Source organism: Saccoglossus kowalevskii, chromosome 21, assembly GCF_978046115.1.
Source record: "Saccoglossus kowalevskii chromosome 21, keSacKowa6.1, whole genome shotgun sequence".
NCBI lineage: Eukaryota > Metazoa > Hemichordata > Enteropneusta > Harrimaniidae > Saccoglossus > Saccoglossus kowalevskii.
This window is the reverse complement of record NC_140661.1, coordinates 27515244-28079789: the sequence shown is the minus strand read 5'-3', so window position 1 is coordinate 28079789 and position 564546 is coordinate 27515244. Positions and strand designations below refer to the sequence as shown.

The window sequence follows — 564546 nt, the reverse complement described above, 5'->3', positions numbered from 1 at the left end:
ACATTGTGACTATACCAATATTTTTCAGTTATCTGTTTATCACGATCGGCACATGCAAATAGGTTATCCCGTGTTTCAGCGAGGTTTTGGAGTGCTGTCCATATCTTATGTTTATAAAGTTGTCCAATTGTTTGGTGGTGGAACTCCATGAATGCTTCTGAATCTTGTGAACCATTATACTCACTGGATCTTGTTACTGTTAACGTATTTTCTGGTTCTTCAATACTAAGAAAAACATCCTGTACCAAACCAATTGAGAATTTTTCTAGAGATAAGGTGACATGTGGGCGACGATTTGCCAGGAGTTTGGATGGATAACGAGCAATAAATAAACTTGAATTCAACATTGGAGTCCCACATATGCTTCTGAGTATATTAGCTACAAGTATCATATGAAGCATTTCTTCTTGAACGACACTTCTCAGGATATTTGCAACATGAATATTATGTTCCTTGCGAATTGAAAATAAAGCTGTGAGATATGGCGGAATTATTGAAAGTTCAAGCTCTAGTGCCGATTGTAATAGTTGTTGTAAATCTTCTAATGTTGCCGCAGGAGGGGTGCCAAGCATTGGTGTTGGTTGTTCAAGCCACTGCAATATGACTGCCTGTTTCATCTTGGAGAGATCATGTGTTACTGGCATATACGAGGGATCTGTTATTGATGAATTAATCATCATTTTCAGTATTTCTCTTTTATCTACTACACCCTTATATGATGCTAAATTGAAAATCTTAGCCATTGCTGGAAATGTATTTCTATACACTTTGAAAATCGGATATATGTCATTGTACCAGTTTGGACCATCCTTTGATATATTGTAAAGACTATATAGTTTAACTATGATAGTTGAATTTGTTTGAATTGAAGGTAGAGATTCTGACATAATTTGAATGTCATACATGTACATTTGACCATCGATTGGACGCGGATGACCTGGGTCAAGTGTCCGTAATTTAAATACAGCTATTCCACGGTTGTTTGAATGTTGGGGGCTACTATACGTGATAGCTCGTACTGGTTGATTGAAAGGGTAACTCACATTGTTGCATACAGTGGCATTGCTTTTTTGTCTCAAATTCAATGCAGTAGTAACAGGCTTTCCAAATCGTGTCACAAACACTACAACTTCCAATGTATCTCCTGGGTCTGATAGGAATACATTGTCGCCTACCACTCCTACAGATAATCCATTGATTCTTTCTTGTAGAACAATATCTATACATTTGCTCATCCATGGATCGAGTCTCCGTATTAGTAATGGTCTGGAATTTAGTTCATTGATTTGCATACTGTCAATTTGAATCTCAGCAATACCTGCTGTGTGAATGTACCAATGATCTGTATTATATATAATATCACAAGGTACCTCAACTGGTGTACTACAATCAATGATACTAACATTTTTCATTTTAGGGTAAACAACCTGTAGTCGTTTATTTATATCAGGGTCTGGAACGCCGTAACGAGTATGTGAAAGTCCATTACCAAGGTCTATTAATATTTTATTATATTTAGGAAACACTCTGAACAGAGACCTCTGAAATTTAATGTCATTAGAAAGAAGTTCCCTATTACGAAGGTTGAACAATGCTTCAGCTGGACCAGCCAATCCAATTGAACCCACTACGCGTCCTAAAGTGGAATTATCTTCAAAATGATACAAACTCATTTTAATGGACAGCACATTTTGTTTTGTAGGTGGTTGTTTAGAGTTAATTTTTCTCATTTCATCAATGATGTGAGATTTGATACCATGTTGTTCCCATTCAACGTCAACCAACAAAGATTGATAGTATCCACTTAGCTTTTGGTTGCGCGTATCAGCTTGAATCTTTTCGTACAGATCTCTCAGTGGTGCCTCTAAAAAATACGAACTAAAAGCCCCTGGTATACCAACATACAAACCATAGATGATAGGCACAAATTGGTAAGAGACATCCAAGTCCGCCATTTTAGCTTCAGGGCGATTATTGTTGCCTGTGACAAGATCAAGAAAGATCAAATGCATTATATGTTAACAATTCATGCATGGCACAGTCCCAGTTAGTTATATATTTAGAACATGGACATGTCAGACATATTATGATGCTTGATTATGATGATTTTTTAACATTAAAATGACTGACATTCATTCTTATATCTGATTGTCAAACGAGTACTTGTTCATGTTGAGAGATATTGCTCTGCAACAACATTAATTAAAACAAAATGGCCACTGGTTAGCCATTTTCAGAACTTCAAAACAAATGCATAGAAATTAACAAGTGTCACATGAATAACAATGTTGCTGTAAAACGTGATGGAAATCAGAAAACCATTCATCAGAAATGGAATGGAAGACATGCATGATTTTGATGAATTTTAAGAATTAAAACAGCCACCATTTGGCCATATTGAATCAGATCGTGAAACAATTTCATGTGCATATGTATAACATATAGGTAATCAGTCCAGCTATGTCTAAGATATAGGTCTGCACACGCGCACGCACACAGGGAACAATACATAAGGCACCATTTTCGGACTGAATCTAAATGGAGACTAATTACATGTAGTTATCTATAATTTATGCAGTTTATTTTGTGGAACACTTGTTTTGACCACTTTTGTGACTTAATACCCAAGAGAAAAAGATAGGAAACTGGGACTTTTCCTTTGATGCAATTTGGGATAGAATAACTGAAAGTTCACTGCAAATCATCTTGTATTTGATGCAATTGTCAAATTAATTGTACTATAACACTGACACTGACGTTTTGATATACATGTAATTATATATTAATATCCTTTTTTGTTTGTCCCAATGCCATATCCTTCCTTCAAATAATCTATGGTTTAATCATTCACGATGTATAAATTCAAACATACGTACTGAAAACAGATCGGCCAATCAAATCATCCCCTGTTGTAATACATGTTTTATTGTAGCTATAACACACGGATGTAACTACACAGTCATCTTCAAAACTGAATCGTCCACTTCCTTCAGGATTCTCACCCAATAAACCAGAATCATTACGTAATTTATGATCAAATGTTTTAATATCATAGTTGTCGCATCAGTTGTTTCCACTAGGGTAGTCTGATCTGAAGTGCCCAGCAAAATGTATTCTCGGCCAATCCAGGTACGAACGGCTCAAGGCTGGAACAGTAAGGTTTAGGGACATTATTTTTCTAATGAAATGGAGAAGTGAAACAACATGCAAAAACTTATTATTAGTGTAATAATAACCTTACATATAAGTAACTACAGTTGTTCATATGTTGAAACAAATTTGTTTACGGGGGATTACCAATTACCAACTTAATATGTTCTATCATTTATAGGACCTGTAAATTGCATATAACATCTGTGATGCTGTGTGCTGCAATGAAAGCCAGACATATTATCTGGGTTTGACGAATGGTCACACATGATTGGAGATGTTCGTTCATGTAAGTATCATATCAGGGTAATTTACATACTCATTAAATTGATTGATTGATTGATCGCGCATATACTACAATGATATACGAGTAAAAGATGACGATTTTACAATGCACATTACGTACCTGGGTCTTGAGTTGAGGCATCGTTTAACCACTGATTCTTGTCAAAACATTCTGTGAACCGTGTATGGAATAACATAGAAAATACAATAACAATCTTCCAATACATGTTAATCCCATCGAAATCAAACCATGTCTGCAATTTAATGAATTATATGCATAGCAAACGATATTCAAACACGTGATCAAGGTGAACTACTCACTACTGTAGGCAGACATGATCTTGATCATGCTACAGTTACTGCCTGAAAAGAACAGCAGCTTCAAATAGCGTGTAATTAACACGTTTCTGGCTGAAATGAACAGATCTATCAGTTGCTCTTCCCTCAGTCTATTCCCCCACAAGGGGACAGGCTGCTTGCCAGGTCCTTTGAAGACTTGCCATTCATTGTGTTGTTTCTTTCCTCTGTCAACTTCTAACTTGATTCTCTTCTCCCTACCACCAGAGCAAAATCTCCTCAATCAACTGGCTATGCACTGGGGATGAGTCCCCCATCCCTGTTTGTGACATAAGCCACTAGCAATGAGTTATCACAGACGTGTTGTTCTAGGCTAACCTCTCTAGTATGTTAATGCAACATCTTGCTTCCTTAAGAAACACTTTCTTTCGACTTTCAAATTGATTGAGCCATCCCACATTTCCTAATCATCATTATTATTCATGCTATATGTGCCCAAAGTGTTCTCCGTATTTATTAGTATTAGCACTTGAATAGAGCATACGTGGAGGGACATTTAGGAGACAAATGCTCCATAGATGTAGATATTCATGCATATTTCATCGTAGTTGATCGAGAGAAAGGTATGAAATGGCAAAAAATCACTATTGCTTATGTTGTTAATCTATCCTTTATCTATTGTAATTTTAATCCAGAAAGTAAAATTGTAAATGTCTTGTGCTCCTTCAAGCTGCAACAACCTATATTCGAACCAACAATTTCTAGGTTGTCGAACTATGTGGATGTACGCTGACTTATTGAATGAGCTGACAGGCGAATTGGGATGGGATGCAACATGTAGTTCACTGTGATGTATATCAGATGTTATATTTACAGACCATTAGCCCATTGTTTTTCTATACAAAAGAGTTATGTAACATACATAGGCTGTGGCAACACAATATCAGCAATAGGGCTGCAGAGAAAAATACCAAAAACTCAAAAAAGTTGCCAACGTTGCAGTATAACTTTATTTACAAAATGATTCAAATCGGATCTGAATGTGCAATACACAGCTACACGTACAGGGAAAGTCTTAAAAAAATAAGAAATGAAAAACAGGTAAAATAAAATAAGGTTTAGATACTTCCGTTGTTTTGACCCCATCGATCAATTTTATCAAAATTTAGGCAATTTGTTTGCAGAAAACGCAAATTGTTTGTTGGGGTCCACGGAGCTCTCTCTGATTAGTGGTTCTTGAGATAACGGTGGAACAAAAAAGTGACATAAATACATACATACGGACAGGGTAGCTGCAAAGACTCCCTTTTGTGCCCTGCATATGGGAGACAAAAACCATAGCAATGCAATCTAAGCTAATTATTTATTCTGAGCATGCACAGTTGATCTCTCAGTGGTGTTGGAAGAGGTAGTTTTGAATGAAAATCATGAAAAAGACCCACTTCAGGATTTTCAGATCTGTCAAAAAATATGTGCATATTCGGCAGCGACTTGTTCATCAACCTGCTAAGTTTCATCACAGGGAGCCCAGGAACTATAATCAACTGTAATACGCAGTCTCTATGAGCGGGGGGGGGGGGTGTATCGGCTGGTATCTTGTGTAAGAAATAGATTTTATTTTTCATTCTTTTCGTCTGTTTTTTCGAGTTTAAAAAATGTGAGCTGGCTGGAGCCTTCATCCCTTGTCTATTTCTTACACTAGATACCAGCCGATACCCCCCACCCTCGCTCATAGGACTGCGTACTACAGTTGATTATAGCTCCTGGTCTCCCTGTGATTTGGCGTGGTGAAGAGCATACAGGCATTTATACCGCCTAGGGGGCGACTAACTTGTCAAATAGAGATAAAATAATCGGCAATTAAAATACACTAAAATACTAGTATATTCGAATGTAACAAAGCAGTATAAATAAAGCAATTCGAGGGATCTATACTAGCTAATAAAAGAACAAAGAGAATACGACCTGAACATTAACGTGAGCTTGGGCGCTATTAATTATTATTAATTATAATTATTAAAACAAACTTATCTATGAGCTGACACGATTTGTCGTCATGGGAACTAAACCCACGCGGTTTTGCATGGAAACACGCCGCTAAATTATAGTAAAAATATAGTCCTCGAACACAATAAAATGTCACAAATTCAACGTATTACGAGTGTCCGAATCTTTTACAAAAGTTACAAAAGAAAAGTGTTCAATTCTGTTCTTCTCTGACAGAATACAATTTCGGCTTCAGTAGCGGCCACATAAACACAGGGATCGACAGCTCTGGCATTACAGCAACGTCTTCGGGTCGATTCTCCTATCCTCGGGGGGGGGGGGCGGACATCCGGGCATTTTCACCGCTTGGCAACCGGCGGCGGTGAAAACAAAGGCCCCAAACTCGCAGAAAACGGTACTTTGGGGTGATTGTTGAGACTCCTCTGAACAGTGCAACAAGATTAGCCCTATGTGTGTAACATATATAAATTTGATTGTTCGGGATTACTTCAAAGTTGAGTTTGTATTGTTTTCTCGAATTTTCACCGGCTCGACCGGCGTTCCACAGCAGCGCGCACAGAGCCCAAAGAAATGCATGGTACAGTGGTGCGCGTCTTAGCAACATGGAACGTCTGTGACGTAGCTCCGCCCCCGAGGATACAATGATGGGGGAGTATTCCAATCATACACGAAGACATACATAAACTTCAAGTTTTCATTCGAAAACAATAACAACGGAAATGTTCGTTTACAGCAACAGAATACAAATATCTTGTCGGCTGCTAAATAACTGAACAGTTCATAACCAAAAGAATATCCAACAGGTTGGATTACAAGCTGGTTCAAAGATGCGCTGTAACACAGTCCCTCAACGTTGAGGGACTGTGGCTGTAAACAATTCAGTAAAAACGCAGACGATGATTCTGGTTCGCGCGGCGACGTCCCCTCGGTAACAGAGGTCTGACAAGGCGGGTTTTTGGCAAAACAGTTTTCAAAGTTTAAACAAGCTTGGTGCTTTTTGGTCAAAATTTCACAGAGAAAGTCCTTGAAGTGTCCATTCCTGGAATCAAGGTCGTTTCCTGGTGTTCGCAGTCACTATCGCCGGAATTTAGAGCTTTTTTTGTGAGCATCCAAAACGCATGTACTTTGCCGTTCAGTCCATTTTTTCGAGAGCTTTCGTTTTGCGCGCGGAGGGGCGTGACGTCGCGGGACGTACCAATCACCAAAGCGCGTCTCAACGAGTGTCATTCAAAACGATAGCAATGAGGCAAAAGTAAACTACATAGATTGACATTTTAACCACATTTTAAAGGAAACGCTTTAAGGTAGCGAGACTATTAATTGATGAAATGCACTATAAACTTTCATCTGACAAAGTCAACGTAACCTAGAATGTCATGTAAGTTGGTTAAAATGTAGATTTTCTGAAGGGAAGCAAGGCAGCCTCAGTAGTGTTTTCAAAAATCAACAACACAGGTTTAATCTGTGTGCCTATATGTTTCAAAGATAAACTCAAGACAAAGCAATGTTAGGATGTGTTATCAGTAGCTATCTGACACACAATGAATGTTTCCAAACATTTGAGTGGTTTGTCTCCGCCCCTGTTTGTTTCACAGATTAGTCATTTGCATATGAATGTGTCAGACACAAGGTCACACAGCCACTGAAAAAAAATCATTGATTTTGGTGTTTTCATATGCCGAATTTATCTAATTATAGCTATCCCATTCCTTTATTTTTTTTGGTTTCCAATAGCCTTACACATTTGGATGTCCTTACACATGTTAAAACAGACCTTGATGGGAAAACAAATTGATTGTGCCGATAAACAAGCTTGAAAATCTTTGCTGTTACTTCATGGACGTTTTCTAGGAGTTTATGTTTTTCAAAATACAAGGTCTTTAACAAAAAATAACGTATACTTATTTTCGTCGGATTAACACCAAATTTTCACAGCTTTAAGGTGACAGTGAGAGGAACTTGAATGTGTCCAGACAAACTATTTCATCGATTATTTACCAACGAGTTGTGGTTTGAGTTGGGGGCAATGCGACTAAAACAGTAATTGAAATTCAGCACACTATTTTTTAAAACGCGTTGCTTAAATAAAACTGACCAGACACATTCAATTTACCAGACTATTGAACAACTAGGAAAAGTTAAAAAAATACTTCTTATCGCCAGCAGAAATGCGTAATTATTTTTTTTACAGAAAAAGTAATTTTTCACCTTTGATTGAGTAACGCGTCGTAGAATGCAGATACAGGCATGTAAAATACACTTGTGAATAGCTTGAAGTCTGGCGATTCTAAAAATATATACTTTCCTGGGTCTATTTGTAGTCATTTAGTCACAATTAGAAGATGAAAACAAGTATGCAAATAATAGTCCCGCTACCTTAAGTATTTTGCTAAAGCTATATTACTAGTATTCTCCATAATCTTTTCAAATATGGAATTCACATCCATTGTGTAAATATTTATTGCACACTCATCAAACAGTTTTTTTCTTTGTTCTATAGAGCCAGTACAAAATAGCAGGAAATGTTTTTCATCTCCTAATGCTTTAGTGTTACATTTATTACAGTGTCTATTTTCTAATTCTATTTTGGGCTTTGTTCTTCTACCTAATTCTATTTCTAAGTTGTGGTCACTCAGACGGAATTTTGAAAGCATTTTCCTGAGGCTGAAATTTGAAATGTTTTGCAAATAATTTTCCATATTATAGCTTACTTTGAATAGTTTGTATGTTCTCAGTTTTGTTCCCCTATTTTCATTGGTTTCACTGAAATTTAGTTCTTCTCTCCATCTTTGAATATAAATCTCAGATAGTCTGAGTTTTACTTTTTTTAGTATTTGATTCCAATTTTCCATATTGTGATCATTTTTTATTTTAATTAGATCATGTCCCAGTGTAGCATTAATAGTCCTTACCCAGTTTGAATTAATTTTTATCATTTCATCCAGGGCTAATTTTAAAATGTGATTATCTGGCAGACTATATAGTCTATGGCAGTATTTAATTTGAGCCAAATTAATTTTCAATTTTACTGGTAACCTACCAAGTTCTGCTTTCAAACCACTAATTGGCGTCATTTTACTCACTCCTAGGATAAACCTGTAAAAATGACTGCAAAATTGCTCTAAACTGTTACTGTCAGTTGTGATTTCATTGGCCCAGATACATGAGTATAGGTGAAATTAATTGGTCGAAAATTTTCAAACTAAGTGCTGGTGAGATTATTTTGTGGTTTAAGACTGTTTGTCTGATGCTGAAAAGAGCCTTCATTGATTTATTTTTTAACATAGATAAGTTTGTTTTAATAATTATAATTAATAATAATTAATAGCGCCCAAGCTCACGTTAATGTTCAGGTCGTATTCTCTTTGTTCCCTATGCCGTTAATGCTATATATTAGCTAGTATAGATCCCTCGAATTGTTTTATTTATACTACTTTGTTACCTTCGAATATACTAGTATTTTAGTGTATTTTAATTGCCGATTATTTTATCTCTATTTGACAAGTTAGTCGCCCCCTAGGCGGTATAAATGCCTGTATGCTCTTCACCACGCCAAAATAGCTAGCAAGATTAAATTACGATATTTAGTCCTCGTTTCAGGCACAGCCTGAAAGGCGGACTATTAATTTTTATTTAAATTTTCCGTCCGTGACGTCCATAACATTTTCTTAGAAATTCTGCAGCAGATATAGATGAAACTTGGCAGGTTGATGAACAAATTTCTGCCGAATATGCACGTTTTTTTCCAGATCTGAAAATCCTGAAGTGGGTCTTTTTCATGATTTTCATCCAAAACTACCTCTCCCAACACCACTGAGAGATCAACTGGGCATGCTCAGAATAAATAATTAGCTTAGATTTTAATGCTATGGTTTTTAACTCCCATGTGCGAAGCACCAAAGGGAGTCTTTGCAGCTACCCTGTCTGTATGTATGTATGTATGTATTGTTCCACCGTTATCTCAAGAACCGCTAATCAAATTTCGATGAAACTTGGCACATAGATGTTCTGAACTGATGCGCAGATTTGATTAGTTTTGGGTTTATATTAATTACCTAATTTGCATAATTATTATCAATTTTCGGCTCTTCCATTGATATCTCAAGTGCTAATCATACCATTTCAATAAAACACCAGTATATTTGTGCAAGTGAATCTTTGTCCAGTAAACTAGAACATTAAACGAATTTACTGCGACGTAATGAATAGAGCTTATACAGATTGTAAACGTGTCTGTTTTCATAACGGCAAGTTGTACATAAATGACAAAGAATATGTCAAACCAGGCACATAATATACACATTTCAAACTGAATATTTAATAAGTAAGTGGCATATGTTTAATTAAATGTAATATTGTATAATTTTCTGGGTAGATAGTTACCTCAAGAACAGCACCTTGATGGCTTTATTTTCTTTAATATTATTCTGTTTGAATGTGTTTATTGTATTCTGCGTGTGTCCAATGGCGTAGTAGCTTCTGGACATAATTTATACTTGTACTTTAATTATTTGTTTGTTGGTTTCACAGAGCTGTCTTTCCTCCAGTATTACAATGCAGCATAATGGATAAATATCTACCAACATAAATATAATTCCCCTAAATGTCCGGGGACTTGCTGACACCAAAAAGAGAGAGAAGGTTTTCCTAGCAAGGGAACATTAAAAATGTAAAAATTGACAAGAACGGAAGATCAGTCATAGTCTCAATCATTATAGCAAACACATCATATCTTTTTTATCAATACGTAAGCCCCTACCTCTAAAGCCGAACACCACCTATTTCTCCAAGAACTCTCTATTTTTCTCGTAGATTTTCAATCAAACCCGGAACTGGAAATTATTTGGGGAGGGGATCATTACCTAACTATATATAATGTACTTGATAAGTCAGGGGGTAATCCAGGGGTCTGGGAACATTCTATAAAAGCCATGGAAAATATCATGACACAATTTGATTTAACAGATATTTGGAGAATTAGAAACCCAACAAGGAGACGTTATACGTGGAGACGATTAGGTCTGACATTAATTCAGAGTCGTCTTGACATATTTCCTTGTTAGTAATTCGTTGTAAACGTTGGTATCAAAATGCGATATTGTGCCCAATGCATTAACTGATCACTCTGCTGTTACTATTTATATCGGAGACCGGGGGGAGGGGTCATATTGGAAATTGAACAACAGTTACCTAATAAATGATGAATATATGGAATTGATTAAAAATAATTTACAAAACTGGGAGGAGGAATATAATAACCCAAACAATCGCCAAGGCCTATAAGAGTTTATGAAATTTGAAATAAAAACTAATTCTATTTTATTTGGGAAACGCATGGAATCTCTTGATATAGAGCATAGTCTAAGTGACGTGTTAAAAGTTGAAATCGCAAACATTCGTAGAGATTTGGATTTGGAGTACGAATATTTGGCTAGGGGGGCCCTCATACGCGCACGTGTGGATTGATATGAACTAGGGGAAAAGAACACAAAATATTTTTTAAGTTTGGAAAAGCACAACGCAAAAAAGTTCCAGATCACCCAACTATTTGATACGTCGGGAAATTTAACAACAGACAACCATGCTATTCAAACCCAGATTCGCAATTTCTTTTCCAGTCTTTACACTACACAAGGCCACCCCAGAGACTACGAAACGACTGATATTCTTTCCCAGCTCAATGACATTCCCAGACTCGGGAACAATGACAAGGAACTTTGTGAGGGGCCTCTTACGTTGCAGGAGGCGTTCAACGCCCTTAAAAGTATGAATAAAAATAACCCCCCTGTAAATGATGGCCTAACGGTCGAGTTCTATTTGACATTTTGGCAGTGGGTTGGTTCTTATGTAATTAACTCTCTAAATTCGGCCACAGAACTTACATGTCCAGTAGTCAACGTCAAGGAGTTATTACACTTATTGAGAAAAAGGACAAAGATAAGTAGTATCTGTCTAACTGAAGACCAATTACCCTGCTTAACACTGACTACAAAATTGCTGCTAGAATCCTTGCCACAAGATTAGAAAAAGTATTAGACAAGTTAATTGGGGAATCACAAACCACATTTATTAAAAATAGATCAATTGGGAATGTGTTTGTGTAATTGAAGGTGTGATGAACTACACGAAGGATAATAACGAAACTGGCATACTTCTTGCTGTCGATTTTCAAAAGGCCTTTGACAGGCTAGAGTGGAATTACATGATCCAATGTCTAAAAATATTTAATTTTGGTCTTTCCGTCCTACGTTGGGTGCAATGCTTTTATACAGATCCGGCTAGCTGTGTAACAGGGGTGAACCAACTGAATTTTTCAGCCTTTCTAGGGGGTTAGACAAGGGGACCTCTATCCCCATAACTGTTTATGTTGTCTCTGGAGCTTTTATTACTTAATCAGAAACACAGTGACAGGATTAAAGGGATAACTATTGGTGGACAACAAATTAAAAACTCGGCCTATGCTGACGATCTTACCTGCTTTGTTGCAGATGTAAAATCGGGCGAAAATCTTTCCTCTCTATTTAACAAATTTGCACTGGTTTTAGGGTTAAAGGTCAATTATGACAAAACTGAAGCAATTTGGTTGGGCAGATGGCGCTTTCGTCAGGACAGACCGTTCGAGGTGAAATGGCCTCCTATCAAAATTGTGGGGGTCTTCTTTTCCTATGATGCTAAAGCAGCATATGAAATGAACATAAATATATGATTGATATACATGCAATGCAAAAAGCCATTAATGTTGGGTGCGTAAAACGATACCTAAATTTCACCTTTGGAAATTATTTTTTACCTATTACCTGGAATATGTGGGAGGAAATTTTTCAGTTGACTTACTCAATGTTAAACTCCCATCATTCTATCACACTTTACAGTCGAGTGAAGTTGGGCCTAATTAAAACATCTTGCATGGATATGAAATCATATGGAATAACAAAAATATCTTCATTCAAAATAAAAGTCTCTTTTACAGTTCGTTTTTTAAATGCTGGAATAATTTATATTGCAGTTATATTTGACAAAAATGGGAAAATCTCCAAGCACTAGGGTTCAATTATGTTCAGCTACTTCACTGGTATGGCATTATCTCTGCACTGCCATTATACTGGAGGAATAGCCGTGCAATTTGTGTATGACCAGAGCCTCCTATTAGTCTAGTCACCGGTGAACAAATAATTGTACTTGAAAATACCACCCAAAAGCAATTACGTAAACTGTTCACCTCCCATGTTTTTACAACACCCAAAAGTCAATTCTTTTTTAATACTTTGTGTAATCTGGATAACAAGGATTGAGAATTTCATTATTCCATGATATTTTTGGTAACTTTTGGTAGCCGTTTTTTGGTCCTCTGGACATCAATTTTTAATCTATGGGAAACAAAACTAGGATGCCCGAGAACATTGTCAGCAAAACAGATTATATTAGGAGACAAGAACTTCTCCCCTCTACTAAACCATATAATTATAATTGTTAAACAAAATATCTATACGTGTACATTAAAAAAGGAACTACCATGCTTTAATCTCATAAAATCTGATATACGTTACACGCAAAAGATAGTGTTTGTTTTTATGGGTTATATTAGCTGTGACATTTGTTGTATCCTGACATTGTGCTGTAACCTAATTTCTATTGTATGCAATAAAGAAGGATAGTTAAAAAAAAGAAAACATTTCAATAAAACTTGGTAGACAGATCTGATAGTTTTTAGGGGAATATCAGTACATATTAATTACCTAATTTGCATAATTAAATATATTTCAGCCTTTGATATTTCAATGAAACCTGGTACATAGTTACTTGAGGACTGTGCATAGACATAATTAGTTTTTTGGTAATACTTGTGCATATTAATTACCTTATTAGAATAATTGGTTAATTTTCACCTTTTCACCTGATATCTCAAGTACTAATCATCACATTTCAATGAGACTTGCGACATAGATCTACTAGAACTATACCGATACCTTTTGGGGTAAATAATGGTGCAATTAATTACCTAATTTGCATAATTAGTAAATTTTTTGCTGTTTCATGACTATTGCACTGATGTCTAACGGACTACTCATTGAATTTTAATGACATTTTCAAAAAGTACTCATCATCACATTTCAATGAACATAGGACTACAACATACATACATATTTGGTAAATATTTATGCTTCTTAATCACCTAATTAACATAATTAATTAATACTGGTATCTCAAGTACTGATAATCATATTTGAATAAAATTTCGTACATAAATGCTCTAGAACAATAGACAGCCTGATTAATTTTGGGTTAAAATCAGTTCATATTAATTCTCTAATTAGCATAATAATTAATATTTTTTGGTACTAATCACATTTCAATGAAACTTGGTACATAGATATCACACTACGCAAATCTTATTATTTTTATATTGTGCAGACCTTATTATTTTTACACTTAAATCTGTTCATATTAGTTACCTTATTTGCATAGGTTTTTTTCCATCAATATCTCAAGTAATTTTGAATTAATTTTTAATGTGTATCCAATACTCTCAGCACTCGGGAGTTCAGTGACAGATAAGTCATACCATTACCAATCTCAGTGCAAAACGTAGATGGCGTTCGCAATTTATTCTCACATTACGTTTATACACAATATTTAATATTAATAACAGATTAATATTAGGTACGACCGACAGTCAAAATTTTGACCTGCTCACTCCATATGTATAAATCTTGTGTTATACGCGCCTCTCGGGTAGTTATTTCTTATGTATCAACCAAAATAAATATATTTATATCTGGTTAAATGGTAGTCATGTTATACAAAATTCCTGTGGTGTACTCATCTGGATTTTGGGTGAGAGTGCTCCGTGGACCCCAAAAAACAATTTGCTTTTTTGCAAACAAATTGCTTATATTTTGATAAATTGATCGATGGGGTCAAAACAACGGAAGTAGTTTGGTACGATCACCCAGGCTTACAGGACTAAACTTTATTTTATTTTACCTGATTCTCATTTCTTATTTTTTTAAGACTTTCCCTGTACGTGTAGCTGTGTATTGCACATTCAGATCCAATTTGAATAGTTTTGTAAACGAAGTTGCACTACAATGTTGGCAACTTTTTGTTGTTTTTGTATTTTTTTTCTGCAGCCCCATTGCTGATATTGTGTTGCCACAGCGTATATATTCAACATAACTCTTTTGTATAAAAGGACAATGGGCCAATGGCCTGTAAATATAACATCTGATATACATCACAGTGAACTACATGTTGCATCCCATCCCAATTCACCTGTCAGCTTTTTCAATAAGTCGACAACTTGGAAATTGCTGGTTCGAATATAGGTTGTTGCAGCTTGAAGGAGCACAAGACATTTACAATTTTACTTTCTGGATTAAAATTACAATAGATAAAAAAGGATAGATTAACAACATAAACAATAGTGATTTTTTGCCATTTCATACCTTTCTCTCGATCAACTACGATGAAATATGCATGAATAACTACATCTATGGAGCATTTGTCTCCTAAATGTCCCTCCACGTATGCTCTATTCAAGTGCTAATACTAATAACTACGGAGTACACTTTGGGCACATATAGCATGAATAATAATGATGATTAGGAAATGTGGGATGGCTCAATCAATTTGAAAGTCGAAAGAAAGTGTTTCTTAAGGAAGCGAGATGTTGCATTAACATACTAGAGAGGTTAGCCTAGAACAACACGTCTGCGAAAACTCATTGCTAGTGGCTTGTGTCACAAACAGGGATGGAGGACTCATCCCCAGTGCCTAGCCAGTTGATTGAGGAGATTTTGCTCTGGTGGTAGCGAGAAGAGAATCAAGTTAGAAGTTGACAGAGGAAAGAAACAACACAATGAATGACAAGTCTCCAAAGGGCCTGGCAAACAGCCTGTCCCCTTGTGGGGGAAGAGACATTAACTGATAGATCTGTTCATTTCAGCCAGAAACGTGTTAATTACACGCTATTTGAAGCTGCTGTTCTTTTCAGGCAGTAACTGTAGCATGATCAAGATCATGTCTGCCTACAGTAGTGAGTAGTTCACCTTGATCACGTGTTTGAATATCGTTTGCTATGCATATAATTCATTAAATTGCAGACATGGTTTGATTTCAATGAGAATAAAATGTATTGGAAGATTGTTATTGTATTTCCTATGTTATTCCATACACGGTTCACAGAATGTTTTGACAAGAATCAGTGGTTAAACGATGCCTCAACTCAAGACCCAGGTACGTAATGTGCATTGTATTGTATAATCGTCATCTTTTACTCGTATATCATTGCAGTATATGCTGCGCGATCAATCAATCAATCAATCAATTTAATGAGTATGTAAATTACCCTGATAAGATACTTACATGAACGAACATCTCCAATCATGTGTGACCATTCGTCAAACCCAGATAATATGTCTGGCTTTCATTGCAGCACACAGCATCACAGATGTTATATGCAATTTACAGGTCCTATAAATGATAGAACATATTAAGTTGGTAATTGGTAATCTCCCGTAAACAAATTTGGTACAACACATGAACTACCTACCGTATTCACTTATATGTAAGGTTATTATTACACTAATAATAAGTTTTTGCATCTTGTTTCACTTCTCAATTAGATTAGAAAAATAATTCCCCTAAACCTTACTGTTCTAGCCTTGAGCCACTCGTACCTGGATTGGCCGAGAATACACTTTGCTGGGCACTTCAGATCTGACTCGCCTAGTGGAAACAACTGGTGCGACAACTATGATATTAAAACATTTGATCATAAATTACGTAATGATCCTGGTTCATTGGGCTGGAATCCTGAAGGAAGTGGACGACTCAGTTTTGAAGATGACTGTATAGTTACATCCGTGTGTTATAGCTACAATAAAACATGTATCACAACAGGGGATGATTTGATTGGTCGATCTGTTTTCAGTACGTACGTTTCAAGTTATACATCATGAAAGATTAAATTTTCAAATACTGAGACTGTACATAACTCAAGCCATAGATCACTGAGAGATGAGATATGAAATCGAAACAAACAACAAAGGATATTAAAATTGTTGTTGTATGACAATTTATAATAGAATTAACTAAGGAAAAATTGCTACAATGTGCAATGAAGTTTGTGCACCATTTCTAAAATATTTCGAGAAAAACATTCTGCATTTTTGTTGTCACAGGCAACAATTACCGCCCTGAAGCTAAAATGGCAGACTTGGATGTGTCTTACCAATTGGTGCCTATCATCTATGGGTTGTATGTTGATATACCGGCGGCTTTTAGTTCACATTTTTAGAGGCACCGTTGAGAGATCTGTACGAAAAAATGCCAGGTAATACACTCAACCAAAGGCGAAGTGGATATTATCAATCTTTGTTGGTTGACGTCGAATGGAAACAACATGGTATCAAATCTCACATCATTGACGAAATGAGAAAAATTAACTCCAAACAACCACCTACCAAACAAAATGTGCTGTCCATTAAAATGAGTTTGTATCATTTTGAAGATGAAGAATCACGTAATTTCACTTTAGGACGCGTAGTGGGTTCAATTGGGTTGGCTGGTCCAGCTGAGCCATTGGTCAACCTTCGTCACAGAGAACTCCATTCCAATGACATTAAATTTCAGAGGTCTCTGTTCAGAGTGTTTCCTAAATATAATAAGATATTAATAGACCTTGGTAATGGACTTTCACATACTCGTTACGGCATTCCAGACCCTGATATAAATAAACGACTACAGGTTGTTTACCCTAAAATGAAAAATGTTAGTATCATTGATTGTAGTACACCAGTTGAGGTACTAGGTGATATTCTATATAATACAGATCATTGGTACATTCACACAGCAGGTATTGCTGAGATTCAAATTGACAGTATGCAAATCAATGAACTAAATTCCAGACCATTACTAATACGGAGGCTCGATCCATGGATGAGCAAATGTATAGATATTGTTCTACAAGAAAGAATCAATGGATTATCTGTAGGAGTGGTAGGCGACAATGTATTCCTATCAGACCCAGGAGATACATTGGAAGTTGTAGTGTTTGTGACACGATTTGGTAAGCCTGTTACTACTGCATTGAATTTGATACAAAAAAGCAATGCCACTGTATGCAACAATGTGAGTTACCCTTTCAATCAACCAGTACGAGCTATCACGTATAGTAGCTCCCAACATTCAAACAACCATGGAATAGCTGTATTTAAATTACGGACACTTGACCCAGGTCATCCGCGTCCAATTGATGGTCAAATGTACATGTATGACATTCAAATTATGTCAGAATCTCTACCTTCAATTCAAACAAATTCAACTATCATAGTTAAACTATATAGTCTTTACAATATATCAAAGGATGGTCCAAACTGGTACAACGACATATATCCGATTTTCAAAGTGTATAGAAATACATTTCCAGCAATGGCTAAGATTTTCAATTTAGCATCATATAAGGATGTAGTAGATAAAAGAGAAATACTGAAAATGATGATTAATTCATCGATAACAGATCCCTCGTATATGCCAGTAACATGTGATCTCTCCAAGATGAAACGGGCAGTCATATTGCAATGGCTTGAACAACCAACACCGATGCTTGGCACTCCTCCTGAGGCAACGTTAGAAGATTTACAACAACTTTTACAATCGGCACTAGAGCTTGAACTTTAAATAATTCCGCCATATCTCAAGCTTTATTTTCAATTCGCAAGGAACATAATATTCATGTTGCAAATATGCTGAGAAGTGTCGTTCAAGAAGAAATGCTCCATATGACACTTGTAGCTAATATACTCAGTAGCATATGTGGGACTCCAATGTTGAATTCAAGTTTGTTTATTGCTCGTTACCCATCGAAACTCCCGGCAAATCGTCGCCCACATGTCACCTTATCACTAGAAAAATTCACAATTGGTTTGATACAGGATGTTTTTCTTAGTATTGAAGAACCAGAAAACACGTTAACAGTAACAAGATCCAGTGAGTATATTGGTTCACAAGATTCAGAAGCATTCATGGAGTCCCACCACCATACAATTGGACAACTTTATAAACATAAGATATGGACGGCACTCCAAAACCTCGCTGAAACACGGGATAACCTATTTGCATGTGCCGATCGTGATAAACAGATAACTGAAGAATATTGGTATAGTCACAATGTAGATGCACCCTTTGCCGTGATGAACCTTAGTGATGCATTGAGGGCAATAGAGTTAATAACTGAACAAGGAGAAGGAAGTTCTCCAACTCAACCTTATGATTCATTAAACGAGCTCTCCCATTATTACCGATTCCTTGAAATAGTTATGGGATATAAACTTGTACTTGATAAATCAAACCGAAGTATTGGACAGGATAACACGGAGAACAATGTTCAACATTCTACTGGTGACCCCAAACGTCTCTACTTCACACGAGCAGATCAACACAATGACAGATTTTGCAGTCTGGATTCCAGAGCATGCTACACTATCGAGTATAAAAACCATAAGAATGACAGCTGCCGTCTTACATATCGTTTCACAGGTGAAAAACTCCCATTTTACGAGAGTGGTGTGTGGCCGATTATTGCTAACCCATCAAATGAAATGTATGAAAACAACCCCAAAGTACAACATCTTTCAGAAAGATTCAATAAAGAATACTCCAATCTTCTAAGATGTCTGCATAGATCCTTCAATGGAACTCCGATTGCCATTAAAGGATGTATGTCAATGATGTCATGGTTACAAGTCATCGGAACACAGTTGGTACAGCTTCCAATTGACCCGGATGGAAACCCAAATATTGGACCAAATGCCACGCCAACATTTGAATTCGTTAAATCTTCAGTTTAGATTGAGCAATAATACAAACATCAATGTGTAATTTAGACTTGAGGTGTAATGTCCTATTGTAGTTGAGGAGTTGTTTTTGTGCTTCGTGTTTCATAACATTGTTGACATTGGTAATGAAATTATTCATACCGATGTGATGTTTTCTTGGGTTTAGCTTTACAATGAATATGTTAGACTAAGCACATGTCGATGAAATACAAATATGCTTAATAACTGTCGTTTAACCAAAGTTACAGAAAAATAAGAATAAATACCAAGAAAATGTACATAATAAATATGTTAAAAAACATGGCTCAGCAAAGTACTCAAAAGCGTACTGGGCTATAAATAGCTGTAATTATTGCATTCTTACTTTTTATAATTCTGAAAAAGAAGTTCGCCATGTGTTCTATGTTCACTATTCCCTTCATCTCTGTAACCCTACTATTTAGAAAATAAATGCGATTACGGTAATAGAATATTATTACCTCTCATATTATGCAATTTTCCAGAATTAGGAAAGTAAAAGGGACAATTCTGGTGAAAATGTACAAATATTGAGTTTTTGAAAAATAGTGCTACCACTAATTGAATCCAGTTCCTATATATAAAATAAGTACAATACTTCCGATAGCATACTGTAGATTAAATTGTACGAATACTTACAATTTTTCAAATGTTTAGAAACTATATAATAAAATGAAGACATTGTATTTGTTGATTTTTACCATTTTTTGTGATACCTTGTTATCAGCCTTGGATACACCTGAAATAATATCAAATCACATATTAGGTCATTACTGGTACTGTCATGAATTTGTTTTCGCGTATCCGTTGACCGACTTAATTAGCTGATTAGGAGCGAATTGCTGTGTTATGTCTGTCATCGTTCAGGCCTATTTGAAGTTTTGGACGGAACTTGGCTCAGTGATTTGGAACTAATTACCAGATATCCATCGCGATTCTGACAGTTGGTATCCATAGTTATTAATGTAGTGAACGATTAATCAAAAGATATGACGTATTCAGTACTTAGTGTGATTGGCTTTAAGATTGAAGGTTACGCCCTAGAGTCTTTTTACTGCTTTGTAATTGGTTAGAGTTTTGAAAATGAATAAAGAGAGTTTTGAGTTGGTCTTGGGGAGCACAGCACGATAGATGCAGTAGAGAGAGAGTGCAGTTCTGGGCAGTCGAGAGTCCAGTCCAGGGGCGAGCCTTGAGGCAGTCCAGTCTTGGGCGAGTCTTGGTTCAGCCTTGTGAGAGTCTTGGGGACTTTTCCCCAGGGCGCTGTGTCTTATAGGGTGCTCCAAATGATCGACTAAGATGAGAGTTGAAACGTATTTCGTTGTGTGTGCCTTATTTGACTGTGAAGTATAAGTGACTTTCCCGATCCCGTACCTCAAGGGGACGAGATATAGAGACGAGACGAGTTTCCCCCCTGACAAGTGTGGAGACCCCGTGGAGAAGAATTACCCCTGATACGTGGTGGAGAATCCGGGCTGGTGTTTAACACACATTGACATCCTGTGAAGAGAAGTGAAATGGCGAAGGTGTGTCTTTCTTGCGAACCGAACTAACTGGCTCGATGGCAGAGACGACTAAGAAACCGCGCTTGACGACTAACACCGTTAACAGTATGGCACCGATGTACGACGCTGAAGAGATGAAGACTTCTGAACCCCTTACGAAGGATGAGTACCGGATAGGACTGTATAATTAAGAATTGGGCGACATTAAAGACAAGATGAAGAAAAAGAACGACCTGGACTAACGCGACGACAAGAAGAGACGCTTATAGACTTTGATTAGAACTTTAGCTATCTGTGTATTGCTTAGAGAACCGCTCGTTGGACACTGTAACTGACACTGTGTAACTCAAGACGTTGAACTCTTTTTCACAACCCTAACCCTATTGCTCAGTAATGTAATGTATTGCTTGCTTTTTCTATCGTTTTTTTAAACCGTTTCTTTTAGTGATGTTGAATTGTATGTACGTGAGCGCCCAGATCTTTGTTTTGAACTGATATTTAGTGACGTGCGAGGTCCTTTATAACGATTTAAGCGCGCTTCAGTGGACAAGTATTTGCAACACAGTGTTTTGAGTTTTGTGGAGTTTTATGGTGTTTTAATGAGTTTATGAGTACGGATTATGAGGGGGAGAGTGATGCCCCCATGAGTTTTTTTTAAGAGTTTTGAGATTTGTCGATATACAGAGATATCGACGTTTTAAGAGTTGTTTTTGTTTATGTGTTGTTTTCCGGAATACTTCTGACGCTTTTTTGAGTTGAGAGCGCCTTTGTAACGTTTTTTAATGTCTTTTTGAGGTGAGAGTTTGGTGCGCTTATATATGTATTGTTTGATATCGCAAGCTTTTGTTCATGATTGACAGGATTATATGTAACTCAGTAGTTTCTATCGTTTTAGTCTTTTTCCCCGTCTTTTTGCCAGAGGAGTAATGTGTTATGATAGATTTGTCTTTGCATTCTGTTTCCACGCCATATGACTTTTGTTTAGATTAACGACTTTTGAGTTCAGTTGAAGTTTATAACCGTAGATGACAGGAGTTTGATTAATAGTTTTTTCATTCATTCTTTATTAGTTACCGCTTTGCAATGCTTTAACCGAGAGACGCATCCCTGGTAATCACGTGATCACGCTGTCGACTGCAGCGATTGGCTGATCGCATGGTTACACCGCCACGCCTTAGTTTTTTTGACCTTTTGATATAGAGTTTGTAACCTTAGTAACGGAGAAAGTGAAGCGACGGGTTACCTCAGCGAACCGTTTTGAGAAAAGTGAGTCGTTTGGTGGCCTTTCCCTTGTTTTTGATTTATTTGATGCCATAACGATTCATGTTAAGTTTCTCGAAATCCCAAATAAAAAATCACGTTGTTGGTTGCGAGAAAACGGCAGAAGAACTAACCTGAAATTGAAGACACGTACAGCGCTTCTAGCTATAGTAAACAGTGAGTAAATAAATAATGTTTGAGTTAAAAAATAAATTAGAAATACGCTAATATCATTACACATCCCACTTTTAATCGACCGCTTATCGTTTAATTTCCGACCGCACTGTATTTTCCGACCGGAAAACGACCGCATTTTTATCGTAATTTTTCTCTCACCGACCGGTCGCCCAAACACTGGTCATTGGCAGAGTAGTGATCGAAAGAGTTTTTTTGAGTGATACAGTTTGGGGATACAACGGGCACTAACTATTATTAAATTCCGAACTACTCTTCAAATCTATACCACATTGTATCATTCGCGGAGGAAACTTCACCTGTGTCCAACACTAAATAACTGACTTTGCGTAATTATTATGAAACCGATATATTACAATGTTGAAATGTTTAGAGCCGGTACAACATTGTAACAAATTTGCGTAATTAAAAAAGCAGCGCACTAAGTAAACGACCTCAAAATATACAAGTTTGCGTACAGCACCGTCAGAACTAATAACAATTTTACAAGATCGACGCGCGGAGCATGAAAGAAATAGATTGCTAAGGCAACGCGCCTGTCCAGTGCGTGACTTGGGGGTCAAACTTCGGTCAACACACACTTGATGTCAGCATCGCCGCGCAGTAAGTTACGCAATGAAAGTACTTAAAATTCAATTGCATCCTAAAATGATGTCGTTGATCACTCAGTCTTTTGCAAAATATTATAACTAGTTTCCAAGCTTTTGATGCAGCCAGATTTATTTAACTTTGTGAAAATATAATCTTTTTAATTTCTCAGTCCTTTCTGGGCGACCTGCGGCTGTTTGTTTCCTACTCGCTCCTAAGCTAGCGATTGGTGAGAATGGTTATTATTATATTACCCAATGCACTTGCAAATCGGACAGTCATACCGCAATTGTGTTGACACATTTTGGGGGCAGTAGGTAACGTCAGAATATTGTTTAAAATAAAATATTCCATTCCAATCAAATCTAGGTCACAGGGTCAAAGTGCGTGCATATAATTATAGATAGTTAAAAACTAAATATATTTGAATGATATTTGAATGTTTGACGGCTATTCAACGTTTGTGCAAACAAGAATAAAAAAGGTAGTGTATACAATAGAGATATGACTGAGATATCATGGCATTTGTTTACAATATTGTACCGGCTCTAGTATTTGACACAGATGAAGTTGTTCGCGAACGATACAGAGTGGTATAGATTTGAAGAGCCGTTCAGAATTTATAATAGTTAACACTTGTTGTATATCCCCAAACATTTTGACTACTCCTGTACCGGTGACCAGTGTTTGGGCGAGCGGTCGGTGTTTTCAATATACGAGCGAGAGAAAAAAAACGGTAAAAATGTGGTCGTTTTCCGGTCGGAAAATACAGTGCGGTCAGAAATTAAGCGGTCGTTTAAAAAGTGGGAAGTTGGGCAAAATGAGTACTGTGGTTCAAGTGATATAGCATATATATCAATGTTTAGTACGTGGTGAGATGAATTGAAACTTTATATGCGTTCAAGTGATATTGCATTTGCAAATCAGTGTTAACAGAAGTACGCACTGTGCTATATCTTGAAAAAGATAGCCTGATTGGTGAAAACGAAATTACTGATACAACTAAAACTATACATTGAACTGTATATTACATGCGATTATAACCGAAATCTAGCAACCTTTCGCGTGAATCACAACCTAGCAGCCAGGGACTAAGTTTATTTCCTGACTGATATTACTCGTCCGATGTGTATTACTGCTACTGCATTGTTTGGGGGTTAAATACATGCGTAAATTTATTTACCAGTGTTTTACTATGAGGGAAGACAGTTAAAAAAGGATTTCCAGTTGCCTCATAACAAAGAAACACTATTTTCTTTTTTTATTATGTTTGTTATAAATTATCTTTATTTTTCTCTCTTTCTAACTGTTATGTATTTTATTTGTTTCAGTTATATTGTAATTTTGTTTTGTCATTATTTTTATATGTATTACCTTTATTGTATTGATATATACCCCATTGTGGATACGATTTCAATAAAGTTATTATTATTATTATTATTACCAAACGCTTCAGCGTGGTATTAAGAGTTTGTTTTCAGGGTTGGGTGATACCAAGGTGGGAAATGGATGCACATAAGGGGTTAATTCCTTGAATTGCAATATAGAGGGTTCAGGCCGAAATACAATATATAGTGTTTTCATGTTTCGTCTGATATTTCTGTGGTATTCTGCTGCTGTAAGTAATGCACGATTTGTTCCGAAATTCAGTATTTTGTGTGCATTCCACAGTTATTCGTTTTTTGCTGAAAACACTCCTATTTTTTAATGGCAGAGTCGAATAGTTTCCCTCCCACTGGGAAATCTGCATTGTTGCTTGAATGAGAGCTAATTAAACACATTTCCCAGACCGGGAAAAGAGTATGCAACAGCCAATTTTAACAGCCTGTCACATGATTTTAGTCTGAAAGTCAACATGAAAAGAGGCTAGTCCATTATACCACAGGGAGCCCAGGAACTATAATCAACTGTAATACGCAGTCTCTATGAGCGGGGGGGGGGTATCGGCTGGTATCTAGTGTAAGAAATAGACAAGGGATGAAGGCTCCAGCCAGCTCACATTTTTAAACTCGAAAAAACAGACGAAAAGAATAAAAAATAAAATCTAAAAAAAATACCAGGTTGAAGAATATTAGTTGCTCCTTCGAATTTCGCCAAAGCCTTACCTACATTTTACCGATATCTGCAGAATAAATCAAGAAAACTACACAAATTGACTCCATTTAGGAATTCCTAACGGTTAGTCCGAACGCACGACACCGTTGGAGGCGTGGCCTGTTCAGCATTTGTCAACAACCAATCACAAGACTGGTTACAAACCAGTTGAGCAAGACTAACCGAGTCGTGACCTCGATGTGGTTCGTAACCAGTTAATTGCATGGGAGTGCCAGTCTTTCATAAATTTCTATTGTCATGTCAATTTCTTGCGATTACTGGGAACATGAAGCTGTAACTAAATCCTGGTATAAGCACCGGTTAGACAGGCTTGAACTATGCATGTGAAGCCACCTGAGAGGTATATTCAATCCAATAGATTTCTCATTGTTTGGTAACTATTTGCTGCAAATGCAGCAAAAATCAATATAAAAATATTACCCACACAGCATTCTACAGGTTACTTGTTATTATATATATATATCAGTTCTTTTTATTTAGATAATGGCAATTTTTTGGTCAGAGCGCCCTCTAGTATTGTGGAGAATCGTGTTCATTTGGAGTGCTCTGATTGGATGGAAGTTCAAGCCTAGCAAGGTGTGATAGAATTGGCCTGTTCAAATAAGCATGAACCACTAATTTGACAGGGAAGTGATACTTATAATGCAGCAAGCTGTTCTAATTGCTGTTGTGGTAGAGTTTTTCTATTTTCCTGTCAAATGCATTTATTGGTCCACTGAAAAATGAAAATAATGTTCCCTGTAACTTAGACTCTTATTGATCAAGGCATTTTAAAAATCATGGGTGTTAACTCCCCTCAAGTTATGACCCGTTGTCCCCTACAAAATAATGGTTGCATCTAATATTAAAATAAAGATGGCGGAGTATAGCGTTGATTCATCTCGTTCTACTCTGGATTACTTGGAGTCAATAAAGATCCTAGAAAGTTAGTATTTATATGCCTGTGTGTTTTTTTTTTTGTGTTTTTTTTCACTGTCTTTGACTTTTCCAGTATGTTTGTTGCTGTTGACAACAATTCAGTCCTCTGCCAGGCTTCAGTCAATGTTTTTCTTCACTACCTACCCAACTCCTCGCCGGGCACTATGTAGCTGGTGTGGTATATTTATCACAGACAGTAGGGCAATTGTCACATTTAGTGCTCCAAGAAAATATTCTCTGTCCATGTGTATTTATATAAATAGATGCAGTTTCTTTGGCTTGAATAACATTCACTGGCTTCGTACATACAGGTATACTGGTTTACCTGTTTCTAGTTGAAATATAGCTGCGGTTCCGTAGCTCTTTGGTGCGACCTACAATCGAATTTCGCCCTAACAATTTCATTTGGACGTCTTTTTTTTTAATTTTGTTGTTGTACGTCGAACATAGAGCTACGGGATCTATCACCGTTTAAAAACAGAAATCTGGCATACGTAAATTAAATCGCTTTTGCTTTCGATTACGATGGTGTGACATACCTTTATTGTGAATTGATAGCTGGATGAATAACATACAAACTTTTGTTTGCAATTTGTGTTTATAAATAAGCAATAATTTGTGATATTTTCAAACAATTACCGCGGAAACCAAGCAAATTACGAGAAAACGACAGCCATTGACATCCCACACTCCCTAGCACAGAATAAATGTAATCTCGTTTGGCGGTCATGTGATACAGTGGTGGAAGAATAAAACTCACTCTTCCCGTTATTCTAATTGTTCCAACAAAGCAATCACATACAGTATTTATAATTGTATGATTTTTGTTTAATAATAGAAACTAGTTGCATAAACGCAATTTATCTACTGATTTCGGTCACGTGGTACAAAATTATAGGTCTCGCGTAATTTGCTATAGGTCTCGCGTAACTCTAGTCCAAAATGGCGTCTTTCGTCTTGTTATTTTTCTGCGACTCGGTGTACGGTAAATAAAGTCAATTTTTTTATGACCACCATCTTCATTTCACAGCGCAAATAGGTTCTGGTCATTGTTTGGAAGTAAATAAACATAGTGAGTACTTTCGAAGGTCTTAAAATGTGATTCTCGCGACGACCAAATTTGGCATGTGGATTTTAACCGGTATTCAGTCGCACAAGGCCCCATAGCCCTATGGGCCGGCCAGAGTCAGTCACGTAAATAATGCGGTCGGCAACATAGGGCTATGATTCCACAGCTAGTTGAAATATAGCCAATCTTATTAACCAAGACAGTTGGACATTTGCCACATGTCACAACACTCATTTCCAAGTGCCATAGCTTGAAACAAGTAGTCAAATCTGATATTGGCTGGAGCTTTAGTTTATATGGACATGGTAAATGGCAAACTAGATGGTCAAAAAGTAATAAAAATAAGTAAAAGTAAAAGGCTGTTTATAAGGCCATGTATGATGGTTTCATGTTTCTTATGGAAAACAATTTTAATTATAAACTTCTATGCTCCTGTACCCAACCGTGGGGGTCCATCACACTAAACAACAGGTGTCACTATTACTAAGAAAAATGTACTTTTTTTTCATTAAAATTACTGATATATATATATATATATATATATATATAATAAAGAATATCTTATTACATTGCTAGCTACTATACATTGATGTGATAAGGTCACAGTTCAGTTACGTCCCAATCTACGTACAAATATAGGCGCTATTTATATGGCGCCTTTTTGTTATCACTGACATTTAATATCTAGTATACCTATCATACTACCGCCAATAATCTTTCCTGTGTGCTCTGTGGTCCTAGCAGATTTGACACCCAGGGATTAGTAGTACTAGTAGTTTACGAGAATGTCAAAAGTTGAGTTCCAGTGTGTTATACTGCCCTCAACGGTAATATATGAATGCAGCAACATGTCGTCATATAAATCGTGGGCTGTAAAAGTCATTACATTTGTAACACTAATAACAGTCGTGGTGTTGTATGTAGATAAGTCACGGAGTTAAATAAATACATTTTAAATCAACTATGAAATGAGTGTTTCCTTGCAATATTAATTTAGTCAACGATAATTTAAATTTTTGAGATTTGATCTCTTTGAAAAAAATAGAAGGGAGTTTTACTAGACTAGTTATCAATTTTAGCCATCTATGTACCACTTTCCTACCCATTACGGAACGAAAGTAAAGAAACAAAACACGTGTGTGTGGTTTCACTTCTTTTTTTTAAGTGTTCAGTATAAAGGATAGTTTCTCAATATAAATTCCCTCGATAAAAAAATCAGATATACATTGATATTTGCTAACAAGTCGAGAGCCGAACCCACTTCTATCAAAATATTGGATGATCTCCCGGGTCGTCCTGAAAAGGGTAAAAGGTTACAGAATGACGTAAATTACCCATGATTCCTTCACTGTCAATAGTCTGGGCATTCCCGGAATTTCGATCGTACGTATATTTCTGTTCCTCTGAAGTTGGAAAGCTACCACTTTGGACTTATATTTACAGTTGGAAAGTAAGAGAATTTGCCCTTCATTATTGCGAGACAAGTTAACGGAATTTGACAGCGTTCGTCGGAAATAACGACATACGTAAACGTGTTTAGCCTAGGCAGTGGGACCGGACTGAACGTACAACACAAATAAAATGGCGGCGGTAGCGGCGGCAGCGGCATGTTCTAGTTCCGCCTCATCCAAGGAACCCTGTACGTCTGGTGTTGAATTTGGGGGTAAGATCCGAATAAATTTATTTTTGTGCTTAAGATGTGTGTCTTGACCTGGATAGGCTATGGCCTTTGTCAATACCATATACAATAGCAACTGTCTGAAAAACTAAATGCCAATAACACCATCCATTATTCGCACAGTTATACTGTTTCCGCTTTTGGAAAAACTGTAGTAAACCATTATACTTTCTACTAAATTAATACCAAACATAATATTATAATATAGAATTTTCAAACTATTTAAAACAAACAAAAACATTTTGCCTAAGTATTATTTATGAACGGTCTTGTCGAGTCATATTTCTTTATCGTACTGACTTCTGTTCTTCAATTCTTCCGTCGATCCCGGACTCTTGGAGCGTGTTACCGCAACCCTGAAGGCCCAATCTACACTCTGACGCGCGAGTTCAGCGAGAAAACGTGCATTTAATAAACACAAGATATGCCACTTTTCATAAGTAGTTGTAGTTTTCATTTGTAATTCAATGGTCTTTTGTCTGCATACAATGTACTTGGTGCTTAATTCATTTAAATTATGGCTGACTCAAACACACTGTGGAACTAAAACAGTTCTATATGCATGATTATGAAGTATAATTATTAAATTTGAAAGCATGTATGAATAATTTAAATCTATGAATATTAGACAAAACTGCTATTGCAAATAATAAGTGATGCAGCATACACATAAGATGTTTGCATTAGCATTTTTTGTTTACATTTGCTCTATTAGAAGTACATATCAGCATCTCCCTGTCTAAGGTCTATGATATAAAAAGCCAAAATTGAATGCAATGCCGACTGAATCATTAAAATGCAAGTTATTTTGCTCATAATAACACACTTGTGACATACGGTACACATGTATGGCACTACTAATAGAGCAAATGTGGTGTAAGTATATTAGCACATTGCCTTGCGGATGCCATTTTATATAAATTATGTTTAATATCTAATTTAGGCTTGCAGCAAGAGATGTGTTAGCACCTCTGTGCTATTCCAGAATTTCCTAAAACATATTGATCAAATTGAACAAAGTATGAGATTATAATGTAATGGCAGTTGGCACAGGCTAAGAAACATCCAAACTTCTTAGGGATATACAAATCTTCAATCCATTTAACTATTACAGTATAACTCGGTACAGTAACCAATAAGGTATGACTGTCTACATGTTAGTACCATGGTTGTAAAACAATAACAATGCAAAGTGCAGATTGTAAAATAACAGAAAGTACTAGAAGTATGAAATATCATTATTATTCACTTTTTTCTTGAAAATAATGCATCTGGAATAAAAATGCATACGAACCTTGGGATCAAAACCAGTTCTCTGACTTAACTACATTTGTAACCAGCTTAATTAATTTGTTCTGCAGTGTTTTTAAATTCTTTGTCGAACAATTCTTTTCCTTCACGTGTGAACAAGGTAATTTGTACAGCATGATAATTTACACAACATCTACATAATTTCTGTGATTTCTAAAAAGAGTAAATTACTGAAACCAATTTCCACAACATCAATTTATGTATCTATCTTTGTTTATTGAAAAAATTTGTATTTCATGAAATTGTGTTAAATCTTTCGTGCTTTCGTGGGTGTCATGGATGTGTACATTTTAATGCATTCCAATTTTGTATGAATAAGAAACCCTTTTTACTCGGCTGTTGTTATGTGCAACATGGGACCCATATCGAATATATACATGTATGTGCAAATGTTAGTTCAAGCTTAGAAAGTGATGTCACATTACGTGAGTTTTACTTTGTTATTGATTAGAATTAGAATCATTGTTTGACTGTGCTTACTGGTAAATTCGATGAGTACATAATTCTGACATTAGAAATTTGTTTTCATGTGCACTGTGTTTTTGTTTGCAGTATAAAAATACTGACTGACTGACTGACACTGTGTCATCAGAACATGCATGAAATCAGGATAATTTTACTGTTTTTTTAATTTATTCAGTTTCCTTATATACCTCGTTATTGTGTGATATTACAACCCCAAGCATTTTTCTCATGGTTACCCGTATACATGTATGCAACGTAAAAGAAACGTTTTGCCTCGTGGCTATTTTTAATTGACACTTATCAAGACGTGCTGCAGTACTTGGTTTTCATGCATAGCTGAGTACATGTGTTTTAGAAGCTCACGGAAAAGGCTCTAAAATCTTACGATGGTGACTCTGAATGCCGGAAAGTGATTTTGATTCCCGTGATAAACACTGCGGGGACTTTGCCTGTGAGGTTCTGATCGAAAAGCACTGAGTTTGAACTGCGAGTCTTTTCAGCGAATTCAAGATGTCGCTAATGATTTTATTATAAATTCAAAATGGTCACCAAACAACGTTTTTTTTTTTTTTCCACAAACACTTTGTAAACAACACAAAAAAACGTACTGACATGATAGATACACTTTATTGAAAAGTAAATTAACACAAAAAAATAAGCGTATTCATTGTGGTCATTATTTCAATGAAAATAAATAAATGAAGTGATACTGATATATCATTAGTTATCATTAGTAGTACTTACCGTATTCGACCGGGTTAGCGCCCAGGGGCCTCAACTCAGAAAATCACGATTTTGTAGGGGTGGGCGCTTACCCGAGCACCCCCCTCGAAAAAGAGTGCAAATGAAAATTTTGATTCATCAAGTGACAGATTACGTCTTTGAGGGAAAATCAAATTACTAAATTAATTTGCGTCGTCATTGATTTTCACAATGAAGAAACAGAAATGATCACAAAAAATATGCACATTTTATTACAATATTAATTATGTACCACTATAATTTATGGAATTAAAAACATTTGAGTCTGTTGGAACACAGTCGAAGTCAAAATTGTCATATTATTTCCACTGACGAAGTTGTTGGATTGTACGCAAACTCTCGATGAAAATCACTTTCCGCCATGATGCAATTGTAGATTTGACCTACAGCAGCGTCGTTTGACCTAATGGGTCAAAGTTGGTTATTAACTAATCAGAATGCTGTGTTGTACTGACGTAATTCTTAGGAAATTCCCGAAGACTTTCCGGTAAGGCAATGCGGAAGTGAATAATCGATGTTGAAGTATGATCTGTTGGAATTGATTTCAGCGAATAAACGACATGGTTTTTCCAAAAAACTAGTAACTAGTCATTTTTGAGAGGTAAACTGAATATGGCATGAAATATGTATTGCATTTTACTTGTATTAACAGGTCATTGTCGAAGCGTAGTTAACGCACGGTTACTGTGTCCTACGCATTCACAACATGTTCACAGCGGTCGAAGTCCACGCTGTATCGTATAAAAACGATCATTACCAAGATTCGTTACGCAAGACCAAGTTTTAAATTAGTTGCATTTTGAAGGGGTGGGCGCTTTGCCGAATGTGACCCCAAATATTAAAATTGCGCAAAAGTGGGGGGTGGGCGCTTCCCGGGCATGGGCGCTAACGCGGTCGAGTACGGTAGTAATTTTTGAGTCCCAATATAAAAGGTCAATATTCTGGATGTAACGCAGGTACGATAACCGCTTTTTCAAATCCCTGTTGAATCAGTTTTTAGCTCCGCTGTCGACTTTGTCGAGCGGAACTTATCATATGAGTGATTGTCCGTCGTTGTTGTCCGTGTCAATGTTTTACTTTTTTGACTTCTTCTTGAAAACTACAAGCCTGAATGCTTTGATACTTGGTGTATATGTACCTTGGGTAGACCTCTCTTAGGTTTGTTCATTTCATGTTGATATCTTCAATTCTCTAATTTTGGTGAATATTTTTGTCATTTTTGGTAAAAAGTGATATTTTCGACTTCTTGTTAAAAACCGCAATTGCAATTGCTTTGATATTACATATATAGGTACTACATGTGTACCTCTCTCAGATTTGTTCATTTTGTGATGATATCTTTAATTCTCTAATTTTGGTGAATATTTTTATCATTTTTGGTAAAAAGTGATATTTTCGACTTCTTGTTAAAAACCACAAGTCCAATTGCTTTGATACTACATATATAGGTACTACATGTGGACCTCTCTCAGATTTGTTCATTTCGTGATGATATCTTCAATTCTCTAATTTTGGTGAATATTTTTCTAATTTTTGGTAAAAAGTGATATTTTCGACTTCTTGTTAAAAACCACAAGTCCGATTGCTTTGATATTACATATATAGGTACTACATGTGGACCTCTCTCAGATTTGTTCATTTTGTGATGATGTCTTCAATTCTCTAATTTTGGTGAATATTTTTGTAATTTTTGGTAAAAAGTGATATTTTCCACTTCTTGTTAAAAACCAATAGTTCAATTGCTTTGATATTACATATTTAGATACTACATGTAGACCTTTCTCAGATTTGTTCGTTTCGTGATGATATCTTCGATTCTATAAATTTGGTGAATATTTTTGTCATTTTTGGTAAAAAGTGATATTTTCGACTTCTTGTAAAAAACCAATAGTCTGATTGCTTTGATATTACATATATAGGTACTACATGTGGACCTCTCTCAGATTTGTTCATTTTGTGATGGTATCTTCAATTCTCTAATTTTGGTGAATATTTTTGTCATTTTTGGTAAAAAGTGATATTTTCGACTTCTTGTTAAAAACTGTAAGTCCAATTGCTTTGATACTATACATATTGTTCATTTTCTGATGATGTCTTCAGTTCTTTAATTGAAATGTGCATTGCTAACAGCGAAGCTATCTCAGCTGATAGGCTGCTTGTTTGTCATTGCCAACAGAACCAAATTACACTTGACAGTTATTCTTTATTTTTATGGAGGTCATAACTGCGCATTTGTTTAAGTATGCGACAGACAAGTATTATGAAAACAGGAAATCAACAATGACAAGAGAGATTCGCTAAATCAACATTTCTCTATTACGTCATTTTACCACAATTCGCTAAAATTGCATGTCGCTTTTTCGAAATGTTTTACAGTACTTTACCAAAAAATCGCCATGTCGGACTAGATAATCCTATTTAACCGTTACCGAGGGGAACATCGTCGTACGAGCTATAATCATCATTTGCGAACTATGAGACATTCTATTGCTGTAAACTCCAAATAAATAGCACGTGCCTCATGTGTGTTTTCTTGTGTAACGTTTATTCAGAATTCAGAATCAGACACATGTAACACGTAAATCGTGCATTTTATTGTTTTCAAGGACTCTAGTTCTACAATAATTTAGCATTTTGTTTTTGTGTGCAAAACAGCATGATGTGATCAAATACACGTGTTCAGGGTTTGGTTGCCATGATGATGTATCGTATCTGTTCTATTAATACGCCTAAGCTCATGCAAAAATGTTCTATGTTTTTACTACACATTCGACTCTATTAGCTAGTATAGATCCCTCAAATTGTTTTATTAGTCCCTGTTCAGAGTCAGTTCGAAAACGAGGACTTATGTTTTGACCCTTGTGCGTGCGTCAGTCTGTCCAGACCTGTATTTTAGAAATGCCTGGACCAATCATAATCAAACTTCATGCATACATCATACATGATTTTATACATATGCACATCAATTTGTTTAACGATCTGATTCAAGATGGCCGAATGGCAGCCATGTTTGTGCTAAAAAAATCATCAAAATCAAGCATTTGCCGACAGTTTACAGATGGATTTTGTTCAAACTTGGTATATACATTAGACATTATGGGACCTTGATGCAAATAATTTTGTTTTTCAGATAAGATTCAAAATGGCCGACTGGTGGCCATTTTGTTTTAAGCAATGTGTCTCTTGTGCTATATCTCTGACTTGCTTTGACTGATTATGTTCGAATTTTATATATTCGTTATACATCATGTTATAGATATATACGTATTCAAAATTGCTGATTTTGAATGCTGTTCCAGAGCAATATCTCTCAATGTGGACAAGTACTTGTTTGATGATCAGATACAAATGTAAATCATTTTAATGTTAAACAATCATAATCATATTCCTGACATGGTTATATTCCAGCTATATTGCTATAAACTAAACTATATATCTTAAATTCTATAACTAACGGAAACTGTGACATGCATGGCTTGTTTATATTACTTATTTGTCTTTGAATATCTTTTAGTGTTTTTTGATTAGCGATTATTTTATCTCTATTTGACAAGCTAGCCCGAAATTCAAATACGATTATGCACATTCTTGTGCATAAGACGCATTATCTTGTTGTGGACTTGGTGCAAGTTTCATGCACATTTTCTGTTCAGTTATTGTTGTAACTTGAGTAGGTGGTCAAAATGTGCCTATCAGCGTACATTTTGTATATAACTTTTTTTTTTGATCCCCATTTAAATGAATGCCTAATACATAATTTTATTTTGTTAAGTTGTTGTACAGTTTAATTGTGCTGGTCAATATGTAAACTTTTGTTTTTTGGTGTGCCACATCTCATGCAAAGTTATGAATACACTGCTATATTTAATTCATTTCATAATTATAGTCTTTGTTTTTGTATTTATTAGATTACCTATACTTCGAGAGGGAACGGTTGAGGAAAAAAGGATCAAGTATTAAGAAAAAAGAAAGACCTCCACCTATTGACGTAAGTCAAAATTGTGAGCCTGCATGTTAGTATGGTATGAGTGTTACCTGCTTTTGTATTGGTGAATTTATAAATTGTACAATACAGTAGCTTTAGGTGTGTACAGACCATCACGTCTTGGCCTAGAGTTACTATTTTCTAAAATTAGTAACCTAACTGTACTACAAATATTTACAAAACTACTACCGAGGGTAATACCATTTTTTTTATCCACAATCAAACATTGACATTTGTTTATTTGTACATGTGTTTACACATTTATGCATGGCTGCAAGTACTCGCTAAATCTGACTGTCTATGTTTATTGCCATGGGATAACCAGCTTGTCAAATTGGTAGTCAAGCCAGGATTCTATGGAAAATTTTTATTTTGATCCCTGCACATACAGAGGTATTATTATGTTGTATGTATCATGTGTCTGAAATGTCTTGATAAATGTATGCATTTGTTTAAAATAAACGAGTTTTAGCTGTGTTCTCTTGATCGTGGTTTTATGAGCTCCATCTGTAATCATTATAGAGCTCAAATAAAATGACTTGCATTTTTAACAATTTTAGTATTTAATTTAATGGTGTTTAGCTAGTCACTCTGTGTAATGCAATGATTTTCCCTGCCTTTCATTTTTGAGTTTAACAGTAATTTGTTAAAAATCTTTGTCGGTGCTATAGAGGTCATATAGAGAAACGTTCACTAATATAGATGCAGTTCATAGTTATTTTGGGACAACTTTTCTTTTGATGTTGGTTTGAATAAATACTGGTAAGAGCTATTTTTGAATTTTATAAGAATGTGTTGGTACTTGTGTATTAGCATCTACATTTTTAACCCAATATAAATTGTCTTGTGATCCAAATCATCCAATCATAGTTTAGTATGCTTAGACTACAGATATTGTGAGTTTCTGATTCTTCAGAACCCCATGGGTTAATACAGTATATTCAAAAAGAGTGTACCAGCATTGTGTGTGTGATATGATTGAACTCAAATAGTACTTTAAACTATACAATCTTTCTTTACTGCTATAATTAAGCCTCCTAGTTAAAGAGTGTTCATTTTGGATAAACTGAAAAAAATGACAATACAACTCTTCAATCATTTGAGCACCAAATTTACTTACCATTTAATTTGTTCATATTTTTTTTTTATTTTCACTGAATTCAGTCTTAATTGTGAACAAAATGAGTATTTCTTCTTGATTTTATCAACAAATTATAAATTTTTAAATTTATAATTATAAATCTTTCTTTCACGATTTCTGTTGACTTGCAAAATTTATCTTTCGTGCATTTTAGGTTGATGACAGTATAAATGAAGACAAATTGAAAAGGAGTATTCATATCAAACTTAATGATAGAGTGTGAATGCCAAATCAACATTTGTCACTTTTTCACAAAAGTTTCCATATTTTGTAAAAAAAGAATGATTAAAACCTGAAAATTAGGTTTATTTAGTCCAAAATTTACAAAGAAATCAAAAAATAATTGCATGATAATAATTTTCAAAATTTTGTGTTAATATTAAGGTTTTCAAAATGTTGATAACATGTGAGAACTATGATATCTTGGATGCTAATTGAGTTGAAACGATGTCATCTTACTTAACAGGATGTTTGTAAAGTAAAGTGTTAACACATCAGATCTATAAAATCATGGATGTCCTTATTCTTCCATCTTAATTAAATAATATGATGCAAGTAAAACGGTGGCTTCATTACTAAAATTAGTTCTTAAAAATAGAATTTAACTTGTGCCTTATTCATGTCTTCAATTAATTTTCATCCACATACAAACATAGACAGTTGCAATGTTTCCTTCCCCTGTAGCAGCTAATAGCTGGTGTTTCATTAATAAATTTCCCAGCATTATTGTTATTATGATTATAATTTACCAGAGGGATTTTTGCTATTTACTTTAATGCGGTTAGTATTTCATTCATCTAGTAAACAAAACATGGAGGCACTGTAATGGACTTATTTTCCATCATTATTAATTGATAAAAATTGTATACCAGGGTATACTGTGTTTGTTGTCTTAGAAGCACACTTGTAAAGCAAAAATTATGTTTATTATATTCTGGATCATTGAAATATGAGATATTTTGATCATACATTCACCTCTGTCATTTACATAATAGCATGTACTTCTAATACACCAATACAGTTAGCAATTGAATTATTTAATATAATTTAATATAATTTTATAATATAATCATAATAATGGCTCTAAAAATACAGCTTTATCAATGTATGGTTATTATATACTAGAAACTACATACATGTATAAAACTATTTTTGAAATGTATCCACTGAACTCGCTAAATATGTAAGCAATTATAAAAAACACAATAAAAACCCATTTAATAAAGTCAGTGGTCTGTGAAATGCCCAATATTTGAGATGAAATTCAAGTATTTGGAGGCATTCTGTACTATAAACGCCTTCTTAAAATACTGTAAAGGGATCATAAAAATAAGCAAAGATGTGACAAATTAAAAAATTTTAAACATGATATGCACATCACCCAGACTTGTTCTTTACAAAACTTTTGTTACTGATAAGACAAAATAATATACATTTTGAATTGAAATTAGGTCAAAGGTTATCGTTAAATATTAATTCAAGCACTTTTCTACAATCAGAGAATAATTCCAGGAAATTATATTTCCTGTGTTTATCCTTTCAGCTAATCATAGATTTTAATTATGATATTGGTGCCAATCATCTATAACTGGTACATGTATGAGTGAGGATTTGGCTAATGGACAGTCCAAACACAACAAACCCATATTCAGTTTTATTGTTAAGTACATGTAAATGAGTTTCCCACACATATTTGTTTATTAATATTTGCAATGAATATTACCACACATCCCAAAGAATTGCCAGTAAACACTGCATACCAGTATTGAATTTCGTTAACACAGTCCAGTGTTCTCTCCAGCAAAATTGCATACAGTATCGACCAAATTGCATAACAATAGAATATGTTAATTCTATTGTATTCATTGTTATGCTAAATTGTTTCTATTGTTTATACAAAATTTAACAGTTGGGAACCCCTACTCTAATTTCCGTGGGGAGAACTCTGCTGTCCATGTACAACAACACATGTACATGTAATAATTCTTCTGCTTTCTAAAGAGTTCCACATTTAAAGGGGACAAGATGGACACCGCAATTAGTATGCTAATCCGAACCAAGCTGCTCACATCGTGGCGGGAGCTCCGGGAAATGTGCCATTTACGATGTTTAGAGATCAAGCTGTGATTCCAAAAACATTTCTACGGGGGCATGAATATGTACGCTAGCGATTACACTCATCTGGTTGGGCTTTTGATGTAAAAAAGTTGTTGTTTTTGGTTGAAACGTGCCGCGACAAGTAATGTATGCAAAATGTCTGTCAATCACAGTTTGAGTAAGCGAACATAATAAGCATTCATTTACTTAGTGGACAGAGGCGGAGTTAATTACCCATGAGCACGTGGTGCAATCCATGGGATTGACCGGTTCCCCTTTAAGACTTCGTTTATTTATGGAGGTAAACAAATAAAATTTATGTCACTGTTGTTGCCACAATTTTGTGTATCATGACAATGTATTTTTCACGTAAGAGTAACGTATGTCACATGGGATCCACATACGAACACAACACAACACAACACAGCACGATGATCTGTCCACTATTTTTTTGCTCAAAGATTGTTTGAGATTATTTATTTTTCCATCAATTACCAAATTGCAATCACCTATAAATGAGCTAACGTAATTGCTGCCTTGACTTCTGTTAGTACCTTTTTGTTGAAAAACATCTTTATAACTGTATATTGTGTCAAATTTATGATGTTAATGAAAAATTCACAAAATGTACTCACTTTTTACTTGTGGATTAACCTCTGTGCACCTCCACCTGTATCATGTTCAAACTTTATGTATACATCATGCCACACATACGTGTCTGAATGGCTGAATACATATGACCATCATTTTAATGTTAAAAATTCATCAAAATATCTGGAACCGGATTTCCATCTGCATAAACAGATTTTGTTCAAGCTTGATACATACATTGAGCAATATTTGTTTTTCATATTTTATTTAAACTGTTTAGCTGTTGGCCATTTTGTTTTATTCAATGATGTTCATTCTAATGAAAGTTGTTTAATCCAATATCATAGAAAATATATGTATAAAATGATGAAGCAAATATTTATCAGGAAAACATTAATCATACTTCATGTCATACTCCCTACATGCATCTTACATACACATCATATTTGTCGTATTAGAAGCTTGACTCCACCAGTGGCACAGGCACATGTATGCAAAATATTTAACTTGGTTGGATTTTACAACAAACTCATTATGCAAAACTGTCAAAAGTTTAATTAAATAAAAGCATTGTTTCTCATAAAACAAATTTTACATAAATATGAAGTAATATTAAAGCAGGGGAGTCGTTACTTGCGCATGCGTCAGATGGTCATAGCATGTCATTGTTTACAAACAAGCGTCTACCCATAAGCCTTTGCATTTTTAGCGTGTCTTGTTATCGTCACTTGGGACTCAATTCCGCGTGTGTGCAGGTGACGAACCTCTCGCTTTAAATATATTACGAATGATACAGTTGACGACACTATCAGGTGGATGTAAACAGATGTCCAGTCTCAGTTGTCGCCATATTTGACTGAATTCTGTTTATTCATCATGTGATGGTTCCTATAGCAGACTCTATTGGCACACATCATTGGATGCAGACATGAAATTAATCTTTATAGACATTCTCTACACCTGCTGTGTTCATAATTACTCACTTTTCATCAATGTTTTGGCTCTTTTAACAGTTTATTCAGGTTGTACATTGTATATATGTGTCATTAACCTTTTCACCACCAGACTTCCTTGCCACTTTTTTTATATTCTACAATATTCTTGGAAATAAACCCTAGTTTTAGAGCCAACAGACACAATTTGAGTAAATATTCAGTTTTTACTCAAACAAATTGGCTATTTTTGTCCTAATCTTCTGAAGGAAAGTACAGGCTATAAACAGGACTATTTTGTTAATTTGTGATGAAAAAAGGGAACTGGTGGTGAAAAGGTTAATGTGTTGTAATGTATGTATAGGGGTACATGTAGTTAAATTATTTTATTGGATGCCAATCATGTGTTAATTACATTAATAACTATGGTCAATTAATACAGAAAAATAAAAACAAGCAAATAACAAATACACTATAATGAAAATATTTAAAATATCTAGTAATCGAAAATAAATTAAAAGTATCTATTTATACATGTATAACTGGAAGATTTTGTTTGTATGAATTTTTCAAGATTATCGACAATAAAACTGGTATGTTCTCAAGCATGATATTCTGTAGGACTTTTTTGTTATAAATAGTTTTACATTTTCAACTTCTCTATTTTTTTAAATTCAGCATTGGATTTCATTGCCCACTTCTTGGTCATTGCATTTAGTGCTCATTTGATACTCTACAATGTCTTTGAGTTCCTTTCAAATATCTACAAACAATGTCCTTATGCATCACCCCTAAAGGTCACACATCCTGGTACTTTCAGGGGGTATTTTGTTCCATCACAGCAAGAATTTCCAATAATATACATCAATTTTTACAATGTTTAACTATTTTTGAATTTCAAAGATAACTGCTTCATTTTTGTGAGAAAATAATAATTAAATTTGAATTGATAGTGAATTTGTACCTTCAGAAAGTACCAGGATGTGTGACCTTTTGGAGATCATGTATGTAGCCTATTCTGTACATGTCAGGAAGCGAAATATGAATGAATCTAGTTTTTTTGTTTCTTGGAGTATGTCTCATGATTAATAGGAATAATTAGCCAGCCTATGGTGTGATGATTAACTGGACGGCGATGAATATCTGTCACATCTTTGTTATATTTATGTATTAATTAGTTTTAATTATAATTAACACTTAATTACATGAAACATTGATGTAGATTTATATTTCTATGCACTCCTATGTGTTACATATTATGTGAATATTACAGTGGTACAAATCTAAGTTGTCCAAAATAATTTTTGAGTTGAAATAAGGAATGGTGAAAGGGCCGTCCATGTGACAGTATTTATTGGCATAACACCAGATATAAAATACATGGTGTACAAAATGTATGTATTATATTAGCTTCTGAATAGATTGCCGCCTTAATTTTTTTGATACAAGTTGAAATATGACTTGGGTTGTTTTCTGTGTTGCATTATATACTTTTTAGCGGTTTGTAAATATGGGAATTTATAGAAAAAGATAAATATGAAATTGTTGAAATTTTCAAAAAGAAGAACAGAAAAAACTTGGACATAAATGCATGTGGGGAATACATGAAGCATATTATACAAAGTACCTGATCCAGTACCGGAAGTATTTTGAGTTTTACCGGTATGCAAAATATAGGAAATACACTATGCAAATTTGCTGATTTTTTCAAATAGTCCATCAAGTAAAATTATAATATTTAAGAGAAAATGGACTTAAGTTTTTACAGAGCACCACACTTGACTCAGTCTATGGTTAAATCACAAGCACACATCATGTGGCATGTGAATCATTAATGTTCCATACTGAGGTATTGGTAGCACATTACAGTACACTGTGGTGTGTCAGTAATGTCAGTGTACATACCCTCTTGTGTCATTGACTGCTGGTCAGACATTCCAAGAATGCTATATTAACAAAGACACAGAGTATTAAGTATGCTGTATACGTGTGCCATTGCATCGGTTGCATCAGCTCTGATGTCAGATACACCAATGACATCAAAGTAGAGCACATGTCAGACACAGGTACCATCTGTTTGACTTGTAATCATTGATAAACACTGTGTTTATTGTTGATTTATTATTTGGATTTGATCTACATGTGGTGTAATAAACAGGAAACACATAATTCTCTGAGGTGGAGACCGTTGCTAATTCAAAAATCTTGAATCCCATCTGATTGGACATGTTTCATAACAATTTTTTTTTTTTTTTTACAAATTACAGCATATTACTGTAAAATCTATATTAGAAGTCACAAAGTACAATGCAACAAAAGAGATGTGGCTTCTATATTAGAGCATCTAATATAAGAAATGTTGAATTTTTGGTTATAAATAGTTCAAAAGCATGAGTATACTTGTAGTTTTATTAAGGATAAGGCTTCCAATACAGATTTTTTCAACAAAATAACAAAAGGCAAATACTGTAACATGACAATAGTTTTGTAAGTAAATGAATTGAAGTCTAAATCTACAACAGGTGGTGGTGTTTAATATCAATATTACTTTTAAAAAGTTTAGCAGGTAAAAATAGACATCAGAATTTGATTTCAGAAATGTTTAATCTGTCATGTTTGCAGTTGCGTTCATATTAGTCAGGACCCACTTGTGACCCACTTGGCTCGTGTCAAAATCGTGCCTTCATTTATTGATCTGTTATTTGACCAAAACATGTTAGGCAATTTGCATATGTGTGTGATGTTATTTGGTGTTATGGTATTTGAATCATCATGCAGATCAATGGCAGAGAAGGATTCAAAAACTGAAGTTATTTTTTCATGTCCATGTAGCATTGCAAGAAGAAACCAGTTGCAGCAGCACATAAATATGCCAGGCTGACAGCATTCTGCATTCATTTCATTCATTACTTTAGCTCCCGACTATATATTTCTCAACAAGATATCTTCACTTTCCTTCATCGCTGTGCCATGCATATCATTTGAATTAGTGTATTTAAATTCCTGACCGATTTCGGTTCGTGCATTTCGTGTTCAGGAATCAGGTGCAGTGTTTCGGTCCCGACTTTCTATTAGGACTGAGATCTATTTTTTTCGTGCCAAAATCTGTAACATGTACACCACTAATGTGAGGAAAGTAAATGTACTTTGCAATAAAAATACCTGTTTTAATAGCTTGCAATTCGTTTGTTTACATTTAATATATGCTATATCTTGAGGCATACCATGGTGCGGTTGCTTAGCAGCAGTAATATGTGTTTATAGTAGCAGGATTATTACAAGAATACCTCAAAGTATGCACGAAGACAGTACAGCGGCAGTATTGATGCACTGCGTACTGTATGAGTACATACTTTGAGGTATCCTCATAATAACCTTATTATTATACATCTTTTCCTTCCAAGGATACACCATGGGAATGGCGAAATCCAAAATGTTTAGAGCAGAATCAGCGAACTTCTGTGTGTGAACCCTGGTGGCAGCCATGTTTGTTTTTATAATTAGAGGACGCTTACTCGCATAATCATTCCATGTTTGGAAATCGCATTTCCTTGTATGGTAGGATGAAAATACCCCAGAAAATACCGCAAAATTATGGCACGCTGTAACTTATGGTGTTACAGTGACAGAAGTATATTATATATTATTTACAACTTTGTCAAGCTGGATCAGTGGTGCATGAACACATTATGCTGTGTGGTATGGCATAATAAATGGTCAGTTTGTCTTCTAACAGCTGGTTGTGAATGAATTATCTTTAGACATATTTGGCATAATTTCATAATTAGTTGTATTTTAGATTGTGTTTAATGTTATATTTTTGTGAAAACACTTGGTCTTAACACATTCTTTTGTCATCAGTTACTGAATACAATATTGTATCTATTTATGTGATGACACCCCCCCCCTCCCCCTCTGAGTATTTTACTCATTTTTGGTCTTTTGACAAATTTAGAACCAGAATATGGATTTATACAATTTTCTTTGTAGCTTACTAGGACGCCCTATGTGTCAGTTAAAATGGCTCAAAGGGCTTGCAGTCAATGATACTGTTGTATGTTGTTAGAGAGGTGGCTAAAATATTTCATGTCCTTTGATCAAACAGCCAACAGATCTAATAGTGATTTCTCATTGGTTATTACAGTGTTTTTAATGCCATTGTTATTGTTCGTTTTTATAAACCTCCAATTTCATGACACAGTGATTTAGTGTACCAACACATTGACTGTCACTGGAGCCTGGAGCTGCCCTTAATGTATATATGGAGTAAGCGTTGTATGGATGTCAATATGTTAATTCACAGTATCCCTAAAACAATCTTTTAATTTCATGCAAAGGTGTTCGGGGACAATCATAGCAATTGGAGAACAACCTTACAAAGTAAATAATAAAAAAAAAGGTAGTCAACCAGGAAGTGCATGGTAGAACTAAGCATGCTCAAAGGGCAGTGGTCACCACATCATGTTGTATTCGATTTATCATATGCATAATATTTGTACTTCCACATTATGATGTAATACAGAACAGATCAAAAATGCATCAAATAGTTAATGTCACATACATGTACTACTTGAAGGTTGTCTAGAGCTTCCTGGTTTATACATGGTTAGATAACTACAGATTGTGGTAAAAATTGTTTACGTTGACAAGCTCATGTGATTAATTTTTGGAATGATTCAGTTGCTCAAAAAAGCTGTTGAAATTGAGGAAAAATCCCAAGTTATGGCTCAGATTGATACAAAACTGGTCGGTAATCAATTGTATCTGCTGACATCGACCTACAAGAAGATATCGGTATAAGGTATTCACTTATTTCTGCTGACGTCAATATACCTCCAATGTATTTGTGAAATACTTAATTAAATTTTATGCTCGAATTTTGTGCTTTGACCAATTGCAAACAAAATATGCGACTAATCATCATCATCTCATCAATAATTGTTGTTTTCATTATGGGTATCACTGATAAGTCACGATGAGATAAATGTACATCCTGTGAGCAAGTTCTGTACTGGTTCACCCTGGATTCTGTACTGTTCTCACATTAGAATGAATAAAAAACTAAGAAACTCAAAATTCACTAAAAAGTTGAAGAATACATGAATGGCAACCATTTCTTCTGACAATAAATGGTTGAATGTGACCTCATTTCTAGATGTGTGTTCTGGTGTATTTAAATACACCTGTATTTAAATGTACATTGTTGAAGGTCATTAGTTTAGTAGGTTATCAGTAAAAATCACTGTCATTGAGACCTTTTTCAACACTTTCTCAATTGATTCTGTTTTTTAGCTCCGCTGTCGACTTTGTCGAGCGGAGCTTATCATATGAGTGATTGTCCGTCGTCGTCCGTGTCAATGTTTTACTTTTTTGACTTCTTCTTGAAAACTACAAGCCTGAATGCTTTGATACTTGGTGTATATGTACCTTGGGTAGACCTCTCTTAGGTTTGTTCATTTCATGTTGATATCTTCAATTCTCTAATTTTGGTGAATATTTTTGTCATTTTTGGTAAAAAGTGATATTTTCGACTTCTTGTAAAAAACCAATAGTCTGATTGCTTTGATATTACATATATAGGTACTACATGTGGACTTCTCTCAGATTTGTTCATTTCGTGATGATATCTTCAATTCTCTAATTTTGGTGAATATTTTTGTCATTTTTGGTAAAAAGTGATATTTTCGACTTCTTGTTAAAAACTGCAAGTCCGATTGCTTTGATACTATACATATTGTTCATTTTCTAATGATGTCTTCAGTTCTTTAATTGAAATGTGCATTGCTAACAGCGGAGCTATCTCAGCCGATAGGCTGCTTGTTTTAATCATTTCAATATGATGTAGTGAGTGATAAATGGCCTCTTCTCAATAAGATGAAAAGAAAATGTAGTTAATCATTTAGTCAATTTCAATCACACTGAATAACTCTGACCATGGTTAGTGTAGCAAATATTTTACATGAACCATTTGACAATACCAAGTGAATATTTTCTCACTTTTCTAAAAATAAATATACACAATTTTTTTTTTTTTTTTTTGAAAGTGTAGATACATCAACAGAATATAGTGAGTTCCTGCAATGAGGTGATGTCGAATCCATAGAGACATCACACTACATGGTCAGTCCAGTGAAGGTGAAATGCAGTTAATACACTGAAGAGTCCATTAGGGATAGACCATTTGAAATTTGGGGGTGGTGGTGGTGGAGAAATCGATTTTCTTACTGACTTAAAGCTGAATTAAAAAATTAATTCACCTTACCTGTACTTTTGAGTCCTCATAAAATTTGGTGAATTTAAAGCGATGTGGGTCTTGCACGACATAACACATTTTAAGTACTTTACTTTATTTGCTTTATTAACTTGCTTCATAAATTACAAAAGTGTTCCTATGATTGAAATATTTTATAGTTTAATGATGCAGTATACTTTACAACAAATTTTGGTTCATGTGAGCTTCTATTAGAGATGAGTTTCTCATTGAGAAAATATAGCATAATTTGTCAGAGTGAGAGCTAGGGGGGGGGGGGGGTTGGAGTCTAACATAAATAACAACATGTACAGAGTCTGGATTCATCTGCACAGCTCCTTTTAATGCTCACACTGTGCTGTGAGAGTTAAATTCCAAATTATCTAGTCATCTGACACTGCTATGAAATTCAAATTTTTTTCAAGGTGATTTACAATAATTATATGCATTATGCTGAAAATTAAATAAAATGTACAACAAAACCAAATATATTAATATTTTGTTTATAGGAATGTGTCTATAAAGGTTTAGGTTACCTTGTACAATATGTTGTCAAGATGGGTTAGTAATAATGTAGTACAAATGTCTCGAAGTTTAATTGTTGTATTCTGTTATCTTTGTTGAAATTTATAAATTAAAAATGCCATGATAGCAATTTTTATGATTTTTAATAATCCATGTTTTTCCCCATTCACACATCTGAAAAAATATCTGATTAAAAGTCATTTTTAAATTAAATAATAACAATAGAAAAAACCTTGCTGTTTTTTGAACAGATAGAAATGAAAAATTGCTGACCTCAATGAATTCACTGTGTAATGCATTTTAATACCAGGACAATTGATAGCTGTGAAAATTAAAATTAAAAAAAAAATGATTATCAACCATACTCAACTTGTATACTTCACATTGTCCTTATTTCTGTTGCTTAAGCCAAATAAAACAAATTTGGTATTTCTATTATCAGTATAAAAATTACTGGGTAGGTAGGCATGAATTTTTGTTTATTTTTATATATTTTTCCCCAATGAGTTGTATATATTTCTGTAAGTGCTAGTTGCTAGTCATTCTCTACAACAAAGTAAATACATGAAATCAAAATTTACAACATTTGTAAAATAACCTGTCCTGATATTTGCGTAGAAATGAATGAAATATTGAGCTTATTTGCATAAAATCAATTTTTTAACCCCCTCCCCCAAATAATGGGTTATATTGTAAACACAGATTTTATTGTATTTGGTCTTACCTTCCCCAATTAACCTCTTCAGATTGTATTTTATAGTAAATGCAGATGAAAAGAGAAAGGTTTGTTATGCCAGGGTTGTTTATTGGAATCTCAGAATGGCATGCTTGTTGGTAACCAAGGGAAAGATTTGGTTGTGTGAATTGTAATATTCTCAGAAAGCTAACATTACAATACACAATAACACTTGAAAAAAATGATTTCTTTCACTATACTAATTGCGTTAGTACACGTGTCTTGTGGGGATCAACCAATCTTTGATTGAAATTCATGAGGTGTGTACACATGCAGCGTGTGTGTGCCTTTAAATGGACAGTGTGTCTCTTAAGTTCTAGTTCACTAGTTTACAGTTTACCATGTGCACTATAACATTCTTGTAAGTAAAGGTCGGTTGCTGTAATTCAATTAATTGTGAATACTGGAAACTAATTTACGGTGACACAAGTCGATGAGGATCCTGAAACTCTTGTTAATTTGTCATGTGACTGACTTCTTGGTTACAATCATAGATCCGTAGCAATCATGATGCAAATATCATGTTTACAACACTGTCCTTCTAATCACTTCAATTTCAATTTAGACTTGAGAGGCAAAAGTAATTTCCCATTTTATTCACTTCAGATAAGAAGAAGACATAAAAATGATGAAATCCCAGCTCACACACCATACCCCATTACTAGTATCTCAATTGTTCATGATCTGTGCTGTTCACTCTTCAGTCATCCCTCCCCCTGATGGACCATACTATGATTCCTTGTTATTATACAGATATCGGCTTTGCCTGTGGCAGATATTAAAAATTAATATACAGCTACTTAGGGATAATAATTCTTGATATTGGCCAAAGCCAAGTTTTATTATCCCAAAAGAGAATGGGACAGTAAGCAAGGTAAAACTGTGAGTAAAAATGTAAACTTTCTGAGTTAAAATAAAAATTATCTCCAAGTGGAGAAATACATTCAAATGTGTCATCTTCCCTTTTATCATCTGTAACAATCTGTGTGTCTCAGATGTTATGTCATGTCATTAGGGGCCAGTAATAAAAAAATAACACATCAGAGGCATTGTACATTATGCTCTTGGTTCATCATCGATGTGTATGCAGATGATACGTGCAGCACCATTGGTTCAACATCAATGTGTATGTAGATGATATGTGCAGCACCATTGGTTCATCATCGATGTGTATGTAGATGATACGTGCAGCACCATTGGTTCAACATCAATGTGTATGTAGATGATTTGTGCAGCACCATTGGTTCAACATCAATGTGTATGTAGATGATACGTGCATCACCATTGGTTCAACATCAATGTGTATGTAGATGATACGTGCAGCACCATTGGTTCATCAACAATGTGTATGTAGATGATACATGCAGCACCATTGGTTCATCAACAATGTGTATGTAGATGATACATGCAGCACCATTGGTTCATCAACAATGTGTATGTAGATGATACATGCAGCACCATTGGTTCATCAGCAATGTGTATTTAGATGATATGTGCAGCACCATTGGTTCATCAGCAATGTGTATGTAGATGATACGTGCAGCACCATTGGTTCAACATCAATTGTATGTAGATGATTTGTGCAGCACCATTGGTTCAACATCAATGTGTATGTAGATGATACGTGTAGCACCATTGGTTCAACATCAATGTGTATGTAGATGATACGTGCAGCACCATTGGTTCATCATCAATGTGTATGTAGATGATACGTGTAGCACCATTGGTTCAACATCAATGTGTATGTAGATGATACGTGCAGCACCATTGGTTCAACATCAATGTGTATGTAGATGATACGTGCAGCACCATTGGTTCATCATCAATGTGTATGTAGATGATACGTGTAGCACCATTGGTTCAACATCAATGTGTATGTAGATGATACGTGTAGCACCATTGGTTCATATGTATGTTGATTATGATTATGCAGGCTGTTGTCATCTGGAAATATTGTTGTTCACTGACAACTTTGGTTGTTGTCTGCAAATGATGGTGTTCAATGCCAACTTCAGTTGATTGTTGTCATTCTCTGCAAACAATATTCATTGTTTAGTACCAAGGTTAGTGTAACCGCCAATATATGCACAGATTTTATTGAGGCATGTCTCTCAGTGAATTCTTCACATACAATCCTTGCAATGGAATGTTGTTTAATGGAGTGTTGAGGTTGTTTACCTGTGAATACCTCATATGACAATGACAGTGTCAGTGACTAATTTACTGTGTAGTCATAAAGTAAACGTGAGCATGAAAGAGTATTTTGTCTACCTGACCTTTTAAAACAGGTTGTTGTTAAATAACTATACTCATTCACCAGCTTGTAACATATTGTGTTATCCCATGTCTTGATTGGTCTTCGGCTAAGTCAAATTTGGTAGCTGTATTTTATAACAAAATTGTCAATGGTTTTACAGGGGTATTTGTGTTAATGGGAATTTCTCAAAAATATTTGTTGAATAACATGGTGATTGAAGTGTCAAATGCTACCCAGTACTATAAATGCACCAGTTGGCTTGCAGGAAGAATATGCAGATTGAATGCGGTAAACAAACTGCAGTGCACTTTGCGATGTTCTGGCCATAAGCATAGAGGGCGTATTCCATAAATACGTTATTGGACCTCACCAGGAGTGTACTTAAGGCTTTAATTTATAGAAAAATGGTAAAATTTTCTATACATTTCACTGTGATCCTTCAGAGTCAGTCAGTCACAGTGCCTCAAATATGAAAAATTATTTAAGTTAGCCCAACACAATCAATTTTCATGTACATGTACCTCTCACATTGTGAGAGAAATAGAAACCGTGTGGGGAAATCATTTCTCTGTGGATCAGACAGTTCATGTGCATGTTGGCCAGATATCAATAAGTGAGCTTAGATAAGACTAAAGAGTGATGTCAAGTGATGGGGTAGGTGGACATGGGGAAACCCATTCTCCTTCGCAGAGACTATGGGTCTTTTATCACTAAGCTAGGTAGTCACCAGGGAATGCAGCACTAGTTGTGGCTCTCTGTTGCTCACTAGGTCAGGTCATAAGCTTGAAGACTCTGCAAGGGAGAGTAGGGGAAATCTTGATGCAAATTCGTTGTTTTGTTTCTAGGGAATACTGTACCTTGTCACATACATATGAAAGTCTTTGTAGATAAAAATAGGTTTATTGGCAATTAATATTGCATGCCCATTCCACTATTAAATTTCAGGATCATAAACTTATAAATAATTTTCAGTATTAACAGGTATATGTAGAATATTAATACCTTTAAATGGACATGCATGTCTCTAGGATGTAGTGATTAAGTGTCTAATCTTTCATTATTGTAGTTAGTCTACCATAACCATTTAACTTGCTATCAGCTGGTATTACGTATATGCGTAAAGCAAATAGGGAATCATACATTGTACTTCGTGTGAAAGTTCATCAAGCGTAATTACAGCCACATCATATTCATCAATCTGTGGCTAATGATTTAATATTGTGGCTAATGATTTAAAATTGTGGCTAATTATTTATTATTGTGGCTAATGAATTGGGCTAATGATTTATCTTTGTTGCTAATGATTTATTATTGTGGCTAATGATTAATTTTTGTTGCTAATGATTTATTATTGTGGCTAATGATTTAATTTTGTTGCTAATGCAGGGTTCTCCACGGTTTGAAAATTAAACAGGGCGCGCAAATGTGAAGTGGGCGTGGCACATTTGTAACGTGCATCATTGGCAAGGATGTTGAAAAATAGAAACCAAAAAATCTATTAATCTACATATTATTACATATGCATAATATATATTTATTATTACAAAATGAATAGGAATTTTGAAGAGCTATTATTAAGTAAACGTCAGCACGTACAATCAGCTGATTTTAGCTGCACGATTCCTCAAGCGGCGACATCAGTTGTTTACAAGTAATGATCGCGTCCAGAAAAAAACGTAACAAGTTTGTTAATTTATTTTCCCAAATAGATACATACATGCTTTATTTAATTATTAGCAAAAATTTATATTGATGATTTATATTTATTTGGACGAAGCAAAATAAAATATATGTCGCACAAACGTTCGCAATTGGTTCATTAAAAAACTTGCATGAATGGCACCAAAAACCAAGGCGATCAAACGAAATAAAATATACACAATAGAAGATTTTCGATCTGCAGTTAACAGTTACTATCAAAAATAATAGAATTAGGTATAAAAAAACAAAATACATATTTAAAAGAATAATTTTCATTCGAATCGAAAGTTTGTTGATGTCTGCTTCGTTGAAAACAACTATGACCCGGAAACAGTTCATTTTACTGTGTGCACCCTGATACTATGTAACGATGCTTTTGATTGGCCAAAGCCACGCATTGACGCGAAAAACAACCAATCAGAATATTTGTTCCAAAAGAACACAAGTAAATTTATTTCTTCACTTATGATGCGAGTTGAAAGCATGGCCGTTTTACCAGGGTTTTTAAATCGTGATTTAAAGAAAAATCAACTTTAAATAGTGACATTTAAATGTAAACATTTACATGTTCAAGCAAGCATTCGTGTGGACTTCTTGGTGATCAGCAATGTCTGTGATGGTACGTCGGCTGCGCTGGTCGTTTACCGATTATGCAAGTGCATAGCTGCCCAGTTGCTGCCTTTGTTCCACTCGGCGGTGACGATGTTGCCGCTACCTAGTCACGGCGTGAACTTGGGTTTAACCATAGACCTTATGTTTAACGAATGGTTTTACCGATAACAATTTTATATATTTGACGTCACCCTGGCAGTAAAAATATGGGCACGGTAATGCACTTTTCTGGACCACATGTTCATTTTTAATCGTGTTGAAACAACTTGTAACTTTTTGTTTGGTGGTGTTATCACCTCACGGTGACCTGCTACGATAACAAACCGGAATTTTCACAGTTGCACCTTAAAACAATGAACCAGTTACCCTGAGCACGATGAATCATCTTCGGAAGACAATGAGTGTTGGCCTGTTTTGTAAACAATTCTTTGTATGGGACCATGCAGGGCGCACAGGAAATATAACAGGGCGCTGACAATTTAAACAGGGCGCCAATTTCAGATAACTTGATATTTTTCCCAGCTGAATGAAGAAAAATATTTGGAAATACATGTAATATTATTATTAGATGCACAAGCCAAGTTGTTGGTTTGTTCAATGAATTTTTATTTTGTTTTCTTCTGGCTGTCTTCAGGACTTGTTGTGAAGATTATGCATGTATTCATGCTCTGAACGCACTCTCTGCTCTTTCAGCCTGGTTATCGACGTCACAAAACTTGTGGGCTTTGACCATTCTGTATAAATAAATGCCATGAATTTGTGTGGATGGTAACATAGTATTTGGATACCAAAAAAATTATATTGTGAACATGACCATAGACACTGTTTATTCGGTGAACAAACATACTATTTGAGCTTGAGTTACCCTCCTGGGTAAACTTTATGTAGGCAGAAGAACTGAGGAATCGTAAACGGCTTCCACAGGCTTAAGGTGCGTCTGCAGTGACGTGCGTTGTGACGCTGACAGACAAAAGATTTCTGATGATTGGACAGCGGTGACTCACTGGGATGCTAATATATATACTAGGTTTTTGATTGTAACTAAATTTCTCTGTCTTATAATATTCTGTCAACATGTTTAAAGGAAAAATTATTTCTGTTTATTTTGAGAACAGAATCACAGTAAAAATGGACATGGGATTCAATGACCATAGAACGATGAGTATAAAAGTAGTATTTTCTGTTGTACAGGGAGTAACTTGGCTTGTGCATGTGATAATGGGTGTTATCAAATAGTGTTTTTTAAACAAAGGAACAGGGGCGCAGCGCCCTCATGCCATGGCCATGCGTCCCCTTACCATGCGCCCCCTTACCTCTGGCAACCAACAAATTCTGATAGACCAGGGATCACATGTGGCCACAGTTTTCAACTATAACCTGTCATATAGTAATTTTGGCCCCAAGGAAGCCATAGAATACTCCATTTTAACTTGGAATTATCAAAAACAGGTAGAGAGAACCCTATCTCCCCCATTCAGTGGCACTGCTAAATTGCAGTGCTCCCTCTTGCAGTTTTTTTCTAGAAAAACCCCTGGTGTCTATAGCCAATACAAGCAATTCTATGCATTTGAATGAAGTGTTGAGAGTCTCTCAGGGTAACTGTTTTATGAAATCCATGTAAAAAAATTCATGCCTTCATGAAATTGACTGTACCTAAATATGAATTCAAAATAGTGATAGGTTTGAAATTGTATTTGGTTTTATGATGTTTTGGTGTTCTACTCAAGTAGCATCTACTCAAGTAGCATCAGATGATTTACAAACTTGGTTTGTTCTTACGGCAGGTTGCAAAAGAAGCTACTGAAAATTATCTAGCAGATACTGTTTTTCATGAGTATCTCCTTGGGCATAGAAATGGATTACAGGTTTTATTGAGAGAAAACTTCAAACCGTTTGCCCCAATACATATATAATATTGATGATTCAACATAATCTTCCTCATTGCCTTGTGGATGCAGTGAATTAAACTTACACAGAGAGATGATGAGGATAGATTTTCAGGCTGAGATTTCATCATTTTTACGTCTTATGAATGAATGAAATGGAAAATTACTTTTTCCTCTTAAGTCTAAATTAAAGTGGTGATTTAAAATTGTGATTTTCAGCTTAGTACTACTGTAAAGGGGTTAATTATTCACTGGGTTTTAATTTTGCTTATTCAGCTGACTGGAAAATGCGCTAAATTAAAACCCAGTAAATATGTAAAATTTAGCGTAGAACACATTATCTAAATGATAAAACAGTGAATTTAAAACCCACTGAATATTCCCGAAATAATAAATCAGCGAAATTAAAACCCAGGGAAAATTAGTCGTTTTACAGTAAGCTCTAATCTGAGGTTTTAAGGATTCCCAAAGCTACCTTGATGGCCAATAGTTGCCTAGCCAGGATTATGTCACATCTGTCAATGTTTAGCAGTGTTTGCTGTCATCTTGTCTATGGGAGACCTGTGCAAAAATGAGTCTTACTCAGGGACTTTTGTAAATGTCATCCTTATGAATGCCCTGAAATGATTACACTGTAAAATACTTCATTTTTGCTTGGAATTAATTTTTGCTATGATTCAGTGAAAATATAATCCAGCAAATATACATTTTTCTAATGTTTTACATTCATCTCGCCAAAAATCAGTGAAAATAAAGTCCATACAACCCACCTAAAATGTTTTTCAGTGAAAATTCATTCCAGCTAAAATAAAGCATTTTATAGTATCATGAAAAATGATATAGTGAATTTCATGAAAGCATAAACATATTTTCTTTTTATATAATTTTTAAATGGTGGCTGAAAAAGATGTCAGTAAATGATTGAAAGAAACCTGCACACTGTAGTTTGTAATAGACATTTGATACAACATGGCTTCTATAGCCAGTACATGTAAATGTGTCTTCCAGGGTACATATTTTATAAATATCCATAAAAAAATATTTATACCTTCATTAAATTTCACTGTAGCGGTAAAAATTTAATGATTATAATACATGTATATAGGTTGTAGAATTCAAGAGAATGCAACTTATTCCGCTGCTCTATTTATACTTATTTTTGTTAGTGAATATAGACAAGTTTACTTTCAATGACAGTATATTTTGCATACAGAGTAAATTACCACATACCACAGTAGTGTATATCAGCTTTCCAGAAAGATTATTGTTTTAAAATGGTTTTAAAATTGCTTTCATTGCAATTGTCAATTTTTTTGCTGTGATTTGTTCCACTTTTATCATAACAACTGTGTACGCACAATCATGATTAGAAAATTAGAAGTCCATGGAACAACAAAAGTTGAAAGTCTTTTTAAAACTGAAAAATATTAACACTTAATTTTGTACATTTGTATCAAGAATGAAGTTGAAAAGTGACTAGTTAATAATAGTCAACTAGGCAATGTCCTGCTAGTAAATTGAACTAAAATGGCAAATAAACAAATAACCTGACCAAAATGTGATAAGTCATGTATGCTATAAAACATGTACCGGTACATTAGTTGTGTGAAACATTAATTCCTAATGCATTTTTTAGCATTTATGAATTCTGTGATCTTTGAGCTTCCAATATGTGGCCCATCATAACATACAGATTACATTTGACAATGCAAACGTGCAAATCATGCCAATATTTTCTGTTCGATTTATTGTATATTATTAATGTCTGTTTGAATTATTATATATTATTAATTTTTTTGTGTGTGTTTATTTATGTGTTTATACTCTCACCTAGGGAGGCTATTTATGTGTTCGTACTCACACTTAGGGAGGCTATTTATGTGTTCATACTCACACCTAGGGAGGCTATTTATGTGTTCGTACTCACACCTAGGGAGGCTATTAATGTGTTCATACTCTCACCTAGGGAGGCTATTTATGTGTTCGTACTCACACTTAGGGAGGCTATTTATGTGTTCATACTCACACCTAGGGAGGCTATTTATGTGTTCGTACTCACACCTAGGGAGGCTATTAATGTGTTCATACTCTCACCTAGGGAGGCTATTTATGTGTTCATACTCTCACCTAGGGAGGCTATTTATGTGTTCATACTCGCAATTCAGGAGGCTATTTATGTGTTCGTACTCTCACCTAGGGAGGCTATTAATGTGTTCGTACTCACACCTAGGGAGGCTGTTTATGTGTTCGTACTCACACCTAGGGAGGCTGTTTATGTGTTCGTACTCACACCTAGGGAGGCTGTTTATGTGTTCGTACTCACACTTACGGAGGCTATTTATGTGTTCGTACTCACACCGAGGGAGGCTATTAATGTGTTCGTACTCACACCTAGGGAGGCTGTTTATGTGTTCGTACTCACACCTAGGGAGGCTGTTTATGTGTTCGTACTCACACCTAGGGAGGCTGTTTATGTGTTCGTACTCACACTTACGGAGGCTATTTATGTGTTCGTACTCACACCGAGGGAGGCTATTAATGTGTTCGTACTCACACCTAGGGAGGCTGTTTATGTGTTCGTACTCACACCTAGGGAGGCTGTTTATGTGTTCGTACTTACACCTAGGGAGGCTATTAATGTGTTCGTACTCACACCTAGGGAGGCTGTTTATGTGTTCGTACTCACACCTAGGGAGGCTGTTTATGTGTTCATACTCACACCTAGGGAGGCTGTTTATGTGTTCGTACTCACACCTAGGGAGGCTATTTATGTGTTCATACTCTCACCTAGGGAGGCTATTTATGTGTTCATACTCGCAATTCAGGAGGCTATTTATGTGTTCGTACTCTCACCTAGGGAGGCTATTAATGTGTTCGTACTCACACCTAGGGAGGCTGTTTATGTGTTCATACTCACACCTAGGGAGGCTGTTTATGTGTTCGTACTCACACCTAGGGAGGCTGTTTATGTGTTCGTACTCACACTTACGGAGGCTATTTATATGTTCGTACTCACACCGAGGGAGGCTATTAATGTGTTCGTACTCACACCTATTGAGGCTGTTTATGTGTTCGTACTCACACCTAGGGAGGCTGTTTATGTGTTCGTACTCACACCTAGGGAGGCTATTAATGTGTTCGTACTCACACCTAGGGAGGCTGTTTATGTGTTCGTACTCACACCTAGGGAGGCTGTTTATGTGTTCGTACTCACACCTAGGGAGGCTGTTTATGTGTTCGTACTCACACCTAGGGAGGCTATTTATGTGTTGATACTCTCACCTAGGGAGGCTATTTATGTGTTCATACTCTCACCTAGGGAGGCTATTTATAACTATAGAATGTGATATTAAACAGTGTAGCTAATTTAGCTTATCTGTAATTTGGTAATTCAAGATGTAACTAATTTAACAAAAAGTATATTCTCACAATGAGATAGTTGATACTTTAGCTAAATTAAGATTCTGTTAATTCATGCATGAAGTTAAATGTGCTATTGTATGCAGATATTTCACATTGTGTTGTGAAAATTAATCATTTATTATTCACCATATTATTTAAAGTTTATATTAAAATTGAATGACTATGAATGAATTTTGTAGCATTCTCAATCATAACACAATTATCTTATCGATTGGATGCTGAACAAATTTAAATCTGAGTTCTGAATCTAATGTGATGCTCATTCTCTCCTCAGTGTTGTCAACGTGTCAGATAATTTGCATATGAATAGATCTCATTACCATCAGTATAGTCTGAAGATCTAAACTGTTTCACGACCAGACTTTCAGGGCCAAATTATTCTGTACTTTTTTTTTATATTTTGCAGTATATCTGGAAATTAACCCTAATTTTGGAGCCAACAGACAAAATTTGAGTCAATTTTCGGTTTTTACTCAAAAAAATTTGTTTTTTTTGTCCCAATCTTCTGAAGGAAAGTACAGACTATTTTTTGAATTTGTGATGAAAAGAGAGAACTGGTAGTGAAAAGGTTCGTGTCTGTGATGGTAAATTCTATACCCTCACATGTTTCTGTTATAATTTCATTATAATCGTTATGATATAACAGTGGTAATTCTTTTATACGGAATACGTGGAAATTAACACCAAGCATTGTAACAGACAGACTCCAAAATATTCCTTGCTTTTGCGCCTGTTTGCCCCAATACATATAAAATATTGATGATTCATAGATATCTTTTGTAGAGGTAGGGGTAGCCGCATATGATGTAACAGCTATTTATCAACCACACACCTGTTCCAATATTATGTCCTTGTTTTGATGCTCAATTCAGTTGAAATCTGTCACCAACTAAATTGCATTTGTGACTATTTGTTATGCGAAAGCAGTTGCATATTGGTCATATTTCCATATGCAAATAATATGCAAATTAATAGCAGATATGCAAATAATATGCAAATTATTAGCAGATGTGCAAATAATATGCGAATTATTAGCAGATGTGCAAATAATATGCAAATTATTAGCAGATATAAAATAATATGCAAATTATTAGCAAAAAAGCAAATTTGTTTTGTTTTTCCCAAAAGAAATATGTAAAATAAATATGCAAAAGACATAATTTTATGAATTTAATCATTGCCAGAAAAATGAATATATCAGCTCATAATTTTAACTTGTATTGAATATATGTGTTGAAAGTTTTTGTGAGAAATATTTTGAAATAATTCAGTAATAATTTGCTTACATGCATGCCATAAATTAAGTAATTATTAGTATTTTTCATTCTTAGCTTTATTATTTCCTATCATCAATAGGTATTTATCTATGAATTTATTTAAGAGGATACGATGTTGTATCATGTTAGTATGATTGAGATACAGTAGAGAGAATGTAAAGGAAGGTGGAAATGCAAATATTTTTCTGCCATGTACATTGTTGTGGTCTGGTTATTGATGTACTAAAATATACATACTCTTCTGGCAAATTGCTTTTATGTTGCAAACTTTGTCACATCTGTATAATTGGCAAACATATAACAAAAATAACAATTGATATTTCTACATCAATTTAATAAAATAAAATTCCATATTTCTTTTAATAGAAACTTATTGATGTATCTGAAATGACTAGTCTAGTTCACTTGCAATAGAGCTTGACTCCCTCACACATGTATGTTTCTCCCAGGGTCCTAATTTATTCACCATGAAGCTTGGCTCCCTCGCATATGTTTTTCCCAGGGTCATAGTTTATTCACCATGGAGCTTGGCTCCCCTCACACATGTTTTTCCCAGGGTCCTAGTTTATTCACCATGAAGTTTGGCTCCCTCGCACGTGTTTTTCCCAGGGTTCTAGTTTATTCACCATGGAGCTTGGCTCCCTCACACATGTTTTTCCCAGGGTCCTAGTTTATTCACCATGGAGCTTGGCTCCTTCACACATATTTTTCCCAGGGTCCTGGTTTATTCACCATGGAGCTTGGCTCCCTCACACATGTTTTTCCCAGGGTCCTAGTTTATTCACCATGGAGCTTGGCTCCTTCACACATATTTTTCCCAGGGTCCTGGTTTATTCACCATGGAGCTTGGCTCCCTCACACATGTTTTTCCCAGGGTCCTAGTTTATTCACCATGGAGCTTGGCTCCTTCACACATATTTTTCCCAGGGTCCTGGTTTATTCACACATTCACATACATCATCGTTAAAACAATAATTTCTTCCTGAAAGTTCATCTTCATACTAGTACATGTATATCAAAATAAGATGTTTTTCTTCCCCATCATTTTGAACAGTACCATTACATTGTGTCCTCATACTCTCTAAATCATTCTCCAACCCACTAATCTATCCTGCCTTGTCGTTTTTACCTTCAGAGAAAGATTCACACTTCTTGTATCTTTGTTTCTTTGACGTGCTTGTATATTGTAGCCGGGAGCCTGCCTACCTCCCAAATTTCACGCTTTATCTTTATCTGTGTTGACAAAGTTACAGTAGACAGTTCCCACCATGGCTAATGCATTGTACTAACTTGCACACAGTTTAGTGCCCTAGGATATCTTAGTGTCAGTGTCTGACATGATATACTTATGCATGCTTCCCCATGACTAGACTCGATAGGTTAGTTAACAAAGATGACATGAATTTGAATTCTACATGGAGCCCAATGCATTCTAATAATACAAGAACAAATACCTGGACATTTAAATAACACTTCCATGTGGCAAATAAAAATAAATAACTCAGTAGGCTTACATGCCCTTGTATTAGCAGGTAGTCTATTCCACTGATTTGTACTGTTTTATGCTGTATTTGCTTGATTAGTAGTGTGTGCATGTTCACAAATGACATGATACAGTAGGTGTGCTGTGATCATATTTTAATGATCCAGTATTTTGTTGGTTTTTTTGTGGTTCTAAAGGTGTAAATTTGGTACTTAAGTTGTAGACCTTGATTAAACATGTTGTCAGAATAGATTTGTAATTTTTCAATTGCCTGTTCTCGTTGTATTTTATGAAATACCAATATCTAGGAATTATAATCTAGACACTGTTTGCAGATGATTGACACCTCAGTGATGTAATCAATAAATCCATTGTCTGTTATTGAATTACTCATGATTACTTTATTTCCACTTTCATGAATTTGTTTTTCATCAAGGGTGAATCCAATGAAGATGTCCTTTTACATCTTTTGCATGTAGCTTGTCGCAAATTATGGTAATTAATTGTAGTCACATGGTATGCATGTCGGCGATATTCCGTACATGTACATTTGTACTTGTATTGAAGGTGTACTTATAATAGAGAAAATACAGTACTTGTATTGGAGGTGTGCTTCTAATAGAGGAAATATAGTACATGTACTTGTGTTGGAGGTGTGCTTTCTAATAGAGGAAATACAGTACATGTACTTGTATTGGAGGTGTGCTTCTAATAGAGGAAATACAGTACATGTACTTGTATTGGAGGTGTTCTTTCTAATAGAGAAAATACATTACAAGTACTTGTACTTGTATTGGAGGTGTGTTTCTAATAGAGGAAATACAGTACATTTACACTCCCATTGGAGGTGTGCTTCTAATAGAAGAAATGCATTACTTGTATTGGAGGTGTGCTTTCTAATTGAGGAAATACATTATACACATTTATGTAGATTATGACCATACATATGCAATGTATAGATTGTGAAATAGAAATTTATAATAATGTGTTAGACAGAAATGAGTTATAATGTAATGAAAGTATTGACACCTGCCACTCTTGTGACTGCATAGAGCTATATACAAATCTGATGCAACTTCAGATGACAAAAGAGAATGATACATTATGTCAGGATAGGTTGGCAGATGAATCGATAATGAAATGCAAGCAGATTTGGTATAAATACTAGCACTTTTGTAAAGATTCAGCTATGAATTTTGGATTCCACAAAAATGTTTTTTCTACACTAAATTTTCAGAAGATCAGACTTCAGTGTTTTAGGTTATAAATCGGATTGTCACAATATTTAATCCAATAACCAGATTAAAATAAAAAGAATATATACAAAAAATCTTTAAGGCTTAATTACGGTATTATTAGCTGGGTTTTATTTTCGATGATATCTAAATGTGGCAGATTAAAACACAGTCAATATGCTATGTTAGCGATAAATCTTAATGTAAATAATAAATCTTAATGTATTGTCTCAATAAATCTAGTGTGATCCTAACATCAATTTTGCGAGAATTATACCCAGTGAATATTTGCTTCTTCTACAGTAATCTGTACCATATATTAAAACATGGTAACAGTGAGAATAAAAAAATATATTGAAATTCTATCTAATACTGTAAAAGGGTTAATTATTCACTGGGTTTTAATTAGTCCCCGTTCGGACGCAGTCCAAAAAACGGGGACTTATGTTTTGACCTCCGTGTGTCTGTGTGTGCGTCTGGACTTGTATCTTAGAAATGCCTGTACCAATCACAATCAAACTTCACACATACATCATACATGATATTAAACATATGCACGTCAATTTATTTCACGATCTGATTCAAAATGGTACCTTGATGCAAATAATTTTGTTTTTCAGATAAGATTCAAAATGGCCGACTGGAAAATGCGCTAAATTAAAACCCAGTAAATATGTAAAATTTAGCATAGAACACATTATCTAAATGATAAAACCATAAATTTAAAACCCACTGAATATGCCTGAAATGGTAAATCAGCGAAATTTAAACCCAGTGAAAAATAGTCATTTTACAGTAATCTTTGCTTTTCTCTACTATCGTTATTAGTGTGCCAAATATTCTATTAGACAGAATTGATGATATAACACAAATAAAGTTGTGTACGCATATTGTAGTTAGAAAACGATTTGATTCAACTCCAATGTAGGTGGAGACTGGTTACTTAATTAATTCCAATTAAAGATTTTACCAAGTAATCAGAAGACAGACTAGACAAATACAATTTTGAGCTAAACTGTTATAATCTATCTAAGAAGGATTACGATTCTCATAAAATTTAAAAGCATCTATGAAGTCTACAGATGCGATTGCCTAGGTGACCAGGGATGCTTTGATGCCTTTTAATAATAACTTTAATAAGTTTTAATAATAACACATTTTAAATTTTGTCCCTGAAGTTTGGTATCCTCACACATATAGCAAGGTTGGAGCGTTATAACATATTTCAATTTGCTACATAAACATAAAATGCATTTTTCATTGATTAATATCATTTTCTCTGTGTTTGCTGTGTGGCTAACCAGTTTATAAATTGTACATGTAGTATTAGCCATAACAGCCCTCAAGATGTCATGATTACTCACACAGACAGACAGAGATGGAAAGACAGTGTCTTCAACTCATTATACTAGTGTATAGCAGTGAAGCTCAAGCCATATGTGTGCATACAGTGTATACAAATGTCTGATGTGCAGAGTTAAGAACTGTAATTATTCAGTATTTGTTTCTAATCTCTTACTTCTATTATTAAAGTAGATTGATTGATTTTATTATTGAAATAGATTTGTAGTCAATAAAAATAAAGTTGAGGTAATTTAAATCCGATTTCATGGTTTGCTTGGAAGAAGGGATAATGGTATTATGTGCTACAAGCTCAAATAATATCAATACATTTACTGCTCTTCATGTAAGTATTAGTAGCACACTTGCTGCAGTATACATGTATTTTTAATTAAGTAATATGAGATACCACATCCTGGTTTTTAATAAACTTGTAGTCAGTATAATGACGTTGGTTCTATTGATGTACTTTGAATATTCTATACATGTTACTATGGTTCATAGCTATTATGCCATAGATGGAGAGAAATCTAGAATAGGGAGGTAACCAAGGTGTTTCTGCTTCACAGACGACTCAGACTCTCATAGCTGTATTACATTCTCTTATTTATTTTTTATAATATTTTATAATTTCTAATGATCTAGTATAAAATAAATCTAATATTTACTTGTACATACTTCTATTGGTTATGTGCTTCTAATAGAGTAATGACTACAATGTTTATTGAATTAAGCCAACCATGATGGTTGAAACAAGCCAACCAAGATGGTTGAAACAAGCCAACCAAGATGGTTGAACCAGGCAAACCACGATGGTTGAACCGGGCCAGCCATGATGGTTGAACCAAACCAACCGCAATGATTGAACTGGGCCAACCATGATGATTGAACTGGCCCAACCACGATGATTGAACCGGGCCAACCACAATGATTGAACCGGGCCAACCATGATGATTGAACTGGCCCAACCATGATGATTGAACTGGGCCAACCACAATGATTGAACCGGGCCAACCATGATGATTGAACCGGACCAACCATGATGATTGAACCGTGCCAACCACAATGATTGAACCGGGCCAACCATGATGATTGAACCGGGCCAACCATGATGATTGAACCGGGCCAACCATGATGATTGAACCGGGCCAACCACAATGATTGAACCGGACCAACCATGATGATTGAACCGGGCCAACCACAATGATTGAACTGGGCCAACCACGATGATTGAACTGGCCCAATCACGATGATTGAACCGGACCAACCACAATGATTGAACCGGGCCAACCATGATGATTGAACTGGCTCAACCATGATGATTGAACGGGCCCAACCACGATGATTGAACCGGGCCAATCACAATGATTGAATCGGGCCAACCACAATGATTGAACCGGACCAACCACAATGATTGAACCGGGCCAACCATGATGATTGAACTGGGCCAACCATGATGATTGAACCAGGCCAACCACTGATTGAACCGGGCCAACCATAATGATTGAACCGGGCCAACCACAATGATTGAACCGGGCCAACCACAAAGAATCAATTTCAAATTACTTTTACTAGTGTATAAATCTTTGTATGGTTTTGCCCCAAATTATCTATGTGAATTAATCGAATTTTATGTACCTAGTCGTAGTTTAAGATCTGAATCAAAGTTTCTTATTAAAACTCGTCAGGTGTGTAGTAAAAAGTCCAAGGTGTTATACAAAGACCGTGCTTTTGAAAATTTAGGTCCTAAACTTTTTAATGAATTACCTCTGTCTGTTCGTTCTAGTCCTTCAGTAGACATTTTTAAATCCAGACTGAAAACGCACTTATTTAAATGTGCTTTTAATATTTGACTGATTGTTTATTGTATCAGCGCCTTTGATCTTCATATGTTGGAATTGTTGCGCTTAATTAAATAAAGTTATTATTATTATTATTATTATTATTATTAACCACAATGATTGAACCGGGCCAACCACAATGATTGAACCGGGCCAACCACAATGATTGAACCGGACCAACCATGATGATTGAACCGGACCAACCATGATGATTGAACCGGACCAACCATGATGATTGAACCGGACCAACCATGATGATTGAACCGGACCAACCATGATGATTGAACCGGACCAACCATGATGATTGAACCGGACTAACCGCGATGATTGAACCGGACCAACCGCGATGATTGAACCGGACCAACCGCGATGATTGAACCGGACCAACTGCGATGATTGAACCGGACCAACCGCGATGATTGAACCAGTCTAACCATGATGATTGAACCGGACCAACCATGATGATTGAGCCGGGCCAACCATGATGATTGAACCGGGCCAACCATGATGATTGAACCGGGCCAACCATGATGATTGAACCGGGCCAACCATGATGATTGAACCGGACTAACTATGATGATTGAACCGGACCAACCGCGATGATTGAACCGGACCAACCGCGATGATTGAACCGGACCAACCGCGATGATTGAACCAGCCTAACCATGATGATTGAACCGGACCAACCATGATGATTGAACCGGGCCAACCATGATGATTGAACCGGACCAACCATGATGATTGAACCGGGCCAACCGCGATGATTGAACCAGCCTAACCATGATGATTGAACCGGACCAACCATGATGATTGAACCGGACCAACCATGATGATTGAACCGGACCAACCATGATGATTGAACCGGACCAACCATGATGATTGAACCGGACCAACCATGATGATTGAACCGGGCCAACCACAATGATTGAACCGGGCCAACCATGATGATTGAACCGGACCAACGGCGATGATTGAACCAGACTAACCATGATGATTGAACCGGTCCAACCATTATGATTGAACCGGTCCAACCATTATGATTGAACCGGTCCAACCATTATGATTGAACCGGACCAACCATGATGATTGAACCGGACCAACCATGATGATTGAACCGGACCAACCGTGATGATTGAACCGGACCAACGGCGATGATTGAACCGGACTAACCATGATGATTGAACCAGTCCAACCATTATGATTAAACCGGGCCACCCACGTTGATTGAATCGGGCCAACCACGTTGTTTGAATCGGGCCAACCATGATGATTGAACCGGACCAACCGCGATGATTGAACCAGCCTAACCATGATGATTGAACCGGACCAACCATGATGATTGAACCGGGCCAACCATGATGATTGAACCGGACCAACCGCGATGATTGAACCAGCCTAACCATGATGATTGAACCAGGCCACCCATGTTGTTTGAATCGGGCCAACCATGTTGTTTGAATATTTAGTAGCTTGTGAATGAATGACATGGGAGGTATCTATGGTCAAATTAAATCATACTTCAATAATCCAATATATGCTACTGTTGGTTTAGGGTACATGCTCTTTTATTGAGATGCACTTCTCATAGAGCAAATAAGGTTGACATTCTTGAAGCACATTTTGTCTAAGGTATCTCAGAAATTTAGGCCCAGAAATAAAGATTCATTGCTTGATTGAAATTCCAATGTTTTTAAGAATTTTAAAAGTGCATTAAATCAAGAAAACGGTCATTCCTACTTGACATATTGTTCAACTGTTTATAACCCTGAAAAATTCTTCACCAAACGAACCTAATTTAACATTTTCCATGCATCTCCTTGAAGTAAGCATAAACTATAGAAAACAGACATCATGTATTGTATATAGAGAGTGTTTTGTAAATTGTGACTGTTATTCAACACCAGTTTCCTTTTGTGAGGTCTGTGGTTTTTAGTTGTTACCAATTATGACTTATTCAATGCTTCTGGTTGCATTTAACCTGCATACATGTATACTAGTATACTATTAATGTATATATTTAAGATAGCTACTGATGGTCTACCCGACTCTAACTTATAACCAGGGTTTGTGCTAGTGTCTCGGCAAGACGAGTCCCACTTACAAATTTTAAGAAATAAAAATTTGACCCTGGATAACTTTATTATAGATTGAACCCCAGCTTGCCTGAAAAACTGGGTTCCTCTTCAATAATTGGAGTCCGGGAAGCAAAATATGGGGTTAATGCAATCTGTATAACTGACAAGTCATCCAAAAAACACCTTTCTTGTGTACTTGGTTCAATAACTTGCCTTGTAAGTATACCAGTTCATCTCAAATGTCAATTTTATCAAATCTCAAATGGCAGTAATGAACTTGAACAAAAGGCTACAATTTGTACATTTACATTTAGGGCTTGAACCAATTGAACAAAACACTGAATAACTAAAAATGGTGAAGAAATGTGTGACACCCCCCCCCCCCTACCCTGAATATTGGTTTCACGAATTCAATGCATATATTGAAGGTAGTAGTAATAAATATATGATTTGGAATCAAAGCAGTCTCTCTGTTGTCAAAGAAATACATAGCAATTTGAGACGGGAACAATTGGGATGGGATATACAGAATGATTTAGAGAGATATTATGAGGACGCAAGGTGGTCACACTGTTCAAAATGACAGGAAAAAACCCAAAACAAAGTACTGCATCCACTGTAATATAATACCAGAAATTATGCACTACATCAAAATGTGTTATGATTGGTAAAATTTAAGTGAAAATGTTCTGAATAATTGAGTCAATATTCATATCATTATGTTATATCCATGATTCAGTTATGACATGAAATATTTTTAATTGAAAAAGACAAACTCCAGAAATACACTGAAGTCCACAAACCCATGTATGAATTATTTACAAACCTGAATATTTTTAAACTTAAATGTCAGTTGCACATTATCTGAGCTTGTGTCATGTCGTCACAGATTTGGTAGATTAAGTGGTTGCTCTAACATATGTCAATATCTTCACAGGTCCTTGGCTAATATCTTTATAGGTCCTTGGCTAATATCTTCATAGGTCCTTGGCTAATATCTTTATAGGCCCTTGGCTAATATCTTTATAGGCCCTTGGCTAATATCTTTATAGGCCCTTGGCTAATATCTTTATGCTTTCTTGGCTAATATCTTTATAGGCCATTGGCTAATATCTTTATAGGCCCTTGGCTAATATCTTTATAGGCCCTTGGCTAATATCTTTATAGGTCCTTGGCTAATATCTTTATAGGTCCTTGGCTAATATCTTTATAGGTCCTTGGCTAATATCTTTATAGGTCCTTGGCTAATATCTTTATATGTCCTTGGCTAATATCTTTATATGTCCTTGGCTAATATCTTCATGGATCCTTGTCTAATATCTGTATATGTCCTTGGCTAATATCTTCATAGGTCCTTGGCTAATATCTTCATAGGTCCTTGGCTAATATCTTCATAGGTCCTTGGCTAATATCTTCATAGGTCCTTGGCTAATATCTTTATATGTTCTTGGCTAATATCTTTATAGGTTCTTGGCTAATATCTTTATAGGTTCTTGGCTAATATCTTCATAGGTTCTTGGCTAAGCTAATATCTTCATAGGTCCTTGGCTAATATCTTCATAGGTCCTTGGCTAATATCTTCATAGGTCCTTGGCTAATATCTTCATAGGTCCTTGGCTAATATCTTCATAGGTCCTTGGCTAATATCTTCATAGGTCCTTGGCTAATATCTTTATAGGTTCTTGACTAATATCTTCATAGGCCCTTGGCTAATATCTTTATAGGTCCTTGGCTAATACAAAAAATGTATCTTTATAGGTCCTTGGCTAATATCTTCATAGGTCCTTGGCTAATATCTTAATAGGTTCTTGGCTAATATCTTCATAGGTTCTTGGCTAATATCTTCATAGGTTCTTGGCTCATATCTTTATAGGATCTCTGGCTAGTATCTTTACAGATCTCTGGCTAGTATCTTTATAGGTCATTGACTAATATCTTCACAGGTCATTGACTAATATCTTTACAGGTCATTGACTAATATCTTTACAGATCTCTGGCTTGTATCTTCACTGGTCATTGACTATTCAAATTATCCTTAAATTTGATTTTATAAGGCAGAAAGGCTTAAGTGATTTACAACTTTAATAAATGAAAGGTTGCTACTCCGGTACTTTCAATGATTTGATTTTCTAACTGTAGCAATAACTACAAGGTTGGTAGAATTAGAATCGTACAGTGTATCCACTTAGACTATTAATTGCCTCCATATGTCTGCATGCAGTATGAATGACTGAGTCTGGCGAGGAATAAAATTAGACCTTCATTCCTTGTGATAGAACATTCAGTAATCGTGACATTTAGGGCAGAAGTTAATCTAGTACGTAGCTTACTAACCTGGAATGATTTTTAAGGTTGGAAGGCGGCAGGTGCACCTGCCACATTTGTGACATTCAGTACATGGTTTCTTGATTAATTCATTTCCTTGTTTCATTAACTGATTTTTTGCTATTAGAAATAGAAGCGTATTGCCAACAGCACAATTGTAAACTGAAAAGCTTAGTTTAAAGCCTGGCACACACCTGCTGGTTTTGTTGGCAATAATTCTACAACCCAATTTTTCATTCAGATTGCTTGCGCTTGTTTATGCTTGAGCACAACTAATTCATTTGCGTATAGCATATGCATTTTTAGCAATCATCAATTGACCTATTCGTACATTCATGCATCCATTTGTGCAGCTCACCATATGCATCTGTTTCTCACACATACCTGCACCAATCAAGTTCAAACTTAACACACACATTGTATCAAACATACTCTATGCACATGCATGTGTTTCACAGTTTGATTGGCCGAATGGCAGCTACTAGTATTTTAAGGCCCAAAAAAATATTCCGAAACCGGATCTCAGTCATGTCTGGACGGATTTGGTTTAAACTTGGTATATGCATTGAACATCATTTGACTTCAACGTACATCATTTTATTATTCCGGATCAGGTTCAAAAAGGTCAACAACTGTATCAGCCAATTTGTATTTAAGAATGCAGCTCCAGATTCATATTTCTGACATGGCTTGACCAATCAAGTTTATACACATAGACGACTTTCCCGGAAGTCGAAGAACCGCCTTTTCGCACGCGCGCACATGCGAAATTGGGGTGTAACGTAAACTTGCATGCGTGATATTGTGCTCCTGGGTGTACCAATCGACGTAACAAAAATAAAATTCTTTTCTATCGACTATCAGTAAACTGACATGGTTGTATTTTCCGCCATGACAAGGCAGGAGTATTTTTGCACCCCAGTTTTGCTACTTCCGGGAAAGTGGTCTATTATCTGATTCAAGATGGTCGAATGGCAGCCATTGTTAGGCTAAAAATGGAACATTTATTATCTGACATTTGTTTCATGATTTTTGATACCTGTTTCTAAATAGCAACAAGTCATTGTCAATGACACGTCCCCGTTCCGTTCATATTTGAGTGACATATACATTCAAAGCAGATCATGACCGAAATGCACCTGCATATGTACAACACATTGTGCTAAATCTGAACAAAATCCATCCATGCATGACTGAGATCCGGTTCTGGAATTGTGAAAATACGTGATTTTGATGCATTTTCGGCCTTAAAATGGCCATCATTCCGCTATTGTTAAGCAGATCATGAAACAAATGCACATATCTATTTGTGACATGATGTACCATGTGTGTGTGAAGTTTGAACTTGATCAATCCAGACATGTCTTGGATACGGATCCAGAACTGAATTCTTTAACAAAATGGCCGCCAGTCGGCCATTTTGAACTTGATCCGAAAAAAAAAGACGTGCATCAAGGTCCTATTATGTTTAATGTATGTACCAAATTTGAACAAAATCCATCCATGCATGACTGAGATCCGGTTCTGGAATTGTGAAAATACGTGATTTTGATGCATTTTCGGCCTTAAAATGGCCATCATTCCGCTATTGTTAAGCAGATCATGAAACAAATGCACATATCTATTTGTGACATGATGTACCATGTGTGTGTGAAGTTTGAACTTGATCAATCCAGACATGTCTTGGATACGGATCCAGAACTGAATTCTTTAACAAAATGGCCGCCAGTCGGCCATTTCGAACTTGATCCGAAAAAAAAAGACGTGCATCAAGGTCCTATTATGTTTAATGTATGTACCAAATTTGAACAAAATCCATCCATGCATAACTGAGATACGGGTCCGGAATGGTAAAAATGTGCGATTTCAATGCATTTTCGGCCTTAAAGCGGCCCCATTTGGCTATCGTTAATGAGATCATGAAACAAATGCACATACATATTTGTGACATGATGTACCTTGTGTGTGTGAAGTTTGAACTTGATCAATCCAGACATGTCTCGGATACGGATCCAGAACTGAATTCTTTAAAACAAAATGGCCGCCAGTCGGCTATTTCGAACTTGATGCGAAAAAAAAATGACGTGCATCAAGGTCCTATTATGTTTAATGTATGTACCAAATTTGAATGAAATCTGTCCATGCATAACTGAGATCTGGGTCCGGAATGGTGAAAATGTGCGATTTCAATGCATTTTCGGCCTTAAAGCGGCCCCCATTTGGCTATCGTTAATGAGATCATGAAACAAATGCACATACATATTTGTGACATGATGTACCTTGTGTGTGTGAAGTTTGAACTTGATCAATCCAGACATGTCTCAGATACGGATCCAGAACTGAATTCCTTAAAACAAAATGGCCGCCAGTCGGCTATTTCGAACTTGATCCGAAAAAAAAAATGACGTGCATCAAGGTCCTATTATGTTTAATGTATGTACCAAATTTGAATGAAATCCGTCCATGCATAACTGAGATCCGGGTCCGGAATGGTGAAAATGTGCGATTTCAATGCATTTTCGGCCTTAAAGTGGCCGCCATTTGGCTATCGTTAATGAGATCATGAAACAAATGCACATACATATTTGTGACATGATGTACCTTGTGTGTGTGAAGTTTGAACTCGATCAATCCAAGCATGTCTCAGATACGGATCCAGAACTGAATTCTTTAAAACAAAATGGCCGCCAGTCAGCCATTTCGAACCCGATCCAAAAAAAAAAATGACGTGCATCAAGGTCCTATTATGTTTAATGTATGTACCAAATTTGAACAAAATCCGTCCATGCATAACTGAGATCCGGGTCCGGAATGGTGAAAATGTGCGATTTTGATGCATTTTCGGCCTTAAAATGGCCGCTATTCGGCTATCGTTAATCGGATCATGAAAAAAATGCATGTGCATATGTCCCATATAATGTGTGATGTATGAGTGAAGTTTGAACTTAATCGGTCCATGCATGTTCGAGATACAGGTGATCACGGACGCACGGACGCATGGACGCACGGACGCACACAGGGCAAAACATAAGTCCCCGTTTTCGGACTGCGTCCGAACGGGGACTAACAACTGACTACATTGCGTATACTGTCAGAATAAAAAAAGACATGAAATCATGTAGAGACATTTAAAGGAAGGAAATGCACAACTGACTTCAGTTTGAATCATGCTTGTCATATAAAGTGTCAATCAGAATAAATAATGTAACAATAACAAGTGTTTGTGGAACCATAATTCAGGTATTCATTGATAGATTTGGTTCAAATCTATTGCATAACAAAAGGATTTGCCTAAGCTTACATGTATTAAAATGTAATACTAGTACATTTCGAAAGATTACATTCCCATATCCCATGATGACATACAATGTACACATAGGTATACATTGAAATATACTCTTTCAATGAAAACAGTGGGTGCTGTGTCAAATATGACTCCTTTTGGCTTTAGACTATCAATTACGTAAGCACATCTGCTACTAAGCTGCTACTAAAATTAATTTGTGGAAGTCCCTTGCATCTGCCATTGAATGTTTTCACAGTAAATTGGCCAAATCTTCCTTGTGGAGTATGGAATATACATTATTATCTTCAATGCATGTTAAGCCCATATATATATATTAAATGTATCTACGAATTAATCATCGTATTTGAAGTTCTGCTGATATATGTATACATTGATCTCATAACACAATGTGAAGTTTTTTGAGTGGCTAGATTATATTGTTTTTCCGTTCCCATTCATACTGTTTCTAACTGTGTAAAATATCACAGAGCTGTCATCATCGGTGTTACAGTATTGTCTGGTTAAATTAAATCAATCGCTTCATGTACTGTAAGTGAAGCAATCACCTCATATTACTTCTTTTGATGTGAAACACCTCGGTATTGAAAAACTTTAATTGTTAGTAAGCCAAAAATGCAAAATTTCTAACTGTTACTCAGTGTTTATGCTGCAATTGCTTGAGTGGAAATGACATTTTGTTCTTACATATTGTAAAACATGTTGAAAAAGCGACATACTATTTTAGCGAATTGTGGTAAAATGACGAAATGGTAATAGCAAATCTCTCCTGTCTTTGTTGATTTCCTGTTTTCACAATACTTGTCTGTCGCGTGCCAAAACAAATGTGCAGTTATCACCTCCATAGAAAAACAAAGAAAAACTGTCAAGTGTATTAAGAAATCGCTCCAGATTATTACGTTTTCTGTGTTGTTTACAAAGTGTGTGTGGAGAAGAAATCGCTCCAGATTATTATGTTTTCTGTGTTGTTTACAAAGTGTGTGTGGAGAAGAAATCGCTCCAGATTATTACGTTTTCTGTGTTGTTTACAAAGTGTGTGTGGAGAAGAAATCGCTCCAGATTATTACGTTTTCTGTGTTGTTTACAAAGTGTGTGTGGAGAAGAAATTGCTCCAGATTATTACGTTTTCTGTGTTGTTTACAAAGTGTGTGTGGAGAAGAAATCGCTCCAGATTATTACGTTTTCTGTGTTGTTTACAAAGTGTGTGTGGAGAAGAAATTGCTCCAGATTATTACGTTTTCTGTGTTGTTTACAAAGTGTGTGTGGAGAAGAAATCGCTCCAGATTATTACGTTTTCTGTGTTGTTTACAAAGTGTGTGTGGAGAAAAAGACGTTGTTTGGCTACTATTTTGAATTTATAATGAAGTCATTAGCGACATCTTAATTAGTTCATGAAAAAGACATGTTTTACAGTAGATGATATATGAATATATATTGTAAACTAGTCTTATCTTTTATGTGTACATCAGTGCAAACAGATTCAGAATCAAAAATTTATTTAAAAAAAATTCAGTCCTTGCCTATGCATGTATACATGTACTACTGATATTCAAGCAAATCAGCTACTCTATTTGATCATGCAATTAGAAGCACATCTCCATATAAACCCAAAATCATTAAAATATTATTATTTTGACCATAGAAGTACTTCATTAATTTCTGTACATACATGCACGACTTATAAAGCAAATATGTCATGTGTTATTTCGTTTGTGAGAGTGTTAGAAAACATATCAGGGTTACTGAACTGTCTATAAAACTGAAAGGGCAAGTGATTATGGGTGAATCATAGTAGATTTAATAGAAATCAGATAATATAAGTAGGATTACACTGGCATATAATTCTACTTAACTTCCTATCATGCTGTCATTTCTCATTAGCATTGTCCAAGGATGACCCCCCAGTACTAGACTAATGAAAAGGTTGTATACCATACTCACAGTTTACAGTGAATCTCACTACATGCTATTATGTTCCCGCCAACATTTTGTTGCGACTTTTTAAATATTTTTCTGTAATTTCTTTGTTAATTTTGTGCCAAATAGACTTAATTTCTCGTTGTCTATCAGTCTTGTTCAAAATGTTTGAAAATTATATAAACATTTAAGGTTTATATTGTGAAATGTGACAAAGTTGATATTGGCTTATAAAAAGATTCAGATAAACTTATACTAGGACTTCGTTATAAAACCTCAAGACAGCTGTAAAATTAAATAAAAAAAAAAACTCAACATGTTTAAATTTTTTATGGGTATACCATGTGACCTGTGATTATTAAAATCCAGTAAACTATAAAGGTTTTTTTTGTGTTTGTAGATTTATACTTTTCTTTTTAAGTATCCTGCATTTAGGAATTTTAATACATTGATAGTACTTTTACAAAATATAAATATGTTTTATACTTCTTACTTTAGTATTCACCAAACCTCAGAAAAATCAAGATGAATTTAGCCACTCAACATGAAATTATCAACATCAAAAGTACTTATACTCTCACATAATATAAATTTGTGTTTTTGTTTTATTTAAAATGCACTGAATTGATTAGTTTTTAAGTGATAACTAATTTCAGAGATAATTATAAAAGTTGAAGCTTAACCTTGTCACCACAAGACTTTTGCGCCCAAATTATTCAGCACTTTTAATCTCATATTCCTCAATATTTCTGGAAATGAATTCTAATTTTGGAGCCAACAGAAAAAATTTGTGTCAATTTCAGTTTTTACTCAAAAAATTTGGGTTTTTTGTTTTTTGTTCATTATATGTCAAAATCTCAAATTCTCTATTTTTGGTGAATATTTTTGTCATTTTTGGTAAAAAGTGATATTTTCGAGTTCTTGTTAGAAACCGCAAGTCCGATTGCTTTGATATTACATATATAGGTACTACATGTGGACCTCTCTCAGATTTGTTCATTTTGTGATGATATCTTCAATTCTCTAATTTTGATGAATATTTTTGTAATTTTTGGTAAAAAGTGATATTTTGAGATTCAAATCTCTTTGGCTGCTGATAGGAGTAATAAATGAGTATAGATGTAAATATTGCAATGCGGATGAGAATGTACCGGTAGTTGTTGTCTGTACATAATACAGTTTTACTTAAGCAGTCTGTTGAACTCCAATGTGTTGAAGGTCATTTGGAAAATAAACTTTTTTAGGACAGTACTTTTTAAGAAACTTGTCTTTTAGAAACACCATTTAATATTGGCCGTTGAGCGACAGCTCCACCAATGGATGTTTTTCTCAGAAGTGTGAAATATGGCGAGTTTAAGTGGTTTGTTGCAAAGATTAAAATAATTGATAATATAAATTGCCAAGTTACAGTTTGCATCTGATAAATTGACTAGATAATGATTCCATTATTTCTTCATCATCAATCAGTCGTGCACATATATTTATTTTATTATTTTAAGCTGCACAGGGGATATCGATAAATAGCTGATACCGGGTAATACTATGCTCCCTCTAGTTTGGAAATAAGAAATGTTAATTTGTGGAATTTGAGATACTTTCATGAAATGGACAAATCTGAGAAATTTACCACCAGATGTGTCATTGAAACTCATTGTTAAATCTTTCCAAAACTTTATGAAATTGTAATAAATGATTTCATTAAAATGGTCTTTATATGCAAGTTGGAATTTTTTATTATGGATCCCTATTGCATACATTTGACAACATTCACCCCAACAGAGGTGGACATAGTTTTAGCGACCCCAAAAGCCAACGTTGACAATGAGCTCTGAGGGTCTCTAAAGCTGTATGTCTACTGCTGTTGGGGTGATCATTTGTATTAATATACCGAATAAGTCTTAAAACAGAAATTGTGGCACTTAATCATGGCCAGGTCACACTTGCTTCAGTCTGACAATAAATTAATTTTTACAAACACAGCTGGCGTCGCCCTTTGCAGCTATACGCCACATACACTGTGTTCCAGTTCCCATTAGAACACTGAAACAAACTGCACACGAAGCTGTACACTGCTTGAGTGTAGGCTTGTTTTGAACACCATTCCATTTTAAAAAAACAATGTACATAATATGAAATATGCTAACATAACAAAATCAAACGAAGCGGTGTTGTCTCACGATAAAGTACACGACTCTCAGATTCTTTACAGAGACAAACTGTGCAATCGCAATCAAATGTCTCAAAGCACATAGCTGAGGACACTGCCGAAACTCACGGCAAGCACAACTAAAAATCCAACAAAATCTCCACAAAATCCAATTTTTTTTCTCCAATAAGATAGTCAAATAGTGAATGCAAGCCTGGCAAACTAATCAGTTCATGAATATTGCCGCATACTATGTTTCCTTGACAAATTATTGGCGTTCATCAGGTAAATTTGAGAGAAAGAGGTAAACATACAAATACATGCATGTCAGCAGGTCAACAAAGGAATATGTCTACCTGTAATTCGCAAATCTGATTGGCTGTCATGGTCATGAGGTACATGTATAATAATAATATTTGTCCAAAAAATGATGAGATGGTACTGTTGAAACAAAAATACATTTATCAAAATCAAATAAGTTTGATTTCAGAAAAATTATTTTATATACAGAATGCTAATTATTATTTTCTTCCCTAAACAATGAAGGTTGAATCTGTAAACACTTTGCTGAAAAGGTGGTCATAATCAGACAGGTGGTTTTTATACATAAGGCTGCTCATACGTTATGCCTTGGGACTACTCAAAAGTGGTCTTTATTTAGAGGTGATTCATAACACTGGTTTGACTTACGGTAATTGTTTTTCAATTTTTGATAGTACTTGATAACTTTACTCCATATATTTATGTGTTAATATATCCGAATCTATTAATGTCTTATTATAAAATAGCTGAGGTAATTTAGATGGGTGTCATCCATTAGAAAACATTCTAGTTAATAATTCTAATAAAAGCTGAAAATGAGATGAAAAGTTGGCATGGTTACACGTTAGTCAATTCAATCATGTCATTGCACATACTTTGTATTTTTTTCATAATAACCTCACAGTATACATCATGCCACATGTCATACATATCTACTGAATACATGTATAATTATTTCATCATCAAAATATCTCATTATTTGATAACTAATTCATAGCCATACTCCTGTAGGTGTCAGCTATTGTAGAGGTCTGTCTGGATTGTGCCATCTGTAATGTTTGTGTGACTTAATGTGATCTGTATGCAAGTCAGTGATTGTCTAGACTTCAAGCCTTGTAATAACATGTACTTTTATGTGGAGCCACTGTACTCATGAAGGACTCCTTGTCTTTCTGTATGTAAATTGCTCATGAGAAAAAGTAATACTGTTATGATAAGGAATTGTTGTATACATTCTATTGTTATTGACAAACTTCTGAAAAAATTTTTCCTTTTCCTGAAATTGTAGTGTATTTCTGGAACAACCTTCTGAGAGATTCTTACACTTCCATGAATGTTTTTTCCTGCGAAAGATTTCACCTGATTAGACAGTTTTGTGGGCATTGGTAAAAAAAAATAATCCAGCAAATTTGTCATAACTATAAAAACTACCTTCTTTTGAATCTGACCATCAATAAAATATTGAAGTGGAGAATCATCCAATCTGAGAAAAATAATGAGAAAATTGTGCGTGCGTAAAAAGATGTGGGCTGAATTCAGTAATATAAATGTCTAGAGCTGCAATTCATCAAATGCAATGTTGTATGCATTTTATTTGTACATTGTATGTATTATTCTCAGTATTCTTGTTTGATTATGTTGTATTGTTCATCAATGTTTTGGTATTCAGATTTTTTTAACATGCTTTCAGCTTAGACATAGTGAATGATCTCATTAGCTGAGATGAAAGGGATGAAGGGGGAGAGTCTTTCTACTCCAACATAAGTATGTTACAATTCTTGCTGTAAATACATTTAGTGTAAATTTTGAGGGCACTACATGTAGTGTAAACTTTGAGAGCACTACATGTAGTGTAAACTTTGAAGGCACTACATGTAGTGTAAACTTTGAAGGCGGTACATGTAGTGTAAACTTTGAGGGCGGTACATGTAGTGTAAACTTTGAGGGCATTACATTTAGTGTAAACTTTGAGGGCATTACATTTAGTGTAAACTTTGAGGGCAATACATGTAGTGTAAACTTTGAAGGCACTACATGTAGTGTAAACTTTGAAGGCGGTACATGTAGTGTAAACTTTGAGGGCGGTACATGTAGTGTAAACTTTGAGGGCAGTACACTTAGTGTAAACTTTGAGGGCACTACATGTAGTGTAAACTTTGAGGGCAATACATTTAGTGTAAACTTTGAGGGCACTACATGTAGTGTAAACTTTAAGGGCAGTACATGTAGTGTAAACTTTGAGGGCAGTACATGTAGTGTAAACTTTGAGGGCAGTACATGTAGTGTAAACTTTGAGGGCAGTACATGTAGTGTAAACTTTGAAGGCACTACATGTAGTGTAAACTTTGAGGACGGTACATTTAGTGTAAACTTTGAGGGCACTGCATGTAAACTTTGAGGGCAGTACATGTAGTGTAAACTTTGAGGGCAGTACATGTAGTGTAAACTTTGAGGGCAGTACATGTAGTGTAAACTTTGAGGGCAGTACATGTAGTGTAAACTTTGAGGGCAGTACATGTAGTGTAAACTTTGAGGGCGGTACATTTAGTGTAAACTTTGAGGGCGGTACATTTAGTGTAAACTTTGAGGGTATAAAATTTAGAATGAATAATAATAATAAATAATAAAAAAATACACTTGGTTGGCAGAGTATAAATTCAATTTTTTTTTTAAATTAATTACACTCAATATACATAGCGGTACAGCTAATGTTATTAAATAGTTGAACAGTAAAGTTTACTATAAACCTTGGTTTCATGTATTCAATATTGTCTTCATTTAATGCATGTCGTTATGTTTCACACGTGAATAGTTGACCGCACCCATCCAATGAGACAGAGGATAACCACCCAAAGACATTTAATAATTAATAATATTTAGTTAATGAATTGTCAAGGTATTAGTAGCATAGCCAAAATAATTTTAACCATTCGTGTGTGCATTTTCATTGTGTGGGATCCATCTTGTGTCCTACCCTAAACAAATAATGGCTAACAATTATTTTCTTTGCCTTTTGAACTTGACCCAAAAACATATTATGCATACAGATTTTTGATACCATTCAGCTGCTGTTCAAAACAAATGCCATATGAATGCTATGTGTGAGGAACCCTCCTCTTTATATATAGACCTATGTGTACATTAGTCGTATTTTCAAATTATTCCCATAGCTTTGCAACCATTTTGAATTGACAAAAAGGTTGTTGACTCCTAATTTTTGTTGGTCATTTGGAAAAATATTGTTGTGATATGTACATACATGTATACATGCGTCAATTCATTAACTTTTATTGCATTTTTTACAATTGAATTGATCCAGGGCGCATTACAATATATCAAACAACGATAAAAATTACATAAATTAATGAGGAACATAAACCTGTATTTGGACCTCTGCAGCATCACAGTATTATTATTATAAAACACATGTAGTTAGCAAAGTTACTTCACTTTGAAGTCAAAATCTTATCTAAAGCACCCCATGAGACATATGTTTTATTTGAGCTGGCCAGACTGGGTGGGTCCCCAGTCTTGATTATTTATTCAATCCCATATGTACAACATATACACCATATAAAATACTTGGAATATTTTATTATCACAGTATTTATTTCCAACTCGACAAATGTATTTTTATGTCGAATAACTTGTAAATAAAGATTTCTGTGTACTATTGTAAAGTAGGGTTATTGTTAAAATAATGCACTTTGCACCTTGACCTTTCACATACATAATTGCAAATCCGTGAAGAAGCAATCTGTCAACATGGAGGTATTTTTCTTTCTTTTGATTACACCAGTCATTCATTTCTAGGGTCATATATTGTTTGTGTTTGTGTCTATAAGGTTTAGAGATTGTTTCCACCCTACTGGAACTATATATATTGATTGTCTTTGAGAAAAACAAAATTGTCAACACAACCAGCATATAGGTTGTTTTATGTATGAAGAATAGATTCTTCTATTTTTTTCTTTGTATATTAAACCCCCCTTCCCTAAATTCAGTTGAATTTGTCATTTCTTGATTTTTTTTACATGTCTAGATGTTTATGTCTGGCTGGCTTTCTCTGCTAAGGATAAGTTATTTATTGGTAGCTATGACTACATAGTTTTTTCATTAGCTATGAAATTAATTCCTATTTGTTTATAAACAAGAAGAATATAGGGTTATGAAAAATCTCAAAATTATTCATATTCATAGAGTAAATAAAATTACCTATTGTAACATGCACTTCACATTATTAAACAGTATGTTTTCCTAATGTTTAAATATTTTTCTGAGTTGGTGTTGTGTATAATAATCATTTTCACAGAATATTTTTTGGATTTATCACATGCGTACTGTATACATGTAATGTGACAGATCAAAAATGCTTCCAGGTTTATATGATGCAATGACTACGAATTGTGATAAAAATGGTTCATTTTGGCAAGTTCATGGATGTATTTTCAAATATTGAATTTTTTTTAAATCTTAACGAATTTGAGTAAAAAATCAGCGAAATTGCTACAGTGTACGTAGGGCATTTGCGTGATATACAAGTGGAACACCATAGCATCAGCAGAATTAGCATACGAGGCACGCGCAATGATATATTTGTATTCCGTGTTATTTGGCGTTATTCTTGTTGGAGTGGCATCAAACCTCGCTGCAGTTTGATTGATGCAGTATACAATACGATAATCACTTATCTGCTGAGGTTAACCTGAAAAAAATGTTGTTGGATTATATATAATTATCTAATAACACAAATAGAAATTGCAGAAAAAACACTAGTTGGAAAAAACCAAGATTTGAATATACTTTATATACAATAAGGTGGTCCATATGATATCTCAAATCTACTTGTATCATGTGTATAGCTCATAGTAAGCTGTCTGTTCTAGAAGCACATTGTGTTAAAAGTAATTATTCTCATCTAAGTGGGATGTTTTTTGTGTTGTGTTAGGCGACAGTTCTGAACATGAACAATGCCTCTCCAGACTTTTCATGTTAAATTGTAAGTTGTGATGGTACATATAGCAGAGGTTCAGTTGTGCTTTAGGACATTTTGTCCAAAATGGCAACTAGTGTTATCGGACATTTCTAATTATTTGCCCTATTTGGGGTTTAAAACAGCAAATTAAACCGAAAACGCTTAGGCCTTTTGTCTCAAATGATTATGATAAATTTTAAGACATCATACCAAATGATATCAGGTGGGCATCTAAATCCCTGATGTAGTACCTGTGTCTTAGAAACCATATTTGAGTCTTGGTGAAAGGAAATCCTATTTTTAATGGCATTATGGCATTTTAATATGCTATCCCAGAATCAAACTTGAAACACAAGCACCTTATCGATGTTAACCATGGTTCATGACAACATTGCATCCATTTAGGGTGTGGGTGGACTGACCTTTGGTGGTCAACTCAAAGATCAACTTTATCAAATGTTGACAACATAACAACAGAATACAACAAGTGCTCAATAGTCCAGTTAGGGTTGGTAAATAAACACTTGACTGCAGTAAAGTCTGCAGTAAAAATTTCACAGCACGTGATGACATAACATTGGCTGCCTAGTACATTCTAGGTGGTCTTGTTCCATAATATTTTAAACTCTAATTAAAGCCTAGCTGTCATCACCTGTGAAATTCCATCAAAACATACACCACACCTGGTGCTCCACAAAGTTCAGTGCCATACCTGCCATGGCCTCTGTGAATTTTGGAAACCTGGATGAGAGAGTATATTCTGATTGTGTGGAAATCACTTTGCAAGGAACAGCCTCGGAAGAGAAAATCATTTAAGTATCATCCTCATAAAAATCCTTCTTAGAGGTCAGTCATTTGAAATCATTTCTAATCAAGAGCTGTATCTATGCATTTTTATTTTTCTTCAATGTGCCAATGGTTTTTCCTGTAATATCTTCCTAGTATCTATCTGGCAAAATTTGTTTTGAACAAATTTAGGGGTAATGCATCGTACCAGGATGTGTTACCTTTGGAGGTCATGCATAGTACCAGTATGTGTGACCGTTATGGGTCATGCATAGTACCAGTATGTGTGACCGTTATGGGTCATACATAGTACCAGGATGTGTGACCGTTATGGGTCATGCATAGTACCAGGATGTGTGACCTTTAGGGGTCATGCATAGTACCAGGATGTGTGACCTTTAGGGGTCATGCATAGTACCAGGATATATGACAATTTATAGGGGTCATGTTCTTGTTCTGACCAATTGCTATACATATCACCATGAACTCTTGTCAAAAATAGAGAAAAGGAACCCAAGATGAATTCTAACCATTTTTTTCTTTTGTATATGCTTGTATCTAATCATTACTGAAACTAAAAAGTCTTGAGTAAAATATAGAAAAGATTTGAATTGACTGCCATTTTGACAGACCAAATTTAGCTGATTTTGTTGGATGTTTTGGGCCCAGTTACGTCACATGCACGCGCACACACACACACACTACAGAAATAGTACTAGAAATGGAGACCAATTTATTTATTCTGTACAGATAACATTATGATTGGTCATTACTGCCATTATTGTCTGATTTCTTTAGGCCAAATTATAGTCAGATTGATGAGTCATTTAAAACAACTCCTTGATATGGCAAATAAATTCAGACTTTAAAAAAACTTAGCCGTTGGTGAATTGATTTTAAAAATAAATTGTCAAGGCCTATTTGATAACTCAAATAATCATTCATTGACTGTGAGTTGCCTCCAGGGTAGTTATAAATCCTAATTGACCTGCTAAGGGATGGACCATTACAAACTCTGGGAGGGGGAGATGGTAGAGAAAACATGCAAAATATTGTTCCCTTAGTTTTATTTCTTACATTTTTTTTCTCTTTCAAAAATGAGGTTTATTTTGTTCTTATGGACTGCAGTATTCATTCACCAACAACACCCCCCCCTCCCACCGACAGAATTGGTAATGATCAACTCCTAAGTGCTTATCACTGTAACTGTGGTTTCACTTTATAGAAGGCGTTTTTTTATGGAGACAGGTCAACAAATTTATTTTCACTATTGTTTTCTGTAATTAAGTAATTTGTGTTTCAACAATGTACTGAAAAAATAAATCTTGTTTCTAGCAGAAAATATGTAAGAGAGAAATATTCAATGATATGGAATTTAATAGTAGCAATAAATGTGACTGATCAAATTATAAAATTGATAGTAAAAATAGTTTACAGCGTATTTACATGTATACATTGTAACTGGAAGAAAATAGATATAAATAACCCACAGTACCTTGGTTTTAGTGTGTTTTTTTTTGCTTTTATTTGCTTATTTTCATAACAACAATGATTATATCATTCCCTATTGTATGGCTCTCTGACAACAATTTTGAAACAATTTTCAAAATAATTTTAGTCTCAATTAATTGAAAAATAAATGTATATGTCTCTCTTCCTAGATTACCCTAAATGTTAGCTTGCCCTATTTTGAGGAAATTCAGAATCATAAAATTGTAGGAACAATATTACAGGAAGTAAAGGAAATGCAGTTTCCTGTCAATGCCATCGGAGAAGGAACTTTGAACATAAATAAATGTGTATAAAGTGAATGTACATAAAGGATGTCTTTGTATCCTCCTGGGCTTGTCTGTGTAAAATAAATCATCCATCAGAGACTATAAGTTGTTGAACATCTTAGTGATTCCCTTGGCTACAGCTTTGATGTAAAGATTGTTTTTTTTTTACGACAGTACTCGTCAATCGTGAACACAAACGTTTGAATGAGTATATATTCTGTGGATATAGGGGAGGGTGGTGGTGGGTTAAAGCATTTGACTGCATGCATTTATGTTAACATATACTGCACTCAGTGGTGATTGCTTAGCGATATATAGGGCTTGATGTTTATAACTAAAGTGGCAAGAGTGAAATTGAAGTAAAAATTGGCACAACAAATTTTACTGTTTTATTTTGATATTTGGTGCACATTCACTGTGTGTAATTTCACAAATTTGGCTGGGAAACAATGAATTCTAATATTGTTTCACATGGGTTTAATTTAGTGGATTTTACTCAACAAAAATAGTGAAATTAAAACCCAGTGAATATTTAATACATTTTCAGAAAGTGGAAATGGCTGAGGCGGTATTAATGACACACTGACTTGTGGCAAAACATGATCCAACAAATAAAATTAAGAACTGTGTTTCTTTTTAGCATTCGGGATAATCAACACTGAAGTATTTTATACATTTGATCAATTTAAGTTTGACTTTATTTAAAATGTATTATACATGTAAACAAAATATTAATTATTAAACAAAAGATAATCTGCAAAAATATTGCTGAAAGGATGGTCACTCAAGGCAAGTGGTCTTTATAGAGAGTGCTCATGCATTATGTTATGCCTTTGAACTGCCTGAAGGTAAACAGGTGGTCTTTATGTAGAAGTGGTCACTATAAATAGGTGGTCTTTATGTAGAAGTGGTCACTATAAATAGGTGGTCTTTATGTAGAAGTGGTCACTATAAACAGGTGGTCTTTATGTAGAAGTGGTCACTATAAACAGGTGGTCTTTATGTAGAAGTGGTCACTATAAACAGGTGGTCTTTATGTAGAAGTGGTCACTATAAACAGGTGGTCTTTATGTAGAAGTGGTCACTATAAACAGGTGGTCTTTATGTAGAAGTGGTCACTATAAACAGGTGGTCTTTATGTAGAAGTGGTCACTATAAACAGGTGGTCTTTATGTAGAAGTGGTCACTATAAACAGGTGGTCTTTATGTAGAAGGTGGTCTTTATGTAGAAGTGGTAACTATAAACAGGTGGTCTTTATGTAGAAGTGGTCACTATAAACAGGTGGTCTTTATGTAGAAGTGGTCACTATAAACAGGTGGTCTTTATGTAGAAGTGGTCACTATAAACAGGTGGTCTTTATGTAGAAGTGGTAACTATAAACAGGTGGTCTTTATGTAGAAGTGGTCACTGGATTTGACTTTAATATAAATAAATCACCATGATTATCTATTAATTCTATTTCATTTGCAAAATGGTTGCACAGCCTGGTAGTGTGTGAAAACAGTCTTAAAATTGATAGCTGTATATAAATAATTGATGTTGTTGTGTTTCTTATGTCAATCATGTGTAATATACTGGAAAAATAATCTATACCAAAGCTATGCAGCCAAGAGTGCCAACACAAATTTGTCAACAAAAACAAAAATCTGGTTTCAATTCTATCATTTTCTCAACTCAATTATTTTTCTACTCAGTATATTGGTGAGTTGCCAAGACAACATCATACTTTCTGAATGCAGTCAATAGAGGGCGCTATTCATCTATTTCTTTTAAATGTTCTCTTATTTACCACCTAGCATCTTTAATTTTAACTGAACAAGGTTAAAATCCAAAAATAAAGAAAGCAAATGTATCAATCTGAATGAGCATCATTAAGTTTTTTTTAAAGAGATGCTGATATACTCTATTCATTTACTCAACCTTAACCAATTGACACTTGTATTGTATGGGCATTCTGTTAAATGCTTGCTTTTCACTTTCATGTTTCTTTATTTAAGTCAGCCATTTCTCAATTGTGACTGTACATGTTTATTGTTTTATTTGGTTAACAAACTGACTTACTGTGTCATTTAAATGAATCACTGCTCTCACTGAATAGCAACTGTCTGGGTGTTATACATGGCACCCTTTGGACATATTTCAAGCAGGGCAACTAAAGTTTGATAGGTAAACACCAAAACTGAATCTTAATGGGGGACAGAAAAAGGGTTTAATGGGAAATATTCTGCTTGCTACAAAGTGGTTTGACACATTGTTACTTGAAAAATGCTTGATGCAAGAAGTCATTCACACTGAATTCACACAGTATTGATAGTATAAATAGGTGCTTTGTCTATAGTATAATAAATAGTAAATACCAACAAACACATGTATCAACTTAACTCTGAAAGGGAGATTGTTCTCCCACAATCTCTAGTTTTCTTGCAAACTTGGAATCATCATTCTATTTCATCTACCTGCACATGACCTTGGTTATGGCGAAGTTAGACTTGTCCTTGGCTAACAGTGTCTCTGTCCCAGATTGTCACAAGGTATTCAGCATCACTTTTTTCAGATTTCTTAGAATGAAGCAGAGAAGTAAACTGGCTTGAAATGGAAATTTGTTGTTAATAGCCTGCTGGGCTCCCAGTTTAAAAAACTGCTTTCTATATAATGTTGAGAACAGGAATTGTGTTAGCATTTTCGCAAGTCCCACACTGGAACTTGTAATACTGTGAAATACTTTATTTTAGCTGGAATTATGTATGGAATTTATTTTCACTGATTTTTGATGAGTTGAATGTGAGACATTGGAAAAAATGTATATTCGCTGGATTTTAAAGCAACCCTTCAGCGAAAATAAAGTATTCTACAGTATATCTTTGATTTACAAATCTGGTTCCTCTTTAATATTTGAGGTCCAGGAAGCAGATAACGGAGGTGACACATCCATGGTTTGGTACTTGCACACATTTGTGAATACATAGAAATTTTTAATTATATGTTTGTAAATTTCTGGATTAAGTTAAGTTTGGCTACTAATTTTTGAAGTGCATATAGCTCTGGGTCAAGAACTAGTAGTCAGTGCATCATGGGCTACTGAAGATCCAAATATAAATTGAGACTTCAGCACTTATGGCAGTTGTTGAATATCCTGCATTTTCAGTGTAATTGTGGGTGTTCTCTCACTTTCTGTCTAAGGTGGATCAGTACAGTACATGAACATCAGTGGATTGAAAGTGAATATGCAGGAGTTTTCACATTACAACACATTGTATCACCCATGTATTAGTACAGGACAAACTACTGAATCTGCTGTATATTTTTAAATATACTTTCCAGCACATTATCTCATTATGTTTCATTGTGGAAAGAATTTTCTAATTGAATGAGCATTGTTGTACTTTTTTTCTATAAGAGACCTCTGTGTTAACTCCATAATGTCAAGTTACTCTAGATGCATTAATTATTCACTGGATTTTAATTTCGCCATTTCCTTGGATAAGTAAAATCTGCTAAATTAAATCCTTGTGAAGATGTAGTATAACAATATAACTCATTGTATCCCCTCCAAATCTGTGAACATGCACAAAGTTACAATTTAGTGGAATTAAATGTCAGTGAAAATAAATTGTTTTACAGTAGTTGACATTTTTTTCTGCTTGAAACTATTGATGAACCTTAATGAACCATAAATTTGTCTCTGTAAGAAGGATACACGTTTTACCCACAGAATGATTATAAGTTAGACATGAACTCTTAATTGGTTTGTTTCTTTCGTTGTGCACATTAATAATAATTTGTACGTTTTATTTCATTAACAGACATCAGGAGTAGACAAGACTGGTACAAAACCGTCCAAATCACCATCCACACCGAAGATGGAGAAGAAAATAGGACACAGAAGAGTGGATACATTTGGGGAGACAACTTACAAAAAGGTAAAATCATTTTATGATTGTGTTATTATCATGATTACTTAAGTCAACATGCGTCAGAAGGCCATAGTGTGTCACAAGCGTCAACCCATGAGCCTTTGCGTTTTTAGCATGTGTTGTTATACATGTATGAGAGACATCATTGGCTAGGAATTTCTAAATAGCTACAAATACATGTGAGAGTGTAGCCTTCATCCGCCCGCCAATCAAACACACACTTTAGAATAGGAACATTTGGGGATTTTTGCAGTCCAGTGAGCCATGTATGGACCATCGTCAATAGCAACAGAGAGCTCCAATGATCAAAGAAATTCTCAGAACTACTTTCGTTTGCTTGGAGAAAATTTATAAAAAATAAAAAGGACAATCATGATGATGTTAATATTCAATATTTTAATAAAAGTTTGCAACCACACACAAATCTAATTTTACAACAATACATGTAATAACAACTCACGCATGTTAAATAACGCAAATTCAGTCATATACGGATTATTGACACTAGCTCAGAATGTCTTTGAAGCGCCACAATTCTCTTCTCATTTTCTGGTGCTGGTCCAAGAATTTCATCAAGTTGGCCCTGTCCTATCAACTGCAACCACTGCATAATATCCATTTCGTCTGCTGCAGCCATTATCGTCTGCAGGTTTTCAAGGGAGCAGGTTACAAGGATGTGTAAACATATCCATCCACAGTGGCAAACATATCGCTTCCAAAACTGTCTGTCCTGAAAGGGCAAATGCATACACTTTTGGTATCCTACACTAAGGCTTTTAACCAAGCCTAAAAATGGTCAGATTAAGGTGGTCAGGATTCAAACACTTGTCAGTACATTTTACACAGTTTGCTTTTACTCACAAATTATTCAACCCAGAGGACTTTCACATTTAATATAAGAAGTTGTGTCCATTTCATTTCAATGATACCATAATGCCTGTACTAGTACATTTATGTCGATCAGATTTCTGAACTAACTCGTAGCCTCGCCTGATATTCCATTTATTTTATTTTATAAACTAAATCGTGATTGTTCAAGTACCTATACATGGGTTACATTTCATGCTTAAACGCTTCTTTCCAAGACACACATGGGATTAAAAGTACCCGGGGGGGGGGGGGGGGAGTTCTCAGTTTGTGTTTGTTCAAATACAAATTTCATCATTGCAAGTTACCAGCAGAGGTGTATGAGGGTCGTTGTGGCATTCTGCCAAAGGTTTTTTTAATGTCAGAGAAATATAAAATGTAATCTTGTACTATCAGTTTGCTCTCTCTAGTATTGAAATGGTGTCATTTTAATGTCATATCAATCTAAAATCACTAGGTAAAAAGTTTAGTTGTAAACCGCCAACACATTTACAGCTCATTAATATTACTGGACTATTATTGATACAGTCTTTTGTTATTATTGTAGACCACATCATCGGCTTTGATGTCTGCTATCCAACTTGGTATTGGCCACTCAGTTGGAGGACTCTCCGCTAAACCAGAAAGAGATGTACTCATGCAAGACTTTGCAGTTGTAGAAAGTGTTTTCTTTCCAAGGTACAGTAACTGTTATATCCTCTCTCTTCTGTATCAATTATGGCTACGTGTAATAAAATAATTAATAATAAAAACACATGCAGCCAAAATATGGATTATTCAGTTGGAGTTGCTGATCGCATTCCATATTACTGTTCAACCAGTTATCTCCCTTTGAACATGCTTGAGAGCTCATATCTGTGACACCAACTTGCCAAATGTTGGACAACTCATATCTGTGACATACCCCAGGTGCTGGAAGTTGTAATATTCTGCCCGCCCAGTAGGATATTGCTACACAAACAACACTCCAGTCTGACTGCTATCGGAACTGAGTGTGCCGTTCGTAAAATAGATGTAGCGCTGATTGGGTGATGCGAGTGTCAATCAAATGCCCACTCTATTTATACCAAGTGTCGTAAACAAAATCACCTGACTGGCGCCATTTTCAGTTGTCGGTGTCAGTGTGCGTCTCGGTTTAGACTGTTGTGTGTAACTGTTCATAACGTGAAAATTTGGCCATGATTGCTAAGAAAAAGCTGAAATAAGCCTTAAAGACTATTTCAGAATACATTCCTGGTGTGCCAACTCTCACAGATGAACAGTTCATGCAATTGAAGGGATTGTAAACCGCTGTAACACTGTTGTGTTTTTGCCGACTAGTTACAGCAAATCTCTTAAGTCGTCTTGCTAGTTGTTAAAGAACTAGGCTTGGATCAAAACCCAATTTTGATTGTCATTTCACCTCTTGTCGCACTCATTGAAGACAAAGTAAAAGCTGCAACGAAACTTGGTATAGGATCGTGTGCACTGACATCAGAAAACCAAGCTGACATCAATTTCTTTTGACAAAATCGCCGACAATCTGCCGAAACCGTGATTTCGTGTTTCTTCAAAATTATCACAAGAGCAAATTAATAATGATAAAAGCAAAATAATATACAGTGCACACGATTAATTACGCTGGTCCATAAAATAACTCCAGTCTGACACGAGAAACTTTGAACAAGTTTCGCGGTGAACTAAATCCAGATCGTGGAAGAAAACCATAAGACACGAACTCCGACAAAAATAACTCTCAAATGAACTCAACCACTTACGTTCAACGACAGCGCTGGAGAAACTGGGATAAAAACACCAACAGGATGAACGTTGATTTTACTCGCCATCTCCCATAAATGGTTAGTTAATATATTCAGTTGTTTATTAACAGCTACGTCAAGAGTCGCGTGTGATTGGCTATCGTTCAAAGTGCAAAGGTCGCATGCATTTAACTAGTGAGTGCGAGGAACTCAGTTTCGATAGCAGTCAGACTGGAGTGCTGTTTGTGTAGCATTTTCCTACCGGGCGGGCGAAACATTACAACCTCCAGTGCCTGGGGTAATCTGTGACACTGACTTGCTACACGCTTGACAGCTCATATCTGTGACACCAACTTGCCACATGTTGGACAGCCATCATGTCTTGTTGCTGAGCAATACACCCTAATTTATACCAGTATACCCGATAAAGTCAGTGATTCAAAATGCAGGTCTAACCCGAAAACAAAGAGTGATGCACAACAACATTTCTACATTACATGAACTTCTTTAGTTGTGCGCTTTCCTTTTTGATTACATGTACATACCCAATGTAATGACATTTTTCTTGATGATATGGTTGAAATGTGTATTGATTTTTACTTACAGTGAAGGCAGTAACTTAACAGCGGCACATAAATATCCAGATTTTCGTTTCAAGACATACGCCCCGGTAGCTTTTAGATATTTTCGAGAATTATTTGGTATTCAGCCTGATGACTTTCTGGTAAGTAAACTCAATATTATGGTCATCCTATCTGTGTTAATTAAATAGCACAAGTTACCTGTGCACAAGGTCATTAGAAATGGAATAGTGACAGGTGTATGGATGACTTGTGGCATTGAAATAATTTTGCAATGTCTTTTGTTCATCTGAAGTAATGTAGATGGGATTGAAAAGATGGGTTTAAAAAGATCCTCACCATGTGTTCACCTTGTGTATCTCATTGTATTGTTCATATACATAGAGGCATTATATCCGAGAAATAATCATTAACAATAACTGTTTTATAAAACTAACTACTGTAAAATACTTCATTTTAGCTGGAATTAATAATTAAGATTTTTCAGGTGTTTTGTATGGAATTTATTTTCACTGATTTTTGACAAGTAGAAAGGTATATTCACTGGATTTTATTTGCACTGAATCATTCCTTCAACGAAAATTAATTTCAAGCGAAAATAAAGTATTTTACAGTATTAGCTAAATCATATTAAGGTAGAAGGCAGCTCATAAATTGAAATACCCAGAATTTATTCATTTTGCAATAAATTGTACTCCAAGGCAATATAAAGATATTGACCTGAAAGAAGTTGGGGGTCACCAGCCTTTTTTTCGAGAAATTGATGGTTGTATTTTAGTGGAAAGGTGCCATTTTGGCACTATTATAACACTTTTACCACAGGTTCCTATGGCAGAGATATTATGCAATATCTCAAAATCTAGCCTGGTGATCATCGTTGTTAATGATGGAGTACCTTTTGTCTGGGTTTTAAAGTGTCAAAAAATGCAATATTTCTTTAAAATTGTGTTCTATGGAATTGTTCTAAAAATAGCAATTTTCAAGAAATATTAGGACACGTTTCTCAAAACGCTCAACTGTAACACACAAAATAATGCTATTTCATTGTACCATGAGACATTAGCTTCATCATTGTACATAATAAACTAATGAACATTGTCATACATTGTATTACATTTTGAGGACAAACAGACATGCAGTACACATAGTAGTGTGATAATTTGTGTTATGATACCTTGTAGTTAAAATACTTATGGTTGCATATTTCAGTTGAGATCTAGTAAAAATGCTGAGCTACTAAACTGAGAGACGGTGTTAGACAATGTGTTCAAATAAAGGTGCATCACATCTTCCCGTGTTTTAACCTCGTAACATAGTGGCTTAGAGCTAGTCTAATAGTTAAATCATTCAGTCAATTGAAAACATTTCCTACTAGAAAATTGTCTACACTTTGGGGACTGTGTATACAATTATGATAAATGTATAAACCTTAATAACTTCACTTGTGTGATGTCATTTTCGGACTTGTGACTCTCATTATACATCTATCATTCCTCACTTGAGGCTGGGAGCAATACAACAGCTAAACAGGGTCCACTTATTTTCACATACTGTTCTATCATTTGGATTAATATTGACTATCTATGTGGAACTCGATACAAAACTACATGCGTTGAATGGAAGGAGGCTTGATATACACATATTTATCTCTGTAATGAGTCAGTGCCTAATGGATTAATCGTGTTTAATCATTATCAGATTGAGAAACTGCATTTTGTTATTTTAAATGTTATAACAGAGCCTTGGACATGTCATTAATCCAAATCTTGTCAGACCTGTGTACTTTTTCATTGAATTAACCATTTATGGGTTAATTGGTCAATATCTGTTAATAAATTAACTTTATAAACCTTCCAGTGTCTCAAAGTACCACTTTCATACTTGTTACGTTTTTGTCTCTTTACAGTTATCATTATGTAATGATTTATTAAGGGAATTGTCCAACCCTGGTGCTAGTGGCAGTGTATTTTATTTAACAAGTGATGATGAATTTATTATTAAAACTGTGCAACATAAAGAGGCTGACTTTTTACAGAAATTGTTACCAGGTTATTACATGGTAAGTGTTAGTTTGTAATCTCAATGTTTGATATTACCGGTATGATGATACATTTGTTTAAAGTTGGGTTTCTACAACCCTTCACCAGTCTCTGATGGTGATTTATTTTTACCTTGCCCGTACCATCAAAGATGGAAGGGAAAGGTATATTAAGGGAAAAATTTTGTCCGGCGTTGTCGTCGTCGTTGTCGTTGTCGTCGTCGTTAATAATTGTTATTGTGTGCATGATAACTTTACTAATTCTATTCCAAATTTCATCAAACTTGGTCACCTTGTTCATCAGTATAAAGTCTTCCCTGAGTTTGAACAACAGATGTCCTGTATGAAAATATCATGCAAAAATTGAGAAAAACTGATAAAATATTTTGACTGTTTCTACTTGACTGATCACTGGTGATACACATCAAAGGTCACTGATCTCAGTGGAAATATGCATTGTTGTATGTGTTCAATGAAGCAAATGATTTATCTTGTAATAATATCCTTGGTAATGTATCTCAGAATCCCTTACTGGGTTTCAAAACCAACTCATGGACAGATTGCACAGTCTGATACACATTTGCAAACCTACCAATAAATCTTTACAGAAAACAAGATGTCAGAAAATCAATATAAGCACTCCTATGAACTGGGTGCCAAACTTTGATCAAGATCTGAAGCTAATAGAAAATCTGTTTAGTTCAAAGTTATCAAATCAAAAACAATACATAAAAAATACATAAAAAGCAAAACATTTCATCCACATTTTAAAAAGAAAATTGTTCTAAAATATATGTATTCTGTATTTGATAAACAGTTCATTCGACAAATGAAAACTCACAGGAATATGTTTCAGCTATTAGAACAGAATGATAGAGTTTTTATAATACTAGTTTAAAAACTCACTTCAAACAAAGATTGCAGTGTTTGAAGATGTAGGTTCTCAGGAGGCAACAGTACTGTTGACTTCTCCCTCCACTGGACACCAACTAACTATTTAAGTTGATTTGCATACAAAGCAGAGCTTGCAACATGATAGCTATTCATAAAGGGTGTTTTTTTTTTTACTTTTCATATAATACAGTAGTCACACAATGAGGCAGTTCATATTTGTCTCAGTGAATCATTAATTTTTGACAGACACCTGTACAAAATACTTGGACAAAAGCCAGCTAAGATTTTCTGTTATCTTGCATGTTTTATGAATCTATTCACGTCTAAATGCAGCACTTTTTTTTTTGCAATGAGGCATTTGTTTTTATACTAAAATATCTGAATTACTTTGAATAAAGCTGGAAATTATGTCCTTAAAATAATTAAACAAATAAGGCACAAATGTTTTTGTAAGATATTTACATCTTTAAAGGACATTCGGTAGACTGATTCCCCACTGTTAGTTCAACCCCAAAACTTTTTTGTATTCAAAATTAATTATGACAATGTATATTTATATTGAAACAAACTATGTTAAAGGGAATTATATTATATAACAAAGGGCAAGGTCACCAGAGTTCAACTATGTTTAGATTTAGTTACAACAAATTATGTTGAGTTCGGCACCAATGATATGAAATACAAACCAAGTAGAATTCTGATTCTAAAAAAAATGTTCATCATTTAAAAATACATCATTAACCACAGGTAAATAAAAATCACGAAAAAGGTTTCATAGTTTATCAAGATATTGAACAGGTTGGTATTTCTCAATGTAATATGAGCCACCATGTTATCCTGAGTCGAATGCAAGTACATTGTATACTATCACAGTAAAATCTGTATTACAAGCCACAACCTTAATATCAACCTCATCCAGTCTTAGTAAATAATTGTGAACCAAATAAAAGCAGTCACCTTTAATACAGATTTGGGTCTAATTTAGGAAATTCTGTTGATTTTGATGTCAGTGTGTAAGTGAGGTATAAGTATTTCATAACATTGCATAGCCTAAATTCTCACTAGTACATTTTTATATGATTTAAATAAAAATAGTTTACTTGAATAAAAACAATATTAGTAATTGAAAAATAAATTTAATTTGTTATAAATTACTGCTGTTTGTTTTTCAGAATCTTAATCAGAATCCCAGGACATTGTTACCCAAATTCTACGGACTATATACTTACCAATGTGGTGGTAAAAACATTAGATTATGTTGTATGAACAATCTATTACCCTCGCACATCAAAATGCATCAAAAATTTGACCTTAAGGGGTCAACGTATAAACGCAGAGCGTCAAAATATGAGCGCTCAAAACGCAGTCCAACGTTAAAAGACTTGGATTTTATTGAAGAACATCCAGAAGGATTATTGTTGGATGGACAGACGTATAATGCCCTAATGTTGAAGACTATACCACGAGATTGTCGGGTAAGTTGTCTTCTCTGTCGAATTTTGTCAGACTGTAATATTTGTTATTTTACATAAACTTGAATCAACCCAGATCATAATTACTAGAAGTTTCAGTTGCATGAGTTTGTCAAGTATGGTCTAACACATTTATATATGCATCTACCACATGCAACACAACAAATCTATACAATCTTTATCCATGAGAATTGAAAATACTGTCTTGACCTGACCCCATATAAAGAGGATTATAATTTTGTTAAGATCAAAAGATCGATGTCAGATAAAAACACTTATTTGCTTTAGTTTGGGGTTGGGGAGGTTTGGACCTCAAAAACTTTTCCATCCTACAAAAACGATTTTATTTTTTAATGAAGTCCAAAAAATCGTGGAGTATTTGTATTTCGTATTTTTTTCTATCCAATCATGGACTAAAATAACAGAAAATGAAAAAAACACACATCCACAACGAGAAAATGGTTTAATCCAAGTGTAAATATGTGCGTCAAATGAGGTCAATTTCAGGGCATGGACCTAGGACCAACTGCTATGCCATACTACTGTCCGATTATCAATTTGTATTTAATGGTGAATGTAGTCTGATGCCATGATCAATATGTATCAATTAAGTTTCAGTGGGGGTGGGGGAATTTTGGAAAAAAATAAAGGGATTCAGTTTTTTATCCTACATTGAACTTTTGATGTTTTCCCTAATAGGAATGTAATATTGATGATTTTGTCATTGATTCAAGCCTCTTTTTTAAACTTTGTGATCACTCACGAATCATGAACATGTATGCTCAGATAGTGTTCAAATTTCACTGTTTGTAAAAATGTGTTTGATGTGAAGTACATACAGTTGTGTAAAAATAATACATTTAACCATTAACCAAACAAAAAAATAAGTGTTTTAAATATGTCAAAAATAGGTTATAGGTGTAATAAAATGTTGTTTCTGTTTCACAGGTTTTAGAAAGTTTTAAAATAATGGACTATAGTTTACTCGTAGGAATACATAATTTAGACCAAGCAGCAAGGGAAAAGGTAAATATGAACTGATCAAACTGTCTGTAGTGCTGATATTTTTAATGTGTGGTGAACTTGAGTACATTGATGGCACTTTGACCTTCTCGATGATCATGACACTTTGACCTTCTCCATGATCATGGCACTTTGACCTTCTCCATGATCATGGCACTTTGACCTTCTCCATGATCATGGCACTTTGACCTTCTCCATGATCATGGATTTTCTTCATGATCATGACACTTTGACCTCCTCGATGATCATGGCACTTTGACCTCCTCGATGATCATGGCACTTTGACCTTCTCGGTGATCATGGCACTTTGACCTTCTCGATGATCATGACACTTTGACCTTCTCGATGATCATGACACTTTGACCTTCTCCATGATCATGTCACTTTGACCTTCTCCATGATCATGTCACTTTGACCTTCTCCATGATCATGTCACTTTGACCTTCTCCATGACCATGGCACTTTGACCTTCTCCATGATCATGGCACTTTGACCTTCTCCATGATCATGGCACTTTGACCTTCTCCATGATCATGGCACTTTGACCTTCTCCATGATCATGGCACTTTGACCTTCTCCATGATCATGGCACTTTGACCTTCTCCATGATCATGGCACTTTGACCTTCTCCATGATCATGGCACTTTGACCTTCTCCATGATCATGGCACTTTGACCTTCTCCATGATCATGGCATTTTGACCATCTCCATGATCATGGCACTTTGACCTTCTCGATGATCATGGCACTTTGACCTTCTCCATGATCATGGCATTTTGACCTTCTCCATGATCATGGCACTTTGACCTTCTCGATGATCATGGCACTTTGACTTTCTCTATGATCATGGCTTAACAGGTATCAAAGGGTCTGCTCTATTAGAAGTACATCTTAAATAGAAGTGTGTATTAACCTAAATTGATTTAGTTGTTTACTGAATCATTAAAATATGACTACGGTGAAACACTTTGAAAGCGCTTTTGAGCAAATATTGGTAATTTTTATCATGGTAATTTTACTATAATTATGTTTTGATTCAGAATGCAAGTAAGAGCTCCATACAGGAGGGCATGCACACCGGTATATTTAAACAACTAAGACAAAAAAATGCAGATGATTTAGAAAAATCTGACGGCAAAGGTGAATCGTCGCGAGGTGAAAGTCAATCAGCTGCAGAGGAGGAACCAAGTACGTCACAGAACCAAGCCAGTCGTCAAGTGCTTTCACGGTCACGTTCCTATAACAACAGGCAGCGTGTTGCTGCATTCTCAACTCCCAGGGAGATTATACAGACAGATCATCCTGTACGCACACAAGAACAAGATGAAGAGGAGGATGATGAAGAACCGTAAGTTTTTGTAATTTAATGCTTTAAGGTGTTAGTCTCTCATGGAAGTGGTTAGCAGTATATTAATAAGTACAGGTTATAGAATGACAAGTACCTTTACAGGGTTTTAAAGTCACAAGTTGTGAGCTGCAGCTACAGTCATGTTTGTCCCGGGTTACTTTCGTAGGTTACATATTAATTTTGGTATCGTTAATACTGGTGTTTTTAGTACCAGTGTGAAATCCGATAGCAAAATTGTCATATACTAGTAACCAACACAACTTTTGCTGCAAACCAAACAAACTAAAGTTCCAAGCAGTTTAAACCTCCCTTCTAAATGTAACTGTTCACATCCTAAATTTCTCATAGCTTGAGCATACTGTGATCTGATTGGTGGAGAAAGCTCAGCCATATTAGCAAAGACCTTAGACTGGTCATCGCAATCTCCTCAAGAGCAAAAAAGCAACAAGACTTATTTTTACTCCTCAAACTGTGTTCCATTTTTTCCTATCACTGTACACTTTTACAAACAATATTCTCTCATCTAGATATCTGACTTTACATTTCATTTCTTATTTTGTCTATTTTTAGTACTGGTGGTATTCCAGCAAAAAATGCCAAGGGGGAAAGACTTTTACTTTTTATAGGTATTATAGATATTTTACAGTGTTTCAAGTAAGTATAAATAATGTTTGTGTTAATTTATTTTAAAAAGACTCAACTATCAGGACTTTGCATTGGTCGTAGCATCAGTCTCGCTATCTACGAGATGAGACTTGAATGGGATCTTGACATGATGTTCCTAAACAGTACTATGCGCATTGCAAACCCCAAGTAATGTACCTCTGCTTGTACCTAATATCGTATCACCACAACTTGCCTTCAACTATGCGCATTGCAAACCCCAAGTAATGTACCTCTGCTTGTACCTAATATCGTATCACCACAACTTGCCTTCAACTATGCGCATTGCAAACCCCAAGTAATGTACCTCTGCTTGTACCTAATATCGTATCACCACAACTTGCCTTCAACTATGATCAAGCACAACAAATAAGTTGTTTTAGTAAAATTGTTGTATTTCCTAGCTTGTCTATAAACACCTGGTTTTTAGCAGTTCTCTGTACATGTATATTTTCTCTTTTTAGATTAAAAAAGAAGTTAGAACATACCTTTAAAGCCATGGTACATGACGGTGACACAGTCTCTGTATGTAGACCTAGTTTCTATGCACAAAGGTTTCAAGATTTCCTTGCCAAAGCAGTTTTTAGAAAAATTCCAGGTAAAATTAAGACTGATATGTTGTGTTTATTGTGTTTATATTAAGTGTAAAATAATGAGTGGTTCTTTGTGAAGCTAGTTGGATAATGACCAGGTTTACACTGCATTATCAACCTCTGCTTTATTGATGTCCATGTATGAGAAATTGATGAACACTGAATTGTGACTGTGTTTCGATATATTTTCCCCTACACTGCTTCTATTATCCGAACTGTTAAATTATGGTCTTCTAATTTTAACCTCAGTTGTTTGTTGAATTGTGTTTTTTTATTTATTTAGTGTTCGGTTTCAATATTTATTTAATTCACCAGTCTCCTCTTCTCCCGATATTCTCTGTTGCTAAATGCCCACAATTTGTGCCTGTTTCTGGGTTCCAATATCAGTTGAAAAAGTGTCTGTACACTGTTTTGTTTCTGCCTCCTCCTATCATATGCAGTTTTCTGTTTCTGATTGCCCACTGAGTTTTCCTTATTACCCGGTATTTAAATTCTGTTTCTACATCCCCCTATTGACTATTAATTCTCTTTCAGTGTCCATGTACAGTGTCTGATATCTACATAAATTTCTGTCTTTATTGAATTGTTGAGGGATCTCAAATTGTCAACTTGGAACAAAAAAATTGACAATTTAAGACTACCTCTTATTTGTCTTGTCTTTGTACAAATGTTAATTTAACTTATTTGCTCTATTAGTAGCCTGTGTGCTTTTGCACTGTAGCACTTTTGTTGGAGATGCGCTTCTAATAAAGCAAATACAGTATTTTGCATGAAGTCCTTCTTACTGATACTGGATAAACATACATCTGTTATCTTGTCATTAATATTTGGGGCCTAATAACTTTAATCTCATCACTTGACGTGCTCCTGCTGAATATCCTGCAGGAATATCTATGTTTAATAGTCATTGTTTAACCAAGACCAATTTTAGTCTGAGTGAATGTTACTGAGTAGTACCATATTTGCTCCATGGTATCCAGTATCTAGTAGGAAATATTTATTGTACTTTGCAAAAGGAAAAGAAATATAGTTGACTGACTTCCTAGTGATTGGCTAAATCAATGAATGAGAAGTTTTGAATTGTTCAATTTGATGATGCAACACCTTCTCTCATTGGTTTTCAACATGCTACTCCTTGGGGATCAACCAATGAATGAGAGATTTTGAAATGTTCAATTTGATGATGCAACACCTTCTCTCATTGGTTTTCAACATCCTTCTCCTTGGGGATCAACCAATGAATGAGAGATTTTGAATTGTTCAATTTGATGATGCAACACCTTCTCTCATTGGTTTTCAACATCCTTCTCCTTGGGGATCAACCAATGAATGAGAGATTTTGAATTGTTCAATTTGATGATGCAACACCTTCTCTCATTGGTTTTCAACATGCTACTCCTTGGGGATCAACCAATGAATAAGAGATTTTGAATTGTTCAATTTGATGATGCAACACCTTCTCCCATTGGTTTTCAACATGCTTCTCCTTGGGGATCAACCAATAAATGAGAGGTTTTGAAATGTTCAATTTGATGATGCAACACCTTCTCCCATTGGTTTTCAACATGCTTCTCCTTGGGGATCAACCAATGAATGAGAGATTTTGAAATGTTCAATTTGATGATGCAACACCTTCTCTCATTGGTTTTCAACATGCTACTCCTCGGGGATCAACCAATGAATGAGAGATTTTGATATGTTCAATTTGATGATGCAACACCTTCTCTCATTGGTTTTCAACATGCTACTCCTCTGGGATCAACCAATGAATGAGAGATTTTGAAATGTTCAATTTGATGATGCAACACCTTCTCCCATTGGTTTTCAACATGCTTCTCCTTGGGGATCAACCAATAAATGAGAGGTTTTGAAATGTTCAATTTGATGATGCAACACCTCCTCTCATTGGTTTTCAACATGCTACTCTTTGGGGATCAACCAATGAGTGATAGCTTTGCAAAGTAGCCAATGATCTCTCCATTGATGATATAATTCTATATATGTAATACTGTGTTTTACTTGTTTGTTTGTCTGTTGTTTACATTTAGAAGTAGAAGGGGATTGATATTAAGGACAAGGCTACTGATGTTGTTTTAAGTGTTGTTAAGTATTGTAATTCATCTTTGATATGAGTGCCCTGAATGCAGAGGTTTCTACTGTGCTACAACTTTACAACTGAAACGTGAGATAAAATCTTGCAGTACTCTGTCAATCAATCATTAAATCAACTCTCATTCTGAACAATATGTGATGCACATTAAAAAAGTGAAAGCGAGTGATTTTGGCAATATGAAGATTGATCAACTGCATGCCCATCAGCCGTACTGAACAGAAACTTGAAAACACTCTTATCAAGCTGCGACTGTCCATCGCCAGCCATCAGGGGTTACGACTATATCACTGTTTTAAAGGTCTGATGAACATAATAAGCAAAGACATTTCTATTTGAATGCAACTTAAATGATGTGTCCCTATGATAATTTAATGCGCTGTGAGGGTACATAATCAGCTGGAAGTAGGAGCCAAGATGATAGGATACTATGCTGCCTTTGAAAAGGTATATAGGCTGCCACATTGCAAGTAAAAATCTTAATATGTACGAGTAGGGTGGAGGGAATCATTGATTTATTGTTTGTCTTGTTAACAGGGATCCAAATAATCACAGTTAAACTTGTGCATTCTTTGGGCTGAGACATCATATCGTCATTCTCTGTCTTGTTATGTGACGTAATGGCATGTGTGTCTCTATGGCAACTATCATCTTCCAATGAAAATATGTTACCACTGAATTTAGTGTTGTACAAGTGTAGGTACTGTAAAGTTTAATAACAAGTTGTCCAAGTTGATATTGCAGTTTGGTAATCTTGTTTTATTTTAGTCTAAGTCTGCAAGGTTTTATGAGATTCCAAACCTGCCAGTTGCCAGTTTCATGTGGTAGCAGTTTTAGTAGGGAGGTGATTGGTGTCTTGTAATTTATTTAAATGTTGCATTCTTTATTTACCATAATGTTATTGTAATATGAAGTCTTCATTCACCTTTCATCTCCATATTATAGATCTTAAACTTTTAAGACTGTTTATCTGTCCTCTGTACATTTTTGTTCAAAGTTACTTTTTATGTCCACTCATAATTACATATTGTATATTGTCCATGATGTGGCTATCCATTTCTAGGAAATGTGACTGTTCTCTCTATTGGATTACATGTTGCATTAATGTGGCAAATGTCTTCCAATGATATCAACTAGCTATATATGGGTAAACCAGAAGCCACCCATGAGCCATTTCATGTATACTGTATTTGCTGCATTTGATGTGCATTGCCAGTACTCCTATGTAATATGTGTCTAAAATAACATGATTCAATATTATGGTAATAACTGCTGCCATATTTCTACTTACCAACCTTTTAATAATAACAAGTCTGCATTTTCCTTGCAATTATGATCCATTTGTTTGAAAGTAAAAACTTTGCTAGCCGTAAATCTATAAAGATTCTGAGGTATGCAGGCTGCTACAATAAATGCGTACCTTGCTTACCCTTGATGCATGGTTTATCTTACTAGCCATGTACCGGTAAATGGGTTCATACACTATATATGAGCCTGCCAAATCAAAACTTTGTGAAGTAACATACTTTCTATTCAGTGACGTGTTAAAAATTCCCCATGATGACAGAGGATTGAGTGGGCCAATGATATGATGACAGTATTTTCTTTAAAATTCATTGTCAATATCTGGCCATGATTGCATTAACTGTCTAAGCGTGTTTAGACCTGCATACCTTGGAAAGGGCATAGATTCTAGGCTATGGTTGCATTCACTGAGCATCCATTCTAAGCGTGTTGAGACCTGCATACCTTGGAAAGGGCTTAGATTCTAGGCTATGGTTGCATTCACTGAGCATCCATTCTAAGCCTGTTTAGACCTGCATACCTTGGAAAAGGCATAGATTCTAGGCTATGGTTGCATTCACTGAGCATCCATTCTAAGCGTGTTGAGACCTGCATACCTTGGAAAGGGCTTAGATTCTAGGCTATGGTTGCATTCACTGAGCATCTATTCTAAGCCTGTTTAGACCTGCATACCTTGGAAAAGGCATAGATTCTAGGCTATGGTTGCATTCACTGAGCATCCATTCTAAGCGTGTTGAGACCTGCATACCTTGGAAAAGGCATAGATTCTAGGCTATGGTTGCATTCACTGAGCATCTATTCTAAGCCTGTTTAGACCTGCATACCTTGGAAAAGGCATAGATTCTAGGCTATGGTTGCATTCACTGAGCATTCATGCGTATTGTAGATGTTATGCATACCTCAGCAAAAGCTTTGTTTCTAAGCTATCATAGCACTGTGGATCCATATTAGATGTATTGTAGATGTTCTACATATCTCAGAAAAGAGAGTAATTCATCATGCTTCCATGCTAGGCATATTGTAAACATTCTGCTTATCTTAAAAAGGGATAGTTTCTAAGCTGTGGTTGCGTTCACTGCACATCTATACTCAATGTATTGTAGATGTTCTGCATAGATTATAGCCGCAAAGGATATCTTTCAAACTTTGGATCTTGTAGGGAGAATGTGTCCTGGCGTGCATGTATAACCATTAGTATGTATCAATACATATTCTTATCTTTCATAGAACTTGTCTGTTATCCTCTCCGCTGCTGTCGGGGACAAGGTACTCCCTCCTCCTCTCTCTCTCTTGTTGTCTGTCTCTCCCTGCTTTGCACTCGCATTTTATTTATGTGTTCTATGTCTTTTCTCACACCATATATTTGTTCTGATCTCGGACTTCTCTTCATTCATGTGGTCAGTCGCTTTTAGAATTCTGAAAAACAAAACTGAATAAATTATATTGTTTGTAAATCTGATTATCTTCACTGACTGATAACAGGAATAATTTGGTTGAGTTTTTAATTTCTTCATCTGCTCTCTCTTATCATTGATTTATTTGTTTTCTTATTGTTTAGTTGATCTTCAAAAATATGCATTGCATAAGGACGCAACGACTAGACTCTCAAGTAATGTCCATCAATTAATTAACCATCTATATTTCATGCTAATTTGCATAAATTATCCTAATTTTCATATAAACATGTTATACTAGTTTACATATTTTATTTAATATTTTATTTAAATGTCATATTTTCACTCATTTATGCATTTGCATGGCATCCTGCCAGGTTCATATGCAGTAGTGGAATGTGTGGTTTAATGTGTAAAAAGCATTTATATTTTTTTCTAACTCTATTGACGATATAAGTGTAATAAGGATATTAAGGTTTCAAGTATTTTATTGCAAGGGTTGATAACTAGGGGCTCACTAGTAAAGATTACAATTATTTGGCAACCCATGAAAGTTTTACTAAATATATTTGTAATATTTATGTGTTTAAACGTAAGAAAGATCATATCTGGCATTATGGTAATGAGCTTTCATCAAAGTTTTAATTCTAATAGAGAAATTATTAACAAATAAATGCATTGATGCTATAATGAAGGTGGGAATGTGTCTCTAATATAGAAAATATTAATTATCCATTTATTTACATGGAGTGCTACTTCTAAATGTTTATGTGTATTAGCTCTATTTTCATATGTATTTTGGTAACATTAAAAACCCAACTGGTAAAACAATGTATTTTTGCTTCATTAAAAACACAACAACACAAAACTGAGTCTTGACTAAAGTGTTAACAAAGCATCGATTCTTATCAGAAAATTAAGTGATTAAAAATGTGACAAATTATCACCAATGTAAGCTGATAATACACTGCTAGTAGAGCAAATGTATAAATGTGACAAATTATCACCAATGTAAGCTGATAATACACTGCTAGTAGAGCAAATGTATATATGTATGTACGTCTTATGTCAGAACCAGATATATGGATTTAGCAAGATTTTTATGACATAACAACAGATTTTCTGACCCTAGTTATCAACCTTTTGATTATGGTCATAGAGGGGTAGGAATGTTTTCTGATTAATTCATTGTAACATTTTATACTTAACTTGATGGAAACAATTTAGTTTTCTGAATTTGGTTTTATTCAAACTTATATAATGTAATATTGAATAAAAATCAACAAGATTGAATGAATTGTAACAATGTAGCATGTTACAGTGATTTAATGTGGTTGACCTACAATCATTGTTATCACCTGTAAGTGTATTACTCTGAGGGTTTGTTCATCATGTATATGAAGGGATGCCTGCAACATTGGGTTTTATTTTATAGGTTTATTATTTTCAGTGCAGAGCTGATCTTATTACATGAACATCACATTTACAGCTAAATTGTTCCAAGCACATTGTGATGCCATCCATCTAGCTATATTTTACAAAAATTTTTTGCAATTTTCATATCTTGTATGATTTCAAACTTGACTTACATCTTATAAAATCACAATACCCAAATTATATTCAAAGTAGTTGGTGATATTGTAATTAGTTATTGCCCTCTTTCATTACAACATTTAAATTAGATGCAAAGTACTTGGTGATATTGTCATTGGCTATTGCCCTCTTGCATTACAACATTCAAATTATATGCAAAGTTCTTGGCGATATTGTAATTGGCTATTCAGCCTATTGCCCTCTTGTATTTCATTCAAATTATATGCAAAGTACTTGGTGATATTGTAATTGGCTATTGCTCTCTTGTATTACATTCAAATTATATGCCATGTACTTGGTGATATTGTAATTGGCTATTGCTCTCTTTCATTACAACATTCAAATTATATACAAAGTACTTGGTGATATTGTAATTGGCTATTGCTCTCTTGCATTACATTCAAATTATATACAAAGTACTTGGTGATATTGTAATTGGCTATTGCTCTCTTGCATTACATTCAAATTATATACAAAGTACTTGGTGATATTGTAATTGGCTATTGCCCTCTTGTATTTCATTCAAATTATATGCAAAAGTACTTGGTGATATTGTAATTGGCTATTGCCCTCTTGTATTTCATTCAAATTATATGCAAAGTACTTGGTGATACTGTAATTGGCTATTGTCGTCTTGCATTACATTCAAATTATATGCAAAGTACTTGGTGATATTGTAATTGGCTATTGTCGTCTTGCATTACATTCAAATTATATGCAAAGTACTTGGTGATATTGTAATTGGCTATTGCTCTCTTGCATTACATTCAAATTATATACAAAGTACTTGGTGATATTGTAATTGGCTATTGTCGTCTTGCATTACATTCAAATTATATGCAAAGTACTTGGTGATACTGTAATTACTTATTGCCCTCTTGCATTACAACATTCAAATTATATGCAAAGTACTTGGTGATATTGTAATTGGCTATTGCTCTCTTGCATTACATTCAAATTATATACAAAGTACTTGGTGATATTGTAATTGGCTATTGCCCTCTTGCATTACAACATTCAAATTATATGCAAAGTACTTGGTGATATTGTAACTAGCTCTTGCCCTCTTGTATTTCATTCAAATTATATGCAAAGTACTTGGTGATATTGTAATTGGCTACTGTCGTCTTGCATTACATTCAAATTATATGCAAAGTACTTGGTGATATTGTAATTGGTTATTGCTCTCTTGTATTACATTCAAATTATATGCAAAAGTACTTGGTGATATTGTAATTGGTTATTGCTCTCTTGCATTACATTCAAATTATATGCAAAGTATTTGGCGATATTGTAATTGGTTATTGCTCTCTTGTATTACATTCAAATTATATGCAAAAGTACTTGGTGATATTGTAATTGGTTATTGCTCTCTTGCATTACATTCAAATTATATGCAAAGTACTTGGTGATATTGTAATTGGTTATTGCTCTCTTGTATTACATTCAAATTATATGCAAAAGTACTTGGTGATATTGTAATTGGTTATTGCTCTCTTGCATTACATTCAAATTATATGCAAAGTATTTGGCGATATTGTAATTGGTTATTGCTCTCTTGCATTACATTCAAATTATATGCAAAGTACTTGGCGATATTGTAATTGGTTATTGCTCTCTTGTATTACATTCAAATTATATGCAAAAGTACTTGGTGATATTGTAATTGGCTATTGCCCTCTTGTATTTAATTCAAATTATATGCAAAGTACTTGGTGATATTGTAATTGGTTATTGCTCTCTTGCATTACAACATTCAAATTATATGCAAAGTACTTGGTGATATTGTAATTGGCTATTGCTCTCTTGTATTTCATTCAAATTATATGCAAAGTACTTGGTGATATTGTAATTGGCTATTGCTCTCTTGCATTACAACATTCAAATTATATGCAAAGTACTTGGTGATATTGTAATTGGCTATTGCTCTCTTGTATTACATTCAAATTATATGCCATGTACTTGGTGATATTGTAATTGGCTATTGCTCTCTTTCATTACAACATTCAAATTATATACAAAGTACTTGGTGATATTGTAATTGGCTATTGCTCTCTTGCATTACATTCAAATTATATACAAAGTACTTGGTGATATTGTAATTGGCTATTGCTCTCTTGCATTACATTCAAATTATATACAAAGTACTTGGTGATATTGTAATTGGCTATTGCTCTCTTGTATTACATTCAAATTATATGCAAAAGTACTTGGTGATATTGTAATTGGCTATTGTTGTCTTGCATTACATTCAAATTATATGAAAATTACCAGATTCTGATAGAACTGAATGATCAACCATTACCATAATATTTCAAAATCAATATTAGTGTAGTTGTTCATCCCTCAGATTGTGGGGGATGGTGATATGTAGCAGTTCTAGATTTTGATGGTTGGTGTCACAAACAACATTGTGCTTGGTATTTGACATCTCAACACAGTCATTCATATACATTAGTAGTGCATGTAGTATGTAGTGAGGAACATCAACGCAAACAAAACAATCCATTAGTATTCTTAGGGTGGTGTAGGTGACAAATTATTTAGGAATGATTTATATAACAGTTGTTTATCTTGTCACTTGTAGTAATTAAACACTCGCCCTCCAAGAAAGGGAAGTCTTTTTCTGGACCTCATGGCACTGCAAGACGCACACAGCCAACATCATTCGAACTAGGAACAACAATGTCAACAGAACCCCCTACACCAAGTAAGTACATGTGTCATATCTTACCATGGAGGCTACATGTGTGACCTGCCTTAGGATCAAAAGTTCAATGTAGGATAAAAAACAAAAAAACAAATCCCCCTCAAATTGATAATCGGACAGTAGTATTGCATAGCAGTTGGTTGTCGGGTGGGTGTAAAAAGACTTTACAAATGCACCTCATTTGACGCACATATTTACACTCGGACCAAACCATTTTCTCGTCTTGGATGTTTGCTTTTTTATTTTCTGTTATTTCTGTCCATGATTGGATAGAAAAAAAAGAGAACTTCAAATACTGACTTCATTAAAAAAAAAATCGTTTTTGTAGGATGGAAACTTTTTGAGGTCAACCCCCCACCCCACCCCCAAACTAAAGCAAATAAGTTTTTTATCCGACATCGATCTTTTGACGTCGTCCCTTACTGGCTCGCATTGTTTACTCAGCATAAATTAAAACATCATAATCAACACACCATGTTTATTTCAAAAATGAACCTCATGTATCCTTTATAGGGTGCTTGTTTGATCAGTTTAATGTCAAAACATTTATCAATGGAAATTTCCAAATTCCCAAAATTATGTTTATTCATTGACATATCGTTGTAAATGAGACATTATTTTATTTTCAGTTAAACCAGATATTCTGCCAAGTACACCACCCCCTCCTTTTGAAACAAAAGTACACATGTCACCATCCGATCCAAGCAGAAGAACAGTGACAGAAGTTGTTACACCGAAACCAGTCGAGATTACAACAAGAACAGTAACAGAAGTTGTTACATCGAAACCAGTCGAGAATACAACAAGAACAGGAGGAGAGCTTTCAGACACAGTCCCTCCAATAAATGAAACAAAATCAATCAAATCAGTTACAATTGGAACGCAACCTGACGAAATTATGTTTCCAGTCGACGAAAATACAGAAAGGTATTGAAAGTAAAAATATCTGATGATGTATATAGCTAGTTACAAATCTGTTGTGTTTATATGTTGTGATCAATATTTTCAAAAACAGATTAACAATGATGTCATTACTAACTGAAGCTATATTTTGTTAGCTGATGTATGATTGCCTTTTAACCACCAGACTTTCTCACCCAAAGATTTGTGCACTTTATTCTACCGGTAATATTCTTCAATATTTCTAGAAAATGAATCCTAATTTTGGAGCCAACAGTCAAAATTTCAGTCAATTTTTACTCAAAAATTTGGCTATTTTTATCTCAATCTTCTGAAAGAAAATGCAGATTATAAATGGGACTATTTTTGACTCCCATGTGCGAAGCACAAAATGGGAGTCTTTGCAGTTAGTGTGTGTGTGTGTGTATGTGTGTATGTGTGTCTGACTGTTCCACTGCTATCTCAAGAACCATACATCGTTTTTTGATGAAACTTGGTGCATAGATGCTCTGGGCTAATGCGCAGATTTGATTAGGTTTTGGTAAAAATCCATGCTCGTTAATTACCTAATTTGCATGATAATTAGCTATTTTTTAGTGGTTCCATGACTGTTCCACTGATATCTAAACAACCACTCATTGGATTTTGATGAAACTTGGTACATAGATGCTCTGAACTAATGCTAGGTTTTGATTAGTTTTTGGTAATAATCCGTGGATACGAATTACCTAATTTGCATAATGATTAGTCAATTTTCAGTTTTTCCACTGATATCTCAAGTACTAATCATCACATTTCAATGAAACTTGGTACATATGACAATGACACATATGACAATGACACTGCACAGACACTGCACAGACCTGATAGTTTTTATGGTAATATCAGTACATATAATTACCTAATTTGCATAATTAATTAATTTTCAGCTTTTGATACAAGTAGTGAGCATTACATTTCAATGAAACTTGGTACTTACATACTCAAGGACTATGCAGAGATTGATTGTTTCGGATAAATATTTGTGCATATTAATCACCTAATTTGCATAATTAGTTAATTTTCAGCTTTTCCACGGGTATCTCAAGTACTAATCATCGCATTTCAATGAAACTTGGTACATAGATCCTTTATGACTATGCAGAGACCTGATTAGTTTCAGGGTAAAAATAACTGTGCATATTAATTACCTAATTTGCATAATTAATTTTCAGCTTTTCTACTGATATCTAAAGTACTAATCATCACATTTCAATGAATCTAGAATTATGCAGAGACCCAATTAGTTTTTGGTAAATATTTGTGCATATTAATCACCTAATTTGCATAATTAACCAATTTCCAACTTTCACACTGATATCTCAGGTACTAATCATCACATATCAATGAATGTTTATACATGGATGCTGTAGGACAATAGACAGACCTGGATAATTGTGGGTTAAAATCTGTACATATTAATTACCCAATTTGGATAATTAACCAATTTTAAGCTTTCACACTGATATCTAAAGTACTAATTTCCATTTTAATGAAACTTTATAATAGTACAAAGATGCTCTAGGACAATGTACAAACCTAATTAGTTTGGGGTAAAACTCTGTTCATATTATTTCCCTAATTAGCATAATAATTCATAATTTTTTGGTTCTAATCACATTTCAATTAAACTTGGTACATGTACATAGAGTTTTTGTTACATTGCGCAGACCTCATTAGTTTTACAATCAAAACTGTTCATGTTAATTTTCTGATTTGCATAATTAGTTTTCAGCTAATTAATTTCAAATTATATTTAATGTGTCTCCAATACTCTCAGCACATGGGAGTTCTTTCTAAGCTTTCTTTGATTTGAATTTGTGATGACAAGATGAAACTGGTGGTGAAAAGGTTAAATTACATAAGATTTTATCTTATTAGACCAATCTGATAAAATTGAACATCCATGGAAAGTTTCCTTCAAATAAATAACAAAGAGCAAATAAAAAACAATACCTGAAATGGTGCCATTGAAAACAGTAATGTTGTGATTTACCCTATGGGATTAAACTTTACTTTGGCAGCCATTTTGGATTGGAGAATGGGTAAATTACATTTCAAAGGAGCCTTATAATTCAGTAACTAGTTATTGTCTTCGTAATTTGAAATATTCAATAAAAAATTTCTTTTTCAAAAGTATGTTAACTATAATCATTCTTAATCCTACTTTGTACTTATGTTGCCTTATTTTCAGCAGTCCAATAAATGACCCAGCATCGACAGAGGAAATTGAGCTTCAAGCATCTACATCAAAACAAACAACAGCTGATACAAGTCATGATGAACCCCTCAACACAACATTGGTAGGTAAAACTAAACGAAGATTTAAATTTTTGTGGTAGTAACTAAATAGTTTAGTTTAGCATAGATTTATCCCTAGAACTGCCAAGCGTAGATACAACTAAAACTAAGAAGTCTTGTGACTGCTGCAATGATTGGTGGCATAGGGGATATGTTACAGTGCTTGATATTTATTTAGTTTTAACAGCTAGTTAAATAAATGGTTTTGTCAGTAGACTATTCTTGTTTTCACACTCTTAAGGGTACAGAGAGCACTATTTCAACAGCTGCATTTTACTGTTGAACAAAGAGTGCCCTCGCTGTTAAGACTTTGAAATGGTCTACTGTGCTGTAGATTTTCAATGTGTTTGTAGTTATGACTGTGTATAATAGACTCAAATAAAAATCACTCAGTTGACAACATTATAAATGTCTGCACTGAATACAAACTTGACTAAATTTGGATTTGGACTGATTTCACTGATTTGAATATTTTGTGGCATCGTAAACATAATTATGACTGAAACAGTTTGAATTGGTTAGAAATCTACAATATTAACCAGCATTTCAACATTGATTCTGAAGTACAACCTTATACTACAGAACTGAATATGCCGATACCACACACTGGAGTTTATTTACTTATTAAGGGACGACGTCAAAAGATCGATGTCAGATAAAAAACTTAATTCTTTTAGTTTTTTCCCAAAACCCCCCACCCCCCACTGAAACTTAATTGATAATTTTTATATTGATCATGGCGTCAGACTACATTCACCAATAAATACAAATTGATAATTGGACAGCAGTATGGCATAGCAGTTGGTTGTAATAATGAAGCGGAATATACGCATGCACAAAATAATTTTCTGGGTTCTGCGCATGCTTTAGGTCCATGCTCTGAAATTGACCTCATTTGACACACATATTTACACTCGGACCAAACCATTTTCTCGTCTTGGGTGTCTTTTTTTTCATTTTCTGTTATTTTTGTCTATGATTGGATAGAAAAAAACGAACTACAAATACTCCAAGGTTTTTTTGACTTCATTAAAAAATAAAATCGTTTTTGTAGGATGGAAACTTTTTGAAGTCAAACCCTCACCACTACCAATCCCTCGCCCCACCCCACCCCACCCCCAAGCTAAAGCAAATAAGTTTTTTATCCAACATCGATCTTTTGACGTCGTCCCTAACTCCAATTTACTTTATCAGATTTGTCCTCTGTCTTTTATCCACAGTCACCCCTGTTGTACTTGACCTTACATATTAACCTTTAACCTTTGACACATGCTGTAATTGTTAGTGCATGATGTAGATAATGCGTTTTATCATCCTGTCAGATTCAGTCATCGGATCAATCTACTGACATATATTGTTGTATGTGTGCAACTGTATTGCTCATTGTTATTACTTGTACACATCAAATAAAATATAACTGGGCTCTCAAAATTATTGGGGAACCAGAAGAAAGATTACTGTTTGCTTACTGTCGAGAATAGCTGGAGTTCCTGATGACTGATTCTGACATGATTTTCTCTGTCTTTTCTGTCTTGTATCTCAGTCCTTTCTACTAAGTCTGATTTGTAACATGTTTTGTCTTATTCTTAATACTTTTCTTCTGAACCTTTTTCTGAATCTTTATTTAATGAGTTAAGGGTACTTATTGTAGTTCTTCTCATAACCAAGTAATAGTAACTGTATTTATGTCACCTTAGTTTGTCATATATATGTAAGAGGAGCATGTATGATGTCTTTAACTCTTCCATTGCCAGAATTTGTCCCTTCTCGTCAGAATGCTATTTTGTTGCAGTTTCTTCATCATCGCTTGCTACATTGTTTCTGCCCCTGGTATAAATAGAAAATTGTTTGATTGTGAATAAATATGATGTAATTGTTACAAATAACAGTAATATGATGTAATTGTTACAAATAACAGTGACAGTTGTAACATATTTGAACACATTACACAGAAGGTGACAACAGCTGTCTCTGTAAGAGTGAAAGATATTACAAGATATTATTTTGTTTTATTCTTGATGATGAATATTACTATGATAACCATGCCATATGTTTTTGAGAGAACTAATGTATAACGTCCTTCTTCTTAAAAAGAAATTGCACAAAATATTTAAGAAATATACATCATTTTATTCTAGCTTCTTCTAAAATTTCCAATATTTGTATTTGGAAAAACATTTTTGGTTCTTAATTCCATCAGTTTTAAATTGCAGCAACATCTATAAAACTTGCATTTGTTTTAATACTTGTTTGTTGAATATTAAAAAAACAGTTAGACATCAGGACAGCAAAATATGAGTACACACTGTTTTGTCTTCTGGTAGAAATTCTCAACTAAGGCTAAGACAAATAGCAAAAAATACCCTGATAAATTCAATCTGCTAAAAATATTAGTATTGAAAGCCCAGAAAATGAAGTGAGAAACTTACACTACATTTACACATCTGATCAAAGATGTATCATTGTAAGACTTGACAGTTTACCCAAGATGTATTAGCCTATTAAAACAAGAAATATGAGGATAATTATGTTAATATCAACTAGTTTGGTCACTGGGCATAGTTCACACTAACCATTAGACATATAATTCGAATATAATGAATATAAATTATGTCGGTATGTCAGTGTTTTGTGAATATCACTGCCTCTCTGTTATGTCCTCATGCATGCAATTAGTGTAAGTGGTTTATGTTCAGTGCATGAGTTTACCTTGTAAATAGGTAATAGTTTACTGTGATCATCACTAGTTAACCCTAGTAGTGATAACCATTAACAATTTGTATTATTATTCCTAAAGAGTACTATTAACCCTACAGTTTAGCAACCTTACTTTAACAGTCTACTTTAGTTAGTGTGAGTCTTCACTAGTTAGTAGAGACTGTTGGTATATTATAATTATTCCTGTCAAAGAGAAGTACTGTAAAATCTGTATCAGAAGCTGCGACTTCTATTAAAATGTTACAATGCAAAAGAGGTTATGCGGCTTCTATTAGAGCATCTAGACAAATGAGAAAAAACGGTTTTTTAGTTCTCAATTGTTTAAAAAGAATAGGTGCGACTTCTATTAGGGATGTGGCTTCTAATACAGATTTTACGGTAACTCAACTCCTCCTAACAATGGCAACCCTGGTCAAAACTAATTATATTAGTTATCTCTAAAAGTTAATAGTGTTAACAAATTGTTAATGGTCAACTTTAGTCATATTGTGTCCTGAAATTCATTTTTTTATCTATTCAAAGGTGACTGAAAACTCTAATACAACTTGGCTTTGACAAGAGACAATAACTATATATCCTGCCTCTATGTCACTTGACATTCACATAAACTGTCAAATACACCAAGTGACCATCCAATCATCTATATTTGAACTCCATCACAAATACAATGGTTTTCTTCAAAATATTAGCAGCAATATTCCACACATTTCTGTACTTTTCTTTACTATGTTATATTTTGGTGGAAGAGTGCAATTGATCTAATTTGTTATCTTGACCATAAACTTGTGCATGTTGAAATTTGTGAATATTGTCATGGGTTTTATTGGAAATTAAAAATGATGCAGAAAGCCAGTTTTGTGTCTGAATAAACCATTTTAAGCATTAGGAAATCATCTTGCAGAGATTAGAATGCAGTCTCATTTATAAAACAGTAGATTTCATTGAATAATACAAGCTAAGATTGCATGGATATGTATATCTTTGCGCCAGAGATTTGCTCCATTGTGTAAGGATTCATGGCAGTAAGGTGACCATACCCATATAACTAGGGATGCCAATGAGAAGTGGTCTCTTTTTATACAAATCTAAGGATACAAATTCATTGAATGATACAAGCTGGAGTTGATTTGCATGTATTTTCCGGGTATCAGGGTTTGCTCCATTGTGTTGGGATTCATGGCAGTAAGGTGACCATATACATATAACTAAGGACTCCAATTGGAATTGGTATCTTTATATACACACCTAAGGGAGCCATCTGTAAAAAACATCAATAAATAAATCTCATCTCTAAATAATGTTGTCTGACTATGGTGTATGTTCATAATGTCACTGTCTAAGTCAGTAAATAATAACCAGTTTTGTACAGGTGTACAATTTGCATATCAGTTGTTGAGCTTCCCTAAGTGTGTGAATATGACCACTTCCTTTCCCTGCATCTCATGATTCCACTTGTCCCATATCATTATAACTTATCGTTTGCTTGCTTCTTTCTCTCTTCCAGTGAATTCACTCGTCAAGACATGCATGACAATTCCACTGACAGAGAGAATACTAATTATTGCCAGGTGTACATCATTTAATTAAAAGCAGCTTTTTTTTAACATTTTTACCATGAAATGGGTTATCTTTGGCTGGTAGGGTATTCATTATTCATTATGTAACATTATCTTGTGTGTTCGTTTCTTCAGATATTTGTAGTTGCAATGCTCTCCTACCAAGCCAATTAACTGCAATTTTTCAATACAAATCTGGAAACTTACAAATGAGAAAACAATTTCCTCTCATTTAGAGCTTGTTGACAGTGACAATAGATTTTGAGATTTAGTCATGTGACCAATGTAAGAAACCTTTCTGCTTGTTAGTGTTGAGGGTGTAATCATACCATGCCATGCAGGAAGCAATGTAATGCTATTTCTGTCAGAATTTATTTTGGACCTAGATTTGGCATTAACAAATAAAATTTTGAATTATTCAACATTTTTATATTGGAAAAGATATTAACAAAGACTTATGAAGGTTTCAAAGTTGAAATAGCAGTGACAGCTGTAATACCTGAAACGACATCTATTGACCCTGTCAACATGTTACGCACTATCAGTCATGTGCAGATGTTCATATTGATTTATCAGACTTCACATCATTTATTATCATTTACAGCATTCTGCATCCCCTGGCTCATTATTGTTTATGTCCATGGAGAAAACACTACAGCTGATCAAATTTATTATTTGTACAATATTTATTTATTGCCTTTTAACAATGTCAAATAATGAAGAAAAATCTGCAAAGTGATGTGGTCAGTAACTGCTTATATCCTGCGATGCCCTGCCAACTACGCCCTTATGTACAGTTGTACTTACATCTCTACTGCTGTGCATTTTTACTGGGTTTTAAATTCTTATGTTTCACACTGAAGGAATAAATACTACCATCATAATTTCATATATTTGTATAGACTTGCTTACAAGTCGTATTGTTCTTTTCAGAAATAAAAAAAATAAAGAGATAAATAAAGAAAAAGGTCTTGAAAATATCAAAATTACAAAACAACAACTTGTGTTTCTAATGTGCACTTTAATTGGCATTGGTTAACCGACAACCTATCTAGATCTATTTCTGTAACAACCAGATTAAGCCAGTCAGGAACTGCTAATATGCTAACAAAACAAAACAAATCTTGTCAGCTTCGTTATTTTTTTCTCTTCACACTCAGCTACACAGGCATCTGTGACTGTCAGTGATTGGTTGATTGATGGGCCTACAGCAGTGTAGTTTGAATGTGTTACCATGACAATGTGATATGCAAATATTAGTTTATGAATATTATTAGCAATTCAAAAAAGAAATGCAAGTTGTTTGTTGTTTAGGATCACTCTTCATTTTCGGGAACATTGGAATATTATGTATTAGCCATTTTTATGTTTTTATTTTTGAAAAAAACATTGAGATATAAAGCAAGTCTAATGTGAATTTAAAATGCAGTGAATAATGAATACATTTACAGTATTAAGAATCGTCTCAAGCCAAGAACAAAAGGTACTGAAAATATTGTTAGGTTTTACAGAGAGTTTGTTTGGCATGATTGAGTAATACCAGATGAATTTCTGAAGTTCTTAGTGGTTGATAACTATAATTATGATGTACCGGTACATTTTCTTTACAACTTTTGCGAGTTTTTTTAAGTAGTCCATTGTCAATTAAGATATCATACGTTGCATATATATCACAGTCAATGGCTGTTACCCGACAGTATTTCCCAACAAAATGTAAATTTTCTTTTTTTACTCCATCCATGCATTACTGAGCCAAAATTACCAGATGAGAAAAGAAAGGGTACTGTATTTTCTCTTTTACCGGTAGTAGAGCGTAAATTACATAACTTTGTTCAAAATAAGTCATTTTAAAGATCCAGCATTTCAATAAATGCTATTTTTGGTTCATGTTTTCTACTTTTGGAGATGTACTTCTAATAAAGTCAGATCATGTTAATGTTATGTTAATAAGCATGCAAATAGCTAGAAGTAAAGTGTTCTTTATACAGAATTGACCTTTGAGGTGTTTAATTGTTGTTTACATGTGTATTACCTGATCATTTTACAACTTGTGTATTCATTTGCTAGCACTAAGAGCATTTTGGCTCAATATTACATCAATTGAAAAATTCTGCAAAAAAACACAGCTTTGTGGTCGTTTGAAAAAAAAAGAACTGGTATAAAATAAAATTATGGTGGTGAGCTCTGTATTTCAATGCTCAATGCTAGACTGCACCAATTAAATTGGCAATGCTGGACTGCTGGTAAAAAAACTACATTTTTTATTTCAGTCACTGCATTGAAGATTGTGCTCCTAATTTTCTTTGAATCGAAAATGTTGAAGGTTGTCAAAATATCTGATCTTGTGTAAAAAGTTATAAATCAAAGATAACTAAAATTATATAGGATTGTGTAAAATTATGAACCAAGGGTCACTGAATCAAACCTTGAGTTAAAGGTTATCCAAACAGTTGCAGACTTCAACAAGATCTGTGAAAGTGAAGGTCATGTCATAGTATATTCTCCTATTTGAGTAATGAATATAAAAACTGGGGTTTTCCTATCATGTGTTGAAGAGAATGTTATTATTAATACCTTTTTGTTCAAATATGCCAAGTGGTGATATTAAGCAATTTGGGAAATGAATTGTCTCGTCTGTAAATATTTTTCTTTTCTGAAACTTCTTATATTTATGTAAATATTGAGAAAAATGCTTAAATGTGAATTTTTGTTGCTTAATTCATAGTTATACATTTTTTTTACCAAGCCAAGGCCATCCATTCCCAGATAGTTAAGTCATTTATGTGTTGCTCTTATTTATAGTCATTGCAATATAGGATTTTTTGATGAGGTAAAAAGGAAAGATTCATGTAAATAATATTTTTTTCATGATTATATTTTTTTTTTCTTTTTTCTCGTACATATTTGTCCTTTCAGAATGTACCACTATGGAAAACATTTCTTCATTTGAGCACAAGGGGGTGTATTAATTGCACCCTCTCGTGTTCGTATTTAATTATCCAGTATGTTGGCTAATCTGGAATGACTTTTTATGTATTGTATCATTCTTACGATGCAACTGCTACTTTTTTTCATAAACTAGAACTGCCTAGGCAAGATGCCCAGCAGAAATGTCTAATTAGAAACAATGTGCCTAGATGAAGAATGACCATATAGACCACTTTCCCGGAAGTAGTAAGACTGAGCTGCAAGCAAGATGCCTGCCATTTTCATGGGGTCAGATACAAATATGTCTGTTTGCACACGCATGCAAAACTTCTTGAAAGTGGTGTATCAAATCATAAACATAAACAGCATCTGAATGGATGACAGTTTTTGGAATTGGATAATTTTTATTGAAATATTGTTATTTGTTGCACATTTACTTTGCCCGTCTTACATAAGGTGGGACACCACTCACTTACTTTGCCTGTCTTATATTAAGATAGACCTGTTCTGACGTATTGTAAAACTATCTGTAATAATGTGAGAATAAATTATAAACTTGCTTCCTGAATAAAAGAAATATGTTCTTGTGTACAGTTAATCAATTCTGATAGTTGGTGAATGTATGTGTGTTGAATGAGGATTGGGACCTAGTATGGAACGATCATGCAAAAATTTTAAATATGTATACCAGTAACATGTTTCATACAAGTACTGGGGTATTAGCAGTTTAACAGTCCTTTCAAAAAGACCGTCTGATGAAAATATAAGTTGTAAAATACATCAAAATTTGGCATTATCTACAATTCCAGATCACAGATGTGCGTGCGTGCGTGCGTGCGCGCGCGCGTGCGTGTGCGTGCGTGCGTGTGTGTCTGTCTGTCTGTGTGCCTGTCTGTGTGCCTGTCTGTGTGTCTGTCTGTCTGTGTGTGTGTCTGTCTGTCTGTCTGTGTGTGTGTCTGTGTGTTTGTCTGTGTGTGTCTGTGTTTGTGTTCCACTGATATCTCAAGAACCATACAACAGTTTTTGATGAAACTTGGTGCATAGATGCTCTGGGCCAATGCGCAGATTTGATTAGGTTTTGGTAAAAATCCTATGCATATTAATTACCTATTTTGCATGATAATTAGCTGCTTTTTGGCTGTTTCATGACTGTTCCACGGATATCTAAAGAACCACTCATTGGATTTTGATGAAACTTGGCACACAGATGCTCCAAACTAATGTGCAGATTTGATTAGATTTGGGTAAAAATCTGTGCAATGTTAATTACCTAATTTGCATAATGATTAATCAATTTTCGGCTTTTCCACTGATATCTCAAGTACTAATCATCACATTTCAATAAAACTTGGTACATAGATGTCATAGGACACTGCACAAACCTGAAAGTTTTTAGGGTAATATCTGTAGATATTAATTACCTAATTAGCATAATTAATTAATTTTCAGCTTTTGATATTTCAAGTAGTAATTGTCACATTTCAATGAAACTTGGTACATAGATGTCATAGGACACTGCACAGACCTGATAGTTTTTAGGGTAATATGAGTACATATTAATTACCTAATTTGCATAATTAATTTTCAGCTTTTGATATTTCAAGTACTAATCATCACATTTCAATGACACTTGGTACATAGATGTCATAGGACACTGCACAGACCTGATAGTTTTTAGGATAATATGAGTACATATTAATTATCTAATTTGCATAATTAATTAATTTTCAGCTTTTGATATATCAAGTAGTAATCATCATATTTCAATGAGACTTGCTACATAGATCTTCTAGGATTATGCAGAGACCTAATTAGTTTTAATTGGATATTAATTACCTAATTTGCATAATGTTCCACTGATATATAAAGAACCACAAATTGGATTTTAATGAAACTTTTAAAGAGAACTATGCAGAAACCCAATTAGTTTTTGGTAAATATTTATGCTTATTAATTTCCTAATTAACATAATTAATTAACACTGATATCTCAATTACTGATCATCACATTTGAATAAAATTTGGTACATAAATGCTCTAGGACAATAGACAGGCCTGATTAATTTTGGGTTAAAATTTGTTCATATTAATTCTCTAATTAGCATAATAATTCATAATTTTGTTGTTCTGTTCTGTTCATATTAGTTACCTGATGTACATAATTAGTTTTCAGCTTTTCTATCAATATCTCATGTACAAGTAATTTTGAATTATTTTTTAATGTGTCTTCAATACTCTCAGCACACGGGAGTTCTTTCTAAGCTTTCTTTGATTAAACTTGTGTAACCAAAATATTCATCCAAGAGGCCAAAACAAGATAAATGGCAACAGGCAAAGTCGCCTTTCCCAGGTTCACAGGAAAAATCAACTGGGGCCACCAAATTATTAACAAAACGACCCATCAATGTCCAAACATTGGGATACTGGTACGCATAATAAATCTTTGTGTTCAGGGTAAGTAATTGGTTCACTATAGTAGCAGAGATCACAATTAACATGTAAAATATATCACACTTTGAGATAATACTGTACTGATATCAAAATTCCTGGGAACACTTATACACAACTACGACTCGTGTGCCTGCACTCTGGCACAGGGCAAAGAATACTACAATGTATTGAAACAAGAGACGCAATGTTCACTGGATGGCTATACACCATCAATATTATAGTAAAAGTCATCAATGGTAAGATATATTGTTATTAAAGTTACTATATATAGTTCAGATGAACACTGCAGGCAGTTGAAACAATGGAAACAGCACTTTCACTGTAATCAGGAGTCAAAGGTCAATGTCATATCAGGCCAATTCAGGGTGTCAACTTCTTGGTCAAAGGCACAGGTCAGTCGAGTTCAAATTCATAAATACTGCTGTATATAAATCTTCTAAGACATCTACTTCATGGAAAATATTGTACTCTATGTACAACTAACCACAAAATTTAAAGTGCTCTACACACTGTCGCAGGCATCATATAATTCCGAATAATTCCTAATTGTTCTCAGAATATTTAGTTATCACCATGAATTACTCTGTTTTGATGTACTAAATATTTCCCTATACTTTAACACGGGCACACGTTATTTCAATGAAGCCTCGTTTTCGTGTCCAGTATCCTCTATTACGTTGCGTAAAAGTTTGGCAATACTTTGGTCAGAGCGAGGTTGCACGCACAATCAGCACAGTTCGGGATAAAATAATGTCGCGAGATTATCACGTGATCACAAGGTTATTGACACTTGGGCGCGCGTAAGTATTCACGCGATAAAATGTTAATGAGATGCTCGAACATGAGGTCTATGCAAATGAGCGTGATACAAGGTTTTCCCGCGATTTAGATATGGAGAACTGCTCACAATTCGACGAGAACTTTCGTACTTCGATTAAATTTCATATATGTAACTTCTCAACACCTCGAAAACTAGCTGAGCCCACACCACGTCGCGTACACACTATAAATCTGCGATCAGTTGGCGTAGCAAGGTTACATCACAGAAAAAGCAATGTTTGTGATTAAATCGTCTGAGAATTAGTTATAAAGTTACATCAACATTAACATCGGAATGTACTCACTCTTATTACTTTTTTTATTTTGTTGGCGATTCAATGTCCGTCGCACACTTATGCTCATCGAGATAGACAAGTGGGTAATTCAGCGACGACCCGCGCGCCGTCTTCTGTGTGCTATTCGCAACGTATCGGCGTGGTGAACGTTTGGTCAGCAACTCCAAGGCATCGCTCGCGTTTCGTGAATTATCGTTCAATGTGGTCGTTTCTGGTGTTAAACGACGCTCAGAGTCATGCTCTGTCGGAAAATCTGAATTCGGGACCGTTCACAATAGGTCTGACGCAGAAATCCGCACATACGCGAGACACTGACAATAGGCGTACAACACAAAAGCGTCCAGTTAACGCAACTCTTTTTTATTTATAGAACATGCACGCACATGACCAAAAGGTGGCGCCATTCACTGGCCACCACAAATCTGGTTAATATACGCTGTCAACTAATAAATGAACTCAACGTCTCAATAAGTAATCATCCAAAAATATAAATATCACAAAAAAATATCTGGGTATCACACTCCCCCAAGTTAGCCCAGTGAGTAAAGCACAATGCACTAGTGCCTTGAGCTTAACTCTCCAGCTAACTTCCACACTGCAATCCCTAAATGTGTGATCAACATAGAGTCATCAAAAGGTCTCAGAAATCTTCAAACGGCACTGCTGCTCATTATTTGTGGATATTAGGATAGATCATTCTTCCACCCACACATGTAAAGCAAAGTGACCTGAAAAAGAAATGTATTAACAAGATACCTTTAAACAGATGCATTAATACACAGGTTCAGGACGTTCATGTTCATGAAGTTAAGTAGTAATGTACTACAAACAAAATGTATGATCATACCAAAACACACTCACACAAGTGGTATAGTATTCCAACTATCGAAATATGGAAACATCTTTCCAACATACAAAGTGCTCAACAACTAGATTTTAGTAGAGACAAGAGAGCTAAAAAGGCTCCATCTCTGCCATGGGCTAGCCCCTTCCAAACGAACTAGCATCACAGAGACCATTCCTTGAAACTTCAATCTAGAATGTCTTCTTCTCCTCCTCTGCTGTAGCGACTGTAAATGAGATGAGTAACCTTTGGCCACACCAAAATACAAAAAGTCACCCAATGATTCCCATTGTCAAGGTAAGATACCCCAGTGCAGTGGTAGAATAGCTCGTATACTAAAGTCACACATTCCCCTTTTCAGTTCCTGAATAGATATCGCATAAGTCAGCCCATGGTGATCAATGGTCTCCCCCAAGTGACAGGAAGATCCCATAGAATATCTGCAACTGTATCTACTAAATTCACTCCGTCTGCATTATCACCTAATAGTCAATCCTGTCATAGCAGGACACACTAAGTGAGTATGTATGTACTATGTCACATTCTGGATATACTCCAGAAGACAGTCATCAAATCCACATAGAATAGTAATGCAACGCCGATAAATGATAGCAGCACTAGCATAGACTCAGCATCATAACAAGAAAACCATTAGCAGCCGTAATCCCATCCCTACCAGACAACACGGCAATTAAGTCTGTATACACGGGATTTGCATGTGGGTCTTGATTCGCCTAGTAATCCAATACAATCTGAATCACACACAGATTTCAATATATTCACAATAACATGAAAGTACATTACATAGATTCTTTGTAAGCGTTGTCCAACATCATTTCTGAGCAAAGAACATACTAGTCTTCACAACAGTATCTGAAAGACAATGATTCAACCAAGGCAAAGGCACAATCCAACATCCATAGAACAAAGGGACACAGGAAATTCTGGCCTCCACCAAGGGATCATGAAAAACAACAACTAGACATCACTAAGGCAAAGGCACTGTCCGACATCCTCACTATAGTAGGACATGGGCAATATCTGGCCTCCTCCCTGCAATCACCTGCAATCATGCAATAAAACATTAAAACAGTTTCAAAATACTCCCCCATCATCAGTAAAGGTTTTGAGTGTACATACCTGCAAAACACGAACTGAACTATATTTACAAACACAATGCATGGAAACAGATCTATGTCTCCTTCATCTCACTCCAATGATCTCTCAAGTACTTCAATAGGTTGCTTCTCCCAGAAGTTTTTCCATCACTGCCAGATAATCGTTGGGTGTTACAACTCTTATAATCATCAGTAGATTCAAATAACACATGTTCAGTTAACCTCCAATCATGGTCATTCATGCATTTGCTCACATCTCTCTTGACTCCAGCTTTGTTAGAAAATCCATAATAGTGCGTAGGACGTCTAGTTCTAGTAGATCTTCTAGGAATTCTGTTAGGTTCATTAGAACAATTTTTGTCATCAGTTTCAACTCCATGTACAGTTCCATCGACCTGAGGTTCAGCAATCTCATCGCTTTGTTTGTATACACTCTCGTCTTCTTTCTGTTCAGATACAGCCCCAATGATCTCTTGGACTTCTTCAGGTACAACATTATCAGCTGCAGACATATTTTCAGGTTGGGTTTCATCACTTTGACTTCTATCTCCCATGTCATCAGTCTTTTCAAGCTCAGTCGTCTCAATTGTTTCATCATACGTATCATTTGTATTAATCTCAAAGGATACATTTGGTATCTCAATTCCCGGACCCATGGGGGTAATTTCTGTCATCACATCAGTGGATACTTTGTTCTCTTTGAAATGTTGTGCAGGCAATTCTTTCAAACCAGTCTCGATTCTCATGTCAGCTTCAATGGTCGGTAGAACACGTTCAACCATTGTTGCTGGCTTGAAAACTTTGCTATTTGGATTCAGTCCCCTGCTTCTAAGATAATGATATTCATACTCATCATCTGAGCTCAACGACTCTGAATCTCTCTCAGTGATGATAACTTTCACAGGTCGTCTTGAAGGCATTTTTCGTTTTGAAGCTTTTTCTGGCACTTTTGGCACTATCATTGCATCAGGCTTAACTTCATCTAAGCATGGCTTCAACAAGTTCCTATGTACCGTACGTGTTCTACCAGTTGCATCAGACTTGATAACATAAACTGGCATATCCGGACTTAGTCGACGAATAACTTGATATGGTGCTTCCTCCCAGCGATCTTTGATCTTCACACTACCAGTTAAATTGACATTCTTAACAAGAACCCAATCACCTTCACATAAACTCACATCAAACACTTTACTATCATAACGTTTCTTATTAACTGCACCAGCTTTACGTATGTTCTGTCTTACAACTTCATTGGCAAATTCCAATCGCTGTTTCAAATCTTTAACATATTGAGTAATAGTCATTTCTGATCTTATATCATCAGCTTGTACACCCATTTGAACATCTAGAGCTGTACGGGCTTCTCTCCCAAACATGAGACAATAAGGTGAATACCCTGTAGTGTCATGCTTGGTGCAATTGTAGGCATGTACCAATGGCGCTATGTAAGATTTCCAGTCAGCTTTCTGGTGGTTTTCCAATGTGCCTATCATGTTTAACAGTGTTCTGTTGAAACGTTCGCACTGTCCATTTCCCTGTGGATGATATGGTGTTGTGCGAGACTTCTCAATTCCCATTATCTGACAAAGTTCACGAATAACATCAGATTCAAAATTGCGCCCTTGATCTGAATGCAAGCGTTCGGGCATACCATAGTGCACAATAAAGCCCTCATAAAGATGTTTTGCTGTCGTGCATGCTTTCTGGTTTCTAGTTGGAATGGCCATGGCAAATTTAGTGAAATGATCTGTTTTTACTAAAATATCCTTCATGCCTCCTTTTGATGGCTCAAGACTTAGAAAATCCATGCTCACCAATTCCAGGGGCTGGCAAGTTGTGATGTTGACCATTTCAGCTCTTGTCTTTGCTCCTGCCGGGTCCTTATGTCTTGTGCATCTAGGGCAGATTCTAATGTATTCTTTGATATCACACACCATTCCAGGCCAATAGAACCTTGACCGCACTGATTCAATGAGTCTATCTTGTCCTAAGTGTCCCATATTATCATGTAGTCCTCTCATAACTTTGCGTCTATGTGATTCAGGCAAAACCAACTGATAGTACTTCCTCCCATTATTCCCAAATCGCGCACGATACAAAACCTCATCTCGAAAACATAGTTTATCCCATTCTCTTAGCATGTTGCGGACAAAGGGCATCTCAGTTAACCTTTCACTTCTCTTAGGCAGATAACATTGATCTTTCAGGGTTCTCACTCGCTTGATGATGGGATCTGCTACCTGAGCTAGCTTCCAATCATGTTTCGACATTGTAGGCAATGACCTTTCACCAGGCATTTCCGGAGGCACTTTGTAATCATTTGGAATAGCTGTTGCTACATGTGATATTGCCTCAACCCATGGGGTATCACTGTCTGTATCATTACACATCACTGCTCCTTTCACTTCACTAGGTGTAATTCGAATTGTACTCTCATATCTGTCAGTACCTTCATCAGGAAGAGAGGGTATGGGTTTTGGTCTTCGCGACAAGGCGTCTGCATCACAGTTGTTACGACCAGGACGGTAGCTTATGTCAAGATTATAATTAGTCAAGGCAGCCCACCATCTGTGTCCTGTCGCATCTAATTTAGCTGATGTGGAAACATAAGTTAATGGATTGTTGTCTGTAAGGACTTTAATCTCATTTCCAAAACAGTAGTCATGAAACTTCTCGGTCACTGACCATTTCAGAGCCAAGAATTCTAGTTTGTGTGCCGGGTAGTTTTTTTCGCTTTTTGATAAACTACGGCTGGCATATGCAACTGGTCTAAGTCTTTCCATACCATCAACTTCTTGCATTTGATACAAGGCTGCTCCAAGTCCCAATGCACTGGCATCAGTATGAAGTTCAAATGGTTTGGAGTAATTGGCATAGGCAAGCACAGGTGGAGTACTCAACTTCTTTATTAATAGGTCAAATGCTTGTTGACACTCCAAAGTCCATTCAAAAGGTGGAGCTTTAGTCTTGCGTTCCTTCGTATTAGGGCAACCAGCAGTGAGGCCATGTAGAGGTCTGGCTATGGTAGAGTATCCAGGCACAAATCTACGGTAGTATCCTGCAAATCCAAGAAATGTCCTTACTTCATGCACATTGCAAGGCGTAGGCCATGTTCGTAAGGCTTCGGTCTTTTCAGGATCCGTCTCTACTCCTTTTTCAGACACTATATGTCCAAGGTATTTTACTTTATCCCTGAACAACTTGCACTTAGTATGCTTCAACTTAAGATCACAATCTCTCAATCTGGTCAGGATCTTTTCAAGACGATCAAGGTGTTCTTCAAATGTACTAGCAAAGACTATGATGTCATCCAAGTATGCTTGACAAATCTTCATATTATAGTCACCCAAACATCGCTCTACTGTACGCTGGCAACTTGCTCCGGCATTCATCAATCCAAATGGGGTTGCAGTCCATTCATAGAATCCAAAAGGCGTAGCAAAGGCTGTCTTTGGAATATCATGTTCAGACATAGCTATTTGCCAGAAGCCACTCTTTAAATCAAGTGATGAAAACCACTTAGCTCCAGCCAAAATATCTAGGCCCTCTTCAATTCGAGGCAGTGCATAAGCATCTGGAATTGTCTGACTGTTCAATCGCCTGTAGTCAACACAGATTCGAGTTGTCCCATCTTTCTTAATCACTAACACCAAAGGGGATGACCAAGGACTGGTGGATTCTCTAATAGTACCATTCTCTAGCATACCCTGTAACTGTCTGCGGACCTCCTCATATAAAGCGGGTGGTATTCTACGACAGGGTTGCTTAATGGGTCTTTCATCCTTCAAGTTTATCTCATGCTTGAACAATTCACAATGCCCTAAGTCCGTGTCAGATTTAGAAAATGATTTGTGGTTTCGAATCAACATATCACGGACCTGAAGGGCTTGGTCTGCTGTAATAGGAGCTCCAGTCATATCAAAATCTAACCCACCACCTGATATGGTTGTCTTCTGTGGATTAGCATCATATGTTTTGGCCTCTGTTACCTGCACTGGTGTATGGTCAATGCCAATAACAGCCTTAGCCACACCCACTACCATCCCAGACTTAACAACTACAGGCACTGCAGTTTCATTGTATAACACAACTGGGACTTTGGAGTGTTTTCGTCCACATTCAACAGTAGTCACTATTGAGCTGAGGGTCCATCTTTTCTCATATCTACCACGATAATCATCTTCTAGGAGGACTTCCATCTTCTCACCAGGCGGACCAGGTTTTAAAGCACCCATGATAGTCATCGTGTGATTGGGCTTAATCACTACTGGGCTATCCAATCTAGCTCTCACCTGTCCAATATTGCCATTCCTGCCTTGGAACTTTTCTCTAGCACGAATCAATGTTATGGATGTACGAGCTACAGGAGACAAACATTTACCCTGCTTATTTAGAACATTCAGTGGATACTTACGTGCATACAGTCCAAGCCAATTTGTGCCTGCTAACATCGGCACATGTGTAGAGTACTTAGTGTCATTACTTACCACAGCCAGAATTAACTTAGTTCCAACATCTCCAAACACTTTAGCTGGAAAGGACACTTCTAGCTCAGCAACACCATCATACTCACATATGTCATCATGAACACCTGCTACATGCAGTACTTCAGCAAGTGGCATGATGGGAACATCACTCAGGTTCCTGTCATAGAATGATTTACTTATAATAGTTACCTGAGATCCTGTATCAATCATTGTCTTACATGGCACACCATTCACCATGGCCATCTCCTCACCCAGTGGACCTATTACTCTGTCATCTAAAGGGACAGCACGATCTCCTTGATAATTTCCACGTGTTCGGCAGGATTCAACATTACCATGTGACTGAGCAGAGGGTTTTCCCTTGTGGTATTTACTTTTTGGGCAGGTATACGAAGTATGGTCAGTCTGTTGACATATCTTGCAGGGTGCTTTACACTCTTTCGCCATGTGTCCAGTCTCATTACAATTATAACATATTATGGGTGAACGTCCTCCCCTATCAATAGACTGCTGACGTTGTGATGATGGAGGTCTATCTTTAAAGTTGTTCCATGATCCACCATTACTCTCTTGAAGGGGACGATTTCTTTTTAGTGTGTCCAATACAAGGTGCTCAATCTCAGTAGTCATTTCTCGCCTCATTTCTCGTTGTTGCTCCATCAAATCTCGCTTTGTTTCTTTCTGTTGCTCCTGCATGAGTAACATAAGCTTAGTCATGTCCTTAATTTTGTTTTCATAGTCTTCCTTCATTTCATTCTCACCAGCCGGAGTATTAGAAGCTTCAGGCTGTTTTTGAACATGTGTTCGAGCTTGCTTAGGTTGTTTGGGTTGGTTTTTGGAATCAGTTTGGTACTCAGCCAGATCTTGTTCCACCAAACGAGCTTCACGTATCACTTCGTCAAAATTATCACACTGTTTGTAACAATGCCTTATTCCATTCCTCACTTGATCATCCTGGATTGTTTTCCAAAATGTCTCTCTCAGTGTTTCATCCATTTGAGAAACAAGGATACCTCCACGTCTTCTTATCAGGTTCAGGGCTGCTTCCAGGCGTACTCCATACTCTGCAACTTTCTCTCCTGCACGCTGTCTGCTACTGTAGAATCTCTGAAGTAGGGCATGACCAGTTTCCACAGTACCAAATACCACCTCTAACTTGCAGACTATTTCTTTTACAGTAGCATTCTTATCTATGTTCATCGCTGTTGTGGCAGCCAGGCCTCTCAATGATTTCCTTGCTGCACGAACAACCGCTTTATCACTAAGCATATTCTCTGCACTCAGACGCTCAACATCATCCTTCCAAATTTCAAAATCTACATCTCCTTTTCTATCAGGATCTCCAGAGAATGTAGGTAATTTTGGAGGATTATACAAAGTAGTTTGGTGAGTAAATCTCTCACTATCTAACTTACCACGCTTCCGCACATCTTGGCTGTCTGGGTAGTCTATGTCTGAACAAGCTCCCTGTCCTGAATGAACATTACTCTTACCTGTTGTATCATCAATACTGGTCGAGGTACCCAAAAGATTATCTTTAACACTCACCTGCGGCGCAATAACAGATTGGGGAACTATGACTGCAGAATCCATAGAACATCTATAAGCTTTACTTCGGTAACGCTTCTCTATATCCTCCATTTTCTCTTGGTACTGCTGCTCAGCAAACTCACGCTCTTTTTGCATTTGCTGCCTATCACAGTCATATTCGTCTTGTAGTCGCAGCCTTTCATGGTCATGATCTTGTGCAGGCTTTTCCTCATGATTTCTAAGATCCATCTGCTCGATCTTTGATGCTAACTCATCACGCCTGAATTTTTCGGTATCATTATTGTGCTCTTTGTAAAACCAATCAATTCTGGATTGCAACTGGTCACGTTCTTCTTTGAGACCAGCCACGACTTCTGAATTAACATGATTGAGGGATCGAGCGTGTTGTCCTCTGTTACGGTATTGTTGCTCAAAATCATCAATATCTTCGCAATACTGACGATTAGCATGATCACTATTACTCTGGAATTGCATGCGTTCATACTCACGCTCACGTACTAAATTGTGTTGTTCCAAACTTTTCAACTTTGCACTCCATTTGACCAATCTCAGTTCATTCTCACGTAACTCCATCTCATCGTTAGCCAATTTGCCAATATAACCCTCACTACCAGAATGACTAGGGGTTCTATCCCCACACCTATCATCTAACATATCTTCATGTGTCACCAAAGGGAGTCCAGGTGTCACCCCTCCCAACCCAGGCATGGTCCTAAGAGGTATATCAGGTGAAGTTTTCACTTGAGTTCCCCCATGGTTATCACTCTTATTTACCTTGCCGCCTTTATGATCATCCATCGTGATAATCCTATAGGGCTGCAGCTGCAGTGCATCAGTTACCAATTAGAAGCACCACTGATAGTCCAGGTCACTAAGTGATGCAAGTTCACTACACCAATCTAAAAATAAATTGCCAAACATGCACTTCTACAAAAAGTTAATGAAAAATAGCTTGGAATACAATACAACTATATACATGAAAGTCAATCAAATCACTCTCACACTGGGCCACAGTAAGTCAAAAGGGGAACAACACTCAACTGTCCACAATCATATCTCAGGACTACCGGCGATAGCAACCAATCGACTACCCCCCTTAGCGGGCGCCAATTATGTAACCAAAATATTCATCCAAGAGGCCAAAACAAGATAAATGGCAACAGGCAAAGTCGCCTTTCCCAGGTTCACAGGAAAAATCAACTGGGGCCACCAAATTATTAACAAAACGACCCATCAATGTCCAAACATTGGGATACTGGTACGCATAATAAATCTTTGTGTTCAGGGTAAGTAATTGGTTCACTATAGTAGCAGAGATCACAATTAACATGTAAAATATATCACACTTTGAGATAATACTGTACTGATATCAAAATTCCTGGGAACACTTATACACAACTACGACTCGTGTGCCTGCACTCTGGCACAGGGCAAAGAATACTACAATGTATTGAAACAAGAGACGCAATGTTCACTGGATGGCTATACACCATCAATATTATAGTAAAAGTCATCAATGGTAAGATATATTGTTATTAAAGTTACTATATATAGTTCAGATGAACACTGCAGGCAGTTGAAACAATGGAAACAGCACTTTCACTGTAATCAGGAGTCAAAGGTCAATGTCATATCAGGCCAATTCAGGGTGTCAACTTCTTGGTCAAAGGCACAGGTCAGTCGAGTTCAAATTCATAAATACTGCTGTATATAAATCTTCTAAGACATCTACTTCATGGAAAATATTGTACTCTATGTACAACTAACCACAAAATTTAAAGTGCTCTACACACTGTCGCAGGCATCATATAATTCCGAATAATTCCTAATTGTTCTCAGAATATTTAGTTATCACCATGAATTACTCTGTTTTGATGTACTAAATATTTCCCTATACTTTAACACGGGCACACGTTATTTCAATGAAGCCTCGTTTTCGTGTCCAGTATCCTCTATTACGTTGCGTAAAAGTTCGGCAATACTTTGGTCAGAGCGAGGTTGCACGCACAATCAGCACAGTTCGGGATAAAATAATGTCGCGAGATTATCACGTGATCACAAGGTTATTGACACTTGGGCGCGCGTAAGTATTCACGCGATAAAATGTTAATGAGATGCTCGAACATGAGGTCTATGCAAATGAGCGTGATACAAGGTTTTCCCGCGATTTAGATATGGAGAACTGCTCACAATTCGACGAGAACTTTCGTACTTCGATTAAATTTCATATATGTAACTTCTCAACACCTCGAAAACTAGCTGAGCCCACACCACGTCGCGTACACACTATAAATCTGCGATCAGTTGGCGTAGCAAGGTTACATCACAGAAAAAGCAATGTTTGTGATTAAATCGTCTGAGAATTAGTTATAAAGTTACATCAACATTAACATCGGAATGTACTCACTCTTATTACTTTTTTTATTTTGTTGGCGATTCAATGTCCGTCGCACACTTATGCTCATCGAGATAGACAAGTGGGTAATTCAGCGACGACCCGCGCGCCGTCTTCTGTGTGCTATTCGCAACGTATCGGCGTGGTGAACGTTTGGTCAGCAACTCCAAGGCATCGCTCGCGTTTCGTGAATTATCGTTCAATGTGGTCGTTTCTGGTGTTAAACGACGCTCAGAGTCATGCTCTGTCGGAAAATCTGAATTCGGGACCGTTCACAATAGGTCTGACGCAGAAATCCGCACATACGCGAGACACTGACAATAGGCGTACAATACAAAAGCGTCCAGTTAACGCAACTCTTTTTTATTTATAGAACATGCACGCACATGACCAAAAGGTGGCGCCATTCACTGGCCACCACAAATCTGGTTAATATACGCTGTCAACTAATAAATGAACTCAACGTCTCAATAAGTAATCATCCAAAAATATAAATATCACAAAAAAATATCTGGGTATCACTTGTTTTAATCATGGAGGTAAATACACTAAAGGCTGATCGGCCGGAAACAAGTAATAGTGATTTTCGGGGTTTCGAAACGTTGATACTTCAATTTAATGTAATGTGCTTGCTTTACGTTACCAAACTGTATTAATTCTATAATTTCTGTTATTTTGAGCAAGGGTAAGGTCCTGTACTGAGACCAGTACAGCTCCGCCGCATAGACGTCTATGTAGACACAGTCGCTCTCCTGGTAGTGTGACTGTGATGTAGGCCTCTGTGGTCAAACTCTAGAGCAAATGACGCTACCGACCTATATCACTAGTCGGAAAACAACAAAAATATGCAGATTTTCCTCAAGTAAAATACCTCCACGGGTAAACTAAACTGTAGTGTTCTCTCTACAGAAATTTAGGTTCGTTATTTCTTCGTTGTAGTTTATTTTTCAATCATTTCTTACGATTTTTGCAAACTCAGTTAACGACAACGTCACCATCTTGAAAACTACGAGAATAAAGCTAAGCGATCACTAGCTGCGGTTCCGTAGCCTTTTGGTGCGACCTACAATCGAATTTCGCCCTAACAATTTCATTTGGACGTCTTTTTTTTAATTTTGTAGTTGTACGTCGAACTCACTCTTCCCGTTATTCTAATTGTTCCAAGAAAGCAATCACATACAGTATTTATAATTGTATGATTTTTGTTTAAAAATAGAAACTAGTTGCATAAACGCAATTTATCTACTGATTTCGGTCACGTGGTACAAAATTATAGGTCTCGCGTAATTTGCTATAAACTCTGGAATACAAAATGGCGTCTTTCGTCTTGTCTTTCTGCGACTGGTGTACGGTAAATAAAGTCAATTTTTTATGACCACCGTCATCATTTCACAGCGCAAATAGGTTCTGGTCATTGTTTGGAAGTAAATAAACATAGTGAGTACTTTCGAAGGTCTTAAAATGTGATTCTCGCGACGACCAAATTTGGCATGTGGATTTTAACCGGTATTCAGTCGCACAAGGCCCCATAGCCCTATGGGCTGGCCAGAGTCAGTCACGTAAATAATGCGGTCGGCAACATAGGGCTATGATTCCACAGCTAAGCGATCACGTGACACGATATCAACAAATCCACGTGTTTCTCTGTTTACGAGGACCATGGACGTACGTCCATGCGAAAACGAATACGGCGTTTTGAGCCAGGACAGTTTATTAAGTGTACATTACATGTAATTTTTCTTTTTATACATAATAATTAACGTTATTAATATATTTTCATTGTAACTTCTTGTTTTTCATTATGATTTAAATCATTTCCTGGCTAAAAATGCCGTATTACGCGGCTGAGGCGAGCGCCTGTGCAGATATCAGCTCGAGGCGAGCTCCGGCGGTGTTACTGGGTCGAGGCGAGCGCTTGTGCTGTTATTTGTACTGAGAAATAATTGTAAACTCATGCCGTTTATTCGGTGTTATTTGCTTACTATGCTGTTATTTGGCTGGTACTTTTACAGTATCAGTATCATTGAAGCGAGCGCCAGCGGTGTTACGAGGTTGAGGCGGGTGCCTGTGGTCTCATTAGTTTGAAGCTCAGACTAATATTACTAGTCTGAGGTTGAAGCGAGCACCATTGGTGTTAAGAGGTTGAGGCGAGCGCCTGTGCTCTACTGTGCTGTCGATGCGAGCGCCCACGGTGTTACTAGGTTGAGGCGAGCGCCCACGGTGTTACTAGGTTGAGGCGAGCGCCCGCGCTGTTACTAGGTTGAGGCGAGCGCCCGCGTTCGCTGGTTCCCGGCGTCCTTTGCGAATGGTAGGTAGGACGCAGGTAACTAGTAATCGCCATATTGTTCCATTTGGGCCGGTTTTCCGGCCGGAAGGCACGTGACTGAGTGACGTAATTTGAAAACATTCCAAGTTTCGTTCTGCGTAAACATGTCTATAATACTACAATAAAGCCATGCTCAAACATACTGCCTGCTTAGATTTACACATTTGAGATGTTTCTGATATTCCTCGCTGTTTCTGTGAAAATTTATGACAAAAGAAACAGTTTTTTATTCACCCAACTTTCGAAAGTAAAAGGAAACCCCTGAACGGCCACGAGCGTAAGCGCTGCCGTCAGGTAACCAAGGGAAATAGAACAAGCAACGAGAAAGTGACGGACCAATCAGAATGCCGGATTAATTATTCACTGGCAAAGAACGAACCCGACTCAAGCGAATTGGCGGCAAAAGAAAATAAAAAGTTAGTTTAATTCTGTTGAATCTAAAATTACATTTCTGGCATACAGTGAAATACAGCATTAAAAGGCAAAAACAGAACTGTGACAAAACGATAAAAAGCACTCAAAAACAAGAACGAAACAAAACAAGGCGTGATACTAATACAAAATGATAGGAGAAAAAAAAAAAAAAAAAATGGGTGGGTGGGTGGGTGAAAATAACCCGAACAGAAATGACTGGGCACGAACAGCGTGCGATGTAAACAGTGCATGTACACAGAACGAAGCGAATGGCTACAAGAAACATGCGCAGTGGAGAAATTAAACAAACAAACGAAGTTATGCAAATGACAAGTATGCAAATGAATAATTAACAATTTTGAACTGCGTACAAAATACAACAATTATTCACTGGCAAAGAACGAACCCGACTCAAGCGAATTGGCGGCAAAAGAAAATAAAAAGTTAGTTTAATTCTGTTGAATCTAAAATTACATTTCTGGCATACAGTGAAATACAGCATTAAAAGGCCAAAAATGAAAGCCGCCAAAAGCAAATGTTCAAAGTGTCCGATCGACTTGGCCAGACTTGATAGCAGCGCGAATGCATGCCGTCCTGAGGCGACGACCGAATGAAGATTCCATGTAGAGCAGGTAAGCTTGAGAGCGCCAGTCGTCTTGCGCTTTAATCGCTTTAATTGCTTCGGGGTCGGGACCCGACTGAAATGCGAAGGAGGCACTGTCGCGACAGCGCGAGGAACAGGGGAGCTTCTGAAGGTGCTGGCAACATGTCCACCATCTGCTTGTAGGCTGATACTGGGCAAAGGGCGGAGCTAGTGATAGCCAGGATGGGAATGTGCAGAACCCGTTCGCCGAACTGTATGGTTTTGGACCACGTGATACGAATGATCAAACCTGTGGTGTTGTATTCGACGCTGCCCCGCGAGAGATGAATGCGGGCATCATAAGCTGTATCTGAAGGGGACACCAGGTTGGACTTGCGCAGGAACGAAAAAAATGCGATGAGGAAAGCGGACCACAGCGTAACGTGCAGCGGGCGTGTAAAGTCCAAGAGACGATGAATTCGAAGAAGGATATCTGGTGTGATAGACAACTTGCGGCGAGGCTGGTGCGCTGTTATATGCTGTATTCCCCGGAGGACAAGGCGCAGTTTGAATGAGTCGAGTGAAGCTGGGGTCTCGGTGACGAAAAGATGCAGCAGCCGAACACCGTTGAGATAGTTGCGGATAGATGCCGTGCTTGTAAACGAGCGGGCGAGGAACTGTGTGTAGCGAATAATCATTCGTGTTGTGGCCGGAACTGGCTGAATGCAAAAGAAACGGCAGAAGAGGAAAAATGTACGCCATCGAGTTGTAACGTTGCGCGATGAACCAGAAGCAAAATCTGAGTGGAGTGAGCGGGCTCCGCCGAAATCGTCGATATAATTGATCACCTCGTGCCCTTGGTTGCGTAGGATGTGATGCCCTGCATTGGTTGACCGTTCACACATTAAGGCCGCTGTGCGTAACCCGAAAGGTGGTGAAACGTCAAAGTAGTATTTCCCTTTCCAAGAATAGCCGAGAAGGTGGTAGTCTCTCAGATCCACGCGAAGTTGACGGTATGCCCTGCTGAGGTCTCGTTTGTAAAGGAGGCAACCGGAACCAAGTGTACGGATGCGATCTAACATGGAGTCAACTGTAGGATATCTGAGCTTGTAATCATCCCTGATGTAACTGTCCCCTGGGATGCCGTCGTTGACCGAGTAGCCTTCTGGAAAACTTAAGTCCACGACCACGCAACGGGAAGATGAGCCCTTCTTAGCCACGATCGATAATGGTGAGGTAATGAGCGGGCGTGACAATGGCGGAGTGTCGAACGGTCCAACAGATGCGCCGAGAGATAGCCCTGATTCCAGAAAACTGTCCGCGTGCTCAGCAAAATGCATAGCAGAGGTGTGATTCGTTGCGTGCGAAGTAGGAAGAAAGTCGCGCGAGTAGTTGATGGGCCAACCGAATTCTAAGAAGTCGCAGATGTCATTGACGTAATTGCGTAGAAGATGGCGCCAAGACTGAATGTTCAGACTGGAAGAGACCGGGATGCGACAACCTTGAATGTTATAAAGACCTGAAGCGGGGATTCTGCGATGTAAATCAATGTAATGTTGTGCGATACTGCCATCAATGTTAGAAATAATGTGATCTGGCGGCGCAGAGTTTCTGGGCGACGGTGGCGAATGATCAGCTGATGATGGAGAAGTTGTTGTTGATGTTGTTGTAGTTGATGATGATGTCAATGACGAGTGTGTAGCCCTCGACCTGCTTGTGTTGTGATGAGGTGTGGGGTCGAAGTTGATGTCGCTGAGGACCGCCTGCGATGTTGGCGCTTTGATCATGCTTGATGTCAGTGTGGTTGTTGACTGACCGGTGAGAGGGAGGGATTCGAACTTGTTATTATCGATGAAGACTGTGGTGCTGAGCTTGGGTAATGCCGTGTGCGTAAGTGACAACGGTGATGTAGCTGCTGGTGGTGTAGATGTGGAGCCCCCTGACACACTTGTGATGACTGAAAGTGTTGGGTCAGATCCAGTGATGTTGTTGCTAACCGAATCGAGCGAGATAACACTATCGTCCGGAGATACGTGTAAAGACGTTGATCTAACGGGGAGGTCACAGGTCGTTGACGTGATGTCTGAGGGCTGCGCATGGAGTCACGAGGAGCTTGGTTTGTCGCGGTGCAGAGGTGACATGGACGTGCCTGACTTCTGTTTGCAGTCCTTTTCGCTGTGATTATTAAAACGATTGCGGGTGACATAGCAATGATTGCAAATGTGTTTAAATTTGCATGGATCAAATGAGCAAGAACCTTTCTCGTTGAAAGCTGTGCACACTAATACGGGAGAATCATCCGGGTTGGAGGTATTTCTGTTGCCGTTGTTTGTCGTCCGTTTCTGGGTGACTGATTTCAACTTGTCGGCTGAGAAATCGAAAAACAGATCTTTCACGTCTGAGTAATCGCTGTCCCATGTACGTCTGTTATCATCGATTAAACGAGCCACTGCCGCGTGATAGCTCCGGACAATGGGCCATTTGTACAATGGTAGTTTAACAAACAAATCGTGCAGGAGACGTAACCGGCCCTTTTGTTCTGCTTTGGGCATGGATGGGTCCTGCAGTAAGAGCGTGTAGCCCTGTAGAAATTGTTCAAGTGATAAGTCGTCGTATTTCAGTTCATGTGAAGAAAAGAATGATGGAACAAACTGTTCTGGAGATTTCAAACCAGGCAACTTTTTCCCGGCGTGGCGCCCGGGGGAGTTAACGAGACTGTCGCGAATAATGTACTCACCGGCTGGTCCTTTGTTCTCAGCCTCGTGGCCTTTGTTCGCTCCAATGGCGTCGAAGTATGGTGACGAATCGTGATCAACCTGCGATCGGAGATTAGTCATTTTGCGAAGATCCGCAAGTGAAATGTCAGAGATTTGGTGATCAGAAGACGATGTGCCCTGTTGGCGCGTGGATGATAGGCCTGTGGTTGGTGGATGTGCGTTCAAGGAACAACTTTTGAATTCCATTTCAAGCTGGGAGATTTCCGCCTGTAATTTTTGCTTCGCGATTCTCGCCAACAAGGATTGTTTCCGGCGCTGCAAAATAGCTAACTCGGCTTGGTCGTCTTCATCCCCGTCTGAAAACTCGTCAAAATATCCATGTGGTTCCGCGTGTGAGACTGTGGGCGAGTGACGTCGGTGCTTTGAGGTGGAAGGAGACGACTTAGAGACGGCAGTTGAGCTGTTCGGTGAACGGCAATTCTCTTCCTCCGGCGGTGGACCGGTGCAGAATTTTCCGTGCTTGCCCCAGGTGTGAGCTTCCACATCGAGCTTGCAGCCAGAGCATGTTGAGCGCCGCTTACTTCTTGGCATAGCGAGAAAGTAAATTGAAAATAACCCGAACAGAAATGACTGGGCACGAACAGCGTGCGATGTAAACAGTGCATGTACACAGAACGAAGCGAATGGCTACAAGAAACATGCGCAGTGGAGAAATTAAACAAACAAACGAAGTTATGCAAATGACAAGTATGCAAATGAATAATTAACAATTTTGAACTGCGTACAAAATACAACCATTACTAGTTACCGGCCTCTTGTGGCTTGGTACTCCATGACACTTGAGGCGGGACCAGCCAAGCGCCCGCGCTGTTATTAGATTAAAGCGAGCGCCTGTGCTGTTATTAGGTTCGAGGCGAGCGCCCGCGGTGTTACTAGGTCGTGAATATAAGGCTTGGTTATTCCGCTCTATTTGGTTATTATGGTATTAATCCATGGCCAAACGTTGTTCAAATCTGTTATGAATCTATTGTGAATCTGATGGTATTAAACCAAGCGCCATAGATGTCCCGCAGATGAGAGATACAGCCGACCAGGCACTGTGACCAGGGTTATTTAATCGGCTATTCATGTGCCGTTTTCCAACATGACTTGACGTACTAGTATATTATACCAATAAGTGCTTTATTTAGATACCATGTTAAATGAGCGATAAGTCAATTTCATTTTATTCGGCTACTAATTATTGAAAGAAAACAATATTGTGTGTGAAAAGAAGTAAAAATGTGAAAGTTAGAGTGATCAGAATCGACAGTCGTCACGCGGACGGCTGTCATTGTTCATTTCGTCACCAATTCTGCGTTTATTCACCCTCCATTTGACTTTTATGTATATTTGTACATATCACGAAATTAAATTGGATATATATGTGACTGAATATTACAAGGAATATGTGACAAAAATTATGATAATTTCATCGATGAAAGGTCATTTTACACAAAGAGGAAATGCCCAACCCAATAAACCAGAAAATGTTGCGACCCGATCACCTGACATGGACAACGTGATCAGCGGTAACTCCCCATTTCATGGTCATTATGTTATGTTTAATTTTACCCAATAGCAATTCTAACACTTTCATTCACCGAGTAATTTTGCACAATGTGTTCTTGTGAGTAGTTTGTTAAAGCGCCATAGGGCGGATAAGTGCCATCCGGAGAGGACATTAATGAGACATTGCTTTTGTACGAGCATGGAAGGTACTAACGAGAACCAATGTTTGTGAACAAACACTGACAAACGATCATGGGATAAAGCTAAAACAATAGCGCTGTGGCTCTTTCCGTTAGTAGCTTCAATGATACGAGAAAGTTACAAGTAGCAATTTTGAAATGAACACTACATTATTATGATTATTTGCATGGATTGACTTGGAAATGGTGTACACTCCCGGTGTATTCAATTAAACTTTCTGTTCTTAGCGACACATCACAGGTGATATCAGTTCCATCATACCATGTGTCATAATCGGCCGACAACCATGCCTATGGTATGCATTTACCAACCAGGTGGCAGCGAGACATATGTACCTCTATATGCAGTCATGACGTCACTACTAAAATAAAAAGCTTGAGGTCGAAATATAATTTTTAATTTGTCTTAAATATTCTTTCTGTTTGGTTCGAAATTAATGCAGAAATTTAGAGAAATATGCGTACAACATTTTGGTGCGGGAAATTGTGGTGTTCGAAGCGTTAGGTTTGTACAGAATATCCCGGGAAGAACATCTCAGACATGCCGTGTACTACCCCATTGGTCAGCGTGACATCAAAGCTCTCAATCAATTTATCTTGTACCGTTGTGCCACCACGGCCTTGCTCCAGAATCAGTGTCTCGCCAGTCAACGCTGTGAAGGATTTGAAATCATAGAAGCTAGCTGCGTAGAAGGCATCACCGACCACATGTGTTTTCAGTGTCTCGTTAAGGTATGTGGTGTTTACTAGTTTCTTCTTCTGTTCGTCGGTTAGCTTCTGAATAGCGTCGTCATTAGGTGCGAACACGGTCAGTGCGTGATTTGGATCTGTTGTTAATGTTGCAGTCAGGTTGGCTTTCTAGAATCAAGAACATAACTGAATGAATTGTTTTATTTTCAATCGGTAACCACGAATATGTACAAAAACTGTGGTAACAATCCGGGATAGTTGCTTTTATTGTAACTAAGGTAGCAACCATGGTAAATTGCTTGTAGATACCCTTGATCATGATGCTAAGGTGAATTCTGAACTGGTGCTGCTCATGGTTACGCGGGAGGTTTACCGGTAAAAGGGGAACATTTCGACTGACCAAAAAGTTTAGAAGAAAGTTATTTTGCGTTAGCTTGAGGCATGGAGGTAAACAGTGGAGGAACATTGACCTCGTATAATCGTGTGCATGAATTGCCCTTTTCAAACAGTTCTCACGAACAGTTTTGAAAATTCAGTAGCAAGCTATAAACTCCCATCGAATTGCGTTTTTAAAATGAGAAAACAGTCAACTTGTCGCATCTTTTCTTCATAGAGAGGTAGCTTATAGAGTGTATTTATTTCTACCATCCAAGGGAAGAAAACGGCGGGGGATATGCGACCCAGCTCTCCAGATTCTCAAAGACGGAGCTACGTCACAATCCCCAAAACGTTACCAGAACCAATCACAAACAGGGACAGCTAACGAAACAATCTTTTGTCTTTTTCTGACTTTCTGTCACGGACCGTTTTTGAGAATAATTCAGGAAGTAGAAATCAGCGAGTACTAGTATTTAGTAAATGCAATACGTCTTCAGTATTTAAATATCTTGTTTACCTTAATGAACATGTTTAGCAATGAGAATCGTGGATCCTTTTCAAAAAACTCCGCAATATTGTTGCCTGTTGGTAGTGGAAAGATGACTTTCTTTATAATATGCGCTATGCCGTTACTGCATTCGTAGTCTGGTCTGAATATCGTTGCACCGGAAACTGAGTAGACCTAAAACCAATATAACGATGGTACTATATTAGACTGAAATCTAACATAGATAACAGTATTTATATTTTTTTAGACACAATGGCTAATTGCCATGGTGAAATAACAATATTATGTATTTGATATTTAGAACCATTATATGGGTATACAGCTCACACTGTTGTAAATAAGACTGTTAAAAAAAATTCTGACAAAAAAAATACCGTAAAAATAGAGACAATAGTCATTTTGGTTTTCAATTCTTACTCCATGCACCCCTTCCAGCCAAGAACCGCCTACTATTCGGTCATCCCCTCAACATAACTTAATTTTAGCTCGAGTGTTGTCGCATACGACTTATTTACCACTTCCGTGTCACTGAGAATGTTCTAGAACCGTACTGTGTCTGGGTGGAATATTCTAGATTTTTTTTAGAAAATGGTTGGATATGTAATAGAACACTGTAGGAGGCAATAGAAGGTAATGGAACATTCTAGAAATTTGTAGTAAGTTCCAGACTCATTATGTATGCTGATGCAATGGTCTATTTATTGACAGTGGGGGTATATTGTTCAGCACTGAGATCAGATCGGAGATCTAGTTGAATTGTGTTGGAATTTAGGTATCTAGTTATTGGAGTAGTGGAGTTTTACCGCGTTATTGTACTTGATGTTTGCAGAGTATAATAATACCAGTACCAGTTGAAACCTCATCTGTTGGCTCCGTGTTCGTATGTTATCATCGCCGCCAGGGAAGTCTTTCTGTTACTGTTGCCATTTTGGTATTTGAACCATCACACCTGTACTATACCAATTACGGTAATATTACGTTGCGTGTGACAAGTGTATTAAAGTGCGCCCTCTTTGGCGGACAAATCTTTCGGTAGAAACACGTGACGTACATTTCGTGGAGGAGAATGTTTACGGACGATTAGTCTCTCTATCATGGACGGGACGTTATCTCAATGACACTGTTGCAATTGCAACCTTATAAGTCCACCATGACTATAATTTATAGGGTTATAGGGTTCAAGCACCATGCTGAGTTACCATGTATGAGCGGATATCGAGTTTGCATCAAAGTACATTGTACACATTTCTGAAGTTCTGGAGAAGAAGGGATTCTGCTATTAAAGGGCGGTGGTCCTCGCGCCACGCATGCGCGAGATGTGGGTCTTATATGAACAAAGATGACGACTTTGACTATTGCGCAGACCAACGAGTACTGAGACAAGCTTTGACTAGGTAATTTTTTTGGTGATTGAAGGGTATCGAAGGAGTCATCGTCGACAATTAGTGCATGTCGCACCCAGATCAAAACTCGTACTCGTGATTTCCATTGCGCATTGTGGGAAAAGCAATGTTTAGCAACACAAGTGTCGCATATGCGCGGCGCGACGACAACCGCCCTTTAAACTGAATGCACACCACATTAATCACAAACTTTGACTTTCGGGCCGACCACTCGATAAATGATAGAAAAATGCAAGAGACTGCTTTGAAAAAAGGCACATAAACACATTGTCATGTATTGTGTCTTTCATTTGTTCCGAAATCGTATATCAGAATTGCTAGGACATAAGAGACCAGTCACGAAACAAGGTAAGGCCAGTAACAATAACTACAAAACCATCAAATAGCGTTAAATCTCAGACAACTAATAAATTATCATCTTATCTTATCTTATATAACAATTTATAACGTATAATTCAGCTTACATCCCCTCAAACGAACATTACAACTCGCGTACATGGCCGGGTTCACACAATAGTCGCACAATATTTACTCGGTAACCGGACTTTTTCTCGTTAAAATCTAAAGTTTACACCAACAAGACAGAAATTCGTAACCAAATAGGTCGTGAACCAGACTTCTTCTTTTATTCAAACCTTTGCAAACTGCACACGAGTTTTTTGTCATATTGATTGCGCCATAATTTGCAGTTTTTTTTTTTAGCATCGTTGATAGAATCGTTAACATTATTCATTGGGATCGGTTGATACTGGGTTGTCATATCGCTATGATGGACTTCGATCGTGATCATTGTTACGACAACTGTTTTGGCGTTGGTACCTGGAATGTTTTCAACCCACCTTGATGTGAGCACCACAAAGGGCGAGTTTGTGAAGCCATTGTGTTTGACTACATTTGTATTAAAGTAAATGGCGTGTTTAGTGACGAATGGGTTCTAAGGATGTAAATGGGTAACAGAGGCGCCAGTCGTAGCGTCGATATTGTATTGAAGAAATGTAATACAATAAAAATAACGAATGACATCCAATCATAGTTGTCCAATTTATTGATATTGCTGATGACTATCTATGCCATTTTTGACGTCACAGAATCTAGTCGTCGCCAGAGGGCACTTATAGAGGAAAGATATATAGGTACATAGTACATTGTATGAACCACTACCGGTATATTTACCGTAGACATTTACATAGACAGTGTCATAGTTACATATCCCCGACGAACTAACTGACCCGTCCCTTATTCGGACAGTGTCATAGCTATATATCCCCGACTACCTAAACGACTCGTCCCTTTTTCTGACAGTGTTATACTGTAAAATACTTTATTTTCGCTTGGAATTAATTTTCGCTATTTAGGCTGTAGGAATGATTCAGTGAATCCAGCGAAGACCCCTTTTTCCTTTATTTTACTTTGTTCTTGTCAAAAATCAGTGAAAATAAATTCCATACAAAACACCCTGTCTTTTCAGCAAAAAATAATTCTAGCTAAAATAAAGTATTTCACAGTAGTAATATATACCCGACTAACTAACTGGCGCGTCCCTTATTATGACAATGCCATTGTTATACACGTATATCTCCGACCACGACTCTTTTATCCTTGCCGTTGATGTCCATATACTACTAGTATCACATTATTTTCAGATAGTTAGCCCACTAAACAGCTATGTGACGGGGTGTTGGTTTTCATACAATGGTTTCAACTCTCATAACTTTGTAATTGGCGTTTTTATTTCATCAACACTTTAAACCCGATCGGTTTCCGACTGACATTTGACCTCCATTCAGACAACTTGTAGGCTACTCGTAGGCGTTTAATAAACTGGTAAAGTGAATGATTATTGAAACGAACTGAGCTGAGACGTAATATATGTGTATAAATCACTGCCGGTCAAATGGGGTCATTAAGAACGGCTAGTGTTACCATATGCTAGGGCAATCTACTCTGTCTCGACTCAGACACTCGCATGCTCGCATAGTACACACACATAGCCTGTGTATTTCACCGGTTTTATTCATGACAACAGCGTTTGGCTACTATATCCCGGTGTTTTCGTGAAGATTAGTAGCAGCTGTACTTCAGGGTTCCGGTATTTTGTAATCTGGCTAGCTGTCAACAATTCAGGCAAGTAGAATACTAAGTGTCATTCTCACGATGGTGGCTGTCACAATTTTCTGTATGAATCGTGTGACTCTGAAATCATCTTAAAGTTTTGGTTTTTCCCAAAAACAAATACCGCAATCTTTTTAACAAATATATTGTGTCCATGATGCCTCGCTTTTTGCATTTGTGTTTTTATGATACAAGTTAGATGCATAAAATGTATCTATCTATCAGTGTCCGTTTAGTGGTTCCCGTATCTAGAGCTAGAACAGTCATTACTGTCCGACCCATGATATACGTACATTATAAACCAAATGACTATGGGTGGAATTCCGCCGTTAATGGTGGTTCACAGTGATCACTGGCTAACTCCACAGGCATTTTGTGTAAAGTGGTGTTTATAACTCATCTTCCATGTCCCTACTTCCATGGAATGACGAAACCATATATCAATATGACATGTGACGAAACCGATAACTGGTGTCAGAGTTGAAACGATTCAGTCCCGGATAAAGGGGTCAATCGACCACAGACTTCGTCCGGAATTTAAGTTGCTCCTCACAGTATCGGAAATACTCAATGACTTATGCCATGCCTGGTTACACATAAAGGTATGATTTATCGCCCCAACGCTAAGGGTGTTTATTCGCAACACAAAATGTGTCGACCGCCCAGGACATCGTAGGCTCACACATTGTGTACAAAAGCGCAAATTGTGTTCGTGTATTGGCAATGCGACTAGGAATTCCTGCCAATATTTAAAGCGCGGTGGTCGTCGCACAGCGCGTGTTCGAATTTCATGTAAATATACAATGTATACGTCGCCATAAGTCCCATATCGAACAGGACGCGGCACGACGACTACTGTTCTTTAAAGTTAAATGAGTGAGTGTACCAGGCGTGGCTGATGACAAAACAACGTGTATCATCTCAGCTCAGGAAATGGTCTCCGATATGGTAGCCGAGACTTTTTCAGAGACCCTACAAATAACGCAATGAGCGCCGACACAATCACGGTCAGCTATTGGCCGTAATAAGCGAATGTGTATTCAAATAGCGCTGATCATTAAAAAAAAGTCACGGCACCCCAATTTTTTTTGTTCAAGGTAAATTAAATATCCTTTTATCTTGTTTTTTCCTGTTACCTTGAATTGATTATCTTGTTCTTTGTGTGTCTCTGTATCCATTGCTGCCCTGTGAATGTGTACGTGTTAATAAACGTTTTGATTGGTTGTTTTAAAATCGGGCGTCAGCGTAAGCAGTGCCGAGCGCATGCAAATTGACAGAGTATTAATTTGCTTTCCTTGGTTTGGTAAAGCCAGTCTATAACTGAGTCGAGAGGAAGTAACGTTTGAATAATGTATTTGCATAGCTGGACCGCCATAACCAGGCATAAATTATCGCCTTGGAGTCTGAATCTATTGATTGTAGTTTTGGTGAATGACAACATTGTATCTGCTTCTAATAAAGCAGACAAACCATGCGTTCAGACACAGTGACTCTATAGAGCTTGGTGGACTGAGATCCAAACTGTGGAAAAATGTGCGTTGATTGATTAATGTTCGACACGTGACTTGAGAGAGAAAAAAATAATTGTTCTCTGTCGCGGGTTGAGGCACATAACAAAAAACTTTTTCTTTTCAAATAGACTAAAAATGAAGGAAGCGGTTAATATACTTTTGACACAGAAAGTTAATATTTGTTAAAATTATTCATGTGTTTGTGACGGTCAACTTTCTTTATTTTAACTAATTTTCAGTCCAAAATTGTAGTCAGTTTAAAACCGTCGCTTTTATATTTTCCGCATTTTTATTTCGTGACCTACGAAGAGGTCGTTTTTCTTTTGATAAATCACAGTCCCTCTATCTCTCTATAGAGGTACCGTATTAATTTTCAAACGCATTCAACAATAATATCGAACCAAAGAACGTCATTGCACTCATCTCGAAGGTAATGGAATCAAGGGACGTTTTTTTTTTCTCGAAAAATACTGGTCGAAAGGTTGAGTTATTAATCTTTGTTTTCGAACCAGAAATAGGTGACTTAGTATAGAAGTTTCTCTACTGACTCCCATCCGGATCCAAACTGGTCCCGATCAATAGGCCTGATATGTCAGACGGTTTACGTCACCGTTAGCCTTCACTGAAAATGACAATCATAGTTGCATGGTGGTTGCATTTTTTTCACTTAGATGATGCTAAGTAACTCTAAACGGAGACTGAGGCTTATATCTGTCGCCATTAACTTTCCGAATCTAGAAGATTCGATACATTTGGTGTAAAAGAGCAAAAAAAATGTCATGAAAAGGTTTGTCATTTAATTTAGCAAATGATTGTATATATTTCCTTTGGGCCCAGTATGTGTCCCATCACCATGGGGACAAGCAATAAACGTCATAGTATATGTGGTGGTGGTTGGACCTTCTTCAGATCGTTCGGACTGATTGAACGAAGGACATAAATCAAGAGAATGACTCAGAGGACAGTTCATAAAACATCATCGTGTGTGGTTTGTTAGTTCATGTTGTTACGTGCACTCTTATCATTGACGTGACTTATGTAAAGGGAATAAACATTTGTGAGAGGGCGGTCTTTCCTTGACGAGCAAGTTTAAACTGTTCGTTGACAATAAAGTAAACTACAAAAATACATTATTGTAAGGCGCGGAACGGACAGATTATTGTTGCGATTTATCACACTTACAGCCGTAAGCAACCTATGAGAGAAGGGGAACAGACCTCTGCTTAAAATGTTTCTTTGCTAGTTATTGTGACGCAGGTTAATTTTTCTGACATTTTGTCTCGCTCCTATCAGAATATTACATCATTATAACATGACAAATCTATACTTAATGAAGAGATGAAAAGACAGTAGGATGTAATTATTTATATCTCACCTTTCGATGGCCTCCTTTGAATGCTTCGTAGATATTAATGCGTAAGGATTGCAGACCGTAACCAGTTGGCTTGAAAGAACTTGGCAGACGGAGGTCGTTCTTATAATCGCGTGCAGTTAAATGACCGATTCCCATATGGTATTTCAACACCCATTCAGCAACTGTGTCGAATTTTATCGCTTCCTTGGCTGCTTTGGACATCGTTTCGAAGGCTTCGTTATCCGGTATGAACACCGTGTAGTTGCTGCCATGTTGAAGTTGGTCTTTCACCCATGTTGATCTGTCTACTAATTTCACGAATTCAGTGGCTCCGAGAGTTACCGCTGTTTGATAGATATTGCTAGATGTCTCCTCATATCCAATGTCGGTACTTGGCACATCAAAAACACCGAACAACAGGTTGGCAAGCAACAAAATTAGTTGAAAAAGATCGACCATGGTGCTCAATGAATGTTGAGATTTGGTTTGATATAATCACACAAAAACGATCAAAAGTCGCATCATATCGTATCATGTCACGATATCAGTTCATTAGCCTGAATGTTACAGTTCACCAAAGTGCAACTTGGAATTGTTAACAAAAAGTTAACAGGATTTTGAATACAGCGGGCGCTCTATTATGATATGTGCGTTAAAGGGCGGTAGTCGTTGCGCCACACATGTGCGAGATATATGGGTCTCATATAAAGAAAGATGGCGTCTTTGACTATTGCGCAGATCATGCGCAGATCAAGGAGTACAAACTGAGACGATATCAAGCTTTTAGGTCATTGTAAGGTATTGAAGGAGTCACCGGCGGTGATTAGTGCAAGTCGCGCCCAGGTCAAACCTCATACTTGTGATTTCCATTGAAAGTGCGCATTGGATTGTGGGAATATCAATGTTTATCAACACAAACAGTTCGCACATGCGCAACGACGACCATCGTCCTCACTAGTACATCGAAATATATGTATTTATTTGCAAATGTTTTTTGGGTCAAAAGTTTGGCCAAATGTTTTCGTTTGGGCACGGTTACCAAAAGTTGCGCTAAGTTCGTCCATCGGGTTGGAGATGTTTTCTTGCGAACTTGCGAGCTTCCGTATTATTAATTTATTATTTCCAAAAGCCTGTCGTAGACATTTTTTCCTTAGTTTTCGCCCGCAAGATGTGAGGTGCATCTCAATTGATAAGTTATGTATATAATTTTGACAATTTCACCAACACAATATTCTGTGTGGTGGGTAGAACTTCCTGATGTATAATTTGGTAACATATGCATACGTCATATATTGAAACCCATGATGAAATATATTATTCTCAAGAGAAGCAGTATACATACTGAATATTGTCAAGCGGATGTAATTTCGACATAAAAAAAACAACAAAGACACGTTCTGTGCGGCCACGTCAATGAAACTCGAACACTTCCCGCGTATTCCGAAATGGTATTTCATGCGATGAAGTTGTCAGCCGTGCTTTTGTAGGCTAAAATATCATACAAGTTCTTTAGAATGCAGGGCTGTTCACTGAAAGCCGGTAACACGTGAATTCATAAGCATACTGCACTAACCGTTGCGTACTAACCTGCCCTCCACGGTCATTAAGGTACGTTTAGTTTGAACACCAACGTATGTATCACCCCCCCGGTACGAGATTGGGTGATGGTGAGCGAAAGTCAGCAAACAAAAATTCTTGTCGTGAACCACAGTCCCTCTATCCGTAATGCATACAATAGATAGAGGGACTGTGCCTGAACATAAAACAGATTAAGAGTTGGCCATTTAAAATTGAAAAGGGAATATTTGCACGTACTAGTATCTAGATCGTTTTGTTTACACTTTCTTGTTTTCAATATAGCACATGTACTGTAAAATATTTTATTTTAGCTGGAAGTAATTTTTGCTGAAAAGACTTTTGGGGTGTTTTGTATGGAATTTATTTTCACTGATTTTTGACGACTTGAATGTGAAATACAAGGGAAAAAAGTATATTTTATTTTCAGTAATTCCATACCACGCTTTAAAGAATTCCTTATAAGAAATTGTGCTCACCGAATTATGTTCACCATTTATCTACCTATTACAGGCTTTATGGACACAACACACACTCACACCTTACTTGTATTTTGAATTGTAGCTACCTCCATTGACGCAATGTGATGAATTTCAAATATGTAATGCTGCTATTTCATGCGCCAATCATGTTAACAACCGTTAATTTAAAACACTATTCTATATTGACACTGCTTGGAAGTGTTGCGACATCGTTTTGAGGGCCATCAATTATATAAACATATTGTTCAAGTATGTAGCTGACAATATCTGTATTTGATGTCGAAAAGTGATTCAGTGTATTGCGAAATAAATAAGATATAATGTCAGCCAAAACGGATTGTCTAATGACGTTCTTGGGATTCAAGACACTTAGGTACGACGTCAGTATGCATCCACAATTCAGTAAACAATCTACTTATTTCGCAATTGATGGTATCTTTATGGTTGTAGTAGTAGTTATCTGCGCTGGGTAAGTAGCAAAGAGTTACAGTTTGTGGATCAGTGCCAGAAACAGACAAGCAATAAATATGTTTGATTGAAAGAATCTAAGCTACCGTGATACTAATCACGAAAATGGCGCGATGGGAATATTAAATTGGAAACAAATCCACGATAATTGCAAATAACATAAGCAAACGTTCGAAAAATATGTACTGGTATGGATCATGTGACATTTTTGAGGAAAACAAACATTGTTTGCAAATTCTGATGATGTCATTAAATATCGGTAGTCGTCATGCAGTACGTGTTCATGTAAACAGGCAATGCATTCTACAATCATTTCACTTAGTATGCATTACGTGGAACCTACATCCGGGACCTACATTGAACATGAAGCGTCGGGATAACCACTACCATTTAATTTAATTTAGATAAAAATATATCATTTTACTAACACACGAACGTTTAAAAAATAACCATTCATTGATTTCTACAGACTCGGCAATAGACGACTTTCGATTTTCAAATGCGTGCGATATTCTGTTCAAACACGTCAGTAACGATTCAGGCTAGTTCATAATTCGTGCATGACGTGCATCATCAACATTTCACGTTTATCTGAATTTGTACAAATCTATGGCACATTTCCATACGTTCACGGTACTATAAGTCGAACCTTTATCTGCAAGCACTTGGTGTTACGTGGATATTTGGAGGATTATCATAATGTTAATTGTTTCATAACAACTATCTGCGAACAAGGACAATAAAATGGCCAAAAAGTATGACGTATTTGGACAAAAATACCACGTGACACAGAACCCCGCAAATGATATATTACTAGTTAGCACGTCTAGTTTGTTTCACATCAAGTATAAATTATTCCGAATGTGTTTTGAAAATCCAAATGAGAGTAAAAAACTATTCCCTGTTCCTACTTGGTCCCATATGACGTGTAAGACAAGACTCGGACGCCCACTGTACGACTGCGTCGCTTTATTACAATTTTCTGAGATGCTGTATAACAGTTACGAATATGTTTTCGTATTATCACAGTTTTCAGATATGACTTCTCGTGTGTCGCCGGAATTAGAATCAATGTATTCGTTTCCGGTGATATTTGGAATATCATCTAAGAGCCCAGGTGCTTTTAAATACAAGGATTAAGGTGGACTTAGTTTTTTGAGGGGGTACTTAAATGTTCATTAGTACAAGGGGTACATGACGTATATTACCAGTGGGGAGTGAAGACATGTAACACTAGTCGGTTAATTTAACATAAAATCCATAAAAAAATAACTCTACATCAAATAATTTTAAATCACTCAAAATCAGAATTATTATCATCGTGATCATTATCGTCGCTCTCAACATCATTGTTATCACTATCACTGACATTTTACCATGGCAACCATCTTGATCTAAACCAATTCTCACCATCGTTATCAACACTATGAACATGATCATCATGGCGACCACCAATGTCTAAACCAATTCTCATCTTCGCTATCATCAGCACAAATATTATCATCTTTGCAACCATCTTTATCAAAACCAATTCTCATCTTTGCTAAGGACACCACTAATATTATCATCATGACAATCATCTTGATCTAAATCAATGTTCATCTTCGTTATCACCACCATTGACATGATCATCATGACAACCATTTTGATCAAAACCAATTCTCATCTTCGCTATGAACACCACTAATATTATCATCATGACAATCATCTTGATCTAAATAAATGTTCATCTTCGTCATCAACACCATTAACATGATCATCATGACAACCATCTTGATCTAAATCAATTCTTATCATCATCGTTATCACCATCACTAACATTATCACCATGACAACCATCTTGATCTAAACCAATTCTCATCATCGTTATTAACACCTTGAACATGATCATCATGGCAACCACCAATGTCTAAACTAATTCTCATAATCGCTATCATCAGCACTAATATTATCATCATGGCAACCATCTTGATCAAAACCAATTCTCATCTTTGCAAAGGACACCACGAATATTATCATCATGACAATCATCTTGATCTAAATCAATGTTCATCTTCGTTATCACCACCATTGATATGATCATCATGACAACTATTTTGATCTAAACCAATTCTCATCATCGTTATCACCATCACTAACATCATCACCATGACAACCATCTTGATCTAAACCAATTCGCATCATCGTTATCAACACCATGAACATAATCATCGTGGCAACCACCAATGTCTAAACTAATTCTCATAATCGCTATCATCAGCACTAATATTATCATCATGACAATCATATTGATCTAAATCAATGTTCATCTTCGTTATCACCACCATTGACATGATCGTCATGACAACCATTTTGATCAAAACCGATTCTCATCTTCGCTAAGAACACCACTAATATTATCATCATGACAATCATATTGATCTAAATCAATGTTCATCTTCGTCATCACCACCATTAACATGATCATCATGACAACCATCTTGATCTAAACCAATTCTCATCATCGTTATTAACACCTTGAACATGATCATCATGGCAACCACCAATGTCTAAACTAATTCTCATAATCGCTATCATCAGCATTAATATTATTATCTTTGCAACCATCTTGATCAAAACCAATTCTCATCTTCTCTAAGAACACCACTAATATTATCATCATGACAATCATCTTGATCTAAATCAATGTTCATCTTTGTTATCACCACCATTGATATGATCATCATGACAACTATTTTGATCTAAACCAATTCTCATCATCGTTATCACCGTCACTAACATTATCACCATGACAACCATCTTGATCTAAACCAATTCACATCATCGTTATCATCACCATGAACATAATCATCATGGCAACCCCCGATGTCTAAACTAATTCTCATCTTCACTATCATCAGCACTAATATTATCATCATGGCAACCATTTTGATCAAAACCAATTCTCATCTTCGCTATCATCAGCACTAATATTATCATCATGGCAACCATCTTGATCAAAACCAATTCTCATCTTCGCTAAGAACACCACTAATATTATCATCATGACAATCATCTTGATCTAAATCAATGTTAACCTTCGTTATCACCACCATTGACATGATCATCATGACAACTATTTTGATCTAAACCAATTCTCATCATCGTTATCACCATTACTAACATTATCACCATGACAACCATCTTGATCTAAACCAATTCGCATCATCGTTTTCAACACCATGAACATAATCATCATGGCAACCACCAATGTCTAAACTAATTCTCATAATCGCTATCATCAGCACTAATATTATCATTATGGCAACCATCTTGATCAAAACCAATTCTCATCTTCTCTAAGAACACCACTAATATTATCATCATGACAATCATCTTGATCTAAATCAATGTTCATCTTTGTTATCACCACCATTGATATGATCATCATGACAACTATTTTGATCAAAACCAATTCTCATCATCGTTATCACCGTCACTAACATTATCACCATGACAACAATCTTGATCTAAACCAATTCACATCATCGTTATCACCACCATGAACATAATCATCATGGCAACCCCCGATGTCTAAACTAATTCTCATCTTCGCTATCATCAGCACTAATATTACCATCATGGCAACCATTTGATCAACACTATGAATATGATCATCATGGCAACCACCAATGTCTAAACAAATTATCATCTTCGCTATCATCAGCACTAATATTATCATCATGGCAACCATCTTGATCAAAACCAATTCTCATCTTCGCTAAGAACACCACTAATATTATCATCATGACAATCATCTTGATCTAAATCAATGTTAACCTTCGTTATCACCACCATTGACGTGATCATCATGACAACTATTTTGATCTAAACCAATTCTCATCATCGTTATCACCATTACTAACATTATCACCATGACAACCATCTTGATCTAAACCAATTTGCATCATCGTTATCACCACCATGAACATAGTCATCATGGCAACCACCAATGTCTAAACAAATTCTCATCTTCGCTATCATCAGCACTAATATTATCATCATGGCAACCATCTTGATCAAAACCAATTCTCATCTTCGCTAAGAACACCACCAATATTATCATGACAATCATCTTGATCTAAATCAATGTTAATCTTCTTTATCACCACCATTGACATGATCATCATGACAACTATTTTGATCTAAACCAATTCTCATCATCGTTATCACCGTCACTAACATTATCACCATGACAACCATCTTGATCTAAACCAATTCACATCATCGTTATCACCACCATGAACATAGTCATCATGGCAACTACCAATGTCTAAACTAATTCTCATCTTCGCTATCATCAGCACTAATATTATCATCATGGCAACCATCTTGATCAAACCCAATTCGCATCATCGTTATCAACACCATGAACATAATCATCATGGCAACCATCTTGATCTAAACCAATTCGCATCATCGTTATCAACACCATGATTATAATCATCATGGCAACCACCAATGTCTAAACTAATTCTCATCATCGTTATCACCATCACCATCACTAACATTATCACCATGACAACCATCTTGATCTAAACCAATTCTCATCATCTTTATCAACATCATGGTCATGATCATCATGGCAGCCACCAATGTCTAAACTAATTCTCATAATCGCTATCATCAGCATCTTCGCAAAGAACACCACTAATATTATCATCATGACAACCATCTTGATCTAAACCAATTCTCATCATCTTTATCAACATCATGATCATGATCATCATGGCAGCCACCAATGTCTAAACTAATTCCCATCTTCGCTAAGAACACCACTAATATTATTACCATGATCACCATCTTGATCTAAGCCAATTCTCATCATCGACCTTTGGCAAGTAGTATCTAGGTTAAAATGCACAATTAGGAAGGCCTATTCTGCACAAAGAAACTACCAAAATATATCACACGAGAAAGACAATAAAAATGCGTACTACAAATAACCCATGTAAGAAATTCCAGAGAATATTCTAGTCAGAAGAAACTGGGCGTAACGCAAAATAGGACAATTATTTGTCTTGTTTGATGAGTCTGCGAGTTTCGTTAATGCATAGGATGGCCACGAAATCATATTAGAATTCTGAAAACCAAAGAGGAGATACTCGAAGATAGTATGGATACACACATGGCCGTGCACAATCACAGTATAGCAACGGTCATAAGCAGGTTTTCAGTGACTTCAGCATTACATGAATGTTATATCTGTATCCACGCACTGTATAATATCACAGCATATACTATAGTAGTTTACATTATTTGGTTGAACATCAAGTGCAATGTATATTATGCATTATAAATGCTATTTTTAGAATAATTAAACTTCTAGTGTGTTCAAAATAACCCAATATACACACGCCTGTGACGGTCAAATATACTGTAAAATACTTTATTATAGTTAGAATTAATTTTCGCTGGAACGACTTTTTGGGTGTTTTGTATGAAATTTATTTTCACTGATTTTTGACAAGTAAAATATAGAAAAAAAAGTATATTTTCTGGATTTTATTTTCACTGAATCATTCCTTCAGCGAAAATTAATTCCAAGCGAAAATAAAGTATTTTACAGTACTACGGCAAGTCGGGTGCTGTCGCATGTGCCATATGATTTACGGATTTGACATGACGCCCTTTTAACGGATGATAATGACCACAATTAACCAATTCTTTCAAGACGGCTATCAATGATAAATTCTCAACTGGGGAAATATTTACATATTCTTACTTAAAATGCGCATGATTCCAAGCGAATTCTTCAGTGCGTTTTCCCATGCCTAAGAGAGGACGCTGACTATCTACTTGAATGTGTGTCCCCTGGCTACTCTCACTCAGTTTATGTACACTTAACATCAAAGTTCCCGCTGAAAAATCCTTGCTTTGGTGTCAAACGAAAAAGATGCTTTTTTCTACACAAAACGATCACCTTTTTGTATTATATTACCAACTACATTTTCTAAAATGACTCGTCGCTGTATTCTGGAATATTTAAATTGTTTTTTAACACACATTGGAACCACGGCGGTCTCATTACGGTATTTGTGGACACCGCCCAACCCAAAAACCTGATCGAGATTGCTCTCTGAGAACTGGCAAAATTGTTTTATCAAATTCAACAAATTTGTGCCTTATCTGTGGTATTTTCCAAACCGTGCCGCCAATCCATCAGATTGTTTAATGAGTGCCGGGGGCTAAGTACATGAATATACACACAACCAACTTTAGTGGCGTGGTGAGTGATAAAATACAAATCGTTAATTGCAGGAATATACAAAAAGGTCATTCGTATTTCCCCTTGTAAATGTGATCGGAAACGTGAAAATGTTGTCACAGGATAGGCCCAGAATTTCCGCATGCACAATACTTTTTACTTTTAGACAGTTTTGTTACCTTGTAGAAAAAAAATGTTCTCCTAACCTGCTTTCATATTGGAATTAAATGTCACATTCACAATTATTAGTTACACTCGTATAAACAAAATGTTAATTATTCTGATTATATTATAACCACAGTCACTTAAATATTTATATGCGTATAGCGGATAATTTAAAAAAAAAGAGTATTTCTTGATTTTCAGCTTCCAAGTGACTGTGATTATAACCACAAAGTTGGCTCATTTTGTGTAGCTACGTCCTGGTAGCCATATTTACCTGATGCGACAGAAGAGAATGTAACGTTGGTGCGTACGTTTCGGCCACCATTCAGTTGCCACCGGTGGTTTCGGCAACACATGCTTTCTGGCTTATCGATTTAGTTCATGCCCTTACGTATATTTACATTTGTTAAAGTATTTACTTTCATTTCAAACGTTACAAGTATGGCTTAAATGTTTATTAACTAGCATGAAACTAATTTTTTTTAGTTATTTACTAATAACTTGCATGTTGGTTATTTAATTTTAATTCATATGTTGCAATTACGAAATATAGTTTTTCATTTATTATAATAATAGTAATAGTTTATTACGCAACTGTAATCTGCTGTGGATACAGTAGGTGAAAATAGTGTGAAATAAAGCAACTAAAAATAACTACAAAAATAGTAAAAAATAGTGTGAAATAAAGCAACTAAAAATAACTACAAATTTAAAAGTTCTAATAACTACAAAAAATCAGAAAGTAATAAATTAATAACTTGTGCGTTGACAGCACGGCGTATTTCAAATTACTTAGTTTGACTCGTACGTTGCAAGAACTTCTTAATTATATTTATTTTCTAATAAATAATATATATAACTGCAAGAACTCAATAGATAAGATGTCAAACATGTGTGTGACCAAACTTCCGGGGTGCTCAGTGTTGACTGAAACTTCCTGCGTCCCGTTGGTGTTGACATAGCTTTGTTGTCAGTCCTTCTGAGGTGTGAATTCGGTAGGGGATTACCCCCACCCATTTCACACCTCTGGGGAACTAAGGTTACATGAAAATAGCACCCACCGTAGCATGTCCCTGTTTTCTAAGGTCTTGGTTATTTGTTACTAACAAAATTTATTGCATATGTAATACATATGTGTGTTAAATTATGTCATATATCTTACTTCATGTGTGCGCATTCTTCGAAAATATTAGAAAAAGAAATGTTTGAATCACACATCCTATTTTTTCTTCTTTCTATTTAGGAGCACTACGCAGCCGAAGCTAGGGAGTCAAACGGGTTCAAGTGCATGACATAGGAGTGCATTGTGGGTAAATGACACACTTGAGTGTCTTGATAAGGGGTCGATGATCAATTTACACGGAGAGATTTTAAACAGTCAACATTTTATCTAGATGTGAGATCCTGCCGAGCTCACCACATTCAAGATATATTCGATGTGTCAGACTACTGTGTGAAACCACGGTTCCTAAACCGTGGTAAGACAAGCTGACCACAAGGAGAGCCAAGGACTTATATTTAGAACAGTATAAGCGTTTACAATGCTGGAATCAGCTCTGTGTGCGTTAGTTGTACTTTGTTTTTGTGTTTGCTCGCCAGTTACCGCCAACAAGTAAGTCGATGCTGATGATATATATATATATATATATATATATATATATTATGTATTTTGTTAATATTCTTTTGTAGTTTTAGTATAACTAGTGTCGCCCGATCAGAACAGTTGCATTTTGTAGTTTGTACTTTAATAGTTGTTCCGCTGCAGTAATGTAAACGATTACCGAGATACGATAACCTCTCAGACTGGCATTTAAAGAACCGTATTATGAGTTGAAAAGTTTGTTTTCGTCTCAAAGGAAACTGGATAATGACACCCTTTTAGAAATGAAAATGTTTTAGTTTAATGGTATACCCATTGTACTCCATAGTGGTGTGCGAGGAAGGATTCTACGGGGGCCAAGGACACATTTTTGTAGTGTTCCGTTGCTGATTCATCAAACAGACGCAGTAAGATAACACATGCTGGCGTGTTTACGATGAAAGGTTTATATTGAAAACTTAGCTCCTTGAAACAAATCAACTTTATATATAACGTACGTATGCTGTAAACATACGTGACATCGTTCGGCTGTGCACTCTTTCTCTGATAACAGTTCTCTATCACTGGTAGAGAGACTGTGGAATTTCAAATGAACCAGCATATCTGTAGTTCATTGAAACACGTACTTCCCCAGAAGGGATTAAATTGGTTATATAACAAAACAATTAAATGAAGGAGAATGATACAAATACAAAACAAACCACATTCAAAACACAAACTAAATACAAACCTTAGAAAGTTGGAGACATGCGCAGTTACAGTAATTTCTTTTTGTTTTAACCGTGGCTATAATCGTCAAATAAGTCATCAATCTATTTAACATCTGTCGCAAAACCGCACAAGATGTTTATGGTCTTACCTAAAATGACTTACTAGTACACTATAACGATAATAACACATTCTTAAATACAATCAACGTATCTATAGCAACCAATTCAACTTTCGTTGCTATACTGTATAATATTTTAATTAATTTTCGCTGAAAAGGACATTTTGGCTATTTTGTAATAATAATAATAAACTTTATTGATATCGTATCCTTTATAGGATCTGGAGTTGAATTATAGTTTGTATTGCGGTCATTTTTGACGAGCTAAGTGTAAAATAAAGGGAAAAAAGGTATTTTCGGTGGATTTTATTTATTTTCACTGATTCACGAAAATAGAGAAAAAAAATTTCTAAGTTAAAATATGGTAATCTGCAGTACATGATAAGGATGAAAACTCAGTATGTATCCCCTATAATGTATGAGCCGCAAAAATATTTGTTTTAAGATTTACCTAATCGATTCAATACAAACATTAGGTTTCCCGCCAAGAGAAATGCCTCTTGTGGTTCAGCGGGATATAGAATATTTATATAAACGTGATATCGGTTACCAGAAGTATATATTGTGTGTGTGCGCGCGTGGCATCTGGTTAATCCATTCAACATTCCCACATGGACGCGTTAGCGATGCTCAGTGAACCGGTGTGACATTTCCACGTGTTCACTGCCATGACGTTAGTTGTTTTGGTATCCCCTGATCTAAGCCTATCTGTTACATTGAAAATTAATCGTCTTACGTCTTATTTAGTAAAAACTGGATGCCGGACGGAAGATCGTAAATTACAGTTTTCGACGAAATGAATCATTAATTTAAATGTACGAATAGAATTATTCCGGTTATTTTTCACAAACGTCGTGTTGTGCCCCAGCAGTCATTAGGTGTATTCCGTATAACCGGTTTGTGTGAATTATGGTATTCAAGTATCGTTTAGTAAAAAGAAACATTAGACCCAACACACGATAATGAATTGTTACCACAAACTACTTGCTTCCTCGGGAATTCGAACTTGAAACTTTTCTTAACAATTTTGTCACCCTTATGCTTTGCCAAGTCGGTTCGTTAGTAAGCCAAACAAAATCGGATCACCATGTTTCCATGGGAATTTTTATATTTTTATGTTATTTATATAGCGTCAAAACTCAAATGGTGGCATTTTGAAAAAAAATATGGTGAAATATGAAATATTTTTGAAATTTGATAAAAAGGTAGGCGAACGTGGTGACTTGATATATATAAAACAACGCTAACTTAGTCCACTGTCGTGAGAGAACACCATATTGGGTACGCTACATATCCTGAACTCATTACTATTAGTAGAAGAATAACAGCAACAGTCGTAGCGCCACGTGTATTCTTCACTAAGTTCTAATCATCTTTAGTTTCGGTAAGGCACATGATGTCAAATATATTTGCTCGAGTCATCTTAACGACTTTATCAATTTAATTTTGCAGTGGATATTTAGTTGCTGCACCATCGGTGTTTCGCCCTGGCGTAACAGAAAGTATAAGCATTACAATATTCGAAGCCACTGAACCTATACCCGTGAGAGCGTATCTTGTCGTCCATGAACACCAAATCGCGTTCACCAAGGGACTTATTTTAGGTAAGTTTGTTATAATTATACCAATTTCACGCGCTATATACAATATGTTGAAGAATCACAATATGTTGACAATTACAGTTTTGTCTATTCCAGTCAATCTCCAGAAAAGTGCTGCAAATAATACTCGAATCATGGAAGGCAGAAGGACCTTTTACTTTCCATGCTCGAATGTCATAAGTCCCGAATTGTACAGAATCTTTAAATAATGTGCAACAATAAAAATCAACACCATATATGTTTGGGGGTAGTTTACATAACAAGACAATATTTGTTGGCACGATTTTTATTCTAATACACGCAAAGACGCGATATTGTGTCTATTAAACATTCACGGGAATGTTAACATACATACAATGTGCTTTTTATTTTCCCATTAAACGTCGGTACTTTCACCAGCGGGAATTCTCATTCTTGCCAATGTGTATAGTTAGTCAACTTTCCTAATAACGCTAATATAATCTGTGATTTAATGTATTTTAACGATACTTTTTAATCAAATTATTCGATTGTTCATATGTGAACATAGTAAAAATAGTAAAACGCCGAGAGTGATGAAATATTCACGTGAACGTGTAGTCATAACACCGAATCTCCTACAAGGAAATAATCATGTGACATTGGGACAGAATGAGCGAACAAACTTGTAGAATTTATATTCACAGGCAAATAAACGCAACTTAACACAACGTGACACAACGCAGACGCCGGGGATTACTGTACGCACACGGTAATACAAACAAACAGAAAAAACTGTTTAGAGAAAACTGGCAAAAAATATCACTGTATCCACTGATTTACAAAACAACATGTTACATTATTCTCACGGCAAAATACAAATACATGTATTAGTATTATCTTGAAAGGAAGTACGGTTCCTTCAGGGCGTTTTACGTCAATCAGATGACCAACAGTTCCAAACTGTCAACCATCCAGCGGGAAAACAGTGTGATTGTGAGTGAATATTTGAATTGGGACTACGAGGTTGGTGATTTGATACGGTTTCCGTCGTGGTAATGGTTGTTCAAGACTTGACACATCTGTAATGGGTTGTAATAGCTGACATTAAGACGCAGATGATAGATTCAAGTGTTCTTTCAGATATGATGGCATATTTTAGTGGCAGATTAATGGCTAGTTCCGAAAGTAATTACTGTTGCCTGGACGATTGAAGTCCTCTAAGATCGAAATCGTGTTAGGTGATTGCAAAACACACGTGGCTTTGCCCAAGGGTTCTGTACATACGAATATTTTTTTACACATCGCGCATTTTGTTTTTACCCCACGCACATTTCTGTAAGTTTGGCGTAGATAAGACGAATACCTTCTCATGCAAGTAACAGCATGTCACGTGATCATCGAAGAACCTTACAGCGCGCTAATGCAAATGATGACATGGCATGGTTTTATTGGCTAGAGTAGAGGTCTTCGACCTACTGTAAAACTTTTGTGTTTTGGTAGTCTTTAGTTCCTGTGACAGAACATTCCAGAATTGAAATGTTCACTGTCACATTTCGTGATTTATTAAGACTCACCAAATTTTCCCCTCGCGAAATTAAAACGGGTTATATCAACTGCGCGTTGTTCAAGCCCGACACACCCTCGCCTCAAACCAGTCTGTCCTTCCATGGAGGTAAAAAATGACTCTTTACCTCCATGGTCCTTCTAAGCTGAGACTAGTATGCAAATAACACCGAATAAACGGCAAGGTAAATACTACATCACCTAATCGAATAGCTTCACGTCACTACACGTCTCCTCCTCGGCCACCGGGCATCCTCCCAAAAATTATGCTTAAAGGGCGGCAGTCGTCGCGCCGCGTCCTGTTCGATATGGGACTCATAGCAACGTATACAACGCGTGTAAAATACATTGTTTATTTACATGAAATTCGAACACGCGCTGTGCGACGACCAAAAGCGCTTTAATAACCGAGCTTATTGCGTGCAAAGAGCATGAAACCCGTCCATGATATGATATGGGGATGCCGTACGCGAGCGCCTGTTCGAGTCACGCACGCAGTACGTGTTTACTATAATTTGACGTAGTATTTACCTTGCCGTTTATTCGGTGTTATTTGCATACTTTACTTTCCATGTCTACAGCATACAATGTCATTTTAAGAACAGTTTTCATAATGAAACGCATTTCCTCGATAAAAAAACAACGCTAAAATATTGTAACTTTGTTAATACTTTCAGACATCAATAAATACCCCGTAAGACCCTACATAACTTTTTTTCGCCATATCTCACCGAGTAAAAAGTTTGAGATATATCCGTTCCATGGTTAAATCTTCGTGACATGAAATAAAAAATACGTAAAAATGAAGAAAATGACAATATTTTTATTTTTGTGTAGCATTCTACCTTATAGTTATAATTAAAAGACCGAGAACTCGCAATGGTGTAATATTCTGATGCCTTACTCCCTAACAGTGTTTACTTGGTCGAGCATAACTCTATAATTTGCGAAATTTGCTTCGAGTTCCCGGCATGCCGTAATTATCACGTGACAATTATTTAAGTGACTGAAAATGTAGGAAAAACATTGTCCGTTTCTAGAAATGGAATGGCCCTCGAGTTCAGAACTGAACCGGATGATGTACTAGTAAACTGTTTATTTTGAAATAATATGCATATACATTCAACTTTTATCAACGTGTTTGTGGGTTGGGCCATTTATATAGTTTATCGCATTCAGAGAATCCATTATTTTTTCACGCGTGAAATCAAACAGTACTCATTAGCTGTCAAAACATGTGACACGGTAGGTACGTATGGACATTGAAAAATAGTTCCTGTTTTTAGCTCCGCTGTCGACTTTGTCGAGCGGAGCTTATCCTATGAGTGATTGTCCGTCGTCCGTCGTCTGTCGTCCGTGTCAATGTTTTACTTTTTCGACTTCTTCTTGAAAACTACAAGCCTGAATGCTTTGATACTTGGTGTATATGTACCTTGGGTAGACCTCTATCAGATTTGTTCATTTCATGATAATATCTTCAATTCTCTAATTTTGCTTAATATTTTTGTCATTTTTGGTAAAAAGTTATATTTTCGACTTCTTGTTAAAAACCGCAAGTCCAATTGCTTTGATATTACATATATATGAACTACATGTGGTTCTCTCTCAGATTTGTTCACTTCATGATGATATCTTCAATTCTCTAATTTTGGTGAATATTTTTGGTAAAATGTGATATTTTCAATTTTTTGTTAAAAACCACAAGTCCGATTGCTTTTATACTACATATATAGGTACTACATGTGGACCTCTTTTAGGTTTGTTAATTTCGTGGTGATATCTTCAATTATCTAATTTCGATGATAATTTTTGTCATTTTGGGTGAAAAGTGATAATTTTGAATTCTTGTTAAAAACAGCATATTGTTCATTTTCTAAGGATATCTTCAGTTCTTTAATTGAAATGTGCATTGCTAGCAGTGGAGCTATCTCAGTCGACAGGCTGCTTGTTTTTTAATTGCCATTAAAATAGTATTTTGATTTTACATGAACATTGTATTCTGACAAAATAAACAAAAAAGGCACGACTCCCAGTTTGAAAACCAAATTTACAAGCTTACAAATTACTTATAACATCTATAACTCCAATGACCCTATAAAACATTATGTATACTTGTACACAGGTTAGTTCAAACTAGTAACTCTTCAGAAAAAGTACGTCCAACCCGTGTGAGTTTGCCTTTTGTGATTGTTATCGATTATTAGCATTACTTATAATGTGTTACTATTTTTTATTTCAGGAAAAGGTACTTTGAAATTAGAGGTAAGTGGTCTTATTTTAGAGAACATAAAAACTAAACAACACAACGATAGATGAAAACAAACAAATAAATGGCTAAGATATATTTACATATGTGAAGTAAACTGAAGTATACTCTAACATTTTTGGAACTCGACGGCTCGAACCGGCTCCAGCCAGTAAAAATTGTCGTTTAAACGCGTTCGGCTCTGATATAAAGGACTAGCACCGTCATGGGCCAGACCGTGTAATAGCATCGGACCGAAATCGCAACCTCTGTCACCTCGTTCAAATTAAGACCCATTTGAATCACGGGATCTTAGGAGCCGATATCGTTCGCAATTTCTGTACGCAAACTATAGATGAACGAATTGCAGCCCCATTCTTACTTGTCTTCTTAAAGCGACCTTCTTTGGTATGGTCGTCGATATCACGAAGACATCGATATCACGGAGCTTTTCCCGTCTAGATTCAAAGCAGATTCTCAAATATTAAAGGGCGGTAGTCGTCGCGCCACGCATGCGTGAGATATATGACCATCATACAAACAAAGACGGCGACTTCGACTGCTGCGAAGATCAACGAGTGCAAACTGAGACGTTACCAAGCTTTAATTAGGTATTTGTTTGGAGATTGGAAGATATTAAATGAGTCACTGGCGGCAATTAATGCAAGTCGCGCCCTGGATTGTGGGAAAATCAATGTTTATCAACACAAATGTCACACATGCACAGCGCGACGACCACCGCCCTTTAGAAAGATATTGATTCTCAAGTTATTAGAAGCTGTGTTTTAATGCTCTGAATGAACTGAACAGAACTCCGCTATCGTTTGGCCCAAATCGGAGAACGCACAAGAGATAATAATAATTGATGGGAAAAGCAATAGTTCTGCTCCGATAAAATGCTGCCGTGTAATGTAAATCTAGCAAATAACAGACCCTACTCCACGACACATTCGACAATATGTTATTGGGACACGTTACACATGTCACGGTTCGATTCCATTGATATATCGTATTTTTGTAATTGTTTCCATCTGCAATTGCCATACATCACTACATGCACCAGATGTGACCCCTAAATCCGCACCTGTCATCCTACTTTATTATGTTTTCATATTAAGATTCAAAGAAGATCCTCCACCAATAAAGATGGTTTTATTATAACTTGTATTATTCATATACGGGTATGCGATATACCAACTTTAAAACAAATTTTGAAGGAAACCCCACCTCTTAAAGGAGTTCAAAACGGGACCCACTAACCCTTGATAATATCAAAAAGGGACTCCTTGTATAGACCCATTGTCTGCTTTACATACCCGTCAGTAGGTTTCTCCTAGCGACCCCCATGAATTTCCTTACTTTTATTCTCTATGACTGGGCATTTGAAAGTTCCAAAAAAATGGGGTTGCTGAACTATTTTTTTGAAGCTTAGCTTGTTTATTTTGACTAATTTTGAATTCAAAATCCATGACAAACTGGTGTGATCACCAATGCGTTGAAACTGTGAACATAATGCACAAAAATAAGTAATTTATTTTCAACTCGTTGGGATATTTCTCCTACAATATGACATTGGCATATCATATTATATATAACTTTATTCCCAGGTATATTCGTGCATGTAAGGTACTAGTACAACCGTTAGTACCTTCCATGATTCTTGCAAGTGTGTTTCTCTCACCACCACTGTCGGATTTGTTATCGGACATACTCGCTGTTACTTGCTTCTAACATTTACATATTGGGTACTACCGGTAGTATGGCGAAAATTCGAAAAAGGGAGATCATCGATCCCTACTGTGTTAGGAGTATTTCAAACTTAAATGATATGGAGTGTATAAATGCCACGTTTACATATCAGTAATCTGATAACTAGCAGAATTGAAAATTATACTATTCCCATATGCATGTTGTAGGAACGTGACTTCGATAGCATCGAGCATGTATACGTGTTGTGGTGTGAAACGTGTGTGGTATATTATTCTGATGCTAGACAATATCTAAGTTTGGATATCAACCCGTTAACGACATTGTAGCGATTATCCACCGGCTTATACGATTTATTTATATGGTTCAGATAATGAATGGGTGACATAAAAACCGTTGTTTTTAGTCTAGCGAGAAAGTCACCTCAACAGCGAATACAATTCCTACCAATTAGAATTAGCCATGATTGTTGAGTTTGAGAATCTATTTATTAGCTCCTTGGATTGGTTTTCCAGTTCTCAGCGTCGATTATAGTGGGCGCAGTGTCGATGACCTATGCGACGATACCATGCAAAAGGTTAAACGTTTGTTAAGAGTGAATGATATCCCCTATAAACCCAGCAAGTACGATGACGATTCTGTTTAGTAGTACAAAGATAACACCATAAACGTTGAATAAACTACACTCCAATAAATATACCATTCAAATTGAGATATAAATAGAGATATATTTAATCCTCCGTGGACATGAGCAGTTAAATAATAGGTAGTTTCATTTATTGTAACTGTTGAACTGCAGTAGTTCCATGTTATAACAAAGGATTCCTCTATCCACCACGTGGAATGAAACACGTACGTCGGTGTATCGCACCAACGCCAGTCATTTAATTCAGCCTTGCTACGACAAGCCACATGGAAATTGATGATTACAAAAACATCCCAAATCAATCACAGCCGCTTGGGATTGTTTATGTATTTAAAAATCCTCATGTTACTAAACTGTCGTAGCGCTGCTCTTTCCTGGGCGTCCAACTGACTGTACATAACTCGTAAATACACGATTTGTTGAAGTTTATTACGTTTAGCGTAACTTGTATTGGCATTTATGGCCTTAGAGTCTCGGAGGTCACTCTAAATCACGTCTACTGCACATTTGCAAGGGGTTGTCCCCATTTATATCACAAGTAATAATCATCTTCCACTCTATGAGGTCACGTGTACACCTATATGACGCCGAAGGAGAATAGCTAAATTCGCCGATTTACGCATCCGCTTAAAAAATGCTCTTTTCCGAGAAACCAACCATTGCGTATTACTCGGGTAGAACTTGGAGCAAGGCCCATGAAACTAAAAACTGCAAATTTAAATATCGATAACATAACATAATTTGTTGATATATGTTACAGGTTCCAAGGACGACGAAGGGTAAAGCTGAACTCAAAATTTGCGGTAACTGTGACCTACATGCTGGCGGGTACACGTTTCAAAATCAAACGACGGTGACAATTGATGATAAAGGCTCTTCAATCTTTATTCAAACTGACAAACCGGTCTATAAACCGGGACAAACAGGTAACTAGTTATTATTATTCCGGCATGTCAAAGCGTGGTTCACATTGAACTTAGTGTGAGGTCCTAATTACTTTAGGAAATGTATTCCCATGACTTCCGAATGAGGCTCGAAGCTATATCAGTTAGGAAGTCCAGTTACAAACCGACCACGCCCACGTTTGGCCCACATTCCGGAGTTTGTGCAAGAGTTGTCAATAACTCCTCATATATAGAATTAGAATAAGTGTATTTATCTTGTTAGATGGCGCACTCACATGCCAAGTTTCGCCTGTCGTCTGCTAACAAGTTTGTTTTGGACTCCTTAGCTTAGCAAACGTTCACATATCATCCTCGTCGACAGGGGCAAAATTAATATACTGTAAAATACTTTATCCAGCGAATATACTTTTTTTCCTTTATTTTACATTCAACTTGTAAAAAAATCAGTGAAAATAAATTCCATACAAAATACCCAAAATGTCTTTTCAGCGAAAATTAATTCCAGCTGAAATAAAGTATTCTACAGTATTCGGTTGAATGTTTATAGTACACAAACACCAAAAATGCAAAACATCTGTTATATATGAAGCCTGTAGTTAGATTGCCCAATGACAGCATACTATTAATGACACCATATATCGTAATTGTAAAAGCAGCCATGTGTGTTAATCACACCATCTTAGGGAATCTTTTGTAGATTTGATATTTGGAAAGTTGGTTGCCTGTATCGGTGATAATATAGGTATTCACGTTGACTAGATATATCAGAGATATGCGCTATAATACCATTGTTTTTAAATTGTACAATCCTGCACACAACACCAGTGTCATGTTCACGTAAATGGGACGCGTTTTCAGGCGTCATCCATGTTAGCTGAAGTTCTGTAGCTCTGGATTTCGCTGGTGTCTGTTTTTGTCGTTTTCTGTTGCATCGGTAGTTTGCTGCAGTTTATGCAGCTCTCTTGGTCGTGGTATACGTTGCGGGGCGACCAGCGTTATATCAAAATAGCTTAAGCGGCCAATAAGAGCTGCTAAACTGCAGCAAATCGGTAGTCTGATTTGTTCGTTTATTGGTAATTGCGAACGAGTGAGTTTTTCAATTACCAATAGAAGAACGAATCAGACTACCGATGCAACAGAAAACGCCAAAAACGGACACCAGCGAAATCCAGAGCTACAGAACTGCAGCTACATCCATGTAAGGTGTCCTGTGTGCCCGAGTATGTTTTCGTCAGGTCAGAACTGCTCCTATGTACGCTGTCTGTGCACTACATTTGTGGACTTGTATGTACCGGTAAATAGCTTAACACTGCGGATGGACTGTATGTCGGAGGTTAGGATCATAAGGGCATGGGAAGAGAGATGGCTGATTACACATGTAAAATGAAAGGCATTTTTATTGTGGTTTTTTTTACCAAAGAATTGGCGATTGACTCAGAAATTATTAAGACATGATTATTTTCTTGACCTGAACACTGATAAGTAATTTGGAAAAAAATATCTCTTATACGATTATATTTCACATAATACATCACTCACAAACAACGATAGTTTTCAATAATTTATTATCATTATTACTTTTTACTGTCTCGATTTGGACCAAATGTTGATACCGTGAACATATTACCAGTATGTTAACTTTCTTTTAACAATTTTCTAATTTTCAGTTCAGATTCATGTTATAACAACTGGACCAGATCTAAGACCATTGGACAATGACGTAAGTAGTGTTTTCAGAATTTTCATCAGCAAATTTAAGATTCCAAGGCAATTTTTTGCCAACATTTATAAAATAAACTTAATTAAACTGAAAAAAAAAACATGTTTTATAGTGTTTTATGGACAATGACTAATTGTTTATTCATTACATATGCAGTATGTTACATAAAGCAATCAAGTATAAAAGTATAAAATGTTTTACATAATCTTTTGTTGCAGATGGAAGCATATGTCACAGATCCCAAAGGATCCAGGATGATACAGTGGAAGAATCCTGAACCACTTTGTTGTGGTAAGTAATGTGAATATAATTGACTCACAGTAAATCAATTTTCAGTTCTCTAGTTGTACATTACTGAGTGTTGATTCCACAATAGATTGGCAGTCATTTGTGAGACAATTCTATTTGATGTATTGTTAGCAAATATGATATTTTACTTAATGCTCTGTTCATCTAGTGTACTCAAGCTATTTAATTAGGTTAAACTTTTTGCCACCAGTTTCCTGTTTTCATCATAAATTGACAAAATAGTCCTGTTGATAGTCTACAATTTCTTTCTGAAGATTGGGACAAAAAAGCCAAACTTTTTAAGTAAAAACTGAACATTCAGTCAAATTGGCTCCAAAATTAGGGTTCATTTCCAGAAATATTGAAGAATATAAGAAAAAATGTGGGCAAGAAAGTCTTGTGGTGAAAAGGTTGAATCAACGTACAAGCAGACTTTAAATTCATAAGCCACATAAGCCATTGCTATGGATTCTCTACCTGTTGGCCAGGAGATTTGTCTTTAAAATTGGATTCCTTCAGAATAGAACAACCACAGCTGGAGATTGATGTTGTCAAGCTTTGTGTTCTAAAACACAGTGCAATAGTTCCTGTATATTAAATAATATATTTAGAACAACTAGTTTTATTGTTTATTATATAATTATTAAAAGGTAATTATTTATATCATTTCAGGTGTTGTAAAAATGAATTTTCCATTGTCAGACCAGCCTTTACTGGGAGAGTGGATAATATATGTTGAATCAGGTGGAATAACGTATAATAAAACAATAGAAATACAAACAGTTGGTAAGTATATACATATTCATTATACTGTGAAATACTTTATTTTAGCTGGAATTAATTTACGCTGAAAAAATATTTTTTGGGCGTTTTGTATGGAATTTATTTTCACAGATTTTTGACAAGTTGAATGTAAAATATAGGAAAAATGGTATATTTTATTTTCACTGAATCATTCCTTTGTTTTGCAATTTGATTAAAAATGGCCAACTTGCAGCCATTTTTTTCTTATACATACATACATGTATATATAAATTTGGAGTAAAGACAAGACATAATAGTTTGTATGTGTACACCAATTTGTTTTTTGTTTTGATTCACATGACATCCTTCCCACTTTTGTTACAGTTCTTCCAAAATTTGAAATGATCATTGAACCACCTCCGTACATAGTAAATACCAATAAATGTTACAGCATCAGAGTTTCAGCTAGGTAAGATGGTTGTCATAGTTAACCAGGAGGTTTAATTTAGTATTATAATATTGACATATTGTCAATATGTATATATTGTTATACCATAATAATATTTAAAGACCTATACAGCATGACATCGTGTCATACTAGTAGTACAATAGCTAGTACCGTAAAATCTGTATTAGAAACCGCATCCCTAATAGAAGTCGCACCTATTCTTTGGGAACCATGTTGGAACCAACATTTCATCGTTTCCCATATGTGTAGATGCTCTAATAGAAGCTGCATCCCCTCTGTTGCATTGTACCATTTAAATAGAAGTCACTGCTTTTAATACAGATTTTATAGTATATACAGTTTTAATACAAACTATTTTAATATACTTTTGAGTATGGTATCAAGTTTCTCCTACAAAGGTGGCGGCACGAAATTTTGCATGGGGGGGGGGGGTTCTGCTCACCAAATTTGTGCCAAAGGCGCTACCTTACTTTGGGGTCAGGGGGCATGCTCCCCCTCAAAAATTTTGAAATATAGTCCCCCTGAAACACTATTTCCTGTATTCTGATGGGCAAATTTTGCTGTCACAAAGGGTTTCAGCTAGATTTTGAAGGGGCGACGCCCCCAACTTTTTTTCCAAGGGGGCGACCGCCCCTCTTCCCCCTGTGCCGTCACTGATTCTATCACTATCTACAACAACAGCCTATGAATTAAATCTCTCAGTAATATAGCTGTCTTTGAATCAAAAATGCCAGACTTGTAGCAACTCTCACAATTACTATATTGATAATGACCCTTGTACTGCCTTGAGTCTTTGATTTAATTATGACTTTTTCTAACATAGTTATACATATGGTGAACCAGTGCAAGGCAAATTGACAGTGAAAACAAATGTACATGGTCTTGGATATTACAAACCATATGAAGGACAGCCAGATATTCAGGAAATGGATGTAAGTGTGACGTAAAATATAAAATATTTATACAATATATAGACCAAAATTTGTGCATAATAATTTCATAATTTGTATAATAATTCATTTGGTTCATTTGGGTAATCTACAGACATGATTAGCTTAATGTTGAAAAAACATGTATATTGATTACCTAATTACCAGATATTCAGGAAATGGATGTAAATACAATATGACATGAAATAAATATTTATTTGAAGATGTTTCTACATTAGTTTACTTTGAACAGTTGTTTCTTTCATCAATACTGTATACAAATGTTACTGTTCAGACCAACTGAGGTGTGCTGTAATAAATAAGTGCTTACATAGCCAATTTATGAACCACTCATGGCCAACATTGCTACTTTTTGATCCAGGACATCATCGTAGATAGATTTTAGAGTCAAATAGACTTCTTGTATGTAAGTTGGACTTGCCCGTTTCGATGGATCTGGTTAATCTCTTTATGAGAAAAACGGGTGGTCGTCACGCAACATGTGTTTGAATTCTATGTAAACAAGTTGTATACGTAGCTACTCATCCCATTTCAAACAGGATGGAGCATGATAACCACCTCCTTTGAAGCTTTCTAAGTAGGTAGGCTTTGCGTAACACATACTCACAGATGACCTTAATAGTTTTCATCCAACTTACGTAACTGTGTAATTTTTCTTTCTAGATTGATGGTTCTACAAAGTACACTGTATGCATTAAACCTATAGTCGGTAGTGATCTCTCTAACTACTTCCGTGGTATCTTATACATTGAAGCATCTATTACCAGTATTGATGGTAGCACTACTGTCGGAACTGATGACACTACTCCTGTACATACAAAACTAGTTGATATGAAGTTCACTAAAGACACCAGGAAGCATTTCAAGCCTGGTCTGCCTTATAAGGGAAAGGTATAAGTCTTAATAACTAAACATTGATAAATTTAGATTATCAGAACTTCAGGGGATCTATTATTTCATACATGATTGCACAATTTTGAAATGATTTTAGATAATTTGAGATTATTATGAGAATACTGCAATGTATGTAGGAAGGCGATAGTGTCGACTAATACGTAGTGAAGGTTGAGTGTTCCTGTATTGCCTTAATGGTGCATATTTTGCAGTATTATTGTGATAACCTTATTATTAATCCCTGTTCAGGTATGAGGTGTGAGATCTTTGGCTGATTTACTTCAAACTTGGTAGAAGGATAGTGTAGTGGATGCATGTCACTTTATTTGCTCTTTCAACCTTCCTTTATGACTTCCATAGATAAAATTTGCGTTCAACTAAGGGTACATGGTTTGAATGAATTTGAAATGCATTATGTCATATCCTGTCTCTTAAAACATGCAGAATCAAAATGTGAACGCTCACCGAGTTATGCAAAAATCCACACTATGCAGAGTGTAATCACGATTTACTACGACCTATCTATTTAACCAAAAAATCAACTGGTGGTAATATTCACTAAAAATTTACATGATTTAATGCCAGTAATTAATTATGTGTATGACATATTGAATTAAAAATCCCTGACCCGACATTTGTTGCCTGCTGCCCTTGTTTGAATGTGACATAAAATATGTGCTGTCTCTTTTCCAATGCAGAAATATATGTGTGATTCCTTTGAACACGTCAGAAACCCTTTCAAACATACAGGGTGTATACAAATGACTACCGGGATATATATTATTCTTTGCACTGCCTGATATATCAATTGATTTTAATGTACAAAAGATATTATATTGTAGAAGAAAATCTCCCTCTTCTTATATTAACATAAATATGTTCTGTTGTTTTTTATAGCTTTATGTATATCATCCCGATTCAAGCCCAGCAGATGGTGTTGATGTCATAGTCAAAGTTGTAGTCAATGGTGGCAACTTTTACACTAAAAAATTTGTATCAGAGAAAGGGTTTATTAAATTTGAAATTCCATCCTTACCCTTGACAGCCCGCATTGTATGGGTTGATGTAAGTGTGATTTCTTCTCTATGCATGTGTTGTGTCCATAATCCTCGGGGGCGGACATCCGGGCATTTTCACGGCCTGGCAACCCGCGGCGGTGAAAACAAAGGCCCAAAACTCGCAGAAAACGGTACTTTGGGATGATTGTTGAGACTCCTCTGAACAGTGCAACAAGATTAGCCCTACGTGTGTAACATATATAAATTTGATTGTTCGGGATTACTTCAAAGTTGAGTTTGTATTGTTTTCTCGAATTTTCACCGGCTCGACTGGCGTTCCACAGCAGCGCGCACAGAGCCCATAGAAATGCATGGTACAGTAGTGCGCGTCTTAGCAACGTGGAACGTCTGTGACGTAGCTCCGCCCCCGAGGATAGTCAAAAGTTTATGGCAGATTTAGCCTAATAACTATGTGCTTTCCAAGGTTTTTAAAACCCCAGTATGCCTCGAATGGTCAAGTGCATAGTTCCGTGTGCAAGCCACACAACCTCTGTGACCACTGAATATGAATAACTTTCAGTTTGCTTTCAATCACTTTTTAATCCTGAGATTCTGTTATATACGGTGTATCTTTCATTTACTTTTGAATTGCTAGGTCAATTTAACATTAATTTCAAACAGTAAACTTAGTGCTTTGAATCTGAATGAGTTCAGCTTAAAATGTAGTGGTCGTGTTCAAATTTTGTATGTGTCACTCTTTATATTAAATGATCTGCTTGTCTCAATGCAGCTAAAAAAATACAAAGTACTATGTATTGTGCAGTTAAAAAGACTGTCCAACAAGGTGAACAGTAGAAGTCTAGAAAAAAGAAACAATCTGGACTGCTGATTTGCATGCCAAACAGTTTTCATAAAATAATTTGTATTGTATATTTTTAGCCAGTTTTTTTATCCAGATTGCTAAATATTATTTTTCAGTGGTTCTCAGAAATAACAAGCAACATTATTGTTAAAAATATAATTCCATACTTTTTTTGCAGGCAATAGTGACTGCTGTTAAAGGTGAATCTGTTGGTGACGATTATTTCGCCTCTTATATGTCTATAACCAGCTGGTATGCTCCTAATAAATGCCATGTTATGTTAGAAAATAGCAATGAAAATCTGCAGGTGAGAATGATCGGTATTCATTTCAAAAAGGTTTTTGATCTTGTTGAATACAACCAGTTACCGTGCACATACATATATTTTAAATTATCACTCTGTCTTGCAGATTGGTGACACAGCAGAGATATCTGTATTGTCCACATGTCCATGTAATTTCTCTCTGCATTATGAAGTTGTGTCCAGAGGCAACATAATAACATCTGGAATACACAATGCAGCACATGATTTGAGTAAAAGAGAAGTGGATAGTAATGTTGTCACATTTCTTAATGGTGTACCAATAGCAGAAGGTGAGTATGCCTATTTGGTACTACCCCCTCAACATTCTGTACAGATGTGCTTTTGTTTTTATGCACAAGCTCTTATTCTAATAAAGTAATAGTAGCATTCTCACATTTCTTAATGATGTAACCAGTTGGTATGGTAAAGTATGCTATTATTCCATACCAAACATAGACATAATCCGGGGTGCTCTCATGGATTGTGGTTCTGTTTGTTTAGTAATTCTTTTTTTTTTTTCTGCAAAATTCTGTCTCAAAATTAAGTCCAAATATGATACATAGACAAGTTTATTGTAATACATCAATAAAATTAGTTTTTGTTTGTTCTGACCCATTTAAAGATAGTTAACTGGGCAGCCATTTTGTTTTTATTGAAAATTAGCAATATTCGTCAGTTTTAGTGGAATTCTGCTTATATTGTCCGGTTAGCCTAGATCTAAACTTTGTACAAGGACAAGTGGGTTCTATTACATCAACGAAAGTTGATTTGTGTTGCCATCTATTCAAAGATGTCAACGCTTTTGCAAATTCTGCTTATAGCTCGTACTCACATAGTCCAATTAGATCTAAATTCAGTATAAAGACAATTGTATTGTACCACATCAATGAAAATTTATCTTTGTGTGACCAAATTCAAGATGGCTGACTGGGAGCCATTTTGTTTTCGAGGAAAATCTGCAATTTTTTTGGGTACAATTCTGCTTATATTCCAAGTTATCATTGTCCAGTTAGACAATAAAAGTTGATCTGTGTCAAGATCTAATCCAAGATGAACAAAATAGACGTTACAGACTCCTACATGTTGAATTGTCTTATACTCCAAAATATTTAATTTAGTTCACAGTGTAGTTCATGCACTTGTTCAGAAGAGCATATACATGCATTATCCTCATCAGTAAAATTGGCAAAATAAAATCTAGTGAAAAATTACTTTGACTCCTGTGTGCAAAGCACACAATGGGAGTCTTTGCGGTTAGTATGTGTCTCTTCCACTGATATCCATGCATATTAATTACCTAATGTACATATTAATTAGTCGATTTTAAGCATTTTCACTTGCTTCTCATGTACCATTGAACAAATTTCAATGAAACTTGATACATAAAAGCTGTGGGATAATGCACTGGCCTGATTACTTTTTGGTTAAATCCATGCATATTAATCACCTAATTTTCGTATTAATTAGGCAATTTTAAGCATATTCACTTCATTTGGTTGAAACCATGCATATTATTTATTATTATAAATATGTACATATTTTGTACATAAAATAAATTTATACGTATTTCAATGAACACAATTTTTGCTTTATGTGTTTTGAAAATGTGCTTCGAATAGTAAATACAGTATTCCATATTTGTACTTCTTGCCTCCAATACCTTCAGTACACAGTTTTTCTAAGCTTTCTTCGATTTTAGGTTTTATTTCCTCAAATATTGCATGACTGTTGTTTTGATTTGATTTGACTTTTATTGTTACAAGGTATAAGTCATCAGACTACTGAGGCACAACCAAGTACATGTGAGACCAATCTTATGTTGAATATCACCTATGACATGGCACCAATGGCAAGGTTACTTGTATACTATGTGAGAGAGAATAATGAAGGTGTGGCTGATAGTATTACAATACCTGTTAAACCAAGTTTTGAAAATACGGTAAGTCATTCATATCAAATATGAAGTTAAATTTTTGATGTCTGTAAAAATAGGAATTAATGCAGTTGGGTCTATATCATCATTTTCCTAATGTCAGTGGATTTTTAGCTCCGCTGTCGACTTTATCGAGCAGAGCTTATCATATGAGTGATAGTCAATTGTTGTTAGTCCATGTCAACTTTTTACTTTTTTGACTTCTTCTTGGAAACTACCATTCTTATTGCTTTGATACTTTGTGTATATGTACCTTGGGAAGACCTCTCTTGGATTTGTTCATTTCGTGATGATATCTCCAATTTTTAAAATTTTGATGAATATTTTTGTGATTTTTGGTAAAAAGTGATATTTTCAACTTCTTGTGAAAACCGCTTGTCTGATTGCTTTGATACTATACATATAGGTTCCTCGATCAGGTAGACCTTTTTCAGATTTGTTCATTTCATGATGATATCTTCAATTCTTTAATTTTAATGAATATTTTTGACATTTTTGGTAAAAGTGATATTTTCAACTTCTTGTTAAAAACCGCTAGCTTGATTGCTTTGATATTGTACATATAGATACTTCTTGTAGACCTCTCTCAGATTGTTCCTTTTCTAATATCTTCACTCTTGCACCTGGTGACATTGACTTCTCAACTCTGTGGCACCTGGTGACATAGACTTTTCAACTCTCTGGCACCTGGTGACATAGACTTTTCAACTCTTGCACCTGGTGACATAGTCTTTTCAACTCTCTGGCACCTGATGACATTGACTTCTCAACTCTCTGGCACCTGGTGACATTGACTTTCCAACTCTCTGGCACCTGGTGACATAGTCTTTTCAACTCTCTGGCACCTGGTGACTTAGACTTTTCAACTCTCTGGCACCTGGTGACATAGTCCTTTCAACTCTCTGGCACCTGGTGACAATGACTTCTCAACTCTCTGGCACCTGGTGACATTGACTTTCCAACTCTCTGGCACCTGGTGACAAAGTCTTTTCAACTCTCTGGCACCTGGTGACATAAACTTTTCAACTCTTGCACCTGGTGACATTGACTTCTCAACTCTCTGGCACCTGGTGACATTGACTTCTCAACTCTCTGGCACCTGGTGACATAGTCTTTTCAACTCTCTGGCACCTGGTGACTTAGACTTTTCAACTCTCTGGCACCTGGTGACATAGTCTTTTCAACTCTCTTGCATCTGGTGACATTGACTTCTCAACTCTGTGGCACCTGGTGACATAGACTTTCCAACTCTCTGGCACTTGGTGACATAGTCTTTTCAACTCTTTGGCACCTGGTGACATAGACTTTCAACTCTCTGGCACCCCTGTGACAGACTTTTCAACTCTGGCACCTGGTGACATAGACTTTTCAACTATGGCACCTGGTGACATAGACTTTTCAACTCTCTGGCACCCCTGTGACAGACTTTTCAACTCTGGCACCTGGTGACATAATCTTTTCAACTCTCTGGCACCTGGTGACATAGTCTTTTCAACTCTCTGGCACCTGGTGACATACACTTTTCAACTCTCTGGCACCTGGTGACATACACTTTTCAACTCTTTGGCACCTGGTGACACAGATTTTCAACTCCCATGCACCTGTTGACATAGACTTTTCAACTCTGTGGCACCTTGTGACATTGACTCCTCAACTCTGTGGCACCTGGTGACATAGACTTTTCAACTCTCTGACACATGGTGACATAGTCTTCTCAACTCTCTGGCACCTGGTGACATAGTCTTTTCAACTCTCTGGCACCTGGTGACATAGACTTTTCAACTCTCTGACACATGGTGACATAGACTTTTCAACTCTCTGAAACATGGTGACATAGACTTTTCAACTCAGGCACCTGGTGACATAGACTTTTCAACTCTCTGAAACATGGTGACATAGACTTTTCAACTTTCTGGCACCTGGTGACATTGAATCATCAATTCTCTGGCACCTGGTGACATAGACTTTTCAACTCAGGCACCTGGTGACATAGACTTTTCAGCTCTCTGGCACATGGTGACACAGACTTTTTAACTTTCTAGCACCTGGTGGCAGACTTTTCAACTCTCTGGCACCTGGTGACATAGACTTTTCAACTTTCTAGCACCTGGTGACATAGCCAGTAATGAAGTTACAGCTCATCTACAAACTATGACAAGCTACATCTTGTTGTGACTAGTAAATATTCAGAAAATTGCCATTTGATACATTATTATGCATAAATTTCTGTGACTTTGAGAAAGGAAAGGTGCTATTTATTTATCATTTGAAAAGAGTATTAACCTTTTCACTTTTCAAACCTTTTTGCAAGTATCATTTTAACAGCATAGTTAATAGTGCAACAGAAGTTTCTCTCAAAACTTTGATAAGCAACATGTTACTGTTGCCAGCTACTAGTAAATATTCAGTCAGAAAATGTACTTTTAGTACGGAATACATGTTTTTAAAATTAAATATATTGTGAGAAAAAGCTGGGCGTCATTTTATTTTATTCAGTAATTAAAACCTTGTGCGAAATTTAATCGAAAACAATGTCTGACTAGCAACAGTAAATATTGGTGTGTTTATAACATATAAAAGCATGCATTTACAAATGGAAACCAGTTAAATTATCTGCATTGTTTTTTTTAAATTTTAGATTTCTATGAGTCTTTCAAAAGATAAGACGTATCCTGGGGAGCGTATTGAAATGAATTTCAATACAAAGCCAGGATCCTGTGTTTGTATTGCTGCTGTTGACAAGAGTGTTCATCTAATGAGACCTGGATATCAATTATCAAAGCAAAAGGTAATGTATGCTTACTGTTTTGTATTATAATCTGTTATAATATACTGTGAAATACTTTATTTTAGCTTTTTATTAATTTTCACTATTTTCACTGAAGGAATGATTCTTATTTATTATTAGTGGACTTACATGTGTAATGGTTCCATATTTGGAATTCACATTTCCTAATATGGTAGGATGAAAATACCCCGTAAAATACCGAAAAATTGCGGCATGCTGTAACTTATGGCGTTACGATTACAGATGTATAATAATAAGTAGTATGTGCTCAAATTAGTGTTGCAGAGAATAATGTTTTTGGTGTGTCTCAGACATGAGTCACTACAAATAATTTAATACAGTGTTAACACATGTTATAAACCTTGCCAGCTAGAATTCTTCTACATTATATTTTTGATATTACTTAGGTTTAAATATTTGTAAGTTTGGAAGTAGGAATGTGAAACTTGGGAAATATTATTCCATAAAAAAGACCCAATACCGAAATGATTATTTTTGTAGGTATTTGAAGAGTTAGAGGAGTATGATGTAACAGAAGAACAGTTTGAAGACACTGTTTTGTGGGGAGGAACAGCGCCATCTAGAGATGCTAAATACGCTTTTCACGTGAGTTAACAACAAGTGTCAAGTTCACATATGTGCATGTGCTTATTTTCTAAAGATGCTGTGAACTACCACTCTGTTAACACATCTCCAGCTGAAAGCTCCAAAAGCCTAAATGAATGGGAAAAAACAAACAAACAAACCTCCAGCTTGACTTTTTAGATTCGGATTTGAACCCATTTTGTCTAACATAGGCAAGTAATGGTAGTAATTGGTGTGATGCCATAAACTAGAGTGACTACTTCTGCTTTCCTCCTTGTTTTGCATTGCCCTTGGGGATTTCTGTGCTTCAGCAGGTAAAAGTGCAGTAAAACTAAATATTCTACAGGTATTACCCATAATGCTCAGCTGTCATGCATGTGAGTGAGTAATGAACAAGATGGCTAGCTGAATTTAACCTTTTACCTGTGATATTCAACTTTTTTCACCGTTCAGAAAATAACATAAATTTTTCAATGTATTTTCAATGTACATGTATTTTGTTGAATATTTCTATCAAAAATCTGTAGCCACCGGGAAATTATATATCATTTGAATAAAAATAGCAAATTACATATAAATAAATAAATGTTTGTGGAAAAAAATTAAGGCATTCAAAATATAATTCTGCAATTGTTTGGATTGTACAACAAATCTCAAATTAATTTAGTTTGTCCAGTATAAAGCAGTGTAAATTACCACTCTCTAAACTTAGTATAGTCTCTAAACTTAGTATGGTCTCTAAACTTAGTATGGTCTCTAAACTTAGTATAGTCTCTAAACTTAGTATGGTCTCTAAACTTAGTATGGTCTCTAAACTTAGTATGGTCTCTAAACTTAGTATGGTCTCTAAACTTAGTAGGGTCTCTAAACTTAGTATAGTTCATGATCTGATATTTTTGTTTTACCTTTCATGCACATCACGAATAGCAACATCAAATTTATAGTCAGTAGCAAGAAACACTGTACTTCTCAACTTCTCAATGGGAAACAATGTGTTAATCATATCATTTGGCCTGATAATTAAAACTTATTTTCATTTTCCTTATCACAGGGACAGCCAATTCCTATATTTACCTGTCTTTATAGGTAAAATCTCCTCTTTGGAACAAGTGGACAGACTTAAATTTGAACCCTGTGCAAGTTCATAAAATTAATTATGATAACAGATTCAGTACTGATAAATCATCAAATTGATGTTCTACTAAATATTTTATTGTCAGGAATGTGGATTGACAGTATTATCAGACGTTGTAGCATTGAATCATAGACAAGACAACAGTCATATATACACTCAAGGTACAGTTAAAGTTAAAGCAAACCATGTTTTTGTTGTATATAAGCATGTTTTATGTAGTTTCAGATTCATAAAATTACACATACACTTGAATAGTAATTGTATATTGGTTGACATGTAGGAAGCAGGTAAGAAGTATGGAGACTTACAAGATAAAAGCATTTTGTTCAAAACACAGTTGGCATGAATCAGTTGTGTATAATGTCACTATAAAAAACACAAAGATCATTAAACTGTTTCATTAATATTTGCTATTATCACAATTGTTTTAATAGACTGGCAAAGTCGGAACTCTTTCGCGATCATGCTAGTTTTCGTAATCATGCTAAAAAGGCTAAATTGACAATTAATTATATTTTACTATAAAACAAAAAAAAAGTCCTGAGTTTGCCAGTCTATTGTTTTAATTGAGGTACTGGTAGCACCTTGAGATTTGCTTTGAATAAGGTCGCCATTGTGGAGAAAGTACAGAAAAACCAAAAAAATAGATACCTCTTAGATAGATACATGTACATAAATGTTAATAGTTAATTTAGTGTTGACATATGTGCACATTGATGACCATATCAATCAGCCAATTTTACGTTATTCTTCAGATATCGCAAAATGCACTTATTCATTCTATGATACTTGATATGCTCTAGGGCAGTCCATCGGTGTATTTAGTTGAAGGATGAAATCTGTGTCCAATACACACAGCTCGCAGGAGTTCTAGCTAAGCTTTCATTGATTTCCAATATTTTGGCAAGAATGATTTCCATATACATTATATTTTTTTGCACAGACTATTACTCTTCTCTAAAAACATGTTTCTGTTTAAAAAAAATTCTTTTTTTTAAAGCAGAAGGGGGCGTCCAATCTAGCTTTCAGACCACACGTTCTGAGTCAAATATACCTACATTGCATCGGAGGAGAAGATATTTCTTTCCAGAAACTTGGATATGGAATTGTTTTAATACAAGGTACATTTAATATAAACTCTTTGTTTTATCATGCCTCTTTTTGTATCAGGTACAAGATTTGAGTCACTGAGGCAGACATGCGATTATTTTGACGAGGATTGCAGTAGTTTGAGGAGTTAATAATGGAGAACATATTCCTGGTTATCCTATCATATTAAGTTGATGCAGATTAGTGTGTGTATTCTTGATATACACTGTTTCCACTTGCCTCTGGCAATGAGAAACTTTTTAGCTCTGCTGTTGACTTTGTCGAGTGGAGCTTATCATATGAGTGATTGTTTGTCGTCATCATCGTCTGTGTCAATGTTTTACTTTTTTGCCTTCTTCTTGAAAACTACAAGCCTGAATGCTTTGATACCTGGTGTATATGTACCTTGGGTAGACCTCTCTTAGATTTGTTAATTTCATGATGATATCTTCAATTCTCTAATTTTGGTGAATATTTTTGTCATTTTTGGTGAAAAGTGATATTTTTGAATTCTTGTTGGTTTGAAGTCTGGTTGCTTGATACTATACATATTGTTCATTTTCTAATGATATCTTCAGTTCTTTAATTGAAATGTGCATTGCTAACAGCGGAGCTATCTCAGCCGACAGGCAGCTTGTTACTGTTGCAATCGTACATAAATTGATGCTTGATTCTGTCAATATACTGATTTAGAATACAGGAAATTTCTCTAAAATTTGTGATCAAGAATACCAAGGACAAAAATCAGTGGTGGCATTAGAATAGTTCTGCCCAGGAGTTGACATCTGAACTACTTGAGGATAATTGTGTCCAGAAGTTGAAATCTGTACTTCCTCAGGATAGTTCTATCTGGAAGTTGAAATTTGTACTGCCTGAGAATAATTCTGTTCAGGAGTTGACATCTGAACTACCTCAAGATAGTTCTGTCCTGGAGTTGAAACCTGCAATTCCCCAGGATAGTTCTGTCCATCAGGTGAAATCTGCAATTCCCCAGGATAATTCTTTCCAACAGTTGAAACCTGCAATTTCCCCAGGATAGTTCTATCCAACAGTTGAAATCTACAATCCCTCAGGATAGTTCTATCCAACAGTTGAAATCTGCAATCCCTCAGGATAGTTCTATCCAACAGTTGAAATCTACAATCCCTCAGGATAGTTCTATCCAACAGTTGAAACCTGCAATTCCCCAGGATAGTTCTGTCCAACAGTTGAAATGCTCAACCCCTCTAGATAGTTCTGTCCTGAAGTTGAAATCTGCAATCCCTCAGGATAGTTCTGTCTATCAGTTGAAATCTGCAATTCCTCGGGATAGTTCTGTCCTGAAGTTGAAATCTGCAACCACTCTGGATAGTTCTGTCCAAAAGTTGAAATCTGCAATCCCTCAGGATAGTTCTGTCCAACAGTTGAAATCTGCTATCCCTCAGGATAGTTCTGTCCTGAAGTTGAAATATGCAATTCCTCAGGATAGTTCTATCCAACAGTTTAAATCTACAATTCCCCAGGATAGTTCTGTCTATCAGTTGAAATCTGCAATTCCTCGGGATAGTTCTGTCCTGAAGTTGAAATCTGCAACCACTCTGGATAGTTCTGTCCAAAAGTTGAAATCTGCAATCCCTCAGGATAGTTCTGTCCAACAGTTGAAATCTGCTATCCCTCAGGATAGTTCTGTCCTGAAGTTGAAATATGCAATTCCTCAGGATAGTTCTATCCAACAGTTTAAATCTGCAATTCCCCAGGATAGTTCTGTCTATCAGTTGAAATCTGCAATTCCTCGGGATAGTTCTGTCCTGAAGTTGAAATCTGCAACCACTCTGGATAGTTCTGTCCAAAAGTTGAAATCTGCAATCCCTCAGGATAGTTCTGTACAACAGTTGAAATCTGCTATCCCTCAGGATAGTTCTGTCCTGAAGTTGAAATATGCAATTCCTCAGGATAGTTCTATCCAACAGTTTAAATCTACAATTCCCCAGGATAGTTCTGTCCATAAGGTGAAATCTGCAATCACTCAGGATAGTTCTGTCCAACAGTTGAAATCTGCAATTTCTCAGGATAGTTCTGTCCAACAGTTGAAATCTGCAATCCCTCAGGATAGTTCTATCCAACAGTTGAAATCTGCAATTCCTCAGGATAGTTCTATCCAACAGTTGAAATCTGCAATTCCTCAGGATAGTTCTATCCAACAGTTGAAATCTACAATTCCCCAGGATAGTTCTATCCAACAGTTGAAATCTGCAATCCCTCAGGATAGTTCTATCCAACAGTTGAAATCTACAATCCCTCAGGATAGTTCTGTCCAGCAGGTGAAATCTGCAATTCCCCAGGATAGTTCTGTCCAACAGTTGAAATCTGCAATCCCTCAGGATAGTTCTGTCCAACAGTTGAAATCTGCAATCCCTCAGGATAGTTCTGTCCAACAGTTGAAATCTGCAATCCCTCAGGATAGTTCTGTCCAACAGTTGAAATCTACAATCCCTCAGGATAGTTCTGTCCAACAGGTGAAATCTGCAATTCCCCAGGATAGTTCTGTCCATCAGGTGAAATCTGCAATTCCTCAGGATAGTTCTGTCCAACAGTTGAAATCTGCAATCCCTCAGGATAGTTCTGTCCAACAGTTGAAATCTGCAATCCCTCAGGATTTTTCTGTCCAACAGTTTAAATCTGCAATCCCTCAGGATTTTTCTGTCCAACAGTTTAAATCTACAATCCCTCAGGATAGTTCTGTCCAACAGTTTAAATCTGCAATCCCTCAGGATAGTTCTGTCCAACAGTTGAAATCTGCAATCCCTCAGGATAGTTCTGTCCAACAGTTGAAATCTGCAATCCCTCAGGATAGTTCTGTCCAGCAGTTGAAATCTGCAATTCCTCAGGATAGTTCTGTCCACCAGGTGAAATCTACAATCCCTCAGGATAGTTCTATCCAACAGTTGAAATCTGCAATCCCCCAAGATAGTTCTGTCCAACAGTTGAAATCTGCAATCCCTCAGGATAGTTCTGTCCAACAGTTTAAATATGCAATCCCTCAGGATAGTTCTGTCCAGCAGGTGAAATCTGCAATCCCTCAGGATAGTTCTGTCCAGCAGTTGAAATCTGCAATTCCTCAGGATAGTTCTGTCCACCAGGTGAAATCTACAATCCCTCAGGATAGTTCTATCCAACAGTTGAAATCTGCAATCCCCCAAGATAATTCTGTCCATCAGGTGAAGTCTGCAATTCCTCAGGATAGTTCTATCCAACAGTTTAAATCTACAATCCCTCAGGATAGTTCTGTCCAACAGTTGAAATCTACAATCCCTCAGGATAGTTCTATCCAACAGTTGAAATCTGCAATTCCTCAGGATAGTTCTGTCCATCAGTTGAAATCTACAATCCCTCAGGATTGTTCTGTTCAACAGTTGAAATCCACACTCCCTCAGGATGTTTCTCTCCAACAGTTGAAATCTGCAATTCCTCAGGATAGTTCTATCCATCAGTTGAAATCTACAAACCCTCAGGATAGTTCTGTCCAACAATTGAAATCTGCAATCCCTCAGGATAGTTCTGTCCAAAAGTTTAAATCTGCAATCCCCCAAGATAGTTCTGTCCAACAGGTGAAATCTACAATCCCTCAGGATAGTTCTGTCCAACAGTTGAAATCTGCAATCCCTCAGGATAGTTCTATCCAACAGTTGAAATCTGCAATTCCCCAGGATAGTTCTATCCAACAGGTGAAATCTGCAATTCCCCAGGATAGTTCTGTCCAACAGTTGAAATCTGCAATTCCCCAGGATAGTTCTGTCCAACAGTTGAAATCTGCAATTCCCCAGGATAGTTCTGTCCAACAGTTGAAATCTTCAATCCCTCAGGATAGTTCTGTCCAACAGTTGAAATCTGCAATCCCTCAGGATAGTTCTGTCCAAAAGTTTAAATCTGCAATCCCTCAGGATAGTTCTATCCAACAGTTGAAATCTGCAATCCCCCAAGATAGTTCTGTCCAACAGTTGAAATCTACAATCCCTCAGGATAGTTCTGTCCACCAGGTGAAATCTACAATCCCTCAGGATAGTTCTGTCCAACAGTTGAAATCTGCAATCCCTCAGGATAGTTCTATCCAACAGGTGAAATCTGCAATCCCTCAGGATAGTTCTGTCTACCAGGTGAAATCTACAATCCCTCAGGATAGTTCTGTCCAACAGTTGAAATCTGCAATCCCTCAGGATAGTTCTATCCAACAGGTGAAATCTGCAATCCCTCAGGATAGTTCTGTCCAACAGTTGAAATCTGCAATCCCTCAGGATAGTTCTATCCAACAGTTGAAATCTGCAATCCCTCAGGATAGTTCTATCCAACAGTTGAAATCTGCAATTCCCCAGGATAGTTCTGTCCACCAGGTGAAATCTGCAATCCCTCAGGATAGTTCTGTCCAACAGTTGAAATCTGCAATTCCTCAGGATAGTTCTGTCCAACAGTTGAAATCTGCAATTCCTCAGGATAGTTCTGTCCAACAGTTGAAATCTGCAATTCCTCAGGATAGTTCTGTCCAACAGTTTAAATCTGCAATCCCTCAGGATAGTTCTGTCCAACAGTTTAAATCTGCAATTCACCAGGATAGTTCTATCCAACAGTTGAAATCTGCAATTCCCCAGGATAGTTCTATCCAACAGTTTAAATCTGCAATCCCTCAGGATAGTTCTGTCCAACAGTTGAAATCTGCAATTCACCAGGATAGTTCTATCCAACAGTTGAAATCTGCAATTCCTCAGGATAGTTCTGTCCAACAGTTGAAATCTGCAATCCCTCAGGATAGTTCTGTCCAACAGTTGAAATCTGCAATTCCTCAGGATAGTTCTGTCCAACAGTTGAAATCTGCAATCCCTCAGGATAGTTCTGTCCAGCAGTTGAAATCTGCAATTCCTCAGGATAGTTCTGTCCAACAGTTGAAATCTGCAATTCCTCAGGATAGTTCTGTCCAACAGTTGAAATCTGCAATTCCTCAGGATAGTTCTGTCCAACAGTTTAAATCTGCAATCCCTCAGGATAGTTCTGTCCAACAGTTTAAATCTGCAACCACTCTGGATAGTTCTGTCCAACAGTTGAAATCTGCAATTCCTCAGGATAGTTCTGTCCAACAGTTGAAATCTGCAATTCCTCAGGATAGTTCTGTCCAACAGTTTAAATCTGCAATCCCTCTGGATAGTTCTGTCCAACAGTTGAAATCTGCAATTCACCAGGATAGTTCTATCCAACAGTTGAAATCTGCAATCCCCCAAGATAATTCTGTCCATCAGGTGAAATCTGCAATTCCTCAGGATAGTTCTATCCAACAGTTTAAATCTACAATCCCTCAGGATAGTTCTGTCCAACAGTTGAAATCTACAATCCCTCAGGATAGTTCTGTCCAACAGTTGAAATCTACAATCCCTCAGGATAGTTCTATCCAACAGTTGAAATCTGCAATCCCCCAAGATAATTCTGTCCATCAGGTGAAATCTGCAATTCCTCAGGATAGTTCTATCCAACAGTTTAAATCTACAATCCCTCAGGATAGTTCTGTCCAACAGTTGAAATCTACAATCCCTCAGGATAGTTCTGTCCAACAGTTGAAATCTGCAATCCCTCAGGATAGTTCTATCCAACAGGTGAAATCTGCAATCCCTCAGGATAGTTCTGTCCAACAGTTGAAATCTGCAATCCCTCAGGATAGTTCTATCCAACAGTTGAAATCTGCAATCCCTCAGGATAGTTCTATCCAACAGGTGAAATCTGCAATCCCTCAGGATAGTTCTGTCCAACAGTTGAAATCTGCAATCCCTCAGGATAGTTCTATCCAACAGTTGAAATCTGCAATCCCTCAGGATAGTTCTATCCAACAGTTGAAATCTGCAATTCCTCAGGATAGTTCTGTCCATCAGTTGAAATCTACAATCCCTCAGGATAGTTCTGTCCAACAGTTGAAATCTACACTCCCTCAGGATAGTTCTATCAAACAGTTGAAATCTGCAATTCCTCAGGATAGTTGTATCCATCAGTTAAAATCTACAAACCCTCAGGATAGTTCTGTCCAACAATTGAAATCTGCAATCCCCCAAAATAGTTCTGTCCAACAGGTGAAATCTACAATCCCTCAGGATAGTTCTGTCCAACAGTTGAAATCTGCAATCCCTCAGGATAGTTCTATCCAACAGTTGAAATCTGCAATTCCCCAGGATAGTTCTGTCCAACAGTTGAAATCTGCAATTCCCTCAGGATAGTTCTGTCCAACAGTTGAAATCTGCAATTCCCCAGGATAGTTCTATCCAACAGTTGAAATCTGCAATCCCTCAGGATAGTTCTGTCCAACAGTTGAAATCTACAATCCCTCAGGATAGTTCTGTCCAACAGTTGAAATCTGCAATCCCTCAGGATAGTTCTGTCCAAAAGTTTAAATCTGCAATCCCTCAGGATAGTTCTATCCAACAGTTGAAATCTGCAATTTCCCAGGATAGTTCTGCCCAACAGTTGAAATCTGCAATTCCCCAGGATAGTTCTGTCCAACAGTTGAAATCTACAATTCCCCAGGATAGTTCTGTCCAAAAGTTTAAATCTGCAATCCCTCAGGATAGTTCTGTCCAACAGTTGAAATCTGCAATCCCTCAGGATAGTTCTATCCAACAATTTAAATCTGCAATCCCCCAAGATAGTTCTGTCCAACAGTTGAAATCTACAATCCCTCAGGATAGTTCTGTCCACCAGGAGAAATCTACAATCCCTCAGGATAGTTCTGTCCAACAGTTGAAATCTGCAATCCCTCAGGATAGTTCTATCCAACAGGTGAAATCTGCAATTCCCCAGGATAGTTCTGTCCAAAAGTTTAAATCTGCAATCCCTCAGGATAGTTCTGTCCAACAGTTGAAATCTGCAATCCCTCAGGATAGTTCTATCCAACAATTTAAATCTGCAATCCCCCAAGATAGTTCTGTCCAACAGTTGAAATCTACAATCCCTCAGGATAGTTCTGTCCACCAGGAGAAATCTACAATCCCTCAGGATAGTTCTGTCCAACAGTTGAAATCTGCAATCCCTCAGGATAGTTCTATCCAACAGGTGAAATCTGCAATCCCTCAGGATAGTTCTGTCCAACAGTTGAAATCTGCAATCCCTCAGGATAGTTCTATCCAACAGTTGAAATCTGCAATCCCTCAGGATAGTTCTATCCAACAGTTGAAATCCGCAATCCCTCAGGATAGTTCTGTCCAACAGTTGAAATCTGCAATTCCCCAGGATAGTTCTGTCCAAGAGTTGAAATCTGCAATTCCCCAGGATAGTTCTGTCCAACAGTTGAAATCTGCAATCCCTCAGGATAGTTCTATCCAAGAGTTGAAATCTGCAATTCCCCAGGATAGTTCTGTCCAACAGTTGAAATCTGCAATCCCTCAGGATAGTTCTGTCCAACAGTTGAAATCTGCAATTCCCCAGGATAGTTCTGTCCAACAGTTTAAATCTGCAATTCCTCTGCATATTTTTATGTTCAGCATTTGAAATGTTGGCATATCCTGGACAGAATTATCCTGAATTATTCTACTCCCACACAGAACTATTTTAAGGCAGTACATAAAAATGCAATGTGACGGTAATTGTAGAGTGACATTCTGATATTTTCCTTCTCAGCTCAACAAGAAAGAATGATGTAATGAAAGTAAAACTACCAGACACCATAACATCCTGGGTGATTGATGCAGTCAGTCTGTCTGGACAACATGGGCTTGGTGTAGCTGAACCAGTAACAGTGAAAACATTCAAGCCATTCTTTGTAGAATTCACCATTCCATATTCAGTGATACGAGGAGAACAAATCAAGCTTCCTGTTACTATTTATAACTACCAGGATGTCTGTGTCAAGGTAAGGTTCTTTGTGGCTATAAGTAACTAGTATTACATGTATGGGTAAGTACAAACTTGTTAAACTTTACACATGATAAAAATGTTGTGCCCAAGCTTGTTTCCATGGTTTATAGAACAATCCCCCCCCCCCCGGTTTTGAATTAAAATATTTACATATTGATGGAGGTCAGTTTTTAGAGATCTGCTCAAAAGTCTGTTGCTTAATTATAGACAAGCTAGTAAATTTGAACATTTGTCAATATTATGTGTCATGCTTTGTCATATATAATTAAATGTTTTTACAGTGAGCAAGGTTTATATTTTGACCTGTGTGCAGTACGTAATGTCAGCAGAGGCAAAGCAGGGAACAGAATAGTAACACAACAGTAGCATGAGCATTTGCACTGTTGCAATGTCACTGTTGATCATTACTATTTTGTTGCAAGAAATGTAATATGTGTGTGATGTTATAAAATAGTTAATAATTGATTGTGTTTTGTTTTATATCATATAGGTGCATCTAGTCATTCATGTTCCACAGGGTGTGAGATTTGTTACTGAGCAGCATAGAAGATCAAGACAAGAAATGTGTCTCCAAGCAAAAGAAACTTATGTCACATCTGTCTTATTAGTATTTGAGGAACTTGGCTATGAAAACATTACAGGTGGAGTGGATATCTTTTTATTTAACGTTGGAATATTTCTATTATGTTTATGGGTTTTAATTCTCATGGTCTTCTGCTCATTTCCCATCTAGCAGCTTTCATAAAGAATGACATCCAGATGTAGTGCTGTTGACATTTGTGTTGTTCCTGTTCACAGTATTCTCACCAGTATGCCCTCTAAGACGATATAACATGTCACTGATGCACAAAAATAATTTGTGCTCCGATGACACAACAGAAAATCATACATTGATATAATAATGATCTTGAAAAGCGTCTTAATATAATTATGAATTTGGTAATTTTATCAGATGTAGTTCACATTTTATGAACATTTTTTTTATTCATTTAATTAATATTGCAGATATAGCTACATAGGAATTCTATCAGCGATTCTAGCTAATAATGTACACATAAAATTATCCACATTAGATTTCTATTAGCAAGTCTTGCTAATAATGTACACATAAAATTAGCCACATTAGATATTTATCAGCAATTCTAGCTAATAATGTATACATAAATTTAGCCACATTGATTTTAGCAATTCTAGCTAATAATGTACACATAAAATTAGCCACATTAGATATTTATCAGCAATTCTAGCTAATAATGTATACATAAATTTAGCCACATTGATTTTAGAAATTCTAGCTAATAATGTACACCTAAAATTAGCCATATTATTTTTCTGTTAGTGAATCTAGCTAATGGTGTACACATAAAATTAGCCACATACAAGTTCTATTAGAGATTTTAGCCAATAATGTACACATAAAATTAGCCACATTAGATATTTATCAGCAATTCTAGCTAATAATTAATAATGTATACCTAAATTTAACCACATTGGTTTTAGCAATTCTAGCTAATAATGTACACCTAAAATTAGCCATATTAGTTTTCTGTTAGTGAATCTAGCTAATGGTGTACACATAAAATTAGCCACATAAAAGTTCTATTAGCAATTTTAGCCAATAATGTACACATAAAATTAGCCACATTAGATATTTATCAGCAATTCTAGCTAATATTTAATAATGTATACCTAAATTTAGCCACATTGGTTTTAGCAATTCTAGCTAATAATGTACACCTAAAATTAGCCATATTAGTTTTCTGTTAGTGAATCTAGTATATAATAGTGTACACATAAAATTAGCCACATTAGATTTCTATTATCGTTTCTAGCTAATAATGTATACATAAATTAGCCACATTAGATTTCTATTAGCGATTCTAGCTAATAATGTACACATAAAATTATCCATTTGGGATTTTAAATTTAAACAGTATTGTTATTGTTAAGATAACTTGCATGCCAGTGTGAATTTTCAAACCTACAATGTAGTGTTGTGTAATTTAACTAACAACCAATCAATCAACTTGTCATTGATTTTAGCACATGCTGAGGCATATGAAACCAGAGACTGCTGTCAGTCGGGTAATAGCATATATGAAGATTTAATAGGAGTGGATAAAGTGTCAAGACAACTTATGATTGTGGTAACAGTTCTACTTTCTTTATCGTTCTGTTGTTATTGGTTGATGAAGTCCATAGCTTACGTTTCGGTTGATAAACATCCTAGTGCCTGATCATGATACATCATTTCCTGCTTGTAGTCATAGTTACAATGTTTTATTACATCCCCAAAATACCATGCAGCAAAAAGAATTTTACAAGATTCAGTGCATTTTAATAGTGACATAATTCTAAGTTATTGCAGTTTCAGATGTGAAAGGAAAATGTTCAAATTTCATTTCAAATGCACATTTCTAAATAATAAAGACATTCATAGCACAACAACACCAATACATGTTTCTACAGCCAGCTAATTTCTGTTGTTTTTGGTATCATATCTATATTTATTTGTCCAAATTATTATATCTTATTTACAGCCTGAAGGTATTCCTAGGTATTATACTCACAGTGTCTTCTTCTGTCCTAATGGTGAGTATTTTTGTCCATTAATTTCCAGAAAATGAAAAACCAGAAATGGTTGGGTGTATCACAGCTTGTTTGGTAGTTGTTGACATTCCTAAGGCCTAATGTAATTGTGTATCCTAGACATTCAAATGTCCCGAGGAACTGTTCCCATCTGCAAGTTTCTAGTTGATGTGAACTTCATAGTTGACGTCACGAAATAAATTACATTAACATAATGTATGCAAAGTTATTCTAAATGCTGCTTCCCGTAGGTACGCTGAGGTACTGGTAATTTTGGAAAAAAATATTATGGTAGTCTAAACGTTTCAGCACTTTTATAATGTATTCGTTAAGATTTGTTTGTGTCATAATATCAAAAACTGCCATTATGATTGAATAATTCGTCTGCTGTCGAATGTGTCATGATCAAGTATAGTACAGTCAAATATTTACGAATATTATGTTTATACACAATATTTATTATAATAATTAGATATGACCGAATGTTGACAGTTTACTTGTTTGGCTGAGATTCAATAACTTACAAATGTGAATCTTGGTTAAAGTTATGCGGATGCCATCAACATTTTATGCATTTTAAAATTTATATTTTATGAATATGAATATCTCAAGAATGACATCAAGGCACATTACAAATGATATTGACTACTTTTATTGTTTCAGAAAAAGTTCACATTTCCACACCAGCCAATTATGAGTATCAGTATTTCAGAATTCCTGAATTTTCTGAGTTTTTTACCTTCTCAACCAAAGCCAAAAATGATGTACATATAGCTTTGTCTTCATTATCAATGGATATGAATGATATGTATGAGATTGTGCTTGGTGGTTGGCTGAATACCCAGTCATGGATTGCAAGGTCTAAACAAGGTAACTACTGTAGTCCATTATTAGTTGCACCCACTATAATAATTCAACCATCCCAGAAAAAAATAATTTTTCATAATTAATGAAATAAACTGAACTCATCACAAGAATATCTCCTGAAATCCACAAAGTCAGTACAGTGATCATGCATTGCTCATCACTTGAATTTTTTTTTTATATTTCAGTAAACTATGACTCCAAATTCAATGATTTGTCAATCTGGAAATATCTTTACTGTGTGGGCTATTTTTTGTGGCAAAATTTTTTGAGTGAAAATTGAGAATTGACACAAATTTTGTCTGTTGGCTTCAAAATTAGGGTCCATTTTCAGAAATATTGAAGAAATTAAAACAAAAGTGCAGCCAAAATTTGGGCGAGAAAGGTTTAACTGTATCGAGCAAAGAAATAAATTGAGAATGCATTATCATTGTTTTACCAGTATTGGGTGTTGCCTTGCCAAAGTCCAGGAACATATAAAAATGTTGACACAAACTTAATAATCTGATATCAAGAGTCAGAAACTGATATTTTATTGATCTTGTACCAGTTTCACAGCCATTTCATCAACGGAACTAGGATTAATTTTGTTATTTTTATTTTTGCAGCTGTCACATTTTAAAGTATTCTATCACACATACCTTGAGTAATTGGCATGTGGTCCTGTAGGTGACACCAATCCTATGCCTTGCCCAGATAAGAATGCATAATGCAACTTTAAAACATTGATTAATTGAAAATTAATCCACAATGCTTCTATATAATTAACCTAGATTTTGTAATTGAACTGTGATTTATTCTTTGTTGCCAGGTGATCATGAAGTGGCTGTTCCATCAGTCGAAATTCTGTCGTCAGATGAATTCCGATCTTTTTGGATTAGTTGGCGAAATGGGACCATTCAGGTATTTCCTCTGCATGTTTTGATACAACTTCAGATAGCAGTTTCCTTCCCAAAAAATTGTCTCAGGGTCATGGCTAATTTGCATACCAATTTTCATACTAATTAACATAATGTTCTGTAAGAGGAGACGTCAGATCTGTAGCTTGGCTCTGTAAGAGCTGAGACTTCAGATCTGTAGCTTGGCTCTGTAAGAGCTGAGACTTCAGATCTGTAGCTTGGCTCTGTAAGAGCTGAGACTTCAGACTGGCAGCTTGGCTCTGTAAGAAGTGAGACTACAGATCTGTAGCTTGGCTCTGTAAGAGCTGAGACTTCAGACTGGCAGCTTGGCTCTGTAAGAGCTGAGACTTCAGACTGGCAGCTTGGCTCTGTAAGAGCTGAGACTTCAGACTGGCAGCTTGGCTCTGTAAGAGCTGAGAATTCAGATCTGTAGCTTGGCTCTGTAAGAGCTGAGACTTCAGATTTGTAGCTTGGCTCTGTAAGAGCTGAGACTTCAGACTGGCAGCTTGGCTCTGTAAGAGCTGAGACTTCAGACTGGCAGCTTGGCTCTGTAAGAGCTGAGACTTCAGATCTGTAGCTTGGCTCTGTAAGAAGTGAGACTACAGATCTGTAGCTTGGCTCTGTAAGAGCTGAGACTTCAGACTGGCAGCTTGGCTCTGTAAGAGCTGAGACTTCAGACTGGCAGCTTGGCTCTGTAAGAGCTGAGACTTCAGACTGGCAGCTTGGCTCTGTAAGAGCTGAGAATTCAGATCTGTAGCTTGGCTCTGTAAGAGCTGAGACTTCAGATTTGTAGCTTGGCTCTGTAAGAGCTGAGACTTCAGACTGGCAGCTTGGCTCTGTAAGAGCTGAGACTTCAGACTGGCAGCTTGGCTCTGTAGGAAGTGAGACTTCAGATCTGTGACTACAGATCTGTAGCTTGGCTCTGTTAGAAGTCAATCTGATTAAAATCTGATGTAGTGTACGGGCTTTAATTATTTTGGCTATAAACTTATTTTAATTTTATTTTTTATTAATGCCCTTTTATTTTATTTTATTTTATTATTTTACTTTATTATTTTACTTTGATTTTGATTTTGATTTTGTGATTTTTTTTTAATTCCACCCTACCTACATCTGACCCGATGCCTATGTAACGAGATTTCAACGAGACCCACTATCGACGATTTTAGTCAACGAATCATAGACCTCCTTCTATAGTGCACATGATGACGTCACCGGGCGGAGTCGGGTGGCAAACACACTCAAATAAAATGGCGGATTACACCGATGTTAGCGACCGAGAATAACACGACTTTTGGTAAGTTTATCATTGTCATATGCAGCGAAAGTCATTTTTATGTTAATATTGTGGCTCGAATGGTTCGACTTTAGATTGTTATTTTGCATAGTTATTCTGGGAATGACGATTTTGTTTCCACCGTTTCGACCGAACACCAGTGTCTTTTTCCAGTCGCTTGCCCTGGAGACGGGTGATGTTTTGTTGACGATCGGGCCTACATCGTCTACGGTATTGAAGCCGTAGCTGTAAATATTCATCAAATTGTATCAACATTATGTACATTATACAATAACTCTTTATTAAAGTAATTGAGAAAATATTTTTTTGCTCCAATTTTCGGCGTCGATGCCGTGGGCCGGTGACGTTATACAATTTAAAATCAGTTTGCATTGTTTACTATAACTGTTTACAATGTTCTAATCATTACGATTTACTTATTTTTTTGCTTCCATTCTAGATAATTATGCTCAGTGATGTAAAATTGAAGCGATGACTGAATGAACGAACCTTGGCTGGCGAAGATGTATCTGGAAGTGTACACATTTGTTGGAAGTGAAAAAAATATTCAATGTAATGACAAAAATTGTAAAATGCTGTGGAATTTTTTTTGCAAATAAAAATATACTAGCAATTTTCTATTAATGGTTTATTCAAGTGGGCAAAATATAATGTACAGAAAGATTGCTCGTAGAGTATCGCTACACTGAAAAGTAAGCAACCGACAGCCTGTATAAAAGGGGGGCTGTGATTGGCTGTTACTTACGCGAGATTTGAACGGGACTTACAGAGGCGTCGGATCAGATGTAGGTAGGGCGGAATTTAAAAAAAAATCACAAAATCAAAGTAAAATAATAAAATAAAAGGGCATTAATAACTTGGCTCTGTAAGAAGTGAGACTTGGTAGCTTGGCTCTGTAAGAAGTGAGACTTCAGATCTGTAACTTGGCTCTGTAGGAGCTGAGACTTCAGATCTGTAGCTTGGCTCTGTAAGAGTTGAGACTTCAGATCTGTAGCTTGGCTCTGTAAGAGCTGAGACTACAGATCTGTAGCTTGGCTCTGTAAGAAGTGAGACTTCAGATCTGTAACTTGGCTCTGTAGGAGCTGAGACTTCAGATCTGTAGCTTGGCTCTGTAAGAGTTGAGACTTCAGATCTGTAGCTTGGCTCTGTAAGAGCTGAGACTACAGATCTGTAGCTTGGCTCTGTAAGAAGTGAGACTTCAGATCTGTAACTTGGCTCTGTAGGAGCTGAGACTTCAAATCTGTAAGAGCTGAGACTACAGATCTGTAGCTTGGCTCTGTAAGAGCTGAGACTACAGATCTGTAGCTTGGCTCTGCTAGAAGTGAGACTTGGTAGCTTGGCTCTGTAAGAAGTGAGACTTCAGATCTGTAGCTTGGCTCTGTAAGAAGTGAGACTTCAGATCTGTAACTTGGCTCTGTAAGAGCTGAGACTTCAGATTTGTAGCTTGGCTCTGTAAGAGCTGAGACTTCAGACTGGTAGCTTGGCTCTGTAAGAGCTGAGACTTCAGATTTGTAGTTTGGCTCTGTAAGAAGTGAGACTTCAGATCTGTAGCTTGGCTTTGTTAGAAGGGAGACTTCAGATCTGTAGCTTGGCTCTGTAAGAGCTGAGACTTCAGATCTGTAGCTTGACTCTGTAAGAGCTGAGACTTCAAATTTGTAGCTTGTCTCTGTAAGAGCTGAGACTACAGATCTGTAGCTTTGCTCTGTAAGAAGTGAGACTTCAGATCTGTAGCTTGGCTCTGTAAGAGCTGAGACTACACATCTCTAGCTTGGCTCTGTAATAGCTGAGACTACAGACCTGTAGTTTGGCTCTGTTAGAAGTGAGACTACAGATCTGTAGCTTGGCTCTGTTAGAAGTGAGACTTGGTAGCTTGGCTCTGTAAGAAGTGAGACTTCAGATCTGTAGCTTGGCCCTGTAAAAGCTGCGACTACAGATCTGTAGCTTGGCTCTGTAAGAGCTGAGACTTCAGATTTGTAGCTTGGCTCTGTAAGAGCTGAGACTTCAGATCTGTAGCTTGGCTCTGTAAGAGCTGAGACTTCAGACTGGTAGCTTGGCTCTGTAAGAGCTGAGACTTCAGATTTGTAGTTTGGCTCTGTAAGAAGTGAGACTTCAGATCTGTAGCTTGGCTTTGTTAGAAGTGAGACTTCAGATCTGTAGCTTTGCTCTGTAAGAGCTGAGACTTCAGATCTGTAGCTTGGCTCTGTAAGAGCTGAGACTTCAAATTTGTAGCTTGTCTCTGTAAGAGCTGAGACTACAGATTTGTAGCTTGGCTCTGTAAGAAGTGAGACTTCAGATCTGTAGCTTGGCTCTGTAAGAGCTGAGACTTCAGACCTGTAGTTTGGCTCTGTTAGAAGTGAGACTACAGATCTGTAGCTTGGCTCTGTTAGAAGTGAGACTTGGTAGCTTGGCTCTGTAAGAAGTGAGACTTGGTAGCTTGGCTCTGTAAGAAATGAGACTTCAGATCTGTAACTTGGCTCTGTAAGACGTGAGACTACAGACTAGTAGCTTGGCTCTGTTAGAAGTGAGACTTCAGATCTGCAGCTTGGCTCTGTAAGAGCTGAGACTACAGATCTGTAGCTTGGCTCTGCTAGAAGTGCGACTTGGTAGCTTGGCTCTGTAAGAAGTGAGACTTCAGATCTGTAACTTGGCTCTGTAAGACGTGAGACTTCAGATCTGTAGCTTGGCTCTGTAAGACGCGAGACTACAGACTCATAGCTTGGCTCTGTAAGAAGTGAGACTTGGCAGCTTGGCTCTGTAAGAAGTGAGACTTCAGATATGTAGCTTGGCTCTGTAAGAAGTGAGACTTCAGATCTGTAGCTTGTCTCTGTAAGAGCTGAGACTTCAGATCTGTAGCTTGGCTCTGTAAGAGCCGAGACTACAGATCTGTAGCTTGGCTCTGCTAGAAGTGAGACTTGGTAGCTTGGCTCTGCTAGAAGTGAGACTTGGTAGCTTGGCTCTCTAAGAAATGAGACTTCAGATCTGTAACTTGACTCTGTAAGACGTGAGACTACAGACTAGTAGCTTGGCTCTGTTAGAAGTGAGACTTCAGATCTATAGCTTGGCTCTGTAAGAAGTGAGACTTCAGATCTGTAGCTTGGCTCTGTAAGAGCTGAGACTTCAGATCTGTAGCTTGGCTCTGTAAGAAGTGAGACTACAGACTGGTAGCTTGGCTGTGTTAGAAGTGAGACTTCAGATCTGTAGCTTGGCTCTGTAAGAGCTGAGACTTCAGATCTATAGCTTGGCTCTGTAAGAAGTGAGACTTTAGATTTGTAGCTTGGCTCTGTAAGAGCTGAGACTTCAGACTGGTAGCTTGGCTCTGTTAGAAGTGAGACTTCAGATCTATAGCTTGGCTCTGTAAGAAGTGAGACTTCAGATCTGTAGCTTGGCTCTGTAAGAGCTGAGACTTCAGATCTGTAGCTTGGCTCTGTAAGAAGTGAGACTACAGACTGGTAGCTTGGCTGTGTTAGAAGTGAGACTTCAGATTTGTAGCTTGGCTCTGTAAGAGCTGAGACTTCAGATCTATAGCTTGGCTCTGTAAGAAGTGAGACTTTAGACTGGTAGCTTGGCTGTGTTAGAAGTGAGACTTCAGATCTGTAGCTTGGCTCTGTAAGAGCTGAGACTTCAGATCTGTAGCTTGGCTCTGTAAGAGCTGAGACTTCAGATCTGTAACTTGGCTCTGTAAGAAGTGAGACTTCAGACTGGTAGCTTGGCTGTGTTAGAAGTGAGACTTCAGATCTGTAGCTTGGCTCTGTAAGAGCTGAGACTTCAGATCTGTAGCTTGGCTCTGTAAGAGCTGAGACTTCAGATCTATAGCTTGGCTCTGTAAGAAGTGAGACTTCAGATCTGTAGCTTGGCTCTGTAAGAAGTGAGACTTGGTAGCTTGGCCTTGTAAGAGCTGAGACTCCACAGATTTCAGTAAGAATTTAGATTCTAGATCTGTTGTTCAGTACGAGCAGAAACTCTGAGGTATGTGGCAGGGTTTTCTTGAGCACTGAATATATGTAACATGATATTTTTCATTTGTTCCTTCCTCTAAGGTTGGTTATGGTACAGCTCCAATTGTCGAGTCTGTCTTCTTGAAATATTATAATGATGTTCCAGTCGTTGCTAATTACATTGGATTCTCTACTGGAAGACAAAGTAAAGGAGAATTCAAATGGGACAGACAAGGTAGTGTGCCTCTGATATAAATTGTTGGTCTGTTTATGGTTTTTTTGAGCGAAGTCAAATTGCGTGAGGTTTAGATAGTGGGAAGAAGCGTGGGTTCGAGGAGTGGAGTGGGACAAAAATATAGAGTTGAGTGGATGGGTTTGCCTGGAGTGAAATGGAACGAATGATGAGTAAGGTAGAATGAAATGAAGTGAAATAATTTGTGATGATTTTTTGTTTTCAATATGTTAGATACTAAGAATGGTGGTATTTATGAAATATTTGATCTTGGGATGCCATCAAATGTTGTAAATGGATCAGAAAGAGCAGATGCCTCTATTATTGGTAAGTTCGACTATTGTTAGTATAGAAAAAAAATGTGATAAATGAAGAATTTACATTTAAAATATGATTATTTTGACAATAGATCTCCATTTACATAAGCACATGTGCTACTAATAGAGCATATACAGTATGCTATGCGACTCATTATAATATATCAGCAACATTAATAAGGGGTGCTGGGTGGGCATCTCCCTAGCAACAATGACCACACCCATAGAAATGAATCATTATCTTTTCCGCACTTTGTAGGTGACTGCCATTAAAGATGAAAGAGTGGAGCTGTTTGTAAACAGTGATACTTCATCATCCATCCCTTTAAACAATGAAAGAGTGGAGCTGTTTGTAAACAGTGATACTTCATCATCCATCCCTTTAAACAATGAGAGAGTGGAGCTGTTTGTAAACAGTGATACTTCATCATCCATCCCTTTAAACAATGAGAGAGTGAAGCTGTTTGTAAACAGTGATACTTCATCATCCATCCCTTTAAACAATGAGAGAGTGAAGCTGTTTGTAAACAGTGATACTTCATCATCCATCCCTTTAAACAATGAGAGAGTGAAGCTGTTTGTAAACAGTGATACTTCATCATCCATCCCTTTAAACAATGAGAGAGTGGAGCTGTTTGTAAACAGTGATACTTCATCATCCATCCCTTTAAACAATGAGAGAGTGGAGCTGTTTGTAAACAGTGATACTTCATCATCCATCCCTTTAAACAATGAGAGAGTGAAGCTGTTTGTAAACAGTGATACTTCATCATCCATCCCTTTAAACAATGAGAGAGTGGAGCTGTTTGTAAACAGTGATACTTCATCATCCATCCCTTTAAACAATGAGAGAGTGGAGCTGTTTGTAAACAGTGATACTTCATCATCCATCCCTTTAAACAATGAGAGAGTGGAGCTGTTTGTAAACAGTGATACTTCATCATCCATCCCTTTAAACAATGAGAGAGTGGAGCTGTTTGTAAACAGTGATACTTCATCATCCATCCCTTTAAACAATGAAAGAGTGGAGCTGTTTGTAAACAGTGATACTTCATCATCCATCCCTTTAAACAATGAGAGAGTGAAGCTGTTTGTAAACAGTGATACTTCATCATCCATCCCTTTAAACAATGAGAGAGTGGAGCTGTTTGTAAACAGTGATACTTCATCATCCATCCCTTTAAACAATGAGAGAGTGAAGCTGTTTGTAAACAGTGATACTTCATCATCCATCCCTTTAAACAATGAGAGAGTGGAGCTGTTTGTAAACAGTGATACTTCATCATCCATCCCTTTAAACAATGAGAGAGTGGAGCTGTTTGTAAACAGTGATACTTCATCATCCATCCCTTTAAACAATGAGAGAGTGAAGCTGTTTGTAAACAGTGATACTTCATCATCCATCCCTTTAAACAATGAGAGAGTGGAGCTGTTTGTAAACAGTGATACTTCATCATCCATCCCTTTAAACAATGAGAGAGTGGAGCTGTTTGTAAACAGTGATACTTCATCATCCATCCCTTTAAACAATGAGAGAGTGGAGCTGTTTGTAAACAGTGATACTTCATCATCCATCCCTTTAAACAATGAGAGAGTGGAGCTGTTTGTAAACAGTGATACTTCATCATCCATCCCTTTAAACAATGAGAGAGTGAAGCTGTTTGTAAACAGTGATACTTCATCATCCATCCCTTTAAACAATGAGAGAGTGGAGCTGTTTGTAAACAGTGATACTTCATCATCCATCCCTTTAAACAATGAGAGAGTGGAGCTGTTTGTAAACAGTGATACTTCATCATCCATCCCTTTAAACAATGAGAGAGTGAAGCTGTTTGTAAACAGTGATACTTCATCATCCATCCCTTTAAACAATGAGAGAGTGGAGCTGTTTGTAAACAGTGATACTTCATCATCCATCCCTTTAAACAATGAGAGAGTGGAGCTGTTTGTAAACAGTGATACTTCATCATCCATCCCTTTAAACAATGAGAGAGTGGAGCTGTTTGTAAACAGTGATACTTCATCATCCATCCCTTTAAACAATGAGAGAGTGAAGCTGTTTGTAAACAGTGATACTTCATCATCCATCCCTTTAAACAATGAGAGAGTGGAGCTGTTTGTAAACAGTGATACTTCATCATCCATCCCTTTAAACAATGAGAGAGTGGAGCTGTTTGTAAACAGTGATACTTCATCATCCATCCCTTTAAACAATGAGAGAGTGGAGCTGTTTGTAAACAGTGATACTTCATCATCCATCCCTTTAAACAATGAGAGAGTGAAGCTGTTTGTAAACAGTGATACTTCATCATCCATCCCTTTAAACAATGAGAGAGTGAAGCTGTTTGTAAACAGTGATACTTCATCATCCATCCCTTTAAACAATGAGAGAGTGAAGCTGTTTGTAAACAGTGATACTTCATCATCCATCCCTTTAAACAATGAGAGAGTGGAGCTGTTTGTAAACAGTGATACTTCATCATCCATCCCTTTAAACAATGAGAGAGTGAAGCTGTTTGTAAACAGTGATACTTCATCATCCATCCCTTTAAACAATGAGAGAGTGGAGCTGTTTGTAAACAGTGATACTTCATCATCCATCCCTTTAAACAATGAGAGAGTGAAGCTGTTTGTAAACAGTGATACTTCATCATCCATCCCTTTAAACAATGAGAGAGTGGAGCTGTTTGTAAACAGTGATACTTCATCATCCATCCCTTTAAACAATGAGAGAGTGAAGCTGTTTGTAAACAGTGATACTTCATCATCCATCCCTTTAAACAATGAGAGAGTGAAGCTGTTTGTAAACAGTGATACTTCATCATCCATCCCTTTAAACAATGAGAGAGTGGAGCTGTTTGTAAACAGTGATACTTCATCATCCATCCCTTTAAACAATGAGAGAGTGGAGCTGTTTGTAAACAGTGATACTTCATCATCCATCCCTTTAAACAATGAGAGAGTGAAGCTGTTTGTAAACAGTGATACTTCATCATCCATCCCTTTAAACAATACTGAATATCTTTATTTTTGCACGGTGTTACGTCCCTAGGGTAAGGTCCAGGTGAGAATACAGACTCGACCCCCGAGACTAATGTATGGTACGAACCCCCACTTCCGATAATGAAATATGATACACAATAAGTATTTTTAATACATAACTAGTTTTTATTGCACTAGTCCAGAAATATTGTTCTTAACAGTAATAACAGTGAGTACAGACATGGATAGGAATTATTAAATATTAATTATCCACACAAAATCTAAATAATTATGGCAGGTGGACATTTCATGAAATACAACCCCAGACTACAAATACGATAGTTCCCCGCATAAGTTCATCAACATTCAAATTACAACAACTATTAAAAATGTAAATGCCAAAAAGATATGTACGGGTAAATATATATTCAACTAAATGCAAGGTTCACCATTCTCACTTAAATACTACCTGCACCCCTGCTCAACATCACAAAGCATTTACAGTCAACTCGGAGACAATGTTACTTGAATGTCACGATAATATACCACACAAGGTTTCTATACTAGTGCCAGTATGCTCAGTCAGTTATTCGGCAGCTTGGTGAGGTATGCATATGTTGTACTCACAGTTCAAGAAAATGTGTCTTCAATGGAGAGCAATAAGCATGGTACATCTTCAAAATGCGCGAATTCAATGGTCGGCGGAGATAACTAGCAGTACTTCACAAGGAAGGACAGTATAGCTACGTCATCAGTGGCGAATGCAAAACCAACATTCAAGTCCAGGTCCTAAACTTGCATATTGATAGCAAGACCAGTGACCACGTTGATCATAATTCCGTTACTCACATAACGTCTCACTTCCCCAGCTTAGAGATAATTTAATACATGTCTACAACAGTTCATAACTAGACTATAACATCGCAGTAATTCATAATTTGCGCAATAAATATACTCAAACTAATTACATTCATTCATACTAAATTTAATTCAAGTATTTTACTTCTAAATTCACAAAACACACAAAATTAGTGTGTCATGTCGCCCTCATCTGGACAACATTATTTAAATTTCCCGTCCACAAGCCATATTAATTCTACTGTATACTATATGAAATCAACCTTTCCTTATACCACACTACAAAATAGTTTACAAGTACGTAACAAGTGGAGCTGTTTGTAAACAGTGATACTTCATCATCCATCCCTTTAAACAATGAGAGAGTGAAGCTGTTTGTAAACAGTGATACTTCATCATCCATCCCTTTAAACAATACTGAATATCTTTATTTTTGCACGGTGTTACGTCCCTAGGGTAAGGTCCAGGTGAGAATACAGACTCGACCCCCGAGACTAATGTATGGTACGAACCCCCACTTCCGATAATGAAATATGATACACAATAAGTATTTTTAATACATAACTAGTTTTTATTGCACTAGTCCAGAAATATTGTTCTTAACAGTAATAACAGTGAGTACAGACATGGATAGGAATTATTAAATATTAATTATCCACACAAAATCTAAATAATTATGGCAGGTGGACATTTCATGAAATACAACCCCAGACTACAAATACGATAGTTCCCCGCATAAGTTCATCAACATTCAAATTACAACAACTATTAAAAATGTAAATGCCAAAAAGATATGTACGGGTAAATATATATTCAACTAAATGCAAGGTTCACCATTCTCACTTAAATACTACCTGCACCCCTGCTCAACATCACAAAGCATTTACAGTCAACTCGGAGACAATGTTACTTGAATGTCACGATAATATACCACACAAGGTTTCTATACTAGTGCCAGTATGCTCAGTCAGTTATTCGGCAGCTTGGTGAGGTATGCATATGTTGTACTCACAGTTCAAGAAAATGTGTCTTCAATGGAGAGCAATAAGCATGGTACATCTTCAAAATGCGCGAATTCAATGGTCGGCGGAGATAACTAGCAGTACTTCACAAGGAAGGACAGTATAGCTACGTCATCAGTGGCGAATGCAAAACCAACATTCAAGTCCAGGTCCTAAACTTGCATATTGATAGCAAGACCAGTGACCACGTTGATCATAATTCCGTTACTCACATAACGTCTCACTTCCCCAGCTTAGAGATAATTTAATACATGTCTACAACAGTTCATAACTAGACTATAACATCGCAGTAATTCATAATTTGCGCAATAAATATACTCAAACTAATTACATTCATTCATACTAAATTTAATTCAAGTATTTTACTTCTAAATTCACAAAACACACAAAATTAGTGTGTCATGTCGCCCTCATCTGGACAACATTATTTAAATTTCCCGTCCACAAGCCATATTAATTCTACTGTATACTATATGAAATCAACCTTTCCTTATACCACACTACAAAATAGTTTACAAGTACGTAACACTCGCGGCAGCAGTTGATTCTATGTATCAAACAATTCAATCAAACCTCAATTCAGTCTATAAACATTGCCTTCTCTCAACATAACTACCGGTAACACTTCCATGAGGGGGGGGGGGGGGCAAGGGTACAGTTGTTTTATGGGAAATAAAAAGGGCTTTTTACAATTTACAAGGAAAAAAAGATGTTTTTTTCAGTTTACAGTGAAAATTGAATGTTATTTTACATTTTACGTACGGAAGATTAAGAAAGAAAACCTAGAAAATTCTTGTACGTACCAAGAAAAATGACACATTTTTACAGTGTACGAAAAAAATATTTGATTGATTACGTTGTATGTATAGCCTGTGATTACAGAATTACGAAATTTATTTTTTCAATTAACGTTGTACGAACAAAAAAATATTGCAATTATGTTGAACGAAAATAACCCTTGCTCCCCCTTCCATGATAGATGATAGAGGGCGCTGTGCGCAGTAGAACTGATAATAGGTATTCAAGTCCTGATTGTGAATCAGCTCTTGTCTTTCTTGATGACTAACATTTGAGATTACACCTAGTTTGTTACTTGCAGTGACTTGTGATACTTAATACTAGTAAGGGACGACGTCAAAAGATTGATGTCAGATAAAAAACTTAATTCCTTTAGTTTTTTTCAAGACTCCCCTACCCCCCACTGAAACTTAATTGATAAATATTGGTCATGGCGTCAGACTACATTCACCATTAAATACAAATTGATAATCGGACAGTAGTATTGCATAGCAGTTGGCTGTCGGGTGGGTGTAAACAGATTTTACAAATGCACCTCATTTAACGCACAGATTTACACTCGAACCAAACCATTTTTCTGTTTTTTTTCCCTTTTCGGTTATTTCTGTCCATGATTGGATAGAAAAAAAACAAACTACAAATACTCCAAGATTTTTTTGACTTCATTAAATAATAAAATCGTTTTTGTCGGATGGAAACTTTTTGAGGTCAAAACCCCCCACCCCCAAACTAAAGGAAATAAGTTTGTTATCCGACATCGATCTTTTGACGTCTTCCCTAACTCACAAGCAGTGTGTGATGCAATCATCAATGAAGAAAATGGTAGATTTCCTCTCTCAATCCAGGTGATGTAATGGGACCTACTTTGACTAATCTTCATAATTTACTGAGACTACCATTTGGTTGTGGTGAGCAAAACATGATTCATTTTGCTCCCAATGTCTATGTGCTGCGATACTTAGCAAAAACCAACCAGGTCACACAGAAACTGATGGATGAGGCACTACGATTCCTTGTGGTTGGTAAGTTTAAGTTTTACACTTTATATGACCATGGTGGAATTTAGTTTTCAATTTGTGAGGTATGTACCGTATCCTCTAGACGGCATTTGAGACCAGTTTTGAGACTCCATTTGCGAATTAGTTCCGTGGACGGGTTCAGGATATATTCCTGACATTAGTTTGCATGGATGTACACTACGTCGGCTTTGAATATCCAGACCTGACTCTTTGAATAAAATATTTAAACTATTTGTCTAAACTGACTTTAAATAGAGAAATGTTTTGCTTTCATATTGAAACTGTGCCTTACCTATATTTTAATTGTGTTTTGCAGGGTATCAGCGACAGGTCACATACAAAAGACAAAATGGTTCTTACAGTGCTTTTGGAGAGCGTGACTCACAAGGCAGTATGTGGTTAACAGCATTTGTGTTAAAATCTTTTGCACAGTCAAGATCATTCATTTATATTGATCCTAATGATATGAAGAAAAGTGTTACATGGATAATACAACAACAAAGAAAAGGTGGTTACTTTCCACCAGTTGGCAGAGTCTTGAATAGAGATATACAGGTGAGGAATTCCACAATTCTACTTCAGTATTTTTAATTAAGCTCACAAACTCAAGACCAAACATTTCACAAATGCCTTACATTAATAACAAAAAATCCAAAAACAGGTGACCGCTGCATCTGTGCGTCTTCACCTTGTATCTCCGGCAGGTCTGGACATTCATTTTTTACACTTACATCATGCATCTTAGAGTACATATGCACATTCATTTGCTTCAAGATGGTCAAATGGTAGTCATTTTAATGTGAAAAATTCATCAAAATATTAAGCATTTCAGCAATTCTTGATCTGGAACATTTGTGGACCTTCTTGCTCATCATTTTGTTTTTCAGTCAGGATTCAAAATGACTGACTAGTGGCCATTCACTTTTAATGAATGCCAATCTAGATCCATATACTGACATGCTCCAACCATTCATGTTTAAACTTTATATATCTGACTTCCTAATTTTTACAAAAAATAAGCAACATAATGGTAAAATGTGCTGTACTAATACATGTAATAAGCTCTAAAAATAAGTGTATTAATGCAAATTGTAATGTTTTATACAAAGATTTGTTGGTTTGCATTAACTCTTTCACAACAGACAAATGTATGAACATTTCATTGAGTTCAAATTCACTACTTTATCTCCAGGGTGGTTTAAAAGGCAGAGTGTCACTGACATCATACGTAGTAATAGCCCTCTTAGAAGTGGGCGTGGAGACAAAAGTAGAAGAAAATGCTGTAGATCGTGCACAAACATTTTTAGAATCCAGTGTAGAGTCTGGTCATATTACTGATCCATATACTGCAGCAGTGACTGCGTACGCACTGACATTACTATCAAGTAAACATGCATCAGCTGCTGTAAGAATTATGAAAAGTTTTGCCATAAGAAAGGGTGAGTACATTTTGTCAGATGTGATTGACCTTTCCCCCGCAATGAAACGTTTGAATGCCTTTGCTAGGCTAACAAAGTTGTGAAGTGGTCTTCAAACTGTTTTCTGTTCTATATAAATTTTGCAGTATTTTTGAAATTTTTGTCTCCCACTCTCTCATGGAAATGAAATTATCAGAAATGTTTTATCCTAGACTAACTTTGTATGTTTAAATCAAAAATTCACAACTTTGATGTAAACATACTTCTCCACAAAACTGTTCATGATTCCACCAAGAGTGGACCACAGAGTAATGTATACACTTTGAAATAAGCTACATACACAAATTTGAAACAATTTTGATTTCAATACATAATTTTGATTTCAATACATAATTTTGCTTTCAATACATAATTTTGATTTCAATACATAATTTTGATTTCAATACATAATTTTGATTTCAATACGTAATTTTGATTTCAATACACAATTTTTATTAGCTAAATTAGCTAAAATAACATGCTAGCAATAAAAGACAGTAGATCTGATTAGAAGTGCCTGTAATCTGTGTAACCAATCAAAGTTGGCATGGCATATGGCAATGGGCATGAAACAAAATGTAGGGATGTTGAATTATCAAAAAAGATCACATTTTAATCCATACTCGCTGAACAGGAATCTGCCAAATTAATGTGGCTGACCTGACAGCCTGGTTGGTGAAAATGACATTATACACTGCACCACTAACCAGATGTATTTTTTTCAGATGGTTTTACATACTGGAGATTCTCTGGTCCCCTTGATGAAACAGCATCCATAAATGGTTTAGAGCAATCTGTAACATCTGCTGAAGTAGAAATGACTGCATATGGACTGTTAACATATACTGCAATGGATGATATTGCTTCATCCTTACCAATTGTGAAATGGTTATCTAAACAAAGAAACGCTTTAGGTGGATTTACATCAACACAGGTTAGTTAGTACAGCATCTCTCTTGCTGATCATATCATGAATTCTTGAATTTCAGCGAATATTTTTGTCATTTTTTTGGGAACATGCTATTTTTGACTCTTCTTGAAAACCGCTACTCCAATTACTTTGATACTGTGTATGTGTGTACCTTGATTCATTTAGATGAACATTCTAATTCACAGACATTCTATAACTGGAATTGATAAATCCACTACTTGGGTACTATAAAACTTTTCCTTATCACTGATAAGATCTAAACGTAGGAGTTGAGACACTAAAAACAGAATGTAGACAAAGCCATGGTTATTTGTTTGGTTATTTGTTTTACAATGTTTATGTAACTATGCATGCACTTATTATTGCAAGACTCTGCTCTGCATCCATTCATCCTGAGTAATATTTCAGAACCCTCTGGACCAAATCAGTTCATTCTTTGCATGTGCTTAGTACTTTATCTCAGACATATGCACATGCAGTGGTTTACTGATTCAATCGAAGATAGTTGACTGGCAGCTATTTTGTTTTTTTGAAAATATCATTAACAATGACTTGTTTCCAAAACAAAATTGAGACATGCACTGCATGGTGACAGGTTATATCAGTTGCCTTTTAAATTGTGACAAGTAACTAATCTTGTTTACCTGTATGTCCATGTGAAAAAGGGTCTGCTAAACTTGCAGGTCTTAATTCCTCCTCTCTTTTACCTGAAGTCCCTCATACCTCCTCTTCTTTTCTCTCTCATTTTTTTTCGTCCATCTCTTTTTCATTTCTCCATTCCTGCTCTTCTCTCTATTCCATTCATTAACTTCTTCATTTCATTTACAGGATACTTGTGTAGCACTGCAAGCATTGTCCGAATATGCAGTCTTGGCATTTATAGGTGGTGTTAATGTCACTATCGAAGTAGCATCTACTAATTTAGATCTCCAAGAAATCTTTACTCTTAATAAAGACAATATAAAAGTAATGCAGACTGCAAGGGTACGTACCAGCTATGACTTAATTAATCTAGGATACTCTGAAACATGTCTTTTTCGCGAGCATGTCTTTTACGCAAATTTAGTGAAAGAACTGATTTGCTAATTCAAGATGTCGCTAATGACTTTATTATCAATTCAAAATGGCCGCCAAACAAAGAAATCAACAATGACAAGAGAGATTCGCTAAATCAACATTTCGCTATTACGTCATTTTACTACAATTCGCTATTAAAATTGCATGCCGCTTTTTCAACATGTTTTACAGTATTATTTTTGCATTTTAGGCTGATAGATAAATGTGCTAATTTCAAAATTAAAATATATATGCAAACTGAAACATAGAACGTGTTGTTTTCTTCAAATATTAATGAATATTTAACATCAAATTCACTGAAAATTAAATCCAAGAAAAATTTTCTTTTTTACAGTATTCATTGTTTTTAATATACATTGAATAGCATGAATTTCCCAACATGTATTTAGTGCAAAGTCTGGCAAATTTTTAGTATTTTTTTTTATTTTGAACTACATGAACATAAATTTCCATTGCCTACTTGTCTTGATAAAATTTGTAGAAAAAAATGAATCAGATTTGTTTTTTTGGAAAATGGGCATCAATAAAGATCTGTAGCTGTCTATAATAATAACAAATTTTTATTGCATCCTTGAAATAAATTTTCATCAGTTAAAAACAATAACAATGAAATACATAAAAAAAAAATGATAAAAGTAAGAATTATCTTTTAATTGGATGTTCTGTTCTAATATCAAATATGGCATATACATATTCACCCACTTGTCTTGTAATTTCAACATCATTGCAACTCATCAGGTATATAAATTTCTGATTAATGTTGTAGGCTGTGTTTGGAATTATTACATCTCTCAATAGTTGTCTATATGTAATGTAATAAAATGTGAATTGATTTGTTTTTCTTAGATACCTACAGTTCCAACTACCTTGTTTGTCAATGCGGATGGGGAAGGATGTGCTCTGCTGCAGGTAATGTCACAACTAGAGCATTGATCTACAACTACAACTTTTTTTATTGGTTATAGGGGGGGGGAGGTCTTTAATGAAAATGATGATAATAGTGTAGAGTAAAAAAAAATGTCAAAATGAGCTTTATTTTACAGCTTTCTAAATAGTCCCACGACTGCACATAGTCTTTGGCTCCCTCGCCTCACCATGAAAAGTGTTGACTTAGTACAGATGCAATGTGATTTTTTGCAAAAATGCAAGATGGCTGTCAATTTTATGGAATATTTCATGTATGTATGGGGGTCTAAAAACTAACTCTGCGACGCGATTGTGCGACTCGCCGAATGTCGATTATTGCACTCTGCGACAGGATCGCAGTGTCACTCTGCGAAAAGCACGATTCCTATTGGTTGGTGGGTCGAACAGCGCGAATCCCAATGGTCGATGTTCACTGCATGACTTATAAAAAATTAAGTTTTAAACGGTACGGTAAAAAAAAGTGTGTAAACACTATGTACCGGCGACATGCCGCACTGTTCGGTGATCGGCAAGCACATGGAAGACAAATTGTGGGACCAAACAAATGACACATGGTTTACGGTGATTGGACACATCACACCGCTGGCTAGAAAAATTAAATAGTGTAACATGCACGTTGGTCTTGGCTGCCTATTTACGGTGTAATGTTATCACCATCTTGGAGTTGTAAGGCTTCGTCCTGACGACTATGCTCATTAGCATAGGTGGCAGCTTCAAAGCGAGTGGAACGCGAAGTACTTTTCACGCGTTCTGCAATGAATGTTGTACGTCAGCTTTGAGTGCATCAGGGAAAATAATTTGCATGCAGTGAAAAAAAAAATCATTCACGATGTGCAACGTTTTGCCATGACAGCAGTTGTTTGCAATCGTCTGCCTTCGTTTAGATCATAAACGGACTCCAAACTTGTGGTCTACGATCGATTAGCTGGTATTTTTACCAGAAATGAAATACGTTGTAACAGTTGTGAAAAGTAAACAAAAACGGCGTTGGTTTGTGGTATGAATGGAATTATTTTTGTATCATAATTTTCGAAGTCAGTATTACTGAGAATTATAGTTTATTTTTTTTAAATGAACGCCAAATTTCGGTGGTCCATATTCAATTGATCTTAATGTAGCGGGAAGGGATTTTTTTTTATCTTGATTTTTCAATAGTTGATAAAACGGTTACTTTGTACCTTGATTCATCATCCCAGCTTTTCGAAATTTCTGAAAGACCAGTGCTCAAGCGCTAACACTACTACAGTTTCGTTAATATTTGTATAATGTTTATAACATGTATATGTATACTACCGGTAATACTCTGTTGTTGACGATTCTGATAGAACGGGTGACAAGCTTCCTGTCGCAAACAATGCATATTAGTCTAACGTCCATTGTCAGCATTATTATCAGTCAAGACTTCGTCTGAGAAATCGTTTTATTTTCTAAGTCTATATTCTATTTTAATAACACCATCTTATCATGGAGGTAAAAAGAGACTAACACAATAACGATGTAAAGAAAGAAAGAAAAGACGCCAATGACAAGACGAGGCAAAGAAAAATCTGCAATCAGGGTCATATTTACTAATTTAGACTTACCTACAGCCTGTTGTGATTCCGATATAAAATTACAGGACTTTTGCGTTCTCCCCTCGTTTACCCAATTTATATTTATTTTTCAAGAATTTTTCATCTAGGTCATATTATGACCAACCTCGCGAGTGGTTCGAATGGGGCGATTCGGCTGAAATATTATTCGCATCAACGCGAAAGAGATTCAACTACTTAACTGATGACGACACCGATACGTGAGACCCTAGAGGGTCGGTGATCAGACGACGGAGTACAGGAAATCTGTTTCTCGTCGACATCGGCCAAATAAACAAAGCCATCGTTTCCGTTTATGCAGAGAGCGTGCACTCATCTAATTTTAATGTTGACACTGCCGTTTTAGTTTTCTATCTTCAGCAGTAGTTTCAATCCATTCACATAGCTTTTACGTTTTTGTTCTCTTAATATTCTTAATAAAACGATGTTGATTGCCTAGAAACAGTATGACCCGCTACACGTTTTATTTGGGAATTCAAAGCGATGAATATAGTCATAACAAATTATACTTGCTAATGAAAAAAAAATAACGTAACATCGTGTGAAACGTGCTTCGCGCTCTACTAGCTTTAAAGCTGCCGCCTATGCTAATGAGCAATGTTGCGGACGAAGCCTTACAACTGCAAGATGGCGTTAATGTTACCAGCTCCCTGATGTTACACCATAATAAGGCATCCAACACCAACGTGCATGTGTTTTGTAACCCCTTTCACCCCCTCCGGGGGATGTTATATATGTTAATTAATCAATGTTAAATACTTGCTGATTACCGAAACGTGCGGCATGTCGTCGGTAAATACTTGTTTACCGTAGTTCGCGAGCAGTCGGCGAAATAACCATTTAAAACTAAACATTTCTATAAGGCATGCTGTATACCCTTACATCGATCGACCATTGAGATTCGCGCTTTTCGACCAACCAACCAATGGGAATCGTGCTCTTCGCAGGGTGACACTGCGATCCTGTCGCAGAGTGCAATAATCGACATTCGGCGAGTCGCACAATCGCGTCGCAGAGTTAATTTTTTGACCCCCATACAAACCTCAATATTTTGCTGATTTATTTGTACTCTATTATTGTCTTCTCAATGATATTTTCCTCTTTGTAATCACCTATCCTCGAGGCGGAGCTACGTCACAGGACGTTCCACGTTGCTACGACGCGCACCACTGTACCACATATTTCTATGGGCTTTGTGCGCGCTGCTGTGGAATGCCGGTGGAGCTTGTGAAAACTCGAGAAAACAACACAAACTCAACTTTGAAGTAATCCTGAACAACCAAATTCATATATGTTACACACGTAGGGCTAATCTTGTTACACTGTTCAGGGGACTCTCAACAACCATCGCAAAGTACCGTTTTCTGCGAGTTTTTGGTCTTTGTTTTCACCGCGAGGGTTGCCAGGCGGTAGAAAATGCCCGGATGTCCGCCCCCGAAAATATAAACTATTTTGAGGAGAAAACATTAATATCACATTAGCGCTAGAAATCATGGCATAAGTTTATTTTCGACTTTCGTGTGTACAATTGGAGTCTTTGCAGTTAGTGTGTCTGTTGTGTGTGTGTGTGCGTGCTGTGACCACTTCAATTTAACTTAACATCGACTTGTGATGACAGGACCTACATTGTGGCGACCCTCACTGTTTTTCGTAATTTATATTACCGGTAATATTTAATCAAATTTAAGTCATTTTTGCATAGCTTAGGTTTTGTATGGTTCAATATACCAACCACCTTTACTAAACCTCAGTATCGCAAACATTTATATGTTAAGTCCGGGATATTCAAACTTTATTTAATTAAACTTGAATTAAAACGCAATGCTATCTTGAATTCCATTGAATTAAGTTTGATTAATGATTATTTTTTCAATGACAATATCCCAAAACTAACAAATAATATGAAAGAAATACAATTAATGAAGCATTCTTTGTGCTTAATATTATGACAAAAAATAAAACTCCATGGAATGATGGAATTCCATCTGAATTGTATACTACCTTCTGGCCTAAGACGGGGCAATTAGTAGTTGAATCACTTAATTATGCATTTGAACAAGGTACACTTTTTAACTCGCAATGGCAAGGAGTAATTTCCTTGATTAAAAAAAGGGTAGAGATTCAAGGTACATTAAAAGCTGGCGTCCAATATCTCTCATTAACATTGATGCTAAGATAGGATCGAATGGTAAGCATACCTGATGATATCCTTCAAAAGGTTGAGCAGTTGGTGTTTGGAATGCAAAAGATAAAATTGCAAGGAAAGTGATGGTTAGGGAGATCTCCAAGGGAGAAAAGCACCTGATATTAAAATAACTCATAAATTTGCTTGTATTAATCTTATCAAAAGATATCTCAATGAAGAAATTTCACATCCATGGAAATTGATTCTTGACCATTGCTTGGAACTATATGGTGGGAAATATCTTTTCAAATGTAATTTAAATATTAAGACTCTTAAACCAGTACTCTCAGAATTTTATATTGAAGCATTAGAAGCATAGTCATTGTCCAATGAATCTGATGAGAATTATGATATAGATGTATCTAGTCAAATAATTTGGAACAACAGGCATCTTACTGTAGGAGGGAGATCAGTCTTTTATAGAAATCTCAGGCAGAAAGAAACTGAATATGTTTCTAATTTACAAAATGGGAACAAATTAATGACCTGGCAAGACTTGCATTTAAAAAAACCTTAATTGTAATGAAATATTTATGCTTTATGGATTAATAAGGTCTTTTCCTAGAGATTGGGAAGAAATTGATAACAGTAGATCAGTATTTTTTTGATTGTGGTTTCATAGAACTTGACAAAATCTCAAAAAATGTAATAAAAAGAATATTCATGGATAGAAATAAGGATAAGCTAATCAATGAAAGATACTATGAAAGAGAGTTTAATTATACTAGTTTTTGGAGTCTTACATATAGTCTACCATTCAAGGTAGCTATTGATACAAAAACATGTGAACTACAGTTCAAGTTATTGCATAACATATTTTGTTGATCTGTCTAGAAGGGGTATTAATCAATCACCTCTTTGTACATTTTGTGGGGATGAAAATGAAACCCTGGACCACCTTTTCTATTCATGTAAATTCACTGCTAAATTCTGGGATGATTTTTTTAAACATTTTAAAAAAGCAATGATGTTGGTACAGAAACCCACTTTTGATGTGATTATATTTGGAAATAGTTCATATTCTGTAATTTACAACCACCTTATGTTAATAGCCAAGAGACACATTTATGCTGCAAAGATGAGAAAGTCCAAACCCCATTTTCCCTTATTCAAACTCCTAGTGAAGTCTAATTGTAATTTAGAATATGAAATTGCTACAGAAAGAGATAAACTTGATACACATTGTCAGAAATGGATAGACATAATTGAAGTAATTAATGAATAGTTGTACTTGAATAAGTAATGTACATTTCCTTCATGCTGTTGCCAATAAAAAAACAAAAAAGAATTTTACCCCCCCCCCAAATTGAGTTTAATTTAGTCATCAGATTATAAAGGGAAATCACTTTATAATGAGTTGTACCCACATAAAGTACATATTAATTCAATTGTTTGCAGATGTTCCATGTATTATTTTAACATGAGTATTTTATAATTAAATAACGGGGACTGTGACATTCATGTCTTGTTATTACATAATTTGCATATTAATTAGACAATTTTTTCGCATTTTCACTTGTTTCTCATGTACTATTCAACAGATTTTAATGGAACTTGGTACATAGACCTGGTTAGTTTTTGGCTGAAATCTGTGCATATTAATCACCTAATTAGCATATTAAATATTTATAATAGCTACTTGGAACCATCTGCATTTATATTTTTAAATGGATTTTTTGCTCTAATACATGTAAAAGCACAGTGCTAACTGTAAATATTTAGTAAATACAGTATTCCTTATTTGTACTTTATGCCTCCAAAACCTTCAGCGCACAGGAGCTCTTTCTAAGCTTTCTTTGATTCCTTATGTCATATGAAATATCATATCATATCACATGTTTGTTTTCACTAGTATCTCCATATTTGGTAATAATTTGGACTATTTTGATTTCAGATTGACGTCAAATACAATATTCCGGATCCAACTGCAAATCCTGCCTTTAAATTAGATATTCAAATGCAAGAAAAGAGAAAGAAGAAGCAACATGGCAAGACACGGATGAATAGATCAGCTTTGAAAGAATCATACATTGAAACAAATGATCTCATTGGTAATGATTATAAAGTAACCATAGAAATATGTACCAGGTTTGTTTTGTTTTGTTTTCTATGATTATAGCACTCTGACCATTATTTGTTTAGCCTATTTAACAAATAAAATTTATTGGTTACAATTTTCACCTTATTTGTTCACTCGAAGCACATCTCCAATTAAAGTCCATGTAAGCTGAACAAGTTGTTTAGTTTGCACCACGATCATCTGTGAATTTTTACTGTTTTGTAAACAGTTTTTTACAAAACTGAAAACATATAATCTTCATTCCTACATATTTAAAACAAATTACAACTTAAAAAGTTAATACCCTAATTAGTTTGGCTTTGTTGGTAATTCAAATAGTGGCATGTCTCTGGCATTTATGTACATGAATTGGTTCCTTAAATACAGTAATTATAACAATAAAATCATAATAATTTTCTCATCAGTGTTTTTATACATTAAAAGCCAGACCCCCTTAAGAAATATTTACCCTGTAGTTTATTTATGTTTCTTATTTATTTCGATATTTTATTTTCAGATGGCTCCATGCAGGTTCATCTAACATGGCAGTCATTGAAGCATCTTTGTTGACAGGGTTTAGACCAGACACTGAAACACTAGAAAAGGTAAGTTAGACTTCCCCACTATCATGGGAATGAGTTTTATCCTTGAGAATGAAAAAAACTTTTACTTGATTGTGTCATCAAATTGGCTTGTAAATAGTTGCAATGCTACACCAGATATTGACACGTCATTCAGGAATGTGTAAAATTCCCATTCATGATTATTTTGTTTTTTGAAAAAATAAGAGAAGCGATGTCTTTTTATAAATTCTGTGACACCCCTAACTTGCAAGCAAGTTCATCAATACATTACAATACAGATAGTACACAATTTCAAGGCCTGATACTCCTTGAAATGTCTTTATATAATTGTAATGAATATATCAGAATATTTAAAGAGTTTGAATGTGGGGGCATCACATGATCTAGAGGTCAAAGTTCGTTATAAGGACCACCTCACTCTTAGCCCAAATCTTATCACTGCCCGTTCAGTGCCCCCCCCCATTGTAATTGAATATTACCATCATCAGGGCATGCATAGTTAGGAGGACCATATACAATTACATTGGGGGGTCGAATGTTAGGGTTTGGGTTCAGGTTAGGGGTGGCGGTGCCATAAAAAACTTTTTTCGATCTAGGCAATGACACATGTTGCTTCCATGATTTTCAAAACATCCATCAGGAAATTATTACTTTGTGTTGTCAATTATGTTTTTAACTTTCACAGCTGTTATTAAATAGACATACTGGTGTTAAAAGGTATGACGTGGACGGTAGAATGGTTATATTTTATTTTGATGAAATATCAAGTCAATGTCTAACATGTGTCAGCTTTGAAGCATTCCGTGATTATGTTGTTGGAAAAACTAAGCCAGTACCAGTGAAAGTCTATGATTACTATGAGCCTAGTAAGTCACTCTTTAATTTTAATTTTTTTTTATGTGTTGCATAGCAGGGGAAGCTTAGACTTTATTTCAGTGTCAAGTTTATTCTCTACAATCAAACATTTTCTATTTTACTTCACTGTTCTTATACATAGCATCCTGTAGAGACATAAATGGTAATTGTATATACCTGGTATAAAAAAAACACAACATACTGTAAAACTTGTTTTTTTAGCTAAAGTGTGATTTTTCTAAATCAAGATGTGGCTAATTTAAAATTAAGCATATTCTTACAATGGGTTTGTGGCATTTTAGCTAAATTACAATTCTGTTAGTTCAAGCATTGAGACAAATTCGCTAATATGGCATGTAGCTATTTCAAAACCGTTTAAGCTATCTCTTTTTAGTCCCCGTTCGGATGCAGTTCGAAAACGGGGACTTATGTTTTGATCTCCGTGCGTCTGTGTGTCCGTGCGTGCGTGCGTCCGGACCTGTATCTTAGAAATGCCTGGATCAATCACAATCAAACTTCACACATACATTATACATGATATTATACATGTGCACGTTAATTTGTTTCCTGATCTAATTCAAGATGGCCGAATGGCGGCCATTTTTGTGCTAAAAAATCATCAAAATCAAGCATTTTTCGGCTGTTTACAGATGGATTTTGTTCAAAATTGGTATATACGTTAGACATTATAGGACCTTGATGCACATCATTTTGTTTTTTAGATAAGATTCAAAATGGCCAACTGGCGGCCATTTTGTTTTAATGAATGTGGTTCTAGTGCCATATCTCTGACTTGCTTTGACTGATTATGTTCAAATTTTAAATATTCATTATAGATCATGTCATAGATATACAGATATATTGGTTTGACGATTCTATTAAAAATGGCTGAATGGTGGCCATTTTTGTGCTAACAAATAATCAAAATCAAGCATTTCCCGGCTGTTTACAGATGGATTTTGTTCAAACCTTGCATATACGTTGGAGATTATGGGACCTTGATGCACATCATTTTGTTTTACGATCTGATTCAAGATGGCCGAATGGTGGCCATTTTTGTGCTAAAAAATCATAAAAATGAAGCATTTCTCGGCTATTTAAAGATAGATTTTGTTCAAACTTGGTATATACATTAGACATTATGGGACCATGATGCAAATAATTTTGTTTTTCAGATTAGATTCAAAATGGCCGACTGGCAGCCATTTTGTTTAATGAATGTGGTTCTCGTGCCATATGTCTGACTTGCTTTCACTGATTAAGTTCAAATTTTAAATAATCATCATACATCATGTCAGATATATTGGTTTGACGATTCTATTCAAAATGGCCGAATGGTGGCCATTTTTGTGCTAAAAAAATCATCAAATATCAAGCGTTTCTGGCATTTATGGATGGATTTCGTTCAAACTTGGTACATATATTAGACATTACAGGTTTCTGATGCACATCATTTATTTTTCAGATCGGATTCAAAATGGCTGTCTGACGGCCATTTTGTTTTAATGATTGGGCTTCTAGAGCCATATCTCTTAAATGCTTTGACTGATTATATTCAAATTTTATATATTCGTTATACATCATGTTATATATATATATATATACACATGTATTCAAAATGGCTGATTTTGAATGCTGTTCCAGAGCAATATCTCTGAATATCGACAAGTACTTGTTTGACGATCAGATACAAAATCATATTTCTGAAATGGTTATATTCCAGCTATATTACTATAAACAAAACTATATATCTTATATTTGATAACTGACAGGGACTGTGCCATGCATGGCTTGTTTAAAACACTTTCACCTAGTATTCGCAATGCAAATAAAGTAATCATACTATTTAAACTAAACAGTTCGATTTTAGAGCGCAACAGAGTATCGATCTTACTTATAAAAAAAAAAGGGTTTCTGAGGTTTCACATTTTCCATCCAGAAGCTTCAGCAATGTCATCATTCTACTAGAGGGCATCCTTTGGTGACCTTTGATCATAATAGTTTACATTTTCTCGAAAAGCACATAAAAATGCTATTTATATCCTTTGATACTGGCTGTTTAATAAATTCCTTCCCTTAACAAATGTTCTGATTTGTGTGTTAACAAGGCTTTGAAATACAGAAATGATATTTCACCACTGCTTACATTGTACTTATGGTGTCATTAGGGCTGTGTTTATAGGCTGTAATATGAATTCTTACTTTGATAGGTTTTGAGGCAACACAATTCTACAATGCATCTAAGAATAGTCCTCTCTCCAAACAACTATGTGAGGGCAATATGTGTAATGAAATTGGAGAACCAGAGCCGAGAGATTTTGCAAGTAAGTGGTCAAAATAAATATTGGATGCAAGGGCTTAGAGATTTTGATTAAGAAAAGCACATGTTTGTGCCTGTCAAGTAGTGTTGACATCCATTGGTCACATCCACTAATCTATGTACTATATAAGTTTTTGTTGAACAGATAAATGCAACACAACACAGGTTCATGAAATTTTTTTTTTAAAAGAAAAACTCAGTACACACTGGATATAACTGTTGCCCATATTTGACACAAAAGTGGCCTAAAAACCAACATTTTATGTGTGTAGAGCATTACCTCCAAGTTGCAAAGACCAGATCGAAATTGGCTGACTGGCAGCCATTTTGCACACTTTGAATTTGCTTATAACTAATAATCACTAAGGTATTCAGGGGCAATTATTTCATAAAGATGTAAGTTGATTTGCTAATTGATCTTATCAAATATGGCTAACTTCAGCCATTACCGTATTACCCCGGGCACGCACCCAGGGGCCTGAACATACAAAATCGGGAAAAATTGGGGGTGGGCGCTTACCCGAAGACCACCCCAAAAAAGATTTTAAAAAGTTGTTTTTGTGATCGTATGATAAGGTCAAATAAAGGAATGCTTTCGTACACTTTGTACACAAACTTATTTCTTGATTTATGCAAGGTTTCAATAAACGTGGACACAGGGTCAAATTTCAAGAATAAAACTTGTTTTATGTCAGCGAATGAAGTTGTATTACTTACTGAAATTGGCTACAAAGTATGGTAACTATTGTAATCAATGCACGGTTACTTTTTTAGTACTGGCATGGTACCGGTAACCGTGATCAGTGCAAGTCGAAACGGCCGGGAAAAACTACCGCTTGTAATCCAAGATGGCGATGACCTCATTAGCATAATTTTGTTCACGCACGTATTGATACATCGCATCGTAATTACTGAAGAATAGCAGACAGGGTTATGAAACAAATAAACCTTTTATTACTGATGTGAAATGTTTACAAACTATTGTGAATACATAAACATATCCAAATGGCGATACATAAAAAACAGACTGAAAATAAACTCTGGTCGACCTCATTAACATGATTTATTCACGCACCCACACACGTGACAAAATTACAAAAATAACGATGATGCAACAAGTTCCCATCGTCAGCATGCCTCATTATGGGTATCGTAATGGACTTGAGGTCGGCAAAATGTTTTTTCTTCAACGATAGAAAAATAATCCACATGCTGTGATGAAGGATGGAAAGAAAGTAGCAAGTTTACGACGTGATGTCTCAAAAGTGCTAGCTCCCGTTATGGATTCACAGTCATCGAAATGCTACGTTTTGAAACCAAAGCTAAGTGCTTCAAACCCCCGGTTCAAACCACTCAACAAGGTATGGATCGTTGCAATATTGGATTCATCGTGAATGAAGAGAAAGCAGAACGTGTGCGCCACATGATGCGTGGTTCATCTTACGTCGTAAAGTTCCAATGAGTTTTGACGTAAAAACACAAACAAAACGGTCCTTTTCAGGGCCACCACACACTCCAAAAAGAGAACTACCGTAACAAACACACTATTTAAATAAATTGAACGCGTTCGTTTTTGACAAATAAAACTTTATTGTTGACCCCGTTCTTGGCTAAAAATCACCCTGGGCGTTTAACCGAGGATGTCCCCAACATGTAACTTTTGTGAAAACAGGGGGTGGGCGCTTGCCCGGGGTAATACGGTATATCTGGAAAAAAAAAATTTTTTTTTTGCTCAAGTCAGCTTATCACAAATTCACACAGTCCAGTTTGAGTCAAACATGATACAAAAAACAAACAAATGTGTTTTGACACATAAATAATAGTTGATTTAATGCTACTGTGATCATACCTGAGTTTGCCAACTTGCAGGTAAGTTTGTTTGATGAAAATCATCTATTTTTATCCGTTTCAACATTGCTGCCCAAATTTTTCTGAACTTTTAATATTATATTCTTTAATATTTCTTGAAATGAACCATAATTTTGAATCCAATAGACAAATTTTGAATAAATTTTAATGCAAAAAATTTGGCTATTTTTGTCCCAAACTTCTAAAGAAAAGTGCAGACAGGACTATTTTGTGAATTTGTGATAAAAAGAGGGAACTTGTGGAAAAACTACTATGTAAAACTGGAGCATGCACTTGTACAAAAGGAGCATATACATGCTGACTGTTCATTTGTCATAGTAGAACAAGAGTTGGACTGTGACATTCTTATGTTCCATCAAACTATATTATGAAAAAGATGTGTGAAAAGATGGATAAATATAAGATAATTTTTTTTATAGATAGAAAATATTGTTTGACTTGGCTGATTAGGATTTTAATTTCATGTATGATGTTGTTTTCCTAGCCTATGTAGATGAACAGCTACATGTAGATAGAAGCTGTAACTCTATCTTTGGATGTGACCAGCAAATGAATGACATAGTACCTCGTTGTGCTTGTATCAGTGATTGCAATGATGATGGACCACCTGTTTGTGCCAATGATGGAATCATTTATGGTAATTTATGTAAAATGGAATTGATGGCGTGTAAAGAAAATATTGATTTACACGTAATGCCATACATCGTATGTGCAGGTAAGATTCAGTGGGTTGTTTCTACTACTAAAATTTTACACTTCTTTCCCCCCAGAAATGGTACACATTTTTTGTGATCAGATTCAATGTAGCAAACTTCTACAATGTGGACTGAGCAAGTTTTATATACATGAAGCTTAGTTTTTTTCATTGATACAATACAAACATGACAAGTTTTATTTATGATATCTTAGGTTATGTATCTTACATTTAAAGACAGGGATTGTAACACATTTTTATGTCTTGTTTTTATTCAAGTAGAAAATGAATTTGGTTTTGATAGAACAACTGAACAAGTGACACAAGTGAGTTCTGGATTTGGTCCTGATGATGATCGATTCTTCACTTACCCAATAACAGATGATGGAATTGAACCTCCAAAAGATAATTTGGGAGAGAATATTACCATGCCAGAAGAAGAATCTGAAACACCATTATTCAATAATACTGATAATATAACAAAACCAGGTAACCTATCCTGCTACTATGACTACATTTTACATCTGATTCATTTGATATTTTCAGCCCTCTGCAATGTTCTATGTATACTTTTACATTTGTTTGTGATGAATACTTCCAAATTATTAAAATAAAGTTGTGCCTTATTTGTGACATTGGCCAAATTTACCATGAAATGAGTCATGATTAGTCTGTGTGTTAAATGGTTAATAATATTTAGCTTGTCAAGCAATTTCAAGATATAAAATGGTAGTGAAAAAAGCTCCAAATCATTATGTTTAATATCTACAAGTTCAGATGAATCATGTCATGTCTAAGAGTATATCCTGCCCAGATTACCAAACATAATATTAGGTTTGGCAAACTGGTGCAGCATACCACATATATACAATAAGGATGTCTACAAGGTAGTTATCTACCAAGTCTGTAACCAATTCTATCTTTGTCAGTTGATCTGAGTAACACAACAATAAATCAAATTTTGATTATAATATTGACAGGTATTACAGATTATCCTGCAACTAATGTCACCGTAGAACCTACCCAAACTAGTGACAGAAAATTTGCAACACTGTCTGTAGAGAAAGATAAGCAAGGAAATATTGTGAATGACAGTGAAGAGATTGATTATAATAACATAAATGAAAACATTACAGATGTTAATGATGTGGATACGGGCAATTTACAGGTGAGATTAGTGTTTAAACTAATATTGATGAACATCTGGTCATCTATGTTACTGTCTATTGTATGTTGTCAGTGGTGAATGGCTAGGTTACATCAGTTATATCTGAAGTCAGCAGGCACATTATTTAGACCACAGTACAGTGAATTATTGTGTTAATAACACTGCTCCAGCCCAATATTATAGGACCCATGTCTGTGTATAACACAGTGCCATTGGATAACATTCCATTTCATTAATGAGCAAAAACTACTGTTTTTTCACTTTTAATCTTTTTGTATTTCTCTCTACAGAATATCACTGAACCACTTGAAGAAATGAATGAAACTAGCATTGGGATTAACAATGAGACAACAACATCACCACCAGGAAAATACAGAAACATATCTAAGACATTATTACAAACCATAACAAATCTGATAACAGAAAGTACGACACATATGTCTCAGGTAACTGGGCACCCTCTAGTTAAAGAAGATATATCAAAAGACAATAACAATTTAACCCAAAATATGCCAGGAAATAGTGATAAAAGCAAAATGAATGAAACACAGAATGGAATTGAAAGTGATGAGAATTACGAAGACATGAAAACAATCAGTGTAGTATCAAATGAAACTAAACCTGCTAGTGAGAAAGAAGAGAATTCAGATGGACTGGTGAATGAGACAATATACACAGAAGTTAAGACTGCTGTTCACATCACTGAATCTTCAAACCAGAGTCAAGATACATCTGTGTCTGAGATCAGAGTGCCTCTTGACAGGGAAGGAACTTCACATGTGAATGAACACTTTGCAAACACTACTCAGAATTCTGATATCTCATCAAATGAAGATGATATGAATCCTATTGAACGTACAGAAGATTCCCTCAATGTATTTATGAACTTCTCTATAGAGTCAGAGAATAATACAGAGATACACAAACCTGACTTTGTTTTGACAGAAGGGCAAACTAGTACTAACCATGTTCCTGCAGCTATAGAGCTTTTGAAACCTGCTGAGGCTAATATAACATTTGAAGAAGATTTTCCTGATTATGATGATGCAAAGACAAAACCTATTTTACCTGAGATTGATCCCACAGCTTTGGAACCTGAATCTAAGACAGTGTTGCAAGAACCTATTCTTTCTTCCAAAGTACCTGTACCTGCAGAAAATGTGTATAAACAAGCAATATATGATTACATTTATCCACTGGATGCAGCAAGAAAAACTCCTGATTTAATTGATGCATTGCGGGAACCCACACATATGAAATCTAAACACAAGCTAGTGTTACAAGAACCCATTATTGCTGCCGAAGTACCTGAAACTGTCATAAAATCACTTGGAGAAGAAAGCGTTCACCATGATGATGTGAGGGAGCATGATTTTGTTGAGCTTGATTCAAACTCCAAGGGACATCAACACCAAATAGTGGTCGAAGAGCCAACACATACTACTATAGACCCTGCACATACAGAGTCAGTCAAAGAAAAAGAATTTAAACATAGGATAGTGTTTCAAGAGCCTGATATTGCTGCCAAAGTATCCGAGACTGTAATAACATCGCTTGATGAAGAAATTGGTTACTCTGATTCAGTTGATGCTGTAAGGGAACGTGATTTAATTGAGTTTGACCCCAACTTCATGGAACCTCAACATGAAGTAGTGGTCCAACAAGAACCTGAACATGTTACTATGAACCCTGTACATACAGAGAAGTCAGCCCGGGAGTTTGATCATCCTGTTGCTATTGATCGTGTGAGAAAACCTGTCCTAGCTGAGTTCAATCCTGAACCCTTACCAGTTGAATTAGATGATGCTCAATTTCAAATGCCAGAATTTACCGAGTATAAACATGCACCTTTTCAACTTTCATACAGAGGAGATAACTCTTATGTTCCCCACAAAGTTGAAAAACAGCTCCTCACTGATTCTGATGAGCTTCCAGATCTAGTAGATGAAGTTGTTTGGGATGATGGCTATAAACCACTCAAAGAAAGCAATCCTGTGCCTTACAGTTTAATTGAAGATAGGTTTCCAGTTGAGGAAACTGCCTGGGAAAATGACTATGATTCAGTTTATGGTAGTTACGAGAGCTTGAAGGCATTTGAAGAGTTTGATGAGTTTGACAATTTTCCACTAGGGCTATAAGAACTATAGTGCACATGGTTAGTATGATTGAAAACAGTTTTGAAACGAGCTTTGAGACAAGACTTACAAGATTTCTGAAAGCGTCAGTTTGAAGAATGTGTTAAATATGATCTTATACACATATATATATATACACATTATATACAGTTAATTACAGACTCAGTCTGTTATTTAGCAAGATTTGGACATTTTTGCATGAAGTTTAAAGTGTTCCAATGGACTAACCAATTTTATCTCAATTCCTTGGTTGTGCCATCCTATATGATGTCTTGTTGAATCAAAAAAAACAACAACCTCAACTTCCAGGTGCTAGCTTATCCCATCAAAATGTACACTCTTGTACGTTTAACAAATTGGGTGGCTCTACATAAAGGTGGAAAAAGTATTTTTAAGGTAAATTTGTAATATTTATGAGAGGATTGTGAAAGAGAAAATTGATTGAAATTTGACTGAGAAATTCTCAGTTGATGAATAATGATTATATGCAAAATATTTCAGTCAGGTATGTTTATATGAATACTTATTTTTTATTATATCCTGTAACTATCATTTAAGTTTTATAATATTCTGTGAAATTATTATACTTCCTAGAAATTGTATTTTTTATGTTTGTGATAATACAAAATATGGGCTTTCTCTTCTGATGTACCTTCAATAAGAAAAGGTTTTCCATAACTCCACATGGCTTACTATTAACCTGTTAATGCCAAAGTTGACTTCTGTCATCTGTCATAAAATACTTTGCCATGCTTACTCAAAAAAAGCAAACAATGGTAAATTATTTCTGTTTGGTTCAAATTTTAACAAAGAAATTATCAAAACATCTGTATCCTCATAAATTATTTGTTGATGCACAGTGTTCAATTATTATTTGCTAGAACAGTGTGGCAGATAATTAAACTGCTGCATCATGTTATATTATAATGCACTAAATTCACTGCTTGCCAATAATTGGTGACTAACCCTTCATAATGATTATTTAGTATATTGTTCTATTTTATTATTAGGTAATAAGAATTTCATTACTTAAGTATTTTTCAACTGTTTTAGAACTGGTGTGACATAGTTGGCTTGTAAATATGCATGTGATGTTTCATATTTATGATATTTTAATATTAAATACATTATAAATTCTACATATTGAAGGCACATGCTGCCCTGATAGCTTTAATGGAATTATGCCTTGATAGCCATAATGGATTTTTCCGTCATGAAAAATTAGAAAATGTCAAATATCAGTTGAAGTGAAAGTCATCACATCACATTGCTTAATGTGTGAAATACATTGTAGCTTTACACAAACATGTGCACTGTGTGATAGACTGGTCAATTAAGACAAGAGTCACAACAACTTAGTATTTATATGAATGTTTTCAAATCTTTAACTTTTTTATTTGAAAAAAGTTTAAGAATTTAACTTGTCCATGGGGTCTTGATTATTCTAAAAGTTGGTGAATCTTCTATCAGAAGTGTGCCTTGATCAAAAAGAAGTAGAAATGATCTTTGAAGAAGTGGCTGTGGAGGTTCTAATCTTCAATCAGAGGTGTACTTCTAATGAAGTGAATTATGATTCATTCCACGAACTATTGGTCATGAATGCTCTATCATTTATCAAAAGTGTACCTTCAGCTGAAGTAGATCATGATTCCACCCTCAAACCATTAAGAAGTGTTACCCTCTATTAGAAGTGTACCTTAATTAAGTTGAAATAGATCATGGACGTTCTAATCTTCTATCAGAAGTCTACCTTGAGCTTAAATAGATCATGATTCTTTGTTCAGACCAGTGGTCATGGAGGTTCTAGTCTTCTATCAGAAGTTTAAACTCCAATAGAAGTAGGTCATGACTTCTTCCCCTATCAGAAGTCTACCTTGAGCTTAAATAGATCATGATTTCTTGTCCAGACCAGTGGTTATGAAGGTTCTATTAGAAGTTTACCTCTAATAGAAGTAGGTCATGACTTCTTCCCCAAAACATTGTCTGTGGAAGCTGTTATCTTCTATCAGAAGTCTACCTTGAGCTTAAATAGATCATGATTCCTCGCCAATGGTCATTGAGGCTCAGAAATGTACTTCAGACATTAGTCATGGATGCTCCATTTTCTATTAGAAGTGTACCTTCAGCAAAGTAGATCATGATTCTTTCCTCGAACCATTTGTCTGTTTGATCAGAATTTTATACCTTCAATATGTTAGATATTGGAACTGAAGTTGCTTCAGAAATGAGCATGCTGCAGAAGGGTCATTGGAGGCATGTAGATCACTCAAAAAAATCCATTATGGCGGACAGTGCATTTCATTTCATTTCAGTTTGTACAACTGTAATATTGGGACCAATGCATGAAATATGTAATACCATGATTAAAAAGATAATAAAATCTGTTAAACCAGGACTTTGTTGATATTGATATATAAGTGACAGTGATACTAATCATAGGATAAAGCCCTTGTATGATTTTTTTTGGCATACTGATAGGTGGACCTTGTAAAATCTGCATAATGATCTAATTATAAATATTCATACATAAATTAAAATGTCTGAAATCACTGTGTGCTCAGAGTTCGAACCCAGCCTTTGTTTGGGGGGGGGGGGGTTTCTGAGTAGAGTGAAAAGTCTTTCATCTTGTCTATATGAAAGGATAGTTTACACAAACAGAGATTTGACTTTGGAAAATGAGTTAGATTCTGACATTTATTGAATATCCTATACCTGACATGTAGATGTGACTGGCACCTTCGCCGGCCAAACAGCATCAGACAATACTAACGCCCGACAAAGTAGTGTATGTTTCATCAGCAAGATCAGTACTGTGAATTGGTGAAGTTCACACCTTGCAATGAGTTCCAATGAATATTCATTTTCGTGGTCATGGTAACACCGTCAATCAAAGCCCTGTTTGCATTATCGGCAAAAATCACAGACTGTTTTCAAGAAGATGATAAACATTGGGTGGAAATAAACTCTGCCGTGAATGGTTACTTATTGATGGCTGTCCCTTTCTGACGTTCCTGCAATTTGATTGGTACTGACAAAAAACAGTTGGGGGAAGTGAAAACTACATCTATCTGTCAGGTGTGGGTTGAATTTCGAGCATCGCGAAGGGCGCAACTCGCGCAATCGTTTCAGGGTAAGTCTTACAAAGCAGCATTTTGAAGTACGAGGTGGGCTTCCATCTGCTTGCAGAAGGTATTAAATTACTACCTTCAATATTGCAAAGTGAGCAGGGATCCGAACTATTTTTTTTATTGAACCCTGCTTCACAAAATATGCCAGTGAATTAGTCATATAGGTATCACGCTACAATTAGAATTTGCATCAAGGTTGCAAAAGCGCACACACAAATAATTCCCACTCAAAACTTCCACAGGAAATGGCATCATATTATTTTTGTTGATTATGTCTTCAGAATAACAAAGCCTCAGATTTGTTTATGGAATTTTAGTGAAAATAAACTTGAAATGGTGATTAACACAGTAGTACTCGGCTGCAACATGTTCGCTACTACATTGTATTGCCAGGTCCCCATTGACAACATCAGTGTCAATGTGGATTTCCTGGCAAACTTGGATCTTGTAACCATGTTCAACTCCTGAAAAGCTGGTCAACAAGCCATGCATGGCACAGTCCCCGTCTCGCCAGACTTTTTTTATTCCTTGTTTCTTGAGTTTTTATAAAGCAATTTTTTTGAGGAGGGCGAGAAAAAAATAAAATTAATTCTCAAATTAAATTAAATTGATTCTCAAAGAATTGTAAGTGAGATCATTGATCGGAGAGAAGAAATGAAATAAAATAAAATTTTATTCTATATATAACCTTGTTTTCTCATCTGCGCAAGACTTTGGTACTTTGATCATGATACTCCCACGAAAATGCAACTTGGATTTGTTATGCAGCGGACGATAAAAAAATGAAGATAAAAATAATATTTTTTGTGCTTACAAGTCAACGGGCGCGATAAATTACGCTGAAATAAATTTTTCTTTTTTTTTCATTTTCGGCTTCTGTTCATTCGGAGGGTTCGCGAAACAAGGGATAATAAAAGTATGGCCTTAGTTATCGAATTTAAGATGTATAGTTTTGTTTATAGTAATATAGCTGAAATATAAACATGTCAGGAATATGATTATGATGATTGTTTAACATTTCAATTATTGCCATTTGTATCTGATCGTCAAATACCGTTGAATACATGTATATGAATTCTGGTATATACAGTTTGAACATAGTCAGTCAAAGCATGTCAGAGATATAGCTCTAGAAGCCTATTCATTAAATTCATTAAAAAAACAAAATGGCCACTAGTCAGCCATTCTGAATCTGATCTAAAAAATAAAATAATTCGCATCAGGAACCCGTAATGTCTAATGTATGTACCAATCCATTCATAAATGCCAGAAATGCTTGATATTTGATGATTTTTTAGCACAAAATTGGCCTTTTTTAATAGGATCGTCAAACCAATATATCTGTATATCTATGACATGATGTATAATGAATATTTAAAATTTGAACATAATCAGTCACAGCAAGCCAGTCGGCCATTTTGAATCTTATCTGAAAACAAAATGATGTGCATCAAGGTCCTATAATGTCCAACGTATACAAATGTACCAAGTTTGAACAAAATCCATCTGTAAACAGCTGAGAAATGCTTGATTTTGATGATTGTTAGAACAAATATGGCCGCCATTTGGCCATCTTGAATCAGATCGTGAAACAAATTGATGTGCATGTGTATAATATCATGTATGATGCATGTGTGAAGTTTGATTGTGATTGGTCCAGGAATTTCTAAAATACAGGTCTGGACGCACACGGACGGACAGACGGATGGACATAAGTCCCAGTTTTCGGACTGTGTCCGAACGGGGACAAATAAGCAGTATCATGTTATCGGCTCTGGGATTGTCCTAATTGTACGCAATCTCTAACAGTGAAATGGCCATGGTCAGAACCTGTGTTGGTAATTAATTGGTGCTGTGCATTAATGTGGAATTCATTGACCACCTCTCATAACTCTCTCCTTTCTGTACTCCTAAAGGCCTTGATTGATAGTAAGTAACCAGATGAGTGCGCCTATAAGCTGTTCAGTGTCCACTGCTTTTAAGAGCTCATTAGAAGTCAGGACTTCCACATCAGTCTATAGCAAACACAATGATTGAATCCAGACCTCATTCGAGTAGTCTAGAATTTGTGTGCATTAAAAGAATCTACAGTTTCCATACTGATATAAGGATATAACGATTCTGAATTATCCATCCAGTAGTCTGTCAAAGTCGTATATCATCATACCCAATTGTGCTATTATCTCTCACCTGATGATACTCAAAATTTGAGTCTTAAATTCTTGCACCACTCATGGTCCGTTTCTCATGTTGACATGCCTGACTAGCTTCAGTACATAGAGGCTGACTCTGGTTACAAAACACAAGCAGAACAAGTCATTGAAAATGACACAGTCCCCGTTAAATTTTTGAAAGTTCTCTTTGTGCTCGCCATATTAAAGCGGAGGGGTTGTCGCAAGCGTGTCCTTGAAACTTGAGTGCCAAGTGGCGTATACTACAGATTGTTTATTTACATCAAAACATGTGTTCGTGTAGTAGCAATATGGCCAAAAATAAAAACAGCCGTTATTTGGCCATCTTTGATCTGATTATGAAACACACTGATATGTATGATGTATGTGCCAAATTCGAATGAAAATGGTACGTACATAAATTGTGGAAAAATAGTAGTAAGGCCAAAAAGTCAGATGGCTGTCAATCAGCCATCCTTGACCAGATTTTGAAACAAATTGTCATGGACATGCATCCTAACATGTATGTGCCAAATTTGAATGAAAACTGACAGAGCACGTCGAAGATACCGCATAAAAAAAACAAAACAAGATGCCTGCCAGTCGACCATCTTTGATCCAATTGTGAAATAAATTGTCATGGACATGTATCCTAACATGTATAGTCTATGTACCAAGTTTGACAACTGACAAAGCATGTCCAAAATACAACATTTTCAAAAAACAAGATGGCTGCCAGTCGGCTATTTTGAATCAAATCGCTAAACCACTGCATGTGCATATGTCCCACATAAGGTACTAGGCACATGCAAAGAATGAACGGAATCGATCCACAGGATTCTGAAATATGACTCTGGACAGACAGACGGATGGACGGACGGACACATGGACGGACAGACTCAGGAACTCACAAACAGTCGGGGACATGTATCCTAACATGTATGATCTATGTACTAAATTTGAATGAAAACTGACAAAGCATGTCCAAATACAACATTTTCAAAAAACAAGATGGCTGCCAGTCGGCCATTTTGAATCAAATCGCTAAACCACTGCATGTGCATATGTCCCACATAAGGTACTAGGCACATGCAAAGAATGAACGGAATCGGCCCAAGGGATTCTGAGATATGACGGACGCACGGACGGAGACTGAATTATAAGTCCCCGTTTTCGGACTTCGTCCGGGGACTAAAAACATGTACACACTGATGGAATGAGAAGTCAGCTTATTTTCTGTAATTTACAGTGTTCTTGTTGCAATCAAATCATTTTCAGACATTGGTGCTAGCTAGTCAACAATGTCATAACATTTAAATTCCACATAGTGTCATTGGTGATAGATTATTAAAAGTTGAGAAAGAAGCAAATGTTTTTGTGGAAGAAGGAAGAGTCTGCTTTGAAGAAAATTTAATAATTGAAAGCAAAGATAAATCCTTCATGTCCAAGTCTAAACCAAAAGTATTCGTCACAGAGAAAAAATATATACATGTACAGCAACCTAATCTAGAAAACATTGCATGATTTCCAGCCCCAAAGTTTCTGCATGTCCATTCCTAAGAAACAGAAAGACATATCCAATGGCAGATAAACTATCTTATGTTTGAGCTGTTTTATTTGTATTACACAGTACTTAACTCTCAGCTGAAATGCGAAAACTTTACCAGCATTTTGATATTCAAATACAGTTTCCTGTATTTAAGTCTGTACATTGCATTGGAATGCATTGAAAATTTTATGCAGTTGTAGTATTGCATCATGCAAATGAATGTCAATTTACTGAAAACTGAAACTTGTGTTAAAATTGTTTGTAGTCATTTGGGTTTGATCCTCTCCCTCTTGACCTGCCTCTCCATCGACCTCTTCCTCTTAAATTTCCTTTGTACACATTTCCAGGAATGTCGTCAGATTCTACTTTATTCTGATTATTGTCTTTGTCATCCTCTATTCTAGACTTAGTCCCAATCCTAATCTCTTGATCTATGAGGTAATCACTTCCTGAATTTTGTTGTTTTTTGTCAATATCATTTCCATATTTGTCCACCTCATTTCTATCATCTCTCCTGCCGTGCCAATACCCTCTTCTTTGACTACATACAGAATGTCCCATATTTCGTTCTCCATTCAATGATTGTTGATTTGTGTGTTCAGGCAGTCTTTCATAATTACGTCTGAATTTCCCCCTGAGTCGTCCACAGGAACCAACATCTAAACCAAGCTGACACTTGCTTGCAAACATTTCTGACATGCATTCTTCAGTCAACCTTCCACGACAGATATCACTGTCACTGATATTCCCACCGTGATCTACATCTTCTCTTACGGAAACACCACCAGATTGTTTAGTAGCATTACTGCTATAAAATTCCCTCATATCATTACCTTGAAATAGATTAACACCATTTTTCACTTTCCCATCGATGAAATGACAGCTTTTTTTCATCATTGTCTGAAACATAATCAAATCAATTTAAAAACATTCACGTTACTGTAAACAACTTCAGATAAAACAAATTTTTATGAAATTGGTGAAAATTTGTAGCAGTAATTATTCATTTGGATTTGTCATCATGACTGTCAAAAAATGTTGCGTCTCCATCAATAACATCAGATCTTGAAAATTAAACAGTTCATAGTTTTTGTTGCAAATTTATTACCGGTAATTAATTATTTAAGTAAGTGAAATCAGAATACTGTATTTGCTTTATTAGAAGTGCATAAATCAAATCATTAAAATATGACTTATCTTTATTTTGCCCCCGGTAGAATTCATTTCTACCGGTATAATTTACCTAAGTGCATGCATTACTAATAAAGCAAATGTAGTACATACAGTATAATATAAGGTTATTATGAAGATACCTCAAAGTATGCACGAAAACAGTACAGCGGCAGTATCGACCGATGCGCAGCGGAGGTCGATGTGACAGCGTACTGTCTGAGTGCATACTTTGAGGTATCTTCGTAATAACCTTATTATTATACATCTTTTCCTACCAAGGATACATCATGGGAATGCCGAAATCCAAAAAGTTTAGAACAGAATCAGCGAACTTCTTTGTATGGAGTCCAGTCAAACCTAGTGGCTGCCATATTAGTTTTTATTATTAGAGGATGCTTACGCGCGTAATAATTCCATATTTGGAATTCGCATATCCTAATATGGTAGTATGAAAATACCCCGTAAAATACCGCAAAATTACGGCACGTTGTAACTTATGGCGTTACAGTGACAGATGTATAATAATAATAATTAATATTTTTATAAAATACAAAAAAAAAATAATTTGACTGACTGTTTGATACATACTAAATGTACTATTATATATGTTGGTGTACGTTTAATTCGATGACTCATTTGAAATATTATGTTAGGCAGAGTCATATACAATTATAGCATTTCTCAAATGTAAGTGATGTTTTTTGTCTGATTGCTGAATTTCTTAAAGAAAATCACAAAAAATTGTAGCAATAAAACAGACTCAATTTAGCACAATTTGCTGATGACCAGATTATTAACAAAAATATAATTATATCCTAAAATATAATTGTAATTTGTAAACTAAGTAAGAAAAAAAATAGTGATGAGAAAATGCTGGCAGTTAAGGGATCTTTAATACAAATGACCCACAGGAGACATTGGACATTTATAACTGTGCTGACTGGTCGGTTCAATGTAAGGTTTGAGACTTGGTGAAAATGTTTCAAATTTGAACATAGCACGCATTTTGTATTCCAAATAAAACATTCTGTTCTTGTTAAATAAGAGTTGCATTTCAATGCATACCAATAAGTCTCATTGCGTGGTTCAATACACACAATACAAAATTAACTTTTAACCCCACCCAACTTGAATGATTAATATTCTTAATGAACATTAAAAATTTTGCTATACAGTAATTGGAATCAACTTTGAAATCAATTTTGGATCCAAATTATTCTTTCCTAAACAAGCAGTCAAGTTTATATCAATTTAAAAATCCCAACTGTAATCTTCCAGGACACAAGCAAGGAATGTGACATTCTAAAAGGATTGGTAAAGTCTGTCATCTAGCAAGGAATGTGACATTCTAAAAGGATTGGTAAAGTCTGTCATCTAGCAAGGAATGTGACATTCTAAAAGGATTGGTAAAGTCTGTCATCTAGCAAGGAATGTGACATTCTAAAAGGATTGGTAAAGTCTGTCATCTAGCAAGGAATGCGGCATTCTAAAAGGATTGGTAAAGTCTGTCATCTAGCAAGGAATGTGACATTCTAAAAGGATTGGTAAAGTCTGTCATCTAGCAAGGAATGTGACATTCTAAAAGGATTGGTAAAGTCTGTCATCTAGCAAGGAATGTGACATTCTAAAAGGATTGGTAAAGTCTGTCATCTAGCAAGGAATGTGACATTCTAAAAGGATTGGTAAAGTCTGTCATCTAGCATCATTAATGAATACACAGTACTTACAGAATTGTAACTTTGTGGAATTTTAAAAGCAGTCTTCATTAAATGAACAAAGTTGTTCTCCACTATCAGCCCATGGTGTTGACAGAATTCAATAGTGTGTAACTCTTCAGTAAAATCCAACCACTTAGTGAGTATAGAGACAGGAAACCTTGTGTTTTTACTGCTAAAGCCGGTACTTACAACTTGCAAGGCTTTGCTGCAAAAAAATTGGAGAAAAAAGAAGACATTTGATAAAAATGTACTGTAAAATACTTTATTTTCATTTGGAATTGATTTTTGCTATTTCGCTAAAGGAATGGTTCAGTGAAAATAAAATGCTTTTTTCCTATATTTTACATTCAACTTGTCAAAAATCAATGAAAATAAATTCCATACAAAACACCCAAAATGTCTTTTCAGCGAAAATTAATTCCAGCTAAAATAAAGTATTTTACAGTATTTGAAATTACATATTTTTCCAACATATAATAATATTTGTCATTTATACATATTACAAGTGTCATGCTTTATTTTAATATTTCTTTTAATATTCCTTTTTAAATTAGATCAATAATTTTTTAGTTTTTTAACTAAAAACTGTTTCTACAATTTATAGTCTATACAAGTACTGTACACGACTAAAATGTTCCCGGTGATAGAGGGTGACATACTGCTTCTTCCCTGCACATACGAATACCCACTAATTTTGTTGGTTTTAAATACCAAAAAAAAAAATATATTTCCTTATATATAAAAAACAATTTTTCAACAAATAACTAAATAAAAGTAGATATGTTTGATTGTATTATATCACTGAACAAGCAGCCTATCAGCTGAGATAGCTCCGCTGTTAGCAATGCACATTTCAATTAAAGAACAGAAGACATCATTAGAAAATGAACAATATGAATAGTATCAAAGCAATCGGACTTACAGTTTTTAACAAAAAGTCGAAAATATCAATTTTTACCAAAAATTACAAAAATATTCACCAAAATAAATTAATTAGAGAATTGAAGATATCATTACAAAATGAACAAATCTGAGAGAGTTCCACATGTAGTACCTATATATGTAATATCAAAGCAATCGGACTTACAGTTTTCAACAAGAAGTCGAAAATATCACTTTTTACCAAAAATGGCAAAAATATTCACCAAAATTAGAAAACTGAAGATATCATCACAAAATGAACAAATCTGAGAAAGGTCCACGTGTAGTACCTATATACGTAATATCAAAGCAATCGGACTTGCGGTTTTTAACAAGAAGTCGAAAATATCACTTTTTACCAAAAATGACACAAATATTCACCAAAATTAGAGAATTGAAGATATCATCACGAAATGAACAAATCTGAGAGAGGTCCACATGTAGTACCTATATATATATAGTATCAAAGCAATTGGACTTGAGGTTTTTAACAAGAAGTCGAAAATATCACTTTTTACCAAAAATGACAAAAATATTCACCAAAATTAGAGAATTAAAGATATCATTACAAAATGAACAAATCTGAGAGAGGTCCACATGTAGTACCTATATATGTAATATCAAAGTAATTGCACTTGCGGTTTTTAACAAGAAGTCGAAAATATCACTTTTTACCAAAAATATTCACCAAAATTAGAGAATTGAAGATATCAACATGAAATGAACAAACCTAAGAGAGGTCTACCCAAGGTACATATACACCAAGTATCAAAGCATTCAGGCTTGTAGTTTTCAAGAAGAAGTCGAAAAAGTAAAACATTGACACAGACGACGGACAATCACTCATATGATAAGCTCCGCTCGACAAAGTCGACAGCGGAGCTAAAAAACAAGATTCATAATGAAATGTCTGTGTGAGTAAAATTTTTTGTGAATGAGTGCATTCAAATATTAGCAGAGAATCTTACATAGACATTGAAATATTTACATTATTATGTCTGACATTTCTGCACTGCGTAGCAGGAATCCATTATGAGTAAAAATGACACCAAGTTTGAATAAGACTGGACAATTCAGGTACACCAGAAAAATGATTGATGTCATGTTTAAACAAATATGCTTATGAATACTATGTCTTTGTACCAACTTAGAACAAAATTGGTCAAGGTACATACCATGAAAATGGTTTAAAGACCCATGATAATACATGTATAACCATAATGGCTGTCAGTCGGCCATTTCAAATCTAATGAAAATCAAAGAAAGCTTAGGAAGACTCCTGTGTGCTGAGAGTATTGAAGACACATTAAAAATTAATTCAAAATTACTTGTACCTGAGATATTGATGGAAAAACTGAAAACTAATTATGTAAATCAGGTAACTAATATGAACAGAACAGAACAAAAAAATTATGAATTATTATGCTAATTAGAGAATTAATATGAACAAATTTTAACCCAAAATTAATCTCGCCTGTCTATTGTCCTAGAGTATTTATGTACCAAATTTTATTCAAATGTGATGATCAGTAATTGAGATATTAATTATGTTAATTAGGTGATTAATAAGCATAAATATTTACAAAAAACTAATTGGGTCTCTGCATAGTTCTAGATTCATTGAATTGAGTACTCTTTAAAAGTTTCATTAAAATCCAATTCGTGGTTCTTTATATATCAGTGGAACATTCATAGAAACAATTAACTAATTATGCAAATTAGGTAATTAATATCCACAATTATTTACCCTAAAACTAACCAGGTCTCTGCATAGTCCTAGAAGATCTATGTGGCGAGTCTTATTGAAATATGATGATTAGTACTTGAGATATCAGGCAAAAAGCTGAAAATTAACTAATTATGCTAATAAGGTAATTAATATGCACAAATATTTACCCAAAAACTAATAAGGGGTCTGCACAGTCCTTAAATAACTATGTACCAAGTTTCATTGAAATGTGATGATTACTACTTGAAATATCAAAAGCTGAAAATTAATTAATTATGCAAATTAGGTAATTAATATGTACTGATATTACACTAAAAACTATCAGGTCTGTGCAGTGTCATATGACATCTATGTACCAAGTTTCATTGAAATGTGAAGATTACTACTTGAAATATCAAAAGCTAAAAATTAATTAAATATGGAAATTAAGTGATTAATATGCACTGATATTACCCAAAATACTATCAGGTTTGTGCAGTGTCCTATGACATCTATGTATCAAGTTTTATTGAAATGTGATGATTAGTACTTGAGATATCAGTGGAAAAGCCGAAAATTGATTAATCATTATGCAAATTAGGTGATTAATATTGCACAGATTTTTACCCAAAACTAATCAAATCTGTGCATTAGTTTGGAGCATCTATGTGCCAAGTTTCATCAAAATCCAATGAGTGGTTCTTTGGATATCAGTGGAACAGTCATGGAACAGCTAAAAATCAGCTAATTATCATGCAAATTAAGTAATTAATATGTATGGCTTCTTACCAAAACCGAATCAAATCTGCACATTGGCCCAGAGCATCTATGCACAAAGTTTCATCAAAAAACAATGTATGGTTCTTGAGATATCGATGGAACAGACACACACAGACAGACAGACAGACAGACAGACTAACTGCAAAGACTCCCATTTTGTGTTTCACACACAGGAGTCAAAAACTGACATCTGTAAACCTCATGTTAGGGAGCATAAAGCATGAACACAATACAGTTAGGCATATAGGCAAGATAGAACCTGGATGCAGCACAGTTAGGCAAGATAGAACCTGGACGCAGCACAGTTAGGCAAGATAGAACCTGGACGCAGCACAGTTAGGCAAGATAGAACCTGGACGCAGCACAGTTAGGCAAGATAGAACCTGGACGCAGCACAGTTAGGTAATATACATACCTTTTTATATGCAATAAATTCTGCTGGACTGCACAAGCTTGTAAAGCTGTTGAGTTAGGCAACAATGTGAACAGACGAACAAAGTTGTTTTCCAAAAAAGCTTTACTTAAATCAAGTGCAAACTTCATGTCCTCGTGAATCCTGGAGTTAAAAGAAAAACATTTTGATGAAATCTTAATGTATGTACATTTTAAAGAGTTTAAAGTGAGGTAGTCGTTGTGCCATGCATGTGCGACATTTGTGTTGATAAACATTGCATTTCCCATAATCCAGTGCGCTTTTCTAATGAAATCACGAGCATGAGGTTAGCCCTGGGTGCCACTTGTACTAATTCTTGCAGGCGGCTCCTTCAATACTTTCCAATCACCAACAAATTAATTTTGGTAAGCTGTTACTATGTGTCAGCACTAGCACTTGCAATTTGCACATACAGAAAAAAAAAAGTCAGAAGAGACAACAGTGACACTCGATGTCCGGAACTGTCGCCTGGCACAAAAAAATATATATATAAAAAAAAAAAAAGCTCTCAGTGTGCACTAGCTGGTGTGCGCAACAGTCAAAATCACCACCTTTGTTTATATGACACCATATCTCGCGCATGTGCAGCACGGCGACTACCGCTCTTTAACCGTATTCTTCTACCAACAACATTTATTATTTTATAGTCTAGAATTATACGGTGTTCCATTTACAGTACAACAATATAGCCTAGTTCCATAGAATCATTTCTGTTTCGTCATTGTAAAAGTGTTGTGGGAATCAATGCAACTCATTCCGTAATTTAAATTCAACCAAAGATGACGTACTATTCCACCAAAGATGACGTACTATTCCCCCTAATTTGGCACATGGTAAAACGAAAATTGGATTTTGTGAGCTGAGTACCCTGGGTGATCAGACAAGTATGGTAACTAAAGCCTAGAATTCATATAGTGTTCCACTCATATCACTCTCGCCTAGAATTCATAGTGTTCCACTCATATCACTCTAGCCTAGAATTCATATAGTGTTCCACTCACATCTCTCTAGCCTAGAATTCATATAGTGTTCCACTCGCATCTCTCTAGCCTCGAATTCATATAGTGTTCCACTCATATCACTCTAGCCTAGAATTCATATAGTGTTCCACTCACATCTCTCTAGCCTAGAATTCATATAGTGTTCCACTCGCATCTCTCTAGCCTCGAATTCATATAGTGTTCCACTCATATCACTCTAGCCTAGAATTCATATAGTGTTCCACTCATATCACTCTAGCCTAGAATTCATATAGTGTTCCACTCACATCTCTCTAGCCTAGAATTCATATAGTGTTCCACTCATATCACTCTAGCCTAGAATTCATATAGTGTTCCACTCACATCTCTCTAGCCTAGAATTCATATAGTGTTCCACTCATATCACTCTAGCCTAGAATTCATATAGTGTTCCACTCATATCACTCTAGCCTAGAATTCATAGTGTTCCACTCATATCACTCTAGCCTAGAATTCATAGTGTTCCACTCACATCTCTCTAGCCTAGAATTCAGTGTTCCACTCACATCTCTCTAGCCTAGAATTCATAGTGTTCCACTCACATATCTCTAGCCTAGAATTCATATAGTGTTCCACTCACATCTCTCTAGCCTAGAATTCATAGTGTTCCACTCAGATCTCTCTAGCCTAGAATTTATAGTGTTCCACTCACATCTCTCTAGCCTAGAATTCATAGTGTTCCACTCACATCTCTCTAGCCTAGAATTCATAAAGTGTTCCACTCACATCTCTCTAGCCTAGAATTCATAGTGTTCCACTCACATCTCTCTAGCCTAGAATTCATAGTGTTCCACTCACATCTCTCTAGCCTAGAATTCAGTGTTTCACTCACATCTCTCTAGCCTAGAATTCATATAGTGTTCCACTCACATCTCTCTAGCCTAGAATTCATATAGTGTTCCACTCACATCTCTCTAGCCTAGAATTCAGTGTTTCACTCACATCTCTCTAGCCTAGAATTCATATAGTGTTCCACTCACATCTCTCTAGCCTAGAATTCATATAGTGTTCCACTCACATCTCTCTAGCCTAGAATTCATAGTGTTCAACTCGCATCTCTATAGCCTAGAATTCATATAGTGTTCCACTCACATCTCTCTAGCCTAGAATTCATAAAGTGTTCCACTCACATCACTCTAGCCTAGAATTCATATAGTGTTCCACTCACATCTCTCTAGCCTAGAATTCATATAGTGTTCCACTCATATCACTCTAGCCTAGAATTCATATAGTGTTCCACTCATATCACTCTAGCCTAGAATTCATATAGTGTTCCACTCATATCACTCTAGCCTAGAATTCATAGTGTTCCACTCACATCTCTCTAGCCTAGAATTCATAGTGTTCCACTCACATCTCTCTAGCCTAGAATTCAGTGTTCCACTCACATCTCTCTAGCCTAGAATTCATAGTGTTCCACTCACATCTCTCTAGCCTAGAATTCATATAGTGTTCCACTCACATCTCTCTAGCCTAGAATTCATATAGTGTTCCACTCACATCTCTCTAGCCTAGAATTCAGTGTTTCACTCACATCTCTCTAGCCTAGAATTCATATAGTGTTCCACTCACATCTCTCTAGCCTAGAATTCAGTGTTCAACTCGCATCTCTATAGCCTAGAATTCATATAGTGTTCCACTCACATCTTTCTAGCCTAGAATTCATATAGTGTTCCACTCACATCTCTCTAGCCTAGAATTCACAGTGTTCCACTCACATCTCTCTAGCCTAGAATTCATAGTGTTCCACTCACATCTCTCTAGCCTAGAATTCATATAGTGTTCCACTCACATCACTCTAGCCTAGAATTCATAAAGTGTTCCACTCACATCTCTCTAGCCTAGAATTCAGTGTTCCGCTCACATCTCTCTAGCCTAGAATTCAGTGTTCCACTCACATCTCTCTAGCCTAGAATTCATATAGTGTTCCACTCACATCTCTCTAGCCTAGAATTCATATAGTGTTCCACTCATATCACTCTCGCCTAGAATTCATAGTGTTCCACTCATATCACTCTAGCCTAGAATTCATAGTGTTCCACTCATATCTCTCTAGCCTAGAATTCATAGTGTTCCACTCACATCTCTCTAGCCTAGAATTCATATAGTGTTCCACTCGTATCACTCTAGCCTAGAATTCATATAGTGTTCCACTCATATCACTCTAGCCTAGAATTCAGTGTTCCACTCATATCACTCTAGCCTAGAATTCATATAGTGTTCCACTCATATCACTCTAGCCTAGAATTCATATAGTGTTCCACTCATATCACTCTAGCCTAGAATTCATATAGTGTTCCACTCATATCACTCTAGCCTAGAATTCATATAGTGTTCCACTCATATCACTCTAGCCTAGAATTCATATAGTGTTCCACTCGTATCACTCTAGCCTAGAATTCATATAGTGTTCCGCTCACATCTCTCTAGCCTAGAATTCATAAAGTGTTCCACTCAGATCTCTCTAGCCTAGAATTCATATAGTGTTCCACTCACATATCTCTAGCCTAGAATTCACATAGTGTTCCACTCACATCTCTCTAGCCTAGAATTCATATAGTGTTCCACTCATATCACTCTCGCCTAGAATTCATAGTGTTCCACTCATATCACTCTAGCCTAGAATTCAGTGTTCCACTCATATCTCTCTAGCCTAGAATTCATAGTGTTCCACTCACATCTCTCTAGCCTAGAATTCATATAGTGTTCCACTCGTATCACTCTAGCCTAGAATTCATATAGTGTTCCACTCATATCACTCTAGCCTAGAATTCAGTGTTCCACTCATATCACTCTAGCCTAGAATTCAGTGTTCCACTCATATCACTCTAGCCTAGAATTCATATAGTGTTCCACTCATATCACTCTAGCCTAGAATTCATATAGTGTTCCACTCATATCACTCTAGCCTAGAATTCATATAGTGTTCCACTCATATCACTCTAGCCTAGAATTCATATAGTGTTCCACTCGTATCACTCTAGCCTAGAATTCATATAGTGTTCCACTCACATCTCTCTAGCCTAGAATTCATAAAGTGTTCCACTCACATCTCTCTAGCCTAGAATTCATAGTGTTCCACTCACATCTCTCTAGCCTAGAATTCAGTGTTTTACTCACATCTCTCTCTAGCCTAGAATTCATATAGTGTTCCACTCACATCTCTCTAGCCTAGAATTCATAGTGTTCCACTCACATCTCTCTAGCCTAGAATTCATATAGTGTTCCACTCGCATCTCTCTAGCCTAGAATCCATATAGTGTTCCACTCACATCTCTCTAGCCTAGAATTCAGTGTTTCACTCACATCTCTCTAGCCTAGAATTCAGTGTTTCACTCACATCTCTCTAGCCTAGAATTCATATAGTGTTCCACTCATATCACTCTCGCCTAGAATTCATAGTGTTCCACTCATATCACTCTAGCCTAGAATTCAGTGTTCCACTCATATCTCTCTAGCCTAGAATTCATAGTGTTCCACTCACATCTCTCTAGCCTAGAATTCATATAGTGTTCCACTCGTATCACTCTAGCCTAGAATTCATATAGTGTTCCACTCATATCACTCTAGCCTAGAATTCAGTGTTCCACTCATATCACTCTAGCCTAGAATTCAGTGTTCCACTCATATCACTCTAGCCTAGAATTCATATAGTGTTCCACTCATATCACTCTAGCCTAGAATTCATATAGTGTTCCACTCATATCACTCTAGCCTAGAATTCATATAGTGTTCCACTCATATCACTCTAGCCTAGAATTCATATAGTGTTCCACTCGTATCACTCTAGCCTAGAATTCATATAGTGTTCCACTCACATCTCTCTAGCCTAGAATTCATAAAGTGTTCCACTCACATCTCTCTAGCCTAGAATTCATAGTGTTCCACTCACATCTCTCTAGCCTAGAATTCAGTGTTTTACTCACATCTCTCTCTAGCCTAGAATTCATAGTGTTCCACTCACATCTCTCTAGCCTAGAATTCAGTGTTTCACTCATATCTCTCTAGCCTAGAATTCATATAGTGTTCCACTCACATCTCTCTAGCCTAGAATTCATATAGTGTTCCACTCGCATCTCTCTAGCCTAGAATCCATATAGTGTTCCACTCACATCTCTCTAGCCTAGAATTCAGTGTTTCACTCACATCTCTCTAGCCTAGAATTCAGTGTTTCACTCACATCTCTCTAGCCTAGAATTCATATAGTGTTCCATTCATATCACTCTAGCCTAGAATTCAGTGTTTCACTCACATCTCTCTAGCCTAGAATTCAGTGTTTCACTCACATCTCTATAGCCTAGAATTCATATAGTGTTCCACTCACATCTCTCTAGCCTAGAATTCATATAGTGTTCCACTCACATCTCTCTAGCCTAGAATTCATAGTGTTCAACTCGCATCTCTATAGCCTAGAATTCATATAGTGTTCCACTCACATCTTTCTAGCCTAGAATTCATATAGTGTTCCACTCACATCTCTCTAGCCTAGAATTCATAGTGTTCCACTCACATCTCTCTAGCCTAGAATTCATAGTGTTCCACTCACATCTCTCTAGCCTAGAATTCATAGTGTTCCACTCACATCTCTCTAGCCTAGAATTCATATAGTGTTCCACTCACATCTCTCTAGCCTAGAATTCATAGTGTTCCACTCACATCTCTTTAGCCTAGAATTCATGTAGTGTTCCACTCACATCTCTCTAGCCTAAAATCTGTTTAGTCCAAGTACAATGCTAGTAACTGCTTGGAACTGTGAGAATGAAACTGAACTAACCTGATGTGTTCTGGTAATGATAAAACATGTGATAACGCTTCCATGGAACCTAGAATAAACGTATAACGGTTATCAACACAATTTCTTTAAATTTATCACATGATCATCAGTACCTGATATTTATTATAGTATACCATATTTGCTTTATTAGAAGCACCAACAGAAGTGCACATGAACTAAAAATTGAATTAATTGAATCATTAAAATTATTCCCAATGAGCCACGGGCGTACAATACCATAAGTATGCATGCTACTAATGTAGCAAATATAATAATCATGGAATTACATGATAAACATGTTTAAGAAGAGTATACTGAAATATACTGTATTAATTATTCTCTGAAACAAATATGTCGTTATTTTCACCACCTGGCAACCACAACCGATGAGAACAAAGGTCGAAAACTTTGGGCTAAATTGTTGAGACTCCCCAAAACAGTTCAACAAAACTACGCCTACATGTGCAACATATATAAATTTGATAGCTCAGAATAGCTTCAAAGTTGAGTTTTTCACCGGCTTTTTGACTGGCGTTCCACAGAACCCATAAAAATGCATCGTACAGTGGTACATATCCTAGCAACATAGAACCTTTTGTGACATTACTCCGTCCCGAAAATAGCACTTATAACTTTATGTTGTGTCACTTACCTAAATTATACAGTAAATACAGCACTTCAAACTCTACTTGACTATCAAAACTGTGTTCATATTCCTCATAGCAAACTAACAGCTTCTTCAAACATTCCTGGGTATGAGTTTTGTTGATATGTGGGTCAAAGTTCATGATTGGTTCTTCACAAAGTCTAAAGAAGTATGAAAATGAAAAAGCCACTGTGGCTGCAGCATCCTTGTCATGGAACGGAAAAGTGATATTAATAGAAAACAAACCATGCATACATAATGAATATATAAAATTTGAACATCAGTCAAAGCATGTCAGAGATATGGCTCTGGAACCACCAAACAAAATGGCCACAAGTCAGCCATTTTGAATCCGATCTGAAAAACAAAATGATGTACATCAGACACCCATAATGTTTAATATATGTACCAAGTTTGAATGAAATCCATCCATAAATGATTGAAATTCAGTTGTGGAATGCCAAAAATGGCCACCATTCGGCCATTTTGACTCTGATGATGTACAACGAATATTTAAAATTTGAACATAATCACTCAAAGCTTGTCAGAGATATAGCAACAGAACCACATTCATTAAAACAAAATGGCCACCAGTCAGCCATTTTCAATCTGATCTGAAAAAAAAAATGATGTGAATCAAGGTCAAATAAAGTCCAATTTATGTATTCTCGAATGCCAGAAATGCTTGATTTTGATGATTTTTCAGTACAAAAATGGCTGCCATTCAACCATCTTGAATCAGATCGTAAAATTGCATATGTATAATATTATGTATGATGTCTGTGTGAAGTTTGAATGTAATCTGTCCAGGCATGTCAGAGATACAAATCTGGACGCATACACGCATAGATGCATAGATGCACACACAGAGGTCAATCTATAAGACTAAAAATTACCAGTAAGCTATGGCCATATATACTACATTCAAAATACCCAGTTGATCAGTTGAAATGCCCCCAAATTTTTGAAGAAATCCAAGATTGCAGCTAAATCACATGACTGATGCAAATTTGTTGTTTGTTGTCAGTTTGGTATAATGATGCAACATGGCAAATCTCTAAAAAATCAGATAGATGTGGCATCTATAAAACACTACCGGTACCACCTGTTTAGAAGAAATCAAAGATGGCAGCCAAAGAAGCTGACCAATCACAAAGAGGTTTGCAAACTTTAATGAGCATCAATCTTAGATGCTAAAAACAAATTTCAGATCAACTTGTGTCTGTTCCTATGACAACATCATTTCCTAATATTTTTCTCATTTGGCTGGGTGTTTGCTTTGTAGGACAAAATTCTGAATATCCTATATCATATTGACCTTCATACAATGGGTCAAACCAGTAAATAAGCAACACTGATCACATCATCGCTGTGATCTTTATATACAGGTCACTTAACATGTAAATTGCATTAGAACTGCTCAAATCTGTCCACTATGAACAAGAGCCATTACATAAGGGTATTCCCCAACACATATCTATCAGTAATTGTCAGATTAATTACATAATCAAATCCATGTGTGTGTTTCTTGATTCATTCATATTTGTTGTTGTTTAATTGTAATTGTTATTTTTCTTTCGTATTTAGTTTGTATTGATAGACAATGATTTTCTGTATTCATTCGTTTTCATTTCATTCGATTCCAAACATTATTCATTGACATATATTCATTAGAACTCGTTTCATGCTTGATACATGTATCTCTATTACAAAGAAACACAAATCAGTTTATGTAAGCCATTTACATAATGGTCACAAATATGCTCTTATCACAGCGAACGCAAGATAAGTCACAACTTTGTAGCGGATTAACCTTCTCACATGGTAAACCAATCACAGTGTTTCCCTCCAATTTTAAAATCGGAGGTGTGAATCCGATTAACCCTATATAAAGGGTGTTTCAGTGCATGTTTGGAGTGGATTGTTCTCATTATACCTTCTTATTATGTTCTTATTTTGCCAGACTCTACCGAAATAAAGGACGTACTAATTCATATAGGTATTACAGTCTACCATAGTCTCTTACTTGTGTTACCATTACACAAACACAGTGCTCGCAGTTTTTTGGATCTGATCGAATGTGTGCGATAGACAGCCACACCAAATGACATATGCATATATATGCAAGCCAGTGCAAACTGTCTTGGCAACATATATTGAAATAAAATTGAAAACATTACACTTTTATACTTTATCTATAAACAATACCTGTATCCAGAGTATAAATGAAATCGAATAATAGGTTGTAATATTGCAACAGTGTAGCGAGGCGCCAACTGCTGTATGACCATATCTTGCCTAACACTACGTAGTCTATCAAAGACAAAGTCATAAATATCTCTGTAAGGAACATCTTCCCTTGTCACAATTCTACAGAAAGATCAGAAAATGCATATTTATTATATTACGCCGGTATTACATGCCTTTTCTGCCACAAAAATATACTGCATGATTCAGAATTAGACTAGTGATACTTGACTATTGTCACTTGTACAGAACATTGTTCACATAAAATTAAAGCCATTCACAGAAATTAAAATGCCTAAATATACTTACAACAAATGAAAAATAGTTATGTCATGACAGAGTCCCTGTTATTTAAATAGTAAACAAAACTGTAAAGAGTCGGCCATTTTGATTCAGAGTATGAAACAATTTACCTGAGAGTAACGAACTAAGACAGTATTATACATCACAAAATGAAATAAAAACTGACTAAGGCCTACTCAAAGAGTCTAGATATAAAATATGAAAACAATCGGGCTAGCCGCTTTCAAGAAGTTAAAAGTAGAGCCAATTAGCCACATACATGTACCGGTAACTAACAAATAAAATGATGTGCATCAAGGGGTTATTATTTCTACTGGAAATACTAAGTTTAAACAAATTCCTCATGTACTTGACTAAGATTCAGCTTTGGAACAGCAAAAATGGTTGATTTCAGTGAATTTTAAGCATAAAAATGGCCACCTTTCGGCCACCTTGAAACAGATCGTGAAACAAATAAAGAACATATGAATCTCTAGATCTATGACATATGTGTGAAGTTTGAATGTGATCGGTCCAGGCATGTTTGAGGACACGCACACATGGACTGATGGTTGCACGCACACACGGAGGTCAATCTTGTGATCAGGTATTAAAAATGGGTCTAGAGTTACAGATGAAAAAACAGAAGAAATATCAGTTCTCTTACTTGCATAAAGTCTTGATCAGTATAAAGACACGTAAACAAGTATTGTATTTTAGGAGGTATGTATGACCTAGAAAAAGTGCCATATGCGAGTACCAAGTTGCGAGTCGCAAATAGCAAAATATGCCATATGCTAGTGGTAAAAACGGCATATGCGAGTGGTAAAATGTGTTATTTGCTAGTAGCAAAAAAGCCCTATGCGAGGGGTAATACAAAGGCCAGGAAAACTGGTGTATGCGAGGGGTGGTGTCATTTGCCAGTTTGCTCAATGGCAGGATTCGTTCGCTTATAATATATTAACGTACGTTCAAATGTGTTAACCAAATATTTACCATCGTTATGAAATGATGCTAATGAGGCTTTTACTTTAGGGGTGGTTCACATATAAAAATAATGGTAGCAAATAGGTTTCAACGCGATCTAGCCTAGGTGTCAACCGGCACACGCCTCCTGGTACTCAACATAACAGTCGACCAGTGTACGCGGATTACATTGCGAAGATCCCAAATAAAAGCAGCTTTAACTACTATTTCCAGTGCTTTTTGTTCATTATTCATTTAAGTGTTGATATCAAAAAGTTCGTTCAGTCGTTTGCATAGAATCAATGTTTGCTCTTCACATACTGCACAAGAAACGTGACAGCACAATAATTTAATAAACGACCATGACCAGCCAGCACACTCCACATAACAAGTGGAAATTGTTTTTTTCTTTCGGTAAAATTAGTATGAATCCGTGGTCTGCGATTAAAGAATCATGGAATTGTAATTAGTAAAAACGTGTGTTCACAGAAGGGTCACAGAATTCTTGTGTCACGCGCCGCCGGTTAAATAAAGACAATGACAGGTTTCAAAGGTAATCACACCTCGGAGAGGTATTAAATTTGCCACAACACAAGTGTTAACTAGCACACAATTCCATAATAATACATCGAGACGAATTGATAGTATACGTAAAGAAATAAAGTGAATCTACAATAGTAAAATGGTAGAATGTATCTTCGTTTACTTGTACAACTTTACGCTATAGTGTCCTTTATACACCAGTTCTCCTGGCCTTTGTATTACCCCTCGCATAGGGCTTTTTTGCTACTAGCAAATGATACATTTTACCACTCGCATATGCCATTTTTACCACTAGCATATGGCATATTTTGCTATTTGCGACTTGCAACTTGGTACTCGCATATGGCACTTTTTCTAGGTCGTACATACCTGATTTTAGGTACACTTACTTTTGTAACAGATATTGTATTGTTTTCATTAGGACATCTGGTGGTCTAAGTTCCTCTTCTGTTGATTCCAATTTACCAGCTGCTGACCTTGTATATTCCTTTACTGCACTGGCAGCATCTGTTGCAGGTCTGACAAAATATGACGATTAGAAAGATTTAGCACACATAAGTCATTGCATATGTTGCACTATACATTTTATTAAAGATCTTGTTTTGACTCCTGGATTAGGATACGTATAATCGGCTAGATTAAAGCGGGAGGGTCGTCACCTGCACACGTGTGGGAATTGAGTCCCAAGTGACGATAACAACAAAGGCTAAAAATGCAAAGGCTCATAGGTAAACACTTGTTTGGAAACAATCACATGCTATGGCCATCTGACGTATGTGCAGGTGACGACTCCCCCACTTCAAATCAACAGTAAAATAAAACTCATTGTTTCTATGGCAAATTTGTGAATTTGGGTTTAAATCCAGCGAATGCTGAAAACATCCAAAGAGTGAAATTAAATATGTAGTTTACAGTATATGTAATTCATAATATGTTTGTTTTAAATATTAAGTGGTAATGAATGATGTGATTTACCTTAAACGCTGTTGTGAACCTGGAACAATTTCTAAAGGATGCAATCTTCGCTGTTCTTGCCTCCTATAAATTGTTCAGGAAAAACTTTAATTTTACCAACAAGTGCATTGTAATTGTAAAATTTATAAATATTTATAAAAATGAAGGGAATGGGTGTGCTGTCGATAGGAAACCATGAACACATTTTCTCTGTTTAAAAAATCAATTTAAAACGTGTATTGTGCCCAAGGAACGTAACTTACTTGCACCATGACACAGAAGTGCGACATGTACTTTGTGACAAAGAAATATCTTACTACCAGTTTTGTACTTGTGTTTAAGTGTCAAAATAACTCTTGGTCAAAACAGCATAATGGTGGTTATCAATTTGTTTGTTTTTTTAACTCGGGTGGCTATTTGGGTACACTCAGGAAATTTTGACTTCAAGAATTGTGGTTTTTAAGTCAAGAAAGTCTGCAAAATAAAATAGTAATGTTGTAATATAGGCAAGACAGTAAAATGTGATATTGTAATCAGACAAGTGGGTGAAATTAAATTGAATTTGGAAGTGCAGTATTATGAAGTTAAATCTTGAGTATCTAACTCTTTGTGTTCATATAGTATACCCCATTAATACAACACTTTCTCATTAGGGTTTATCTGAGTTAGCACACTATCCCGATATAGCTTTGAGCTAAATTTTTGAATGTTATTTGATCAGAATACTACTTTATCATTATATATCTGTCACTGTATCGCCATATGTTACAGAGTGCCGTAATTTTGCGATATTTTACAGGGTATTCCAAATATGTTTGCTGACTCTGTTCTGAACATTTTAGATTTCGGCATTCCCATGCTGTATCCTTGGAAGAAAAAGATATATAATAATAAGGTTATTACGAGGATACCCCAAAGTATGCACTCAGACAGTACACCACCGCATCGACCTCCACTGCACAATGTTGTACTGTCTTCGTGCATACTTTGAGGTATTCTCGTAATAGCCTCATATTATCACATGTAATGCTAGTTACCCAAATAGTACAGACAATAGAAAATTATCAGTAACACTTGGCCTATCATACCTAACTACAAAATGTACTATAACCATTTATATAAAGTTCAATAGCAGTAGTATAAATTACTCTGACTTTCTAAAAAAAATTTATTTGAGTAGAGTTAAATACAAGCATGGGTTTATTGATTGACAAAAAAGAAACCCAATTAGTAAAAGTACAATATAGCCTATTGCTACAAAATAGCAATACTGATACTTAAAACATAACAGTTTATATCGGCAATGGTAATATAATACATGTATCTATAACATTTATCTACTGAAGGTGATGGCCGTCATGCAGTGTATGTTTGAATTTCAAACAATGTATTTTACACATGTTGTGTACGTCGCTATGAGTCATATATTCAACAGGACATGGCACAACGACCACCACCCTATAATTCAGCTAAGTGTACTTTCTTAGCAAGGAGCGACATTCCTGTACTGCTAGTTAATTTGGTTGCTTTTAAGTTCTATTTATTTTATTTATTTATTTATTAACACTTACTCACTCCCGGGAGAGTGAGTAGGTTATGTAAATTACAGATGTGTTTCTATGGTTAAAATAAGTAATATATTTTAACAATTATATTTCGTTTTTTAATATATTTTTTGTCTGTGTGCTATTCTCTAAATCAAGCCTACGGCACAAACTGGTCAAAATCCCCCAAACATTGCCAGCAACCAATCACTGACTAGCTTAAACAATAGCTTTCCCTGACAATAATACTTAGCTATTTCCCCCACGCTAACTTGAAAATCTTTTGTTTTTGTCTCATTTCCGTTTCCGGTCTGTCTTAGAGAATGGAGGTATAATCTGTTTATACCTCCATGGCCATTCTAATAGAGCAAATTAATGCAGTATCTGATTTCTGCATCGCAGAAATAGTCTGTATGCAGATACCAAAGTCATGCGTAGTGTGCATGTTGTTTGTTTGTATCAGTTATAATTGGTTTCACTTTCAGTAATATACACGTCTGGTTGTGTGAGAGGTGTAAACCAATCGTCTAGTAAATTGACATATAACTGCTCACAACTACGCCGACTGCGTGAATGTGCTTGAAGTTAAAATTAAGTTTAGTCACTCCACAGTGACTAAACGACTTTTCAAGATAAGCCAAAACCAGGAACTTGAATGTGTGATTTGCGCATTGTGGATGTGATCGCAATTATATTCCTTCACCAGTTAGGTGTTCTTCGAATCGCAAAGCACAGGAAACTTACACCATTCTTTCCTGTGGTGGGCACATATCCAAACATCTCCCCACTTTCACGTCTTCGGCCATTCCTATACCTTGTTGGACGCTGTTCTCGGTCTTACTGTGTACAAACGAAAAACGTCAAGCCAGCAATATGCATTAATGTTACTGTTTGGCATACTCTACCATACTAATAGCTTGTCTGTACTCGTGTACTAACTGCAAAACTTAAACAAGACTGTCAGAATGAAAAGTCACGATTTACGAATGTGGGCTGCCATTTTGAAAACAGCGCCACCACAGTTTTGGATTATTCTATAATATTTGTGGGAATCCTGGCTCGATAAGTAGAGGAAACACAAAAATGTGGTTTTCTTACAGACATAGTTTAGTTCTTTTATTTACATTAAATACGTATCAAACCAAGATATTTGCAGTTATAATTAAAATAATTCATTAAATACAACATTAGTATATCGATAGATCTATTCAATATTAGAAACCCCATCTGAGGTGGATAGAATCGTCCAGTATCACAGAAAATCAAAATGGCCGGCCCTGGAGAAGCACAAGAAAAATTTATGCAGCTGCCTTTACCACAATTAGATCAGCTTAAAAATAATATAGACCAGGTAGGGAGTTTCTTTTATTTTACAAATGTATATAATGACTTTTCAGCTGGTTGTTCCAATCAATGTGATGTAATCAACCATAAATCACCTGCGATAGAAACTCAGACTGTGTGACTGAAAATATTGAAGCTGCTTGTTTAAAATGTGTCACCTGTGAGACTAGAATTATAATCCGTGTTCACCTCGTTTGAACTTCCCGCTATTTGCGATACCAAACTGACCGGTTACTTGTAAAATAACCGTGCAATATATTTCAATTGAGAACGGTAATCCTTTTTTAGGATATGTGAATAGAGTGTGGCATATTTCCCGTGCTGTCAATTCAAGTCGTTGTCATGCAAGTAAAATTATTAGTAGTTTATTGCGATTACTGAGTAGTCTGAATCGACCAATGACGGTTACAATTCGACCAATTGTGTGACAGCTTTTTTGCTTTAGTCACTAGGGTACTAGTAAACGTGAAATTAAAAATGTAAAACTTCCTTCATGGTTGGAACATACATCTAGGTTATAACAATAAATATTTGAATTACAATGAAAAAAAAAGTTGTAGGTTTATTGTGCTATTAGGTGAAATGCATTTCATTTGTTAACATCAGAAAGACTGTACAGACATTCTGAGAATTATTTGGACAGTCAGTTAGCAAGATGGCGTGCAACTTTGCAAAACACTTTGGTTTTTTGACCAATTCTGAGTTAACATTTTTGATTACTTGTTTAATTTTTTGAAAAGTGCTGATCACCTTTTCAATTTTTTAATAGTACTGACTTTTCGACAGTGTTTGGCATAATGGGCTTTTTCTCAAATTAATAAAATCTGGCATTTCTGGAAAAATGTATGAAACGAGTAAAGTTAAATGTAATGAAAGGTTAACCAGAGAATCTCAAACACAGGATTAATTAACAACGAACTAACGAACGACTTACCTGATGTCTTCAGCCTGAGGTCATGTGACCCCCCCCCCCAATTCTCGGGAACTGAAATGTCGGTTGCTTACTCTATGCATGGAACTATAAACCCCAGGAAGAACAACCACTTCGTTTCCTTTGAACTATGATAGTTGCCGCGATGTTGAATGTTTATTTTGACTGTTTATTTCGTCGCATTAAAAAATAAGCCGATTTACGCAAATGAACGTTTATCTCCGACTATCGGTCATTTTCAGAGTCAATCGGGCGACTACGGGAGATCACGTGATCGAGTTGTTTCGGTTATAGCATAAAAAAACAATGGCGCCAAGACAAAAACACTGATAAATGAGCGACAACAAACAGCATACCAAACCCCATGTTTCGCAAACTTTCGCAACCTTATTTTTTCGAGGGTTGAAAAAAACAAGAAGTAATCTAAAAACGACATTGAAAATTATGAAAACTCACTAAAACTCCGACCCGTTGCATGATTTCCGGTACACTGAAGGTCACCCTGCAGACCGACTTGTTTGCGCATGCGTAGTGAACGAAATATTTTACTGCGCAGATATGAAATTTTTTTTTCAAGTTTTCCGTTTCCAGCAAAGCGGTTGATACAGGTGTATCGGCGGCAACTAACATGGAGTATGACTAATGTTGTGGAAACAAAAGCGAAAGCACTGTAAGATAAACTAAGACAAAGGTTTTTTTAATCCTCTTAGTTTCGTTGTTCTTCCTGGGGTTTATAGTTCCATGCTCTATGTGATGACATAGTCATGTTTTCACAAAATAAAGCAAGGGTTACAAACATGCTTGGACAAACTGTATAATTACATAGAACAATGAAAGCTCTCAGTCAATCTTGGTAAAACGAAGATTAAAACAAATGAAATAGATTTCTGAATAACTACACTTACTTTCTTGAGGATCCTGAACTTAACACAATTAATGCAATCAACTATCTAGATCTGAATATTAGTGCAAATGGGAAATTCAAAACTCTTTAAGAACATTCAAAAAGCCAAACTTGGTTCAAATCAAAATTTAGGCATTTCTCTGTCTTTGTCCAGCAAACTTATTCGACCTATTCTTTTATACAACAGTGATGTTTGGGTGAAATTTTGCCAAAATCCCCAATTAATGATGTAAACATTATTGATAGGCGAAATGAAATGTACCTATCATGGCTTTATGCAGTTAGCTTCAAAGAGAGCCTTGTAGGATTTTGCGATTAAATACTTTAAAAGATTTCAAAACTTGTTCATAGTAATGAGGTTTGACTGTAGATTATTGGTTGTGTCTAACCACAGCTTGTTTTTAGTATCCTGCACACTGAATGTGTGACTATATTGATGAGAAGTCACTTCAGTGCACAATACATCTTATGTACACTGAGGACATTTTCAATTTTTTTATTTTTCACTTTCTAGGAATTAGAATTTTTTTCTTCTTCCATCACTCAACTGAGAATTGCTCAAACCAAGTTACAAGAGTCATGTGATAGCCTGTCCAAGCTGAACAAAGACACTGAAGGTAAACAATAGACCATTTTCCGTACACTGCGAGAATCACGCGTTATGCGTGAAATCGAACGTAAAAACAGGACAAACAAAGGTCATAGCGTCGTAGTGACATCAAACATCGTGTGGGATTCGACAAACGCGAAAGTATTTTGGTGACAATTCCATGCTTAATAATGTGCTGTCCACATTTGATGATAGACAATTTCGATTAAGTAAGGGTATTCGGAAGCAATATTCCTCTGTCGAAGATCGGCCGGTCAGTGTGAGCTACGAAATAAGGAAATTCAAGTTCAAAATGAAATCGTTCGATTTTTGCGGCAGGCGTTCGACGCACGTCTTTCATGCATCTCGCGAGATCTCGCAATTGTACGGAAAATCCTCTATTGACATTACAAGACTCCCTAGCTTGCTAAACATGGACACTTGTACCATTTTAAGACTCCCTAACTTACAGTGGTACAGTCACTATGAAAAATTCATTACATTTGGATTGGCTGACATGGTTTCTGGTTTTAAGACTTCCTTGGTTTGGTGTTTACTGTGACTGGTACCATTTGAAACTTTCAAAGTTTTTGTACATCATAGGTTAGTTTACATGGACACAGACACTATGAAGATTGGTTTCCCTAGATTAGCTTAAGTGAGTTGATTGATAATAAATTAAGTTTGTTTGTGTATATCATATATCTATATCATCACTCTTATTTCTCCAGGAAAAGAAATCCTTGTTCCATTGACCAGCTCAGTATCCTTTTTAAGTAATGATTTTTTTTCTCAGATATTCATTGTGGATGTTCTCCCAACAAAGGACCATATATTGCATTTCTGTCTATATTTTTTATTATTTTAATCCAAGCTATACTGATAATGTAATGTACTACTGTGTCACTGACTGAGTAAATATACCCTGTTTTAGTCATGTATCATACTGATAGCCAATCATGATTATTGTTGATTTTAGTTGGGTCTGGCAATTACTGATTTTTGCCCGAATGAGCGAACAAGGTTTACAGTTTTTTACACACATGCCAAATGGGAATGATTTTAAACATTGTCATAAAATTTGATGATTACAGTTACTTGTCTAGATTTAGACATTTACTTTCCAACTTTTATTATAAAATTCAACCTTTAAGCACCCTATCCCATTGATAATAATAGTTACTGTTGTACATATCCTTGACTTGCTGATTACAGTTATATGTTCCTGGCAAGTTAAGTGATGTCAACAATGTTCTTATAGATGTTGGAACAGGATATTATGTTGAAAAGGTAAGTCTTCATTGGTTTCTTCCAGACTAAAGAAACCTGGTAAATTGGTCCCCCAATTGGTTTACAACTTGGGTACCTCACTGTGAAACCTGGGTACCTCACTGTGAAACCTGGGTACCTCACTGTGGAACCTTAGTACCTCACTGTGAAACCTGGGTACCTCACTGAGAAACCTTAGTACCTCACTGTGAAACCTGGGTACTTCACTGTGAAACCTGGGTACCTCACTGTGAAACCTAGGTACCTCACTGAGAAACCTTAGTTCCTCACTGAGGAACTTTAGTACCTCACTGAGAAACCTAGCTGAGAAACCTTGGTGTACCTCACTGAGAAACCTGGTTACCTCACTGTGAAACCTGGGTATCTCGCTGAGAAACCTAGCTTCCTCACTGTGAAATCTGGGTACCTCACTGTGAAACCTGGGTAACCTCACTGTGAAACCTGGTTACCTCACTGTGAAACCTGGGTATCTCGCTGAGAAACCTAGCTTCCTCACTGTGAAATCTGGGTACCTCACTGTGAAACCTGGGTATCTCACTGAGAAACCTGGATACCTCACTGAGAAACCTGGATACCTCACTGAGAAACCTGGATACCTCACTGAGAAACCTGGACACCTCACTGTGAAACCTAGCTACCTTACTGAGAAACCTGGGTACCTCACTAAGAAACCTGGATACCTCACTGAGAAACCTGGATACCTCACTACGAAACCTGGATACATCGCTGAGAAACCTGGATACATCGCTGAGAAACCTAGCTACCTCACTTAAAAACCTGGGTACCTCACTGAGAAACCTGGATACCTCACTGGGAAACCTGGATACCTCACTGAGAAACCTGGATACCTCACTGGGAAACCTGGGTACCTCACTGGGAAACCTGGATACCTCACTGAGAAACCTGTATACCTCACTGTTATATTTGCACTGATTGATGGATTCAGTTCCTTGGCACACCCAATCAAATCATTCAACTTAACTGAGGTCAAATAAGTTTTAAGGGACAGCCATGAAAACTTGACTGCATTGAAACCGTACAAATCAAGCGACGAGTAATTCACCACTAGTTAACATTTTTGACATGCCATTATGCTACAACAACAAAGTATTATATTTTAAAATCCAGACACATTCACATCTCTCGGTGACTTGTAAATCATCAGTGTAAATTTGAAATGTGGGGCAATGACATAGTAAATTTGACGAGGTCCCAATGAGATAGTTACTCATTTTTCAAATTTGATAAAACACATGTTATAATTTATTGACCAGTGCTCTACTGCTGAAGATATTAATCATGTTGTGAATAATTTCATACCAAAGGGTGCAAATTTAAGAAAACATTGTGCATGTTAGCAGTGATATGTTAATATCCGTTGTTATGTAAATATACCAATCACGGGGATAATCATTGTCAAACATTACTGTTCAACAGCATTAGTCGACTGTTTACAAATGCCCTGTAGTTCAAATGCATCTGTTTAGTCACAATACACTATCAAATATACTCTGCATCTACCGGTAAGTCTGCTCAAACAACACAAATACAATCTGAATGTATTATGCAAAAACATAGCAGTGTTTGTTTGTTTGTTTAATGTGTCAAACATCCATTTGAGTAGCATCCTACAGAAATTTGATTAGCTATGGTGATTTAGTTTGAAATATTTTCGATTGTAAAGAAAAATTTGACTATTTTTTGCTTCTTGCTATCTTAACCTTTTCACCTGACTTTCTCGCCCTAATTTTTCTGCACTTTTTTTTTATATTTTATCAATATCAATATAAACAGGACTGTTTTGTGGTGAAATGGTTAAGCCATTGACACTACATTCAGCATGTTTCATGTAAAACAGTGGTTTTGTTTTCTTATAATTTTATTATTTTCTTCACAGAATGTCATGGATGCTGATAAGTACTTCAAACGTAAAATTGACTTTATAAATACTCAAGTAGACAAACTGACAGATATTCTTCAAGAAAAAGTCAAACTAAAACAAGGTTAGTCTCTTATAAGTTGTATGTGACACAGAACACTATGATATTGATAAATATGCACGAGTTGTTAGTGACATGGGTCACCGGTATTGATGAATATGTATGAGTTGGGTGTGACATATACATGAGTTGTGTTGTGAGATGGTTCACTGGTATTGATAAATATGCGTTGGGTGTGACATATACATGAGCTGCGTGACATGGTTCACTGATATTGATAAATATGCACGAGTTGTGTGTGACATGGTTCACTGGTATTGATAAATATGCACGAGTTGTGTGTGACATGGGTCACTGGTATTGATGAATATGCATGAGTTGTGTGTGACATGGGTCACTGGTATTGATGAATATGCACGAGTTGTGTGTGACATGGTTCACTGGTATTGATGAATATGCACGAGTTGTGTGTGACATGGGTCACTGGTATTGATGAATATGCATGAGTTGTGTGTGACATGGGTCACTGGTATTGATGAATATGCATGAGTTGTGTGTGACATGGTTCACTGGTATTGATAAATATGCATGAGTTGTGTGTGACATGGTTCACTGGTATTGATGAATATGCACGAGTTGTGTGTGACATGGTTCACTGGTATTGATAAATATGCATGAGTTGTGTGTGACATGGGTCACTGGTATTGATGAATATGCATGAGTTGTGTGTGACATGGGTCACTGGTATTGATGGATATGCACGAGTTGTGTGTGACATGGGTCACTGGTATTGATGAATATGCACGAGTTGTGTGTGACATGGGTCACTGGTATTGATGAATATGCACGAGTTGTGTGTGACATGGTTCACTGGTATTGATGAATATGCATGAGTTGTGTGTGACATGGGTCACTGGTATTGATGAATATGCATGAGTTGTGTGTGACATGGTTCACTGGTATTGATAAATATGCACGAGTTGTGTGTGACATGGGTCACTGGTATTGATGAATATGCATGAGTTGTGTGTGACATGGGTCACTGGTATTGATGAATATGCATGAGTTGTGTGTGACATGGTTCACTGGTATTGATAAATATGCACGAGTTGTGTGTGACATGGGTCACTGGTATTGATGAATATGCATGAGTTGTGTGTGACATGGGTCACTGGTATTGATGAATATGCATGAGTTGTGTGTGACATAGTTCACTTGTATCAATAATATACCATTATTTGCACATATCCTTGCCCTGTTATTATTGGCAGTACATTGTCCTTTATTCTCTGAATGAATAATTTAAGACATGTAAAATATATATTGAAGACAAGTGGTGGTCCAACAGTTGTGCCATATTTTAATATAGTGCTTTGACTTAACTTTTTTACTAATATCAAAATCATTTTTATCTTTAAGCTATTGTTGGAGTTATGCAAATGAAGATCCAAGCACAGATGATGGCTCAACAATCCACTGTAGCCAAGACATAACAGATCAACAAACCCAGATTATGGTGTGGAAGTTACTTTCCAATTCAAATTAGTAGTAATTCTTTTCCCAGTAATTTGTTTGAACCTTCATTGAATCCATTTTACTTGAGATTCTGAATCCTGTGAATAGAAATTAAATTTTTGATGCCTAATATCAGCTATGTTTCCACTTACAAATCCCATTTTTAAAAAGCATTGTGTAATTTTTGTTTACCGGTAACTCTCATACATGTTACTTCTTTAAAAAGTTTGGAAATCTGTTTATTTGGTGAAAAAAATTAATTATGTAATCTGAAATTTGGTAGAAAATATTTTTTGATGAAACAGATTTTTCAATTGACCTAACTTTCTCGATCAATTACAAACCCAGAATTCCCTTCTCTATAAATTCAACAATTACCCAGAATTCCCTTCTCTATAAATTCAACAATAACCCAGAATTCCCTTCTCTGTGAATTCAACAATTACCCAGAATACATATCTCTATAAATTCAACTACCTATTCCTGACATGTTATAATAATACTGCATTCAGTTGATGTTTTTCTCTTTCGATGTAGTGGATTTATTCACAGATATTGAAGTAATTTGCTTTTTGTATATGGTTCTTTGCAAGTAAAATAAACATTTTTGTTTGTAAAGTCAAGTTTCAAGCTGCATATTTTTGTGCCAGGCGACATTTCTGGATATTGAAGTCACCGTTTTCTCTTTAGACTTTTGTGTTGTCTTAGGTGATAATTGCAATTGCATGCGTCTCCCAAAACTAATACCGCCTGTTTGGAAGGCAGACTATACTCTATGCTACTGAGTGAGCAGTCAGCTCTGGGAATCAAACCAAGAATCTTTGTGATGCAAAACAAACACAATAACCACTGTACCATTGCCTCATTGAAGTTTACCAAATAAAATTTCAGCTTATTCATGCCATTATTTTCATGGTAGATAGGTCTACAGACTACCTTATAATTATAGTAGCCATATTTCTATAAACCACGAAGCATTTTGCATTGTTCTGTGCAGTCATTTGTTGAAATCCAAGATGGTTGCCACATCTCATCAGTACAAAGCATTTTGCATTGTTCTATGCAGTCATTTGTTGAAATCCAAGATGGTTGCCACATCTCATCAGTACAAAGCATTTTGCATTGTTCTATGCAGTCATTTGCTGAAATCCAAGATGGTTGTCACATCCCATCAGTACAAAGCATTTTGCATTGTTATATGCAGTCATTTGTTGAAATCCAAGATGGTTGCCACATCTCATCAGTACAAAGCATTTTGCATTGTTCTATGCAGTCATTTGTTGAAATCCAAGATGGTTGCCACATCTCATCAGTACAAAGCATTTTGCATTGTTCTATGCAGTCATTTGTTGAAATCCAAGATGGTTGCCACATCTCATCAGTACAAAGCATTTTGCATTGTTCTATGCAGGCATTTGTTGAAATCCAAGATGGTTGCCACATCTCATCAGTACAAAGCATTTTGCATTGTTCTATGCAGTCATTTGTTGAATTCCAAGATGGTTGCCACATCTCATCAGTACAAAGCATTTTGCATTGTTCTATGCAGTCATTTGTTGAAATCCAAGATGGTTGCCACATCTCATCAGTATAAAGCATTTTGCATTGTTCTATGCAGTCATTTGTTGAAATCCAAGATGGTTGCCACATCTCATCAGCACAAAGCATTTTGCATTGTTCTATGCAGTCATTTGTTGAAATCCAAGATGGTTGCCACATCTCATCAGTACAAAGCATTTTGCATTGTTCTATGCAGTCATTTGTTGAATTCCAAGATGGTTGCCACATCTCATCAGTACAAAGCATTTTGCATTGTTCTATGCAGTCATTTGTTGAAATCCAAGATGGTTGCCACATCTCATCAGTACAAAGCATTTTGCATTGTTCTATGCAGTCATTTGTTGAAATCCAAGATGGTTGCCACATCTCATCAGCACAAAGCATTTTGCATTGTTCTATGCAGTCATTTGTTGAAATCCAAGATGGTTGCCACATCTCATCAGTACAAAGCATTTTGCATTGTTCTATGCAGTCATTTGTTGAAATCCAAGATGGTTGCCACATCTCATCAGTACAAAGCATTTTGCATTGTTCTATGCAGTCATTTGTTGAAATCCAAGATGGTTGCCACATCTCATCAGTACAAAGCATTTTGCATTGTTCTATGCAGTCATTTGTTGAAATCCAAGATGGTTGCCACATCCCATCAGTACAAAGCATTTTGCATTGTTCTATGCAGTCATTTGTTGAAATCCAAGATGGTTGCCACATCTCATCAGTACAAAGCATTTTGCATTGTTCTATGCAGTCATTTGTTGAATTCCAAGATGGTTGCCACATCTCATCAGTACAAAGCATTTTGCATTGTTCTATGCAGTCATTTGTTGAATTCCAAAATGGTTGCCACATCTCATCAGTACAAAGCATTTTGCATTGTTCTATGCAGTCATTTGTTGAAATCCAAGATGGTTGCCACATCTCATCAGTACAAAGCATTTTGCATTGTTCTATGCAGGCATTTGTTGAAATCCAAGATGGTTGCCACATCTCATCAGTACAAAGCATTTTGCATTGTTCTATGCAGTCATTTGTTGAAATCCAAGATGGTTGCCACATCTCATCAGTACAAAGCATTTTGCATTGTTCTATGCAGTCATTTGTTGAAATCCAAGATGGTTGCCACATCTCATCAGTACAAAGCATTTTGCATTGTTCTATGCAGGCATTTGTTGAAATCCAAGATGGTTGCCACATCTCATCAGTACAAAGCATTTTGCATTGTTCTATGCAGTCATTTGTTGAATTCCAAGATGGTTGCCACATCTCATCAGTACAAAGCATTTTGCATTGTTCTATGCAGTCATTTGTTGAAATCCAAGATGGTTGCCACATCTCATCAGTACAAAGCATTTTGCATTGTTCTATGCAGTCATTTGTTGAAATCCAAGATGGTTGCCACATCTCATCAGTACAAAGCATTTTGCATTGTTCTATGCAGTTATTTGTTGAAATCCAAGATGGTTGCCACATCTCATCAGTACAAAGCATTTTGCATTGTTCCATGCAGACATTTATTGAAATCCAAGATGGTTGCCACATCTCATCAGTACAAAGCATTTTGCATTGTTCTGTGCAGTCATTTGTTGAAATCCAAGATGGTTGCCACATCTCATCAGTACAAAGCATTTTGCATTGCTCTATGCAGTCATTTGTTGAAATCCAAGATGGTTGCCACATCTCATCAGTACAAAGCATTTTGCATTGTTCTATGCAGTCATTTGTTGAAATCCAAGATGGTTGCCACATCTCATCAGTGGCAGATAACCTATCAATGAAGTGCCTGGTATGGAGAAAGGTTTTTAGGTTGAGACCCTTACACTCTTTAAACTTGAGATTTTATTTGTTTTTTAATTCTCTTCGATTATATCTTGTGTTGACACTTGCAATGAACCTAGACAGCAAACTATTCCCAAAGTTTGCAGTTGAGGGGACTGGTTTACCAATGCAAGATTATTTTGTTTGGCCTTTGATCAGCACCTCTAACTACACGACTTCTTGTGTCATTGCATAGACTGGGTACCAACTGATAAGTGCAATGCAAATGGGCTATCATAGAGAGGGCACTCGGGCACACAAACACTGAGCAAAATAAATGGATTATCGAGAACAAGTAATCTTAATGAAAGAAAATCACCCTCAAATCACTTCTTTAGAATTTACTTAACTTTATTTTAATATTGAGGACTAAACATTGACATATATATTGACATATCTCGTATTGGAATTGTATTATACTTGCTGACAATTAAAGTGCATATACTTTCCCTAATGGCATTAAGGAAATACTGCTCCCAACTACAAAAACAAATAAAAAACATCCACCTCAAATCACTTGTCTCTGTACATATACAAATTCTTTCCTCTTCAAAAATTAAAATTGCTTTCGTACATAAATATATATGGTTAACCATTACATCTACAATTACAACACTGAATTATGTAAAATAAACAAAAATTACAATAAAGAAATGTAGTAGGGCAGTATTTTGTAAGCAGCTATACAGAATCTTGTTGCCATAGTGTCATCACTGAAACTTAATGATCTGTGGTTTTTCACCAATCTTTTTAATCTATATAATGCTAAAATACGTACAAATTTGTAAAATTAGGTTGTCGTTAACCAGCTTCGAAAAAAATCACTCAACATTATCATTCTCACTTTTCCTCGTATACTGGTAACAAAATCTGACACATTCACAACAGTTCAAACCAGTTGACTTGCAGTGCATTCTGGGAAATATAGAAAACATTTACAACATTCTCATTGCTCTCCAACTTGCACCTAAAATAAACATACATACATGTCTAGATATAAACACTGTACATATTGTACAGCTATCATAACTAATGAAACTTACAAGATGTATGCGAAGTGCAATGAGAAAAATGATTGGAAATATTAAAAGTAAAAAACGTATAAAAAAAAAACACCAGAAAGCTTTTGTAAAAATGGAATCGAGTTTTTCAAAGTTTAAATTTTAGTAGACAGTCCAGCAGAGTCAAATAAGAAATTACAAAAAAAGAAAAACTGAGCACCCAGGGTTGCCTCCAAGCATCATTAGCATGCAAGTTGCACGGTCAAATTTTGTCTTTTAAGGTTCAATATATAACAGTAACAAAATCAGGATGTAATTTTCACTTTTTTCTTTTTTACATATCCTTAAAATACATAAAGATATAATAAATGGATATATTATTATAGACAACTCTAAAACAGAATCAAATGTATTTACAAAAAATGTTGAAATTGCAAAAAAATATTAAATTAATGCACGCATGGTAAAAACTTTCTCAGAAAGATGAGTGATATGTCAAAGAACACCTGTCAATAAGATAGGAGATATTCAGTGGAAGAAATCAGGATAATGTAGGCTCATTTCATTTTCTTCAATTTGATAGGAGATATTCAGTGGAAGAAATCAGGATAATGTAGGCACATTTCATTTTCTTCAATAAGATAGGAGATATTCAGTGGAAGAAATCAGGATAATGTAGGCACATTTCATTTTCTTCAATTTGATAGGAGATATTCAGTGGAAGAAATCAGGATAATGTAGGCACATTTCATTTTCTTCAATAAGATAGGAGATATTCAGTGGAAGAAATCAGGATAATGTAGGCACATTTCATTTTCTTCAATAAGATAGGAGATATTCAGTGGAAGAAATCAGGATAATGTAGGCACATTTCATTTTCGTCAATTTGTTGGCGACTAAACGTCTTTGCTATTGCTATTTCTATTGACATTTGACACCTTTTGGCACTTGGAAACAAAAATCAAATTCCATGCTATGTGACCATCTTTCTATCACTATGGCAATTTGATATGTATCATTGATGTCAAACGTACACAATCATCTCCGGCTCTTAACAAGAAGTTCACCAAAAATGATTCTTAGACAATGGCTTTGGAGACTGGGGATGACAATTTTTCCGTGTTGAATCAAAGTCTACTGATGATAGATTTGGTGTAACCCACCACTACGCTATCATTGAGAGGCCGTGTCAATGATACAAACGTCATTAATTGAATCATCACTCTTTGGAATGTTATTCATAGAGTAATTTTTCTCTTGATTGAATATCAGAAAAGGTTACACATGAACAATCTCACTGAAATGAGAACTTGTTCTGGAAAATAGATTAGACGAAATTCCATAGTGCTCAAAAATCACAAATACATCAGTGAGATGTATGGGGAAATATTCAATATCAAAATTATCCTCCATTTAGAATGATATTTCACTGTGATTACTGTGATTATAACATTTGTTTTCAAATTTTATTACTTTAATTCAAATTGATGTATGGAGAAAAGGAAAATTATAGAAAAATATAAACATATAATTTGATAAAAAAGTAGATCTGTTTTCAAGTCATTAGACCATGCCATAGTAATGAATCATATATACCGTAATTATATATTACCGGTACTTGATTGATAGCAGATTGATATGAATGTAGAATAGAATGAACGTCATCTACCTAGGAACAATTAGAATGCATGTGACCTCCCAAAATATTGTGTACCTTACTTTTTGTATGAAAGTAGTCTTTGTATGAATGATCATATGTTAGTGTCTGATGTATGTTAGTCATATAAATAACAATAGGATGTTTTTAAACATGAGCTGTCTGAGCTTGTAATTTACAGTACAAAACAAATTTAAGTCATTTAAATAGTTTGCTAATAACAGATATGTGTTTAATTTTTTCCTGTTTATCTCACTTAAAATACTCATCACAATGAATATTCATTCAATTTTCACTGTAACAACATTTTCCAGTTTTCAATCATTTGCATGATTAATTGTATACAGACCAAAAACTTGATAGAGCTTCAAGATCCCATTAAGAATATGTTTCCAGTAAAGTTTACTTACGCATCAGAAAATTAAATTCAATACTGGGAAATATCACATACTGAACATGCAATAATTTCGACATCAGCCTAAATTTACTATTCTGAGATTGGAATGATATTGCAATATGAGCATAAACCCCCCCAAAAAAACACTATGTGGTAAATAGACATAAAAACCACATCTACACTACTCTGGTCCAGATCTGGACAAGCTAACCGGGGAACCCAAGTCTTCACTTCCTCATTTAAAGGTAAGACTTGGGTCCCCCTTCAGAAAATCTGCAAGTCCTCTGTTTTACAGGAACAGAGGTACGTTTCGAGAAAGTAGATCATCATAACTTTCTCTGTAAGAAACTCACAATTCTCAAACTCGGCCGATTTAAAATCTTTGTGACCTAGTGCCTTTTTCAAACATTCCAGCACTTGTATGGCATGACGACCTTGACTTAGAAAGTAGGATTTCAACTTCTCCACACTGTTCTTCACCATTTCACTCTCACTTTCATCAATGGACTTTAAAGAAAAATAATAGTTAGCATTATTGATGTGATATAATTATTTTCTCCTCGATGAAAACAATCATAAGCAGAAAGTCAATAATGGTTTTAAGGTGTATCCTCCAAAAAGCAAGAGATCCTTTACAGGGTCCATAGCGTTGGGAAAATCCTTTGAAAGTCTTCGTGGATTTTTTGAAAAGTCTTTAAATTTCTTCATAGTTATTAATTCATTTTAGAAAGGCCTGTTTCCTCAGAATTTTGATGAGCTTTGGTGATGATGTTGGCCTGAATTAAGGGTCAAAATGTCTTGGAAAAATCCAAGAAAGTTGGGAAAAGTTCTGAAAAAGTCTTGGAAATCATTTGGCTCTTGGTGCTATGGACCCTGCTTTAGAGAATCATTAATAACTAATGCATTCTGGGAAATATGATGTCACACGCCTGGATATAATGTCGCTAAAGAATCTGAGAGAAGAAACTATGGGCGTAGCCTCTAGCAAAGCCAATAAGTTTCACAGATAACAAATGATATCTTTATAATATACCCATTATAGGGTCCATTAAATTAATGCAATTGTTTTATACTACTGAAATAAAGTTTATGTATGCTGCACAGGTATGGGTAAATTGTTAGGCTGCTTAGAAGATTATCAACAACTATTCCAAAGTACAGTTTGTTTTGGCCTTTGTTTTCACCGTGATGGTTGCCAGGCAGTGGAAATTCCTGGATGTGTTTGTCCAAATATGGTCGCTCATAGGATTTTTCATAGCATTACAAGGTCTAAAATTACAAAGAATACAATAAATAGTTTTGCAGTATATTGTATATTTATACCTGGTAAGAGTAAAAATGTGACGATGATGACAATGACTTTCCCTCAGCAAATACTCCATCCAGAGTCTTGTAAAATGCATCATATTGAGGAAGTGTTGCCTGAAAACAAAATTACAAAATTTTATTATAAATGCATATAAAACAAGCAGCCTGTCGGCTGAGATAGCTCTGCTGTTAGCAATGCACATGGCAATTAAAGAACAGAAGATATCATTAGAAAATGAACAAATCTGAGAGAGGTCCACATGTAGTACCTATATATGTAATATCAAAGCAATTGGACTTGAGGTTTTTAACAAGAAGTCGAAAATATCACTTTTTACCAAAAATGACAAAAATATTTACCAAAATTAGAAAATTGAAGCTATCATTACAAAATGAACAAATCTGAGAGAGGTCCACATGTAGTACCTATATATGTAATATCAAAGCAATTGGACTTGCGGTTTTCAACAAGAAGTTGAAAATATCACTTTTTACCAAAAATTACAAAAATATTCACCAAAATTAGAGAATTGAAGATATCATTATGAAATGAACAAATCTGAGAGAGGTCCACATGTAGTACCTATATATGTAATATCAAAGCAATTGAACTTGCGGTTTTCAACAAGAAGTCAAAAATATCACTTTTTACCAAAAATATTCACCAAAATTAGAGAATTAAAGATATCATTACAAAATGAACAAATCTGAGAGCAATCCACATGTAGTACCTATATATGTAATATCAAAGCAATTGGACTTGCGGTTTTTAACAAGAAGTTGAAAATATCACTTTTTACCAAAAATGACAAAAATATTCACCAAAATTAGAGAATTGAAGATATCATCATGAAATGAACAAATCTGAGAGAGGTCTACCCAAGGTACATATACACCAAGTATCAAAGCATTCAGGCTTGTAGTTTTCAAGAAGAAGTCAAAAAAGTAAAACATTGACACGGACGACGGACAATCACTCATATGATAAGCTCCGCTCGACAAAGTCGACAGCGGAGCTAATAAAGCTGAAGACAGTTTTGGTTAAACAATTTTATTTTTCTCACAAAGATTAATTTCAGGATTTCTGAATAACATAAATGTGTCTGCATTTCACATGCACTTTAATAAAACAAGGATTCTCAGTGAATTTCATGAAATCATGTCCCTATGCACAAGCACTTTCAAAAATAATGAAATAGCCAAAATTTGTGTACTGATACAGCAGAACTAACATGAATCTCACGAACTATAGAAACGCTTATCATCCAGTTGTTTATCTGATAGTTAACCTTGCGAGTTCAAAAAAACAAAAGTAAACTTATTCATCATTCGTGATGGTGCTATAACAAATTAACTTAAACCCACAAATAACAATCGTTCACTTATTGTATGCATTATTATTATAGAATGTCATTTGTTTACCTTGGCAATTGTATTAAGCAGTGCATCTCTCACAATATTTAGCGCCATACGTGGTAGTCCAATCTTGTATAGACCAGAGACTATTGTTGATAAGTATTTAACCTTTCCTTCAACGCTCAGTATCCGATCAGCAAGTCGATAAGCCTGTACTGTCACATTATGTGGATCATTTTCAACAATTGCGTCAATTTCGGTTGTTTCCATCTCAGATGCCCATGCCAATTCCTTCCATTTACTGCCTAATTTGCGAAACTGTGCTTTGATGGCGTGGTTATCATAGTCTGATAACTGACGGCATACCATCGCTACAAAATTTAGAATATTGCCAGTTATACAATAAGGTACAATGCCTTCCCCTGAAAATAATTCTGTATGATCCTTAGCGAAGAATCCAAATACCCCATTTTGTGTACATCCAACATCCCATTTATGATGCTTGCCTGCTCGCCATGCTCTTAAGTGGGGAGACGAGATCTCAGCGATGAGATCCCCCTTTTTGAAAGAAAGAAGATTTTCTCGCTCTGTGGAATCTTTCTTTGCTTTCAATATGGTGGCCGGCACACGAACTTCTGGGTGACAAACAGCGCATTTCTCATGTAACCGTGAGCTGTATAACTTATGCTCGTCATGTCTTCGGGAACTATTCTTACTGAAGGAAGATCTTCGCTGTTCCGTAGCTGGTTGTGTCTCCTCAAAAACATTGAGTGGAGTAGTTAGACCAATAGTTGGTGTAGTGCAACTCAGATCATGACTTTCTTCATCTAACTCCATCGTCAGAGTCAAGTTGAAGGGTTCCATCTTTGTTGAATCAACTCTGTAGCTCAATGGGATGTCACGTGTAATTACAGGGTGCGGACTCCTCATCTCATCCATGGAAATAGCTTTTAATTTTTTTGGGTACTCCCAAAAATGCTTGCTTTCCCCCTGGATTGCTAGTTGTAAACGCATAACCTGTGGTCTTTTGATGTAAAAATGGAGATCTCGCCAAGGAATTAATGCTGCTGGGCTGACAGGATGGGGCACATTGTCCAGATCAGTTGCTAAGAAAACTGATTTGAATGTGAAGATTGAATGCAGGGTCATGTTCTTCTGAATATGCTGTGGTCCGTACAATCGTACATTTACTCCTAGCTGAATGTACTTGTATATTTGGCCTCTTACTGTACGAACCACTGCACAAAATATCATCTTGAGCGTCTTATTAGGATTTCTAATCATTGTTCGAATACTGATGACAGAGTCTTCGGGTTCATACTGCCATAAGTTGCGTTCAATTTCTTCAAGATGATGACGACTGCCGGTTTGACAGTAAACTGATATCTCTGTGTTATTCTGGCTTTCTGTGTCGCCGTTTATTTTCACAGACACTGGCAGATGGATTGTGATATTATCACCACCAGTAAAATTAGTTAGTTTTAGCTCAACAGTTGGGCTCATAACAACTTGATGATCATTTGTGTGTTGTACGTCGTCTACCAATTTTGCTTTTATTGTTCTGCTTGACTGTTTCCTACAGGAATGGCCTTTGGATTTTCCAACTTCAATCCTGATACCACTACCACTGTCCAGAATTCCCCCGTCATCTGAAAAGCTGTTTGACCAAGTACCGGAACTTGTGCATAATCGTTCTGGAGCTGGAAGTACATAGTACCGGAATGGGGAAACATGACGCATGAGCTCGTGCACAAAATTAACGCTGACTACTGTACTTGTACACATTCTGAAGCTGAGTTTTCTCAATGGCTAGTTCTTGTCCAGTTTTAGTTTTGTCTGTAAACACAAAAATCAAAAAGAATCAAAGAAAGCTTAGAAAGAACTCGCATTTGCTGAAGATATTGGAAGTACAAATACTATATTAAAAACACATCTTTCACACACATAAAGCAAAATCATTGAAATATGTCTTATTTTGCCCATAGACTTGTCTGTCATTTATATTCACAGTAAGCACATCTGCCTATAATAGAGCAAATATAGTATTTAAAAATATAACTGCAAGCAATAATTAGGGTGGTTTCAAGTAGCTATAGTTTAACAATTATATATATTTAATGAAATAATGACCATATATGACCTAAATTTTTTGTACATGTATATATAAATTATCAGACAACACAATTATAGCAAAGGTTGCATAATCCTCCCTATATGCAAGAGTACTAGTACATTACAGTTATGCATATTAAAAAACAATAATAACAAGTAATTAATATGCATGGATTTCAACTCTGAAATAATCAGATCTGAGAATTATTTAAAATCTCCTATGTACCTAGTTTCATTATACTTTGATCAGTGCTACTCAAGATACATGTATCTGTGGAACACCTACATATTAGTAATTAATATGCATGAATTTCAACCAAAAACTAATCAGATCTAAGCCTTACTCCAGAGCATCTATGTACCAAGTTTCATTAAAGTGTAATAATTGTTTTTTGAGATATCTATGGAACACACACGCACGCACCCCCCCCAGAGGTCCCTGTTTTCAGGCTACATCTGAACGATGACTATTTAAAGAGTCATTGAACATAATGAGTGAAGAATGTGTTGTGATTAACAAGGAAGTGAACACTGCTACTCAGGCTGTCTATAGTTTGTATTAGTCATTATGACAATGAACATACATGAAACTAATGAGACTAAAGTAGTATGACATCACTTGCACAGAAACATTACCACAATGCATCACGGCATTACCACAACGCACCATGGGATTACCACAATGCACCATTGGATTACCACAATGCACCATGGGATTACTGAAATGCACCATGGGATTGCCACAATATATCCCATGGCATTAAAATGCACCATGGGATTGCCAAAGTGCACCATGGAATTGCCACAATGCACCCTCGCATTACCACAATGCACCATGATATTACAATGCACCATGGAAGTACCAAATCTACCATGGTAATGCCACAATGCATATAAACTTCATTTTGTGAATGGAGCTATGACAGTTTCAATAAACTTATTTTTGATTTTGATTACATATTTAAGTGTCTGTCACCTTGGTAGCAGAAATTACATTGCATCACTCGTTGTATGCAAATTACACCAGTATTCCATATTGTATGCAAATTACACCAGTATTCCATATTTGTATGCAAATTACACCAGTATTCCATATTTGTATGCAAATTACACCAGTATTCCATATTTGTATGCAAATTACACCAGTATTCCATATTTGTATGCAAATTACACCAGTATTCCATATTTGTATGCAAATTACACCAGTATTCCATATTTGCATGCAAATTACACCAGTATTCCATATTTGTATGCAAATTACACCAGTATTCCATATTTGTATGCAAATTAAACCAGTATTCCATATTTGTATGCAAATTATACCAGTAATCCATATTTGTATGCAAATTACACCAGTATTTCATATGTGTATGCAAATTACACCAGTATTCCATATTTGTATGCAAATTAAACCAGTAATCCATATTTGTATGCAAATTACACCAGCATTCCTTTGTGATCAACTTCCTTAGATTTAATTTGTAATACATAAACAAGATGTCCATTGAGTTGACAATTTTGATTTTGAAATAACAGCAACAAAATTCTCAAAAATCAAATTTCACCAAAAAAATCAAAAAACTTTAGCTCCTACTGCTGCTGTGCAGACACTCTGTACATTTCTGAACTTGACAAAATAACTGAGTAGTGAAAAATGCTCACAAAATCTCAAATAACTTGCTGTAAAGAAATTTGAGTCCCATAATGAAGTTTAAACAACCTAGACTTGCATATAAAATAATAACTTCAATAAAATAAAGTGTGTAAATTGTCATGTAAAAGTCATGTTACTGCAAAAGTTGGAATACCACGAAAATAAACACCCCCTCCCAGGTTCACCTATCTGGAAGAATCCCTGTAAGTGAGCTGAAATATCAATAAAATGAACTCATTTTTGATTTTCATATCAAACAATACATGAAATGTCACAGTCCCCGTTATTTGATTATAAAGTAGTACAAGGAACATCTGCAAACAGGTGAATGAATATGTACTCTATGTGGGTACAACTCATCATAAAGTGATTTCCCATAATCTAGTTTTGTACTGACAACTAAAAACTTCCACTGACCCATGTTCAGAATCTCAGAGTACACAAGTGCAACAAAACTATTTGTCATACATGTATACTTGCTCAAGAAACTGCATTCATAAATCTGAGTGAACCTTGATGTACATGACTTCTTTGTTAATCAGGTCTTAGTATATTACCAGGACCTGGGTTTGTTTCAACATCACCACTGGGCATCAGAATCATTCTCATGTTGTCAAATACAATTTTTTATTAATACAGTAAGGTTTATTATTTAAAATGTATTCATTGTACATAGAACAACATCTGTTAATTTAAACAATTGTAAAAGCTATGTTTTCAGAGCAAGTACATGTAATAATTAAGGAAGCCAGTAAAGGTTGGTCTGCTCATAACCTTCAATGGAGAAGTAACAATAATTGTTTGAAGTCTTTTTAGTGCAGTGATATTATTGCATTTCATCATTATTAATGGGTATAAAATACTGTAAACCATTTAATTTTCACTTCTAGATATATTCAGGATTCTATGAAATTTCAATAAAGTCCCTGACACTCCATGTTGTAGGAACCCAGAAAAAATTGCCTTGCAAAATTGAAGCAGTTCACAGCACCACTGTAAAAAAAAAAAGTTTAAAATGAGTATTGTTAAATATATACACATGTGGGTTCATAAGACATACCGGTATGTATCAATCTGAGCGGTTCTAGAGATTAGTATCACAAGATTTTACTCTCCGTGATTCAATATCAGCCCTATGTATAACGCTGTGTTGATCAGGCGAACTAATTGACAATGGCCCTACAGGTATCGCTATGCAATCACAGTAGTTTTGTATTCTTCTTGCATTTCGACCATGGAAAAATATTTGTTTTTGAGAGTGGCCGAATTATTAGAAGAAAAACAGAAACTATTTTTTTTTAGTATAAATTCTAGTAACTGAAATGCAGGATTGGTAAAGAACAAGACAATAAGCAAGATTGATAAACCTTCAGCGAGCACTCCTGAAATTTCAGATCATTGGTACCATGTTTTTGGATACATTCAATAAAATTGGGTTATTTATTTGATGTAACGAAACGTGCATTCACAGCAGACGGAAATTCGTTTGAGATGTTACTGGATTTTTGTATTCAGTTTTCCATTTCAACCACCATCATCACTTAGTAAGCTGAGATCATGCATAAATGCACAGTGTAGTGCCACCAGAAAACCAATTGCTTGAGAATATTTTGCACCATTACACCATTTCAAATATTATATTAATTCACAGACAACAAAATAAAGATTTTCAATAACATATAAGTTTTCCCACAGTTGATGATTGTATGGCAATTACATGGCTTCACCAGTTTTACTCTGGAAGAAGTTGGAAACAGATAACAGGAAGGGGCTACATGGCTACATCTTTTTTTTTTGAATTTGAATCAAGCAAGATTTTTAAATTTTTTTTTTTTTACAAATGTCTATTTCAGGGCAACAGAAACAAAAACAATAAATGTGTAGGTAGGCATTTTAACAATTGCACTATTAATATTGGATGAAAACGTCATTACCGATATAAATCATAATTCTGTTCAAATTAAAAATAAGATCACATTTAATTTAGTCAGTTTTCATAATTAAATACATAATAACATGTACTTATAAATTTGAATAAGGTTCAACGGCTTTTTCATTTAGTGCCAGTTTATACACCATAAAACTTCTGGTTTAGGTGTCACACTCAAAGAGTGAAAGGCCTTTGGTTTGGCATCGCGAAATGTTGGAATTGAATCCCCCCAAAAATTCAGTAAAGTTTACGAAAAGTAAAGTATTTTCTAAAAGAAGTTTTGAATAAATACAAACACGAATACATTGCTTAGTTGTTAGTACCGGTAGCAAATGATCACGGTAGCACAATCTGGTCATTCTGTGTTTCGCAAGTGAATAACTTACTTGTTTTCGAAGTATTGCAATTGTTTATTATTATTCAGTAATGATTATAATACGCACAAAAAAATAATTCGTTGAATTTTTATGAATTGGAAGTAATATTCAACTTAGTTTCATCGTAAACGAATGATTTCGGTCGAATGTAAATGCGATGCGATGCGATATCCGCCATGTTATTTCAGTTCACGTGGTCATTTAAAGATACACTAGCTGTAACGACCTAGTTTTTTGTATTGCAAACGTGTTCTACATGAATAGCAATTATTTCCGTTCTATTAGCTGAAACTAGTTCAATTATTTGGTATCGGGCTTTCTGTATGCTTTATAAGCTCGCTAAAAGCACTGAATCAACATCGTGAAGTGTTTATTGTACGTACCCTAAGCTCCGTTTGTTAAACCATCATACGTCATTACTGATTGTTTGCGCATGCGCAATTCCGAAATGCTCCGTTGTGTCGTCACCGGAAGCGCTGTCCCAGCACAAACCTGTGTCATATGACGCCTTACTAGCCGATTTTGGCTAAAATTCCGCTCCGCCGCCTCTTTACAACAGTGTTTATACGCGGAACTTGATATTGCTTTTTACAATTTGGGTTGCCTTTGAATCACATATTTTAGTGAAATATTGTTTATAGAGTGAAATATTATTGTCATACATAATTCAATCTTTGAAACAACAGAAACTAACACATAATAACGATAATCAAATTTGTGTTTGAAGTTCGAAAGTAGTTGCGTTATTTCCGGTTTCAACTAGTTCGAAAATAGAACGTCCTTGAGCGCAATAAAATCACGCGTAGAACTCCATCCGAACCAGCGTAAACTTATTGCAATTTGCGCGATTTGGGCCCAGTTTGTTCTTACAAGCTTTCTAAGTTTCATTTATCATTATTTAGTAAACAGGTCTCTGAAACGATTTAATATATCCATAAAATACGTGGTAATCGACAATTGACTTCGAAACGTTAGAAATTTCGAACAAACTCCCGGCACACCAAGCGCGATATGCGTCAGATCGGTGTAGAAGACGTCGAACTGCAGCGTCAATGATTGTTGGAGTTCTTCATCTCGTGATCAGTCAGACCACCTAGAAATATGGCGTTGAGTTCGATCGTGAGCATTTTCTCCACATTCGTATCCGCACAGAGATCGATGAAAATTATATTATAACAAGTTTTCAACCCAAAATAGTTATTTAGAACGCCGTTAGAGACGTTTTCATTACAGCTACTGGGCCTTTAAATATGTTAATGACGGCTCAGTGACCTCGTTGTGAACGCAACAGGGGATTCACCGATGTTTAGCAAGATCTTTATGCTTTGATTTTGACGGGGAAAACGGCATGATTTTTTTTAAATCGAAAAATTAGTTGTTTTCAAAAAAATAAACTGAGCATTCAAAGAATAATTTAACATTGTTCACAGAAATAACAGCCCATTGTCGAAACGAAGCTTACCCATTCACGCTATTCACAATAAACATGATACTCTTGAATAGGTGTCAATGACTACGGTAAAATATAAATTAGACTCTTTTAGGCATCAGGAGTGAATGAAATATCCAAAACATTAAAAAAAAAACTGCCGAAAAAACGGGCGATTTCACGGTCCGTTCACAGACTGTGGTCCGTTGCAGACTGCTCGACCGACCGTCCATACACGTGTTGTCACTGTACATCCGCCATGTTGAATCGCACAAGATCGCCAAAATCTTCATTGCAACTAACAGTTCAATGCTCACAACATAAAAAATACGAATATAATCATAGGCAACCTGCTATTATATAATGAATAAATTGATCGACACAGGGAAATCCCCCCCCCCCCCCGAGTTGTGAATATTTCGGAAATCGCTACACAAGCAAAAGACCGGAAAACGATTTACCGGTACTTGAAAACTATGTCCTCGTGAATTAATCGTTCGTGTACAATAATTTGACAGGGTATACAATTCACAAACTAGTTTCGTAGATTAGAGACAATTGTTTGCTTTTTTTGGTTTTTCACAAGAATATAAAGCTGGCAATCATCATAATATTCACGTCCGTACGTCACGAAATGTACACCAATCGTACCCCAATAAACTGGAAAACTTACCTTTGCAAACACGTCTCTTATGCCGCCTTCTTGAAGTTCTTGAAATCAAATAAAGTTACTAGTTCTTCTAGTAACGAGTGAATGAGACCACTGAGCCAAACAGAATACATGTATAAACAGTACTATAATAAATTGCACACAATGGAGAAATCACGTGCCGTAATAACAGCAGCCTTACTCACAGATCTAATCTACTGTAAAATATTTTATTTCAGCTGGAATTATCATTCGCTGAAAAGACTTTTTCTGGGTGTTTTGTATTGAATTTATTTTCATTGATTTTTGACAAGTTGACTGTAAAATATAAGAAAAGGGTATATTCGCTGGATTTTATTTTAACTGAAACATTCCTTCAGCGAAAATAGCAAAAAAATGTTGCAAGCAAAAATAAAGTATTTTACAGTAATTAATTTATTCTGAGCATGCGCAGACGTTTTGTCAATGTTGCCGGGAGAGGCAATTTTTGATAAAATCGTGAAAAAGACCCACTTGGGATTTTCAGATCTGGAAAAAAAATTACGTGCATACTCGGAGGGGACATGTTCATCAACCTGCCAAGTTTCACTGATATCTGCTGTAGAATTTCTGAGAAAATGTTGGAGACGGAATTATGGACATAACCTGAATTAGTAGTCCCCTTTTCAGGCTGCGCCTGAACGGGGACTAAAAATGTACCAGAATGAGTTTTTGTTGCTTCCATGAAATACAAACTGCAAATTCTCACCTATAAAGGCATCCAGTTATACCTGCAGACATCAACTTTGGGGTTGTCTACAAACTGACCCAGCAGTTGTTCTGCCAAGGATTGTAAATACAGTTCATTCAATGAATGGAAGGCCAACCCACATGCAGCCAGGGGGTTAGAAATGCACATTTTAGAATATTAATTTATTATTTTGATAATTTCTGTAAAATTTAGTATTGGTATATAGATAATTGTTGCTTAGCACTGAAATCAGATCACAAATAAATTATCTTTATCAGCAGTTATTTATTTTAATATGTTCAACCATCACTATTTTCCCTAATAGGTGCATATGTCCCCCAAATAAAAATGGTTTGATCCTTGGTAAATTTTACTGCACATGCTCTGTCAGTTTTATATACAAGAATCACGAGACTACTGTCACATGATGACAGTAATTGACCTTTTGAACCAAAACAAACCTAGTCTAGACACACCTAGATTCAATGTAGTTAAATGTCCTTGAAAACAAATGTAAATGTCCCTAAAATGAAAAAAGTAACAAAACTATTTTCTGTCAGTATTAAAATAAAATATCTACCTCTGGGTACCAGGTTTTATGCATAATTAATGAACACCAAGTATTTCATCACACTGTGTTTTGAAGTCACAGTTCAATCTGATGCAACACAGCAGCCTGGGACAAACAGTACAGACACTATACAAACTGGAATAATTCTTTCAATATAATAATTTATTTTACAAGTTTGTACATTTTTTTTTTATTAATTTTGAACCAAAAAGATATAATTTTATAAGTGTTGATGACAATTTTTTGACAGAAATGGGAAAAATTTTGTTAAATGTTATTTGTGTTTTTGATAATTTTTTAACATAATATGTCAATGGGTATAAGCATAATAAAATATTAAAAATCATACTGATTTATTTTGTAAAAGGTGACATAAGTTGTTTCAAAAAGTGAATATTAATTATTAATTAGATTTTTTTCTATGTACTGGTATATTACAGTATTCTTTCTTTTTTCTCCAGTTCTTTTTGTTGAACTGGGTTGGGCTATACTGTAAATTTCTTGTTTATGTAACCATTTTTAAAAAGAGGATTTTCAGTACTTCTATGAGATCTTGCATAAGTGCAAATGGTATGGGCTGGATGTCTGTCACAAAAATTGTATGATTCGATTTTATAGTTAGTATGTCGAAATACGTATGTACTGAGCTCAGCTTTTAGAGGAGACCATGACTGTACATTATGAAACATGAAAATATCCAAACTTCTTTAGTTGAATTTTATGTGATAATTTGATTTGATGCATCACTACGACACTGTTGTCGTAGTTTATTTTGTTTTCACATTTTATTTGAAAAAGTCTTACCGATATATTACTAACATCATTGTTGTCTCTAAACAATTCAAAGTTATCAAGAGAATCTTACTGTCATGTAAGACGGAAGTGTTAGGTCAAACACTGACTCTTAAAAATTACTTAAGGAAAATCATAATCACTTCATGGTACTTAATAAACAAAAAGATGTTGACCTTTGATCTAAAACAAGCCAAACCACACAGAGTGGGTTTCAATGTAAATGTCCTTGAAGAAATAAATAAGACTATAAATAAATACCCATGTCCAGACAATCACCAACCCTCTGCACATTTAACAGCAGTAAAATGTGTTAGGCACTAAAAATAAACTGTGGTTTCATTCATGAAATTACTGTTTTTGTAAAACATAAAAATTACCGGTATGTGTTGTGTTATGCATGTGTAAGTCAATTCAACAACAAAAAAGTGGGATATTTTTTAAACTAACAACATACATAAGTTGTTACCTGTTGCACAACTCAGTATGCAATATAAACAGTGACTTTATAGTTTGTTCAGCTTTGTCTTCCAGAGCTGTGTTTTTTTCTATTGCAACACTTTTCACCCTTATGATTATCATTATTGAACACACATCTATAAGAATTCTGACTTGTTTATAATGAAATTGGCCAAGTGCAGATTATTGCGACTTTGTTTTCCCTTGAACTGTTAAAAAAGAGAATGACTTCCCAACTTTTACTATGCCTTCCTCAATTTCACCAATGGCAGATTATTTTTAGATATGTCACAGCTATCAAAAACAAACTTCAGGAATTATTCTTAGAAATTAATCATTATTTAAAAACAACATCCCCACAGGAAAGTTTATTAAATATCAGAAAAACGTATTTTGCTAGATTGATTCATTTTTTGGATAAATTATAAATTTTATATATTTTTGATAAAATAATACATATACACTGTATTTACTGTGCAATTTCAGAACACACATTTCAATCTGCAGCAGAATCTGAAAAATACTGCTAATGTGATATCTACTTGCCAAGTAACAAAACACATTTATGGGTAATTGGTTGAGAAAAAACATTACGGAAACTATGAAAAACATAAGAACACACAGTCATAATACACTACTGTAATACACTGTTACACGGAAGTCATGTGTAACACAGTTGAAATAAGATACTGATCTTTAGCACTATTTTAACTTAACTTCTGTTGTTGTTTTTCTTTAATTTCTTATTTAATATCCAATATCACCGAATTAGGGATGGACCATTAGAAACTCTGGGGGCAATGGCAAAATTGAAAAAAAAAAATGCACAGGAAAAATTCATGAAAAATAAATCCTGTAGGGATCAATAATCTGCACGTCTATTTCTTAAGAAAAAAACATTATAGACAGGAAAAAAATTACACCAAATTTATCATTGGAAAACTATTTATATATTTTTTTCTGCCATCGAACCCCCGAGTTTCTAATGGTCCACCCCTCACTAATGTTTTGAGTCACGGGATGTTATTGTTATGCAAATGATGTGATCATAACAAACCAGGGAGGAATACATCATGTAGAAACTGCTTATAAATACACGAAAAAACCCCAAAACATTCGATTGATCCCGGACAGAAAAGTCAATTCACTCAGATCTGATCATTTTAGATCAATAGTTAATTCGAGGAAAGGATAATTTTAGTGAAAACTGGTTTAAATATACAACAACATCAAAAAGTTCATTGTAATTGAGCGTTCCGTACCGAGTGTTGCAAAGACATTTTGAAATTTTGCATAATTATTATTATTATATCGATCATGAAGTTGGCTCAAATGTTTGTAAACAAGAAAGCAACATCCAGTGGACACCGATATTTCGATATGAATAAACTATACACTAACCTTTCAAACGTTGCAAATTATTGTACACAGTACAGTATTGCATCACCATTACACATAAAACATAACAATATCAGCCGAGTTCGGGAAACAAGCGTTCAAAAACAAAACCTACGGGAGCTAGCAGTTACGTACATATCGCTACAAAAATTGTGACACTGTCGCATTATTTCCTGCCCCTGTTCCGTTTAAACTTCGAAGTCTGTCATGTGATATTTTTTCACGAACAGCATGCGTGATCTTCAAGGTGCTTGCCGCGTGTTACAAGCTCATTCATAGGATGCATGTTTGGGTCGGGTTTGTGTTAAAAAACAACATCATATTTTGAATTCATATTCGGTAATCCTGATAATGTATTACTAGTAATATTGTAATTCCTTGTAATTTATTCCCATATTAAGTTTATCTGCCATATTGCTAATATATTAAAGTAGAAAATATATCGGTTACTCAATGAACGCGGGTTTTACAGTGATATACGAATACGAAGAATGAAAAGAAACGAATATGAATCCTTGATTAGGTTCGGGGATTCCCCCATATGTAAATAAAACGTGTACATGTGAACAAATCATGATCACTGGTTAGTGATCGGAACTTCTGTCGTCATGTTTATATTTCGTGGCCGGTTTCTATCCATTTATATTCTAAATTATTGGGGATTTTTATTATAAGTAGAGAATGTGAGATAGTTTATGGTTTCATTCACGAGTCAAGTTGCTGTTTTGAAACATTTTGCATAATTTGTATGATTTTAACACAAAGAGGAGGGTCAACTATAGCTGTGGAATCATAGCCCTATGTTGCCGACCGCATTATTTACGTGACTGACTCTGGCCGGCCCATAGGGCTATGGGGCCTTGTGCGACTGAATACCGGTTAAAATCCACATGCCAAATTTGGTCGTCGCGAAAATCACATTTTAAGACCTTCGAAAGTACTCACTATGTTTATTTACTTCCAAACAATGACCAGAACCTATTTGCGCTGTGAAATGATGACGGTGGTCATAAAAAATTGACTTTATTTACCGTACACCGAGTCGCAGAAAAATAACAAGACGAAAGACGCCATTTTGTATTCCAGAGTTTATAGCAAATGACGCGAGACCTATCATTTTGTACCACGTGATCGAAATCAGTAGATAAATTGCGTTTATGCAACTAGTTTCTATTATTAAACAAAAATCATACAATTATAAATACTGTATGTGATTGCTTTCTTGGAACAATTAGAATAACGGGAAGAGTGAGTTTTATTCTTCCACCACTGCATCACATGACCGCCAAACGAGATTACATTTATTCTGCGCTAGGGAGTGTGGGATGTCAATGGCTGCCGTTTTCTCGAAATTTGCTTGGTTTCCGCGGTAATTATTTGAAAATATCACAAATTATTGCTTATTTATAAACACAAATTGCAAACAAAGGTTTGTATGTTATTCATCCAGCGATCAAATCACAATAAAGGTACGTCACACCATCGTAATCGAAAGCAAAAGCGATTTAATTTACGTTTGCCAGATTTCTGTTTTTAAACGGTGATAGATCCCGTAGCTCTATGTTCGACGTAAAACAACAAAATTAAAAAAAAGACGTCCAAATGAAATTGTGAGGGCGAAATTCGATTGTAGGTCGCACCAAAGAGCTACGGAACCGCAGCTAGGTCAACTATAGCATGGAGGTTTTACCTCCATGACTATAGGAAACCTTAAATCCCTAATGTCGCCGGATTATGTCAACAAACAACAATGCGTTCAAAGCGCGCCATATTTAAGGGATTGTCATTGACCATTAGAAAATATGGGGCGTATTGGACTTCTAACCACAAAACAAATATAACACAGGACATTATAAAAAACATATATTTATATAAAAAAAATCCCCAACAAAATTGACAGACAAAAAGCAAATGATATTGCAGCATTGTACACACTATAAACATACCTTATTCATACACATATGACATGACGGGTATTCCCATTCCTATAGTAGAACAGTTATTATTATTGTTACACTGTTTACACTACGTGACGTCGACGTAGAAATGAACGCTATAATTGGGGGGTTTCCCTATCATATAAATTAACATGTACTGAACAGATGCATTTAAATGGATGAATCATGCAGGTCCACAGTGCAGTGGGTCCACATGGGCAGTTCATGGTTGCTGTCTGACACCGTGACGTATGGCTCAATGGCTCAAACAGCGGATGTATATATTTTCTAGTATTACATCTAAATAAAATCACTTACAATTGTTTGTGTTAAATACGTGGATTGTAAACGTACAGCCAAAACATTATTTCAAAATCATACCACGTGGTTTTATCAAGATGCAATCGTAAAAAAAAAAAAAAAAAAAAAATTGGAAGCGTATAGACGTACGATCATTTCCAGTGATAATTCACTAGATACACTTTGACGACCCCGGGTAATAAGGCGCCCTCTATAAATCAATAGTATTTCTTATAATCTTGGACTCTTGTATTTATTTATTTATTTATTTATTTATTTATTTATTTATTTATTTATTTATTTATTTATTTATTTATTTATTTATTTATTTATTTATTATGCATGCATGCCTCCGAACAATACAAAATAATTTAAAAACATAATTAATACAGGTAATCTATTTGTTAAACACCCCCTTTCAGCGTCGCCAGAGGATAGAGGGTGGAAATTTACAATGTAAATGTAATTCGTTCTAAAAAAAATACTATAAAATGGACAGTCAACCGGTTTCAACTAGCAAATTATCCTTTTTTAGTATTATGTAATGATCGTTTTCAGGCATACTATATATAAATGGTATTATAGTGACATCATACTTTTCAATAAACTGCCAGTGAATACACCTTTTGTTTTTCCGAAATAATTATATAACGTTAGCAAACGGTAATTCATTCGGTAAATAATGAAAATAATTGCATATTATATAATAATAAATATAATTTTGATTAATATTATTCATATTATCTTTATAGTGTAATAAATATGAGTAATCGCTGTCTGGTTGGTAATCAGTAGCGAGTCGTCAATACTCTACCAATGTAAATAAACAACACCACGTGCTGAAAGCGCGCCATACCCTCAAATCTCGCAGTTTCTCGCACCTACTGTTGTTTTGAATCTCGATCGTGACATGACCGTGGTTTGGGAAGCATCTTGTGACCAGTCTGGTGACTAGTCGTCAGCGATTCGGACGTTCATGTTGTATTTGGTTTGGGCTTCTTTGTAATCACGATAGATCTGTATCGCGCACTGGGTCCGTGGTGAATGTACACCCGGGTTCCGCCGTGGTGTTCCGTCAGCTGAGCTGAATTATTTTGACTGATGTCGGTGACTTGAATCGTGAATACCACCGAGTTTCAGATAACTCCCCCAATATTCCACATAAATGGCAACTCTGGTACACACAATCGACGTTCACAAAAGTGACGTGAACTGGTGTTCTTTTTCTACCAAGTACTTGGCGACATGCTCGGGAGATAAAACAGTCCGATTATGGAACATCGATGATTTCTCCGAAGTGAGTTGCTCTCCCTTGAACGGGCATGAATACTACGTACACTGCTGTTGCTTCAGTCCCTTCGGCACTCTGCTGGCTTCTTGCTCAACCGACGGGAAAATCATCATATGGGATCCCAAAACTGGAGATAAACAATCTGTGTTGAGCCACAAAAGCAAAGCCATTATCCGTGTTTGTGTTTTTTCACCGAATTCACAATTTCTTGTGTCCGGGGGAGCAGACAATATGCTATGCTTATGGGATGTATCCACAAGGAAATGCGTTCGGTAATAATAATATATAAGTTTTCACAGTCACAATATTTTTTCTTGTTGCTTTATATCATATTTTCAATACAGGTTGATTAATCTCCATTAAGAGATGGAACTTTGTATTTATTGTTGTTTTGGGACTATATTATGACTTTCAAATAATATAAGGTTATTACGAGAATACTATAATAATATACGACTTTCAAATAATATAAGGTTATTACGAGAATACTATAATAATATACGAGAATACGTCAAAGTATGCATGAAGATAGTACAGCTGTAGTATAATGCGCGGAGGTCGATGTGACGGCGTACTGTCTGAGGGCATACTTGGAGGTATCTTAGTAATAACCTTATTATTATACATCTTTTCCTACCAAGGATACATCATGGGAATTCCGAAATCTAAAAAAGTTTTGAACAGAATCAGCGAACTTCTTTGTATGGAGTCCGGTCAAACCCTGGTGGCAGCCATATTTGTTTTTATTATTAGAGGACGCTTACGCGTGTAATCATTCCATATTTGGAATTCACATTTCCTAATATGGTAGGATGAAAATACCCCATAAAATAGGACAAAATTACGGCACGCTGTAACTTATGGCGTTACGGTGGCAGATGTATAATAATGACACATATTTTGAGGGCAAATACCAAGGTGGTCTTTACTAAATATTGATAAAGATTGATAAGAGTCGATGACTATATGTTATCTATTTAATCATTTTGAACAGACAATTACAGCACAATTACACTGAACATGCAAATCCTGAAAACACATTAATAAATGAAGCCTACAATTTGGACACGCTGTGGACAACTCTGATACTCAAAACTGGGTATCCACTACAAAACAATGTTTGGAATACATTAGCATGGAAAACACATGGAAGGAGGAAAATATTGAAAATAAAAAATTCTTAATAAAACAAATCACTGAAAAATTATCAACACCAAAATCACAGTAAATAAATATGTTAAATATGGAACTAAACTTGTATATCCTGTTATAAAAACAATTTCAAATTTGAAAAAAATACCTAAACATGATCAAAAATCTGCATCATAGATTATCACTGACAAAATTAAGATTAAGTGCATATTTTTTACGAATAGAAATAAGTAGATATAGCAATATTGACCTGAAGGTCAAAATGTAAAGTCATTGATGAATGTGAAATCGAAGACGAAGAACGTTTAGTACAGGTAGTAGCTTTATCAAAATATGTGTAACTTTTTAATGAGGGTAGTACATGTTAAATAAAAAAAATTGCCTTGCAGCTGCCTAATAACAAATTTGCAATATATTTGTTTTTATTTCGGGGTGGGGTATATATTGGGATTTGTTTTTGACTCCTGTGTGTACAACATGGGAGTCTTTGCAGTTAGCCTGTCTGTGTGTGTGTGTCTGTCCGTTCCACTGATATCTCAAGAATCGTATATTGGTTATTATTGAAACTCTGTGCATATATGCTCTGGGCTAATGTCACTTATGTGCAGATTTGATTAGGTTTCGATTGAAACCATGTATATTAATTACCTAATTTGCATGATAATTAGCTAATTTTTAGCTGTTCAATGACTGTTGCACAGATATATAAAGAGCCATTCATTGGATTTTTTTAATGAAACTTGGTAAATAAATGCTCTGGACTAAAAATGGGTAAAAATCCCATATATATTAATTACCTACTTTGCATAATGTCAATTTTCGGCATTTCCACTGATATCTTCAAGTACTAATTATCACATTTCAATGAAACTTAGTACATAGATGTCATAGGACAATGCACAGACCTGATAGGTGAAATATTAATTACCTCGTGTGCATAATTAAGCTTCAGCTTTTGGTATTTCTATTACTAATCATTACTTTTCAATGAAACTTGGTACATAGATGCTGTAGGACCTGATTTATTTTAGGTAAAAATTTGTGCATATTAATCAGCTAATTTGCATAATTAGTTAATTTTCGGCTTTTACACTTTTACACTAACTACCCCATTTCAATGAAACTTGGTACATAGGTGTTCGAGGACAATGCACAGACCTGATTAGTTTTGGGTTAAAATTAGTGCATATTAATTACCTAATTTGCATAATTAGCCAATTTTCAATTTTCACACTATCTAATTATTCCATTTCAATGAAACTTGGTACACAGATTCTCTAAAACAATGCACAGACCTGCTCAGTTTTGGTTTAAAATCAGATCAAATTAATTACCTAATTTGCATAATGATTCATAGTTTTTTGGTCCTAATCACATTTCAATGAAATTTCTTACATAGATGGTTTGTGACAGTACTTAATTTAATTAATCTTGGTACATATACTGTCTATCACAATGTGATGATCTAATCAGTATTGGGTAAATATACATCTATAATAATTACCTAATTTGCGTAATAAATTACTGCATAATAATAATTTCAGCTTTCCTCAAATTAATTTAGGATTAAGGATGTGGTTATTTTCGTGAATTTTGCTTTTTTTGTTATTACTTTTGTAAAGTTATTGGGCTCATAATGTTATCAAAATTAAAACTGAAACCTAGAATACCCTTTTTTTTAAAAAAAAATAATAAGAAAAACTACTTGTATAACGGGATACTGTACAATTTGTTTTTGAGATGAAAGTCTGGACGCAAACAATAACATTGACTTATTGCGTAATTTGCATAATCCCTTCACGACAGAAACAGTGCACACTGAAGACGACGCGGTCATATCAACTCCGGCTCCTGATTATTGATCAATCACAAAAAAGAGGCCCCAAGGAAAAACTCAAAACGCAGTTCAGAGGAAGCAAAACTTTACCTATAACAGAAATGCGTTGCATCACACTTTGAGTATTCAAACCAAGAGGGTAAAATTTCGTCAGCAAACATGATCAATTTCCATCTTCCAAAAAGTCAGGCAGACAAGTTATGCAGGGCCGCCGTGTACTGTAACAACTTCGCTTCTTTTTGGAGGACGAATACGGACCCAAAACTTTATAGTTTTGGATTTTATTACTGCAAGGCTACTATAAAGTGACTCCATGTTATGTGTTTTGTTGTAAAAATCAGTCCATCTGATGCTTTAAATGTCCAAAATTAGCGCAACGTGACAAATGTTTTGTTTTTTGGCGTTTCTAGGCAGAAGAAATCTGATGCCATAGAGGTCATTCAAGTGAGTTGTGCGTTGTCAGAAATTGACCTACTTTCATGAAATTCACACACATTGATAACGTATTGGCGCAGAATAAAACCCTTGAAGCATTTTTTGATAACTTCTCGCAATAAAAAATAAAAGGCTTTTAAATTGGTGTCATTGTAAACAAATATGCAATCTATGTTCTAACACTCTCGAGGCATTGACGGGGCTGATGCTGCCTTGATTTTTCAGCTTTCTTTTTTTACAAAACCCCTACGGTTTTTATACAAAACTCATTTTTATTCAAAATAACACCTCTATGTTTACTCAGTAATCACGTGACTAATTCGTGGTACATGTCACAGATCATTTTTTTCAAAAAGCCAGGAACAAGGGCTTCAAGAAAATATATAATTTGCTATGCTTCAAAACACTTTTCCTCATGAAAACAGTTTTTACTTTTTAGAGCATGATACCAGGGTAACTCTACCGCATCCTTAATCATCACATTGTAATGAAACTTAAACAATATACAGACTGAAATATATGCATAATAATTGCTTAAAGGGTTTCCTGTTCGATATGGGACTCATAGCGACGTATAGCTCTCTATCATATTGTTTATTTTATCATATTAACTCCCTAACTCATTGTTCATTGTATCTCATTAGCTCCCTATCTTATTGTTTATTTTATCATATTAACTTCCTAACTTGTTGTTCATTGTATCTCATTAGCTCCCTATCTTATTGTTTATTTTATCATATTAACTCTAACTTATTGTTCATTGTATCACATTAGCTCCCTATCTTATTGTTTATTTTATCATATTAACTTCCTAACTTGTTGTTCATTGTATCTCATTAGCTCCCTATCTTATTGTTTATTTTATCATATTAACTCTAACTTATTGTTCATTGTATCACATTAGCTCCCTATCTTATTGTTTATTTTATCATATTAACTTCCTAACTTGTTGTTCATTGTATTTTATCATATTAACTTCCTAACTTGTTGTTCATTGTATCTCATTAGCTCCCTATCTTATTGTTTATTTTATCATATTAACTCTAACTTATTGTTCATTGTATCACATTAGCTCCCTATCTTATTGTTTATTTTATCATATTAACTCCCTAACTCATTGTTCATTGTATCTCATTAGCTCCCTATCTTATTGTTTATTTTATCATATTAACTTCCTAACTTGTTGTTCATTGTATCTCATTAGCTCCCTATCTTATTGTTTATTTTATCATATTAACTCTAACTTATTGTTCATTGTATCACATTAGCTCCCTATCTTATTGTTTATTTTATCATATTAACTTCCTAACTTGTTGTTCATTGTATCTCATTAGCTCCCTATCTTATTGTTTATTTTATCATATTAACTCTAACTTATTGTTCATTGTATCACATTAGCTCCCTATCTTATTGTTTATTTTATCATATTAACTCCCTAACTCATTGTTCATTGTATCTCATTAGCTCCCTATCTTATTGTTTATTTTATCATATTAACTTCCTAACTTGTTCATTGTATCTCATTAGCTCTCTATCTTATTGTTTATTTTATCATATTAACTCTCTAACTTATTGTTCATTGTATCACATTAGCTCCCTATCTTATTGTTTATTTTATCATATTAACTCCCTAACTCATTGTTCATTGTATCTCATTAGCTCCCTATCTTATTGTTAATTTTATCATATTAACTTCCTAACTCATTGTTCATTGTATCTCATTAACTCCCTATCATATTGTTTATTTTATCATATTAACTCCCTAACTCATTGTTCATTGTATCTCATTAGCTCCCTATCTTATTGTTTATTTTATCATATTAACTTCCTAACTTGTTGTTCATTGTATCTCATTAGCTCCCTATCTTATTGTTTATTTTATCATATTAACTCTAACTTATTGTTCATTGTATCACATTAGCTCCCTATCTTATTGTTTATTTTATCATATTAACTTCCTAACTTGTTCATTGTATCTCATTAGCTCCCTATCTTATTGTTTATTTTATCATATTAACTCTAACTTATTGTTCATTGTATCACATTAGCTCCCTATCTTATTGTTTATTTTATCATATTAACTCCCTAACTCATTGTTCATTGTATCTCATTAGCTCCCTATCTTATTGTTTATTTTATCATATTAACTTCCTAACTTGTTCATTGTATCTCATTAGCTCTCTATCTTATTGTTTATTTTATCATATTAACTCTCTAACTTATTGTTCATTGTATCACATTAGCTCCCTATCTTATTGTTTATTTTATCATATTAACTCCCTAACTCATTGTTCATTGTATCTCATTAGCTCCCTATCTTATTGTTAATTTTATCATATTAACTCCCTAACTCATTGTTCATTGTATCTCATTAACTCCCTATCTTATTGTTTATTTTATCATATTAACTTCCTAACTTGTTGTTCATTGTATCTCATTAGCTCTCTATCTTATTGTTTATTGTATCATATTAACTCTCTAACTCATTGTTCATTGTATCTCATTAGCTCCCTATCTTATTGTTTATTTTATCATATTAACTTCCTAACTTGTTGTTCATTGTATCTCATTAGCTCCCTATTATATTGTTTATTGTATCATATTAACTCTCTAACTTATTGTTCATTGTATCTCATTAGCTCCCTATCTTATTGTTTATTGTTTCATATTAACTCTCTAACTTATTGTTCATTGTATCTCATTAGCTCCCTATCTTATTGTTTATTTTATCATATTAACTCTAACTTATTGTTCATTGTATCACATTAGCTCTCTATCTTATTGTTTATTTTATCATATTAACTTCCTAACTCATTGTTCATTGTATCTCATTAGCTCTCTATCTTATTGTTTATTGTATCGTATTTGCTCTTTATCTTATTGTTTTTTGTGAAAATTAGTTACAATCACAAAAATGTTTCTAATCGCATATATGTTTTAAGAATTCTTGATGATTCTAAACTTCTGTACAGTGTCTTTGAAGGTCACGAGAATACAGTGGAATCATGTTCCTTTACACCGGACAGCAACTACCTGGTATCCGGATCTTCCGATGGTGATATCCGTGTCTGGGATGCAAGGTTTGGTCAAAGTCGCTGTTTGTTTTATACTGGTAATGAGGATGTACATGAATTGGGAGTGTCCTGTATTGTGTGCTCGCCCACGTTCGGAACAGCAAGTGAGTTTTCTTTTAAATTAGGAAGGGTGATGAAGAAGAAACTATGAGGAGGGTACGATAGGATACTTCTATTTCTAACATTTGCTTTATTTCTCAAGATCTTACAATTATAATAATCTCACTTTTGCCACCAATGACAGATCAAATCATTTGAAAACATGTCATCATCCACAAAGCACTAGTTGTGTGAATCAGAAAAAAATAATTGGTGATATTTCACAGACATAACATTGTGAAATATCACAATGATTTGCTATAAAAATAATGCAGTATTAGACAACTAAGCTGAAAAAATATAGAAGAAATCACTTAAAATCACTTTATATGTTCAGCTTTCTATTTTCTACTCAACAGCCTGTTTCTGAAAAAGAAAAAAGCAATTTCTACTTCAATTTGAGGTCAAATTAAGTCAGTTTGAATATCTGAAGTAATTTCATGCTTCGTTTACTTTTTCAATATATTTGCTTATTTTAATTATACTAAAATGCTCGCTGGGCTTAATTTTAACAGATTTGTTTTTGCAGAACTATTCACTAGGTTTTAAATTCACTGGTTTGTGAAGAAAACAATTCTTCTATTTGAATATTCACTGGGTTTTTATATAGCTATCAGCAAAAATAAACTAAAATAAAACCCAGCAAATATTTAATCTTTATGCGGTATACGATAACTACATATAAAGTCCGAGTGGCCGAAAGCTGTTCAGATTGTATGAACCTTGATCAATCAGCTCTATGGTTCGTTGACAAATCTTATCAGAGAAGATTTCTTGCATCGTGATTTCTATGCAAATGAGGTCTGATGTAACTAATTAAAGTTAGTCAAGTTATGAAACAGAAGAAATCAAAAAGATCCACTTACTAAGACGAGATTGGAATGTCATGAGTCATCAAGTAGACAATACAGCATCATCAGGCAATAATATGTGCTTAGACTCGATAAGAATACGGATTACTCTAAATGCATCATCAGGCAATGATATGTGCTTAGACTCAATAAGAATACGGATTACTCTAAATGCAAAGACAACTTTTTCGTCACTTTTCACAAAATAAAACTCATCGTTTTTTCCATACATTTGATCAAGATGTTTTCCTTTCCTTTTGGCCCCCCAAAAAAGAATGATTGAAAAATTTGCAAAATGTTGCACCAAATTTTGGGGTGAAATTAGCTAATAATAATAATAATGAATTTATTGCATCCTTTAATAATTTCCATTGATTGACAGTTAATAAAAAAGTACAATACATATAAAACTAGAGTGAAAGTAAAATGTCAGTTATTGTTATTTCTGATTTCAAATATTTGGTATAAGTGTTCACCAACTTGTCTATTATTATGTCTTCTCTTGAACTCATAATATATTTAAATTATCTGGACATCACTTTTCAATTCTCTGGAATATGCAGAGAACGCTTTTGTGTAAGATAGCAGCAAGGGTAAAAGCATGCTACAACAACCTATATCTCATCTGAAAGACAAATTTATGGCTGTTGTGGTGTTGACATAATTTCACAAGGACTTTTTTGAGGCAATATACTACTTTGTGATTCATAAAAAATCATCGAAAAGCCACAAACAAAATCCATTCTGTTTGGGTAGAAATTGTTTATTCTCTGTGTACAATGCCCATATTTGATCTGTTTCACATGCTGTTGCATGTTCTAGGATTATATTTGTTCTTTTTTTTGTTGAGCCTCATAATCATGACACACTACATGGCATGAACTTAGTCCACGGCCGTAAAATATATTTCTTGTAGTCATATTCACTTTGGAGTGTTGATATAAAAATACAATAAAAACCGTAAAAACTCTAAAATCTCGACCACTTTTAATTAATTTGTTTTGAAAAACGGTTGGGTTTTTAGAATACAAAATAATGATAAATTTTCGGCCAGTCAAATTCTTTTGAGTGAAAATTCAACAAATATAAAAGTTGGATTGCGGTATATACAGTTGCATCACAAATTAAACTTACAAAATTACACAAACTTTTCTGCGTCGACATAGAAAGTCACGTCTCTAAACAAATTCGCCAAATAATTAGGTGTCTGAATTTTTAGAGTAGGCAAAATTTTAGAGTTTTCACAGTAAAAAAAAAAAAATACCAGAAAAGTGTCTGTGTATTAGTGAAATATAATAATTTCCAAGAGGAAACATCTAAATGTGTGAATCGTGGTCGTAACTACCGGTACTTGGTACTTCTTTCATGACAAGCAGATAATAAAACTCAATATTAAAAAAATAAAGTATAATTATTTTGTAAAATTTGTGTGTTTAGCCTGCTTCTTAGCGGCTCTTTAAAATGGATTGCTCTTTAAACCTTGCCCACATGTTACGTTAACAATATCTCTTTAATTTACAATACTTATACCATTGCCTGAAACAAACCTCCATGGATAGCCAAAATGAGAGGAAAAATACATTGCCAGCAGGCGTTGTGTTACTGCAGGCACAAATTTGTTTCATACACCTTGCAAGCAATATCGCAATCAATGTTGCCTCCACGTCTGATAACAATCAACTGGCTTCCTGAAAGCAACAGTGTTGTATTGATAGCCACTTAGCTGACAATATTATTGGATGGTGTATGAGACCGATTCGCGGCCACAATAACTGAGCGATAAATCTCCTTCACCACCATAAGTGTACTCTCATCGCACTTAAAATATTCACTGGAGGGTTTTTAACAATCACAAAACTGTACCAGAATTGAATAAATGCAACTTATCTCATATATTCTGGCAGTTTAGTGTATTGTCATGACCACAAACGCATTCCCTCTAAATTAATTTAAACTGAAATATAAGGTTTCTGTTGATGGATTAGCATTAGAATATTTTCAGATAATGTCATTTATTAATTGGCAGGTTGGATTCAACTGCTTTTGAAATTTATAAATATTTACAAAATTCTATGGAATGGATTTGTGGTCATGATAGTAATAAAGCAGTTGTTTTTATTATTTCGTTAGCATGGGTGTTTTGTTATTTTATCTCTCAAAAAACACTTATTTTCTTTTTTAGTAAGAATGATGAATATTTGACCCAAATTGTTTATAATTTTATTAAAACAGAAACGAGTGAAGCAGTTGATGAAGGCAATGATAATAGTAAGCACTATAACTGTATTCTAATTGTTCTGTCAGCTTAAAAGTTGTTTGTTAGTTGGATTCTTCTTCCATTTCTCCACTGGCATGTTCTTGTGTATCAGTAGTCTCTGCTTTTTTAGTCCCCGTTCGGACGCAGTCCGAAAACGGGGACTTATGTTTTGCCCTGTGTGCGTCCGTCCGTCCGTGCGTCCGTGCGTCTGTGCGTCTGTGCGTCCGTGATCACCTGTATCTCGAACATGCATGGACCGATTGAGTTCAAACTTCACTCATACATCACACATTATATGGGACATATGCACATGCATTTTTTTCATGATCCGATTAACGATAGCCGAATAGCGGCCATTTTAAGGCCGAAAATGCATCAAAATCGCACATTTTCACCATTCCGGACCCGGATCTCAGTTATGCATGGACGGATTTTGTTCAAATTTGGTACATACATTAAACATAATAGGACCTTGATGCACGTCATTTTTTTTTTTGGATCGGGTTCGAAATGGCCGACTGGCGGCCATTTTGTTTTAAAGAATTCAGTTCTGGATCCGTATCTGAGACATGCTTGGATTGATCGAGCTCAAACTTCACACACACAAGGTACATCATGTCACAAATATGTATGTGCATTTGTTTCATGATCTCATTAACGATAGCCAAATGGCGGCCGCTTTAAGGCCGAAAATGCATTGAAATCGCACATTTTCACCATTCCGGACCCGGATCTCAGTTATGCATGGACGGATTTCATTCAAATTTGGTACATACATTAAACATAATAGGACCTTGATGCACGTCATTTTTTTTTTTGGATCGGGTTCGAAATGGCCGACTGGCGGCCATTTTGTTTTAAAGAATTCAGTTCTGGATCCGTATCTGAGACATGCTTGGATTGATCGAGCTCAAACTTCACACACACAAGGTACATCATGTCACAAATATGTATGTGCATTTGTTTCATGATCTCATTAACGATAGCCAAATGGCGGCCGCTTTAAGGCCGAAAATGCATTGAAATCGCACATTTTCACCATTCCGGACCCGGATCTCAGTTATGCATGGACGGATTTCATTCAAATTTGGTACATACATTAAACATAATAGGACCTTGATGCACGTCATTTTTTTTTTCGGATCAAGTTCGAAATAGCTGACTGGCGGCCATTTTGTTTTAAAGAATTCAGTTCTGGATCCGTATCCGAGACATGTCTGGATTGATCAAGTTCAAACTTCACACACACAAGGTACATCATGTCACAAATATGTATGTGTATTTGTTTCATGATCTCATTAACGATAGCCAAATGGCGGCCGCTTTAAGGCCGAAAATGCATTGAAATCGCACATTTTCACCATTCCGGACCCGGATCTCAGTTATGCATGGACGGATTTCATTCAAATTTGGTACATACATTAAACATAATGGGACCTTGATGCACGTCATTTTTTTTTCGGATCAAGTTCGAAATAGCCGACTGGCGGCCATTTTGTTTTAAAGAATTCAGTTCTGGATCCGTATCCGAGACATGCTTGGATTGATCGAGTTCAAACTTCACACACACAAGGTACATCATGTCACAAATATGTATGTGCATTTGTTTCATGATCTCATTAACGATAGCCAAATGGTGGCCGCTTTAAGGCCGAAAATGCATTGAAATCGCACATTTTCACCATTCCGGACCCGTATCTCAGTTATGCATGGATGGATTTTGTTCAAATTTGGTACATTTCGGATCAAGTTCGAAATGGCCGACTGGCGGCCATTTTGTTAAAGAATTCAGTTCTGGATCCGTATCCAAGACATGTCTGGATTGATCAAGTTCAAACTTCACACACACATGGTACATCATGTCACAAATAGATATGTGCCTTTGTTTCATGATCTGCTTAACAATAGCGAAATGATGGCCATTTTAAGGCCGAAAATGCATCAAAATCACGTATTTTCACAATTCCAGAACCGGATCTCAGTCATGCATGGATGGATTTTGTTCAGATTTAGCACAATGTGTTGTACATATGCAGGTGCATTTCGGTCATGATCTGCTTTGAATGTATATGTCACTCAAATATGAACGGAACGGGGACGTGTCATTGACAATGACTTGTTCAGTTTTTCATTTATCTAAATTGTCTTTTTTTTTCCTGCTACTTCTGTATAATGTTTAGAATCATCATAATAATGAGAATAAATTATTCATAGCTAATCTATGATCCACTGTCAAAATAATTTAAAAGATAAACTCTGTTAAAATATGCGATACTCAGTAGGTGTTTTCGCTTTCATAAACAGACATAAACATATTCTGATGTAAAACTTGTTTTTACCTATCCTACAACTCTTCAGAAAGGAAAGATAATTACTCGACCAGATTTGACTGGTTTGAACGCTAAATCTCAACACTAAATGTGAATGTTTCTTGATTATAAATGCTTTTTAATGCCATAATAGTTTTGATGCAACATTTCACATTTTGTCATAATTTTTTGGTTAATTTTTGATCAAATGAAGAAATTTCCTTTTGATCAAAATTGTTAAAAAATTATTAAAAATAATTAGACGAGTTTATTTTGTGAAAAGTTTGACTTTGGCATTTAGAGGGTTGAATGCATGAGTGACTGTAGTTTTATTCACCATGACTAGCCCATATTTGTTACTTTGACTGAAAACAAATCAATGAGACTTAACTTGACAAATCATTAAAATACCTTCATTCAACAGAGTGACCTGTCAACATCAGTCATTATACATTATTTATTGTTCATAATATATTCTTAATGAATTTAAAAATTTATTCCACAGCAATTCCATCACTGATGTAAAACATTACTGAATCTCCTTTTACAATTTTCTTCTTCCCTATTTTATTTATGGCTTACCGTATGTTCACTATTAGATTCAAATCTGTACGTGATATGCGCGTGAGCCTACAAATTGTGTTTTTGTTGAATTTTGAGTAACCCAAATTCACTTATACTTTTAGAGCAAATACAGTAGGCCATGTTAGTTAAACATTATCTGGTTTTATATGAATGTGCTCGTTTAAAAATAATTTGCATTTTTAAAAAAACTTTAATCAAATTTGTTATGTTTTTCAGATCGAAGTTTTGCTGCTAGCAACCCTGGTTTAAGGCATTTCCTAATGGCTACTTGTGGTGGTGATAATCTTGTCAAACTCTGGGATTTATACACAGAACCAGGTACAAATTTGCATTTCATGATATTTTTTTGTATATTGGACATATTTTTAACTCTCATGTGTGAAGCACACAATAGGGATCTTTGTGATTACCCTGTCTGTGTGTATGTATATTTGTTCCATCGATTACTAGATTTCAATGAAGCTTGTGATATAGATGATCTAGAATCCACAGATTAATTTTTGTTTGAAATTCATGCATATTAATTACCTAATTTGCAACATGATTAGCCAATTTTCAGCTAGACAATCCTCCGTGAATTTTGAACACTGTACATGTCAAATAGGACATGTATCCTGTATTGCTATGACTGCGGTAGTTTCAAAATTATGTCTTTCCTAGTAATGTTACAATAGTGCAGGTAATATTGTTCTCTATACTAGCAAGTATATGCAAACACATTTGGTGCAGTGCTTTCTAGTTACACTTACCCTGAAAATTGTGGTCACCTGACTCACTGTGGTCACCTGACTCACTGTGGTCACCTGACTCACTGTGGTCACCTGACTCACTGTGGTCAACTAACTGAACATGTTTGTATTGTTTTGTTGTGTCATAGTTGATTCCAATTTTGTGTGAACAAAGGATACTTTGCATGGGACCCACACTGTGCTGAATGTGGCACTTATAATTTAACTTGGGTCTGGCAACAAGTGCTGTACACTGTGAGTCAGCTCTTCTGTCATGTTACTTGTCTGAATAAAATGTATCTGTGTTTTCAGATTGTACAGTAAAACTACGCTGTATATTAGAGGGTCACTCTGGCACAGTCATGGCATGCACTTTTTCTCTGGATGGTAAAATGCTGGCTTCTGGGTAAGTCATTTCACTCCATTTGGGCCACGTACACATCTAAAAGGCTCTAGTTGTTCATATTTTAAGTATGTACTAGTAAAAGCGGGGGAGTCGTCACCTGCGCCTGCGTCAGATGGCCATAGCGTGTCATTGTTTACAAACAAGCGTCTACCCATGAGCCTTTTTAGTCCCCGTTCGGACGTAGTCCGAAAACGGGGACTTATGTTTTGCCCTGTGTGCGTCCGTGCATTTGTGCATCCGTGATCACCTGTATCTCAAACATGCATAGACCGATTAAGTTCAAACTTCACTCATACATTACACATTATATGGGACATATGCACATGCATTTTTTTTATGATCCGATCATCGATAGCCGAATAGCGGCCATTTTAAGGCCGAAAATGCATCAAAATCGCACATTTTCACCATTCCAGACCCGGATCTCAGTTATGCATGGACGGATTTTGTTCAAATTTCGTACATACATTAAACATAATAGGACCTTGATGCACGTCATTTTTTTTTTTGGGGTCGGGTTTGAAATGGCCGACTGGCGGCCATTTTGTTTTAAAGAATTCAGCTCTGGATCCATATCTGAGACATGCCTGGATTGATCGAGTTCAAACTTCACACACACAAGGTACATCATGTCACAAATATGTATGTGCATTTGTTTCATGATCTCATTAACGATAGCCAAATGGCGGCCGCTTTAAGGCCGAAAATGCATTGAAATCGCACATTTTCACCATTCCGGACTCGGATCTCAGTTATGCACGTTTTCTTTATATCTCATTTTCTCAGAAATTCTGCAGCAGATATCGATGATACTTGGCAGGTTGATGAACAAGTCTCTGTTGAATATGTACGCAATTTTTTTTTTCCAGATCTGAAAATCTTAAGTGGGTCTTTTTCATGATTTTCATCCAAAATTACCTCTCAACACTGACAGACAACTCAGTATGCTCAGAATAAATAATTAGCTGACAGAAATGGACCACAGTTTTTGACTCTCATGTGCGAAGCACAAAATGGGAGTCTTTGCAGTTAGTGTGTCTGTCTGTATGTGTGTATGTGTGTGTTTGTGTGGGTGCTTGTGTGTGTGGGTGTGTATGTGTGTCCGTCTGTTCTACTGATATCTCAAGAACCATACATCAGTTTTTGATGAAACTTTATAGTGCATAGATGCTCTGGGCCAATGCGCAGATTTGATTAAGTTTTGGTAAAATGACATGCATATTCATTACCTAATTTGCATGATAATTAGCTGATTTTTAGCTGTTCCATGATTGTTCCACTGATATCTAAAGAACCACTCATTGGATTTAGATGAATCTTGGCACATAGATGCTCTGAACTAATGTGCAGTTTTGATTTGTTTTAGGTAAAAATCCGGGCATATTAATTACCTAATTCGCATAATGATTAATCAATTTGCGGCTTTTCCACTGATATCTCAAGTACTAATCATCACATTTCAATAAAACTTGATACATAGATGTCATAGGACACTACACAGACCTGATAGTTTTTAAAGTAATATCAATACATATTAATTACCTAATTTGCATAATTTATTAATTTTCAGCTTTTGATATTTCAAGTAGTAATCATCACATTTTAATAAAAGTTTGTACATAGTTACTTAAGGACTGTGCAGAGACCTGATTAGTTTTGGGGTAAATATTTGTGCATATTACTTACCTTATTAGCATAACTATTTTCCATGAATGTTCCACTGATATATAAAAAACCACTAATTGGATTTTAATGAAACTTTTAAAGAGTACTCATCATCACATTTCAATGAACCTTGGACTATGCAAAGACCCATTTAGTTTTTCGTAAATATTTATGCTTATTAATCACCTAATTAACACTGATATCTCAATTACTGATAATCACATTTGAATAAAATTTGGTACTTAAATGCTCAAGGACAATCAACAGGCCTGATTAATTTTGGCTTGAAATTTGTTCATATTAATTCTCTAATAATATCTCATAGTTTTTTTTGTTCTAATCACATTTCAATGAAACTTGGTACATAGATATTACATTACACAGGCCTTATTAGTTTTACACTCAAATCTGTTCATATTAGTTACGTGATTTACATAATTAGTTTTCAGCTTATCCATCCATATCTCAAGTACAAGTAATTTTGAATTAATTTTTAATGTGTCTTCTATACTCTCTCAGCACACGGGAGTTCTTTCTAAGCTTTCTTTGATCTTTGTTAGTTTTGGTATAAATGAACATTATTTGTCATTTGGTACAAGTCTTGACAAAATGTTTGAAAAAATATGAAAAAAATTTTTCAGGTTTATTTTTTGAAAGGCGACAAAAATTGACTTTATCATTAATAATGAAGACAGTTATTTTTTATAACTTTTATTTAGCAGGCGCCATGTCAAAATTAGAAAAGGTTAAATATATCTTGGGTAAAATAAAGCTGCCCGCATGTTGCCATCTCAATGTACCTACGTGACAAATAAAATGACTGGCTGAATGTAAATGCAAAATTATAACTAATAATTTATGCTTTTCAGTCATAATTTTTGTTAAATTGTGCTTTTCAATTTTCTCTTTCCACTGACACATTTGATTTACTATGGTTCACTAGATTGAGGTACACCATGTAGAAAATAAATCTGCTGGAGTATTAGTCCTTGTTGAATTTTTTTCCGCCAAATTTTTGATATAATATTTTGCACATTTTCATGACTTTTTTTTAACTATCCAATTAATTTTGAAGCGAATAGACTGAATTTTCTATTGCCTGTAGGGCTTGATCAAAATTTTTGAAAAAATATGAAAAAAATTATTTTATAAATTGTGACAAAAGCTAACTTTGGGTTAAAAAAAGATTAAAATTTTAAAATTAAATTGTGCGTACTGACTAGAAAAAGAATAGTTCTGACTAGACAGTGGTAATATTTGTCTTTAATTTACTAGCGACATATTATAAATATAAAAATAATTTATTTATTGCTGTATACCAATATAATTATTAGTTCAATAAGAAGGCAATAAAGTTTATATTATTATTAATTAAAGGATTCAAGCAGATTTGAATATTGCATGTAGAATGGACATCAATTTTCCATCATGTATCATACATGAGACATTGCTGATTCTAATTCTGCTTTAGCATATGCACAGGAAAAAAAACACATTTCTCAGAAATAAAGTGTATATTGTATCAATAACATAGTTGAACTCTGGTGACCTTGTCCTTTGTTATATAATATAATTCCTTTTATCATAGTTTGTTTCAATATAAATATGCATTGTCATACTTAATTTTGAATACAAACAAGTTTTGGGGTTGAACCAACAGTGGGGAATCAGTCTACCGAATGTCCTTTAAAGATGTAAATATCTTACAAAAACATTGGTGCCTTATTTGTTTAATTATTTTAAGGGACATAATTTCCAGCTTTATTCAAAGTAATTCAGATATTTTAGTATAAAAACAAATGTCTCATTGCAAAAAAAAAGTGCTGCATCTAGACGTGAATAGATTGATAAAACATGCAAGATAACAGAAAAATTTAGCTGGCTTTAGTCCAAGTATTTTGTACAGGTGTCTGTCAAAAATTAATGATTCACTGAGACAAATATGAACTGCCTCATTGTGTGACTACTGTATTATATGAAAAGTAAAAAAAAAAAACCCTTTATGAATAGCTATCATGTTGCAAGCTCTGCTTTGTATGCAAATCAACTTAAATAGTTGGTGTCCAGTGGAGGGAGAAGTCAACAGTACTGTTGCCTCCTGAGAATCTCTAAGTTTGGCTCTTCCGTTTCACCCCCTCCGGAATGTTCTACTTTCGCAGCCTAATCGCAGGTTTTTCGAAAAACGTAGAAAAAACACAAGAATTACTGGAAATGTTTCTATTTGGGGCGGATTATTGATAGAGGATAATGTCTTTATTACAAAAATGCTGAAAAACTGTGAGTTTTTGCCTTAGTTATTTTTTTATCGGCGAAAAACTGCGAACTCGGCAAATTTGGTTGCACAACTTCCCTCTATCATAAACACCCAGCGACACCGATGCCAGCTGACTGTGAACGGGAGCTAGCACTTTTGAGACATTGCTACTTTCTTTCCATCCCTCATCACAGCTATGGCATTACGGTCATGTGGATTATTTTTCTGTCGTTGAAGAAAAACACATTTTGCCGACCTCAAGTCCATTACGATAACCATAATGAGGCATGCCGACGTTGGGGACTTGTTGCATCATAATTTTGCATTTTGTCTTGTGTGTGGGTGCGTGAATAAATCATGATCATGAGGTCGACCAGAGTTTATTTTCAGTCTGTTTTTTATGTATCGCCATTGGGATATGTTTATGTATTCACAATTGTTTGTAAACATATCAGTAATAAAAGTTTTTTTTGTTTCATAACCCTGTCTGCTATTCTTCAGTAATTACGATGCGATGTATCAATACGTGCGTGAACAAAATTATGCTAATGAGGTCATCACCTTCTTGGATTACAAGCGGTAGTTTTTCCCGGCCGTTTCGACTTGCACTGATCACGGTTACTAAAAATGTAACCGTGCATTGATTACAATATTTACCATAGTTTGTAGTCAATTTCAGTGAGTAATACAACTTCATACAATACAATACAACTTCGCTGACATAACACAAGTTTCATTCTTGAAATTCGACCCTGTGTCTTAGTGTTCCCACAGATCTTGACCGAGTGCTCACGTTTATTGAAACCTCGCATAAATCAAGAAATAAGTACGTGTACAAAGTGTACGAAAGCATTCCTTTATTTGACCTTATCATACGATCACAAAAACAACTTTTTAAAATCTTTTTTGGGGTGGTCCTCGGGTAAGCGCCCACCCCCAATTTTTCCCGATTTTGTATGTTCAGGCCCCTGGGCGCGTGCCTGGGGTAATACGGTAAAATATTACAGTGTTTATCAAATCTTATGCCTCTCAGTTAACTTAGAGAAATCTGAGTTTTAGTTTTAGACAGATACTTAATTTTTACCTAACCACCATCACCACATCAGACACCACCACTCGGCAGGTGTTACCTGCATCATTCTTTTTGGCGTCTTCACTTTTATCATAATAATAATGCCTTTATTGAAATAATATTCTGTTCAGGATCTGGATTTTTAAAATACAATAAAGTTTCAGATACATTCAAAATGGGAAGACAAAATACAAATGAAGACAAAATGAAAACGTAATAAAATAAAAAATAAAAACAGGAAGAACAAGGAATGGTTAGAAAAACAAAACAAAACATATGTATAGTGTGTTTTATGTATCATTTAATCCCAAGATAGAGTTTGATGGGCAGTATATTAGTTAAGATGCATTATTGATATTTAACTTTAATTGTTTTATGCATTGTTTATAGTGTATTTTATAGTATAGATTTTTGTACATGTACTTTCAATATGGCTTCCACAATACCATAATGCTTCCGCACCTAATGTAGCTCTTGCCACCTTGCTTATTAAGTTATTTACTGGCCTCTGCCAGGCTTTAAAGTGGCTCTCATCACAACATATGGTTTTGCCACATGATAATGCATTCACATCACTATCGCCACATGATAATACATTCACATCACTATCACCACATGATAATGCATTCACATCACTATCACCACATGATAATGCATTCACATCACTATCGCCACATGATAATGCATTCACATCACTATCGTCACATGATAATGCATTCACATCACTATTGCCACATGATAATGCATTCACATCACTATTGCCCCATGATAATGCATTCACATCACTATCGCCACATGATAATGCATTCACATCACTATCGCCCCATGATAATGCATTCACATCACTATCGCCTCATGATAATGCATTCACATAACTATCGCCACATGATAATGCATTCACATCACTATCGCCACATGATAATGCAATCACATCACTATCGCCACATGATAATGCATTCACATCACTATCGTCGCATGATAATGCATTCACATCACTATCGCCGCATGATAATGCATTCACATCACTGTTGCCACATAATAATGCATTCACATCACTATTGCCACATGATAATGCATTTACATCACTATTGCCACATGATAATGCATTCACATCACTATCGCCACATGATAATGCATTCGCATCACTATCGCCACATGATAATGCATTCACATCACTATCGCCACATGATAATGCATTCACATCACTATTGCCACATAATGCATTCACATCACTATTGCCACATGATAATGCATTCACATCACTATCGCCACATGATAATGCATTCGCATCACTATCGCCACATGATAATGCATTCGCATCACTATCGCCACATGATAATGCATTCACATCACTATCACCCCATGATAATGCATTCACATCACTATCGCCACATGATAATGCATTCACATCACTATCGCCCCATGATAATGCATTCACATCACTATCGCCTCATGATAATGCATTCACATAACTATCGCCACATGATAATGCATTCACATCACTATCGCCACATGATAATGCAATCACATCACTATCGCCACATGATAATGCATTCACATCACTATCGTCGCATGATAATGCATTCACATCACTATCGCCGCATGATAATGCATTCACATCACTGTTGCCACATAATAATGCATTCACATCACTATTGCCACATGATCATGCATTTACATCACTATTGCCACATGATAATGCATTCTCATCACTATCGCCACATGATAATGCATTCGCATCACTATCGCCACATGATAATGCATTCACATCACTATCGCCACATGATAATGCATTCACATCACTATTGCCACATGATAATGCATTCACATCACTATTGCCACATGATAATGCATTCACATCACTATCGCCACATGATAATGCATTCGCATCACTATCGCCACATGATAATGCATTCGCATCACTATCGCCACATGATAATGCATTCACATCACTATCACCATGTGATAATGCATTCACATCACTATCGCCACATGATAATGCATTCACATCACTATCGCCACATGATAATGCATTCACATCACTATCGCCCCATGATAATGCATTAACATCACTATCGCCCCATGATAATGCATTCACATCACTATCGCCACATGATAATGCATTCACATCACTATTGCCCCATGATAATGCATTCACATCACTATCGCCCCATGATAATGCATTCACATCACTATCGCCCCATGATAATGCATTCACATCACTATCGCCACATGATAATGCATTCACATCACTATCGCCACATGATAATGCAATCACATCACTATCGCCACATGATAATGCATTCACATCACTATCGCCGCATGATAATGCATTCACATCACTATCGCCGCATGATAATGCATTCACATCACTATCGCCGCATGATAATGCATTCACATCACTGTTGCCACATGATAATGCATTCACATCACTATTGCCACATAATAATGCATTCACATCACTATTGCCACATGATAATGCATTCACATCACTATCGCCACATGATAATGCATTCGCATCACTATCGCCATGTGATAATGCATTCACATCACTATCGCCACATGATAATGCATTCACATCACTATCGCCCCATGATAATGCATTAACATCACTATCGCCCCATGATAATGCATTCGCATCACTATCGCCACATGATAATGCATTCGCATCACTATCGCCACATGATAATGCATTCACATCACTATCGCCGCATGATAATGCATTCACATCACTATCGCCGCATGATAATGCATTCACATCACTATCGCCGCATGATAATGCATTCACATCACTATCGCCGCATGATAATGCATTCACATCACTGTTGCCACATGATAATGCATTCACATCACTATTGCCACATGATAATGCATTCACATCACTATTGCCACATGATAATGCATTCACATCACTATCGCCACATGATAATGCATTCGCGTCACTATCGCCACATGATAATGCATTCACATCACTATTGCCACATAATGCATTCACATCACTATTGCCACATGATAATGCATTCACATCACTATCGCCACATGATAATGCATTCGCATCACTATCGCCACATGATAATGCATTCGCATCACTATCGCCACATGATAATGCATTCGCATCACTATCGCCACATGATAATGCATTCACATCACTATCGCCGCATGATAATGCATTCACATCACTATCGCCGCATGATAATGCATTCACATCACTGTTGCCACATGATAATGCATTCACATCACTATTGCCACATGATAATGCATTCACATCACTATTGCCACATGATAATGCATTCACATCACTATCGCCACATGATAATGCATTCGCGTCACTATCGCCACATGATAATGCATTCACATCACTATTGCCACATAATGCATTCACATCACTATTGCCACATGATAATGCATTCACATCACTATCGCCACATGATAATGCATTCGCATCACTATCGCCACATGATAATGCATTCGCATCACTATCGCCACATGATAATGCATTCACATCACTATTGCCGCATGATAATGCATTCACATCACTATCACCACATGATAATGCATTCACATCACTATCGCCACATGATAATGCATTCACATCACTATCGCCACATGATAATGCATTCGCATCACTATCGCCACATGATAATGCATTCACATCACTATTGCCACATGATAATGCATTCACATCACTATCGCCACATGATAATGCATTCGCGTCACTATCGCCACATGATAATGCATTCACATCACTATTGCCACATAATGCATTCACATCACTATTGCCACATGATAATGCATTCACATCACTATCGCCACATGATAATGCATTCGTATCACTATTGCCACATGATAATGCATTCGCATCACTATCGCCACATGATAATGCATTCGCATCACTATCGCCACATGATAATGCATTCACATCACTATCGCCGCATGATAATGCATTCACATCACTATCGCCGCATGATAATGCATTCACATCACTGTTGCCACATGATAATGCATTCACATCACTATTGCCACATGATAATGCATTCACATCACTATCGCCACATGATAATGCATTCGCGTCACTATCGCCACATGATAATGCATTCGCGTCACTATTGCCACATAATGCATTCACATCACTATTGCCACATGATAATGCATTCACATCACTATCGCCACATGATAATGCATTCACATCACTATCGCCACATGATAATGCATTTGCATCACTATCGCCACATGATAATGCATTCGCATCACTATCGCCACATGATAATGCATTCACATCACTATTGCCGCATGATAATGCACTCACATCACTATCACCACATGATAATGCATTCACATCACTATCGCCACATGATAATGCATTCACATCACTATCGCCACATGATAATGCATTCGCATCACTATCGCCACATGATAATGCATTCACATCACTATCGCCACATGATAATGCATTCTCATCACTATCGCCGCATGATAATGCATTCACTTCACCGCATGATAATGCATTCACATCACCACATGATAATGCATTCACATCACTGTCGCTGCATAATAATGCATTCACATCACTATCGCCGCATGATAATGCATTAACATCACTATCGCCACATGATAATGCATTAACATCACTATCGCCACATAATGCATTCACATCACTATCGCCACATAATGCATTCACATCACTATCGCCACATGATAATGCATTCACATCGCTATTGCCGCATGATAATGCATTCACATCACTATTGCCACATGATAATGCATTCACATCACTATCGCCACATGATAATGCGTTCACATCACTATCGCCACATGATGATGCATTCACATCACTATCGCCGCATGATAATACATTCGCATCACTATCCATCTCCACATAATGCATTCACATCACCATCGCTGCATGATGATGCATTCACATCACTATCGCCTCATGATAATGCATTCACATAACTATCGCCACATGATAATGCATTCACATCACTATCGCCGCATGATAATGCAATCACATCACTATCGCCACATGATAATGCATTCACATCACTATCGCCGCATGATAATGCATTCACATCACTATCGCCATATGATAATGCATTCACATCACTATCGCCACATGATGATGCATTCACATCACTATCGCCACATGATAATGTATTCAAATCACTATCGCCACATGATAATGCATTCACATCACTATCGCTGCATGATAATGCATTCACATCACTATCGCCACATAATAATGCATTCACATCACTATCGCCACATGATAATGCATTCACATCACTATCGCCACATGATAATGCATTCACATCACTATCGCCACATGATAATGCATTCGCATCACTATCGCCACATGATAATGCATTCACATCACTATCGCCACATGATAATGCGTTCACATCACTATCGCCACATGATGATGCATTCACATCACTATCGCCGCATGATAATACATTCGCATCACTATCCATCTCCACATGATAATGCATTCACATCACCATCGCTGCATGATGCATTCACATCACTATCGCCACATGATGATGCATTCACATCACTATCGCCACATGATAATGTATTCAAATCACTATCGCCATATGATAATGCATTCACATCACTATCGCCACATGATGATGCATTCACATCACTATCGCCACATGATAATGTATTCAAATCACTATCGCCACATGATAATGCATTCACATCACTATCGCTGCATGATAATGCATTCACATCACTATCGCCACATAATAATGCATTCACATCACTATCGCCACATGATAATGCATTCACATCACTATCGCCACATGATAATGCATTCGCATCACTATCGCCACATGATAATGCATTTGCATCACTATCGCCACATGATAATGCATTCACATCACTATCGCCACATGATAATGCATTCTCATCACTATCGCCGCATAATGCATTCACATCACCGCATGATAATGCATTCACATCACTGTCGCCGCATGATAATGCATTCACATCACTATCGCCGCATGATAATGCATTAACATCACTATCGCCACATAATGCATTAACATCACTATCGCCACATAATGCATTCACATCACATCACTATCGCCACATGATAATGCGTTCACATCACTATCGCCACATGATGATGCATTCACATCACTATCGCCGCATAATACATTCGCATCACTATCGCCACATGATAATGCATTCACATCACCATCGCTGCATGATGATGCATTCACATCACTATCGCCACATGATGATGCATTCACATCACTATTGCCACATGATAATGTATTCAAATTGCTACCGCCACATGATAATGCATTCACATCACTATCGCCACATGATGATGCATTCACATCACTATCGCCACATGATAATGTATTCAAATCGCTATCGCCACATGATAATGCATTCACATCACTATCGCCACATGATGATGCATTCACATCACTATCGCCACATGATAATGTATTCAAATCACTATCGCCACATGATAATGCATTAACATCACTATCGCCGCATGATAATGCATTCACATCACTATTGCCACATAATAATGCATTCACATCACTATCGCCACATGATAATGCATTCACATCACTATCGCCACATAATGCATCCGCATCACTATCGCCACATGATAATGCATTCACATCACTATCCATCTCCACATGATGATGCATTCACATCACTATCCATCTCCACATGATAATGCATTCACATCACTATCGCCACATGATAATACATTTACATCACTATCGCCACATGATAACGCATTCACATCACTATCTCCACATGATAATGCATTCACATCACTATCCATCTCCACATGATAATGCTAATGTGGCTATTGCTACAACATATTACTTCGGCATATGATAATACTAGAGTGGATATCATCACATAATGACACGCGTACTTTACTATCCATGTGATGTGAACACCCTAACAAATATGGGTTGAATGCATTAATACACATTTCATGTCGGCTATGACTCTGTTAAAGCAAAACAAAGTAATGCACTTGTTACATTCTCATCAGTGTTTATAACCTGATTTTGACCTTTGACCTTCAGTGTTCTATGATCAAATCAACCTGACACGAATTATATTAGCATTCATGTAGCGAGTATAAAGAAATTGACAATTTATTCTGTGTGCCATTGTTCTACTAAAATGGGTATCTGTCTCTAACATTGAACGTTTGGGATGCATTATTTAGTTTTAATAGTATCCCTGACCCAAGTGTTATTTTTCTCTAGACTCTCGTATTTCGGTAAATTATAACAAACAATCGAAAGGTCAACTTGAAAACAAAACAAAAAAAAACTTAATTACAATCAGTAGGTGATGCTAAATTAAGTCTGTCTCATCTAAAGCTGGATTCAGAGTTATTGTCATGGCAACTACTGAGAAATCTGTGTACTTAAAATGTACTACTGGTAAATTTAGTTTTCTCCATTAAAGATTTAATTCTGTTTGGCATCATTAACTTTAATCCCATCAGCTGAGTAAGCATTCTTTGTATGTTTTCCAATGATTTATATTTACTTTCACTATTCATTGACGTTCTCTGTGTAATTCCAACGTTTTAGTTTAATCTTCCCCATGGCAATTTACCAGAGTAGTTTCCTGAATACTTTTAAATTTTGGAAATAGGAAATGTAACCATTCAATTTTCCCTGCTAGGTATTTTTGCAATTTAACAACAGTTGTGACAAAATGTTATGAAAGTCATTTTACAAAATTTCACAATTTCTATTTGAAAATTTGTATCTAATGACATTACAGTGATTTATAGTTTGTTTGGTCCAAAAGGAATTATGGAATTTTGCATAAAATTATGCGAAATTATCAAAATTTTAGGAGGAAATATTATAGTGTTCAATGAAATAATTTTCATAAACTGATAATGTGTATGTGCAATGATTTGCATATAAATGTACTTTAGACGTATTTCTAAATGATTGATCGTTACTTTAATTGCCTCTCGGCTACTGCTACAGTGTTTATGCAAGGCAATGCTGTTTTTCTCTTGTTTGGCCTGTATAATTTATACCAGAATTAGTAAATCAAACCTTGGTCTAGTTCAAATATAATTTGATTAATAAACACTCGTATTAATTTCACCATAAGTATGTCAACAATTTTGATTACCAAACTATAAAAAAACATTTTTGATTTTTTTTTCAGATCGGGAGATATGACCGTAATACTATGGGACCCGGTGAGTATTTTTTTTTGCCAAGATGAACATGAATTCATCAGAAAAGAAGTTACAATTATACAGGAAAAATAAAAAAATCTATGTATTATTTATTAAAAAAAAAATCCCACACAGAGAAGAATAACAACAGCAGCTTTATTGTAAAAAAAATGTAATAAAAAATAAATAAATTTTGCAATGCAGTCTACTATCATTATTATATAACGTGTACTGACTCCATTTTTGATAATGAAATGTAATAAAAAACTTATATATTGCATGCCATCAATTCTGTCTGACACGCTTACAAGCTGACAACGTTGATAAAAATAGATGGGTAGTCCATATGGAACAGTCGAGAATTAATATTGTGGAATTATATAATGTAAAAAGCATTCATTTTCACACTTATTTTTATTTCAATATTTTGATATATTGAATTACTGGATTTTATAAATTCATGAAATGGCTGATGAGTTTTATTGGAATTTTATTGTTAACATTTAGAAGATCTTACTTAGTGGTGAAAACTTATAAAATCAAAACCCGCTGAATAATAATAATTTAATAATTAATGCATTTTACAATTGTGCTTGAAATGTAAACAATTTGATTAAATTATACTGTAAATATTATCACTTGGAATTAATTTTCGCTGTTTTCACTAAAGGAATGATTCAGTGAAAATAAAATCCAGCGAATATACCTTTTTTCCTATATTTTACATTCAACTCGTCAAAAATCGGTGAAAATAAAGTCCATACAAAACACCTAAAAAGCCTTTTCAGCGAAAATTAATTCCAGCTAAAATAAAGTATTTTACAGTAGTTATATTCATGAATGAATTATGAAAGCATTCATGTAGTTGTAAGTATAGACATATATTTAATGATTGATTGTATTTCCAGTCGCTACATGCATGTAATGATTATGTAATCCCAGTGATGTATATGATATCACATGATACTCCTATTGGTCAGGAATAAATTGATACATTGTTCATGTCAGCTGACATCATGAGATTATAGGTATCACACCACTATTGGACATGTAAATCTTCCCATAGATATCAATGTCTAAACTTAAAAAGTATTTGCTACATATTAGAAATACATCTCCAATGGAGATGCATGAAAGTCAACAGTTAAAATAATCATTAAAATATGACTTTATTTTAGGCATAGATGAACCTTTGTCATTTCCATGAGTGTATGCATTACAAATAGAGCAAATACATTATTGTACGCTGAATCATTAAAATATGACTTACCCGGTATTTTGATCATAAACACACCTCAACTGTTTACTAGTAGAGCAATTATTTTACACATTGCCCTATATTATTAAATTAAATGATAAACATGATATGATAAAATCTGCTATTGGAAAAGTTAACCCTGCATACTTTATACCTTGCAGCCCTGTACATCTATGCCCCAAAGTTGAAAGATTTTAGCATGGATGAATTATTTCTTAATATTGTTTTAAGTAATGATTATTAGCATTTTTGCAAAATTTTTTTTCTATATTTTTGATATGTTTTAGTTCTGCAAGTCTTGTTGTCCTGAATGTTGTGTTGTGTTGTGTTGTGTTGTGTTGTGTTGTGTTGTGTTGTGTTGTGTTGTGTTGTGTTGTCTTGTCTTGTCTTGTCTTGTCTTGTCTTGTCTTGTTTTGTTTTGTTGTTTTGTTTTGTTGTTTTGTTTTGTTTTTGTTATTATTGGACATTACTCAGGGTATCATTCGTAAGTTCCAAATAAAATTCTACTAAAGGTGTCATTTCAAAATCATATTGATTTTCTGCACAATTCTATGCACAACTCAAAGGCTTGCATGTTCTGGTTATAATATTCATTACACCTGACCTGTTGAAAGCCTCTGTGGATATTCAAAATAACATGTACGGGTATATATCATCATCAGTTATGTGTTAACACATTGTCATCTGGAAGGGATAATGTCATGGAGAGAGGGATGAACAGATATCATGCGATCAGAGTTTAATTATAAAACCCATAGATAAACCTCTGTTAAAAGAAAAGCTCTGTTGGAAAACTACAATTAATTTTACTCGTCCTTGATTTGCGGAAATACTCCTGGGTGTATGTTCCCAGAATTCCACAACATATGATACATAATTAACCCCTAATGAATCAGTTAGTGTTTGATTCCACATATTTTGATTTCTTTATAGTTGAAAGGAGAGATGCTACAAGCTATAGATGCACATCCCAGGTATGTCCATTATCTGTGTCAATGATGCAAATTGTTGCCAAGATAAGGTTGCCATGGCGAGGGAGACATAAGACATGTTTTCGTCTGATGATTGATGTTCATACACTTACTGTCACCGAGAATAATGAGTTTTAGACTAAAATTTCACTATACCAGTTTCTGTTTTGTTTCAAATGTGTTGATTTAGTTTCGCAGGCATCAGTGTTACCTTTTATAATTTTTCATGTTCATAAAAAATAGAAAAACATGTATTATTAACTGTTAAATTCAATCCAATAAGTAATTTAATTTGGTTATCAACTGTAATAACTGTCAAATATCATTTGGTTTGAGTGAAAATCCACTACTGTGTGAGACTAAATTATTAGCTAGGTTTGATTTACTCTTCATTTTGATGATAGCTAAATTCACTAAATTTAAAGCAAGTGGATATTTCATTTAAACTAGAATCTATTTTCCCCTTCAGAAACCAGTAAAAAAAAAGTGAATATCCCTGCAGCATATCTTCAAAAATTGAACACCTTGAATAATTCTTGTTTCATAGTATGAATTTACATGTAGCAAAACAGGATAGAAATATGTTGAAAATAAATTGGTGTGTGCCCATAATGATGACTATTATGGTGTTAACTTTTCGTATGTAAATGAATGTATTTACCTCAATAGAAATGGTCAGGCAAGGGTAAAAAAATTGGCCAAAATTGATGCATATACTTTTATTTTGATTTTTCATGGAAATTGGATTTTTTTTTTAATTCACCTAACATTCTGACAAAAGTCTAATTTTAACTGACATGTGCGATGACCAAAAATACAAATATGGTTTCTGTAAAATTTATGCTAATATATTTTTAAAATTTGTTATTTTCAGGTATATAACTTCGTGTGCATTCTCTGTTGATGGACAATATTTAGCCAGTGGTTCTAACGATAGGACATGTCGTGTTTGGAAATTGCATCTTGGTCCTTCAGCTCCCCCAGGTTAGTAAAGAATAACAGTACACCTACCGGTACCTCCAGTGGAATTTGTGCCAGATCCCTTAGGTTGATGTTTATTATTTTAATGTAACAGCACCCTCTTTTATATATATATATGTATGTTAGAACTCGCGGCAAAGCCGCCTATTAGTTATTCAAACTATGGAATATAGGATGATACTTACGTACTGTTATGATAACTAAAAGTTATCTAACAACTGGTTATTGACTTGTCAGTAACCCCAACTCTGATTAAAATCTTTTGGATTGGGGATTACCTCCAGAGGGAGGGTCCCCTATCCCTGGAATAGCGTGTGTACGCTCGCGCAATCACTCCCTTTATAAATCTGACTATCGTTGATATTGGTCTATATATTATAATATCATAGCATCAGTTCTCCTCAAATGAGCGGTGTCCATGATTATGAAACATTTTCTCAGCAGTAAACCGGCAGATTTTAATTAAACTTAGTAAGAACACCACACATTGTGGTTTGCTGCTGTTTTGTTTCATGATTATATTCTATTTTCCATTTTTTATGAATTATTTTGTGATTTTGAGTGTTTTCTTCTTTATTCTTCTCAATCTGATGTTTCATATTTGTACGAAATCTCATCTTGTGCGATTAGCTCCCCTAGGTTGGTGTATATTATTAAAATATTTACTCTTCACAGCGGAGGCAGCTGACATTAAAGTCGACCTATTAGGCTGTGGAGGAAATAAAATATCACCTATCAAACCATTATCTGATTGGTCAGTTCAGGATGTATGTGATTGGTTAAAAAGTTTAGGACTGGAACAGTATGTTGTAACATTTAAAAGCAATGAGATTGATGGACAGGAGTTGAATAATATCACAAGTGAGGTGTTGAGAAGTGATTTAGCAATAAGTAAGTGACTTCATGATTTGTCAGATTCTGTTAAAAGGATCTACTTTTATGTACTTCATTTTCAGTCAGTGACTATTATCACTGTTACTGATCTTTGTTATTTATTCTTCAGGTGCATTGGGTCATCGTAATAAAATAATTCGTGGAATTGAATCGATTAAGGAACAGTGCATACTGGAACAGCTACAAGGACAGACAACTTCAGGTCAGATATTCTCCTAAAATGTAAACTTGACACAACAACAGCAACAATAGTAGCCCGCAGCGCTGATGTTCTGCATTTAAATGACACTCGGCATTCACTATATAGAAATAAGTTTAAACTGAAGATGAGAAAATAAGATGATTGTGTTTCTTTAAGTTCTTTAATTTGGAGTGTGTCTGGTTTTAATATTTGACAGATTCTGATATCCCGGATGAGTTGCTGTGTCCAATCACCAGAGAATTGATGAGAGATCCGGTTATTGCATCAGGTGAGCATCCGGTACTGCTACCTACATAGAGTTTCACACGTCTGATTAAAGTTTATCTTTTCTTGTTTGAAAAATTAAACACCCAATTTGTTTCGCAAATTAATTTCTCGGGTAGATTTTATGTTTCTTTGTGGACACAAATAGAAGAAGAGATATTCCAAAATTGAAATTTTCAAAGCGCAGATAAGTTAAATAGTTTTCTTGGCCCAGTGTTTTGGATTTACTTAATGTGCTACAGTTAATAGAGAGCGCCCTCATTTCTAATGCACTAATTCCTGGCTAATGTTATGGTGGAACAGCTGGGCAGAGTACTTAATCTGATGGTGAAATTGACATCTCTGACTATCATTTTATCACCATGAATTCTCAGAAATATTATATTTATTTTTAGCAATTGACTCACAGTAGGAGGTTCAATTTACAAGTGAGACTACAGACCATATCTCAATTCCAAACGTATAGTGCATAATACGATTGTTGAATAACTTTGCCAATCACAAAGCACACCCACTCATGGAACCTGAACTAACAATCCCATAATGCACTATAATTTGGAATTAAACTATATGGTCTACAGATCCATGCATGAGTCATGTGATCTTCTGTGGTGATTATGAAGATTTTCATGACTACCTTTGATAAGAAATTGCTTTCACCCCACTTTCTATTTTAAAATGACCCACAGGACAATTTCAAGTCAGTTTTTGTCACCTTTCACAAAAATAACTGCATAAACTTTTCCATGTTATTGATCACGATATGTAGCCAATAGAAAAATATGTTCTTTTGGTTTAACACCCCCCCCCCCTAAAAATCGCGGTGTTCATATGGTTAACAAGTGACAAATTTGTGATTATTTCTGATACCTCATAAATAAGTCTATTTAAAGCGGGGGAGTCGTCACCTGCGTATGTATCAAACTGCCATAGAGTGTCATTGTTTACAAACAAGCATCTACCCATGAACATTTGTGTTTTTAGCGTGTGTTGTTTTCGTAGCTTGGGATTCCCGCGTGTGCGCAGGTGACATCCCTCCTGCTTTAAATAACTCCTATCAATCTTTTGATAAAAGTTTTTTGCAGATTTGAGAACGCAAGCCTTTGCCAGAATAGCAGTTTTCTGCAGGATGATTAATTTATATACTGATCATATGTATTTCATTTCTAACAGATGGATATTCCTATGAAAGATCTTCCATAGAGTCTTGGATTACCAGCGGTAAAAACACAAGTCCAATGACCAATTCACCATTGCCAAATACAGTGTTGATGCCAAATAGAATGCTGAAGATGCTTATACAAAGACAGGAGTCAAAATAATCAAAATGCATTTATTTTAATGAGGCTAGGGGTGGCTTTTAAAACTAATATGCAAATGCATACCTGGGACCACATTCAAATGTTGATTTTTAGTGTTTTTTTAATAGTTAATTTTCTGATAATATTGGAGTTGTATTGTCAGCAAAACTTTTTGGAAACCTTTTCAATTTTGACCAATGAGCGAGCAAGCTGGAGTAAAATTTAATAGCATTCACTAATGTTCCCAGATGGACAATTTGCATACAAGAAATAAGCCTCCCTAAGCTGCTTAATAAATGCTCTTTCATATCAAGCTTTATGAAAGCTACTGTTACAATAAAGAGTCATTGCACAAAAGTTCAGTTATTTTGAATGATTACCAAATATTGCTATGTATAATATTTCAGTTTTTTTCTTGCATTGATATCTATGCAGTCTCTTTGTATAATAAACTTTGTATATCATAATCATTTAACTCTTATGAATATTGGACATTTTTTAGGATGTCAACAGAAATTTCTCGATGTAAATCATGAAGGGAAGATATTATTTGTTTATTTACATAAAAATATAGTGGAATATAATAATTGGAATGTTGATGATGAAGCTTAGTAGATAAATTTGCTATAGTCAATGATGTCATTTTATATATTTATGGAGCATTTTAACCCTTTAAATGTTATCAATTTTTTCTCTCGAAATTTTGGTTTCAATATTTTGCACATTTTATGTATTTTTCCATAATTTCAATTTTGGACAAAATTGACATAATTTTCCATTTTTCACAGAACAGCAATGCATCACAATGATGCATCATACACAGCATAGCATTGTGTCAGTGATGTGACACAGCATAGCATCAGTGCTGCACTCGACACAGCATTGCATTACAGCGTTTTGTCACTGTTATGTGCCACAGCATTGCATCACAGCATTTGGTCAGTGATGCATCACACACAGCATAGCGTCAGTGCTGCACTAGACACAGCATTGCATCACAGCGTTGTGTCACTGTTATGTGCCACAGCATTGCATCACAACATTTGGTCACTGATGCATCACACACAGCATTGCATCATGTCAGTGATGTGACACAGCATAGCGTCAGTGCTGCACTAGACACAGCATTGCATCACAGCGTTGTGTCACTTATGTGCCACAGCATTGCATCACAGCATTTGGTCAGTGATGCATCACACACAGCATTGCATCATGTCAGTGATGTGACACAGCATAGCGTCAGTGCTGCACTAGACACAGCATTGCATCACAGCGTTGTGTCACTGTTATGTGCCACAGTGTTGCATCACAGCATTTGGTCAGTGATGCATCACACACAGCATTGCATCATGTCAGTGATGTGACACAGCATAGCGTCAGTGCTGCACTAGACACAGCATTGCATCACAGCGTTGCACTAGACACAGCATTGCATCACAGCGTTGTGTCACTGTTATGTGCCACAGCATTGCATCACAGCATTTGGTCAGTAATGCATCACACACAGCATTGCATCATGTCAGTGATGAGACACAGCATAGCGTCAGTGCTGCACCAGACACAGCATTGCATCATGGCGTTGTACCACCGTTATGTGCCACAGTATTGCATGATGCCATGTATGAAATTTATCATATGCGACAATTTACTAATATACAACATATAAAAAAATGATATATTATTATTCAGGTTTAGTTTGAGGAAGGTGGCAAATGAAATAATGATTATAAGATTATTTAAGAAAAAAAGGAGTGACATATCATCATGAATAATATGCACAGATAAAAAAAATGTCAACCCTAACTGCATTGCATTGCTTTGTGTGGATTTTCTTGATTTGTTGTGAATCCTTAGCAAGGTCCTTGTTCAGGCAATAAATCTTCTAACTTGTTTGAACACCACAAATTATAAATACCCTCGGTACATCTGTCATGTCAATATTTTAGTTGTTTGTTTGTCTGACTGAATCAAGCACTTTCATATAAAATTAATCCCATGTTTTGCTTAGTGAAATAAACAAATGCTACGTCTGTTAGATAAAGCATTTGGGATGAAAAGTGTGAATACATATGATGTACAAATGTAATTCAAGTATTTTTTTTACATGGTTAATTTTTAACATACAATAAATGTAATTTTTGACTTGAGTGCACTTCTATGGGTGCATTGTCAATTTCTAAGAAAATAAATTCTCTCTAATACACTATCACGAATCAACTATTTGAACATAATATCCCACATTTTTCGTGCAACATTTTACACATTAAAAATACACTTTTCTATAATCGTTTTGTCAATTCTGAACTAAATAGACTTAATTTCTATTGCCTACGTTCAACATTTTTGAAAAAAAATTAGAAAAAAAGTTATGAAACTTTATTTGTCTTTGAAAAAGGGGAAAGGATTGTAATTCTAAGCGACAGTGATTTGCTGGTCATCGTTTTGAATATTACAATATATACCAGTATGTAGTAAATCACTCAAAAACATTTTTTGATGGACATCATTGTTGTAGATTGGTTCCTTCACACTCATTTTAAATGAGATTTATTTTGATAATTGTGGGTGCTACATACTGTATGGGAACAGTAATAAATCATTGGCAAGGATACTGAACAAGTTTTGGACCAATTAAAACAGTTGTAGCTCCACACACGTTCAAAATCTTTGAAGTTACTTACAAAATATCGTGAGGGATGCGTGTGCTGTGTTGTGCAATGACTTCTACTAAACTAAATTTATCTGTTTTATCTTTGTGCCAAATTTGAATCAATACAATACAAAACTGATAATTCAGTTGTTTATACAATTGAGGAATAAGTCCCAACCCAAGCATACCTCATGCATATATATGAGATGAATTAGTTTCATGCATATTCATGAGATATTAATCAAACCTCGTGCATATTTATGAGATATGAATCAACCTCATGCATATTCATGAGATATTAATCAAACCTCATGCATATTTATGAGATATGAATCAACCTCATGCATATTCATGAATGTGAATCAAACCTCATGCGTATTTATGAGATATGAATCAAACCTCATGCATATTTATGAGATATTAATCAAACCTCATGCACATTTATGAGACATGAATCAACCTCATGCATATTCATGAGATATGAATCAACCTCATGCATATTCATGAGATATTAATCAAACAACTCGTGCATATTCATGAGATGTGAATCAAACCTCATGCATATTCATGAATGTGAATCTGATACATATTTATGAGGGGATAAGGTAAATCAAGGCTGTTGATTGAGAGATATTTGGGAATGCAACTATTCCTACTGTATGGGACTGTCATTTTGTGTTCTATCTATTGTTTATCCATCAAACATCAATTCTCGGACATTCCGGGACCAATTTTGTTCAAAGTTGGTACAAAGTCTAGTCATAATGGGATACAGTTGTACTTTGATTTGTTTCTCATTTACTTAACCCACTGTGGCAATTTTTATCCAAAAAAAATCCAACACTTTAAGCTGTCAACAACCATTTTTCAAGAATGGTTTCAATAGTTGATTTCATTCAAACTTGGCAATGGCATCTCTCATGGTGACAATAAATTATTGAATATAATTTTCTTGTTTCATCTATGTACTTTACAACTTTTTTTATGCTTATAATTTGAATAAATACCAAAAATTATCAGAAACAAAAGATTATTACATACATCAGTTAGAGGGCGCTGTGACCAAACTTGTTATACATCAACAGAGTGAATTTGGCTCAATGCTTGAATTAGAATATTATTGAATTAGCTGAGATACCAACAAATGCATTTCTAATAGAAACACTAATCGATACTGTGGGTTTACAGATAGAAATCCATAATTTTGGTCAAATTCTTATTCTTACACACTAAACACTTTTGCCAAAACTGAGTTTATATCTCTGAATTCAGACTATCAAGTGACTGTTTTAGACTTATATTCTGATAAAATGATTTAGCAATCAGTTTCATTCATCCATTCAAATTAGCTCTATTAGTAGCACATGTGAGTTTACTCGTTAAATTACAGTGACTGTCTAAGATGCACTTCTAATAGAGCAAATATGGTAGGGATTAACATACATAAATACAAGAGCTATTGTACGCTTCGTCATTTGTCATGGATTATTAAATGTATATCACATGACACTGAAATGATCATTCTAATGGCCTTTGCCGAGAAATTTCCATTGAAATTCACAATAGCCCCGATTGTTAGAGGTTCTACATGTTGTGTTGTTTGCACCCTACCTATGACCAACTTTTTCAATATTTTTTGCAAGAACTCTGTCAACTACAGTTGCACCTTGATTAAAACTGCAGTCTTTTTAATATAGGTCCAAGGTCTGATTTACAATAACAGTTTACAAGTTGTGTCTAGCTACCTGTAGTGATTACACTCTGCATACGAAGTGTGGCCAGTTTACAATTATCAGAAATACTGCAGGTTTGAAAAGTTAGGAGTATATATACCGGGGGTAACAGAAATAGGATCAATCGTGCGAATTGCAGTTTTGTGAAATTAATGCGCAGGTGCAACACAAGCTTTTATATTCCGCATTACACAACAGAAGCTTAAAAAACGAAAAAATCTTCAAAGTTGTCAGCATAAACACAGCCAAATCAAACAAGACTGTTTTAATTCTGATTAAACACCGGTAACATAACAGTACATATTTTTGTAAAACTGCTCTGTACAATAATAATGTAACAAAGTGTGACTGACAATTGGCAAAGTACCAAAATGATGAAATAATTTATTCCACGTGTTCTGAAAGGTGGAACTGGTTTATAAAAACATGAATTTGTCAAAAATAGTTTTCCTTGATTTTCTCTGGAAAGTAAGATTTCTATAAATGATGGCTTAATTTGTAATGAGTACTGTCAATTCACTCACTAAATTGTTGGTGAAATTTTTTTCTATAAATTCTGTAATAAAAGATGGTGATGGTGGTCATGGTCGTTGTTGTTGTCGTCGTCGTCGTCGTCATCACACCATGCATGCACAAGATTAGACTATATTACCAATATCAATTTGATAGTGGGCATATCAGCACATATAAAGAACGAGATGTTACCAAAGTTTATCTTTAACTGTAACACATCGTGGGACTCTAAAGAGTATTTAGTGCACATTACAGCCAGTATAAAACTTGATTGTCACTTTAAGAATACACTGGGTTGTTGGAAAGTCATGATTTCTCAACACAAATTTCACACATGGCGCAAACACTACTGCCGTTTAATTTATAATTATTAAATGGACACATATTTCCATTTGACAGCAATTCTTGAACAAAATTGGGGCAAAGATTATGAAAAAAATCATGTGTCAATTTATTTCTTCAAACTGAACAAAGATTAACTTTGCTGTTCTAAGGGTCGATGTTTAATGTGAGGATGTGAAACACAAATATTCATTACATTAGCAGTGGCAGTGGCATGAAAACTGAGTAACGTGATGATCAATGCAAAATATAAAAAAATTTGGCTGCATTTAAATTATATTTGTAATTCATGCAAAAGATGACAACAAATTATATGAAAACCAATATGGCTGTTGCATTACAGTTTTGTATGAATAACTAAACACAGTATTTACATAATTATTAAGTCCCTTTGGCACAGCCCAATCAGAATCCATGTTGTGAGCATGGGCAAATGGTACCGGTAATGACAAAACTGAGCATGTGCAGAACTACCCAATCAAGAATGAGGGATTGCACCTTTGACATGTAACACAAGTTTATTAACTTCAAACTGTTAATATTTAAAATTCAATTTACAAATGAATATTTACAAAATATTTTATGTTGTAATTTACAAAATGCATTTCACAATGAGAACATTGCATGCGGTTGCATTATTTCGGAATTATTACCAAACTTTCTTCTCAAACATACATTATAAATATTAAAAAATATTAAAATTTTATCAATCTTGTGATCCACATCTAAAATGTTATTTACTTTAAAATTTTAAACTTTGTAATTTACTACTTTCTGAGTACGTACTGGGGATGCATATGTGGTACATGAAACAGATTGTCAATGAGAAAAGACGACTAGTATATATACAAGAAATACATACATACAAACAGTTGACAGACTACTTACTCCAAAAAAACGCAATCTAAAAATGGATGTGGGTCTCCTAAAAAAGATTCAATTTAAAGAGCAATGCATTATGGGATATCATAAATTTGTCATTCTTAACCCTTTGAGTGCTAGAATTTTTCCCGCTAAAAATTTAACATTTTTATTTAACCATATTTATGCTATTAGAAGCACAGCTCTAATAGAAGTGCACAAATCAATACTGAATCATTAAATTATTATTTTTTTTCCTCCATAGAAACACACCTGTAACTAATAAAGCAAATACAGTGTACAGCATTTTTTCAGTAATTTGTTACTTTTGTACAAAAGGACAACATTTCCAATTGCCTGCAAGCTCTTGATTCAAATTTTTGAAAGAAAAACATTAAAAAAATTATGCAATTTTATGGAAGATGACAAAAGTTTAATGTCCAATAATAGCCAGTGGGTTTAATGGTAAATATTTCATTTAAGTTTTCCAAAGTGATTACAGTGGTAGGTAGGTGATAGTAAATTTCATCAAATAGGAATTTGATTACAGTATTTATAAAATTATATTATCCTGAATGCAAAATTAAAAAATTAAAATTTGGCAGAAAACAAATTAATATTATGAACTTACAAATTCCAGAATTTAGTGAACCATGCAGATAAGAGTCTAGCTCGATGGCTGAACAGACAAAAAAAATGGATTGAATCCATGAATTGATTTTGGAAGTTTTACAGAGGGCGCTATTCAATGACAAATGGCGGCCATATTGGAATCTGGATACAAGTTGACATGTTGAAATTGTTCAAAAATAATTTTGCAAACGTCTGCACTGATTATCATCACTATATAAAGGACTTAAAATATGTGGACTCTTAAAAAAACATACCAGTTGTATGAAATGAAGAATAATAATATTACAACAAACATCAGTTTATTGCCTAGGTTCCTTTCAATATAAAAGTTGCTGTTAAAAAAAAAGCAGAATTGTATAAATTCTGAATGCTCCTTGTAAAAGAAAATGTTTTAAAATGTACAGGATTTAATTATATGGGATTATAACATTTCATTGTATTCTATAGGAGTGTATTTCTATTATAGGAATGAAATATATCACTGCTATTGAATGAATCACTCATTATGCTTGTGAAAATAGGTGATATTCCATTCACCTCGAGATCTTGCACATTGCGTGAAAGGCGCGGACTGAACGTCTGTCAAAGATTGAACGATTTGATTTTAAATTTATGTTTCTTTTTTATAGCTCAATGTCGTAATGGCGATCCTTGAGAGGGGAATATTGCATTGAGATATCATTACCATCAAATGGGTATTATGAAGCATAGAAATACACAAAAATATTGTTGTGTTTGATGAATCCAACGCCATGTTCGGATGTTTTGTCCTGTTTTTTCGTTCAATTTCACGCATAATGCAGGATCTCGCAGTCAACAGGAACATATTTTTCATGAGTTGTATAATCCGCTATGGAACCCATATTAGACGCAATGCGACACAACAACCGCCATCCTTAAATATCAAACAAGCTGCAACTTGTCAGGTTAGAAAAGATAATGGAGTAATACAATATATTTTAATTTAAATTGTATGCATATATTATATTGCTTTAATCGGGGCATGCGTTCGGCAATTGAATAACTTGGCAGCTTTACAGATATAATTTAACATTTCTCAATGTTGCCACTAGAGGGCAGTAGCACCCCTGCCCGTACTAATTGCAGTAGGAGTCGGTAGATCATAGTATGGGACATCTTTATCCAGGCTCCGCTGAAAGTCATCTTGTAACCGCTCTAATCTTAATCGCCGCTGCTCGTGTTTCACATGTTGACCATAGAGGGCAGTATCACTGCCTCTAGTTTTCAAGTTCTTATTGGAGTCCCTGAGGGTGCTGGCACTCTCGCTGCACGTTAATCCACGGGTCATACTGTACACATCAGGGTATCGCATTCTTTGTGATTCGGGAGACGACAAATCATGTGTTCCATTGTTCGTCATGTCAGAATTTGCTTCAACCGAATCCTTGTCAGATTCCCGCTCCATTCTCGTCTGTTCTTTACACTCTTCTTTGACCCGAACCATGAGTCGTCTGACTTCCTTGTTGCCAGGGGCGATCTGTATGGCATCTATTAAATCCTGTAACGCTGGACCGTACTGTCTGTAATGTGGAAAAGAAGACAAAATGATGTCAGAGATCTATTTTTCAAGCAAACAATTTGAGATAGTACAGTCAGAATTCTGCACAAAGGGTTTTAGGTAGGCCTAGTATAACAACCTATTCCAACCTAACCTAGTATAACAACCTATTCCAACCTAACCTAGTATAACAACCTATTCCAACCTAACCTAGTATAACAACCTATTCCAACCTAACCTAGTATAACAACCTATTCCAACCTAACCTAGTATAACAACCTATTCCAACCTAACCTAGTATAACAACCTATTCCAACCTAACCTAGTACAACAACCTATTCCAACCTAACCTAGTATAACAACCTATTCCAACCTAACCTAGTATAACAACCTATTCCAACCTAACCTAGTATAACAACCTATTCCAACCTAACCTAGTATAACAACCTATTCCAACCTAACCTAGTATAACAACCTATTCCAACCTAACCTAGTATAACAACCTATTCCAACCTAACCTAGTATAACAACCTATTCCAACCTAACCTAGTATAACAACCTATTCCAACCTAACCTAGTATAACAACCTATTCCAACCTAACCTAGTATAATAACCTATTCCAACCTAACCTAGTATAACAACCTATTCCAACCTAACCTAGTATAACAACCTATTCCAACCTAACCTAGTATAATAACCTATTCCAACCTAACCTAGTATAACAACCTATTCCAACCTAATCTAGTATAACAACCTATTCCAACCTAACCTAGTATAACAACCTATTCAAACCTAACCTAGTATAACAACCTATTCAAACCTAACCTAGTATAACAACCTATTCCAATCTAACCTAGTATAACAACCTATTCAAACCTAACCTAGTATAACAACCTATTCCAACCTAACCTAGTATAACAACCTATTCCAATCTAACCTAGTATAACAACCTATTCAAACCTAACCTAGTGTAACAACCTATTCAAACCTAACCTAGTATAACAACCTATTCCAACCTAATCTAGTATAACAACCTATTCCAACCTAACCTAGTATAACAACCTATTCCAACCTAATCTAGTATAACAACCTATTCCAACCTAACCTAGTATAACAACCTATTCCAATCTAACCTAGTATAACAACCTATTCAAACCTAACCTAGTATAACAACCTATTCAAACCTAACCTAGTATAACAACCTATTCAAACCTAACCTAGTATAACAACCTATTCCAACTAGTTTTCGAATTATGAATCTCAGTTGTAAGTATCTATATCAGAATGGATACAAGAGTAGGGCTGAACAATATGGGTCAAACAGAAAGTCATTGTTTCCATGGGAACAAGTTCCCTCATATTTTATTTGCGTTTTGTCATTTAATGGATGAAACTTGTGGCGCAGTGATTTTAAATTGTCTGTATTTAAATAAAAATTTGATTTACAGTGGAATCAATGCGGTAAAGATTGACAGGTTAGTGGATGAAAACAATAAGTTGACAATATAATACTCACCTCATTGCTCTTTTGGCCCTGGCTCTTGCATAGTAGGCTTCAAATGAACTCGGTTTCATCTCTAATGCTTTGGTGGCGTACTCAACAGCAGCTGAAATGTCCTATTGGTTAGAAAATATGCAAATAGTACGTTATTATGCAAATAATATGCAAACAGTATGTAAATATATAAATTGAACACAAATATGCAAAATAATGTGCGAATACTATCCAAGACACAGTTCATAAGATTCTCTGCATTGCAAACCCTGGTCGATGCAGGATCATATTTCTAATGAAACTACTAGTAGTACTCAAGTATTTTTCCAAGTAGTGTTCAGTTCTCAAAACACCATGTACATGAGTGGTGCAACAAACATCGTTTTAGTATTTACTACAACACAGCAAGACATCATCGCCATATTTACTTTATTAGAACACATAAGCTTTTATTGTAAGGTGCATCATTATATTATGACTTGTGTGATCACAGATAGACCTCTGGTATTTATGTATTCACATTAGGGCATAATGCTACTAATAGAGAAAATACAGTATATAGACTTTCGCTAATTTACACATAGCAAAGTTAGCTAAAGTCTACAAATTTCCACAGTTTGCCTGATAGCACTGGGTGTAATAAAAGTGGCATCATGAACATAAAGATGATAGAATGAATCCAGCTGCGTCAAACGATAATTTTGATATGTAAAGAGTATCATGTCGTATTCAAGATGGCGGTCCCCATAAAGTAAATATGGCACTTGCAACAGCTGACTGTGTAAAGAGGTATGACTTACATTCATTTTTCTGCGACATCTTGAGACATTTAAGAAGAGGTTAGTTTTCAACTCTTTGAAGGTTCTTATTTCTTCACCAAATCCTTCAGTTGGGAATTTCTTTAATGCATACTGGTATTTGTGACAGGCTTCTCTGTATTTTCCTTTCTGTTACAATGAGAGACAATATTGTTATCAGTCTATGCAATGACTCCTTAGGTGATGAAAGAACTACAGTGACTCCCTAGGTAAGAAGAAAACTACAATGACTCCTCAGTTGGAGAAAACTGTTATGACTCCCCAGTTGGAAAAAACTGTCATGACTCTCCAGTTGGACATATTTGTAATGACTCCCTAGTTGAAGAGAGAACTGAGAACTTCACAGTGACTCCCTAGCTCAAATGAGAATTATGAGTTACAAGTAACTTGTAAGGCTACCATCCTTGTTGTCTTAGAAACATGTATAAGTAAAGATGTTTCATTTGGAATACACTAGACCAAATAATCCTAACTTTTTCAACAGAGGTATATGTATGTGCATACATTTCTAATTTCTCCTGATTGGTCTCTCCAAGGCAACCATATCCCCATATTAGACTACCTAGCAATTAGCTGCATTATTACATGTATATATAAAATACGAGTTTGTGCAATTAACATTGGTACCGCTTACCTTATAAAGATTATTACCATCGTCCATGACCTTTTTGATTAACAACGCCATGATATCTGGTTTAGCCGTGGCCATAGCCCAGGCAGCTGGACCGAGCTTAGCACCTTTTTTCAACAACACTGCCACAACAGTTGAGTTCCGACACCCAATAGCTCTGTCTAGAGGACGCATACCACTGTAATCGACATGTTCTAAATGTGCTCCTTTTTCGAGAAGTAGATGCACCTGAAAAATATGAATTACAGATTAAATAAGGTTATTTGTCTCACTGTTTAGATATTTTTTTTTTTTAGAAATATTTCTTTTGAGAGTTTCTGAGAATGCAAAATGCATATCAGCATAGAGCAAGATATGTTTTCTTTTTAAATTTTATATCATATTCGCCCTATTAGTAGCATATAAGCTTACGTAAATGACAAAAGTTATGTCTATGGTCAAAATAATCATATTTTTAAATAACAGATAAGTCTGCAATACATGTAACAGATTGTTTTCAGAATAGTGGAAATTGACATCAAATTGCTGTAAACTTGGAGACACAATTCAGTTTCCTACTAATGCATAGTATGGATGCGTTTCAATTACTAGTAAATTATACTCACCACATGAGGATCACCAAAAAATGAGGCCAGATCCAGTGGTGTACGTCCATTTTTATCGGTATAATTAACTGCTGAGCCCCTTTCTAGCAAAGATCGTAAACAGTGTATGTGTCCTTTCAAACAAGACCAGCATAGCGACGTCAAACCTTCCTTGTCACACTTTGTGACAGAAGCACCTGAAAAGTAGAAATAAGAACAGTGTATTAAGTCTTCCCAACTACATTCATAGGTCCATTCTTCACTGCTGATGATGTTAGCAATGATTTCTTTGAAGTTTCTGTATTCAAACTTTTTAGCCGAAAAAATTAATTTTTCATTCTTTACCTCTAACTTTTTTTTAATGATTTTTTGTTTGTTTGGTCAAACTCATGTTTCTCTCAGCACTACTATTATTCCACAATTCATAATTTGGTAAGTCAAACACATTTGTCCATACCTTTACTGAGTAGAAGTTCAAGTACAGCAAGATGACCCTCAGCAGCAGCGATCATTAAGGGTGTTCTACCGTGTCGGTCAGTCTCTTCTATGGCAGCGTGGTAATACAACAAAATATCAACGATTTCCCAGAATCCTCCTTTCACAGCTAGCATGAGTGGAGTGAAACCTTCCTTATTGCCGATATGTACGTTAGCACCCCATTTAAGTAATAATTTAACAACTTCAATCTTGCCATTTTGTATGGCTGCAGTGAGTGGTGTCTCATTGAGTAAGCTATCGTAGCTGTCAATCATAACACCTTCACTGCCGTGTGATAACTCAGCAAGATCCAGCAAGAATGATATCACCTAGGAGAAAATAGAGGTTAATATAGAAGTTTAGCTTTCACAGCAACACATCATACCTTATCTACAGTGTCAGTAAATACTTTACTTAATAGTCTTAATTTTTATACCTAAATATGTTAAAGTAAAACCATTTAAATATGCGATAATTGAATTTACAAACACTTGACATGTCGTACTGTACATTAAGACAGTAGAACAAGAATGGGACTACTTTCTTAACTGATCCATGACGCGCTCACAAAATACCATAAACTGCTATAATCTTACAAGAATTTTTTTTTAAGAGAAAAACTACCGGTATATATAATGGATAAAATTCTTTGAGCAAAAATTCATTCATTTATAGCACTGTAAACCACTTTCATTTTGCGAAAGAAAACATTTTGTTAGTTTTTGAGATTCAGTGAAAACGCTAAATTTAGTAGCAGGAAACTTTTTCTAGAGATCATGCAACACAGAGCACCAGAGACTTTCATGAAATTTTCTTCATGAATGCAGTAAAATTATCAAATTGCAAAAATTCCTAAATTAAGCAGTTTACAGAATATCAAAGGCATATGCACATCAACATTTAGTGTTTGGATGTGAAAGAATTCACCATCGCGATAAAACCTTGTAATTACACGGCAATGAAAGACAAGGCAACAAAAACACTGCAGGAATAAATGCAGCATTACCGGTAGTTGTAACTACAGCAATCACCACTCACCTCTTTATGCCCCATTGCAGCAGCTCCAACTAGTGCTTGCTGCATCGCTTTACTTTTATTTAATGATGCAGATTCTCTCCATTCTGCTTGCAGTAAAAAACTAATGGCTTCGAGTTTGCCGGCACGTGCAGCATGTACCAACGCACATTGACCTTTGTTGTCAATGTGATAAATCTATAAAGTGATAGAAAACTTGTATATTATTAAAGTCACAATAAATATATATTTGGTACATGTCTTTTTAAATACATTGCATGTTTATATTTAATAATCAAATATCTCTCGTTTAATGCTAATTTCAATTATACAGATAATGAGTTCATTTCTAATATATAAACCAAACACAAAACATAAATTACATTTTTTGAATACTGAATCATTAAAAGATGACTTATTTTCACCATAGTCATTTTGACCTCTGTATTTTACATAAATGAATGCACTAATAATTTACATGTGATTCATATTGAACACAATTTGAGCACACATTGATTTATTTCAATAAATCGCAGCTAAACATAATTTCATAAAAAATAACAATTACTTTCTAGAACTTATAACCGAGTATTACCATAGAAATTAATACACCCACATGACCTAATCACAGCTATGTAATGTGTCCTTTCACAAAAATAGAGATTATGTTTTGTCACAGACTTTTGTCACGGAGCAATGACCATGGTGATTTAGCAATGTATTTATACGCTGAATGTGTGGGTGGGGGTGAATGATGATCAAGGTACAATTTTACCACTCACCTTAGCTCGTTTAATAAGTAACATCCTGATAATCTCCACCTGATCACTCCCTGCGGCAAAACACAACGATGTTACGCCATCTTCGCTAACTGCGTCGACAGTTGCTCGGAACTCCAGTAACAACGACACCATTTCTGTGTAGCCTTCTTTGGCGGCCACGCACAGGATAGGTGCGTTACCGAAGACATCAGTACGTATGTTGGGATTGGCTCCGGCAAGTAATAACAGCCGACTTACCTAGTAATCAAACATGAAATCATTATGACTATGAGGGCGCTATAGAGCACTAGTGCAATGTTGATCATTGAAAATTGGTCAGGAAATCATGTAGAGCGCCCTCTATTGACAACTAAACGATTTTCACTTTTTTTTTTAATTTTCATCTGAGATTCTTCAGTCAGGAGGGACAACGATAACATTCAATATTGGGAACTGTCACCTTGCACAAAATTATTGATTAAAAAAATTGTCAGGATTTAATCTGTTCAATGTGACCTTTGATATGTCAGTCATATTCAAAGTCAATTACCCACAATGCATTGTGTCAATACTCGCAATACAAATTCCAGACATGTTCTAAATCTGAAATTTCCAACAAACTGTGAATTATCAAAACTCACCTTTATATTTGGCGAGAATAGATTCTGAATGCCGGCTAAACTGACTGATAAATCAGCAGCATTTAAAGACATCCATATTGCCTGTAGTTCTCTGGATGAGTAGCCCAACTGTCGACCCAAAGTCTTATAGATGTGGGCGTTCAAGATATGATGTCCTAATTCTAAAGCTTTAGCACCAACAAGTTTAGGAGATTGTTTTGATAATTTAAAGGCAAGTAAGGCATGACCATTTCTGTATGGAGAAAACAAATATGAGTGAGTTATTAGTTGTATATCATTGTTGAAACCACCAACAATCAGTGACACATTTGAGAAAGGAAGCATTTTGAAACCGCTGGAGATAGGTGGCACACTGTCATAAACCATTGGAGATAGGTGGCCTTTTTTTATAAACCAATGGAGATAGGTGGTCTTTTTTACTAGATAAATCATTGTAGATGGCCACATACATTTGTCAGAAAACGACGCATAGCCCCTTTGTATATTTAAAACAAAGAAGAGAGTGAGAATAGAAGAAGGGGGAGGGGGTCAACTGTCGTAAAACACAGGAGATGCACAACCAATTTTCACAAACTGCCCCATTAATGAAATCCTTGAAGATAAGTAGTCCGTTGTCCTTAACTCAGTGGTTTATCACACATATTTGACACTCAAGACTAGACTTGTATAGTCTTCCCATGATAGTTATGTTAAATGTGCCTATATGACAAGTGATAGGAAACGGACATAATAAAGGTTAATTTGCAATATTAAGCACATGTGCTTATTTAAATGACCCTCAGCATAAATAGATCAGCGTACATTTGATGTACCTAAAGTCCCATCGAAACAAACAATTTTGGAAAACATTTTTGGTATCCTCAGGCAGACTCAGGGCATTGCCTGGCAACCATCCCCAGTGAAAACAAAAGTGCAAATCTCTCAGAAAACGGTACTTTTGGATTGTCTTTAGGAATTAGAGAAGCGCTTCTATCACAGTAAACGCAGCTATAAAAAGTAATGTTGCATACAGTAGGCTACTTTCCAACTTTCATCCAATCTAACTTTGATTGCTTTTATTCATACAATAAATATTAAACATTCCCCTGACTAACTCACTGGCTGGCATGCTATTGTTTACTTCACCCATACTCTTACCTCTGAGCACATAGATACTCAACAGTTTCTGACTCGTCGCGTCTCATCAACCACTCCCTAAAGGATGGATGGTAAAACATGCGTGTCTGGTCATTCCGGAGCACCAATAATCCGGATAACAAATCCATTCGTCGTTGAAACTCATCAGGGGAAAGAAACCTCATTGTAAATCCAGCATTGGCAGCGTCAAGAAGTTCCTCATCAGTGAGCGGGTGGAGACTAGCCAAAGCAGCCTCTAAAATAGGCATGACCTTCTCAAACGCTGACATGTTTGAAAAATGTATATTGCACAGTAGTAAGTATACTTCCGTTAAACAGACAGGAAGGACTTTATAGTTTGAACTCTTGATGACAATATGACCTCGCTCGATTAAATCCAACACAAGTTTCACATACAGAAAACAGCCTTCGCTAAGCGATTGAAGATGGGCAATGAACCTAGTCTGCATAGCGTATTCAAGTTTACCGGACAGTGACACATTGTTCCGGATGTTTGAACTGTGATTGAGACGATACGTGATGTAGTGCTGAATATCTCGGGGGATCTTATCTGTAATTCCTCTGTCAAGGTTGATCCGATGGAACGGCAATAATTTCAATAAATCCTGTGCACTAGTCCTAACTGTGATAATTAGTTTCAACCAACACGGAAACTGATTAGCATGCTTGATGACAAACGATGCGATACTATCGCCGTAATCCGATTTATGTATCTCGCCTTCATGAATAGAATCGATGAGTATTACACAATCTGACGAAAGCTTTCCTTGTTGTTTCAATGTGCTCAGCGGTTCAATAATCCCAGTCAAGAACGCTGATGACGGATTCTGGATACATTCCTTCATACTCAAAATGTTTTGTAAATGTGGCTCGCTGACCAACATGTCTTTAAATTCATGTAACTGCGGTGATTGCGACAGCTGAGCCGCTAAGCTGTGTATAAACTCCGGCACCAGACATGTGGTCAGGTTATCTGTTTGACAGAAATGATATGCAACAACTCTTGATGACAGAGCTTTGTAGACTCTATCTGACTGTTGTTTCATCCGTCTAGTTAAAGTGTCCGTACTTCCAATGCCGTTCAAACCATTGACGAGACCATTCATCTGAACCCCATCAAAATCTGGAATTGAGAATCAACATTTGGGATGGATTGAAAATACACTATTAAGTATTATAATTATTGGAAAAACTGAACTTTCTCCCATACACTATTGACCTCCACATAGCACCGAGTAAACTTTTGTCAAGTCTCAGTTCGAATGAAATGTTGATAAAAAAAATTTATCAAAAATTGTAGGCAAGATCAAGTTCTGTCTGTCTGTCTGTCTGTCTGTCTGTCTGTTCTGAAATTAATATTGAAATCACAGAATAATTCTGAAAATGCAGTGTAAGGGAGACAAAATGTTTCACTGAATATTTTTGTTGAACAATGAAGATGAAGAGATCAGAATGCTGAGAAAATCACGCACTGAATACAAACATCACTGTCAAGAGAACTGCTCACACAATATGATGTACGCCATCAGTTATGGAAAGCAACAGTTGGAAATAGTAATATAAACATACCCATATAAATAGTATATATGAACGAAAAACAAAATCATAACAAAAAATAATCATTACCTTCTACTGTTCCGCTATTCATGAAATCTTTTCCGACTTCGCTGCCAGATACCAACTTAGCAATAAGGGCAGTCTTACCATAACCGGCGCTACCAGTGATGATAATACCGCTATTATTAGGTGCGGAGTCACAAGACAGATGCTGCTCGATTTCGTTAAGTACCCAGTCACGGCCAATAAATGTTGGATCATCCTGTACGCTGGGGACTTCAAATCGTAGCGATTGGAGGTTGATTTGTGGCGGTTTATATGGTGCAAAACGAACTGTTGAGAAATAGAAAGTCATCTTTGTTGTAAAGTCTGTTCTACATGACCTTAATGAACTGGTAAAACCTCACAGCCGTAAAACACTAATAATGAGAGTATATGACGGCAACATAAAGAGCAAGAAATATGAATATGATGAGAATACATTAAATTCATCCTTGACCACAAAGGACACTTCCATAATAACACCAACTGATGGTGCCGACTATACTTTATAAAGGTGAACACATTTACATATTTATCATCACCATGGTTTTCCAGCAATTAAAATCATACACAATGGTATTTTATGAGATATATGAATAAAAACCATCTTTTAATAAATATTAATGATTTTAAAATCTATAATCCATTACATGTAACGGTGTTGGATACTAAGTTTAGTAACTCGGTAATAAACTGTAAACCGGCAGGTCAGCGATAATGTTGAATCAAATGAACATAATTTTACCTTGGCTATGAGTTTTAATCAAAATATCAGAGCGACATATTGACCTACTGCTCAATGATTTTGAGCAATTTCAAAATTATATCAGTTTTAAACTTTCAACCTATTTATTTATACTAAGTTTTAGTAATTCACAAAGAAAAATTATAAAATTTCATTGAAATTCACAGGGGTTTATCCAGGGACTCAGTGACTTTTGTCAAATCAAGTCATTCCAAATACCTTTAAAATAACTAATGTTTCAGAAATTAAAAATTTAACGGTTAAGGATTACCACTGAACATACTCTCAGAGGACCAGGATTGGGGATGTGGGAGAAGGTTCAGGGAATTCAGACATCTGTCATATCAAAACAAGACGTGGATGTGAATAAAGTGTGAAGAAGGGTTATAGCCAGAAAATAGAAATTGCCTGTCTAAAAACTTTATTGAAATAAAAGATAGCAGCCCCTAGTCTGTAACCACAGAATTACAATCGATTTTTGTTGATTATTTACAGTTATTTACTGGTGATTTACAATAAAAATTTGACAGGTTTGTAGAAATTTTGCCTGTCAAATGTAATTTTATACGTGTCTAAAATGACAGGTAGACAGGTGCTAGCTGAAAGCCTGGTACAAAGTAACAATATAACACTTTCTGACAGGGTGTTGATGCTCCATTATGCAAATGAATGAAACAAAATGACAATTGCCCTCAAATCTTGTGCTATTTTCTCCACAGTTTTCATAGATCTATGATCTTAGCTACTAAACCTAGTTAACATGTAAGGTGACTCCTGATTGGACGAATACATACAAATGTGTCAAAAAATTGATGAGAAAATAGTTTGGTGTTCAAAAGGTTAAAACAGTTATGCCACTTCTTCTGCAGGACAAATATAACAACCCAATTTCCATGGTGATACAATGAGATTCCTGTGAGATCCTGAGCCTGGGGACAAGTTTTTTGGTGCACATTAGTTTTACATGCTTGAAATAAATGATTTTACCTTTTAAATCGGGATGCTTTTGCATATGTGCTCGTAGAGATCGTCTAATAGCTGCCTTTCTTTGTTCCGCAAACATTGGTATGTCTTCTACTGCATTAGGATTGGTGGCTGCAACAAATAAAGATACAAATGTAACAGAAAATCAGAGATAGTCTTACATTTGAAAACATTCACCTGAGCAGGGATGTGAAGACCCACGCTAGACATCCAGTCACTTAGACATGAAGTACTAAACTAATGAGTACCAAATAGACAATGTTTTTGTTTTTTTAAATCACAAAACCCTGAGAGCGGAAGAGCAGCTGAAATAAAATGTGAATGCTGAATAAACGAAACATTGCAAAGATGCTTTGTAAATACACGTAATTTATCATTAAATATTAACAGTTATGATTTAACCTAAAATATTAAAATATTGCATGTAAATGCTACTGTATTGACTCTATTAGTTGCATATACACTTTATATAAACATATTTCAGTGATTCAGTATACAACAAATGCAAATTGACAGCTTATGTACGCTAACAGAGCAAATATGAACCTTTCTACCAGCAGTTCTCTCTTTTCATCACAAATTCACAAAATAGTCCTGTTTATAATCATCACTTTCCTTTAGAAAGTTGAGACAAAAATAGCCACATTTTTTAAGTAAAATATAAAAAATTTACTTGAATTTTGTCTGTTGACTCCAAAATTAGGGTCCATTTCCAGAATATTGAAGAATATGAGAAAAAGTACAGAAAATTTGGGCAAGTAAGTCAGGTGGTGAAAAACCATTTTATTTTTGCCACTATCAATTTTTGTGGTAATATTGACAGCACTAGACAGCATTTCAAGATTGTAACTCTTAAAAGATTCCAATGAAATGTTCACTGATATAAAATACCTTTATTTTTGTGAAATTTTCTAAAATAAAGCATTTCAAAGTAAACTGTAAACCACAGACAAAATATAAACATACAACCACAGCCCCTATAATAGAACCAACAATACAACATTTTATAATATCAATAACGACTACAAATAGACAGAGTGACAGAGAACTCTGATACCAGCACAACTACACACCAAGTGACTGATGATATCTCCTGGCATAGTGGATGTGTTCTACTAAATGCTACAAGAACCATTATACAGCTAATCTAACATCAAATCTAGATGATTTTTGTACTGTTATAATAAGAAAGATTTCTATCTGTCAATATCTGCACTTAGAGGTTTCCACAGAATTCTGGGAAATACTACGCCCTGTTTCCTGTACCTATACTTTTTGTGAAATGGGGGTTTTATCACAGCGAAAACCATCCAGGCAATGTTAGCTCAGATGACAACAGAAGAGGTTATGATATATATAGAAGCAAATATACCAGACTGACAGTCATTTGCGAATACATGTACTGTGAATTGAAAACTACTTTTTTTTTGATTGTTAAAAAAAATTCCCTGATTCAACACTGTATTCAAAATGGCGATAATCTCACTCACTGCTACACAGTCAAATCTGCCCAAGCCTTCATTGCAGTAGTTGTCATTGCTTGAATTACATTTGATTGATGTACATGGAGAAAGGAATCTTTACCACATATCACCAAATACAGATATTTAAGTAGCATACCTTATAAATCATTCTTGTTACATATGTTCTAGGTCAATTTGTTTTCTAAAATTGAAGTGTGTTATTCAGAAATTGTTATTAAATTTATGATTTTTTATGAAAACTGAATTTTTCTTCAATGAATTTAATTGGTTCTACTCGGTACTCTAATAATATTATAATGTTGATATCAGTTTGTTTTTTTCAAGTTTAGGTCATATGTAATATGTCTGCTACTAAAGAAAACATTGAGTATGAACCGTGTAAAATTTAAAATCTGTACTATTACATAATATATAACATAAGGTTATGCAACTGGTGTTATATGTGATGAAGAATTTATATGTGAAGTTATATGAATCTCAAAATGATCACAAAAAGGAAAATTAAAAAATTATTACTAGTGTTCAACTCAAGCTGTTTTTTCTGGTGTCCTTGCATATCTGTGAGGCACATGTAAAGTGTCTTTTGTCTTTTTGAGTATGGTGATAAACAAGCTTGTTCAATTTTCACATCTGTTGCATTCTGTGTTGCATTGATCAGAACAAGTCCGATAGATTTTCCCCCTTCTTGCATTAAATTAAATTCAAAAACAGGATATAAAAAAGTCACAGTGTTGTAGTGGCGTCTGAGGTTCAACAAACATGAAAGTATTTTGGGGGATATTTTCATGCTTAATAATGTACACATTTGATGATATCAATTATAATGAACTAGGTATCTCAATGCCAAGTTCTTCTATGAAAAGATCGGTGTATCGACATTAAAACTAATATATAAAGGAAATTAAAAAAAAAAAAAAAAAATTCAAATTCAGAAGTCATTTGATTTTCTGGCAGATATTAAAATCTCGCAGTGAGAAGAAAGTTCCCTTCCATGCTTACATGAAATTAAATGTTCAACACAAATCCCTTTGCATGGGATATACAAGCTGCACACTCACAACATGTTACCGTGTTTAACATCGATAGATAGATATAGCTGAGGAGAATATAGTGTTGTTGCAAAATATTCACAAACCTGAACAAACACAGGTGAAATTCATGATAGTGTCCGGGAGAAGAATACCATCCTTAGCACACTTAACCAAACCTACCACTCCTACCACTATACTGTGTGCAGTGAGATGGACAATAGATGTGATTATTTACGACCTGATTAATTATGCAAAAATACCATGGTTAATTCATTTATTTTAATCAGATCTCTGAGATAATGAGATATTTTGAGGCACTTGCAGGGACATTAAAGCAGGAGGTCGAGAGGGGTCCAAGACCAAGACACATCTCAGTGCAATAAAGCTGAGAGAGTACAAAACAAATTTTGACTACCAAACTAAATTTGCTCTGGAAAAGCTTGATTTAATAAACATTGCAGGTTCACACTGTATCAGAATAAAACAATAGAAGTGACCAGACTGTGAGTCTAAACAATGAATATTTGCATAATAATGGGAACAAAGAAAGGCAATTCAGTTATTTTGAGCTTTTGTGAGAATCTGTTGAAAACGCATATCCCACCATTACATGTGTGAGACACATGTGACAAGGTGATTTGATGTCAAGCACAGAAACTCCACCAGAAACATCACATGCAATTTGTTTTGGCTACTTTGACTGGCTGAATCCAAAATAGAGTGTATAAATAAATTTAAAAAAAAAAATTTCATTGACTAAACAGTAACTAACCGAAATTTAATATTCACTTGCATCATAAATAGTAATACTGCACTTGCAAAAGACTTAAAAAATACAATTTATAAAACCTAATTGTAATACGTAGTTTATATATACCCTTTGAATTGTTTGTAATTTTGAAACTTTTGTTGTTTTTGTTTATTTGTGTTTGTTTTTTCTGATCTGTATCCTTACCATACAGCACCCAACGATGGTGCAGTTGTGTAATAAAGTTATTATTTAATAAAATTTTGTAAATGTTAACAAAAATTGGCTTTGACATAAAAGGGATCAGAACAAATTATTGTAATATATATTTAATTTTATGTGTAGCAAACACAATCTGACCGAAGGCAGCAGAAAGCCATGAAATAAATGCTGATAGACGAGAACGGTGATGGTATTCTGCCAAATCTGTAAATTGTTATAAAGTTACATCGTAATTATGGGAGAGATTGCCCTGGGTAATGTTTTGGATAATGGGTCATATTTTGGGAGATCACCAAAACCAGGGTGATGTTCTGGCACTTTTCTCAACATTGTTTGTTCAATCAACCATTTCCACGTCCACGCCCAGAGACAACACACATCAGTTTTCTCATACAGAAGTTCGATTTACACTTGATGCCATAAATTCATGCACCCAGTTTAATTTAAATAAAATTTTTATCTGCTGTGTTCGAAAATTCACACTTTTCATGCAAAACAGAAATCATTTGAAAAAAACATGTTGTAAAACATTACATCATGATGTATGCATCACCTCGCATTGTCTGTGATCCCTACAAGAGATAACAACACATGGTACCAGCTATGACTCAATGTGAACAATCTTTTTTCACTCACAACATGAGCACAACCGCAGACCAGGAAAGGGAAAAAAGTGCTTACAAAAAGGTATTACATATAAATCAAAACATTTCCTTGTCAACAATAGAATTAAAAAGCAATGTTCTGACAGCTTGAATGACGCATAGCACAATATTATTGAAAAAATGAAAGTTTATTGATGAGTGACCCGATGTGTGAATTTGCGTCTTTGATTGTATAGCTGCTTGACCCTGTGACAGTACAAGTTCGCCAGATTGACGAAATTTGTAATTGCATTTAAATTATTCTAACAACGAACTTGCGATAATTTTTTGGAAAAAACAAAAGTTTTTTTAATGACCATCTTGGGCGCAACTTGGATGTCACAGTGTTATTTTTTTGGCAGAATTACATACTTTCTACAAAGTTCCATCATTACGGTACAATTGTGATAATAATCAAAATGATACGCTGAACTGACATTCTATTCATAACCGACATGATATACCGATGATATATTCATCACCAACTACCAGTATAATAACGATCTAACCTGTGATATCAAAAGATCTTTCAACCCTCTTCTCATAGTAAAACCTGATAAATTAATGTTCCAGTCAGTGCCCAAAAAACATAGTGTTGGCCAATTTGTTTTCACTCAATTTGCTATTGCACAGTGCCCTCTATTGACAAATTGAACAAACTTGCAAAATTTGTGCGTGATTTAATATTTTATATGTTTTTTGAGAACATAATACAGATATGCAGGAAAGTCTATTATACAGTGTCTGTCATTGCACAGTACACTTTTAAATTTTGTATTTTGCAAACCATGTATACACTGGCTGAGAGCTGTATCGAACATGCCATTGTTATGATGTGATATTTTAAAATTGCATTACCACTTTATCTGCATAAAATCTCACTGACCCCTGACCCCTGTAAGCATTCCCATTTTGTATGATCTGCAGAAAATCTCACTGACCACTGTAAGCATTCCCACTTTGTATGATCTGCAGAAAATCTCACTACCCCCTGACCCCTGTAAGCATTTCCACTTTGTATGATCTGCAGAAAATCTCACTGACCCCTGACCACTGTAAGCATTCCCACTTTGTATGATCTGCAGAAAATCTCACTGACCCCTGACCCCTGTAAGCATTCCCACTTTGTATGATCTATAGAAACTCACTGACCCCTGACCCCTGTAAGCATTCCCACTTTGTATAATCTGCTCAAAACCTTTCTCTGACCCCTGAAAGCATCATAATGGTGTTGGGATTTTTTGTACAGTTCATGAAAATGTTGACATGTTTGAGTTCTGGGCTTCATACCAAACAGTTGGTTCAGGAATAATATATAGATAGTATTAACCATGTACCCATACTCATTGGTTGCTCTTATTGCTGAATTCTCTGCATGCTTATTTTGCTATATCCTCATGACAACCTCATATTATATTAAGGTTATTACGAGGATACATTAAAGTATGCACAAAGACAGTACAGCTGGAGTATCGACCGACGCACAGCGGAGGTCGATGCGATGACGTATTGTCTGAGTGCATACTTTGAGGTATTCTCATAATAACCTTATTATGATACATCTTTCCCTTCCAAGGATACACCATTGGAATGCCGAAATTCAAACAGTTTAGAACAGAATCAGGGAACCTCTTTGTCTGGAGTCAGGTCAAACTAGTGGCAGCCATGTTTGTTTTTATTATTAGAGGACGCTTACGTGTGTAATCATTCCATATTTGGAATTCGCATTTCCTTATATGGTAGGGTGAAAATACCCCGTAAAATATCGCAAAATTACGGCACCCTGTAACTTATGACGTCATGGTAACAGATGTATTAGAATAATTATTATTTATTATTATTACTTACTTGACACTGAATGAGGTCTTCCTGTACTTGTACTGTTCACCATTGGTGTGGAGGCTTTCAGTGGAATACACGGTGACATACTCAAACTAGACGTGGTGCTCTCAAAGCTCTGATCAAAACCGATATCACCACGACAGGAATCACGACTTCCTGTTGTGTTGGGAGTTCTTTCATCAGAGCTGGCAGCTGTGAAGTAAGAAAAAGATGATGATAATAATAATGGTATTGATGCATAATGATATTGATAATAATAACTGTGATAATCAATAATTATGATTATACTAATAGTCGATGGTGATGAGAACACTCAATGATGAAGAAAGATAAATACCCCCGGTAATGGTCACATGATGCATAAGAGGATTCTAATTTGGTATTGTACAATAGCCAGTCACTTGGAAAAAAATAACCTTCTTGAATTTCCGTGCAGCCCTAACTGTGCCAAATCATAGTATGCAGACATGTATAGAGTGTCTATTTCACTTCGATACGAACATCCAAGTAAGCACATAGCTATGTTATAATGACTTCCTATTTGTCTGTCTGATTTTGACTCATGTGTCAAAGGTCAGATGTTATGATACCAGATTAAGATCGCTACTGGATACAGTATCGGAGAATATGATTCTCAAATTACTTTTCTATTTGTGCATGTTGTGTGAGCTCTTCAGTAGTACCAATAGATGAAAGATTTATTATAACATAAGATTGGTTACCATGGCAAAAAGAAGGTATAACAAATTACACAAAAGTTAGTTCACTATTCACTATCATGTATCATATTTCGTTTGTGTAAATAACAGGTGTGTGTCTGTTGTCATAATATGAGGTTATTATTACAAAGATATCTGACAAAGCATGCAAGACGGCAATATGGTGACCGACACATAGTAGAGGTCAATGAGATCCCATAATGCCTGAGTGCATACTTTGCAGTATCCTTGTGATAACCTTATTATTAGACATCATTTCCAGCTTTTACCCTCAGAGTCATAATTTACTGAGATAGAACAGCCTGAAATTCTATCAAAATGTATTAGTGTCTGAGTGAACATTTGCTTCAGGGATGGATTGTATTTCAGTCACACAAACACGTCTGATGTAAACAAAAGAACATGTTCGAATATGGTATACATTTTCCAAACAAGGAAAACATCTGAATGTGCCTGTAACCCTTTCAAACATGTTTGTAAAACCTTTTACGGACAGAGAAATTAATCCAGCATACAATACATACAATGAATTACATTTCAATACAAACATTGCGTAGTTGTACTGTTTAACCTGTACCCTGATAGTTATTGAACTATGATTAAATAATTCTGACAAACTTCACAATAAAACTGTCTAGCTGGGGGTGGGGGTGGGTGGGGGTGTAGAGGCCTTGTTTGGGAAGCAGATTTTTCATATATGCAAATGTCCTGACTTTTTACGGTTAGCTCATATTGCTCTAGGACAGTACAGGTACTCACCATGAAGAGGTGATGGCGTTCCTAATGTTGACGTTGATGTCGGCTTATCGTGGGTTATGTCACAACTATCCAGTGATGACACACTCGTAAACGACGACTGATTGACACTACATGAGGAAATCTGACGAGAATTATTCATTTCTACAGGATTTGTTTCTTGATGAGTAATCCTTGGAGAAGGTAACGACTCTTTTGCCAGAATGACATGTTCGGCTATCTTCACAGATGTTACAGGCATGAGACACTCACTTATTTCGGCCAATGGTTCCTCAGCGACTGTTTCTAAATTGTCATGATGATTGACTTTAGCTTTCAATAAATACCCCAATCGATCCATCAGTGCTTGTGCAGCCTCATCCACAGATGGGGGTGGAGGAGACAGCGGGTAATCCATGTTCGTTACTGGAACTGCAAAAAAAATAATGGAAAATTAGGTTTTTGTTGTAATAATGTTGTCAATTATATATTTAAAGAGTGTACCATATTTGCTCTGCTGGACGAGCATCGCCAGTAGAAGCACGCATAAATACATTTATTATACAATTGATCATTTAAATGCAACAAATTTTTACATTTTTTTTTTTATTTACCAAAAGCTATTAACAGAGCAAATACGATAGATGTTTTTTTTTTGATAAATTTGTCGCAGTAGAGATAACTGATGAGATCTCACAGGTCAGAATCCAGTGATGTAATTACGTACTATGTAGTTATGTAGCTACACATAGGTATGACGACTATTGACGTAATTCAGGGGCCTTTCATAGTAAGAAACTGATGCTGAGCACTACATGGCAAGATCTCAAGTAACCACTAATGATATCCGCTCATACTTTGTATGAAGAGATGCGAGATATCAAATACTTAGGAAGTTAGATGGCTAATTAAGAGTAACAATTCTGAGGGGACATCACTACCATGGATGTTCCCACCAGAATGCCTTGGTACCCCAATATATCAGATATTTTCTTCCTAATATGATTTCCCATTTAACAATGGATTCCCCACTGCTTTCTGGAAATTGACTAAAGGCTGATATGCCACCTTTTACTTTATTTGCCCCCCACAAATTTAACATAGTGAACTTTTCATTTTGGATTTTTAAGATGACAAGTCACAGCGACTTTATCATTAACGATGAAAATTATCGAATCACCAAAATAAAAAGCATTGAAATGTAAACGTTTCACTCGACTGATGGAATCAGCTGATGCTAATCAGACGTATGTTACACCGCACACTGGCTGAGAATTCGAACTACTCCTTAAACTCAGAAACAATCACGGCTGTAAGCATTCCCGACCTCACACAGTCCTCACAAAATACAAACACAAGAAAACATCATGAGAATTACCGGTAATAACTTCGATAGACCTCCATAATCACCTGGCATGTGTTGATATATGTGGACAGTAATCCCGAATTGTCCATGCCGGGCATAGCAGAGTATGTCTCAAAGCAAACCAGCTGAAATGAACACCCGGCTACTTTAGCGGAATGCTAAGCATGTCACATGACTACTGGGAATGCTCTGAGTTGTACGTGTCTGTTGATGCGGGTTACATGATAGGCGTTTTATAGGATATGATATATACAAATCTGCAATGCTAACTAATCTAACCATACTTTAAGAACTCTATTTCAAATATGTGCGTACCACACACAGAGGTAATAATGCATTTTATATAGGGTGAACTTTTAAACCTCAGCTAGGGATGAGTCATTTAGTTCACTGGGGTGGGGGCTAATTAACCATGATTTTTTTGGGAAACATTATCTTGTTTCTATGCAAAGCCATCAATCTATTAAAGTGAACAATTGAAAAAAAACAAAAAAAAACATCAATGTCAAATGACCCCTCCCCGACATAAAATGTCAACCCTTAAAACCATTACTGTAAGAATATTTGTTTTCTACATTTTTGTTGATGACTTTTTTTATGGTTTGCAACCAAATTACGCCAGATCAATTAAATTAAACTACAGTGTACTGTAAAAGCATTAAGATTGGGATTTATTGATATTGATACAGCTAAATAAACTAATTTAATCCATAATAGACTGTAATGTGGCCTGGTTATCTTCATATTATTACATGGGTCTTTCGGCTCCATACTGGTCTGAAAATGTTAACCATGTAGATTTATTAAAACGTCACAATGAATGGAACGGTCAAATTTTCGTTTCTGTAGTAACTATTCGAAGAACATACAACTGTCATTCATTGGTTGGTACATTAGCATATTCAGATTAGCTGTGTGCTATTTATATCAACCAATCAACGTTGAGGTCACCTATTGACCATACAAGTAAAATTGAGGTTAGACTAGACTAATATGGAGAGAGACGCAGGACGCACAAAATTATAAAAGGGGAACCAGGCTAATTGTAATGGAGGTTGGAGTGACACAAGAGCACTTCAAGGTCAGCAGACAATAACACAAACCACATATTACACTAATGATGATCCAAACTATCAAAGTTATTCGATTTTGCGTTCAACATATTTGACATTTTGCTTTGTAGTGACTTACATAATTAGTTACAATTTGTATTATGATTTCTTTGTTTCATATTTTATTGTACATATAAACCAAATTTGAAATTCTACTCTATAGATGGCATACAAGCCAAGAACATTATGCAAATTTAGCTAATTATTATGCACAAATTGTGTCAGAAACCAATCACATCTTTCCATCGAATGAGAACACGCTGTATTGAAGATATCTGGATTATATTTGTTAAATTGTCTAGTCATTACGTAACAATGCAGACAAAGAATGGCATGCATGACACATCAAAAGGTTATCAGACTAGTTCCATATGAATATTATGCAAATGAAGCAAATGAATATGCACACATTGTGTCAGAAACCAATCACATCTTTCCATCGAATATAAACACTGCTGTATTGATGATATTTGGATTATGTTTGTTAAATTGTCTTGTCAGACAAAGAATGACCTGCATGACACATCAAAAGGTTATCAGACTAGTGCCATATGAATATTATGCAAATGAAGCTAATTAATATGCACACATTGTGTCAGAAACCAATCACATCTTCCTACCGAATATAAACACTGCTGTATTGATGATATTTGGATTATGTTTGTTAAATTGTCTAGTCAGACAAAGAATGACCTGCATGACACATAAAAAGGTTATCAGACTAGTGCCATATGAATATTATGCAAATGAAGCTAATTAATATGCACACATTGTGTCAGAAACCAATCACATCTTCCTACCGAATATAAACACTGCTGTATTGATGATATTTGGATTATGTTTGTTAAATTGTCTAGTCAGACAAAGAATGACCTGCATGACACATCAAAAGGTTATCAGACTAGTGCCATATGAATATTATGCAAATGAAGCTAATTAATATGCACACATTATGTCAGAAACCAATCACATCTTCCTACCGAATATAAACACTGCTGTATTGATGATATTTGGATTATGTTTGTTAAATTGTCTAGTCAGACAAAGAATGACCTGCATGACACATCAAAAGGTTATCAGACTAGTGCCATATGAATATTATGCAAATGAAGCTAATTAATATGCACACATTGTGTCAGAAACCAATCACATCTTCCTACCGAATATAAACACTGCTGTATTGATGATATTTGGATTATGTTTGTTAAATTGTCTAGTCAGACAAAGAATGACCTGCATGACACATCAAAAGGTTATCAGACTAGTGCCATATGAATATTATGCAAATGAAGCTAATTAATATGCATACACTGTGTCAGAAACTAATCTGATCTTGCACATATAAAGTGGGACAAAAATGTTTCACTGACTATTAACAATCATTATCAACAATTATAATCAGCTAGTGTTGACACAGGGCAATGTTATCACAACTATGAGGTATTCCAGAACAAGTTGGAAAGTTCATTTCTCAAAACTGTTGCAATTTAAATTCAGAGCCAGACAACCAGCATGTTCACTCTACATTGGTCCCAGAAGTCACAGACACAGAAAAACTTATTAGCTTTGAGAGGCCGACAAATATTTTCAAGTTGATTGAAATCTTGCGATGTCGACCATCATCGGGGACAATTTTACACATCACAGCTACAACAAATCTGGATTTCAAGGCTGATAAAAATTCCTCAATCCCATCGGTGCTTGTTATTTACTCCAATTTCTGAGCTATTAGGGATGGTATCTGTCACTGGAAGCATAGTTTCAGTCAACCAAACACATGATCTTTTTTATTTTTAGAAAACATTTGCCTGTCTGTAACACAGACAACCTCGCCATTAAAACCCAGGAATGCTAATTTCAGTATGCATATTCAATACATTAGGGAAAAAAAGATCCTAGACTTCCAAACAAGTCTAATACAAAGACATATATTGTAATATCACAGATTTTTCATGTAATAACCCCTTGAACACTTTGATACACAGTTGCTATAATTTGCTCTTGAAATGCTGTGAATAAAATAAAGGTGTGTTTGTAACAATTACCTTCTTTGCACGCTTCTTCTTCTTTCCTTGCGTCACTTACCACGTCAATGTCTGACGTATGAACAACATCATCATCATCCAGGTTGTTTCCATGATGATCATCTAATGCATCTGCATCTGCATCGTCTTGGTTACAGTAGCTTTTGTAAACTGATATTGAGTCTAGTTTGGGCGGTGGTGGGATTGGAGGTGGTGAAGATAACGTAGGTACATCAAAGAATTTACTGCGAACTGGAATTTCTGAAAAATATGAGTCGTTTTTAGCAACATGATACAATTGGGGTCATACAAACTTCCCTTATTTCTAATTAGGTGACCTAGATTTCAGAATAACAGGTGTAAGTAATTTATATCGTTTCTGAAGGCAACATTGGATGGATTCCTTGAATTGATGTTGGTGACCTTTGCCCTTATCCCACAGTGCATTGTGTGGGAAAGGCTTCACCATTTCCCAAAGTATGCCACAGGAACTGTTTTTTAACTGGGCTACCTACTGGGAAAGATCAGTGGAGTCAAATGTAGGAATATTTATAGGTTTCACACCACCATTCCATTACACAGTGCTTTTACATATATATTAAAACACATGTACACTGTGGTGGTGTGTAACCTATAAAACACTCGAAAATTTGACTCCAAGCTGGTACTGTAAAACGATTTTCACTGCCATTTAATCTCACTATTTTGATGTTTTGAGCAATTTTACTGGATTTTAATTTCATGAATTTGTCAAGAAAACAATGAGTTATATTGTTATTTGACATGTTCACATAGATTTTATTTAGTGGATTTTACTAATCAGTGAAAATGGCGTAATTAAAAACCAGTGAATAGTTAATATAAGTGCATGTGTACACTGAAACTGAAATCAACTTGTTAGTTAACAAGACACTATCACACATGGATGGTTAAACAACAAAATTAATCAATTACATTACGGGTAATCACTGCGTTTATTTGTATATGAAGCATGGAATTTATTCTTGCTAAAAAGTTTGGAAGTTTGTTTTGTATTGAAATAAATTTGAAAAAAAAGTTTTATCAATATAGACTCGCATTGACCATAAAAGAAATCATTATTCTGTATCGTTTAATTTTCATTGCTAGAAAGTTTCGCGATTTCATGATTTTATGAAATTCATGAAGACAAAATTTCATGCAAGTCAGGACTGATACTGTAGAATACTTTATTTTCACTTGGAATTTATTTTCACCATTTTCGCTGAAGGGATGATTCCGTGAAAATAAAATCCAGCGAATATACTTTTTTTTCTATATTTCACATTAAACTCATCAAAAATCAGTGAAAATAAATTCTATACAAAATGCCCAAAAAGCCTTTTCAGCGAAAATTAATTCCAGCGAAAATATAGTATTCCACAGTATATAACTTTCACTGACTTGTGAAATTCGCAAAAAAAAATTGTTTCTCGTGAAATTAAAGTAATTTACAGTATTCAGAGTAGTTCTGTCAGTTAAGATGTGTAGAACTATATGAAGATGAACACTCACAAAGAATATCCTGGACAATAACAGTACTGGGGTACTGATAAAGACACAAAAGATGTACACAATGCAATGTATAGGAGAAAATAATACAAACAGAAATGATGCCATGATACAGCTGTTTGCAAATTAAAAATAGCAATTTCAAGCTAATAAACATATCCATAATTTAACATGATTTTCTTTTTTTTTGGATAAAGTGATTATAATATAATTGGGCAATTCAAATGTCCAAACACACATACACTGTATATTCAATAAGCTCTTGATTCAAGTACATAAATACCGACCACCTCAGGCAACCTCTTAGCTTAGGGGTATTCTATAGATTTTATGAAAGCCAAGGTCATTACCATTGAATTCACTGTATATTTGATAAACTTATCAGACCAGTTATTGTGTATGGGAGTGACATTTGGGGAGAAGAAAGCTCTACAAAATCAATTGTAGAGGATGTTCAGCTTACATACTATCGGTACATTCTTGGTATCTCAAAAAATACACCAATCATGGCAATATATAGTGAATTGGGAAAATTACCTCTTGACTCTTTTATTAAGAAACAAATGATAAAATATGCCAATCGTATTGCAAATTCCACAAATACTCTACTTCAAGAAGCATACTATGTCAATAAAATTATTAAAAGTAAATGGTTTAAAAAACTTGATCTGATATTAAATAATATTAACCATTCTTATCTTTTAAATGAAACAAATATTATCTCATTATCAAAATTAAAAACAATTGATGAGAAATTAAAAGAAGAGTTTACAACTGAGTGGAAAAATGAAATAAATAATGACAATAGGAAAAAATCAAATTCTAAAAATAAACTAAGAACCTACAAACTTTTTAAAACCAAAATAGAACAAGAAAACTACTTAACAATTATGAAAAACAGTGAACTTCGCAAATCCTTAACAAAATTTAGACTTGGCAACCACTGTCTGAAAATTGAAACAGGCCGGCATACAGGATTGGATTTTAAAGACAGAGTCTGCAATATGTGCGACAATGACCATGTTGAAGATGAACAACATTTTGTCACAAATTGTCCTCATTACAATGAAATAAGATCAAAACTTTACATTGTAGCTAATAAACGTATACCAAATTTTGACAAATTTAGTAATGAAAATAAATTCATATCATTACTAAGTGACGAGAAAATGTCAATTCCTTTAGCGCAATATTTAAAAAACTGTTTTAATACAAGACAGCAGCACCTACATAAACTAAGCCAGTAATACATTCCTTGTATTCAACTTATTATCTTTTTTTTTTTTTTATGCCTTTTTGTTCCCTTACTCTTTATGTGGTTATTTTTCTTTTACTAATATCTGATTTGTAACCCTTTTCATCCCCTCCGAGGGATGTTGTGTGTTAATAAATAAATAAATAAATAAAGTATATATGGACATTTACGTTCAGTACAATCAAAGCATGGCCAAGGTCATTACCATTGAATTCACTGTATATATGGACGTTTACATTCTCGGTACAATCAAAGCATAGCAAATCAAGTGAAAGTGACCTCAGGCAAACTACATGTAGTTTTACCAACAAATTAAATTGTTTGTTTGTCTTGTGCATACAAGTATGCTTTGACCTAAAACTGTTGAGTTTATTTGTCGAGTTAATTAACTTTAACTTTAAACAGCAGCCACTAGAGAGCCGAAAAATAAAATCAGAGCAAAACACAAACCCATGTTACCTTTTCATTATTTGCAGCAACTTATCACACTTCATTTTAACTACTGTAAAATCTTTTACTTTTGCTGAATGATTCAATGAAAATAAAATACAGCAAATATACCTTTTTTCCTATATTCTACATTCAACTCATCAAAAATCAGTGAAAATAAACTCCATACAAAACAGCCAAAAAAAAAAACATTTCAGCAAAAATTTATTCAAGCTAAAATAAAGTATTTTACAGTACCTGGGAACCAATTTGATTTTCTTAACTAAAAAGTTTTTTTTCTGCATCTAAATCAATCAAAATGTGTTTCTTTGACATTTCTTTCACATTGGGTGAAAAAACAAGCAGCCTCTCGGCTGAGATAGCTCCGCTGTTAGCAAGGCACATTTCAATTAAAGAACTGAAGATATCATTAGAAAATGAACAATATGTATAAGTATGTATAGCAATTGGACTTGCTGTTTTCAACAATAATTCAAAAATATCACTTTTTACCAAAAATGACATAAATATTCATCAAAATTAGATAATTGAAGATATCATCACAAAATGAACAAATCTGAGAGAGGTCCACATGTAGTACCTATATATGTAATATCAAAGCAATTGGACCTTTGGTTTTTAACAAGAAGTTGAAAATATCACTTTTTACCAAAAATGACAAAAAATATTCACCAAAATTAAGAAATTTAAGATATCATCACGAAATGAACAAATCTGAGAGAGGTCCACATGTAGTATCTATATACGTAATATCAAAGCAATTGGACTTGCGGTTTTTAACAACAAATCGAAAATATCACTTTTTACCAAAAATTACAAAATATTCACCAAAATTAGGGAATTGAGGATATCATCACAAAATGAACAAATCTGAGAAAGGTTCACATGTAGTAACTATATATGTAATATCAAAGCAATTGGACTTTTGGTTTTTAACAAGAAGTTGAAAATATCACTTTTTACCAAAAATGACAAAAATATTCACCAAAATTAAGAAATTTAAGATATCATCACGAAATGAACAAATCTGAGAGAAGTCCACATGTAGTACCTATATATGTAATATCAAAGCAATTGAACTTGCGGTTTTAAACAAGAAGTCAAAAATATCGCTTTTTACCAAAAATATTCACCAAAATTAGAGAATTGAGGATATCATCACAAAATGAACAATCTGAGAAAGGTCCACATGCAGTACCTATATATGTAATATCAAAGCAATTGGACTTGCGGTTTTTAACAAGAAATCGAAAATATCACTTTTTACCAAAAATTACAAAATTATTCACCAAAATTAGGCAATTGAGGATATCATCACAAAATGAACAAATCTGAGAAAGGTCCACATGTAGTACCTATATATGTAATATCAAAGCAATTGGACTTTTGGTTTTTAACATGAAGTCGAAAATATCACTTTTTACCAAAAATGACAAAAAATATTCACCAAAATTAGAGAATTTAAGATATCCTCACAAAATGAACAAATCTGAGAAAGGTCCACGTGTAGTATCTGTATATGCAATATCAAAGCAATTGGACTTGCGGTTATTAACAAGAAGTCGAAAATATCACTTTTTACTAAAAATTACAAAAATATTCACCAAAATTAGAGAATTGAAGATATCATCATGAAATGAACAAATCTAAGAGAGGTCTACCCCAGGTACATACACACCAAGTATCAAAGCATTCAGGCTTGTATTTTTCAAGAAGAAGTCGAAAAAATAAAACATTGACACGGACGACAACGGACGCCGACGACGGACGACGGACAGTCACTCATGATAAGCTCCGCTCGACAAAGTCGACAGCGAAGCTAAACAAGCAGCCTGTCGGCTGAGATAGCTCCGCTGTTAGCAATGCACATGGCAATTAAAGAACAGAAGATATCATTAGAAAATGAACAAATCTGAGAGAGGTCCACATGTAGTACCTATATGTATAATATATCAAAGCAATTGGACTTGCGGTTTTCAACAAGAAGTCAAAAATATCACTTTTTACCAAAAATTACAAAAATATTCATCAAAATTAGAGAATTAAAGATATCATTATGAAATGAACAAATCTGAGAGAGGTCCACATGTAGTACCTATATATGTAATATCAAAGCAATTGGACTTGCGGTTTTCAACAAGAAGTCGAAAATATCACTTTTTACCAAAAATTACAAAAATATTCACCAAAATTAGAGAATTAAAGATATCATTACAAAATGAACAAATCTGAGAGAGGTCCACATGTAGTACCTATATATGTAATATCAAAGCAATTGGACTTGCGGTTTTCAACAAGAAGTCGAAAATATCACTTTTTACCAAAAATTACAAAAATATTCACCAAAATTAGAGAATTAAAGATATCATTACAAAATGAACAAATCTGAGAGAGGTCCACATGTAGTACCTATATATGTAATATCAAAGCAATTGGACATGCGGTTTTCAACAAGAAGTCGAAAATATCACTTTTTACCAAAAATTACAAAAATATTCATCAAAATTAGAGAATTAAAGATATCATTATGAAATGAACAAATCTGAGAGAGGTCCACATGTAGTACCTATATATGTAATATCAAAGCAATTGGACTTGCGGTTTTCAACAAGAAGTCGAAAATATCACTTTTTACCAAAAATTACAAAAATATTCACCAAAATTAGAGAATTAAAGATATCATTACAAAATGAACAAATCTGAGAGAGGTCCACATGTAGTACCTATATATGTAATATCAAAGCAATTGGACTTGCGGTTTTCAACAAGAAGTCGAAAATATCACTTTTTACCAAAAATTACAAAAATATTCATCAAAATTAGAGAATTAAAGATATCATTATGAAATGAACAAATCTGAGAGAGGTCCACATGTAGTACCTATATATGTAATATCAAAGCAATTGGACTTGCGGTTTTCAACAAGAAGTCGAAAATATCACTTTTTACCAAAAATTACAAAAATATTCACCAAAATTAGAGAATTAAAGATATCATTACAAAATGAACAAATCTGAGAGAGGTCCACATGTAGTACCTATAAATGTAATATCAAAGCAATTGGACTTGCGGTTTTCAACAAGAAGTCGAAAATATCACTTTTTACCAAAAATTACAAAAATATTCACCAAAATTAGAGAATTGAAGATATCATTACAAAATGAACAAATCTGAGAGAGGTCGACATGTAGTACCTATATATGTAATATCAAAGCAATTGGACTTGCGGTTTTCAACAAGAAGTCGAAAATATCACTTTTTACCAAAAATTACAAAAATATTCACCAAAATTAAAGAATTGAAGATATCATTACAAAATGAACAAATCTGAGAGAGGTCCACATGTAGTACTTATATATGTAATATCAAAGCAATTGGACTTGCGGTTTTCAACAAGAAGTCGAAAATATGACTTTTTACCAAAAATGACAAAAATATTCACCAAAATTAGAGAATTAAAGATATCATTACAAAATGAACAAATCTGAGAGAGGTCCACATGTAGTACCTATATATGTAATATCAAAGCAATTGCACTTGCGGTTTTCAACAAGAAGTCGAAAATATCACTTTTTACTAAAAATGACAAAAATATTCACCAAAATTAGAGAATTGAAGATATCATCATGAAATGAACAAATCTGAGAGAGGTCTACCCAAGGTACATATACACCAAGTATCAAAGCATTCAGGCTTGTAGTTTTCAAGAAGAAGTCGAAAAAGTAAAACATTGACACGGACGACGACGACGGACAATCACTCATATGATAAGCTCCGCTCGACAAAGTCGACAGCGGAGCTAAAAAGCTGGCGTGGAACTAAACAAGTTTGGGTTACCAAATTTAAATCACTGTCATGTGGTGATTACGATATATAAGGAATAAGCATGGATCATTAGTGTTTTATATGTCATAACCATTAAGTGACTATGATTTAACTACATTTAGTAGTTTGTACAATAGCTGTCACAAATTGGAAAGGCCAATATGCATAGATCAACTTGTAGTCAATTTCTCACAGTAGTTGGTACTTTGATACCATGCCACACCGGGGTACACCGTATAACCATGGCAATTCTAGAACACTCATTGACAAATTCGATACATCCGTGATACCATGGATGTACTAAGAAGTACTTAGTACATCCATGGTGATACAAAATATTAGACAATATCAAAACAATTGTGGTCATTGATTGAGCTGTAAATAAACAATTCATTTTTACACACACATGTACTGGTATACAATGTCTATATTGAATCACTCATCAGTGATGGTCCATTTAATGATAGGCCAGGGTGACTCCTACAAAAGTCAGATGATGGTATTACTAAATGCTGGTAATTTACATCAACAAAACCAATCGGGTAGATTTCACACAGTTCTCCATAACACAAATTTTTCAAAAAAAAATCTCTTCTCAAGAAAACCATTTATAACTCACCACAGGAAACAAGGGGAAATGGTTTTGGCCATTTTGTTTTACAAAATTGATACATTTGTATGTTTTTTTTTATTAGTATTATTATTTTTGAATTTTCCATTAAGATAGTGCTATATTTCAAATTTTTAGTGAACATTTTTTTTTATTCTTTTCTAAAATTCAGAGATGAAAAACTAAAAAATGATGTGATACAGTTTAAACTGGCATGCAATGACTAAAATTTATAACGACTTTTTCCACCCAGTCTCATTTCAGAAAAGTTGAAAAAGTACAAATTATGAAAGTGATGGTAGATTACAATCCATCAGGGGAGTTATTACAAAACGCTACATAGTGTACATACAAGATCTATTAAAGATTCTTCTCAAACTTTTGGGGTCAGTATCCTTTAACAAGGCCAGGATTTCATAAATGGTATGGTCAATATTGACTGAGTAAATAATAACAACAAAACATTGAACTTGTTTATTTTTGAGTGTTCACAGACTGAAAGGATGATTGAACAAATTAAATGGAACCGCATTTTGACAGCAAGCAGCAGCCAGGCACCTCACAACAAGATCTCAAGTTACTGACGACGTGACAGAACACTGGATCCAAATATCTAATTTGTCCAGCTGTAAAAGACTACAAACTCCACAAGTGGCTCCGAGTATTACTCTTCATTACAAGTGGTCATTTAGCTGGTTGCTGATCTATTTTTAGGATTTAATGCAATGATTCGTATTCCCGTATCTTGTTGCCTCTTGTAACTTATACAGCCAATTTGCATACTTTAAACCGTTTAATTTCAATACTAGAACTTTTTGCGATTTCTGGATTTTATTTCTTTCATAAAAGTCAACGTCCACTGCTACCATAAGTTTATTGTATGATCACTGTACCATATTTGTTCCATTACAAGCACAAGCATAGAAGTGCAAACAAACCCAACTAGCATTTATTGTATCATGGACTTATTAAAATACAATTTTTCTTTTAGTTGATTTATTTATTTAGCCTTAGTTATTTACGTAAACATATGCATTACTAAAAGCGAAAATATATCGTATTGCATATTAAATTATTACCTATTTTGACAATAGACACATTTATGTAGGTGTACATGCTACTAACACTGATAAAAATAAATTCAAGAGCATGTTTCTTTCACTGAATGAATATTTGTTTGATTTTCGATAAAAGCATGCATTCGTATCAAACAACGAAAGATAAATACTTTGCATTGTAAACTGAGCTACTCCATATCAGTGATGACAATGTTATTGATCGTATTATTCGTGACATACGATCAGATCAGATCAGATCAGATTTCCAATAACTGGTCTTATTACATGCACATTCTCCTACAGTCCTTTTGTGTTTGAACGATTTGTCATCTTAGTCATTGCACAGGCGCAAGAGAGTACATTTACCACGTCTACTCTCGGTACCTGAATAAGGTCGCGAAACTACGTTATATGGATATCTCTCAAAATAACAATGCATAGTGTCCCGGATACCACATGGCACCTACAATTCACAAGCAAGCAGCAAACCGGTATTGACACCGGAATACAGATCTATTCCATTATGGTTTACATAAGGTTACTCTCACTTAGCCTTGGAAACAATTTTTGGTGGGAAATATGAGGAATCAAAGCGAAAAATACAAAATCATTCAGAATAAATGCTACCTTCCCGCAGCTTACCTCATACTGGGGCCTTTTCTAAAATGTAGAAACAACACCAGGTCTGATATTAAAAAAAAAAAATCAGTATTTGGAGGTAATAGTGGTTTGATTGGACAATTTAATCATTGAAGGTACATGTCCTAGTCTGAATGCAAATAATTTATTCCATACACAGACAAGTAAAATAAAGTGGCCATCAAACAACTACAGATACAACCATTAAAATTCAACAATTATTTGTCAAATGTGTAGAAAAACAGGAAAAAAAACACATGATAATTACCAGACGGTGAAAGAAAACGCACCTCACTGCTGAGTGTGTATAATGGAACGTTATTGGGTCAACCATTTGATGTAATGCAGTACAATACAAGTATACACACTTCGATTTAATATAGATCCCATTGTCTGAACCAGCACAATAGCTGAGTTAAAATGCTTTCAACAGCACAGCCGGGGTAAAGTAATATTTATAATAATATAGTGAATGTAACAAGATAAATAAATTATGCATAATATGCGAGGTGCCAGGTGAGAGACCAATTTGTACCTTATTAATACTAATCAAATTATATAAACCGACTCAGACTTTCCTATAATTTGCTCAACTTTTTGAACACTAAAGTCAACTAACCCATTTTTTCCCTAAAAGCCAATAAGAAATTATGTCCATTTTGTCTAAAACTAACAAAAAATTCATGGAAAAACAGAAAAATGGGTATTGCACCCAAATCTTTTGGTGGTAAAAATATGGCATTCAAAGGGTTTCAGTACAATGTGCTTTTTGGGTTTATTTCTCATTTTCTCTTCCCTCTGAATGAACAACCTCAAAGATTCAAAAGGCTTCTAAGCACCTAAGTTAAGAGATCAGTAGTCTAATTAGATAGTTGTTAAATACACAAGTTAATGGATTGAAGGTTTCTGCAGACACTAGTACAGGGTATTTTGCAAACCAAATTGAAAACCATTTACGACTTTTTTTGTTCTAAAATTTTACATTATTTTTAGTATTGTCTTCCATGTTTGAATTTAAATAAATGCATTATTAACAAATTCAACTTATAAACAGAAAATCTACTTTTTGTCATATTGGAACCTGCATGATTTACTCAGAAATGTTCCAAATCTTACGGCAATGTGAAATTATTGATTCAAAATTAACAAAGAGATTGTTGACAAATTTCACACATACAAATTGGCAAAATGTTAGACCAAAATTTTGGCAGAGACAAATTATAGTGTTTACTATTTACTTTGGACAATATACAACACCTACCATGTAAGTCTGTGAAAGCCATGTAGGAAATGAACATCGATGACACTTTTCATTTTATTAAAATTTTTCACTAAATAATTAATATATTACAGGACAACTCTTAATGGGTACGTGTAGTGGAATATATTAGAATTATTGTCATATTAAGCACCATGGCGATAGAACCATATGGGACCTCCTGGGTTAAACACTGCCCTACCTTATGTCGACAAGATAGCAGTGTTCAGACATCACATGCTACTTGACGGTTCTGCTGTCCATATAAGAACATTGTGGTGACCGAATCAAGTAATGAATACCCAAACGTTTGATGCCAATCCTAATTGTTCACAAAATTTAGGTACACCTCAAATATCAAAGCAATCAGGCTTGTAGTTTTCAAGTCAAAGTCAAAAATATCATTTTTGCTGAAAATAGATAATTTTAAGATATCATCACAAACTGAACAAATCAGACTAAGGTGCAGCCAAGGTTTCTACATATAAATTATCAAAGCAATCAGGCTAACTGTTTTTAAGAAGTCAAAAATATCATTTTTGATGAAAATAGATAATTTAAGATATCATCACAAACTGAACAAATCAGACCAAGGTGCAGCCAAGGTTTCTACATATAAAATATCAAAGCGATCAGGCTAACTGTTTTTAAGAAGTCAAAAATATCATTTTTACTAAAAATTTATAATTTAAGATTCATTACAAAATGAACAAACCTGATATAGGTCCACCCAAGGTACACACATATAACATATCAAAGCAATCCGGCTGGAAGCTTTCAAGAAAACGTAAAATATGCAATTGTTGATGGATGACAGCCAACAGACCTATTGAACAGCTCCACTCTGTCATCTCAGATGACAGCAAAGCTAAACCCCTGCACAAAATCTTATCTAATTCATTTTAAATCACAAATTAATTACATCATGAAATGCTACTAAATAGATAATATTAATATTATGACTCATGTCTCAACCTTTCTTAGCCTGAAATGATAACAATAAAGTGTTTTTCATTGAATCTGAAATTTATGAATTTTGATATTTAGACAACAATCTGAGGAGCAGTAAGATTACTATACAGCCATGGGAGGGCAATGATCTTTTATATCATGCATTTTTGGTGTTATTTTTAATACACTAGTTATAGATGGAAACATAAAGTGTTGTTTTATTCATCATAGATGAATGTCATTAATATACCAAGATAATAATGCTTTTAAAGGACAACAATGCATTGTACACTGTTTAGTGAAAAACTGCAGAGAAATTTCAAAATTCTTCTGTGCATCCACCATGATTTGAATATACCACCACATCACAAAATCAGAATACCTCTCCTGGAAGCTGAATTCACACATGCAGCTTTTTACACGGACTAGATAAATAATCTTAATATGGTGACCTAGATTTAATGTTGAATTAGTAACACTGTCTTTGCTATGCTATCTACGCTATCCAATTTTTTAGTACATGAAATGATGATAAAAGAGCTGACTGAATTGAGGAACATTAAAAATTCAAACAGGATGCACCTAAGCAGGGGGTGGGTGTGACAATTCAAACAGAATGCACCTAAGCAGGGGGTGGGTGTGACAATTCAAACAGAATGCACCTAAGCAGGGGGTGGGTATGACAATTCAAACAGAATGCACCTAAGCAGGGGGTGGGTGTGACAATTCAAACAGAATGCACCTAAGCAGGGGGTGGGTGTGACAATTCAAACAGAATGCACCTAAGCAGGGGGTGGGTGTGACAATTCAAACAGAATGCACCTAAGCAGGGGGTGGGTGTGACAATTCAAACAGAATGCACCTAAGCAGGGGGTGGGTGTGACAATTCAAACAGGATGCACCTAAGCAGGGGGTGGGTGTGACAATTCAAACAGAATGCACCTAAGCAGGGGGTGGGTGTGACAATTCAAACAGAATGCACCTAAGCAGGGGGTGGGTGTGACAATTCAAACAGAATGCACCTAAGCAGGGGGTGGGTGTGACAATTCAAACAGAATGCACCTAAGCAGGGGGTGGGTGTGACAATTCAAACAGAATGCACCTAAGCAGGGGGTGGGTGTGACAATTCAAACAGGATGCACCTAAGCAGGGGGTGGGTGTGACAATTCAAACAGGATGCACCTAAGCAGGGGGTGGGTGTGACAATTCAAACAGAATGCACCTAAGCAGGGGGTGGGTGTGACAATTCAAACAGAATGCACCTAAGCAGGGGGTGGGTGTGACAATTCAAACAGAATGCACCTAAGCAGGGGGTGGGTGTGACAATTCAAACAGAATGCACCTAAGCAGGGGGTGGGTGTGACAATTCAAACAGAATGCACCTAAGCAGGGGGTGGGTGTGACAATTCAAACAGAATGCACCTAAGCAGGGGGTGGGTGTGACAATTCAAACAGAATGCACCTAAGCAGGGGGTGGGTGTGACAATTCAAACAGAATGCACCTAAGCAGGGGGTGGGTGTGACAATTCAAACAGAATGCACCTAAGCAGGGGGTGGGTGTGACAATTCAAACAGAATGCACCTAAGCAGGGGGTGGGTGTGACAATTCAAACAGAATGCACCTAAGCAGGGGGTGGGTGTGACAATTCAAACAGAATGCACCTAAGCAGGGGGTGGGTGTGACAATTCAAACAGAATGCACCTAAGCAGGGGGTGGGTGTGACAATTCAAACAGAATGCACCTAAGCAGGGGGTGGGTGTGACAATTCAAACAGAATGCACCTAAGCAGGGGGTGGGTGTGACAATTCAAACAGGATGCACCTAAGCAGGGGGTGGGTGTGACAATTCAAACAGGATGCACCTAAGCAGGGGGTGGGGGTGACAATTCAAACAGAATGCACCTAAGCAGGGGGTGGGTGTGACAATTCAAACAGAATGCACCTAAGCAGGGGGTGGGTGTGACAATTCAAACAGAATGCACCTAAGCAGGGGGTGGGTGTGACAATTCAAACAGAATGCACCTAAGCAGGGGGTGGGTGTGACAATTCAAACAGAATGCACCTAAGCAGGGGGTGGGTGTGACAATTCAAACAGAATGCACCTAAGCAGGGGGTGGGTGTGACAATTCAAACAGAATGCACCTAAGCAGGGGGTGGGTGTGACAATTCAAACACAATGCACCTAAGCAGGGGGTGGGTGTGACAATTCAAACAGAATGCACCTAAGCAGGGGGTGGGTGTGACAATTCAAACAGAATGCACCTAAGCAGGGGGTGGGTGTGACAATTCAAACAGAATGCACCTAAGCAGGGGGTGGGTGTGACAATTCAAACAGAATGCACCTAAGCAGGGGGTGGGTGTGACAATTCAAACAGAATGCACCTAAGCAGAGGGTGGGTGTGACAATTCAAACAGAATGCACCTAAGCAGGGGGTGGGTGTGACAATTCAAACAGGATGCACCTAAGCAGGGGGTGGGTGTGACAATTCAAACAGAATGCACCTAAGCAGGGGGTGGGTGTGACAATTCAAACAGAATGCACCTAAGCAGGGGGTGGGTGTGACAATTCAAACAGAATGCACCTAAGCAGGGGGTGGGTGTGACAATTCAAACAGAATGCACCTAAGCAGGGGGTGGGTGTGACAATTCAAACACAATGCACCTAAGCAGGGGGTGGGTGTGACAATTCAAACAGAATGCACCTAAGCAGGGGGTGGGTGTGACAATTCAAACAGAATGCACCTAAGCAGGGGGTGGGTGTGACAATTCAAACAGAATGCACCTAAGCAGGGGGTGGGTGTGACAATTCAAACAGAATGCACCTAAGCAGGGGGTGGGTGTGACAATTCAAACAGAATGCACCTAAGCAGAGGGTGAGTGTGACAATTCAAACAGAATGCACCTAAGCAGGGGGTGGGTGTGACAATTCAAACAGGATGCACCTAAGCAGGGGGTGGGTGTGACAATTCAAACAGGATGCACCTAAGCAGGGGGTGGGTGTGACAATTCAAACAAAACATCCATTTCATGTAAAAACCCATGTGGAAAACATAATGTGTGTATGGGGAGGGGGTGTCAGGAAATCTTTGTTGACTATCGTTCACAGACGTAACACATTACAATCTTGCATCGCAGGCCCAGATGGTGTGACCCTAAGCCGTGCGATAACACTGACACATTTAGCTGGTGTTTTCCCACCATGAATAACCCTATCATATGTAATTTAACGACCTGTGTTAACAACCTAATCTGTTTGCAGTTTAGAGGATAGGAGTCCTGGTGATATTCAGCATCGCTAGGCAACGCCATGCATCTTTCATGCTGGCATGAAATTGCTCATTCCTTAAATTCATATGTGAAACACCCGGCTGCGAAGACAAGCACTGTTGTCCAGATGTGAACAGAACAAAGAAAATCAAAGCCACCCCACATCACAGTATTTTTGTTTTTTCTCTATATTTATTTATTTATCTGGGTACCTGAAAACTTTCACTAGGTCCAAAATGATCAAATCACCAACATTTTACATTTGTTTTCTCTATTAGTAACACATGGGTTTAATTTTCGCTGGAATTAATTTTCGCTGAAAAGGCTTTTTGGGCGTTTTGTATGGAATTTATTTTCACTGATTTTTGATGAGTTTAATGTGAAATATAGGAAAAAAAAGTATATTCGCTAGATTTTATTTTCACGGAATCATTCCTTCAGCGAAAATAAATTCCAAGCGAAAATAAAGTATTCTACAGTATGTAGATGATAGTGGTCTGTTATAAGTCATTAAATAATCCAGTATACAATAAATAAAACTGTTGGTTTTCATGCACCTATGTTTAAGATGGACTTCTAATTAAGCAAACATAGTATTTGACAAGTTTAGGTACCTTATTTTGGAAAATATACAGATATGTAAAATTGATTTAATTTAATTTTTTCTGGTGCTTGTATGAACAAAGAACTAATGTGGAAAATATTCTAATTTAAATTTTTAATCATACTATAGTAGCACTTTAGCAGCATACGTGTGTATATCCTGGATTGATGTAAACTGATTACCGCCATATGGAGATAGTCAAGCCAATATTAGTCATCAAATCACAGAAATTAAGTCAATAACACACATGCATACAATTTCAAAATAATTTAGAATCATGGACTTCTGAGTAACCAGTCAACCATTCTGTTGGTTCCCCACTTTTCACAGTAGTCTGAACATACTGCCTAGACTTTACTCATTAATCATGTAAATTTATTCGCATTTTATAGACTTTACTCATTAACCATGTAAATTTATTCACGTTTTATAGACTTTACTCATTAACCATGTAAATTTATTCACATTTTATAGACTTTACTCATTAACCATGTAAATTTATTGGCATTTTATAGACTTTACTCATTAACCATGTAAATTTATTCACGTTTTAATAGACTTTACTCATTAAACATGTAAATTTATTCACATTTTATAGACTTTACTCATTAACCATGTAAATGTATTTGCATTTTAAAGACTTTACTCAATAACCATGTAAATTTATTCGCATTTTATAGACTTTACTCATTAACCATGTAAATTTATTCGCATTTTATAGACTTTACTCATTAACCATGTAAATTTATTCGCATTCTATGAACTTTACTGGTTAACCATGTAAATTTATTTGCATTTTATAGACTTTACTCATTAACCATGTAAATTTATTCGCATTTTATAGACTTTACTCATTAACCATGTAAATTTATTCACGTTTTATAGACTTTACTCATTAACCATTTAAATTTATTCACATTATATAGACTTTACTCATTAACCATGTAAATTTATTCGCATTTTGGAGAAAATGTGGAACTGTCATCCAATGCTTGGAAAATTGACTTATTTAGATTAAAGTGTCTTATATTTATCAACCACTCAACATCATGGTCACTCAAAGGAGGCAAGATGCATATGAGTCTGCATCCATCACACAAGGTATAATGTGCAATTAATGTAAGATGGGATGTAATGCTGTTAAGGTCATGTGACCAAAATATTGAATAGTGTCAAAATGCATATTATTTGACAACTAAAATACAACACCCAATTGACATATATGCAACCTAATAGGGGAGGGCGTTACCCTGAGAGGGCAGTGTGCACATGAATAGAAATTTGCATGATGATAGGTGAAGAGAAGGGAGATGACTTTAAGAGGACTCAGAGACACTGTAAAGCTCATTGACTCAAGGCTATGAGTCTGATGAATAAACTGAATAGGATACAATAGAACATACCAAGTTGTTCAACGGATAAACTCCTTGATTGGGAGCAACAACAACTATTCTCGTATCCACGATCTAGGATCGACTTTTCACCTCCATGGACATCAGAATAATGAACACCATGTTCACAAATATTTAAACATGCCATTCTCACAGAGTACACAGCAGCATGACCTAATTGCACTGGATAACGATTCCCTATCCTGTCATATTTGGAGTAAAATTTCCAGATTGTATATCAAAAATAATAAACATAAGTTTAGGTTAAAAATTCCACAGATATCTACTTCCTAAGCCTTAGGGTATAGTTTCATGTCATTTCCATAGTGTATTGCAGCAATGTAATTAGGTCAACTGAACACAAACATAAATTATCATGTTATCACATTTTAATTACTTCAAGTCTAATTGATCAATTTGACACTAATTAACAGCTTGGTAATTACATGTACTAGTAATCTCTGGCATTCACTTACCGGTGATAAAAGACAACTCCTATATACTGTAATAGACCAATTAACATATTTTTGTGAATTTTCAAACCAAAATATTTGTTCAATAAATCTGTCTGTAACCTCATAAATTTACACCAAACAAAAATGGTATAGAAATAAACAATTAAATTTTGAATATCCATTAAAACAATGCCTAATAAATACAAAAGTGAAGAAAGCAGAGGGCAATCTTCTTAAGGTTGATTGGTATTATTTCATGTTTTCTGAAAGAATTTTCATATGGAAAATTTAAATGATAAGACTTTTTTGTTCCAACACTGAACTTTCATAAAATATGCAGAGTTTGGTTTATAAACAGAAAATGTCAAATTACTTGCGAACATAACTGCACAAAATGTTAACAATAACAAAGTCTTTTAGTTGTATGTGGGTATTAAAGCTGGTATATTTTGCTTCAATCCCATTTTTTTTAATATACATTTTATGTGTGCTGTGAGTGAAATTTCATCAGCCAGCTCACCACTTCAAGCTTGGCTTAAGACGTGTGTTATAAGGAATTCTACAAACACAATTATATCGCTAGAATGCATGACCTAGATGTATGAAATGGATTGCTATTGTGTGATTGGTCAAGTAGGTGTTAATAAGTAAGGTAATATTATCCAATACGACTCAAGTTAACATGTCAGAAATTCCATACTTGTAACTCTACCATCGTTGTTTCAGCTTTATGTAACTATTTTGGAGTTGACGGTATCTGTATTGTATATGGTGTAGCAGCAAATACTAGTACCTCTGTTAGTCATTAAATAACACACAACGAGAATATTCATTTTATTGGAATCTAGCTCATTTCTGTTTTATGCAATCAAAACTTTCCAAACGTCCACTGCTTTCTGTATTGTTTAGAAATAAATTTGTTTTCAAAGACTCACACAAAATCAAAGTTTGCAGGTTGTGAGGTACAATGTATCCATCGAAAATTACCATACATGGTTTTGAAAACTGCATATCCTATAAATCCTTGTAAATTTTACATATCCTGAAACTGATTTATTTTGTACTATATATTTTATTTTTTATTTATATTATATTTTATTTGTTATTATGTGCATATTTTATTTTATCCAGGACGAGGTACATTTATGTCATTTTGTTAAAATACAAAAATGTATAATTACACCACTGCTAGATACACCACTGCTAGATACACCACTGCTAGATACACCACTGCTAGATATACAACTGCTAGATATACAACTGCTAGATATACAACTGCTAGATATACCACTGCTAGATATACAACTGCTAGATATACAACTGCTAGATATACCCAGTGTTCTCCCCAGGAATTTAAACCACTGTGGCGGCCTAATTTGCATATCATTTACATAATAATAGAAATTGACCAAAGCACATTTACACCCACACAATAAACAACATATATTTTCAAAAACAAAGTGGCAGATATTTATTTGCTTTACACAGTGTTATAAACACTTTTATTTTGGGCATTTTTGTAATATTAATTAATGAGCTCCGTCACAGTGCAAATTTTTTTTTTTTTTTGAGTCAAAAAATTACGTTTGAATTTAAAAACGAAACATTCTCGATATGCAATTGCTGCAGACTAAAAAGAAACAAATAAATTGTAAAAGGTTAAATGAAACTGTTACTCAACTGAAACGTTTCAGCCAGGATTATGTTCAAGACTTTCATGACCACATAATTATTTGGCGGATTGCTGGTTATTATTCCGACCATCAGCTTCTACAACGTTTACATTTACAGTAAATGAACGAAGAAATAACACTTCCAAACAATCATCAAAGTTACGACGTGACATAACTTACTTCGCGGTGTTATACACCGGTTATACCAATAATTTCTCTTACTCAGTCATGATGCCATGCAAAAATTAAATACTTCCTTTTTTATATGAAAAAAACGTAAAATTTGAACTAGTTTTATCGAGAGAAATTATTTTTCATCACTTGATCACTTTGTGAAAAACACAGACCCGCCATGATAGCTGAGACGCGTTAGTTGACCGCATGTGTCCATGAATTTTAGCTATCAATCTAAAGACTGCATCTATTGTCAGAAAATATTTACTTACAAAGAGGTGCTAATTTTACAAAATTGACTTGTATTGTTTAAAGCCGATACCACATCGCACGACTATGTCTATTGTTTACAAATTATTATCCACGACTGGCAGGATGCTTGTCGGTCGGTACGTAAGTATAATAACAATATGACAATAGTCGGACGCGTTTCCGTGGTGGTCGCTAATTTTGAGTGCCGGTCGGGCCGACCAGCGTGACGAGATCCCCAATGAAAAAAGCACTGTGGCGGTCTTGCTGATCACCGTGGCGGTGTCAAACCGGTGTGGCGGCAAATCGAAGCACTGTGGCGGGACCGCCACGCTGTTTACATCCTGGGGAGAACACTGTATACCACTGCTAGATATACCACTGCTAGATATACCACTGCTAGATATACCACTGCTAATTATACAACTGCTAGATATACAACTGCTAGATATACCACTGCTAGATATACCACTGCTAATTATACAACTGCTAGATATACCACTGCTAGATATACCACTGCTAGATATACAACTGCTAATTATACAACTGCTAGATATACCACTGCTAGATATACCACTGCTAATTATACAACTGCTAGATATACAACTGCTAATTATACCACTGCTAATTATACCACTGCTAATCATACCACTGCTAATTATACCACTGCTAATTATACCACTGCTAATTATACCACTGCTAGATATACCACTGCTAGATATACCACTGCTAATTATACCACTGCTAATTATACCACTGCTAATTATACCACTGCTAGATATACCACTGCTAATTATACCACTGCTAATTATACCACAGCTAATTATACCACTGCTAATTATACAACTGCTAATTATACAACTGCTGATTATACCACAGCTAATTATACCAATGCTAATTATACAAGACAGAGAATTATACAAGACAGAATTACCTTGTGAATGGTGACAAAATTTAACTTTGGTAACCAAAGAGTTAAAACTTTGTGTTGTGAGAAAAAAAATGAGATATCAAATTCCCTCTGCCCGACTTGCAACACCCCTATATAACTGGTCTGGCATGTGGAAATGGCTATTGTCTGAGTTATGACTTCATCAAATCTTGTGCATAACGCTGCGTAGGAGTTTCCATAAAGTGCTTGTAGACAAATATGAGTAGTGACAAAAATATCCAATGGCGGCTTTTTTTTATCTATTGTTACTGGTAATAGTAAAATCATTAATGGATTTTTTTAGATAGCCTCAAGTCATTTTTATTGAAATCATGCATTCTTTAAAATATCCAAAATATTGCTTTTTGTTTTTGATGATACATCATTTAGAATTTTTGAAGTTTTCTCAGAGAGTTTGATTAGATCATATACCAACTGCTGGGCTCAGTTGAACACTTTCAATTTGTGAAGTTTTCTCAGAGAGTTTGATTAGATCATATACCAATTGCTGGGCTCAGTTGAACAATTTGAATTTTGAATATCTATCATCAAAAAATTCCGTCTTGTTAATTCATCTGTAGTTGAATGTTTTGGGCCAGTACAACTTGGTGGTAAGCATTATTGCTTTTTAAAGCTAATTTCAAATGTACATGATGGACTTTTTCAAGGTGGCAACGGTTAATTCACCTCCCGTTTAACTTGTAAGAAAACAGATTAAGTTTAAATCGATGATAGAGGAACTGTGCCAAATACACTTTGAATTCACTTTCCACATTATGTTCAGATGTGCATGGAATATATATGTGAGTTTACCATTCTCAAATTTGTTTTAGTCCCAGAGCTTTGTCTGCTCGACCAAAAGACAAAATTGATGCAAAAAGGTTTTGGGTCATATGAAAAGATCATAGTTTACCTGAATTACTGAATTTATTGATGGATGTTTTACTGTACGGCCAACATTTTCATAGAACGACACAAAGAGTCTGACTCAAATTCTACAATCTGACTGACAATTTGACTCCAAAATAATAACACTTATGCCAACCAGTCTGACTTATTTCAGTCATTAACGAAACACACAATACACAAAAACAGATGATTTTGTTAGACGACATAAACATAACATCACATACATACCTGGCGGTTGTTGCTTTGGTGTATTTTTAGGTGTAGTCTGGGTGCAGTGGTCTATTAATACTGCTGGATTCGGAGGCGGTGGTATGGGTGGTACATCTACTAACTCGCTGTGACCATTTGCACCATTATCGAGATCACCTACTGATATTTAAAAAGAAAAAGTCAAAAACTTTGATTCAAAAGCTAGAATACACTTCTACTAAAGGACATACAATATTAAAACTATGGTCCATGTATTGCTGTTCACACCACGGTCAATGTTTTTTACGCATGTTATATAGGCTCCATATCAAACATGTATGACGGAGGCGTTTCAACCTTTCAACTTTAATTCAATGTGTAGTTGTTTTTGTTGGCAAGCTTTTTCCAATTTCTATGACCAGTATTAGCACCAAAATAACTTGTGTGGGTGATAGTATGATTAAAACTAAGCAAGGAGTTGATTTTAGTAATGAAGCCGAGCATGCAAGGAAGTTTATTCCCATAATGCATCACACCAAAATTTACTATTTTGTTGAACCAAAACAATGACGTCATTGGTTCCACCCAATTAGCATGCATGATGATGTCATACATCTTTTGACAAGATCATAGTGAGTACACATAGCATTTGTAGAATATACGTAACATACTCGTTTCAAGATACGAGTGAACTAACCAGACGAAGCACATTAATCCAGAAACATTTCCTATATTACTTACTATGCACTGTACATTCTCTGTGCCGCAATTCAGATTAAGTAAACATCCTTGTAAAACGTGCTGATCATACAAGTCACCAAATTTATCGCTAGTAAACAGTATTAACAATCGGACAGAGTACGTACACAACACTGTCGTGGAATTAACCACCAAAATGAAGGCAGCATCGAAGTGATCCGTATAATGGAATGAAAAGCAGCAATGATCAACAAGACAAGGTCAACACATTCATGCACTGATACCAGGCATTACTGTGCTTTACTGGTTGTCCTTTTCATTGTTAAAATACTGCTCTCACTGAATAAAGACCGGAAACAGTCTTTGTACTAAAGGTACATTGTTTGTTTTCCACGCTACAGTCTCCTTATATGTACAGTTTGTTTTCATTACAGAACATATGAACTATGACCTCATGATGGGAAATACACCTCCACCGGAACCCTACCCAGCAATGCTGGTCTCAAAGGTTATCTAGGGTAGAAAGGTCAGCCTTGTTCAACTTAAATTAAAAATTCAGACATTAATTCTATTTTTGGTTTCGCGTTTGAAAGTTTTGCCAAAAGTATATATTTTTCAAAAAAACTTGTTGATTGTGGGACAGCAGTCTAACGAAACAGACAATTTTCTAGAATCACTTTTTGTATTAAAAATATCCAGATGTAATGACAATTTACCACAGTATCTGACGCCATTATTACCGAAGTAAATTTCTTGATAATTTTAAATCAATAATTTACTGACTATATTAATCACCCAGAACCTAGATTAGAAAAGAAGATTTCGTGTCTCATAAATGTTATCAACAGAAATAATTAATAACTAGCGAACATTTCTAGTAGCAAAAATGTAACAGTAGTACCGGACGGTAAATAGATGTATAGCAATTGTTTTTAAAATGATATAACTAAGCAATACTGTAAAATACTTTATTTTCGCTTGGAATTTATTTTTGCTATTTTCACTGAAGGGATGATTTTGTGAAAATAGAATCCAGCGAATATACTTTTTTTCCTATATTTCACATTAAACTCATCAAAATCAGTAAAAATAAATTCCATAAAAAACAACCAAAAAGCCTTTTCAGCGAAAATTAATTCCAGCGAAAATAAAGTATTCCACAGTATGTGAATATGAGAATATTCAATTCGAACCAACAAATAGGTAAATAAAAACAAAAATAGTGGCAGAAATATTCAAAACTGTTGTAGCGTTTCTCAATAATTTCTCCATTGCTTAGTTCACGCAATAAACTTTTTTGGGATTCACAACAAATCACTGGAAAGTCATAGCAAAGTAATGTGGTTGCGATTGTAAATGCTGTTATTGTCTGCTCATGATGTCCTCATCTAATCTCTTTAACGTACTGAACAGCATTCTATAATTACATCAGTTCTATTTTTAGCAACATTACATAATTGTGACAAATGCTATTAGACTCAAAAATAGTAAAAATCAAATTTCAAGCAGAAATGATGTCACTGACTTTGGTCGTTCAAATGCATTCTGTCATTGGCTGACGAGGGGAGTATTTACTGTCATGTTGAATGAAAACTTGACTTCCTTTGTGATGTATTTTGAAGTGAATTGAGCTGAATGTGTGGTTTATTTACAAACAATAAACAATCTGCACATACATGTATACTGCACAGTAGGAATTGAATTTAGAAATAGACATTGACAATCATCAGACACTCGGCAGAGATTTGTCTATAAAAGACTGAATGTATTCAAAATACAGCAAATTGAAGTTGACTTTTTGAACACGATAATTTTTCCAGTCAAAATTTTGCTATTTTTTTTTTTATTTTTCTATACCTTCTTTGTTAATTTTTAAAACTTGAAAAAATGTGAAAAAAATAATCCATGTTGATTTTATGAAAAGCTACAAAGCACTGGCTTGAAAGCGTCAGTGACATTTTACTTATACATGTACTTAAACAGCTTACATTATTTTAAAAACAAATTCTTTAGAAAAACATGCCTTAAAATATTGAGAAAATGTATACATAATTTGTTTATATGAAGCCCAACACAAAATGGCGTGCATGAACAATGCGAATGTGAGAGCTGACACACCAACAAGCAAAGGGGTCACAAATTATTCAGCTTTAATGCAGCTGTCATTATATGTGGCATAGAAAATTAAATAAAAAAAAAAAAAGAAAATCCTCTTAGCAAGGGCAACATGTGTTTATAAACAATAATAGCTTCACAAGAACATGTCAAAGCATTTAGAAAAGGTTTTACGCTCGAATTACTGGAACGTCGTTGAATTGTATCCTGGTGTTTTGCTATCAGTTTCAAATCATCCCACGCAACATCTACAAATCAGACAAATCCAATGGCAGACTAACGCTTTCAGACATGTACCATATTGCCTCTAATACAAAGTCAAACACACCTCCAATAGAAGTACATGTGCTGTATTTTCTCTATTAGAAAGCACACCTCCAATACAAGTACATGTACTGTATTTCCTCTATTAGAAGCACACCTCCATTACGAGTACATTTTTATACATGTACTGTATTTCCTCTATTAGAAGCACACCTACAATAGAAGTACATGTACTGTATTTCCTCTATTAGAAGCACACCTTCAATGAAAGTACATGTACTGTATTTCCTCTATTAGAAGCACACTTCCAATGGAAGTACATGTACTGTATTTCCTCTATTAGAAGCACATCTCCAATACAAGTACATGTACTGTATTTCCTCTATTAGAAGCACACCTCCAATGGAAGTACATGTACTGTATTTCCTCTATTAGAAGCACACCTCCAATAGAAGTACATGTACTGTATTTCCTCTATTAGAATCACACCTCCAATGGAAGTACATGTACTGTATTTCCTCTATTAGAAGCACACCTCCAATCGAAGTACATGTACTGTATTTCCTCTATTAGAAGCACACCTCCAATGGAAGTACATGTACTGTATTTCTTCTATTAGAACACACCTTCATAGAAGTAAAATAATTATGATTTAAAGCACATCTAATTTGAAACCAATATTTGCGACATTACCTTTTGTGCACAATGGACACTCTTCAACACTAAACATACACGTATAGCACCGTGCATGGCCGCAAGTATCAATCAGTTTACGTTTCTTTCCTTTATCAAATGGCAATTCACAGGCTGGACAGCAAGTACTATTTACCTCCATTATTAAAGCATCTGTAACACAAGAAAACATTTTATTTGAAATTAATTATTTCTATTCCTGGTGTGCATATTTTCCAATAGATGTTTTTCCGTCCACTGTGATATCAAACATATTGCATAAAAGATGTGGATTAAAAGTCTGCTGCAAAAATTTGAGGATATAATTTTTAATTTTTGTCATTGCTCAATGTTGAAATGCAGATTTTTGAGAGGGAAATTTTACATTTAGATATTCTTACTTCTTCAAAATTGAACATCACCAAATACGTATAGCACATTAAACCTGGAAATAATTTCATATGCATTTCATCCCATATGATGAAGTTATGACCTTTGTTTGTTCTTTTTTCATTCAATTTCATGTGGGATATCGCAATGAGCAGAAAATGGTCTATCATAACATGTAGATATAATGTACAGTAAGCATGCCTTTGCATCTGTGCGTATTTGTGTTATATTAAAATATGCAAAATTCATATACAGTACATACAAGTAATTATTTTTAACATGGCTTCACTTTGATGCAAATTTGGTACATGATTTAAAATTATAACAGATGTGGTATATAGTGGTTCTAGTTCACCTTGTAAGGACTTTGTGATAAACAGTTCAAGATGCAAGATACAGTTATGGGTATTTACATAATTGGATGGTGAACTACACGTAGCATATCAGTGGGGAGGCACCTTGTAACAATATCACAGTCCAAATATGGGTGTTTATGCACACATGAACGTCAAAGTTGAGAAGGCATCCAGTTTAAAGCCAACTTTTACAGAATTATCTTAGTATAACATGTATATGGTTACATGCAGGGATGAATACAGGGAGTATTTTTATTTGTCAATTAAACTCTTTGTGCACCGAGTCAAACTCTTTGGGCATCAAGGCAATTGCCTTTGATGCATCCATGAAGTTTGAACCCTACCATATATGTACTAGGGTTAGTAACAAAAAGTGACGCTGTCGAATGGTTTGCACATTTGTACAAACCTGTAAAGAATAATCCCTCAACAACGTTAGCAGAGCGTAGTAAAAAACTGCAGAAACGTACATACACCCTGCATTACTACGACTGTTTATAAAAATAACAAATTTGATTGAAGAGATAAAAGAACAGACAGAAAAAGAAACTTACTCAGAAATGCACCAAAATATGAATAGAATAATTCTGAAGCATAGTAATCCTCCATGGTACTAGAGACTGGTGTTGCTGCTACATCAAAACACAGCCAGTATGTGTACAATAAACAGATCAGCCCAGACTAGCGACCAATCATTGATGACCCACTGTTTAGTAATACTACATTTATGATACTATTTATAATAACTGCCATCGGGTGTAACAACCAATTATCATGCAAAATATAGACATCAATAAATTCATATTTTCGGATTTGTATTAAACGCGAACTAAAGTCGACAAATAAAGCATAATGAAATAATGGGTGGAAGTGAAAGTGGACGAACTATAAAAATTGAACCGAAATGACGTCAAATGTTATGTTCTTGGGAAAAGATAACATGAGTCACTGGAAACTCTAAGATCCTTGTCTGTAAAGTTGTGTAATTACCAATGAATCCTGGTAAGATACATCCTACAGACACATCAATGTATTTCATGTAAATATTTGAATGTTTTTTTCAGAATACACATTCAGCCATCAAGCATCATAAAACCACAGCCTCTTTGCACCATCTGATAATTACATGTACCACACAAAATAGTGTAGACTCGAGAGTGTGAGAATGCATTTAGACTACATGTACATCTCTATTGTGTTGACGGGGGAATGTCACTTAAAGCATCAAATGTATTCAGAACTACTGACATCAAAAAATTGTTTCAGTACTGAGCTGCATTTTCAGGACCATTTCTAAACTAATATTTTTAATATTGAAGGCAAATTGTTCTGTATCAAAGTTGGACTGAATGATAAACCAATTCAAATCATCCTTTTATAGTAATTTAAGAGAATAACGCAACATTACGACTACAATAATTGGGTTAAGATGGATGGTGTGACAAGGACAGGCATTTGTAGAACTTGTGGACAGGTGTGAGTTACTATTAGGGAGATATTCCAACAAAACTGAACAAATAAAGTGTGCCTTTAATTGGGGTCAAACAAAGGTCAGTAGGGAAATATAAAGCCTTGTTTGAGTAAAAGTCTAATAAACTAGGAATCTTGAGGCTCATAAAGAAAAGCGATGAAATCAACAAAAGCGTCAATCTTTTTGAAATGCTAGTTTTGTATCAATATACACAAAATAAGAAAAAAACAGTTTGAGATCTAGAAATTCCAAAAGTCATGAAATATAATTCACTCGGCAGATAGAAACATATATATACACCTTAGCAGATCACTGGCCATGATGTACATTGGATGGAGCGTTCCTAAATGTACAAGTGGTAGTTAATACATTATTACTGTCTTGTCATATCAAAGAAATCTGTCATGTTTTATTCCAGTGATACAATCCTCGTCATAAATTGTAAGCAGACTACCGACAATTGATCCCTGCTTGACTACGACAAACACCACCAATCGCCAATCAAAGAAATGTCACTGTGGGAAGACCCTAGACAAATAGTCGCCACCGAGTGATTGTACAATGTAGCTAACGACTTTTTCTTATTCATATTCTGGGTAATAACGCTGATAATGAAATGTCTCTCATGAGGTGTTGAATGGCAATTGACACTACGGCCGTGATTAACAACCTTCATTCAGTTGCCGAAAAAGTCAGCCACAAGTCACCTACTATTGTGAAGACGACACAGACCAGGCGTGCAATAATCCTAGCTATTGTCTGAAAGCAATTTTCTGCTACTGTAGGTTGAAGCGAAAGATACATTGTTTCCATTCTACCTGGATGGCCGTTAAAAAATAGCTGGTGACAATCATTGGATTGGGGGGGGTAGTAAAAGAAGTTTTTTCAACGTTACTGAGCGATCCACCCAACAAATAACACGAGTGTTAACAATCAGTGAAAATATACATTTATACACGTACTGTATTTACGCTTTGTAAATGCATACTATACACATCTATTTCAGTGTTTAATTTAGATCATGCTTTTACTTAATCAGCAAAATGAGTAGGAATATCCTTAGTTTTATCAACACAGTAACAGTCTTTACGCTGGAAACACCTAAAATTGCATCGCTGAGTTTGGAAACTATTTTTCGCTAAGCTGTAGAAAAGCTAAGATGTACGTTTTGAATTTTTTAACTTTGAACGTAATTTGACCAGTTTCCAATCCAAAAGGGCCACTAGGGGAAATCTGTAAGTCAATGTTTCCATGGAAACAAGGAGAGATATTTTCCGATATAATGATGAAATCATTCATCAAATTATTAATAATTTGTAGTGCTTTTTAATCTTCTCCATTTTTACGAGTTGGTCCCTCCGATGGATGCTCAATTTACAGCCATTATGTAATTTAAGCTTGAGGAAACACGTTTTGTCCATCAAGAATTTATTGCTAGAAAATTATGAGGTGCAAAGAATATAATTTCACACTCCAGTAGAAAGAAACAGACAATCTTAGGTGATCTTTTTGAAAACGTCACAAAAGAAAGTCACAGAAATATCTTTTTTAGTGATGTCGCAAACCTATTACAAGATGTTTGAGTATAATTGTCAATGTTGATTTGTAATAATATACCTGAATGAGAGGCCATGTAACTACAATAAAGAATACGAAAAAATAATATGGGGTCAAAAAATGCCATTTTTGCCAGCATACTGTGTTTTTTTCATTGGTTTCTCTTTGTGAACTGTTTTTCATTTAACCTAACACATTTGACTGGTGACATGAAACATGATATACTGTATTTTCTAGATATTAGTAGCTTAAGTAAACTGCAGAGCAATTTCTATAGTCAAAATAAGGCATATTTTAGGGATTCAGTATACAAAAAATATGATTTTTATGTATATATGTGTTTCTATTGGAGATGTGTTTTTAATAGAGCAATAAGATATACCAGATGGTCAGGTATTTTTTATAAAAGCAAATATTAATTTTAGGTATCTATTGTATGAAAGTTGTATAAAATACAAGTAAATGTATCAAGTACAAATGAACAAAAAACAAAGATTAAAATCATCACCACTTCAACAGTTATCTTGTCGGTATTCTTACGATTCCAGTCATCACAGTCACTCATGCAAATATGTAGAAGAGTATATAGATTGAGAACAAATCATTTAAAACAGGTGAACATCAAGGAAAACTCAACAGTGATTCCGTCATCCGGAAATCAACGTATTGATAAGTCTTGTAATGAAAGAGCTATTATATGAGGTCTGATTGAAATATGGTCGACGATAGAGCGTATCTAATGTCATACTGTTAATAGTATCCCGGTACACTACAATTTTCAAAGTCAGAGCAGGAAGGTGCATCTTTATGGTAACAGACTTTTGTTGAATCATGATTTTTCAAGCAATAAATTGACGCGAATTTGTATCACACAATTTTCTATTTTTCACAACTCAACAAAATCTGTAATTACTTACTGGTGTGCAGTACATTTATGTTTACATTTTATAACTCAGATATTCACAATAACTACTGTAAAATACTTTTCGCTTGGAATTAATTACGCTATTTTCACTGAAGAAATGGTTCAGTGAAAATAAAATCCAGCAAATATACCTTTTTTCCTATATTTTAAATTCAAGATGTCAAAAATCAGCGAAAATAAATTCCATACAAAACATCCAAAAAATCTTTTCAGTGAAAATTAATTCCAGCTAAAATAAAGTATTTTATAGTATTCACAATTTGGTTCGTGGTGGATATTTAAAATAACAGAAAGTACCGAAACCTTGCAGATTTGGGAACAAATCAAATTGCATTGTATCAGGTAAAATCGAAAGCTAACTATCATACACAGGACAAATGCAGGAGAGGAAGGCGCCAAAAGTTGATCACATAGGCAGTCCCTCCAATCTTATAATGACAGTAAGTAGCCAGGACCAACTGATTGCAGATTAAATTTTGCTTGGATTAACACAAATCTGCACTTGCTCACAAGCTGACACTAGGATTAACATCAATGTCATTTCAGCTTACGATTCTATTGTACTTTTCACTATAAAAATCCGGGGTAATAAAAGGGTAACCCAATGATGCCATCTAACTGGGTCTTAAGAAGTAGCTGTAAATGGCCTCTTGACCCAATCTGATGTATACAATGGAATTAGCCATGTTTACAATAGTTAAGTCAAGGTATTTCTTCTCCCTGGCAATAAAATCTAAATTCTAGGTCAATATTATATTTTGTATATTATCTTTACCATTACAGTAAACATAATTTAGTAGAGACATTTCAACTAAATAAACCAGACAACAAATTCTGAATAGTGCGCAGTACATAGAAACAAAAGTCACCTATGGTTATATCCATGGTAACCATTATTTTGACAGCCATTTTAAATTATGTTAAATCATTAAAGTTGAAGCATACTCATAAATGCAAATACCAGAATTTATTCATTTTGCAATAAATGGTACTCCCATACTGATTGATTTTTAAAAAAATTGAGGGTCACCAGTATAATTTTTGAGAAAATGATGGCTGTATTTTAGTGGATAATTATGAGTACATGTAAATTTCTACCTTAAGATTTTAGCCAACTTGAGGCTAATAGTTTGAAATATCTTTCATACGAATGCAGGAACAACACTTTTCTGAACAGGAAAGAACTAGGCACTGGGCATATTTTTGTCAAAATTGGAATAGGTACACAATTATTAGTAATAATTAAGCTTGTTAACTGAATAAATTACAGGTACAACTCAACTTCAGTAGATGAACAGTATTGAACTTATACAGTTAATTTCATGAAGGCACAAATGCAAATGTAATGTTTCAAGAAAAATCGTTTTTTAATGATCAGTTTATTTTGTTGCCTGCTATAACCACTTTGAAAGAAAGTTCCATTGTCTATACCAGGGAGTTACAACCAGACATCTCTCCCTCACTTATAATCAGTCACACCTTACACCCCTCTTAAGTTAATGCTCCAATCCAATTCGCTCTACAAAAACAGTTATAATTGTTAATTACGGAACATCAACATGACAGCTTTGTAAAGATGTGTCATGTAACAATCTCATACTGAGCTAATTAAATAAATATATTATGACTAATTATTGAAGGGGTCTCATATTTCCATAGCAACCACCAAGTAAGGCACCTAATCTAGCTTTATAAGCAAGCAGCCTAGCTACATGTAGATCTATACAGTGACCAATTACAAAATGTTGTAGCTATGATTTTTTTTGGAGTTTTCTAGAAAAGAAGTCACAGTGATTTTTACTGGGGGACTAGGGAGTCACAGTGATTTTCTCTAGGGTCCTAGAGAGTCAGTGACCTTTTCTGTGGTCCAAGAAAGTCACATTGACTTTCACTGGAGTCCCAGAGAGTGACAGCAACCAGGGTTCTCAGAAGTCACAGTGATTTTTACTGGGGTTCTAAGAAGTAACAATGACCCTTTAATCTTCACTGCTCCAATATTTCTTGATCAAATGTTTTTTTTTTAGTGAAACAAATGTGTTACTATGGAAACCAACATTAAAATTACATGACTTTTCTGACAAATTGTAGGAGTTAATTTTCATTATCATACAGATTATTATGTACATTAGAAAAGAAACCCTATAACACCATCTTGCAAAATCCAATTTACAGATCAATCTTATGCAGTCCTCTTAAATTACTGCGACATTTTTACAATGGCTGTTTTTTTGAGCAAGTCCATTTTTTCAAAAAAAATAAATCCACAAATTCAATAAATTCAAAAATGTTAAATAAGACCAGTCGCCAATTAGAAAATATATTTAAAATTAACTGAAAACAACGTCTAAGGTCTATGCTTACAATGTTGCATCAATAATTTGGTGAGTGGAACTGCACCTGCCCAAGCGATGATAACAACACACCCTTGTGTGTAAACATTGACACGCTATGGCCATCTGACGCAAGCGATGGTGACGACTCCCCCACTTTAAGATGAGTTAATAAATGTAATCTTGGAGATTTATTTATTCTATTTTGTTTAATTATTCGAACAGTAAAGTCTATTTTAGGGAAAGGTCTGATGACCCTAAAAAAGATTATGTTGAGGTAAGTTGTGCCTAGTAAGATAAAGATAAACTTGCGTTCACAGCACCAATTCTTGCGAGATGTAAATATGGAGACCACTGGATAATGTGCACAGTGGCGATGACTCGTAGATCAAGAATGTATTGGCTGAGCGTATATATCTTTTGTGTACTTTTTTTTATTGGGACAGTTTTGAAAGTTTCTGGGCCATGTAAAATATCTTAATAATATACATACATATAAACTTGTTGGAACATGCAGCTAATCTTGTGTTAGCTTTATGTTGGAACTAGTCGTCATATTTTGAGTTGTCAATATAACAACCTAAACTTAATTAAAATTTGACACACACTGTCATCCCCCTTACTTTGAAATAAGAGTAAACACTAAAATTCATTTTTAGACATCAATACACCTAGAGCATCCTTTGCAAATGGTCACCGGTGTTACCATAATTAAGTCCCATTATAGTGGTGTAACCTGTTCTCATCTGTTTTTGCAACGATAGTTACACTGGTGCTGATACCCTCTTTCAGGGGAGGGTTTAAGCTCCGTCATTTTTAAAACTCTTTATGTCAGATCCATTTTTCGAACATGTACCGACCTGTGCACTAATCTTTAAGACGTTACTTTATTTTGTCTTCCCTCTGACTGGGCTCCATTCTCCTAATGAGTGATGCCGCGCAATGCGATTAGTAAGCGCATTTCCTTAAATGGCAGGGGTTTGTTTATGAACATGTATGGTCAAAATCAATTTTTGATTTGTGCATTTTTGGAAATGCACTTCTAAAAGAGTAAATAAAGTATTTTTTATACTCCTTACGTCAAACCTGCAGTTTTCCTGACACACTAAGAATTACGGCACACATCAGGTTCTGATAAACACACATGTATATCCTTAGACCAAATGGTGAAATGAACAGGCACAGCATATAATGTTAATTTTATACCACGCTGTAAAGGAACTTCTAAAACTAAATTCTAAACAGAAAATATGCGAAACACAAGATGTGAGTCAAAGCAAGCAATCGTAACAGAGATACAATGACTTCATTTAATTCCAACATACCTTAAACATGGTTACGAGAGTCAATGCACTTAAACTTGGATCGTCGATTGGGTGGAATCACACGGGGTGCTGTTTCAACAATACGTAATATACACTACAAACTGGAAGTGGGGGAGGGGCAGTCTTGTAACTGAGCGGCGATAGAATTGTTGTGACAAATATACTGACCACATATGGGTTTGGTTGCAATGTTGTTTGCTTTTAACGAGAAACAGAACTGTGCGCAGCAGGAAATGAATCAGCTGAACTTCACTTGAGAATGGCCAGCGAATAATAATTTGGGTTAATATTTTGTTCTTGATATCCAAAATATTAAAACAGAGATAATACATTTATATTGCGTACGTGATTTCGTAGTTCTGAAAGAATCTGTGTGGGGTCTTACGAGTCGAATTACAAGGATCAGGCGCAGAATTACATCCCCGCTGTGGTCAGGTCAAACGTTACTAAACAATATGCACTCTCTGAATAAACTTTTCGAATAAACGATCTGTAGTACAAATCAGTAAATGGCTATGCTCTTAAGAACTGTGCATATCATTACAATTCTGAATAGCAGAAAAATGGATAAATTTACAAAAAACAAGTACAGGTACTCCACTTCGTGTGGGTTGGTTACGTATATGTATTGTTAGTATGCGACCACTGGAAAGTTGTGCCCTTAAACCACTCACTAAGCATTACTTACACTATATATGTACACTATAATGCCAACAAAACAAAAGTTTTGCTTCTCGTTCCAAAAAAAATTAGGAGATTCAAAATTATTAAATTGAATTATAAATTTACTGATTTTACATTTTATTGATTTTCTGAATCAGGTTGCAGTTATTGTCAAACGTGTCTGAAACATATCCAGTATTGTTATATTTTGCTTGGTATAATATTTGGTAGATACGAGAACTGGTAGGACATGTGCTTACATAAATGATAAATGTGTATCTGCGGTTTTAAAAAAATTCATATTTTAATGATTCATTCTATACTAAGTGCAATTTTTCATACATTTGCACCTCTTACATATTCAAGATGCTCCACTAAAAGAGAAAATATAATATCCTGTTTCCATTATCATGTATCGTGAACAAATTTGTCAAAACAAAAATTCTGCAAGCAAAAAATCATGTTAGATCTACCTAAGGTACTCAAGTTGGAGGCGTGTGCATACGAAATGATAATATAATTATCAAAGATAAAGATGAAATGATAAATACTAGTATTCTTGAGAGTTTATAATTGAAGTACCGGTAACCAATTCCGCAGCCGGTATTCATGAATACCCGTAATATGGAAGATAATAAAAAATAATAAATAACACTCCACCTACGCTCAGTTTTTTCCAACCCTAGATTGCAGAGTGAGAGCAGTCAGAACTGAAAGAATGATTTACACACTCACACACTGAACTGAATGAGAAATAGTGTGCTAAAAATTAAGCAGATACAGAAGGTAGCACCATACGTTTGAACATTTAACATTAAAACTGTCAGAATTCTACTATATTATTATAAATGGGATGTGTAATGACACTTGGCTGCCTCATGCATTAACCACACACCATATGTACATACACACAATTTACAATTCAGATCTGACAGCCAACAATTCATACAGCATAATATAGAATTCACACAAAGGGTGTAATATATTTCCAAAAAATAAAAATTGTATAGTTGTTTTTTTTTAAATTACAATTTTAATACATTTTAAATTAGATTCTGAAATTCTGATACACATCAAATTTCATACTTTGATTTTGATACTTTGTAAATTTAATTTTGATATTTTTTTAAATTAAAATTTTTAATTTTGATACATTTTAAATCTTATTCATGTTTATTTCATACACATAAAAATGTACAACTATAACAAGTTACTTAAGCAGCAGAGATAAAATACTAGTAACAGACAACTGTTTCACACCATTGTACTGTTAGTTGTGTGCCATTTATTTTGTTGTATACAAAGTTTTAAAGTACAAAAAATGAATTATGATTGTATTTTATTCTTCCGCCAAGTGTGTGTACAAATTGTGTAAAAATAATTGTAAGAAGAATTTGAACAATTGTCAAGATACAGTGTTATTCATGAATATGAAGCCCTATAGTGTGTAGTAATTAGGTAGTGTTGTCACGTACGTCAGTTGTCATTAAAATACGCCGTTTATTTTTATACCTGTAGTCATACAAACATGTACAACGTAGACTTCAGAACGAACCAACGTACGGCTGAACAAAACACTTGTGTACTTACGTAAACGTCAACAACAACACGGGTAACATTACATGATCGACAACTGGTAATGAACGTCTGGGTACAGTTTTAGTAGTTCCCGACTAGACGGATGACAACCGATAAAACGTTAACCGAACACAGACGTCAGGAGTCCTAGCTAAATATACAGTAAACACTTATCGTTCCAATGAGGGCTGAAACAGCTGTGCACATTCCGCACAAATCACCCAAACTACAACATGAACCCTTTAAAGCCAGGGAAAGGAAGGGGGGGAAATGATTACAGAAGCAGAGTAAACACAATGCATTATTATTCATAAACATGTACCGCTAGTCTATTTCAAGTATTTTGAATGTTGTTTTTAAAATGAGTTGGAAAAATTACATGTATGTGGTACAGAGGATAATCCCTGACCCATATAAGGGTCAGCAGATCAATACACTACACTGGCCTTTGAAATGTACATACAATAGACTGCGTAGAATTGACAAACTTGTGTAAACACAATGGTGAAGGTCCGGTCGCATATGTTGATGATGCTCGCATATACCATGCAATATAAAACATTCAGAACAGTCATCCCCTGATAAATCGTATTAATCAGGGTTCTTGTTTTTAACAGAGATGCACAAAGATAAAGCTAGCGGACACTATGATGACTTAATACTTTGATTAATGAATAACGTTTAACTTTACAAGAAAACTAACATTTTAAGCTCTGTGAAATGCGCATACCCGGTAGTTGCCAAAGATGATTTGTTTCTTTATTCTGCTGGAGTTTTCATGTTGCGGTTTAACAGAATGTAATTTGACAAGTTAATGTCTATTTTTACACTAATCACAATTTATAGCAAATAGACAGCTTATAATAATTAGGATTTATTTTGATACATTTTGTCGATGTCTAGCGCTGAAAGGGGTCAAATCCTCATGTTGCATAATGTAGGTCAGAAATATTTTCTTTAAAAAAATTTCTTCAAATCAGCCATCTGCTACTACAGCATCACAGCAATGTAGCAGACACCCCTCTATGTCTTTAAAATAGAATATTCCAAGTTCAGAGGAGCAATCACATTATCACTTTGGAAAATCAGGTGAGTCACATCAAACATGGAAGTCAACAAAATGGCCAACTTTATAAGGTTATCATAAAAGAATCCATGTCTTGTCTGATTCTATCTTGATTACTTTTTACACCAAGAGTTTGTCACAAATTTTCTATAATTCTGAGATCTATTTTTTTTATACTGTATAACTCCATCGTAATTTTAAACCGAACAGACATTTGACTTTTGGTGAAATTCGTTGAATATGTGATAACCGTATTTATGATGATTACATTATACCAGTACAAGGTTGGAAAATAAAATTATTTTATGCAAGGATTCAAAAAATTTGTGAAAGGATTAACAAATCCTGACAATTCACTCTTTACAAAAGGTGAACTTGAAACCATGGTAACCATAGTGAAACAAGAAATATATGCTCAAAATATGTTTTGAGTTATCCCATATCAAGTTACAGTTGAATAAAACACACTAGTTATCTACGACCACTTGATAAGAAATACCAATGCACTCCAGACAACAGTTGCATGCCAGTGTACAGCGCTTCATCAAAATTACTTAATTATGTGCATTTCATTTGGAAATAAATTGCAACCTATCAATCTAAAGTAATTACACTGGAGGGTGAAAGACATAAATTTTAAGTACGGTACACAGGTTGTACTCTGACAGTTGCAATTTCAATAAATAAACTAAATTACACCTGTCAACACAGACTTTGCAATGTACTGTAAAATCTGTATTAGAAACCGCAGCTTCTATTAAAATGGTACAATCCAATAGAGGTGGTGCGGCTTCTATTAAAGTATCTACACATATGGGAAATGATGATTTTTTGGTTCCCAATTGTTTAAAAAGAATGGGTGCGACTTCTATTAGGGATGCGGCTTCTAATACAGATTTTACGGAAGGGTTATGCATTTCCAATTTGTACACATAAAAAGTCAAGCGAGACAACAGTGATATTAAATGTCTAGCTTTTGCCTTGGACACAAATATTTAATATTTTAAAAATACAGTATTTTTTTTAAAGTACTGTGAATGTTATCAAGGACAGCAGCAGCTTTCAGTTTTATGTTCATATTATGTATCAGTGAAGTCACCATAAACAATACATTTCAAGGTAACACATGTCTTACAATACCCTACTACTTCTTATACCAGCATCCGTCTATTTGAAATGAAAGCCAGTATTTACATCTGGGGAAAAAAACAACAAATATCAAATTCTTTGGGACTTACTTTACACAAAGCTTGATGAATTCTCAGCTAATACAGACATAAGACATTCTTCAATACACAGACAATGTAAATACATGAGATACCACTACTTGAACTTGAACTGCATGATGGGTATCACCAAGTTCTGACAAAGAGGGCAGTATCCAATCCTATAAGAACCACTCTCATCATCAAACATAACTTATGGCACAAAGACTACATCACCTTGACCTGGTTGCCATAGTGATGACAGTTCTCTTTTTATGTATTTTTCTAAAATTTTGTTTTGATCTAAAATGTTCGACCAAATGTACACAATTTCTTGTCGGCTTCAGATTTTGATCAATTTTTTGGGGAAAATTATGTAGATAATAAAAGTTGACATGCATATATTTTAACATACACTAATCTGAACATCTGATTATCCTCCAATCTGTATTAAACAGACCATAACTCATGTTTTGTTTCTGCTGATGACATAGTTTAGCATTTCTTGGTTGTCACAGTTTTATTGTAGTAAATGTGTAAGTTTATGACTTGAATGTCGACGCCCAGCAACAAGCACTTTCAGGGTTCTGTGATATAAGCCAGGTGATAATAACTGGTTGGGCAGTGACATTTTAAGTCACACTGTTCAATTTCAGCATTATAATAGTTTTCATGGAAACAATGACTAAACTCGTAACCTGAATGAAGATCAGTTGTGAATTCTAAACGACAGCAAAATAATACAACAGAATTTTATCATCTTAATAACTGAACCAGCAAATTCAATGGCACTTGGAGGTTTTCCAATCAAGCTCAGTGATATGACACAAAGCAACCTAAATGTACAAGATGTATACTATAAAATACTTTATTTTAGTTGGAATTAATTTTCGCTGAAAAGACTTTTTGGGTATTTTGTATGGAATTTATTTTCACTGATTTTTGACAAGTTGAATTTAAAATATAGGAAAAAAGGTATATTCGCTGGATTTTATTTTCGCTGACTCATTCCTTCAGCGAAAATAGCGAAAATAAATTCCAAGTGAAAAAGTATTTTACGGTAACTCAAACAATATTGTGTATAAACTGAGTTCGCTGACAAATTCAAGATGAATCAGACCAACGAATTCAAAGAACCAAGGTCAAAGTTACAAGATGCACTACTGAGGTACGGGTAGTTCAAGCAAGCGGATAAAAAATCTACCACAGAAAGTCATTCCTTGCATCCTGAATAAATCCAATAAAACACTTTTGGTCTTTCACTGAATATAATCAATACAATGAATACACAATTTGCTGTCTGAATTACAGCAATAATCCACAAAACAACGCTTCTAACAGATTACTTTACCGGTGAAAGGAAGTTTCTTCGAGTTAAATATATGCAGTTCCCCGATTAGAGTGACAGGAAATGGACTTTTCATCAAGTCTTTTCATTTGACCATTCGGCATTGAAGCGAATTTAAAATGACATGTCTGTTGTGCACTGAAGAGAGAAACAACTGAACATGCATGTAATCAGTTTGAATGAAAAGGAAGGCATGAGTGATAAAAGTAATGGGGTGTGTGTTCCACAACTAGTCAAAGCTTGCAAGCAAGCAAATTGATGTAATTGATGAGAACATGAAACAGGTCACTACAATGTCATGTTGTAATCCCAAGGTTTGACAGGTGCCCCTTTAAAAATGGATCTCAATTCCAAGGACTGAATGATGCATCACGCAGAACTGATTGGATTGGTTGTCAGTTATGTAACAAGATTAATACGTAAGATGGTAGAATTGTACACAGTGATCAAGCTAAGATCACATTATACAATTAGACAATATAGGAAGCAGATTTGAATCTAATGTGAATCACAAATTGTATGCATGGCAATGAAATCAAAACAGTGGTCATTTATATTTGCTGAAAATATTTTAAATTTATCTAAGAAATATTTCCAGCAGTTTAGACATTTTGCATGAATTTAGCTAGTCCTAAATACCTATGAATAATGAACCAATAAACCTAAGACTGGACAATACAATGTGTTTAGGCTACAGACAATGTAAATACATGTACTTACCAGATACCAAATGACATAATGTAAAAATTACAACGAAACTACAGCTCTCACCAGCATGCATACGTTATATCTCAAAAGCTGACACTCCATACTCAACGCATCGCTAATGGATATACTTACAAGACTATATTAATGTCACAACCTTTAGTGAGTTGATATTTATACAACCAGGAAGCTAAGAATGTGATCCCCGTCATACACGTTCCACTCACCAAGATGCCACAACCAGATATATCTGTTTCCAATACTGAGTAACAATTAAAGTCATAAAATGACTAAAAGGTCATATGATAATAAGGGTATTGGCATTTTATGAAGCTATATAAAAATTGGAAAATCTCAACCACACGTCGATTACAAGTCAGTGTGCCTTCTAGCGAAATATGTCTCTCTTTGTCAATCAACTATATCTCATTGCATTACTAGAGAGTTGCTGTAATAAAAACATTCAGTAGATAATAAAATCATCCATTAAGACATGTTTCTTGAACGAATAAAATCTCCTTTATCAGTGAAACATAAAAATATTCTGTTTAAAATCAACATTTTTTCTGAAAATTTCATAATTTAAAGAGGTATACCAAATCTTTTTATAATTTTTAATCTATGTATTATTACAGAATTAAATTATCTTTGTTAAGGTGATATGTCATATAGCAGCATGAAATAGCTGAATTATAAACTGCTGGTAAACCAGAAATGGATTTTCATGTTTTTTGCATATAATGTAAAATACTTTATTTTGGCTGGAATTAATTTTCGCTGAAAAGGTTTTTTGGTGTTATGTATGGAATTTCACTGATTTTTGATGAGTTGAATGTGAAATATAGAAAAAAAGGTGTATTCGCTGAATTTTATTTTCACTCAATCATCCCTTCAGCGAAAATAGTGAAAATAAATTCCAAGCGAAAATAAAGTATTTTACAGTACATAGTATACATAGTCTATGTGTGTTCATTTGGTACTACAACAGTCAATTTTTTTCAAAATTTTGAGTTAACACAATTCCCACTATAATATATCAGAAATAATATTACATTCAAAGCAGACTGTCTCGCATGAGAAATGCCATCTTTTATCCATTTTAATTACTTTAATAATTTATTCATAAACTATGAAGATAGTCATATTTTATCCAGACTATCAGTTTCATAATATTTAATGAGTTTTCCATTAAAGTTTAGTAACAGTAACTATGTTATTGAAACGTTCAGAACCTACAAATATCTACTATAGTATAAAAGTACTAAATATAAAGAAGAAACCATTCAGCAATGGGGAGGTAACCTTCTTGATTAAAGAGGGGTGGTATACTAGTATATGACATACTTAGTATGTTCCTTTGACAAGCGACTAGTCTAAGAATCTACCATAGTTGTATAATTCATGACTGCCTATATATGGTGACTTGATGCAGGTTTATTTTTAAAGTACTCTATAGTACATGTACAAATGTATATTCATTTATGGTTAAAAAAACTGATACCGCATACGCACCAATAATAAGCTGTAATATTTTTGTAATAAAAATTATTGCAATTATTAAATTTCAGAATTGAAATAATTCATGAGAGCGAAATTTAGCAAATCTCTTGGAATTTCGCCTATAACGAGATCTTCTCACATCACAAGAGAAGTTACAAGCCCTTAGAAATCAACCCTTGGCAATCATACTTATGACACTCACTCTTAAGAGTTTTTCAGACTTCTATTCACTTCCCCAACTGAAAAAAAATGATGTAATGCCATCGCACAATTAGGAATTCAAAGAAGGATTTCACAGACATCTCAGGAAATTACAAATCACTGCAAAATGCAGGCAGGTGTCGGGTTCAGATAGAGTACACTATCCTTGGTTCTAACAATACCCCAGCATGCATCTGATTGATTGGACCTGACCTTTGACCTTGATAACTGCACAACAGACGGATGATGAGCCAGAGTAATAAAAAAAGATTTGTATTCTATAATGTAATTGAAATATGTCCAATGCAGTTATTAAATACATCCAGATTTAATATCAACCTACTTCAACTTCTTTGAATGTCAATTTCATTCATAATTTTGCATTTCCCGCCAGTACTCATGTACGTGAGCCGATTTATTTTGATAAATACTACTCTATCATATCCATACACATGTATTAATGATAAGTACATGATCACTTTGAGCGTCATTGTCAACTTTTGCATCCATCTACAAAATTATTTTATATAGTCTGCTTCACTCCACATGACATGTTGATGAAAATTGACAAACCTTTCAATCAAAAACTAAAAGCAATATCTGAACTTGTCTGTGTCGTCCAAAATGATGATGAAATTTAGTGACAATTTTACTAAATGTAAAAATTATTTACACTGAATTTTGGGCAGTGTGTATGTGTGAATAAACTTCCCTCTATTACCTCATTTCAACCCTCTCCCTCTATTCATACATTTTAACCCTCTCCCTCTTTTCACCCATTTCAACCCTCTCCCTCTATTTACCCATTTCAGCCCTCTCCCTCTCTTCATCCATTTCAACCCTCTCCCTCTATCAACTCATTTTAACCCTCTCCCTCTATTCATCCATTTTAACCCTCTCCCTCTTTTCACCCATTTCAACCCTCTCCCTCTATTTACCCATTTCAGCCCTCTCCCTCTCTTCATCCATTTCAACCCTCTCCCTCTTTTCACCCATTTCAACCCTCTCCCTCTATTTACCCATTTCAGCCCTCTCCCTCTCTTCATCCATTTCAACCCTCTCCCTCTATCAACTCATTTTAACCCTCTCCCTCTATTTATCCATTTCAACCCTCTCCCTCTATTTATCCATTTCAACCCTCTCCCTCTATCAACTCATTTTAACCCTCTCCCTCTATTCACCCATTTCAACCCTCTCCCTCTCTTCACCCATTTCAACCCTCTCCCTCTATTTATCCATTTTAACCCTCTCCCTCTATTTATCCATTTCAACCCTCTCCCTCTATTTATCCATTTCAACCCTCTCCCTCTATCAACTCATTTTAACCCTCTCCCTCTATTCACCCATTTCAACCCTCTCCCTCTATCAACTCATTTTAACCCTCTCCCTCTATTCATCCATTTCAACCCTCTCCCTCTATTCATCCATTTCAACCCTCTCCCTCTCTTCACCCATTTCAACCCTCTCCCTCTATTTACCCATTTCAACCCTCTCCCTCTGTTCACTCATTTTAACCCTCTCCCTCTATCAACTCATTTTAACCCTCTCCCTCTATTCACCCATTTCAACCCTCTCCCTCTATTCACCCATTTCAACCCTCTCCCTCTATTTATCCATTTCAACCCTCTCCCTCTATTTATCCATTTCAACCCTCTCCCTCTATCAACTCATTTTAACCCTCTCCCTCTATTTATCCATTTCAACCCTCTCCCTCTATTTATCCATTTCAACCCTCTCCCTCTATTCACCCATTTCAACCCTCTCCCTCTATCAACTCATTTTAACCCTCTCCCTCTATTTATCCATTTCAACCCTCTCCCTCTATTTATCCATTTCAACCCTCTCCCTCTATTCACCCATTTCAACCCTCTCCCTCTATTCATCCATTTCAACCCTCTTCCTCTATTCATCCATTTCTCACCCCCACTTCAGTTCACCCATTTTAACCCTCTCCCTCTATTCATCCATCTCAACCCTCTTTCTGTATTCACCTATTTTAACCCCCTCCCTCTATTCACCCATGTAACCCTTCCTCTATTCATCCATTTCAACCCCTCTCCCTCTGTTCACCCATTTCAACCCCCTCCCTCTATTCATTCATTTCAACCCTCCCCCTCTATTCATCCACTTCAACCCTCTTTCTGTATTCACCCATTTTAACCTCTCCATTTATTCATCCATTCACCTCTTTTGTTGTTATTCACCCATTTTTAACCCTTCCTTATATTCACCTATTTTAACCCTCTCTGTTCACTTACAATCATTCAAAATGCTCATCATAAAATATCCATAATATTTATAGAATCAAAGACAATAACTGATCAAAGGCAAGAGGAAACATAAAATCGGTTTCTTAGTATCTGATTGATTTTTAGTGGTAAGCCAAGAGTAAACAGAGTCAGTATGAGGTAGGAATGTGATATGTAATGATGGATCACCATGATAACCGACTAAATGAGATATCATCTATAACAGAGATTATTAAAAGCAAAAGTACATGTACATGTAGGCACATAATATGAAAGAAAAGAAGTTTCAGACTGAGTCATTGAAAATTGATAAATTTTGTAGCATTTTTTTTTGTTTTCAAGAGACAGGAGTTGCAGTTACATTCATGAAATTATTGTATGAATGTTCACAGTAGCCGTTATTGTATAAATGTTCACAGTTGCCGTTATTGTTTGAACATTCACAGTAGCCGTTATTGTATGAACGTTCACAATAGCCGTTATTGTATGGATGTATGAATGTTGACAGTAGCCATTATTGTATGAATAGTCACAGTAGTCGTTATTGTATGAATGTTCACAGTAGCCGTTATTGTATGAGTGTTCACAGTAGCCGTTATTGTATGAATGGTCACAGTAGCCGTTATTGTATGAATGTTTACAGTAGCCATTATTGTATGAATGGTCACAGTAGCCGTTATTGTATGAGTGTTCACAGTAGCCGTTATTGTATGAATGGTCACAGTAGCCGTTATTGTATGAATGGTAACAGTAGCCGTTATTGTATGAATGGTCACAATAGGCGTTATTGTATGGATGTAGGAATGTTGACAGTAGCCGTTATTGTATGAATGGTCACAGTAGCCGTTATTGTATGAGTGTTCACAGTAGCCGTTATTGTATGAATGTTCACAGTAGCCGTTATTGTATGAATGTTCACAGTAGCCATTATTGTATGAATGTTCACAGTAGCCGTTATTGTATGAATGTTCACAGTAGCCATTATTGTATGAGTGTTCACAGTAGCCGTTATTGTATGAATGTTCACAGTAGCCGTTATTGTATGAATGGTCACAGTAGCCGTTATTGTATGAATGGTCACAGTAGTCGTTATTGTATGAGTGTTCACAGTAGCCATTATTGTATGAATGTTCACAGTAGCCGTTATTGTATGAATGGTCACAGTAGCCGTTATTGTATGAATGGTCACAGTAGCCGTTATTGTATGAGTGTTCACAGTAGCCGTTATTGTATGAATGTTCACAGTAGCCGTTATTGTATGAATGTTCACAGTAGCCGTTATTGTATGAATGGTCACAGTAGCCGTTATTGTATGAATGGTCACAGTAGCAGTTATTGTATGAATGGTCACAGTAGCCGTTATTGTATGAGTGTTCACAGTAGCCGTTTTTGTATGAATGGTCACAGTAGCCGTTATTGTATGAATGGTAACAGTAGCCGTTATTGTATGAATGGTCACAATAGGCGTTATTGTATGGATGTAGGAATGTTGACAGTAGCCGTTATTGTATGAATGGTCACAGTAGCCGTTATTGTATGAGTGTTCACAGTAGCCGTTATTGTATGAATGTTCACAGTAGCCGTTATTGTATAAATGTTCACAGTAGCCATTATTGTATGAATGTTCACAGTAGCCGTTATTGTATGAATGTATGAATGTTGACAGTAGCCATTATTGTATGAATAGTCACAGTAGTCGTTATTGTATGAATGTTCACAGTAGCCGTTATTGTATGAGTGTTCACAGTAGCCGTTATTGTATGAATGGTCACAGTAGCCGTTATTGTATGAATGTTCACAGTAGCCATTATTGTATGAATGGTCACAGTAGCCGTTATTGTATGAGTGTTCACAGTAGCCGTTATTGTATGAATGGTCACAGTAGCCGTTATTGTATGAATGGTAACAGTAGCCGTTATTGTATGAATGGTCACAATAGGCGTTATTGTATGGATGTAGGAATGTTGACAGTAGCCGTTATTGTATGAATGGTCACAGTAGCTGTTATTGTATGAGTGTTCACAGTAGCCGTTATTGTATGAATGTTCACAGTAGCCGTTATTGTATGAATGTTCACAGTAGCCATTATTGTATGAATGTTCACAGTAGCCGTTATTGTATGAATGTTCACAGTAGCCATTATTGTACGAGTGTTCACAGTAGCCGTTATTGTATGAATGTTCACAGTAGCCGTTATTGTATGAATGTTCACAGTAGCCGTTATTGTATGAATGTTCACAGTAGCCGTTATTGTATGAATGGTCACAGTAGCAGTTATTGTATGAATGGTCACAGTAGCCGTTATTGTATGAGTGTTCACAGTAGCCGTTTTTGTATGAATGGTCACAGTAGCCGTTATTGTATGAATGGTAACAGTAGCCGTTATTGTATGAATGGTCACAATAGGCGTTATTGTATGGATGTAGGAATGTTGACAGTAGCCGTTATTGTATGAATGGTCACAGTAGCCGTTATTGTATGAGTGTTCACAGTAGCCGTTATTGTATGAATGTTCACAGTAGCCGTTATTGTATGAATGTTCACAGTAGCCATTATTGTATGAATGTTCACAGTAGCCGTTATTGTATGAATGTATGAATGTTGACAGTAGCCATTATTGTATGAATAGTCACAGTAGTCGTTATTGTATGAATGTTCACAGTAGCCGTTATTGTATGAGTGTTCACAGTAGCCGTTATTGTATGAATGGTCACAGTAGCCGTTATTGTATGAATGTTCACAGTAGCCATTATTGTATGAATGGTCACAGTAGCCGTTATTGTATGAGTGTTCACAGTAGCCGTTATTGTATGAATGGTCACAGTAGCCGTTATTGTATGAATGGTCACAATAGGCGTTATTGTATGGATGTAGGAATGTTGACAGTAGCCGTTATTGTATGAATGGTCACAGTAGCTGTTATTGTATGAGTGTTCACAGTAGCCGTTATTGTATGAATGTTCACAGTAGCCGTTATTGTATGAATGTTCACAGTAGCCATTATTGTATGAATGTTCACAGTAGCCGTTATTGTATGAATGTTCACAGTAGCCATTATTGTACGAGTGTTCACAGTAGCCGTTATTGTATGAATGTTCACAGTAGCCGTTATTGTATGAATGGTCACAGTAGCCGTTATTGTATGAATGGTCACAGTAGTCGTTATTGTATGAGTGTTCACAGTAGCCATTATTGTATGAATGTTCACAGTAGCCGTTATTGTATGAATGGTCACAGTAGCCGTTATTGTATGAATGGTCACAGTAGCCGTTATTGTATGAGTGTTCACAGTAGCCGTTATTGTATGAATGTTCACAGTAGCCGTTATTGTATGAATGGTCACAGTAGCCGTTATTGTATGAATGGTCACAGTAGCCGTTATTGTATGAATGGTCACAGTAGCAGTTATTGTATGAATGTTCACAGTAGCCGTTATTGTATGAATGTTCACAGTAGCCGTTATTGTATGAGTGTTCACAGTAGCCGTTATTGTATGAATGTTCACAGTAGCCGTTATTGTATGAATATTCACAGTAGCCGTTATTGTATGAATATTCACAGTAGCCATTATTGTATGAATGGTCACAGTAGCCGTTATTGCATGAATGGTCACAGTAGCCGTTATTGTATGAGTGTTCACAGTAGCCGTTATTGTATGAATGTTCACAGTAGCCGTTATTGTATGAATGGTCACAGTAGCCGTTATTGTATGAATGGTCACAGTAGCAGTTATTGTATGAATGGTCACAGTAGCCGTTATTGTATGAGTGTTCACAGTAGCCGTTTTTGTATGAATGGTCACAGTAGCCGTTATTGTATGAATGGTAACAGTAGCCGTTATTGTATGAATGGTCACAATAGGCGTTATTGTATGGATGTAGGAATGTTGACAGTAGCCGTTATTGTATGAATGGTCACAGTAGCCGTTATTGTATGAGTGTTCACAGTAGCCGTTATTGTATGAATGTTCACAGTAGCCGTTATTGTATGAATGTTCACAGTAGCCATTATTGTATGAATGTTCACAGTAGCCGTTATTGTATGAATGTATGAATGTTGACAGTAGCCATTATTGTATGAATAGTCACAGTAGTCGTTATTGTATGAATGTTCACAGTAGCCGTTATTGTATGAGTGTTCACAGTAGCCGTTATTGTATGAATGGTCACAGTAGCCGTTATTGTATGAATGTTCACAGTAGCCATTATTGTATGAATGGTCACAGTAGCCGTTATTGTATGAGTGTTCACAGTAGCCGTTATTGTATGAATGGTCACAGTAGCCGTTATTGTATGAATGGTAACAGTAGCCGTTATTGTATGAATGGTCACAATAGGCGTTATTGTATGGATGTAGGAATGTTGACAGTAGCCGTTATTGTATGAATGGTCACAGTAGCTGTTATTGTATGAGTGTTCACAGTAGCCGTTATTGTATGAATGTTCACAGTAGCCGTTATTGTATGAATGTTCACAGTAGCCATTATTGTATGAATGTTCACAGTAGCCGTTATTGTATGAATGTTCACAGTAGCCATTATTGTACGAGTGTTCACAGTAGCCGTTATTGTATGAATGTTCACAGTAGCCGTTATTGTATGAATGGTCACAGTAGCCGTTATTGTATGAATGTTCACAGTAGTCGTTATTGTATGAGTGTTCACAGTAGCCATTATTGTATGAATGTTCACAGTAGCCGTTATTGTATGAATGGTCACAGTAGCCGTTATTGTATGAATGGTCACAGTAGCCGTTATTGTATGAGTGTTCACAGTAGCCGTTATTGTATGAATGTTCACAGTAGCCGTTATTGTATGAATGTTCACAGTAGCCGTTATTGTATGAATGGTCACAGTAGCCGTTATTGTATGAATGGTCACAGTAGCAGTTATTGTATGAATGTTCACAGTAGCCGTTATTGTATGAATGTTCACAGTAGCCGTTATTGTATGAGTGTTCACAGTAGCCGTTATTGTATGAATGTTCACAGTAGCCGTTATTGTATGAATATTCACAGTAGCCGTTATTGTATGAATATTCACAGTAGCCGTTATTGTATGAATATTCACAGTAGCCATTATTGTATGAATGGTCACAGTAGCCGTTATTGCATGAATGGTCACAGTAGCCGTTATTGTATGAGTGTTCACAGTAGCCGTTATTGTATGAATGTTCACAGTAGCCGTTATTGTATGAATGTTCACAGTAGCCGTTATTGTATGAATGTTCACAGTAGCCGTTATTGTATGAATGTTCACAGTAGCCGTTATTGTATGAATGTTCACAGTAGCCATTATTGTATGAATGTTCACAGTAGCCATTATTGTATGAATGTTCACAGTAGCCATTATTGTATGAGTGTTCACAGTAGCCATTATTGTATGAATGTTCACAATAGCCATTATTGTATGAGTGTTCACAGTAGCCATTATTGTATGAATGTTCACAGTAGCCGTTATTGTATGAATGGTCACAGTAGCCGTTATTGTATGAATGGTCACAGTAGCCGTTATTGTATGAGTGTTCACAGTAGCCGTTATTGTATGAATGTTCACAGTAGCCGTTATTGTATGAATGTTCACAGTAGCCGTTATTGTATGAATGGTCACAGTAGCCGTTATTGTATGAATGGTCACAGTAGCAGTTATTGTATGAATGTTCACAGTAGCCGTTATTGTATGAATGTTCACAGTAGCCGTTATTGTATGAGTGTTCACAGTAGCCGTTATTGTATGAATGTTCACAGTAGCCGTTATTGTATGAATATTCACAGTAGCCGTTATTGTATGAATATTCACAGTAGCCGTTATTGTATGAATATTCACAGTAGCCATTATTGTATGAATGGTCACAGTAGCCGTTATTGCATGAATGGTCACAGTAGCCGTTATTGTATGAGTGTTCACAGTAGCCGTTATTGTATGAATGTTCACAGTAGCCGTTATTGTATGAATGGTCACAGTAGCCGTTATTGTATGAATGGTCACAGTAGCAGTTATTGTATGAATGGTCACAGTAGCCGTTATTGTATGAGTGTTCACAGTAGCCGTTTTTGTATGAATGGTCACAGTAGCCGTTATTGTATGAATGGTAACAGTAGCCGTTATTGTATGAATGGTCACAATAGGCGTTATTGTATGGATGTAGGAATGTTGACAGTAGCCGTTATTGTATGAATGGTCACAGTAGCCGTTATTGTATGAGTGTTCACAGTAGCCGTTATTGTATGAATGTTCACAGTAGCCGTTATTGTATGAATGTTCACAGTAGCCATTATTGTATGAATGTTCACAGTAGCCGTTATTGTATGAATGTATGAATGTTGACAGTAGCCATTATTGTATGAATAGTCACAGTAGTCGTTATTGTATGAATGTTCACAGTAGCCGTTATTGTATGAGTGTTCACAGTAGCCGTTATTGTATGAATGGTCACAGTAGCCGTTATTGTATGAATGTTCACAGTAGCCATTATTGTATGAATGGTCACAGTAGCCGTTATTGTATGAGTGTTCACAGTAGCCGTTATTGTATGAATGGTCACAGTAGCCGTTATTGTATGAATGGTAACAGTAGCCGTTATTGTATGAATGGTCACAATAGGCGTTATTGTATGGATGTAGGAATGTTGACAGTAGCCGTTATTGTATGAATGGTCACAGTAGCTGTTATTGTATGAGTGTTCACAGTAGCCGTTATTGTATGAATGTTCACAGTAGCCGTTATTGTATGAATGTTCACAGTAGCCATTATTGTATGAATGTTCACAGTAGCCGTTATTGTATGAATGTTCACAGTAGCCATTATTGTACGAGTGTTCACAGTAGCCGTTATTGTATGAATGTTCACAGTAGCCGTTATTGTATGAATGGTCACAGTAGCCGTTATTGTATGAATGGTCACAGTAGTCGTTATTGTATGAGTGTTCACAGTAGCCATTATTGTATGAATGTTCACAGTAGCCGTTATTGTATGAATGGTCACAGTAGCCGTTATTGTATGAATGGTCACAGTAGCCGTTATTGTATGAGTGTTCACAGTAGCCGTTATTGTATGAATGTTCACAGTAGCCGTTATTGTATGAATGTTCACAGTAGCCGTTATTGTATGAATGGTCACAGTAGCCGTTATTGTATGAATGGTCACAGTAGCAGTTATTGTATGAATGTTCACAGTAGCCGTTATTGTATGAATGTTCACAGTAGCCGTTATTGTATGAGTGTTCACAGTAGCCGTTATTGTATGAATGTTCACAGTAGCCGTTATTGTATGAATATTCACAGTAGCCGTTATTGTATGAATATTCACAGTAGCCATTATTGTATGAATGGTCACAGTAGCCGTTATTGCATGAATGGTCACAGTAGCCGTTATTGTATGAGTGTTCACAGTAGCCGTTATTGTATGAATGTTCACAGTAGCCGTTATTGTATGAATGTTCACAGTAGCCGTTATTGTATGAATGTTCACAGTAGCCGTTATTGTATGAATGTTCACAGTAGCCGTTATTGTATGAATGTTCACAGTAGCCATTATTGTATGAATGTTCACAGTAGCCATTATTGTATGAGTGTTCACAGTAGCCATTATTGTATGAGTGTTCACAGTAGCCATTATTGTATGAATGTTCACAATAGCCATTATTGTATGAGTGTTCACAGTAGCCATTATTGTATGAATGTTCACAGTAGCCGTTATTGTATGAATGGTCACAGTAGCCGTTATTGTATGAATGGTCACAGTAGCCGTTATTGTATGAATGGTCACAGTAGCCATTATTGTATGAGTGTTCACAGTAGCCGTTATTGTATGAATGTTCACAGTAGCCGTTATTGTATGAATGTTCACAGTAGCCATTATTGTATGAGTGTACACAGTAGCCGTTATTGCATGAATGTTCACAGTAGCCGTTATTGTATGAATGTTCACAGTAGCCGTTATTGTATGAATGTTCACAGTTGCCATTATTGTATGAGTGTTCACAGTAGCCATTATTGTATGAATGGTCACAGTAGCCGTTATTGTATGAATGGTCACAGTAGCCGTTATTGTATGAATGTCACAGTAGCCGTTATTGTATGAATGGTCACAGTAGCCGTTATTGTATGAATGTTCACAGTAGTCGTTATTGTATGAATGTTTTGAGTAGCCATTATTGTATGAGTGTTCACAGTAGCCATTATTGTATGAGTGTTCACAGTAGCCGTTATTGTATGAATAGTCAGTAGCCGTTATTGTATGAATGTTCACAGTAGCCATTATTGTATGAATGTTCACAGTAGCCATTATTGTATGAGTGTTCACAGTAGCCATTATTGTATGAATGTTCACAATAGCCATTATTGTATGAATGTTCACAGTAGCTGTTATTGTATGAATGTTAACAATAGCCATTATTGTATGAATGTTGACAGTTGTCGTTATTGTTTGAATGTTCACAGTAGCCATTATAGTATGAATGTTAACAGTAGCCGTTATTGTATGAATGTTTACAGTTGTCGTTATTGTTTGAATGTTCACAGTAGCCATTATAGTATGAATGTTTACAGTAGCCGTTACTGTTTGTGTGAGACCAGTCACAGACAATTTTTTTCAATATTGTCACTTTCACCTTTTTTCTGAAACACGCTGTAATATGCTCCCCATTCACAAGAGACCAATTTCAGCAAATTTTACGATCATTAAAATAGACATCATTTCTGATAATTTAGTTATAACCCAATGAGACTAGGAAATATATTGAATCAACAATATTATCATTAAGTCAACTTATCATTAGTAATTCATATTAGCAGTTAGCAATCTTATGTTTGTGTACAGATCTTAAGTGTGACAACAGAAACTTTCACTAAAAATGTTTTCTCCATTCTACCCATATCAGTTATTTTATATGAAAATTACTTTAGAATTTGAATGAAAAATAAAAATATTAAATTTGTTTTTGTATTTTAAAATTCCCTTTACCTTAAAGGGCGGCAGTCGTCGTGTCGCGTCCTGTTCGATATGGGACTCATAGCGACGTATACAACGCGTGTAAAATACATTGTTTATTTACATGAAATTCGAACATTTGCTGCGCGACGACCACTGTGCTTTAAGCTTTTATTTAGATTTTTCATTAAATTGGATTTTTTTTGCCATGACTCACAAATATATAACTTTTAATAAATTAAAGTTTACAGTAATATACAGCAAATGTTGATCTTGTACAATGATATCCTTTCAATAGAACAATCAACACTATTATGTTACTGAAGGTTTAGAAACGTACAATGGTGGCAAAATAGAATCCCATCTCAGTAGTATTTCCGTTTCTTTTCCAAACTCATTTTTAAGCATTTCTTTTCTAATGGTTTTTATAATAGAAGTCGAGAAAAGCAGAGACAATTCTACAGACTAATGTTTGAAGGAAATATATTTGTGTAAGATTAAAATCCAACATTGATGTCACCGAGAAAGTAGGGCGAAAACGAGATTAGGGAGTACTTTACTGAAATGATGGAATTGTACTAAGAAACTAAAGTGCTGTCACAGAGAGAAAAACTCAGACTTTGCAGGAAACAAAATCACCAACATTACAATACAGTGACTAGCTCAACGTCCTTTGTAGCGGTTTTACTATTAACCCCACAACCTCTACGTGCAATAGTGCAATACGTGCATGGTTTATGAGTGATGCAATTCTATTGAAGGCTATGGGGTGAACTAAACCCAATCTACAGGGAAATCCACATATGAAAAGTTAAAAGCATACTGACAGAAAAAGCCATTCCATGTGTTTGCATTAAATTACAGTTGGATATTCGAAACGCATTTCAGAAACTAAAGTCAAAACTTTCAAAAAATACATCTAGAGTTGAACCTTGTAAACACTACATGTATATATCATTTTTCACCCTGTGTCATCGTCCACAATTACGATTTCTATCCTCCAGATGCCAAGTGGCACATAGAGCCTCCACTAAACCCCTCCATTCATTCTGTCCTATCAGCTGCTGCAACCCTGGCTTCATATATTACGATATATTGAGACATGTAGATGTCATAGGAAACGATGATAAAATTATCTAAAACTGACAAAACATACTTTTTTTCACTCCATTTTGTACACTGACATATCTTTTTCAAGAATAAATTGAAAATGTAAAGTTGACGCCAACAGACACTGATGGATAATCAGTAATATGACTAAGTCGACTGCCGAGAAAAAAAGGCAAAATAACGCACCAAAAATCGGCAGGAAATATTTCGTATAATGAGGCACAATAAAGTAACCATAGCGACATTGAAATGAAATTTGATCTGAACATAAAAACTAAACTAAAACAATAACACTGAAGTATGTGATAAAGGAGACAAATTCAGCTTAGAATTAATGATGTTTGTCGTTTTGTTTGTCACATCAGGAAGCCAATATTTTCTTTCCACTCACTTGATCACTGAATTTTGAATACCGATACTCAGACATTTTTCAGATCAGATAGTAGGGTCACGACCCCTAAATGTAATCGCTCTTTTACAAAGCCGACATAACGATCTGATATGTTTGTGAGGTCATACATTACAACTTGAATGGTGTGAATGTCAGTTCGGGCAATCAGCAAGAAATACAAGATTTTATCTTTATGTACAGGTGCAGGGTGTGCGTACTAGATTCAATATTTGCATTTGCGATTTTTATTCGTAAAATAAATTATTTGAAGAGTTGTGAGTACGTGTACGGCGTACGGCGTCGTTCTGATGCATACACCTGCTGATAGATACATAACCCTGGGCCATAGCAGACAGACGAAAATGTGGAGTGAATAGACCAACCGTGTACAGATTGGTCTATTAATTAATCTACATAGGGGCTGCATACAATTATGAAACTGACTTTCAAGCCATGTCTGATGGATATTAAGAGCTATCAATGCGTCAAGTTCCACGTAACACCTACTTGACATAATTTCCAGTAATTTCATAGTTCATGTAGTGAGCCGCTTTGATTTACTGGGAAGTGGCAAATAAATTTCCACAAATTTTGTAAAAGAGAATCCTGACATTTTGTAGCAGTAGATATTTCTAAGGGGTCGTACAACACAGAGTGTCAGCGGCAGTTACTTAACATTTTTCTAATTTTTTTGAAAAATTCAGTCAATTTTAACAGAACATGTAGCATTATGCTTGATACTGTTTATACCAATTGTGAAAGAATAGTTCTACATTATCGTAAATTCCGTAGTGATGACACAAGACATTTCTAGTAAAATGTTTTATGATATAATTACATATTGTATTTGAATATTCATTACACACACACATGTACTTCCAATTTACTTGCTATTTTTTTAATTGAAAAAATCATCATGTGATGTCACAGTGAAGGTTAATATCGCGTGATTTCAATAAGATCTTGCTATGATATTTGACAAGGCCAGCCCTTATCATTATCTGCCTTTGTTATCGTTAACGTAGACATCTGTATTCCGTGCATATATACACATACATTAGCTTGAGTGGACACATCCATCAATAGATCTGAGCTATTTGGTTGAACTACTGATTCATCATAAAAACACAATCCAACAGTAACGACACACCTGCTGCAACTTTTCCATATTTTGTATCAAATAAATGCTTCAGTTTTTACCGAATTACAATCACACAATCACATCTATTGATCATTAGATTCCACTTTTATTACATAAGTACCTTTACAAAGAGTTTTTGCAACAATGAAAAGTTATGTTCATTCTGTCCAAAATTAGCTAAAAAATTATAGAAAAATACAAAAAAAATGTCAAAATTGTGGCATTCAGGAAGTTAATGTGTAACATAATTCCCATTAATTCTATAATTTGCTGTCATAGTTTGTGGGTAATTATTTGGTTTTGAGAAAATTATTATGAAAAAATAGGGAATAGATAATTGTTGAGAAATGGAATGGTACAATACAGGTTCTTAACAGCTATTAATCGTTGCTGCTCAGTGCACTTGTAATTGTATTAAGGACATTTTACGCTCTAAACATCAGTTTCACTGGGAAAATAAAGTGGCAAAGAAATATGACTCACCATCGCTGCCAACACTAGCGAAGCAATCGTAACAGGGGTTGATCAGATACGTAGCCATTATATTAAATATCATTACACGTCAACATCTTAAGATATCCCGAACGAGCGGTGCCGCAACGTACTCAACGGAAAGGAGCAGGTTGGACCAGACACAACACATGTCTTAGCCAGTTCTTGTCAAACTCCGTCGATTACATCAGAGACACACATTGAATGATACAGCTGGGACGAAACCCGTTACAATCACTAATGCACCTAGTTGGTAGCGTAAGAACCGAATGCAAATGAATTCTACTCAATGTTTTTTACCATGTAAATGCATGACATGTTATTTTACTGCCAACGACATACGTGAGAGTTGTGTGTGATGGGGCTTACAGGAGACATACTCTCTAAGGGCATATAGTGACTCATAAGTATTCATCTTACGAACACAAGACTTGACCCTTGCATTTAAAAATAAATTATTATTTCTTATTTTCTTCATTCAAAGAAAAAAATTAAAAATTTGAATATTAAAAAAAAGCAGTAGACAAATCTTGCGTCAATCAAATGAATAATTATTAAGATAAGACAAATATTAATCAAAACAAAGATTTTAGATTTTTTTTAATTTTATACATCTATAATCTAAAACTTTCCACTTTGAACTATGAACTTAAAAATAGTATATAAACACACAATTTGGTATTTAATTAATTTTGACTAGCGCATGAAAATAATTCTTAACGATTGTAAAAATATAAATTAAAAATACCTAAACAGTTGGATGCAAATGCATGATTTTCAAGGGATTTACTTTCTTCATTTAGGATATGTGTGAAGAGTCAGCCAATTTACAGCCTCCACATTCATTTGTGACAGTCTGTAAAGGAAGAGAGTAGCAATGCTCCATGCCAATTATTTGTAAATCCCTTCATCTTATTCCCAATAAGTGTAAATATTCACCCAAATTGAAATGTTTATTACCAGCATGAATGAACAAAATGCCACACATAAATTAGAAAAAAATTTTTTAAAACATCTCACACTGAGCTATTGAGATATAAACATTTTTTTCTGAATTTAATTCCAATGCTTAGTCGTTTATCAAAAATCTATAGTCATTTATGTTCTCTAAATCCCTCAAGTTAGCTCTTCGAAGATTAGTAACCATTTGAACATGATCATTTTAGGTGCAATATTTGACACATTTTTAGAAGCAGAATTAACCAAACATTGCATTAATTGTAAACACGACCATTAATACCATATTTGCGCGTGTCAGAGCCATATCTCGAATACACGAGTCATATAAGTCAGTGTTTGTGTCACACTGTCTAGTGATGGAGCGCTTCTGTGATGTTAAAAAGATGTACATGGGTGAAGGCATTTTGTAGTCGTTAGTCATCTAAAATGAAATCTCTTGAAAACATAATCTATATTGATGGACGACTGCAGCTGAAAACTATATCGATGATTTGAACGGCCTTTATGTCACCCATTTACGTCATTAAAGCGTTTCGTCACTAAAGGATGTGATTTATAGAAAAGATACACATATAAACCAAAAATTGTGTCATTTATATTAGTCTACAGTGTAAAAGCTATTACCGGTAATAGAGCAAATACAGTATTAGTATTATCAACTATTTTTTTACCTAAAAATGTACATTTCTAATTTAGTATTAGTTTCTGAAATAACTAGTTATTGGTAACATTTATTACAGTTACATTAAGTAGCAAACGCAACAAGCATGACCAAAAAAGTTAATTTGGGGAGAAAATATACCATAAAGTAATTATGTAAGTAAATATGACATTCCATTATTGAACGCTACATAAATCATCCACAGTTCAATTATTTTGATGTATATCTTTTATTTTTTACCATGATTCATTGAAATTATAGAAATTGTACAAATGACTCCTGACGAATATATCAAAAAAATTGGTTATATACACAACATCGTTTGTCAATTTTAAACAGAGTGTATGGCACAATGACAAAGTTATTGAAAAATTATGTAGTGACAAGTTTCCGTTATTGCATCCAGACACCGATGGATTAACTTTTTTCACATGATGATTATCATTCCCCAGCTTTACATTACGACATACTAAAAAAAATATTAATTAATTAGAAATTTGGTTGCTGACTTATTAACATTAAAGCTGAATACTAGAGCAAGTGAGTGGTCATTTAAGAAAACAAATAAATCTCATTAAAATAAAAAGCAATCATGGTTCATTAACATAACAATAAATAAAATATAATTTACAATAATTAGTTGATAAAACAATTGCCAATTGATTTCAATAAAACTGGCATTCATCATAATACATGATATATCATTTGAGGAGAAGGTAAAATAAACCAAATAACAAACAAACAAACAATAATACATGACTTTTCTTTTTTTAATACAATTATTGATCTGATGTCGCCATGGAGACTATTCACCTGGACTGCATCTTATTCGTGATATTTGGAAAAAATAACTGCCACAGTAAATCAAAAGTGATTTTTAGTATTCTCTGATGGAATGAGTTAAAAAATGATGGTTACTATCTTGGCACCTAACATGAGTCACTTTGTAGATAGGATTCAACCATTGAAATAGAGGGAGGTCAGGAAGAAAAAGAAAAATAAAGCTATACATTTTTGATACTAATAGAAATTGTACTTAGAGTCTGCTATGTAGATGTACCCACTGCTGCCCTTTCAAATGTTATTTATATTTAGATGTTATTTATATTTAGATGTTTTTTTAGTTTTATTGTTGTTTTTCTGTTCAAATGTTATACTGTTTTTTGTGGTTTCGGGAGATTGCCATGTTTGACTGCTTATTTGAAAGACCGAAAAAAACAACTATGTTTTGGATTGCGGACCTTAATTGTATGTATGTTCAATATACCATTTTCCGTTCACTGCTAGAATCACGCGTTATGCGTGAAATCGAACGTAAAAACAGGACAAACAAAGGTCATAGCGTCGTAGTGGCGTCAAACATCACGAGGGATTCGACAAACACAAAAATATTTTGAACGGCATTTCCATGCTTAATGATGTGCTGTACACATTTGATGATAGACAATTTCGATTAAGTGAGGGTATTCGGAAGCAATATTCCTCTGTCAAAAATCGGCCGGTCGATGTGAGTTATGAAATAAAGAAATTTGAGTTCAAAATCAAATCGTTTGATTTTTGCCGCAGACGTTCGACGTGCGTCTTTCATGCATCTCGCAAGATCTCAAAGTTGAACAGAAAATCACCTATTCAATATGGCCCCAAGGCATTGTTTCCAGGAAAACAAGTTCGGGTTTCTTTGTTTTATTATTTGCCCTATGTCATTATTTGCTGGTACCTTTCACCGAACAAAACATCAATAATTTTGAGTGCTTTTAAATTTTGCTATTTTCACTACCTAGCGATATTCTAAATTTTAATTTTGTAAGATATTACAAGAACTGACTGGAGTAATTTAATTCAATGTAACTGACTACATCCGTTTGAGGTCATATTGAACTTGAATTACGACTTACCATAAATCAAGGTTGCTATCATTTCAATCAGTCAAAACAATTTGACATTCATACTTGACCAAGTTTGACAATACAGCTCATGGGAATAAATTGGAAAACATGAACGTTTTTTTTGTTTGCACTATTTAATCTTCATAAAAAGTAAGTACGAACGTAGGACTACAGCATAGATTTTAATGAAGTTTTTTCTTTGAAATTTAAATAATTTTACTTTAGAAATTGTTGTCTCAAAAGTATGTTTCCCAAGCCCATTCTTACATATCTATGATGTCATAGCTCTACTAATACTAGAAATTACATAATTAGAATTGTTAACAGTCAGTCAAACAAATCAGACAATGTACGGATATGTTAACACTTTGACAATGGGTACACATACATGTTATATGAAATCAACTACAAACTATTATATGAGAGTAAAGTCAAATTAATACACTTGTATTTGACCATCTGTCACCCTTTAAGCCTGTTCCCCTTTCTGATTTAGATGTTTAATCAGTTCGAGCCTGAGGATCATCCGTTTTTAATGAAAACAGCAGTTGTTGAGATTTTACTTTTAATTTCACAGGCATTTCTTTTTCACACTACATGGACAATATTTGACCTCAAGTTGACCTCTGGTTGACCCCTCTGACTTCTAGTTGTTCCCTCTCTATAATTCTTGCCCCCTCCCCACATTCAGACTACCCAGGTCATGTAATCATGGGTTCCAATGTTGCTTTTATTGTGTTCAATTTAAAATAACATCGTTTTTTTGTTTGTTTTTTTATTTTGTAAAAGTTTATATGGTAGTTATTGATATTGAAAAATTATGTTGATATACAACAGGCTTAATTATCATTCAAAACAGCCACTAGCAAATCATATGCAAATGAGTAATCAAAATAATTACTAATTCATTCATAAATGTTTATATTGTAATTATTGATATTGAAAAAATATGCAGATATACAACAGGCTTAATTATCATTCAAAACAGCCACTAGCAAATCATATGCAAATGAAGTCATTGCAATAATAATAATCACACACTAGGACACCAGACAGAGACAGACACAGACAAGGACCTGGACTGAGACGGACAGCGACATGGACAAGGTAAAAAATGGCACATTATTTTGATATTTAAAAGGAAAAAATGCATTAACAAATTATAGAGTTTCAAAGTATTTTATAATTCCCCCCCCCAAAAAAAAATTGCATTTATTGTTTTGTTTAGCAATGTTTTCTTCCAGATGAATAGTTTGTTTCACTTTTTCAATGAATAATTGAAAGTAACATTAAGTGCTTCCACAAGGCTCAACAATATACTTCATATTAATGCTAATGTTTTCGGAAGCAATATTTGTCTAGAATTGTTTAAAGCTACGCCAGAACTTCTTACTGTCCTCAAATTCCCACAACATGTCTTCCAAAACTTCTTTTTGCACACAGTTATTACATTTGTCATGACTAATTTTTTTGTTTCTGTGTAGGAAAGCATTTATGGCAAGAATACGATGTAGTATTTTATATTTAACCTATTTGTTAGATCACCTATGTACTTCACCCCAGGGTTTAACCAGTTGCAATAAAACACAAATTTTCGACCAATAAGCACATCTTTATTGTTCCATATAATGCGCACACCTGAATTAGGTTCTCTACGCATTTGAGATTTTCGGAAATCAATCTTGTAACAAAAAATGTTTTTATTAATGACTGGTGAAGCAATCGAATAATTACAATTAATGAGCAAATCCAGTCCTCCTAATTTATTGAAATAGTAGTTTGGAAAATGAGAACATGGTGCTTGTGATTTTAATATTCTATTTATCCACGATAATTTTAGGGCTTTATTCATCAGTGAAAGATCTATGCTGTTCACACCACCTTGTGAAAAATCACCAAGCATGGTGTTATTTTTAATATGGTGCCTTTTCCCTCGCCAGAAGAAATTGAATAGATATACAGTTACTTTCCTAATACCACCGACTGGTACTGATATGCGGACATATTGAACATGACATGACATGACATATTGAACATGACATGACATATTGAGCATGACATGACATATTGAGCATGACATGGCATGACATAAAACATGACATGACATATTGAACATGACATGACATATTGAGCATGACATGACATATCGAACATAACATGACATATTGAGCATGACATGACATATTGAGCATGACATGACATATTGAGCATGACATGACATATTGTGCATGACATGACACATTGAACATGACATGACATATTGAACATGACATGACATATTGAACATGACATGACATATTGAACATGACATGGCATATTGAACATGACATGACATATTGAGCATGACATGGCATATTGAACATATGACATATTGAGCATGACATGGCATATTGAACATATGACATATTGAGCATGACGTACCACTTTAACCCCTAAACCTATATACAATTTGAACTCACAATATACAAAAAGTGTATCAGTGATGACATTGAATGTATAAATTTAAACGAAACAGTCAAATTTGTATGGCTTTGTCTCCATGCAAAGTTATTATAGCCATTCATCAAGAACAAAATGAAATGCTATCATTTGTGTTCTCACGCTGTCTCTCGGCTATCACTGTTATCACAATGTCTTCTCTCACACATGTACCTTCTTATGAATTTGACAGTTGAAGTAATTCTGACAAGCATGGGAAACTGGTCTTTAATTCTCCATCTAACTACACACAACCAAACATCTTATTGTTTATGCAAAAACAATTTCCTAATAATAATTTTATGACTATAAATACCATCTGTGGCTACTCTATGATGAAAACATAAATCATGCCAGTGATTCAAAAAAGTTGTGATTCAACAATCCAGTGACAGCTAATCCTACGCCAACAGTTTTCAATGGCAATTTTGACTCAGTGCTTAAATGCAAATTAGTTCCATCTATTATGACTATACCGTACTCGACTGCCTTAGTGCCCAGGGGCCTCAACTAAGAAAAACATGATTTTTTAGGGGTGGGCGCTTACCCGCGCACCCCCCTCAAAAAAGAATACAAATGAAAAATTTGATTCGTCATGTGACAGATTACATCTTTGGGGGAAAATCAAATTACAAAATTAGTTGCGTCGTCATTGATTTTCACAATGAAGAAACAGAAATGATCACAAAAAATATGCACATTTTATTACAATACTAATTACGTACCACCAGAATTTATGAATTTAAAAACATTTGAGTCTGTTGGAACACAGTCAAAGCCAAAATTGTCATATTATCTCCACTGACGAAGGTGTTGGATCGTACGCAAACTCTCGATGAAAATCACTTTCCGCCATGATGCACTTGCAGATTTGACCTGCAGCAGCGTCCTTTGACCTCATGGGTCAAGTTGGTTATTAACCAATCAGAATGCTGTGTTGTACTGACGCAATTCTCCGGTAACGCAATGCAGAAGTGAATTATCGATGTCGAAGTACGATCTGTTGGAATTGATTTCAGCGAATAAACGACATGGTTTTTACAAAAACCTAGTAACTAGCCATTTTTAAGAGGTAAACTGAATATGGCATGAAATATTTACCGCATTTTACTTGTATTAACAGGTCATTGTCGAAGCGCAGTTTACGCACAGTTACCGTGTTCTACGCATTCATAAATGTAAATAAATAAATAAATAAATAAATATAAAAATACATGTATATACTAAATCTTTTGGTAAAAAAACTGACTGATTTTTTTACTATTTTACTAAAAAGTAATGAAAATATTTTCCCAATTGTTGCACCCCATTCTTTTACCCATTTACAAACACAGACTATCAAAAGTCAGCAATTATGCACCATTTTATTTGAATGACAGTCAACTTTTTCCAAAATCATTATTTCTATTTGGTCCAGAAATTAGCAAAGAAATCAAAATGTTCAGCAGCAAACTAGACAGGATGGGGCATGGCTTTTAAAGGGTCGCCCTAGTTGACTGATAAACTTCACTCAGCAGAACATGTGGGTACTTACCATAATAATATCTAACAATCCTAAGAATGCCCTTCAAAATAAATACTAAAACACCATTCCTCTTGACATATTGATGTCTGGCATACAGACTGAGATTAAACCTGATAACAGATGGTATCACAATCACATTAAAATAGATATCAATTTAGACAATCTTATTAAATCGGAGGTCAAGCTAAATAATTTTGTTTGTGATATAGCTGTTCATTTCAAGGTCACAAATAAGAAAACTGAGTACCATACTGTTAATTATTCATTGGGTTTTAATTTTGTTTATTTCCCTGACTGGAAAATTCGCTAAATTAAAACCCAGTGAATATGTAAGCATAGAACACATTATCTAAATACATGTAATAAAACCCACTGAATATACCTGAAATGCTTAATGAGTGAAATTTAAACCCAGTGAAAATTACCGGGTAGTCATTTGACAGTAGTATGACAAATATTTGCATTTGTGTTGGCTACAGAACCGCTAGAAACCTCCTTGTATTCAACCAAACCCACCCCAATAATGACGTACTAAATTATTTCCCTCCCCATTTTCTCAGTCAAGTTTTGTTTTTTTGTAATTTTCCACATAGCATATGGCTATGCTAATTTCAATTGAGGGTTAAACCAAATGAAGATTAAATCAAAGAAAGCTTAGAAAGAACTCCCATGTGCTGAGAGTATTGGAGACACGTTAAATATAATTCGAAATTACTTAGCTGAAAACTAATTATGCAAATCAGAAAATTAATATGACCAGATTTGAGTGTAAAACTAATGAGGTCTGCGCAATGTAACAGAAAATCTATGTCTCCAAGTTTAATTGAAATGTGATTAGAACCAAAAAATTATGAATTATTATGCTTATTAGGGAATTAATATGAACAGATTTTTACCCCAAACTAATTAGGTTTGTACATTGTCCTAGAGCATCTTTATACTAAGTTTCATTGAAATGGAATAATTAGTACCGTGAAAACTCCAAAATTTCGACCCCTCTAAAAATTCGATCGCCTATTTATTTGCCGGGTTTCGGTGTTTTATTTACCTCCAAATTTTCGATTCCACTAAAAATTGCCGACTCATTCTTATTCGAAAATTACGACCAGTTTTAGTTTTCCCACAAACGAAAAAAAAAACGATGTGAGCGTTCAAACGGGACCTTCCTCGAAGGCATGAATCCGGGTTTCTGATTGACTGAGAGATTTTTATTTTATTGGTAACGAAAATATATTCTAAATAAACGAAGTTTGAAATAAAAACGAACACAAAAATCTCGGCATGCTGCGTTTCTGAATTGTTGATTATTACTGTACTCAGTGGTGATTATAATAATGTACACAAAATAAATTTGTTGAATGGTTATGAAATGCAAATAAAAGTCAACTTAGTTTCATCGTAAGCGAATGATTCCGGTCTCGTATAAACGTTTGATGCTGTAGGATATCCGCCATGTTCTCTTAGGTCAAATAGGTCAAATCGCTAATTAACCAATCAAAAAGCTGGATGATGCCAACGTGTTCAAATTACCATAGCTTATTTAAATATGTTAATGTTATTGAACGCAATGCGGAAGAGATTGGTGTTGTAGTACGATGTTTTGGCTTGGATTTTGATGCGAAAACGGCATGATTTTTTTTAAATAAAAAAATTAGTTGTTTTTAAAAAATAAACTGGTCATCTGAAGAATAATTTAACATTGTTCACAGTGATAACAGCTCATTCTCGAAAGGAAGCTTACCCGCTCACGCTAGTCACGATAAAAATCATACACGTGTACTCTTGAATAGACAAACGTCAATGACTACGGTAAAACTTAGACTCTATTTTAGCCGGCAGGATTGATTGAAATGTCCGAAAAATGACGCCAAAATACACCTTAAAAGTCCCATTTTATTTTCTTAAATCCCATTTTATTTTTTAATCCAAGGGCGAATTTACGGCAGAATTTGGTCCCTCAAATAAGGGACACGTGAGCTTTGATTCTAACCGGATACATTGCACTGGGTCGGGGAGATCGTTTGCTAAACTTCCATGTATCTTTTGTCCAATGGGTACCTGTACTTCGAACATTCGCAAGTTTTTCTAGGTAGTGCGAGACAGCTTTGTCTTTTGACCTATTAGTTTTGTGCTGACCTCTTCTGCGCGTCTTGATGTTTTGTTTTGCTTGTCATAATACTCACTGATTGATGACTTTGTTTAGATTTTGAGTTACAACTCGGCCACGACCTTTGCTTTTACCGTGAAACATGAGGAAGTTTACGTCAATTGACGGACATTGCATTTTTTAAAAACTAATGAAGCACACTGTCTATCATCCCCATTTTTTCATTTGCTGATTTCTATTCTGAAAAATTCGACCGTCCGAAAATGCACCTTAATTTTGACTCTAAAAACACGTCACATATCTAACACCAATTATTTAAAACCGGTCGAAATCTTGGAGTTTTTACGGTACTTTAGATATCAGTGTGAAAGCTTAAAATTGGTTAATTATGCAAATTAGGTAATTAATATGTACAGATTTTAACCCGCAATTATTCAGGTCTGTCTATTGTCCTACAGCATCCATGTACATTCATTGATATGTGATGTATAGTACCTGAGATATCAGTGTGAAAGTTGGTTAATTATGCAAATTAGGTGATTAATATGCACAAATATTTACCGGAAACTAATTGGGTCTGCATAATTCTAGATTCATTGAAATGTGATGATTAGTACTTTAGATATCAGTAGAAAAGCTGAAAATTAATTATGCAAATTAGGTAATTAATATGCACAATTATTTACCCTAAAACTAATCAGGTCTCTGCATAGTCCTAAAGGATCTATGTACCAAGTTTCATTGAAATGCGATGATTAGTACTTGAGATACCCGTGGAAAAGCTGAAAATTAACTAATTATGCAAATTAGGTGATTAATATGCACAAATATTTATCGAAAACAATCAATCTCTGCATAGTCCTTGAGTATGTAAGTACCAAGTTTCATTGAAATGTAATGCTAACTACTTATATCAAATGCTGAAAATTAATTAATTATGCAAATTAGGTAATTAATATGTACTGATATTACCATAAAAACTATCAGGTCTGTGCAGTGTCGTATGACATCTATGTACCAAGTTTCATTGAAATGTGATGATTAGTACTTGAGATATCAGTGGAAAAACCGAAAATTGACTAATCATTATGCAAATTAGGTAATTAGTGTCCACGGATTATTACCAAAAACTAATCAAAACCTAGCATTAGTTCAGAGCATCTATGTACCAAGTTTCATCAAAATCCAATGAGTGGTTGTTTAGATATCAGTGGAACAGTCATGGAACCACTAAAAAATAGCTAATTATCATGCAAATTAGGTAATTAATATGCACGGATTTTTACCAAAAATTAATCAAATCTGCGCATATGTTCAGAGCATCTATGTACCAAGTTTCATCAAAATCCAATGAGTGGTTCTTTAGATATCAGTGGAACAGTCATAGAACAGCTAAAAATTAGCTAATTATCATGCAAATTAGGTAATTAATGAGCATGGATTTTTACCAAAACCTAATCAAATCTGCGCATTGGCCCGGAGCATCTATGCACCAAGTTTCATCAAAAACCGATGCATGGTTCTTGAGATAGCAGTGGAACAGTCGGACACACATACACACACACACACACATACACACATACACACATACACACATACACACATACACACATACACACACACATACACACACACATACAGACACACTAACTGCAAAGACTCCCATTTTGTGCTTCGCACATGGGAGTCAAAAATTGTAACAGGGTTTGACATATTGACGCAGGTACGGGTGGGACATCTGTGCATGGAACTACGGTTTTACAAGATGACTATAAAATTTACTACCTAATTAGCCAACTAGCATCCATTCTAGGCAGTTGAATCTGACAGACTCGACATCCTAGGTTAATAATCCCCCCCCAATTATCAAATGGTTGTTCCCTTACATGTACCCCCCCCCCCCCGGTAGGTCATGCTGTTTTTTATTTCATTCATTCACTCGTTTATTTATTTATTTATCTTTAGTGAAACAAGGAAAGAAAGAATATTAAACTGACATCTTTGCATCACTTTCAGTGAAGACCAGATTAAATGTAAAAATAAAATGTTGAGGTTAAAACCTCACATAACCAAATGTCAACAAAACACCACATTATGTATTAAATCCAATATACCCAAGGGATTCTTATCACCCATTATTTCTAATAGTCCATATAATATATTCTAAAATCATCAATTCACAGGGATTCTAATATTTAGATATTATACCTTTTAAAATGCTGTGAATTTTCCCGCAGAAATTTTAGTGGGACATTTTTGTGAATTTTTCTATAATTTAAAAAAAAAAAAAAACATAAGATAAGAAAAGAAAAGAAACATAATTTACATTGACTACAGGTCTTGATGGAATTATGCGGGTTTAAATTTTGTGGCAAAATGGAATTGAATTTTTGGTGAAGCAACATATTTGAATAATTTGCAGAAAATAATTACTTTATGTTTTATTAATACTGGAAATCAGAATGGAGTCGGTGGATATTAAATTTCAAAAACTGAGAGTTGCTCAATAGCAGAATATTATAACTACATAAACTACCTTTAAAGGGTGTGGTCATCATGGTCGTGTGCTTTCAATTGTGTTCACATTTTTCGTTAACAAAACACCAAATTTGGCCCACATGCATATACTGTAAAACACTTTGAAATAGCTACATGCCATTTTAGCTAATATGACTCAATGCATGAATTAACTGAATCTTAATTTATCTAAAGTGACAATAATCTTACCGTGAAAATATACTCTAATATATATTCTAATTAGCGACATCTTAATTTAAATAGAGAAATTGCGGATTAGCTAAAATAACGTGCTAGCTAAAAAGACTTGTTTTACAGTACATGTATATTGCTATATGAGACTAATATCATCTCAACCAACACTGCCCTTCAAAGTGAAACAAGACAAACATGTGAGCAATAAATAGACCCCACTCCATTCTCTAATATAACTTGGGTTACAATTTGCCTAAAATGAAACAGCTTAGCTGAATCAATTATTTCTACCAATTGTAAACAGGGAAGGTGGGGGCACATACCAAACATTCCACGATTAGGAATCAAAATAGCCATGACACAGTTCTGAAAGTGCACAGGAAAAATTGAAAGGAATTGATGTGATAAAGCTAGTTCCTCATTTGGTTCCAAAACCCAAGATTATTAATAAATTGTCTGATATTAGACATTTTTGAGATGAAACCATATAAATAAATAATATGACATATTTTACTTTTGTACTCAAATCCATCTTGCAACAGAAATTCCTTGTTGCTAACTACAATACTAAAGCAGACCCTGGTGAGTTAACAAAGTATAGTACCAAATCCAACCCTGTTGAGTTAACATGGTAAACAAGTTACATAACTTATTATAATTGCATTTTACTGTTTTTTTTGGTAAATTTTATTAACCATCCATGTCATGCAAATTAATAGTATTAATCGGACAGAACCTTAAAACGGGTGTGAAGTTTCTTCAAGGTGAAAAATGATTCGCCATGTCAACAATTCATAATTTTTCACAAATCATTAGAAGTCGTTTTGACAAAATATCAAAGAGAATGATTATACCATCATCTTATGATCGTTTGAGAGATTTACTCAAGGGTTATGACAGGTCACCGTGAAATGGGACAAGTGATCTTAAGATTCTCTGCTGTCACTTACTCAAATCGCTGATCGCTACTTTTGTAGAGTGTTTTCTTACATTTCTACATCTGTAAATACCACAATGTCTTAAAAAGAAGGCTTGTCTGGTGTGCTAAGTACATACTTAAAACTGTTACCCACAACAGAAAAACCAGAATTCGTTCTAAAGCAACACATCAATACGATAGAAAACAACTAACTGAGGTTTTCAACTTTCATTTGACATTTTTATACAAGTATACCAGTATATCTAAACAATGCATACAGGTCCTTGAGGAATGACTTGTACACAAACGGTAAACGCCCTCACCATGGCTACTATTTTCTCTCGTCAAAACAAAGCCTCCATCAAGGTCCCAGCCTAGATATTGAGGTCAAACTTAGAAGGTAATTACAGTATTTGCCCTATTAGTAGCACATACATTTAAATAAATAATATATAAATATGTCTATTGTTGAAATAAATTACATAACGTCCAGTATACAATAAATATGAATTTTTATTTATGTACATATCATGTATGCTAGTAACTGTTACAACCAATCATATACAGATCTAAGCTTTATTATTACATATTCGATGGTTAGCTTTTTGCAAGTTGATACAATAGAGAAAATACAGTTGGCGGGTTAACTTTTTATTTTTTGCGCGACACTTTTCACTTTGGCACGTAGATGTTTTGACTTGACAAGTTGTTTGACAGCTAGCAACAAAATTGGGCGACGCGCACTGTCGGCAGCGTCTTTTTTATGACGTTTTGAACACTTCGTCAAGCAGTATCATCTGGATTTATGCATAACCATGTCTTGTATTAATGGGGAATATTTAATATGGCTCTTGGAATAAACATGCCTTGCTATAGGCCACGAAAAGTCATGAGACGTCACCATTTACAAACACATTTGAGTAGGTCTTCTACATTGCTAGCTGTGAGTGGCTACCACAAAGTTACGTAATGTAATTCTTTATCAGGTGGTTCAATTTGAACAAAAAAACGAAACACTAGCGATAAAAGTCTCCATGGTCTGAAATGCGAAACGTTCAATCGTGAAGTTTTAAATATTATTTATAAATTAATGCAACCCTAATAAACTAACTATAACTAGAAGAGACTTGTGTAATATAAATAAACAAACCTCAGACTGTCGCGGTGCCACCCATTTGTAACGATGTCGTGTCGATAATTATAACTCGCAGCTAAAGATAATCATGCCTCAACATCTGGCAACAACAAACTTTGAAACACATATGCTGAAATACCCACAATGCATTACTTGTTACCATGGAAATGCTTGCCTAACCAATGACTAATAATTTTATGCACAACATAATTTGTAGATTTATCAAGACAAAGAATATTCAATCGTGACATACAGGTACGTAAAATTTGGTCCACATGAAATTTATGTATTTTCGAAAAACTTGCACTCTAAATTCTAGCCTAAATTCGTGGAAAAGAAAAAGAAATAGCAAAATCTATTCAATAAAAACATTGAAAACATCTCTCATGAAGAACCTCCAGAAAAACGCAAAATAAAACGACACATGTGAATGACAAAAATAAATCAATTACAGTTACCATGTAAATACCAGTGAAGCGCGACCAACGCAATCTGAATTACAAGTATCGAATTAAAATCTGCAATAATACTTTGCTACCAACACTCAAGAACAGTGCGAGCAGATTATTTGCTGTAGAGATGGAGAAGAGCTGAAAAAATCTGGTGATGCTTGTATCCTAGCAACAACATCATCACTACTGCAGCTAAGCGATAAATTTCAGCACTGCTAGCTGAGAAAGATGACTCGCAAGTCAAATCTGTCAATGAAATGATGTTGAACTTTTAAATTTTGTTCTTTTTATGCAATTGAGAGAATGGAGCCAAGTAGGTTAGGCTTCATTATACGCACAGACATCTTTCATTATGTTCATATTAGTGTAGAAAATTAAATAAGACCAATTTTCAGAACTGATCAAGGAAACAACGAATCAAACAGAACCGATATTCAGACAAATACAGTTACTTAGTCTCTAATCAACGACAGCTAACACGGCCTGACTCCTAAATCATATATAGGAAACCAATCTCAGCATATTGACAGCAATTCAGACTACGAGCAACAGCCAATATAATATTGCCATAGAAACAGGTCAATATTTTACACTTTTACAAATAAATTTATACAAGAGTGAAAGGTGTAAGCTTTTCTCTATCTGACTGTTTTTATAACTACACCTACTGTGCTATATATTTTATTACAATAAAAGGGAAAGGCATACACAGTGTAGTTTAAAAAGAAGCCATTTATAGGATACTATGATTGATTATCTCTTTTACCGACCATATTTAACTTTTATCGGTTTTAACAAACAGACTTGTACAAATATCCCTGAATGCTCTCATAAATCTTAGTATATTCCATATTTCTCGGAAAATTATACAAGAGAAAAAAAAAAGCACATGAATAAGGCAGCAGATACATTTGCATATCAAGAAGATCGGTAATTTGGTTTCATTTTTGATACGTCTCATTGAAAATAAACTACCCGGTAATGTCAGAGAGATTTATCAGAATTGTTAGATAGCGAATGTGTTGTTTTCTATAACGATTCATCAAAGTTTTTATATTGATAGTGAATCGTCATCAACATCCACTAAATTATGGGATATAAATGTATTTTGTTTCTCATTATAATTATTATCCAGTGAGTAAATTTAATGCCAGAACATCACCCCTTTTAAAAACTAAATCAATTGATTGAATGTCAAAGGTCAGAATGAACAATAAGGCCTAATAAAAAAAATAATGTGGTTTTTATAACATACTTTGCAAAAATAGAGTTGGTAGGTAGGGATTTTTTTGTTTTTCTTGGTTATGACTGTCTGTATTTCATTTTTTTTTTCTTGCATATAGAACTGTTTTTGCAATAATTTGGCATCATCAATCATGTTTAAAACTGTATATATTACCAAGTTTTCAATTTCAGTGAAATCTCATTGAAAGGCTAGCACAATTTTGTGACTTTTCAAATATGGCTAAAAGTTCATGGTCAGGCACAAAAAAAAAGGTAAGTTGGGTTTTAGGAATCATGCATTTTCTTTTTTTTTGGACTAATGAATATTTATGCACAGACAGAGAGAGGGGGATGTACATGAAGCATGACGACTAGGAGTGGAACATACCAACACACTAAAGAGAATATTATCACATACATTTCACATTGCACACTACTGGTGTTTGTCTACAAAGAACAGCTGCTTGTACTTGCTGATACCCAGATAAGAGTAGGGTTGTGTCATGTCACAAATGAACCGTGCTTGTTCTGGTCTTGTTACAAAAATGTTAGGTATTGTGTTAATACAGAGCAATGCTCCAAAACAATCACTAACTTATAACACTAACAGCTCCACAATTTTAATTCCAAAATTTTAATTACAGTATTTTTAATTTTTCTCATTGCAATATTTGATCTTTATACTAAGAAAATATGTAAAATTTTAATATTAGAACTTTTTGCTTGACTGATAAAGCCATGGATGACTATTTAATTGAATTCCACAAATATTGTTTGGCCATAACAATAGAAGTGAAATCAAATTATATAAATTATTATAATAATTACTTCATAGAATATAATATTATTCAACCATATTTCAAGTTAAAATGAGAAAAAAAAATTATCAGGGTTTACGGTGTCACAATATCACAGCAGGATCTCAAGTTTTCATAAATCAGTGCAAGAAAGATTACGATTTTCACACTGTAATGTAGCTTCGTCATCACAGTACTTCCCTTTCCAGAGAAATCTTTAGAGCAAAATATCGTCACTGATGATTTGCAGTTGTATTTACTTTGACAGAGCCGCATTCGTTGGCTGCCTGTGATCTCACAGGTACTGAGTACGGAAAACACTCCCTGTTCAGAGTTACCATTAACATGCCAGGAATTTTTACGACAATTTCCGTCAAAAAAGACAAAAACAAAACGCGGTTAAATTCCGGTACTAAATCTCCGAACTTTATAAGACGAAAGGTAAACAACCACCCTCGCCTCTGGGGACGGCCATGTTGCCGCAATGAATGAGCTGTTACGTAATACGTGACACCCAGGCTCTCCAGGCGCCGAAGCCAATTATTCACACCTCCACGTCTATTGTGCGGAGCTCATCGTACCGGGGTAGGCTGTTCACACCTGATAGTAAGAGCGGGTAAGCTTCCAGACTCAATCACCGGATCTGTTTTTTACCTTTTCCCACGATGATCAACCACAAAAATATCCGAGGACATTAATCGGCGATCCAGGGAGTAAACAAAGCCCTGCGTGACAATAATTACGTTTCACGGAAATAATATTATTAGTGATCAAAGGAAGCGCTTTTACAGTCCCCAAAAATAAAACGATTCGCCAGTTTTCAGTGGTAATCATTTCAACGACTTGCGCTGGTGATCGAACCCCACGTTGAGAAAGACAACGTAAAACCCCGGCGTAAAACACTAAGACTGCGGGGGGAACTACGCACATGTATACACCTAACACACCGATTTACAGGGCAAATATTTGAAAATTTGATCGGATAGAAAATGAAATTCATTCAAACAGTGTGGCAAATGGAGGTCGATCACTTTATCAAGATCGATCAGTCGGTTTCTCTGATGCGTTCAACAGGATCGCTTGAAAATCGACTGAATTTAGAAAGATAGTCAATTGTGTATCTTACCATAGGCTGAGCTTAACACCGATCTTTTTCTTGAGTAAAGAAAATGCTCAACAAAGTCCTCACAACTTGTACATTCCAACGACTGCCGACAAGCAAATCAAATGAACTTCAAACAGTTTACAAACAAGGTCAAATCGTTAATTTATGCTGACGTACTGGGGTCATTGCGTCTATACACAACTTTGGTAGAGGGCGCTCTTCATCCAACGCAATTTGTATCCTCTGAATTTGTCCCAAAATGGTCACCATTGTGGGGATAATATAAAATATGATTACTATACAAACGAGTTTGGGATCCCATTTATGCTACTCTACAAAAGAATAAAGCTGCTATTAAACCTAAACCAGGTCATCGAATTTTAATTTTTACGCGAATTTATGATTAACATCGTTGTTCACAAAATCAAGATAAGAAAAACATATTACAGATATTTCTCACAAAAAACAGTAAAATATCAATTTGGCTTTTGAGCAGTTTATCATTGGTTGTTACAAAGTAATCTCCCCATATCTCAAATTTCATAGTAGTATTAAAGGCAGTTATGGCGTCATGAATCATTGGGAAATGCGTTTTTTAGATTTTTTTAGAAATAGTGCTCTAATATGAATTCATGTGAAAATAATTCCAAAAATGTTATTATTATTATTTCGCCCTAATTAATACGTCCAAAAAATTCACGAAAACGATTTGCTAAGAGACTTAGTTACGGATAAAGTGAAACTTTCAGGAAATTGGCGGGCAGCACTTCCATGAGAAGTCGGCTGTTGAAAACCGAAACAGATTATTATATTCTGTGTCAAGGATGAAGAAAATTTTTAAAAAAAATGGAAAAACTATATATTTCGGAGAAATGTATAGAAATGATTAGATGAATTGTTGATTTCACCAACGTTCCCTACTGACCATTTGTATGTGACATTATTACATGTTAGGTACAGGAAGCTGTATACTTACACTTCTTGTTGTCTCAAGTCGAAAATGAAAAACAACCAATAAAAATGGAGAAGTGATTATTCCATTATTTCCCATTTTTACTATTTTCAAGGATTTTTTTTCAATTTACTTATTTTTTTGTTCAAAAAAACAACAACAAACAATGTTGAAAATGCTCAAATGTGACCATTGATATCTTGGAAACGGTGTTCGAAATACCAAACGTGCAAAACGTGCTACAGTCACGGGCGTACCCCAACAGTTTACGGAAAGCATTATTATAACTGACCCGAAGGGAATTAACGATAGATTTTCTATACATACACCATAATTGGCAGCAATACAAACTAGAACAGAATGTTTTAAATAGCAAAAGTTTGACTTCGTTGCTGCAGTTCTTAAATTTACGTAGCATAATGTTTGCCCTCACACAGAATAAACGTTTCTGACAATCAATGTCCGCATCGTCTTTCAGGTCACGAGCTATTTTATGTCCTAGATAATTAAACTGGTCAACAAAGTCAACATTATTATTTTTGACAATGCTCCCTAGTCGTAAGAGGTACACAGGGAGGTAGAATTGTGCCTGTCTGGTAGAGTAGGACATACTGACACCTTATCACATTGTGACGAAAATCTCCCAACATAGTCAAGAAAACTGTCTGACATTATAACATGTGGATATGCAAAGCTTACCATTTTAATATTGAATATCAAAAAACATATCAGACAAGAAATGCAAATATAAAAATAATCCGTGAGTTATGATTAGAAACACTCACTCGAAAATGTGGGTTTACAGAAACAAACTCATTGTTAGAGTACTAGTAAATTGCACGTGGGCGCCAGCTTATATATATATACAAGGTGCACTGTCAAATAAGGTAATTTTTATTTACATATTCTCTAAACGAGTGTGCTCTTCCAGTCTTCATTGCCGAAATGCACCTACATTCAGCGGTTGCAGTTGAAAATCATTGACATTAATAAAACGCGTTATATACGCACCATAAGTTAGTCGCTATTTGGGTGGGAATGGCGCTTATAAAGCAATAATATAAAGCACCTGGGTCTCATTATAAGTTCAATCTCTGAAGTAAAATCAAGGAAATCCACTGACTTTTGACTCAGCAGTTTAATTTATTTCATTTCCTTTATTTTCTCCTTCTGTTTTCCTTTTTCTTAATATTGTAACATTTGATGCTGACTCGCGTACCACTCTCGTTCTCCTTTTATGGTGTTCACCATAAGATGACAGTTGAGCGCCCTCACAGTTAAACAACAAATAATATCTCTGTTTTTATAACTGCTTCAAATCCACGAACACCTAAAACAGTGAGCGCTCTCAAGATTCACAGGATTTTGTCAAATATTCTGCCTGAATGTTTATTTCTTTGATATACCACACTTTTCGAATTGTATTCAGGTACTTTCGATATGCAAACGAGTGTTGTTAATTTCCATTAGTTGAAAGTTTTCCTTTGCCAGAGAAGCACCGATACCGAGGAGTTTTTTACAAGATCTCTACTGCTTTCGAATTTGGTCGTTAGGGTAACTGTCCAGAAACTTCTAGGGGTGTTGATTCTCTATTTTAAAACCACGATAGTGCCCGTGATTATCCTTGCCAGAGCTCCTTGCCTCGAGAACACCGAAAGTATATATTAGTAGAATCGAACTGTGCATGGGAGATTGCTTGTAACATTCTTCTAACTTAATCTACTGAATACTATTTACCTCAGTTGCCGCTCGATGACTTTGGTGATCGAAGAATACCGGGTTAAAGTCAAGGGTTTTGCCACTAGCTAGTCAGTTTCTTTTAAAATTGAGCCGAAGTTGCAATATAATACCAACCGCACACTTTACGATCTAACCGACAAGAGCGTATGTTGAAAATTTGTAGTCAACGACCGGTCGCCCAGGCGACGACTAGATAATATATTCGTCTATATTTATCACGTGTCATTTAATTTGTATACTGAAAAACATGGCGGAAACGACGTTGTCATCGGAGAAAGATGAACGATTGTATAAGGTATATCAGATTGAAAGATAAATATCTAGACCTATATTCCTGTCATTACTGTATTTGTGTTCTCAATATCAGGTCTAATTCTGGTTATGGAGAAGGCCATTTGAAATCATTAAGTTTTGAGGAATGAAACACGCACAAACAACTACTAGTTGAAATACAATACAAGCCTATATTTCATCTCGAGATAGAACGTTAAAAACGGACAAAAATGTATGTGCTGTCACATGTCACTACAAAGTACGCATGCGTAAGTAGCCAACAAATCGTTTTCAGTCGTGACAAATGCGTGTACGGTCGAAAGCGTCCCACTGAAAAATAGAATATATATGTGATAGAATAGTCGCAGCAAAATCTGTAGTTGGGCTTAACTTTCAGACCAAAGATAGATGTCGTCATGGGAGCCAGTCCGAAAGAAGGATTACTGAAACTCCGCAGGGTGTTCTGACCTTAGTCCGCGCTTTTGGTTAAAACAGACTAGCAGTATTTTCCTTTTAAACCATGTGATTATTTTTTATTCTTTCAAATTCCACTTTCAATTGTAAAGTGTGTTATTAAAATTTCAAAAGTTGTTTTCAATCTTGATACTAGAAGACTTCCTGCAGTGCGCGTTCAAGAATTTATAAATAATATTAACATTTAAGTGAATAATAATTTGTATTATTACCGTACACTGAAGCCCAAACGGTAATCTCTCCCAATGCCCGAATAAAGATAACGTAGGTTGAGAGCATGTCAGTCCCGGGGTGCACAATGAACTCATGCAACACCCTTATTTAAGTTGCTTGTACTATTAATCTGTCTTCGTTATCCATTGTAATCTTAATCCAGTAAGTGCATTTGCTGTGAGTCGTTCGACATTACACCTTATGAATAGTGGCAAAAAATGCATACCGACTTTTTGTTTCTGAAGTGTTACATAATTATTCAGTCACACACAAGTCTTTTCGGGTCTTTTGTCTTGTTCGAAATATTATTTTAGATGAAAATCTCAAAAATGCAGATTTAAAGCGTTTGTTTATAATTTATTATTTACTATTTATTTCAGACTAATAAGTCCATATCCACACATACACACAAAAAATAATAAAAATAATAATAGTAAATAAATACTAGAAAGAACAAGAAATATAAACAAGAAATGATAGTTCGCTTGCTATTACATAATTGCACATAGCATCTCAGTTCAGCATTTCATTCCAACGTTGCAACAAGGCTGACTTCCATCTCAAATCACTGTTCCATAAACTAGTCAATATACTGTTGTTGGACGAGCATGCACGCTCTCTAAATTTATATACAATATTCCTGTAAGTTTCATAAAATGATTTGACACGGTTAGCAACAAACATGGATCTGGCACTGTGGTCATATGGATAGTCAAAAAGTCTACGGAATAGGTTGTTATAAGAAACCTTCAAAGAATTAAGGGTCGCTTTGTTAAAAAAGCACCACAACTGTGAACAATAAATATCATAACAATACGTTTTGAACAAGATACATTTAACATCATAGCTGCATTTAACGAATTTCCTAAGAAGTAGGTTTGCTCTCACACAAAACAAGCGACGTTGGTGGTCAATGTCTGCATTATCCTTCATGTCACACGTAACCCTATGACCCAGATACGTAATCTGCGAGACAAATTCTATGTTCTGGCCCATCAGTCTAATCTGTGGCAGAATGTTCAGTTTAACCTTGGATGGAAAGTACATACACTTCGTTTTCAACACGTTATAGAGCATATCATGATCAGTAGCAAACAATTCACATTTATTTATTTATTTATTTATTTATTTATTTATTTATTTATTTATTTATTTATTTATTTATTTATTTATTTATTTATTTATTTATTGTCAAATAAGATATTTAACTATCTATGACGTTTGTATAGACGAAATGAGCGAAACTAGTCACACAAATGATAGAAATAGAGTAAAACATGAGAAAAGAAGCGCAATCTGAGTAACAAAGAAAAACAGATGCCCCCCGAATATTTAGATGGCACTTTCCTTGGCAAAAATGATGATAGTTATTTTCGTATGGATCCATCGATCGCCAATCAAAAACTTGGACGTGTATCTTTCAATGCGCATGCGTGGGTCAAAGGGTAAATATGAATAAAAATGGCGACTCCTACTGCGAAGTGCCTTCTTACTGCCGTATTTTCTCTGAATATTGCGCTGTTTTGTGCCAATTTTATTTCTTTTTTTGATTTAGATGAATTGGATGATGTAAAATATGGGATAGATATAATAAACACACCAGTTCTCTCGGGAAAAGTAAGTACGCACCTATTTTCTGTTTTAAAACGATAAAGTTGACAGTACTGTGTACTGTGCTGTGCAGTCGTAACGTTTGGTTTCCTTAATTGAGTTCAGTCCCAGGGATAGAGGGACTGTGGCTCAATGTGTACTTATAACTAGTACCCTTTGCTATCTGTAGCTTCCGTTTCAGGATAGACTATTTGTACCGAGTAGTAAAGTTTGAGTAATTTTAGGTTGTTTGAAAAATGCTTAATTAATCGCGAGTTGCAATTGTTATACTTTAATACGTAACTTTCACTCTCAATAACGCCTGAAAATGTACGTAACTGTTTTAGAATTTTGTTGCATTGTTTTCTTCTAATATGCAATTCTAGGATTAAGTACCTAATATGTTACGCACTTGACCTATATTATGCTCTTTGAATTCTATAATATTGGTGAATTCTGCCATTGCAAACGTGATCAGCGTTTATAATATTCCCGTGTGTAAAGTACACAATTGAATTCTAGTACATAATTAAATTTATAGGGCGTTCAATGGAAAATATTAAACACATTCTGGGACAAGTATCGTCACATTGACGCCCTTGCTCATCTGAAGGCCATGTTGACTATCATACCATATGCTACCTTACGAGAGGAACTTTTGTATACATCATTACATGTACATGTACTTCTTTTGATGAAAAAAGCTAATTTAATGTAAATTGCCTTATTTCTATGAGAGAAATATTATTGAGTCTCAAAATTTAGCAGCATTGAACATTACACCGGGGTATTTGAGACAGTAAGATACAGTGACAATTTGTTTACTTGTTATCATGTAACAAGATACAAATGTAGTGAAAGAAGTTAAACTATTTAGAGTTTTTATTTTCTAGCACGGTAACTGGCAAACTGGATTCATTTTAAATTTATTTATTTAATTTATTTGATCATATTCATACAGGTAGCCTATTTAGTGAGAACAACACTGATCTTCCTTTGACTGAAAGTTTGATTATCCTGCAGCAATCTGCTATGCATTACAATAAGGATACTTTAGTCTACTACAGTGCTTATTTGCATAAACCATACCTCAAGTCATTTCACAAAACTAATTGTTGATAGAAATAAAACTTGATATGTTATTAGCTATAGTGAGCATCTGAGTATCAATTTTCCCCTGGTACAGTGAATACCGTAAAATTCCTTTTTGAGGCCGCAGCTTTAATAGAAGCCGCACCCCTAACTTGAGACATTGTTTCATGTTGAAATTGACAAGTTTTGATCCCAGGGAAAAGTCTGCAATATAAGCTGCACCCCAAACTTTCACAAACCAAACAGCCACCACATATTTCAGAAAAAGATATACCATTTAATTTTAAATTAGGGCATAATTTTTCAAACATTTCAATGATTCCTGACGCTTAAATTAGAGTCTAATTAAGGTTTTCCGTAGTCATTGACACTTATTCCAGAGAACAGGTTTATTGTGGGTAACGTGACTGGGTAAACTGCGTTTTGACAATGAGCTGTTATTATCTTCAAAAGTGTTAAATTCTTCTTCAATGCTCAGCTTATCTTTCGAAAACAACTAATTTCTTGATTTAAAAAAAAATCGTGCCGTTTTCCCATCAAAATCAAAGCCAAACGATCGCACTACAACAACGGTAAATCTCTTCCGTGTTTCGACCATGAGGTCGCTGAACTGCATTAACATATTTAAATGAGCTATGGTAATTTAATCACGTTAGCACCATCCAGCGTTTCAATTGGTTAATTAGCGACTTGACCTATCAGGTCAACCTCACAGTTTCAAGTCACTAAAGATGTTTGAACTAACATGGCGGATATCGTATCGGATCGAGCATATATATGTGACCAAAATCATTCGCTTGCGGTGAAACTAAGTTGAATTTTCACAACTCAACGAATTTAGTTTTTGTAAATTATTGTAATCACTACTGATTAATAATCAGCAATTGTAACACTTCGAAAACAAGCAAGTTATTCACTTGTGTGAAATGCAGCATGACCGTTACCGTGATCATTTGCGACTAAGAATGCATTCGTTTTTGTTTTGACTTCTTTTAGAATATACTTTTCGTTATCAAAAATAAGAAAATAAATATATATTACATTAAATAATATACTGAGTATTTTTTTCATTATCATTTTTTTCTTTGAATTGACTTTTTTTATTATTTATTTCCCCGATGTCTAGATTAAACATGGAATGTACAGTCACTCTGCCTGAAGTCGAACATGCTGCAATCGACTGTGTCAGACGGCTGTCTGCACGGTTACTAAAATTAACAAATTAGTCTATTCAAGAGATTGTAGTATACAGTACCGTATTCTGCAAATGCATACAAATCTATTTGTAGATATTATTTATTGTGCAGTATGTTATACAGTGTGAAATTTCTTTTGTGTACAAGTTTGTCTGTATGTAAAAATCCGAAAGTGCTTTAGAATCGCAACAAAGTTGCAATCGAGTGTCGTGCATCTCATTAGCATATCATTATCCTTTCTGGCCTTTGTTTTCTGAAAAAAATTCCCACTGTTACCAAAGTGAATGCTCTAATTAAAGCCGCACCAAGACTTCACGCATCTGAATTCGTCCATTGAAAAAATGAATTTTAATTAAAGCCGCGGCCTCAAAAAGGAATTTTACGGTAGTTAGTGAGTGATATCCTGAGTGAGTTTGTCACAGACTCAATGGGAACGCTAAATCCACTAACAGATGTGACCTTAGGTAAGGTACGCAGGTGCTTGTGTTCGACTGGGTCTGGTCCATAGAAGGATAGCGCATTAAATTAAAAACTGGCACAAAAACATACTTAAATAAAATAAAAATTATCTCTATTAGCCACACTTGTCGATATCTATTTGTATGAACCTTTTTTTGGAAAGTTGTGTTATTGTATGTTACCTTATTGTCTAAGCTTTATGTGAAGCTTTAGCCGCATCATTAAACAAATATCTAATTCAGTATTACACATATATATTCATCATTGCCATCCTGTGCAATCACATATAACATCATTACAGTGTTAAATTTCTCTTTTAATCCATAGGCAGATGATAGTAATATTATGTATATGAAGTCTAAATATGGGCAGCAGTATGAGTGCAAACTGCCTGACATGGAGGACCATGAAAAAGAACAGGAAGAAGAAAAATTAGCATCTGAAATTGGTATATCAGAATTGTTGAAACCAATGGAGGCGCAGCCATGTTTAATAAAGGTGAGTAACTGGTAACATTTTGTTCCCTATCCACCCCATACTGCCAAAAAAGTTATGAATTTTTGTATGATTTCTTTGTTATTTTTGACTCGATGGACATACTTAATACATACTGACACACTAAATCAAAATTTGTGAAAAATTATTTATTTTGTGATGGTAACAAAAAGTTGATTTGGGTGCACAGAAAGTTGAAGATAGTGTACCGGTAAACCTATTTGGTAAATGTACATGTTATTGGAAACCCATTTTGTTTGTACTTTCTGAAACTCACTTTGTACTTTCTGAAACCCATTTTGTTTATACATGTACTCTCTGAAACCCACTTAATTTGTAGATTAAACACTGAACTATGTTAAGGGCTCAAGTACCATAATCATGTTATTAATATGTAGGTACACACAGAAGCACTATTTTTTATAAAAATTATTTTTTGTGAAAAATAGGTTTATGAATGTAGAGTTGATGCAAATAATGTCAAGTGGGTGTGAAAAAATTGTCTAAATGTATATATAATAATTTAGAAACAGACCAATTTGCATACTAATAGATGAATATTAAATTTCAGTGAAAAATAGTAATTTTCATGAACATACAAGGTATACAGCATACTAAACCCTTTGAATTCCTTATTTTTGCCAGCCAAAATTTGTGATGTCACATTTTTTCATTGCACTATTTTTTTCACTGAGGCCAGACTTTTATTATCCCCTGTTTCGCGAACCCGTCGAATGAACAGGAGCCAAAAATGAAATAAAAATAAAATTTTATTTCAGCGTAATTTCTCGCTTGACTTGTAAGTGGAAAAAAAACACCTTATTTTTATTTTCATTTTTTTTTCCACTCGCCGCATAAAAAACCCAAGTTGCATTTTCGTGGGAGTATCATGATAAAAGTACCGCACAGATGAGAAACAAGGTTATACATGGAATAAAAACTCAAAAAAATTGCCTTATAAAAACTCGAGAAACAAGGAATAAAAAAAATCTGACTTAAATTATTTGTTGATGCTATCAGAGCATACCAGTATTAAAAACAGACCTCATCTTCTCAATTATGTTTTATTCTGATTATCGTACTATTTTTGGTAAGCGTGACAGATGGAACCTAATGAAATACAATTATACCGGTGTCGCTCTTCTTCAGTGCCTTTTGTTATTATTCATCATCAGTATGTAACCATAGTAACATAACTATTAATCCTCAATTTACATGCATGGATAACTCAAAAGTAATATTACATGTGTGTTCATAGCATGATTTGTTCTTTTTTCATCATTTGTAACACCTGAACGAACTATTGTGAAAAATATTTGCATGATTACTTTTTTGGAGAGTTTCATGTTTTGAAGTAATGCGTCACAGTCGTAGAACCACATCCTGTTTCATATTTTGAAGTAATGCGTCACAGTCGTAGAACCACATCCTGTTTCATGTTTTGAAGTAATGCGTCACAGTCGTAGAACCACATCCTGTTTCATGTTTGTCTCATGCTACCTATACAACATGTATAATTACAATGTTTAGTTGTGTGCATTTCAAATTTAATCCTATAAAATATTTAGTAATTGGGAGATTAATTAATAAATTATTTAAAAACTTGTTATCACATTGTTTCTATGGCAGCAGGGAATTTGGGTGATTTTAAAATAAAAACATTTTATTCACATTGTTTATGAAGACGACACAAAGTACATACCATACTTTAAATTTGTTGAATATCATGAGCTGTATTTTTTGTCGATATTTTTTAATCCATCCATATACCGGTAGGATGTAGGATGAAAATGGCATTGTCAAAATAAATTGTGTGAACATAGAATGACTTCAGTGTACTATAACAACAACACTAAATACCGGGTACCCGGTACTCTGCCTTTATTTCGTGAGAAATAATTTTTTGCAAATTTCCCAGTCATCAAAATTTAACCAGTTTACACTTTTTATTGTCAAATTCTGAATTATTTTTTGCAGACTAAAGGTTGGTGGACCTATGAATTTTGTTACAGAAAAACTATCAGACAGTACCACATGGATGATGGTAATATAATTGGAGATGTTATATCGTTAGGAAATTATCATTCAGAAATGGATTGGTCTACAAATTCTAATTCATCTGTAAGTATTAAATACACTCAGTTTAAAGTGCAGGTTTAATTTACTCCTTGTGTATTTAATATTGACCATTTGCATTTTCAAACTGTTTCAACACAAGGAGAAAGTCTTGTTACATATACACTGAACTTTCCATCTCAATGTTGTCAAAATTACCTTTGCATGGCCAAAATGAGTATACATGGTGATATGTTGTACATACATTTATAATAACATGTAAATAGCTGATGAATGAAAATGAATACTGTAAAGTACTTTTTTTCACTTGGAATTTTTTTGAAGGGATGAATCAGTGAAATGAAATCTTTACAATCAATTCATCAAAAGTCAGCGAAATATACTTCATACGAAAAATCCAAAATGTCTTTTCGACTGAAATTAATTCTATTTAAAATAAAGTATTTTACCACTACCCTATCATTAATATATAGCATTTAATGTAGTTTAATATGAAAACTGTATGCATGGCACTAACAAATAAAAATGCTGTTACATGACAGGAAACCAAAAGACATAAAATAAATAGATACCATAGTCATCTTTATAAAAATGGATCAGTGTGTGACCTGACCCAAAGACAACGAGAATCAGAAGTCAGGGTAAGTGTCTAAAGTTCAGTTCATTTGTTTCTATCATGTTTGTGCTGAATGAATTGCTATGATTAGTTGATATACGGTGTGAACTTGACATATGGCTGACACATCCACATGCTTTGATATTGTCCTAGTCAGTAGCTATTATTGTAAATCAGCATATGCTGCAGTAGAGTCAGTTATGACACACCTCCATACTGTATTTGCTCAATGTATTTTTGGAGTGGGGAGGGGGTGGGGTTAGGTGTTGGTTTCTTCTTCTAAAATTAGGATTTTTGGATGAAAAAAAATTCCATGAATTTAGGTTGGAATTCCATAGTTTGCCATCACACTATCTCGCAAACATCAGACATGTGTTTGAATTAGTGTCAACAATGCCTTGTTTGAGCAAAACCAGCATACAATCACCCTTCAAATTTGATGAATTATAAGTCTGTGAATCAAATTGTATTTACATCTTTACTTTCATCTTTTCTATAGTTTATGTGTGATGAGGTGGGATTGGACACCATACACCGAGTAGATGAACCGTCCAGCTGTATGTATCTTATAACCATACATACCAACAGAGTATGTAAACATCCATTTTTGAGGCCGCCTACAAGTCTAAAACCAAAGCCTATATTGTGTTATCCAGCACTCAATAAAGAACAGTTCGATGAATTTACAGACAAACAAAATCGTGAGTCCAGTTATCTATCAGAGGTGTGCATTTTTATCCCAGCAACATTTCCCGTCATAATCATTCGTCTTGAGGCCACTTTCTCGCAATCTATTTGTTGTTTTACAAACTCGCAGAAATTTAGTCATTGTTGTTGCTGGTTTCTTTGTGGACCTTAAAAATACAATAAGTTCTGTGTTTTCTTGTTAAATGATTGAATGATTTCTTGTTATCGTAGTAGCACAATTTTTTACACTAAATTTACAATCTATTTTGTTAAATCCTGCAATTATATGAATGTAAATAATATAAAGTGAGTAATTTTGCTTTAAAATCAACATTAGTTCAACATTGGTTGTACTTAAATTTAAAGTATAATGAGAAGTATGACATGATCTTTCAATCTTCCAATCTCCCCGTACTCATTGTTCATAATTAACACATAGTGACATTATTGAAAGTTTACTTCTTTTGAAACTTTTGAGATTAATCTGCTGTATCTCTCCAACATTTGATGTGTCATTTGAGAGGACTGGCTGATTCCTCCAAATAAAATGGTTGATTTAATCCCTTGTAATCAAATTTATTCCACCAAAATGTTGCTGTCTCACATTTTTATTTATTTTTCTATAACAGTTTTGTTAATTGTGAATGAAATGGTTATAGTTTCCCATTTGCGAAATTTGAAGCTGGCTTTCAAGAAATCAATATACTAGTATTTATTCTAAAAGGCTCTCCATTCTATACCCATGTACACCGGCTGGCTGAGTATAGGCATTTGTGTCCAAGCTTCGAGATCATTGTTCCCAATTAAGAGGGCAAATGTTCTCTTTGCACGAAGGCACATCCATATTTGGGCTTTAATGTTTTTTATTACATGCCTCTCGGATGATCAACAGGAATTTTAGTCTCCAAAACAATTACTGGTTAACAAATCTATCTGACCTTTTGCAAGCATGGCCATTTTGAACATAATTTTGTGGTCTGTACAAGTGGCAACAGTTGATACATGCTTTATTGGATTTCAAAATACCCTAGATGTTTGTATTCTAACTGAACATGGGGCATGTATATAAATACCATTAAGGGCAGATTATAAATTATTATAGCAAGAAGTTGGATATCAACTGGAAATTGATTGTATACCCAAATGCATATTGCAGTTATTGATCTGTGGTTAACTAATGCCGAGTAACACTTTCCTTTCCATTAGAGGAAGAAAATAAAAGAATAGAATTACAGAAGACAAGACTGAAAGCTTTTGAAGGTAAGAATGTCACACTTATGCCATGTGACATGCAAAAACAATTTTATGCAATGTGAATGCGATAATGATCCCGACCTCCCTGCACCGCCACACACACTCCTTGTATCTCAGTGGTGCACACCGCCTCTCCCGACCTCCCTGCACCGCCACACACACTCCTTGTATCTCAGTGGTGCACACCGCCTCTCCCGACCTCCCTGCACCGCCACACACACTCCTTGTATCTCCATGGTGCACACCGCCTCTCCCGACCTCCCTGCACCGCCACACACACTCCTTGTATCTCCATGGTGCACACCGCCTCTCCCGACCTCCCTGCACCGCCACACACACTCCTTGTATCTCAGTGGTGCACACCGCCTCTCCCGACCTCCCTGCACCACCACACACACTCCTTGTATCTCCATGGTGCACACCGCCTCTCCCGACCTCCCTGCAACGCCACACACACTCCTTGTATCTCAGTGGTGCACACCGCCTCTCCCGACCTCCCTGCACCACCACACACACTCCTTGTATCTCCATGGTGCACACCGCCTCTCCCGACCTCCCTGCAACGCCACACACACTCCTTGTATCTCAGTGGTGCACACCGCCTCTCCCGACCTCCCTGCACTGCCACACACACTCCTTGTATCTCCATGGTGCACACCGCCTCTCCCGACCTCCCTGCACCACCACACACACTCCTTGTATCTCAGTGGTGCACACCGCCTCTCCCGACCTCCCTGCACCGCCACACACACTCCTTGTATCTCAGTGGTGCACACCGCCTCTCCCGACCTCCCTGCACCGCCACACACACTCCTTGTATCTCCATGGTGCACACCGCCTCTCCCGACCTCCCTGCACCACCACACACTCTCCCTGTATCTCCGTGGTGCACACCGCCTCTCCCGACCTCCCTGCACCACCACACACTCTCCCTGTATCTCCGTGGTGCACACCGCCTCTCCCGACCTCCCTGCACCGCCACACACACTCCTTGTATCTCCATGGTTCACACCGCCTCTCCCGACCTCCCTGCACCGCCACACACACTCCTTGTATCTCAGTGGTGCACACCGCCTCTCCCGACCTCCCTGCACCGCCACACACACTCCTTGTATCTCCATGGTTCACACCGCCTCTCCCGACCTCCCTGCACCGCCACACACACTCCTTGTATCTCAGTGGTGCACACCGCCTCTCCCGACCTCCCTGCACCGCCACACACACTCCTTGTATCTCCATGGTGCACACCGCCTCTCCCGACCTCCCTGCACCACCACACACACTCCTTGTATCTCAGTGGTGCACACCGCCTCTCCCGACCTCCCTGCACCGCCACACACACTCCTTGTATCTCCATGGTGCACACCGCCTCTCCCGACCTCCCTGCACCACCACACACACTCCTTGTATCTCAGTGGTGCACACTGCCTCTCCCGACCTCCCTGCACCACCACACACACTCCTTGTATCTCAGTGGTGCACACCGCCTCTCCCGACCTCCCTGCACCGCCACACACACTCCTTGTATCTCCATGGTGCACACCGCCTCTCCCGACCTCCCTGCACCACCACACACACTCCTTGTATCTCAGTGGTGCACACCGCCTCTCTCAACCTCCCTGCACCGCCACACACACTCCTTGTATCTCAGTGGTGCACACCGCCTCTCCCGACCTCCCTGCACCACCACACACACTCCTTGTATCTCAGTGGTGCACACTGCCTCTCCCGACCTCCCTGCACCACCACACACACTCCTTGTATCTCAGTGGTGCACACTGCCTCTCCCGACCTCCCTGCACCGCCACACACACTCCTTGTATCTCAGTGGTGCACACCGCCTCTCCCGACCTCCCTGCAACGCCACACACTCTCCTTGTATCTCAGTGGTGCACACCGCCTCTCCCGACCTCCCTGCACTGCCACACACACTCCTTGTATCTCCATGGTGCACACCGCCTCTCCCGACCTCCCTGCACCGCCACACACACTCCTTGTATCTCAGTGGTGCACACTGCCTCTCCCGACCTCCCTGCACCGCCACACACACTCCTTGTATCTCCATGGTGCACACCGTCTCTCCCGACCTCCCTGCACCGCCACACACACTCCTTGTATCTCAGTGGTGCACACTGCCTCTCCCGACCTCCCTGCACCGCCACACACACTCCTTGTATCTCAGTGGTGCACACCGCCTCTCCCGACCTCCCTGCACCGCCACACACTCTCCCTGTATCTCCGTGGTGCACACCGCCTCTCCCAACCTCCCTGCACTGCCACACACACTCCTTGTATCTCAGTGGTGCACACTGCCTCTCCCGACCTCCCTGCACCGCCACACACACTCCTTGTATCTCAGTGGTGCACACTGCCTCTCCCGACCTCCCTGCACCGCCACACACACTCCTTGTATCTCAGTGGTGCACACTGCCTCTCCCGACCTCCCTGCACCGCCACACACACTCCTTGTATCTCAGTGGTGCACACTGCCTCTCCCGACCTCCCTGCACCGCCACACACACTCCTTGTATCTCAGTGGTGCACACTGCCTCTCCCGACCTCCCTGCACCGCCACACACACTCCTTGTATCTCAGTGGTGCACACCGCCTCTCCCGACCTCCCTGCACCGCCACACACACTCCTTGTATCTCAGTGGTGCACACTGCCTCTCCCGACCTCCCTGCACCGCCACACACACTCCTTGTATCTCAGTGGTGCACACTGCCTCTCCCGACCTCCCTGCACCGCCACACACACTCCTTGTATCTCAGTGGTGCACACTGCCTCTCCCGACCTCCCTGCACCGCCACACACACTCCTTGTATCTCAGTGGTGCACACTGCCTCTCCCGACCTCCCTGCACCGCCACACACACTCCTTGTATCTCAGTGGTGCACACTGCCTCTCCCGACCTCCCTGCACCGCCACACACACTCCTTGTATCTCAGTGGTGCACACCGCCTCTCCCGACCTCCCTGCACCACCACACACACTCCTTGTATCTCCATGGTGCACACCGCCTCTCCCGACCTCCCTGCACCGCCACACACACTCCTTGTATCTCCATGGTGCACACCGCCTCTCCCGACCTCCCTGCACCACCACACACACTCCTTGTATCTCCATGGTGCATACCGCCTCTCCCGACCTCCCTGCACCGCCACACACACTCCTTGTATCTCAGTGGTGCACACTGCCTCTCCTGACCTCCCTGCACCGCCACACACACTCCTTGTATCTCAGTGGTGCACACCGCCTCTCCCGACCTCCCTGCACCACCACACACACTCCTTGTATCTCCATGGTGCACACCGCCTCTCCCGACCTCCCTGCACCGCCACACACACTCCTTGTATCTCCATGGTGCACACCGCCTCTCCCGACCTCCCTGCACCACCACACACACTCCTTGTATCTCCATGGTGCACACCGCCTCTCCCGACCTCCCTGCAATGCCACACACTCTACCTGTATCTCCGCGGTGCACACCGTCTCTCCCGACCTCCCTGCAACGCCACACACTCTCCCTGTATCTCCGTGGTGCACACCGCCTCTCCCGACCTCCCACCCACCACACACACTCCTTGTATCTCCATGGTGCACACCGCCTCTCCCGACCTCCCTGCAACGCCACACACTCTCCCTGTATCTCCGTGGTGCACACCGCCTCTCCCGACCTCCCTGCACCGCCACACACTCTCCCTGTATCTCCGTGGTGCACACCGCCTCTCCCGACCTCCCTGCAACGCCACACACTCTCCCTGTATCTCCGTGGGGCACACCGCCTCTCCCGACCTCCCTGCACCGCCACACACACTCCTTGTATCTCCATGGTGCACACCGCCTCTCCCGACCTCCCTGCACCGCCACACACACTCCTTGTATCTCCATGGTGCACACCGCCTCTCCCGACCTCCCTGCACCACCACACACACTCCTTGTATCTCCATGGTGCATACCGCCTCTCCCGACCTCCCTGCAACGCCACACACTCTCCTTGTATCTCCGTGGTGCACACCGCCTCTCCCGACCTCCCTGCAACGCCACACACTCTCCCTGTATCTCCGTGGTGCACACCGCCTCTCCCTGCACCGCCACACACACTCCTTGTATCTCCATGGTGCACACCGCCTCTCCCGACCTCCCTGCAACGCCACACACTCTCCCTGTATCTCCATGGTGCACACCGCCTCTCCCGACCTCCCTGCACCGCCACACACACTCCTTGTATCTCCATGGTGCACACCGCCTCTCCCGACCTCCCTGCACCACCACACACACTCCTTGTATCTCCATGGTTCACACCGCCTCTCCCGACCTCCCTGCAACGCCACACACTCTCCTTGTATTTCTGTGGTGCACACCGCCTCTCCCGACCTCCCTGCAACGCCACACACACTCCTTGTATCTCAGTGGTGCACACCGCCTCTCCCGACCTCCCTGCACCACCACACACACTCCTTGTATCTCCATGGTGCACATCGCCTCTCCCGACCTCCCTGCAACGCCACGCACTCTCCCTGTATCTCCGTGGTGCACACTGCCTCTCCCTGCACCGCCACACACACTGCCAAAAATTTGTGGAAAAATTTTGTGCTGAAAAATGACAAAAGTTGACTTGGTCAATTAAAGTTTATATTATTAGACAATACTTTTATTACATCATATCTTTGACCTTAAGGATCTAGTAGACTTCCAGGGAGACTTAAAAGGTTATGTTCAAGTTCAGTTAATTGTTTAATGCTTAGACAAACTTGTTATGGTATACTGAGAAAAGAAAATATACAGAGATTGCCAGCTGCCCTGAAAATATAATGCATTCTTACATTTATATATAAACTATTTATTTACTACTTTGTTAAAGACTTTTTTTAACAGTTATTTTTTTCTTTTTCTGTTATACTTTTATTTATTGTTGTTGTATTTTTTGTATTTTAAATATATATTTTCTGTATCTTTATTGTATGTTAGTCCAGATCTCAATGGAGATAGGTTGACAATAAAGTTATTATTATCATACTATGGTAGGTCGTAACCAAACATGTTTTATACTTGACAGAGGTAGTGACAAAACAGAAAGCTGAAACAGAAAGAGCGACAGCACTACTGAACAGTCAAAATGAAAAAGAAGGTATCCTGGAATCCCACGACATTGTCTTATCTAAATCGGATCTTTACAAAACCATCCCAGATACAATAGAGAGTGTAGTAGACTTGAAAGAGGAATTCAGGAAAGGAATCCCAGAACAGAAACCATATGGAATAGATACAAGGCGTTATTTATCACAGACATTATTAGATTTGTCTTATGATTTGGACGCAGTGGTTCAGAAATTGTCCCGGGATCACCCTCTGATGAATGCTCTGTCAGAAAACGTGGAAGAGATTGTAGACGAACTTCATAAGTATGCTACTGATTTAGATAAAAATATTGAAGAAGTAATCACGGAAAAAGATGTTGAACGGGTTTATTATTTTTATGAGCACGCCACTAGTTTGATCAACGTATTAGGAAAGGTTGCTGATGATAAGACACTGTTGAATTTTATGAAAAGTAAGTTTCTTTCACTACATATATGCATATTAACTACACAGTAATTTTATCTCATTCTTTAACTTATTCACCTTTTATTTCCAACAGTTTAATAATACTGAGAATGGCTTTTGGTTTAATCAAAACACGGTACTTTTGGTGGTTTCCAGTTTTCACATTTTTTGATTGATATTAGGATGCTTTATACCTAAATACTTTTAAATTGAAATTTTAAATAGGCATTATTTCGTTTCATTTGTGAATTTTTGCCAAGATAGTGTTTTGAATCACTTTGCGAGATAAACTTTGTTCAATTACTTTCTGCTGCCATGGATTTTTGTGAGTAAAATTATCGTAAGTGTGAATGTACATTTAAAATACATGTCTCGTAATGTCCTATAACAATTAAGAAATGTTTGTGGGGCTTAAGGTACTACATTTGTATTGGGAGGTTGATGGTAGTAACGGTACACTGTCGCAATTTATGCAAAATTCATTCTCATAATTTGTGTTTTAAACTCACATTTGTGATTGTTCATCTGTTTCAGTCTAAAAATTGTTCTACAGAGTTTGGAACCAACACGTGATAGATGCGCTTAAAGTGAGGCAGAGGGTGTATTGTGTATAATGTTTTTATTTTTATGATACACTGTTAGTGTCACATTTTTTCTCCCTTACCTATTTCCTTTTCAGTCTACTGAAAGTCTTATTGATTAATGCTAGGAACAATTATGGAAATTTTTATATCATAAAAACTAAAATTATTTTGTAGTTTTTACAGCATGGTGAATTTATGGTCAACACTCCTGCAAATTTGGTGACAGTGTGCCTTTAACTACTGGTGAATTCAATAGAATTTGTGCTTGCCCATCCATCCCTTTTAAGGCCAAAATTTTCTTGTAAACTCATTTTACAAAAAAGAGAGATTATTACGATTTGATGATTTACTATCATTTCATGACCATCAAAATTTTAAAAAATTTATCTTACAAAATTTGTACAGCAGTTTACAGTATACAGTAAACAGTTTAATGTATATCATAGTTTTTAAAATAACTAAATTGAACAGTGTTTGATCAAAACTTTCTGAAATGTTTGTCTGATAACAATCTGGTTTCCTGAAAGCAACATTGCTTGCAACACAGGTGTACATGTATAGTAAGCCAATTAGCTGCTGATATTACTGGCTTGATGTATGAAATAATTTCAATGCCACATTAACTTTTACTCTTTATCATATTACTTCTGAGAGACTTTAACAAACTGCTATGTAACGTCAGAATCTCTGAGGTCTAATCGAACAACTGAACAGTTACTCATACACCTGGACAGGCAAAGCACACCCTAGGTTTATATAAAACTATAACTTTAAAATGAGCTCAGAGTCGCATCAATCTTTGTATAGTTTATAATCTGGCCATTTCATATTGAACATTTACATTATATAAACACATCACATACTTATGTTCATTTCATCACAAGATGAAGGTATACAGTAAACGACTTTCAGACACTCACATTTTTTAGTCACAATTTTATAGCATTTGAAATCATTAAACTAAAATCACCCCGACTCTGTCGATAAAGAATCAATTTCACTACCAAAATGTCATGGTTTATATTTGTGATGCACCCAATTAATGGTCTTGAAGAGTTCTTTTTTGTTCTTAGTTCACTTTTATGTCCAAGGGTGTCTCCATAGGTGCAGTTGGTAAAAGAGATATCAATGTGGTCTTATATTGAGATTTCAGTGGTAATACTATTTGTCATTTCTGTCTTCTAATTTGTACTGTACCTTGGTATATTTTTCCTATCATAGCTGACATAACAAGTGACATTGATTTGGAACTTGATGTAGTATTCAGAACAGAAGAGGAATTGAAAGAGTGGCTATTTACAATTGCAGACATGCTCAATAGACCGGACACTGATCCAGAAAAGATGAAATGGTTACAAGAAACACTAAATGCCAAAAGGTAATGTGAGAGGGTTCTTAGTGTAACCTTGTCTATGCCAAAATGTTGTTTCTTTCTGTATTCTTAATTCCTATCCCCTCAACTAAGATACTAATACTAATAGTTAAAGGTTGGTTATGAGGATACTAATGGTATGTACCCAAATAGGCCGTTAACTACTGATACAATCTAAGCTGCAGTACTTTAACAAAGTAATACTGCAAAATTAGCAAGTTTTAGATGGTTTTTCTGCAGGCCCATCATGGATTATGTGTTGTCACAGTGCCTGTTTTAGGTAACTCTTTGTATAGAAGGACAATTGACCAATGACCCGTAGATATCGCACCCAATTCAGAGGTATGTATGGGGGTCTAAAAACTAACTCTGCGACGGGATTGTGCGACTCGCCGAATGTCGATTATTGCACTCTGCGACAGGATCGCAGTGTCACTCTGCGAAGAGCACGATTTCCATTGGTTGGTTGGTCGAAAAGCGTGAATCTCGATGGTCGATCGATGTAAGCGTACACAGCATGCCTTATAGAAATGTTCAGTTTTAAATGGTTATTTCGCCGACTGCTCGCGAACTACGGTAAACAAGTATTTACCGACGACATGCCGCACGGTTCGGTAATCAGCAAGTATTTAACATTGATTTATTAACATGTATAACATCCCTCGGAGGGGATGAGAGGGGTTACAAAACACATGCACGTTGGTGTTGGATGCCTTATTACGGTGTAACATCAGGGAGCTGGTAACATTAACGCCATTTTGAAGTTGTAAGGCTTCGTCGGCAACTATCCTCATTAGCATAGGCGGCAGCTTCAAAGCGTTTAGAGCGCGAAGTACGTTTCACACGACCCAGGGCACGCGATGTTACTTTTTTTTTTTTGTCATTAGCAAGTATAATTTGTTGTGACTATATTCATCACTTTGAATTCCCAAATAAAGCGTGTAGCGGGTCAAACTGTGTGGCTGTGATTTGGCTCGAAGTATAGCCACTGTACTCTATAGGTCGGAACAATTCACGAAGTCGGAAAGTCTCATGTCAGGATTGACATTTATTGAACTTTGAAAAGGAAACATCAACATCGGCTTGAAACAACAACAAACGTAAAAATAATAATAACGATAACAATGGCACGAGGACCTCAAGTGTCACATGACACAAAACTCAAGTTGTGATAGATCGGTTTTAAACCAATCACTGATCGCGGTAATAACGTCATAGGTCAAATACAATGTATGATATAATAGGAATACGAATAATCTAAACTAAACATCAAAGCTATTGCTGAACAGAAATAATACAGCGAATTGAATATTAATTATAGAAAACATTTTGAAGTCTAACTAGACAATTCAAACTTAATCAACAAACACACCTATGATTTGCATCTCGCCCCGACATACTCCGGGCACAAACGAGTTGCTGGCAAACCTGTATCAAAACATAGTGGGTTTGCTTAACTGTAGAATCAATGTAAAATGCTCAAATATTCAATAAAGGGAACATTATAACATAGAATTATGATACAAATGAATATCTTGCCTAAATTGTGCAATATTCATTATTATGAGAAATACTGTTCTTACTTATTTCTAGTGTTCAGTAATAAATCACTGTTTTGAAAAGAGTTCTCTGGTGATATCGAAAAGTTTGTAAAAGAGTCTCTATGTGATAAAGAGTCAATGTAATTATTCACACAGAATTATCATTGTACTGCATGGTGATTCTTTGTTTGGCTAGTTGAGCTGCCTTTCTTCGTGATTGTCTGTGAATTTGCGTTGTGTTAGAATTGTCTACTTCATCATTGATTGGTTGTGAATCGATCAATGACGTCGCAGATATGTCCGTTGATATTTCTTGATCAGATTGCGTGTTGTCGGTTGATATCTCTAATGGATATAAACGTGAAATGTCTCGGTTGGTCATTCCACTTTTCGTCTTGATTTCTGCTGCGCGAACAATACCGTCCGAACCTGGTAATAACTTGGTAACACAGGCTAGGTTCCAGTGAAGGCGCTTCTTGATGTCATCATGTACTAAAACTATATCACCAACTTTGATTCTATTGGTTTTGACACCCTTGTGTTGGTTGATGTGCCGTTCGCGAAGAGCGGTGATATATTCATGCGACCAACGCCTCCAGAAGGCATCTTGAAGCATAGTGAGGTAACGATATCGGTGATTTGCAATGTGATGATTCATCAAGATATTGGGGTTTGTGACCGTTTCAGTAGCTTGTGGTAAACTGTGTATACTACGCCCGTTGATCAAATGTGAAGGTGTGAGCGGATTCAGATCGGCGATATCTGAAGAAACAAATGTCAGCGGTCGTTCATTTATTGAAGATTCAATTTCGGTCAGAATAGTCTCCAATTCGACATAGGTCACACAGGATCGCCCAAGAACTTTCTTAAGGCTTGTCTTGGTAATAGAAATCATTCGTTCGAAGAAACCTCCGCACCATGGACTGCGCTTTGGAGTAAATTTCCATGCTATGCGTTGATCTGATAAATAGCGTTGTACTGTAGAATTTTGAATGATTTCTTTGAGCTGGTGTGACGCTGATACAAACGTTGACGCATTGTCCGATATGATGAGATTAGGTGTCGAGCGACGTGATGTGAAACGTCGGAGGGCTAATAGAAACGATTCAGTCGTAAGATCTCTGACGAGTTCTAAGTGTATGGCGCGCGTGATAGTACATGTGAATAGACAGATGTAGACCTTAACAATAGCTTGATTGATTGGGTCTTTGACGAATAAGTGTCCGGTGTAGTCTATTCCAATAGAAGAAAAGGGTTCAGATCGTTGTACTCTGAAGGTAGGAAGTGGCGCTGGAATTGGCTTGGAGTATGGCGTACCGTCTACTTTCTTGCAAATGACGCATTGGCGTAGAACTACTTTGACGTAGCGTCGCATTGAGATTATCCAGTACCGCTCGCGTAATTGAGACGTGACTGCGTTAGTACCGGCATGTTGAAGACTTAAATGAGTGTCCCGAATTATCATTGTGGTGAACGCATGTTTACCGGGGATCAATATCGGGTGTACAGTGTTGAAGGGTAAGTTGGTATTCTGCAGTCGACCTCCTGCACGTAATAATTGATCGCTGTCGACGAATAGCTTGAGTTGCTTGCAGAGAATTCCAAGTTTACCATCGTTCTTGGTTAGTCTTCGAATTTCATCAGCGTAGTACATATGTTGAATATTCTGAATCCAAACTAGCTCGGCGGTCTCTAGTTCGGTCGGTGAGGGCGCTGTTGTTTGTTGATTGTTGTCATCTGGAGAGGTCAATATGGCTGTCTTCTTTGTGCGTTCTCTCAACTTGTTAATGAAACGTAATACAAACGCTGTAACTCTAAGTAGATGTGATAAATTTTGATAATGTTCGATCTGGAATACATTGTCAATATTGTAGTTGACTTCTGTGGAAGTTTCTGTGACTGAGATTGATTGTTCGCGTATCGTAGGCGATATGAATGGAGGGCCTAGTTGTGCGTTTTCTAAATTTGGCAGTGTTGTAACAACAGTGTGAAGTACTGTCTGTTCAGAGACTTCAGTGGGCGTTGAAGATGGGGCTTGCGTATATGTGGATACTGAAGTGTCCCCTGTCTTCACACGTTGATCAGAATTGGTTGTGTTTGGAGTATCAAATAACTCGCATCTGGGCCAGTGTTGTCGATTAGTTAACCAAAACGGTCCGTTCCACCACAATTTTGATTCTGATAGCTCAGCTGGTGTGATACCTCGGGTTACTAAGTCGGCTGGGTTCTCTGCTGTATTGACGTAGTGGAGTTCCTGTTGAAATGAGTTGATTTCTGTCACACGATTGCGAGTAAACACATTCTGTTTACCTCGTCCATGTAGCCAATGTAATGTTATCTGACTATCTGACCATAACACATATTTTGAGATTGAGTATTTCCGTTCAAGGGATTTACCAACAAATTGACTAAGTCGTGTTCCAATCAGGGCTCCCATTAACTCTAAGCGTGGTATTGTTAGGGTTTGCTTGTTTATGGGAGCAACTCGTGCCTTTGCCATCACTAATGTAGATTCGGTGTCAGATACTAAATACACTGCGGCTCCGTAGGCCTTGTCTGATGCATCAGAAAATGTGTGAATTTCAACACTAGTCGGATTGTTGACAAAATATTTGCGCTGGATGTGATTGTTCGTCATCTTGTAGAGATCATCGGCTATATTTTGCCATTGTTGTAGTATTTCAGAGTCGATGGGTGTATCCCAGTTGTGATTGGTGATCCATAAATGTTGAATGATCAATTTTGCTTTGATATGAACAGGAGAAAACAAACCTAGTGGATCATATAGACTAGCGCTATATGCTACGATATCTCGCTTAGAAGTGAATTGTCCGAAGTTCGGCGTTTTTAATGGTTTCACGCGCAGAAGGTCAGCTTTAGAATCCCAGCGGATCCCGAGAATTGATAAGTCAGACTTTGAGTTGGATCGACCATCAATATCAATAACTTGTCTCAGAAATGCATCATTAGTGTTCCAGGAACGTAAGTTAAACTTGCGTGTAGATAGGATATTGATTGATTGTTCATAGAACTGTAATGCTTCCATTGAAGATGCGCAACTAGAAACTACGTCATCGACGTAAATGTCCTGTTGTAGAACTTGGGCTGTCGATTTTGAAGAGTGTTCATTCGTTAAATGTTTGATGGCTGCATTCAATATGAAGGGTGAACATGTAGCGCCGAATAGAACTGACTTGAACTGGAAGGTTTCGAAAGGGCTATTAATATTGGTTGAGTCCGTTAACCATAGAAATTTAGTGTATTTCCGGTCGGCTTCATGTAGACTAATTTGTAAGAAAGCCTTTTCAATATCTGCGGTTAATGCTATGGGGTCTGCTCGAAATCTCAGTAGTATAGACGTTAATGAATTGAGAAGTGGGGGTCCTGTATCTAAACACTGATTGAGGCTGGGCTGGTCCTTACCAGTAGTTGCTGAACAGTCGTACACTATTCTAATTGGAGTAGACTCGCTGTCCTTCTTGACCGAGCGATGAGGTAAGTAGTGCCCGATATTTGTACTATCATCGGTGACTCTCTCAATAAAACCTCTATGCAACTGATCATTGATAATGTTGTCGTAAACTTTGACAAGTTTGTCTGGTAGTTTGGCGATCATTTTTCTGGTGCGAGTATTTGCTGCTTGATAGTTGGTATGTAAGGTAGGGTGTTCCGGTTTCCAAGGTAATTTAGCTGTGTATCTTCCATCTTCGGTGGTGAGGCAATGATCAATATATTGTGTGTATTGTTCATTTTGTGCTACTTTGAGTTCGCTTGACTTGATTGTATCGTAAACACCAACTGTCTCTAAATCCCAAAATGAGCTGACTAAACTATCGAGTTCAGTATCTGGGGCTTTGACACTGGATATATGAAAAGTCTGGATATTTCTTCCCCTCCGTCTAGTTGAAGGAATAGGCCCTGATAAGAGATAGCCGAAAGCGGAAGAAACTGCGACAGGACTGCAACCTCTAATGATGTGGGATCCAACATAGTCCCAATAATGGTCAGCACCAATCAATACATCCACAGTCATGTTAGTGTCGTGAGAAAGTGGGTGTGCTAATTTGAGGTTGCGTATATGTGATATATTGCGTAAATCGTGTGTGAGATTGTTATCTAAATTATCGGAAATTTCATTGACTATGAGCAAGTCGATTGCGCTCTTTATACCATCTATCTGTAGAAGACCGACAGTGGTACGAGGTATCGTTTTATACCCTGTTTTCGAATTGGAAAATGATTTCAGATTGAGAGTTTCCGAGTAATTGGGATTTGCATTTATCGAATTTGCAAACTTTGTTGTCACAAAACTCCTATCAGCCCCCTCATCAAAAAGGACTGTAGCGACCCTAGAAACACCATTGCCAAATGTGGTGATTCGTGCGGTTTTCAGCAAGACGCGCGGTGGTGGGTCGGTATTTGACCGCCTATTGAGAAATGGTCGCTTGGGAGAGTGATTTGATACATGCGCGAAATTTATGTGGGTATCGCTTGATTTATTTTGCTGGGTGTCTGTCGAAATAGTCGAGTGAATTGAAGTATGATGCTTGCCTTTGCACGTGCGACAAGTCCAACGGGAGCGACATTCTCGCAAAAGATGATGACCTAAACAATTAAAACAGAGCTTGTTATCATGTATAAATTTCAAACGATCTGTGCGTGTTGTTATGGTACGACAGTCTGTGGTATAATGTTTACCATTACAGTAAGTGCAATGTGGTGATCTGGGTGTATACTGCTGTGATTTAGCATTGTTTTGTGCAGTGTGTGTTCTGGCATTAGCAGTATATTTTGTTTTGTTAGAGACATGTGGATTGCATTGATAGTTACCATGGGTACCAGCTGCTTGTTTTGACTGAGGATACTGACTGTTGGTATTGAAAGCAGCAACAGACGATGGGTAGTGATCGCTATCAGCAGCGTCGTCTGATCCAATGTTGAGAGCTTTGATTACCAAACGCTTCAGCGTGGTATTAAGAGTTTGTTTTCAGGGGTGGGTGATACCAAAGTGGGAAATGGATGCACATATGGGGTTAATTCCTTGAATTGCAATATAGAGGGTTCAGGCTGAAATACAATATATAATGTTTTCATGTTTCGTCTGATATTTCTGTGGTATTCTGCTGCTGTAAGCAATGCACGATTTGTTCCGAAATTCAGTATATTGTGTGTATTCCAGGGTTATTCGTTTTTTGCTGAAAACACCCCTATTTTTTAGTGGCAGAGTCGAATAGTCTCACTCCCACTGGGAAATCTGCATTGTTGCTTGAATGTGAGCTAATTAAACACATTTTCCAGACCGGCGAAAGAGTATGCAACAGCCAATTTTAACAGCCTGTCACGTGATTTTAGTCTGAATGTCAACATGAAGAGGCTAGTCCATTTTACGCAGGAGTAATTGGGAGTAGAATATGTGAGGGATAGTATCAACAGAGATGTGTATAGTGAAAAGTAATATCTATTCTTCATTTACATCTCTGAGCATTTCTGTTTTAGTATATTGGTTTGAAAATGTTGAACTTGCATGATTTGCAATGTGTTTTTTTAATGGGACTCCCCTATTGATCGAATCCCGGGTTTGAACGAGAACGGCACACCACGTGATTCGTTTGAATACAATGCTGATGGCAAACATGCCGTGTTTTTGCGGTACTCCACTGACGGGATGACTTAATGCATGCTACAACTTCGCTTGTGATGTTGCTTGTTAGCCATGGATTACATGAATCTTGATTACCAGTCAAATGTTGCTCATTTGACGTTGGTAATCTTTATTTGGAACTGAGTAACTTCCTGGTACTTCGTACTATGATAAAAATCAGTCAACATACATCAAGTTCTCTCAATCGTAGTATTCCATGTGATGTACACCTAATATGCCAAAAATGTTGCTGAACGATTTGAACTGAATAAAAATAGCAGACGAAAATTTGTTTACAAAATAAAAATACTTCGGTTGCCAATGAAAACCGGTAAAAAACAAGCAATATGTTTTCGGCTGTTATCATGGAAGGGACATGAACGTGAAGCTAACGTCTGTTTATAACTAAAACCGGGCACCTTATACGAGGTTTGCAAAATAACATGGCAGTCATTAGAAGTCACTTTATTTTATTGTTAGGACGTATTCAGCCGTTAAATGTATAATTTCCAATCGTTTTGCGATAGTATTTTCTAGATTGGAAGCAGCATTTACATTTTATTCAAAGTTCAAAGCTGCGTTGGGATTCCGTTGACAGTGGTAACAATGTCGGCGCCGGTGATCTCTTACCAGTGCGCAACGTAGCCAAAATAAAAGGCATGATCAGTTGGGCACTGCTATTACAAGACTTTGGCTGTTGCCATGGTAGCGGTGGGTCAGGATTGTTTTTCCAATTATCACAGAAGAGTTAAAATGCCATTCCTGCTGAACAGTTACTCTAACTTCGGGGTCAACTTTCTCATTAATGAAAAAAGATATCAAAAATTCAAATAGTAACTTTTTGCCCACACTCCAGCCGAGTACAATGAGCTATGTCTGAGGTGTTGTATCACAGGGAGTTGGACAAACTTGTGTATTTTAATAAATTATTGAATAATAAAATGTTATATAACTTTTCTTTTACCCCCCTCCCCTTCCTGGTATCTATTTCAAGTATTTTTGTCAGGTTCAAATCGTTCACCAGCATTTTTGGCATGTTAGATGTACATCACATAGAATACTAGGATTGGGAGAACTTAATGTTTGTTGACCACCTGGAATCTGAGTTTTATAAATCTTGAAGGGCTCTCGGAAGATCCACCCGCTGCCTGGACCCGCAGTAAAATCTCCGATTAATATGGAGCCACAACCATCAACATCGATATACCATGAGGTTTCTGCTGGCGACGTTGCGGTGTTACTCAGTTCCAAATAAAGATTACCAACGGCAAATTAGCAAAATTTAACCAGTAACCAAGACTCAGTCTATCCACGACAAGCAAGCAACATCACAAACGAGGTTGTAGTGTGCAGCTCACGAGTCAGCGACGACCGATTTCAACGAAAGTCATTCCGTCAGTGGAGTACCGCAGTTGCACGGCATGTTTGCCAATGTACAGATCTGTGGAGGAACTTTTAACTTCAACATCAACCGTGTATCGTAGTCGCCCAGTTTAAGTTCTGGTTCTGTCGTGGTCCCAACTAAAGGGCGACAGTCGTCGTGTCGCGTCCTGTTCGATATGGGACTCACAGCGACGTATACAACGCGTGTAAAATACATTGCTACGACCACCGCGCTTAAACATCCACGAGTTATTTATTCGGACGTCTGATTATTTTATTTTCACACGTACGTATTGAATAATAAAATGTTATATAACTTTTCTTTTACCCCCCTCCCCTTCCTGGTATCTATTTCAAGTATTTTTGTCAGGTTCAAATCGTTCACCAGCATTTTTGGCATGTTAGATGTACATCACATAGAATACTAGGATTGGGAGAACTTAATGTTTGTTGACCACCTGGAATCTGAGTTTTATAAATCTTGAAGGGCTCTCGGAAGATCCACCCGCTGCCTGGACCCGCAGTAAAATCTCCGATTAATATGGAGCCACAACCATCAACATCGATATACCATGAGGTTTCTGCTGGCGACGTTGCGGCGTTACTCAGTTCCAAATAAAGATTACCAATGCCAAATTAGCAAAATTTAACCAGTAACCAAGACTCAGTCTATCCACGACAAGCAAGCAACATCACAAACGAGGTTGTAGTGTGCAGCTCACGAGTCAGCGACGACCGATTTCAACGAAAGTCATTCCGTCAGTGGAGTACCGCAGTTGCACGGCATGTTTGCTAATGTACAGATCTGTGGAGGAACTTTTAACTTCAGCATCAACCGTGTATCGTAGTCGCCCAGTTTAAGTTCTGGTTCTGTCGTGGTCCCAACTAAAGGGCGACAGTCGTCGTGTCGCGTCCTGTTCGATATGGGACTCACAGCGACGTATACAACGCGTGTAAAATACATTGCTACGACCACCGCGCTTAAACATCCACGAGTTATTTATTCGGACGTCTGATTATTTTATTTTCACACGTACAGCGACACGCGTTCTACACCGACAAGCGTTGCTAGGTCGCAGCACTGTCTTGGAGCATATTAATGGGCAATTGGGTTCCCCGATCTAAATTTCTATCCCGGTTTGTTGCACGTTCTTTTTTTAATATGAAATAATCAAATATGGGACATGTGTATAATAACAGAACCCCACACCCTCCCCGTGGCTTTGCTCGTGAAAGTACGGCAGCAGGATACACCGCATCACTCGTGAAAATAACTTCCATACGCAATGAAAGCCACGGGGAGGGTATCTGTCATAATACTTCATTATCACTGAAAACATTTTTCCCCCTGAAATAAATTCCAGTGAATATGCCATTTCCCGCATACTATATTGAGACACAGCGCAGTGAAAATTAGATTCACATGTAATGCTTGAAAACATGTCAGCAAAAATAAATTAAGTGAAATTCTACGTGACTTCATAATAGTTGGAAATGAACACATTACACCCGACCCTACCACTCCATATACAATGTAAACTACACCCCAAAACATCCTTTCACCCACAGTTACTACCGTGTTTCACCAGTGTATTCTATTTGACGTCAGGAGAAATTGAAATAAACAAATTAATTATAATTTCAGCCTCTAGTTGACCACTGATTAAATAAACTACCTCGTCTTTATGTCAACTTGCAGTTATTCGTTGCCTACATCAGTGACTTCAAAATATATGTTTCAATCCCAGGAATTTCACTCGCTGTTAATTGCATGGGAGTGGCAGTCTTTAATGAATTTCTATTGTCATGTCAATTTCTTGCGATTACTCGAACATTAAGCTGTAACCACATACCGCCTAGGTGCTGTAATTAAATCCTGGTGTAAGCACCATATGAACTGTGAACAATGCATGTGAAGCCAGCTGTGGGGTATATTCAATCCTATAGATTTCTCATTGTTTGGTAACTATTTGCTGCAAATGCAACAAAAATCAATATAAAAAATATTACCCACACAGTATTCTACAGGTTACTTGTTTCATGTAGCATTGCTTTGCTGAGCGTCGCCAAAGTCCATGTATCATCCGTGTTGGATCGAGAAAGTTGGCGTTGAAATTGAACTGGCAGTTGCTTGAGTAAAAACGGTATCAATAGCTTTTCGTAGTGAGATTCATCCTGTCCAAGAGCTTTGAGTGAGCGAATAGTTGTGTCTAGATTATCGTGAAATGTTCGCAAAGATGTGGCGTTATAATCGGGTGGTGCACGCGTCCATAATGACTCCATGTGCGCTTGAATAATAAGTTGTGTCTGTCCGTAACGCTTTTCTAGCAGTGCGTATGCCAGTTTGTAATTTTCGGCGGACATCTGATAGCCGTCTATGAGTTGCTTGGCGTCGTCGGCAACAAATGATCGCAAGTATGTAAACTTCTGTATATCGGTAATCTGCGTATTTGAATCAATTGTGGCCTTAAAATTGTCGTTGAATTCGTTCCATGTTAGTGGGTCTCCGCGGAAAATGGGTATCTCGAGGCGAGGCAGTTGAACAGTTTTGAGTTGAGGTGGGTGGCGTTGTACGCTGACTGGTCGTTGATTTGGGTCTAGAATTGAAGCAGGATTGTTTTGATTGACAAATAAAGTAATAAAAGCAACACGATTCAGTATATCTACCTCATAACTGTCAGTAGCGGCGAATTCTGGGTCGTCGATATCGATGAGACCCGTGACATATCCGTCGGCGGTGACTAGGGCTTCGACTCGCGTATCAACGGTTAACTTTCTTGCGGCGATTTCCCGATATGCGACGGTCTTGTCTTGAGCTGTCTCGTAGTTGGATACTAGTTGTTCAATGGGTTGTAGCACCGCTTGTAGCTTGACTCTTGCTCTATCTCTGTTCTTGATTAGCGTGGTGATTTTTGGTGCCATGTTGAAAACTGTGCTGGTTGAAACTTTCACTGTGTCGCGCGACTTTGAATTGCTCCGTTGAATCCTGGTCTCGGCACCAATATGTGGCTGTGATTTGGCTCGAAGTATAGCCACTGTACTCTATAGGTCGGAACAATTCACGAAGTCGGAAAGTCTCATGTCAGGATTGACATTTATTGAACTTTGAAAAGGAAACATCAACATCGGCTTGAAACAACAACAAACGTAAAAATAATAATAACGATAACAATGGCACGAGGACCTCAAGTGTCACATGACACAAAACTCAAGTTGTGATAGATCGGTTTTAAACCAATCACTGATCGCGGTAATAACGTCATAGGTCAAATACAATGTATGATATAATAGGAATACGAATAATCTAAACTAAACATCAAAGCTATTGCTGAACAGAAATAATACAGCGAATTGAATATTAATTATAGAAAACATTTTGAAGTCTAACTAGACAATTCAAACTTAATCAACAAACACACCTATGATTTGCATCTCGCCCCGACATACTCCGGGCACAAACGAGTTGCTGGCAAACCTGTATCAAAACATAGTGGGTTTGCTTAACTGTAGAATCAATGTAAAATGCTCAAATATTCAATAAAGGGAACATTATAACATAGAATTATGATACAAATGAATATCTTGCCTAAATTGTGCAATATTCATTATTATGAGAAATACTGTTCTTACTTATTTCTAGTGTTCAGTAATAAATCACTGTTTTGAAAAGAGTTCTCTGGTGATATCGAAAAGTTTGTAAAAGAGTCTCTATGTGATAAAGAGTCAATGTAATTATTCACACAGAATTATCATTGTACTGCATGGTGATTCTTTGTTTGGCTAGTTGAGCTGCCTTTCTTCGTGATTGTCTGTGAATTTGCGTTGTGTTAGAATTGTCTACTTCATCATTGATTGGTTGTGAATCGATCAATGACGTCGCAGATATGTCCGTTGATATTTCTTGATCAGATTGCGTGTTGTCGGTTGATATCTCTAATGGATATAAACGTGAAATGTCTCGGTTGGTCATTCCACTTTTCGTCTTGATTTCTGCTGCGCGAACAATACCGTCCGAACCTGGTAATAACTTGGTAACACAGGCTAGGTTCCAGTGAAGGCGCTTCTTGATGTCATCATGTACTAAAACTATATCACCAACTTTGATTCTATTGGTTTTGACACCCTTGTGTTGGTTGATGTGCCGTTCGCGAAGAGCGGTGATATATTCATGCGACCAACGCCTCCAGAAGGCATCTTGAAGCATAGTGAGGTAACGATATCGGTGATTTGCAATGTGATGATTCATCAAGATATTGGGGTTTGTGACCGTTTCAGTAGCTTGTGGTAAACTGTGTATACTACGCCCGTTGATCAAATGTGAAGGTGTGAGCGGATTCAGATCGGCGATATCTGAAGAAACAAATGTCAGCGGTCGTTCATTTATTGAAGATTCAATTTCGGTCAGAATAGTCTCCAATTCGACATAGGTCACACAGGATCGCCCAAGAACTTTCTTAAGGCTTGTCTTGGTAATAGAAATCATTCGTTCGAAGAAACCTCCGCACCATGGACTGCGCTTTGGAGTAAATTTCCATGCTATGCGTTGATCTGATAAATAGCGTTGTACTGTAGAATTTTGAATGATTTCTTTGAGCTGGTGTGACGCTGATACAAACGTTGACGCATTGTCCGATATGATGAGATTAGGTGTCGAGCGACGTGATGTGAAACGTCGGAGGGCTAATAGAAACGATTCAGTCGTAAGATCTCTGACGAGTTCTAAGTGTATGGCGCGCGTGATAGTACATGTGAATAGACAGATGTAGACCTTAACAATAGCTTGATTGATTGGGTCTTTGACGAATAAGTGTCCGGTGTAGTCTATTCCAATAGAAGAAAAGGGTTCAGATCGTTGTACTCTGAAGGTAGGAAGTGGCGCTGGAATTGGCTTGGAGTATGGCGTACCGTCTACTTTCTTGCAAATGACGCATTGGCGTAGAACTACTTTGACGTAGCGTCGCATTGAGATTATCCAGTACCGCTCGCGTAATTGAGACGTGACTGCGTTAGTACCGGCATGTTGAAGACTTAAATGAGTGTCCCGAATTATCATTGTGGTGAACGCATGTTTACCGGGGATCAATATCGGGTGTACAGTGTTGAAGGGTAAGTTGGTATTCTGCAGTCGACCTCCTGCACGTAATAATTGATCGCTGTCGACGAATAGCTTGAGTTGCTTGCAGAGAATTCCAAGTTTACCATCGTTCTTGGTTAGTCTTCGAATTTCATCAGCGTAGTACATATGTTGAATATTCTGAATCCAAACTAGCTCGGCGGTCTCTAGTTCGGTCGGTGAGGGCGCTGTTGTTTGTTGATTGTTGTCATCTGGAGAGGTCAATATGGCTGTCTTCTTTGTGCGTTCTCTCAACTTGTTAATGAAACGTAATACAAACGCTGTAACTCTAAGTAGATGTGATAAATTTTGATAATGTTCGATCTGGAATACATTGTCAATATTGTAGTTGACTTCTGTGGAAGTTTCTGTGACTGAGATTGATTGTTCGCGTATCGTAGGCGATATGAATGGAGGGCCTAGTTGTGCGTTTTCTAAATTTGGCAGTGTTGTAACAACAGTGTGAAGTACTGTCTGTTCAGAGACTTCAGTGGGCGTTGAAGATGGGGCTTGCGTATATGTGGATACTGAAGTGTCCCCTGTCTTCACACGTTGATCAGAATTGGTTGTGTTTGGAGTATCAAATAACTCGCATCTGGGCCAGTGTTGTCGATTAGTTAACCAAAACGGTCCGTTCCACCACAATTTTGATTCTGATAGCTCAGCTGGTGTGATACCTCGGGTTACTAAGTCGGCTGGGTTCTCTGCTGTATTGACGTAGTGGAGTTCCTGTTGAAATGAGTTGATTTCTGTCACACGATTGCGAGTAAACACATTCTGTTTACCTCGTCCATGTAGCCAATGTAATGTTATCTGACTATCTGACCATAACACATATTTTGAGATTGAGTATTTCCGTTCAAGGGATTTACCAACAAATTGACTAAGTCGTGTTCCAATCAGGGCTCCCATTAACTCTAAGCGTGGTATTGTTAGGGTTTGCTTGTTTATGGGAGCAACTCGTGCCTTTGCCATCACTAATGTAGATTCGGTGTCAGATACTAAATACACTGCGGCTCCGTAGGCCTTGTCTGATGCATCAGAAAATGTGTGAATTTCAACACTAGTCGGATTGTTGACAAAATATTTGCGCTGGATGTGATTGTTCGTCATCTTGTAGAGATCATCGGCTATATTTTGCCATTGTTGTAGTATTTCAGAGTCGATGGGTGTATCCCAGTTGTGATTGGTGATCCATAAATGTTGAATGATCAATTTTGCTTTGATATGAACAGGAGAAAACAAACCTAGTGGATCATATAGACTAGCGCTATATGCTACGATATCTCGCTTAGAAGTGAATTGTCCGAAGTTCGGCGTTTTTAATGGTTTCACGCGCAGAAGGTCAGCTTTAGAATCCCAGCGGATCCCGAGAATTGATAAGTCAGACTTTGAGTTGGATCGACCATCAATATCAATAACTTGTCTCAGAAATGCATCATTAGTGTTCCAGGAACGTAAGTTAAACTTGCGTGTAGATAGGATATTGATTGATTGTTCATAGAACTGTAATGCTTCCATTGAAGATGCGCAACTAGAAACTACGTCATCGACGTAAATGTCCTGTTGTAGAACTTGGGCTGTCGATTTTGAAGAGTGTTCATTCGTTAAATGTTTGATGGCTGCATTCAATATGAAGGGTGAACATGTAGCGCCGAATAGAACTGACTTGAACTGGAAGGTTTCGAAAGGGCTATTAATATTGGTTGAGTCCGTTAACCATAGAAATTTAGTGTATTTCCGGTCGGCTTCATGTAGACTAATTTGTAAGAAAGCCTTTTCAATATCTGCGGTTAATGCTATGGGGTCTGCTCGAAATCTCAGTAGTATAGACGTTAATGAATTGAGAAGTGGGGGTCCTGTATCTAAACACTGATTGAGGCTGGGCTGGTCCTTACCAGTAGTTGCTGAACAGTCGTACACTATTCTAATTGGAGTAGACTCGCTGTCCTTCTTGACCGAGCGATGAGGTAAGTAGTGCCCGATATTTGTACTATCATCGGTGACTCTCTCAATAAAACCTCTATGCAACTGATCATTGATAATGTTGTCGTAAACTTTGACAAGTTTGTCTGGTAGTTTGGCGATCATTTTTCTGGTGCGAGTATTTGCTGCTTGATAGTTGGTATGTAAGGTAGGGTGTTCCGGTTTCCAAGGTAATTTAGCTGTGTATCTTCCATCTTCGGTGGTGAGGCAATGATCAATATATTGTGTGTATTGTTCATTTTGTGCTACTTTGAGTTCGCTTGACTTGATTGTATCGTAAACACCAACTGTCTCTAAATCCCAAAATGAGCTGACTAAACTATCGAGTTCAGTATCTGGGGCTTTGACACTGGATATATGAAAAGTCTGGATATTTCTTCCCCTCCGTCTAGTTGAAGGAATAGGCCCTGATAAGAGATAGCCGAAAGCGGAAGAAACTGCGACAGGACTGCAACCTCTAATGATGTGGGATCCAACATAGTCCCAATAATGGTCAGCACCAATCAATACATCCACAGTCATGTTAGTGTCGTGAGAAAGTGGGTGTGCTAATTTGAGGTTGCGTATATGTGATATATTGCGTAAATCGTGTGTGAGATTGTTATCTAAATTATCGGAAATTTCATTGACTATGAGCAAGTCGATTGCGCTCTTTATACCATCTATCTGTAGAAGACCGACAGTGGTACGAGGTATCGTTTTATACCCTGTTTTCGAATTGGAAAATGATTTCAGATTGAGAGTTTCCGAGTAATTGGGATTTGCATTTATCGAATTTGCAAACTTTGTTGTCACAAAACTCCTATCAGCCCCCTCATCAAAAAGGACTGTAGCGACCCTAGAAACACCATTGCCAAATGTGGTGATTCGTGCGGTTTTCAGCAAGACGCGCGGTGGTGGGTCGGTATTTGACCGCCTATTGAGAAATGGTCGCTTGGGAGAGTGATTTGATACATGCGCGAAATTTATGTGGGTATCGCTTGATTTATTTTGCTGGGTGTCTGTCGAAATAGTCGAGTGAATTGAAGTATGATGCTTGCCTTTGCACGTGCGACAAGTCCAACGGGAGCGACATTCTCGCAAAAGATGATGACCTAAACAATTAAAACAGAGCTTGTTATCATGTATAAATTTCAAACGATCTGTGCGTGTTGTTATGGTACGACAGTCTGTGGTATAATGTTTACCATTACAGTAAGTGCAATGTGGTGATCTGGGTGTATACTGCTGTGATTTAGCATTGTTTTGTGCAGTGTGTGTTCTGGCATTAGCAGTATATTTTGTTTTGTTAGAGACATGTGGATTGCATTGATAGTTACCATGGGTACCAGCTGCTTGTTTTGACTGAGGATACTGACTGTTGGTATTGAAAGCAGCAACAGACGATGGGTAGTGATCGCTATCAGCAGCGTCGTCTGATCCAATGTTGAGAGCTTTGATTACCAAACGCTTCAGCGTGGTATTAAGAGTTTGTTTTCAGGGGTGGGTGATACCAAAGTGGGAAATGGATGCACATATGGGGTTAATTCCTTGAATTGCAATATAGAGGGTTCAGGCTGAAATACAATATATAATGTTTTCATGTTTCGTCTGATATTTCTGTGGTATTCTGCTGCTGTAAGCAATGCACGATTTGTTCCGAAATTCAGTATATTGTGTGTATTCCAGGGTTATTCGTTTTTTGCTGAAAACACCCCTATTTTTTAGTGGCAGAGTCGAATAGTCTCACTCCCACTGGGAAATCTGCATTGTTGCTTGAATGTGAGCTAATTAAACACATTTTCCAGACCGGCGAAAGAGTATGCAACAGCCAATTTTAACAGCCTGTCACGTGATTTTAGTCTGAATGTCAACATGAAGAGGCTAGTCCATTTTACGCAGGAGTAATTGGGAGTAGAATATGTGAGGGATAGTATCAACAGAGATGTGTATAGTGAAAAGTAATATCTATTCTTCATTTACATCTCTGAGCATTTCTGTTTTAGTATATTGGTTTGAAAATGTTGAACTTGCATGATTTGCAATGTGTTTTTTTAATGGGACTCCCCTATTGATCGAATCCCGGGTTTGAACGAGAACGGCACACCACGTGATTCGTTTGAATACAATGCTGATGGCAAACATGCCGTGTTTTTGCGGTACTCCACTGACGGGATGACTTAATGCATGCTACAACTTCGCTTGTGATGTTGCTTGTTAGCCATGGATTACATGAATCTTGATTACCAGTCAAATGTTGCTCATTTGACGTTGGTAATCTTTATTTGGAACTGAGTAACTTCCTGGTACTTCGTACTATGATAAAAATCAGTCAACATACATCAAGTTCTCTCAATCGTAGTATTCCATGTGATGTACACCTAATATGCCAAAAATGTTGCTGAACGATTTGAACTGAATAAAAATAGCAGACGAAAATTTGTTTACAAAATAAAAATACTTCGGTTGCCAATGAAAACCGGTAAAAAACAAGCAATATGTTTTCGGCTGTTATCATGGAAGGGACATGAACGTGAAGCTAACGTCTGTTTATAACTAAAACCGGGCACCTTATACGAGGTTTGCAAAATAACATGGCAGTCATTAGAAGTCACTTTATTTTATTGTTAGGACGTATTCAGCCGTTAAATGTATAATTTCCAATCGTTTTGCGATAGTATTTTCTAGATTGGAAGCAGCATTTACATTTTATTCAAAGTTCAAAGCTGCGTTGGGATTCCGTTGACAGTGGTAACAATGTCGGCGCCGGTGATCTCTTACCAGTGCGCAACGTAGCCAAAATAAAAGGCATGATCAGTTGGGCACTGCTATTACAAGACTTTGGCTGTTGCCATGGTAGCGGTGGGTCAGGATTGTTTTTCCAATTATCACAGAAGAGTTAAAATGCCATTCCTGCTGAACAGTTACTCTAACTTCGGGGTCAACTTTCTCATTAATGAAAAAAGATATCAAAAATTCAAATAGTAACTTTTTGCCCACACTCCAGCCGAGTACAATGAGCTATGTCTGAGGTGTTGTATCACAGGGAGTTGGACAAACTTGTGTATTTTAATAAATTATTGAATAATAAAATGTTATATAACTTTTCTTTTACCCCCCTCCCCTTCCTGGTATCTATTTCAAGTATTTTTGTCAGGTTCAAATCGTTCACCAGCATTTTTGGCATGTTAGATGTACATCACATAGAATACTAGGATTGGGAGAACTTAATGTTTGTTGACCACCTGGAATCTGAGTTTTATAAATCTTGAAGGGCTCTCGGAAGATCCACCCGCTGCCTGGACCCGCAGTAAAATCTCCGATTAATATGGAGCCACAACCATCAACATCGATATACCATGAGGTTTCTGCTGGCGACGTTGCGGTGTTACTCAGTTCCAAATAAAGATTACCAACGGCAAATTAGCAAAATTTAACCAGTAACCAAGACTCAGTCTATCCACGACAAGCAAGCAACATCACAAACGAGGTTGTAGTGTGCAGCTCACGAGTCAGCGACGACCGATTTCAACGAAAGTCATTCCGTCAGTGGAGTACCGCAGTTGCACGGCATGTTTGCCAATGTACAGATCTGTGGAGGAACTTTTAACTTCAACATCAACCGTGTATCGTAGTCGCCCAGTTTAAGTTCTGGTTCTGTCGTGGTCCCAACTAAAGGGCGACAGTCGTCGTGTCGCGTCCTGTTCGATATGGGACTCACAGCGACGTATACAACGCGTGTAAAATACATTGCTACGACCACCGCGCTTAAACATCCACGAGTTATTTATTCGGACGTCTGATTATTTTATTTTCACACGTACGTATTGAATAATAAAATGTTATATAACTTTTCTTTTACCCCCCTCCCCTTCCTGGTATCTATTTCAAGTATTTTTGTCAGGTTCAAATCGTTCACCAGCATTTTTGGCATGTTAGATGTACATCACATAGAATACTAGGATTGGGAGAACTTAATGTTTGTTGACCACCTGGAATCTGAGTTTTATAAATCTTGAAGGGCTCTCGGAAGATCCACCCGCTGCCTGGACCCGCAGTAAAATCTCCGATTAATATGGAGCCACAACCATCAACATCGATATACCATGAGGTTTCTGCTGGCGACGTTGCGGCGTTACTCAGTTCCAAATAAAGATTACCAATGCCAAATTAGCAAAATTTAACCAGTAACCAAGACTCAGTCTATCCACGACAAGCAAGCAACATCACAAACGAGGTTGTAGTGTGCAGCTCACGAGTCAGCGACGACCGATTTCAACGAAAGTCATTCCGTCAGTGGAGTACCGCAGTTGCACGGCATGTTTGCTAATGTACAGATCTGTGGAGGAACTTTTAACTTCAGCATCAACCGTGTATCGTAGTCGCCCAGTTTAAGTTCTGGTTCTGTCGTGGTCCCAACTAAAGGGCGACAGTCGTCGTGTCGCGTCCTGTTCGATATGGGACTCACAGCGACGTATACAACGCGTGTAAAATACATTGCTACGACCACCGCGCTTAAACATCCACGAGTTATTTATTCGGACGTCTGATTATTTTATTTTCACACGTACAGCGACACGCGTTCTACACCGACAAGCGTTGCTAGGTCGCAGCACTGTCTTGGAGCATATTAATGGGCAATTGGGTTCCCCGATCTAAATTTCTATCCCGGTTTGTTGCACGTTCTTTTTTTAATATGAAATAATCAAATATGGGACATGTGTATAATAACAGAACCCCACACCCTCCCCGTGGCTTTGCTCGTGAAAGTACGGCAGCAGGATACACCGCATCACTCGTGAAAATAACTTCCATACGCAATGAAAGCCACGGGGAGGGTATCTGTCATAATACTTCATTATCACTGAAAACATTTTTCCCCCTGAAATAAATTCCAGTGAATATGCCATTTCCCGCATACTATATTGAGACACAGCGCAGTGAAAATTAGATTCACATGTAATGCTTGAAAACATGTCAGCAAAAATAAATTAAGTGAAATTCTACGTGACTTCATAATAGTTGGAAATGAACACATTACACCCGACCCTACCACTCCATATACAATGTAAACTACACCCCAAAACATCCTTTCACCCACAGTTACTACCGTGTTTCACCAGTGTATTCTATTTGACGTCAGGAGAAATTGAAATAAACAAATTAATTATAATTTCAGCCTCTAGTTGACCACTGATTAAATAAACTACCTCGTCTTTATGTCAACTTGCAGTTATTCGTTGCCTACATCAGTGACTTCAAAATATATGTTTCAATCCCAGGAATTTCACTCGCTGTTAATTGCATGGGAGTGGCAGTCTTTAATGAATTTCTATTGTCATGTCAATTTCTTGCGATTACTCGAACATTAAGCTGTAACCACATACCGCCTAGGTGCTGTAATTAAATCCTGGTGTAAGCACCATATGAACTGTGAACAATGCATGTGAAGCCAGCTGTGGGGTATATTCAATCCTATAGATTTCTCATTGTTTGGTAACTATTTGCTGCAAATGCAACAAAAATCAATATAAAAAATATTACCCACACAGTATTCTACAGGTTACTTGTTTCATGTAGCATTGCTTTGCTGAGCGTCGCCAAAGTCCATGTATCATCCGTGTTGGATCGAGAAAGTTGGCGTTGAAATTGAACTGGCAGTTGCTTGAGTAAAAACGGTATCAATAGCTTTTCGTAGTGAGATTCATCCTGTCCAAGAGCTTTGAGTGAGCGAATAGTTGTGTCTAGATTATCGTGAAATGTTCGCAAAGATGTGGCGTTATAATCGGGTGGTGCACGCGTCCATAATGACTCCATGTGCGCTTGAATAATAAGTTGTGTCTGTCCGTAACGCTTTTCTAGCAGTGCGTATGCCAGTTTGTAATTTTCGGCGGACATCTGATAGCCGTCTATGAGTTGCTTGGCGTCGTCGGCAACAAATGATCGCAAGTATGTAAACTTCTGTATATCGGTAATCTGCGTATTTGAATCAATTGTGGCCTTAAAATTGTCGTTGAATTCGTTCCATGTTAGTGGGTCTCCGCGGAAAATGGGTATCTCGAGGCGAGGCAGTTGAACAGTTTTGAGTTGAGGTGGGTGGCGTTGTACGCTGACTGGTCGTTGATTTGGGTCTAGAATTGAAGCAGGATTGTTTTGATTGACAAATAAAGTAATAAAAGCAACACGATTCAGTATATCTACCTCATAACTGTCAGTAGCGGCGAATTCTGGGTCGTCGATATCGATGAGACCCGTGACATATCCGTCGGCGGTGACTAGGGCTTCGACTCGCGTATCAACGGTTAACTTTCTTGCGGCGATTTCCCGATATGCGACGGTCTTGTCTTGAGCTGTCTCGTAGTTGGATACTAGTTGTTCAATGGGTTGTAGCACCGCTTGTAGCTTGACTCTTGCTCTATCTCTGTTCTTGATTAGCGTGGTGATTTTTGGTGCCATGTTGAAAACTGTGCTGGTTGAAACTTTCACTGTGTCGCGCGACTTTGAATTGCTCCGTTGAATCCTGGTCTCGGCACCAATATGTGGCTGTGATTTGGCTCGAAGTATAGCCACTGTACTCTATAGGTCGGAACAATTCACGAAGTCGGAAAGTCTCATGTCAGGATTGACATTTATTGAACTTTGAAAAGGAAACATCAACATCGGCTTGAAACAACAACAAACGTAAAAATAATAATAACGATAACAATGGCACGAGGACCTCAAGTGTCACATGACACAAAACTCAAGTTGTGATAGATCGGTTTTAAACCAATCACTGATCGCGGTAATAACGTCATAGGTCAAATACAATGTATGATATAATAGGAATACGAATAATCTAAACTAAACATCAAAGCTATTGCTGAACAGAAATAATACAGCGAATTGAATATTAATTATAGAAAACATTTTGAAGTCTAACTAGACAATTCAAACTTAATCAACAAACACACCTATGATTTGCATCTCGCCCCGACAAACTGTTTCTAGGCGATCAATATCGTTTTATTAAGAATATTAAGAGAGAAAAAACGTAAAGCTGTATGAATGAATTGAAACTACTGCTGAAGATGGAAAACTACTAGTAAAACGGCAGTGTCAACGGAAAATTAGATGGGTGCACGCTACTGCATAAACGGAAACAATGGCTTTGTTTATTTGTCCGATGTCGACGAGCAACAGATTTCCTGTACTCAGTTCCTCGTCTGATCACCGGCCTCACGTATCGGTGTCGTCATCGGTTAAGTAGTTGAAACTCTCGCGTTGATGCGAATATTTCAGCCTAATCGTCCCTTTCGAACCACTCGCGAGGTTGGTCATAATATGACCTAGACGTGCTTGCTATCTGTTGCGATTCCGATGAAAAATTCTTAAAAAATAAATATAAATTGCATAAACAAGGGGTGAACGCGAAAGTCCTGTAATGTTGCATCCGAATCACAACAGGCTGCAGGCAAGTCTAAATTAGTAAATATGACCCTGACTTGCAGATTTGTCTTTGCCTCGTCTGTCATTGGCGTCTTCGCTTTCTTTTTTATCGCCATTGCGTTAGTAAGATGGTGTTATTAAAATAGAATATAGACTTAGAAAATAAAACGATTTCTCAGACGAAGTCTTGACTGTAACAATGCTGACAATGGACGTTAGATAAATATGCATTGTTTGCGACAGGAAGCTTGTCACCCGTTCTATCAGAATCGTCAACAACAGAGTATTACCGGTAGTATACATATACATGGTACATGTATAAACATTATGCAAATATTAACGAAACGGTAGTAGTGTTAGCGTTTGAGCACTGGTCTTTCCGAAATTTCGAAAAGCTAGGATGATGAATCAAGGTACAAAGTAACCGTTTTATCAATTATTGGAAAATTATTGGAAAAGAAAGAATTTCCCCTCCCGCTACATTAAGATCAATATGGACCACCGAAATTTGGCGTTGATTTAAAAAAATAAACCATAATTTTCAGTAATACTGACTTCAAAAATTATGATACAAAAATAATTACATTCATACCAACGCCGTTTTTGTTTACTTTTCACAACTGTTACAAAGTATTTCATTTCTGGTGGTTAAAATACCAGCTGATCGATCGTAGACCACAAGTCTTGAGTCCGTTTATGATCTAAACGAAGGCAGAGGATTGCAAACAACTGCTGTCATGGCAAACGTTGCACGTCGTGAATGATTTATTTTTCACTGCATGCAAGTTATTTCCCTTGATGCACTCAACAAAGTCAAAGAAGACGTACAACATTCGTTGCAGAACGCGTGAAAAGTACTTCGCGTTCCACTCGCTTTGAAACTGCCGCCTATGCTTAATGAGCATAGTCGTCGGGACGAAGCCTACAACTCCAAGATGGCGATAACGTAACACCGTATTAAATAGGCAGTCAAAACCAACGTGCACGTTACACTATTTAATTTTTTTAGCCAGCGGTGTGATGTGTCTAAAAACCGTAAACCATGTGTCATTTGTTTGGTCCCACAATTTGTCTTCCATGTGCTTGCCGATCAACGAACAGTGCGGCATGTCGCCGGTACATAGTGTTTACACACTTTTTTTTACCGTACTTTTTTTACAATTTAAAACTTAATTTTTTATAATGTCTGCGGTGGACATCGACCATTGGGATTCGCGCTTTTCGACCAACCAACCAATAGGAATCGTGCTCTTCGCAGAGTGACACTGCGATCCTGTCGCAGAGTGCAACAATCGACATTTGGCGAGTCGCACAATCGCGTCGCAGAGTTAGTTTTTAGACCCCCATACATACATGCAATTCAAGTACGTAACATAGTAAACTATTCAACCACAAATATTTCATTCAGTAGAGTGATAAGTTCAAATCCAGGGGTTGCTGCTGTTAAAAATGTACCATTTTTAAATAGTGAGAGGAAAGTTTCCACTTGAATCATGTGAGAACAACATCACTCTTAAAAGAATACCTTTCTAGTAAAACAAGGAAACTAGTAAATCTCATCTTTCTGTTAGAATGTAACTTTACTCTCTATTTTAGTGTTCAATCTGAGTAAAGTTTTTGCCTTGCATTACTTTTCTTCTCATTTGTGCCACAGAAAACCACCAGCTGAAGATACCTTAGCAGTGACTATATCAACAGAATTTCTGAAGCTAGAGGAGGATGACAAAAAAGATGACAAAAAAGTTGAAAAAGAGGTTGAGCAAAAAGAGGATGGTGAAGATGACGAGGAAGAAGCGTCAATAGAAACTGAGGAAGAAGAGGATGCTTTGTTAGTCAAGGAATTCAAAGAAGGTCTTGATGAGATAAAACCTGATAAAGCCAAGTTAGCTGAGATGTCAGATAAACTTCATGAATCTATTCTTGACCAGTTTGATGATATTTTAGCAGAGGTTAGAATTTTTATTTGTTCATTTTATAGGAGTAGATAGATTGATGTGTGATTTGTGTTCAGTAGTGTAGCATGCCTACTTATCTTTGTGAAATAATACAGTGTGACTACTTATCTTTGTGAAATAATACAGTGTGACTACTTATCTTTGTGAAATAATACAGTGTGACTACTTATCTTTGTGAAATAATACAGTGTGACTACTTATCTTTTTGAAATAATGCAATATGGCTACATATTCGTGAATAATTCATTTTTGACTCCCGTGTGCGGAATCTTTGTAGTTATCTAAAGAACCAATTATCAGATTTCAGTGAATCTTGATAGATAGATGCTCTCAGAGAATGTGCAGACCTGATTGTTTTTTTAAATCAATGCATAATAATACCCTAATTTGCATATTATTAATTAGCAAATTTTAGGCATTTGCTCTTGTTTCTCAAGTACCATTCATCATATTTTAATGAAACATGGTACATAAATGTTCTGGGATAATGTGTAAACCTGATTTGTTTTTGGTTGAGCCATGGACCCTTTTTAATGTAATATGTCTAATGTATCAGGTGACTATATAAGGTCATGTGACCTCAATAATATGCATAACTGTAATATCTTAAGGACTGTTGCAGACCGGTGCTTTAATTCTGTTTTCTGACAAGGCGTATGACCAAAATATCAATAATAATTATAATTGTTAAACCATAGCTACTTGGAATCACCCTAATCATCGCTTGCAGTTGTATTTAAATGCTGTATTTGCTCTAATAGAAGCACATGTGCTAACTGTAAATATATTATAGTAAATACAGTATTCCTTATTTGTACTTCATGTCTCCAATACTCTCAGCACACAGGAGTTCTTTCTAAGCTGTCTTTGATTGATTCTTATCTTTATTGAATAATTCCACCTTGTATGATACCGTAAAAACTTGATTAATTCACGGTCTCTATTAGTTCGCGCACCCATTTTATTTTCGAACGCTAATTTTTAAATGTATCCTTTTAATTCGCGGCGTTCAAAAACATGTTTAAAATTGTATCCTATTAATTCGCGCGCCAGAATAAAGTGGATAACTCGGAATATATTGCATGAACATTAAAAATATACATATAATGTTATGTTATCAGTATTTGGTGTTGCCGCAATCGCAGATGATCTCCGTCATCACCGCCTTTCAGTTAGCAAGCAGTTGAGGTTCGGTAAAGATTTGACGTGAAAAAAATCATTCCCCCACGACACTACAGATGTTGGGCAAGATTATTACTTAGTCGATAAATATCCATCGGTCAGCACATCGATTACGAATTTCCGTGATGGAAAGCTTGGTACATGGCTTTTTCGTCACTGGTTCACAGGGTTGCATCCCGGGGTTGCATCGACCATGTGTTCGCCATTATTCTATTACGTCATTTAAGTGAACCGCCCTATGGTGCGTAAATTGACATTTTTGATTGGTCGGGCAATTGACCTCGTGTCACATTTCATTATACCGGATTCGGTAAAAAACACAGAGTTAAGCGGTCATGTACCTTCTATAAATCTAACCTTGCACACATAATCTTGTACTGACGTGTTTTTTGTCCAAGAAAGACGTTCCCTTTCATTTAACCCCCAGTTAACTCATCGCGTCCATGGTATTTGTGAGAGTTGAAAGATTCTTTGAACAAATGAACTATATTGATTTGTGTCAAGCTGGGTGACCCGAATTAAAATATCAGTGCATGAACTCTGGATGTCATTGCCTAATGCCGCACGTAATTCAAACACGTGGTTATTATATTAGAGTTCAGTCGAAATGTACGTGAATAATGCGATCGTAGTCCGCTACCCAGAGTTTATTATATTATTATAGTAAAATTTAATTTGACGTATGGTATGTTTATGTTTGCGTAATTATTACGAATGCAACGCATTATCAAGTCGGTGATATTGAAATATTCACAGACCTAGTACCCCGGGTCAGTGCCCTAACAATAGTTAAAAAAAACTAATTATCATGAAAGCAATACATTACGAAGTTGAAATATTCAGAGCTGGTACAATATTGTAAACAAATTTGCGTAATTAGAAAAGCAGTGCACTAAGTAAACGACATTGATATATTCAAGCCAGTACAGAGTTGCATACAAGTTGCGTAATTACAGTACCTTTGAATATAATTAATAACAATTTTACTAGTTTGACGCACGGGACACGAAAGAAAAAGGTTGCTAAGGTAACACGCCAGTTCAGTGCGTGACTTGGGGTCAAACTTCGGTCAACACACACTTGATGTCAGCATCGCCGCGCAACAAGTTTCGCTAAAGTACTTGAAGTTCAATTGCGTCCCAAAATGATGTCGTTGATCACTCAGTTGTCGCAGCGTGTGTTGTGTCATGTCCATGATGCACCCCGTTTCGACTTTGGCCTGCTTTTCCTTCTTGTTCACGTAAAATGCGACCTCTCACCAATGTATTAAAACACTTTGAATTTATACTTTGCATGATTATATTTGGTCAACGCGAAACATTATTTTTTCTAAACATTTTCTGAGACCGATTTTATCAACGCAGAGTTATTTTTCCAGACAAGATGGGCTTCGTAATATCTGCCATAACATCGCCCGGGCGATGCCTAGAAAAACAAGCAGCCTATCGGCTGAGATAGCCCCGCTGTTAGCAATGCACATTTCAATTAAAGAACTGAAGACATCATTAGAAAATGAACAATATGAATAGTATCAAAGCAATCGGACTTACAGTTTTTAACAAGAAGTCGAAAATATCACTTTTTACCAAAAATTACAAAAATATTCACCAAAATAAATTAATTAGAGAATTGAAGATATCATCACAAAACGAACAAATCTGAGAGAGGTCCACATGTAGTACCTATATATGTAATATCAAAGCAATCGGACTTACAGTTTTCAACAAGAAGTCGAAAATATCACTTTTTACCAAAAATGACAAAAATATTCACCAAAATTAGAGAATTGAAGATATCATCACAAAATGAACAAATCTGAGAGAGGTCCACATGCAGTACCTATATATGTAATATCAAAGCAATCGGACTTGCGGTTTTTAACAAGAAGTCAAAAATATCACTTTTTACCAAAAATGACATAAATATTCACCAAAATTAGAGAATTGAAGATATCATCACGAAATAAACAAATCTGAGAGAGGTCCACATGTAGTACATATATATGTAGTATCAAAGCAATTGGACTTGCGGTTTTTAACAAGAAGTCGAAAATATCAGTTTTTACCAAAAATGACAAAAATATTCACCAAAATTAGAGAATTAAAGATATCATTACAAAATGAACAAATCTGAGAGAGGTCCACATGTAGTAACTATATATGTAATATCAAAGCATTTGCACTTGCGGTTTTTAACAAGAAGTCGAAAATATCAGTTTTTACCAAAAATGACAAAAATATTCACCAAAATTAGAGAATTAAAGATATCATTACAAAATGAACAAATCTGAGAGAGGTCCACATGTAGTACCTATATATGTAATATCAAAGCAATTGCACTCGCGGTTTTTAACAAGAAGTCGAAAATATCAGTTTTTACCAAAAATGACAAAAATATTCACCAAAATTAGAGAATTGAAGATATCATCACGAAATGAACAAATCTGAGAGAGGTCCACATGTAGTACCTATATATGTAATATCAAAGCAATTGCACTTGCGGTTTTTAACAAGAAGTCGAAAATATTAGTTTTTACCAAAAATGACAAAAATATTCACCAAAATTAGAGAATTAAAGATATCAACATGAAATGAACAAACCTAAGAGAGGTCTACCCAAGGTACATATACACCAAGTATCAAAGCATTTAGGCTTGTAGTTTTCAAGAAGAAGTCGAAAAAGTAAAACATTGACACGGACGACGACGACGACGGACGACAACGGACAATCACTCATATGATAAGCTCCGCTCGACAAAGTCGACAGCGAAGCTAATAAAAAAAGGCAGTGCAGCCAGACGGCTACTTTGTAGCCACGTGTTCATTGTTTGTTTGTGTACAGAGTGATCTTTGCCATTTTTCACTGTTTCATTTCAAGTGCAACATGGTGCGTGGTCCTTGACGCAGTGCGTGTTCTCTGTCCGACTATACGCCATGAATGTCGCTAGGCATGAGTCTCAGAGGCACTAAAAAAACGTCCCGTAATCGTGTTCATTGGAAAACAAAACAAATCACTAATAAATTTATGAAAACAGTTCCTTTTTGAATCGATCTAAAAGTACTCGTTTAATTCGCGCACCAAAAACCAATAATTTCCGATTTGACACTATTAATTCGTGCACTTGAAAAAATAATTATTTTTACTACCGCGAATTAATCGAGTTTTTACGGTATCTTCATCTTCATGACTTAATGAGCTGCATGTCATTTGTGTAACTAACTATATTCATGAGTTTTAAGACCAACACTTGTTCTTTAAACGATTGCAGACGCAAGAAGACTTCAACGATGACAGCATTTTTGATCATATAGATTATAAAGTTGCAGCTAAAAAATTAGCTGCAACTTTGACAACGTTATTAGAATCCATTGATGACAAACAAGTACTCAATGAGAAAAGGCGAAAACTAGATGAAAATGAAAAAGATGCTGCTGAAAACTCAGGTTAGTTTTTATATAAGTTATACTATTACAATCCAGTTCTATTTGTTACATTTTTAAGACTGCCTTAGACAGTCAAGACATCTGTGAGATTAAAGTACATTTATGCTAAATGAAGTCTGCCTTAGACAGTCAAGACATCTGTGAGATTGGAGTACATTTATGCTAACTGAAGACTGTCTTAGACAGTCAAGGCATCTATAAGATTGGAGTATCTTTATGCTAACTGAAGACTGCCTTAGACAGTCAAGGCATCTATGAGATTGGAGTACATTTATGCTAACTGAAGACTGCCTTATACTGGCAAGTTATCTGTAAGATTGTTTTGCTCTTTATTCAAGATTGTGTCTAAGCACAACCACTAGCGATGCACTCATAAAATTTTGAATAAACTTTCTTGCAGAAAAAAAAGTACGTACAGCTCGTGGTGGCTATGGAATTGATGATGATGATGATGATGATGACGACGACGACAAGGAAACAACAGGTTTGTCTAATCCTGTTTAATCGCTTTAATTTCTAAACAATCTCCACATGGCTTGATTTACAATTTTTCTGCATTTGCAATTAATATATCCTGGAGACAATTAAACACACACTTAGACTTATTATAATTGTAAATATCTAAATATTATAAACTTATTACTTAATTATTGAGCAAATGTCTCGGGTCTTGATTAAACTTTTTGATAAAATACAAAATAAAGAACCTGAATCCTTATCTTTGTGGAATAATGCAGCATGCCTCCTTATCTTTGTGAAATAAAGAACCTGAATCCTTATCTTTGTGGAATAATGCAGCATGCCTCCTTATCTTTGTGAAACAAAGAACCTGAATCCTTATCTTTGTGGAATAATGCAGCATGCCTCAAATAGTTTATCTTGGATCTTTATGTCCATAATATTTTTATTAACTTTGTTTTTAATTTTGTGATCAGGCAAAAAAGTCCCTACATCTACTGGTGGCATTGGTCTTACTGATGATTATGAAGATGATGATGATGATGATGATAGAGTCAGAGTCCGAGTTACGAAAGTCAACATTGCTGGTGAACAAATGCAAAAAGAAACAGAGATATATGACAGTAAATACAGGAAAATAGAGAAAGCTGTACAGGAAGATTTGGAGAATGCTGGAATTAATCCTGATGGTAGGTTTAGCTGCTCGCAGTCACTATAAATATTTCATGTTATTTATCATTTAAATGGTCATTGACAGACTTAATGACAAAGGTTGTCTGGTCAGCCCTAATATGGCGAGGTTCTAGGACTCTAGTTTTGAAAAATGTTGCTCACACATGCATAAGTACAAGTTGTGTTTGAAGTGTGCCAGAACTTGTTTAGTCCACAATTCTTTCAATGGTTCACCAATATTTAGTTTGGAAGCCTATGTCCTCTTTCCTCTGTGTCTGTCTGTGCGCAAATTGTTTCACTCTTATACTATAAGACAGTGGCAAGTTTTTTTGAACTCATTTCTGAATATTGCTTAAACTAATTTGCATACTAAGTAAGCATTCCCGTTTTATTGATGCATCACTGGATTCAGATTTTTACGACTGTCTTAATTTACATAATTTGAAAATTGTGAATAGCCTTGGTTATAGAAATGATTGTGCCACAAATTGAAAACTTTTTTCTGAACTTTGTTTCTATAAGTGTTTTTAATTGGTCAGAAACCTAACTCGTGGCAATAGTAATTTAACCAATCATGCTTGATATGCCATAACTATCTTAAGATTATGATATATTTAATAATCTTATTTTTTAGGACAATGAATCTCATTTCATTTTTGTCTACCAATGTGTAGTTAATTAGCTTTATTTGCATATTAATGCACCCAAAGAAGATTTTGTTTTTTGCTATGTACGTAATTCTTGGCTTGTATCCCTATCTCACCCATATTGTATTTACAGGTAAAATAGAAGTAAAAATCATTGCATATGATCCAAATGACGATGAGAGCGGTATGACCGTATTGTCTGAAGAAGAGACTACATACTTTAAAGATATGATCATAGGAATTCTGGTGAGCCTATCAACTGTAAACTATTAAAATTCTGCCAATACACATTTTCGCTATATGATAATTTAATGGTGTTCATGAGAGCCGAAGTTTTGCAAAACTCGCTGTGACTATCAAAAATATGTGTACTGATAAATGCATTGTTTTTGGGAGAGACAGATTCAGTGAAAATCAGGAAATTCTGTAATGGTGAAAACTTCTCTAAATTTGCAGCAAATGTTTGTGAAATGTTGTTCTTGTGGATGCCATAAAAATTATCATGACATTTTCCTCCAGCACACTATATTCTCATTATATCAATAACATACACTGCACATTTAAATGTATCCACAACACTTTTGTACTCATTCATAACAATTTTGAACAAGTGTGTCTGGTGGTGGAACTTTCTAGCCAAATGAGTACCCATTTGCATATCTGTTTTCGAAGAGAAGGGAGACTTTATGTCTGGTATTGTCTAGAACTTTGTAAACTGTATCTGCTCTATTAGGAGTGAAAACACTTACAAAGGTGTTTCTATGGTCAAAATAAGTAATACTTGTTAATTCTTCAGTGTACAACAAATGTGATTGTGCTTTAATTGGAGATCTATTTCTAATAGAGTAAATACAGTACCTATATTTTGCTTCGTCCCTCAAAAGTCTAGGATATACGGGTCAGTTAAGAATAAGAGGAGTTTCATGTTTTCTTTTATGTGTAAACTTATAAATATTTGAAAATATCAAATCAGTACGATCTTATTTTATATTTAAATAGAAGATGCAATTCTCTGAAAAATGGGCTATCCATTTACGAAAAGAGTGCCACCACTGTGCTTGTGGTGCTATTTGTGTTGACCAAATTGCAACAAGCAGGCGATCCCTTGTCTCTCATGTTAGCTCTCACAATAGCTGTATTTTGCTGATGATCTGAGTAAATAGAGAAAATATTGACACACAGATGTTGTTTGTCTGTAGGGCGGCGGTCAAGAAACTACAAACGAAGCAATACGTCACCAAAGACTTGAAGACAATTACAATTTTGTATGGGGTGAAACATCTTCATCACAGCAATCAACATTAGACAGCGATGATGCAGAATAAAATGAAATACAGTAATTAAATAAACTTTGTTGAAGTCTGGGGTTCTTAATATCAGTAGATCTACAAAAAAGGCATTAATAGAATAGGCATTAAGAATGTACTTACATGATGTAATCGGAAATAAATTCTTGATTATTTGCGCTCACACAATCAAAACTGACACACACGAGATCAAAATGAAATTTGTTGTTTCATATACACTGCCAAATATTTAAATGACCTTATATCAGACCCACTTGCTACAAATTAGTAAAACAAACCGCTGAAAATGGCTTTACCCTGAAATAAACACGGTAAAATAATAGCCCATTGGTCGCTTCCAATAAGTTGAGCTTGCCTAGTGATGAACTTCTTCTGTGAGGTGAAAGGAAGGTTTCTATATTGTTTTGGTCTGTAGTTGTAATAAATGATTTTTTTAGTGAACTACTATATTTGCCCTATTAATAACTTACACTTATAAATGTCCCAGTATACAATATGTGCAAACATGGTTTACATGTGCTAGTTAAAACAACTTCCCAATCGAACATAGATGTCATTTTGAATGACAATGTTTTCTTCTTTTGAAGTCATGGTGATTTTATTGCTATGTGTGACCTAAAAGAACTTTTCATGTATCCCATAACTACTATCCTCTGCTACAAAATTAAACTTCCTTACAAACATTGAATTATTTTATTTGTTTTGTGGTTACATTTGAAAAAATAAAAATTTGTGTTAAGCTGTTGTAGATAGAAACTGATATTTTAACCCAAGACTTTTACCACATGAAAAAGAAATATATATTTATAATTTATACAAACTGACTTAAATCAGAAAATGGATAATCAGAAAATATTCATTCTGATTCTAAAATTTGTTGAGTTTATTATTTATTTGTTTGAGTTTTCCTGAATTTAGGGTTATGCGATTTTCATCGCTGTCGATTTTTGCAAAGTGAGGGCATTCTAGGGAGTCTGTTCTCAGGATGCTGATAAAATGTTTCAAAATTCTACAATTTTCCAAGTTGAAATTAAAACTGTCTATAGCTGTAATGACATTGTGAGAGTTGCAATTAACAGATTAACATACTGTGATATTTCAAAAATATTTGTACATGAAATATATTGTAGAGTTATTTATTTTTACATGATTTTAAGTTCAATGATTTAAAGCTCCTGAAAGAGTGGCATGCCATTTTAGCTACATTGTCTTTCTTTTCATTCTATTTTCTATTTATAATAGAAAATGTTTGACTTCAACTTACATGTTAGCTAATTGGCTAAAATATCATACCAGCTAATTGGCTAAAATATACCAGCTAATTGGCTAAAATATCATACCAGCTAATTAGCTAAACAGATATTTGACAGTGCGGTACGTTTTAATTTTAATACCAAATTTTACAGATTAACAAAATATCAAAATTGTAAAACAAAGAATAATCGTTCCGTTGCCTGAAATGATTATGTAAACTCAAACAATGTAAAATCTGGGTTGAGTTTCAATTAGGTGTGGCTGTATATTTTTAGAGATATTGGTGAAAATATGCCTCTTTATTGGCTTAATCAGGAGTAATTTTTGTAATTGAAGAATGTAAAAAAATTCTTTCTAGATATCTGTCTGGAGTTGAAAAATTAAACCAACAAAAGTGTAATTGGATACAATTTAATACTGATAACATCTACTTGGGCATAGATCTGGTTTAGCTTAAAGTTCAAATGAAGTAAGAAAGTATATACTGAGAAAGAAAATAAAGACTTGTTTTTACCTTACCTGTATTATCAGATGAAGGGAAAGGTATTGAGGGGAAAATGTCTGTCTTTGTTGTCTGTTTCTTGTGGTTACAATGTATCCCATTATCTTTTAAATTTGGTATCATATCAATCAGTATAAAACCTTGCCCAAGTTCAATTGTGGTTTGATTTGCATTTTTAAAATACAACTCAAAATTGTTTTCTTGTAGTTGTCATCTGATCATCTTGAAACATGCAAATCTTAACACTTGCTATAAATTATCAAGCAAGTCTAATTTTGGTGTGACTAACATGTATAATTTTCAAGATATACATGAAAATTTGGCTAAAATACAATATTTGTTAGACATTAAAACATAGTGAGAGTAACTGAATGTTTTTATTCTGTAGTATAAATAATTTTTCCCTGCCAAACGTTTATACATATTGTCCTGCCAAAATATTGCTTATTAAATTGCTGTCCTATTTGGGAACTTTTATGCTATTAATGTTGTTATTCCATGAGGAAGTTTGGGATTAAATAGCACATGCAGTATTAAAGCTAGTTGTATTACAACTTTAAAGCGAAGGAGTCGTCACCTGCGCATATGTCAGATGGCCATAGCGTGTCATTGTTTTACAAACAAGTGTCTACCCACAAGCCTTTGCATTTTTAGCATGTGTCATCAGTGCTTGGGACTCAATTCCCGCACATGCGCAGGTGATGACTCTCCTGCTTTAATACTTGAAATCTTTCAATTTTGAGTAAAAAATCAAATCCAACATTTGTTATGGCATTGTACTGATCAAAACCTGTCAATACAACTTTGAAGCGGCAATAACTGATTTTGAAATTTTTTTCTTTAAATATAACCACAGAGATAACCACATCTCACCGGAATACTGTTTTAGACACAATTGTATTGACAAAAAAGAATCTAAACAAGGCTATATCACATAAAATGCAATGTGAAAACTAATGGTTGGGTAGTGGTTGAAATCGGCCATGTGAATTTATGACACACAATGCATACTAATAAGAGAAGTTACACGAAAAATTGGTGAAAGGCCTCTCAAGATGGCGCCATATTTGGAATGATTTTGCACCCAGTAAATTGCATCTTATATCGAATCACTGATGTTCACTTGAGAAAACCAATTGCAATAGACTGCCTGCTCTGGAGAATTTGACGTAACCACATGACCATCTTTTTCACTTGCGAGTGCTTTAATGTACAATATATAGCGTATATGACATGCTTTCAGTATTCACATTTCGGCAATGGCCATTACAAATTGGCACTAATGACACAGGAAATGTTTTGTTAAACAAATAAATTGCAGAAAAACAAATTAATGGTTACAGATATTGCTACTTTAAAGGTAGAAAATATATACTCCAGCTTTTATTTATATATTTGGTTAGATATTCACCAGTGTGATGCACAACCACCAGTCTAATTTACATTGTGATGTTTAAATCATTTTTCCAAACAAAACATTATACAATTAATGTCATATCATATAAAAGACCATGAGATTAACACTACATGTAATATTAACTAAGAAACAAGATTAATTAAGAAGATTAATTTTGTAACTAATTACTAATGACCTCGTTGTTTGATTATCTTTTATTCCTCATTCGGACAAAATGGCGACTCGTAGATTCACTTCTATGCATCTATACCTGTATTTCACATATACATACATACATTTATTTCATATTCCAATTATAAATGGTTGAATGGCAAGTTTACAAAACAATAAAATGGCAGCTAATGCCAAACTTAAAACTGGTGTTATAGTATGGTAGTATATCTGGTAATGTGGCAGTTGTAATGTTTCTACTCGTATGGCAGTGGTAGGCTAGCCTCTAACAGAGGTCAGGGGTCATTGGAAACCCTCAAACTTCAACCTGCGCATGATGACCTGCTAATGGCAAGGCAACACAGATGTTCAAAATGTATGGCAATAGATATGTGTTTCTGTGATACACCAAAATATCAACCTCAAACTGTTAGGCAAGGTACATTGTTTTCTCAGCATAAAATAAATTAATAAAGAAAAAATGTCTAAAAAGTAAAAACTTAACATTTCTTTTCAGCTACAAAATAAAACTTGAGAAATTACACCATTTAAGGGGAAGAAGTTCTTGACAGTTCTGAAAACTTGTGATAAAACATACAATTCAGGGTACACAAGTAACTATGATGAAGTTGTAACCCTAACCATGATTGGTCAAAAAGCATCTAACAACCAAAGAAATTAACCAATCAAATCTCAGTTCTTGTACCCATTATAGTATCATGGACAGAAGAATTTTAGTGGTAAATTGCAGAACTAATTAAAATCTAAGGCTAGAGTAGCATATGTATGTAACAGAACACAGATTTTCATGCCTCAACAATCACAAAACTTAGGTAGTTAAAGGAAATGTCTTTCATCTGAATGTGGTTTGAGAGTAGAATGGACCAGAACAATTAGCTCCATAGACTCGAGAACAGGGATCCAGAGCTCCTTATTTTGAAATTGAACACTCACGGCATGACCTTTGAGGTACATTAATCTACATGTATTAAAAAAACAAATATTTTGATATATATTTTTAACAATGAACAAACAAGCCTTGAAAAATAGTATTTCAAAATACAAAATGAAAACTAAACTAGCAATTAGTTAAATGTCTATACTTGTTTGTAAAATACTACCATCAATTTCTGCAAATCTATTCAGTGAAGGAAAAAATCACTACAACATTTGTGATTTTCAGATTCACAAGAGAGATTTATATTACTAGTACTACCCTAGTACTAGTATGGGAGAATATCAACTTGAACAGAATAATGGTGAATTCATCGTCATTCTTAGTGATGACCATAATTGACATTTGTCATTAAGAAAATATCACTGTATGTACGCATGTTTAATAAAATTGACAATTTAATTTTGACCCAAAGCCCTGGATTACATCCATGCAACACTGTTAATTCTGATCTAATCTGACTGTGATGTGAATTAATTTAATTTAATTTTTACTCTATATTTTTATTGCCATATATGATTACCGAAACTTTTTAAAAACTGCCAGCAAAATAAATAATTAAAACATAATTTACCGGGTATATGGAAAGTTAAGGCAAACAACATAATGTTCCCAGATGAAAGATACGTCACACTATACCCACAATCCTTTGCTGAAGAATCAAGATGGGTGACTACATAAATTGATGAAAAGTTGAATATCTAGAGAATGGAAAACTGATAAACAAAACTGAAATTGCATTTTCTTATCTGGGAGAATTATGTTGTTAGCCTTGAGTTTTCCTTTAAAAAAACAAACCAAAAAACTAGATCTTATTTTAATATGATTAATTTTCACCCAAATCCATTGGTTCACATCCATGCAACAGTCTGTTAATTTTGAACTGGAATCATACACAATCATGGGAAGCAACAGGTGTGCACTCTCAACAATAATGAGAACATTATGATAAAATGGTTTGATGCACAAGGTAGAATACACTATTGTTTGCGTAACAACATTGTCACAAAGGGCTATTTTATACTTAATATTTCTGTGTCTGAGAGTCATTCTACAGGGGGTGTCCCCATCTTCCATGTCTTCTTTCATCTCCGATGTCTTCTTTCATCTCTTTTTTACATGGCGAAGTGTCCTTGTCTTTTTCTAGTTTGACTGACAGGACTTGTTTTAATGTAAACCTTGTAGCACGGTACACTTGCTGGTGATTCTCCCCACTCTGACTGTGCAGACTCACTGTTGACACATTGCTTCCTGTTTGCAACATACTAGGTGTACTGGAAAAGTTATCAGCAGCTCGGTGATCAATAATAGCTTTCCAGATTTTGTCCTTCTGTTGTGGAGATATTTTCATATCATCAAGATCCTCAATTGTAATATCATCTAACTGGTGAATAGATAAATACCCCTTTTTCTTGAAAATCTCTGAATAATTTTCACAACCAAACTTGGATAGCCATTCATTAATACTATTGTCTGGAATGGAGGACTGTGAGAAATTTGTTGGCATCTGATTGGTAGTAGATGTATCGGCTTGTGACATCACAGACTGATGTGTGAAACTTTGACTCTCTATTTTGTATGGACAATTGGTCAACGACGACTGGGACGGCAAAGTATTCTTGCTGTCAGTTTCATCAAAACCACCATTTTCAGCATTTGAGTGGTACCGGGCATCAGGTTGTCTCTGTTGCTGTGCCCTATATTGGTTGAGTGTCTTCTGAGGTATGTAACTCATCAATTCAAGTGCTTCTTTCATCTTCAAAAGGAATTCATAATTTTCCCGACCTCGGACAATCAATGTGTAAACATCGTCGTCTCCCTTTCGCCTTTTAGAGCCAACTGACATCTGAAACCCAGCAGTTTTACTAGCACCTCTCTTTATTTGTTTTGGTGGAGGGTGACATCTTTTTTCGTCTGACTTTCTATCTCTACCAGGGCAGGCACATATTCTGACATCAAGTACTCTACGTCCCAACACTACGTTGTCCTTCTCCAGCTGAAAGATCACTTGTATTGGGCGACGATTTAGTCCTCCCACGCAAGAAGTGAAACACATAAACGCATAAAGATAGGTAATGTACTCAGTTCCAACTTGTGGGTTTTCATACGGCACACTCACACTCTGCCTACTAGTCGTAGGGTCCTCTGTATACCTTGCTTGTATGTTCTCACATCGCAGAAAATGAGACGGAAATGGGTGATCCAAGCCACTTACCTTCATTGAAGCATGATTTGGACATTGTTTAACAACCTCTTTCACATACTCAGGACTTTTAAAGACTGGCATGGCTCGGATGATGCTGTCTGGAGGTGGACTGGTGTGTGTTTTGAACTTGATTGGGCAAGTTACCGCCATTTTCACATACAACTTTTTCACTATGTCAGAGTATGTCCATGTTGCAGCCTTTGAGAATGTTTGAGAACTGGCCATGTATATTTCAAAACCATAGTCTCCCATGTACTCTGTGGTCGATGGGACAGTTGGAGTTGCTATACTCTGTTGAAGTGGTGGTATGTACGTTGGAGGAGTTTCGCCGGGATCTGCACTGTTATCACTCGGTTTGCTACTCGACATAACACTATCAGGTGAGAAGTAGTGATTAGGCGAAGACGAGACTGCAGCAAGACTGCTCTTGGGTTCAATCTGATGTTGATCAACTTCCATCTCAATACAGTTCTTACGACTGTCCAAATCCGCCACACCACTGGAATCTAGAGGTTGCATCATAATCTGTGTCAGATTTCCATGGTCGCTTATTTCCTCCAAAGTAGTCCATAGTTGATTAAATGTTTCTTGACTGAGTGGTTGTGAAAGTCTGTCGGACCCCTGTGAACTACTGCGATCAAAACTCTTATCGTTTATAAAGCTACTACCACTACCAGAGGGTGGTGTACACTTGGCATCTTCTTGCGACATTCTGTGTGAATGTGTGGGAATAAATAGTTCTTGGTCTCTAAAGTTGCACAGAATGGGAGATTTCCTCCCATCAAATCTGTCGTCTGCAGCCAACACGCTCCCACGAGAAAGTGAATAATATGCGTGACCCTAAAGGTCATACATCCTGGCATTTTGTAGGATCATTGGCGTCCTATCACGGCGATTATGTCTCAACTGTTGCCGTGCTCAAATATTAATATTTAGCAGGTAGATTAATGGGGTATGTAGGAAATTCTCATTGACAGTTTGTAACTTCAGAATCTAAATGTGTGACCTTTTGGAGGTCATGTTAACCAAAAAGTTTGAGTTATACCGCCCTCTACAGACAGTATGTTCATAGATATTTGTTTACAGTGTTGTCTTAAAATTAGCTTTAAGAGGACATTTTTGTCCAAAATGGCTGCTTCATAATTTCACAATTATTTGCCATGTTTTGGGTGTAAAAACAATAAATTTATCAAAAAACAGTTCAGCACTTTGTCTGAAGAGATTGAACAAAATTTGGAATTTTTTTTTTAAAAATAACAACAAATTGCTATGTCCGATGAGTATCTGAATCACTGCTGAAATGAACGTAAATTCGGCGGAAATATCACCACAAACATTTCATTGTACGTTACCCAAAAGTCCCACGGTCGAGAACAGCTGGAAACAACCATACTAAATTATGTGGCTGTGGGAATTTGGTTCGTGAGTATAGCCACTATATACTGTACCCGGAACAGTAACGTAGTCAGAAAGTTTCAGTTCATTAAATACTGTAAAAGGGTTAATTATTCACTGAGTTTTAATTTTTCTTATTTCGCTGACTGGAAAATGACCCAAATTAAAACCCAGTGAATATGTAAAATTTAGCATAGAACACAATATCTAAATGATAAAACCGTGAATTTAAATCCCGCTGGATATGCCTGAAATTTAAACCCAGTATCAAACTGACGTTTATTCAATGGTAGAGCACTCAACTTTAAAATACAACAGTTGAAAAACAAAACATGACGGGCCACGACCTACATTGTTTCTCGTGACCTGTGACCTGTGACCTGACTATGACCTAGATAATAATAATATAATAATAATATCTTTAATACACCGTAATGAATAATGACAGTTCATCCCAAGTTGAGGTAATAAAGTATAAAAAGTAGAATACAAGACGATGAAGACAACATATCTATAAAAGAGTACTATGTTTACTAAATTGTTCATTGTAATAAACTTGTTTGTCTTAGAAGGGTATTGAAAGTCTAGAATTTGTTTCTAGAAATATCTATAATTTTTTGCACGTTCATTGTTGTAATTATCATAGGTTGTAATAAAATAAATTTTATCTTCTACAACATTGCACTTTTTGCATATGTGATAAGTCGACCGGAGAGCCTATTAGCTGTGGAAAACCCTATAAATAACACTACGATAAAGAATAAGTTTTCGGCATTGTGGAGAAAAAAACCTGAAAAAAAAACTGATTTTGACAAGATAATTCAGAAATATATTAAGAATAATTCATAACGAAATGTATTCCCTATACAACCATAAATTATTTTCATAATTACCGATTACACAAGAATATTACAGAAAAAAGATAATTTGTTATATATCTTGAATTATGAATGAAATTACAAACTATGTAGTGTGTTCAACAACTCGTGTATGAACAATAACTTTAATAAATATGATTTTACTTGGTAATAACATTGTCTTTCTCTGCATCAAAACGAAAGAATTTCACAATGTCGAAAACGAAAATTCTTTATCCCAAAGTAAAACTGTAATAACCATAGAAATACTAGAAGGAAGCAAATAATCAAACTACACATCAAAGTATCATCATTTCATATAAATAATACAGCAAATGTGAAATAATATTCTGATGTCTAATTATACAATTCAACTTGATCAACAAACACATCAAACTTCAAACAAATACCCTTTTTGGATGAGAATCAGCCATAAAAGATGTCTGTTTACATAGAAAGTATGGCCATATGTAGTTGTGTAACCGGGGGAGGGGGGAGATCTTTAAACACATTTGGTCACGTCAGTGGCGGATCCAGAGGGGGGGGGGGGCATGCCCCCCCCCCCAACGCATGACGATTCGTATCATCTGGATTACGCATAGCTTCTCTGCGATTTACGCTCCGTAATTTTAAGCGTAGCTTGGACCCCCCCCAATATATTTTGCTGGATCCGCCACTGGGTCACGTGGTTAATTTAGTGTACTACTTGTATTCTGTTTATTGGAACTCTAAATTTACATTTGATGAATGGCTGCCCATAGAGGGCGCTGTTATTTTTCACACTGTTAAATGTCCTGTCCTCTACGACACAGGCGCTCGGAACGTTTCTTGGATAATAAATAATGACCTAAAATAGGGTCGGCATAGTTAGTCAGTCGCCGGTACATTCGCCTACCACTCATATAATAACACATGAAAACACGAAAAGTCACGGTGGCAAAATATGGTGATGCTGTAGGGATTCAAAACAGATTTGCAAATATTGGCTTATATGAATTGACAGGAATTTATTGGTCAAAATAATGATTTTGAATGGTTTATTCTATTATTGTCATATATATAAGAAAAATGAATTGTTTAATATGTATAAAACCTATACCACAAACCTCTGCTTTGTAATTTGTGTTGAGTATAGTCGGGCAAGACATCACAAAATGTTGTTCATCTTCAATCTGATTTGTGTCGCAGAGAAGACCCTTTCATTTGCTGGCAACTGAGTATGGGGCTCCGTTTTAAATCGCAGTGTATGGTTACTTAGACCACAGTCCCGGATAGAGGCACTGTGCTAAGACGAAACTTACTTATTAATTCCCTGAGTTAAATATTTTTAATGTTTGTCAAGTAATCCTCTAAACTAACTGTTTAAGTTGACAGATTTTTAGTTTATTTTTCCGTTACCTTTGACTATATTGTCATCATGTATTTATTTTTCCCAATGTACTGAAAATGCATTTTTTTGCTTTTTATCAATGTTTTTCAATTTTCTTGTTATTGAATCATGTGAATCAATCAGTACTTGTTTGTTTACATCACTAAAATGGATTACATTTTCATGCACTATTTTTATGCTAACCAAGAAGCCCTCGTGTAGGAGTTACTGGAGTTGGCTATTCTGTTCATATATTAATTGCCCGAGTATTTACCATTACAAATGCTTTATTTTGATTTACATTTTAAGGTATGTATGTAGCTATAATGGACTGTAATGAATTACCTATTTACCTGTACAAATACCGAATTTTGATTTGCCTCTGAAGGTATGTATCTAATTAAAATGGTATAAGGTATCTATTTGCCTTAGATTGTATATTTCACGGTTCCTGAGAAAAGGTATTAACGCTAACAGTCTTGCTTCCTGCTCCCAACAACATTCATCGGGAATGTGCTCCCCCACAGTGAAAAAATGGAGTAGTCCATTTGTAAACCAATATCAATGCTCCAGCCATTAAGCCAATGACCTCAAGGTGGTTATTTTCAATCACTCTCACTTGAAACCGTTTTTTCTTCTTCGTATAATGTGATGGAACGGTCCATGACCCTAAATTGCTGCCAATTAATGCAAATCCTTTATCAACTTATCACGGAAATGTCAAAGAATGCATAATTAATTAGAGATCGTTTCTTTTCAATGATTTTTCTGGTATCAACCGCATCTGAAGCATTTCCATTATTCACCTCATCAATGAGAAATTGAATAGAATTTTCATGAAATATTAAATATTATTACACGATATATTTAAACTTATTTCCCACCAAACATTTTCACATTTTAAAGTATTTTTCAATAGTTAATTTTGAACCAAACAGACATTTATTCGATATGTTATGATCAACATTGAATAGAAAAGATACTAGTAGTCTAATTTACTTGGGTTTAGTTTTTGAAAGGTGTCAACACAGGTTAGACTGGTTTTATTTACTTTTTGCAATGAACGTCTTTATAAATGGACGTTGATGGTGATTTACTTGCAGACACAATATTTGTAATATATAAATAATTCCACTTATATCTTGGAAAAGAAGTATTGAGATAGAATTTAGTATAACCTGATCTTTTTGCCGATTATTGGTAACTAGCACCATACCTATAAATCGCGCCCTCTATTGATGACGCGCTTCTATTACTTAAATGGGTGACACGAATGCAGTTCTGAACGTAGATATCGTTACGATCTGTAGTGGTCTACCCATCAATGGTGTTTACGTTTTAAAGAAATTTTATTCTAGATGAAGAACGAATACACAACCAAACACAGCTGTCTATTCGAACGACGATATTTTGATATTTGATATTTTTTTATTCGATGCATAAAATCCTTAGGAAAGGATAAAAAGGGTCTTACAGAAAGAAATTAAAAAAAAAAACAACAACTACAATCTAAAAAAGAAAACAAAAAATAAAAACTTTTCTTAAAAAATAAATAAAACAAGTCAAAAACAAAAAAAGACAATTTGCAGCCAATGGTGAATACAGAATATAGAATGAACACAAAATGTGGCCTAATACACTGATAGTTGTTGCTGTTTTGTTCCATAGCTGTTTTTTAAGAAGACAGCTAAGGCTGGTGCTAGAGTATGGTTTGCCATAATTAAAATGAATTTATTCTGACTATTTTCTTTATCAAAATTTGGAATTTTATTTTGTGCAGTCAGGAATAATTTGTCCCTATGGTGACTGTAAGCTGGACATTTCATTACAAAATGTTGCTCATGCTCAACTATATTTTGGCTGCACATATCACATGTTCTTTTATCCAGCGGCACATTGTTATGTCTGCCTTTCTCAATTTTAAGGTCATGGTTGCTTGTCCTGAATTTTGCAATTAACCTTCTAAGACCATAATTCTGCATATTAATTAGGTAATTTTCAATTTTTAAATCTTGTTTGAAAAGTCTGTATGTTCTTAGTTTGTTTTTAGCCAAGGTTTGTTTTCTATTATCATTATGCATGTCTAAGATCCATTCGTTCTCAAATGATTTGTTTATTTTTTTATGAATAAAGTCTAAGTTTTTCTTAATTATTTTTTCACTTGAGTTTACAATGGTGACAACATCTAAATCTTGCATGAGGGTTTCTACACTTGTAAACCATTTACTTTTTACATTCTTATTTACTAAGTAGGCTTCTCTTAGTAATGTGTTATCAGAGTTTGTTACCCGGTTGAAATATTTAAGTTGTTGTTTCTTGATAAAACAGTCAATGGGGTACCTTCCTAGCTCACCGTAAACAGCCATTTTTGGTGTGAATTTTGAGAGACTAAGAATGAACCGACAAAATGAAAGATGGACATCCTCAATTGCAGACTTAGTTGTGCTTTCATCACCCCAATCATCACTACCATATACAATAATTGGTCTTATCAGTTTGTCAAATAAAGACGATGCTTATAGCAGGTGGGTCGTCACCTGCGCACGCGCGGGAATTGAGTCCCAAGCGACGATAATACACACTAAAAAGGCAAAGGTTCATGGGTAGACGTTTGTTTGTAAACAATGACACGCTATGGCCACATAACGCATATACGTATTTATGACGTCACAGAAGCACTCCATCACTAGAGGGCGCAGTTGAAGTTTGTAAATTAAGGTCAACACAGTTGCCTGGCTATTTCAACAACTCCTCATCCTCCTTTGCATACTAATTTGTTCCATCAATGTCATGCACCTTCAAAACTACTTTGTAAGAAATACAAATTTCTCATAATCCAGGGATGTGATGAGCAGATTATGGCACTTGAAGTCAATTCAATTTTTAAACTACTGAGCATGTTATTGCACATATATGCAATGCATTTTGGGGGAGAAATTCTTGTTGTATATAATAGAAAACTTATCACACTAGAAACTCACAAATTAAATGTCAATGTTTTGAAATGATTCACATAACACGATTCTCACAATTTACGACTTTTCCAAGACATTTCAGTTTCTCATAAAATTGTACAGTGACCCAATTTTTTCCATTTCCATTTTAGTATTCTTAAGGCATTAATCTACCATAATGAGAGCATGGATTCTTAATCTTCAATTACTCTCACACTGCCTTAATAGTTTCAAATGAATTAGTAAACGATTTCAAGTTGGAGATTCTCAAAAGCACTCATTTTATCAATTTTTTAGGAAAAACTAAACTCCCATTCTGGCATCTGGCTATCATTTTCTTTCAGAACTTTAACAAGGCCATCAATGACATAGACTAAGCTTTTCATATGACCAACATGTGATGTACATGTGAAGTTTAAACTTGATTGTCCAGGCATATACGATATACAAGTCAGTGAAACTACATTTGTTTAAACAAGATGACCACCAGTCAGCCATTTTGGATTTGATGGTGACAAAAACTCATGTGCGATTATGATGTCTGATGTACAAGTTAAGTTTTAACTTGATCAATCTAGGCATACATATTGAATGTATGGATCAGAAACTACATTCTTTGAAACAAAATGGTCGAAAAATTAAATGATGTGCAAGTTTGAACAAAATCTGTCTAGGCATAACCGAGATCCAGTTCTGGAATGGTGAAAATGTGTGATTTTGATTCATTTTTGGCCATAAAATGGCTGCCAATCGGCCATCGTGAATTAGATCACGAAACAAATGCATGTACATATGTACGATATAATGTCTGATGTCGCGTGAACTTTGAACTTGATCAGCCCAAGCATGTGCAAGATATTGCTGTATACAGATGGACAGACGAAAAATCGAAAAACTCAATCAAAAAGATCTCAACAGGAATAGTGAAATGGACGAAAACATAGGATTTCACAAAATTGTTCCTTTCGTAATTGTTTCATTTACAGGGGAAACCACAATAGTTATATAGAAACACTTGAAAAGGAAACCAACTATTTGTGGCTTTTGTATCAAGGGAGATGCTCATTTCAAATGTGTTTGTTGATCTTGTTTTACAGTAAAATACCATAATCCCAGAACTATACTACCAGCATAGAAAAGAACAAACCATACATTTCACATTGCAGCTTTTTATTTCAAAATAGTATTGACTGGAAATTTGCAATAAAATTTTAATATAAAAATATAGGGCGTATGCGCACAGTAAGCAGTAATAAATAGATACATATTATCACTTTGTACAGAATTCCACTCACAACTCAGTTTCTTTTGTAAACAACCCATAAATTCATTTTCTGTGTTGAGGGCGCTGTTTTTCAACAAAGCGAGGCAGAGAACCCTAACCTTAAGATCACTGATCCAGTATCATAATCATTGAGCGAGCTAATTAGTTGCAGAATTGATTTTTTTCTTCATGTAATTGATTATTAATTCAAGGTGTGTAACATTTCTTAGAGATTAGCGCTGCCTTTCTTTGTCTGCCGTTACATAAAGTTTTATTAAAAGGCAGTACGGCAATAAAGGTGAAGGATTCATATAAATGTAAATGACGCTACAGGTTCTTAATATTTTGCCGCATGCTAACAAAATGAGGTGTAAGATAAAATGATAGCTTTTTTTCTATACTTTCTTCTAAAAATGACAGAACATTTGAGCCTCATGTTAGTGCACAAATACAGAGCAGCCCCAGCACAGAAAATGAAAATATTCTAAAACATTTTTCATTTTTAGTCATTTTGACTTAAATATACACTTTTATACACCAGTTTCTCCGAAAGAGACCCTTTCTTGATATTATATTAATAGCTGTAATAATAACCACATATGGCTACTTAATTAAATAAACATGAACAAATTTCTATAAGCTTTTCTGGTTTTTACTACAAAACCACTCATAAAAAAAATGTCTAAAAACATTAAATTATTTTCAAATAAACATTAAAATAACAAAGAAAAAAAGCAGAGGTTTGTGGGATAAGGTGTTACATATTAAACAATTCATTTTTCTTATATATATAACAATAATAGAATCCTATTTTTAAATTTCTAAAAATCTTCACATAATTTCTTTCACCACAGAATGCAAGAATTCAAAATGTTGAAACTTTTTGGGCTCAATTTCTATTCAGAAGTAACTCTTAAATGCTGGTTGGTGTTTTTAAGGTTAGGTGGGGTTGTTGATTTTATTTCAGATAAATTTGTTCATTCATAGCCTAACGACAAAGTCCAGTAGATCAATTTTTTAATTTCTACAGGAACCAATCAGATTGAACCAAAGTTGAAGTAACAGGTTTCTAAAAATTCAACATTCTGAAAACTGACATTAAACAGCCAGAATGCCCAAATATGAACAACTCATTTGCATATAATCAGCATATTTGAGAAACTGCCTTTTTGGAAGAAAAGCTTAGTCTCTTGCAGCATTTAGTTTGTGCATTTTAGATTTTTGTGCATTATTCTAGTATGCAAATAAGCCACCATATTTGGTGTTTGCATTATTCTGGTATGCAAATAAGCCACCATATTTGGTGTTTTTCTGGACTTTACTAAGGTGAGATTCTAAATATCAAATTCATTCCTTTGTACACACTAAAACAGTAAATGCCAATGACATGTAATAGAAAGACTATGGTAGAGTAGAACACAGCCCAATTCTACAATGTATCCCAGTATGTAATTCTGCCAACTTCTGGGGTCTGTCTGCCTTTAAAAAACTACAATTTTGAGGTAAATCTGTAAATGACATTATTTTGGGGTGATTTTACCCCAAACTGTAGTAATTCAAGCTCACTATTCAGACAAAAATTCTGCTGTATGTATTTGCATATGAAGCCCTTCCAAAATAGTTCTAACCGCCCCCCCCCCCCTTTGAGGTAATGGTAAATTACCAGATATTTAAGCTGCCCTCCCTTCCAAAGAAATGGTTGAGTCAAGAATAGCAAAGGATCAATCTTGGCTCATAGAAAGCTATTATTTGAAATGCCTGAATGAGGCCAGCTCTGTTGTAGCATCTGGCTGCGTTCCAAAGGACAAAAAGTTCTAGTACGTTTCTCATCACAAATATCTTGCATCTCATCCCTAATTATAGTAGCATGATCCATCACGCTCTAACCATGTGACATTACGCATTAGAACATTCCATTATGCATTAAGGGATACTGGGTAAATTGTGAGGGGAGGTATTTCAGTAAAATTGAAATCTAGGTCACGTTACTCACTCGCATCAGAATAGGTCTCCAATGCCCAAAATAATTTAGCACACACTTTTTCAGAATTTTTTACAACTTTAGATATTATTTTTTTAAAAGAAATTGTGATAGATTTCTGGCAAGATCTGTAACTTAAAGAGTGCAATGATTTTTAGGTATATGTCTCGAAAGATAGTCTCTTATCGGTGGATATATTTGCTTCATCTTTGAAAGTCTTCACTACCTTAAATTTCATATTCATTAATATATTGCCACGGTAACAGGATAATTAGAATCAGCTGCTAAAAATTAGGTGAAAACAAATATTAAATTGGTTATAATCATGAACATGATAAAACACTGATTGTTGAGAAATGAAATTATTATTTTTTTCAGACGGGAACTGTTCACTCCTATGATTGTAATGGTATGCCCGATAATAACCAAATATGATGTCATAATTATGCTCCTTAATTTTGTAATTAGTCTCTAGTATTTTTTGTGGGATTAATTCGTTGAACCAGACGAGCACTCGGCCAAAAATGAATATCCACCTTCCGTCTCTATCCCATCGTTATTTGCATAAGAGTCAACTGGTTGCACTGGGAGTGGTTTCCGCGTCCGAACAGGACTGTCTTCTGGTGTTGGTGGCAGCGGTTTATGAATACGTGGTTTCAAGTCCCTACGTATTGATGGAGGTGTTGATTTTTCATGGTGTGATGATTGCGTGTGTCTCGATAACAATGGAGATGCTCCCGCATTCTGGTTGGCTACTTTCCTCTCGTGCGACCTCTGCATTTTGGCAAGTTTTATATGTTCTGTAGCCCTGAGAAAACTAGTAATGTAGTCAGAAGACACATAAATATCGTCCTTGGCAAACTTTTCACGGTAAAATTCCAACTGCAGTTCCTCTGCTGTCAAATCCAAATCACTTGCCGTTGAAGGAGTGAGGATGTGACCCTTTTCAGGACTAACATGAAAACTGCTCTCTAAGCTGAGCCTCCGGAAAGCCTCCGTAATCGGAGCAACCTTTTCGTCACTGTCTGTGTATAAGGGATTGGCATATCCCATTTTACCCCTTTCGGATTCCGATAATTTTCGAACAAAAGCAGCTGGGATGAACCCCATTTGCCGTTTCTCATTATATGCATACCACCAACGGTTTGATTCCTTATGAAGCAATGTCAATATTTCACCTTTACCAAAAGGTAACATTTGTAAATCGTCCGTTTCAAAGTCTTGGATTGTAACAACTTCACGTTCATCAGCATACAGTGGTATATAGTTATGGTTCTTTTTAGAGTCCGATTTGGCAGTAAGTGACACACTAGTTTTAACCGGTGTTGTTCTCTTTAAAGACTCCCCAAGTTTTAATCCTGAAAAATAAAAAAAAATGTTTAAGTTATCATGAACAGGATATGTACGCATAATTTGAAGGAGAAAAGAAGAGAATCATCAGTCAAGGCTTTCCAGTTTAAAGCGATATAACATCCCTAGTGTTTCACCGTGTCATGTTCAATATGGTACATAAAATACATTGTTTCCGTGACAACTGTGGCACTTCAAGATCATTCCTCTTTATTACAAGGAAGCATGTGCATGTCACTTGTATCCACTTCCAAAATACATTATAAAATACTTTTCAGAAGATAAAACTGGTAGTCCTGGCAACAGCTCCTAGTTACATCTGCATCTTTTGGTAACAAACGAAATCAAATATATCACACATGTTCATTTGTATGCATTACACAAGCTGACCGAGTAAAACGACTAACTTGAATATTACTAGTAAAACCACAGAAGACAGCTGTTCAGAATTTTCATTGTCACAAAGAGGACAGTTTGGAGCCATCATCTCTGGACTTATATTTAATGAAAACCACACACACACACATCTCATTTTCATCTTCAATTAGGTATTTTGATGTTGGGTGGAAAACAGATGTGTGGTTTGCAATCCAATACTGTCAAACATTCTCCAATTAAAAATACCCATGATGAATCAAGTAACCATGCTTTCAGCCTCACTCAACCATTTTCAACTATCAATTCTCTGACAAAAAAACTCCCTTATTTGTAAATGCTTTTCCCTTATTTGGCATTGAAATTGTATTTCTCAGAATATTTGCTAATTAGATAACTTGACATTAATATTTTCATAATTATTAAAAGATTTTAAAGAAAGACATTCAAGTATTAGTAAATTATCTAAATTTAAAAATGTTAAAACAAAAACAATTTTTGTTATTGTATTTCACAGTTGATTCCATTTTACAGTGGTGAATTCAAACTGATGGACATCACACATTCCTTTTTCCTGCTGTTTTTTCACTAGAATCTGGGAGAGGCAGGAAGAGCTGTATCCTTGGAGGCTGTCATAGTCTAAGGATTTCCTTAGTGGTCACAGAGATAACACCACAAGGTTATAAATCATAGTAGAGATTGACATTGACATAACAGCAAATAAAACACCATGAAACAAAATGTGTAAGTTTAGTTCTGTTAAAGGAAATATTTAGTTTTCACTGGCCGATTAAAGTTCACCTTTCACCCGATTCTCAGTCAAACATGATAAGACTATTTATCTTTTGCATATTTCTATAATTTTAAAAAAGAGTCCGATATAATTATCAGCTTAAACAGCCATTCTTATAATTAAGGAAGATTTATATCTATAATAATATACGACTCTTTCATCTAATGTCACCGAGCAAAAAATTGAATTTCACCATGGAAACCACTGTCTGGTGACCAAAATTAAAAAAAAAAAATTTTTTTTTCTGAAAGACTAATGGTATTATTAAATCCACAATAATGAAAGACTATGACTTAATCTTCAATTTAACCTGAATCTCTATATTAAAACTTGGTTTATGCTAGTTCAGAAGACTTGAAAATTAAAATGTTCATGTCATAAGAAGCAAGCGTCAAAATCTTGTAAAATTTCAATGATCATCGGCATCATATATACACAACTCTTAGGTTTGCTTGATAAAATCCTCTGAATAAACTGTATATTTTTATTGATACCATTTTTTTAACAGGCATTTCAAAAAGATAAAATTGAACCATTTTTAATTTATTCTTACTTTCTATAAAATAGTTTGCTTTAGTGAACTGGAAATATGTGGGTGTATGTACATTAACTCAAGATTGATTTATCAAATCAAGGTTTTAACATTTCACACTTTATCTCATATACATAGCAGTGAAAAATTGTAATCTCTGGGGCAATTAATTTTTTACAGCAAAAATATAATTCCAAGTATAAAAGTACTGTAAAATGCTTAATGTTTGACGGCAATCAAGATAATAAAACTCTGTAATAGTGTGACTAGCAAATATTTATAATGAGACAATATGATATTAATCCAATTATTATTACAAATTTGTAAAAAAAGAAATAATCTATCTAATAACGCAGAAGATGAAACATATTTGATTGAAACCCCTCCTCCTCCCTCTAAATGAAAGTGACAATGACATATAGGACATCAGGGAGTGCTGATGTATTATCTATACTGAGACACATCTGAGGTTAATTGACCGCTTCATCCGGTGTACCCACTCCCAAGAATCCAATTACTTTGCTTATCATTAAAACGCAATGTTAATGTAATTTTAAATTTAACAGTCTGATTGAAAGTGCCATTTCCTGTTGATGAACACCATCTTGTTTCTAGCCATATCATGTAATGAGGTGACCACCATCATGTTTCTAGCCATATCATGTAATGAGGTGACCACCATCATGTTTCTAGCCATATCATGTAATGAGGTGACCATCACCTTGTTCTAGCCATATCATATAATGAGGTGACCATCATCATGTTTCTAGCCATATCATGTAATGAGGTGACCACCATCTTGTTTTTAGCCATATCATGTAATGAGGTGACCACCATCATGTTTCTAGCCATATCATGCAATGAGGTGACCATCATCTTGTTTCTAGCCATATCATGTAATGAGGTGACCACCATCATGTTTCTAGCCATATCATGCAATGAGGTGACCACCATCTTGTTTCTAGCCATATCATGTAATGAGGTGACCACCATCATCATGTTTCAAGCCATATCATATAATGAGGTGACCACCATCATGTTTCTAGCCATATCATGCAATGAGGTGACCATCATCATGTTTCTAGCCATATCATGTAATGAGGTGACCACCACCATGTTTCTAGCCGTATCATGTAATGAGGTGACCATCATCATGTTTCTAGCCATATCATGTAATGAGGTGACCACCATCATCATGTTTCTAGCCGTATCATGTAATGAGGTGACCACCACCATGTTTCTAGCCGTATCATGTAATGAGGTGACCACCATCATGTTTCTAGCCATATCATGTAATGAGGTGACCACCATCATGTTTCTAGCCATATCATGTAATGACGTGACCACCATCATGTTTCTAGCCATATCATTGAGGTGACCACCACCATCATGTTTCTAGCCGTATCATGTAATGAGGTGACCACATGTTTCTAGCCATATCATGTAATGAGGTGACCATCATCATGTTTCCAGCCATATCATGTAATGAGGTGACCACCATCATGTTTCTAGCCATATCATGTAATGAGGTGACCATCATCATGTTTCTAGCCATATCATGTAATGAGGTGACCACCATCATGTTTCTAGCCATATCATGTAATGAGGTGACCACCACCATGTTTCTAGCCGTATCATGTAATGAGGTGACCATCATCATGTTTCTAGCCATATCATGTAATGAGGTAACCATCATCATGTTTCTAGCCATATCATGTAATGAGGTGACCACCACCATCATGTTTCTAGCCATATCATGTAATGAGGTGACCACCATCATGTTTCTAGCCATATCATGTAATGAGGTGACCACCATCATCATGTTTCTAGCCATATCATGTAATGAGGTGACCACCATCATATTTCTAGCCATATCATTGAGGTGACCACCACCACCATCATGTTTCTAGCCGTATCATGTAATGAGGTGACCACATGTTTCTAGCCATATCATGTAATGAGGTGACCACCATCATCATGTTTCTAGCCATATCATGTAATGAGGTGACCACATCATGTTTCTAGCCATATCATGTAATGAGGTGACCATCATCATGTTTCTAGCCATATCATGTAATGAGGTGACCACCACCATCATGTTTCTAGCCATATCATGTAATGAGGTGACCACCACCATGTTTCTAGCCATATCATGTAATGAGGTGACCATCATCATGTTTCTAGCCATATCATGTAATGAGGTGACCACCACCATCATGTTTCTAGCCATATCATGTAATGAGGTGACCACCATCATGTTTCTAGCCATATCATGTAATGAGGTGACCACCACCATCATGTTTCTAGCCATATCATGTAATGAGGTGACCACCATCATGTTTCTAGCCATATCATGTAATGAGGTGACCACCACCATCATGTTTCTAGCCATATCATGTAATGAGGTGACCACCACCATCATGTTTCTAGCCATATCATGTAATGAGGTGACCACCACCATCATGTTTCTAGCCGTATCATGTAATGAGGTGACCATCACCATCATGTTTCTAGCCATATCATGTAATGAGGTGACCACCACCATGTTTCTACTCATATCATGTAATGAGGTGACCATCATCATGTTTCTAGCCATATCCTGTAATGAGGTGACCATCATTATGTGTCGCTTTCAGAGAAAAAATAACTAGAAATTTGTTTTTCTCTTGGCCTAATGAGTTGTGCAAGAATTCAATTTATTTTTGGTCACATAAACAAAAAAAAGCTGTACAACTTTAACTTCCTACCAATATTTTTTATATATTTCCAATAATTTATTTTGTTAATATTGGATAAAATGGACATAATTTACTATTGGTTACAAGTCCTAATAAAAAATTTTGAAAAAAATAAATATGTGAGTTTATTTTGTGAAAGGTAAGTTTCCGCTTTAAAGAATTAATGAAGCTGAATGGGTTCTACCAAATAAGACTGATTTCTATTTTGTTCAAAGCAGACTGACTGACTGACTTTTGTTGAGCTCATTTAATTTACTCTTCGTTACAACAAAATGGCTCATTTTAATGAACTGGAAATATGTGGGTGTATCTTAACTCAAGATCTTTCTATCTATCCAACTAAGGGTTAGGGTCTTTTCCTCATTTAACAGTGAAGTCTTTCAGATAACAGGCAATAGCACAGAGCTGTGAATGAACGAAACACGTTTTAACACTCATCAGCCAAATGGCTTCTCTATAAAATCCAAGTGTGTGGGCGTGACAGATATCCGGCTTGCATGACGTCTTTTTAATGTTTCTTTTTTAATTTTGAACATTTTCGAACTTATCTGTCTAGTAACTGAGCGAAACCAACAGAAAATGGTCTAAGCTTTTTGATTAATTGAATCCATCCATTTTTTTCCTAGTTATGAATTAACTATTTTTTTTAGCATTAATTAATTTTGTTTTTAATATTACTTTACATCCCCACCAATGTATAATTCTATTTTTGAAGTCAAGTTCAAGCCAATCTCTTCTCAAATACCCAAAATTTGACTGTTAAGTCATGATACTTGGTCATCTGACATCGTTTTACTTTTCTGTATAAATAAATAAATTACAAAGGCTATTGTTACCATTGTAAATGGGGTAGGAATGGGTAACTGTACTTAGACAATGACTGCTACCATGAAAGGTGTTAAATACTTTTTCCACACTCAGTTTTAAAAAAATTATGTTTTCTTACTGATTTTGACAGAGCAATTGCCACCATGTTATACTTAAAAATTTTCTATGAATTATGAAATTTTACTGTAAAGCAGTTTGCAGTGGAAAAGAAAATGTTTGCTACATCACAGCTGAAACTATGAAAATCAGTTTTTTTTTGCTTCTCAAAATCAGTGTTACAGTGTAGCAGCTGTAGTAATATTAAAAAAAATCACTTCATGTGATGAAAGTCAGGAAATTAATTTCAAAGAATTAATGAATTCATAAATAATTATATATTATTTTATAACATATCTGATTTAACATTTAACCTTTACCAAATTACAAAGCTGGGTATCAAAACTATGTAGACATTTTAACAAACACTCAGTTGAGCTAAAAATAAATAAAAGTATTAACCATATCCGACCACCCAAGATGTTTTAAATTAAAACCCGACTCTAGTATCTGTTTGTATTCAGTTTCTAGTGTTTATTTTTAAAAATATGAAATATACTCATTGAAGTCCTGCTTTAATCAAAGTATGACAAAATAAATCAATAACTTAAATGTACCATATAGAACATAATTATGTTGAAAATAATGTTCATTGCCGGTAATAGCATAAATGTACCATATAGAACATAATTATGTTGAAAATAATGTCATTACCGGTAATAGCATAAATGTACCATATAGAACATAATTATGTTGAAAATAATGTTCATTACCGGTAATAGCATAAATGTACCATATAGAACATAATTATGTTGAAAATAATGTCATTACCGGTAATAGCATAAATGTACCATATAGAACATAATTATGTTGAAAATAATGTTCATTGCCGGTAATAGCATAAATGTACCATATAGAACATAATTATGTTGAAAATAATGTCATTACCGGTAATAGCATAAATGTACCATATAGAACATAATTATGTTGAAAATAATGTTCATTGCCGGTAATAGCATAAATGTACCATATAGAACATAATTATGTTGAAAATAATGTCATTACCGGTAATAGCATAAATGTACCATATAAAACATAATTATGTTGAAAATAATGTTCATTACCGGTAATAGCATAAATGTACCATATAGAACATAATTATGTTGAAAATAATGTCATTACCGGTAATAGCATAAATGTACCATATAGAACATAATTATGTTGAAAATAATTTATAGCACAAATACAATACATAGAGAACATAACTATGTTGAACATAATGTTCATTTCTAGCACAAATACATTACATATATAACATAATTATGTTGAATATAATATTCATGTATAACACATACTACGTAAAGGACATATTTAATAAATTATGTTTGACACAAAGTACATAATTATGTTGAACTTTCATTTACAACACAAATACATCATGTACAGAACATAATTATGTTGAACATAACACACACATTAAAAAGAGAAAGACATTATTACCTGATGAGTCCAAAGGATTGAGTGTATAACAATTAAGTAAATGATTTAAGTCCCTGGCTTGAATATCCTGTCCCCGGTCTTGACTACTGTCCCTTTTCACATAAAACATTGATTCCAAAGTCTCTATTAGATAATGATTCACATGTTCTCCTGTACAGACTGATATCACAAAACGGCCTGAAAACAAGAAAATGACATGTAACTCTTAATATTATATGAATGCTTGAAATATAATTTTAATAAAAAATTCCTTAAAGTGATTAAAACTGAAAGAAATAATTGACTATTTATTTAAAAGGCCATTACGGTTTTCAGATCTGGGCAATCACCTCCATGCATTTTGAGCATTATCTTGGTCACATAAATTCTTTCATTTATTTTGATGATGAATATTACGTCATTTTATGACAGGATTTGAGAAACTCAATTGGGATAACAGCTACACATGCCAGTTTAAATAACTTTGTGCGTTTTTATGCACTTAAGAAATGCTTTAGTGACACACTATTACAAAACAGATTCAAAGTCATCGTTGAAAACCTCAGGAATAGATTACTCACATTTTAGAGTTTCTCAAGATTAAAGATTATTTTAGGATATTCAAGACTCCCATTGAACCCTGGGTAATAATTGTTACTCTAGTTTAAACCTCTTTAAAAATATACATCCAAATCTAATAAAGTCTTATTATTAAAATACAATGTGTTGCCACCATATTTTGTTGACAATCACTGCTAATATTTTACTGAGAATTTTTTAGGTCAATATTTAATATTGTAGTGTTAATATTTGTTGGGAAAACTTGTACAAAATGTAAATTCAGAAATAACGATCAAAGTTTATGGGACAGTTTGAAATGAAAAATGTTTGAAAGATATTTGAGTACAAAACAGGGTGTTATGTAAAAAACATCTGCCAATCTGGAAGTCTTAATAACCTAAAACTTAAAAGCCAACATAAAATATGCAATTAAAATAAATTGCAGCCCACTCAACGGAATGATGGTAAATGAGCCAGCAGCACCATAATAAGCAAAGTGCCCATATTGATAAACTTTATGTGACATGACCCAGAAAAAAAAGAGCCATTATAGAGTGGGCCAATTTCTTTTGCGGGTGGGGGGGGGGGGAGACTCGGTTACAATTAATGTAAAATGAAAGTCCTCAGATCATCAGATACAGGGCTTCTAGGGAGTAAATATTAAATAATAATAAATAATAAACTAAATAATGTCATGTTGATTTTTTTGTTTCCCATTTATTCTTCCCTCTAAAGAAATAATGGTTCATCCCTGAAATGACAGTGATAGTATGTATAAATATAACAAAATATTAGATAACAGCTTTTTATATACTTTAATATATCTTCTGTACTTGTGTGAGGTAATTGTCATAACCAGGAACTAAAATGTTAGCGAAAGGACATCATCTTCATTGGCCTCTCTTCTATTTTATAGTGACCTTGAGGCTAACCAGCAAGAATTCAAAGCATAGCCAATTAATTAGCCATTCCATGTGTTCATGTTCTGTTAACAGCCAACGGGTGTTTGCTTCTAAATTGGAAATGTTTACATAGATTTTGACTGGAACATCAAACATTAGAGCCTAATACAAGTCATAAAGGAGAAGAACAACAAACTTTATGCCCACCCACCCACCATTGGAGACTGACAGGATACATCCTGTTATTAAAAGTCATTTACAGGCAAAATATGGCTTCAGGATGAAGTTTTGAAAATCGAAGGAAAAGCAATTCTAATTTTGGGATGTTGAGAAGGAATTCTAATGTTGGGATGTTGAGAAGGAATTCTAATGTTGGGATGTTGAGAAGGAATTCTAATGTTGGGATGTTGAAAAGGAATTCTAATGTTGGGATGTTGAGAAGGAATTCTAATGTTGGGATGTTGAGAAGGAATTTAATGTTGGGATGTTGAGAAGGAATTTAATGTTGGGATGTTGAGAAGGAATTCTAATGTTGGGATGTTGAGAAGGAATTTAATGTTGGGATGTTGAGAAGGAATTCTAATGTTGGGATGTTGAGAAGGAATTCTAAAGTTTGGATGTTGAGAAGCAATTCTAATGTTGGGATGTTGAGAAGCAATTCTAATGTTGGGATGTTGAGAGGCAATTCTAATGTTGGGATGTTGAGAAGCAATTCTAATGTTGGGATGTTGAGAAGCAATTCTAATGTTGGGATGTTGAGAAGCAGTTCTAATGTTGGGATGTTGAGAAGCAATTCTAATGTTGGGATGTTGAGAAGCAATTCTAATGTTGGGATGTTGAGAAGCAGTTCTAATGTTGGGATGTTGAGAAGCAATTCTAATGTTGGGATGTTGAGAAGCAATTCTAATGTTGGGATGTTGAGAAGCAATTCTAATGTTGGGATGTTGAGAGGGAATTCTAATGTTGGGATGTTGAGAAGCAATTCTAATGTTGGGATGTTGAGAAGCAGTTCTAATGTTGGGATGTTGAGAAGCAATTCTAATGTTGGGATGTTGAGAAGCAATTCTAATGTTGGGATGTTGAGAAGCAATTATAATGTTGGGATGTTGAGAAGCAATTCTAATGTTGGGATGTTGAGAAGGAATTCTAATGTTGGGATGTTGAGAAGGAGTTCTAATGTTGGGATGTTGAGAAGCAGTTCTAATGTTGGGATGTTGAGAAGCAATTCTAATGTTGGGATGTTGAGAAGGAATTCTAAAGTTTGGATGTTGAGAAGCAATTCTAATGTTGGGATGTTGAGAAGCAATTCTAATGTTGGGATGTTGAGAAGCAATTCTAATGTTGGGATGTTGAGAAGGAATTCTAAAGTTGGGATGTTGAGAAGGAATTCTAATGTTGGGATGTTGAGAAGCAATTCTAAAGTTTGGATGTTGAGAAGGAATTCTAATGTTGGGATGTTGAGAAGCAATTCTAACGATGGGATGTTGAGGAGCAATTCTAATGTTGGGATGTTGACAATATAATATAATACCAGTATTTCTGAGGGAATTACATACATTTTTTGTGAGAATTAAAAATTACCTAATGTTGGGCTGAGAATCAAATATAGAAAGTGTTTTTGAGAATAGAGATTTCATTAAATCAATTAGTGTTTTTGAGAATAGAGATTTCATATAATCAAAACTAATAGTGGGAGTCAATTTATGATTCCATTTTCCAAATTAATTCTAATATGAGGCATTCTTATCTTTATACTGATGTTAATAGATATATTAATTAGCAACCCAGCTGGAGAGAAGAAGGTAAACACATTTCTGACACTTTGGGTGGGAAAAGCAAAAATTGTGTATATAATTTCCTTCCTCAAAACCAATTAAATCTTGACTGTCAATTCACTCTATTGAATTTGAAATCCAAAATTATTTAAAGAAGTTGCAGAAATAATGTTTTGACACAAAACTGACCTCCACGATTGCTGCTTTGCCGAACTAAGTAAAGACCAGGCTTGGAATTCGGTGACTTAAGCAACAAATCTTCGGCAGCTTCCCTCGCAAGTAGACCATGAAACCACAGCGGTGCCTCTTGCGTTGATTTGGACGAGAGATGGTGTGTGGGAGCCTCATGATGCTTCTCATATTGTCTATTCATGGCAATACTGAAACAAAAACAAAAACACAAAACAAAAATGAAGCGAAACTGAAAACTCCTGAGAAACCTGTAACGAAACAAACCAGTGAAGGCAAACAGGTGAAGGAAATCTCTCAAAATAAACAAATTCCAGAAGAAAAAGGTTTGTGTCGCACCACAAAAACATGTCTGCAAGCAGCGAGTGTAATGAGATATCTAAGATGAACAGATGTATAATATACAGAGGTATGTATCCACTGCCGCCACTATACGTTTGGCATTCCATAACTCTAGTTATAGAATGGATGTCATAGCGCTAAGACTATAGCAAAGAGGCCCAACAACCGTAAACCAAAACCATCTACAAATTCCAGCTAAAGACACTGACTTGCGTCAGTAATGAAATCAGATGGCTACTCATTTTTCTCCCAAATTTCATCAATGTTTCTAAATTGTTTCATTATTTTTCTTACTTTTAAAGTTTGTTATCTTTTATTATAAAATTTTGGAATGAAAGATTTTTGCATTCTTTTGAAGACTGTATTTAATTATTATTTATCTGACTATGTAAACTGCCTAATACTTCATAACAAACGGAGAATATGATTTGTTTTAAACTGATATGAAAAAAAAAGTTTAGACAGGTTCTTGGATTACACGGAGTACAGTTTACAGTGGGTTCAGTTTAGACAGGTTACTGGTTTACAAGTGTTCGGTTTAGAAAGGTTCACACAGGGTTCAGTTTAGACAGGTTTATAGTTAAGACAGGGTTCAATTTAGACAGGTTTCTAGTTCAGACAGGTTTGTAGTTTAGACAGGTTTGTAGTTTAGACAGGGTTCAGTTCAGACAGGGTTGTAGTTCACACAAGGTTCAATTTAGACAGGTTTCTAGTTTAGACAGGTTTCTAGTTTAGACAGGTTTCTAGTTCAGACAGGTTTCTAGTTCAGACAGGTTTCTAGTTTAGACAGGGTTCAGTTCAGACAGGTTTCTAGTTTTTACAGGTTGCTAGTTTAGACAGGGTTCAGTTCAGACAGGTTAGTAGTTTAGACAGGTTTCTAGTTTAGACAGGGTTCAGTTCAGACAGGTTTGTAGTTTAGACTGGGTTCAGTTTACACATATTACTGGTTTACAAAGGTTCAGTTTCGACAGGTTCACACAGGGTTCAGTTTCGACAGGTTCACACAGGGTTCAGTTTAGACAGGTTCACACAGGGTTCTAGTTTAGACAGGTTTCTAGTATAGACAGGTTTCTAAGTTTAGACGAGTTTCTAAGTTTAGACAAGTTTCTAGTTTACAAAGAAGTCAGTTTAGACAGGTTTGTAGTTTACAAAGGGTTCAGTTTAGACAGGTTTCTAGTTTAGACAGGTTTGTAGTTTACATAGGGTTCAGTTTAGACAGGTTTCTAGTTTAAACAAGTTTCAAGTTTAGACAGGGTTCAGTTTAGACAGGTTTCTAGTTTACACAGGGTTCAGTTTAGACAGGTTTCTAGTTTAGACATGGTTCAGTTTAGACAGGTTTCTAGTTTAGACATGGTTCAGTTTAGACAGGTTTCTAGTTTAGATAGGGTTCAGTTTAGACAAGTTTCTAGTTTACACAGGGTTCAGTTTAGACAGGTTTCTAGTTTAGACATGGTTCAGTTTAGACAGGTTTCTAGTTTAGACATGGTTCAGTTTAGACAGGTTTCTAGTTTAGATAGGGTTCAGTTTAGACAAGTTTCTAGTTTACACATGGTTCAGTTTAGACAAGTTTCTAGTTTACACATGGTTCAGTTTAGACAGGTTTCTAGTTTAGACATGGTTCAGTTTAGACAGGTTTCTAGTTTAGACATGGTTCAGTTTAGACAGGTTTCTAGTTTAGATAGGGTTCAGTTTAGACAAGTTTCTAGTTTACACATGGTTCAGTTCAGACAGGTTTCTAGTTTAGACATGGTTCAGTTTAGACAGGTTTCTAGTTTACACATGGTTCAGTTTAGACAGGTTTCTAGTTTAGATAGGGTTCAGTTTAGACAGGTTTCTAGTTTACACATGGTTCAGTTTAGACAGGTTTCTAGTTTAGATAGGGTTCAGTTTAGACAGGTTTCTGGATTACACAAGATTCAGTTTAGACAAGATTCAGTTTAGACAAGTTTCTAGTTTACACATGGTTCAGTTTAGTCAGGTTTCTAGTTTAGACATGGTTCAGTTTAGACAGGTTTCTAGTTTAGACATGGTTCAGTTTAGACAGGTTTCTAGTTTAGATAGGGTTCAGTTTAGACAAGTTTCTAGTTTACACATGGTTCAGTTTAGACAGGTTTCTAGTTTAGACATGGTTCAGTTTAGACAGGTTTCTAGTTTAGACATGGTTCAGTTTAGACAGGTTTCTAGTTTAGATAGGGTTCAGTTTAGACAAGTTTCTAGTTTACACATGGTTCAGTTTAGACAGGTTTCTAGTTTAGACATGGTTCAGTTTAGACAGGTTTCTAGTTTAGACATGGTTCAGTTTAGACAGGTTTCTAGTTTAGACATGGTTCAGTTTAGACAGGTTTCTAGTTTAGATAGGGTTCAGTTTAGACAGGTTTCTAGTTTACACATGGTTCAGTTTAGACAGGTTTCTAGTTTAGATAGGGTTCAGTTTAGACAGGTTTCTGGATTACACAAGATTCAGTTTAGACAAGATTCAGTTTAGACAAGTTTCTAGTTTACACATGGTTCAGTTTAGTCAGGTTTCTAGTTTAGACAGGTTTCTAGTTTAGACATGGTTCAGTTTAGACAGGTTTCTAGTTTAGATAGGGTTTAGTTTAGATAGGGTTCAGTTTAGATAGGGTTCAGTTTAGACAGGTTTCTGGATTACACAAGATCCAGTTTAGCCAAGTTTCTAGTTTACACATGGTTCAGTTTAGTCAGGTTTCTAGTTTAGACAGGGTTCAGTTTAGACAGGTTTCTAGTTTACACATGGTTCAGTTTAGACAGGTTTCTAGTTTAGAGAGGGTTCAGTTTAGAGAGGGTTCAGTTTAGATAGGGTTCAGTTTAGACAGGTTTCTAGTTTACACAGGGTTCAGAATAGGTTTCTGGTTTATACAGGTTTCATTTTAGACAGATTCCTGGTCTATACAAGTTTTTATTTTAGACATGATACTGATTTACAGACTCATTGACTTTATGTGAATTCTCCTGTTTAGTTACAATTTTATCAATTGTAAACATAACACGAATTGGTGACTTGTTTACATCCTGGCTCATTATCAACACTGCATGCTCTCAAAATATTCATGAAGCTTGATGACGTGCTTTCCAATACTTCCGAAGAAACACAAATACTATAAATACAACTGGCAAAGACTCACATACCAGCATTAGAGACTTGGTAAATGAAAGAACCGCTTCAATCTACACCGTATTGAATATGACGTCTGACTAAAATGTTCGTCTTCTAAAGTTACACCGCAAACATATTTCTGGCTGGACAACTATGTATGACAGCATGCCAGTGCCTTCAGCTGTGTAACTTATAAACGGATGTTTTGCTAGCCCTGTAAGAGTTATGAACTCGGTGGGTTTTGCCATTCCAAATAAATCCACTTTTATTTTGCATTCCAGCAACCAGTTATTTATTGAGGAAATCAATGTTGATATCTAAATTATTTATATAGAATTTCATGACACAGCAAGGGTGGTTAGGCCCTATCCACGTTAAGTTCAATCATTCCATCCATCCCCAACTCCAAGGTTCCATGATATCGTGGCATAGTTATAGCCATACCACACATCGATTTTGATTTTACTTGAAACTTGCTGGGCAGTCAGCATCCATGCATTTTGAAAACTGCAAAAACCACACATTGCTCAGTGACATCCCCAAGTTGAGCAGTGACAACCCCAAGTTGCACAGTGACATCCCCAAGTTGCACAGTGAAATCACCAAGTTGCGCAGTGACAACCCCAAGTTGCGCAGTGACAACCCCAAGTTGCACAGTGACATCACCAAGTTGCGCAGTGAGATCACCAAGTTGCGCAGTGAGATCACCAAGTTGCGCAGTGAGATCACCAAGTTGTGCAATGACATCACCAAGTTGCGCAGTGACATCACCAAGTTGCGCAGTGACATCACCAAGTTGCGCAGTGACATCACCAAGTTGCGCAGTGACATCACCAAGTTGCGCAGTGACATCACCAAGTTGCGCAGTGACATCACCAAGTTGCGCAGTGACATCAAGTTGTGCAGTGACATCAAGTTGCGCAGTGACATCAAGTTGCGCAGTGACATCACCAAGTTGCACAGTGACATCACCAAGTTGCACAGTGACATCACCAAGTTGCACAGTGACATCACCAAGTTGCTCAGTGACATCACCAAATTGTGCAGTGAGATCACCAAGTTGCACAGTGAGATCACCAAGTTGCGCAGTGATATCACCAAGTTGCGCAGTGACATCACCAAATTGCGCAGCGACATCACCAAATTGCGCAGTGACATCACCAAATTGCGCAGTGACATCACCAAATTGCGCAGTGACATCACCAAATTGCGCAGTGACATCACCAAATTGAGCAATGACACCATCAAACTGCGCAATGACACCACCAAATTGCGCAGTGACACCACCAAATTGCGCAGTGACACCACCAAATTGCGCAGTGACACCACCAAATTGCGCAGTGACACCACCAAATTGCGCAGTGACACCACCAAATTGCGCAGTGACACCACCAAATTGTGCAGTGACACCACCAAATTGCGCAGTGACACCACCAAATTGCGCAGTGACACCACCAAATTGCGCAGTGACACCACCAAATTGCGCAGTGACATCACCAAATAGTGCAGTGACATCACCAAATAGTGCAGTGACATCACCAAATTGTGCAGTGACATCACCAAAACATCACCAAATAGTGCAGTGACATCACCAAAACATCACCAAATAGTGCAGTGACATCACCAAAACATCACCAAATAGTGCAGTGACATCATCAAATTGCGTAGTGACATCACCAAAACATCACCAAATAGTGCAGTGACATCACCAAATTGCACAGTGACATCACCAAAACATCACCAAATTGCACAGTGACATCATCAAATAGTGCAGTGACATCATCAAATAGTGCAGTGACATCACCAAATTGCGCAGTGACATCACCAAATTTTTATACATGTTACAGTCAAGCACTGTCATTCAAATTTATTTTCTTGGAAAATTAAATTTGTTGAGTGTGAAAGGATAGCAATTTGTTCCTATTCTTATGCAAAATATATCTACAGATGCTGAATGTGGAAGGGACGGTGTTGTGGTATTATTATTTTTATCAGGACCCTCCTTATCGATTTAGGTTTGGTTCCAATATTCCAACTCTCCCACAAAAAATATTAATTTTGAAACATAAACATAAATTTTGAAAGAACAAAATATTTAATATATATTTTTACAAGAAAGCTTCATAAAATCATTCAAATATACATACCTCTTGCCAGTTTAAAATAAGTGATTCTTTCCTGCTAAAATTCTGGGGCAATATTTTGCACATTTTCCAAGATTAATTCTGAGCGAAATGAACTTAGTTTCAAATCGATACAATTGTGTCCTTATTTTGTGAAGAGAAATAACAGCTGGAGTTCAAATGATTAAGTGGCAACAAAATTCTCTCAAAACATAGTAATTTTTGTTCTTTAAAAAAAATAATTATATGGAATCTAAAATTCACAAATTCACTTTTTTTACTTTTAGAATGCCAGTCTATTGTCACCACCTTTCACATTCTATAAAACCTCCATAATTTTCAAATTTTTTAAAAGAATTTTGATAAAGGTTATTAGCAAATGGAAAATTCTGTTTATTTGGTTAAAAAATTAACAATAAACCACCAAAATCACGAAGGGAAACGATGGAGATTGAAAGGTTAAATAACTGAACCTATAGATGGATAAGATAATTATGTAATGTATTTATACACAAGTACTATTTTCAAAATATCTATTGTTGAGATAGAGTTCACAAACTTAAATTTTAAATCATTTCTGATTTATTTAAAAAAAAAATTAAAAATTGGGGAAAAAAAAGTAGCGGAGCACACAAAAATTACACAAAAGTTAGACTCGCAATAAAATTATTATAATGTAAAAAATGACAGGTGTATATCATTTATAATACAAGCTTAATACTTATGATTGAAAAAAAAACATTATTTGCAAAAATACACCTTTTTTAAAGAAGATAAATCAAATTTATCATGAAAATTATAACATTATTCAGAGAATTTGCTGAAAAAAAATGCAAGAATAAATCATGAATGAATTACATACAAACTATAAATATATTGGAATAACATTTGTTGAGCAGTAAATAGATGATGTTCTTACCACACTTGTGACAACGGGGATGCAAATTTGGGTGTACGTAACACCACCATTTTAAAATAAATCAAACATAAGTGCCGTACTGAAGGTGAATACGAAATCCAGCTGCCCAACGATGACAGTGAAGTGAGAGAGACAGTCAGTCAGTCAAATGAATGATCTTTCATGTTATGGGGTGAGTTTCATTCAGCAGTATATCTCTGTTCTGATTGGCTGATGAGCCTAGCCAAGCATGGAGCTATTTCCTCTTCATGCTGACATCATTACATCCGGTATGCCTTTTATTTAAAAATGTCCAGGGTCAGGCCAATAAGTTTCTTGGGAATACGAGAAATAAGCAAAGGAAAACATCTTGGAGATCAACCAAAGCAGAGGTAATGTAAAATAAGTTGGATTAAGTTTAGGTAACCTATGGCAACAAAGATGGCCCCTAATCTGCTCTTGGTAGTTTTTTTCAACAATGAGGATATGTTGTCAATTTCAATTTATTAAAAAAAAAACGCTAAAACCATTCAAATGGATTTAAAATTGTTACATAACATGGTTAGTGTACACTAACAAAAAAAACATGAGAAAAAAAAATGAGTGAAAAAACGATGACTGAAATAAATCAGTTAAGTCGACCTATTTAAAGCCATGTCTACTCTTTCCTTATTCACTGCAAACAAAATTCATCTGTTTTTATATGAACCTGTTTAGTTCAAGTAGAGCAACAATTACAGTCTAAATAACTAATTCCATAAGGTTTCATGATAACAAAAATGATAACAAACCTAACCCATGTACTTCACCTCTTTGACTGACTTAGGTTTTAGTCCTGTGACCTCATTTAATAAATTACTACTGGCCAGTTGTTATCTCACTTATAAACAAGTTAAAACTAAACTCAAACAAAATACTGTGAAATACTTTATTTTTGCTGGAATTAATTTTCGCTGAAAAGACTTTTTGGGTGTTTTATATGGAATTTATTTTGACTGATTTTTTACGAGTTGAATGTTAAATATAGGAACAAAGGTATATTCGCTGGATTTTATTTTCACTGAATCAATTCTTCAGCAAAAATAGTTAAAATTAATTCCAAGCGAAAATAAAGTATAATTCTTTAAAACATAATTATTTTCGCTACATACTAATAAAGTTTTTTAAAGTGTATACAATCAGACTGAGGCTTACACTGGCACCTGTTTTTAACTTAGATTGAAATTATAATCAATACAGGATGTTTATTTCCCTCAAGAGATCACAGAAAAGAGGGAAGCCAACATGCCATTTTCACAAAATTAAAATCAAACAGAATGTAAGTTTCCTTCTACTCAAAATATTTTCAGGAATGGCATATGTGTATTTACTCAGGACAGAGGGTGTGTTAGTTTAGAGTAGGAAAGATTACATTCTTGTTGTCATGGTAACCACTTGTATTCCAATATATGGAATTGGTTACAGGAAAGCATTGTTAAAAAAAAAGTTGCGTAATTTTGTCCTCATTTTAAATAATTGCATTTTAAATTTCACATAATGGTTTATTTAACAAACTTGTTGGTTTGAAAAGATTGCTGATTGATATTATAAGTATTATTTCCATGGGAACTGCAACTATGGCAACCACAAGAGTATATCACCTTGGTGATATTCAAGATTGGTTTTCTTTTCCTTAACATATCAATGTATTTCTTGCTAAGTAAACAACCATCACAGGTATTTATTACAGTTAATTTCTTCTTCACACAGGTAACCATGGGAATGGATTAATGCTATCAAAAATTCCCTGAACACACTCAAAATTTCCAGCCAGTCAGTTTTAGATATTTTACAAATTATTTTTTAACTCTTATCTATAAAGGTGGGAATAAAAATATATAAATGGAACTCAGTTAGGTAGGTGTTCAAAGTTTGTAATTTCAATATTTTGCGCATATACACTAGGTTTTATATTCACTACCGATAATTGGCTTAATATGAATAATAATATGAGTTCTATGGTAATTTTACTTTCTTTTTAACCTTGATTTAATTTAGCAGATTTGACTTATCAGCAAAAATAGAAAAATTAAACCGAGTGAATAATAAATGCATTTACAGTATTGAGTACACAAAGAAAGTTGTACAGATTGCAGCAAGTTTTGGTTTGGCATCAAATTTGAAATGACTATCTCCAGTTTTGGTTTCGCATCAAATTTGAAATGACTATCTCCAGTTTTGGTTTCGCATCAAATTTGAAATGACTATCTCCAGTTTTGGTTTCGCATCAAATTTGAAATGACTATCTCCAGTTTTGGTTTCGCATCAAATTTGAAATGACTATCTCCAGTTTTGGTTTCGCATCAAATTTGAAATGACTATCTCCAGTTTTGGTTTGGCATCAAATTTGAAATGACTATCTCCAGTTTTGGTTTCGCATCAAATTTGAAATGACTATCTCCAGTTTTGGTTTCGCATCAAATTTGAAATGACTATCTCCAGTTTTGGTTTCGCATCAAATTTGAAATGACTATCTCCAGTTTTGGTTTGGCATCAAATTTGAAATGACTATCTCCAGTTTTGGTTTGGCATCAAATTTGAAATGACTATCTCCAGTTTTGGTTTCGCATCAAATTTGAAATGACTATCTCCAGTTTTGGTTTCGCATCAAATTTGAAATGACTATCTCCAGTTTTGGTTTCGCATCAAATTTGAAATGACTATCTCCAGTTTTGGTTTCGCATCAAATTTGAAATGACTATCTCCAGTTTGCATGGGAAAGAGACTCAGCAGGGGCACTTAAAACAAGCAGACAGAAAGTCTCACTGTAAATACCAGTTAGAATAACAGTGCAATTAACTAAATAAATATCCATATCAACCATGTACAATTAAACAGTGTAGTATAAATTATTTATACTACAGTTAAAATAGTATAAATTCCATGCACACTTTCTGGAGGAAACATTTCATTAAGGTTGTAGCATTTCAAATTTTGACTATCCTGCACTTAAATCCATTTTATATGACACAGTGGTAGGATAAGGGTATACAACTTTGATATCTACTGTAAAAGGGTTAATTATTCACTGGGTTTTAATTTAGCTTATTTCGCTGACTGAAAAATGCGCTAAATTAAAACCCAGTGAATATGTAAAATTGAGCATAGAATACATTATCTAAATGAAAAAAACACGAATTTAAAACCCAATGAATATGCCTGAAATAGTGTATCAGTGAAATTTAAACCCAGTGAAAATTAGTCATTTTACAGTATGTAATATGATATTCAATGAAGATCCTATAATCACACAAGTTCCATGTGCTTATTTTAACCAATGACATCACAGAACACAATTATTTTCACCCTCTTCAACCATGTAGATTTTTTAGCAAATTTTCATATTTTATTGGCTTCTAAAATTCTGACAGATCACAGAAATGTGCTTTTTGGTTCTTGATCCATTAAGGCCCAAAAAAAATTGTGTGGTTCCTATAACTCATCCTAAGCTTTTTTTTTACTGCCCAACCCTGAACATTTTCTGGATTTAGTTGAGGAAATATCACAAAATGATTTTATTTGTGATGTTATAGAAATTAAAAACTTTGCAAAACTGGGAAATGTGAACAACTCCAAACACGATTCACAAAAATAGTTTTTATAAGCAAGAAAAAAAAAATGAAATAGTTGTAAGAAAGTAAAGAATGTATAAAAAATCTTTATCTGACTACTCTACTACAGGAATAACAAGGCCAGTAGCTGAGATTCATATGAAATTTAGGGAAATTTAAGTTGAATATTAAGTCCTTGCCTTCATCCAGTTCTAATTGATTCATGATCATAGCCAATTGTAATAATTCCAAAATTATGATGGCATCATCTGGTTAAAATACCAAATAAAGCAAATATTTAGTAACTTACTAGAAAAATACTGGGTAGCTCAACATTACAAGATTTATTTTGTAAAAATTATTGCAGTAGGAAGCTTTAAATACAATATTGTTTTGGTTACCAAGCTTCAAAATCCATAGACCACTGGAATGCTGTATAACCAGAAAATACAAGAGACATTTTATTAATGGTCTAATAGTTCTCTGGTATCTCTTATATGATTGTACATTGTATATCCATTGTTGGACGTAAGCACAGACGTTTTTAGGTATTCCGCAGTTTAAATTAGTTTGCGGAGAATCTACATAAACTTTACTGAGAAAGCCCCCCCCCAGTACTACAATGTGAAACAGGTGTAAAGTTATTTAATAGTTACTAGTAAGCAAAGTAGACATAGTGCCACAAGTTATGGGTAAAACAGGTCTAACGTTATTTAATAGTTAAACCAAGAAACCCGGTACTACAATGTAAAACAGGTGTAACGTTATTTAATAGTTAAACCAAGAAAACCAGAACTCCAATGTAAAACAGGTATAACGATATTTAATAGTTAAACCAAGAAAACCAGTACTACAATGTAAAACAGGTGTAACGCTATTTAATAGTTAAACCAAGAAAACCAGTACTACAATGTAAAACAGGTGTAACGTTATTTAATAGTTAAACCAATAAACCCGGTACTACAATGTAAAACAGGTGTAACGTTATTTAATAGTTAAACCAAGAAAACCAGTACTACAATGTAAAACAGGTGTAACGCTATTTAATAGTTAAACCAAGAAAACCAGTACTACAATGTAAAACAGGTGTAACGTTATTTAATAGTTAAACCAAGAAAACCAGTACTACAATGTAAAACAGGTATAACGATATTTAATAGTTAAACCAAGAAAACCAGTACTACAATGTAAAACAGGTGTAACGCTATTTAATAGTTAAACCAAGAAAACCAGTACTACAATGTAAAACAGATGTAACGTTATTTAATAGTTAAACCAAGAAAACCAGTACTACAATGTAAAACAGGTCTAACGTTATTTAATAGTTAAACCAAGAAAATCGGTACTACAATGTAAAACAGGTCTAACGTTATTTAATAGTTAAACCAAGAAAACCAGTACTACAATGTAAAACAGGTGTAACGTTATTTAATAGTTAAACCAAGAAAACCAGTACTACAATGTAAAACAGGTCTAACGTTATTTAATAGTTAAACCAAGAAACCTGGTACTACAATGTAAAACAGGTATAACGATATTTAATAGTTAAACCAAGAAAACCAGTACTACAATGTAAAACAGGTGTAACGTTATTTAATAGTTAAACCAAGAAACCTGGTACTACAATGTAAAACAGGTATAACGATATTTAATAGTTAAACCAAGAAAACCAGTACTACAATGTAAAACAGGTGTAACGTTATTTTAATAGTTAAACCAAGAAAACCAGTACTACAATGTAAAACAGGTGTAACGTTATTTAATAGTTAAACCAAGAAAACCAGTACTACAATGTAAAACAGGTCTAACGTTATTTAATAGTTAAACCAAGAAACCTGGTACTACAATGTAAAACAGGTATAACGATATTTAATAGTTAAACCAAGAAAACCAGTACTACAATGTAAAACAGGTGTAACGTTATTTAATAGTTAAACCAAGAAAACCAGTACTACAATGTAAAACAGATGTAACATTATTTAATAGTTAAACCAAGAAAACCAGTACTACAATGTAAAACAGATGTAACGTTATTTAATAGTTACTAGTAAGCAAAGTAGACATAGTGCCACAAGTTATGGGTAAAACAGGTGTAACAATATTTAATAGTTAAACCAAGAAAACCAGTACTACAATGTAAAACAGGTGTAACATTATTTAATAGTTAAACCAAGAAAACCAGTACTACAATGTAAAACAGATGTAACGTTATTTAATAGTTACTAGTAAGCAAAGTAGACATAGTGCCACAAGTTATGGGTAAAACAGGTGTAACGTTATTTTAATAGTTAAACCAAGAAAACCAGTACTACAATGTAAAACAGATGTAACGTTATTTAATAGTTACTAGTAAGCAAAGTAGACATAGTGCCACAAGTTATGGGTAAAACAGGTGTAACGATATTTAATAGTTAAACCAAGAAAACCAGTACTACAATGTAAAACAGGTGTAAGAAAGGCATAACATTGGAACTGTTATTTAAAAGTGATAGCAAGGTTATACCAAGAACTAATTTGATATTACTGCATGTGTAATTTTGAAATTTAATAAAATCTGGTGCCAATCATCATGAACAGTATTTTCGCTGTAGGGATAAATCAGTGAAAATAAAATCCAGTGAAAATACCTTTTTCCTCATCAAAATCACTGAAAATATACTCCACACAAAGTTTTTTCAGCAAAAATGAACTCCAGCTAAAATAAAGTATTTTACAGTAGTTTCAGTATAATTGAGGTAAAAACAATTTGTTTATACTTATATGACATATTACTTCAATGTCATTACTGACCAATTTACTTGCAAGTCTGTAACTTTGATAAACTGAATAAAATACATAGAATACAGATAATAAAAAATTGTTTACCATTACCTCAATGTCATTTCAACCAATATTAAAATCAAGAAGGAGTTAATACAATGGCAGATTATCAGTAGCAGGGAGCTACCCTGTGGGTTCATTGCCGACCATTTAAGATCACAAGTGTGATGGACCATAATAATGACAGCAGTAATGACATGCAAATCTTTTATTGATCATTTTATGACGCAAGGTTCATTCATTGTGAAAAACTGGCCATGCGACTTACTCCTTTGAGGGGAATTATATTGCGCAATTGTTATCAAAATAGCCAAATAACTATGATCTGCTGAGCATGTATTCAAATGAAAAAAACTAAAGGTTAGGTGAACTGGAAATAACCGAGGTTGGTCGCGAAAAACCACAAACACAGAGGCAAAAGTTGGTGATGTTTAAGTCTGTTTAATAATGAATGAATATAGAAAAGTGAAGTGACCTGGCTACTTAGCATAAGAATAATGGAGGCCATTCACAACATTGATAAAGCATGAATGACATCACAGCAATTCTTTCAAAACCTCTACATCTCGCAATTGACTCAATTTGTCATTTTCACCTTCCTTGCATCCTCGTCATGGCTTTGACAAAGTACTGCCCTAAAGTAACCCAAAACCATTTATCTGTAATTTATGCACAATTTTTGTTTTATTTGGAGACATCTGAAAAAGGTTTTTATTTTATTCATAGTGAAATTATTTGCTCTATTTATGTCAAAATGTCAGAATAAATGGATCAGTAGGAGTTTTATTTCTTTGAATTTAATGAAATAATATTTTTGGGATTGAAAGTTATTCATCTAATTTCATATAAAGTTTACATTGATTGAATAATATACTCAAAAAGCCAAGCAACAATGAGTGAATAAATTTCCTGAAAATCTCATGGCTAAATCGAGAAATTTTATAGCCAATAGGAAATTTTGTTCACTTTACAGAACATATTAGAGAAACAAAAAATGAAATTACACAAAAAGAAAACAATTGCAAATTTCTGGCAAGAAAAATTATTCTAAAGCATTATTATCTATGAACAATGGATTGTATAGTCTACAGCTATAATATTCTCTATCTTCCTCTCAAATAGACAATAGGTTACATTACATCTCTCTATATTACATCATAGCATGATCAATCAAATATTCGCATATGATTACCGATGTTGCATCTTTTAGAGCATCCTGCACTTGATCTCATTTATTTTCACCCAATCAGCAAAGTTCAATGCAGTTAAAATAAATTTAACATTTGTTACGCAAAGGTTTGTTGATAAGAAATTTCGTGGAGGGGTACTACTACACAAATTCTTTCCCCTTCACTTCTTTTTTGAGCGAGAAATTTTTCACAATAATGTTTGATGTAATTTTTGTTTTTGTGCTCATCTGATGTCTTTTTTTTCTGTAATTTTTCCTAAAGAAATTGTTTCTAAAAATATTGCTTTTGAGATTACATTCTAGTTATATTTGCTACACAAGTCGAGAATGATTGATTGTACAATTTTGTATTCTCACTGGCTCACTGTTTAAAAGTTTAGATTGTAGTAAAGTACAAGTCTCCAGTCTACCAAAAGTTGGATTGCTGACTGTGTGATTAACTCGTTGTCAGCTGAAAAAATCTTTTGTTATCGTTCACACACCGTTCTGAATTTAAAAAAAATGTTAATCACATTCTGTATGGGAAATGCGGTTCAATTGGTCTATAGAACATCAACAAACTGCGTTTTGACCCAAAATTTAGGCATTGGTCACATACATGTAGTACCACTACACTTGAGAGGACCTCAAAGTTTCCCAAAACCACTGGTCAGTTAGACATTATAGAATGGTATACAGACGAGTTCACCTTTGCCAGAGTTTCACATGCATCACTCACACATACTGTGACCAATAGCATATGGTAGTAACTCATCTCAAAACCTAGAAAAGTCTCATTTGGCTGTTGCTGGCCATTAGTAAATATTCAAATAAAGGAATGAGCTTTTAATACTTTAATGCGATAGGGGAGACAAAGCGTTAGTGTTTTTATATGATTTATTAAGTCAAAAACTGTGGGAAAAATGTATATAAATTCAAATACACTGTAGACCAGTGCATATTGTCAGGATAAAGTAACAGTATTCCAAATAAATGAGAATGTGGAAAAAAATGGTCTTACATTTTGGTTGTTAAGGTTATTGTAATTGAGTGTCGTTACCAACATCAACAACGTATTGCAATTATGCGAGTAGACATACTTATAAAGTTTACTTTGACTGGTGTCTTTAATTCCACCACAAAGTAAATTTTGAAAAAAATCATAAGGTTCTGTAGTTATTTTAATTATAATTTGTTTTAAAAACTTTTCATAGGATTCCATTCAGCGGATTTTACTCATACCAGAAAAAAATGATGAAATTAAAACTCATTACCTAATTAATTTAGCATACATGTGTAGATTGAAACTTGACTTTTGAAGAAACAAAATGAAAATTGAAAGAAAAGAAAAAACGACACTTAGAAGTTTATAAACTTGGGTGTAATTATAAACATACTTAAAGTGTGTGGAGACAGAACTTTGAGAGATGGCAATAATTCAGTTTACATGAAGAGTATCACGCACGAGTATTGTGTGAAAGGGCAGACATAGACAACCACACAAGGTGTACTCTAATTCTAATTCTAATTGACATAAACCCCCCTCCCCCCCAATAAAACATTGATGGCACAGTAGAAAATGGTATTCAAAAACCAAGAACTAAAATTAAGTCTTAATTTTCCAGTTCTCACTTACTGCAATTTCTTCTTCATAGTTAGCATTCCTCATCCTTAAAAAAACAAATAACTTTGTTTTTGACAAAAGTTGAATCTGGTATCCCAAAATGATTGACATCAAACACTTAATGACCCCCTTATGAAGGGGTTAGGGGAGCACAAATCTAGGTCAAATTATGACCTCAGCATTTTTTAAAACAAAAATGAACTATAATTAAACTAAAATTATGAAGCCCGCATTTTCTAAATAATGTTAAATATTTGGCAGTAAGGAAGGATGGTAGGGAACAAGTTTAATCAAAACAAAATATTCTTGTTATTCTGATAGCTTACAGATTTTTCAAATATAATTCTCAGTTCTGGAAAATAAAGTCCAGCTGCATGGCTAGACTCATTTCCATAGAAACAAGGATGCTTGATCTTCTTTGCAGAGCCGTGTTGAAATGGTGGCCATTTTGAGAAAAACATTTGAAATCATGCAATACTGGTATCACCCTTAGATTTTTGGGGAGAATCACATATTGAATTCAATTAAATGTTTTCCAAACTACATATAATCAGTCTCAAAAAATGTTCTAAGTATGTTTACCAAAGCATATTATTTCCATGACAACGAAATAAATACCCTTTTGACTATATACATTTACAATGACAACCTCAATTCTGTATAGTGTTCATTTACAACTCTCGCCATTCACGATACAAATTTTCACGGAGTAATTTGATTATTATAAAAACTGTTCTACGTCAATGTAATATTATATTCATATATACTCTTCATATATAAGCTTCAGTATTTTATTGCACATTAGCGAATAATCTTATTTTATATTTCAATCCATCAAATTCTATGTGTATCATATGTCATATTTTGATGTATAATAGTTGGAATTGTACTACATGACAACCAATCCTTCTACACTTTATTTAATTTCAGAAGACTAAGAAATTAAAATATTAAAATATATTAGACATTAATTAATTTTATTTGTTTTCAATTTTATTTATTTAATTATTCATTCATTCATTCAATTATTTTCAATTTCATTCATTTATTTAGATCTCAATGCCCCAGCTCTCATGAGAGAAAGCAACCACATTTCCGCTGATATCCACTACTTGACGTAATGAGAGTACACAGGTTTTTTAACGTGCACTGAGGACATAAACAGAACACGTCCCCATCCAATAGACTGTCATCCTCCCAAATCCAATACAACATGTGTAGTAGTTGAGGCAGAATGTACATCTAAACAGAATAGGAATTCAGGCAGTGTATTTTAACATGAAAGATTGATTTATCTAATTTACAGTTTAGCTGCATTTTATATCAATACCGTAGATTTATTTTGCTTGAGAAAAACATAAACTTAACCAACATGTTTAAAAAACCTGTAGTTTTTTTATATTTTACCACAGTGAACAAAATACCGATACTGCCTAATTTCAATCAGATATATATATATAAAATATATTAAATATAAATTTATCCAATTTACAGTTTAGCAGCATTTTATATTAACAGATTTTTTTCGCTTGAGAAAAGCATAAACTTAACAACCAACATGTTGGTTGTTAAAATGTAATTTGTAATAGTTTACCACGGTAAACAAAGTACTGCCTAATTCTAATCAAATATATATATAAAACATATCAAATATAAATTGTCAAGATTAGAAGAAACAAAATGGTAAAATACATCATGAATTAAATTAAAAAAATAAATATATAAAATAATGAAGAAATTAAAACATAAAACAGGCGGTATTTTATAAAACAAGGGATATTAGTTCCACCATGCCACAAGCTTTTTTAAAAGTCAGGTCATTACTTTTATCAGATAATGGAACGGAAGTATTAGAGGGCAATAAAATCAGGATTGTACTATACACAAAATTGACCCAATGCAGTATGGATCTGAACACATGTCTTCAGTTACAACTCTTTATATTTACAAGGATTCTGAAAACACACCATTACTACTTAAACTTTCTAAAATGAGTGACTTAATTTATAGCGTAAATAGAAAAAGTGGGCAGTTGTAAACATGAACAGTTATTTACTAAAATCTATAGCTATAGTCACCTACCTGGTGTATGCTGGGGTCATTTGGAATTTGTCTTGCACTAGTAGCAAGAGGAGTCCAAGAAATCCACTCCATCAAAGGCAAACAAATTAAAAAATCCTTGAATGATTATCAATCTACAACATATTGGATCAGGTTTCCAAATTACGCAGATAGTAAAAGTTTCCGGTATCAGTGAAAATAAGATCCTGGCATGTATTTGTGTCTGTACAGAGTGGCTGACTGATATACTATCTAGTCGTAAACACTTGGCTGAGCAGGGAGGAAGTCCTATACTGTATAGAGTTTGTGACGTCACAGTAAGCCAATCTGCATGATAAAGCCTCAACCACAGCCTGATAAAAGACTGCGGCATTGACACTCGGATCTACCATGAATCAACATACTAAAACTAAATATCCTTTACAAAAAAACCTTACTTCCGTTCAGTGACAAAGCCATAATGTTAATCCTTTGAAATTCAAATCAGGTGGCCAGCAAAGGTTTTGTCACGCAGTCAGAACAGTGCAACCATGCACATTCGTTTCCTATGCCAAGCTTTTCATTCACACAGTCTACTCAAGAGACGGCAACTCAATAGCGCACCACAGAATCTTTAGTTGAAAAGAAGGAGAAAAAAACATTCCGGATTGAGTGTGATGTTTAAATGGGGGCACTGCCCCAAATCTCGACTTGTACACCAGGGAATACGGGTTAAGTGGGGTATATATGGATTTTTAAGCGAGTTTTTTATAGTTTTAATTATAGCTTGTTTGCCATGCACTTGAAATGTGTTCATTTGCACTTATAAACAGGAAGTGTTCAATTGATTCTGATCATAATCTGTAAATAAAAGGCTAACCACTAAAATCGTTACACTGTGTCACAGTTCACTGATGACAAAGTACAATTTTGAATAGATAATATATCATGGAGGAAACGAAAAAACAATTCAGCAATGAATTTAATTGAAGCATTAATATCAGATTTTTTAAAAATAGTAGCACCTAAATAAAATAAATCTTTATCAAGAGTTGTCTCAATATAGATAACATTTTCTTCCCCATAATAATTCTTAATTTTCAGCCTAAAACTATTATTTTTTTGCTTGTTCCTGAGCATAGACTGTGATAGGAAAAAATTTATTTAAAAAAAAAAAAATTTCCTGGTTATAAAAAATAAACAGTTTTGTCCAATATTTGCAATCACGTGATTAAAAAAAAAAAGTATTAAAATGACGATATTGAGTATACTATTAAAATATGTTCTGGCATAAAACCTGGGTGATGGTTAATGTGTTTGCTTATCGCAGGTAAGTTGTCGGTTCAATCCCATAGTCGGCAGTATAAATCAGAGCACAGTTTGCATTTGCCTTCCAAACATTAAGTTTGGAAGACTGGTTTGCAATTAGCACCAACAAACAAAATAACTTCAGGAAAAACAATGTTCTGAAATGTTTTCTGGCACAAGAATAATTTAAAAAAATTATGTTTATGACCAGACTAATTACAGACAGCTACAACAGCTGGAAAAGGACTCAAAAAGAAACAGAAATTAGTGAAAAGGTACTCAGGCAATGACAGGCATGAAAACAACTAGTATATATTTGTAGCTGCGGGTTAAAATACACCAGTGTTATATCTATTGTTTGGTTCGGAAGTGTCCATTGTGAACTTAATGTTCTTTGAATGTTAAAAATCCCACTTCACTGGATGCTTGTATACAGAGATGTGTCTAAACACGTTTTATTCATCCTGTGCCTCTTTCAAAAAAGTCCAGATGAGTCCAAGAATAGAAGCAAGCTTAGTACATTGTTGGGGCTATTATCTGTGGTGTTTTGTAAAGATCGGAATATTTTTTCACTGCGACAACACCATGTAAAAACACTGCTAAGCCATGCAGATATATGGCGGTTAAAAGTCAGCATACTTTGGTGTGTAGAACACAGCATTTGAATTCAAAGTGTACATATCCGGACAAAGGGTCAATACTGGTCATTGTACTTCAAACTGGAAATCAATGCATTACACTACATATGTCACATCACTTTTTTTAGATGAAATGTTTTTTGTAGAATGTCAAACCCTCCGATTTGTAAACAGATAACCATTTTCCTATTATAATCTGACAATAGTTTGCAAATATAACATCCAAATTTATTTTAGTATCACCAAATTTAAGTTCTCATGTGAACCAATAACAGTAATGTGTTTTTAACCTTTTCACACCAGTTCCCTCTTTTCATCACAAATTCACAAAATAGTTCTGTTTATAGTCTGCACTTTCCTTGAGAAAATTGGAATGAAAAAAATCAAATTTTTTGAGCAAAAACTGAAAATTGACTCAAATTTTGTCTGTTGGTTTCAAAATAAGGGTTCATTTCGGAAATATTGAAGAATAAAAGAAAAAGTGCAGAAAAAGTTGGGCAAGAAAGTCTGGTTGTGAAAAGGTTAAAAATCAAATGAATACAACTAGACTACGTACATTTGGTCAATCTGTGATAGAAATAAAGTAAAATGCTGATTTTGTGCGTGTTCTAAGTACTAGTACATGCACATACATTAACAAAGCATCTGCATAATACACATACTGGTACATGTACAACTAAAAAGCAAATAATAACCAACAATTTTGGAAAAAAATTTAAAATATTTTCCAAAACTGCAGAAATTGTTACAAAATAAAAACATTAAGTCAATATCCTGTAAATGTCAAAGCAAACTGCGGAATAGTTTTTGTCATGAAAAAAAAAATTATGGATCCATCACGTTCAGCACATGTAGCAAGTTTGAATAATAGCTATTCATGGAGCCGGGTCTGGAATGGCTCGACTTAGATCCGGGTCTGGAATGGGCCGCCTTGGATCCGGGTCTGGAATGGCCCGCTTTGGATCCGGGTCTGGAATGGCCCGCTTTGGATCCGGGTCTGGAATGGCCCGCCTTGGATCCGGGTCTGGAATGGCCCGACTTGGATCCGGGTCTGGAATGGCCCGACTTGGATCCGGGTCTGGAATGGCCCGACTTGGATCCGGGTCTGGAATGGCCCGACATGGATCCGGGTCTGGAATGGCCCGACTTGGATCCGGGTCTGGAATGGCCCGACTTGGATCCGGGTCTGGAATGGCCCGACTTGGATCCGGGTCTGGAATGGCCCGACTTGGATCCAGATCTGGAATGCCCTGACTTAGATCTGCAATCTGTAACCCAACATGAGTGATAATAATGTCAACTTTGAAAGAAACTGACCCAGGCAAGCCCAAGAAACTATTGTTTTCAAAAAGTAGGTGGAAACTTCTTTCCCCAAACAATGACAAAAATATTCATTAAAAAAAAGCTAATTAATTAATGTCCTAAAATAAGGAAACCTGTAAAAGAAATATCCAAGAAAGAAGTCCAAAAAATAAAGCTGATGTTGACCATGATGGACAGTCAAATATGATGAATAGCTCTGTTCTGACGACTTTGTAAAATTTTGTGTAAAAATAGTACAAGTACAAAACTTTTGAGGTAATACTACCACCAGTAGGTATGAATATATCCAGGGTACATCCATTTTCATGTTGCTGAGAGGGAGGGAGGGAGGATGTTACTGAACAAATCATGTTATTGATTATTCATGACACCCCCTCTCCACACACACACGCGCACGCACACGCACGCACGCACACAGAGACACACACAGAAAAGGCTACATGACCTAATGGGACACTTTATTTTAACTCCATATCTTTTTAATCAATCAAACTTAACAATTTTCACTAAAATTAATTTTACAAAAGTGCGTTTCTGACCAGACCATGCAGGGTCACTTGTTAGTTTCTCTCAAATCAAACCAAAATAATTTTACAAAATGTGACCGGAGATTGATGCACATTTTCTTTTTAGTTTCTCCTGGATGTAAATTTCTGGCTTCCAGTAACCCGTCACTAGTAACCAGTGGTTACAACAAATCACTTTTATCATCAATGACTAAGACAAATAGAATTTGTTGCAAATGACATCTTTAAGTGTAATATCAAGTGATTAATTATTCATGAAAATGTTAGATTTTGACATAAAAAGTAAACAAATGAGTAAACAAATACTAAAATAGCGACAGACATATTTATAACTGCTGTAGTGTTTCTCAATAATATCTTCATTGCAATAAACTTCTTTGGGATCCACAACAAATCACTAAAGATGTAACAGCAAAGTAACACAGTTAGGCTTGAAAAGGTTTTTATCGTCTGCAATTATCCTAATCTGATATTTGTTCATGTGCTCCATCATATTCTATGATTACGTCATTTCGTAGGTGCTGCTTGGTTGGCCATCATATTTGGTGCAACATTGTTACAGTTTTTAGTTTTGATCAGTTTAGACCAAATGGACACAATTCACTATTAGTAAAGTTTGTCAATATTAAAAACAGAGTAGGAAAAAAATGTGTGTTTATTACAGGAAAGATGAAAAAAATTGTCATGAATTTTATTACATATTAAACAGTTTGACAACTGGCTAAACAATCTGGTAATCGGTTGAGAAAAACAAAGTAGTGTTATTTTTATCTACCATGAAGGAAGGGGTTCATTAAATCCCCTCACAACTAAATGAAAAAAAAAAACAGCGCTTGTTTAAACACAAATTTTCAGCTGATATAATCTTAGTTTTGATGTTGAATGTTAAATATAATCTATTAACTGAGAACATAAAACAAAAGATCTAAAATGCATGGCCCTGCGACAAATATCTCTGAGTGTTGGTGGTTTGGATTTGATATGCAAGCCGTATGTTGGCAGGCACTCTGTGACCCATAACGCAAAGTTGAACAGTAAAATAAACCTTGAGAATTTCACAACATAAAGGTACAACAGAAGATTGAATGTAATAGGTTTGTGGAATATTCCCATCTGTGTGGATAGATTTGCCTGTGGCACTCAACAGCATCTTCAAGATGACGATGGATGGCATGTACACTTCAGTGTGTAGCACGGTGGGATTTGAACCAGATAGCATTTTCTCAGAATTCCCAAGCAGCTGCAGCAGTATTAAATGGTGATGAGGATAAAGAACATTTTTTCCATGGATACTTACTTGCACTATTTACCACAGCAATTATTAAAAACATTTTTGTTTGCCAGATTTTTCTCAAAGGCAACAGACAATTTGTTAAATTGTGATTTTTTTTATATCATATTTTTTTTGTAATAATCCATCCACTGAACATGATGAAATATGGATATGACATGAAAAAATATTGTTATCACCATGGATACCAATTAATGAGAAAATGTTTTTTAGCCATTTTTCATGTGAATTCAAACTAATACTGTAAAATACTTTATTATAGCTGAATTTAATTTTCGCTGTAAACACTTTGTGTGTTTTGTTTGGAATGTATTTCCACTGATTTTTGACGAGTTGAATGTAAAACATAGGAAAAAAGGTATATTTGCTGGATTTTATTTTCACTGAATTATTCCTTCAGCAAAAATAGCGAAAATAAAGTATTTTACAGAAAGTCAATGTAAACCTATGACATAATACATAATTATAATCGATTCCCTCAGTGTTAACATTTCATTGATTTCAACAATAACATTTACCCATATTTATATTTAAAATATGAAAAAAAAAATAATGTACATTACATAGTTCCTATAAATAATTCTGTTTCATGATTATCATTGACCATAAGTCAGATTCAAAAATAAAATAATTCGCACTTGCAAAATACGTCTTGATAACAGAATGTAAAATATTTATAGCTGGAATTAATTCTCACTGAAAAGACATTTTCGCTGCATTGTAGAAAATTTATTTTCACTGGATTTTATTATCACAGATTTCAAAATGGTCACCAGTCGGCAAAATTTGATCATTTAACAAAACAAATAAATTTTTGAATTTTCCATTTCTGTCTACCAACTTATAACATAACAAGTGATTTTCTACAGTGGGTGAAAGAAGTGGATTTTAAACAATTTTTCTCTTTTGTAGTTTAATGTAGATGTACCAAGAATGCAGAGAAGAATATGGTGTTGAGATGCCCTTCGTACTTCAAAATTGACAATCATCAAATGTGTATAGCACATTATGAAATGTATAAATGCCCCCAAAATACTTTCGCATTTGTCAAATCTCACGCAAAGTCGCTACAACACTGACCTTTGATTGTCCTGTTTGCACGTTTAATTTCACATGTAACACAGAATTTGAGTGAATGAATATTTGTCTATTGGTCATTGTATACGAGAGTTAGTTTTCCTAATACCGGTAATTGAAATAATTTAAAACCCAATGCGAATGTCTAGGTGACCTCTAAGCCGGTCACACAATTTTACAGATGTATCAAACCTGTGTATAGTGACCACCCAAGGGACTCCAATGAAAATGGTCTTTATAGACAAGGTGGTCTTTATATGGAGGTTTGATTATTTTTTTAATGATTTGATACTGTTGCAACACATTCATTAGAAAATAAATGACATTGTAAATTAAAAATTGTTGGTCTTTAAAAAAAGTAAAATCTGCGAAAATATTGCTCAAATATACATAGGTTGCTAATACGTTATGCCCTAGGACTGCCTAAAAGTGGTCATTATAGGCAGGTGGTCTTTATACACAGGTTGCTAATACGTTATGCCTTAGGACTGCCTAAAAGTGGTCACTATAGGCAGGTGTCTTTATACACAGGTTACTTATACATTATGCCCTAGGACTGCCTAAAAGTGGTCATTATAGGCAGGTATAGAGGTTGTCCCTAACACCGGTTTGACTGTACTATGTGAACACAAGTTTTTTTCTACATAGCCAGCATAAGACTTATAAACACCGGAGACAAATAAGCGGATTAAAGTGTTGCAGCTATCGATAACACGCAGATATCCCAGTACATGATATACTGCACGTATACATATCGGTGAATTTTGATAACATATCCACAGTTACCCGTCTCTGATAAGAAAATATTTCGAGACGATCAGATAATTATGTTTAATGAACAAGTCAATGAGGAGATCTTGGATTCCAGATTATGGAGATTTGGTCTATTTTTAGTTTTCATATCCTGTATGTGTTTTCAAACTGCTGTTTGTGAGAAATATTATCCATTTTCCGGTATCCTGATGAGAGAATGTCATAAGGATATCAGCATTTGCTATTTTTAGTGTGTGAATTCAATGACATTTTTATTCGTTTATTTGGCCAGAGGTGGGTGAGATGAGAGTAAAAAGCGATTTCAATGTTTGTTGTTTTTATTTCATTTTTTGCACTTGTAAACTTTCATTCAAGGGATGGAGAATGATAAAAATGGGTTGAATGTTCAACAAAGAAATTACGGTTGTTGTGCAAGTTTTAATTATCCGTGGCCTTATTTTGATTCACATTTCAGACTTGTTAACAATGAGGGTGCTATTCCAGAATGACACAGATTACCATCACACCTGCTTTGAATTTTATGCATGTCATAGATGAACTCTATTACTGCACTGCTCATGCTGCCATTTTGTTTTACATTTTGGATTCAAGTTCAGAGCTTTCAACACCGAGGGCGCTCTTACAAAATATGATGTCATAATTTAACACCACAATATCCAAAAATTCATTTGCTTTATATCATGGATTCAAATTTTGGGGTTTTCAACTCTGTCAAGGGCACTGTTCTGAAATATGTCATAGGTTAATGTCGTAATAACTAAAAAATACCTTTTGTCACTTGCTTTACTTTGTGTATTTGAACGTCAATGCGCATTCCACACTGAGGGCGCTGGTCACAATTATGATGTCATGTGTTACTATCATGGACATAATGTTTTGCTCACTAAAACAGCAACATTGCCAGTCAAGCACATTTATAGGATTGTGCCATTCACCTGAATGCAGGCAATATCTGAACTTGAATTTATAATTTATTAGCAATAATATAATGAAAACAAGTGGGATCAACCAATAGATGTTGTTGGCTCTACTACAGGTCTAGTGAAAGCTCATTTCTCTTGAAAATGTCAAATCACCTCTTGGAAAGAACAAGATAATTGCATAACATTGCTTAATTCAGAGATTGATATGAGGCATAGTTGTTAACTTGTATATAACAGTCGCTGTTGCACATCAGAAACTAACCAATCAGAAAGGAAATGATGTACCCACAGTAATAGCTCAATACGGTGTTACAAGCACTCGTACACCTGACCAGCAATTGTGATGTGATGAATAAGACAGAGTCAACACTATGAGGTTATCATTAAAATACCACATAGTGTGCACGAAGGGAGGACGGCAATCGTATATCGACTTACATGTAGCACAAGTCGATGCAACCCCATACTGCCTGAGTATATACTTTGCGGTATTGTCATGATAGTCTTAATATTCATTTTTTATCTGTTTGTAGTGATGATTTAATAAGAGACAACATCAAAAGTTCAATGTAGGATAAAAAACTTAATTCCTTTAGGCCCCCCCCCCCCCCACCACTGAAACTTATTATAAATATTGACCATGGCGTCAGACTACATTCACCATTAAATACAAATTGATAATCGTACAGTAGTATGGCATGGCAGTTGGTTGTCGGGTGGGTGTAAAAAGACTTTACACTCTGACCAAATCATTTTCTCGTCTTGGATGTTTTTCTTCCATTTTCTGTTATTTTTGTCCATGGTTGGATAGAAAAAAAAAAGAGCTACAAATACTTCTAGATTTTTTTGACTTCATTAATAAATAAAAACGTTTTTTGTAGGATGGAAACTTTGAGGTCAAAACCCCCCACCCCCAAACTAAAGCAAATAAGTTTTTTAACAGACATCGATCTTTTGACGTTGTCCCTAATAAATAACAAAAAACGACATCAAAAAACGTTCTGTGTTGTGCTAATATTTGCCTTCAGTGCTGAAACCTCAAATGCTCTAGCCTTTCTGTGTCCAATGTAAACATTGAAAGAAGTTCAAATATCATAGAAATATTGAAATTGAGAATATCAAATATAAGTTATGTTCAAAAATACCTCAAACTTATAATCATTTAAGAAACCAACAAAATAATTTTTCAACCAAAAATATTTGCTAAAATATTACTAAAGACATTAACATGAAATACATGAACTAATTTCAACCAATTCAGACATGACAACTGTAGTTTTTACAAAAAGTCAAATTGTTCACAATTTATTGACAATATACACAACAATACATGTAGATTGATCTGCTGTAGATATCAGAAAAAAACATGAAGACTTCCTGACTTACCAAAAATCTGACATTGACAACTGGTAAATTAACTGAATTATTCAACTCAATTGTCAAAACTATTGTTTATTTTTAACAATTTGAAAATTGGACAATTAACCCTGACAATTGAAATTGAAAATCATGTACAAGCAAGTTCACAGTACACCACTGTTATGATTGACATACAGTACTGGTATATAATAATTTCAATGAAAAATACCAATCTCTGAATATGAATATGCCTTATAAACATTATTTTTCTCAAAAGATGCTTTGGTAAAACATGATACATGCAAAATATCAAGTTGATCGGTTAAAACAGTTATGAAACGTACATGCTCAAAATCCAAGATCAAAATTATTTTCATTTTTCTTATCAAATATCAAGTAAAACTGTTAAAGCACTCAGAAGAATGCCCAACATTTGTGTCATTTCTGCACAATTTCCAAAATGGTGGCCCATCACATGACTGCTCAAAAAATATTTATTTTTCTTTCAAGAGCTTTGGCCATACATATTATATGCAAATATCAAGTTATTAAATACAAGCATTGGGAATATAGTCCTTATTCTGTATTAAATGCAAAGTCCATCACTAGATGATCTAATCTAATAGAGGTCCATCCAAGTTAAATGTACATATATGCCAAGTATCAATTCAAAACAAATAGTCATCAAGAAGAAGTCAAACAGCATTTTTGACCAAAAATGGCAAAAATATAACATACAAAATAATCAAAGCTAATAGGTCAACTCAAGGTACACATACAACAAGCATCAAAACATTGGGAGTAACGTTTTCAAGAAGTTAAAAATAACATTTTTGTCCCCAAAATTACAAAAATATTCCTTAAAAACAGAGAATTGAAGATATCTTCCAAAAATATCAAATCTCATAAAGGTCTACCCAAGGAACATATGTACCAAGTATAAAAGCAATAGACTGTTTTTCAAGTCGTTTGAAAAATCTTGATGTGAGATGAATGACAATCACTTAAACCAACAACTCTTCCTGTCATCTGAATAAAAACAAAAGGGTCCAAACAGACTTGAACCCTAAATATAGTCTCCAAAAATTGAAAAATATCAGGTGCTGATAAAAAATGAGAAAAATATATTTCAATTCGGCTGGTGCTTTTCAAGAAAATGTTGAAAATCTAATTTTCAACCAAAAATGACCAAAACATACCGTCTAAAATAGAACAATAATAATGAAATGAAATCTCAGAACATTCCCAAGAACCAGAAAATATAAAAACAATCCTATTTTCAAGAAAATGGAAACGTAAAAGTTTTGGATGCATCACACTCAGCAGTAACACATACCGGTAACAATATCACGCTAAAACAAATTAAATCCATCTTGCTAAATATTATATTGACAAATTTGTGCTGATCATCAAAAAAGAAGAGACAACAAAATTTGATGATAAATTAATGAAATGAAGAAATCACATACCGGTACCAATGTTTTGCTCAAGATGTTCAGCTGAAGTTGGTTTCCACTGCTAGTACGTACATACCCTCTGAGCATGTGTAACAGAAATGTTGCAGATTATAGTGCCTTAAATACGACATGATCTTGTGAGCTACAACTTAGGATGTGTAGATTAAGTAGTTATTAAACAAAAATCATTAAACGTTAATTGAAAAACTATTTTACAAAAGACATTGTTCAGCAGCACTGTTCTACAATGGAGGAATTTAACACTTTCTATTCATACATCGCCAAATTAACAAATATTATTGTCCCGTAGCACAATAGAAGAGGTGGTACATGCTGCAGGGATAAATCATGGCACTTGGCACTGATTCATTTCTGACTATTTCTCACGAAAACAAGCACAAGAGAACCATTAAATCAACACAGTTTAACTATTAGAACCTTGCCATTGGTCATTGTCCTTGGCTTATATAATTCTGTCAAATCCAAATGCAAGTGTAATGTAAATACATCTATTAAATTTATTAACCATTAAATATTGCACCATCAAAGTGGTATATGTCCGATATACCAGCAGAACACATTGGACTTCAAAAAATTAAAATTCAGGGCTTTGAAATGTTTTGTCATCTAAGAGAAAATAAATCTGCACAATACTTTTTATATTTTCCACAAAACTGTGATCAAAACCGGTAACCATTAGGAAACTACTGGTATGTGCATTTGGTTTAAAATTGACAAAGTGAGAAAATTGTTGCATTACAATTTTGGCGGCATTTATTTAATAATATTTAAATTTGGAAGATAAACATTTTAATATTCTACTTTTGTAATCCATTGTAATTTTAATCCAGAAAGTAAATTTGTTGTGAGATTAGGCTTAACTGGAAGTGCCTCTTTAACAATACATTTTTTAGTTAAACTTTCCCATGATGCAATGCACTAAACAGGATGCAATCCAAAGTTGTCTTGTTCACAGTTACTAAAAAAGATGGTTAGGAAACAAACCATGTTCTTTTCATTGGATGCGTGTCGCGAGTAAACATTTGAAACAAAAGGCGTACTAATCTGTGATAAATCATTAACATAAAATGTAGACAGGAAATCACGCAGTTTTAATGAGGAGCCATGATACTATTTACATTTTGTTGGAAATAAACAAAATATGCGATAAGATAATTGAAATGACCCGCCCATGCTCTACAAAATGCATGTAAGCACACCAAATATGCAACAACAGGCAGTTCCAATGAAAGCGTTGACTAAAACCGTATTTAACGGCACGCTGAATATTGCAACATGAAAAATTTGCTAAAAAACTGAAACAAGGACAGACAAGAACAATTAAACAGGCATTTTATAAAACTGGCGAAAAATGTTGAATACATTTTCAACGATTGCTACGGCGTCTACAAAAAAAGTGTTAAGACTTTAAACAAAATGGCTGATACAGTGACGCGAAAGCAAAACGATAAAATTTACTCTAATAAACCCCCAAATCGCATACAACCGTCAAAAGTACGCACAGTAGCATACTAAAAATTCATTTGGTAGTATTTTTCATAATATAATGTATTTTAAAATAATGACTTAGGGGTTAGAATTTTCGTCACTTTTTCTTCCGGGACCCAAGCTTACTTTCAGGACAACAGTGAAAACGATAAATGACGATTCTCGATTCTGAATGTTATCACAGTCACAAAGAGTACTCATCCGAAATGTACGTGTAGTTCTTCGTAGAGCTTGTGCACTAAACGTGGATATTCTATCGAAAACGAGCTTAAAATTTTAAATTCGCTGGACATCAAGTGATCGACACAAAAATGAAACAAAATGGTGGGCCTTGAAATCTCAAGCAATAGAGGGCGTACACAGCGCGACACACATCCTTGAGGGATTAGACAAATTCACATCTTTTAACAATGGCGTTTCCTAACCGTCTTTTTTAGTAACCGTGTTAGAGGGAAACATTACAAACCCAGGGATTGCACCAAAGAATCATGGGACACTATTGTTTATGCTGTTTACAATGTTAATCTATCTTTTGTTATCCATTGTAATTTTAATCCAGAAAGTAAATTTGTTGTGAGATTAGGCTTAACTGGAAGTGCCTCTTTAACAATACCTTTTCTAGTTAAACTTTCCCATGATGCAATGCACTAAACAGGATGCAATCCAAAGTTGTCTTGTTGAATTAGATACGAATACAGTAATTAGTCTAAAACAAATTTTAGCTTCGAAATTGGATGGTTTCAGAATAACGATGTTCAACTTCTATACCACATAATGAGCATTAAAGATACAGTTGACAGTGTTCCCCTAGATTACAGTATGCTAGCAATAAGAAGAAAATAAATTTGATGATAATTTTTGTACAGGAGACGTATGCATAGCATTGCAGTTCTAAGCTCTTTCAGAAGAGCAATAATCATGCTACTTTCTTATTTTCATTTCAGTTTCTACAACATGTAATTCTGCTGAGTTGTTATAATAAGAATTTACAAATTTTATAAATTCACTTCAAAATCTTGCTGAATAGAATTGTATTCTAATTAAGAAAATTGATTTTAAGTTGATTTTGAAACTCACGTGAATTATTTCCAAACATTTTTGTACAAAAATAGTTTATTAATCATTTATCAGACATTGTTGAATAACGCATAAGATTTTGAAATCATTTGCTGTAGTTTTTACTATAATAATGTCAAAAAGGTAATAAAAACTGAGTGTACCCTAAAAAAAATGCATTCTGGTCAAATGGACAACACTTTATTATTGTGCAACATCAACAAAAGTGCCTACTATTTGCAATTTTTTAACAGAATGAGAAAAAATGTTCAAGTACTTTTGTGGGATCAATAAAGCACTACACGAGTTAAAGAAAGAAGTTTTCAACTCAATCAGGATTGTTATCGCACCAAGGAACTACAGGACACACGTTAACTGTCCATGTTATACACTTAATGTTCACCGAGAAAGTAAATTTGTTCTGTTTCGTTAAATCTGATATAAAGATGCAATTTGACTCCAAATCAGGTAAACAAACAAGATGCAAGCATGGCTAAAATCAACAAATAATTCTTGTTTTTTTGTCAATTTTTAATGATACTGTGTTATAGAAAATTAAGGCGTCAGTCTAGTGGAAGAGAGTTGATTTAGGTATCTAGAGGATGATTGGGATCTTCATTGAAGCAGAGATGATGGATGGGAACAGTTTAATTATCACCTTGGTATAAAACAGAGTTCAATAACAGTTTGGGCCCCTATTACAATTTACAAAAGATTTAAAACTGACTAAACTCTTCACCCCTTGGTAAAGAATTCAACTTATACTTATTATAGATAACAATGAACGCTAAATGTTAAAAAAAAAAAGTTTGACCTTCTATTGACTTTGTAGACTGTTACTTTTCCTGAAGGACAAGGCTAATCCTTTTAATAGCGTATTTTTATGAATTTTATGACCAATGGGACATAATTTCCTATTATCTACTAGCCAGAATTTTTTAAATATATGAAAACAATTCCGTAGGTTTATTTAGTGAAAGTTGACTTCAGCATTTTAATAGTTAAACCTTTATTAAAAACTGAGTCTGTGGCACACTCACATTGGGTACAGTGGCTTTGGCCTTCCCATTGAGTCTGTGGCACACTCGTCCAGGGTACAGTGGCTTGGCCTTCCCATTGAGTCTGTGGTACACTCACCCAGGGTACAGTGGCTTGGCCTTCCCATTGAGTCTGTGGTACACTCACCCAGGGTACAGTGGCTTGGCCTTCCCATTGAGTCTGTGGTACACTCACCCAGGGTACAGTGGCTTGGCCTTCCCATTGAGTCTGTGGTACACTCACCCAGGGTACAGTGGCTTGGCCTTCCCATTGAGTCTGTGGTACACTCACCCAGGGTACAGTGGCTTGGCCTTCCCATTGAGTCTGTGGTACACTCACCCAGGGTACAGTGGCTTTGGCCTTCCCATTGAGTCTGTGGTACACTCACCCAGGGTACAGTGGCTTTGGCCTTCCCATTGAGTCTGTGGTACACTCACCCAGGGTACAGTGGCTTGGCCTTCCCATTGAGTCTGTGGTACACTCACCCAGGGTACAGTGGCTTTGGCCTCCCCATTGAGTCTGTGGTACACTCACCCAGGGTACAGTGGCTTTGGCCTTCCCATTGAGTCTGTGGCACACTTGTCCAGGGTACAGTGGCTTGGCCTCCCCATTGAGTCTGTGGCACACTCACATTGGGTACAGTGGCTTTGGCCTTCCCATTGAGTCTGTGGCACACTCACATTGGGTACAGTGGCTTTGGCCTCATCCATTGAGTCTGTGGCACACTCACCCAGGGTACAGTGGACATGACCTCCCCACCGAGTCTGTGGCACACTCACCCAGGGTACAGTGGACTTGACCTCCCTACCGAGTCTGTGGCACACTCACCCAGGGTACAGTGGACTTGGCCTCCCCACCGAGTCTGTGGCACACTCACTCAGGGTGCAGTGGCTTTGGCCTCCCAACTGAGTCTGTGGTACACTCACATAAGTACAGTGGGCTTTGGCCTCCCCATTGAGCCTGTGGCACACTCATATTGGGTACAGTGGCTTTGAATTATCTGGTGACTACAGTGGCTTTGAATTATCTGGTAACTACAGTGGCTTTGAATTATTTGGTAACTACAGTAGCATTTCTAGTACAGGCAATGTACATTGTAAATCAAAGTACCTGGTAGAGACAATATGCATTAAACATACATTAATCAAAATCAAGAAGTATACACCAAAGTAACACCATAATGCACATAGCGGAATGCCTAATCTAAATGCAAAGCCAAAATTCTGTGACAAAATGCTTGTAATGTCATAAATAGACTTCATGTGCATTTACGGCGAACATTTGCCGATATACCAGATATTTTTAGCTACATCGGAAGATGCAACTTATTTTAAAGATCATTGTTTTATGGGTTGTGAAACTATTTTATGTCTTTGACATTTTATTCTGAATTACTAACATATCATCATCACTTGTCAGATGCACTGAAATAATTTGTGGTGTAATTATGTGTGTGTTGTAACAATAAAGATCAAAAACATCAACAATATTTGTTCTGTTAAAAGCATACCTCCAAATGATAAATAACATTTATTATTATACATCTGTCACCGTAACGCCATAAGTTACAGGACGACGTAATGTCATCCTACCATATTAGGAAATGCGAATTCCAAATATGGAATGATTACACATGTATAAAGCGTCCTCTAATAATAAGAACAAACATGGCTGACACCAGGGTTTGATCGGACTAAATACAAAGAAGTTCGCTGATTCTGTTCAAAACTTTTCAATACTGCCGCTGTACTGTCTTCGTGCATACTTTGAGGTATTCTCGTAATAACAGTATATTACACTGTAATTGGAGAAATTCAGTTTGGCTTTAATTTTAGTGGATGTGTTCTTAAATTCATTGGTTTGTAAAGGAAAAGTTACATTCTTTGGTTAAATTTGAGCATTCGCTGGGTTTTAATTGAATATCAGCAAGATTAAGCGGAAATAAAATCCAGTGAATAATTAAGCTTGGATCATTAAAAATCTTATTAATTTGAGCAAAAACTGTATTCTTTCAAAAAAATAGAACTGGGTAATTATAGAATGTGGCACAGATCAACTGAGAACAATGTGTGCAAACAATAAACTTAACTACTGTAAAGGGGTTAATTTTGCTTATTTCGCTGACTGGAAAATGCGCTAAATTAAAACCCAGTGAATATGTAAAATTTAGCAAAGAACACATTATCTAAATGACAAAACCGTGAATTTAAAACCCACTGAATATGCCTGAAATGGTAAATCAGCGAAATTTAAACCCAGTGAAAATTAGTCATTTTACAGTATGTTACTTAGCTGTGATTTTCAGTGATTTGTTTTAATCCCAAGAAAGTTTAACAAAGACCTAGAGATATTATTCCAATGACAAGACAGTAGTTCATGTGTGAAGCAATTTTAGTTTTTGTTTACTTGTCTGTTTGCCTGCATTGAATGTCTTCATGAATAATTAATCACATGATGGATAATTCAGTGACATCATTTGATGGTATTAAAAGAGGAAATACATAGTTTTAAGTGTTAAGACAATTTTTTATATTTTTCAATTTATGGTATATCAATCTGTGATACCAAGTGAATACATACATCAATGTTTTCAAATAGTTTTTATCTTCCAAACATTCCAAAAAAAATTGTCAGACTCACATTTATAATTTCAATTACAAAATACACATTATGTTCTCTAAAATGTAAAGAAATCTTGTAACGTTAACAAATTTAGAATTTGAAAGACAACAAAGACGTATTAAAATGTCTCAACAAATGAAATATCCATTTAAATTCAATCTGTGACTGTACAAGTCAAAGAAGAAAAAAAACGCAAAAACTGTTACGCATATACATGTACCGTACCTCTTTATACAAAAACTGTTACGCATATACATGTACCGTACCTCTTTATACAAGGCGTAAAAAAGATGTGCAGGCAAATCATATATTTCACCACTGTAAGGCATCCTCTGTTGATGAATTGATTAAACTAACAAATTTGTGCATTGTTGAATATTTTAGCAAAAAAAAAATTCCAAACTTTAAAGTTTAATTAAATGAGACCAATACCACGAGACAACAATGACAACATGCATACATACATACATACATACCATAAATTAACTTTGTTTTTAGATGAAAAGCAGATCAGATTGCAGTAAAATCTATAGTGAGCATCACTCAAGGTATTCCACAACATATACCGGTATATCAATGACAGCAATAAGGACATGCAGACTTCACTGTTTTATAATTTTTTTAAAAAAAGATCACACTGCATCAAAATCTTGGCAAAGACTTTCCGACAATGAGAATAGGAATGCATACTAATCAGAGTGGCATCGGATAAAATAAATCATTTATTTTACTGTTGAACATTTAAATTATTAATGTCAATAGGAATAGATCTTTTCCGGTGACAAATGTAGGTCAAAATAACCCTCATCAACAGGAAATGAATATTTTTAATACTATTTTTTTCATTATTGTTATTTGCATCATGAAAGTATAAACAAAAACAAATCATTAAGACTACTGCCATGTGCACTTTATTATATAAAAAAAATAGCATGGATCAGTGCAACTTTTGCTCACATGTGCCTTATTTAAAACAAGTTAAATACTGTATAGTGTACAATGCATGTCTTCAATAGAGTAAAAAAAATTGTTTTTTGTGGTTTGTGCCAAAACATGTACAAAATAAAGACAAAAAAATAAATAAACAAGTCATTGTCAATGACTTTGTATTATAGTTATGATATCACATGACTACCAAGGTAATAACTTTAATATTCACCAAATTGAGCAAGATAACTCCTTGAAACATTAACAAGATAACCACCAGCCAGCCAGCCAGCCATTCTGGATTTGATGGTGACAAAAATATAATATCTGATGTGTGTGTGAAGTTTGATCGTGATCAAGCCAGGCATTTCGGAGATGTGGATCAGGAACTGTATTCTTTAAAACAATATAGCCACCAGTCAGCCATTTTGAGCTCAATCCGAAAAATTCAATTACATGTAACAGAATCCCATTATGTTAAATGTATGTACCAAGATTAAACCAAATCCGTCAACACATGACTGAAATCTGGTTTCAAAATTGTGACAATATGAGATTTTGATGCATTTTTTTGCCTTAAAATGACTGCAATTCAGCCACCTTGAATTGAATCATGAAACAAACGCATGTACCTGATATAATCTCCATTGTATGTATGAAGTTTGAAGTTTGAACTTGATCAGCCAAAGCATGTGTAAGATCAGTGTGCTCTTTACACTGACTCACAAAGATAAGCTCTGATGTTTACTGTAAAATAATTTATTTTAGCTGGAATTAATTTTCGCTGAAAAGACGTTTTGGGTGTTTTGTATGGAATTTATTTTCACTGATTTTTGACAAGTTGAATGTAAAATATAGGAAAAAAAGTATTTTCGCTGGATTTTATTTTCACTGAATTATACCTTCAGCGAAAATAAATTCCAATCGAAAATAAAGTATTTCACAGTAATTCACTGGCCCCTCATTGACACAACCAAAAATCATAAATTGATATAGTGATCTTGAAAAACATCCTATTATAGTTATGAAATTTTGGGAAAATAAAATATGATGGAAAAATGACAAAAATCAGGGGCCATAATATTTTGTTTGTGCCTTGATTCACCTGTACAGTCAAATACAGTTTTATTTTTTTTCTTGAAAACCGACCTACCTAGCAGTCAACAAGCTGACTATTTGATTTTATAGGAATCCATTTTGACTGATTCAGGCACACTGTAATACTGCCTGATATGGCTAGAAGACCCAAGCACGGAAGGACAGATTTCAAATTATAAATCTGTTTTTAGGACTAGAAATGCAATAGCAAAAATCTTTATTACATCAAATTAAATTATTTCTATAAAGCAGGAAAAAGATGTATAATAAAGTTATCATGAGAATACTGCAAGGTATTCTTTCAGGCAGTACTGGATTGCACCAACTTTCACTATACATTGGTTGTCACGATCTCAGTACTGCCTTTGTGAGATATGATCACCTAATATTATCTTTTGGACAAGATATGAAGCTAATAAAATTAATAATAGAAATTTATACTATTAATAATTACATCTATCAAGCTTTACAAAAAATTAAGAAGAAAAAAAGTACATGTTTGAGAAGTTAATATCACAAAAATGTAACATTAACCACTATTTTTTCTATCGAAAATGTGGAAATTTTTTTTTTTATAAAATACGATCATCAATCTGTAAGCAATGTCAACTTTTGTCTTTTTGCTCAAAAAATTTCTGCCAATATTTAAAAAAAAAATCTTTAAATTTACAACTTCATTTTGGTGTGGGAAAAAATCTGGCAGTTGGAGTAGTAATTATTTAAAAATAATCATCTGTCGGTCGGTCATATATTGATTGACGTCTCTCACCAGTGAATAACGTCCAAATGAAAGATGGTAAAGCGAGTATTGATGAAAAATTGATTGTACATGTACATAAACGACATGTTATTTCCGGCCAACGGATGATTGAATAGGTAAAGTAGTAAGATGATTAAAACTGGCATGCCATCGGACTTTTCATCATTCATTTCCGGAGCTATTAATATAGATGGGTATTGACTTGCCTGCTGCCATAGCAACGGATCTCCTACCTTACATAATGTTTAACGTTGCTTCAGATATGTTCACATACAAACTGATCTTAGCAGGAGAGTGTCATTTGATGGCGATACCATTCTCTAAAGGTCAAATAATTTATGTTATTTCTGGAATATTCATTAGAAATTTTTTTTTTTCAGACGTAAAGACTGAGAAATCTCTGACACAACTGATGTGAAAATCAAAAAAATCAAATGTTTACTGTTGTAATGTTAATGTTAAAATTGATGGTTATGTAAAAGAAGCAAGTTCTCTGCCTGATTTTATAAATTCCCCGGGTTTTCATTTACTGTAAATGTAATTATTTACTGGGTTCTAATTTTGCTATTTTAACTGATGTTAAAATCTGCTAAATTAAATCCATGTGGACAAGCAACAGAAACTTGATGTTTCATTGGCAAATTTGTGAACTTAAAACCAGTTACTAAAACTCGTAATATGCTCAAAATAATAAGAGTAAAATTGAATACCAGTAGTGATTCAAACAGTGAAACCCATTACAGTATCCTAGCAAGTACCCCCTAACTTACCCAACAAAAGGGAAAGAATACACCTAGCATATTGGTTAATTCATTCTTTGAAAAAAATTTAAAATTAACCATGAATTTAAAGATGCAGGTTGTAAAAAAGTGGAAAATTTAAAAAGCTACTGGTATAAAAATCCTTATATTTTGCTAACTGAGAGAGTACCAGCTAATAAATAACAGACTTTAATAAGTAAGCTTAGAAAGAACTTCATTGTAAGTATTGGATGCATATTTAAAATTAGCCTTTCAAACAAGAAGGGTGGCAACGGAAATAACAAAAATTAAATGTTATGCAAATTACTTTATTATTTATATATTTTATTTTATACCCAAAACGAATTAGGTCATCACATTGTCTTAGAGCAATACCAAGATGTTTGGAATAAGATGTTTACTACTTGCGATATCAATGAAAAAGCTGAAATCAGACTAATTGCAAATTAGGTAATTAGCATGCACAGATTTAAATGTAAAACTAATCAGGTCTGTGCAATGTCACATACCATCTATGTACAAAGTTTCATTGAAATATAAATTGAGATATCTGTGGAACAGACATTATATATATATTAGTCCACACTGGACTGAAAAAACAAAGTACCTGTACTTGTTACCATGGAAACAATAGTGTTCCAATGTGTGTAGATTTACAAACATTCGCTTCTGTTTTGAATTACTGTGGGCCACATCAGTAATTTGAAACTAGACAGGATCCTGGTGAAACCTTTTTTCCCTCTAGCATGTGCTCAAATAATCAAAAATGTCACATACTAGAAACCCTTGACTGCCCCCCCCCCACCCCCATTGATGAGTTTGAAGAGCAAATAGGTTAAAATAAAATTACAACAGAGACAAAAGTTTTGAAATTAAAATTGGTCAAAAACAAGGCTTAACACTTATTAGCTCATTAGCATATGAACACTGCACAGGGAAAGTGTAGAACACAAGTTTATTTATGAACAATTTCACAAAATCATTGAGATTTTCATTAACTTTCCTGAACCTTGTATTTTTGATATATTGTATAGATTGATGAATCTGAATCAGAAGCCAGGAGATGAATCTGAATCAGAAGCCAGGAGATGAATCTGAATCAGAAGCCAGGAGATGAATCTGAATCAGAAGCCAGGAGATGAATCTGAATCAGAAGCCAGGAGATGAATCTGAATCAGAAGCCAGGAGATGAATCTGAATCAGAGGCCAAGAGATGAATCTGAATCAGAGGCCAAGAGATGAATCTGAATGAGAGGCCAGGAGATGAATCTGAATGAGAGGCCAGGAGATGAATCTGAATGAGAGGCCAGGAGATGAATCTGAATGAGAGGCCAGGAGATGAATCTGAATCAGAGGCCAGGAGATGAATCTGAATCAGAGGCCAGGAGATGAATCTGAATCAGAGGCCATGAGATGAATCTGAATCAGAGGCCAGGAGATGAATCTGAATCAGAGGCCAGGAGATGAATCTGAATCAGAGGCCAGGAGATGAATCTGAATCAGAGGCCAGGAGATGAATCCGAATCAGAGGCCAGGAGATGAATCCGAATCAGAGGCCAGGAGATGAATCCGAATCAGAGGCCAGGAGATGAATCCGAATCAGAGGCCAGGAGATGAATCTGAATCAGAGGCCAGGAGATGAATCTGAATCAGAGGCCAGGAGATGAATCTGAATCAGAGGCCAGGAGATGAATCTGAATCAGGGGTCAGGAGATGAATCTGAATCAGAAGCCAGGAGATGAATCTGAATCAGAAGCCAGGAGATGAATCTGAATCAGAAGCCAGGAGATGAATCTGAATCAGAAGCCAGGAGATGAATCTGAATCAGAGGCCAGGAGATGTATCTGAATCAGAGGCCAGGAGATAAATCCGAATCAGAGGCCAGGAGATAAATCCGAATCAGAAGGCCAGGAGATAAATCCGAATCAGAGGCCAGGAGATAAATCCGAATCAGAGGCCAGGAGATAAATCCGAATCAGAGGCCAGGAGATAAATCCGAATCAGAGGCCAGGAGATAAATCCGAATCAGAGGCCAGGAGATAAATCCGAATCAGAGGCCAGGAGATAAATCCGAATCAGAGGCCAGGAGATAAATCCGAATCAGAGGCCAGGAGATAAATCCGAATCAGAGGCCAGGAGATGAATCTGAATCAGAGGCCAGGAGATGAATCTGAATCAGGGGTCAGGAGATGAATCTGAATCAGAGGCCAGAAGATAAACCTGATTCAGAGGCCAGGAGATGAATCTGAATCAGAGGTCAGGAGATAAATCTGAATCAGAGGCCAGGAGATAAATCCGAATCAGAGGCCAGGAGATAAATCCGAATCAGAGGCCAGGAGATAAATCTGAATTAGAGGCCAGGAGATAAATCCGAATCAGAGGCCAGGAGATAAATCTGAATCAGAGGCCAGGAGATAAATCCGAATCAGAGGCCAGGAGATAAATCCGAATCAGAGGCCAGGAGACAAATCCGAATCAGAGGCCAGGAGATAAATCCGAATCAGAGGCCAGGAGATAAATCCGATTAGAGGCCAGGAGATAAATCCGAATCAGAGGCCAGGAGATGAATCTGAATCAGAGGCCAGGAGATGAATCTGAATCAGAAGCCAGGAGATGAATCTGAATCAGAAGCCAGGAGATGTATCCGAATCAGAGGCCAGGAGATGTATCTGAATCAGGGGTCAGGAGATGTATCTGAATCAGGGGTCAGGAGATGAATCTGAATGAGAGACCAGGAGATGTATCCGAATCAGAGGCCAGGAGATGAATCTGAATCAGAGGCCAGGAGATGAATCTGAATCAGAGGCCAGGAGATGTATCCGAATCAGAGGCCAGGAGATGTATCTGAATCAGGGGTTAGGAGATAAATCTGAATGAGAGACCAGGAGATGAATCTGAATGAGAGACCAGGAGATGTATCCGAATCAGAGGCCAGGAGATGAATCCGAATCAGAGGCCAGGAGATGAATCTGAATCAGAGGCCAGGAGATGTATCCGAATCAGAGGCCAGGAGATGTATCTGAATCAGGGGTCAGGAGATAAATCTGAATGAGAGACCAGGAGATGAATCTGAATGAGAGACCAGGAGATGAATCTGAATGAGAGACCAGGAGATGAATCCGAATGAGAGGCCAGGAGATGAATCCGAATCAGAGGCCAGGAGATGAATCCGAATCAGAGGCCAGGAGATAAACCTGATTCAGAGGCCAGGAGATGAATCTGAATCAGAGGTCAGGAGATGAATCTGAATCAGAGGCCAGGAGATGAATCTGAATGAGAGGCCAGGAGATGAATCTGAATCAGAGGCCAGGAAATGAATCTGAATCAGAGGCCAGGAAATGAATCTGAATCAGAGGCCAGGAGATGAATCTGAATCACAGGCCAGGAGATGAATCTGAATCAGAGGCCAGGAGATGAATCTGAATCAGAGGCCAGGAGATGAATCTGAATCAGAGGCCAGGAGATGAATCTGAATCAGAGGCCAGAAAATGAATCTGAATCAGAGGCCAGGAGATGAATTCAAATCCAAGGCCAGGAGATGAATTCAAATCCAAGGCCAGGAGATGAATTCAAATCCAAGGCCAGGAGATGAATTCAAATCCAAGGCCAGGAGATGAATTCAAATCCAAGGGCCAGGAGATGAATTCAAATCCAAGGCCAGGAGATTAATTCAAATCCAAGGCCAGGAGATGAATTCTAATCCAAGGCCAGGAGATGAATTCAAATCCAAGGCCAGGAGATGAATTCAAATCCAAGGCCAGGAGATGAATTCAAGTCCAAGGCTAGGAGATGAATTCATCTCTTGGTTTTGTGAAAATTTATCAAATGACAGAGGTGTCATTGAATAAAGCTTACCCAAAGGTGCTGACTAGGATTTATTTATTGATACTTAGTATAATAAATATTCAAAAATGATACACACAACACAATCCCATATTCTTGATGCAGCGTAGGTTTTCGACATTAATCCATTCTTTCACAAAACTTGATGTACTGTAAAATACTTTATTTTCGCTTTAATTAATTTTCGCTATTTTTGCTGAAGGAAAGATTCATTGAAAATAAAATCCAACGAATATACCTTTTTTCCTATATTTTTACATTCAACTCGTCGGAAATCAGTGAAAATAAATTCCAAAAAGTTTTTTCAGTGAAAATAAATTCCAGCTAAATTAAAGTATTTGACAGTAATGCAGGTTTTAGTTATTAATCATTAAGTCATATTCTGTCATCTTCTATGAAAAAAACCTGCATACACTTACATTTTTATATAAATTTGAATCAGATGAAAACACACAAAATCATGCAACAACAATTTCACAGAAAAAATTGAAAACAAAGATTTCAAGTAAAAGCAATTTTTTTATTTGTAAATGTCTTTTAACCTTAAGATGCTCTTTTAGATATTTTAATACTATGTAGTTTGATTGTCAATATGAATTAGCTCGTTAGAATTTAAATGTACAAGAACAGGATAGTTGGGGAGTCTATATGAAGCTACATACAAGATTGTGTTTGATTGGCTAACCAAACGATAACATCAAGACCAATCAGACGATAATTTTTGCTTTGTACGGTATGTATGTTTCAAAAAAAGGGGGCGCTCTACAAAAATATGAGCTAAACGAACACAGTGAATAATTTAAACTTTCTAGTCTGGACCATTCTATTTTCAATTCAGGGGGTTCAGCTGGGTATTTCACAATCAATATATAGGAGCAGAGTACATACATCATGTCTCGTAAAACCAATAGTAAAACACTAATTCAAACAAGACAAAAACAATGAATATTACCATGAAATGCGATTAAAAATTAATAAAATCAAAACCTCCAAGCTTCATTCAGCAATAAAAAGAATCCCTTGTTTCAAACAAAATTACTGGAAACCCTTGATAACGAAAAAAGGGAAGGCTGATCAGGTTGAACCACTGCACCGCAGATCATGGATATTCATAAGTTTTTATAAACAATACTAATATTTTATTGTTAGAATTTTGAATATTCACTGGGTTTTTAATTTGTGCATTTATCGGTCAGCATAAGCCATATAAAGTAATCTACTTTCATGAATGAAACACTATTTTTCTTTACATGTATATAGGGTGCACTATGATAAAATGATGAAATTTACTTTTTGATCAGATTTTAACAAGTTCCTTGAAAATGTTTATTTTTTGTTTTTGTTTTTCTGGTGAAATTTTTTTATTCATACTAAAATTGATTCCACTCATTGAATAATTTGTATTATCGATTATGATTTCCATAAAACGTGAAATGTTTCATGGAACTGATTTTGGAAAAAAAAAAATTCTATTCGACAATGCAATCTGGAGATACAAAAAACAAATCTTGTGCAAACATATTTAAAAATCTTGAAGTCTTTTTCCCAAAGTGAAAGTGAATGAAGTTGGAAGAAAAATAAGTGAAAGTGTGATTAATTATGAAAAAATAAAATTAGTTTATGAATCTCATACAAATTCTATTCACTGAGGTTTCCCTATCATAATATAGTTGTAGATTAACTCTCTACCTTTAACCCTGTGAACACTGAGTCAAATTTTTATCACTATTCACAAAATAAAAGTTTTCAAAAGTTTTTTCATATTTTTTTATGATTTTACCGGTAATCAAAATTGTGGTTTTTCGGGAAATGATGTTGATTTTGTTCAAAATTTACAAATAAATAGGAGAAAAAATATAAACAAGCAGCCTGTCGGCTGAGATAGCTCCGCTGTTAGCAATGCACATGGCAATTAAAGAACAGAAGATATCATTAGAAAATGAACAAATCTGAGAGAGGTCCACATGTAGTACCTATATGTATAATATATCAAAGCAATTGGACTTGCGGTTTTCAACAAGAAGTCGAAAATATCACTTTTTACCAAAAATTACAAAAATATTCATCAAAATTAGAGAATTAAAGATATCATCATGAAATGAACAAATCTGAGAGAGGTCCACATGTAGTACCTATATATTTAATATCAAAGCAATTGGACTTGCGGTTTTCAACAAGAAGTCGAAAATATCACTTTTTACCAAAAATTACAAAAATATTCACCGAAATTAGAGAATTAAAGATATCATTACAAAATGAACAAATCTGAGAGAGGTCCACATGTAGTACCTATATATGTAATATCAAAGCAATTGGACTTGCGGTTTTCAACAAGAAGTCGAAAATATCACTTTTTACCAAAAATTACAAAAATATTCACCGAAATTAGAGAATTAAAGATATCATTACAAAATGAACAAATCTGAGAGAGGTCCACATGTAGTACCTATATATGTAATATCAAAGCAATTGGACTTGCGGTTTTCAACAAGAAGTCGAAAATATCACTTTTTACCAAAAATTACAAAAATATTCACCAAAATTAGAGAATTAAAGCTATCATTACAAAATGAACAAATCTGAGAGAGGTCGACATGTAGTACCTATATATGTAATATCAAAGCAATTGGACTTGCGGTTTTCAACAAGAGGTCGAAAATATCACTTTTTACCAAAAATTACAAAAATATTCACCAAAATTAGAGAATTGAAGATATCATTACAAAATGAACAAATCTGAGAGAGGTCGACATGTAGTACCTATATATGTAATATCAAAGCAATTGGACTTGCGGTTTTCAACAAGAGGTCGAAAATATCACTTTTTACCAAAAATTACAAAAATATTCACCAAAATTAGAGAATTGAAGATATCATTACAAAATGAACAAATCTGAGAGAGGTCCACATGTAGTACCTATATATGTAATATCAAAGCAATTGCACTTGCGGTTTTCAACAAGAAGTCGAAAATATCACTTTTTACTAAAAATGACAAAAATATTCACCAAAATTAGAGAATTGAAGATATCATCATGAAATGAACAAATCTGAGAGAGGTCTACCCAAGGTACATATACACCAAGTATCAAAGCATTCAGGCTTGTAGTTTTCAAGAAGAAGTCGAAAAAGTAAAACATTGACACGGACGACGGAGACGGACAATCACTCATATGATAAGCTCCGCTCGACAAAGTCGACAGCGGAGCTAAAAATTGTAAAATGCTTCATCAAAATTTGGGCTGGAAAATAAATGACATTGGAAGGGTTAAAGACCTGAACAGCTTTGTTATTGTTATTGTATAAGCAAATGCATAGATCATCTTAATCTGTATTGTTGTCTCTCATCGCTAGTCCACATAGGACTACTAAAGAAATGCAGTGTTCACATCAAATGCATAGATCATCTTAATCTGTATTGTTGTCTCTCATCGCTAGTCCACATAGGACTACTAAAGAAATGCAGTGTTCACATCAAATGCATAGATCATCTTAATCTGTATTGTTGTCTCTCATCGCTAGTCCACATAGGACTACTAAAGAAATGCAGTGTTCACATCAAATGCATAGATCATCTTAATCTGTTTTGCTGTCTCTCATCGCTAGTCCACATAGGACTACTAAAGAAATGCAGTGTTCACATCAAATGCATAGATCATCTTAATCTGTATTGTTGTCTCTCATCGCTAGTCCACATAGGACTACTAAAGAAATGCAGTGTTCACATCAAATGCATAGATCATCTTAATCTGTATTGTTGTCTCTCATCGCTAGTCCACATAGGACTACTAAAGAAATGCAGTGTTCACATCAAATGCATAGATCATCTTAATCTGTTTTGCTGTCTCTCATCGCTAGTCCACATAGGACTACTAAAGAAATGCAGTGTTCACATCAAATGCATAGATCATCTTAATCTGTATTGTTGTCTCTCATCGCTAGTCCACATAGGACTACTAAAGAAATGCAGTGTTCACATCAAATGCATAGATCATCTTAATCTGTATTGTTGTCTCTCATCGCTAGTCCACATAGGACTACTAAAGAAATGCAGTGTTCACATCAAATGCATAGATCATCTTAATCTGTATTGTTGTCTCTCATCGCTAGTCCACATAGGACTACTAAAGAAATGCAGTGTTCACATCAAATGCATAGATCATCTTAATCTGTATTGTTGTCTCTCATCGCTAGTCCACATAGGACTACTAAAGAAATGCAGTGTTCACATCAAATGCATAGATCATCTTAATCTGTTTTGCTGTCTCTCATCGCTAGTCCACATAGGACTACTAAAGAAATGCAGTGTTCACATCAAATGCATAGATCATCTTAATCTGTATTGTTGTCTCTCATCGCTAGTCCACATAGGACTACTAAAGAAATGCAGTGTTCACATCAAATGCATAGATCATCTTAATCTGTATTGTTGTCTCTCATCGCTAGTCCACATAGGACTACTAAAGAAATGCAGTGTTCACATCAAATGCATAGATCATCTTAATCTGTATTGTTGTCTCTCATCGCTAGTCCACATAGGACTACTAAAGAAATGCAGTGTTCACATCAAATGCATAGATCATCTTAATCTGTATTGTTGTCTGTCATCGCTAGTCCATATAGGACTACTAAAGAAATGCAGTGTTCACATCAAATGCATAGATCATCTTAATCTGTATTGTTGTCTCTCATCGCTAGTCCACATAGGACTACTAAAGAAATGCAGTGTTCACATCAAATGCATAGATCATCTTAATCTGTATTGTTGTCTCTCATCGCTAGTCCACATAGGACTACTAAAGAAATGCAGTGTTCACATCACATCAAATGCATAGATCATCTTAATCTGTATTGCTGTCTCTCATCGCTAGTCCATATAGGACTACTAAAGAAATGCAGTGTTCACATCAAATGCATAGATCATCTTAATCTGTATTGTTGTCTCTCATCGCTAGTCCATATAGGACTACTAAAGAAATGCAGTGTTCACATCAAATGCATAGATCATCTTAATCTGTATTGTTGTCTCTCATCGCTAGTCCATATAGGACTACTAAAGAAATGCAGTGTTCACATCAAATGCATAGATCATCTTAATCTGTATTGTTGTCTCTCATCGCTAGTCCACATAGGACTACTAAAGAAATGCAGTGTTCACATCAAATGCATAGATCATCTTAATCTGTATTGTTGTCTCTCATCGCTAGTCCACATAGGACTACTAAAGAAATGCAGTGTTCACATCAAATGCATAGATCATCTTAATCTGTATTGTTGTCTCTCATCGCTAGTCCACATAGGACTACTAAAGAAATGCAGTGTTCACATCAAATGCATAGATCATCTTAATCTGTATTGCTGTCTCTCATCGCTAGTCCATATAGGACTACTAAAGAAATGCAGTGTTCACATCAAATGCATAGATCATCTTAATCTGTATTGTTGTCTCTCATCGCTAGTCCACATAGGACTACTAAAGAAATGCAGTGTTCACATCAAATGCATAGATCATCTTAATCTGTATTGTTGTCTCTCATCGCTAGTCCATATAGGACTACTAAAGAAATGCAGTGTTCACATCAAATGCATAGATCATCTTAATCTGTATTGCTGTCTCTCATCGCTAGTCCACATAGGACTACTAAAGAAATGCAGTGTTCACATCAAATGCATAGATCATCTTAATCTGTATTGCTGTCTCTCATCGCTAGTCCACATAGGACTACTAAAGAAATGCAGTGTTCACATCAAATGCATAGATCATCTTAATCTGTATTGTTGTCTCTCATCGCTAGTCCACATAGGACTACTAAAGAAATGCAGTGTTCACATCAAATGCATAGATCATCTTAATCTGTATTGTTGTCTCTCATCGCTAGTCCACATAGGACTACTAAAGAAATGCAGTGTTCACATCAAATGCATAGATCATCTTAATCTGTATTGTTGTCTCTCATCGCTAGTCCACATAGGACTACTAAAGAAATGCAGTGTTCACATCAAATGCATAGATCATCTTAATCTGTATTGTTGTCTCTCATCGCTAGTCCACATAGGACTACTAAAGAAATGCAGTGTTCACATCAAATGCATAGATCATCTTAATCTGTATTGCTGTCTCTCATCGCTAGTCCACATAGGACTACTAAAGAAATGCAGTGTTCACATCAAATGCATAGATCATCTTAATCTGTATTGTTGTCTCTCATCGCTAGTCCATATAGGACTACTAAAGAAATGCAGTGTTCACATCAAATGCATAGATCATCTTAATCTGTTTTGTTGTCTCTCATCGCTAGTCGACATAGGACTACTAAAGAAATGCAGTGTTCACATCAAATGCATAGATCATCTTAATCTGTATTGTTGTCTCTCATCGCTAGTCCACATAGGACTACTAAAGAAATGCAGTGTTCACATCAAATGCATAGATCATCTTAATCTGTATTGTTGTCTCTCATCGCTAGTCCATATAGGACTACTAAAGAAATGCAGTGTTCACATCAAATGCATAGATCATCTTAATCTGTATTGCTGTCTCTCATCGCTAGTCCACATAGGACGACTAAAGAAATGCAGTGTTCACATCAAATGCATAGATCATCTTAATCTGTATTGCTGTCTCTCATCGCTAGTCCACATAGGACTACTAAAGAAATGCAGTGTTCACATCAAATGCATAGATCATCTTAATCTGTATTGTTGTCTCTCATCGCTAGTCCACATAGGACTACTAAAGAAATGCAGTGTTCACATCAAATGCATAGATCATCTTAATCTGTTTTGTTGTCTCTCATCGCTAGTCCACATAGGACTACTAAAGAAATGCAGTGTTCACATCAAATGCATAGATCATCTTAATCTGTATTGTTGTCTCTCATCGCTAGTCCACATAGGACTACTAAAGAAATGCAGTGTTCACATCAAATGCATAGATCATCTTAATCTGTATTGTTGTCTCTCATCGCTAGTCCACATAGGACTACTAAAGAAATGCAGTGTTCACATCAAATGCATAGATCATCTTAATCTGTATTGTTGTCTCTCATCGCTAGTCCATATAGGACTACTAAAGAAATGCAGTGTTCACATCAAATGCATAGATCATCTTAATCTGTATTGTTGTCTCTCATCGCTAGTCCACATAGGACTACTAAAGAAATGCAGTGTTCACATCAAATGCATAGATCATCTTAATCTGTTTTGTTGTCTCTCATCGCTAGTCCACATAGGACTACTAAAGAAATGCAGTGTTCACATCAAATGCATAGATCATCTTAATCTGTTTTGTTGTCTCTCATCGCTAGTCCACATAGGACTACTAAAGAAATGCAGTGTTCACATCAAATGCATAGATCATCTTAATCTGTATTGCTGTCTCTCATCGCTAGTCCACATAGGACTACTAAAGAAATGCAGTGTTCACATCAAATGCATAGATCATCTTAATCTGTATTGCTGTCTCTCATCGCTAGTCCACATAGGACTACTAAAGAAATGCAGTGTTCACATCAAATGCATAGATCATCTTAATCTGTATTGTTGTCTCTCATCGCTAGTCCACATAGGACTACTAAAGAAATGCAGTGTTCACATCAAATGCATAGATCATCTTAATCTGTATTGTTGTCTCTCATCGCTAGTCCACATAGGACTACTAAAGAAATGCAGTGTTCACATCAAATGCATAGATCATCTTAATCTGTATTGTTGTCTCTCATCGCTAGTCCACATAGGACTACTAAAGAAATGCAGTGTTCACATCAAATGCATAGATCATCTTAATCTGTATTGTTGTCTCTCATCGCTAGTCCACATAGGACTACTAAAGAAATGCAGTGTTCACATCAAATGCATAGATCATCTTAATCTGTATTGTTGTCTCTCATCGCTAGTCCACATAGGACTACTAAAGAAATGCAGTGTTCACATCAAATGCATAGATCATCTTAATCTGTTTTGTTGTCTCTCATCGCTAGTCCACATAGGACTACTAAAGAAATGCAGTGTTCACATCAAATGCATAGATCATCTTAATCTGTATTGTTGTCTCTCATCGCTAGTCCACATAGGACTACTAAAGAAATGCAGTGTTCACATCAAATGCATAGATCATCTTAATCTGTATTGTTGTCTCTCATCGCTAGTCCACATAGGACTACTAAAGAAATGCAGTGTTCACATCAAATGCATAGATCATCTTAATCTGTATTGTTGTCTCTCATCGCTAGTCCACATAGGACTACTAAAGAAATGCAGTGTTCACATCAAATGCATAGATCATCTTAATCTGTATTGCTGTCTCTCATCGCTAGTCCACATAGGACTACTAAAGAAATGCAGTGTTCACATCAAATGCATAGATCATCTTAATCTGTTTTGCTGTCTCTCATCGCTAGTCCACATAGGACTACTAAAGAAATGCAGTGTTCACATCAAATGCATAGATCATCTTAATCTGTATTGTTGTCTCTCATCGCTAGTCCACATAGGACTACTAAAGAAATGCAGTGTTCACATCAAATGCATAGATCATCTTAATCTGTTTTGTTGTCTCTCATCGCTAGTCCATATAGGACTACTAAAGAAATGCAGTGTTCACATCAAATGCATAGATCATCTTAATCTGTATTGCTGTCTCTCATCGCTAGTCCACATAGGACTACTAAAGAAATGCAGTGTTCACATCAAATGCATAGATCATCTTAATCTGTTTTGTTGTCTCTCATCGCTAGTCCATATAGGACTACTAAAGAAATGCAGTGTTCACATCAAATGCATAGATCATCTTAATCTGTTTTGTTGTCTCTCATCGCTAGTCCATATAGGACTACTAAAGAAATGCAGTGTTCACATCAAATGCATAGATCATCTTAATCTGTATTGTTGTCTCTCATCGCTAGTCCACATAGGACTACTAAAGAAATGCAGTGTTCACATCAAATGCATAGATCATCTTAATCTGTATTGTCTCTCATCGCTAGTCCACATAGGACTACTAAAGAAATGCAGTGTTCACATCAGACATGGTTTATAAGTTTGTCCCAGGATCTTTTCACTCTCATGAGACAATCGTCACAAAAATGTAACAAAACGCAAGTGAAAATTTCTAAATGTAGAATAATGATTTTATGTTATTTCACCAGACGAATCTCAAACACGCATTTGAGAATACTATCTCCACTATTGGGGAAACAAAACACCTCAGTTTCAAGTTCCTATGGATGGGTAATAGTTGTTTTTTAAAACAATTCTATCCTGCATATTTATTTCCAGGTTGGAACACTCAACATGTTTTATTTTCCCCAATTTTGCAGGAAACAGAATTGCATCTTTGTTGAGAGTTACACAAAATTACTTTTTTTTTACGTAATTACAAAATTACTTTTTTTTTACGTAATTACAAAATTACTTTTTTTTACGTAATTACAAAATTACTTTTTTTTACGTAATTACAAAATTACTTTTTTTTACGTAATTACAAAATTACTTTTTTTTTTACGTAATTACAAAATTACTTTTTTTTTACGTAATTACAAAATTACTTTTTTTTTACGTAATTACAAAATTACTTTTTTTTACAATGTAATTGAGCTGTATCTGGCTAGCGTTTTAATCTAAGTTTAAATAAAAATGAAAAAATTTGCAAACAAAAATAAACAGGGAAATTTAATTTTGCAATTTCGATGTGGTGGTGGAGGGGGTGGGGGTGGGGGTGGGGCTCACCATATGTCCATGATTCCCTGTTAGTTTACTGTTTTCTTGAGTACAGCTAGGTGTGTTCACAATTTTCTTTGTTAGTTGCAGTTGCTTCGAGTGCTTAGGTGGAACACAATGAGCACCCCCTCCCAATTGCCAAATAAACCATTTTATATCTTGCCAACGTGTTGTCATAAACACACATTTTGAGCGCCAGAGTCTATTGTCACCTTTCACAACCAAATAACCAACCATCTTACATTTTTTATATTTTTTAGATTATATTAGAAAAAATGTTCAAAATATGGCACAAAAATTATTTCGGCTCAAAAGATTATTAACACTATGTAATTTATATTAAATGTAAACAGATGGGAAGTCAACATCCTGTTTCAACAAAAAAATCCCCATAAATCAAAGTAAATTTTCAGAGATAATTAATATTAAGAGTGAATTTTAAGAAAATTACTAAAAAAAAGTCAATTACATTTTTACTGCAATAAAATTATGTGCTTCCCTTGAATTGTGAAATTCACCTAAACGCATTTCTGCCAAAGTGAAAGCAGTCTACAGAATTCTGTGAAATACAAAATGCTACAAATTAGGTAAAATCATTCATTCTGTATCTAAGGCAGATATTGGCAAACAACGGCAGTAATGGTTTCTTTTTTGAAACATATCAAATTAATCACAATTTATCACCATAAAAAATAATACAATTATTAAATTTAATGTGAACAATTTATTCATAGATTGTTATTTTGTTCATATATACATGATAAAAGTTTGTAAAATTTTTATACAGATAAATAATCATAACAAAAAATATGTAACGTAGAAAAAATGTCGGAACTTTTAAAATAAATTTAATTAATAGAATATAAAAAAATCTATTTCAGAGTAATTATTTCTTTTATATATTTTATACATAGCATTTTCTGACATGCCATTTTGACCTACATAGCTTTCCATTTTACATTTAATAAAATGAACAAACAAATCCTGATATATTTCAATAGCATCTGACTGCACTAATAAATCATCAAAAAATAATACGCCTGGGGCATGAATCGTCACAAGTTGATGAAATAGTTATTAATTAATTAAGAATTATAATATTGTATCATATTGTGAAATATTACTATATCATAATATTCATGATTGTGAGCTTACTACTGGGATTAAAATGTCTCAGAAAAAATATTAATAAAATATTTCAAATATAGGTAATATATTAAAACAAGTGTTGACACGAGACGGCCCCATGCGAGGAGAAACACCTTAACAATGCCACAATCCTCGACTTTATCATTTAATTCCATACTCTCTGAAGCCAGAGCGTATATAATCACAATATTGTTTCATCTCAAACAATATATATAATAGGTTTGAAAAATAAGTATATTTTTTTTTATATAATCACAATGTTTTCATCAACTGTGTGTAAATATTTAAATACTTTAAGAACAGAACCTTATTTTTACCTACCTGTGTATAGAATTTCAAGATCTGGACAAGAACGTCCTTTAGACATTTGAATATCTGGAGAGCTTTCACAAAATTATTATTCACTTCCGTTGGTGTTAATGTACCGCGTTAGTCCCAACTCTACATCACCTTTCAGTCTGGCCTTTATAATCAGACTCCTTCCATTACTGGACTCACCACAGGTCTTGGAGTATATCAGTAGAAAAAATCTGGCTATTCAAAACGAACAAGTTGACATGGTGCCGGCATACCCCAAAGTAGGGCCTCTTGGTGGTTGTCTCATCCAATCATACAGAGCTGCTGAAAACGTCAGTGTTCGCATATACAGAGCAGGTATCAATGACATTGCCGTTTCCTCTCAGCCTACTTGCCTCTGTCTTATGCTCCATTCAATCTAGGGATCATCTGTAAAATACGCATTTTCACAAAGGTGAGAAGTTCACCTCCTGCGGGCATAACATACATAAGGAAGCTAGTTTCATGAATAATTAAACATAAATTTTATTTATTTATATAAATATGGAAAGCTTTAATTTTTTATTTCTTTTACTTGATTATAACTTGGCAAGTATTCAGCTTCATTTACAGGCCAAGATTCCTAAAATAGTTGTAGTATTGTTACTAGTCAACCTACTTTTTTTACATCATATCATTGTTGATCATTCACTGTAAGGGATCATCTGTAATTTTCTCAATTATAATTAATTAAATTAATGTTTATTGTCTTTTAGGCCACAGGCCCATATGACTATACATAACAAAAAAACAAAAGAATACACAAGCACTGGAGAATGTACAGAAATCGTAAAATACATATATATATATATATAACAAAATTCTTATACCGATAGTAACGAAAACTCCCTTCTAAGGTTGAATGCTTTATGTAGAAATTTACCAAGATTACGTAGTACCTTTGCTGATTTTGAGCGCATTAGACTGTAATATATTTAATAATACTCCCCAATCCTTTGCCACTGAAATAATGTTATGCCTGAACTTTTGAGAAACAATAGAGATTAATATGTCTTTTTTTGTAACAAAATATTATATGGGGAGAACACAGCTCTATAAATACCATTTCAAAAATTATTGAAGGCTAGCTTTTGTATAAAATAGGTTAGAATTTCTAAATATTTTTTAAAAATATGCTTTAAAGAGAACCTTTTATACAGTGAACACTGTCTAAACCGAACACTAAAGTTATTGAGGAAATTGTTTTATTTATATGTGTTCAGCTTTATTGGAGTCTTTCTATACAGTGAAAGCTTTCTAAACTGAACACCAAAGATTGAGAAAAGTGTTCAGTTAAAAGAGGTCTTCAATCCAGTGAACCCTGTCTAAACTGAACACCACAAAGATTGAGGAAATAGTTTTGTTTACAGTTGTCTTTCTATATAGTGAAACCTGTCTAAACTGAACACCAGAGATTGAGAAAAGTATTCAGTTTAAAGAGGTCTTCAATCCAGTGAACCCTGTCTAAACTGAACACCACAGAGATTCAGGAAATTGTTTTGTTTACAGTTGTCTTTCTATATAGTGAAACCTGTCTAAACTGAACACCAGAGATTGAGAAAAGTATTCAGTTTAAAGAGGTCTTCAATCCAGTGAACCCTGTCTAAACTGAACACCACAGAGATTGAGGAAATTGTTTTGTTTACAGTTGTCTTTCTATATAGTGAAACCTGTCTAAACTGAACACCAGAGATTGAGAAAAGTATTCAGTTTAAAGAGGTCTTCAATCCAGAGAACCCTGTCTAAACTGAACACCACAGAGATTGAGGAAATTGTTTTGTTTACAGTTGTCTTTCTATATAGTGAAACCTGTCTAAACTGAACACCAGAGATTGAGAAAAGTATTCAGTTTGAAGAGGTCTTCAATCCAGTGAACCCTGTCTAAACTGAACACCACAGAGATTGAGGAAATTGTTTTGTTTACAGTTGTCTTTCTATATAGTGAAACCTGTCTAAACTGAACACCAGAGATTGAGAAAAGTATTCAGTTTAAAGAGGTCTTCAATCCAGTGAACCCTGTCTAATCTGAACACCAGAGATTGAGGAAATCGTTTTGTTTACAGTTGTCTTTCTATATAGTGAAACCTGTCTAAACTGAACACCAGAGATTGAGAAAAGTATTCAGTTTAAAGAGGTCTTCAATCCAGTGAACCCTGTCTAAACTGAACACCACAGAGATTGAGGAAATCGTTTTGTTTACAGTTGTCTTTCTATATAGTGAAACCTGTCTAAACTGAACACCAGAGATTGAGAAAAGTATTCAGTTTAAAGAGGTCTTCAATCCAGTGAACCCTGTCTAAACTGAACACCACAGAGATTGAGGAAATCGTTTTGTTTACAGTTGTCTTTCTATATAGTGAAACCTGTCTAAACTGAACACCAGAGATTGAGAAAAGTATTCAGTTTAAAGAGGTCTTCAATCCAGTGAACCCTGTCTAAACTGAACACCACAGAGATTGAGGAAATCGTTTTGTTTACAGTTGTCTTTCTATATAGTGAACCCTGTCTAAACTGAACACCAGAGATTGAGAAAAGTATTCAGTTTAAAGAGGTCTTCAATCCAGTGAACCCTGACTACACTGAATACCAAAGGGATTGAGGAAATAGTTTTGTTTGCAGAAGTTCAGTTTTAATGGTGTCTTTCTATACAGTAAAAGCTTTCTGAACTGAATACCACAGAGATTGAGAAAAGTATTCAGTTTAAAGAGGTCTTTTCAAATACCTGACTACACTGAACACCAAAGGGATTGAGGAAATCGTTTTGGTTACATGTGTTAATTTTTAATGGTGAACCTGTCTAAACTGAACACCACAGAGATTGAGAAAAGTGTTTAAAGGTGTATTCTATAAAATATCATTAAGGTCAAGGAAAAATAACAACAAAAAAGAACGCTTACAGAAATTTATAAGATAAAATGTGTATAATTTTTTAAAGAAAAAAGCTATTATTTTACTAAAAATCACTGATTTTCAGAATGCATGTTTTCTATAGTACAAAATGGCCGGATATTACTTGACAGGAAAAACAAAGCAAAAAGATTATCATCAGAAATACATTTGCATAAAATCATATCAAATAACTCATCAAATTTATATTAGAATTTTTTTTAAAAAGAGGAATAGTTTCTATTTTAGCACATAACATTTCTCAAATCAAACTTGGAGGGCTGACTTTTGAATACTTCAGGGCAGTAATGAATCCCTGTGTGCATGTGTGGTTTTTATTACTAAATTAGGGAGTCCTCAAAAGTTTACATTTAATTTGGTTTGATAACCCCCTGTACACAGGTTCTCCAGCAAAAAAAAAAATATATGTGATTATGGAAAGTTCATTGATATTTTTCTGAACCGGGTTTACAACCAACTACTGTATATCACTTTATTTTCGCTTGGAATTAATTTTCGCTATTTTTGCTGAAGGAATAATTCAGTGAAAATAAAATCCAGCGAATATACCTTTTTTCCTATATTTACATTCAACTTGCCAAAAATCAGTGAAAATAAATTCCATACAAAACATCCAAAAAGTCTTTTCAGCGAAAATTAATTTTAGCTAAAATAAAGTATTTTACAGTATTTTTGCAGCATATGTTTATTAGGTGTAAGAAACAATGTATTTTAAGTGTTGTGTACGTCTCATAAGACTAGAAACAAAAAATTACGATGAGACGACAGGGATGTTATTAGCCTTTAATGCCACAGTCAACTTTTGTCATCTCTCACAAAATCTGATTTTTTTTTTTTTTTTATCAGCCCACTATTCAGTCTTGATTAATAAAGAAATTATAGAAAAACACTTACAAAAATTTAGGCTTTCATCAGGTTATGAATCCTGGTAACTTATTTATTCTATTATATAAGCCATGATTGTATTTAACGTTTGCTGTGTCATTTAAAGTAGGCCGTATACACATCTGTTATTTATGTAAGCACAACTAATAGTGCAAATACAGCTTCATGAATAGACTGATTCCAAAATATAGCAGCATTCAGGAAAGCATGTTTTAAATCCATTTAAGCAAACTTTGAGTAACAAGAAACAAAACATAGTATCTTTTTTCAGAAATACAAACCTGTCTATAGTGGCCACCAAGGGACCCTAGATATTTTGGACTTTATATGCAGATGGCCTTTGTAGACAGGGTCATTAATCAATTCATGAATATGAATATTAATTACACCATGTCTATTATCTATTATCAGACGATGAATCAGTGTAATTTAATTTGCTCACACTAATTATGATACATACATTGTCCAAACAATTTTGAAAACAGGAACCTGAATATTATTTTTATTTTAGCAAAATGTATCTGAAAAAGTTATATATATTTTTTTAAATTAAATATTAGCCGCAATCGTATCAAATTGTGTGAAAAATACAGGATTTGTTTAACGTCTACTAATTATCATTGGAGGCAGTCGAGTAGAGACTGAACATTTTTACATTTTCTTTTTGTAAATTTCACAAACATATCAGTTATCACTACCCCTAATGTATCTAACCGAATGCTGTCTTCACACTCGTATTACCGTACTCAACCGCGTTAGCGCCCAGGGGCCTCAACTCAGAAAATCATGATTTTTTAGCATCCCACTCGAAAAAGAGTG

General features: G+C 35.5%; 11 protein-coding genes across 22 annotated transcripts; 5 read left to right on the top strand and 6 right to left on the bottom strand.

Annotated features, from left to right (window-relative positions):
* The first annotated feature begins 28563 nt into the window (after positions 1-28563).
* Positions 28564-119382, top strand: LOC100372234 (phosphatidylinositol 4-phosphate 5-kinase type-1 alpha-like). 6 transcript variants are annotated; one of them, XM_085495232.1, is made up of 16 exons: positions 28564-28905; positions 35367-35446; positions 87924-88040; positions 89449-89579; positions 91247-91364; positions 93128-93280; positions 95326-95628; positions 96574-96651; positions 97688-97995; positions 98566-98649; positions 99123-99256; positions 104225-104275; positions 108241-108363; positions 108993-109290; positions 111500-111605; positions 116482-119382. In XM_085495232.1, exons 1-16 carry the CDS (start codon positions 28824-28826, stop codon positions 116614-116616), a joined length of 2301 nt encoding a protein of 766 aa, XP_085351358.1. In that variant the 5' UTR covers positions 28564-28823; the 3' UTR covers positions 116617-119382. The 6 variants fall into 6 exon arrangements, with proteins under 6 accessions (XP_085351358.1, XP_006821157.2, XP_085351363.1 ...); XM_006821094.3 differs by having other exon boundaries at positions 111497-111605; XM_085495237.1 differs by having other exon boundaries at positions 115826-116617.
* Positions 119383-140935: 21553 nt separating this feature from the next.
* Positions 140936-149063, bottom strand: LOC100367883 (transforming growth factor-beta-induced protein ig-h3-like). The gene is made up of 3 exons (XM_002736679.4): positions 148537-149063; positions 142145-142309; positions 140936-141417 (listed from the first exon to the last, which is right to left on the bottom strand). Exons 1-3 carry the CDS (start codon positions 148972-148974, stop codon positions 141061-141063), a joined length of 960 nt encoding a protein of 319 aa, XP_002736725.2. The 5' UTR covers positions 148975-149063; the 3' UTR covers positions 140936-141060.
* A 9915-nt stretch (positions 149064-158978) lies between these two features.
* On the top strand, positions 158979-228932 carry LOC100367729 (C3 and PZP-like alpha-2-macroglobulin domain-containing protein 8). Its single transcript, XM_085495301.1, has 41 exons — positions 158979-159064; positions 161334-161485; positions 165246-165268; positions 168365-168530; positions 170177-170229; positions 170448-170520; positions 171190-171303; positions 171646-171730; positions 172554-172662; positions 173344-173571; positions 174472-174639; positions 175613-175741; positions 175845-176028; positions 176478-176500; positions 177516-177677; positions 180310-180459; positions 180961-181065; positions 182265-182340; positions 183183-183300; positions 190892-191123; positions 191619-191769; positions 193172-193275; positions 193669-193720; positions 194381-194587; positions 195393-195484; positions 200815-200947; positions 201179-201271; positions 207767-207943; positions 208257-208495; positions 209133-209379; positions 210123-210331; positions 211157-211312; positions 212252-212314; positions 218004-218197; positions 218686-218773; positions 219438-219618; positions 221818-221931; positions 224281-224511; positions 224773-224979; positions 225471-225658; positions 225949-228932. The coding sequence occupies exons 1-41, from the start codon at positions 158994-158996 to the stop codon at positions 227794-227796; spliced, it is 7395 nt and encodes a 2464-aa protein (XP_085351427.1). The 5' UTR covers positions 158979-158993; the 3' UTR covers positions 227797-228932.
* Positions 228933-234485: 5553 nt separating this feature from the next.
* On the bottom strand, positions 234486-255350 carry LOC102800747 (SAC3 domain-containing protein 1-like). The gene is made up of 9 exons (XM_006818853.3): positions 255094-255350; positions 252827-252889; positions 252241-252369; positions 250022-250183; positions 247820-247974; positions 247168-247216; positions 241357-241497; positions 237542-237737; positions 234486-235541 (listed from the first exon to the last, which is right to left on the bottom strand). Exons 1-9 carry the CDS (start codon positions 255153-255155, stop codon positions 234891-234893), a joined length of 1608 nt encoding a protein of 535 aa, XP_006818916.1. The 5' UTR covers positions 255156-255350; the 3' UTR covers positions 234486-234890.
* A 253-nt stretch (positions 255351-255603) lies between these two features.
* Positions 255604-263480, top strand: LOC102800634 (prefoldin subunit 5-like). The gene is made up of 6 exons (XM_006818852.3): positions 255604-255700; positions 258043-258145; positions 258849-258880; positions 259333-259407; positions 261305-261410; positions 262767-263480. The coding sequence occupies exons 1-6, from the start codon at positions 255617-255619 to the stop codon at positions 262838-262840; spliced, it is 474 nt and encodes a 157-aa protein (XP_006818915.2). The 5' UTR covers positions 255604-255616; the 3' UTR covers positions 262841-263480.
* Positions 263481-266567: 3087 nt separating this feature from the next.
* Positions 266568-284308, bottom strand: LOC102801087 (SH3 domain-binding protein 4-like). The gene is made up of 4 exons (XM_085494903.1): positions 284061-284308; positions 272023-273792; positions 270616-270714; positions 266568-269799 (listed from the first exon to the last, which is right to left on the bottom strand). The coding sequence occupies exons 2-4, from the start codon at positions 273739-273741 to the stop codon at positions 269557-269559; spliced, it is 2061 nt and encodes a 686-aa protein (XP_085351029.1). The 5' UTR covers positions 273742-273792; positions 284061-284308; the 3' UTR covers positions 266568-269556.
* A 2903-nt stretch (positions 284309-287211) lies between these two features.
* Positions 287212-322583, top strand: LOC102808247 (WD repeat, SAM and U-box domain-containing protein 1-like). 2 transcript variants are annotated; one of them, XM_085495295.1, is made up of 12 exons: positions 287212-287857; positions 293982-294187; positions 297266-297301; positions 300401-300502; positions 301225-301318; positions 314494-314527; positions 316698-316738; positions 317610-317719; positions 318392-318607; positions 318720-318812; positions 319009-319080; positions 320250-322583. In XM_085495295.1, exons 1-12 carry the CDS (start codon positions 287460-287462, stop codon positions 320396-320398), a joined length of 1551 nt encoding a protein of 516 aa, XP_085351421.1. In that variant the 5' UTR covers positions 287212-287459; the 3' UTR covers positions 320399-322583. The 2 variants fall into 2 exon arrangements, with proteins under 2 accessions (XP_085351421.1, XP_085351422.1); XM_085495296.1 differs by lacking the exon at positions 297266-297301.
* A 2397-nt stretch (positions 322584-324980) lies between these two features.
* On the bottom strand, positions 324981-425655 carry LOC102808122 (protein TANC2-like). Of its 2 annotated transcripts, none has more exons than XM_085495252.1 (18): positions 425525-425655; positions 376632-376784; positions 372900-373040; positions 351464-351703; positions 346965-347372; positions 345493-345678; positions 339519-339626; positions 337814-338077; positions 336188-337310; positions 335051-335282; positions 334431-334667; positions 333673-333846; positions 332615-332963; positions 332179-332354; positions 331577-331801; positions 330925-331071; positions 330146-330246; positions 324981-328650 (listed from the first exon to the last, which is right to left on the bottom strand). In XM_085495252.1, exons 2-18 carry the CDS (start codon positions 376771-376773, stop codon positions 328179-328181), a joined length of 4725 nt encoding a protein of 1574 aa, XP_085351378.1. In that variant the 5' UTR covers positions 376774-376784; positions 425525-425655; the 3' UTR covers positions 324981-328178. The 2 variants fall into 2 exon arrangements, with proteins under 2 accessions (XP_085351378.1, XP_077863105.2); XM_078006979.2 differs by lacking the exon at positions 425525-425655 and adding an exon at positions 391545-391664.
* A 4933-nt stretch (positions 425656-430588) lies between these two features.
* On the top strand, positions 430589-481098 carry LOC100369950 (uncharacterized). 3 transcript variants are annotated; one of them, XM_085494809.1, is made up of 14 exons: positions 430589-430772; positions 433820-433990; positions 435965-436108; positions 436606-436704; positions 437179-437380; positions 438573-438626; positions 443681-444175; positions 446013-446130; positions 470850-471144; positions 475601-475775; positions 476176-476259; positions 476711-476923; positions 477687-477799; positions 478753-481098. In XM_085494809.1, exons 1-14 carry the CDS (start codon positions 430617-430619, stop codon positions 478876-478878), a joined length of 2445 nt encoding a protein of 814 aa, XP_085350935.1. In that variant the 5' UTR covers positions 430589-430616; the 3' UTR covers positions 478879-481098. The 3 variants fall into 3 exon arrangements, with proteins under 3 accessions (XP_085350935.1, XP_085350934.1, XP_085350936.1); XM_085494808.1 differs by having other exon boundaries at positions 445974-446130; XM_085494810.1 differs by lacking the exons at positions 430589-430772; positions 433820-433990 and adding an exon at positions 435466-435498 and having other exon boundaries at positions 445974-446130.
* A 704-nt stretch (positions 481099-481802) lies between these two features.
* LOC100367631 (tumor protein 63-like) lies at positions 481803-486147 on the bottom strand. The gene has a single exon (XM_085494811.1). The coding sequence runs from the start codon at positions 486053-486055 to the stop codon at positions 484190-484192; it is 1866 nt and encodes a 621-aa protein (XP_085350937.1). The 5' UTR covers positions 486056-486147; the 3' UTR covers positions 481803-484189.
* A 6925-nt stretch (positions 486148-493072) lies between these two features.
* LOC100369652 (uncharacterized) lies at positions 493073-560168 on the bottom strand. 3 transcript variants are annotated; one of them, XM_085494942.1, is made up of 4 exons: positions 559921-560168; positions 506723-506913; positions 503317-503493; positions 493073-496522 (listed from the first exon to the last, which is right to left on the bottom strand). In XM_085494942.1, the coding sequence occupies exons 2-4, from the start codon at positions 506904-506906 to the stop codon at positions 495654-495656; spliced, it is 1230 nt and encodes a 409-aa protein (XP_085351068.1). In that variant the 5' UTR covers positions 506907-506913; positions 559921-560168; the 3' UTR covers positions 493073-495653. The 3 variants fall into 3 exon arrangements, with proteins under 3 accessions (XP_085351068.1, XP_006813231.1, XP_085351067.1); XM_006813168.3 differs by lacking the exon at positions 559921-560168 and adding an exon at positions 524485-524681; XM_085494941.1 differs by lacking the exon at positions 559921-560168 and adding an exon at positions 513222-513333.
* Between the last annotated feature and the right edge of the window lie 4378 nt (positions 560169-564546).

Excerpts from the sequence above, each read along its gene's own strand:
- LOC100372234 (XM_006821094.3), top strand. The coding sequence starts at position 28,824 with ATGGCGGCGGTAGCGGCGGCAGCGGCATGTTCTAGTTCCGCCTCATCC. Across the intron at positions 96,652-97,687 it reads ACCAAGCAGCAAGGGAAAAG|AATGCAAGTAAGAGCTCCAT; the intron begins GTAAATATGAAC and ends GTTTTGATTCAG. Across the intron at positions 104,276-108,240 it reads CGCAACGACTAGACTCTCAA|TAATTAAACACTCGCCCTCC; the intron begins GTAATGTCCATC and ends TGTCACTTGTAG.
- LOC100367883 (XM_002736679.4), bottom strand. The coding sequence starts at position 148,974 with ATGGTCGATCTTTTTCAACTAATTTTGTTGCTTGCCAACCTGTTGTTC. Across the intron at positions 142,310-148,536 it reads TCAAAGGAGGCCATCGAAAG|GTCTACTCAGTTTCCGGTGC; the intron begins GTGAGATATAAA and ends TATTGGTTTTAG. Across the intron at positions 141,418-142,144 it reads TGCTAAACATGTTCATTAAG|AAAGCCAACCTGACTGCAAC; the intron begins GTAAACAAGATA and ends TCTTGATTCTAG.
- LOC100367631 (XM_085494811.1), bottom strand. The coding sequence starts at position 486,055 with ATGTCGCAAGAAGATGCCAAGTGTACACCACCCTCTGGTAGTGGTAGT.
- LOC102800634 (XM_006818852.3), top strand. The coding sequence starts at position 255,617 with ATGGCCGGCCCTGGAGAAGCACAAGAAAAATTTATGCAGCTGCCTTTA. Across the intron at positions 259,408-261,304 it reads CAGGATATTATGTTGAAAAG|AATGTCATGGATGCTGATAA; the intron begins GTAAGTCTTCAT and ends TTTTCTTCACAG. Across the intron at positions 261,411-262,766 it reads AAAAGTCAAACTAAAACAAG|CTATTGTTGGAGTTATGCAA; the intron begins GTTAGTCTCTTA and ends TTTATCTTTAAG.
- LOC102801087 (XM_085494903.1), bottom strand. The coding sequence starts at position 273,741 with ATGTGTACAAGTACAGTAGTCAGCGTTAATTTTGTGCACGAGCTCATG. Across the intron at positions 270,715-272,022 it reads TGCTTAATACAATTGCCAAG|GCAACACTTCCTCAATATGA; the intron begins GTAAACAAATGA and ends TTTTGTTTTCAG. Across the intron at positions 269,800-270,615 it reads CACATTTTTACTCTTACCAG|TCCATTGATGAAAGTGAGAG; the intron begins GTATAAATATAC and ends TTTTCTTTAAAG.
- LOC100369652 (XM_085494941.1), bottom strand. The coding sequence starts at position 513,271 with ATGGTGGTGTTACGTACACCCAAATTTGCATCCCCGTTGTCACAAGTG. Across the intron at positions 506,914-513,221 it reads TCCCCGTTGTCACAAGTGTG|TATTGCCATGAATAGACAAT; the intron begins GTAAGAACATCA and ends TTTTTGTTTCAG. Across the intron at positions 503,494-506,722 it reads GCAAAGCAGCAATCGTGGAG|GCCGTTTTGTGATATCAGTC; the intron begins GTCAGTTTTGTG and ends TCTTGTTTTCAG.
- LOC102808247 (XM_085495295.1), top strand. The coding sequence starts at position 287,460 with ATGGCAACTCTGGTACACACAATCGACGTTCACAAAAGTGACGTGAAC. Across the intron at positions 314,528-316,697 it reads CCGTAATACTATGGGACCCG|TTGAAAGGAGAGATGCTACA; the intron begins GTGAGTATTTTT and ends ATTTCTTTATAG. Across the intron at positions 316,739-317,609 it reads GCTATAGATGCACATCCCAG|GTATATAACTTCGTGTGCAT; the intron begins GTATGTCCATTA and ends TGTTATTTTCAG.
- LOC100367729 (XM_085495301.1), top strand. The coding sequence starts at position 158,994 with ATGCTGGAATCAGCTCTGTGTGCGTTAGTTGTACTTTGTTTTTGTGTT. Across the intron at positions 208,496-209,132 it reads TCTTGAATAGAGATATACAG|GGTGGTTTAAAAGGCAGAGT; the intron begins GTGAGGAATTCC and ends CTTTATCTCCAG. Across the intron at positions 211,313-212,251 it reads AAGTAATGCAGACTGCAAGG|ATACCTACAGTTCCAACTAC; the intron begins GTACGTACCAGC and ends TGTTTTTCTTAG.
- LOC100369950 (XM_085494808.1), top strand. The coding sequence starts at position 430,617 with ATGGCGACTCCTACTGCGAAGTGCCTTCTTACTGCCGTATTTTCTCTG. Across the intron at positions 436,109-436,605 it reads CTACAAATTCTAATTCATCT|GAAACCAAAAGACATAAAAT; the intron begins GTAAGTATTAAA and ends GTTACATGACAG. Across the intron at positions 444,176-445,973 it reads ACTGTTGAATTTTATGAAAA|CTGACATAACAAGTGACATT; the intron begins GTAAGTTTCTTT and ends TTCCTATCATAG.
- LOC102800747 (XM_006818853.3), bottom strand. The coding sequence starts at position 255,155 with ATGGCCGAAGACGTGAAAGTGGGGAGATGTTTGGATATGTGCCCACCA. Across the intron at positions 252,370-252,826 it reads GGTTCACAACAGCGTTTAAG|ACCTGCAACAGATGCTGCCA; the intron begins GTAAATCACATC and ends ATATTTTGTCAG. Across the intron at positions 237,738-241,356 it reads AATTTATTGCATATAAAAAG|CAAAGCCTTGCAAGTTGTAA; the intron begins GTATGTATATTA and ends ATTTTTTTGCAG.
- LOC102808122 (XM_078006979.2), bottom strand. The coding sequence starts at position 391,605 with ATGCATGCTGGTGAGAGCTGTAGTTTCGTTGTAATTTTTACATTATGT. Across the intron at positions 335,283-336,187 it reads GAGTATCTATGTGCTCAGAG|AAATGGTCATGCCTTACTTG; the intron begins GTAAGAGTATGG and ends TTCTCCATACAG. Across the intron at positions 328,651-330,145 it reads AGGGCCAAAAGAGCAATGAG|ACAGTACGGTCCAGCGTTAC; the intron begins GTGAGTATTATA and ends TCCACATTACAG.